The sequence below is a fragment of the Pseudophryne corroboree genome, chromosome 12 (genome assembly GCF_028390025.1).
Source record: "Pseudophryne corroboree isolate aPseCor3 chromosome 12, aPseCor3.hap2, whole genome shotgun sequence".
NCBI classification, from domain to species: domain Eukaryota; kingdom Metazoa; phylum Chordata; class Amphibia; order Anura; family Myobatrachidae; genus Pseudophryne; species Pseudophryne corroboree.
The window spans coordinates 51,028,864-51,576,640 of NC_086455.1; the positions used below are offsets into that span (position 1 = coordinate 51,028,864).

General features: G+C 46.7%; 4 protein-coding genes and 2 non-coding genes across 9 annotated transcripts; 2 read left to right on the forward strand and 4 right to left on the reverse strand.

Annotated features, from left to right (window-relative positions):
- Positions 1-8,182: 8,182 nt before the first annotated feature.
- LOC134980612 (protein transport protein Sec23A) lies at positions 8,183-274,125 on the reverse strand. 4 transcript variants are annotated; one of them, XM_063947502.1, is made up of 21 exons: positions 274,038-274,125; positions 233,472-233,713; positions 219,003-219,060; positions 217,522-217,608; positions 206,686-206,922; positions 205,948-206,027; positions 181,421-181,456; positions 181,030-181,174; positions 179,013-179,171; positions 146,921-147,036; positions 132,455-132,578; positions 122,856-122,936; positions 115,318-115,407; positions 51,054-51,160; positions 49,169-49,322; positions 48,250-48,327; positions 45,587-45,748; positions 35,853-35,939; positions 35,573-35,728; positions 19,519-19,584; positions 8,183-11,292 (listed from the first exon to the last, which is right to left on the reverse strand). In XM_063947502.1, the coding sequence occupies exons 2-21, from the start codon at positions 233,690-233,692 to the stop codon at positions 11,203-11,205; spliced, it is 2,334 nt and encodes a 777-aa protein (XP_063803572.1). In that variant the 5' UTR covers positions 233,693-233,713; positions 274,038-274,125; the 3' UTR covers positions 8,183-11,202. The 4 variants fall into 4 exon arrangements, with proteins under 4 accessions (XP_063803572.1, XP_063803570.1, XP_063803571.1 ...); XM_063947500.1 differs by lacking the exon at positions 274,038-274,125 and adding an exon at positions 273,678-273,776; XM_063947501.1 differs by lacking the exon at positions 274,038-274,125 and adding an exon at positions 270,640-270,745.
- Positions 70,265-105,075, forward strand: LOC134980610 (rhodopsin, GQ-coupled-like). Its single transcript, XM_063947499.1, has 3 exons — positions 70,265-71,066; positions 98,386-98,539; positions 102,868-105,075. Exons 1-3 carry the CDS (start codon positions 70,370-70,372, stop codon positions 103,028-103,030), a joined length of 1,014 nt encoding a protein of 337 aa, XP_063803569.1. The 5' UTR covers positions 70,265-70,369; the 3' UTR covers positions 103,031-105,075.
- On the reverse strand, positions 198,961-199,073 carry LOC134981596 (U5 spliceosomal RNA). Its single transcript, XR_010190717.1, has one exon. It is a non-coding gene; the product is annotated as a U5 spliceosomal RNA (small nuclear RNA).
- Positions 213,378-213,568, reverse strand: LOC134981537 (U2 spliceosomal RNA). Its single transcript, XR_010190675.1, has one exon. It is a non-coding gene; the product is annotated as a U2 spliceosomal RNA (small nuclear RNA).
- A 63-nt stretch (positions 274,126-274,188) lies between the features above and the next one.
- On the forward strand, positions 274,189-301,733 carry GEMIN2 (gem nuclear organelle associated protein 2). The gene is made up of 10 exons (XM_063947504.1): positions 274,189-274,406; positions 275,687-275,771; positions 276,927-277,016; positions 278,598-278,657; positions 286,960-287,076; positions 288,168-288,212; positions 288,301-288,369; positions 288,465-288,575; positions 300,009-300,067; positions 300,811-301,733. Exons 1-10 carry the CDS (start codon positions 274,285-274,287, stop codon positions 300,854-300,856), a joined length of 804 nt encoding a protein of 267 aa, XP_063803574.1. The 5' UTR covers positions 274,189-274,284; the 3' UTR covers positions 300,857-301,733.
- Positions 301,734-368,787: 67,054 nt separating this feature from the next.
- Positions 368,788-504,949, reverse strand: PLA2G4F (phospholipase A2 group IVF). Its single transcript, XM_063947505.1, has 20 exons — positions 504,674-504,949; positions 444,739-444,811; positions 441,895-442,031; positions 440,065-440,193; positions 435,236-435,276; positions 435,088-435,130; positions 433,290-433,347; positions 422,564-422,730; positions 422,353-422,466; positions 422,224-422,258; positions 417,755-417,890; positions 406,653-406,789; positions 406,335-406,557; positions 403,892-404,006; positions 375,455-375,592; positions 374,902-375,009; positions 372,726-372,920; positions 372,148-372,314; positions 371,529-371,715; positions 368,788-369,324 (listed from the first exon to the last, which is right to left on the reverse strand). Exons 1-20 carry the CDS (start codon positions 504,794-504,796, stop codon positions 369,074-369,076), a joined length of 2,577 nt encoding a protein of 858 aa, XP_063803575.1. The 5' UTR covers positions 504,797-504,949; the 3' UTR covers positions 368,788-369,073.
- Positions 504,950-547,777: the final 42,828 nt, after the last annotated feature.

Genomic DNA, 547,777 nt, shown 5'->3' on the forward strand with positions numbered 1-547,777 from the left:
GTGGGTGTAGGGATCAGTGAGTGATGGGAGCAGAGAGAGTGGGTGTAGAGAGCAGTGAGGGTGAATGTAGGGAACAGTGAGGGTGAGTGGGCTAAGCAGAGAGTGGATGTAGGGAGCAGTGATGGTGAGTGAGAGAATCAGAGAGAGAGGGTGTAGGGAACAGTGAGGGTGAGTGAGCGAAGCAGAGAGAGTGGGTGTAGGGAGCAGTGAGGATGAGTGATGGGAGCAGAGAGAGTGGGTGTAGGGACCAGTGAGGGTGAGTGAGTGAAGCAGAGAGTGGGTGTGGGGAGCAGTGAGGGTGAGTGTAGGGAGCAGAGAGAGTGGGTGTAGGGATCAGTGAGGGTGGGTGAGCGAAGCAGAGAGAGTGGGTGTAGGGAGCAGTGAGGATGAGTGAGGGGAGCAGAGAGAGTGGGTGTAGGGAGCAGTGAGGATGAGTGAGGGGAGCAGAGAGAGTGGGTGTAGGGAGCAGTGAGGGTGAGTGAGTGAAGCAGAGAGAGTGGGTGTGGGGAGCAGTGAGGTTGAGTGTAGGGAGCAGAGAGAGTGGGTGTCGGGATCAGTGAGGGTGGGTGTAGGGAGCAGTGAGGGTGAGTGAGGGGAGCAGAGAGAGTGGGTGTAGGGAGCAGTGAGGGTGAGTGTAGAGAGCAGTGAGGGTGAGTGTAGGGAGCAGTGAGGGTGAGTGAGGGGAGCAGAGAGAGTGGGTGTAGGGATCTGTGAGGGTGGGTGTAGGGACCAGTGAGGGTGAGTGTAGGGAGCAGTGATTGAGGGGAGCAGATCAAGTGGGTGTAGGGAGCAGTGAGGGTGAGTGAGGGGAGCAGAGTAAGTGGGTGTATGGAGCAGAGAGTGGGTGTAGGGAGCAGTGAGGGTTAGTGTAGGGAGCAGTGAGTGAGGGAAGCAGAGAGAGTGGGTGTAGGGAGCAGAGAGTGGGTGTAGGGAGCAGTGAGGGTGAGTGAGGGGAGCAGAGCAGGTGGGTATAGGGAGCAGAGAGAGTGGGTGTAGGGAGCAGAGAGAGTGAGGGTGGGTGACTGAGTGAGGGGAGCAGAGAGACTGGGGTGTAGTGTACAGTGAGTGACATCAGTCAGTGTGGAGCTGCTGAGCCAAGTGTGCGTTAATGTATGCCATTTGTAACCTCAAACCCACCCCCACGACTCACCCCGCACTGCCTTGGTCCGCTCCTGCGCTTCTTCCGGCTCCTACAGTTACGTGTGTGCCGCCGCCAAGTTCAAGGCAGAGCTCCGGAGCTCTGCATATCATCCAGGCAACAGCTTAGCTGCTAGAAAGGGCCACAGGCCACCGTGTACTGGATGCAGGAGGACGCGGGAAGAGGCAGCGGCAGCGGAGGGGAGAGGAGGAGAGAGAGTGTGCCGGTTGCGCCCGTAGTGCCCATGCGCTGTGGGCAGCGCACACTCGGCACACACGTAGTTGTGGCCTTGCAGCCATCCAACTCTCTCTCTCTGTATATATATACACACATACGTACGTGTGTGTGTGTGTGTGAGAGAGTGTGTGTGTGTGAGTTTGAAATAGAAAAATCTCAGTGCTTAGATTATTATATTACAATAATTATTTTATTAAGAGGGGAGGAAAAAATTGGGAAGAACAGAGCGCCGCTGTGAAGGGGCCCACAGTCGGTAGTAGTATAATTAGTCAGGGGAGGAGGGGGATTATTAGCCTGGTGAAGGGAAGGAAAGGAAGATAGATTAGCCTGGGGAGGGGGTGATTAGCCTGGTATGGGAAGGCAGGGGTTTATCCTGGTGACAGGGGTAGGGGGGATTAGCCTGGTGTTGGGATGGAGGGGGCCCATTAGCCTGGTGACAGGGGGAAGGGGGGGATGAATTAGCCTGGTGACAGGGGGAGGAGGGTGATTAGCCTTGTGTGGGGAGTTGTGGGGTTTATCCTGGTGACAGGGGTAGGGGTGATTAGCCTGGTGTGGGGAGGGGGGGGGGATATTGCTGGTGAGGGGGTGGGTAAATCTGGTGACAGGGGGTGAAGGGGGATTATTAGCCTGGTGTGGGGAGGTGGGGGTTTATCCTGGTGACGGGGGGCAGAAAAAGGGATTAGTCTGGTTAGGTGGGGGAGGGAATTGCATGAGCCTGGTGCTTTCACTTGTGCTGCCGCAGCTACATATTGCAGCACTGTATATTATAGTACCTGCTGTCACTTGCAGATGGCGGCTCCTGTATAACAGGGAGCTCCGGGGATTCTACTTGCACCGTTGAGAGCAACAGCGGACACCCGGCCTTCTGCGGCCGCCAATTACTGCACAGCCTCGCCCGCCCACCCGGCATCTAGAGGGAGCCGCGGCTGAACAAAGAACAGAGCACCGCGTGAGCCGCCAGATCCTGGATTGCACCATGGGCTTCCTGGTAGGCTGGGGTGGTAGTCCAAGCTGCTCGGCGCACTTCGCACCGTTGTGCCTTTATGATATGCGTCCGCGGTGTAATGGTAAGACCTGCCCTGTCCCCTCCCACTCATCTACACTGCGGAGATGCCGGCAGCAGCTGAGCAGTGCTGGGTCCTAGTGCCCCTGGATCCTCCTACCCTGCAGCCGACAGTAATTAGGGGTGCTTGCGGGGTGGCTCTGCACTGCACCTGTGCGCACCAGACAGACCGCAACGTCACTTGCAAGCTGTTGTAGCAGGAAGTTTATTTTCCTGTTTACAGCTGCACAGCAGTATGTAGTTGCTGTGGGCCTATTTTGAAAGTGGGCCTGGAGCTGCAGCTCCATTAGCCCCATTGTTAATCCGGCCCTGCCTTCTCATATAGAAGAGGTATCCCGTCAGGATCCCGGCAACTATTTTCCTTCTTGGGGTGTCCACGACACCACTAGAGGGAGAATAAGCTGTGCCCGCAGTGTGGTGAGCGCGAGCCCGCAAGGGGCTCTTTTGTGCTCGCCCTGCTGCCGGCATTCCGGCGGTCGGGATCCTGGCACCGGTTTGCTGGGCGCCAGGATTCCGACAGCCAGCCAGTCGTACTACACCCGTTCTATAGTTAGCCTTATCACTGTGGTTAAAGTCATTATTGCTCGTGAATGGATGCCAAGTAACCCTCCGGAAGTAGCTAAGTGGAGGGCATTGGTTAATGACATTATAAAACACGAGAGAGTGATGTATGCTTCCCGAAATGCCATGGGTAAATTCTACTAGAAATGGGAATGTTGGAGAAATTCGAGGTTTGGAGTAATACAGGATGATAAGATGGGTCTGTCTGAAATTTGAAATCTTCCCCTTTTTTTCTCCTTCTCTTTACCCTTCTCTTCCCTTTTTTCTTTCCCCCGTTTTACATCTCAGGAATAAGCATACTTGCCTACCCTCCCTCATTCTGCAGGAGACTCCCTGAAATAGTAGCAATCTCCCTGACTCCCTGAATAGACCAGCAATCTCCCTGATTGCACCTTACCCCCATTACGTAGCTGTTACATTCTTGGAGAAAAAAATAAATCATAGATATATACATTCAAATGGGATCATCAGTGCCATTTCCCTGCATTGGGTATAAGACACAATGATCTCTATGGCTACATGCATATTAAATAAGGTTTCTCGTGGCCACTTACAGTATATGGAACGTCTTGTAAAACACAAACAAATCCTGAAAAATATCAGTGTCCTTTCTTCAACAAGTAGATCTTATGAACTTTGGGGCTCACTTACATTTGGATGTAAGTGATTTTTATGACACGCCTCACAGATGTAGCAGAACACGTCCGCGCTGCTGATAGGTGTTACTTTCACATCTCCCTGAAATGCTTTTTCAAAAGTAGGCAAGTGTGGGAATAATGAGTGAGGACATGCCAGAGAAGGACATATGATTGCTAGTGGTGGTTTGGACAGGGTAAAAACTGAAATTAAACCTGACAAGGCCATCACAGTGCTATAGATTATGAAATATAAAACACCCTCCTTCATAATTCCCGGTATCATAGTCTAGGTAAGAGGGAAGTAGGCTATTAAAACTAGAAGGAAGGTAGGAAAACCCACTGAGTCCTTGTGCACTCCTGAGATAGCATATAGGTGGTCATTCCGAGTTGATCGCTAGCTGCATTCGTTCGCCGTGCAGCGATGAGGCAAAAAAACGGCACTTCTGCGCATGCGGCGCAATGCGCACGCGCAAAGTAATAGTACAACGACCGATGTAGTTTCACACAGGGTCTAGCGAAGCTTTTCAGTCGCACTGCTGGCCGCAGAGTGATTGACATGAAGTGGGCATTTCTGGGTGGCAACTGACCGTTTTCAGGGAGTGTTGTAAAAAACGCAGGCGTGCCAGGAAAAATGCAGGCGTGGCTGGGGGAACGCAGGGCGTTTGTGACGTCAAAACAGGAACTGAACAGTCTGAAGTGATCGCAAGCGCTGAGTAGGTATTGAGCTACTCTAAAACTGCACAAAAAATTATGCCGCCGCTCTGTGATCCTTTCGTTCGCACTTCTGCTAAGCTAAAATACACTCCCAGTGGGCGGCGGCATAGCGTTTGCACGGCTGCTAAAAACTGCTAGCGAGCGAACAACTCGGAATGACCACCATAGTTTACTGTTTAAAAATGTACATGGGGAGGGGGGGGGGGAATAGGAGGGAGGGGAAGATATGGAATACTTACTTTGTATTGTACGTTGGGGAGGTATTTGTAAGGTAATGTGTGGGCAGGAAACATTTGTTATAAAGTATTCCTGCAGTGTGAATGTATAACTCTGTATTGTGTAAAAATTAAACACTCAATTAAGAAAGACTTGATAAAAAAAAAAAAATGTTGCGATCAGTGCGAGAGGGGACATTGGGGCAGATGTATTAACCCGGAGAAGGCATAAGGAAGTGATAAACCGGTGATAAGTGCAAGGTGATAAACGCACCAGCCAATCAGCTCCAATATGTAAATTAACAGTTAGGAGCTGATTGGCTGGCGTGTTTATCACCTTGCACATATCACTGGTTTATCACTTCCTTATGCCTTCTCCAGGTTACTACATCTGCCCCATTATTTGTATATTGCCCCCTGCAATCTCCAGTCACTTTAGACAGAAGATGGGGGGCGATAACATTTGAAATCCCACCCAATGCGATGTAAAGAATAAAGTTGGAATCACTCACTTGCAGGTTGTATAGAAATTGGGAAGGGAAAACTAGGCACAGTACCAGGGTCTGCCACAGGAGGGCAGCAAAGTATAAGCAATGTTCTGCAAGACAGGTACTTGGCTGGCAGAGAGAATGCCCAAGTAGGACAGCAAACTGAGGCTGTCAATTGTACAATATGAGAGATGGCTGACTCTTTAAACTAAATGCAGAGCCTGCACAGAGCAGGGACGTGCGATGAGGTAAATGGCTCAGGAGGCACTGGCTAGTACCAGATCCAGATTTACACACAATATATGGACCAAAGGGTGCATCTGGGCATTATACACAGGAGCAGCAGTATATACTACTGGAAATTTGGTGAGTTTTGATCAGAGATGAGCAAAAAAGATAGGCAGGTGAGTTATTCCAGAATTAACGAAAGGGTAGCAGCAGAAATATATGTATATTTATTCCCAGATCTGAATTTAAAAGCGCCTAATTGTTTTTTCCTAGGTGAGGCACTGCTTCACCTGCCATAGACTCTCTACTCCAGAGTTTTGACTATAAAAATGATTAGAATAATACAAAGAAGATATTTCTAATATATTCTTTGTATTTTTCATATACTTTATATAGTCAAAATGCTGGTTTATATGTTAGTATGACAGGAAATGCTCTGCCTCACCTCACTGCACGTCACTGGCACAGCGGACACCACCTCCCTGGATTTCAGAACCCTAGTACAGAGGGATATCCAAGTGATAAATGCAGCAGAGCAGGGCAGTGACCTAGCGTAGCATACCTCCCAGCTGTCCCAGTTTTAGCCTGGCAATCCAGTTTTTCTGGGACTGTTAGGAGGCTCCCTGTGACTTGTTTCTCAGTGGTGAATAGATGCTCTGTGCATGGGCACAGCGTCAATTCACAGGAGACCGAGGGGCTGGGGGCATGGCTAGCAGCTCACAGAGCGCTAGGTATGCCCCCGCAATATCAAAAGTGGGAGGTGTGGCTCGTGATCGTGGCATTCCTGCAAAGCCATGCCCCCTTTTGACAAGAGCACACCCCCTTTCAGTCACGTGCGCCAAGGGCAAAACTCAGTTAAAACTCGAGAATGAATAAAGATACGTTAAAATGAAGAACACGTTGCTTTTCTCATGAAATTCTGCATCTGTTTGATATGTCACATGACATATTTAAAAAAAAAAAATTAGAGTTGCATCGAAGATTGCCAACTTCAAGATGGACACCATACTGGTGACATACCCAAAAATGTTCCCCCCCCCCTCCCATATTTATATATAGTGGCAGTATGAAGGTAAATTGCATTATTGACACATTCCATGTACAGCAGGAGGAATCGGCCCACACAGGGAAGATAAGGCAGGTACGCAACATGGTTTGTTCCAAACAGAGAGTTATTTACTTTGCTCCCCGAGAATCAGGGTTCTGGTATGAATGGTCGACCATGTTAAGGTCGACAGTCATTAGGTTGACCTCTATTGGTCGACACGGACAAATAGTCGACACATGAAAATGGTTGACACAGGACAGGTCGGCGCATGAAAAGGTCAATGTGGATTTTTGAACTGTTTTGGTGTAATTTTTTCCGTAACATGACCAGGAACCCCAATTAGTGTACCGGGTCCCCTCGCATCGCTCGCCATGGTGCGGGCAAGGTGCTTCGCTACCGCTGCGCTCGGCACAGGTTACTATTCCCAATCGTAGTCCACGTGGATGGTAAAGAATGAAAATGTGTTTTTTTTTATTTTTAAAAGCCATGTGGACCTTTTCATGCGTCAACCATTTGTCCATGTCAACCAATAGTGGTTGACCTAGTGACTGTCGACCTAAGTATGGTCGACCTGCCAAACGGATACCGAGAATTAGACCCTGTAAGTGTATTGTGTGTTCCCCAACTAAATACAGATGTGGCGGTGTTACAGAGGCTTGGTCAAAATCCCAGCACAAAGCCTGAGCACAGAAGGACGTCAAGGGCGGTTTGCAAAAACTCATCGAAACCTCTGAATAGTAAATTCAGTGCTCTGGTGCTTAAGTTTGTCAGCGCTGTGGAGGAGTTTCACAACCCCAGCAAAACCGCTGCTCGGTTACTGTACAGTCCTACCTTTCTTAAAAGAATAAGCTGTCAGTTTTTGTTTCCGTGAGCGTGATGTTCTGTGGGGATCAGTATGAAATACCTCCAATCAAAATCCCGACAGCAATTGACTGATGGTCAAAATCCTGACAAGGTCAAAATCCCAACATGGACAAAATTCCGACATTTAAAATACAGACAAAGTCAAAATACCGACATGTAAAATGGCGACAGGTCAAAATACCGACATGCGTTTTTCATTGTGTCTTTGTGTGTGTGTATGTCGACATAGGTTGACATGGACACCATATAAGTGTACCGCGTCCCCTCCCATGGCTCGCGCGCTTCGGACGCAGTGCCTCGCTGCGCTCGGCAAACTATTATATTCCCCCTCCAGGTCCACTGGGATGGTAAAGTATGAACAAGTCAGTTTCAATGCAAAACTCATGTCGGCATTTTATAAGTCGGTATTTTGACCTTGTCAGTATTTTGTCCATGTCGGGATTTTGACCTTGTTGGGATTTTGACCATCAGTCAATTGGTGTCGGGATTTTGATTGGAGGTAAATTGACTGCATCCCGTTCTGTGTATTTCTTCAGACCCTACATGTGCTTAGGCTGTGCTTAACACACTCCAACTCTCTGTGATTATCCCTGACTGGTACACTTTAAGGGGGTAATTCCAAGTTGATCGCAGCAGGAATTTTGTTAGCAGTTGGGCAAAACCATGTGCACTGTAGGGGAGGCAGATATAACATGTGCAGAGAGAGTTAGATTTAGGTGGGTTATTTTGTTTCTGTGCAGGGTAATACTGGCTGATTTATGTTTACACTGCAAATCAGATTGCAGATTGAACACACCCCACCCAAATCTAACTCTCTCTGCACATGTTATATCTGCCTCACCTGCAGTGCACATGGTTTTGCCCAACTGCTAAAAAAATTCCTGCTGCGATCAACTTGGAATTACCCCCTAAAAGAGGTCTTTTTGCGGTGTCATTGGGCAGGATGTACTATGGAAAGGAAAGTACACCACACAGTGCAACATGGAGGTGCATTGCAGATCAGTCACTTTATTAAAGTTGTTGAAAACACAAAAATGAAGCACAAAAATGGATTGAAGATCTTAGGGTGACAGTAAACCTGCATCCAGGAGACTCGGGCTGCCTTCAGCGCTCAGTAATACAAGAGCTAAGAAAATAACCTTACCTTTAAACATATCAAAGGTCTTGTGAACAAGACTGAGGAACAGCAATTTGGCTAAAAAAACTGACAGGTAGAAAACACAACTGTGCTGCAGATGCATCTCTTATTCTATACAGGCAGCACGAAGGATAGAACATGGAAATGTAAACAATTCTGTGCATGTGAGCGAAGGGGCTCTATAACCGCCTCACAAACAGCCCCAAAGTCTAATGTCTAATGGGGTATGTTATACGGGATTGGTATGAATTACCGGCGGCATCCCAGCCACCAGTGTGCCGGCAGCAGGGCGAGCGCTAGAAAGCCCCTTGCGCTCGCCACACTATGGGTGTTCTGGACACACACAACCGCTTCCCTGTTATACTGCTGAAACACTGCAAGCGGGGCATAAGAATCCTTTTACTGACACCCTTGGGAAGTCTCAAAAATAAACAAGTGCTTATATGAAAAATATATATCTCAACACAACAATTACATGCAGAGAAATAAAACAAAAAATGAGAAAACTTTAATGAATACTGACTTGTGTTTAGATATTTGTTGTATAAGATGTATGGGGGGCTCTGTGCTGTTAGGGCTACATAGAGAAACAATACTATTAAGTGTACGTTGTGATACATGTATGAAAGGTGTTCCATAGGAGCTGTCACAGCGGAGTTGCCAGGGCCGGCTCAAGTACCCTGGTAATGTCCCATGACGCTCCCGGGCACTGTCCCCCTTACATTATGAGGAGTAGTGGACCACTTTCTGCTCCTGTGAGACACGGAGTATGGCGCTCAGCTGTGACATCATAACCAAGTGCCACACCCCATGCCTATTCCTGGCATGGAGGAGCAGCTGACAGGAGCTGCCGCTCTTTGTCAGCTGCCAGCGCTCATTGTGGAGGCACTGTGGGGAAAATGAAAACGCTGAAGATGTGACATTATGGGGTGAACTCAACTAGATGCAATGTTCTCACCCCCATGAGTGTGACTGTATGTTAAACTTAAGGAACCACTGGTATTGCAGATTTTTGTTTGCATCCCCAGAGAGCAAAAAACGCATCTCCAAGCGTCGAGGGAGGCAAGTTCCGATGCCACTGCGGGCGTTTACACGCTGATGCGCACAGGGGAGATATTTGAATTCTCCTGTCAGTGTTTTAGTTAGGTTCTAACCTTGGTGCCCTGTCACCTAATCAGACTGAATTGCTTTTTTTAATTTTGACTACAAATTGTTTACTTTGGGCTCAAAGACCTTTTCTGTACCGTTACTTGGGGAACAGTTTTCATTAGTGTCCCCAACTGTGTTTTTATAGGAAGCGTTCCAATGAAAGGGTGCGCCGATTCTCAGGGCTTTGTGGCCGTAAATTTCCCACATGGAAGAAGGGAAACACAGTACTGGATTTGCCCATGTAGCCAGAAAATACACCCCAGCATTCGTATATAAATGCCATGTGATTCATGTTTGTAAGTAAAGCAAAAAAGCAAGCAACTGGGCAAAACCATGTTGCACTGCAGGTGGGGTAGAGGCAACATGTGCAGCGAGAGTTAGATTTGGGTGGGGTGTGTTCAAACTGAAATCTAAATAGCAGTGTAAAAATAAGCCATCTAGGGCTACATGCAAAAGTAGACAGTGTTTGCTCTGCACAGAAAAAATATAAATATATTTGCTCCCCTTGCATGGCAACATGGTGTGTTCCAGACACAAAGGGGGTCATTCTGAGTTGATCGCTAGCTACATTCGTTCGCTGTGCAGCGATGAGGCAAAACACCGGCACTTCTGCGCATGCGGCACAATGCGCACGTGCGTCGTACAAATGCAACGAACGAAGTAGTTTCACACAAGGTCTAGCAAAGCTTTTTAGTCGCACTGCTGGCCGCAGAGTGATTGACAGGAAGTGGGCGTTTCTGGGTGTCAACTGACCGTTTTCAGGGAGTGTTCGTAAAAACGCAGGTGTGCCAGGAAAAACACAGGCGTGGCTGGGCAAACACAGGGCGTGTTCGTGACGTCAAAACAGGAACTGAACAATCTGAAGTGAACGCAAGAGCTGAGTAGGTCTGAAGCTACTCTAAAACTGCACAAAAAAACGTTGTAGCCGCTCTGCGATCCTTTCGTTCGCACTTCTGCTAAGCTAAAATACACTCCCCGTGGGAGGCGGCATAGCGTTTGCACGGCTGCTAAAAACTGCTAGCCAGCGATCAACTCGGAATGACCACCAAAGTTACTTGCTTTATTCCCTTTACTTACAAACATGAATCAGGCCCAATGTGTGAAATCTGCTCTATGATTTACTGAACCCATTTTTATTTCCTAAGCGTGCCCCTTGGTGCCAATGTACAAAATCCGTGCGAGTTAGCTCTTAATAACTGTACTTTAGATGACAGTTTTAGGTTCCCGTCGGATTCTAAGGGCTGGCATAAATGGAAACATTTACAACAAACAGACCCTCACATCATTCTGTAGTTACATGCAGTAAGTATAAACTGCTTATACATCATGTCTGTTTATTTTCTCTCTTTCTGCTTTGAGTCACTGTTGGTGGAAACAACTTAAGAGAGCCCCCTACACATCTCTGCTGCAACCACATTCCAGGATACAGCTTGTGTGTGTTTAACAACTGGACAGAAACATTTAGGAATAAAAAAACAATGGCTTTGTTCTTTTTGCTCATTTGGAATTTGTTCAGTATCAATTACCCATTGTCATAAATCACATTGTACAAATATCAGGAGAGCGTAGGCAGCACGTGCAGAGAGCACAGGAGGGCTGAGCAGTCAGTGTGCCACCTTCCCAGGCACTTGTGCAGCATCAGGTTGGAACCAGGCCAGTGAGGGTGACTCCGATCAGCGGATGCTTTCTGTGTGTAGTGTCCATTCCAGGAGTTCTTGGCTTTAGGCAGCGCTGGACACTGCTAATTTCTTCAGATGATCCATGAAAACTTGCAGACTGACATCATCAGTGAGAATGGGGGCGCCGGACTCCTGTGTAAGAGATACAAAGTGTTTATATCTTAAATTGAAATGCAGGAAAATAGGATTTTGGTACTTACCAGGTAAATCCTTTTCTTTGAATCCATAGGGGGCACTGGAGTACTCTTGGGATATGGACGGGCTTCCGTAGGAACAGCACTGAATATTTAAATTTAGAACACTCCACCCCTCCATATCCCCGAGTACCTCAGTGTTTTTTACTGAGCCGAACAGGAACTATAGAGAGGTTGACAATGGAGTATTACATATAACATAACGTACAATAACGAAGTTGACACATAACGTTACTGACAACTAAACAGTTGACACCCTAACCAGCACTTGTAATTTGAACCAGTCGGTGAAAGTGTGTTACCATAAGATCCTCAGAACTCACCACAACTAGGTAAAACTGCTCTAGGTGGGCGTCCAGTGCCCCCTATGGATTCAAAGAAAAGGATTTACCTGGTAAGTACCAAAATCCTATTTTCTTTATCATCCACTAGGGGTCACTGGAGTACTCTTGGGACGTACCAAAGCTTCCCCCGTGGGCGGGAGAGCTGTTTGGCACTTGTAACACTAGGCGGCCAAAGCTAGATGCTGATGTCGCAAACGTATCAAACTTGTAAAAGCGCACAAACGTGTGCACTGAAGACCATGTAGCCGCACGGCAAAGCTGCGTCGTAGAAGCTCCCCGACCAGCTGCCCATGAAGTTCCCACAGAACCTGTGGAATGAGCGATTACTGACGTAGGCGGTTGTAACCTAGCATGAAGGTAAGCCTGACGTATGGTCAGTTTTATCCATCTGGATAAGGTTTGTTTAGACGCTGGCCAACCCATCTTGGCAGCATCATAGAGATCAAACAACGTATCAGTCTTACGAACTGAAGACGTTCGGGATACATAAACGCGTAATGCGCGTACCACATCCAGAGTTCCAGAATGTGCCGTCAACACAGGAACTACTATTGGTTGATTGATATGAAAAGATGACACTACCTTTGGTAAGAAAGCGGGATTCGTCCGAAGTTCCGCTCTGTCATCATGAAACACCAAATACGGTGACTTGCATGACAAGGCACCCAAATCCGAAACACGCCTTGCCGAAGCTAAGGCTAGAAGAAAAATTGTTTTCCAAGTGAGAAACTTTATATCCACTTGCTGTAAGGGTTCAAAATATGAAGACTGTAAGAACTCTAAAACCAGATTCAAGTCCCATGGCGCTGTAGGTGGAATGAATGGAGGCTGTACTCCGAGGACACCTTGGAGAAAAGTGCGTATAGACGGCAATAGAGCCAATCGTCTTTGAAAGTAAATTGACAAAGCAGATACCTGCACCTTTAGTGTAGATAAACGCAGTCCTCCATCTAACCCTGTTTGTAGAAACAACAAAAGGCGGGATAACTTGAAAGATGATGTCGGAAACTTCCGAGCTTCACACCAACCTATATAGGCACGCCATATTCTGTAATAATGAGCTGCCGTAACTGGCTTCCTAGCTCGTAACATGGTTGGTATAACCGAATCTGGAATGCCCTCTCTTCTTAAGAGGGCGGTCTCAACAGCCACCCCGTCAAACGCAGCCGCGCTAAATCGGGGTAAAGGAACGGACCCTGTTGTAACAGGTCTGGACGCAGTGGGAGCGGCCAAAGATCGTCTGCGAGTAGTCCTCGGAGATCCGAGAACCAAGCTCTCCGAGGCCAATGAGGCGCCACTAGTATGACTGTGACAGACTCTCTTTTGATCCGTTTTAGCACCAGAGGGAGCAACGGAAACGGTGGAAACAGATACACAAGACTGTACGGCCACGCGACAGTGAGAGCATCCACCGCCACTGCCTTTGGATCTCTTGTTCTGGACACATACTGGAACGTTTGGTGATTGTGTCGAGACGCCATCAGGTCCACCTGAGGATAACCCCATCTCTGAACCAACATGTGAAACACTTCTGGATTTAATGCCCATTCGCCTGGATGAAAATCCCGACGACTGAGATAATCCGCTTCCCAGTTGTCCACTCCCGGAATGAACACTGCCGACAATATCACCTGGTGGCATTCCGCCCAATTGAGGATACGAGCTACTTCCCGCATTGCCATGCGGCTTCTTGTTCCTCCTTGTTTGTTGATGTATGCGACCGCCGTCGCATTGTCCGACTGCACTTGGACAGGCTGAGAGTGAAGCATGTGCACTGCTTGTCGTAGCGCATTGTAAATTGCGCGGAGTTCTAGGACATTTATAGACAGCAATTTCTCGTGATCCGCCCAGAGACCCTGGAGCTGACAATTTTGAATTACCGCTCCCCAACCTCTGAGACTGGCGTCCGTAGTTAGAATTATCCAATTCCAGCCTCCGAACCGTCTTCCTGCGGTTAAATTGTGTTCCTTGAGCCACCAGAGCAGAGATACTCTTGCCCTTGGCGACAACCTCACCCTGTGGTGAATCTGCAGATGCGAGGCCGACCACTGGGCGAACACATTCAGTTGAAATGGACGCGAGTGAAATCTTCCGAACTGAAGCGCTTCGAGAGCTGCCACCATTGTGCCTAAGAGGCGAATGCACAAGTGTACAGACACTGTGCGTGGCTTGAGCACTAATTGTACTAGATGGCGTAGAATTTGTACTTTCTGCTGTGGTAGGTAAATTCTTTGATTGACCGTATCGAGAATCATACCTAGGAATTGAAGGCGTTGAGACGGAATTAGATGTGATTTCTTGAAGTTGACAATCCAACCGTGGTGAACCAGTACATCGTACGTTAGCAGCGCATGTTGGAGAAGCATCTGTTGAGACGGAGCTTTGATGAGCAGATCGTCTAAATACGGAACTATTGTCACTCCCAGGGATCTGAGATGAGCTATCATCACAGACATCACTTTGGTGAATACCCGAGGCGCTGATGACAGGCCAAACGGTAGAGCCTGAAACTGGTAATGGTTCTGGCGTATTGCAAACCGTAAGAATTTCTGATGAGGCTGCCAAATTGGAATGTGTAAGTACGCATTCTTGAGATCTAGTCCGCAATCACCGAACGCAGAGACTCCATCTTGAATCTGTAGTAAGTTACGTACTGATTGAGACCCTTTAAGTTCAATATTGGTCTGACTGAGCCATCCGGCTTTGGTACCACAAACAGACTTGAATAATAACCCTGACCCTGTTGGTGTACAGGGACCGGAATCAAAACTGCTGAATCCAGTAGGGACTGAATGGCAATTTGCAGAACCGTCCTCTTGTCGTCCGACAGAGCCAATCCTGTCTTGAAAAACCGCAGAGGCGGAAGACAGTCGAACTCTATTTTGTAACCTTTTAACACTAAATTGCGGATCCACCCATCCGCGGATGTGCGGAACCACGCCAAATGGAACGTCTGAAGGCGTGCTCCCACAATCGGAGAACCGAGATGGGCTGGTAGCCCGTCATGCCACTGGCTTGTCGGTATGTTGGTTTGTTGGAACCCACGTCCGCGACCACGTCTAGCAGGCGTGGCTGTTCCTCTTCCACGTTCTCGAAAGGGCTGAGGTCTAAAGGATTTGAACGAAGGTCCAGCGTACCTTCTTCTTGATACCGGTGGAGGCAATGGTAAGAAAACAGACTTACCTCCCGTAGCCTCAGCAATCCATGCGTCCAATTCAGGACCAAACAACTTCTTGCCATCGTAAGGCAACGCTTCTATACCTCGTTTGACCTCTGCCTCCGCATGATAAGCACGCAGCCAGAGTGCTCTTCGTGCCGTAACTAGCGACGATGAAATACGAGAAGTGAGCTGACAGACGTCAGTAGACGCTGTACAGAGATACTCTACAGACTCAATCATTTGATTTACAAGAAGTATCAGGTTTTCGTCATGTAAAGCAGATTTGAGTTCTGTAAGCCATATTATGAGTGCCTTAGTGACCCAAATGCCAACCAATCCAGGTCTCAGCATCACACCTGCTGCTACATACATGGATTTTAGCATAGTTTCTATCTTGCGATCTGAAGGATCTTTAAGCGTAGTAGCTGCTGGCACTGGTATGGTTAATTTCTTGGTAAGTTTTGACACTGAAGAATCAACTATTGGTGGATTCTCCCATGTACATGTTACAGAGTCTGGAAACGGGTAACTAGACTTAAATCTGCGAGGTATAGAAAACCGTTTATCTGGAGTCTGTCGTGTTTCTACTAACATCTGATTAAGAGATTCCGACACAGGAAAACTTATTGGAGTTTTTTTTGTCGTTTAGTAAATACGACCTGATCATTTGTGAGAGGCTCCTCAGTTTCAGTAAACTTCAGAGACTGACGTACCGCTCTGATGAGATCATCAATGCCGGAACTGTTAAAATCCTCGCCATCTGACTCCACTTCGCCCTCCTCACCCTCATCTTGTTCCGTGAGGTCTGGCATGGAATCGTCAGAGTGCAACATAGCAGAAACTGGAAAATCATAAGACATATGAAATTTATCCCGTTTACCCAAAATGGATTTGGACCTTACGCAAGGCTGAGACGCCTCCGGTAGTTCTGGCGGTCTCACCCTAGACTCAGATCTTGCCGTTTCCCGCTCCTGACGAGCGGCGGTCAATTCTGATTGTAACCTATCTAGTACATTTACTAACATACCCCACGGAGGGTCCGGTGAGGACATTGGTTGTAAAACTGGAGCAGAAATGGTATTCTGAACCGAATCCACAAACATACTGTACATGTGGTAGATCCACTTTGCAATTATGCTTTTTAGTTTTTGCTGGTGCCTTACTCATTATGGCGACAGACAATACAATACACAAAAACAGACACTTGCACGACTCAGTAAAATAGCAGTAAGGTGTCTCTGTAAATAAATCTGGCCAAGTGCAGTACACGTGGCCAGTACTATGAAATATGATCCCAAATTCCCACTAACACCCCTGCGCCTCCGGTGGAGTAGAGATGTAGTACTGGAATGTTCTGGAATCACAGCAGGAAGACACAGGAAGCATGTTAAAATGGCCCCCATGCTAAGCTTACACATATAATCATAGTGCTGGTTACAAACTTTCACTGATTATAATGCAAATATCCCTGCAGCCTAGCATCTGCTGGTGCTGCAGTATTTCTTATGCCGCTGTATTGCCCCCTTATTTATTGCCCCCCCCTCCGCCTGTGGTAATGGCTGCATGCTCTTTCAGATTCAGAGCAGCGGCAGCGCAGCGTGTGGGGCCCCAGCGGGTATCGCCGAGCGGATCGTCTGTGAGCCCGGGTGAGCAGCGCGTAACACAGCGGTGGGACCCGGAGCAGTAGCGGCGGCCGGCGCCGTGAACGGGAGAGCTGCGGCGGCCGGACGCCCTGTGTAGCGGCAGAGCAGCGGCGGCCGGAGCCGTTGTGGAGCGGAAGAGCAGCGGCGGCCGGCGCCATGTGCGGCGGGCGGCTGAGTGGGGAAAGCAGCGGCGGGCTGCTGAGTGGGGACAGCAGCGGCGGGCGGCTGAGTGGGGACAGCAGAAAAAATTAAAAGTAATTGTGGACTCAGCCACATAGCTGTTACTACTTCGAGCACAGAAAAAACACTGAGGTACTCTGGGATATGGAGGGGTGGAGTGTTCTAAATTTAAATATTCAGTGCTGTTCCTACGGAAGCCCGTCCATATCCCAAGAGTACTCCAGTGACCCCTAGTGGATGATAAAGAAATACAAATCTGCTTCATGGAAAATAAAATACCTTCGATAAAACAATGTGTTGCCTACTGTAACGTGCGTATCAAACCTTATGAAACAGCTGCTGCGGCAACCATAGATGCATGTAGACCCCAGTTATAGTCAGGAGTAAGCCCAGCAAAACATGGTGCATCTTAGAGGGCCGAAGCAAATTTAAAATGGGTGACAAGATTTAGAGTTGGGAGCTGAACTCTGATGCGCAGCGTTAGACTAAAGTTGGTCAGTATTCTTGTGCTGTTGGCAATATCGGTAGAACTTTCCCTGCAAGCGTGCAAAAACTGTAATAATTATATCTGCACCTCTTTTATTGCAACATGGGGCCTAATTCAGACCTGTTTGGTCGCTAGGGTTTTTTGCAGTCCAGCATTCGCATAGTCACTGCCCATAGGGGAGTGTATTTTAGCTGTGCAAGTGTGCGAACGCATGTGTAGCAGAGCAGTACAAACACGTTTTGTGCAGTCTCTGAGTAGCCCAGGACTTACTCAGCCGCTGCGATCACATCAGCCTGTCCGGGACCGGAATTGACGTCAGGAACCCTCCCTACAAACACATGAACACGCCTGCGTTTTTTCCAAACACTCCCTGAAAACGGTCAGTTGACACCCACAAACGCCTTCTGTCAATCTCCTTGCGAACGCCCATGTGAATGGATGCGTCGCACAAACCCATCGATGAGCGCCAATCCGCTCGGAGCCCGTGCGACGCGCCAGCGCATTGCGGTGCATACGCATGCGCAGTTTAGACCTGGTCGCCCGCTGTACGAAAACGCAGCCTAGCGATCAGGTCTGAATTAGGCCCCTGGTTTTTCTAGGTTCAAATTAGCATCCTGTAGCAGGAGGAGCAGTGGTATCGCGTACCCAACGCCACTAAATGGACTGTTTATTAATAATGGGCACCAACTATATATCTGTACTGCTGCTTACCACTGAAGAACACATTATAGGCCTGATTCATAGAAACACAGTGCTCATGTAGTAGAGCAACTGCGTCCGCGCAAACATTTCTGAGAATCCCTAAGACGCATGTGTTGCACAGTGTACACACAGAGCTGCTGGTGCGATTGATTCACACGTATAGGAAAGTGGGTGGAAAAGTGATGGCTCTTTCTGTGTGGTTTCTACTAGTGCACACAAGCCTGCTCTGTTCAGTGGGCGTATTGTGGGTGTGTCACAGGCGTATCAGTGCTCACAGACGCAGGAGTCCACAGTCAGATGGAGACACGGCACCTGCCACAGGGCTGGTGCAATTTTCGATAAGGATGCACCAGTCAGTATTACAGCGTGCATGGGCGCTAACTGTGGGTGTCTCAGTCCTTGCACATTTGGCGGCGGGAGATAAAGCGGCATTTGCACAAAGTCGCAGATGGACGGACTCCAATAGACGCTGCTACATGCACTTCTGCGTGTTACTCAGAATCAGCCCATAGGTTAGCCCCACAATTTACTAATCCATTGATCCTTTTGGATACCCAATAAAATGCCCTCACTTCTACTTTATTGTCGGTGGTGGAGGGTCTGTGAGATGCGCCGGCCTCACATGCACACAACAGTTTATCACGGTGGGTGCCCCATTGCCCGGTATAGGTAACACCATCTGAACGTGGCTTGTTAAATTGAGCAGAAACTGCCATAACCATAGCAGGCTATAGGGACAAACTAAACTGTGAAAATACAGAGAAATCTGTTATTTCTCTGGGGCATGCCTGTTGTTACATAGGAGGAAAAGCCAGAGAAAAGGGTTATCACTGCTTCATAAATAAACTAGAGATGAGCGGGTTTGGATTTACTCGGTTCTTAACGCCAGAACTATCGCAAGTTCTTTTTTTCTGTGTTTTTCTTATTGGCTAACCAAAACACGTGACGTCCGTGAGCCAATAAGGAGATTCGGGTAAATCAGAGTAAAACCGAACCCGCTCATCTCTAAAATAAACCCCTAGATTAGCCCAAACTGTGCAAAATGTTCTAATATGCTGAAGCTTGAACAGGAAATAAGGATATATCTATTGCTGACAAGTCAGACAGGAATTAAGGCATCTGATTTAAATCTCTGATAGTCTGAACTCTTAATCAGGTTATGTAACAATATGTAGAATGGAAGCAATTGTGTATATATAATAGGTGTCGCGTATGTGCTTGGGTCCAGGAAGGCCCACACTACAAACCCTGCACCCATCTCTTCAATACTTACCTCTCCGGAGTCCCGCATTGGTGGCAGTAGCCATGCACAAATTGAGCATACGCAGTAGGAAAAATCTTTGGGAAAATGTCCGCTGTGCCATTTTCTAGGAGACCTGTGCATACACAGAGACAACGCTAGAGTCTACCAGTGCATTCTATAGAAGAGGGCGCCTGGACGGAGACTGTACATGGGTTCTCTCCTCTATTATTACGCCTCTGAATGGAAACTACTAGCTTGCAACAGAGCGTCGCTGTGCTGTATACTAGGCCGCATCTTGAAAGTTGTTAGAAAACCTGTTAGTAAAAAGAACTTTAAATGTTATTGTTACACAGAAACAGTTCTTTTATAGAAGCAGTGCCGGGAAAGAAATCTAATGACACTGACCTGTCCCCAGCTGTACATGTTGTTGTGGGTCTGGGAAGGATTCACTTTTGACAGCAGGAAACGAGCCTAAGAAACACAAACTGAAGTCAGCAACTGGTCCCATTATAACAGACATAGATGAGAAGAGGTATGGGCAGCTCTGTAAGTGAAGAGCAGCAGCAGTGGTAGCAGGTTCTACTACAGAACCGAAATAGTGCATAAAAGCAGGTGTAGGTACCAGTAAACGGTGCTGTCACTTATACAAAAGATGCATAAAAGTGGATAATATAAGTTGACCAAGACATATGGAGGTGAAAAAGTAAAAAAAAAAAAAACACAACTTCCCTATGATAGGTCGGTATTCGGGCAAGACTTTCACTGATGTTGGCGGTACATGGGAATATACAGTATAAAATGGGTACAACAGAGTAATAATGTCACAACCGTTACAATACATAAAATAACCATTCCTTAAGGATCGGATGGTGGTGTTTAGGCTTTCAATGTATCATCCCTTAAGAATTAAGAATTCTGCTTACTTTTAAGACAGCTTCAAAACTCAATACATCAGAATTCTATTTCTCCATAGCTCATGTTAATAGATGATAATAATAATAATAAGGCCTTCTGGACATTTGTCACTGACATCTGTACAGATTCTCTTCACCTGCACTTCACCGCTTACTAGAAACCAAGTAACGAGGATCCGGATTCTCCTATTATCATCACTCCCTTATATTGACAATCTGGTACAGCTCCACTGTCATCAATATTTTATATATATGTATTCCTTTTGTCCTTTATCACTTGGATGTATTAAATTAGAATTTCAAACAAAAGGACACAGCACTATTTAGGGATATATTATCTACATGCATGAGCTGCGAAGGAGTTTCCTCCCCCCCTGGGAGCGAGGGGCTACCTATCCAATAGGATTATATTATACTGTATTTTGAAGCTCTATCGAAAGTAATGAGAATGCTAAATTCCTTGTCGTATAAACTACCCTTTATGAAGCTAAGAACACTGTACGCTGATTACTTAAGAAGTACCGTAATGGTACGCTATTGGCGTAGCGATCGCTCAGCCGTAGGCGAGACGCTCAAGCGTCACGTTCGCTCACGGCCCAGTGATCACAGAACACGTTATTGGTTATGTCTAGGGGAATGATTCGCTGTAGCATAGCATACGCTCGAGACCACGAGGAGGTCACCAGCGATGCAGACGCTTACAACACTATACCTTTATGTTAAAACCTTATACCAATGAAATACACTGAATACCTTAATGTGAGTACAGGGTGTAAGTGCAACCTTGTGTAACCTGACTATCTACAAAGCTGCTTGAGCGTCACCGACGCTCAAGTGAACACTTATCACTATAGAAAATACACAGATACTGGTTTAGGTTCCAAGGCCTATTAACTGTATTATGTCTAATATACTTGTAAAAGGGGATAACAGTACATATGATACACTACAATATAACAGAGACTTCCTAACCACAGAACTAAACAACAAATACAAAAAGACAATACTACACTGACCTAAATGCAATACAATACAATACTATCTAATACAATACAATACTAGCCTAGTCTAGGGGAGATATGAGAGAACAGAACAGAGAGAGAGAGAGAGAGAGATATGAGATGAGAGAAATTGGCTCACAGAGAGACAATGATAACGGAGAGAAAACTTACGCACAAAGGGTATGATCGCCTGCGCCTCGATATCCAGCTCCCGGTTATCAGCAGATAACCGTTGATGAGAGAGTGAGAGCTGGATGTGGTCGGCCTGCCTATTTATGCCCCACACACAATGCAATCTCCTGGTCCTACAATCCCATTGTCCATTGGCCGAAGGAATTCGGCCCTGTATCATAACAAAAGGTCATAGGGTGATTCATACAGGTGGGCTGTGACGATTTCCAACAGCTCAGGTGGGTGGGAAACTGGGTTTCCCGCCGCATACCTGAGTATGTGTAATTAATAGAAATGGACATAAACTTCTTATATCCATAACTATTCGCACGAGCGATTAATACGCTCCAAACCAACACCGGAATATTGCTAATTAAATACTCTTCCGATGGGTACCAAACACTGCTGTATGATTCCTGTTAGACCCTTCGTACGATATAAAGAGGGATTCCTCAGCTCTGGGACATTGTATTTTAACCAAACTTTCAGAATCTATCAAAGGGACCATGATCTATAAACTACATTAATTGTGAACATTTGTAACGAATGAGTCGCACGCTACGACTACATAAACTCTACCGTAAATACGCATACCGCGCCTGCGAGTGCACGTTATTGCGGGTATGCGCATCCACGGGAGAGCGCACGCACGCGCAGCGCGGACCAGTGTGCGGTGCAAATATGGCAACGTGCATTGAGACATTTTTCTGACTTTGACAGTCCACCCTTTGGCAGTCAATAATAACTGCCACAAAACATTTAAGGAGAAAAATGTAAGTCAGGGGTTAATTGATTTCCATGGTTGGGTAGGGGAGGAGAGAGGAGAAGGTGTGAAGAGGGTATGACCTAGTGAGATAGCAGAAGCATGTGTGTATGAATCCATGTTTGGAGGGTCATGTATCATCGTGCCGTACGTGTGGTAAATCAAGCTTCGAGGTATTGCGAAGTATACATTTGAATTCCTTCTTGTCCTGTGGTACAGGTCTGTGGATGGGCTGTCAAACTCTACCGAGCTCATTTCGGCTGTGGTTGTAACAAAATGGGGATGCACATTTTAGTTGATGATACATGAATGGGGGAGGTATGTGGTTGCTGCTATCTGTGCCTGTATTCCCTATCGACTATGTGTGTCGTTACCTGGGGGTTGCAGAGATGAAGATAAAGAACACTTACGAAAAATGCAATGATATTCTATGTCAGGGAAATGTACATCTGTCGTCGAAGTTGTTTTCGGTATCTGTTGAGAGTCGTCTTCTTTGCGCTGTATTGCTCCTTGGGCATGAGCAAATAGCTTTGTCTGAGCCATCAGATTTACAAAAAATGTTGGGCTAGCGTGAGTTTAAAAGTACTAGGGAAACTGGGGATCCATGGCAAAGTTCATCAAGTGTCCATATTTAAAGTTGTCAAATCTTCTTCTTTGGTCAATCCGTTGTCTGTATACATCTCGTCTCGTCAGCTTCCTCGTCCAAGGGGGTCTTTGTATCTTGGAGAAAAGCAGAAAAACAGGTGAAAGAAACGGACCGTATAATCGCAATTTCATCACATTCTGGTTTCTATCATTGGGTCATAAATCAAATCCAGGTTAATTACGGTTTCCTCACTCCTCAAGCTCATCACTTTTGTACTTTGTTTGCACCTCATTAAAACCTGCCCGCATCTAAATATCAATCCAATCGATATAACGACACCCAAGATACATAGTAGAAACTTTCCAACATCCATTATGACTCCTTGAGCCCAGTCTCCTAAACCGGAGAACCAATTTCGCGGGTTCAACCATGACACCCAACCAGTCAGCTCATTACCTACAGCAGCAAGGGTGAGATTGTGTTTTCGACGAAATTCCCACTTTAGTTGGAGAATATCGTCCATCTTTTGGTCTATGACCTCTACCGGATCCTCGGTGCTATTTGTGATATACGTGCAACACTTTATGCCGTACTGTGTTGCCAATGTAACACAATATCCGCCTGTTACTGCTGTAAGATAATTAAGAACCATCCTATGCTGAACTAGTTCTGTTTTGTAAGCTTGAAGTTCTCTTCCAGTGTATCTAAACGTGTCATCATACATTTCAGTGATATTATCTAACAAATTGGCGAGTGCGGAAATGTATCTATAATTCATCACACCTCGAGCGGTGCGAGTGAAATCTAACGCTACCAGAACCTGAATCCCGGTGGATTCATGGATAAGATCAGAGGCCGGATGCTCTAACCTTTCTGACAGTTGTCTTTTAACTCGGTGCTCGTAATGAGTGTGAGTATAAGGAGCTTGGGCACCACGGTGTATGTCCTTCATTTTGTCATGTGTAACAGTCATCACTTCAGGCAATACTTTTCCAATATAACACAATCCTTCAGAGTTTGGGGCAAGCCACTTGTACGCCTTTCTCCCGCATATGAAATATGCATCATCGGGGAGAACATATGGGACGGAGAAGGACATGACCATGTTACAAACCTTCCAGGTGAAATCTCCTGACCCTAATTCTTCCATCTGCCTAATGCACGTATCGGTTTGTACGATATGTGCACAGTATCCTGGTGATACCTCTCCAACTCTAGTAATCCTATTTCCTAAGGTATATCGATACCGGAAAGATTTTCCTCTACTGGCTATGTGGCGTACGAGCTCTGTATCTGTAGGCATTCTATCTGCTCTATGTGAAAAGGTCATGGTAAGGTTGCTCCATGACACTTCCCAATTTCCCGGTTTTCTGGGATTGGAGATGTTAAAACATATGAGGGACCTATCCACATGGTATTGGTGGAGCTTCAAACTAGGAGGGCTGGAGATGTTAAACCTCCGATCCACCGGTCTCCCACCACTTAGCTCAAGTACCTCCCCTAACGTTAAAGGGAATGGTACTAGCCCTGATTTGCTGTGACCCTGAGGTACTTGAGAGCATACCCAACAATCTGTTTGGTTTAACACGTTACCCACTAGAGAGTGATAGTCACTCAATGGATGCCGGTCCATATGGATATTAAAACTAGATTGGCATTTCTTTATGCATCCATCTTCAACCAGATTATCACAGAGCCTACAGATACAATTTTCTTCAGCTAACAATCCATCACAATTTCTTCTATCGGATCGTTTTCTGATACTCGCCTTTGCTTGTTGGTTTGGTTGATCTTGGAAAACTACGCCTCCATCATCATAATCGGAACCCATTCCAGAACCTCTCTCGACCTCTATGGTACTCTCGCCGGAACAGACTGCTCTGGTCAACATCATGGTTAACATCAAAATCCGGATCACAGTCTCTTGGGGCAAGTCCATCTTTGAGGAGGAAATAGAGAAGAATGAGAAGGGGGGAAAAAGAAATTTTAAGGGAGAGGGGATGGGAAGTGGGGAAAACAATAAAAGGGAGAGGGGAGTCGACAGCTGCTTTCGATCTTCAAGGCTCAGGAGCCGCCTCAGTCCTCCTGGAACAGACACTCCAGTGATACAACCTCTACCGTCTGTTCCTTGTCACGGGACTTCTCTGGATCAGCAACCTTTTTGCAGTGGGATGAATGGACCCAAGTCTCTCTCTCAGCAACCTTCAATGCTGTGGTGCTGGTCAATAAGACCTGGTATGGTCCTTCCCATCTATCAATAAGACAACCTGAGCGTAGAAAATTTCGTATCATTACATAATCCCCAGGTTCAATGTCATGACAATTACTATCTGGTAAATCAGGAATCACCAACTTCAGATTATCATTTTGATTCCTCAACTGTTTACTCATGTTAATCAAGTACTTTACAGTTACTTCATTGTTACATTTCAAATCATCCTGAGGGTTAATCATGACATGCGGTTGTCGACCAAACAGAATTTCAAAAGGAGACAGATTAAGAGGGGACCTGGGAGTGGTTCTGATGCTATACAAAACAATAGGTAAAGCTTCTGGCCACGTCAATCCTGTCTCTGCCATTACTTTACTCAATTTATTTTTAATAGTGCTGTTCACTCTTTCGACCTTCGCACTCGCCTGTGGACGGTACGGAGTGTGCAGCTTGCTATCAATTCCCATCAACTTACACATTCCTTGAAAGACATCACCTGTAAAATGGGTACCCCTATCACTTTCAATGATTCTAGGGATACCATATCTACATACAAATTCCTGCACAATTTTCTTAGCTGTAAACATAGCGGTATTTGTAGCTGCTGGAAAAGCCTCGACCCAATTCGAGAAAACATCTATACAAACAAGTACATATTTCAAATTTCGACATGGGGGTAATTGAATGAAGTCAATTTGTATTACTTGGAAAGGGCCGCCGGCAGGTGGGATATGGGATGGTTCTGTAGGTATTGCCTTTCCAATATTCTTTCTCAGACAGGTAAGGCATGACATTGCTCTTTTACTCGCATGAGAGGAGAATCCTGGGGCGCACCAGTATGCTCTTACCAATTTGCACATCCCCTCCTTGCCTAGATGAGTCAGCCCGTGAGCTGCTTCAGCCAGACATGGAAGGTATGCCCTGGGGGCCACTGGTTTACCATGTCCATCCGTCCAGAGCCCTGAGGACTCCTGGCCATATCCCTTTGCCTTCCAGACTGCTCTTTCCTGTGTGGAACACAGATTCTGCATCTCACACAACTTCTGTGTGTTGATGGTATTAAATACCATCAACTGTGTGGTGTCTGTCCGTGTGGGGGTAGCAGCTGCAAGCTTTGCGGCTTCGTCTGCTCGGCTGTTACCAAGGGATACTGGGTCTTGGCTATATGTATGTGCTTTGCATTTGATAACAGCCACTCTGTCGGGTTCCTGTATCGCTGTTAGAAGCCTTTTTATGTGAGCTGCATGCGCTATCGGTGTACCAGCTGCCGTCATGAAATTTCTGAGACGCCATAGCGCTCCGAAATCATGTACTACCCCGAACGCGTATCTAGAATCGGTGTAGATATTGGCAGACTTACCCTTAGCCAATTCACATGCTCTGGTTAGGGCGACCAGTTCAGCAACCTGGGCTGAGTGAGGTGGGCCTAGTGGTTCCGCTTCTATGGTGTCTTGGTCATCTACGACTGCGTATCCAGTACACAAGTCTCCCGAGTCTGACTGTCTGTGACAACTACCATCCGTGTAGAACGTGAGTTCTGCATCTTCCAGTGGATTGTCACTGATGTCAGGCCTTGCGGTAAAATTTTGGGTCAAATATTCCATACAATCATGTGCATCTTCCTTTGCATTAAATCCTCCTTCCCCATCACTCTCACCTCCCACCCTTTGTGCCTGTCCAGGCACACCTGGGAGAAATGTCGCAGGGTTTAATGTACTGCATCTCCTTATGGTGATGTTTACGGGGGCCATTAATGCCAATTCCCATCTTGTAAACCTTGCTGATGAGACGTGTCTGGTTTGGGCAGAATTCAATAAGGCAGATACCGCATGCGGTGTATGGATTGTGAGGTTGTGGCCTAGCACGACATCTTCGCTTTTTGTCACTAGCAATGCTATCGCCGCAACGCTACGCAAGCATGTGGGGAGGGATCGCGCTACCGTGTCTAGCTGAGCGCTGTAGTATGCAATTGGCCTGCTGGCATCACCGTGTTTTTGTGTTAGTACACCTGCTGCGCACCCAGCACTTTCTGTTCCGTATAGTTCAAAGGGTTTCCCATAGTCTGGCATACCTAGTGCTGGTGCCTGCGTTAGGCACTGTTTGAGTCTCTCAAATGCTGTTTCGGATTCGTCTGTATGCGAAATCCGATCAGGTTTGTTTGACGAGACCATTTCCTGCAAAGGTAGCGCCAATATGGAAAACCCTGGGATCCAATTACGGCAATACCCACACATTCCTAAAAACGTCCTGATCTGTTGCTGGGTTTGTGGCAGTGTCATGTCTCTAATGGCTTGGATTCTATCAGCGGTCAGGTGTCTCAGTCCTTGTGTTAGACAGTGTCCCAAGTATTTTACCTTAGCTTGGCATAATTGCAACTTGTCTTTGGAGACCTTGTGACCTGTGTCTGAAAGATGAAACAGGAGCTGTTTCGTATCCTTCAGGGATGCCTCCAATGAATCAGAACAAAGTAGTAGATCATCCACGTACTGTATCAACACTGATCCACTTTCCGGTTGGAAAGACTGTAAACAATCATGCAAAGCCTGAGAAAATATACTTGGACTATCTATGAAACCTTGGGGTAACCGAGTCCACGTGTATTGGACTCCTCTGTATGTGAATGCAAACAAATATTGGCTGTCAGGGTGCAGAGGTACTGAAAAGAAAGCGGAGCAGAGGTCAATAACAGTGAAAAATTTGGCAGTGGGAGGAATTTGCATTAGGATGACAGCTGGATTAGGCACTACGGGGAACTGACTCTCAACTATTTTGTTAATCCCCCTTAGATCCTGCACTAGCCTGTAACCCCTCCCCCCACTCTTTTTAACAGGGAAGATGGGACTATTTGCTGTGCTGGACGTTCTTACTAGAATGCCCTGTTGTAGCAAGCGCTCTATTACGGGAAAAACTCCTAACTCCACCTCTGGCTTCAGAGGATACTGTGGGATTTTTGGAGCTATCCTACCATCTTTTACTTGCACAACTACTGGAGCTACATTTGCCATTAATCCAGTGTCCTGTCCATCTTTTGTCCAAAGCGACTCTGGTATCTGAGATGTCATCTCTTCTACTTGGGATGGATTCCTATTTGTCATAATGGAATGTGACATTAATTTTGATGGGGAGTCTAACATGTCTCGTACTTCCTGAGCGTGATTCTCAGGGATGTCCAAGAATACACCTTCAGGAGTACAATAAATGACGCAACCCATTTTACATAGTAAGTCTCTACCCAGGAGATTAGTTGGTGCAGATGCAGCCAGCAAAAAGGAATGCTTGGTATGCAAAGGCCCTATTGTAATCTCGGCTGGTTTGCTAACAGGGTAGTGCTGGACTACTCCTGTTACTCCCATGGCTGGAATTGTCCTACCAGTGGTTCTCATGCCCACTGTCGAATTTATCACTGACTTGGCCGCCCCTGTGTCTACAAGAAAGTTTAAAGTTTTACCAGCTACATTGATTGCAATCTCTGGTTCGCTTCCAAGACTGGCAATCAACTTAACTGGCTGCAGATTACAGGTATGGCCACACCCCTATTGGGTATGCTGACCTCCCTGAATCCCGCTGGCAGCAACTACTTGTGAGGGAGTTAGCTGGGAACTACCAGAGGCATGCCAATCTCTGTTCGGGGGATATCTTTTTGTTTCCCCTGTATGTGGCTCAAAACTCCGCCTCTGTGGACCCTGCTCCCAATGTCGTATGTTGTGTTGTTGTCTAGGGGGTTGAAAAGACCTTTGTACATTCTTTGTTCTACATTCTCGTGCAAAGTGTCCCGGTCTGTTACAAGAAAAACATGTTATTACACTTGCCTTACCCACAGGATTCGGTGGTACATACGCAGGCTGCCTTGTGGTCAGCGCCTGTATACTTACGGACATCAACTTATCACTTTGCGACTCCCTGTGCCTAGTGATATTTCTGTCGTGATCAATAGCAGCCTCTCTCAAGGTGGACACTGACAGACCTCGCCAACATGGCTGCGTGGTCTGTACCCTAGCTTTTAATGTTTCTTTCAAACCATCCATCAGTACAGATACTGCTACTTCTCGATGGTTTGGGTTGGTCTTAATGTCTTCTATACCAGTGTACTTTGCCATTTCTAATAGTGCCCGGTGAAAATATTCTGTTGCCGTTTCGGACTCCTTTTGCTTAATGGAAAATATTTTATTCCATTTAACAACGGCAGGGAAATACTCTTTTAGCTGTAAATTTATCCTTTTTACATTATCCTTGTTGTACACGTCTGTAAGCGGTACATCTTTATCCAATGCACAATCAGCTAAAAACTGAGTTGCATCAACATTGGAAGGTAAACAAGCTCTTAGCAGTATCTGCCAATCCTTGTTGTTGGGTTCTACAGTGTTACCTAAATCCCTGATGTATTTTTGGCTAGCAACTAAATCCTTCCTGGGGTCAGGAAATTCGGACACTATTGTTCTTAATTCCATTCTGGAAAATGGAGTGTACATGGCAATGTTCCTTATGGGAGTGGCTCCAGACACATCTGTTTTTCCATTGGGAACTGCTATTACCCTTACAGGAGCAATTCTAACAGTCTCTTCCTGTGTAGATTCTACAGCTTGTTGTGGTACAATTGTTTCAGTGTAGTGCATGGTGCCGTACTTACCCGTTGACACGACCTCACCTATCCCTCCGCTAGGGGCTTTCACTAATCTCGTGGGTGTCGCTGTGCCTACTGTGGTCTCTGCTATGGTGGCTGCAAGAGAGAGAGCTGAAATTGTTGCTGAATCGTCTTCTTGATCACACTCCTGAGGAAGGTTCAAAACAGGGTACATCTTGCACGGGTTAATACTTGCATGAGTTATTTGGTTAACATCATTAACATTTACAGTGTTACTAAGAGTTTGTGTTTTACAACCCAGTGCGTTTCTCTCCGCAATCAACTTCTCTCCTGCAATGTATGGTGGGGGAGGAGCTGTGGCAATCAACTTCCTGACTGCCCCAGATCCTGCCGCCAGAGCCAAACCTCTCTGTATCTCACCTTCCTGGTGCCATAACTGTAAATAATCATGATGCTGAATTCGTCTCTTTGCTGATTTTACGAGACATATCCTCCTCCTTAAATTTTGTAACACTTCTGGACTAAAGCTACCTATTCTTGGGAATTTGTCCCTGTCTTGTACAGTCATTCTCTCCCATTCATCACATAAAGATTCGGTGTGAATTCCATATTTTTCACACATTACATATCGTGCCGACCCAACTGGTCGGTTCACAGAATCAACCTGAACCAGGGTTGATCGCCCCCTACCTGAGCAACTGGCCCCCATAGTCTGCAGGTGTTGCTTAGTCCTCCTTGGATCTCTGTATCAAGGTTTTCAGCAAGCCTTTTCAGACAACCAAATTACTCCACAGTAGGCCGGCGGTGGCGGTTTACCGAGTACCCCACTCACTCGCCCACCTCGACCAATACGACCTGATCACACCGACGTGGTGCTGGCGTACTCGATACAGGGCCCCTATGGAACCTTCAGTTTACTGGAACATATGAGGGTTACCCGCAGGACACTTACTCTTTCCAGTAAAGGTGGGGTTGTTAGATAGTTCCTGAGTGACCAGCGAACTTCCCTTCCAAAAATAAAAAATTACACAAATCACGTCAGAATGTACAAATAGCGTTTGTGACCACTTTACTCTAATGGTATTAGGTCAGATCACTAACTACTGCACACAATTACGTGCGGTCCAATCGTTCAGTACACGAGCACTACTTGTCATGTACTGAAAGACCAATGGAATCGATGTTTCCGGCCGCGATTCCTTCAGCAAGAGCTTATGGCCTATATGGGTTCTGCACCAACACCCCAGGCGTTGTGCCACTGGACTTTTATAGCGGACCTTTTACCTTACGACCTCCTGGTCTTGTTCCTTATGACCTCCTGGTCTTGTTACTTATGACCTCCTGGTCTTGTTACCTTATGGTCCGCTATACTCTAATGCTCAAATATTATTTAACCAGGGATGCCTCCCTGGCCACCGTATATGTCACTTACACGTATGTCCCTTGACGAGTACCCGGCTTTCCTTTTGGTTCCACCTTAAAGTTATATAAACTTTTGTATACAAAACACACTCACTCAACACATGTACACTTTGTTTCTATATCTATTTCTGCGCAGAAATTGTCTTTAGGCCAAAAGTGTTACCAATTAGGAGCAGGATCTGTTAAACTAAATTTCCGATTTTCCAAAAATAGATTTGCGTTATTTACCGCTTCGCGTTATCTACCGCTGTGCGTTACTTATCGCTTTTGCGCTAATTATCGCTTTGCGCTAATTCAACTTTTCGTGACTTGGGCTACGTGGGCGTAACCAGACGCTACGTTGCGTAATGTACGCTGCGTGCGTCTGCCTTTGGATTGCGTACGCTAGTCTTTGTTAGCGACACGTGTACGAAATGCAAAGATCCACCGTAACACAATATATATACTTTTATCAATGTAAATGATCCCTGATCATCTACCGCAATCCACACTGACTGCCTTGTATCTCAGACAAACCGTGTATTTGTTCTATACTTTAACTATTACCTCTACTATGCAATAACAGCAAATCTCTTTTTAGCACTTTCTATCAACTATAAAAAATTGGCAAACAGGAATAGTGATATACGAAATTTGAAAAAGAAATGCAGATAAATGTATGCGTACGCAAGACAAAAGAAAAATAAACAGTTTTAAAAGACACAAGCGTTTTGTTCTTACTTCCGGTTACCGGGTTCCTTCAGCACTCTTTGTCTAAGCGAAGCAGACGCTTATCCCGCCAGCACTATGAGACAATCTCCCACCCTTTGCTGGGGGATAATGTCTGCTGATCTACCTAGTGCAGATGTGAGAAGTATAGGACGAGCCCGCAATTGAGAATGCTAAATTCCTTGTCGTATAAACTACCCTTTATGAAGCTAAGAACACTGTACGCTGATTACTTAAGAAGTACCGTAATGGTACGCTATTGGCGTAGCGATCGCTCAGCCGTAGGCGAGACGCTCAAGCGTCACGTTCGCTCACGGCCCAGTGATCACAGAACACGTTATTGGTTATGTCTAGGGGAATGATTCGCTGTAGCGTAGCATACGCTCGAGACCACGAGGAGGTCACCAGCGATGCAGACGCTTACAACACTATACCTTTATGTTAAAACCTTATACCAATGAAATACACTGAATACCTTAATGTGAGTACAGGGTGTAAGTGCAACCTTGTGTAACCTGACTATCTACAAAGCTGCTTGAGCGTCACCGACGCTCAAGTGAACACTTATCACTATAGAAAATACACAGATACTGGTTTAGGTTCCAAGGCCTATTAACTGTATTATGTCTAATATACTTGTAAAAGGGGATAACAGTACATATGATACACTACAATATAACAGAGACTTCCTAACCACAGAACTAAACAACAAATACAAAAAGACAATACTACACTGACCTAAATGCAATACAATACAATACTATCTAATACAATACAATACTAGCCTAGTCTAGGGGAGATATGAGAGAACAGAACAGAGAGAGAGAGAGAGAGAGATATGAGATGAGAGAAATTGGCTCACAGAGAGACAATGATAACGGAGAGAAAACTTACGCACAAAGGGTATGATCGCCTGCGCCTCGATATCCAGCTCCCGGTTATCAGCAGATAACCGTTGATGAGAGAGTGAGAGCTGGATGTGGTCGGCCTGCCTATTTATGCCCCACACACAATGCAATCTCCTGGTCCTACAATCCCATTGTCCATTGGCCGAAGGAATTCGGCCCTGTATCATAACAAAAGGTCATAGGGTGATTCATACAGGTGGGCTGTGACGATTTCCAACAGCTCAGGTGGGTGGGAAACTGGGTTTCCCGCCGCATACCTGAGTATGTGTAATTAATAGAAATGGACATAAACTTCTTATATCCATAACTATTCGCACGAGCGATTAATACGCTCCAAACCAACACCGGAATATTGCTAATTAAATACTCTTCCGATGGGTACCAAACACTGCTGTATGATTCCTGTTAGACCCTTCGTACGATATAAAGAGGGATTCCTCAGCTCTGGGACATTGTATTTTAACCAAACTTTCAGAATCTATCAAAGGGACCATGATCTATAAACTACATTAATTGTGAACATTTGTAACGAATGAGTCGCACGCTACGACTACATAAACTCTACCGTAAATACGCATACCGCGCCTGCGAGTGCACGTTATTGCGGGTATGCGCATCCACGGGAGAGCGCACGCACGCGCAGCGCGGACCAGTGTGCGGTGCAAATATGGCAACGTGCATTGAGACATTTTTCTGACTTTGACAGTAATCAGAATGTTTAGGCCTTCAGGGTACCACCCTATAAAGACCAACAGGACGTTCACAGAGGCTTAAAGTTTCAAGGTCATGGGTCGCTGGTCGACACAACTACGGGTCAAAAGGTCGACATGAGTTTTTTTACTTTTTTTTGGTGGCGTTTTCTTCGTAAAGTGACGGGGAACCCCAATTAGTGCACCGTGTCCTCTTGCATGGTTACCGTTCCCAATTGTAGTCATCGTGGATCGCAAAGTATGAAAAAGTTCAAAAATATATATTTTTTTTAAACTCATGTTGACCTTTTGAACTGTCGACCTAATGACCGTATCCCAAGTTTCGGTAATATAATTTCTAGTTCCACTCTTCCTTTCACACTGTGCACGATGATGTTCAACACTTTATTTTTACATTTATATTCAAATTTAGTCTGAAGCCCTTAGTGGAGCGCGCACGCACAACCCGGGAGGCCCAGTGAGATTTTAACAGCATCACAGGGCTGCGATTGCCTCTGCCTGAGTGACAGGCAGAGGCAGTCGCGGGGCGGGAAGGGGCATGCCAACGGCGTTAGAATGCTGTTGGCGGGGCACGGTGAAGACAACGCAGGCATATCCAGATTGTTACGGGCAGTGGTGGCTGTGTGACGTCACACGCAGCCGCTGCATCCTGGGACATGGCAGGTAGCCGCCTGCCAGCGCAGCTAGGCTGTGCAGGCAGGGAGCTACTCGCCGGATGCGAAAGTAACGCCGTCGTGCGATGCTTTTGCGCTCTTGTGGGGGGAGAGGGGGGGGGGCCTGACACGCGGGGGCAGTCAGTTTTTTGACCACCAGGATGCCAACGTTTTAATCAGAAGGTAACAAATGTAGTGTCCTTGCAGGTGCCGCCATATTGACTGTAAAGCTACCTTAGCTGAGAATGTTCTGTATGTGTATGTAACAGAATGTTTATTAAAGGGAACCTGTCAACAGGCTCTGTAGTCCCATTGTATATATACTGTACATCGCATGGCACCTTTTGCGCAATACATTTATTAAAACACATGGGGCTGGATGTAATGGAGTGCGAGACCGCCGAAGCTCCGAGATTCCGGCCGAACTTGTACATTGTACCAACCTGGTTTTGCCTTGTAAATGTTTGCTGCTATAACATTTTTTACGAGTATGACAAGAATCTCGGCGCTCCGGCCGACTCGCACTCCCTTACATCCGGGCCATGGTGATACGCAGCTCCTTCATACGCCACTGGTCCCTCACATTACCAGTGCAGGAGGAGAAAGCAGAAAGAGTAGCTCTCTCCAAGGCAGATGGGGCCACAGCCAGCATATAGGGCATGTATATAGGGCAGTACGGATGTGCCATGTATATAGGGCAGTACGGATGGTGTAATGGTTAGCATTACTGCTTCACAACACTGAGGCATGGGTTTCTTCCGGATATTCCCGTTTCCTCCCACAATCTACAAATATACTAGTAGGTTAATTGGCTCCCAAGTCCAACAAAGACTACCCATAGTGTGCAAGTGTGTGTACATGGGCAGACATGGGCCAGGAGGTTCTTATCTGCCCTCTAATTCTATGTTTCTATATTACAAAAAATGGAAATCCAGAACCTGGTCACACATTCCCTTTACAGGAGTAATGTCATCCCAAACTATTATACAACTGTTATATACTTTGTTATATTGTCTTTACTAAATGCAGGGCCGGTGCAAGGTTTCTCTGCACCCTAGGCAAAACTTCTGCCTACTGCCCCTTCCCCCTACCCACCCTTCAGATGAAAGGCATGCTGCTCTCACCCCCTCCCCCTTACTCTGATAAATGTCTGCTGTTCTATCCCGCCGAACCATCTTTGTGCATGGTGTTGCTCATCCCCCTAGACTGTGTGCATGCCTACTCCTCATCTCCCCCCCCCCCCCCCTCACCACACTGCTGCTCTCGTCCTCTTTCCTTATCAATGCAGAGAATGCAATGTACAGCCACCGTACCTGCATGCTGCAGTGCAGAGTTGGTACTGTGGGTGAAGTGATAAAGTGGAAGGTGATAAAGGACCAGCCATTCAGCTCCTAACTGTCATTTTTCAAACCAAACCTGTGACATGGAAGTTAAAACCTGATTGGCTGGTACTTTATCACCTTCCACTTTATCACTTCACCGTGATTAATAAATCTGCCCCTGAGTAATCTGTGAAAGAGCTTGGAATGAAGAGCAGTGCTGCATGTCACCCCCAGCCAGGACTCCAGGAGCTGTCAAAGTTACTGCCTGTGCCGGGTGGAGGTGGAGCTGGAGGCTGCAATACGGGAGCTTAGCAGTCGCGGCTACTGTAAGATAAGAGTTCTGGGGGATTGCAGCAGCTGGGAAAGGTAGGACCGTGCAACCTTTTCAGGCAACTGTAGCAGGACGCCCCCTCTGGTCCCGGTACCCCTAGGCAGCTGCCTAAAGCTGCCTAGTGGAAGCTCCGACCCTGACTAGATGTACCCCACTCCCTCTTTCTGTGTACTTACTTGGCTCCCTCCATGCTCAGTGTCTATGTAACGTGGCATCGGGAAACGAGAGTGAAGAATCTCCTGCCCATCATCCACCGGGGCTTGTAACAAGTGTCGGAAGTTGTCATACTCAGGCATGTCCTGGTAGCCCGCCTTCCTCCACTGTGCAATGGTCTGTAAGGTAATCATTCATTACTATTTGCGTTGATTTAGTCACAAACAAGCACAACAATAAAGATGGAGATCTGAAAAACCGGAATGTTGTTTTACGATGCAGCGTGGTTCTGGATGCACTCACCTCACCATGGTAAATAAGAATCTGGAAAAACGTGTCCATCAGGAGGATCCGATCTGGGAGGATACTGCTGCTATCTAGTAATACCGGCTGCAAAACACAAAAAAGAAGTGTGAATGAGTATTCAGTTACCATAGCGACATTTTCATTTGTTTCGTTCTTCATATGTATATCCATTTTTAAACTTTCATTTTATAACTAGCCTATACATTGATGAACACCATACCTCTATGGGGAATAAGCCGGGGGTTCTACCGCATAACCTTGCTCCCAGGTGAAGTGCTGGGGGCTATTTACTTACAGGCCTGCGATTAACCCACGACTTGCCCCAAGGTAACACAGAGAGGGTTCCTCATGAACCTTCCCCAGCAATGGCCACACTGAGAATGCTACAGGAAGCTGTGGAATAAACATACATCATCTCCTTGTATTGTTGCCCTCCCAAGAAGAAAGTCCTGACACAGAACATAGCAAGGGGAAAAAATAAGTTAATAATAAGAATGCAGCAGCACTGGATAAATTGCCAGATACTGGCTGAGAAATGACAGAGAGGGCCTTATTCAGATGCACTTGGAGTTGCCTCTCATGCCATAAAGTACCGGTTATTGGTACTTTGTGCATGCGCCCAGACCCGTACTGCGACCTAGGGCGCAGTACAGCATCAGACTGTCAGTGATTAACAATCTGATGTCGTCAGGTGGCGGGGAGGGGGCAGCAATGTTGTGGGGGAGGGGCGAGGCCAGAATCTCCGTCTGAGGACAGAGATTTCCTGGCCTCTTTGTTGCGTCTGCAGCAGCTGGCTTGTGTGGGTCACACAAATAAAACACTAACGGTTACACTTATTAATTCACGTATTGACTCTGTCCCTGTTACAGAGTGGTGCAGGCATGCACCGGACCACCCATTAAGAGGAGAAGCCAGTCACATGGTCATCTCGGATACTTTCCAGCACTGTGGTGTTACTAATATTGTATAAATGAGAGTTCACTCAACTGCAGCAGTTCCCATCCCACTGACCACTGTGGGAGCTTAGGTGGTCATTCCGAGTTGTTCACTCGCTAGCAGTTTTTAGCAGCCGTACAAACGCTATGTCGCCTCCCACTGGGAGTGTATTTTAGCTTAGCAGAAGTGTGAACGAAAGGATCACAGAGCGGCTACAAAATTATTTTGTGCAGTTTCCGAGTAACTTCAGATCTACTCAGCGCTTGCGATCACTTCAGACTGTTTAGTTCCTGCTTTGACGTCACAAACACGCCCTGCGTTCGCCCAGCCACGCCTGCGTTTTCCTGGCACGCCTGCGTTTTTTCAAACACTCCGTGAAAACAGTCAGTTGACACCCAGAAATGCCCACTTCCTGTCAATCACTCTGCGGCCAGCAGTGCGACTGAAAAGCTTCGCTAAACCTTGTGTGAAACTACATCGGCCGTTGTGAAAGCACGACGCGTGTTTGCATTGTGCGGCATACGCATGCGTAGAAGTGCCGCTTTTTTGCCTGATCGCTGCGCAGAGACCGAAAGCAGCTAGCGGTCAACTCGGAATGACCCACTTAGTCGGGAGTCTATAGGTGCGGACTGTGCGGGAGTGGATGTCATATAATGTGAATTGGAAGCACTACTTACTGTATTGTGTTGTTCATTATCTGTGTATATTCCAATTATTTTTCTACTGAGATATTGTTGCATCACTTAAGTTGGGTACACACCTATACAATCACTAATCACCCGATATCAGTTGATCGGGCCAACTAAGTGTGTATGCAGGAGCGTTAGCCAATACATGGATCTTACATGCCGTTTAATATTTTAGATGCCAGACCTCACGATCCCATAGGAGCAGGTGTGTAGATGACCCCTAGATTGCATGAATTCCTGTGTCTGCACAATTACAGTATCAGTGTCTTCCATTCGGTGTTACAGCGTTCGCACACCATATATCTACTGGACAGGGATGGGGGCGGGAGACAAAAACATGGGGAGGCATTGGATATGCCGGCTGTCAGGATCCTATCGCGCAGCTTACCGGCGCTGGGATATCGATAGCCGGCATACCGACAACTATTCTCCCTGACACCCCTGGAGGGAGAATAAATAGAGTGGTGCGCAGCACGCCACCGTGCCTGCAGCGTGACAAGCGCAGTGAGCCCGCAAGGGGCTCTTTTTGCGCTCGCCCCGCTGCCGGCTGGGCGCCGGGATCCCGAGCTCTGCTATAACGTAGTACACCCAAAAACACGAGTGTCTCAGACCCCAAGATCATTGTTGACAGCCCAGTGACGCTTCATGCACTGCTGCTATTATTTTTTACATAATGAACATTTTTAAATAAACTGAAAGAACACCAAGCAGAACCTGCTAATATCTGTGTAGCAGCAAATGAGCAGTATTTCATGGTGCATTCTGGTTTTCAGAATCGAGAAGGTTCTTCTTAGCAAGACTCTTTACACTCTTCTAGAATGACACTAAAGTATCTGAAACATGCTAAAGGCTGTACATACACTATTTTACAAATATTACTGAAGCCTTACGTAATGGAGAAGAATAGCTACCAATTACCTAAAATAAATGACTGTTGCTACAACTTTAATATGTGAAAAAAATCATTAATAAAAATGTGTAATATTTGGCAGAAATCTACATCTTTATTATACCAAATGTTCTATTGCTACCGCTTCCTCTAGGTGATGCTGGGATGTAGTTACGTGACCGGTGGTCAGGAGACCGCCGGTCACAACACCTCATACCCAAACCGTAAGGCTTAGCATGTGCCCTGCACTTACACATTTACTACAACACAAAATCAGGTGCTGTAAAGCTAATGTGTATGTGATTAACTAGAAGAAAAGGAATATTGTCAAGTACATTTCTTAACCATGTTCCACTGTGGTAGTATTTATAAAGGAGCCTAGTAGTTTCTGTTTCTTTCTTTCCCTCTCTTCTCAGTACATTACCACTAGTAAAGGGCCATCTCAGCCTGCTCCTGTCTCCCTCTCTGTAAACTGGTCCATCCCACCCGCTCCACTCTGTCCCGCTCGGGGTCCAGCCCCCCTCCCACTTGCTGTCTGCTCCGCCCCATACTATCCTATGGCTATACTTACTTAATCTGTTCACAGTGGGTTCTCTCTGCCTATAGCCTGTTCTGTCTCCCTAGCAGTGGGAACCGGTGGAGGGGCAGCGCGACCTTATGGTTCATAACACAGGTATTGCTCCCCGGAGCTGAATCTCCACGTTAAACTTTGTTTACAAAATGTATTGTAATTAATAACAAAAATAAATGTGCCCTTCAATAAACTTACATTGGAACATTAACCTTTAGGCTTACCCCTGAGTAATCAGTAGCCTCAGCCCTGCTTGGTTCTTTAAGTCTGTACTACTACAATAGTAATATTACTAGCACCTTCCCTTTTTAATGGAATAGGATTGTTGGGTCAACCCTATTTAGGTAGACTCTCATTAGGTCGATCACTATTGGCCGACAGGCACTAGGTCGACACCTGCAAAAAGTCGACATGGCCATCAGTTCGACGTGGAAAAGGTCAAATGGAAAAAGGTTGTTTTCTTTGTAAAGTGACCAAGAACCCCAATTAGTGCATAGTGTCCCCTCATGCTTCGAGCGATCGTAAAAGTATGAAAAAGTTCAAAAAAATTAAAAACATTGTAAAAACCCATGTCGAGACCTTTTGCATGTGTCAACCTAATGCCCATGTCGACCCAGTGACTTGTCGAAGTCGAAAATATTACACACATACTATACGTGCAAACACCACAGAGTGCACATGTTCTGCCGTGCGTGCGCATACCCGCACGCAGCGTACATTGGCTCGTGAAGCCCTGCGTATTAGCGTGTGGTATGAGTAAATACGGTAGAATATGCGTTCGCATAGAAGAGCCGCAAAGACATATCCAATATTAAATCCACACGGTGCATAATTTACACATAGGGGTATATGCAATTCACGGCGAATCGCGGCAATTTTTCGCCGTTTTTTTTTCCGACTCAATTCGCCAGGTGAATTCCGGCAGGTGCCTGCCGGAATTCACCATATTCAATGAAAAACGGATTCGCCAGAATCGTGGGCGAAAATCGGCCGATTTGGCGGATTTTGCCGCGATTTTAAAAATGGTAAAAAACGGGAAAAACCCGAAAAAAAAAATGGCGTGGGGTCCCCCCTCCAAAGCATAACCAGCCTCGGGCTCATCGAGCTGGTCCTGGTTCTAAAAATCCGGGGAAAAATTGGCCAGGGATCCCCCGTATTTTTAAAACCAGCACCGGGCTCTGCGCCTGGTGCTGGTGCCAAAAATACGGGGGACAAAAAGAGTAGGGGTCCCCCGTATTTTTAACACCAGCATCGGGCTCCACTAGCTGGACAGATAATGCCACAGCCGGGGGTCACTTTTATGCCGTGCCCTGCGGCCGTGGCATCAAATATCCAACTAGTCACCCCTGGCCGGGGTACCCTGGGGGAGTGGGGACCCTTTCAATCAAGGGGTCCCCCCCCCCAGCCACCCAAGGGCCAGGGGTGAAGCCCGAGGCTGTCCCCCCCATCCAAGGGCTGCGGATGGGAGGCTGATAGCCTTGAGTAAAATGACAGAATATAGTTTTTTCCAGTAGTACTACAAGTCCCAGCAAGCCTCCCCCGCAAGCTGGTACTTGGAGAACCACAAGTACCAGCATGCGGGAGAAAAACGGGCCCGCTGGTACCTGTAGTACTACTGGGAAAAAAATACCCAAATAAAAACAGGACACAGACGCCTTGATAGTAAAACTTTATTACTACCGACACACACATACTTACCTATGTTGACACGCCGACAGCCACGGTCTCCGACGATCCGAGGGTACCTGTGAAAAAATTATACTCACCTTCCAGCGTCCAGAGATAAATCCACGTCCAGAGAGATAAATCCACGTACTTGTAAAAAAAAAAAAAAAACGCAAATACCCGCTCCATACCGGACTGAAAGGGGTCCAATGCTTTCACATCAGACCCCTTTCTCCCGAATGCCGGGACATCACGTGACTCCTGTCACTGAAGTCCCTTCAGCCAATCAGGAAGCGCTACTTCCGTGGCGCTCACCTGATTGGCTGTGCGCTGTCTGTACTGTGACAGCGCATCGCAAAGCCGCTCCATTACTTTCAATGGTGGGAACTTTGCGGGTAGCGGTGGGGTCACCCGCCGGTCAGCCGCTGACCGGCGGGTGACCTCACCGCTAGCCGCTAAGTTCCCACCATTGAATATAATGGACGGGGCTGTGCGATGCGCTGTCTGAGTTCAGACAGCGCACAGCCAATCAGGTGAGCGCAACGAAGTTGCGCTTCCTGATTGGCTTAGAGACCTTTCTGTGACAGCTGTCACTGACAGGTCTCATTCGTGGAAAGGTGTCCCATGTGTCAGCATGGGACCCCTTTCAGTCCGGTGGTCGGGTATTTGCGGTTTGTTATTTTGCCAAGTACGTGGATTTATCTCTGGACCATGGCTGAGGTGAGTATATTGAACTTTTCTTTTCAGGTATCCGTGGATTCTACATGGAGAAGAGGACCGATGTCGGCGTGTGAACATAGGTAAGTATGTGTGTGTCGACGTATGAAATAAAGTTTTACTGTCGACGGTGTGTGTGTCCTGTTTTTATTTGGGTATTTTTTTCCCAGTAGTACTACAGGTACCAGCGGGCCCGCTTTTCTCCCGCATGCTGGTACTTGTGGTTCTCCAAGTACCAGCTTGCGGGGGAGGCTTGCTGGGACTTGTAGTACTACTGGAAAAAACAATATCTTTTTATTATCACAAAAGGCTATCAGCCCCCCCATCCGCAGCCCATTGGATGGGGGGGGGGACAGCCTCGGGCTTCACCCCTGGCCCTTGGGTGGCTGGGGGGGGGGACCCCTTGATTGAAGGGGTCCCCACTCCCCCAGGGTACCCCGGCCAGGGGTGACTAGTTGGATATTTAATGCCACGGCCGCAGGGCACGGCATAAAAGTGACCCCCGGCTGTGGCATTATATGTCCAGCTAGTGGAGCCCGATGCTGGTGTTAAAAATACGGGGGACCCCTACTCTTTTTGTCCCCCGTATTTTTGGCACCAGCACCAGGCGCAGAGCCCGGTGCTGGTTTTAAAAATACGGGGGATCCCCTGTCAATTTTTCCCCCGCATTTTTAGAACCAGGATCAGCTCAAAGAGCCCGAGGCTGGTTATGATTTGGAGGGGGGACCCCACGCCATTTTTTTTTATGATTTTACCGTTCCAGCATTAAAAAAATAAATAAAAAAAAAATAATATTTTAAAAAATATATAAATAATATTTGTGCCTCCAAAAACAAAACAAAAAAGTACCTAATCCCTTCTAATATAAATAGATCTGCTATTCCCAAAAAAAAAAAACACAAAAAAAAACATGTTTAAATTTTTTTTATTTGTTTTCACCCTCCAAAGTGTGGCGGATTGAAAATAACGAATTTGCTGTCTAAAAGCACTGCTGTCGAATTTCCAAACTTGAATTGAATATGCTTTGGTCGAATTGCAGCACTTGTATCATTGCAGAAAAGTCGAATTTGCAAAAATTCGAATTTCAAAAAGTCGAATTTTGAAAGTCCGTTTTTTGGTCGGAAAGCACTGAATTGCATAGGCGATTTTTTTTTTGGGTCGAAAATGACCCGAAATTCGACAATTTCGGGAATTCGACCGCAATTGCATATACCCCTATGTCTCCACACACCACACCAGCAAGTTACATTCACTTAGGAAATAGAACAACAGAGATATCCAGCTTTACAGGATGTGAGGGGACAGAACTAGGTCAGGACATAGTGTTTGGTATCCAGATGTACAGTATTTCAAGGGCTACATTCCGATCGCAGTTTGCAGATTATAGCATTCTCCTGCGCATAGATATGTGCAGGAAAACAATATTCATAACTTACTGTAATTACTGTACTCGTGATATTCGGCTGACCTCTGCATGTAGACCTGGACCAAGCATCGCCCACCTATTCAAACCAACCTATGACCCATCATGTACTGTAAATGACCTGCCCCTTGACCTATGAAAGAAGAGCTTACAGTTTCTTTTGTATTATGTTTTGGAACCATTGTATAAAAGAAAGACCTCCTGGCCGGCCTCAGTCTATTCTCTGCAGGTCATCTTGCTAAGACTGACTGAGGACCGGATCCGGGAGGCGCTGGCGAACAAACGTATGTACTACTGGTTGTAGCCTTTTCTCTGTGATATTGTTGTATTTTCTGTGTATATCTTTTTGAGTAAATATATTGTTGCTGCATTGGATCACAACATAACATACACTACTGGTGTCGCATTCCATTCTTGTTTGGGTATAGAGGTGTACTCAGCCACACGTGTCGCTGTATCCTGCGCATAGCACGTCGGCGTGTATACGCAACGTGCATACTCATCGCAGGGGTTATTGTTTGCATTCAGCGGCCACAGCGGCTCGAACCATAGTATTATAAGGTATTGCACTTCCCTGAAAGTAAAACGAACTTAACAGTCTGTATCCCTTTTTAACATTAAATACTGATTCTTCACACAGTGAAAGTATTACTTTATCATACTCTATTACTACAGTATAAATGAAGAGAAAGGGTCTGGTCTATGGGGCTGATTAAGACCTGATTGCTGGGCTGCAAGGTTTGCCGTCCTGCGTTGGGATAGTCGCCGCCTCCGGGCGGAGTCTAAACTCGCCGTGCAAGTGTGCGATCCCATGTGTACGCAGAGCTGCACATCTCCACTTTGTGCAAGCTCTGCGCAGTCCAGGACTTACTCCCACACTGCGATGAGAAGAGGCTGACCGTGGCCGAAGCGGACGTCAGACACCTCACTGAAAACGCTTGGACATGTCTGCGTTTTTACGGACACTCCCTGTAAACAGTCACCTTTGCGAGCGTCCAGATTTTTCACACCATCCGGTCGCTGACCAGCAAAGCCCGTTGTTGTTGTCCGACGCGTGTGCGCATTGCGGTGCCCGCTGGCGATCAGCTCTAATTCAGCCCCTATGTTTATAAATATACAGTATAAACCAATACACCTCAGTAATGCAAATGATTATACAACGAGTCCTTTGAAACCCTCAATTTGTGATCAACAAGTCTGAGGTGACAGGGAATGAGATATTGACTGGAAGCAGATGTTTGTCCTACCATTATATTTGTCTTCATTATAACTGCGGTCAGTGTGCTGAGATTCAGAAATACGCAGAGAAATCTTGCTCTCACGTTTATCAATGACCAGCGTAATAACCACAGGCACCTATATAATGCCACTGGCGCTCCTGCTGAGCCTGAGGTTATTCATTCCTGCAATTAACATTACAGGAAAGCAAAGCCCTGCATCATTAAACAGCACATTAGTGGTTTTAGGCTATGTAGTATATTAGTCACAGATAGATGGTAAATATTTAACAGCATCTCATCTGAGTGCTCTGGATAATTAAAGGACACGGGTTTCGAGAGAGAGGCTTTTCATGATGCTCTCTCTTTGATGTTCAAATATACAAAACCGAGGTCTCTTATCCCTATTGTCCTGCACCTCTACCAGTGTTAGGGCTCAACAGGCTGCCCAAGTACGAGAGTGGTCTCCAACGAAGAGAAGGAAAATAAAACTAAACATCCTTGGCCAATCAAAGCTCTATGTTAGCAGTAGGGGTGAACAATGATGGACTGCATGCACAAGTGTACTGTGCAAAATGCTTTGGTTTTGCACCAGTGCCTCTAGTAACTCCCTCAGTGCACATGAAGCATCATACGTGTCCTATGCGCTCAGGAGAGGATTCCACAAATTTCACATTGTCCAACCTCTCACGATATATCTGCTTTAATCATTAAATAACATTTGTCTTTTTCCCTTTAAAGTAGTCATGCCCAAATCTGCTCCTAATAATTGTACTCTGTATTCTGGTACTTGTACAGGACGTGATAAGACTAAAATGGCAATCATTCGCCTAGGCTTTGCCTAAGTATTAACTTTCCAAAAGGAACAAATCAGAAATGCGTCTAGTTTGAATGTTGGGGAGAGATATATTCTCCCCTCACAGCTACTTATCATGTTCTCTGCATCCCCAATATGACATCTCCCATAGGCGTCACAACGGAGGTGCGAGCCACTCCTGGGTGTCACCCTCGGAGGGGGAGGCCTTCTAGCAAGGCCACGCGACCTATGTGATGGTAATGGGGGGAACTCCTGCAAGGCCAAGCCCCTTTTTCGGAAAAGGTAATATTGGCAGCACCGGGTGTCACCACTTACATCTCCTACTAAGTATACATATGTGAATGTATTTGAACAGAAGTGAATTCACTACCCAGATTAATTAATTAATTATCAAACCTCTTATTTGGAGGCCGATTCTGAGTTGGATGCCCCTGAGGCTGCTTTTACCTATGGCCGCAGTACTGTACTTACTTTCACATGCTGATGCAACAATATGACCAAGTAAGCTGCAAATCTGTGCGTCTGGAAGTGAAAGCCTATCCCGCCTACAGTTCTATTGTCTGCATGTGCAACTATCATCATTACTAGCACTTGCACCAGCCCAAAGCTAGGTGCAAAAGATCTGTCAGAAAGAGGTGTCCCTTCACCGGACGCACGACCCAGAATCACACGGAGCTTTAGAAGATTGCCCACAACACCACAAAGAAACAGACGCTCGTGAATCTTCACACTCGCTGAACAGAAATGACTACTTCACGGTAGTCTCCGTTCTCACAAGAGCCAATTTTTAAATGAATAGAGTCATACCTCGGGGGGGCCACTGAATGAATAGGAGTAAAGGATGGGTTGTATCATTATAAGGGACTGGGTAAGATCTTGACGCATAAAGTGATGTCTGTAATAGGAGCTCTCATCAGGACTGTTGTTAAACACCTGCAGGAACGGAGATCTCCTCAAATGGAACATAAACTAGGAAATAAAGAACAAAACATTTTCTCAGCTCTGTGCTTTTATTTGCCATCATTTGTAAACAAGGAAATCTCAATTTTGCTTTCATTTTTAACAACAACAAATATAAAGGCATTCGACACCATGTCTTTATTTCAATATAAATAAAAAGTATTTAGGCTAAAACTCTGCAGAGTAGAGGGAGGGGGTAGCAGGTACAAATGACCAGGGGCATCTGTAACATCCCCGGTGTACAGGGGAGGCATAAAGCCCCGATGCGCAATGTTCAGCTTGACCCCTTCCCCGGATAGTGGGCACACACCCTGGCACACCGGGGCCACCTGATGACTCAGCAGCCCTGTAGGCAAGTGGTAATTACTACACTCATTACCACTTGCTGAAACATTATATTATACTGCACACAATTTAGATTTCACTTTCTTTCCCTGGATCCTTCTGTGCTGGAGTATATCTTTGCCTTCTACACATTACTGTACCTGAAATTGGTTTGAGAAGCTCCTTGTTTATTGTCCCAGCTGTGAGTATAAGGACTGCACTGAATATTGGGACAATTACTACTTTTCCTAACTGGCACCAGTCTAATCTGTCTCCATAGTGGAAAATACCTCATTTTATAGTGACAAAGTCAGCAGGATTTGAAAAAAAAAAAGTCCATCAAGTTCAACCATTTCTTATATATTCCAGCAGAGTACTGTATATAAAGAGGTAAGTATATAAAGAGTGCCTACTTATCCTCAACAGTTTTAAATAAAGTCTTCTTACCTCATAGATCACATAAATGACATGGATAAATCCAAGTGTGTAGCTACCGTAGGTGCAGGGAGTGCAGCTGCTATGGGGCCCAGAGCTGAGAAGGGCCCACCTTCACTGTCACAGTTACATGTTATATACATTTTTCACCATTGGTAGATATATAGGTGCCCTTATAAACTTTTGCCTTTGGACTTGCAAGATATCTAGGTATACCCTTGGACCTGTTCATTCTATGTGGTATAAAATTAGCTGGAGGGCATTATAATGTTACATAATATGAAGTGGGGCACTGTAATGTGGCATAACATGAAGTGGAGGCACTATATTGTGGCATAGTATGAACTGGGGGCATTAAAGTGTGGCATTATATGAACTGGGGGCACTAAAGTGTGGCATTATATGAACTGGGGGCCGTATGGAGTGGCATAATATGAACTGGGGGCAATATACAGTGGCATAATATGAACCAGGGGCACTATAGTGTGGCATAATATGAACCGGGGACACTGTATGTCATAATATGAACTGACGGCACTGTAATGTGACATAATGTGACTAGGGCACTACTAAGGTTCATAAAATAAACTAGGGCTCTACTATGGTTCATAAAATTAGCTAGGGCACTATTATGGGGCATAAAATGAACAACTGCTGTAGAGAAGTGTATCTTTAGAAGCATTGGGACAGTGGCCCCTTCAAAATGTTGCTGTGGGGCCCACAAAGTTCTGGCTGTGCCCCTGGATAAATCACCCTAACAATACAAGCTGAAAAATACAGCTGTAGATACCATTTCTTGTAAAAAAAAGGCATTCAGTCTAACTGCACATCCAGGTAGTGAATTGGACGTCACCTCTTCCTTAATCATCCCCCTGCACTATCAGTTTGACAGACATAGAGGTTTATTAATGATGCGTTGGGTTGTAAAACCTGGCGCTTCTGATATTTAAAAGACCATTGCTTTTACTTGCAAGGGAAACATGGCCCTTTTAAATATCTGGTATAAACATGATCAGAAGCGCCGGGGTTTACAACCTGTTGCTTCGTAAATAAACCCCATAGAGAACTTTGGGGCAGATGTATTAACCTGGAGAAGGCATAAGGAAGTGATAAACCAGTGATATGTGCAAGGTGATAAAGGCACCAGCCAATCAGATCCTAACTGTTAATTTACATATTGGAGCTGATTGGCTGGTGCCTTTGTCACCTTGCACATATCACTGGTTTATCACTTCCTTGTGCCTTCTCCAGGTTAATACATCTGCCCCTTTGTTCTTTAAGTTGTATAATAATTCCTCTCTCTTTGTATGGACAGGTTACTAGCTCCATCTCTCTGTGCTGGGCCTCATCTAGTCAGAAATGCCCCTGCCTATAGTTTGACTTTTCCTGGTATACACTAGTCATTTTCCTGGCTTCCACATAGTGGCTGCTCAATGGAGATGAAGGTGCATACACACGGAGCGATTTTGACTAACTCATTTAAATAGGGGGATGCTTTTACTTTTCCAGCGACATAGTGAAAATCGACTTGCCTGCACAGTCTATATTTCCCTGCGATAGTGACCTGGCGGGGACGTGCATTGCTATCGCTCGCTGTGTACACACAAAGCAATATGAACTAACTTTCTTAGCGTTTCTGACTATATAACCGTAATCGCCGAGTCATATCACTCCGTGTGTGCACACCTTAACAGCCAAAACGGGATTCCACATTTATACAGCTTGCTGTGTGTAGATGAGACTGTGCGTACCTGGGGATACAGAGAGAAGGTTTCGGAAAACCTGAAGGAGTTGGGATCATCCTTGTGGTATTCCCCAAACTTCTGACACTATAAAAAGAGAGATCATATGCATGTCTTAAACACAAGCTGTAACAATAAGAACAATCATGGATAAATAAGAGCCTGTTTCTAAATAATAAGAGCATGTAAGATACATGATTCCTGTATTTAGAAACTCCAGTTAATATGATCAAAAATTTATATGACAGCTTTGCCATTATATTTCCATTGATTTACTTTGCATATTTTGAAATTGGTCATTACACCTACCCTCTGCCCTGTTTAAACTGCATGCCTTAAAATGGTTACAAGAAAATATGAGAATATTAGGGAACTTCATTGGGTCCACTATCACTTGTGAAGGCTTGACGCTGTATGTACAGGTAAGGCTGCACATTTGGGAAGGCTAGGTACACACAGTAAGCATCAACAACACTCTTTGGCTTGGTTCTCATTTAAAGCTAGAGTTTTACTACGTAAGTGGAGGAAGTGATGCAACCCTACTGGTCAGAATGGTGTGTGACCTCGTTGTTACAGGTAACGGCTGTGAAACACTGATTAATGGGTTCCAGGGGAGGGAACGGCTGCTTTGTGCATAGACAAGAAAATGGGGCTCTCAAAGTTTATTGTTGCTCTGTATCAGCCATGTTTAGCCCTTCAGGTGCTAAGGATGAGTCTGACTTCTCTCCAGCACTCAAGCGAAAATAAAACAAATTCTTCCCCAACCGTCACTGGTAATTATAGCTTACTATTTTAGATGAAAAAGAAAACAATCGTCACAGACAGAATACTCCCCATGCATAATAATCTAAGACTTGCTGGTTTTATTCATCGTTTTCTTCTTAATAAACAAGAGATTTCCGCAACCACACCCCCAACAATATCTCACCAGTCGGATGAGCTGCCGGTCCAGCCACCGCAAGACATCTGGACCTTCCTCAGTCTCCGCTCTATAAACAGCCAACCTGGCCATGAGAATAGCAGATGCCTCTTGATCAAAAGAAGCTGCAATGTTCTGTATCTGAGTCTGAGCATCAGCCCAGCTGGAAATAATAAGAAAAAGATAATGTTTATCAAAGTGATATAAACAATGTTATATGAGCTGCCTCACCTTCACTTCTGGCTCTACTGCCGTCTCTCACATGGGGTCGTGCTGGGTACACTGCTGGGCTGATCGGGAGCGATTAACCTAATCAGCTGGGAATAGGGAACGTGTGTACCCAGCTTAAGAAAAACAGCAATCTCCATTAGAGAAGAGACTTATAAGAGTGAACAAAAATCCAACCAAATAGTTTAATATTTTACTTTTACAGAGAGTTTTGCATGCTTGGTCAACTATTATGCACATCAGAAGTGCAATTTAGTTCCATTTCTCATGAAGGTATTTGGCGGCTTCCATCCATCTGATGTCTGCAATTACTCAACAAGGAACTAATGTGCCCCTGACACAAACCACTTATTAGAATATCTTCTTTCCAAAAACATTTGCTTACTAAAACATTTCCTTTTCTTTCCCATTATGTTGCTGGGACTTATTTAATTTGGCTATCAGCGGCTATGGACTAAATGGTACTCTGCAACTGCATTCATCTAATCTTTACTGTATTATTTGCCCTATTTCCCTTCATTTCACTAATGTATAGCCATACTGATTAAAATATATCATATGACACTAAAAAGGTCTCATCTGTATCTATCCAGGGTAATTTAACATTGTCTTATTTCTTTTGCAAATCCAAGAAAATGCAACTTATGCATGAAAATATCATGTAAATAATGCATGTAATATAAAGGACAAATATCAATGACTGCATGCACAAAGCAAATTGTATCAAATTAAGACAACAATGGAAAATCTGAGATTTGTATGATAATCCTCATAACTGCCACTTCCTCAATCAGTGACTAATCCCATCCGACTGGCGTGTCCATCTGTCCGGAATTGTGATGTAGGAATTACTTATTTTCCAACAAAGCACTTTGTGTACCTCTATGTATATAGGGGGTCATTCCAAGTTGATCGCTCGCTAGCAACTTTCTGCAGCGCTGCGATCAGGGTATAACTCGGCAAAACTGCGCATACGTATGCACCGCAATGCACAGGCGCGTCGTACGGGTACAAAGAGGATCAGTGTTGGGCGATGGATTTAACGAAGAATCCTTTCGCACAGCCGATCGCAAGGTGAGCGACAGAAAGAGGGCAACTGACCGATTTCTGGGAGTGTTTGCAAAAACGCAGGCGTGTCCAAGCGTTTGCAGGGCGGGTGTCTGACGTCAATTCCGGGACCAAAAAGACTGAAGTGAGCGCAGCGGCTGAGTAAGTCCAGAGCTACTCAGACACTGCACAAACTGTTTTTGTACCGCTTGGCTGCACAGGCGTTCGCACACTTGCAAAGCGAAAATACACTCCCCCATAGGCGGCGGGTATCTGATCGCAGCGCAGCAAAAAAGTTGCTAGTGAGCGAACAACTCGGAATGACCCCCTAGTCCTAATATACAACCTGTATTTTCACATTCTTGCTATACCACCTTGATAAAGTATGATTTACCAGCTAATTATGTGAGCAGCTAGGGACTCCAGGGAGAACAGACAGTATGAGCTCGGGCTTGTGGTGACATGCCACAGAACAGGGTCAGACTGGTCACACCGGTGCAGGCTGGGAAGGTGGAAAAGGTCACACAACTACTCAGTGAAAAGTAGAACTCTAGATGTAAGGTAAAACATTCTCTTCCCTCTGCCTGACCACTGTGTCAATAAAACAGCAGAATCTTACTTTCTTGCGACTGTCGTGACACGGATCCGCTTCTGTCCGCTTGAGTGCTGATACTGTGTCACAAACTGGATTGCACCTCGTCCCCCTTGTGGGATAGGAGCATTGTGCTGCACAATTAAGAGGAAAGAAGTGTTAATTAGATCTGTCAAATGACCAGATTAGGATTTATCAGGCAGTTGGTAAACCCCAGGGGTCTCCACATGTACATATTAATGAAGAAGGGATGTTATACGATTGCATATACAGTAGATACAATCATGTAACAGCATTTACATTCAATAAGTGTGTAGGGTTTGTAGGGTTCACCGCACGGAATTAATGACGAACATTCTTAATCACTCCTCCAAGTCCTTTGACAAGGTCTGAGGCACTTGGCAATCACTCTTTTCATACTAGTTCCCCTTCACTTGATTCTCCTACATAACCTCCCTCTCCTGTCAGCTCTCTTTCATGGTCGTTGCCACACAGTACCTTTTCCATTTCCTTCTCCCAACCCCCCCACCCCCGTCCTGTATGAATTTATTCTGCAGCAGGACAACAACCTCAAACATACAGCCAAAGTCATGAAGAACTATCTTCAGCATAAAGAAGAACAAGGAGTCTTGGAAGTGATGGTATGGCCCCCACAGAGCCCAGATGTCAACATCATCAAGTCTGTCTGGGATTACGTGAAGAGACATAAGGATTTGAGTAAGCCTACATCCACAGAAGATCGGTGGTTAGTTCTCCAAGATGTTTGAAACAACCTCTCTGATGAGTTCCTTTAAAAACTGTGTGCAAGTGTACCTAGAAGAATTGACGTTGTTTTGAAGGCAAAGGGTGCTCACACCAAATATTGATTTGATTAATATTTCTCCTCTGTTCATTCATTTTGCATTTTGTTAATTGATTCAAAATAAACTATTAACATTATTATTTTCGAAAGCATTCTTACTTTGCAGCATTTTTTCCAGGTTGTGATACAGAAGACAGACATTAAAAAGACAGACAGTCATTAGGTCGACAGGGTCAAAAAGTCGTCAAAAAAAAAATAAGAATTTACTTACCGATAATTCTATTTCTCGTAGTCCGTAGTGGATGCTGGGGACTCCGTCAGGACCATGGGGATTAGCGGCTCCGCAGGAGACAGGGCACAAAAGTAAAAGCTTTAGGATCAGGTGTTGTGCACTGGCTCCTCCCCCTATGACCCTCCTCCAAGCCTCAGTTAGGATACTGTGCCCGGACGAGCGTACACAATAAGGAAGGATTTTGAATCCCGGGTAAGACTCATACCAGCCACACCAATCACACTGTACAACCTGTGATCTGAACCCAGTTAACAGCATGATAACAGCGGAGCATCTGAAAAGATGGCTCACAACAATAATAACCCGATTTTTGTAACAATAACTATGTACAAGTATTGCAGACAATCCGCACTTGGGATGGGCGCCCAGCATCCACTACGGACTACGAGAAATAGAATTATCGGTAAGTAAATTCTTATTTTCTCTGACGTCCTAAGTGGATGCTGGGGACTCCGTCAGGACCATGGGGATTATACCAAAGCTCCCAAACGGGCGGGAGAGTGCGGATGACTCTGCAGCACCGAATGAGAGAACTCCAGGTCCTCCTCAGTCAGGGTGTGCCCCTGACCAAGTATCAGCTCGGCAAAGTTGTAAAGCCGAGACCCCTCGGGCAGCCGCCCAAGATGAGCCCACCTTCCTTGTGGAATGGGCATTTACATATTTTGGCTGTGGCAGGCCTGCCACAGAATGTGCAAGCTGAATTGTACTACACATCCAACTAGCAATCGTCTGCTTAGAACCAAGAGCACCCAGTTTGTTGGGTGCATACAGGATAACAGCAAGTCAGTTTTCCTGACTCCAGCCGTCCTGGAAACTATATTTTCAGGGCCCTGACAACATCTAGCAACTTGGAGTCCTCCAAGTCCCTAGTAGCCGCAGGTACCACAATAAGCTGGTTCGGGTGAAACACTGACACCACCTTAGGGAGAAACTGGGGATGAGTCCGCAGCTCTGCCCTGTCCGAATGGACAATCAGATATGGGCTTTTTTGAGACAAACGCCGCCAATTCTGACACTCGCCTGGCCGAGGCCAGGGCCAACAGCATGGTCACTTTCCCTGTGAGATATTTCAAATCCACAGATTTGAGCGGTTTAAACCAATGTGATTTTAGGAATCCCAGAACTACGTTGAGATCCCACAGTGCCACTGGAGGCACAAAAGGGGGTTGTATATGCAGTACTCCCTTGACAAACTTCTGGACTTCAGGAACTGAAGCCAATTCTTTCTGGAAGAAAATCGACAGGGCCGAAATTTGAACCTTAATGGACCCCAATTTGAGGCCCATAGACACTCCTGTTTGCAGGAAATGCAGGAAACGACCGAGTTGAAATTGCTTCATGGGGCCTTCCTGGCCTCACACCACGCAACATATTTTCGCCACATGTGGTGATAATGTTGTGCGGTCACCTCCTTCCTGGCTTTGACCAGGGTAGGAATGACCTCTTCCGGAATGCCTTTTTCCCTTAGGATCCGGCGTTCAACCGCCATGCCGTCAAACGCAGCCGCGGTAAGTCTTGGAACAGACATGGTACTTGCTGAAGCAAGTCCCTTCTTAGCGGCAGAGGCCATGAGTCCTCTGTGAGCATCTCTTGAAGTTCCGGGTACCAAGTCCTTCTTGGCCAATCCGGAGCCACGAGTATAGTTCTTACTCCTCTACGTCTTATAATTCTCAATACCTTGGGTATGAGAAGCAGAGGAGGGAAGACATACACCGACTGGTACACCCACGGTGTTACCAGAACGTCCACAGCTATTGCCTGAGGGTCTTTTGACCTGGCGCAATACTTGTCCAGTTTTTTGTTCAGGCGGGACGCCATCATGTCCACCTTTGGTCTTTTCCAACGGTTCACAATCATGTGGAAGACTTCCCGATGAAGTCCCCACTCTCCCGGGTGGAGGTTGTGCCTGCTGAGGAAGTCTGCTTCCCAGTTGTCCACTCCCGGAATGAACACTGCTGACAGTGCTATCACATGATTTTCCGCCCAGCGAAAAATCCTTGCAGTTTCTGCCATTGCCCTCCTGCTTCTTGTGCCGCCCTGTCTGTTTACGTGGGCGACTGCCGTGATGTTGTCCCACTGGATCAATACCGGCTGACCTTGAAGCAGAGGTCTTGCTAAGCTTAGAGCATTGTAAATTGCCCTTAGCTCCAGTATATTTATGTGGAGAAAAATCTCCAGACTTGATCACACTCCCTGGAAATTTTTTCCCTGTGTGACTGCTCCCCAGCCTCTCAGGCTGGCCTCCGTGGTCACCAGCATCCAATCCTGAATGCCGAATCTGCGGCCCTCTAGAAGATGAGCACTCTGTAACCACCACAGGAGAGACACCCTTGTCCTTGGAGATAGGGTTATCCGCTGATGCATCTGAAAATGCGATCCGGACCATTTGTCCAGCAGATCCCACTGAAAAGTTCTTGCGTGGAATCTGCCGAATGGAATCGCTTCGTAATAGGCCACCATTTTTCCCAGGACTCTTGTGCAATGATGCACTGACACTTTTCCTGGTTTTAGGAGGTTCCTGACTAGCTCGGATAACTCCCTGGCTTTCTCCTCCGGGAGAAACACCTTTTTCTGGACTGTGTCCAGAACCATCCCTAGGAACAGCAGACGTGTCGTCGGAAACGGCTGCGATTTTGGATATTTAGAATCCACCCGTGCTGTCGTAGAACTACTTGAGATAGTGCTACTCCGACTTCCAACTGTTCTCTGGACCTTGCCCTTATCAGGAGATCGTCCAAGTAAGGGATAATTAAGACGCCTTTTCTTTGAAGAAGAATCATCATTTCGGCCATTACTTTGGTAAAGACCCGGGGTGCCGTGGACAATCCAAACGGCAGCGTCTGAAACTGATAGTGACAGTTCCGTACCACGAACCTGAGGTACCCTTGGTGAGAAGGGCAATTTGGGACATGGAGGTAAGCATCCTTGATGTCCAGGGACACCATATAGTCCCCTTCTTCCTGGTTCGCTACCACTGCTCTGAGTGACTCCATCTTGATTTGAACCTTTGTATGTAAGTGTTCAAAGATTTCCCATTTAGAATAGGTCTCACCGAGCCGTCTGGCTTCAGTACCACAATATAGTGTGGAATAATACCCCTTTCCTTGTTGTAGGAGGGGTACTTTGATTATCACCTGCTGGGAATACAGCTTGTGAATTGTTTCCAATACTGCCTCCCTGTCGGAGGAAGACGTTGGTAAAGCAGACATCAGGAGCCTGCGAGGGGGAGACGTCTCGAATCTCCAGTCTGTACCCCTGGGATACTACTTGTAGGATCCAGGGGTCCACTTGCGAGTGAGCCCACTACGCGCTGAAACTCTTGAGACGACCCCCCACCGCACTTGAGTCCGCTTGTACGGCCCCAGCGTCATGCTGAGGACTTGGCAGAAGCTGTGGAGGGCTTCTGTTCCTGGGAATGGGCTGCCTGCTGCAGTCTTCTTCCCTTTCCTCTATCCCTGGGCAGATATGACTGGCCTTTTGCCCGCTTGCCCTTATGGGGACGAAAGGACTGAGGCTGAAAAGACGGTGTCCTTTTCTGAGATGTGATTTGGAGTAAAAAAGGTGGATTTTCCAGCTGTTGCCGAGGCCACCAGGTCCGATGGACCGACCCCAAATAACTCCTCCCCTTTATACGGCAATACTTCCATGTGCCGTTTGGAATCTGCATCACCTGACCACTGTCGTGTCCATAAACATCTTCTGGCAGATATGGACATCGCACTTACTCTTGATGCCAGAGTGCAAATATCCCTCTGTGCATCTCGCATATATAGAAATGCATCCTTTAAATGCTCTATAGTCAATAAAATACTGTCCCTGTCAAGGGTATCAATATTTTCAGTCAGGGAATCCGACCAAGCCACCCCAGCGCTGCACATCCAGGCTGAGGCGATCGCTGGTCGCAGTATAACACCAGTATGTGTGTATATACCTTTTTAGGATATTTTCCAGCCTCTCAGCTGGCTCCTTGAGGGCGGCCCTATCTGTGTGAGCGCCTTATCCACCCTAAAGGGTGTTTCCCAACGCGCCCTAACTTCTGGCGGGAAAGGGTATACCGCCAATAATTTTCTATCGGGGGAAACCCACGCATCATCACACACTTCATTTAATTTATCTGATTCAGGAAAAACTACAGGTAGTTTTTTCACACCCCACATAATACCCTTCTTGTGGTACTTGTAGTATCAGAAATATGTAACACCTCCTTCATTGCCCTTAACATGTAACGTGTGGCCCTAAAGGAAAATACGTTTGTTTCTTCACCGTCGACACTGGAGTCAGTGTCCGTGTCTGTGTCTGTGTCGACCGACTGAGGTAAATGAGCGTTTTACTGCCCCTGACGGTGTTTGAGACGCCTGGACAGGTACTAATTTGTTTGCCGGCCGTCTCATGTCGTCAACCGACCTTGCAGCGTGTTGACATTATCACGTAATTCCTTAAATAAGCCATCCATTCCGGTGTCGACTCCCTAGATAGTGACATCACCATTTCAGGCAATTGCTCCGCCTCCTCACCAACATCGTCCTCATACATGTCGACACACACGTACCGACACACAGCACACACACAGGGAATGCTCTGATAGAGGACAGGACCCCACTAGCCCTTTGGGGAGACAGAGGGAGAGTTTGCCAGCACACACCAAAAACGCTATAATTATACAGGGACAACCTTTATATAAGTGTTTTTCCCTTATAGCATTTTAATATATATATACATATCGCCAAATAAGTGCCCCCCCTCTCTGTTTTAACCCTGTTTCTGTAGTGCAGTGCAGGGGAGAGCCTGGGAGCCTTCCCACCAGTATTGGCGCTGTGTGCTGAGGAGAATAGGCCCCGCCCCCTTTTCGGCGGGCTTCTTCTCCCGTTTTTCTGAGACCTGGCAGGGGTTAAATACATCCATATAGCCCCCAGGGGCTATATGTGATGTATTTTTAGCCAGAATAAGGTACTATCATTGCTGCCCAGGGCGCCCCCCCCCAGCGCCCTGCACCCTCAGTGACCGCTGCTATGAAGTGAGCTGACAACAATGGCGCACAGCTGCAGTGCTGTGCGCTACCTTATGAAGACTGAAGAGTCTTCTGCCGCCGTTTCTGGACCTTCACTTTTCGGCATCTGCAAGGGGGGTCGGCGGCGCGGCTCCGGGACGAACCCCAGGGTGAGACATGTGTTCCGACTCCCTCTGGAGCTAATGGTGTCCAGTAGCCTAAGAAGCCAATCCATCCTGCACGCAGGTGAGTTCACTTCTCTCCCCTAAGTCCCTCGTAGCAGTGAGCCTGTTGCCAGCAGGACTCACTGAAAATAAAAAACCTAACAAACTTTTACTCTAAGCAGCTCTTTAGGAGAGCCACCTAGATTGCACCCTTCTCGGCCGGGCACAAAAATCTAACTGAGGCTTGGAGGAGGGTCATAGGGGGAGGAGCCAGTGCACACCACCTGATCCTAAAGCTTTTACTTTTGTGCCCTGTCTCCTGCGGAGCCGCTAATCCCCATGGTCCTGACGGAGTCCCCAGCATCCACTTAGGACGTCAGAGAAAATACATTTGGGTGTTGTTTTGTGTTTTTACACATTAATAATGCATGTATGTACCTAGAAATGCGATAAAAATCCCAAAAAACTGCTCTCCCGCAAAAAGCTTTCCCTTTGCGATCACAGGACTTCTGAAACGACAAATCCCAGTGTGCCCTGCCACAGTGTTGCTATTGTGGCTCCGCTCGCCACAAGGTTACTAATGGTGATAGTTTGTGACATGGATAGTCAATTTGATGAAATGCGTTCACTTGCGACGCTTCGGGCTTGGTGGCTCTCTCCGCTTCGCTCGCCACAAGGTTACTAAAGGTAATAGTTTGTGACATGGATAGCAAATGCAGCAAAAGTTGTAAAAATTAAACAAAAACCCTATAAAAAAAAAAAGTGTCAACCATACGTCGATGTTTTGACCTTTCATACAGGTACTACACGATTATGTAACAAAAAGCATACATTGCCAAAGTTATTACGTGTTAACGCAATGTTAACCAGTGGTACAGTTGTTAAGGAGATGCAGTTAATTTACCGGCTGTCGGGATCCCGGCAGTCAGGAGACCGACGCCGGAATCCCGACAGCCGCTGGCCGGAATCCCAACTTCCCACTCGGGTGGTGGTCCATGCCACCACCCGAGGGGCAATATAATAGTGTGGAAAACAATGTTCACCACCGGGCCCGAATCGTGGCAAGCACGAGTCCCGACTCCGGCTGTTGGGATTCTGGCGTCGGTCTCCTGACCGCCGGTATTATATACTGGACCCGCTCAGCATTAGGAAAACACAATATTGCTTTGGCTCCTATAACACGGATCCTACAGAACTGGACGGCATTTCAGGGTATTTACATTGGTCATATAGAGGCCTTTGCAGATGACGTTCTCCTATACATTTCCAGCACTCATTCGTTACTTTAGATGATACTTGATAAACTGAATTTCTTTGGCCCTTTAACAGGTATTATTATCAACATGAAAAAATCCGTTGCGATGCCCCTACACTTATGTCGTCTGCATGCCTGCCCACTGACCTGGGGTTCAAGCAGTTTTAGGAATCTAGGTATCCAATTGCCCAAAAATCCTGCCAACCTTCACTGTCTTGACATAACCACAGCTATTAAAACATTGATGAATTAAAAGGCTTGCAGCATATTCTGCTTTATGAACTACTGTAGGTAGCGGTGTCCTTCCCTAAACTACTATATTTATTTCAGTCATTGCCTAAACATTAATTTGACCAAACAAGATATTGGCACTATTCATTTTCTATTTCGTAGCTTCATTTGGAGGCCAGATAGAGCACGGATAGTTTTACAAACTGTGTTCACCTAAAACAAATTGGGACATTCATTTTCCTGACACCTCAGTGTATAATCAGGCAGCTATTCTGTACTATCTGAGAGACTGGTTACATGGCACTCACTTGTATGTCAATACCTCTCTAGAGCAGAACTTTCTCACCTCTACAGATATTGGGGGTAATTCCAAGTTGATCGCAGCAGGACATTTTTTAGCAGATGGGCAAAACCATGTGCACTGCAGGGGGGGGGGGGGTGCAGATATAACATTTGCAGAGAGAGTTAGATTTGGGTGGGTTATTTTGTTTCTGTGCAGGGTAAATACTGACTGCTTTATATTTACACTGCGATTTAGATTGCAGATTGAACTCACCACACCCAAATCTATCTCTCTCTGCACATGTTATATCTGCCTCCCCTGCAGTGCACATGGGGGGTCATTCAGAGTTGTTCGCTCGCTATTTTTTTTCTCGCAACGGAGCGATTAGTCGCGAATGCGCATGCGCAATGTCCGCAGTGCGACTGCGCCAAGTAAATTTGCTATGCAGTTAGGAATTTTACTCACGTTTTTTTCTTCGTTCTGGTGATCGTAATGTGATTGACAGGAAGTGGGTGTTTCTGGGCGGAAACAGGCCGTTTTATGGGTGTGTGCGAAAAAACGCTACCGTTTCTGGGAAAAACGCGGGAGTGGCTGAAGAAACGGAGGAGTGTCTGGGCGAACGCTGGGTGTGTTTGTGACGTCAAACCAGGAACGAAAAGCACTGAACTGATCGCAGATGCCGAGTAAGTTTGAAGCTACTCAGAAACTGCTAAGAGGTGTGTAATCGCAATTTTGAGAATCTTTCGTTCGCAATTTTACTATGCTAAGATTCACTCCCAGTAGGCGGCGGCTTAGCGTGTGCAAAGCTTCTAAAAGCAGCTTACGAGCGAACAACTCGGAATGAGGGCCCATGTGCACTGCAGGGGAGGCAGATATAACATTTGCAGAGAGAGTTAGATTTGGGTGGGTTATTTTGTTTCTGTGCAGGGTAAATACTGGCTGCTTTATTTTTACACTGCAATTTAGATTGCAGATTGAACTCACCACACCCAAATCTATCTCTCTCTGCACGTTATATCTGCCTCCCCTGCAGTGCACATGGTTTTGCCCAATTGCTAAAAAAAAATCCTGCTGTGATCAACTTGGAATTACCCCCATTGTGTGTTTCCACCACCATATAATCTCTGAAATACAGGATAATCCCATTATGGACACCTAAAAACTGTGGAACATATTACGAAAGAAGTTCACTAATATATATTTGCTTACGGGGACGTCCTTTGATCATATACTTCTGCCACTCTATTCAGTTATATGCCAAACAGCACTTGACTATGGGAGTCATTCCGAGTTGATCACTTGCTGCCGTTGTTTGCTGCGTAGCGCTCAGTAAAAAAACCGCTAATCTGTGCATGCACCGCAATGCGCACGCGCGTCGTACGGTTACGAAGTCCTTTGTGGTTTTGCACAGGTTCTATCGACGATTCCAATCGCACAGCAGAACGCAAGGAGATTGACAGGAAGTGGGAGTTTCTGGGTGTCAACTGACCGTTTTCTGGGAGTGTTTGGAAAAACGCAGGCGTGGCTGGGCGTTTGCTGGGCGGGTATCTGACGTCATTACCATGTCACTCGTCGCAGCAATCATCGCACAGGATGAGTAACTGCAGGGCTGGTCTTGTTTTGCACAAAATGAGTTTGCAGGCGCTCTGCTGCAATGGCGTTCGCACTCCTGCAAAGCGAAAATACACTCCCCAGTGGGCGGCAACTATGCGTTTGCACGGTTGCTAAAAACTACTAGCAAGCGATCAACTCGGAATGACCCCCTATGTTCCATTCACCCCAGCACAAGCAATCTTGGGGATAACCCCAAGGGGCCAGCATGTGACCAAGCGCTGTATGACATTATTACCAGCTATCAGTGCTGCCAGGAGGAAGACAATTTCACAGAACTGGACAAGTTCCAGACATCCACCATTGTGTCTGTTTCTGGTTTCAAATGGACAGGATAGAAACACTACTGCACAAAGAAACACACTGAGTATTTATTTTCTATATGGGACAGCTATAGTGACACTCTCCACCAAAACACTAATTAGAAACTGTCTTGAACATACCAAGTAGTATGACCATTTTATTCACTCCCTCCCAGCTTAATGTTGGTCCCGATAATGTTTATCCTCTGTCTCTGTCTGGGACGTAGGTAACCCCCCCCCCCCCCCCCCCCCCTTTTTAATACATATTTTCTTTCCCAACAAAACCCCCCCCCCCTTCCCTCCACCAGGGGTATACAATGTAGTTTGTGTGACCGTTTTATCGCGCCTGATGTTTATATATTTTTATGTATGACATGGTGATTCGTTATACGATTGTTGTGGTGCCCTGATTTACTATATTTATTTCAATTAGTTACTTGTATTATTTGTAAACTGCTCCTTGCCTTGATTCCATGCATGTTACTTATTTTTGTATTTTGCTGCCATTTACATCATAAAAAAAGAAACACACAATTAAGTGGCCTTTACAGTGAAGTACGTATTCTCCTGCAATACAGCCGTTTTCTTTAAAAAACAAAACGTATGGAAGGTGTATGTACTCCAGGGAGGTACATGATTCAGACACAATTCTTCTCATTAGCCAATGTAACACTGAAATCACTCAAGGTGATGTACAGTATTTAAGACTCATTAAAACACAACAGTGTCTGCTTTAAAACCAATCTCTCATACACCATATCATTGCCGTAACTAGAATTTTTAGCACTGTGCAAGAAACAGCATCGGCCCCCCACCCCCATGCAAAACAGGTCCGCATTGCAAAATATAGGGGCGTGGTTTCATGGGGAAGAGGTGTGGCCTCAAAATAATACCAATTCATATTACGCTGTACAGTAGTCTCCATTATTCAAATTACGCCGCACAGTAGCGCCACTTACACACATTACACCAGGTAGAGAGCCTTTTACACATTACGCCAGGTAGAGCTTCATTTTACACATTACTCCAAGTAGAGCCCCTATCACACATTAAGCCAGGTAGAGTCCCCTTTTACATATTTTGCCAGGTAGAGTCCCCTTTTATACAGTACGGCAGGAAGAATCCCCTTTTACACAGTACGGCAGGAAGAGTCCCCTTGCACACAGTACGGCAGGCAGGGATCCCTTTTACACATTACAGCAGGTAGAGTCCCCTTTTACACATTATGGCAGGTAAAGTCCCCCTTTTACACAATACGAAAGCAGGGTCCCATTTTTACATATTACGGCAGCAGAGCCCCCCTTTTTACACATCCCGGCAGCGGAGTCCCGCTTTTTACACATTAGGTAGGCAGAGTCCCCTTTTTACACATTACGGCAGCAGAGTCCCCTTTTTACACATTAGGTAAACGGAGTCCCCTTTTTACCTATTATGGTAGCAGAGTCCCCCTTTTTACACATTAGGCAGAGTCCCCCTATTTACACATAACGGCAGCAGAGTCCCCTTTTTTACACACTAGTCAGGGTCCCCCCCTTTTAAACATCATGGCAGCAGAGTCTCCCTTTTTACACATTAGGCAGGCAGAGTCCCCTTTTTTATGCATTAGGCAGGCAGAGTCCCCCTTTTTACACAATAGGCAGGCAAAGTCCCCTTTTTACACATTAGGCAGACGGAGTCCCCTTTTTACACATTATGGCAGCAGTCTCCCTTTGTACACATCTCGGCAGTAGAGTTCCCCTTTTTACACATCTCAGCAGCAGAGTTCCCCTTTTTACACATCACAGCAGCATAGTCCTCCTTTTTACACATCACAGCAGCAGAATCCCTCTTTTTACACATCACTGCAGGCGCCCTTCTTACACATTAGGCAGGGTCCCCCTTTTTACATATTATGGCAGCAGAGTCCCCCTTTTTACACATTATGGCAGCAGAGTCTCCCTTTTTACACATTAGGCAGAGAAGTCCCCCTTTTTACACATTAGGCAGGGTCTCCCTTTTTACACATAATGGCAGCAGAGATCCCCTTTTTACACACTAGGCAGGTAGAGTCCCCTTTTTACACATTAGGCAGGCAGAGTCCCCCTTTTTACACATTATGGCAGCAGAGTCTCCCTTTTTACACATTAGGCAGAGAAGTCCCCCTTTTTTCACATTAGGCAGGGTCTCCCTTTTTACACATAATGGCAGCAGAGTTCCCCTTTTTACACACTAGGCAGGTAGAGTCCCCTTTTTACACATTAGGCAGAGTCCACCTTTTTACACATTAGGCAGGCAGAGTCCCACTTTTTACACATTATGGCAGGGTCCCCCTTTTTACACACTAGGCAGGCAGAGTTCCCCTTTTTACACATTAGGCAGGCATAGTCCCCTTTTTACACATTATGGCAGCAGTCTCCCTTTTTACACATCTCGGCAGCAGAGTTCCCCTTTTTACACATCACAGCAGGCAGAGTCGTCCTTCTTACACATTAGGCAGGGTCCCCCTTTTTACATATTATGGCAGCAGAGTCCCCCTTTTTACACATAACAGCAGCAGAGTCCACCTTTTTACACATCATGGCAGCAAAGTCTAATTTTTTACGCTTTAGGCAGGCAGAGTCACCCTTTTTACACATTACGGCATGGTCTCCCTTTTTACACATAAGGCAGGGTCCCTTTTTTACACATCATGGCAGCAGAGTCACCCTTTTTACACACTAGGCAGGTAGAGTCCCTTTTTACACATTAGGCAGGCAGAGTCCCCCTTTTAACACATTATGGCAGCAGAGTCTCCCTTTTTACACATTAGGCAGAGAAGTCCCCCTTTTTACACATTAGGCAGGGTCTCCCCTTTTACACATAATGGCAGGGTCCCCCTTTTTACACATTAGGCAGGAAAAGTCCCCCTTTTTACACACTAGGCAAGAACAGTCCCCTTTTTACACATTAGGCAGGCAGAGTCCCCCTTTTTACACATTATGGCAGCAAAGTACCCTTTCTATGCACTAGGAAGGCAGAGTCCCCTTTTTACACACTAGGCAGGCAGAGTTCCCCTTTTTACACATTAGGCAGGCATAGTCCCCTTTTTACACATTATGGCAGCAGAGTCCCCCTTTTTACACAATACAGCAGCAGAGTCTCGCTTTGTACACAATATGGCAGCAGAGTCCCCATTTATACACATTAGGCAGGCTGAGTCCCCCTTTTTACATATTACAGCATCAGAGTTCCCCTTTTTACACATACCGGCAGCAGAGTCCCCCTTTTTACACATCACAGCAGCAGAATCCCCCTTTTTACACATCACGGCAGGCAGAGTCGCCCTTCTTACACATTAGGCAGGATCCCCCTTTTTATATATAATGGCAGCAGAGTCCCCCTTTTTACACATTATGGCAGCAGAGTCTCCCTTTTTACACATTAGGCAGAGAAGTCCAATTTTTTACGCTTTAGGCAGGCAGAGTCCCCCTTTTTACACATTAGGCAGGGTCTCCTTTTTACACATTAGGCAGGGTCCCCCTTTTTACACGTTAGGCAGGGTCCCTTTTTTACACATCATGGCAGCAGAGTCACCCTTTTTACACACTAGGCAGGTAGAGTCCCCTTTTTACACATTAGGCAGGCAGAGTCCCCCTTTTTACACATTATGGCAGCAGAGTCTCCCTTTTTACACATTAGGCAGAGAAGTTCCCCTTTTTACACATTAGGCAGGGTCTCCCTTTTTACACATAATGGCAGCAGAGTTCCCCTTTTTACACACTAGGCAGGTAGAGTCAGCTTTTTACACATTAGGCAGAGTCCCCCTTTTTACACATTAGGCAGGGTCCCCCTTTTTACACATCATGGCAGCAGAGTCCCCGTTTTTACACACTAGGCAGGTAGAGTACCCTTTTTACACATTAGGCAGGCGGAGTCCCATTTTTACACATTATGGCAACAGAGTCCCCTTTTTACACATTAGGCAGAGTCCCACTTTTTACACATTATGGCAGCAAAGTCCCCCTTTCTATGCACTAGGAAGGCAGAGTCCCCCTTTTTACACACTAGGCAGGCAGAGTTCCCATTTTTACACATTAGGCAGGCATAGTCCCCTTTTTACACATTAAGGCAGCAGAGTCCCCCTTTTTACACAATACAGCAGCAGAGTCTCCCTTTTTACACATTAGGCAGGCTGAGTCCCCCTTTTTACACATACCAGCAGCAGTCGCCCTTTTTACACATTAGACAGGGTCCCCCTTTTTACAGATTAGGTAGGGTCCCCCTTTTTACACATCATGGCAGCAGAGTACCCCTTTTTACACATCATGGAAGCAAAGTCCCCCTTTTTACACATCATGGCAGGCAGAGTACCCCTTTTCTCTAACATCGATAGGTATAGACGGGGTCCAAAGGAGCCAGTGCACTTTAAATTTCTTCAACTGGGTGTGGTGGCTCCTCCCCTCTATGCGGCCTCCCACAGGCAGTTTAGAAAAAAGTGCCCTCAGGAGAGGATGCACATCTCTGAGCTTCAGAGAGTTTTCTTCAATTTATTTTTTTCTGTTTGTTATTTTTGGTATACTGTCTGGGCAACAGCATACCTGCACCATGAAATTTGGGGGGGGGGGCGGTCACCGGCCTTTCGAGGTTTTGAGCCGCTTCCCTGCTGAGGGGTAGTTGTTCAGCGGGGCACTGTGCCTTGGCTGTCACAGTCGCAGCACGCCGCACACCCCTAACGCTGCCTGAAGGCGACATCGGTGGTGAGTACACACCGGGGGCCCCCCGGATCACTGTGCGGCTGACCACAGGTGCGGCGTATGGGACCCTCATTAGGCAGGCAGAGTCCCCCTTTCTACATATTATGGCAGCAGAGTCCCCCTTTTTACACATCACGACAGCAGAGTCCTCCTTTTTACACATCACGGCAGGAAGAGTCCCCCTTTTTACACATTATGGCAGCAGAGTCTCCTTTTTTACGCATTAGGCAGGCAGAGTCAACCTTTTTATACATTAGGCAGGGTCCCCCTTTTTACAAATCAGGCAGGGTCCCCCTTTTTACATATTATGGCAGCAGAGTCCCCTTTTTACATATCACAGCAGCAGAGTTCCTCTTTTTACACACTAGGCAGAGTCCCCTTTTTACACATCATGGCAGCAGAGTCCCCCTTTTTATGCATTAGGCAGGCAGAGTCCCCCTTTTTACACATTAGGTAGACGGAGTCCCCTTTTTACACATTATGGTAGCAGAGTCCCTCTTTTTAAGCATTAGGCAGACAACAGAGTCCCCCTTTTTACACATTACGGCAGGCAGAGTCTCCTCTTTAAACATTATAGCAGCAGAGTACCCCTTTTTACACATTTGGCAGGCAGAGTCCCCTTTTTACACATTACGGTAGCAGAACTCTGCTCTTAGAGAGTATTATACTTACCTGTGACCAGCCGGTAGACCTCTCCTCTCCTCCTTCACGCCCTATGCTGCGGCCTTCGCAGCACAAGGCATTGTGGGTGGGCTGGAGGCGGGCTGGGAGAGACATCATCTCTCTTAGAACACGGGGGGGGGGGGAGCTGGGAGGTGAGGGTGCAGCCCGGCTGGGATCAGTACTAAATGCCACCAGCCGGAATACCGGCAGTCGAAATACCGACGCCGGAATCCCGTCCACACAATCCCGACAGGGGTGGCGAGCGGAATGCAGCCCCTTGCGGGCACAGTGCCTCGCTACGCTCAGCACACTAATTTGTTCTCCCTCTATGGGTGTCGTGGACACCCACGGAGGGAGAATATGTCAGGATTGTGGCGGTCGGGATTCCGGCGTTGGTATTTCCACCGCCGGGATTCCGGCCGGCGGCATCTTGACCGCATCCCACCCGGCTACCTATGTTAGAAGAGGTAGCCGAGCAATGCACTGCAGAAATGAGGTGACGGCAGGCGTGTGGCTGGGCGGACCCCACAGTGCGGTGGCAAAGCGGCCAGGTGGGTGTTGTCTGTGGTCCTGCGCCCACAGTGCATCTGCGCTGCATGCCAGGCATCACTGGCACACACATAGTTAAGGTCCTGCAACATGTTATATATGTGCTGCTCCCTAGCTCTGGAACTCTCCCCCCATCAGACTCTTCACCTCATTACAAAACTTCAAACAGCCTCTCAAGACTCACATCTTCATCAAAGCCACCCAGCACTCATACTAAACCACTGTTCCACGCTCACTGTCTACCCCATCTTTGTCACCCCTGTATGTCTACCCCTCCTCTGTAGAATGTAAGCTCTCACGAGTAGGGCCTCTCTCCTTGTGCTTCTCTGTCCCTTACTTATACCATCATCTTCTCCTTACTGCCTACAATGGTGCCTAACGCTTGGGTTCTCCCACCTTTTTTGGGTATTATGACTGTTGTTGCAGGAGTGTGTATAAACCGTCCATGTCCTGCAATGTTATGTACTGTAAGTTATGTTCATTCTGTTTATGTACTTTGTAAAGTGCTGCAGACCCATTGTGGCGCCATAAAAATGAAGGATAGTAATATTAATAATATTATATATACATGAGATACATATACATCTCCAATATATATTTTTTTCTTGGTTCTAAGGGTTCTGGACATAATATTTCCACATGGATTGCTCTCTTAATGTTCGTCTTACTATCCCTTAGCCACAATTACAGTTGAGACTTTAAATATACTCTAAGGAAGATTGCCTCCATCTCTCCACTAATTAACAGAGCTCAAATTAAATTGACAGACATCAGATATAATCACTGTAATAAAACGTCATGTGAGATTTACAGTCACAGTTCATGTTGCTACACTACAAGTTGCAGCTCCATCTACAGTGGGGAGGAAATTGACTATAAGATGCACAGCAATAAAAAACGCATAAGCAGGCGGAATACTTTGTTTGAGTTTGTGTCTCCAGGGCTTAGATGTTTGTGTGCCTCAGTCAGCTAGTAAACGCTGGATAAAACAGGATGCTTCATGTCATATGATTACTGATCCATACACATCCACTATACAACTGTCCACCCAAGTGCAGGCTACAATCAATATCCAAAACCTGCGGAGCTTATCCATCTGCTCCACCACTAGAAGAATTCTGCTTTGAACCTCATGCACGGAACGCGCTAGCTGGTAAGTTGGTGGTTTCACCAGGTATGTTTTTTTATGTACGTCTCATTCATCTGTCTAGTGTACTTTGGTGTCGAATGATCTCTTTAGTGGCAAATTACTATTATTTTTTTTAGCCCTAAAGAGGTTACGCTTAGACAATAATCATCAAGCATAACTAAAATTCTTCTTCTAAGGAGATTGTGCACCCTTTCTAAAAATAATTAAGACAGTCGTCTAGATGTGTTCCCACCATTTAACTGCATAATTTATTAAAATACATCTTTGTTCGGATCTTAAATATTGTTTGTCATCTTTGTCTATGTAATGTCTTTTGAAGAAAACTATTTTCATCCACTAACCACATCCAGAGACAGTTGTGAGAATAAGCATGTAGAGATTCATCTACAGTGGGGTTTTTAAACTACGGCTCGCCCATGTCTTTTTAGGGTAGTTACCAAAGATCCTGTCTGAGGAAATTTATTGTATACTACTAACTACAATAGAACAATTATTAATCATGTTCTATTGTTATTACTTTGTGAAAGTCAACAATTTCTAATTCATTATTTAAAATAGTATAATTTTAAACATAGCCAATGATTAATCATACTGAACAGTCTTACAAACTTATTCATAAACATTTTTGGATCCTGACTGAAAATATAGCACATAGTTAACACAGTTTTCTTAAATCCTCACAATAAAGAGCAACAGTCAATTGTTCATTTGGTTGTACCTGGAGCAAAGAAATATAAGACAATAAATTTAAGCCAACAGGTCAGATAGTGTGTAAATTGCAACTGAAGGCACGTTGAAGAGTTTCAGCAGCATACTGTGTGCTCAGCGACATTCTGACAATGCTGTAGTGATCAGTAATTTTAGCTGAGATGTACTTTTACCATCAGATGCGTGCATATGGAAAGCCTCTACCTGCTGCAGATTCTCTCTGCAGTAGTGTCATATGATGGACAGATCAGCCTCCTGAGTGGTTCTGCAGTAGTTACAGCACATCCTTTGTATTTTTGGGAGACATTTACAAAGCAAACAATAAGACTAAATGACATTTAAATACTTTAGTGCTGATGGCATTAAACCATCTGTATTGATATTACATAATCTCAGCAGCTGTAAACTCAAAGAGGCTGATGCACACACAGGCAGTTGCAATGCCAGTTTGCGCAGAGCATCTTGCGGGATTTTGCACTGCTCACACACAGATGCAGCAATGCAGGCCAGCACGTACTTGGCATGTAATAACGATCGGAGAGGCAGAATGGAAGTGTGACAGAGAGATATTCTGCACCCAGTATTCAGCCGATGCATGTGCACCATGGTGATGAGACTTGCAGTAAACTAGGCGTATATGGTATGGAAGAGGCGTACAGCTCTGTATACATCCGGATATAAGCTATTTCTGTGTGCACACCATTCAATAATTTACGCTCATTTTGCTACCTACAGCCCCAAAATGTTTTATTAACGCATTAACAGTGCAACATCTACAGCACACAGAGAGCAGCTTAGCCGGGATCAGGTTACTCTTGCAAATTAATAGCTGAGCAGTAGACAGATCTCATTATTATCTAATTGATGTGTAGTTATTAAACAATTAACACAATGGGGTAGATTTACTAAAACAGACCAGTAGTGATGTTGCAGCAACAGCAACCGATCCGATCATTCTATCATCTTCCAGAATGCAACAGAAAAATGATAGCAGACATGTAATTGGTTGTTTTGGGGAATATCACCACTTGTCTTGTCTTAGAAGCTTTTGTAAATCTACCCCAATATCTGATATGGGTTAATAAACCATGTGGTGATGAATGTTAATGAAAAAAAATAAAAAACGTCCTAACACTCGTTACATTAACACCTGACATACTGTACTTCCAATTGTTGTAGCTAAATTGCTTTATATTATAACTACTTTAAGACTTTGCTTTTAATAACTGAAACAAACAACAAAGCTTGTTGTCTAACAATTATTTATTAACTTTGCTCCTTTAAATTTCATTAGCTCAGTCAAATCAAACACCACTAATTGTACAGGCAACAGATGGTGCTGAATGTGTGTGCCCAATATAGTCCGAGCTGTTATTTTATAAAGAAGGTACGGTTAATTCCCCCAGATACACATCCATTTATTACAAATACATAATAGGTGCAATTAAGGAAACACTTTTTGCATGACAAGAACTGGTACTGCCTGATTTGATAAAAGTTTATCTACATGTTGTTGATTTAATAGGAAAGTCTGCAACATTGCCTGGGCTCTTCTGCACTGGACAGAGGGGGAGGTGACCAGATGTGGGCACAAAACCTGCAAAACTTAAACAACTTCCGTTATCCCACAGAAGATGCTGACTGTGGTGCTGCCTGTCTATGCCACTCTTCTGATCACCACCAGTGTCGGTGCCGTGGGAGCAAATCTCACCCTGCTTTTACTATTCATGTCACACTTAAAGCTGCGCACAGACAGCTGGGCCCTGACACTGAATCTGAGCCTGTGTGACATGATTTTTGGACTATGTGTCATCCCCGTTGCCATCTACAGCAGCATACTAGACGGAGGTATCTTCTCAAATGATGGCATTCCCTGCCAGATACTAGGATTCTTGTTCGTTTTGCTCCTGTTGGCTTCATTAAACTCCCTGGTGTGGGCAACTGTAGACAAGTTTACCGAGATCTGCTTTCCTCTACGCTATGCTCAAATGATCACTAAGAAGAGGATTTGGATCATCTTGGTATCCCTGTGGATTTATGTAATCGCTGTGGCCGCTCTACCCTTCCTAGGCTTTGGAGAATACAGATTCAGCAAAGAGGTATTCATGTGTTTGCCTTCATTCAACACATCTTCAACAGCGTATGGCGTGACGCTGATCAGCGGTGGTGTACTTGCCCCAGTCTTAGCCATCTGTATACTGTACATTGCCATCATTCACATCGCCAGGAATCAAGCAAAGAGAGGAACTTTTATGTGCAATGACCAACACTGCTACTATGTGCCCATCCGGTCTTATTTTAGGAATACTCTCATCCTCATCGTGTCTGCCTGTAAGTATCACATTTTGTCATTTCTTGCATAGTGCCACCAAATACAGGTAAAAAAAGAGATGGGGAGTAAAAGGCATGGAAAGAAAATTAATCAGAGGTAGCTCATTAAAAATTGTCATGTGGTTGCTCTTTTGAGACACATACAGATGGGTCCATGTTTATCTTGACCTTTAATAGGATTAACTGAGACTGGGCAATTAGACTTAATCCCCTGCTGTATTGTTCTCTGTATTGTATTGCAGCTGAGAACAATAGATGAAGGGTTTATGTTAATAAACCATGTTGTGCCTAGGCGCAGCAAACTAGCCAAGATAACCGTGGACCCATCTGTATACGATCACTAAAGGTCTTTTATGAGCTGTTATTTTGCAATAACATGGATCACGCATGATTACACCTGTTTCTATGGTAAAGTGCGTGGATTTCTGGACAAGTTTGCCCCAGGCACCTGAAGGGATTGTGGCACACAAAGAGCATTCCTTGCCAAGTATGGATGAAATGAGATTTTATTATGTGGCATGGGATTATGTAAATGAGATAAAGGGATGGAGAAGACTTTGTGTAGGGGAATTCCCTGCTTTGCAGAAGGTGCACAGCCTTTTCCTCCCTTTAATTCTATGCTCTTTCTAAGGTTTCTTGCTGAAATATAACTGTATGCAAATATTATAATTATGAGTCATCTATGAGGCTAAATGAAGTAGTATTTTAATAGAATTATATAATTTAAAAGAATAAGGAGACCTAAAGTGTGTTAGAAGTGAATATTCTGTGTTTATGGTTTCCACCCTACACAAGTAACAGAGCATCTCCCAACCAGTAATGTTATGCCCAGAATTATTATTTTGCGGACCATAAAGTATACCTTGAAATAGGGGGTCATTCCGAGTTTTCGCAGCACAGCAATTATGGCAGAACGGGACTAATCTGCGCATGCGTATGCACCGCAATGCACAGACGCGTCGTACAAGTACAAAGAGCTTTGTGGTTTTGCCCAGGTTCTAGTGACGCGTCCAGTCGCATTGGCGTACGCAAGGAGATTGACAATGGGAATTTCTGGGTGTCAACTGAGTGTTTGGAAAAACGCAGGCGTGGCCGGGCATTTGCTGGGTGGGTATCTGACGGCAATACCGGGACCTTCGTCGCAGCAATCATCGCACAGAATAAGGAACTACAGGGCTGGTCTTGTTCTGCACAAAATGTGTTTGCTGCCACTTGGCTGCATAGGTGTTCGCACTCCTGCAAAGCGAAAATACACTCCCCCGTGGGCGGTGACTATGCGTTTGCACGGCTGCTAAAAGTAGCTAGCGGGCGATCATCTTGAAATCAGGGCCATAGTCTTAACAAAAACAATACAAACTCCCTTTTAGTGCATGTAAAAACGTTTTTCCTTTTTTGGATTAATAGTAAATGTATTAATTGTTAAACTGAACTATTAAATATTATTGGTTATAATTGCGACGGACTCCCAGAGACTTATCTGCAACAGTCTCAATATGGAAACTAAAGATTTGTGGAGAAGGGCCGCGCAAAAAAAAACAATAAATTAAAAGATCAAAAATTGCCGGTAGTTCTAATAAAACAAATTTATTTTCCACTTAAAAAATACATAAAAAATGACAGATTAATCTCACTAGACAGTGTTTCTCACAAGATAATAGATACATATGTTGAAATAGTAACAGTTGTGGTTACTAATGTAGTAAATCTGTGCTACAATCTCAAGTTCGGGTGTAGTATTGTATGCCGGCGGCCGGGCTCCCGGCGACCAGCATACCGGCGCCGGAATCCCGACCGTCGGCATACCGACAGCGTGGCGAACGTAAATGAGTACCCTTGCGGGCTCGCTGCGCGGCACGTTATTTATTCTCCCTCTAGGTGGGTCGTGGACCCACAAGAGGGAGATAAAGTGTTGGTATGCCGGCTGTCGGAAATCCTGGCGCCGGTATACTGTGCGCCGGGATCCCAACAGCCGCCAAACTGAAGACCACCCCTCAAGTTCAATATACAACTTTGTATCTCTCCTGTTAAAATATATTCAGGCTCAAATAGTCATGTGATGGTTAAAGCAAGAGTCAATATATATTGAGGTATATACAGGCCACTGTTCATAGAAAGCAATCACTCTCCAAATTGGCTTTAAAATTAGTGCACATGTGATTCAAACAAATGGTAAGTCCCGTTATGGAGCCGCTTACTCACTCTATCCCTGCTGTCCGAGATCCGTTTGTGGTATGAGATGATCCTCCAGAGCGTCCTCGGGTTTAGATATGTGTGCGGCAGCTGGCTCCGTAATGATCAAGGAGTCGGGAACTACCAAGCACAGGCACACGTTACTCCAGCCGTGAAGATATACAGCTGGTTCTGGCTAATCGCGGCCACGGGGGAGATCAGAGCGGCAAAGCGGTGCGCTGGATTGTGATGCCGTCACTGGACACGATTACCGCTGCCAGCAGCCCGTAGACACCTCAGTTGTATAATAGGTAGCAAGGAGTCATCTCCTCATACCGCAAGCGGATCTCGGACAGCAGGGATAGAGTGAGTAAGCGGCTCCACAACGGGACTGACCATTTGTTTGAATCACATGTGCACTAATTTTAAATCCAATTTGGAGAGTGATTGATTTCTGTGAACAGTGGCCTGTATATACCTCAATATATAATGACTCTTGCTTTAACCATCACATGACTATTTGAGCCTGAACATATTTTAACAGGAGAGATACAAAGTTGTATATTGAACTGGAGATTGTAGCAGAGAATTGCTACATTAGTAACCACGACTGTTGTTATTTCAACATATGTATCTATTATCTTGTGAGAAACACTGTCTAGTGAGATTAATTTGTCATTTTTTTTTTTAAACATTAAATTTTTATTGAAGATTTTTCACACAGAAATGGGGAACAGAAAAAAGAGATAAAGGGAAACATAGGGGCAGTCTGGAATGGTTACCATAATCAAAGCACTATTAACGCACAGTTGGATGAATATACAATTGGTTACATTGGGCGTTCAGAAACAAAAACAAAAAAAAAAAACACAAAAAAAGAGGCATAGCACAAACCAAAAAAAACAAAAAAGTTGTCTGATATTACAACATTCTTAAAGTAGTCAGTCTAGGTGGGGTGAAGCACAGATAAATCAATTGGAGAGCTATAGACGGTTAGCCTGCCTTCTCTCCCCCTATAGTCGGACCAACCTAACCACTTCAGGTGAATAGAATTAGCTGAGGAAGAATATTTAGCTTCCGCTGTTTCAAAAATGTAGTGTTTGTGAATCTTATTTTGGATAGACGCTAGGGAAGGAAGATTCTCAGATTTCCACAATTGGGCTATAGCAGCTTTAGTAGCTATCAGGATATGCCCCAAGACATAACGATCACCTGCGGAGAGGTGGTCTATGTACAAATGAAATAACGCTAAAGCTGGGTCCAGGGGAATGAAGAACCCTAAAACCCTGCTAACCATATTAAAAACTTCTCTCCAAAGTGGTTGTATAAGTGGGCACGCCCAAAAAATATGAAAGATATCCCCCGTTGAACCACATTTCCTCCAACATAATTTAGATTGTGAAGGCCAGATCTATTTTGTCTTTCAGGGGTGAAGTAGGCCCTCTGTATAAGCTTATAGAACATTTCGGAGTGGTTAATACATTTGGAGACTTTAAAACAAGACTTAAATATACTGTCCCATTCTGCATCAGTAAAGGATCTATTCAAGTCTCTTTCCCATAAAATCTGCGCTTTGAAGTTAGTCTGTGTGCTGCTAGTTAATTGAAATTGATACCACCACGTAATCCCATATTTGTGTGAGGACGTCTCCATTCGGCTTTTAATATAAGCCGGAAAAGACGGTTTGTTAAGATGCGGAGAAAATGAGTGTAACCAACTTCTCACCTGCAGATATTTGAAAAAGTCTTGAGTCCGAATCCCAAATCTCTCTTGTAATTGAGAAAAGGACATCAAGACGTCACCTAAGAAAAAATCACCCACAGTGGAGAGCCCCTTCCGAATCCAATCTTCTAATGTAATGTTAGGAATCAATGACATAAGAGCGGTCAACGACAGGCAGGGGGACGGCAATTTGATCTCTTCTGAAGAGGACACTAGTTTATGCCATGAATCTAGGGTCGCTTTAATAGACTTGCAAGATCCGAACCTACTACGGGCAGCAGAAGGTGGTAACCAACACAAATCAGAGAGAGTAACAGCATTCAGATAGGAAGCCTCCAAAATAACCCAAGGTTTCAGGCTCGAAGTGTCAAACCAGTCTCTAGACTGACTTAACAGACAAGCAGCATGGTACTTTTCTATATCTGGGAAAGCTACCCCCCCCGGTTTGTTTGGGCAGAATAAGAATCTTTTTAGCAATTTTCGGCCTAGAGCCTCCCCACACATACCTAATCAGGACCTGATTAAATTTATTATAGAAGAGTTTGGGAAGGGGTCTTGGTATGGCGCGAAACAGATACATTAATTTCGGCAATAGGACCATCTTGGCAGCAGCAACTCTACCCAGCCAAGACACCTCCTGCAGCATCCACTCCCCAGTCAGCTCCGCAAAGGCTTTTAATAATGGGGCATAATTACATTCAATTAAATTATCTTCACTGGACAAATTAATCCCTAGATATCTCAGGGAGCAGGACTTCCAGACGTATTTGTACGATTCCTTCAACCTAGAGACCACAGTCGGAGATATATTGAGTGGGAGGGCCTCAGTTTTATTAGTATTCAATTTATAAAAGGAGACATCCGAATAGTCTTGGAGAACGGCATGAAGAGCTGGCAAGGAAGTCTCAGGATCAGAAAGACATAACAAAATATCGTCTGCAAACAAACTGATTTTGTGAGAAATGCCCCCTATAACAGGGCCACTAATCGAGTCCCGGGATCTAATGCAAGCAGCCAAAGGTTCTATCGCCAACGCAAAAATAATAGGAGATAACGGGCAGCCCTGACGAGTGCCATTAGAGATGTCAAAGGGTGAAGATAGACATCCGTTAACAAAGACCCTCGCACAGGGCAAGGAATAGAGAGCCAGGATAGAGTCCAAGATCCTTCCAGAGAAGCCAAATTTGTCTAGAGTTAATCTCATAAAGTCCCAGTTCAATCTATCGAACGCCTTTTCGGCATCCAGAGACAAAACTAGGAGGGGTTCTTTTCTACAGGCAGAATGTTCAATAACATTAATTACTCTTCGCGTATTATCTGGGGCCTGTCTGTTTAACACGAAGCCCACTTGATCAGGGTTGATAAGAGAGGGGAGGAGGGGACTGATACGGTTGGCAATTAATTTGGCATAAAGTTTCAAGTCTGTATTTAATAAAGCAATTGGTCTAAAATTTTGGACAGAGGTGGGAGTTTTTCCCGATTTGGGGATGGTGATGATTTGAGCTTCCAGCATCTCCCTGGGAAGCGCCCGGCTTCTGAGGCTTCATTAAACACTGATCGGAGTACCGGGGCCAAACTCTCCTTAAAGGATTTATAGAAACCAGAAGGATAACCGTCGGGACCCGGGGCCTTATCTGCTGGAAGGGAGTCAATAGCCTTTTCGACTTCCGCTAAAGTCCAGGGCACACTAAGGGAGCTACAAGACTCCGGTGACAGCAAAGGGAGAGGAAAATTGCCCAGAAATTTTTGAACATCCATGCCTGTGGGTTGAAAAGTGGAGAAATCCTCCTTCAAGTTGTACAATTTAGAGTAATATGATGCAAAGACATTTGCAATTTCGTCAGGATCATAGACTCTCCTGCCCCTATCCGAATGAACAATATGAATTTTTTCTTTAGCTTTCCTGCCCCTCAACCTCCTCGCCAGCAGTCTACCAGCCCGGTTACCATATACATAGAATTTTTGGTTCAGTCTATGCAGGTTGCGTTGGACTTCCGCTAAATAGAAAACGTTTACTGCCTCTCTGGCTTCCTGCAATGATTTAAGAAGGGTTTTATCATGTGGATGTGCCTTGTGAGAACTCTCCAAGGAAGCGACTGCACGCTCAGCTTGTTCAAATTTTTTACGATATTCCCTTTTAAGTTTAGCCGCAGCTTGAATTGCTGTCCCTCGCGATACTGCTTTGAGGGCACACCATAATGTGAAGATGGATGTCTCCTGAGGGGAGTTCTCAGAGAGGTAATGGGCTCCGGCTGAAGAAGATTTTGTTTACCTAAGCGCCAGGGGGCTGGGGTAATCTTTCTACTACTAATATCCCACTCGATAAATAGTGGGGAGTGATCCGACCATGACATGGGGAGAATGGAAATTTTACGGATGGACTGTAGAGTCCACTTATCCGCTAAGGCTAGGTCTATTCTGGAATAAGAGGCATGTACTGGGGAATAAAATGTGTAGTCTCTATCCATGGGGTGTTTAACGCGCCAAAGGTCTAAAAGATCATATTCCGCCAAAAGTTGACTAAAGCCCTTTGCATTCCTATGGAGCTGACTGGAGAGTGAGGGCCGCTTGCCAGAGTTATCAACCAAAGGGTCAAGGGTCAAATTAAAGTCCCCCAAGAAAAGTAGAGCACCCTTGGCCAATTGTTGCACCTTAGCACAGAGTTTCCTGCAGAATTAATTTGTCATTTTTTATGTATTTTTTAAGTGGAAAATTAATTTGTTTTATTAGAACTACCGGCAATTTTTAATTTATTGGTTTTTTAGCGCAGCCCTTCTCCACAAATCTTTAGTTTCCATAGTCTTAACAACCAGGAACATTCATTTACACATCTAAAGAAACATTTAGCAAACCTGTGTGGTTCCGAAATTACTTTTATTCACTTTAATTAATGAACACTGTCCCACTGAGCACTATTCTATGCAGCAGCAAAGCTTCTGTGAATACTTGTCTGCACTTGCTCGGCACCCGGTGTGCCATAAGAATGCAGCAAAAACTATCTTACAGTAATCTTTGGTAGAGTTGTTTCCTATGAAGCTAACCTGCTCTGTACACAGCAAGTGCAATTTCCAAGTGTGGTTATCATGTATTGGGTCCCCTTGTTATAATGGAACTCAACCCAAGTGGGATAGCTTAGACTAGTTCCAAATATGAACAAGGGATCCTGCAGCAAAGAGCCTCCTTTCATGGAGGATTCAGATCCAGACTGGTCACCATGGGGCTGGAGTCTCCATGGGGAGGCACAAAAGTTATGCTGAGAGAAATGAGGCTGAGATTATAAAATGGAATGAGTATAAAACACATTTACTACGTTTTCATGTAAAAACAAAACACAGGTTTCTAAGTCTACTGTAACCATAGGTGCCTGCTCTGTGGGTGCTTGAGCACCCCCAATCCTTTTGTGCAATAAAGTGACCAGCAACCAATCAGGGAGATGCTGACTTAACTGTGAGACTCCCTAATTGGTTTCTGACAGTGGTGGGAGCCAACTACTGGTAGGAGGAGTCTGTCACTAAACTTAGACATGTGCAAGCATCTTATGGTTGTTCATCAAAGGGGGCACCAACAATGGTCAATGGTTTCTAACCGCACCAACGATGGTCAATGGTTTCTATCCATGGTCATAAAACGACAATGTTTGAACCATCAATGACTTACTGTGAAAGTGCAGAGGAAAGGGGACAGTCTGCACATGTGCAAAGGAGAAAAGTAATGAACCGCACACCACTGGACCTCCGCCATTGATGGTTAAACCATTGTCTGCTACCAATCTGTAATCAAGTGGCAGCTCTAAGCCAACATCCTTCATGCTGCACCAAAGAGCAAAAAATACATGACACAAGGAAGAGAAGTCAGACACAGGAACTCCTGACTTCAGTGAATGAAGTTTATTTTCTCCTTGCATGTCTGTACAATATGTATGTGTACACATATACACACACACAGTGTATATATATATATATATATATATATATATATATGAACAGTAGATACACATGTACATGTATTAAGACATGCATATAATATACTGCACATACGTGTGTGTATATATATATATATATATATATATATATATATATATAAAAAATGTTTACATATTTCTAAAACACACGCATAAATTATGTTTATTTGCGCGGACACACGTTGAGAGGACAAAAAGCAGAAGAACAACAAATCCTATCCTATATCATAGAATAGGAAGGCTAGTACTTCTACTCACCTCTATGGGGGGAATTAAGCGTTTTGCTTGCCGGCGACCACTAGATGGCGCTAGACAGAGCAATTCAAGTGTTGCTCTGTTTGGGCACACACAGCCGCCGGCACTGACATTACTGTCATACTATTCTGTCATTTTGATGGGCTGGTAACTAGTTTCCTATACATGCTTAAAATGATATACAGATGTAGCAAAAGAATGTGATTCTTTAAATGTCAAGTGAAAGCTTTGTATGCTTGTTTATGTATATATGGGTGTGCCCACCTAGGAATCAAATTATTATAATTATGACTAGAGATGTGCACCGGAAATTTCTCTAACGTCCTAGTGGATGCTGGGAACTCCGTAAGGACCATGGGGAATAGCGGGCTCCGAAGGAGGCTGGGCACTCTAGAAAGATCTTAGACTACCTGGTGTGCACTGGCTCCTCCCACTATGACCCTCCTCCAAGCCTCAGTTAGATTTCGTGCCCGGCCGAGGTTGGATGCACACTAGGGGCTCTCCTGAGCTCTTAGAAAGTTATAGTCTTAGAATTTGTTATTTTCAGTGAGACCTGCTGGCAACAGGCTCACTGCAGCGAGGGACTAAGGGGAGAAGAAGCGAACTCGCCTGCTTGCAGCCGGATTGGGCTTCTTAGGCTACTGGACACCATTAGCTCCAGAGGGATCGACCGCAGGCCCAGCCTTGATGTTCGGTCCCGGAGCCGCGCCGCCGTCCCCCTTACAGAGCCAGAAGCAAGAAGATGGTCCGGAAAATCGGCGGCATGAAGACATCCTGTCTTCACCAAGGTAGCGCACAGCACTGCAGCTGTGCGCCATTGCTTCTCATACACACTTCACACTCCGGTCACTGAGGGTGCAGGGCGCTGGGGGGGGGGGGCGCCCTGAGGCAGCAATAAAAACACCTTGGCTGGCTAAAATACCTCAATATATAGCCCCTGGGGCTATATATGAGGTAAATACCCCTGCCAGAATCCCATAAAAAGCGGGAGAATATTTACGGATGGACTGTAGAGTCCACTTATCCGCTAAGGCTAGGTCTATTCTGGAATAAGAGGCATGTACTGGGGAATAAAATGTGTAGTCTCTATCCATGGGGTGTTTAACGCGCCAAAGGTCTAAAAGATCATATTCCGCCAAAAGTTGACTAAAGCCCTTTGCATTCCTATGGAGCTGACTGGAGAGTGAGGGCCGCTTGCCAGAGTTATCAACCAAAGGGTCAAGGGTCAAATTAAAGTCCCCCAAGAAAAGTAGAGCACCCTTGGCCAATTGTTGCACCTTAGCACAGAGTTTCCTGCAGAATTAATTTGTCATTTTTTATGTATTTTTTAAGTGGAAAATTAATTTGTTTTATTAGAACTACCGGCAATTTTTAATTTATTGGTTTTTTAGCGCAGCCCTTCTCCACAAATCTTTAGTTTCCATAGTCTTAACAACCAGGAACATTCATTTACACATCTAAAGAAACATTTAGCAAACCTGTGTGGTTCCGAAATTACTTTTATTCACTTTAATTAATGAACACTGTCCCACTGAGCACTATTCTATGCAGCAGCAAAGCTTCTGTGAATACTTGTCTGCACTTGCTCGGCACCCGGTGTGCCATAAGAATGCAGCAAAAACTATCTTACAGTAATCTTTGGTAGAGTTGTTTCCTATGAAGCTAACCTGCTCTGTACACAGCAAGTGCAATTTCCAAGTGTGGTTATCATGTATTGGGTCCCCTTGTTATAATGGAACTCAACCCAAGTGGGATAGCTTAGACTAGTTCCAAATATGAACAAGGGATCCTGCAGCAAAGAGCCTCCTTTCATGGAGGATTCAGATCCAGACTGGTCACCATGGGGCTGGAGTCTCCATGGGGAGGCACAAAAGTTATGCTGAGAGAAATGAGGCTGAGATTATAAAATGGAATGAGTATAAAACACATTTACTACGTTTTCATGTAAAAACAAAACACAGGTTTCTAAGTCTACTGTAACCATAGGTGCCTGCTCTGTGGGTGCTTGAGCACCCCCAATCCTTTTGTGCAATAAAGTGACCAGCAACCAATCAGGGAGATGCTGACTTAACTGTGAGACTCCCTAATTGGTTTCTGACAGTGGTGGGAGCCAACTACTGGTAGGAGGAGTCTGTCACTAAACTTAGACATGTGCAAGCATCTTATGGTTGTTCATCAAAGGGGGCACCAACAATGGTCAATGGTTTCTAACCGCACCAACGATGGTCAATGGTTTCTATCCATGGTCATAAAACGACAATGTTTGAACCATCAATGACTTACTGTGAAAGTGCAGAGGAAAGGGGACAGTCTGCACATGTGCAAAGGAGAAAAGTAATGAACCGCACACCACTGGACCTCCGCCATTGATGGTTAAACCATTGTCTGCTACCAATCTGTAATCAAGTGGCAGCTCTAAGCCAACATCCTTCATGCTGCACCAAAGAGCAAAAAATACATGACACAAGGAAGAGAAGTCAGACACAGGAACTCCTGACTTCAGTGAATGAAGTTTATTTTCTCCTTGCATGTCTGTACAATATGTATGTGTACACATATACACACACACAGTGTATATATATATATATATATATATATATATATATGAACAGTAGATACACATGTACATGTATTAAGACATGCATATAATATACTGCACATACGTGTGTGTATATATATATATATATATATATATATATATATATATATATATATATATATATATATAAAAATGTTTACATATTTCTAAAACACACGCATAAATTATGTTTATTTGCGCGGACACACGTTGAGAGGACAAAAAGCAGAAGAACAACAAATCCTATCCTATATCATAGAATAGGAAGGCTAGTACTTCTACTCACCTCTATGGGGGGAATTAAGCGTTTTGCTTGCCGGCGACCACTAGATGGCGCTAGACAGAGCAATTCAAGTGTTGCTCTGTTTGGGCACACACAGCCGCCGGCACTGACATTACTGTCATACTATTCTGTCATTTTGATGGGCTGGTAACTAGTTTCCTATACATGCTTAAAATGATATACAGATGTAGCAAAAGAATGTGATTCTTTAAATGTCAAGTGAAAGCTTTGTATGCTTGTTTATGTATATATGGGTGTGCCCACCTAGGAATCAAATTATTATAATTATGACTAGAGATGTGCACCGGAAATTTCTCTAACGTCCTAGTGGATGCTGGGAACTCCGTAAGGACCATGGGGAATAGCGGGCTCCGAAGGAGGCTGGGCACTCTAGAAAGATCTTAGACTACCTGGTGTGCACTGGCTCCTCCCACTATGACCCTCCTCCAAGCCTCAGTTAGATTTCGTGCCCGGCCGAGGTTGGATGCACACTAGGGGCTCTCCTGAGCTCTTAGAAAGTTATAGTCTTAGAATTTGTTATTTTCAGTGAGACCTGCTGGCAACAGGCTCACTGCAGCGAGGGACTAAGGGGAGAAGAAGCGAACTCGCCTGCTTGCAGCCGGATTGGGCTTCTTAGGCTACTGGACACCATTAGCTCCAGAGGGATCGACCGCAGGCCCAGCCTTGATGTTCGGTCCCGGAGCCGCGCCGCCGTCCCCCTTACAGAGCCAGAAGCAAGAAGATGGTCCGGAAAATCGGCGGCATGAAGACATCCTGTCTTCACCAAGGTAGCGCACAGCACTGCAGCTGTGCGCCATTGCTTCTCATACACACTTCACACTCCGGTCACTGAGGGTGCAGGGCGCTGGGGGGGGGGGGCGCCCTGAGGCAGCAATAAAAACACCTTGGCTGGCTAAAATACCTCAATATATAGCCCCTGGGGCTATATATGAGGTAAATACCCCTGCCAGAATCCCATAAAAAGCGGGAGAATATTTACGGATGGACTGTAGAGTCCACTTATCCGCTAAGGCTAGGTCTATTCTGGAATAAGAGGCATGTACTGGGGAATAAAATGTGTAGTCTCTATCCATGGGGTGTTTAACGCGCCAAAGGTCTAAAAGATCATATTCCGCCAAAAGTTGACTAAAGCCCTTTGCATTCCTATGGAGCTGACTGGAGAGTGAGGGCCGCTTGCCAGAGTTATCAACCAAAGGGTCAAGGGTCAAATTAAAGTCCCCCAAGAAAAGTAGAGCACCCTTGGCCAATTGTTGCACCTTAGCACAGAGTTTCCTGCAGAATTAATTTGTCATTTTTTATGTATTTTTTAAGTGGAAAATTAATTTGTTTTATTAGAACTACCGGCAATTTTTAATTTATTGGTTTTTTAGCGCAGCCCTTCTCCACAAATCTTTAGTTTCCATAGTCTTAACAACCAGGAACATTCATTTACACATCTAAAGAAACATTTAGCAAACCTGTGTGGTTCCGAAATTACTTTTATTCACTTTAATTAATGAACACTGTCCCACTGAGCACTATTCTATGCAGCAGCAAAGCTTCTGTGAATACTTGTCTGCACTTGCTCGGCACCCGGTGTGCCATAAGAATGCAGCAAAAACTATCTTACAGTAATCTTTGGTAGAGTTGTTTCCTATGAAGCTAACCTGCTCTGTACACAGCAAGTGCAATTTCCAAGTGTGGTTATCATGTATTGGGTCCCCTTGTTATAATGGAACTCAACCCAAGTGGGATAGCTTAGACTAGTTCCAAATATGAACAAGGGATCCTGCAGCAAAGAGCCTCCTTTCATGGAGGATTCAGATCCAGACTGGTCACCATGGGGCTGGAGTCTCCATGGGGAGGCACAAAAGTTATGCTGAGAGAAATGAGGCTGAGATTATAAAATGGAATGAGTATAAAACACATTTACTACGTTTTCATGTAAAAACAAAACACAGGTTTCTAAGTCTACTGTAACCATAGGTGCCTGCTCTGTGGGTGCTTGAGCACCCCCAATCCTTTTGTGCAATAAAGTGACCAGCAACCAATCAGGGAGATGCTGACTTAACTGTGAGACTCCCTAATTGGTTTCTGACAGTGGTGGGAGCCAACTACTGGTAGGAGGAGTCTGTCACTAAACTTAGACATGTGCAAGCATCTTATGGTTGTTCATCAAAGGGGGCACCAACAATGGTCAATGGTTTCTAACCGCACCAACGATGGTCAATGGTTTCTATCCATGGTCATAAAACGACAATGTTTGAACCATCAATGACTTACTGTGAAAGTGCAGAGGAAAGGGGACAGTCTGCACATGTGCAAAGGAGAAAAGTAATGAACCGCACACCACTGGACCTCCGCCATTGATGGTTAAACCATTGTCTGCTACCAATCTGTAATCAAGTGGCAGCTCTAAGCCAACATCCTTCATGCTGCACCAAAGAGCAAAAAATACATGACACAAGGAAGAGAAGTCAGACACAGGAACTCCTGACTTCAGTGAATGAAGTTTATTTTCTCCTTGCATGTCTGTACAATATGTATGTGTACACATATACACACACACAGTGTATATATATATATATATATATATATATATATATATGAACAGTAGATACACATGTACATGTATTAAGACATGCATATAATATACTGCACATACGTGTGTGTATATATATATATATATATATATATAAAATGTTTACATATTTATAAAACACACGCATAAATTATGTTTATTTGCGCGGACACACGTTGAGAGGACAAAAAGCAGAAGAACAACAAATCCTATCCTATATCATAGAATAGGAAGGCTAGTACTTCTACTCACCTCTATGGGGGGAATTAAGCGTTTTGCTTGCCGGCGACCACTAGATGGCGCTAGACAGAGCAATTCAAGTGTTGCTCTGTTTGGGCACACACAGCCGCCGGCACTGACATTACTGTCATACTATTCTGTCATTTTGATGGGCTGGTAACTAGTTTCCTATACATGCTTAAAATGATATACAGATGTAGCAAAAGAATGTGATTCTTTAAATGTCAAGTGAAAGCTTTGTATGCTTGTTTATGTATATATGGGTGTGCCCACCTAGGAATCAAATTATTATAATTATGACTAGAGATGTGCACCGGAAATTTCTCTAACGTCCTAGTGGATGCTGGGAACTCCGTAAGGACCATGGGGAATAGCGGGCTCCGAAGGAGGCTGGGCACTCTAGAAAGATCTTAGACTACCTGGTGTGCACTGGCTCCTCCCACTATGACCCTCCTCCAAGCCTCAGTTAGATTTCGTGCCCGGCCGAGGTTGGATGCACACTAGGGGCTCTCCTGAGCTCTTAGAAAGTTATAGTCTTAGAATTTGTTATTTTCAGTGAGACCTGCTGGCAACAGGCTCACTGCAGCGAGGGACTAAGGGGAGAAGAAGCGAACTCGCCTGCTTGCAGCCGGATTGGGCTTCTTAGGCTACTGGACACCATTAGCTCCAGAGGGATCGACCTCAGGCCCAGCCTTGATGTTCGGTCCCGGAGCCGCGCCGCCGTCCCCCTTACAGAGCCAGAAGCAAGAAGATGGTCCGGAAAATCGGCGGCATGAAGACATCCTGTCTTCACCAAGGTAGCGCACAGCACTGCAGCTGTGCGCCATTGCTCCTCATACACACTTCACACTCCGGTCACTGAGGGTGCAGGGCGCTGGGGGGGGGGGGGGCGCCCTGAGGCAGCAATAAAAACACCTTGGCTGGCTAAAATACCTCAATATATAGCCCCTGGGGCTATATATGAGGTAAATACCCCTGCCAGAATCCCATAAAAAGCGGGAGAATAGGCCGCGAAAAAGGGGCGGAGCCTATCTCCTCAGCACACTGGCGCCATTTTTCCCTCACAGCTCGGCTGGAAGGAAGCTCCCTGGCTCTTCCCTGCAATTCTACAGTACAGTAAGAGGGAAAAGAGAGGGGGGGCATTAAAATTGGCACTGTATACAGTATATTATATAAAAAGCAGCTATTAGGGACATAACTCAGTTAGTCCCTGTATATATATAGCGCTCTGGTGTGTGTTGGCATACTCTTACTCTGTCCTCCCAAAGGGCTTTTGTGGGTCCTGTCCTCTATTTGAGCATTCCCTGTGTGTGTGGAGTGTGTCGGTACGGCTGTGTCGACATGTTTGAGGAGGATAATGATGTGGAGGGGGAGCAGATGCCTTTAGCAGGGATGTCACCCCCTGGGGGTCAGATACCTGAGTGGATGGTATTATGGCAGGAAATGAGTGCACGTATAGACTCCTTACATAAAAAATTTGACGACATGCCGACTGTGGGACAGCCGAGTCTTCAGCTCGTGCCTGTCCAGGTGTCTCAAAAGTCATCAGGGGCTCTGAAACGCCCGTTATCTCAGGTGGCACAAGTAGATGTCGACACGGATACTGACACCAGTGTCGACGACGATGAGTCAAATTTAATGCCCGTTAAGGCCATTCACTGCATGATTGAGGCAATGAAAGAGGTGTTAAATATTTCTGATTTACATCCAGGTACCACAAAAAAGGGTATTATGTTTGGGGAGAAAAAACTACCTGTAGTTTTTCCCCCGTCAGATGAATTAAATGAAGTGTGTGAAGAAGCGTGGGCTTCCCCTGATAAGAAATTGGTAATTCCTAAGAAGCTACTAATGGCGTTCCCTTTCCCACCAGAGGATAGGTTACGTTGGGAAACACCCCCGAGGGTGGATAAAGCGCTCACACGTTTGTCTAAAAAGGTGGCACTACCGTCCCAGGATACGGCCGCCCTTAAGGAACCTGCTGATAGAAAGCAGGAGGCGATCCTGAAGTCTGTATATACACACTCAGGCATTATACTCAGACCAGCTATTGCGTCAGCATGGATGTGCAGTGCTGCCGCTGCGTGGTCAGATAAACTGTCAGAAAATATTGACACGTTAGACAGAGACACGATCCTGCTAACAATTGACCATATAAAAGACTCAGTCTTATACATGAGAGATGCACAGAGGGAAATCTGCCGGCTGGCATCTAAAATAAGTGCATTATCTATCTCTGCTAGGAGATGCTTATGGACTCGCCAGTGGACTGGAGATGCAGATTCCAAAAGGCACATGGAAGTCTTGCCTTATAAGGGGGAGGAATTATTTGGGGATGGTCTCTCCGACCTAGTTTCCACAGCAACGTCTGGGAAGTCAGCATTTTTACCCCATGTCCCCTCACAGCCTAAGAAGGCGCCATTTTATCAGGTTCAGTCCTTTCGGTCCCAGAAAAACAAGCGGGGAAAAGGAGGGTCTTTTCTGTCAAGAGGCAGAGGCAGGGGAAAAAGGCTGCAGCAAACAGCAGGTTCCCAGGAACAAAAGTCCTCCCCCGCTTCCTCTTCCAAGTCCGCCGCATGACGGTGGGGCTTCACAGGCGGAGCCAGGTACGGTGGGGGCCCGCCTCAGGAATTTCAGCGATCAGTGGGCCCGCTCACAGGTGGATCCCTGGATCCTTCAAATAGTATCTCAGGGATACAGGCTGGAATTCGAGGCGACTCCACCCCGCCGTTTCCTAAAATCCGCCTTGCCGATTGCTCCCTCAGACAGGGAGGCGGTGCTAGCAGCGATTCACAAGCTGTATTCCCAGCAGGTGATAATCAAGGTACCCCTACTTCAACAAGGCCGGGGTTACTATTCCACACTATTTGTGGTGCCGAAACCGGACGGTTCGGTGAGACCCATTTTAAATTTGAAATCCTTGAACACATACATAAAAAAATTCAAGTTCAAGATGGAATCGCTCAGGGCGGTTATTGCAAGCCTGGACGAGGGGGATTACATGGTATCCCTGGACATCAAGGATGCTTACCTGCATGTCCCCATTTACAATTCTCACCAGGAGTACCTCAGATTTGTGGTACAGGACTGCCATTACCAATTCCAGACGCTGCCGTTTGGACTCTCCACGACACCGAGGGTATTTACCAAGGTTATGGCGGAAATGATGATACTCCTTCGAAAAAAGGGAGTTTTAATTATCCCATACTTGGACGATCTCCTAATAAAGGCACGATCCAAAGAACAGTTGTTAGTGGGAGTAGCACTATCTCAGGAAGTGCTGAGCCAGCACGGCTGGATTCTGAATATCCCAAAGTCACAGCTGGTCCCCACGACACGTCTAATGTTCCTGGGAATGATTCTGGACACGGCCCAGAAAAAAGTGTTTCTCCCGGAGGAGAAAGCCAGGGAGTTGTCTTCTCTAGTCAGAGACCTCCTAAAACCAAAACAGGTATCGGTGCATCACTGCACGCGGGTCCTGGGAAAGATGGTAGCTTCTTACGAAGCAATTCCATTCGGCAGGTTCCATGCCAGGATTTTTCAGTGGGACCTGTTGGACAAGTGGTCCGGATCGCATCTTCAGATGCATCGTTTAATAACCCTGTCTCCACGAACCAGGGTGTCTCTTCTGTGGTGGCTGCAGATTCGGCATACAGGACTGGGTCCTGGTGACCACGGATGCCAGCCTACGAGGCTGGGGGGCAGTCACAAAGGGAAGAAATTTCCAAGGACTATGGTCAAGTCAGGAGACTGCCCTTCACATAAATATTCTGGAACTAAGGGCCATTTACAATGCCCTAAGTCAAGCAAAATCCCTGCTCCTACACCAGCCGGTGCTGATCCAGTCAGACAACATCACGGCAGTCGCCCATGTGAATCGACAGGGCGGCACAAGAAGCAGGACGGTGATGGCAGAAGCCACAAAAATTCTCCGATGGGCGGAGAATCATGTACTAGCACTGTCAGCAGTGTTCATCCCGGGAGTGGACAACTGGGAAGCAGACTTTCTCAGCAGGCACGACCTCCACCCGGGAGAGTGGGGACTTCATCCAGAAGTCTTCCAAATGATTGTAAATCAATGGGGTCGTCCACAGGTGGACATGATGGCGTCCCGCCTAAACAAAAAACTAGAGAAGTATTGCGCCAGGTCAAGAGACCCTCAGGCGATAGCTGTGGACGCTCTAGTGACACCGTGGGTGTACCGGTCAGTTTATGTGTTCCCTCCTCTACCTCTCATACCAAAGGTATTGAGAATAATAAGAAAGCGAGGAGTAAACACAATTCTCGTGGTTCCGGATTGGCCGAGAAGAGCGTGGTACCCGGAACTTCAAGAGATGATCTCAGAGGACCCGTGGTCTCTGCCGCTCAGACAGGACCTGCTGCAGCAGGGCCCCTGTCTGTTCCAAGACTTACCGCGGCTGCGTTTGACGGCATGGCGGTTGAACGCCGGATCCTGAAGGAAAAGGGCATTCCGGAGGAAGTCATTCCTACGCTTATTAAAGCCAGGAAAGATGTTACGGCAAAGCATTATCACCGCATATGGCGGAAATATGTTGCATGGTGCGAGGCCAAAAAGGCCCCAACAGAGGAATTTCAACTAGGTCGATTTCTGCATTTCCTGCAAGCAGGAGTGAATATGGGCCTAAAACTGGGCTCCATTAAGGTACAGATCTCGGCTCTGTCGATTTTCTTTCAAAAAGAACTAGCTTCAGTACCTGAAGTTCAGACATTTGTGAAAGGAGTGCTGCATATTCAGCCCCCATTTGTGCCTCCTGTGGCACCTTGGGATCTCAACGTGATGTTGAGTTTCTTAAAATCACATTGGTTTGAGCCACTAAAAACCGTGGATCTGAAATATCTCACGTGGTAAGTGGTCATGTTATTGGCCTTGGCTTCAGCCAGGCGAGTGTCAGAGTTGGCGGCTTTATCATGTAAAAGCCCTTATCTGATTTTCCATATGGATAGGGCAGACTTGAGGACTCGTCCCCAGTTTCTCCCTAAGGTGGTGTCAGCGTTTCACCTGAACCAGCCTATTGTGGTGCCTGCGGCTACTAAGGATTTGGAGGACTCCAAGTTGCTAGACGTTGTCAGGGCCCTGAAAATATATGTTTCCAGGACGGCTGGAGTCAGAAAATCTGACTCGCTGTTTATCCTGTATGCACCCAACAAGCTGGGTGCTCCTGCTTCTAAGCAGACTATTGCTCGTTGGATTTGTAGTACAATTCAGCTTGCACATACTGTGGCAGGCCTGCCACAGCCAAAATCTGTCAATGCCCATTCCACAAGGAAGGTGGGCTCATCTTGGGCGGCTGCCCGAGGGGTCTCGGCTTTACAACTTTGCCGAGCAGCTACTTGGTCAGGGGCAAACACGTTTGCAAAATTCTACAAATTTGATACCCTGGCTGAGGAGGACCTGGAGTTCTCTCATTCGGTGCTGCAGAGTCATCCGCACTCTCCCGCCCGTTTGGGAGCTTTGGTATAATCCCCATGGTCCTTACGGAGTTCCCAGCATCCACTAGGACGTTAGAGAAAATAAGAATTTACTCACCAGTAATTCTATTTCTCGTAGTCCGTAGTGGATGCTGGGCGCCCATCCCAAGTGCGGTTTATCTGCATAACTTGTACATAGTTATTGTTAACTAAATCGGGTTATTGTTGAGCCATCTGTTGAGAGGCTCTATTGTTTCATACTGTTAACTGTGTTTCATATCACGAGTTGTACGGTGTGATTGGTGTGGCTGGTATGAGTCTTACCCGGGATTCAAAATCCTTCCTTATTGTGTACGCTCGTCCGGGCACAGTACCTAACTGAGGCTTGGAGGAGGGTCATAGTGGGAGGAGCCAGTGCACACCAGGTAGTCTAAGATCTTTCTAGAGTGCCCAGCCTCCTTCGGAGCCCGCTATTCCCCATGGTCCTTACGGAGTTCCCAGCATCCACTACGGACTACGAGAAATAGAATTACCGGTGAGTAAATTCTTATTTTTTCGGGTTTTGTGTTTTGGTTTTGGATTCGGTTCCGCGGCCGTGTTTTGGATTCGGACGCGTTTTGGCAAAACCTTCCTAAAAATTTTTTGTCGGATTCGGGTGTGGTTTGGATTCGGGTGTTTTTTTTCAACTCATTTCCAGTCTATTCTAAACACCTCACACCTCACAATACTATTTTTAGTCCTAAAATTTGCACCGAGGTCGCTGATGACTAAGCTAAGCGATCCAAGAGGGCGGCACAAACACCTGGCCCATCTAGGAGTGGCACTGCAGTGTCAGACAGGATGGCACTTAAAAAAATTGGCTCCAAACAGCACATGATGCAAAGAAAAGAGAAAAAGAGGTGCACTGTGGTCACTGGACGGCTAAGCTAAGTGACACAAACACCTTCATATCACAGTTCTAATCAATAGTATTATTGGTCCAAATCACTGGAAGAAAATGACAAAATCACAGGAATTATTCGTTCTAATCAGTGGTATTATTGGTCCAAATCACTGGAAGAAAATGACAAAATCACTGGTATTAAATGGCAGTAATGTCGGGAATTATATCAAATGGCAGTACCACTGGACATATACGGAAGTGTCAGACAGGATGGCACTTAAAAAAAATAGTCCCCAAACAGCACATGATGCAAAGAAAAGAGAAAAAGAGGTGCACTGTGGTCGCTGGATGGCTAAGCTAAGCGACACAAACACCTCAATATCACAGGAATTATTTGTTCTAATCAATAGTATTATTGGTCCAAATCACTGGAAGAAAATGACAAAATCACTGGAATCATTTGGCAAGATCACTGTAATTAATAATTAATTATAAATCACTGATATTAATTGGTAAAATTTCGCTATCGCCTGCCTAGTGAAGTGGAATCTAGATGGGATTTTGTACCGGGGACACAATAACTTCATCAATTGTCTAAATCTCAATGCACTAATGGCGGAAAACGGGCGCACGTCTAACAGCGCACTGATTATACTGAGAACTGATTATACTGATCAATCACTGATTATACTGAGCACTGATGATACTACGGAGAACTGACACTGAGCAACGAGAACAGCACTGGACTATTGTACTGTAGTATACTGGTCACCAAAATGCTGCACTGTACTACTATATACTGCTCACAACAATGCAGCACAGATATGGATACTAGAAATGACACAGAGCTGCAAGATACAGCAATGACCTACTGTACTGTACTACTATACTGGTGGTCACCAAAATGCTGCACTGTACTACTATATATATATATATATATATATATACTGCTCACAACAATGCAGCACAGATATGGATACTTGAAGTGACATGGAGCTGCAAGATACAGCAATGGCCTACTGTACTGTACAACTATATACTGTTGGTCACCAAAATGCTGTACTGTACTACTATATATACTGCTCACAACAATGCAGCACAGATATGGATACTAGAAGTGACACAGAGCTGCAAGATACAGCAATGGCCTACTGTACTGTACTACTATACTGGTGGTCACGAAAATGCTGCACTGTACTACTATATATATATATATATATATATATATAGTATATACTGGTCACACAACAATGCAGCAGATATTGAGCACTGATGATCAGGATACTGTCTAGAACTGAGTCTGACACGGAGCTGCAAGATACAGCAATGGCCTACTGTACTGTACTACTATAATTATATACTGGTGGTCCCCACAATGCAGCACACTGAGCACAGATATGGAGCTTTTCAGGCAGAGAACGTAGATATTTGCAGCACACTGAGCACAGATATGGAGCTTTTCAGGCAGAGAACGTAGATATTTGCAGCACACTGAGCACAGATATTTGCAGTACAGTGAGCACAGATATGGAGCTTTTCAGGGAGAGAACGCAGCCACGTCCTCTCCGTTCAATCTCCAATGCACGAGTGAAAATGGTGGTGACGCGCGGCTCTTTATATGGAATACGAATCTCGTAAGAATCCGACAGCGGGATGATGACGTTCGGCCTCGTTCGGGTTAACCGAGCAAGGCGGGAAGATCCGAGGCTGCCTCGGACCCGTGTAAAATAGGTGAAGTTCGGGGGGGTTTGGATCTCGACAAACCGAACCCGCTCATCTCTAATTATGACTGTGAAAAATATAATAATATTGCCACTGTGATAAAATATTCAATTAATTTTGTCTCCCAAATAAATAAATAAATAATTATTGCCCTCATAATGACAAAGTTAATGTTGTCTCCCTTCTATGCTAACAGGCAGAATGATGTTTCAGCATTCTGACCTATCAGAACCAGTCCTCTTTTTCCGGCGGTTTTGCCTACACCACACTTAGCTTGCTGTACTCTGCATGTGGCTTACAAACCGCGGCACACTACTAGTGGATTTTGTGAATTGGAGCAGAAAACCGCAGCTGATGTGCGGACATTTGTAAATCGCATTAAACAAAAGAAGCACTTTAGTAAATGTACTACTTACTGAATGGCACAAATTATCTGCTAAGGTCTCATCTGAGCCTTTAATCTGTTCTGTTCCCATTTCCAGTATTTATTTATGGAGCACACATGAGCTGTAAATTTTGATACATTAGTAGAACGAGTAAGAGGTGGAAGCTGTAACCACCGCTCTTGCGTCTGTTGCCGGAATTTCGGATCCAATGATACGCAAATGCTGGTATCAGCCACCCACTGGTGCAGATGCCTGCATCTGACTGTGCTAGGCCAGAGATGCCCACTTTCTGCATCTCTGCACAATGTAATGCTGCAAGTGATTCTTAAGACACCACCATCAGTCGCACCAAGCCCTATGTCAGGGTGCTGTTTCTCCGTCTGGAAACACAAGCCTACACGCTCCCATGAGATCAGTTCAGGCCACCTCCCAGTAACCACGCAGCAACGCCAATCACTTTCCTGCCCCAATTCCTGTTACCGTCTGTCCCAAAAGCAACACCACCGTTGTGCATACACGCTTGCATCAAAGGGGTTTTCTGAATTCCCCGTGCATGTGCAGTTGCATATAATCGCTCAACTACATCTGCATTGCATGCGAATTGCAAGCGACTCGGAATCAGGCCCTAGGTCTATAGAATACTCAGTCTATCATTTGGACTGTCCATATAGTACATCCATCTGCATGTACACCAATGCATATTCTTTCTGGTCATCACTCGGCCCTAATATTGCATTCAAAGTTTCAGGTATGCCATCAAATAGATGTTTACATGGGTGTAGTATGGTATGCCAGCGGCCGGGCTCCCGGCGACCAGCATACCGGCGCCGGGAGCCCGACCGCCGGCATACCGACAGTGTGGCGAGCGCAAAGGAGCCCCTTGCGGGCTCGCTGCGCTCACCACGATGCGGGCACGGTGGCGCGCTACGCTATTTATTCTCCCTCCAGGGGGGTCGTGGACCCCCATGAGGGAGAATAGCTGTCGGTATGCCGGGTGTCGGGATCTCGGCGCCGGTATACTGTGCGCCAGGATCCCGACATTCGGCATACTGAAGACCACCCGTTTACATACGTAATATAGAACCATAGAATGTGATGGTAGATAAGAACCATTTGGCCCATCTAGGGGTAAATTTACTAAAGCTTCTAAAACAGAGAATTAGTGATGTTTCCCATAGCAACCAATCAGATGCTGTCTATCATTTTCTAAAAGGCAATAGAGAAATGATAGGGAGCATCTGATTGGTTGCTATGGGCAACATCACCAATTCCCTGTTTTAGAAGCTTTAGTAAATTTACCCCCTAGTCTGCTCTAAACACATGTACATGCACACACTTACACACTAGGGTTAATTACTGTCAGGAGCCAATTAACCTACCAGTGTTCTTTGTATTGTTGGAGGATACTAGAGTACCCAGAAGAAACCCACACAAGCATGGGAAGAATATACAAACTCCACACAGTTAGGGCCATGGTAGGAACAGACTCATGACCTCAGTGCTGTGAGGCAGTAATGCTTATCATTACACCATCCGTACTGCCCTAATATATTGGTTTTAAATTAAAGACAGTAAAGCCAAAAATGGATTAAAAAAAATACACGTTTGATATGTTAAAGGGTAACAATATCATGTTTATACTGTGTATAAGGCGGTTGGGTATGTGATCCCAGCTGTCGGGATGTCAGCAGTCACATCACTGACATCCTAACAATGAGAATGTTGACAGGGGACCGGGTAATTATTTTTACCCCTCCCCTGTCCCCTAGATTCGGGGGAGGTGGCAGCTACGGCTAACCCCTCCTCTAGTGCCTAACCCTACCCCCCACCAACACACCTCCAGTGTCGGCGGTCAGTGTTCCAGCGCCGGGATTCCAAGTGGTGTTGGGATTTCTGCGCCGATCACAGGACCTTCAGCATCCTGACACATATACACAATATATAAAAGGATCCAGCTGTCAGTATACCACGGGCTTGCTGCACTCGCCACACTTCAGGTCAAGGTGACTTTCAAGGGAACTGAAAGTTGCCCTTGAAAAACTTGCAGAAGTGGCCTCACATGGGCAGCACCAGAGGTATACCGTGTAACCATGGCGGTAGCACCACCCCTCACATGTCAACAAACAAAACAGACCTTGGATGCACATCAGCCCACCGGGGATCTTCCCTGTGGACCCTATGGGCAATCCGCCCCTGTATGCAGGAGACCAATCTGGTAATATAGTTTGGTCAGACATGCTAGATCCAGCATGTCTGTCCGATTCGGTATTTTGAAAGTGTTGCCATAGACTTTTTACTCCAGAGTTTTGCCTACAAAAATGATTAGAATAATACAAAGAAGATATTTCAAACATATTCTTTGTATTTTTCATATACTTTATACAGTCAAAACTTTGGCGCAAATGTTAGTATGACAGCAAAGGCTCTGCCTCCCCTCACTGCACGTCACTGCTGTACGTGATGCTCGGCATTAGTAAAGATTCCTGATAGATCTGTTCACATAACTACACAAAATCACAAGTGGAAGTGGATGTACTTATAAAAAGAGCAGAGATTCCTTTATCCAGTTAACCACAGATAGCTAAAACCTCTATGGGATAATATCAAGAACCACTTCCACTAAATCTGAAGCGGCAGTCCCCTTGATGATGTACTGTGTGTGCTCTGCTATAATGCAACCAGAGGGGTCAAAAGCAGATCTCCTATATAACAGCCCAGAGTGACTGTGTGTATAACGCTGGGCATGGCTAGGAGCTCTCATTGGGTTAGCAGCAGGTCTATCACACCTAGCCCACAGCTGATTGGGCGAAAAACACCCTCCCTTCAATGGTAGGCTTTGCCCTTTGGCTGCTGTGTGTTCCCAGAGCAGGATTAACAACTTGGGTGATGTAGCTGCAGCTCCAAGTCCACACCCCAAAATAGGCCCACTGCATCTGCAGCAACCTGCCCTCCAACAATTTACACATAAAAATCGGTACAAATTTGAAATAGGGGCGTGGCCACGGGTAAAGTGGCGTGGCAACGCCCCCTTTTCCTATACTTTCAATGGAAGTTTGGAGAGCCAAAAATCGGTACAGACCATAAACAAAAGGTACTGTACCTGCTAAAAAGATACAGCTGGAGGGTATGCCACTGCATCTGCAGCAAGTCTCTGTGCTGTAGATAGGGGGGAAAAATCCTTTAACTGCAGTGTCTTATGTCCTGCTGCCAGTCCGCCTGCCCCCTCCGGCATCAACAATCCCCACTCCCTAGCCGCGGCGCAGGTAGAACAAAAGCTGCTGCGGCCACAGGCATAGATGTGTATGAAAGCGGCGCAGCCGAAGGCTTTCATAATCCTCCCTGCCCCGCATACTCTCTGAGCTCCAGAGCCTCCTCTGCGCGTGATGTCACAGAGATGCCTCCCACAGCCGCGCCCAGATCCCCAGATTCCGCAACACGGCACCCGCGCTGCCAGCCTGCAAGCCCGCGAGATGGCTAATGTTACGGATAGAGTGGGTGATATCGCCGAGGATAATGTCTGAATGCTGAATCAATGTAAAAGGTGACAGTGCAGTGGGTGTGCAGTGTCACTGACACTGCACAACACTCTCACCTTCTACATTGATTCAGCGAGTCAGTCCGTTCTGCCAGCCAGTCACTATTGTTAGCGCCGGTGTCCCAATGCACCGCATTTCAGGGAAAGTACATGCACTAAATAAATTACAGCCCCCAGCAGCCCTTCGTGCCGGAACATAGTTTATTGAGTACATCTTCTTCCCTGTAATGTGGCGCCTTGGGACACTGGTGTTAACAATAGTGAGTGGCTGCTTGGCTGCTGTGCGAGTCTCCGGGAGAGCCACTGCCAAAGGGAGGACAGCAGCTTAGCTGCTTCCAGGAAAAGCAGGAGAAGCATTAGCTGCCCCTCCCCCACACGCAGTACCTTCCAGGCCCCACCCGCGGTACCACCACTCCCTCTCTCCACTACCCATGGTGGCTCCGGATCCCCTCCCCCACCCGTAGCACCACCGAACTCGCCCCTCCCCCACCCACGGCACCCCTGCAACCGCTCCTCCCCCACCTGTGGTGGCTCCGGACCCCCTCCCCCACCTGAGGCAGCCACGCACCCGCCCCTCCCCCATCCGCGTCTCCCCCACGCCCGCCACTCCCTCAACCACAGCACCTACTAGGTGATTTATCTGGCCCTATGTGCACTGTTCACGCCGTTGCAAGGGGATACGACCCCTTAACCATTGCACACCCTTTGTCCGTGCAATATTTAACAACTCACACAATTATGAGGTAATAAAAATATTGAACGCCACAAGGGCGTGCAAGGTTTAAGGGGGCGTAGCCCCTTACGACGGTGTGAAGAGAGCCCGTACGGCGCGATGAATCACCTAGTTTAAATATAATCTCCATTAGAGAAAGAAATAACTGGCATTCTACCACTACAGTTAATCGTACTGGGGAAGTTTTATAAATTCTTTATAAACTGTGGAAACTTTTAACCAAATGTTCAGATTTCTCTTTGACTGTACAAAAAAAAACCGTCCAATATTTATAACACAAAACAGAAAGGTCACATTTTTCCACAATATTTTATTACTTAAAATGAATCAGCAGAGAATAAACAAACGAGTAGCAACATTTTTTGCATACAATTTCTCATTTATGACTACAGGAATTAATTCACAAAATATAATGTTTATGCAACAGAAGACTGGGCTCTAAGGGGCTTTTTTCCAGAGTTAGTCACATGCCAAGAACGTTAATTTCTGCCGTTCTAGAAAATAGACTATTTCCATCTTGCATCTTTAACTCCTTCAGAGTAACATTTGGGGATCAGGAATGCAGAAACTTGAGGGGCAGCACCAGTGAATGGTATAAGTACAGTATTTTAAAATTGCATTTTAATTTCTAAAAACTTTAACGTCACAGTAATAGAGTGAGTGCGGAGAGCTCAAATTACCAAATCCCCTATTAGAAATCTATGCATTTTGTTGTTTATTAACTAGTTAAGAGATAATATATACAATATTTCATGCCACTTAAGATTACAATATAGTAATACTGGCACTAAATGTGTATCATGCAAGTTGTATTTCATACTTAATTCTGATCTTTTCCCTCTAGTTTATCTGCTGGTATGCTGGATTCCTTCAATAACTATTAGTTTTTATGAAATCTTTTATTCTCACAATGTACCCGTAATAGCAAAAATGGCTTCTACATGGTTAGTGGTACTGACGTCTGGTGTAAACCCATGGGTTAACTCATTGTCTCAAAGGTGGGTACGGTTACGTAATGAATGCACTTTGTCTTTGCATTTCCTTGCTCTTTCTTATAGATCATAAAGCTGCTAACCTGAGAATCTAGATTCTAGACTATGGTGGTCATTCCGAGTTGTTCGCTCGTTTACCGATTTTCGCTATGCTGCGATTTGTTGCTAAATGCGCATGCGCATGGTACGCAGCGCGCATGCGCTTAGTTATTTAACTAAAAACTTAGCAGTTTTGCTGTTGTCTTTGCGGCGCTTTTCAGTCGCACTGCTGATTGGTGAGTGATTGACAGGAAAGGGGCGTTTCTGGGTGGTAACTGAGCGTTTTCCGGGAGTGTGCTAAAAAACGCAGGCGTGTCAGGGAAAAACGCGGGAGTGTCTGGAGAAACGGGGGAGTGGCTGGCCGAACGCAGGCCATGTTTGTGACGTCAAACCAGTACTAAACTAACCGAGCTGATCGCAATCTAGGAGTAGGTCTGGAGCTACTCAGAAACTGCAAGAAAATATTTAGTAGCAATTCTGCTAATCTTTTGTTCGCTATTCTGCTAAGCTAAGATACACTCCCAGAGGGCGGCGGCCTAGCGTTTGCAATGCTGCTAAAAGCAGCTAGCGAGCGAACAACTCGGAATGAGGGCCCATACACCACATTGCTGAATGTGTTAAAGGGAGCAGTATGATGTGTCAGCGTCTTAATAACGACGCCGGGATCCCGATTGTTAATAAGCCGACAAGTGTGAGTGGTTGTTCCCCCCCAACGAAAAATGGGTAAAAAGGGGGGAGGCTGCGCTCCAAGAGGAAGGAACAATATCATTCACTAAATGTGTTCATTTTAAATCAATTTAATAAAAGCTAACTTGTTAAAAAACAACAATATTCTGTGCAATAATATTATGCCATATGCATTCATAAAAGGTAGAGTTTACCCAAGATGTTAGTTCAGGACATATATTGTGTTAAATCTGTAGGATCCGTTCCGGGTGTTGCCCTTAAATTATATAAATGTCCAGTAATGATCCACTATGAAGAGTCTCTTTTAAATGATGTTAGAGAGTCCAATAAAGAATCCATATGCCTCTAGAGGATTAAATAGTGTGTCCCATAAATGATGTGTCCCATAAATATTGTTCCCCCAAACCCCTTAACCCTCCCTCCCCGCAGGGTTAATTAGAGATACTGGCCGGGATGCACATGGGAGACGATAACGGCAAAATGTCAGAGCATTTTAAAAAGTTAGCTAATGTATTAGCGGACGCAAAGCGGATTTTTCGGACGCTTTCAGCTCTAAAGTAGAGCGTAAAAAAAAAAATTTGGATCCAGATGTTTTGCCCATGTCAACTCGGTCGATGTAATGGAGTTCGATACAAGTCGGACACAAAACAGCTCTGAAACTTTCAATGAAATTGGAGGTTTTTTTTTTTAACCAATATTTTTTCAAGCACATTTGCATTAAATAAACACTTTTCAATACATTTTGACACAAAAAAAAAAAATAGTCCTTGAAGTGTACATCTCATTTTTGCACAGAAAAATGTGTCTGATACATAAATGGATGTATTAAGGTGCACAAGCAGCTTATGCTGATTTAAATGAAATGCAGCATGGTTATATTCTTTGTGTGATTACAACTGTACCTAATTATGTTACAGTGTTTGGCTGGAATACACTGTTTCATAACATTTTGTATGCAAAAGCAGTTCCTATTACACACAGAATATAGGCATGCTGCATATCATTTTAAACAGCAGGAGGATGCAAAAGCAGCTCCTGCTGTTTAAAATGATATGCGGCATGCCTATATTCTGTGTGTAACTGCAAGTCGATTTGCATACAAAATGTTATGCTACAATGTATTCCAGCCATACACTGTAACATAATTAAACACAGTCGCAAATTACACACAGAATATAACCATGCCATATATCATTCAAATCAGCATAAGCTGCTTGTGCGTCCTGGCGGACTAGGGTTTATTTAGGATGTGTAATGCTTTAATAATAGGACTTTTGGGGGCCAATGGGTGACTTTCTCTGACACTGTGGTCCTCCAATACTAAAAGATGCATTTCGGTGGGTCTGAAAATATCGGGCGTTTTCTAGTCCAAATACCGCAACACCTCGGAGCCGAGAATCTGAAGCCGGGAAATAGACGCACGCCATTACATTGCCCGAGCAATGTCTGACGTGATGCAATAATTTTCCGTCCGGAATCATCAGCTCCCATTACATCCCAGCCATTATGTGCATAACATGATCATATGCACTTACGAATGCATCCAGATGCAAGACCACAGAGCTCTTCCCATGTTTGTTAATAGCTCATTCATTTAAGCAGGCGTTTCCAAAGGGGATGTAGTCAGAATGTCGACACATGAAATTAGGGTTAAGCTAAAAAATGCTGACATCTAAAAATGCTGACATTATGTCCGTGTGCTCAAGTATGGGTATCCTAAAAACTTGGAAGGTTAGTGTGCCTTGAAGACCAAGGCCGGGAAACACAGACATAGAAGTTATGCACAAATAATAGAAGGCTAAAGACCATGAAATCTAAATATATACAAAGTAAGTGGAGTGATATGGAGTGATAGTAGACGATCCCCAGATAGAGGATTAATAAGCAAAGAAAGTACATTTGGAAAATGTCATCTTACAAATGAGCGCCCAGTTTGATGAACTCCATAAACGCGTCCTTTTGGTGAAGTTACAAGTGAGTGAGGAAACGCATACTGCAAGTATTCATTTATAAACCCGTACTAACCCCAAGTAGGCAAGTACACTATATGCCCATAGAGCATATAGTCTATGTACAGTGGCATGCCTGTAATGCACGGAAATGAAACCAGCAGCAGCCACAACATAGAACTGAACTGTGAAAGCATGCAGACACAAGCGTGGATGTCAGTGGGTGTGGGGGGTCATTCCGAGTTGATCACTCGCTAGCAGTTTTTAGCAGCCGTGCAAACACTATGCCACCGCCCACTGGGAGTGTATTTTAGCTTAGCAGAAGTGCAAACGAAAGGAACGCAGAGCGACTACGAAAAAAAATTGTGCAGTTTTAGAGTAGCTCAATACCTACTCAGCGCTTGCGATCACTTCCGACTGTTCAGTTCCTGTTTTGATGTCACAGACACGCCCTGCGTTCGCCCAGCCACACCTGCGTTTTTCATGGCACGCCTGCATTTTTCTGATCACTCCCTGAAAACGGTCATTTGACACCCAGAAACGCCCACTTCCTGTCAATCACTCTGCGGCCAGCAGTGTGACTGAAAAGCTTCGCTAGACCTTGTGTGAAACTACAACGGCCGTTGTTAAAGTACGTCGCGCGTGCGCATTGCGCCGCATATGCATGCACAGAAGTGCTGGTTTTTTTTTTGCATCATCGCTGCACAGTGAACAATTTCAGCTAACGATCAACTCGGAATGACCCCCATGGGCACATGACATTTAGGGGGCTTTATGTGTACATGCATAGCACGTATGATAAAACGCAGTGATGGGAACTGCATTCGTAGCTGAAGGCTGACAGAAGATTGGGTTTGCTTCTTGGAATACGTACTACCCTAGCAAACTAAATATGGTGCCTAAGCCAAACAATGAAGCCAAAAATAACAGCTAAAAATACTGAATAAAGACACTACTTTCCTTATTAGTGCATAGCTAATGGTAGGAGCAAGGTTCCCCGACAGCTCATTAAACTTGATGTGAGGGTACTGTCAAACTAGTCTGTGAAAACTGTGTGGTCTAATGTATAAGAAGCAAAGATAATGGGCTAAATGTAACAGGCTGCAAGAATCCGGTGGTGCGGGACTTTGTGCAAGAATGCATGTATTTTTAGAGTGGCAATCACTTAAAAAGTATGGTGGCCAATCCTGGGATCGGGATCAGCGAGATCCCGGGATTTAGGGCCAAAAACGGCTGGGACTCAATCCCGGGATTGGAAGGTCCAATCCCGGGGATTGAGGGATCAGCGTTGAGCGTCCACAGGACGCTCAGACGCTGCCCGGCTTCCTCCTTCCGGCTCCCCCGGCACAGCATGAGGTCATGCTGCGCCGTCAGCCGAGTACTGAGGGAGTGCAGGAGGAGATCCCCGCCCGCGGTATACTGTTAGCAATGCGTGCGGGGCGGGGTGGGGCGAGGGGGCGGCCACACACTTAAAAGCCAATCCCGGGATACCATTTTTCAATCCCGATACCCTACTTACAAGGCAAAAGCAACCTGCCATTTTAATCTACTTAAATATACTGTATAGCTTTACTTTGGACACTGTGTGCATTATTTGAAAGACCAATTTCTAGTATCTACTGTACTATGTATAATAATTTCATTTGTTTCTTACTGAAGGAAATATAGGAAAGCTCTCCGGGAGAGCTGGCGGAAACTTAAAAGAATCTTTCAGGACATGGGCTCAAATTCAGAGCCTCCGAGTGAGAATGAGAGGCATTCAAGCATACAGTCCCATCAATGCCTGCCTGGACATAACACAGTGACTTCAGTTCAAACATGAGCGGTGAAGAGAATGTCTTATAATACACAGATCACCAAATGAGATGGTAATACAGTTCTCGCTGTGTATGCTATTACCAAAGACTTTGTAAATGTTTTCACTAACTCAAGACTTTTGCTGCATCCCCAAAACTTTCAGCCTATGGTTCAACAAAACAGAATTAAAAATTGGATGATACATAATTGGAATTGTGCAAAGGTACAACAAACATCCAAAGAATCAGGACAGGAAGTCATAGATGCGCACAGGAAGTACCTACGAAGGATCCTAAAGTAAAATGTTTGACCGCAATGTCAAGTTTCTACAAGGTTTCTGAAAGCACTTTTTATTTATTTAATAGGGTATTTATATAGCACACACATATTCCGCAGAACTTTACAGATAATTTTTAGTCATTCACATCAGTCCCTGCCCCAGTGGAAGTTAAAATGTAGATTCCCTAACACGTCCTTACATGTGTACACTAGGAATTATTTATTTTCTTTTTTGCCAGAAGCTATTTAAGCTATCGGTATGTTTTTGGATTGTGGCGGAATATGGATTATCCCCCCCAAAAAATACACGCAACATACAAGAAGAGAACATATAAATGCCACACAGACTAGAATTGAACCAATGACCCCAATGTGCTATGAAGCAGCAAATCTAACCACTGTGGCACCATGCTGCACCAAGATTAAATAAAGCTATGATTAAATAAACAAGACCAAGCTCTACTTTCAACGGACTAACTGTAGGTGGCAACTTGTGGAAAGGACATGGTGGAATCTGAGCTTCTTCAAACAAAGCCCCTGCTGATACCCCAACTCCCGCTAGATTGTATAGCTGTGATAATAGATAAAACTGTTCATGTAAAGTTGACAAGAGTGAATGTCATACATTACTGGAAATCCAGTCTTAAAGGTTGGGATAAGTTTTCTTACTTTGTAAAAAATGATATTTATTGTGTATCTCAGGTAAACAACAAGTATGTGTGCTGCCCTTGTTACTGACCTGTAGCGTTTAACACAGTTACAATGATGCGTATATAATAGAAGTGTGTCTGCAGCTCTGAAAGGGAAATCCCTGAGCATATGGCTACATTTTTATCTCTATGTACCTGCGTGCAATTATTGTACATCACTGTAGAAGCTGTTGGTGCTTCTGTAGCACAGACAACCTAACCATAACCTTCCCTTCCCGCAGCCTAACCCTCCCAGGCATACTTACATTTGGGATTTCAGCTGTCGGGGTTCTGGCTTTGGCATTCTGACAGCTGTTGGAATTCCGACCACCGGAATCCCATACATCGGGATGCCAACTATATCACGGAGAAACAAATCTAATCCGTCATTATATTTCCTTAGTGAATTTTTCATGCCCACCTCATGAAGTAAGGAATTCCACCCTTACTCATGTTGTGTTACTGCTCTTACAGTAAAGAACCCCTTCCCCTTGGCTCTTACATTTGAAAATTATGACTCCTAGTTATCAGTGTGACCCTTGGTATGCAATATGTTATCTACTGTATGTTCATTCCTCTTATCCTTGTCTTCACTTATTAAGTTTTAATGTCGGATAACATACAGAAGACCGCAAAACCATGTTTCCTATAAGGAGGATATACTCATGTATTTTCCCTTCACTGACAATTATGCATCATTGAATGTTTTCTTAAAGGACAATCCTGCATCTAAAACCTTCGGTGCAGGTTATTTAAAAGTGAAGTTTTTTTTCTTTGAGCATTTAATGAAAAATAAAGTCTACATGTCAAGGAGGCATGTTATGCTGGCCATATATTAGGACGATATTGGATACGAATTTAAGATTTCAACGCGTCATATGACGCATTGTGAGCACATAGTATGTGTTTTCGGTAGGCTTACAATGTGAAGTGCGCCCCTATTGGTCGAAGTCGCATCAAATGATCATTCGTGCGGCCCATATTATCTGTCGTAATCGTATGCACATACGATGCATCGTACGATGGTGCATACGATCAGCGTCCTTTAAAATAACTTTTTTTTTTTTTTTTTAAGTGATCATGTGCTAGGTGAGGCATGCAATCGTACGATAGATCGTATAATCCATCTTATGGAGGAAAAAAAAAAAAAAAAAAAAGCCAAATCATGTGCGATAAGTTCCACGGGAGATTGAAGGGAAATCGTATGAGGAACTGGATCAGATGGGGTATGGGTCGTTGGGTCGACACACATTAGGTCGACATGCACTGGGTCGACCACTAAAGGTGACATGCACTAGGTCGACAGGGTGCCTAGGTCGATGGGGTCGTTGGGTCGACATGTGCAAGGTCGACATGTGTTTTTTTGTTTTTTTTTTACTGTTTTTGGTGTTTTCTTCGTATAGTGACGGGGAACCCCAATTAGTGCACCGCGTCCCCTCGCATGCTTCAGGTAAGGTGCCTTGCTCCGCTACCGCTGCGCTCGGCACAGATTACCGTTCCCATTCGTAGTCCACGTGGATCGTAAAGTATGAAAAAGGTCAAAAAATGAAGAAAAAAATAACGTGAAAAACTCATGTCGACCTTTTGACCTTGCACATGTCAACCTAATGAACCTGTTGACCTAGTGCATGTCGACCTAACGACCGCAACCCACCAGATGCTGGTCGTCCTAATATATGGCCAGCATTAGTGTAGTCCTTTGTTTAAAAACTAAAACTATAAAAAAAAAACTACTAGTAAAATGATTGCAGAAAAATAATAAATATTTGACTTGCAACATTTAACAAGCTTCACCCCTCTGAATCAGGGCATTATTTACTTATTTCCCCGAAACATGACTGTGGGTCTATTACTGTTTTTTGTAAGTACTGAAATAATAGGCACAGCTTCAATAAACTGTAATTATAATAAAAAAATGTTACATTTGTAAATATAAATATTGAGGTGGAAGAAAGGATAAAATTTATCAACAATAACAATACTGAACAATAAAAGCGCGTGACAAAGGTTTTTAGTGTTGTACATACAGTAAAATAGTTGGACGCTAAAGCAGTGATTCTAAAATAATTTCTCATACATTTTTAGCCACAGTATCAATTTTCCTCTGTTTCAATAATGTAAATTGCACTAACGAGCACAACTGCTACCTAATTCACTCACTCAGATACCTATGGCAATGTACTTCTTAAGCTGTATCTTCATTTAAGGTACATCTGCTGCTTTCATTATTCAAATATAAAAAAAAAAAAAAAACTGAGTATATATCACCTAACCTAACTGACCAACTTCATCAGCCTCTGACTGACTTTACATGGTGAGATACTCACAGCAAAGCTGGGCATACAATATACAATTATCTGGCAGATAAACTGTGGGTGGAATGAAAACCTGGTAATGGATGAGAGCAACTTACAATCGACCATTTGCTCCCAAACACTGGAAAATGGACAAAACCTGTCGTTTATACAAATTGGTTAAATCACGGACAGGTTTTGTCCATTTTCAGGTTTTCATTCCAAAAACAGATTATCTACCAGATAATGGTATAGTGTATTCCCAGCTTTAGGTATTTCCCTGTGCCAGGTACTGTTCACAGGCATCACTAGTCAATAGTACTGTATAAGACAGCCAAGGTGATCTTAGCTTGTCAATTCTTTTTGCAATGGTATTTTACTTGCTATAAGAAGCTCATGAAGTTCTAATCAACCGTTTATTACATTGTAAAACTCAATAAACTTTCACTAACAGATGAAAAGTGTCTGGCTTAATAATTGCACAGTGTGAGACAGTGTACCACATTTAAGACGTGTGCTGGATGTGCAGCACAACACTTCTGCATTTTGCACTAATGCGTTTAGGTGGTCCGCATAGCACACACTTGGAGAGAAGAATCATGCAAATATCACATCAAAACCCAACCTACTACCACTTAAGAACCAGCCCTTTACAGGGGCGAAGGGCTACCTTTAACCACTTACCTGGCATGGTCACATCGGATGCGACCATACCAGCAAGTAATTTATCTGACCTGGTCGCACAGGATGCAACCAAAGAAACAGTGTTAGCAGCTGCAGAGAAGGGAACCTTCCCCCCGCTGCTCCTCTCAGAGGCTCTGCCTTCCTGCACCCTCCCCTCAGTGTTGCCGTGCTGCTGATCGGTCAGCATGGCAGGACCCCCAACCCAGTGGCTGCAGACAATAGCAGCCACTGGGGAAGTGTAAACCGGGTGTGGATCATTAGATCGACAGTGTCTAGGTCGACAATGTTTAGGTCGACCACTATAGGTCGACAGTCACTAGGTCAACAGGGTTTCTAGGTTGACATGTGCAAGGTCGACAGGTCAAAAGGTCGACATGAGTTTTTCATGGTTTTTTGGTGTCGTTTTCTCCGTACAGTGACCGGGAAGCCCAATTAGTGCACCGTGTCCACTCGCACAAGGTTCCTCACTTCGCTCGGCACAGATTATTGTTCCAATCGTAGTCCACGTGGATCGTTAAGTATGAAAAAGTTCAAAAAAAGAAAAAAAAAAAAAACGTGAAATACTCATGTCGACCTTTTGACCTGTCGACCTAGAAACCCTGTCGACCTTCAGACCCTGTCGACCTAGTGACTGTCAACCTATAGTGGTCGACCTAAACATTGTCGACCTAGACAGTGTTGATCTTCAGACCGGATCCCGTGTAAACCAACCCCCCCAAGTCCCCACCTCCCCCCCTGTGTACCTGGCAGCTGTCTGGGGTGAAAAAAGTAATGTTGCCATGGTTACTGATGTTCCCGACCGATGTTTGAAAAATATGTTATTTAAAAATATATATATATATATATATATATATATATTTTTTTTTTTACACTAGATTAATTTTAGATAAGGTTAAATTCATGTTCTTTACCTAATTCACTAGTTAAAACTAGTTAAAACAATACAACAATTTCTGAGCGTTTTTTTTTGGGGGGGGGGGGGGAATCAACAGTTAAAATAAGAATTTACTTACCGATAATTCTATTTCTCGTAGTCCGTAGTGGATGCTGGGAACTCCGTAAGGACCATGGGGAATAGCGGCTCCGCAGGAGACTGGGCACAAAAGTAAAGCTTTAGGACTACCTGGTGTGCACTGGCTCCTCCCCCTATGACCCTCCTCCAAGCCTCAGTTAGGATACTGTGCCCGGACGAGCGTACACAATAAGGAAGGATTTTGAATCCCGGGTAAGACTCATACCAGCCACACCAATCACACCGTATAACCTGTGATCTGAACCCAGTTAACAGCATGATAACAGAGGAGCCTCTGGAAAGATGGCTCACAACAATAATAACCCGATTTTTGTAACAATAACTATGTACAAGTATTGCAGACAATCCGCACTTGGGATGGGCGCCCAGCATCCACTACGGACTACGAGAAATAGAATTATCGGTAAGTAAATTCTTATTTTCTCTGACGTCCTAGTGGATGCTGGGAACTCCGTAAGGACCATGGGGAATAGCGGCTCCGCAGGAGACTGGGCACAAAAGTAAAGCTTTAGGACTACCTGGTGTGCACTGGCTCCTCCCCCTATGACCCTCCTCCAAGCCTCAGTTAGGATACTGTGCCCGGACGAGCGTACACAATAAGGAAGGATTTTGAATCCCGGGTAAGACTCATACCAGCCACACCAATCACACCGTATAACCTGTGATCTGAACCCAGTTAACAGCATGATAACAGAGGAGCCTCTGGAAAGATGGCTCACAACAATAATAACCCGATTTTTGTAACAATAACTATGTACAAGTATTGCAGACAATCCGCACTTGGGATGGGCGCCCAGCATCCACTACGGACTACGAGAAATAGAATTACCGGTGAGTAAATTCTTATTTTCTCTGACGTCCTAGTGGATGCTGGGAACTCCGTAAGGACCATGGGGATTATACCAAAGCTCCCAAACGGGCGGGAGAGTGCGGATGACTCTGCAGCACCGAATGAGAGAACTCTAGGTCCTCCTCAGCCAGGGTATCAAATTTGTAGAAGTTAGCAAACGTGTTTGCCCCTGACCAAGTAGCTGCTCGGCAAAGTTGTAACGCCGAGACCCCTCGGGCAGCCGCCCACGATGAGCCCACCTTCCTTGTGGAATGGGCTTTCACAGATTTTGGCTGTGGCAGGCCTGCCACAGAATGTGCAAGCTGAATTGTACTACAAATCCAGCGAGCAATAGTCTGCTTAGAAGCAGGAGCACCCAGCTTGTTGGGTGCCTACAGGATAAACAGCGAGTCAGATTTCCTGACTCCAGCCGTCCTGGAAACATATATTTTCAGGGCCCTGACTACGTCCAGCAACTTGGAGTCCTCCAAGTCCCTAGTAGCCGCAGGTACCACAATAGGCTGGTTCAGGTGAAACGCTGAAACCACCTTAGGGAGAAATTGAGGACGAGTCCTCAATTCTGCCCTGTCCGAATGAAAAATTAGGTAAGGGCTTTTATAGGATAAAGCCGCCAATTCTGAGACACGCCTGGCTGAAGCCAGGGCCAACAGCATTTCCACTTTCCATGTGAGATATTTTAAGTCCACAGTGGTGAGTGGTTCAAACCAATGTGATTTTAGGAACCCCAAAACTACATTGAGATCCCAAGGTGCCACTGGAGGCACAAAAGGAGGTTGTATATGCAGTACCCCCTTGACAAACGTCTGAACTTCAGGAACTGAAGCCAGTTCTTTCTGGAAGAAAATCGACAGGGCCGAAATTTGAACCTTAATGGACCCTAATTTTAGGCCCATAGACAGTCCTGTTTGCAGGAAATGCAGGAAACGACCCAGTTGAAATTCCTCTGTAGGGGCCTTCCTGGCCTCGCACCACGCAACATATTTACGCCAAATACGGTGATAATGTTGTGCGGTTACATCCTTCCTGGCTTTGATCAGGGTAGGGATGACTTCATCCGGAATGCCTTTTTCCTTCAGGATCCGGCGTTCAACCGCCATGCCGTCAAACGCAGCCGCGGTAAGTCTTGGAACAGACAGGGTCCCTGCTGGAGCAGATCCCTTCTTAGAGGTAGAGGCCACGGTTCCTCTGTGAGCATCTCTTGAAGTTCCGGGTACCAAGTCCTTCTTGGCCAATCCGGAGCCACGAGTATAGTCCTTACTCCTCTCCTTCTTATGATTCTCAGTACCTTGGGTATGAGAGGAAGAGGAGGGAACACATATACCGACTGGAACACCCACGGAGTTACCAGAGCGTCCACCGCTATTGCCTGAGGGTCCCTTGACCTGGCGCAATATCTGTCCAGTTTCTTGTTGAGACGGGACGCCATCATGTCCACCTTTGGTTTTTCCCAGCGGTTTACAATCACTTGGAAGACTTCAGGATGAAGTCCCCACTCCCCCGGGTGGAGGTCGTGTCTGCTGAGGAAGTCTGCTTCCCAGTTGTCCACTCCCGGAATGAACACTGCTGACAGTGCTATCACATGATTTTCCGCCCAGCGGAGAATCCTTGCAGCTTCTGCCATTGCCCTCCTGCTTCTTGTGCCGCCCTGTCTGTTTACGTGGGCGACCGCCGTCATGTTGTCCGACTGGATCAATACCGGTTGACCCTGAAGCAGAGGCCTTGCTTGACTTAGGGCATTGTAAATGGCCCTTAGCTCTAGGATATTTATGTGAAGAGACGTTTCCATGCTTGACCACAAGCCCTGGAAATTTCTTCCCTGTGTGACTGCTCCCCAGCCTCTCAGGCTGGCATCCGTGGTTACCAGCATCCAATCCTGAATGCCGAATCTGCGGCCCTCTAGAAGATGAGCCTTCTGTAACCACCACAGGAGAGATACCCTTGTCCTTGGAGATAGGGTTATCCGCTGATGCATCTGAAGATGCGATCCGGACCATTTGTCCAGCAGATCCCACTGAAAAGTTCTTGCATGGAATCTTCCGAATGGAATCGCTTCGTAAGAAGCCACCATTTTTCCCAGGACTCTCGTGCACTGATGCACTGACACTTGTCCTGGTTTTAGGAGGTTCCTGACTAGCTCGGATAACTCCCTGGCCTTCTCCTCCGGGAGAAACACCTTTTTCTGGACTGTGTCCAGAATCATACCTAGGAACAGTAGACGTGTTGTTGGAATCAGCTGTGATTTTGGGATATTTAGAATCCACCCGTGCTGACGTAGCACTACCTGAGATAGTGCTACTCCGACCTCTAACTGTTCCCTGGACCTTGCCCTTATCAGGAGATCGTCCAAGTAAGGGATAATTAATACGCCTTTTCTTCGAAGAAGAATCATCATTTCGGCCATTACCTTGGTAAAGACCCGTGGTGCCGTGGACAATCCAAACGGCAGCGTCTGAAACTGATAATGACAGTTTTGTATCACAAACCTGAGGTACCCTTGGTGAGAAGGGTAGATTGGGACATGGAGATAAGCATCCTTGATGTCTAGAGATACCATATAGTCCCCTTCTTCCAGGTTCGCTATCACTGCTCTGAGTGACTCCATCTTGAATTTGAACCTTTTTATGTAAGTGTTCAAAGATTTTAGATTTAAAATTGGTCTCACCGAGCCGTCCGGCTTCGGTACCACAAACAGCGTGGAATAATACCCCTTTCCCTGTTGTAGGAGGGGTACCTTGATTATCACCTGCTGGGAATACAGCTTGTGAATAGCTTCCAATACTGCCTCCCTGTCGGAGGGAGACGTTGGTAGAGCAGACTTCAGGAACCGGCGAGGGGGAGACGTCTCGAATTCCAATTTGTACCCCTGTGATACTACCTGCAGGATCCAGGGGTCCACTTGCGAGTGAGCCCACTGCGCGCTGAAATTCTTGAGACGGCCCCCCACCGTGCCCGAGTCTGCTTGCAGAGCCCCAGCGTCATGCTGAGGACTTGGCAGAAGCGGGGGAGGGCTTCTGCTCTTGGGAAGAGGCTGCATGGTGCAGTCTTTTTCCCCTTCCTCTGCCCCAGGGCAGGAACGAGCGGCCTTTTTCCCTCTTGCCCTTATAGGAACGAAAGGACTGGGTTTGAAAAGACGGTGTCTTTTTCTGCTGAGAGGTGACCTGGGGTAAAAAGGTGGATTTTCCAGCCGTTGCCGTGGCCACCAGGTCCGATAGACCGACCCCAAATAACTCCTCCCCTTTATACGGCAATACTTCCATATGTCGTTTGGAATCCGCATCACCTGACCACTGTCGCGTCCATAACGTTCTTCTGGCAGAAATGGACATCGCACTTACTCTAGATGCCAGGGTGCAAATATCCCTCTGTGCATCTCGCATATATAGTAATGCATTCTTTAAATGCTCTATAGTTAATAATATACTGTCCCTATCCAGGGTATCAATATTTTCAGTCAGGGAATCCGACCAAGCCACTCCAGCGCTGCACATCCAGGCTGAGGCGATCGCTGGTCGCAGTATAACACCGGTATGTGTGTATATACCTTTTAAGATATTTTCCAGCCTTCTATCAGCTGATTCCTTGAGAGCGGCCGTATCAGGAGACGGTAACGCCACTTGTTTTGATAAGCGTGTGAGCGCCTTATCTACCCTAGGGGGTGTTTCCCAACGTGCCCTAACCTCTGGCGGGAAAGGGTATAGTGCCAATAATTTATTAGAAATCAGCAGTTTTTTATCGGGGGAAACCCACGCTTTATCACACACCTCATTTAATTCATCTGACTCAGGAAAAACCACTGGTAGTTTTTTCACACCCCACATAATACCCTTTTTTGTGGTACTTGTAGTGTCAGAAATGTTCAATGCCTCCTTCATTGCCGTGATCATGTAACGTGTGGCCCTACTGGACATTACGTTTGTCTCGTCACCGTCGACACTGGATTCAGTATCCGTGTCAGGGTCTGTGTCGACCATCTGAGGTAACGGGCGTTTTAGCGCCCCTGACGGTGTCTGAGACGCCTGAACAGGCACTAATTGATTTGTCGGCTGTCTCATGTCGTCAACAGTTTTTTGCAAAGTGCTGACATTGTCACGTAATTCTTTAATTACTACCATCCAGTCAGGTGTCGACTCCCTAGGGGGTGACATCACTAACACAGGCAATTGCTCTGCTTCCACATCATTTTCCTCCTCATACATGTCGACACAATCGTACCGACACCCAGCACACACACAGGGAATGCTCTGATAGAGGACAGGACCCAACTAGCCCTTTGGGGAGACAGAGGGAGAGTTTGCCAGCACACACCAGAGCGCTATATATATACAGGGATAACCTTATATAAGTGTTACTCCCTGTTATAGCTGCTGTATTTATATATTAGCTGCCAATAGTGCCCCCCTCTCTGTTTTACCCTGTTTCTGTAGTGCAGGACTGCAGGGGAGAGTCAGGGAGCCGTCCTTCCAGCGGAGCTGTGAAAGAAAATGGCGCTTGTGTGCTGAGGAGAAAGGCTCCGCCCCCTTCACGGCGGCCTTTTCTCCCGCTTTTTTCAGGAAACTGGCAGGGGATAAATGCATCCATATAGCCCAGGAGCTATATGTGATGCATTCTTTTTAGCCATATAAGGTTTTTATATCGTTTTTATTGCGTCTCAGGGCGCTCCCCCCCAGCGCCCTGCACCCTCAGTGACCGGAGTGTGAAGTGTGCTGAGAGCAATGGCGCACAGCTGCAGTGCTGTGCGCTACCTTATTTGAAGACAGGAACGTCTTCTGCCGCCGCTTTCTCCGGACCTCTTTGCTCTTCTGGCTCTGTAAGGGGGCCGGCGGCGCGGCTCCGGGACCCATCCAGGCTGAACCTGTGATCGTCCCTCTGGAGCTAATGTCCAGTAGCCAAGAAGCCCAATCCACTCTGCAGTCAGGTGAGTTCGCTTCTTCTCCCCTTAGTCCCACGATGCAGTGAGCCTGTTGCCAGCAGGACTCACTGAAAATAAAAAACCTATTTAAACTTTTACTTCTAAGCAGCTCAGGAGAGCCACCTAGCTTGCACCCTTCTCGTTCGGGCACAAAAATCTAACTGAGGCTTGGAGGAGGGTCATAGGGGGAGGAGCCAGTGCACACCAGGTAGTCCTAAAGCTTTACTTTTGTGCCCAGTCTCCTGCGGAGCCGCTATTCCCCATGGTCCTTACGGAGTTCCCAGCATCCACTAGGACGTCAGAGAAATGTGCTTCTGAAAACTATAGGGAGAGACAATTTCCACCAAGCCCATGTGTTATTTAATGAGAAGAAACCCCCCCACCAACAACCATCTGCTCCTCCATATAAACTCAACCCAGTACAGTGTCATATGAATCAAACATTCATGCAATACCAAGATTTTAGGTACCAGAAAAATAAATGGGTGGTAAAGCCTAGTTTATTTCTGGAGGATTCTGTCAAGAAAGCACATGGAACAGAACTTGCGCAATAACTTAAGAAAGGATTAATACAAACACTTACACAGGACAAGCGTGTTCAACTCGTATCCAATTTGGTAACACGAGAGGCATATGAAAAAATAAATAAATAAAAGCCAGGCAACGCTGGCCATTACATCTAGCAACTTTATATACGTACATATAAAAAACATATACACAAACATAGCAAAAAAAACCCATTAAGACATTCTTCTCCGTGGCTACATAAAACAACAATCAGTTCAAGTAGCATACTCCCTTGAATTGCAAGTGCCTAAAAATAAAATGCCCGTTGTGTACAGAAGCGTTATAAATGTTATCAGGAAAAGAAAACAAAGGACACGGTTTAGATAGGCAAACGACATACATTAGACTCATGTAAATATGTGTACGTGACATATGCTTCAAAAGCGCTCGTAAAATGCCAGTCTTAACTGATACAGCTCAGTGACCGTGCCATACTCCTTTGTCCACCAATGTTTTCAGAGAAAATGTCCTCCTTTGCATCTTGTCCGCAGTCGTGATGCAGTGTTCAAATAACCTTTTTTGACTGTAGGCAACTGTATGGGAGGGGTGTATACAGAGGTGTGTTGTCCAAAGATACCGCACTATGGGGGAGATGTACTAAGAAGTGATAAAAGTGGAGAAGTGAGCCAGTGGAGAAGTTGCCCATGGCAACCAATCAGCTGCTATGTATGCTTTTATAGTATGCAAATTATAAATGTGACGTCAATGCTGATTGGTTGCCATGGGCAATTTCTCCACTGGCTCACTTCTCCACTTTTATCACTGCTTAGTACATCTCCCAGCATGTCCTCTAATTTTATTTATTCGTTCTCATGGATGGATTTATTTATTTTTTGTACAACGAGCAGTGCTGTGTCAATTAAACGGTTATTTAATAATACCTTTGAAGTATACATCTGGTTCGCATATTTACACAAGTCTAGTATATGTCTATTGACAATCTAAACCAAAAAACACTACCGGGTGCCCATGTCCTTTGTATATTCACAAACATACTGGAAGTTTACCTGATTGACCACCTCAAAATACACCGCAAGGGTTGTGGCAGGACTGAGGCCGCAGATTTTCCATTGACAGGTGCCACCCGTACCAATCTCCTGTGGAAACATACAGAATTATTGTAGAAAGACAGATTAGTTACATAAAAATGAGAACACAGTAGATAAGGTGCCGCGTTCAGATATAAGGACAAATGACAATATTTCTGTATCCCAGTAAGGTGCTATTAAAGCTTTTGGTTTTCCCGCAGAGAAATCTCCACATAATATCTATATAGATGGGGCACATTACCGGTTACTGCACTCAGGTGGTTTAATAGCATTCCTAATTAACTGCTTAATTGCAGTTAAGACCTTCAGTCTGTACCTCGGGAATGTGCTACAGGCCTTCCAACAATAAGTGAGATAGAAAACCAAACTAATTCAGCATTAAAAGGGAAAAACAATGTTTTATTTATTCCACAAAAATGTAATGTCAAATAACTAGTAGTTCAACAAATCCTATCTATTTAATACCCATGTATTTCAGTTTTCTTTAGAGTATAGATACAGTATGGGGAATTTATTATATCATTTGCAGGGGGGAAAAAATGAAACCAAGAAAACATCAAGGGAGGAATTCAAATGATCTATCACGCCCAATCTCCGTTCCATAGTGATCCCTGTTATTGCACATATCGCACCCATGGTAATCAGGTTCAGCTGCGTAAAGGGTTGGACGCCCTCGATATCCCGGGGGTAGCGAGCTAAAAATAAGAATTTACTCACCGGTAATTCTATTTCTCGTAGTCCGTAGTGGATGCTGGGAACTCCGTAAGGACCATGGGGAATAGCGGGCTCCGAAGGAGGCTGGGCACTCTAGAAAGATCTTAGACTACCTGGTGTGCACTGGCTCCTCCCACTATGACCCTCCTCCAAGCCTCAGTTAGGACACCGTGCCCGGACGAGCGTACACAATAAGGAAGGATTTTGAATCCCGGGTAAGACTCATACCAGCCACACCAATCACACCGTATAACTCGTGATATGAAACCCAGTTAACAGTATGAAACAACTGAGCCTCTCAACAGATGGCTCAACAATAACCCGATTTAGTTAACAATAACTATGTACACGTATTGCAGATAAACCGCACTTGGGATGGGCGCCCAGCATCCACTACGGACTACGAGAAATAGAATTACCGGTGAGTAAATTCTTATTTTCTCTGACGTCCTAGTGGATGCTGGGAACTCCGTAAGGACCATGGGGATTATACCAAAGCTCCCAAACGGGCGGGAGAGTGCGGATGACTCTGCAACACCGAATGAGAGAACTCCAGGTTCTCCTCAGCCAGGGTATTAAATTTATAGAATTTTGCAAACGTGTTTGCCCCTGACCAAGTAGCAGCTCGGCAAAGTTGTAAAGCCGAGACCCCTCGGGCAGCCGCCCAAGATGAGCCCACCTTCCTTGTGGAATGGGCATTGACAGATTTTGGCTGTGGCAGGCCAGCCACAGAATGTGCAAGCTGAATTGTACTACAAATCCAACGAGCAATAGTCTGCGTAGAAGCAGGAGCACCCAGCTTGTTGGGTGCATATAGGATAAACAGCGAGTCAAATTTTCTGACTCCAGCCGTTCTGGAAACATATATTTTCAGGGCCCTGACCATGTCTAACAACTTGGAGTCCTCCAAGTCCCTAATAGCCGCAGGCACCACAATATGCTGGTTCAGGTGAAACGCTGACACCACCTTAGGGAGAAACTGGGGACGAGTCCTCAATTCTGCCCTATCCATATGGAAAATCAGATAAGGGCTTTTACATGATAAAGCCGCCAATTCTGATACTCGCCTGGCCGAAACCAAGGCCAATAACATGACCACTTTCCAAGTGAGATATTACAGATCCACGGTCTTTAGTGGTCCCAAGGTGCCACAGGAGGCACAAACGGGGGCTGAATATGCAGCACTCCTTTTATAAATGTCTGAACTTCAGGTACTGAAGCTAGTTCTTTTTGAAAGAAGATCGACAGAGCCGAGATCTGTACCTTAATGGAACCTAATTTAAGGCCCATAGTCACTCCTGCTTGCAGGAAATGCAGAAAACGACCTAGTTGAAATTCCTCTGTTGGGGCCCTTTCGGCCTCACACCATGCAACATATTTCCGCCATATGCGGTGATAATGATTTGCTGTAATCTCTTTCCTGGCTTTAGTAAGCGTAGGAATGACTTCCTCCGGAATGCCCTTTTCCTTCAGGATCCAGCGTTCAACCGCCATGCCGTCAAACGCAGCCGCGGTAAGTTTTGGAACAGACAGGGCCCCTGCTGCCGCAGGTCCTGTCTGAGTGGCAGAGGCCATGGGTCCTCTGATATAAATTCTTGAAGTTCTGGGTACCAAGCTCTTCTTGGCCAGTCCGGAACCACGAGTATCGTTCTTACTCCTCGCCTTCTTATTATTCTCAGTACCTTTGGTATGAGAGGCAGAGGGGAAAACACATAAACCGACTGGTACACCCACGGTGTTACCAGAGCGTCCACAGCTATCGCCTGAGGGTCCCTTGACCTGGCGCAATATCTTTTATAGCTTTTTGTTGAGGCGGGACGCCATCATGTCCACCTGTGGCCTTTCCCACTGGTGTACAATCCTTTGGAAGACTTCTGGAGGAAGTCCCCACTCTCCCGGGTGGAGGTCGTGTCTGTTGAGAAGATCTGCTTCCCAGTTGTCCACTCCGGGAATGAACACTGCTGACAGTGCTAACACATGATTTTCCGCCTATCGGATAATCCTTGTGGCTTCTGCCATCGCCATCCTGCTTCTTGTGCTGCCCTGTTGGTTTACATGGGCGACTGCCGTGATGTTGTCTGATTGGATCAGTACCGGCTGGTTTTGAAGCAGAGGCCTTACAGGCCTCAGGGCATTGTAAATGGCTTTCAGGTCCAGAATATTTATGTGTAGGGAAATCACCTGACTTGACCAAAGTCCCTGGAAGTTTCTTCCCTGTGTGACTGCCCCCGAGCCTCAAAGGCTGGTATCCATGGTCACTAGGACCTAGTCCTGTATGCCGAACCTGCGGCCCTCTTGAAGATGGGCACTCTGCAGCCACCACAGTAGAGATACCCTGGTCCTCGGAGACAGGGTTATCAGCCTATGCATCGGAAGATGCGATCCGGACCACTTGTCCAACAGGTCCCTCTGAAAAGTTCTTGTATGGAACCTGCCTAATGGGATTGCTTCGTAGGAAGCTACCATTTTTCCCAGGACTCGCGTGCAATGATGCACCGCTACCTGTTTTGGCTTCAGGAGGTCTCTGACTAGAGATGACAACTCCTTGGCTTTCTCCTCCGGGAGAAACACTATTTCTGGTTTATGTCCAGAACCATCCCCAGGAACAGTAGACGTGTCATAGGAACCAGCTGTGACTTTGGACTGTTTAGAATCCAACCGTGCTGTTGTAGCACTTTCCAAAATAGTGCTACCCCGACTACCAACTGCTCCTTGGACCTCGCCCTTATAAAGAGATTGTCCAAGTACGGGATAATTAAAACTCCCTTTTTTCGAAGGAGTATCATCATTTCGGCCCTTACCTTGATAAAACACCCTCGGTGCCATGTACAGTCCAAACGGCAGTGTTTGGATTTGGTAATGGTAATCCTGTACCACAAATCTGAGGTACTCCTGGCGAGGATGGTAAATGGGGACATGCAGGTAAGCATCCTTGATGTCCCGGGATACCATGTAATCCCCCTCGTCCAGGCTTGCAATAACCGCCCTGAGCGATTCCATCTTGAACTTGAATTTTTTTATGTATGTGTTCAAGGATTTTAATATATAAAATGGGTCACACCGAACCATGCGGTTTCGGTACCCCAAACCGTGTGGAATAGTAACCCCGTCCTTGTTGAAGTAGGGGCACCTTGAGTATTACCTGCTGGGAATACCGCTTATTAATTGCCTCTAGCACAGCCTCCCTGCCTGAGGGAGTTGTCAGCAAGGCATATTTTAGGAAACGGCTGGGGGGAGACATCTCGAATTCCAGCTTGTACCCCTGAAATACTACTTGAAAGAAACAGGGATCCACCTGTGAGCGAGCCCACTAATTGCTGAAATTTTTGAGACGGCCGCCCACCGTACCTGGCTACACCTGTGGAGCACCGCGTCATGCTGTGGACTCACAGGAAGCGGGGGAAGAATTTTGATTCTGGGAACAGGCTGACTGGTGCAGCTTTTTCCCTCTTCCCTTGTCTCTGTACAGAAAGGAAGCGCCATTTGACCCGCTTGCTTTTCTGAAGCCGAAAGGACTGTACCTTTGTCTGTGAGGAAAACCTGAGGTAAAAATATTTCTTCCCAGCAGTTGCTGTGGATACGAGGTCCCAGAGACCATCCCCAAATAATTCCTCACCCTTATAAGGCAGAATCTCTATGCGCTTTTTAAGTCAGCATCACCTGTCCAGTGACAGGTCTCTAATACCCTACCTGAGTGTGTAAATACAGACTTCAGGATAGCCTCCTGCTTTTTATCAACAGGTACCTTCAAAGTGGCCGTTCCTAAAACGGCAGTGCCACCTTTTTTGACAACCGTGTGAGCGCCTTTTCCACCCTAGGGGATATCTCCCAGCGTAACTTATCCTCCTGGCGGGAAAGGGTACGCCATCAGTAACTTTTTATAAATTACCAGTTTCTTAACGTGGGAACCCACGCTTTTCACACACTTCATTTATTCATCTGATGGGGGAACAAAACACTGCCTGTTTTTTCTCCCCAAACCTAAAACCCATTTTTAGAGGTGCTTGGGTTAATGTCAGAAATGTATAACACATTTTTTATTGCCGGGATCAAGTCACGGATGTTCCTAGTGGATTGTGTATATGTCTCAACCTTGTCGACACTGGAGTCAAACTCCGTGTCGACATCTGTGTCTGTCATCTGAGAGAGCGGGCGTTTTTGAGCCCCTGATGGCCTTTGAGACGCCTGGGCAGGCGCGGGCTGAGAAGCCGGCTGTCCCACAGCTGTTACGTCATCCACCCTTTTATATAAGGAGTTGACACTGTCGGTTACTACCTTCCACCTATCCATCCACTCTGGTGTCGGCCCCACAGGGGGCGACATCACATATATCGGCCTCTGTTCCGTCACCATATAAGCCTCCTCATTCAACATGTCGACACAGCCGTACCGACACACCGCAGACACACAGGGAATGCTCTAAACGAGGACAGGACCCACAAAAGCCCTTTGGGGGGACAGAGTGAGAGTATGCCAGCACACACCAGAGCGCTATATAATGCAGGGACTAACTGAGTTATGTCCCCTATAGCTGCTTTTTTTATATATATATACTGCGCCTAAATTAAATGCCCCCCCCTCTCTTTTTTAACCCTTTTCTGTGTTGTAAACTGCAGGGGAGAGCTAGGGAGCTTCCCTCCATCGGAGCTGTGAGGGAAAATGGCGCCAGTGTGCTTGAGGGAGATAGCTCCGTCCCTTTTCCGCGGCCTATTCTCCCGCTTTTTTATGGAATCTGGCAGGGGTATTTACCTCATATATAACCCCTGGGGCTATATATTGAGGTATTTTTGCCAGCCAAGGTGTTTTTATTGCTGCCTCAGGGCGCCCCCCCCCCCAGCGCCCTGCACCCTCAGTGACCGGAGTGTGAAGTGTGTGAGAGGAGCAATGGCGCACAGCTGCAGTGCTGTGCGCTACCTTGGTGAAGACTGAGTCTTCATGCCGCCGATTTTCCGGACCATCTTCTTGCTTCTGGCTCTGTAAGGGGGACGGCGGCGCGGCTCCGGGACCGAACACCAAGGACTGGGCCTGCGGTCGATCCCTCTGGAGCTAATGGTGTCCAGTAGCCTAAGAAGCCCAATCCGGCTGCAAGCAGGCGAGTTCGCTTCTTCTCCCCTTAGTCCCTCGCTGCAGTGAGCCTGTTGCCAGCAGGTCTCACTGAAAATAAAAAAATCTAAGACTATTACTTTCTAAGAGCTCAGGAGAGCCCCTAGTGTGCATCCAACCTCGGCCGGGCACGAAATCTAACTGAGGCTTGGAGGAGGGTCATAGTGGGAGGAGCCAGTGCACACCAGGTAGTCTAAGATCTTTCTAGAGTGCCCAGCCTCCTTCGGAGCCCGCTATTCCCCATGGTCCTTACGGAGTTCCCAGCATCCACTAGGACGTCAGAGAAATGATTATACCATGCCTGTCAGCAGAAACAGAACAGATGTGAAGGGGGTGAAAAGAATTGAATACTGCCCCAAGAGTCTGCTAAGCAAAGTTGAACTAAGTAAGTGCATATCAGAAAATCTATGCACAGGCCCATTGGCTTATAATGTTCGGCCAATCAGAATTTTAGGGCATTTATTACTAGACTTTACTATTAACTAGGTGATTCATCGCGCCCTACGGGTGCTCTTCACACCATCGCAAGGGGCTACGCCCCTTTAACCCTTGCACGCCCTTGGGGCATGCAATATTTTTATGATATGGAATATTACCTCCAAGTATAATTTTGTGAGTGGTTAAATATTGCATGGCGTTGTGGGGGTGCCGCGGGTGGGGGAGGAAGTCCTGAGCAACCGCGGGTGGGGTAGGGGCGGTTGTTGGAGGGTGCGAGGATGGGGTCCAGAGGTGTTGCGGGTGAGGGAGGGGAAGTTGCGGGGTGCCGTGGATGGGGTCTGTAGATGCTGCGGGTGGACCGTGGATGGGGGCAGGAGGTGCTGTGGGTGGGGAGGGGCGGGTGCAGAGGGTGTGCTGCAGATGGGGGGAGGTGTTGAGGGCGGGGCGGAGAAGTGGGGGCCATGGATGGGGGATGGGTTCTGGAAGCGCTGCAGGTGGTGGAGGGGCGGGGTTGCCATGTGTGGGGGAGGGGCAGGTGCGTGGCTGTTGCGGGTAGGGGAGGAAATACGGAGGCGCTGCGGGTAGGGTAGGGGTGGGTGCGGGGGTGCCACGGGTGGGGGAGGGGCGTGCGCAGGGTTGCCGCGGGTGGGGGTGCCATGGGTGGGGTGGGGGTGCTGCAGGTGGGGGAGGAGCCGGGTGCGGGGGTGCCATGGGTGCGGGATGGTGTGGTTGCGGCGGGTGGGGGTGCATCAACTACTCACCAGAAAGTAAAAGGATCATGGCCTGCATTTTGCCACCTCTCCTATATATTTGGGCAGATCTGTGACTCTAATTCAGACCTGATCGGTGCTGTGCATTTTTGCACAGCAGCGATCAGGTCTGAACTGCGCATGCGCCGCAGCATGTCAGACAACCGACGGCTGTCTTAACCCTGCGATCGCCTCTGCCTGATTGCTTTTGTACTTGTGCGACGGGGCAGGGACTGAAATGCGGGGCGGACTAGCCCTGTGCTGGGCGACTCCCAACATGTCAGTGTGCCTGATCGTAGATGTGCTAAATTTAGCACATCTACAATCTGGTCTGAATTAGGCCCTCTAACTCCGCCCAGCGTTGTGACTCCGCCCAGCGTTAGGAAATGAGTCATAGATCTGGGCTAATATATAGGAGATGACTGTGGGTACGAGGGAAGCAGATGTTGGTTGCATTCGCTTCTGGCAATGACACAATACCACACAACTCACGTTTTCAGAAACACAGGGTCCCTTTGCATTCAGTGATACACAGGGTCCGATTGCACCAGAAATCTTTATCTCCCTGGAAGTCTTCAGAACACATGAAAAGTACAAGAAAAACATAACATGTAAACAAGCGTCAATGACAGAATATATCTATAAACAGCAACTGTGTATAATCTAAAGCAAAAGGTAATATGTTGGAATCAACATTTATTTTTATTTTTTTAAATCTCACTTTTTAAAGGGTTCAAACACTGTCAAAACGTAGATGTTTCCAATATAAGGTTTGGTGTAAACTCAACAGAAGTAGCTCATTGCTGTAAGACTCTGTACTGTACATTTACCTTTTCCCCAGTGTGTGTACTACCATCATGCGCTTTTCCCTCTTACACTTTTTTCTTGTCTTGTCCATTTGTTTATAAATTCTGTTAGGCGCTGTGTAACCTTTGTGGCACCATATAAATAAACGATAACAATAGTGGTGCATGTTGGAAGCATTACTAGGTGGGTGACCTACTGACAGGTTCGGCAACAGGGGGGTTAAAGGGGGTACCTGTACCAGGCCCCAATGATCAGAGGGGCACCAAGGATACGCCACTTAGTGACCAGTAGGGATTTGAGCCATCTTGTCCAAATAGGGCTGCAAGCTGTAGGCGGTGTGGGCGCAGCCTCAGAGTAATAGGAGCCTCTCACACAAAGTAACTGCGCAGCTTGAGTGTGCGCCCGCTCTTCTGGGTCCAGCTCAGTTGCAGGCACCTAAGCAATCTCTTTTAAACGATACTTAATAAAGAACATTTTTTGTTTTAATCTCACTAATGAATTAACTATTTCTAAACTATTTTCAAGAGTGCGCCCACACAAGAGTCTTCTTTTTCTCTTTGTAGTTACAGAACATGGCAGCAGCTACGCTGGCCAGGATTCCCATGCCCTGAGGCGGCCTCTACTGGTGGGGTGTGAGGGCCGCATGATATCTGCTGTGCGGTGCTTGGGGCTGGGTAGTATATATCAGAATTTTGATACCTACCGGTAAATCCTTTTCTCATAGTCCATAAGGGATATTGGGGAAAACTAGTACGATGGGGTATAGACGGGGTCCAACTGGGTGTGCTGGCTCCTCCCCTCTATGCCCCCTCCCACAGGCAGTTATAGGTAAAAACGTGCTCGAAGGAGAAAGGACATATATGAGAGAAGGAATATGATAACAAAGGGTGGTAAGATTTACACACCAGCACACCACAAACATATAACAACCAGCAACGGCTGGCAAAAACAACAGCAACAGCTGAACAGGTAACTATAGAACAAGAACCTGCAGAAAAGTGAACGCACTGAGGCGAGCGCCCAATATCCGTTATGGACTACAAGAAAAGGATTTACCGGTAGGTATCAAAATCCTACTTTCTCTAGCATCCATAAGGGATATTGGGGACAACTAGTATGATGGGGACGTCCCAAAGTTTCCAGAACGGGCGGGAATGGGTGGAGGCTGCTGCAACAACGCCTGCCCAAATTGGGTACCCTCTTTGGCCAGGGTATCAAACGTGTAGAACTTCACAAAGGTGTTCTTCCCCAACCAGGTAGCAGCCCGGCACAGTTGCAAGGCCGAGACGCCACAGGGAGCCGCCCAGGAAGAGCCCACTGATCTTGTAGAGTGGGCCTTCAGAGACTTAGGAACAGGTAAGACTGCCGACACATAGGACTATTGGATAGTAAGCCTAATCCAACGAGCAACGGACTGCTTTGAAACAGGGCAACCCTTTTTCTGTGCATCATAGCGCATGAACAAGGAATCCGTCTTTCTGACCCAAGCTGTGCGCTTCACATGGATCTTCAAGGCACGCACAGCATTCAATGCCTCCGGAGGAGCAGAAGCGGCAGAACTGGACGGAATTACAATAGGTTGATTCAGGTGAAACGCAGAGACAACCTTCGGAACTGCTGTCTAGTCCGGAGCTCCGTCTTTGTCCTCATAAAAGACCAAGTGCAGACTTTTACACGATAAGGCCCCCAATTCCGAGACACGTCGAGCAGAAACCAGGGTCAGTAACATCACCGTCTTCCACGTGAGATACTTGTCTTCTACTGTCACCAGAGGTTCAAACCAGGAGGACTGTAGAAATTTCAACACGACATCCAAGTCCCAGGGAGCTGTAGGCGGCACAAAGGGAGGTTATATGTGGAGTACCCCTTGCAAGAAGGTCTGAACTTCCGGCAACACTGCCAATTATTTTCTGAAAGAAAATTGAGAGAGAGCTGAAATCTGAACCTTAATGGAACCCAGACGTAAGCCCTTATCCACACCAGCTTGCAGGAAACTTCCCAAGTGAAACTCTGCAGGCGGATACGTGCATTCCTCGCACCAAGAGACATATCTCCTCCAGATATGATGATAGTGTTTTGACGTCACAGATTTCCTGGCCTGGACCATGGTTGCAATAACCTTCTTGGAAAGGCCCTTGTGAGCTAGGATGTTCCGCTCAACCTCCATGCCGTCAAACGAAGACGACGTAAGTCCGGGTAGACGAACGGTCCTAGTTGAAGAAGATCTCTTCTGAGTGGTAGAGGCCAAGGGTCTCCGACGGACATATCCAGAAGATACCATTCCCTCCGAGGCCAATCCGGGGCAATTAGAATTGCATGGACACCTTGATTCCTGATCCGCTTTAGCACCCTTGGGAGCAATGGGATCGGAGGAAACAGGTATAACAGCCAGCATGGCAATGGCGACGCCAGTGCGTCCACTGCCCTCGCCTGAGAGTCCCTGGTTCATGAGTAATACCATGGAAGTTTCTTGTTGAGGCAAGAAGCCATCATGTCTATTTGTAGGTAACCCCACAAGTCGATGATCTGCTGGAACACCAGATGGTGAAGCACCCACGCCCCCGGGTGGAGATCGTGACGACTCAGGAAGTCCGCCTCCCAGTTGTCCACACCCGGAATGAAGAATGCGGACATGGCTCTTGCATTTCTTTCCGCCCAGAGGAGTATCTTTGATACCTCTGGCATGCAGGCTCTGCTTTTTGTCCCTCCTTTTTGATTGATATACGCCACTGCCGTGGCGTTGTCTGACTGTACCTGGATCGCTTGATCCTTGAGCTGAGGAGATGCCTGAAGCAGAGCATCGTAGATTGGCCGAAGTTCCATAATGTTGAGTAGAAGGAGGCTTTCGTGGGATGTCCACCTACCCTGGAACTGCGCCCCTTGGGTGACAGCTACCCATCTCGCAGACTCGCATCTGTCGTGAGGAAGGTCCAATCCTGAATCCCGAAACTCCTGTTCTCCAGGAGACTGGAGGACTGAAGCCACCACAAGAGAGAAATCCTGCCCTAAGGTGACAGCCGAATCAACAGGTGCATCTGGAGATGTGATCTGGACCACTTGCCCAGGAGATCCAACTGAAATGTTCTGGCATGGAACCTCCCATACTGGACTGCCTCGTAGGAGGCAACCATCTTCCCCAACAATCTTATGCAGAGATGTACTTACACCCGAGTAGGGGGGAGCACTACGCGGACCATCTCCTGAAGTGTTGTAGCCTTGTCCTCTGGTAGAAACACCTTCTGTGCCACAGTATCCAGCAACATCCCCAAGAACAGGAGCCTCTGAGTTGGCTCCAGGTGGGAATTCTGTAAGTTGAGGATCCACCCATGGTCCGAAAGAAGATGGATAGTGCGGTCGATATGGAGCAACAAAAGTTCCCTGGATCATGCCTTTATCAGAAGATTGTCTAGATAAGGCACCACATTGCTCCCTTGGCTCCGGAGTTGAAGCATCATCTCCGTCATCACCTTCGTGAATACCCTCAGGGCTGTTGACAGGCAAAAGGGTAGTGCCTGGAATTGGAAGTGATCATCCAGCAGGAAAAACCGCAGGTACGCCTGATGAGGAGGACAAATTGGAATATGGAGATATGCGTCCTTGATATCCCAGGAAACCATAAATTCCTGTTCTTCCACGCCTGCAATCACTGCACGCAGGGACTCCATCTTGAACCTGAACTCCTTTAAAAAAGGATTCAAGGATTTCAGATTCAGAATGGGTCTGACCGAACCGTTTGGCTTCGGCACCACAAACAGGATTGAGTAAAACCCTTTGCCGCATTGCGATAGAGGTACTGGAACAATGACGTGGTACTGGACCAATTTTCGGATAGCCTGTTGTAAAGTAAATTGCATATCCTCCAAAGCTGGTAAACCTTATTTGAAACATCGTTGGGTGGGGGGGAGAGTACTGTCAAACTCCAGCTTGTAGCTTTGAGAAACGAGCTCCCTGACCCAGGCATCCTGGCAGGAGGTCTCCCAGATGCGGCTTAAGTGACGCAGTTTAGCTCCCACCTTGAGAACCCCTTTAGTGGAAGAAGAATTGGTGGACTGTTCCTGAGGACTGGTACTTGCAGGATTTCTGGACTTACCTCTGGTACCTCTAGCCGCATTCGAGGCACCTCTGGCCTTTGATCGAAATGTGGGAGGCCGAAAGGACTGGACAGACGGTCTCGCCGGCGAGGCCCCAGAGGGGAGAAACGTGGATTTCACGGCAGTAACCTTGGAAATCCAGGCATCCAACTCAACCCCAAAAAGCCATTCCCCAGAAAAGGGGAGTGACTCCACATTATGTTTGGAATCTGCGTCCGCAATCCACTGACGCAACCACAAGGCCCTGCGAGCTGACACCGCCATGGCCGATGTCAGAGCATTTATGTTCCCCATCTCTTTGAGGGAATCACAGAGGACACGGGTAGTGTCCTGTATGTGTTTCAGGAGGGTAACCATGATAACTAAGGGCATATCCTTCGAGAGGCCCCCCTGAATTTGAGTGGCCCAAGAATGAATGGCATGGGTCATCCAGCAACCTGCAATAACCGGTCTTTGTGAAAGGACGGCTGCACTGTATATAGATTTTAGGGTAGTCTCTATCTTTCTATCCCCCATATTCTTCATAGTAAAGGAGTCCGGGGCAGGCAGCACCGCCTTCTTAGACAGGTGAGAGACGGAGACATCCACCCCAGGGGGTTCCTCCGAAAATGTTCTACCTTGAGGAGCAAATGGGAAAGTGCGCAAAAACTTTTTGGACACTTGGAATTTTTTGTCTGGATTTTTCAGGCCTGTTTGAATAAGTCATCTAACTATGGAGATTCAGGGAAAGTGACATTGGGCTTGTTTTGTACAAAGAAAAACGACTGCTGTGAAGAAGCATCCTCTAGAGGGAGCTGTAACACATTTCTTATAGCCAAAATGAGGGTTCAATACCCTGAGTAGAATCGGGATCCCCACTAACGGGGTCCGGGTCATCCCCATCATCCTGGACATCATTATCTGTATCAGAGAGCAGAGCAGGTAAACCACGCTTCTGGGAACCTGTATGAGAGAGAGGGGGGGCTGTGCATCAGCCCTAGCAGCTAAATCTTCAACAGCTTGTTGCAGTAGTTGAGTCTTCTGCACATTAGCAGTGAGCTGGGATGACATATCTGACATCATAGTTTTAAGAGACCCTAACCAGTGGGGCTCTGTACCCTCTCCCCCAGTCTCTTCACTAATTTGTGAAGATTGACTACAGTGCTCACAGGAAACAGAGTCATTAGACACTGGAGAGAATCTGGTGTGACAGATACTGCACAGCTTGTGCTTACCCATATTATTCACAGTAAGTACAAACACATACACTTACACACAGACAGTTATAATGCAAGCCTGCTTTTCCTACTGTATGTGAGAGGAGACATACAGAGAGGGAGAAATACCAGCACACCCGGAGCTGCACAGCCCCAGTGAGACTGTCAGCTCTGTAATCACAATAACACCAATAAATGCAGTCCTAAATAGGCTCAGAATAGTGTACACAAGCGCTCTCCTCCTTATCTACACCCTGTACCAGTTTCCAGCGTTTCTGTGAGGCAGGAAGCGCCGAGTTTGTGCTGCTTATGGCTGCTGTAAGCAGAGGAAGGAGCCAAAACGCTGCTGGTCCCGCTCTGAGGAAGCTCCGCTCCGTCTAATAGCGCCGGAGCTATAAATATTATTTATACTGGCAAAGTCTCCAATAAGCTTAAAACCTCCCACAAGTGCTAAATTAAGCCTGTTTGCGCCAGTGTACTCACGGGGGATCCTAGCGGGACCCCCAGGGAGGCTCTCGTACGTCGCGCCCTTGATCAGCCGCACTTTAAACCGAGGACCCCTCTAGCGGGGCCCCCGTTGTGTACTCATCACCGATGTCACCTTCAGGCAGCGGTAGGGGTGTGCGGCGTGCTGTGACTGTGACAGCCAAGGCGCAGTAACCCAATGATAAAACAGCCCTTCAGGACGGTGGTCCTGCAGCGGGGAAGCGGCTCTGCATCTCACAAGGCCAGTGACCGCCCCCCTCCCCCTTAACTACCACGGCGCAGGTATGCTGTTGCCCTGACAGCATACCGAAAAAAAAAAAAAAGATTTAAATTAAATTTAAGAAAACTCTCTGGAGCTGCAGAGATGTGCATCCTCTCCTGAGGGCACTTTTTCTAAACTGCCCGTGGGAGGGGCATAGAGGGGAGGAGCCAGCACACCCAGTTGAATACATTTAAAGTGCACTGGCTCCTTTGGACACCGTCTATACCCCACCGTACTAGTTTCTCCGGGGCTTCCCAGGATTTTTCAAATAAAGCGTATAATTCTTCAGACGCAGGGAAGGTTAGCGAGGCTTTCTTATTGTCTGTGAAGTAAGCCTCCGCAACCTGCTCAAGTGGTGTATCCGCAATGTTTAACACATCTCTCATGGCCTCAATCATGAGCTGCGCCCCCTTTTGCAAGGGATGCTGCCCCCCTCAGCACATCCCCATCACCATCTGCCGTGTCAGAGTCGGTATCCGTGTCATCTTGCATAATCTGGGCAAGAGCACGTTTCTGTGGGTATAAATTAGAGGGTTGGGAAGAAATAGGAACAGAACCTGACCAAACAGCCATAGAATTCTTTAAAACCTGAGTTTCAGTCTCAGTATGAGCTACCCTAGTAGATATCTGAGAGATCATTCCCTTAATAGAAGTTAGCCATTCCGGCTCAGTAATGGGAATCTGAGACAAGGCATTACATTACTGGGTACAAGTAATTGATTCCCCTGGAGAAGACATGTCCTCAGCAGCATAAGAGACCGAATCCATTGACATGGCTATGTGAGAAATATACACCCACACACACAGGAAAATGTCAGACACAGTTTCCTCCCAAGTATGCCACAAATAAAAACACAGAGTTTGGAGCCAGCACAAACACAGCGCTTCCCTAGGTAGATATAATACAACTACCTGACGCTGACTGTGTACCTTAATAGACTACACAGTAATTACGCAGTCTCCCCCCTTCCTTCTACATCCCCCTGGTACCGCACAGGATAGCTGGAGTTGCGTGGAGGGACAGCTCTCCCTGTCAGCGTCTCTGTAGTGGATCTGCAGGCAGGAAAATGGTGCTGAACGCTGCTGGGTCCGCTCTGAGGAGAAGCTCCGCCCCTGAACATGCCGCTGCTTCCCGAACTTTATATCTTTACACTGGCCTGAGGAATGGTGCTGGCGTTACCGAGGTCCCTGACAGCCTGAGTGACCAGTGTAGAGTATAGACGCTGGCTCAGGGCGCCCCTCATAGCGCCGCACTGTGTACCGCTGAGCCTCTGGAGCGCAGTTAGTACTGCACTACCACTCTGTTGCCACCATCTTCACACTGGCTCTCTGCTTGCCATGGGGGCCGGTGACTCACTCGCCATCGGAAGCTTCTGGCTCTGTTAGGGGGTGGCGGCATGCTGCAGGAGTGAGCGGTCGCCTGGGGCGGCTAACGATCATCACCCGCAGGAGCTCAGTGTTCTGTCAGCGGAGATAGTGGCCATTAAACTCTCAGGGTTGGACACTACTCCCCCTCCTAAGTCCCACGAAGCAGGGAGGCTGTTCCCTGTGCCTTACTCTAAGAAAAACATTAAAACTAGAAAAACTCCCATGGAGCTCTCCTAGCTATGACCACCTCCTCCGGGCACATTTTCTAAACTGAGTCTGGTAGGAGGGGCATAGAGGGAGGAGCCAGCCCACACTGTTAAACTCTTAAAGTGCCAGTGTCTCCTAGTGGACCCGTCTGTACCCCATGGTACTAATGTGGACCCCAGCACCCTCTAGGACGTAAGAGAAAATAAGAAATCCCTAGCATCCCTGGGGGGGGGGGGGGGGGGGGGGGGGGGAGACACAGCAGCACAGAGTAGATCAGGAGACAGCATAACTCCGGAATAGATGGAGCAATGTACTCAGAAATTGGTACACATAAGCCTTACAATCTGGGAACAAACACTGTGGGGGTCAGACACCCCTAGCATCCATAGCGTTGGGACAGCAGCACAGAGCATGTCAGCAGACAGCATAACTCTGGAATGCTGCAGCAATTTACAACAAACTTGGTGCACATATGACTTACACTCTGGAAACAAACACTGTGGGGGTTAGGCACCCCTAGGGGTGGGACAACAGCACAGAGTATTTCAGGAGACAGTATAACTCCCGAATGCCTGGACCTATTTACAACAAACTTAGTACACATATGACTTACAGGCTGGGAACAAACACTGTGGGGGTAAGACACCCCTAGCCCCCCTAGGGGTGAGGCAGCAGTACAAAGTTTTTCAAGCAGACAGAATAACTCTGGAATGCTTGGAGCAATTTACACCAAACTTGCTACACATATGACTTACACTCTGGGAACAAACACTGTGGGGGTGACACACCGCTAGCACCACTAGGGGTGGGCCAGCAGCACAGACTATATCAGGACATGCATGATATGTCAGTGATGAAAGAGCTGCATTTGACAGGGCCAGTGACATGATGTGAGGCGGGGAATGCACGTAGCACAAACCCACACACTAAGAGTTATATAGTGGAAGTAGCACGGTGCCCCATCAGCACAGAGTATATCAGGAGATACATAATGTGCTGCGCTATATAAAAAACTTTGAAAAAAATCGATAATTTCACAGGGGAACTGACATGAAGTGTGGAGGGGAATAGAGGCATCAGGAAGACACAAACTGAGAGTTGTATAGTGGGAAGAGCAGGGTCCCTTGGGATCCGGCCACTACACAAAGTGCGCCAGGGAAGCACGATATGCTTATATACTAGATCTCCAAACAAAGTAAATTAACGAACAACTATCATTCTAATTTACCATCCTCATCCTGTAGCAAAGCACGGGTATTCAGCTAGCTACAATGTTATTTATACTGTGTGTTTAATATTTAAATTTATTTTGGTAAACAGACATTCTTAAAATCCCGGGCATCGCCGGGTACTCCAGCTAGTATATATATAAATCATAATCTGAGGGGGGCCCAGAGATATCATTGTACCGGGCCCCAAGATTTCTGTTGCCGGCCCTGCCTACTGAAACCTAAATAATAACGCCAAATAACCTATATCAGTGGACGACAGATATGGTAATAGTACTCTCAGATGGAGGTCATAACAAGGTGACAGTTAATAAGGAAGGAATTAAAGTAACCTTTACCATCCCAGCGTTTTATGATTTATGTCAGCATAAAGCTACATACTACATTTTGCTAAACTAGAAAAAGAGAAACCAACTGCATACACAGATCACATTTTAGTAGTTACCTTAATTTCCAGAGTACCACCAAACGCCATCTTGAAGTTGCCCTGTGTGTCTTTAGTAAAAACCCTTTGAAATGTCTGTTTGAAGAGAGATGTGTTGAAAGAATCTGCCATCACGATGTAACCACTGTATGGAATGAAAAACGAGATTTATGGTAAGAACTTACCGTAGTTAAATCTCTTTCTGAGAGGTACACTGGGCTCCACAGGGAATGACATTGGGGTGTAGAGTAGGATCTTGATTCGAGGCACCAACAGGCTAAAATCTTTGACTGTTCCCAGAATGCATAGCGCCGCCTCCTCTATAACCCCGCCTCTGTGCACAGGAGCTCAGTGTTTGTTAACCAGTCCAATGCAGTAGCAGGTAAAAGAGACGACAACGGTTAGTAGCCACATACACCACACTCTCACGACAGGAGAAAGTGTCAGCGGCTAATGCCATACCAACCCAAAGAAGCTAAGTGCATCAGGGTGGGCGCCCTGTGGAGCCCAGTGTACCTCGCAGAAAGAGATTTAACTACAGTAAGTTCTTACCATAAATCTCGTTTTCTGCTGCGGGGTACACTGGGCTCCACAGGGAATGGCATTGGGGATGTCCTAAAGCAGTTCCTCATGGGAGGCGACGCACTGTAGCGGGCACAAGAACCTGGCATCCAAAGGAAGCATCCTGGGAGGCGGAAGTATCGAAGGCATAGAACCTTATGAACGTGTTCACTGAGGTCCACGTAGCCGCCTTGCACAATTGGTCAAGGGTCGCACCACGGCGGGCTGCCCAAGAAGGTCCAACAGACAGAGTAGAATGGGCCTTGATGGTAGCAGGAGCTGGAAGGCCAGCCTGTACATAAGCATGTGCAATCACCATTCTAATCCATCTGACCAAGGTCTACTTGTGAGCAGGCCAGCCACGTTTGTGAAAACCAAAAAGTACAAACAGAGAATCAGACTTCCGAAGGGATGCAGTTCTCGTCACATAGATACGGAGAGCCCGTACCACATCCAAAGACCGCTCTTTGGAAGACAAGTCAGGAGTGTCACACACCAGAGACGGCGTTCGCCGCGCTTACCCCTGCGTGTCTGCTGGTCGGTGTTGCGGCCTTTGCCTTCGGTGGGCCACGGGCTCCGGCGTCTGGCTGGCGCGGCTCCCGGCGGTTCTCCGGGGCATGGGCGCCACCATGACACCCGGCATCACGTATACGGGGGGCAGGTGACGTCATCAGACTGCTACGCCAATCCAGCGCTGGCGGGAGATTCAAAGTCGGACGCCGGACAGAGCTTCAGTGCCTGAGTATCGTCTTTCCCTGACGTAGATGCCAGCGCTCTTGTTCCCGGCAAGGACCTCTGCAGTTGTACTCCAGTGTCTCCGGCATTTCCAGCAGCCAGTTCGCTGCACCGGTTCCAGTGTATTCAGCGGCCGGTATATTTCTCTGCGTTCCAGTCACCAGTGCTCCTAGGAATCAGCGTGGCTGCGGGCCTAAATCACCGTTCTCAAGTTCTGCGAATCAACAGCGTCTAAAACCCCTGCACTTCAGTTCCTTACATCATCAGCGTCTCAGTCTCCGTTCTCAAGTTCTACAAATCAACAGCGTCTAAAACCCCTGCACTTCAGTTCCTCACATCATCAGCGTCTCAGTCTCTGTTCTCAAGTTCTACAAATCAACAGCGTCTAAAACCCCTGCACTTCAGTTCCTCATATCATCAGCGTCTCAGTCTCCGTTCTCAAGTTCTACAAATCAACAGCGTCTAAAACCCCTGCACTTCAGTTCCTCACATCACCAGCGTCTCAGTCACCGTTCACAAGTTCTACAAATCAAACAGCGTCTTAAACCCTTGCACTTCAGTTCTTCACATCATCATCATCTCTGTCACCACTCTCAAGTTCTTTATCCATCTGTGCCTTTAATCATCATTTATAGTTCCTCAAGTTATCAGTGACTTTTAAACATCACCCACAGTTTCCTCAACTACCAGCACCTCTAATACTGCTCACAAAACCTTTCAGTGGGTCTGGACATTTCCCTTATTTATCCCTTTTTGGCATTTGACTTTAAGTTGTTTTTCCCTGCAATAAAGCTCTTCAATATTTCATCAAACTCCACTGTCAGCGTCCTGTATGAAGAGATCCTATATTAGGCCTCCCCTTTTCCAGCTCAGTTGTGGTTCCTCTTCCCAACCATCGGAAGAATCCCCGAGTTCACAACACCCTCAGTCTAGGCCAGTGACAGTATACTCAGGCACCATGGACCCGGGGAATCGGAACCCAAAGGCAAGTGCCATGCAGGACCTGGTTTCCCGAGTACAGAGTCAGGAAGCAGCACAGAATCAGGTGATGCATTATCTCCAGGAGTTATCTGGCCGGCTGGATCAAATCCAGACTTCGTTGGCTTCAGTGGTTCCAGCTCCAGTATCCGCTCCAGTGGTTGTCTCTGGCAATGTTTCCTCCTTGTCTGGAACCAGGTCACGCCTTCAGCTTCCCACTCCCCCTCGTTATAACGGGAATCCAAAAAATTGGCGTGGATTCCTCAATCAGTGTGAGGTGCATTTCGAACTCCTCTCACATAACTTCCCTACTGATCGGTCTAAAGTGGCATACATTATCTCTTTGCTTGAGGGTTCAGCGTTGGAGTGGGTGTCATCGTTGTGGGAGCGATCTGATCCGTTAGTTTCTAGTTATACCAACTTCATGGCGTCATTCCGAAGGATCTTTGATGAGCCTGGCAGGACGACTGCTGCCTCAGCTGACTTGCTCCGAGTTCGACAAGGCTCTCGTACAGTGGGACAGTATGTAATTCACTTTCAAACTATAGCTTCTGAACTGAGCTGGAATAATGATGCCCTTCGGGCTGCTTTTTGGAACGGGCTCTCGGATCGTTTAAAAGACGAATTGATTACTAGAGATCTGCCAGATTCCTTGGAACAGTTGATCTCACTCTGTGTAAAGTTGGATCTTCGTATGCAAGAACGCGGTGGTGAACGTAGTCGGTCAGACCGGTTGAGACTCCGATCTCTTCCTTCTAAGCAAACAGTCAATTCCAGTCCAGACGAACCCATGCAGATTAATCGGTCTCGGCTGTCTCCAGAAGAGCGTCAGCGTCAGGGTAGACTTTGCCTCTACTGTGGAGCCGCGGATCATTTCCTCAAGTCTTGCAAGTCTCGCCCGGGAAACGGGCAGTCCTAGCTTGTTCTGGAGAAGTCAAGCTAGGGGTTGTTTCTCAATCTTCTCCGGCAGTGGACTGTCTACTTTCTGTATCTCTGTTTTCTGAGTCTGAAGTCAAAACCGTTAAGGCACTGTTGGACTCAGGAGCTGCAGAGAATTTTATTTCCCTTTCCTGCGCCCAGAATCTGGGTTTGAAGTTACAGTCGGTCGAACGACCTATTACGATAACTGCTATTAATGGTACCCAAATTCCTAATGCTCTGATTACAAGTCGTACTATGCCAATCAAGCTGCAAGTGGGAGCTTTGCACCAAGAACATCTGGAGTTCCTTGTGATTCAGGAGATGTCTCACGATCTCGTCCTTGGTCTTCCCTGGCTCAAGCTTCACAACCCTCATGTTAACTGGAGGTCGACACAGATAATTTCTTGGAGTCCATTCTGTCACTCGAATTGTCTTACTCCTGTCTACCCGCTTCGTGCATCGTCCAAGTCAGACATAGAGCTTATTCCAGAGGCTTATCGGGAGTTTACAGATGTCTTCTCGGAACAGGCGGCCGATAAGTTACCACCGCATAGACCCTGGGACTGTCCTATTGAGCTCATTCCGGGGAAAATGCCACCTCGAGGTCGTACCTATCCTTTGTCAGTACCTGAGACTCAAGCCATGTCAGAATATATCAAGTCTAATCTGCAGAAGGGATTCATCCGCCCCTCTACTTCCCCAGCGGGAGCAGGCTTCTTCTTTGTGAAGAAAAAAGATGGAGGCCTGAGGCCATGTATCGATTATCGTGGTCTAAATGAAGTCACCATTAAGAATAAGTATCCTCTGCCGCTCATCACGGAGCTTTTCGATAGAGTTCGCGGAGCTCGAGTCTTCACTAAGCTCGATTTAAGGGGAGCTTATAACTTGATACGTATCTGACAAGGGGACGAATGGAAGACAGCCTTCAATACTAGGGACGGGCATTATGAGTACCTGGTAATGCCGTTTGGCCTCAGCAACGCCCCCGCCGTCTTCCAGGGATTCATTAATGAAGTCTTTCGGGACATGTTATACCTAAATGTGGTGGTATATTTGGATGATATCCTGATATTTTCGAAGAATCTCTCTGAGCACAGAATACAAGTTAAGGAGGTACTTGCGAGAGAACCATCTTTACGGCAAGATTTCCAAGTGCACCTTTGAGGTCCCATCTATTCCATTTCTGGGCTACATTATTTCAGGTACGGAGTTGCGTATGGATCCGGAGAAACTTTCTGCCATTCGGGACTGGACTCAGCCTCTTTCCTTGAAAGCAGTGCAACGATTTCTAGGGTTCGCAAATTACTACCGGAAATTCATAAGGGGTTTCTCTATTATTGTGGCGCCAATTACTGCCCTAACCAAGAAAGGGGCTGACCCAAGCCATTGGTCCTCTGAAGCTGTAGCAGCGTTCGTCCAGTTGAAGGCAGCCTTTATGACCGCTCCGGTACTTCAGCAACCAGACTTTCTAAAACCATTCTTTCTGGAGGTTGATGCTTCTACGGTAGGCATAGGTGCCGTACTCTCGCAGTACGCTCCAGATGGGAAGTTACATCCATGTGGTTTCCATTCTCGCAAGTTCTCCCCTGCTGAATTAAATTACACCATTGGAGATAAAGAGCTGTTGGCAATAAAATCTGCCTTAGAAGAATGGAGATATCTTTTGGAAGGTGCTAAACATCTAATTACGATTTTCACGGATCACAAGAATTTACTGTATCTCAAGACGGCCCAGTGCTTGAATCCCCTTCAAGCAAGATGGGCGCTCTTCTTTGCCCGATTTTCGTTTGTGATTAAGTACCGGGCTGGAACTCTTAACACCAAGGCGGATGCCCTATCCCGTTCCTTAATGGCTTCGGATGAGGAGAATACCGTTGAAAAGGCGTCGATCCTCAGTCCTGTCTCTATTTCTGCGGCTCCCACTGCGTTGGGTCCTCCTCCTGGAAGAATGTCTGTGCCAGCTAAATTTCGACAATGATTGTTGCAGTGGGCTCACATTTCCAAGTTTTCTGGCAATCCGGGAGTTCAAAAGATGTGGGAATTTCTACGAAGATCTTACTGGTGAGACACTATGAAGAAGGACGTTCAAGAGTATGTCAACTCGTGTCCTCAATGTGCTCAGCACAAAATTCTTCGTCTGCCTCCTGCGGGATTGTTGCATCCATTGTCCATTCCTAAGAGGCCTTGGGCTCATATCTCTATGGACTTTGTTACTGAACTACCTCTCTCTAAGGGTCATAACACCGTCTGGGTGATTATCGACAGATTCTCTAAGATGGCACATTTTGTTCCGTTGACCGGATTACCATCAGCTTCTAAGTTGGCTTTGTTATTTATTCGGGAACACTTCCGCCTGCACGGGTTACCTCTGGAAATAGTCTCGGATCGAGGGGTACAGTTTACGGCAAAATTCTGGAGAGCCCTCTGCATGGCTCTACAAATAAAACTCAAGTTTTCATCTGCTTACCATCCACAGACCAATGGGCAAACTGAACGCGTCAATCAAGATTTAGAGACTTTTCTCCGTGTTTACCTCTCCCCCTCACAAGATAATTGGGTGGAGTTGTTGCCTTGGGCCGAGTTCGCCCATAATCATCTTTATCACTCCTCGACTGGTGAGTCTCCATTTTTCATTAATTACGGATTTCATCCCCAAGTTCCGGAATTGCCCATTTGTCCTCCAGAAGAAGTTCCTGCTGAAGCCTCTACTCTCCGGCATTTCAGTCAAATCTGGAGTCGAGTTCATGCCAACCTCAAGAGAGTTTCCGGTCACTATAAGTTCTTTGCGGATAGGAAGCGACGGGCAGCTCCTCAATACAAGGTTGGTGACAGGGTATGGCTCTCTACCCGCAATCTCCGTTTAAAGGTGCCCTCTATGAAGTTCGCTCCGAGGTTCATTGGTCCTTATCCCGTGCTACAAGTCTTGAATCCGGTTGCCTGTAAATTGGGATTGCCTTCCCATCTCCGGATACCAAATTCCTTCCATGTCTCTCTTCTTCGCCCTCTTGTTTTGAACCGGTTTCATTCCAAGTCCCCTAGGCCAACCTCTGCAGAGGCTGAAGAGGGTACGGACTTTGAGATCAAAGCTATTCTTGATTCTCGCTATCTTCACAAGAATCTACAGTATTTGGTGGAATGGAAAGGCTTTGGCCCCGAGGAAAGGAGCTGGGTCAAAGCTACTGAAGTTACGGCTCCCCGACTGGTGTGGATGTTCCATTCCAGACATCCAACAAAACCTGGAAAGTGTCCTGGGGCCACTCCTGGAGGAGGGGGTACTGTCACACACCAGAGGCGGCGTTCGCCGCGCTTACCCCTGCGTGTCTGTTGGTCGGTGTTGCGGCCTTTGCCTTCGGTGGGCCACGGGCTTTGGCGTCTGGCTGGCGCGGCTCCCGGCGGTTCTCCGGGGCATGGGCGCCGCCATGACACCCGGCATCATGTGGACGGGGGGCAGGTGACGTCATCAGACTGCTCCGCCAATCCAGCGCTGGCGGGAGATTCAAAGTCGGACGCCGGACAGAGCTTCAGTGCCTGAGTATCGTCTTTCCCTGACGTAGATGCCAGCACTCTTGTTCCCGGCAAGGACCTCTGTAGTTGTACTCCAGTGTCTCCGGCATTTCCAGTGCCAGTTCGCTGCACCGGTTCCAGTGTATTCAGCGGCCGGTATATTTCTCTGCGTTCCAGTCACCAGTGCTGCTAGGAATCAGCGTGGCTGCGGGCCTAAATCACCGTTCTCAAGTTCTGCGAATCAACAGCGTCTAAAACCCCTTCAGTTCCTCACATCATCAGCGTCTCAGTCTCCGTTCTCAAGTTCTACAAATCAACAGCGTCTAAAACCCCTGCACTTCAGTTCCTCACATCATCAGCGTCTTAGTCTCCGTTCTCAAGTTCTACAAATCAACAGCGTCTAAAACCCCTGCACTTCAGTTCCTCACATCACCAGCGTCTCAGTCACCGTTCACAAGTTCTACAAATCAAACAGCGTCTTAAACCCTTGCACTTCAGTTCTTCACATCATCAGCATCTCTGTCACCACTCTCAAGTTCTTTATCCATCTGTGCCTTTAATCATTATTTATAGTTCCTCAAGTTATCAGTGACTTTTAAACATCACCCACAGTTTCCTCAACTACCAGCACCTCTAATACTCCTCACAAAACCCTTCAGTGGGTCTGGACATTTCCCTTATTTATCCCTTTTTGGCATTTGACTTTAAGTTGTTTTTCCCTGCAATAAAGCTCTTCAATATTTCATCAAACTCCACTGTCAGCGTCCTGTATGAAGAGATCCTATATTAGGCCTCCCCTTTTCCAGCTCAGTTGTGGTTCCTCTTCCCAACCATCGGAAGAATCCCTGAGTTCACAACACCCTCAGTCTAGGCCAGTGACAAGGAGAGGCAAAGGCCGAAACCACAATTTCCTGATTAAGGTGGAAAGAAGACACCACCTTAGAAAGGTACCCAGGACGTGTTCTAAGAACCGCCCGGTCACGGTGAAAATCAGATATGGGGACCTACAAGACAAGGCACCCAGATCCGACACCCGTCTAGCAGAGGCAATAGCCAGCAGAAACAATACCTTAAGAGAAAGCCACTTAAGGTCTGCAGATTCAAGAGGCTCAAACGGAGACTCTTGCAACGCCTCCAGAACCACCGACAAGTCCCAAGGAGCCACAGGCAGGACATAAGGAGGTTGAATCCGCAACACACCCTGATTGAACGTATGAACATCAGGTAAAGTCGCAATGTTTCTCTGAAACCAAACCGACAAGGCAGGAATATGAACCTTGATGGAGGCCAGACGAAGGCCCAAGTCCAGGCCCTGTTGTAGAAAGGCCAAAAGTTTGGCTGTACTAAACTTGTAAGCGTCATAATTGTTAGTGACGCACAAAGCAAAGTAAAAATTCCAGACCCTATGATAAATCCGAGCAGAAGCCGGTTTCCGGGCCTTCAACATAGTTTGAATGACCGCCTCAGAAAATCCTTTGGCCCTGAAGACGGAAGCTTCAAGAGCCACGCCGTCAAAGCCAACCGGGCCAGATCCTGGTAGACACAAGGGCCCTGAACGAGGAGGTCTGGTCGTTGTGGAAGCAGAAGAGGACGCTCTAATGATAGACCCTGAAGGTCTGAGAACCAGTGCCGTCTGGGCCACGCGGGAGCGATCAGAAGTAGGATTCCTCCTTCTTGCTTGAATTTCCTTAATATTCTGGGCAGGAGTGACACCGGAGGGAACACGTAGGGCAGCTGAAAGTTCCACGGAATTGCCAGTGCATCCACGAACGCTGCTTGAGGATCCCTTGTCCTTGCTCCGAAGACCGGTACCTTGTGATTGTGTCGAGACGCCATCAGGTCCACATCTGGGAGACCCCACTTGTCCACTAGGAGTTGAAATACTTCTGGATGGAGGCTCCACTCTCCAGCATGTACGTCCTGACGACTGAGGAAGTCCGCTTCCCAGTTTAGGACCCCCGGAATGAACACTGCGGATATGGCTGGTAGATGGCGTTCTGCCCACTGAAGAATTCTTGAAACTTCCCTCATTGCCATGCGGCTACGAGTGCCGCCTTGATGATTTATGTACACCACCGTGGTGGCGTTGTCCGATTGTACTTAAACAGGTCTGTTCTGTATTAAATGCTGGGCCAAGTTCAGAGCATTGAACCCTGCCCACAGTTCCAGAATGTTTATCGGGTGGAGACTCCTCCTTTGTCCACCGACCCTGAAGGGAGTGTTGCTCCAACACCGTGCCCCAACCTCTCAGACTGGTATCCGTCGTCAGAAGGACCCAGTTGGAGATCCAGAAGGGACGACCCCTGCTCAATCATTGGTCCTGAAGCCACCAGCTCAGTGACAGACGGACCTTCGGAGACAAGGAGATCATGTGAGACCTGCTCCGGTGAGGCAGGCCGTCCCACTTGGCAAGACTCAATTTCTGTAGAGGGTGGGAATGGAATTGAGCGTACTCCACCATGTCGAAAGCCGACACCATGAGACCTAGCACTTGCATCGTCGAATGTATCAACACTTGCGGACGAGATAGGAAGCATCGAATCCTGTCCTGAAGTTTCAGGACTTTCTGCTGAGACAAGAACAACTGCTGGTTGTGAGTGTCTAACAAAGCCCCCAGGTGCACCATGCTCTGAGCAGGGACCAGGGAAGATTTCTTCCAGTTGATGAGCCACCCGTGGGCCTGAAGAAACTGGAGCGTCAGATCCAGATGGCATAGGAAAATTTCTGGGGAATTCGCCAGGATCAACAAGTCGTCCAGATACAGCAGGATCCTGACCCCTTGACGGCGGAGTACAGCCGTCATTACCGCCATGACTTTGGTGAAGACTCGCGGAGCTGTGTTCAAACCAACAGGTAACGCCCAAAGTTGGTAATGGAGGTTGCCAACCGCAAACCTCAGGTACTGATGATGCGACATTGCAATGGGAATATGCAGGTAAGCATCCTGTATGTCCAGGGAGACCATATATTTCCCAGGTTCCAAGGGCAGAACAATAGAGCGAAGAGTTTCAATACGAAACTTAGGGAGACCCTCACGAATTTGTTCAAGGACTTGAGGTTGAGAATGGGCCGAAAGGACCCATTCGGTTTTGGGACTATGAACAGCGGTGAATAGTACCCCTTGCCTCTCTGAGCCTGGGGCACCTGTACTACCACTCCTGTGTCTAGGAGGGACTGTACCACCGAATTAAGAGTTTTTGCCTTCACCTGATCTGAAGGGACGTCTGTCAGGCAAAATCGATGAGGGGGACGGTTCTTGAAGGATACGGCATAACCATGAGTGACGACTTCCCGTACCCAGGCATCGGAAGTGGTCTTCAACCATTCCTGGGTAAACCCTAGAAGTCGGCCCCTCACTCTGGGATCCCCCAGAGGGATGTCCGCCCCTTCATGCAGCAGGCTTGTCAGTTTTGAAAGCAGGTTGACAGGCAGCCCAGGCCCGTTTAGGTTTGGGCTTACTGGGTTCGGAAAGTGCAAGCCTATTTCAGATACGCCTGACTCTTTGCTTTCCCTGAAGGACGAAAGGAGCGAAAGATACCGAAGGAGCAGTACTAGGTAGACAAGCTGTTTTAGCAGAGGCTAAGTCAGCCACTATCTTATTGAGGTCTTCTCCGAAAAGAATGTCTCCCTTAAAAGGGAGTACCTCCAGGGTTTTCTTAGAGTCCAGATCTACAGACCAGGACCGTAACCAGAGAATCCGGCGAGCCAAAATGGACGTAGTAGAAGCCTTGGCCGCCAGAATACCGGCATCAGAAGCCGTCTCCTTAATGTAATGAGAAGCTGTGACAATATACGATAGACATGGTCTAGCATCATCAGAAACGTTGAAAGGCAGCTCAGCTTCCAACTCCTGAGCCCACGCTTCAATAGCCTCTGCAGTCCAAGTCACTGCAAAGGTGGGCCGATGCGCAGCACCTGCTAGGGTGTAAATTGACTTTAAACAACCCTCCACACGCTTATCCGTCGGTTCTTTCAGAGATTTGATGGTAGTAACAGGCAGAGCTGGGGATACCACCAGCCGTGCCACTTGCGAATCCACTGGCGGGGGTGTCTCCCAATTTTTACTTAGCTCCGCCGCGAGGGGTTAGCGAGCCAGCATCTTCTTGTGAGGCGTGAATTTCTTTCTTGGATTTTCCCAGTATTCCTGACGTATGTCAACTAAATGGTCAGAGTGAGGTAAAATCTGTCCAATTTCTTAGGGGCAGTATCAGGCTCTGGGTCATCAGTAATTTGAAGAATTATCCTGATAGCCTCCAACAAGTCAGGAACATCCACCTGTGAAACAGATTCCCCATCAGAATTATCAGTATCAGTGTCTGTGGGGTCAGTATATACGCCATCCTCATCAGACGAGGTGTCTGGGACGTTGGTGGATTGTGAGGAAGTAATAGACCGCTTAAAGGACCCTCTGGTCTTAGGCGGGGCGAGGGTGAGATTTCTGTTTAGTCAGTGATTGGTTCAATTGCTGCAACTGAGCGGAATACCGCAGGGACCATAAGCGGTTGCACCGGCACAGGAGGTCCCATAGGGGGCGTAAGTCTAGTTACCAGCATATTCAATAATGTGGAGAAAGTAGCCCAAGGTGGGTCATTATGCACCCCCATTGCTACGGTCCCACTGGGGGATAGGGAACACTCAGAACCTGAACCCTCTGCTGCTATGTTTTCCTCTAACATGTCTGCAGCGTCACCACCACGCAATGTGGGATCAGCCCCAGCTCCGTCGCCTCTTGTAGCTAACATGTCTGAAAGCTCAATTCAAGGCAACCCAGTACAATATCAGCAGCACAACACCTGACAAGAACCCCCTGTGTAGTACAAACAGAGAGTTCCAGAGGTATATGGTGACTAAAAATCACAGAGAACAATACACAATAAGTATATCTTGTGAAACACCTATATTAAAGTAATAATCCTGACGCACTTAGCCCCCTCAGGTTACAGAATAGAGGGATAGCAATCTGAGTGAGATACACGAAATGGAGGTCACACAGCAGCTATATGCACACACACATAGTCACATTGTACAATGCAGAAATTATGCCACGCAATAAAACTGCACTGGACTAGCAATACAGAGTAATACTAAGTATAGCTATACACTCAATAGATATAACAATGCACAGTAAAGACTGGATGTATATCACAGGGTACTTGTACTAAATAACCCTGACTAAATGCACTTTTTCTTAACTAACACTGTCAACAGACATGTAGAATACTTAAGTGTCCTGTAAAATGCACAGCGCTGATAAGCAGGTGGCTTTACAGAGGAGGATTCGCCCAAACAGTCCCAGGATCAGCTCAGCTTGTCCTAATGGCGCCCAAACGCTGACAGGGAGTGAGGGAAAGAGAGATTTGCAGCTCCAGTGCGGGAACATTTACTCTAAATGGCGCCCTGGGGCTGGGGGAGGGGCTAAAGGTCAGAGCCTTATCCCCTTGCTGGACTTCACCACCGGGTACTGTGGGCCTTAGCAAACGGATTATTGAGAGAATCCGACCTGTGCCCTTGTCCTGGTGGTCTAGTGGGGTCAATGTACTGCCACAGTGTCCACACTAGCGCGCGCGGCCCGCCTCCCTCCGGCCGCGGTTTACAGCGGGTTCCGCCTGGGGTACCCACTTACCTCCTCTCTGAATGCAGCCACGCGATCCTGGAGAGATGCGGTGGTGTGTGTGCCTGACAGAAAAAAAAACGTGGCCTAAGTACCCGGCAACCAGGGCGCGGGAGTATACAGCGCCGCTGGGGAAGGTGATGGAGCTGCAGCAGGAGATGTCTGACTGACATCTAACACTCACAGTGTCTCTGCTGCAGCCCTTGAAGTCTTCATTTTTCACTTTAAAAAGCTCTTCTGAGGGCTGCTGGAGCAGCCCTCCTATTATATGCCTGCACTGCATGGCACCAACTACAAAACTGAGCTCCTGTGCACGGAGGCGGGGTTATAGAGGAGGCGGCGCTATGCATTCTGGGAACAGTCAAAGCTTTTAGCCTGTTGGTGCCTCGGATCAAGATCCTACTCTACACCCCAATGTCATTCCCTGTGGAGCCCAGTGTACCCCGCAGTAGAAACAATCACTGTATATGATCTGGGGACTGGTCATCGTAACAGTGCGCACAGGAAAATTATTCCTAATACAGAGATGATGATGATGATGATGATGATGCACCCTTCATCCTGCCATACCCTATTTGCTGGTAACTCTCCCTGTCAGTGTCAGCATTACAATAGGCCATATCTGTAGTACAGTTATTCTTTTACAGTTCTTACACTCTGGAACCATTCAGCTAAAAAAAAGTAGCCAGACATCAGTGTTTATTTGCTTCCACAGTAACCTTAAGTCCTAGATATCCTAACAAAGTTATACCTAAATGGGATCTGAAGCCAATCAAAAAGCTGGGAGAACATTCATTCCACATACTGTCACATCACTGTCCCTGTGTATAAATCATTGCGATCCTTAGTATTAATAATGGGTTTAAATGATATTCAAGCTTGAGGTGCTCACACACGGTGAAATTTTGACTATCTTCGATTTTGATTTTGCGATTTCCTCTGAACTCCCCGGAGCCCTGAACCACTAATATTGTACTGCACAGTCTATCTTCCCTTGCAATACCGACCCCACGGGAGCGCACATCGGTATCGCAAGCTGTGTACAAACGGTGCGATTTGCACAAACTTTCCTTACCATTTTGACTATGTAAATCGCACCGTGTGTATGCACCTTTAGACATGACCACTTACATGACATTAGATTTGCATGTTATAGAGACCAATAAGAGCAGACCACAATTTTGGGGATCAAATGTACATAAACATGCAGCTGCAAAATTGCGTCCAAACTTTTGTATTTGAAATTGTATGTATCTTAAGATGCCTTCAACTAAAAAAATAGTGCAAGGATCCCTCTACATTTAGTTAAGCTTAATGAGTATCTTGATGTGGCCACTTATCAGATACATTGATAATTATTATTGTTTAAAGTGCAAAAGAGTAGACAAAAACCAATGTGGCCATCCCATGAAAAATGCAACCAGCGCCAGTGTTTATAGCCTGGACTGGTAATAGCTTATCCGGAGAGTCAGTGAGCAAAGGCTCCCACACAAGTGCACTAACCAGCAAGCCGGGCTGGTCACCTATAAGGGGAGAATAGTATGGAATCATTTGAACTGTACCTCTTGTCTATGTGTTTTGCCTCTACACCAATAGTAAAAGCTTTAAAGCAGGCATGTCCAAACTGCGGCCCTCCAGCTGTTGTGAAACTACATATCCCAGCATGCCCTGACACAGTTTTGCTGTCAGAGAATGCTAAAGCTGTGTCAGGGCATGCTGGATGTGTAGTTTCTCAACAACTGGAGGGCCGCAGTTTGGACATACCTGCTTTAAAGAGTTAAGAGGAGGCCTAGTCCTCCAAACTTACTAGGATAAATAGGCCTTAGAGTTTAGACGGAGCTCCTCTAAAACAGGTGTTTTTTTTCACTCTTGTCCTACCAATTCTATCCTCTGCTAATTTTAGCAATCTGTTTATGTCAAGGAGATTGGCATAATACAAAGTGATTTATAGTGTACTGTAGAATAATCTGTCAGAGGTCCACAAATAAACCATATTTGTAACATATAAATGAAATACTGTCAAATATAGTGGATATCCTTGTTTAGACATCATATACGTATATGCCACCTAATGTTTTAAACAAAAAATGTTTTAAATACTGTATACACAAAAAACATCATTATCTCCAAGCAAAAACAGGTCATTGCTATCCACAAAATTTCCATCTGTTTCTTACCCTGTAAAGTTTGGGCAACATTTCATTTCCAAGAGTCCGGTCTGATCTAATGCACAGGCGTAGATGTCAATCACATGACCAGATGCAGCTGCACGATTTGCGAGAGCTTCAAAATGCTGTCAAGGAAAGATAGATGGTTTACATAGAATAAGGTGTATTTTGTGAGTACACACAAATTAGCTCTTATTGCTATGAATACTGCTGTATGTGGTTTAAGTGGTCATTATTAGAACTTAACACCATGAATACTTCACTGAGGCTTGAGGAGCATTAAATAAAAATAAGAATTTACTCACCGGTAATTCTGTTTCTCGTAGTCCGTAGTGGATGCTGGGAACTCCGTAAGGACCATGGGGAATAGCGGGCTCCGAAGGAGGCTGGGCACTCTAGAAAGATCTTAGACTACCTGGTGTGCACTGGCTCCTCCCACTATGACCCTCCTCCAAGCCTCAGTTAGGTACTGTGCCCGGACGAGCGTACACAATAAGGAAGGATTTTGAATCCCGGGTAAGACTCATACCAGCCACACCAATCACACTGTACAACTCGTGATATGAAACACAGTTAACAGTATGAAACAATAGAGCCTCTCAACAGATGGCTCAACAATAACCCGATTTAGTTAACAATAACTATGTACAAGTAATGCAGATAAACCGCACTTGGGATGGGCGCCCAGCATCCACTACGGACTACGAGAAACAGAATTACCGGTGAGTAAATTCTTATTTTCTCTAACGTCCTAGTGGATGCTGGGAACTCCGTAAGGACCATGGGGATTATACCAAAGCTCCCAAACGGGCGGGAGAGTGCGGATGACTCTGTAGCACCGAATGAGAGAACTCCAGGTCCTCCTCAGCCAGGGTATCAAATTTGTAGAATTTTGCAAACGTGTTTGCCCCTGACCAAGTAGCTGCTCGGCAAAGTTGTAAAGCCGAGACCCCTCGGGCAGCCGCCCAAGATGAGCCCACCTTCCTTGTGGAATGGGCATTGACAGATTTTGGCTGTGGCAGGCCTGCCACAGTATGTGCAAGCTGAATTGTACTACAAATCCAACGAGCAATAGTCTGCTTAGAAGCAGGAGCACCCAGCTTGTTGGGTGCATACAGGATAAACAGCGAGTCAGATTTTCTGACTCCAGCCGTCCTGGAAACATATATTTTCAGGGCCCTGACAACGTCTAGCAACTTGGAGTCCTCCAAATCCTTAGTAGCCGCAGGCACCACAATAGGCTGGTTCAGGTGAAACGCTGACACCACCTTAGGGAGAAACTGGGGACGAGTCCTCAATTCTGCCCTATCCATATGGAAAATCAGATAAGGGCTTTTACATGATAAAGCCGCCAACTCTGACACTCGCCTGGCTGAAGCCAAGGCCAATAACATGACCACTTTCCACGTGAGATATTTCAGATCCACGGTTTTTAGTGGCTCAAACCAATGTGATTTTAAGAAACTCAACATCACGTTGAGATCCCAAGGTGCCACAGGAGGCACAAATGGGGGCTGAATATGCAGCACTCCTTTCACAAATGTCTGAACTTCAGGTACTGAAGCTAGTTCTTTTTGAAAGAAAATCGACAGAGCCGAGATCTGTACCTTAATGGAGCCCAGTTTTAGGCCCATATTCACTCCTGCTTGCAGGAAATGCAGAAATCGACCTAGTTGAAATTCCTCTGTTGGGGCCTTTTTGGCCTCGCACCAAGCAACATATTTCCGCCATATGCGGTGATAATGCTTTGCCGTAACATCTTTCCTGGCTTTAATAAGCGTAGGAATGACTTCCTCCGGAATGCCCTTTTCCTTCAGGATCCGGCGTTCAACCGCCATGCCGTCAAACGCAGCCGCGGTAAGTCTTGGAACAGACAGGGGCCCTGCTGCAGCAGGTCCTGTCTGAGCGTCAGAGACCACGGGTCCTCTGAGATCATCTCTTGAAGTTCCGGGTACCACGCTCTTCTCGGCCAATCCGGAACCACGAGAATTGTGTTTACTCCTCGCTTTCTTATTATTTTCAATACCTTTGGTATGAGAGGTAGAGGAGGGAACACATAAACTGACCGGTACACCCACGGTGTCACTAGAGCGTCCACAGCTATCGCCTGAGGGTCTCTTGACCTGGCGCAATACTTCTCTAGTTTTTTGTTTAGGCGGGACGCCATCATGTCCACCTGTGGACGACCCCATTGATTTACAATCATTTGGAAGACTTCTGGATGAAGTCCCCACTCTCCCGGGTGGAGGTCGTGCCTGCTGAGAAAGTCTGCTTCCCAGTTGTCCACTCCCGGGATGAACACTGCTGACAGTGCTAGTACATGATTCTCCGCCCATCGGAGAATTTTTGTGGCTTCTGCCATCGCCGTCCTGCTTCTTGTGCCGCCCTGTCGATTCACATGGGCGACTGCCGTGATGTTGTCTGACTGGATCAGCACCGGCTGGTGTAGGAGCAGGGATTTTGCTTGACTTAGGGCATTGTAAATGGCCCTTAGTTCCAGAATATTTATGTGAAGGGCAGTCTCCTGACTTGACCATAGTCCTTGGAAATTTCTTCCCTTTGTGACTGCCCCCCAGCCTCGTAGGCTGGCATCCGTGGTCACCAGGACCCAGTCCTGTATGCCGAATCTGCGGCCCTCCAGAAGATGAGCACTGTGCAGCCACCACAGAAGAGACACCCTGGTTCGTGGAGACAGGGTTATTAAACGATGCATCTGAAGATGCGATCCGGACCACTTGTCCAACAGGTCCCACTGAAAAATCCTGGCATGGAACCTGCTGAATGGAATTGCTTCGTAAGAAGCTACCATCTTTCCCAGGACCCGCGTGCAGTGATGCACCGATACCTGTTTTGGTTTTAGGAGGTCTCTGACTAGAGAAGACAACTCCCTGGCTTTCTCCTCCGGGAGAAACACTTTTTTCTGGGCCGTGTCCAGAATCATTCCCAGGAACATTAGACGTGTCGTGGGGACCAGCTGTGACTTTGGGATATTCAGAATCCAGCCGTGCTGGCTCAGCACTTCCTGAGATGGTGCTACTCCCACTAACAACTGTTCCTTGGATCGTGCCTTTATTAGGAGATCGTCCAAGTATGGGATAATTAAAACTCCCTTTTTTCGAAGGAGTATCATCATTTCCGCCATAACCTTGGTAAATACCCTTGGTGCCGTGGAGAGTCCAAACGGCAGCGTCTGGAATTGGTAATGGCAGTCCTGTACCACAAATCTGAGGTACTCCTGGTGAGAATTGTAAATGGGGACATGCAGGTAAGCATCCTTGATGTCCAGGGATACCATGTAATCCCCCTCGTCCAGGCTTGCAATAACCGCCCTGAGCGATTCCATCTTGAACTTGAATTTTTTTATGTATGTGTTCAAGGATTTCAAATTTAAAATGGGTCTCACCGAACCGTCCGGTTTCGGCACCACAAATAGTGTGGAATAGTAACCCCGGCCTTGTTGAAGTAGGGGTACCTTGATTATCACCTGCTGGGAATACAGCTTGTGAATCGCTGCTAGCACCGCCTCCCTGTCTGAGGGAGCAATCGGCAAGGCGGATTTTAGGAAACGGCGGGGTGGAGTCGCCTCGAATTCCAGCCTGTATCCCTGAGATACTATTTGAAGGATTCAGGGATCCACCTGTGAGCGGGCCCACTGATCGCTGAAATTCCTGAGGCGGGCCCCCACCGTACCTGGCTCCGCCTGTGAAGCCCCACCGTCATGCGGCGGACTTGGAAGAGCAAGCGGGGGAGGACTTTTGTTCCTGGGAACCTGCTGTTTGCTGCAGCCTTTTTCCCCTGCCTCTGCCTCTTGACAGAAAAGACCCTCCTTTTCCCCGCTTGTTTTTCTGGGACCGAAAGGACTGAACCTGATAAAATGGCGCCTTCTTAGGCTGTGAGGGGACATGGGGTAAAAATGCTGACTTCCCAGACGTTGCTGTGGAAACTAGGTCGGAGAGACCATCCCCAAATAATTCCTCCCCCTTATAAGGCAAGACTTCCATGTGCCTTTTGGAATCTGCATCTCCAGTCCACTGGCGAGTCCATAAGCATCTCCTAGCAGAGATAGATAATGCACTTATTTTAGATGCCAGCCGGCAGATTTCCCTCTGTGCATCTCTCATGTATAAGACTGAGTCTTTTATATGGTCAATTGTTAGCAGGATCGTGTCTCTGTCTAACATGTCAATATTTTCTGACAGTTTATCTGACCACGCAGCGGCAGCACTGCACATCCATGCTGACGCAATAGCTGGTCTGAGTATAATGCCTGAGTGTGTATATACAGACTTCAGGATCGCCTCCTGCTTTCTATCAGCAGGTTCCTTAAGGGCGGCCGTATCCTGGGACGGTAGTGCCACCTTTTTAGACAAACGTGTGAGCGCTTTATCCACCCTCGGGGGTGTTTCCCAACGTAACCTATCCTCTGGCGGGAAAGGGAACGCCATTAGTAGCTTCTTAGGAATTACCAATTTCTTATCAGGGGAAGCCCACGCTTCTTCACACACTTCATTTAATTCATCTGACGGGGGAAAAACTACAGGTAGTTTTTTCTCCCCAAACATAATACCCTTTTTTGTGGTACCTGGATGTAAATCAGAAATATTTAACACCTCTTTCATTGCCTCAATCATGCAGTGAATGGCCTTAACGGGCATTAAATTTGACTCATCGTCGTCGACACTGGTGTCAGTATCCGTGTCGACATCTACTTGTGCCACCTGAGATAACGGGCGTTTCAGAGCCCCTGATGACTTTTGAGACACCTGGACAGGCACGAGCTGAAGACTCGGCTGTCCCACAGTCGGCATGTCGTCAAATTTTTTATGTAAGGAGTCTATACGTGCACTCATTTCCTGCCATAATACCATCCACTCAGGTGTCTGACCCCCAGGGGGTGACATCCCTGCTAAAGGCATCTGCTCCCCCTCCACATCATTATCCTCCTCAAACATGTCGACACAGCCGTACCGACACACTCCACACACACAGGGAATGCTCAAACAGAGGACAGGACCCACAAAAGCCCTTTGGGGGGACAGAGTAAGAGTATGCCAGCACACACCAGAGCGCTATATATATACAGGGACTAACTGAGTTATGTCCCTAATAGCTGCTTTTTATATAATATACTGTATACAGTGCCAATTTTAATACCCCCCCTCTCTTTTCCCTCTTACTGTACTGTAGAATTGCAGGGAAGAGCCAGGGAGCTTCCTTCCAGCCGAGCTGTGAGGGAAAAATGGCGCCAGTGTGCTGAGGAGATAGGCTCCGCCCCTTTTTCGCGGCCTATTCTCCCGCTTTTTATGGGATTCTGGCAGGGGTAATTACCTCATATATAGCCCCAGGGGCTATATATTGAGGTATTTTAGCCAGCCAAGGTGTTTTTATTGCTGCCTCAGGGCGCCCCCCCCAGCGCCCTGCACCCTCAGTGACCGGAGTGTGAAGTGTGTATGAGGAGCAATGGCGCACAGCTGCAGTGCTGTGCGCTACCTTGGTGAAGACAGGATGTCTTCATGCCGCCGATTTTCCGGACCATCTTCTTGCTTCTGGCTCTGTAAGGGGGGCGGCGGCGCGGCTCCGGGACCGAACATCAAGGCTGGGCCTGCGGTCGATCCCTCTGGAGCTAATGGTGTCCAGTAGCCTAAGAAGCCCAATCCGGCTGCAAGCAGGCGAGTTCGCTTCTTCTCCCCTTAGTCCCTCGCTGCAGTGAGCCTGTTGCCAGCAGGTCTCACTGAAAATAACAAATTCTAAGACTATAACTTTCTAAGAGCTCAGGAGAGCCCCTAGTGTGCATCCAACCTCGGCCGGGCACGAAATCTAACTGAGGCTTGGAGGAGGGTCATAGTGGGAGGAGCCAGTGCACACCAGGTAGTCTAAGATCTTTCTAGAGTGCCCAGCCTCCTTCGGAGCCCGCTATTCCCCATGGTCCTTACGGAGTTCCCAGCATCCACTAGGACGTTAGAGAAATCTATTTTAAATAAGTAAAAATAAAAATAAAAAACATGAAAAAATAAAAAAAAGATATAATTTTATTAAAGTGGATTGAAGCACATATTTAAAGTGCCCTAATTCCAGCTGAGCAACAGGAGTGTAGTGGAAACATTTTATCAGAACAGAAGATTTGGTTCTACATACGATAAATCCTTTAACCACTTAACGGACGATTTTTTTGCTGGCAAAACCGGTCAGAAATTGTAGTTTTTGTTTTTTTAATGTAATATAGTTTAAAAAAAACTTTTAAAGCTATATTTAATTTTTTATTTTTATTTTTGTAATATGCTTAGGGGGTGTCTTACACCACCCCTTGTCCATTGGCTCCCATAATAAAATTACTTGCTATTCCCCTTTTCCCTTTTTTTTCTGCACCCCCCTCCTCCTCCTGTCGCCAGTTTATTTATTTTTATTATTTTAACCCCCCCACCCCCACCCCAGCGTCATATTACTATTTCCCCCCACACCACCTCCATAGACATTACTCCCCCCTCTTCCTCCCAAAGGGAGTGATTCTGAGTTGATCGCAGCAGGAATTTTGTTAGCAGTTGGGCAAAACCATGTGCACTGCAGGGGGGGGGGCAGATATGACATGTGCAGAGAGAGTTAGATTTGGGTGGGTTATTTTGTTTCTGGGCAGGGTAAATACTGGCTGCTTTATTTTTACACTGCAATTTAGATTGCAGATTGAACACACCACACCCAAATCAAACTCTCTCTGCACATGTTAAATCTGCCTCCCCTGCACTGCACATGGTTTTGCCCAACTGCTAACAAAATTCCTGCTGTGATCAACTCGGAATTACCCCCAATATGCAGAGTGTGTTCCCAGCGGCTGCTGCTCTCTGCAGCCCCCGGGTACATTCAATCGAGCGGCGCTGATATTCCGGCGGCTGCTGCTCTCTGCAGCCGCCGGGTACATTCAGCTGAGCAGCGATGACATCCCGGCGGCTGCTGCTCTCTGCAGCCGCCGGGTACATTCAGCTGAGCAGCGCTGACATCCTGGCGGCTGCTGCTCTCTGTAGCCGCCGGGTGAGAGGGGGTGAAACCGGGCTTCCTGATCACTGTCGCTACAGTGATCGGGACACTCTACAGAAGAAGCCATAAGCTCCATAGGGAACGGGAGGTCCTTCTTACATTGGAGGCTGTGGGAAGAATCTCTTACCACAGCAGCCCACTGGGCGTTTCTGACTGGTCGCATCAGATGCAACCATGTCAGGAAAAGCCCATCCTGGTGTGGTCGCATCTGATGTGGTTAAGTCTCTTATTGGGGGTGTCAAAGTCAGAAAAATGTCTTAGTGCACACTGCCATATTTGCACCGCACACTGGTCCGTGCTGCGCATGCGTACGCTCTCCCGTGGAAGCGCATACCCGCAATAGCGTGCACTCGCACGCGCAGTATGCGCATTTACGGTAGAGTTTATGTGATCGTAGCGTGCGACTCATTCGTTACAAAAGTTCACAATTAATGTAGTTTATAGATCATGTTCCCCTCAATAGTTTCTGTAAGTTTGGTTTAGATAGAATGTCCCTGAGCGGAGGAATCCCTCTTTGTATTGCACGAAGGGTCTAACAGGAGTCATACAGCAGTGTTTGATACCCATCGGAAGAGTATTTAATTAGCAATATTCCGGTGTTGGTTTGGAGCGTATTAATCGCTCGTGCGAATAGTTATGGACATAAGAAGTTTATGTCCATTTCTATGATTTGCACATACTCAGGTATGCGGCGGGAAACCCAGTTCCCCACCCACCTGAGCTGTTGGAAATCAGCACAGCCCACCTGTATGAATCAACCTATGACCTTTGGTTACAGTACAGGGCCGAATTCCTGTGTCCAATAAACTGTAGGATTGTAGGGACTAGGAGATTGCATTGTGTGTGGGGCATAAATAGGCAGACCGACCACATCCAGCTCACTCTCTCATCAACGGTTATCTGCTGATAATCGGGAGCTGGATATCGAGGCGCAGGCGATCATACCCTTTGTGCGTAAGTTCTCTCCGTAATCATTGTCTTTCTGTGAGCCAATATCTCTCTTTCTCTCTCTATCTCTCCTCTCCTCTTTTTCTCTTAAATACTTCGTAGTATTATTGTATTGTATTGTGTTAGACCAGGATAGCATTGTAGTTTATCCCTTAGTTAGGTGTTTGGTTAGGAAGTCTTTGTTATATTGTAGTGTATCATTTGTACTGTGTTACTCTTTTACAAGTATACTAGATATAATACAGATTATAGGCTTTGGAACCCTAAACCAGTATCAGTGTATTTACTATAGTGTTAAGTGTTCACTTGAGCGTCGGTGACGCTCAAACAGCTTTGTAGATAGTCAGGTTACACAAGGTTGCATTTACACCCTGTACTCACATTAAGGTATTCTGTGTGTTTCATCGGTATAAGGTTTAACATAAAGGTATAGTGTTGTGAGCGTCTGCATCGCTGGTGACCTCCTCGTGGTCTCTAGCGTACGCTACGTTACAGCGAATCTTTCCCCTAGACATAACCAATAACGTGTCCTGTGATCACTGGGCCGTGAGCGAACGTGACGCTTGAGCGTCTCGCCTACGGCTGAGCGATCGTTACGCAAATAGCGTATCATTACGGTATTTCTTAAGTAAGCAGCGTACAGTGTTCTTAGCTTCATAAGGGTTATTTATACGACAAAGGAATTTAGCATTGTCAATTGCGGGCTCGTCCTATACTTCTCATATCTGCACTAGGTAGATCAGCAGACATTATCCCTCCAGCAAAGGGTGGGAGGTTGTCTCACAGTGCTGACGGGATAAGCGTCTGCTTCGCTTGGGTAAAGAGTGCTGAAGGAATCCGGTAACCGGAAGTAAGAACAAAACGCTTGTGTCTTTTAAAACTGTTTATTTTTCTTTTGTCTTGCGTACGCACGCATATATCTGCATTTCTATTTCATTTTTTCGTATATCACTATTCCTGTTTGCCAAATTTTATAGTTGATAGAAAGGGCTAAAAGGAGATTTGCTGTTATTTAATAGTAGAGGTAATAGTTAAAGTATAGAACAAACACACGGTTTGTCTGAGATACAAGGCAGTCAGTGTGGATTGCGGTAGATGATCAGGGATCATTTACATTGATAAAAGTATATATATTGTGTTACGGTGGATCCTTTGCATTGCGTACACGTGTCGCTAACAAAGACTAGCGTACGCAACCCAAAAGGTAGACGCACGCAGCGTACATTACGCAACGTAGCGTCTGGTTACGCCCACGTAGCCCAAGTCACGAAAAGTTGAATTAGCGCAAAGCGATAATTAGCGCAAAGCGATAAGTAACGCACAGCGGTAGATAACGCGACGCGGTAAATAACGCAAATCTATTTTTGGAAAACTGAAATTTAGTTTAACAGATCCTGCTCCTAATTGGTAACACTTTTGGCCTGAAGACAATTTCTGCGCAGAAATAGATATAGAAACAAAAGTGTACATGTGTTGAGTGAGTGTGTTTTGTATACAAAAGTTTATACAATTTTAAAGGTGGAACCAAAAGGAAAGTCGGGTACTCGTTAAGGAACATACGTGTAAGTGACATATACGGTGGCCAGGGAGGCATCCCTGGTTAAAATAATATTTGAGCATTAGAGTATAGCGGACCATAAGGTATCAAGACCAGGAGGTCATAAGGTATCAAGACCAGGAGGTCATAAGGTAACAAGACCAGGAGGTCATAAGGTAAACAGACCAGGAGGTCGTAAGGTAACAGGTAAATAGACAAAGAGGTCCGCTATAAAAGTCCAGTGGCACAACGCCTGGGGTGTTGGTGCAGAACCCATATAGGCCATATAAGCTCTGGTTGAAGGAATCGCAGCCGAAAACATCGATTCCATTGATCTTTCAGTACATGACAAGTAGTGCTCGTGTACTGAACGATTGGACCGCACGTTATTGTGTGCAGTAGTTAGTAACCTGACCTAATACCATTAGAGTAAACTGGTCACAAACGCTATTTGTACATTCTGACGTGATTTGTGTAATTTTTTATTTTTGGAAGGGAAGTTCGCTGGTCACTCAGGAACTATCCAACAACCGATACTTGCTGGGGACTGGTAGGTCCAGCACGCCCCAGTAAGTAAAGGTTTACAGGGGCCCTGGGTTGGGTACCACAGCTCTGGTTACAGTGATTGCGGCACAGGCCAACGTGGGCGAGAAGTAAGTGGGGTACTTGATAAACCACCACCGCCGGCCTGCCCAAGGACATCTTGGTTTGTTTGTAAGGGTTCGCTGAAAACCTTGAGATAAAAGATCCAAGGAGGAATAAGCAACGCCTACAGATTATGGGGGCCATTTGTTCCGGTAGGGGGCGATCAACCCAGGTTCAGGTTGATTCGGAGGACCGACCAGTTGGGTCGGCAAGATACATTATGTGTGAAAAATACGGTAGTCACACAGAGGTTTTATGTGATGAATGGCAAAGAATGACTGTACAAGACAGGGACAAGTTCCCAAGAATAGGTAGCTTCAGTCCAGAGGTGTTACAAAATTTAAGGAGGAGGATAAGTCTCGTTGAACTAACGAAGAGACAAAATAAACATTATGAATATTTACAGTTATGGCAACAGGAAAGTGAATTACAAAGAGAGTCTATTGACTCTTCTGACTCTTATCTTGAGAGGAGAGACATGGCATCGGGAGAGGAGTTGATTGCGGAGAGAAAAGCACAAGGGTGGAACAATAAAAACGCTCTTAGCAACTGTAATATAGATTATAAGAATAAGTGTAATAAATGTAACAATGATTATTGTAATACTGTTGAATGTACAACTATTAACCTGTGCCAGTTGCACCCCATGTCAAACCTCCCTCAGGAATACAAACAAGACAGTGAGCCCAGAACGATGTCAGCACCTTTTCCAACAACCATCACAGAAGCCATCCAGGTGGACACGACCAAATGGGTAAAGGCAATAATCGAACCCCCTAACGGAGGGTCAGGTGAGGTCGTGTCCACAGGTACGTACAATGTTTCATATCACGCACAAACAGATGTACCCCATATTGTAAGGCCAACACAAGATGATGGAACTGAGCTCAATCTGGCCAGGGTGATCTCAGTCCCCAATGGGAAGACTGACGATCAGGGAATCATTCCCGTCAAGGACAGTGCAATGCGCTGTCTCTTGTCCCGGACCGAATTGAGATCAATTGTGTCTGAATTTCCTGATCCTAGGAAAAATCTAGCCAAATGTCAAAGGTTTATAAAAGAACTAGGAAACGCCACAGAACCCACCAACAAAGAGTGGCGGACAGTGCTGAGGGCATGTTTGCCCTCCAGGGTTGACCCTGAAAAGTTCATTGCTGATTGTAAATTAAACACAGAGGTACCTTGTACGGAGGAACACAATCAGGAATGTATTAGGCAGATTAACCGACAGTTAGGAATATATTTCCCAGCTGCTGTCAAGTGGAATGAAATTTTCTCCATAAGACAAAACGAAAGGGAAAATGTTTCTAATTATTTCAATCGAGCACTGCAAATAATGGCTGGAAACACTGGGATCACGGACATCAAGACAAATGCACAACATAGAAGAATAGCGGTTAAGGTATTAATGAATGGTTTAAAAGATGAATTAAAAACAAGGGTACAGACCACCAACCCAAACTGGAGAGATATCTCGGTGACTGCACTAAGAGAGGCCGTCATCAATCAGGATCAGAATATCACCAGATACAGAGGGTCACAAAGAGATAAGTTAATGGCAGCAAAAATACAGGCCCAAACCACAAGACCACCCCAACAAAAGCCCCACACCCCTGCGAGAAATCCAGATATGGTAGTCTGTTACCATTGTCATAGAAAGGGACACATTGCAAGAGATTGTAGATCACGAGAAAGACAACACCATAATCATAAAAACCAAGGAACCAGGGAAGCACAGGGGAAACGATTGATGATGATGAGCATCCGAGCGTTTGAGGAGGCATCAAATCAGCCAAGACCCCATTTCACTGACACTTGGAGGAAGCCCAGGATTTGTTACCATTGTAGGAGAGAAGGGCATTATGCCCACAACTGCAACAGCCCACATAAAGTTAGACCCCCTAGACCAAGAAATGAGCAAAATTACAACACACACCATTATAATCAAGAATCACATAGGCAGGAAAGGTGATTGTTAGGAATGGAGGCAAGCCTGAGGTAACGGTTAATGAAGTGGGAGGTCATTCACTGAAGACACGGGAATGACCAGGTTAAACGTTGTAAATGTATTTGTGGAAAATGTTTTTCTCTTTTCTCACTCTCTATCCCCATCTCTGACGATTATTGGTAAGAATTCAAACATTGCATATTCGCTTGGTCCTTGCAGAAGTCTACCAAACCCCAGCATGACCTACCCACCACAATGTATTCTGGCCAGATACAGACAGTGGAATAATGCAAGTGCTGGTGGGGAGGGACTGCTCAAGGAAACCATTAGACACGTAGATACGACAGCCTAATAAGTCTGACAATGTTTTTCTAATGCTAACAATGTTTTCTTAATGTTGACAATGTTTAAAAATGTTTTGTTTCTCTTTTCTCATTGGTGGTTATTGTCGAGTTATGTAATGTATATATGCACATGAATTGTTCTCTATCTCTTTTGTTTTTTTTGTTGTCTCTCTCTTCCCACTCATGTTTCCATGGTTTAAAGATGGTATGTCATCCCTCAGTTGGACCAATGGTAATGCCAGATTTTTTCTCCTTACAGAAAGATCGCCGGTTAGGAAGGAATATTGCATCACCAGAATGTTCGTTTGGAAGACTGAGAGACAACACCTTTGAGAGGACAGCAGAACAAGAAGAACAACAAGACGAGAGAACTTATTATCGTAACGAGTTCTCTCCCCCTCAAACTGATTTTCTTATACCCCATTTACAAATTTCTTCTTTTCTCCTCCTGTAAGATGGACTTGCCCCAAGAGACTGTGATATGGATTTTTCCCGTTAACCATGATGTTGACCAGAGCAGTCTGTTTCGGTGAGAGTACCAGTGAGGTCGAGAAAGGATCCAGAAAGGTCCTGATGACTGAGACGGAGGTGTAAATTTCCAATAGCAACCCAATCACCAAGCAAAGGCGAGTACCGGGCACGATCTAACAACCATGTTATCTGTAAACTTTTTCTTTGAAGGATTGTTAGTTCAAAAAGAAAAACTGTATCTGTAGGCTCTGTGACAATGGTTGAAGATGGATGCATAAAGAAATGTCAATCTAGTTTTAATATCCATATAGACCGGCATCCATTGAGTGACTATCACTCCTCAGTGGGTAGTGTGTTAAATAAAACTGATTGTTGGGTATGCTCTCAAGTACCTCAGGGTCATAGTAAATCAGGGCTAGTACCATTTCCTTTAACGTTAGGGGAGGTACTTGAGCTAAGTGGTGGGAGACCGGTGGACCGGAGGTTTAACGTCTCCGGCCCTCCTAGTTTGAAGCTCCACCGGTACCATGTGGATAGGTCCCTCTTATGTTTTGGCATCTCCAATCCCAGAAAACCGGGAAATTGGGAAGTGTCATGGAGCAACCTTACCATGACCTTTTCACACAGAGCAGATAGAATGCCTACAGATACAGAGCTCGTACGCCACATAGCCAGTAGAGGAAAATCTTTCCGGTATCGATATACCTTAGGGAATAGGATTACTAGAGTTGGAGAGGTATCACCAGGATACTGTGCACATATCGTACAAACCGATACGTGCATTAGACAGATGGAAGAATTAGGGTCAGGAGATTTCACCTGGAAGGTTTGTAACATGGTCATGTCCTTCTCCGTCCCTTATGTTCTCCCCGATGATGCATATTTCATATGCGGGAGAAAGGCGTACAAGTGGCTTGCCCCAAACTCTGAAGGATTGTGTTATATTGGAAAAGTATTGCCTGAAGTAATGACTGTTACACATGACAAAATGAAGGACATACACCGTGGTGCCCAAACTCCTTATACTCACACTCACTACGAGCACCTTGTTAAAAGACAACTGTCAGAAAGGTTAGAGCATCCGGCCTCTGATCTTATCCATGAATCCACCGGGATTCAGGTTCTGGTAGCGTTAGATTTCACTCGCACCGCTCGAGGAGTGATGAATTATAAATACATTTCCGCACTCGCCAATTTGTTAGATAATATCACTGAAATGTATGATGACACGTTTAGATACACTGGAAGAGAACTTCAAGCTTACAAAACAGAACTAGTTCAGCATAGGATGGTTCTTAATTATCTTACAGCAGTAACAGGCGGATATTGTGTTACATTGGCAACACAGTACGGCATAAAGTGTTGCACGTATATCACAAATAGCACCGAGGATCCGGTAGAGGTCATAGACCAAAAGATGGACGATATTCTCCAATTGAAGTGGGAATTTCGTCGAAAACACAATCTCACCCTTGCTGCTGTAGGTAATGAGCTGACTGGTTGGGTGTCATGGTTGAACCCGCGAAATTGGTTCTCCGGTTTAGGAGACTGGGCTCAAGGAGTCATAATGGATGTTGGAAAGTTTCTCCTGTGTATCTTAGGTGTTGTTATATCTATTGGATTGATATTTAGATGCGGGCAGGCTTTGATGAGGTGCAAGCAAAGTACGAAAGTGATGAGCTTAAGGAGTGAGGAAACTGTAATTAACCTGGATTTGATTTATGACCCAATGCTAGAAACCATGACGTAATGATGTAATGAGTATACGGTCCGTCTTTCACCCATTTCTATGTTTTCCTCCGAGGTACAAAGACCCACGTAGACGAAGGATTTGATGAGCCAAGGGGCCGACAACGGAAAGATGGAAAGAAGAAGAGCAGACGACCTGATAAACAAGATTTTGATGGACAATGCCATGGGTACCCCAGTTTCCCTAGGAACTTTAAAACCACGCTAGCCCAACATTTTTTGTAAATCCATGGACGTTGTATGCTTTACTCACGATTTATGAGCAAAAGCACAAAGAAGAAGACTCCAATCAACCGACACCAATCAAGACCTCAATCGACGAACGTACATTAACCTGACATAGAATATCATTGCATTTTTCGTAAGTGTTCTTTATCTTCATCTCTGCAACCCTCAGGTAATAACACACATAGTCGATAGGGAATACAGGCACAGATAGCAGCAACCACATACCCCCCCAATTCATGTATCATCAACTAAAATGTGCATCCCCATTGTGTTACAACCACAGCCGAAATGAGCTCGGTAGAGTTTGACAGCCCATCCACAGACCTGTACCACAGGATAAGAAGGAATTCAAATGTATACTTCGCAATACCTCGAAGCTTGATTTACCACACGTACGGCACGATGATACATGACCCTCCAAACATGGACTCATACACACATGCTTCTACTTTCTCACTAGGTCATACCCTTTTCACACCTACTCCTTTCTTCTTCCTTTCCCCACCATAGAAATCAATTAACCCCTGACTTACATTTTTCTCCTTAAATATTTTGTGGCAGTTATTATTGACTGCCAAAGGGTGGACTGTCAAAGTCAGAAAAATGTCTTAGTGCACACTGCCATATTTGCACCGCACACTGGTCCGTGCTGCGCATGCGTACGCTCTCCCGTGGAAGCGCATACCCGCAATAGCGTGCACTCGCACGCGCAGTATGCGCATTTACGGTAGAGTTTATGTGATCGTAGCGTGCGACTCATTCGTTACAAAAGTTCACAATTAATGTAGTTTATAGATCATGTTCCCCTCAATAGTTTCTGTAAGTTTGGTTTAGATAGAATGTCCCTGAGCGGAGGAATCCCTCTTTGTATTGCACGAAGGGTCTAACAGGAGTCATACAGCAGTGTTTGATACCCATCGGAAGAGTATTTAATTAGCAATATTCCGGTGTTGGTTTGGAGCGTATTAATCGCTCGTGCGAATAGTTATGGACATAAGAAGTTTATGTCCATTTCTATGATTTGCACATACTCAGGTATGCGGCGGGAAACCCAGTTCCCCACCCACCTGAGCTGTTGGAAATCAGCACAGCCCACCTGTATGAATCAACCTATGACCTTTGGTTACAGTACAGGGCCGAATTCCTGTGTCCAATAAACTGTAGGATTGTAGGGACTAGGAGATTGCATTGTGTGTGGGGCATAAATAGGCAGACCGACCACATCCAGCTCACTCTCTCATCAACGGTTATCTGCTGATAATCGGGAGCTGGATATCGAGGCGCAGGCGATCATACCCTTTGTGCGTAAGTTCTCTCCGTAATCATTGTCTTTCTGTGAGCCAATATCTCTCTTTCTCTCTCTATCTCTCCTCTCCTCTTTTTCTCTTAAATACTTCGTAGTATTATTGTATTGTATTGTGTTAGACCAGGATAGCATTGTAGTTTATCCCTTAGTTAGGTGTTTGGTTAGGAAGTCTTTGTTATATTGTAGTGTATCATTTGTACTGTGTTACTCTTTTACAAGTATACTAGATATAATACAGATTATAGGCTTTGGAACCCTAAACCAGTATCAGTGTATTTACTATAGTGTTAAGTGTTCACTTGAGCGTCGGTGACGCTCAAACAGCTTTGTAGATAGTCAGGTTACACAAGGTTGCATTTACACCCTGTACTCACATTAAGGTATTCTGTGTGTTTCATCGGTATAAGGTTTAACATAAAGGTATAGTGTTGTGAGCGTCTGCATCGCTGGTGACCTCCTCGTGGTCTCTAGCGTACGCTACGTTACAGCGAATCTTTCCCCTAGACATAACCAATAACGTGTCCTGTGATCACTGGGCCGTGAGCGAACGTGACGCTTGAGCGTCTCGCCTACGGCTGAGCGATCGTTACGCAAATAGCGTATCATTACGGTATTTCTTAAGTAAGCAGCGTACAGTGTTCTTAGCTTCATAAGGGTTATTTATACGACAAAGGAATTTAGCATTGTCAGGGGACACTTGCATCTTAAGTGGCTAAGTCTTTTATTGGGGGACACTTGATACTGTATAACATGAAGTGACAGGAGTTGGGCACTTTACATTTAGTGAAACAACTCTGAACTCCTAATGGCTATCAGGGGTAGCACTATTTTTCTAGCATTCAAATGGTGACATCCCAAAATTCTCCCTAAATTATGGTAAGCTAAGAGGTGGCGGTGCACAGCACTTTGGACGCCCAAGTATTAAATTAGTAGAATTTTGTGAAGGTGTGTACCAGATGGTCATCCAGGACTGCTGCACAGCAGACCTCCTCCATCCCTCTGCTGCAACCTTTAGGAGGCTCCCACTTATCCGGTGGAATATATTCTCAAACAGGCTGCCTTGCCCTAACATAAGCCAGGCAAAGTAATTGACCTGGAAATGATTTGCTTAAGGTGCCCATACACTAGATTATACTGTATTATGAGCGATTTAGCCATTTCCGATGGATCGGAACTACAAATTGATCATAATAGTGCAGATCGTTCAGTGTCTGAACGATAACGATGCGCAGTCCCGCTGGTCGGAGCTTCTGATCTTTCCAGCTGCAGGGAAGATCTGAGACTATAGTCAGTGACAGCATGATCCGGGATGTAGCCACTCCCAGATCTTAAGATATATCTTATGTGTATTGTACTATATCGTTTGCCCAGGACTGCCTGGGAGCCGCCAGGGGAGTTCAAGGGAAATCGTTAACGAGAATGCATCGTTAACAGGTCATCTAGTGTATGGGCACCTTTACATGCAGGAAAGCTTCTACCATGGCAATTGTATAAAACCAAAATGCAACCGACCAGGTCTGATGGACATCTTTTCAAGTGCCCTTACAACCTCCAGAAAATAGAGGGAACCTTATTCTTCTGGAGATTTATCCCATCTTAAAACGAAAGAACAATAAGATAGATGCTGCTACGTATGTGTACACAGTTGCTGAGGACTTTGCAATGGCTCCACTGGGTGTCAGTTTTACTTGCAATGATTATCAAGTCTGATAAATCACAGCAGTGTAGTCATGTGCATACAAACATGAATAAGACCCTTAAAGCCACAGCTCCACCTTGTGGTTTACACGAGACACCATTATCTTAACATCAGACAAACTCCTCAACCCATGGAAGCTGACAATTCTATTGTCTAGAAGTGCTGGTAGTGATAATTGTCTCTAAGGAAGAGGACCCCACACTAACCACATCAGGCCCTTACATAAAGCTGATTCATCGAGTGCAGCTGAGGTGGAGGCCAAAGGTCCCTGAAATGCTACTTCCGGTAAATCGTGTGACTTCTACAGAATGGGAATGGGACAGGGACATGTAGGCAGGGGAGGCACTGCCTGCCCGGTCATTAATGATTAAAATAATACAAAGAAGATACTTATAACACATTCTGTGTCATAAGTATCTGCTTTATATTATTTCAATAATTTCTACAGTTAAATTAGGTTTGGGAGATACAGATAGTGGTGTCTCCCATTGAAAATGGAAAAGGAGCGGAAGCGAGGTGCGGGGCCAAGCCATGGGCAGTAATAGCCGACTGAAAAAAGCTATAGAAGTGCCTCGTTCATATGGACATATCCACACGAAAGCACACCCCTGTCATCGAGGCAGATATGACTGGACAGTGGATTCATTACTGGACACAGCTGTTCAATGATGGATCCACTGTCATCACTGGGTGGGTAGTGGGCTTATGTGGCGGGGACGCGCCAGAGGTGCGGGCGTTAGCAATAGCGGGACCTGGCAGGGAAAGTTGGTATGGATCCAAGAGGATCCGGTCCGTGCCAGCCATTTGGCAGAGTTTTGCAGCGGTTCCAATTTAAATTTTATTTTGTGTGTGTGTGTAAATCAGCCAGTGCTTCCCGAGCCACTGAACTTACCACACATCACTGGAATGGGAGTATCTATGCGTTAGCTCTGCAATAGCTTGCACCAGGGCCTTGGACCTCCACCATCTTATTAGCCGCTGGCCCCCTGCATCACATGCTGCGTACAGGGCAACTACCCTAGACTGGGCATGAGGCAGTTTGGAGTGACATATGGAGCAATCAAAAAATGGACGTATTACCCTTCTCAGACATATGAAAACTGTGGGGGGGGGGGGGGGGGGAAGATAGATGCAGTTGCATAGCCCAGGCAGATGTGAAGCTGCAAAATACATAATGCAGAACCAGGGAAGAGCCCGTAAAAAAACCCACCACCCCTGTACACGCCACCACCGCTTCCCTGTAGGTGTGGGCAGACAGTTAGCAGAGAGAGCTGCTGCTTCCTAATATGGTCACTGTGTAATGCTGCCTCCCACAGAACCCAGCACTGAGAGATAACATCCATCCAAAAGATTCCCACCCCTTACCCATACTGTACCAAGAGAGGTGCAGCTAGGATAGGTATGCGTCACCCAAGTAACAGACACACTGCACCGCACTGGACCCTGCAAGTACTGCACAGTACTTCCCATGTGGAGGAACAGACACAAAGGCTGAACTGCGGCTAAATACCAACCTCTTTACCTAACTTCTGCACCTCAGAAGCATGGCCCAGTCCCAGTCTCAGTAGACACAGTGAATATAGTAGTAGTGAAGTCACTGAATAAGAGGTCTGTAAGCAAAAAGTATTGCAGATCCTTGTCCTATCACAACAGCTACTTAGGGATGCCGATTCATTTAGTTAAAAAAAAAAAAAAAAGGTTTTAAGAAAGTCCAAAAAAGAATAAGACAAGTGCTCAGCCCCGGTGGTCACTGTAGAAAGTAGGCGCTTGAGCTCTTGCTGGTAAATTTTAAGTGTTCATTCGCTTGTTACTGAACTCTACAGTATACCCATAGTAACCAGTGTCACCGAAACATATGTTTATGGATAGAGATGCCTTTCCCACACAGAGCAGATACTCACTGCCAGCAACTCACTGGGGTCAGCCAATGTTTGTCAGAAATGGGTGACAGTAGCGCCTCCAACATGAATACAATGTCAAAGTCTCTTGTCTGTCCAAGGCATGGGAACTTTTTAATAGTAGCTTTGTTTATTTTAGACAACTTCTACTCTAGTTCTATTTCAGAACACAGTAATATCTGAAAACAGAAAAAAACTGGAGGACGCGTATAAAAAAAATCAGGTTTTTAATTACTTACTGGTATATCCTTTTCTCGTTGTCCATAAGGGATACTGGGGACACTTTGGGGGTCATTCCGAGTTGATCGCTCACTAACAGTTTTTAGCAGCCGTGCAAACGCATAGTCGCCGCCCACGGGGGAGTGTATTTTCGCTTTGCATGAGTGCGAACGCCTGTGCAGCCGAGCGGCTGCAAACACATTTTGTGCAGAACAAGACCAGTCCTGGAGTTACTTATTCTGTGCGATGATTGCTGCGACGAGTGACACGGTAATGATGTCAGATAACCGCCCAGCAAACGCCCGTCCATGCCTGCGTTTTTTCCAAACGGTCAGTTGACACCCAGAAACGCCCTCTTCCTGACAATCTTCTTGCGATCGGCTGTGCGACTGAATGCGTTGTTAGAACCTGTGCAAAACCACGATGCTCTTTGTACCCGTATGTCGCGCGTGCACATTGTGGTGCATACGCACGCGCAGGTTAGCCGTTTTTTTCACTGATCGCTACGCACCAAACAACGGCAGCTAGCGATCAACTCGGAATGACCCCCTTAGTACGATGGGTATAGATGGGGTACAAAGGAGCCGGTGCACTTAAAATTTTCTTCAAACAGGGTGTGCTGGCTCCACCCCTCTATGCCCTCCCCCACAGCCCAGCCCGAAGGAGATGGACATACTTGAGAGGAGGTAACATGACAAGACAATAGGTGGTGAGATTAACTAACCAGCACACAGCAGAACAAACATACTGTACTAGCAACAGCTAGTGAAACCAGAACAGCAACAGCTGCTGTAAACAATGTCACACAAGTACAATAACTTGCAGGAAAAGGCGAAGCACAGAGGCGGGCGCCCAGTATCCCTTATGGACTACGAGAATAGGATTTACCGTAGGGTAATTAAAATCCTATTTTCTCTATCATCCATAAGGGATACTGGGGACTAGGGAGGCCAATCCCGGGATTGGGATCGGCGAGAATCTGGCCCAAAATGCCAGGATTTGAATACCCGGGATTGGAGCATCCAATGTAGCGGACCGGCAGCCAATCAGGAAAGTGGCCGCAGAAGCGGCTCGTGATTAGCTGCCGGACTGCCCGTTCTGACTGGCTGGTGGCCAGCGCTACATTTAAAATGCCGCTGGCGCGGTCAGTGTTTGCCCATGGCTGCCGTTGCCGCCTATAATAGTACGTTTTGATACCTAAACCCACCCTCCCTGCTCCGTACATCCTCCCTCCCGCGCGTCTCCATACATCCTCCCTCCCGCGCGTCTCCATACATCCTCCCTCCCGCGCTTCTCCATACATCCTCCCTCCCGCGCTTCTCCATACATCCTCCCTCCCGCGCTGCTCCATACATCCTCCCTCCCACACTGCCCCGTACATCGCATCCTCCCTCCCGCACTGCTCCCTACACCCACCCTTCTTCTCTGCCCTCCACTTCCACTCTCTTTGCTCCTTACTGCAATCCCGGGATTGAGCGTTTTTCAATCCAGAATCTCGTGATTGAAAAAATGGCCAGGGATTGGCTTCCCTACTGGGGACACTTAGTACGAGGAGGACATCCCAAATCTCCCAGAACGGGTGGGAACATACCGAGACGCCTGCAGCACCATATGCCCAAATTGGACATCCTCTGTAGCCAGGGTATCAACCCTGTAGAACTTGACAAACATGTTTGTCCCTGACCAGGTAGCGGCCCGGCATAGTTGCAAGGCAGAGACCCCACGGGCAGCCGCCCAGGAAGTATACACCGATCTGGTAGAGTGGGCCTTGATAGACCGAGGAACAGGTAAGGCCGCCGAAGCATAGGCATGTTGAATCGTAAGCCTAATCCAACGGGCAATCGACTGCTTTGAAGCAGGACAACCCTTCTTGTGAGCATCATACAGCACAAAGAGGGAATCCGACTTCCAGACAGCAGCTGTCCTCTTGACATAAACCTTCAGGGCTCGCACTACATCCAAAGACTCAGGAATTGAGGAAGTGGTCGTAGCCGCCGAAACCACAATAGGCTGATTCAGATTGAATCCAGAAACCACCTTAGGCATGAACTGCTGTCGAGTCCTGAGCTCCGCTCTGTCCTTATGAAAGACCAGGTAGGGACTTCTGCAGGACAAAGCTCCAAGTTCCGAAACACGCCTAGCGGAAGCCAAAGCCAAGAGCATGACCACCTTCCGCGTAAGGTACTTGTCCTCAACTGACGTTAGAGGTTCAAACCAAGAGGATTGCAGAAAGGTCAAAACCACATTTAGATCCCAATGTGCCGTGGGAGGCACAAAAGGAGGCTGGATGCGAAGGACACCCTATAGAAATATCTGGACTTCAGGCAAAGCAGCAAATTTCTTGTGAAAGAAAATGGACAAGGCCATGATCTGACCTTTTATGGAGCCCAATTGTAGGCCCATATCCTCAACAGCCTGCAAAAAACGTAAAAATCGCCCCAGGTTGAAATCCGTGGTCGGATACTTTCGGCCCTCACATCAGGAGACGTATCGTTTCCAGATATGGTGGTAATGCTTCGACGTGACAGCTTTCCTGGCTTGAATCATGGTAGTAATAACCTTACCAGGAATGCCCTTCTCAGCTAGAAGGTACCGCACAACCACCATGCCATTAAACAAAGCCGCCGTAAGTTCGGTTAGACAAACGGCCATTTGCTGAAGAAGATCCTCCCTCAGTGGTAGAGGCCAGGGGTCCTCTACTGCCATGGCCAGAAGATCCGCGTACCAAGCTCTTCGAGGACAATCGGGGGCAATGAGAATTGGCTGAACTCCCTTCTCTTCTTATTCTTTTTAGAACCCTGGGGAATAACGGAATCGGAGGAAACAGGTACACCAGACGGTAAACCCACAATGTTGTCAGCGTATCGCATCCACTGACACTGCCAGAGGGTCCCTCGTCCTGGAACAATAGCACTGAAGCTTGTTGTTGAGTCGAGAGGCCATCAGATCGATTTGCAGACAGCCTCACAGATCTGTTATTAGTCAAAATACCTGCGGATGGAGATCCCACTCCCCAGGGTGTAGGTTGTGACAACTGAGGAAGTCCGCCTCCCAGTTGTCCACTCCCGGATTGAATATGGCCGAGACTGCCTTTGCATTCCTTGTTACCCAGAGAAGTATTTTGGAAACCTCCCGCACGCAGGCCCTGCTGTTTGTTCCTCCCTGTCGATTGACATACGCCACAGCCGTGGCATTGTCCGACTGAACCTGAATGGCTTGTCCTTGAAGCAGAGGAGACGCCTGTAGCAGAGCATTGTATATCGTTCTGAGTTCCAGTATGTTTATAGGAAGACTGGCTTCGAGACTTGACCACCTGCCCTGAAACCGTGCCCCTTGGGTGACAGCCCCCCAAGCCTCAAAGGCTCGCGTCCGTGGTCAAGAGAATCTAATCCTGGATCCCGAAGCTCCGCCCCTCCAAGAGGTTGGAGGGTCGCAACCACCACAGGAGAGAAATCTTGGCCTGCGGTGAGAGACGTATGACCTGGTGCATCTGCAGATGCGAACCCGACCACTTCTTTAGGAGATCCAGTTGGAATGTCCTCACATCTGCCAAATTGAATGGCCTTGAAGGAGGCCACCATCTTTCCCAACAGACAGGTGCAAAGATGTACCGAGACCCGGTTTGGCTGCAGAACCGTTCGAACAAATTCCTGAAGCGCCCTTGCCATGTCCGCAGGAAGGAAGACCTTCAGAGTCACCATGTCCAGGATCATGCAGAGAAACTGGAGACGCTGGGTTGGCTCAAGCTGGGATTTTTGGAAGTTTAGAATCCAACCGTGGTGTGACAGCAGGGATGTTGTGCGGCAGATGCTGTCCAGAAGTAGTTCCTTTGATCTTGCTTTTATCAGCAGATCGTCCAGGTAGGGGACAATGTTCACGCCCTGAATCCTGAGTTGGAACATAATTTCTGCCATCACTTTGGTGAATACCCTTGGAGCCGTGGCTAGTCCGAAGGACAGTGCCTGCAACTGGTAGTGTTCCCCCAGCAGAGCAAACATGAGGTAGGCCTGATGAGGCGGACTTATCGCAATATGGAGGTATGCGTCCTTTATGTCCAGAGAGACAAAGAACTACCCCTCCTCCAGACCTGAGATCACTGCTCTCAGAGACTCCATTTTGAACCGGAAAACCTGCAGATATGGGTTTAATGATTTTTAGGTTCAAAATGAGCCTCACTGAACCGTCCGGCTTTGGTACCACAAACAGGTTTGAATAATATCCTTCGCCCTGTTGTTGAAGTGGCACTGGAACAATGACCTGGGTCTGAGACATTTTTTGAATGACCTCCTGCAGTGTGAGGGGGTGGGGGGATACAGACACCGGCATCCTGGAGGTGCTGAGTCGGATCCCGTGACAGGACAACAGTCCTGAGGGTTAGTGTACCGCAGGCATTGCGCTCTCGCTCACACACCCGCAGCATGCCGCACACCCCCAGCACAGAGTCTGAAGACAGAAGAGTGGTGAGTGTTGCCGGGGGTCCTGCTAGCGGGGTCCCCACGGTTCTTGAAGTGACGTAGGTCGGGCATACGGACTCCCTCTGCGGTGATCCCATGACCCCTCTCCCCGCAGCCTGCAGCGGTAGTGTAAATAGGTGCTGGGACCTCTTTTTACACAAAATTGGGGACTTTGCCAGTATAAATAAGCATGTAGCTCCAGCGTCATTGCTACCTTAGAGCAGGACCAGCGCTTCCTGGTGCCATTTCCTGTACTCTCAGCGTTGCAGCAGGACAGCCAGCTCCTCCAGGACAGCCAGCTCCCCCCCCATCTCCAGCGTCCCTCGGTGCAGGTAGGCTGTTGCCCAACAGCCTACCTGAAAATAATAAACATTTAAAATAAAATGAAGAAAAAAAATCTCTGGAGCTCCAGAGTGTGCATCCTCTCCTGGGGGCACATTTTTCTAAACTGGGCTGTAGGGGAAGGCATAGAGGGAAGGAGCCAGTACACCCTGTTTGTAGAAAATTTAAAGTGCACCGGCTATTTTGGACCCCATCTATACCCATCATACTAAGTGTCCCCAGTATCCTTTGTGGATGATAGAGAAAACTGTACTGCTGTGTGCTAGAAAATCCTGCCATTTATATTTTCAATTATTTTTCCCACTTTACCCACTAGATTGATTAGGAAGCCATAATATTTGTGCAGACTGAAAGATTTAGAAGTGTAATGTTATGAATATATTGTGACCTCGCATTAAAGTTTGCTCTCTATCGCTTACGCTATGTCACCAACCTACGTTCTATGGGGGTAATTCTGAGTTGGTCGCAGCAGCAAGTTTGTTAGCAATTGGGCAAAAATAAGAATTTACTTACCGATAATTCTATTTCTCGTAGTCCGTAGTGGATGCTGGGGACTCCGTCAGGACCATGGGGAATAGCGGCTCCGCAGGAGACAGGGCACAAAAATAAAAGCTTTAGGACTAGGTGGTGTGCACTGGCTCCTCCCCCTATGACCCTCCTCCAAGCCTCAGTTAGGATACTGTGCCCGGACGAGCGTACACAATAAGGAAGGATTTTGAATCCCGGGTAAGACTCATACCAGCCACACCAATCACACTGTACAACTTGTGATCTGAACCCAGTTAACAGCATGATAACAGAGGAGCCTCTGAAAAGATGGCTCACAACAATAATAACCCGATTTTTGTAACAATAACTATGTACAAGTATTGCAGACAATCCGCACTTGGGATGGGCGCCCAGCATCCACTACGGACTACGAGAAATAGAATTATCGGTAAGTAAATTCTTATTTTCTCTGACGTCCTAAGTGGATGCTGGGGACTGGGTCAGGACCATGGGGATTATACCAAAGCTCCCAAACGGGCGGGAGAGTGCGGATGACTCTGCAGCACCGAATGAGAGAACTCCAGGTCCTCCTCAGCCAGGGTATCAAATTTGTAGAATTTTGCAAACGTGTTTGCCCCTGACCAAGTAGCAGCTCGGCAAAGTTGTAAAGCCGAGACCCCTCGGGCAGCCGCCCAAGATGAGCCCACCTTCCTTGTGGAATGGGCATTTACAGATTTTGGCTGTGGCAGGCATGCCACAGAATGTGCAAGCTGAATTGTACTACAAATCCAACGAGCAATCGTCTGCTTAGAAGCAGGAGCACCCAGCTTGTTGGGTGCATACAGGATAAACAGCGAGTCAGTTTTCCTGACTCCAGCCGACCTGGAAACATATGTTTTCAGGGCCCTGACAACGTCTAGCAACTTGGAGTCCTCCAAGTCCCTAGTAGCCGCAGGCACCACAATAGGTTGGTTCAGGTGAAACGCTGACACCACCTTAGGGAGAAACTGGGGACGAGTCCGCAGTTCTGCCCTGTCCGAATGGAAAATCAGATATGGGCTTTTGTGAGACAAAGCCGCCAATTCTGACACTCGCCTGGCCGAGGCCAGGGCCAACAGCATGGTCACTTTCCATGTGAGATATTTCAAATCCACAGATTTGAGCGGTTCAAACCAATGTGATTTTAGGAATCCCAGAACTACGCTGAGATCCCACGGTGCCACTGGAGGCACAAAAGGGGGTTATATATGCAGTACTCCCTTGACGAATGTCTGGACTTCAGGAACTGATGCCAATTCTTTCTGGAAGAAAATCGACAGGGCCGAAATTTGAACCTTAATGGACCCCAATTTGAGGCCCATAGACACTCCTGTTTGCAGGAAATGCAGGAATCGACCGAGTTGAAATTCCTCCGTGGGGGCCTTCCTGGCCTCACACCACACAACATATTTTCGCCAAATGCGGTGATAATGTTGTGCGGTCACCTCCTTCCTGGCTTTGACCAGGGTAGGTATGACTTCTTCCGGAATGCCTTTTTCCCTTAGAATCCGGTGTTCAACCGCCATGCCGTCAAACTCAGCCGCGGTAAGTCTTGGAACAGACAGGGTCCTTGCTGAAGCAAGTCCCTTCTTAGCGGCAGAGGCCATGGGTCCTCTGTGAGCATCTCTTGAAGTTCCGGGAACCAAGTCCTTCTTGGCCAATCCGGAGCCACAAGTATAGTTCTTACTCCTCTCCGTCTTATAATTCTCAGTACCTTGGGTATGAGAGGCAGAGGAGGGAACACATACACTGACTGGTACACCCACGGTGTTACCAGAGCGTCCACAGCTATTGCCTGAGGGTCCCTTGACCTGGCGCAATACCTGTCCAGTTTTTTGTTGAGGCGGGACGCCATCATGTCCACCTTTGGTCTTTCCCAACGGTTCACAATCATGTGGAAGACTTCCGGATGAAGTCCCCACTCTCCCGGGTGGAGATCGTGAACACTGCTGACAGTGCTATCACATGATTTTCCGCCCAGCGGAAAATCCTTGCAGCTTCTGCCATTGCCCTCCTGCTTCTTGTGCCGCCCTGTCTGTTTACGTGGGCGACTGCCGTGATGTTGTCCGACTGGATCAGCACCGGTTGACCTTGAAGCAGAGGTCTTGCTAGGCTTAGAGCATTGTAAATTGCCCTTAACTCCAGTATGTTTATGTGAAGTGAAGTCTCCAGACTTGACCACACTCCCTGGAAATTTTTTCCCTGTGTGACTGCTCCCCAGCCCCTCAGGCTGGCATCCGTGGTCACCAGGACCCAGTCCTGAATGCCGAATCTGCGGCCCTCTAGTAGATGAGCACTCTGCAGCCACCACAGAAGAGACACCCTTGTCCTTGGAGACAGGGTTATCCGCTGATGCATCTGAAGATGCGATCCGGACCATTTGTCCAGCAGATCCCACTGAAAAGTTCTTGCGTGAAATCTGCCGAATGGAATCGCTTCGTAGGAAGCCACCATTTTTCCCAGGACCCTTGTGCAATAATGCACTGACACTTTTCCTGGTTTTAGGAGGTTCCTGACTAGCTCGGATAACTCCCTGGCTTTCTCCTCCGGGAGAAACACCTTTTTCTGGACTGTGTCCAGAATCATCCCTAGGAACAGCAGACGTGTCGTCGGGATCAGCTGCGATTTTGGAATATTTAGAATCCACCCGTGCTGTTGTAGCAGTATCCAAGATAGTGCTACTCCGACCTCCAACTGTTCCCTGGACTTTGCCCTTATCAGGAGATCGTCCAAGTAAGGGATAATTTAAGACGCCTTTTCTTCGAAGAAGAATCATCATTTCGGCCATTACCTTGGTAAAGACCCGGGGTGCCGTGGACAATCCAAACGGCAGCGTCTGAAACTGATAGTGACAGTTCTGTACTACGAACCTGAGGTACCCTTGGTGAGAAGGGCAAATTTGGACATGGAGGAAAGCATCCTTGATGTCCAGGGACACCATATAGTCCCCTTCTTCCAGGTTCGCTATCACTGCTCTGAGTGACTCCATCTTGAATTTGAACCTCTGTATGTAAGTGTTCAAAGATTTCAGATTTAAAATAGGTCTCACCGAGCCGTCTGGCTTCGGTACCACAAATAGTGTGGAATAATACCCCTTTCCCTGTCGTAGGAGGGGTACTCTTATTATCACCTGCTGGGAATACAGCTTGTGAATTGCTTCCAATACTGCCTCCCTGTCGGAGGGAGACGTTGGTAAAGCAGACTTCAGGAACCTACGAGGGGGAGACGTCTCGAATTCCAATCTGTACCCCTGGGATACTACCTGTAGGATCCAGGGGTCCACTTGCGAGTGAGCCCACTGCCCGCTGAAACTCTTGAGACGACCCCCCACCGTACCTGAGTCCGCTTGTAAGGCCCCAGCGTCATACTGAGGCCTTGGCAGAAGCGGTGCCGCTTGCCCTTATGGGGACGAAAGGACTGAGGCTGAAAAGACTGTGTCTTTTTCTGCTGAGAGGTGACTTGGGATAAAAAAGGTGGATTTTCCAGCTGTTGCCGTGGCCACCAGGTCCGATAGACCGACCCCAAATAACTCCTCCCCTTTATACGGCAATACTTCCATGTGCCGTTTGGAATCCGCATCACCTGACCACTGTCGTGTCCATAAACATCTTCTGGTCACGCATATATAGAAATGCATCCTTTAAATGCTCTATAGTCAATAAAATACTGTCCCTGTCAAGGGTATCAATATTTTCAGTCAGAGATTCCGACCAAACCCCCCCAGCACTGCACATCCATGCTGGGGCGATGCTGGTCGCAGTATAACATCAGTATGTGTGTATATACTTTTTAGAGTATTTTCCAGCCTCCTATCAGCTGGATCTTTGAGGGCGGCCGTATCAGGAGACGGTAACGCCACTTGTTTTGATAAGCGTGTGAGCGCCTTATCTACCCTAGGGGGTGTTTCCCAGCGCGCCCTAACCTCTGGCGGGAAAGGGTATAATGCCAATAACTTCTTTGAAATTAGCACTTCCTATCGGGGGTAACCCACGCTTCATCACACACTTCAATCAATTTATCTGATTCAGGAAAAACTACAGGTAGTTTTTTTCACACCCCACATAATACCCATTTTTTTGGTACTTGTAGTATCAGAATATGTAACGCCTCCTTCATTGCCGTGATTATGTAACGTGTGGCCCTACTGGAAAATACGTTTGTTTCTTCACCGTCGACACTGGAGTCAGTGTCCGTGTCTATGTCGACCGACTGAGGTAATGGGCGTTTTAAAGCCCCTGACGGTGTTTGAGACGCCTGGACAGGTACTAATTGGTTTGCCGGCCGTCTCATATCGTCAACCGACCTTGTAGCGTGTTGACACTATCACGTAATTCCATAAATAAAGCCATCCATTCCGGTGTCGACTCCCTAGGGGGTGACATCCCATTACAGGCAATTGCTCCGCCTCCACTAACATCGTCCTCATACCTGTCGACACACACGTACCGACACACAGCACACACACAGGGAATGCTCTGATAGAGGACAGGACCCCACTAGCCCTTTGGGGAGACAGAGGGAGAGTTTGCCAGCACACACCAAGGCGCTATAATTATACAGGGACAACCTTATAGTAAGTGTTTTCCCTTATAGCAGCTTAATATATATTTATATCGCCAAAATATGCCCCCCCTCTCTGTTTTAACCCTGTTTCTGTAGTACAGTGCAGGGGAGAGCCTGGGAGCCTTCCCACCAGCGGATCTGTGTGGGAAAAATGGCGCTGTGTGCTGAGGAGATAGGCCCCGCCCCCTTCACGGCGGGCTCTTCTCCCGGTTTTTTCTGTAATCCTGGCAGGGGTTAAATACATCCATATAGCCCAGGGACTATATGTGATGTATTTTTAGCCAGTAAAGGTAATTACATTGCTGCCCAGGGTGCCCCCCCCAGCGCCCTGCACCCTCAGTGACCGCGGTGTGAAGTGTGCTGAGAGCAATGGCGCACAGCTGCAGTGCTGTGCGCTACCTTAAGAAGACTGGGAAGTCTTCAGCCGCCGATTTCTGGACCTCTTCTCTCTTCAGCATCTGTAAGGGGGCCGGCGGCGCGGCTCCGGTGACCCATCCAGGCTGTACCTGTGATCGTCCCTCTGGAGCTAGTGTCCAGTAGCCTAAGAAGCCAATCCATCCTGCACGCAGGTGAGTTCACTTCTTCTCCCCTTAGTCCCTCGATGCAGTGAGCCTGTTGCCAGCAGGTCTCACTGAAAATAAAAAACCTAACAAACTTTTATTCTAAGCAGCTCTTTAGGAGAGCCACCTAGATTGCACCCTTCTCGGCCGGGCACAAAAACCTAACTGAGGCTTGGAGGAGGGTCATAGGGGGAGGAGCCAAGTGCACACCACCTAGTCCTAAAGCTTTTATTTTTGTGCCCTGTCTCCTGCAGAGCCGCTATTCCCCATGGTCCTGACGGAGTCCCCAGCATCCACTTAGGACGTCAGAGAAACCATGTGCACTGCAGGGGGGGGGGGGCAGATATAACATTTGCAGAGAGAGTTAGATTTGGGTGGGTTACTTCGTCACACACACACGCACACACACACACACAAGAAATAGGGAGGGTTAACCAGATCAGAGAAGTACTAAATCTGCCTAGCATTAGCTAAAACGCCACAAACTCCTCTCCTAACAATCCTATAGGACAGGAGAAACCCACAACTGTCATTCTCAATCTTAAAGGGTAAACAACTCCAAAAATTATAAATGCAATACACAGAGAAACACCTCATGGTTTAATCTCCACCATGTTTATTTCAATTCATAACCTTCAGATCTATTGAGATGTCTCTGATTGTACTTTGTATGTTTTAATATGTTTAGCTTATCTACATATATTCAGATATAATAGGAATGATAAGCAGTAAAAAATTGGTTTTATTGAAAGATATAAAATAAATAATTTCATATCTTAATAACTTTGGATTGTTGATATAACATGGTTGATAAAGGTTTCTAATACATATCCAATGTTTCACAGTAGTAATATAATAAGCAGAAGTCAACATTATTTGACATTAATGCAAAAACCAAACTGGTTTAAAAAAAAAAACAACAACAAAAAAAACAACTTTTTTGGGGTAATTAAAAAACTAATAATTTCCCAACCCTGCAAAGGGGTGAGCCACACTTCCCCCCACACAACAGATAATTATTACATTTAAAAAGCTTAGGGGTCATTCCGACCCGTTCGCACGCTGCGGTTCATTGCAGCGGTGCAAACAGGGCGGGACTGCGAATGCGCGGCAGCCGCATTGCGCAGGCGTGTCGTTGCCCGGCGACGGGCATCGCTGGGCAGCGACGTGGCGTAGGAAGAAAGCGGTCGCAGCGGCGACCGCAAGAAGATTGACAGGAGGAAGGCGTTCCTGGGTGTCAACTGACCGTTTTCTGGGAGTGGTTCGGCGAACGCAGGTGAGTCCAGGCATTTGGAGGGCGGATGTTGGACGTCAATTCCGGGACCTACATCGCTATAATGATCGCACAGGGTAAGTAGCTCATACCCTCGACTTGTGCTGCTCAAATTTTTTTTTAGCATAGCAGGGCTGCACAAGCGATCGCAGCCTTGCTATGCTAAAATACACTCCCCCCTTAGGCGGCGTCTAGTTGATCGCACAAGCAGCAAAAAGTTGCTACGTGCGATCAACTCGGAATGAACCTCTTAAATCACTATGAAAATAATCTAGATACAAGACTTGCCTCTATGTTGTTGACAACTGGGTCCTCTAAGATACGTCCCAAAATATACAGAGAGAGATCTGTAATCCTCACCTTTGTAGCTTTCTTCACATATTTAGCATTGTCCTTTTCAATATCATGCCAGGATCGGATGGGAATTTTCAGTTCATCGCCAACAACCATTCCAGGTCCTTGTGTGGCTGGTCCTCCAATGAACATCAATATTCTAGCTCCAGTGTTAGGAAATGTGCACTGAATAGAAAACATTATGTAAAGAGAGCATATTAGATTCTGTGCGTCTTACTTCAGCTAATAGGCAAGTGGCACTAGCGTGTCAGAATGGTGTATATTCTGAAGGCACTGTTCAGAAGCTATCACATTAATGTTGGCACTTTATGGGCCCCAGTTATCAGCAATCTGCATACTGTGTAAATGCTGGCACACCATTAGTAACGACTATGAATTGGCATTTAGGAATCAACGGGGCCTGTGTGCAACAATACTGCTTAGGCCAGCACCACAAATAAATCACAAAGGATTGGTGGGTGGGTAACACTGGTGACTTTGGGCATGCTTCAGAAATGTATAGAAATCACACAGCCGCTACATCTTTGGACGCAGCTGCTGTGTGAATATGTGCTAATGCTGCAGGAGGCGTCTTATCTAAATAAATACCTATTGCCGGTTTCTGTGATACGCTGATGCGCCCAGCATCAAATCAACTGCATAAATAGGATGGCTGCGAAATTCACACTGCTGAAGCCAGGGAAGCTGCATCCACGAATGCAGCCACTGGCTCCAGCAAGCCCAGAAAATGATGGGGGAGACATGCTCATGTTTCCTGTAACGCTGCCAGTCACTGTCACCATTCCGCCCCTAAACGCCTGCAGCCTGTCACTTATCACCAGGCAGCACACAAATTACACTTATCAATAACCAACAAATGTGGGGACGGGAGTGGAGATCCTATACCAGTGGTTTCCAAACTTTTTTGAATCACGGCACCCTAGAATATCAGAATTTTTTTCACGGCACCCCTAGGCCAAAAATTTCTTATCGAGAAATTTAGAAAGAAATATTACATTAAGTAGATCACGTTTATATGTCATCCTTAGGGTCAGTTGTGTGGTGAGGGACAAGATTTGCTTCTGTTTGGCCACATATTTTATGACTGGCAGCCACCAGCACTGGTTTTGCCTATTATATTGACCATTAATAATTTGAATTGGTCCTGTACCACCAACCCAGGGCACCCCTGCAAGTACCCCGAGGCATCCCAGGGAGCCACGGCACACAGTTTGGGAACCTCTGTCCTATAGGAAAACCACTTGGGCTTATTCACACTGCACACACGTACCCATAGCAGATACCAATGGAACCATGTATATCTAGCTTACTCTGTAAATATCTTTGGGAGACAATGGCAATAGAACAGTTATAGCGTATTACATAATAGAGGTATTATTTTAGACAATAACTAAGCAGTTCTCAGATTTTTATTACTATTTATTTCATGTTTCACATTTCTGTCATCTGCTGCCCTGCCTCATTCCATTCATACTACACCACTGGTAGCGTCACAGAAATACCAGTCACCAAAGACTGCTCTGTTATTAATATGTAGAGGCTGATAGTACTACTAACACAGTAACCTGCACTATGATTAAGAGATTTACGTTAGAGGCACCGCCGCTGTGTCTTTGTATGCAGTAGCTGTGCTAAAATATGCAGTAGTCTCAGGAGGCATCTTAAGTAAAAGGATGCCCACTCCTCAGATAAGCTAGAGTCCAAAGACTCAACATGGGAACCACTGCATGAACACCAGGGCGCCATCAGACATTTGAGTAACCCTGGGTTACTCAGGATGTCCTGCCAGAGTCACTAGCAACACACTTCCTACCCGCCCCGCCCCCAAATGGCTGCAGACCATCACTCACCCGACATCTGCAGACGCACTGTGACTGTCATCGCAGGACCAGATCTGCACTAGCGTAGCGCGGCACCCGAGCATTAGCAGATCATTAAACATCAGAGATTGTGAGGAGACCAAAATATCGATGTTTTAAAACATTTCAACCAAACTTGGGAGACTACAGAAATCCATTGTTACCTCAAGAAGACCAACAGCAATGGAAAGGGCAGCGCCTGATGATCTCAGCGGTCTCTTGCCCTGAGGAACGGGCCATGGATCTCGTTGAAGCTCTCCTAAAAGGTCAGTAAGGTTCATATCAATGTTCTGCACTGGCTGCAAAAATCTGTAAGGGGAAAAAAAAAGCGAAGATGAAAGAATAGTGAGCATGACAGAAGCTCCCTCAGTGTTCAGGCGTAGCCTAAGGAACACTATAAAAGAAAACAAACAGAACAGAATATTTTCATAGAATAATAAGAGTGCTGCTGCTATTACTACTAGCGGTTACTCAGACAAAATGAAGGATGGTAGATTTAATGGGAATGCAAGGTATCATCTAATACAGGGAAATGTGGTAAATTTGTACATTAACCTCTCAAATGAGGGTGTAGAAAATCCATAGAGAGTCCTATTTGGAAAGAAAATGAAAACAGTCAAACTATGTAAAATGCTCAAATTTTAAAAATAATACATATATCTATGACCACGCCTAGATGGAATAAACATCACCAGAAATGTAATTGGTTTCTTTTTCACGCCAAAATTATGTATTACAAGATTTATATTTATCAAGAGAAAAATATAAACACACACACACACACACACACACACACACACACACACACACACATATATATACACACACACACACATATTTTTTATTTTTTTTAAAGAAGAGATTACTTTATCATTTGCTACTTTACATGCTCATTACATGTCTGTAGTTAACTATTCTCAAACAGACATGAGTTTTGGGGAAGTCTAAAGTTATACCCAGTTGCCACTAAAGAAATGGTTCAGTATCAGCGGATACATCCTCTACTCAGGATTCAGGGATATTTGATAAAAGCTATTATAAAAGTAACTTATTTGGTACAATATTTGGAATGTTTTATGTTTGAACCCACCAGAGGGCGCCTCCTGTTTTTCTTTATTCATCATCACATTGATTTATAAAAAGGAGAGCTTTCAGATGGATACCACCCTTTAATCTCTGAGCAGTGATGGACTGGGGCATGTAGGGCCCATCGGGGAATGCCGTGGTAGGGGCCATGCCTAGAGGTTTGGCTAACCGTTAGTGTCAAACATATATACATATTATATATATATATATATATATATATATATATATATACACACACACACACACACACACACACACACACACACACACACACACACACACACACACACACACACACAAAAGAATCCAGTGCCGGCACTCCCTCCTGATACCGATAGTGCCCAAGTGCCTCCAAATAGGTCCAAGAACCTCATCTACAACTCGACACAATGGTGGCACTCACGGGACTTGATGGTGTAAAATAACTCAGGATACAGCAGTCACAAGTGCTAAATGATGTGGGTCGAGTTGCATATATATATATATATATATATATATCTCACATCTTGACAAAGGGGCTAGACACCCCGAAACGTTGGTGTATCATGTTGTGACCTTTTTGAATACACTTCGATTTTTCACAAGACCTGGAGTGCCGCAGTCTTCATTTTATCTAGCTATCACTACATACTGGAGGCACCGGGCACAGTGACATCAAGAGGAGTGCCAGGCTATTTTTGCTTTATATATATATATACATATATACATACACACACACACACACACACACACATATACACGCACACACATATACATACACCCTCCAACAAGACCTCCTCCCTCGGAGTTTTAACAGGTTTTTATTTGTCATTTTGAACACCTTTTTGCACAGTGTTGGCACGTGGGTGATACTCACAATCACATATTCAGTCTGGTGCAGCACCTGGATGGTCACAAAGACTAAGGATGGCTACGTCAGAAGGTGAGGGAGACTTTACATCATTTTTACTAGAATGTGACAACTATGAGACGCTCAGTTTCTCAGACATAGATGCTGAGAAAATCCTACACAAAGACAGGGCTCTGTCTGAGGATTACACGGAATCCAGTGCTGACGTCTACCGTGAATTGTTTAAACTGAAAAAAAGAGAGATGGACTTCTTCTATCATAGCCGCACCCTATCCGATTACTACAGGGCAAAACACATACCCCGGGGATTCAGGGTCCACAATATACCAACTATTGGCCGATACAATACCACCTTCTGTAAACGCTGGATATCAATTCTCAACAAATGCTCCATGGACCTCATGTTGTTGGTCATTGAGGAATCCACGAGGGAGCTAAGAGCAACAACTGAAAAAATCAGCGTATTTGAGACAGAACACCTTCCCACCTTGACAGCTGATAAGTCCACAGACTGGGTCTCTAAATTACAGACCCAATTGGACGAATATAAAAACAACTTGGTAAATTACAAGAAAGAGAAACACAGGAAGGTGGTTACCGACTACGCTCAACATCGAGTGTACACCTGGCTGGGGCAGAGTATTCAAACCCGAGGACGGGGCCGTGGAGCTGGCAACCTGAGAAGACCACAACGGGTTCGCTTCTCGAGTACTTCTGCAAGTGATAATGATGAATTGGGAGCCACAGGTTCTGAAGCCAGAAAGTCCGTGACCCCTTTAGGGGCAAACACCCGGGCAGTGGCCCCCACCCGGGGAAGACCAAAACAAGACGGGGAGGCCAAACGAGGAGGCAGAACAGTGGGAAGACCACCCAAGAACAGAGCCACCTAATATTTAACTTGTCCTCATACACCCTTCAAGACCCTGAACAACGATTACTCAGCAAGGGACTCACTTTCATCCCCACCAACTACATGGATCCATTCAATTGGAAGGTGGAGTCATTCAAATTGGCACGTTCATTAAAAATTAAGGAACATTTCTTCAAACACCCTATGGCAAACTCCGAACCAGCACTGCCTAGCCGTATCTCCAAACTGGGTAACCGCTCCAGATTTGACCCACAGTCTAATAATGCCACCCTGAAAACCTTTCATAGACTAATGGATGGCGCCACGGGAACTGGAGCACCAGCGGTGAAACACAACTTGTCCAGCGATGAACAACAAGCATTGAAAGATTTACAACAGAGGACTGACATCATAATTAGGGCCGCCGATAAAGGCGGCTCAGTTGTCATTCAGGACACGTCCTCATATGTGGCAGAATGTGATAGGTTGCTTAGTGATAGCAAGACATATTGTAAGCTTGATCATGACCCCACACCGGTTTTCAAACAAAAGCTTGATACGTTATTGAAACGAGCGGTTGAAGAGGGGTTAATATCACAGGTAATTTGTGCCAAGTTATCTACCAAATGGCCGGTAGTGCCGTTATTTTACACCTTGCCCAAGATCCACAAGGACGCACAGAGACCACCAGGGAGACCCATCATCTCTGCCCGGGGGTCTCTGTGCGAACCAGTGGCTGTGTTTTTGGACACATTTCTGCAGCCATGCGTCCAAGCCACTTTTTCTTATTTGAAAGACACGAATATGTTGTTAGAGAGATTGTCTGGGTTGGGACTGGTTCCCAGTGAAACCACCATGGTCACATTGGACGTGACCAGCCTCTATACATGCATCCCCCATGAGGCGGGGCTGGAAGCGGTTAGACGGCTAATCACGGGCAATGGCCTTTATGTGGGTCCTGATATTGATTTTTTCATTGAGCTGCTTGCCTTTACATTGACGCGTAACTTCTTTTTATTTAATGGGAAGTTTTACAGGCAACTACAGGGCTGCTCGATGGGGTCCCCGGTGGCTCCATCATTTGCCAATTGTTTCATGTGGGAAGTGGAGCGGGATTTGTTCTTTGTAGATGTGAACATTTCAAGTAAGATCTTACTCTATTTCCGCTACATTGACGACCTCCTGGTCCTGTGGAATGATGATATACAAAAACTAATAGCGATCATTTTGAAACATAACAACACTAATAGCCCCATTAAATTGACTTGGACATTAAGCAAAACTGACATCTGCTACTTGGATGTTCGGATTCAGTTGGTGGAGGGGAGGGTTGAGATATCCTTATACAAAAAACCCACAGATCGGAACACCGTGCTCCGGGCTAAGAGCTCCCACCCCAAAGCGATGATTCGCAGTCTTCCCTACTCACAACTCCTCAGAGTCTGCAGAAACAATACTAACCCCACCACACGTGAGGCGCAGTTAGAGGAGATGATAATAAAATTTAGTGAGAGAGGATACGCAGTAGCAGAACTTAAGAAAGCACGAGATAGAGCACTGATTAATTTTCAAAAACATGCAAAACAGCGCCACAAAACCCTGCCCAGTGAAACCATTCCATGGGTGACTGAATATAATGCCAACAGTCCCGCTTTGGTTAAACAAGTTAGGAACATGTGGCGGATGGTCACCACGGACCCAGATTTGAAATGCTTTCAAAACAGCAAACTTTTGGCGAGCTTCGCGAGGGGTAAAAATTTGAAAGACTTGGTTGTCAAGACCGACATCACAGGTTTTGACGCCAAGAATGCACCCAAGCATTTTCTAAGCAAGAAAAATGGATGCTTTAAATGCTTGGGGTGCACGACTTGTTCATTTTTCTTAGTGGGTGATTCCTTTCCCCATCCCCACACCGGTCAACGACTGAAGATTAGGTGGCCACTTACCTGCATGTCCCGTTTTGCGATTTATATAATAATTTGCCCGTGCGGGCTCTATTATGTGGGCAAAACGGAATGCCAATTGAAGGTTAGACTAACCCAACACAGGTCTGCTATACGGGCAGCCCTGGTAGCAGGGACTAGCGACCAACCTGTGGCTAGGCATTTTGCCACACAGCATCACACCTTGGCAAGCTTTAGATATAGGGCCATTGACCATGTTCCAGCGTCCATAAGGGGTGGCGATCGGGGGAAAAAATTGTTACAGCTAGAATCCAGGTGGATTTTTCGCCTGGACTGTCTAGCACCTAAAGGACTAAATGAGTCCCTAGGATTAATTAACTTCCTATAAGGCATGCTTGACACATGTGAGTCCAGACACTGTTGCACATAGATCGATATGTTAATATGTAATACGAATCCGGATTCATTAACCATGTCCTAGAGCAGGCATTTTCAACCGGTGTGCCGCGGCACACTAGTGTGCCGTGACTGGTTGTAAGGTGTGCCGCGGAGCTAGAACCGCTGCCGTACCTTCAAAACAAACTGTGAGCCCAGGCAGCAGCAGCACTGGGATCCTCTGGGAGGCACAGACTCAAGCGCGCATGGGTCGTGACCTATGCCATGGAGATGCAGCAGTGACATCATAGGTCACGCCCGCCGCATCATCGGTCATTCCACAAGCCAGGCAGCCCACCCGCATCCACACCTACCCTCCCTCCTGCCCGCCACGCTCCCGCATCCACTTCTGCCCTTCCTCCTGCCCGCGACCCTCCCGCATCCGCACCAGCCGCCCGCATGCAGGCACCCACAGATGTCCGCCTGCTGCTCAGTGCTCACAGCACTGTATGCAACCCCCCGCCATTGAGGGACAGACAAGGAGGAGGACAGATGACGGTAGGGGCTAATATTTGTGGGGAATAAAGTATGGGGGACCAATGTAACTTATGTGGGGGGCACTGTAACTGATTTGGGGAGGAATATATTGTATGTAGGGAGCAATGTAATTTATGTGGGGAGCAAAATGGTTTATGTAGGGCGCAATGTGATTGTTTTTTGTATGGGGAATAATGTAATCGTTTTTTTCTGTGGAGGCCAGTGTGTGTGTGTGTGTGTGTGTGTGTGTGTGTGTGTGTGTGTGTGTGTGTGTGTGTGTGTGTGTGTGTGTGTGTGTGTGTGTGTGTGTGTGTGTGTGTGTGTGTGTGTGTGTGTGTGTGTGTCTTTTTGTTTTACTGTGGGGGGCCAACGTCTTTGTTTTTTTCCCCGTGGGGGACTGATGGTGTGCCTTGGCAATTTAAAAATATTGTTTGGTGTGCCACGAGTTAAGTGTGTGTGTGTGTGTGTGTGTGTGTGTGTGTGTGTGTGTGTGTGTGTGTGTGTGTGTCTTTTTGTTTTACTGTGGGGGGCCAACGTCTTTGTTTTTTTCCCCGTGGGGGACTGATGGTGTGCCTTGGCAATTTAAAAATATTGTTTGGTGTGCCACGAGTTAAAAAAGGTTGAAAATCACTGTCCTAGAGTGAGAATGTATCACACGATTCCGGTATAATTACCATAAGTGGTTGAGCTAGGCTTAGGAAAACAACCCATTGAGATATACACAGTGTACCCCCATGTTTTGAGTCATCCGGGTCCTGTGCCATCCAGGGTTATGCACCATATGAGAGCGTATTTTATAGAAGATTTTGCTGCACTAGACTTGTTTTAAATAATTATTTTAAATAATTATGGTAAATGATTATTTTAAAACATTATTTTGGATTTTAGATGTATATGTCTTGATTGCGTGTCGTTTTATGATTACACACAGGTTTCCATTGACACTCTAGCTTTGATTGAGCGCTGTTGTGAAGTGTGTCATTCTCACATTGATTAATTCGTGTCTTGTTTTGTTTATTTGTATCTACAGGGCTCCCAGCGCGTCTCCATGGTGACCGGCGAAGCCTGCACGCGTCACTTCCGGTGGGGCGGTGACGCCGAAACCGGAAGTGCGGGCCGGGAGACGCCGAGACATGCCGTGGTCCACGCAGCTGGGAGTCATGACGATGGGGGTAAGTGGGGTCACTTTATGGTATTTATACATTGTATTGTTCATTGTTGAATTGTCTGAGGAAGGGGATACGTCCCCGAAACGTTACTGGTTTCACAATAAATTTCTTCACGGAGTGAAGAGTGTTTTCACTTTAAGCTACAAGTCTGAGTGCCACCTAATTTCTTCGTTGGTATATATATATATATATATATATATAATTTTGATACTGAGTGTACCGAGAGTCTTTGATGGCTGAATAAATTCAGGACACCTGAGATAGACCCTCTCACCAAGAAATATCACCCAAAAAATATTAATATATTAATAAATATTAATATAATAATAATAATAAAAATAATAAGATTTTAAACCTACCGGTAAATCTTTTTCTCCTAGTCCGTAGAGGATGCTGGGGACTCCGTAAGGACCATGGGGTATAGACGGGCTCCACAGGCGACATGGGCACTCTAAAGAACTTTTAAGTATGGGTGTGCACTGGCTCCTCCCTCTATGCCCCTCCTCCAGACCTCAGTTAGAGAAACTGTGCCCAGAGGAGATGGACAATATGAGGAAAGGATTTTCTTAATCTAAGGGCAAGATTCATACCAGCCCACACCAATCATACCATATAACCTGGAATATACGCAACCAGTTAACAGTATGAACAAAAAACAGTATCAGTCAACGACCGATCTTAACTGTAACATAACCCTTATGTAAGCAACAACTATATACAAGTCTTGCAGATATAGTCCGCACTGGGACGGGCGCCCAGCATCCTCTACGGACTAGGAGAAAAAGAAGAGGCCACTTTCCTAGTGGAATGGGCCTTTACTGAATTTGGTACCGGCAAACCAGCCGTAGAATGAGCCTGCTGGATCGTGTTACAGATCCAGCAAGCAATAGTCTGCTTAGAAGCAGGCGCGCCAACCTTGTTGGCTGCATACAGGACAAACAGAGCCTCTGTTTTCCTAACCCTAGCCGTCCTGGCTACGTAAATTTTTAAGGCCCTGACTACATCCAGGGACTTGGAGTCCTCCAAGTCCCCCGTAGCCACAGGCACCACAATAGGTTGGTTCATATGAAAAGAAGAAACCACCTTAGGCAAAAATTGAGGATGAGTCCTCAACTCTGCTCTATCCACATGAAAAATCAAGTAGGGGCTCTTGTGAGACAAGGCCGCCAACTCTGACACCCGCCTTGCAGATGCCAAGGCCAGCAACATGACCACTTTCCAAGTGAGAAATTTTAATTCCACTGTTTGAAGAGGTTCAAACCAGTGTGATTTAAGGAACTGCAACACCACGTTAAGGTCCCATGGTGCCACAGGAGGCACAAAAGGAGGCTGGATGTGCAGCACTCCCTTTACGAAAGTCTGGACTTCTGGGAGAGAAGCCAATTCCTTCTGAAAAAATATAGATAGGGACGAAATCTGTACCTTAATGGAGCCTAATTTCAGGCCCATATCCACTCCTGTCTGTAGGAAGTGGAGAAACCGGCCCAGATGGAAATCTTCCGTAGGAGCATGTTTGGTTTCACACCAAGATACATACTTCCTCCAGGTACGGTGATAATGTTTTGCTGTTACTTCCTTCCTAGCCTTTATCAGAGTAGGAATAACTTCCTCCGGAATACCTCTCTCAGCTAGGATTCGGTGTTCAACCGCCATGCCGTCAAACGCAACCGCGGTAAGTCTTGGAACATGCAAGGCCCCTGCTGCAGCAGGTCTTCCCTGAGAGGAAGAGGCCACGGATCTCCTCTGAGCATTTCCTGAAGATACGAATACCAGGCCCTTCGAGGCCAATCTGGAACCACGACTAATGCTTGTACTCTGTTTCGTCTTATGATTCTCAACACTTTTGAGATGAGAGGTAGAGGAGGGAACACATAGACCGACTGAAACACCCATGGTGTCACCAGGGCGTCTACCGCTACTGCCTGAGGGTCCCTTGACCTGGCACAATACCTCCGAAGCTATTTGTTGAGGCGTGACGCCATCATGTCTATTCGAGGAAGTCCCCAAAGACTTGCTATCTCTGCAAAGACCTCTTGATGAAGTCCCCACTCTCCTGGATGGAGATCGTGTCTGCTGAGGAAGTCTGCTTCCCAGTTGTCCACTCCCGGTATGAAGACTGCTGACAGAACACTTACGTGATTTTCCGCCCAGCGTAGAATTCTGGTGGCTTCCGCCATTGCCGCTCTGCTCCTTGTCCCGCCTTGGCGGTTTACATGAGCCACGGCTGTGACGTTGTCTGATTGAACCAGAACCGGTAGGTCGCGAAGAAGATACTCTGCTTGTCGTAGGCCATTGAATATGGCCCTCAATTCCAGCACGTTGATGTGTAGACAAGCCTCCTGGCTTGACCATAGTCCCTGAAAATTTCTTCCTTTTGTGACTGCTCCCCATCCTTGGAGGCTCGCGTCCGTGGTCACCAGAACCCAGTCTTGAATGCCGAACCTGCGACCCTCTAGAAGGTGAGCACTCTGCAGCCACCACAGGAGAGACACCCTGGCCCTGGGGGACAGGCTTATCTTTTGATGTAGGTGTACATGGGACCCCGACCATTTGTCCAGAAGGTCCCACTGAAACGTCCTCGCATGGAACCTGCCGAAGGGGATGGCCTCGTAGGCTGCCACAATTTTCCCCAGAACTCGAGTGCATTGATGAACAGACACTCTTTTTGGTTTTAGCAGGTCCCTAACCATGTTCTGGAGGTCCTGGGCTTTTTCTATTGGTAGAAAAACCCTCTTCTGTTCCGTGTCTAGGATCATGCCTAGGAATGATATTCGAGTCGTTGGAATCAACTGTGACTTTGGCAGATTGAGAATCCAACCGTGTTGATGTAACACTCTCAGGGAGAGCGACACGCTTTTCAGCAATTGATCTCTTGATCTCGCCTTTATCAGGAGATCGTCCAAGTACGGGATAATTGTGACTCACTGTTTGCGCAGGAGCACCATCATTTCCGCCATTACTTTGGTGAAAATTCTCGGGGCCGTGGAAAGCCCAAACGGCAACGTCTGAAACTGGTAATGACAGTCCTGTACCGCGAAATGTAGGTTTCCTGATGAAGAGGAAATATGGGGACATGAAGGTAGGCATCCTTCACGTCCAGCGACACCATAAAATCCCCTGCTTCCAGACTGGATATCACAGACCGGAGTGATTCCATCTTGAATTTGAACTTTTTCAAGCATAGGTTCAGGGATTTTAGATTCAAAATGGGTCTGACCGAACCATCCGGTTTCGGGACCACAAACAGTGTTGAATAGTACCCTTTTCCTTGTTGGTCTAGGGGGACCTTGACAATCACTTGCTGTTGACACAGCTTTTGAATTGCATATAATACCACTTCCCTCTCCGGGTAAGAGGTTGGCAAGGCCGACTTGAAAAATCGGCGAGGGGGCACCTCTTCGAACTCCAGTTTGTAACCTTGGGATACAATTTCCAACGCCCAAGGATCCAGGTCTGATAGAACCCAGACCTGGCTGAAGAGTGGAAGACGTGCCCCCACCGGTGCGGACTCCCTCCGTGGAGCCCCAGCGTCATGCGGTGGATTTAGCAGAAGCCGGGGAGGACTTCTGCTCCTGGGAACTAGCTGAAGCAGGTGTTCTCTTACCTCTACCCTTACCTCTGGCGAGGAAAGAGGAGCCCCGACCTCTTCTGGGCTTATGCGACCGAAAGGACTGCATCTGATATTGTGGGGTTTTCTTTTGCTGTGGGGGAACAAACGGCAAAAATGTAGATTTACCCGCGGTAGCAGTGAAAACCAGGTCCGCGAGACCATCCCCAAACAAAACTTCACCCTTGTAAGGTAAAACCTCCATATGCTTCTTTGAGTCGGCATCACCCGACCATTGGCGGGTCCACAGAGCTCGTCTTGCCGAAACTGCCATGGCGTTGGCTCTGGACCCAAGCAGCCCCACGTCTCTTTGAGCGTCTCTCATATATAAGACTGCGTCTTTAATGTGGCCTAAAGTCAGTACAATAGTATCCTTGTCCAGGGTATCCAGGTCAGCCAACAAGGTATCTGTCCATGCTGCAACAGCGATACAAACCCGTGCCGATGCTATTGCCGGTCTGAGTAAAACACCCGTATGTGCATAAATAGATTTTAAGGTAGTTTCCTGTCTACGATCCGCCGGATCCTTAAGGGCCGCGGTGTCTGGAGACGGTAGCGCCACCTTCTTGGACAGACGCGTTAACGCCTTGTCCACCCTGGGCGAGTATTCCCAACGTATCCTGTCCTTTGCAGGGAAAGGATACGCCATAAGAATCCTCTTGGGAATCTGCAGTTTTTTGTCTGGAGTTTCCCAAGCTTTTTCAAATAATTTGTTCAGTTCATGAGATGGAGGAAACGTTACCTCACGTTTCTTTCCCTTAAACATGCGTACCCTCGTGTCAGGGACAGAGGGGTCATCCGTGATATGCAAAACATCTTTTATTGCCATATTCATATAAAGAATACTTTTGGCCACCTTAGGGTGTAACCTTGCCTCATCAAAGTCGACACTGGAGTCAGAATCCGTGTCGGTATCAGTGTCTGCTATTTGTGATAGGGGACGCTTTTGAGACCCTGACGGGCCCTGTGACCCAGTCAAATCTGCGGAATGACTCCCTGCTGTTTCCCTGGACTCAGCTTTGTCCATTCTCTTATGTAATAAGGTCACATTAGCATTTAAAATATTCCACATATCATACCAATCATGAGTCGGCGTTGCCGACGGAGACACCACAATCATCTGCTCCACCTCCTCCTTGGACGAGCCTTCCACTTCAGACATGCCGACACACGCGTACCGACACCCGTACACACACACAGGGACATATCTATAAGGGGACAGTTCCCCAACAAGGACCTTTGGAGAGACAGAGAGAGAGTATGCCAGCACACACCCAGCGCCAATTGACACTGGAAACGATTCCCAGATATAGCGCTTTTATATATATTAACAGTGTAATACACTCACTGCGTCTAAATGTGAACCCCCCCCCCCCCCCCCCCTCTCTTTCAGCCCTGTGTCATCGATCTGCAGGGGAGAGTCCGGGGAGCCAGCTTCTCTTCAGATCACTGTGGAGAAAATGGTGCTGGTTAGTGCTGTGAAACCAAGCTCCGCCCCCTCTAGTGGCGGGCTTCGGTCCCGCTCAAAATTACAATTAATGGCGGGGGATGTACATATCTACTGACTCCGCAGCCCATATGTGAAAAATGCCAAAACAGAAGTTTATATTGCTGCCCAGGGCGCCCCCCCTGCGCCCTGCACCCATCAGTGCCTGTCAGTGTGTGTAACGTGTGGGAGCAATGGCGCGCAGATCTGAAGTCTTCTGCCGCCTTAGAAGTCTTCTTTCTTCTTATACTCACCCGGCTTCTATCATCCGGCTCTGCGAGGAGGACGGCGGCGCGGCTCTGAGATGAACGGCAGGGGGAGACCTGCGTTCCGATCCCTCTGGAGCTAATGGTGTCCAGTAGCCTAAGAAGCAGAGCCTATCATCTAAGTAGGTCTGCTTCTCTCTCCTCAGTCCCACGATGCAGGGAGCCTGTTGCCAGCAGTGCTCCCTGTAGTGCACCCATTCTCCTCTGGGCACAGAATCTAACTGAGGTCTGGAGGAGGGGCATAGAGGGAGGAGCCAGTGCACACCCATACTAAAAGTTCTTTAGAGTGCCCATGTCTCCTGCGGAGCCCGTCTATACCCCATGGTCCTTACGGAGTCCCCAGCAACCTCTAGGACGTAAGAGAAAATAATAATATAATTGACATGTGCATTGTAATATTGGTGACATGACAAATTGTTATATATGTTTTAAAACATACATTGTATGAATATAACAATGTCTGATTAATCAGGATTTTGGTACTTACCGATAAATCCCTTTCTCCGATTCCACAGGGGCCACTGGAGTGTAGTTACAATGGGGAAATAGTAGGTAGTAATGGGGAGCTGGCACTTTAAAAATTCTCACACTGTGGCTAGCTCCTCCCCTACTATATCCCCTCCAAGCCAGTCTACGTAAAACTGTGCCCGAGGAGAGCTGTAGTAACCAAACCGTAAGGTAGAGGAGGTTAGCCTCGCCCTGTAAACCAGGCGAACACAAACTAAACCTGGAACAGAACCTGACAAAAAAACCAGGCTAGCCTGAACTCAACAAGCAGTCATCTGGTGATCTGCAAACCGTTAAGCAAAAAACCAGGAGGAACAGCGCTGGGCGGGCGTCCAGTGGCCCCTGTGGAATCGGAGAAAGGGATTTATCGGTAAGTACCAAAATCCTGATTTCTCCTTCATCCACTAGGGGCCACTGGAGTGTAGTTACAATGGGGACGTCCCAGAGCTCCCAAAACCGGGTGGGAAAGCGCTGAGAGTCCTGTAAAAACTGCTCGGCCCAACAGTGATGCAGAGGCCGTAAAAGTGTCAAACTTGTAGAATTTGACAAAACGAATGTCGGTTTGACCAAGTAGCCGCCCGACAAAAAATATTCATGGAGACCCCGCGGGCAGCTGCCCACGAAGGTCTTACAATGCGCGTAAAGTGCGCTGAAATGGAAACGGGGGCTCCCTAGTAACCGCCAAGAAGACTGTCTGATGGTCAGATGTATCCAACTGCCCAGCGTATGCTGGGACCCCGGCTATTTAGTACGGGAGCATCGTACAGAACAAAGAAGAAAAACACTTCATCGAACAGCCTGAGACCTCTGTGGAGAGAGTTGGCGAGCCCTGACAACATTCAGAGAGGACTGAAAAACACTAGTGTCAGATTTATATGAAAAATGGACATCCCCTCTGGAAGAAACAACCGCTGAGGCCGAAGCATAGCCAGGGTAGTTGCCAGTAGAGTACTACCTGAAAAAGAGGCCGAACATACGGCCGCTAGGCTAATCTCATTTGGAAGAAAAGCGAAAAAGGCAGAGACCTAAAATTCCGGTCAGTGTGGTTTGAAGCGCAGCGGAGCAAAACCTCCCAGAGAAACCAAAGATGAATGGTAACTGGAAGAAGGGGGAAAAACCCCTTTTATCCTTATTATGTCCCATAAAGATTTCCAAAAGTGGCAAAAGCGAGAAGAGGTAACAGATTTCTGAAATCGGGGCCCAGTAGGCCTAACCGAACTAGGGAACTCCTCCCTTCTGAGGTCTCGTGAACAGTCACACGGGTCAATGAAACCAGTGTAAGATTGAACCAAGAAAAAAGGACCCTGTTGAAGTAGACAGTCCAGTCGAGGTAGGAGCCAGGGCTCCTCTACTGACAACAGGCGTATCTGTATCTTCGAGTCCTGCGTGGCCCAACCAGCGCCACCGAGAGGACTAGCACGCATAATCCCCTCCTGTGTTACCGAACATGAGGTAGAAATAGAAAATAGGATTTTGGTACTTACCAGGTAAATCCTTTTCTTTGAATCCATAGGGGGCACTGGAGTACTCTTGGGATATGGGCGGCGTAGCAGAACAAAGGCACTGAATATTTAAATTTAGAACTCTCCACCCCTCCATATCCCTAGAGTACCTCAGTGTACGAACCCAGTGTTTTTACTGAGCGAACTACTATAGAGAGGTTGACAATGGAGAATTCCTATAACATAACGGACAACAACAAAGTTGACCCATAACGTTAGTGTCAACTAAACAGTTGACAGCATAACCGATAGACCTTTATAGTTTGAACCAATCGGTGAAAATGTGTTACCATAAGCTCCTTTGAGCTTAATACAAACCAGGTAAAACGTGTTACCCTAAGCTCCTCTGAGCTTAAAACAACCCAGGTAAAACTGCTCTGGGTGGGCGTCCAGTGCCCCCTATGGATTCAAAGAAAAGGATTTACCTGGTAAGTACCAAAATCCTATTTTCTTTTTCATCCACTAGGGGTCACTGGAGTACTCTTGGGACGTACCAAAGCTTCCCTCGTGGGCGGGAGAGCTGCTTGACACTTGTAACAGTAGGCAGCCAAAGCTAGATGCTGATGCCGCAACCATTCATAACGTGTAAACGTGCACAAACGTGGTGCACTGAAGGCTATGTAGCCGCGTCGTAGACGCTCCACGACCCGCTGGGTCTGACATTCCCACAGAACCTGTGGGATGAGCTATTACTGACGTAGGCGATTGTAACTTAGCCTTAAAGTAAGCCTGACTTGTAGTCATTATTATCCCACTGGATAATATCTGCTGAGAAAACTGGCTAACCCCAGTTGGCAGCATTATAGAGAACAAACAACGTATCCGTATCACGTACTGTAGACGTTCGGGACATATATAAACGCGTAATGCGTGTACCACATTCAGAATTCTAGAATGTGCTGTCAACACAGGAACCACTATTGGTTTATTGATGTGAAAAATAAGAAAGCGGAATTCGTCCGAAGATCTGCTTTGTCATGAGAAAACTCAAATACGGTGGCTTGGAATACAAGGCACCCAAATATGAAAACAAAACCCTTGCCGAAGCTAAGGCTAGAAGAAAAATGTTTTCCCAAGTGAGAAACTTAATTCCCATTTATTGTAAGGGTTCAAAATATGAAAACTGTAAGAAATCTGAACCCAACCTCAAGTCACCTGGCACTGTAGGTGGGATAAATGGAGGCTGCACTTTGATGACACCTTGTAGAAAGGTGTGTACAGACGCAATAGAGTCAAACGTCTTTGAAAATAAGTTGACCACACAGATACCTGCACCCTTAGTGCAGATAAACGCAGTTTTCCATCCCACCCCGTTTAACAGAATACGGGTAACTTGAAGGATGATGTCGGAAACTTCCGAGCTTTACCACCTATGTAAGCACACCAAATTTTGTAATAATGAGCTGCCTTAAGCGGCTTACTAGCTCGTAACCTGGTGGTATAATACTGTAATGCCCTATTTCTTTTCTTAAGAGGGCGGTCTGAACCCTCACCCCGTCAACCGCAGCTGCGGTACATAGGTAATAGGTACATAGGTAACTATGGGTAAAAGAACGTTCCCTGTTGTAACAGGCTGGTCGTATTATGAGCGGACCAAGATCGTGTGCAAGTATTCCTTGGAGATTCGAGAAGCAAGCTCTCCGAAACCCATGAGATATCACTAGTATGACTGTGACGAACTGTCTTATGATCCGTTTTGGCAACGGAGAGAGCAGCGGAAAATGGTGGAGCCAGATACACGATGCTGAATGACCACACGAATGTGAGAGACTCCACCGCCACTGTCCTTGTGATCTGTTGTTTTGTACACATACTGAGCTGTAATTGTGGCGAGATGCCATCATGTATACCTGAGGGTAACCCCCTTCTGTGGACTCACATATGAAAGACCTCTGGATTTAATGTCCAGTTTTCAGGATCTAAATACTGACGGGTGAGATCATCTGTCTAACAGATGTCCACTCACGGAATGAACCCCGTTGACATTATCACATAATGTGTTCTGGGCAATTGAGGATTCGAGTTACCTGCCGCATTGCCATGCGGCTTCTTGGTTCTCCCTGGTTGTTGTGTATGCAACTCCCGTTGCGTTGTCTGACTGTTGGTCAGACTGAAAGCGAAGCATGTAGTGCATTGTAAAATGCACGGAGTTCCAGGACATTTATCGACAGCAATCTGTCGTGATCCGTTTCAGAACCTCTGTCGCTGATCTTTTTTAACTACAACTCCTGAACCTCTGAGACTCTCGTCCAGATTATATACACCCTCGCCCCTCTGTGGGAAACGCGAGTGAAGGCCGGCGAACTAAATCGCTTTGAAACACATCATTATTCTTAACAGGCGAAACTAGCAATGTACCGCTAGTGCGCGTGTTGGCGAATACAGCAATGTACCGCTAGTGTGCGTGTTTTGCACTAATTACTAGATGTACATTTGTTCTTGCTGGTGTAGTAGGTAAATGTCTTCGATTTACCGTATTTATAATCTTACCTAGGAATTGACGTCGTTTAGACGGAATTAGATGCGATTGTTTTTGAACTTGATCTGCCACCGCAGTATACATTAGTAGCGCAAGTTAGAGGAACTTTGTTGAGACAGAGTTCTTATGAGCAGATCGTCTAAGATAGAGGAACTCTGTTGAGACAGAGTTCTTATGTCTATCAGGACTCTGAGATGAGCTATCATCACCAACATCACTTTGGTAAATACCCGAGGCGACAAGAAACGGTAGACCTGAAATGGTTAATGGTTGTGGCGTTTTGCAAACGCTAGAACCTGTGATGAACAAACCGGAATGGGTAAACACGCATTGTGAAGATCAAATGCAATTATGCAATTTTGTGGCTCTAATAAGCAAAATACTAACCGCAGAAATTCCATTTTCAAACTGCAGTAAGTGACTTGCTGATTGAGATTGCGACGGAGCTGTCTGGTTTTGCTCAAACAGAGGGGAATAAGTAACCCTGACTCTGTTGGTGTACTACTGCCTGGATTATAAAGACAGCTGAAAACCAGCAGAGACTAAATGGCAACCTGCCAAACCGTTCGACAGAGGCAGTCTTGTCCTTTATCTGTAAATAGCTGAGACATCCATGAGTTGAAGTCTGGAACCCCCGCAAATGTAAGATGTAAAGACACGCTTCCACAATTGGAAAAGAGGTCATCAAACCACTGGCTTGCTGACTGTAGCGTCCTGTCGTTACAAGGCGTGACTGTTTTGTACCACCGTCTGGAAAAAACTGAAGTCTAAAGGGAATAAACGCCGGCACAAGTATTTCCGTTTTGATACTGGATGCGGTAATGGCTGAATATCAAATTTAGGACCAAACAAGCTCTGGCCTTGTCGTGCTGAAACTAGCGACGATGAAAAGTGAGAATCGAAGTAACCGGCGTTAGTAGAAGCTTTACAGATATACTCTGCAGCTTCTTTTAACAGTTATCTCATTGTTTCCATACATAGAGTCTAGTGACCCAAATGTATCTTGGGTCTTTATAATGTTTGACACAAACGCATTTACCAATGGTGGATCGCATCATTTTGGAAACGATTAAATAGTGGTCAAAGTCTACTCAGTCTTTGTAAAAATGGAGACATTGACTCACTGGGATTTAGCAATCTACGTCAACAACCCCGCACTATCTGAGTGCTGGTCTAATGTACCCTTCTCACTCGTAGTTATCGGTGTGAGATCTGACATAGAATCGTGCATTAAATTATAAGACCAGTTAAATAAACACCCTGGTACCCAAAGGGAATTTGGCCCTTTGGAAAGACTGTCTTTTGTTAGAGCAGGCGGAGTACTTCCGAGACTCCGATGTTACCGCTCTTTTAATGTGAATTGCCCATGCTTATAGGATTTTTAAAATTATTTTTAGTCTGCGCTAGAGCCTTACTCGCTATGCAGACAGACACCACAATAGGCAACGGACAGACACTTGCACGACTTATTGAAGTTATTATGTGTCATATATATATTTTATTGTATATGAAACTCATGGTTGTTCCTCTCTACGGAAATCTTTAGTAAAAGGCGAAAGATTTATTAGCTCTGAAGAGAAACAAGAGTATTCTTATGTGAAAAGCAGTTCACATGGGCATGTGAAACCCGAACCAAATTCCCACTAACACCCCTGCGCCTCTGGTGGCTTAGAGATGTAGGGCAGGAATGTTCCAGAATTACAAACTGGAAAACAACAGGAAGCATGGTTAAAATGGCCCCTTTGCCATGCTGACCTGATAATCACAGAACAAATTACAAATGTTTCCGTGTTAATATATTATACAGTATAATCACAGGCCGGGTACAACACATGCTCTATGAATAAATATATCTAAGCTCATAGCCTATGATAATTACATACATTCATATATTTATACAGCATTAATATAGGCTCAATAGCCTATTATACAGTGATACCACAGACCTTAATATAGGCTCCCTAGCCTATTTACAGTGTTAATAACAGCCATTAATATATAGGCTCAATAGCCTATTCACAGACAGTAATATAGATTCAATAGCCTATTACTGCCAGGACAGGTACAATACCTTATAAATACCTGTGATATATATATATATATATATATATATATACCCTGCTGTTATATTTGATCCGCCAGCTTCCACGGGTGCCTCTTCCCCCCTGTAACGCTGTGTCTGCGGGAAGCCTGCACTGGCATGTCACCGTCTCTGTACTGAGACTGATGGAGCTGCGGCTGTATGGCGCTGGGCGGCCGGACGTAGCTGGGCGGCCGAACTCTCTGCGGAAGGCCTGCACTAGCACTTGTGGATGGAAGGTGCCGGAGCGGCGGTCATACTGAGTATGGCTTCCCCCCTGCTGTGCGGCCGGACGGAGCTGGGCGGCCGAACGGAGCGCTGGGACGGGCGGCTTGATGTCACCGTCTCTGTTACTGAGTATGGCTTCCCCCCTGCTGTGCGGCCGGACGGAGCTGGGCGCCGAACGGAGCGCTGGGACGGGCGCCGCTGTTAGACGTAGCGGCTGGGCTTGGCGGCGTATGAGCGGCGAAGCATATTAACCCTAACATAGCGGGGCGGCAGCCTGCGCTGACCGCCCCGTTCCCCAGCCTACCTTGCTTGCTCCTGATCATGGCTGCGACGGGGCTTCTTATGTGTAAGCTCCGTCCAGCTTCAGTGATGTGACTCATGGCTGTGACGGGGCTTCTTCTGTTCCGTCCAGCTGTGTAGTCCTGGCTGCGACGGGGCTTCTATGTGTAAGCTCCGTCCAGCTTTCAGTCAGCTTCCAGTGATCTATGGCTGCGACGGGGCTTCTTCTGTGCAAGCTCCGTCCAGCTCTCTAGTCCTGGCTGCTCTTTGTAGGAGCAGTAAGCTGTCTGTGGCTGTGAGGGTGCTCTTTGTGAGGACCGACACGCCATGCGCTGCCCGTGCTGCGGCACTATCCCGGACCCATGTCTTTCTTGAAACTGGGAAGGGATGAGCTCTTAAAAAAAAATTAAAAATAAAAATGAAAAATTAATAAAATCTTCCAACAAGTGTGGGAATCCCACAAGCCGATGTTAGTGCTTTGAGCACAGAAAAAACACTGGGTTCGTACACTGAGGTACTCTAGGGATATGGAGGGGTGGAGAGTTCTAAATTTAAATATTCAGTGCCTTTGTTCTGCTACGCCGCCCATATCCCAAGAGTACTCCAGTGACCCCTAGTGGATGAAAAAGAAAAGGAGGCAGGATAGAAAAACCAGAAAAACTCCCCGGAGCTCTGAGGGCACCCTCGGCTACTGCCGCCAGAGCTCACGTCCGAGATTAATAAAGGGTTAAAGAGTCAGTCAGAACGCCCTGAGGTCGATCCGAAATCTCCGCCCACAGCGGACCAGCTGACAAAACTCCGGGGAATGTTCCCTCACCCGAGAATGTTCCCTCACCTGGAAAGAAGATTGCTGTCCCCCGCTCAGAGGGGACTGGAGGCGACCACTCATTGCGTCGCAACTTGACTGAAGGAATAGAGTATCTGGTGCCGAGGAAGGAAAAATCCTCTGACGGACCGTGTTGAGAAACGTCTATGCGGAGCATAAATTGGGTCTGTGTCTACTCAGAAGCTCCTGGATCCTCCGGATATTCAGAAGCCGCCTAATGTACAGAGTGGGATAGTAGCAGTAAATTGTCCCATTAGGGAACCAACGTCACCCACTGCCCTTGAAAAAGAGTTATTCTGTGATCTTCCTAAACTCTGTGGGAGCGGAAGAGAGACCGAGAGGAAAGGACTGACAGTGAAAATGAGAATCCTGTAATGCGAATCTGAGAAAAGCCTGTCCAACGGAAATCAGTAACAGGCATCTCTGAAGACAAGGGACACGTAAACCTCCCTTTTTTGTTCAAAGAGAAGGGACACGTAAAACCCCCTTTTTTTTTTTAAACTGGCAATCACAGACTAAAAGGATTGTAAGGCCAGAATAGGCCTGTCCAAGCCACTTGGCTTCGGAACGTGAAAAGAAAAACAAAAGCCTGAGTCAAATGATATGTGAAAAACCGGGATCAATACCCTTTGCGGTTAGAAACCTATGGAGCGCAGCCTGCAGTATGACTCTCTTGTCATCGTAAATCGGCCGACCCATGCCGAGGGACTCCTGAGACGGTTGTAACCACCCAAGCCTTCTCCCTTTGACCTGCGCCTACCCTGGGACCCTCCAGGTGGTAGGAAAGTCTGTGTAATGGGTGTATAGGATGACATAAAATCAGACTGGACCAAGGATGTTGAACCTCTGCTTTAGCCTTTTTACCCTGAAAACCCCTGGCGGCGAAGATATCACCTGTGTGGAGTCGAAAGCCTGAAAGGGCACGGAAAAATCTAAGGAGAGACCAGTAAAGGTCTGTCTTGGATCTGGGGCAGTAGTAGGAGAAAGCAGAGTGGACTTACCTCCAATGGTTCAAGAAAACCTGCAGAAAGTTCCTTCCCCAGAACCATCTGCCCCGTAGGATTTCATGTTCACCTGTCACTGTCGCAGCCCCACAGGTCGTCGGGTTAAGACAGCCAAGCGAAGAAGCAGGGTCCGAGTCTGCAGACGAGGAGACCTCCAAAGAACATAAAGCAGAATCGTGATTCTGACCTGTACAAAAGTATCAATTGCTGATGCGAAGCATCCTGTAACCTAGAGGGCAATTGTACCCCAACCTACCTGCTCCGGACGCGGTAGAACCGCGCTGCCGCCTATGTCGATGGATCCCTGAGCAAGGTTGCCTCAGGAAAACGTCAGCTTGTTGGACCAGCGATACATCGAGGGGTATACCCTGGAGAGGTTCTGATACCCTTTCCTGCCGTCTGCGGGGAAAGGATAGGAAAACAAACATTGTTTGATACCTGAAATTGTGTATTCGGGCGTCTGCCGGCCGTCTACCGGAGCCTGGCCAGCTTATCCGAAACTGGAGCAGTTGCTGTCATTTCGTCCTCGGCGTGGAACCCTGATGGACTTGACGTGTCCGCCTCCTTTACCTGCAGTCTCAGACGAACTGCTGTATAATGCACCTGGATATTCTGAGACACTGGTTCAGACTCCACAGAAAACAGACATCATCAGTATTGTAACATGGAAGGTTAGTTAACCAGGTTCCTTTAGACACCTGGAGAGGTGAAATGACGTACAAGGTCTCTGGTTACCAGTGACATTACCTGCATAATCTGAGCTGTTCAAACAGGAGTGTCCTGCAGGTGCGTGGAGGGCTATGCAGATGGCTCCACCGCATACTTCACACCTAAGAGGGAATTCTTTGACTATCCCAGGTGAGACAAACGAAAGGAGAAAAGGTGGGTTAAATAAACACAGCCCTATGCAAGGTCTGCACTATAATGTGTAGTGACCGACACGATTCAAATAAACTTTCTGGAGCAGCGGAGACCTGAACCAGTAGCGCTGCGCTGTGGGACAGGAGTCTTAGCCCTAGGCTATAGGAGCTCTCCTTAAAGTTTTGTTTGGATTCAAACCCCTGTTCAGATACCCGCTACTAGCGTACTGAGCCACAGCGCTATTTGTCTGATGCCTTACACACATTCCCCAATTACAAATAGCATTAGTAACTAGTGACACCAAGGAATAATAAAGGGAAGGCAACACCCCGCCCTGTATGTAGTGTACCGCTAATTAAGGTGCACCAGATGTTTCTCGGAGGTTCCGCTGGCTTTTCAAAATGGTGACCAGTCCTGCGAGAAAAGATGGGTTTAAACGTTATGTGGCCAGGTAGGGTATTCTGTTTCTAGAAAACATTGCGGAAGTGTTTGTTTTATTCCCTATATATGGTATTGTATGGATATATCTATATACATACCCACACACACACTTAAATATATATATATATATATATATATATATACACACATACAAACATAACTATATATGTATATATACACACACACCACCGTGAAACCCACCGGGTAGATAAATACCGTGAACCCAATAGGGTAGATAAATACTGTGTATTTGTAGGTAAATAAATACTGCACAGTATATTTTTAAATTATTAATGAGCTGAGTCCCAGCTCCTGTAATAGAGCAGGTGTCCTGATCTACATGTAGGAAATGCCGGGCAGAGGACTCTACTGCAGGAGGAATGTATCTATATTTTAGCAACATGAAGTCTGGAAAGCTAAAAACCCCAGAGCCAGGGTCTGTTGCCTAGCGACAGTGAGACCTGGGAGCCAGCTGAGTACAGCGGGTTATAAGCCTTTACTCACCCCTCCTACCTGCACAGAAATCCTCCCTGCACAACCAGGAGAGGAATGAGTCTTCAGTGTGAGACCCTACACACACACACTGGAGCGGCGTGCTGCAGCGGCGCGGGGAGCGGAGAGAGCCCGCCGTACAGAGCGGGAGTTAGCTCCGCCCCCCCTGCCTCGGCGCGCAAATGTATCCCCCGGCCGCCTTGCTGCGGTCGGAGTAAATGTAACCCCCGGCCGCCTGTTTGCTGCTGCCGGGGAGCGCCCGTACATTGTAATATATGCTGCGGCCGGGGAGCGGTGTGTAACCCCCCCCGGCCGCCTGTATGCTGAGAGTCTGAGCCCGCCGGACGGAGCGGGAGTTAGCTCCGCCCCTCTGCTCCGGCACCAGTTTTAAATTTTCAAATGTATGACCCGGCTGTCTGTAAGCTTGTGCGGCCGGGCAGTGTAAATGTATCGCCCCGCTGCCTGTCTGCAGCAGCCGGGGATTGAAGAGCGCTGAGCCCGCTTACCGAGCGGGCTGAAGCTCCGCCCCCCACATAAAGGCGCCAAGTTCAACGACCTCTCTCACCCTAGCCCGGTTACGTATCCACTGGGCTACTGTGGATGCTTTTCAGTGTAGGGGCTGCACAGTAAAGACCATCACATCTAAGAGTCTCACTCCATATTATGTAAAATCACACATCAGTCTGGAGGGGGGGAGATTGTACTCACCGCTGTCCTTCTGATGGAGTGGCCCCGACACGCGCTGCCGTAGCGGTGTCCGGCCGGAATCTTCTGTGATGGAGTGGTCCCGACACACGCCGCACGCAGCGGTGTCCGACCATTTTTGATACTCACCACTGCCATGCTGCCGGAATCTTCTGCTGGATGGAGTGGCCGCGACACGCACCGCACGCAGCGGTGTCCGCCAACTCAGGAGAGCTCAGTGTCTCCCTCAGCCGGGGCCCATCCCTAGCCGCACGCAGCTGCGATGGGACCCCGCCGGCAGCTCCCACGGTGCAGACTGGCAGTGGCAGAGCTGCCAGTCTGTGAGTGTGTGTAAGAAAAATAAAATAATAAAGAAAAAGAAAAAATTCTTCAGCTAAACCCAAGTGAACCAGCTACCTCGGGCACTAAACTAAGACTGGCTTGGAGGGGATATAGTAGGGGAGGAGCTAGCCACAGTGTGAGAATTTTTAAAGTGCCAGCTCCCCATTACTACCTACTATTTCCCCATTGTAACTACACTCCAGTGGCCCCTAGTGGATGAAGGAGAAATATTATTTTTTGGGTGATATTTCTTGGTGAGTGGGTCTGTTTCAGGTGTCCTGAATTTATTCAGCCATCAAAGACTCTTGGTACACTCAATATCAAAATCAGTCTACATCTTCAGTCCTGAAGTAAATTCAGTATTGAATACATTAGTGCACTTGGATATTTTTGTTTTTACGTACTTTGTATATGTTCTCGCTAACAGGGGTTCCAGCCTAAGTTCTGCTGTAATATAGCGCATAAGAAGAGTATTTTTGTGTTCGATATATATATATATATATATATAGATATATATATATTAAATACTACTAGCAGTATAATGCATCGTATGTATAATGTAGAATTCAAGTTTTTTTCTGTGAATACATGATTTGTGACATTACCAAGTGATTTATGTACCAATTGTGAGGGATTTTATACACCAGTTGATCACCTTTACGCTATCTAAAATAGTCTACTTATAAACTGTCAACAATACACAAATACAAAGTACACAATCCCGTAAGGGTCAAAGCGGGATGTGGTCAAGATGCTGGCTGTCAGGATCCTGGGGGTGGAAGAGAGGGGTGTTAGGCTGTAGGGTGGGTGGGCTAGGGTTAGGCACTACCGGGGGGGGGTGTTAGATTTAGGCACTAAGGGGGTAGGAGTAAAGATCAGTCTGCGGTGGGGGTTGGGGGGAGGGGCTTTTAGGTTTAGGCACCACTGGGTGGGGGGGGAGGGGGGTGTTATGGTAAGGCACTAAGAGGGGAGGTTAGGGTTAGGCTACAGGAAGGGAAAGTTAGGGTTAGTGGATTGGGAACAGGGAGAGCAGTCTTACCGCCCATCTGTCAGAATTGAAACTATCGGGATGCCGGCATTGGTAGTCTTACCACCAGCAAACCTTAGTGAACTCGCCAGAATACCCTGCCCAACAGAAATGAGCATTCCCACTTCTGGGAGTACTGATGTGATAAATGCCTCTCAATGTGATGTATGCTGCTTTAGTTACAAGAATACTACACATACCTATTTGAGGGAGGAGGTTGCTGAACTTGCGGCCCACGTCCAGCCTGAGCAACGGAAGCTTTTGTAAGTGATAACATTTCCTAAAATTGAACATTAAATGATTTAAAACCCAGGTATACAAAGTGACAGTAACAGTCTAATAACAGGTCAGAATGTTTGAAACTAAGCATCTGAATTTGATGGTTCAGGTTTTACATTTTAAGTGCATTAAGACTGGATGAACTGTTGATGTGTGCTTGAGGCGCAACAGCAATTTTGTAGCACCACAGTGGTGCATACATAAGTTACTCATTTTCATAGGAGTATAATGCCGCCATCACATGCTGAGATACTGCAGGTGACACAGGTAAAGTGGCCCAATGTAGGCCTGAAACTGCTCCCATTTCCTATAATCTGAGAAAAATAAATTAACAGAACTGTAAACGTGGCCAGAAGATAACTGCAGGTAACCGCCCTGGGCCAGCGAGTGTGGTTAGGCCCTGCCATACCAGAGGTTGTCCAGACATTTGGCCTAAGTGGCTAAACTGACACGTTTCATCCAATTTTGCCATCTAAATGAACAGGATTGGCTCATTAGTGAAGAGCAGTCCGAATGGCTAGCGTGTAGCCAGCTTTACATTTTCATTACCCTAGATCACATCTGCTCTGAGTCATGGAAATGTGATGTGACAAAGGCTAAAAGCGAACATGATGAATATCCCCAGCTGTAAGGAACAGGTTCTGACATCTGTAATTCACCTGTAGTTGTTTTGCTGTCAGATCTTTGGTTCCACGGAAAACATAGCTCTTAGAAATGCCTTCACATCCCAGTTCATGTACGTGCACCATCCGTCCAAAGGTGATAAGTCCCACCAATGCTGTTGGAGGCAGGAGACTCAGAGACATTTGCATTGACTCCTTCAGAGCTTGAAGGTCTTCATCCTCCATACAAGTGTCCACAACATATAGAAAGATAAGTGGCATCTGTGGACCTCGCTGTGGGTATATGATGTCAAAGAACATTAGCTCCTCCAAAATACTTAAACCCATATAAAGTAGTTATTAGACTTCCGTGCATTCTGTTAGATGCTTTAATCAAAGCATTATGAATTAATGATATATATTACAGCACATTTAAACAATCTGCACCATGTCATTGAGCGGGGCACAGGATGGAGTTTCTCTAGTTTACATGACTCATAACAAATGCTACAAACAGTTGTGTACAGAATCAGACAGTATCAGACTACAGCACATTTCTTGAAAAAGTCTATGATGTGTACAAATTGTTGCATTTGTGTATAGGGCATTTTCAAGTGGGATATCTATTTTGTGTTTTTAGACAGAGGGAAAAAACATTCCCCATAAGGCTGTGCAGACAGTAGACAAAGAGTAGACAATAAGGGCTAGAGAGATGGATAACGTCTGGTAGTGTGCAACGGGAATGCTATAATTTGAGGAAAGGATGAGATAGAGAAGTTGAGGGTCTTGAGATAACTTCTGAAAGATTGAAGTTTGTGAGAGAATCTGGTCATGCAGGCTAGGGAGTGCCATAAAAAGAATCATAACGTTTTGGAGGCAGGAGTGATGTATGATAATCATAGAGGATGCCAGGCATACCAGGGGAGATCTAATAGAGCAGGAGTGATAGCAGTTTGTGACAAAGTCAGAGTCAAAGTTTAGACTTGCCACGGCATTTAAAATTGGGATAGACAGGTGAGGAAAGGCAGATGCAGTAGTAAAGACAGGAAATAATGAGAGAACATATAATGGTTTTGGTAATGTCCTGAGTGAGAAAGGGTTGTATTCTGGCAATGTTTTGAAGGAGGTGACAGAACAGTGCAAGGGACTGGATGTGAGGAGTGAAGCCGAGTACAGAATGAAGGATGGCATGAAGTCATTGAGTATGGGGAACTGGAGACTACGAGATGGAGCAGTGATACAGGCAGGAGTAAAGATGGTGAACTCTGTATTCTGGTCATATTGAGTATTAGAGTTGGGACATCCAAGGGAAAATGGTTGAGGGAAAGTTGGACATATGAGTTTAAATAAAATGAGAGAAGTCAGGGAATGAGAAGTAGATTGGGTGTCATCTGTATAGAATTGGTAATGGAGGCTGAAGAAGTGTATTTGTGCACCTAGGGGTATATTTACTAAGCTCCCGATTTTGACCAATTTGGTGTTTTTCTTCAAAGTGTCATCTCTGGAATTTACTAAACCCAAATCTCGGCAGTGATGAGGGCATTCGTATTTTTTTGGAAGGCAAAGAAAAAAAATACGAATGAATACACCATCGGTCAAATACGCCTGTTATTTGATACAACTCAGTAATTTACTAAAAATTCGAACTCAGAAACACTGCCGGCAATAGCCAAACACTGCCGTGAAAAAATACAACTCGTAAAAAAAAAAAGCAGTTTTAAAATAGACCTGCTTTTTTACCGTGTTCTGATAGGCATGCACGGATCAGTGAGATCCGTGCATGTTTATCAGTGGGAAGGGGTGTGAAATAGTTAAAAATCAGGGGGAAAAATTGCGTGGGGTCCCCCCTCCTAAGCATAACCAGCCTCGGGCTCTTTGAGCCGGTCCTGGTTGTAAAAATACAGGGGAAAAATTGACTGGGGATCCCCCATATTTTAACAACCAGCACCGGGCTCTGCGCCTGGTCCTGGTGCAAAAAATACAGGGGACAAAAAGCGTAGGGGTCCCCAGTATTTTTTGAACCAGCACCGGGCTCCACTAGTCAGAGAGATAATGCCACAGCCAGGGGACACTTTTATCTTGGTTCCTGCGGCCCTGGCATTAAATCACTAACTAGTCACCCCTGGCCGGGGTACCCTGGAGGAGTGGGAACCCCTTAAATCCAGGGGTCCCCCCCTCCAGCCACCCAAAGGCCAGGGGTGAAGCCCGAGGCTGTCCCCCCCATCTAAGGGCGGCGGATGGGGGGCTGATAGCCATAGTGTAAAAAAAAAAGAATATTGTTTTTTGTAGCAGTACTACAAGTCCCAGCAAGCCTCCCCCGCAAGCTGGTACTTGGAGAACCATAAGTACCAGCATGCAGTGGAAAAACGGTCCCGCTGGTACCTGTAGTTCTACTACAAAAAAAACAGAACACACACACCGTGACAGTAAAACTTTATTACACACATGCACAGCTACATACACACATATTTACCTATGTTCACACGAGGCTCGGTCCACTTCTCCACGTAGAATCCCAGGGTACCTGTAAATAAAATTATACTCACACAATCCAGTGTAGCTCCGTCCTCTTTGTAATCCACGTACTTGGCAAAAAAACAAACCGAAAAAACCAAACCACGCACTGAAAGGGGTCCCATGTTTACACATGGGACCCCATTCCCTGACTGCCGGGACCCCCCGTGACTCCTGTCAAAGAGGGTCCCTTCAACCAATCAGGGAGCGCCACGTCATGGCACTCTCCTGATTGGCTGTGCGCTCCTGAGCTGTCAGTCAGGCAGCGCACAGCAGAGATACAATGTAGCGCATAGGCGCTCCCTGATTGGCTGAAGGAACCCTCTTTGACAGGAGTCACGGGGGGTCCCGGCAGTCGGGGAATGGGGTCCCATGTATAAACATGGGACCCCTTTCAGTGCGTGGTTCTGGTTTTTCGGCTTATTTTTTTGCCAAGTACGTGGATTACAAAGAGGACGGAGCTACACTGGATTGTGTGAGTATAATTTTATTTACAGGTACCCCGGGATTCTACGTGGAGAAGTGGACTGAGCCTCGTGTGAACATAGGTAAGTATGTGTGTATGTAGGTGTGCATGTATGTAATATAGTTTTACTGTCACGGTGTGTGTGTGTTCTGTTTTTTGTTGGGTATTTTTTTGGTAGTAGAACTACAGGTACCAGCGGGCCCGTTTTTCCACCGCATGCTGGTACTTGTGGTTCTCCAAGTACCAGCTTGCGGGGGAGGCTTGCTGGGACTTGTAGTACTGCTACAAAAAATAGGGATTTTTGTTTACTTACCGTAAAATCTCTTTCTCTGATTCCATCTGGGGGACGCTGCGCACTTACTAATGGGTTAGAGTGTGTGGGATTGGGAGTTTGGCACAGAACCTATAAAAAACTAACTCCTCCCCCCTCTAACCCCTCCCATCTCCTTCCTGCTCAGCAGATTACCTCAGTTAACGTTTAGCAAAGCCGGAAGAGGCAGAACAGAATATATATACGGGAGGGATCGCAGCGTCCCCCAGATGGAATCAGAGAAAGAGATTTTACGGTAAGTAAACAAAAATCCCTATTTCTCTTTCATCCATCTGGGGGACGCTGCGCACTTACTAATGGGATTTCCCAAAGCAAGCTAATTAGAGGAGGGAGACACAGACGACATAGCAGTCTGCAAACTTTGATGCCTAACAGAGGCAGTCTCCAAACCAAAAGTATGAAAAACGGAAGAATTTCGTGAAGGTATGTACAGACGACTAGGTCGTCGCTCTACGCAGTTGCTCGACGAATACACCACTGTGAACAGCCCAAGAGGCTCCAACAGGTCGAGTCGAATGAGCCCCTAAGGAATCAGGAACAGGCAACGCCTAAGAAATCTAAGCCTGCTGAATAGCAGAATTAACCCAGCACATCACCCTGTTCTTATTGGCCAGCCAGCCACGCTTGGGTGCAGCAAACAAACCCAACAAGGTAAGAGTTAAGGTTTGAACAACAACCAATAAGGCCAATTACCGACCCGCCCCGGACAAGCCTGGGACGACACAAGAAGCCCAATGTGCTGAAGGAGAGGGAAAACCAATACAACTTGTGGTTTGTAAGTAAAACCACCCTAACTGCATAAACCAAAACACTGTAAGAGAAAAGAAACCGCAACTCAACCAGAGTCCAGAGGCCGGAAAGGAGAAACAGGAGCCATTCTGGAAAGTAAATTCTAGAGCAGAACCCAGTCTGCTAAGATAAGAAGACAAAGTAGTTCTGACAACTGTGTTGTAGAAAAGATAAGAGGCGGAAAGGACTAAGAACTCCAGCTGAGTGACCGTTAAATACACACAAACGATGACAAGTGTTCTGGCACTGTGATTGGTTAGAGAGCCAGAAACGTAGTAGGGCTTGATGACATTGTTTTCCACAATCACGCCGTCAGCGGCAGAATAGACAAAATCCCAGTGATGACGTAAAGGTTGGGAGTGGAGAGCTGGCCGAAAAGGTACCCTGTAAGGAGCCCTGGTCACTCTGGGCCATAACATTGCAGAACAGAGTCAACAGGCAAATCCGAAGCGGATTAGGAAAACCGAAAGAGCCACTGGTCAAATGCGTTGAGGTACTCACTAGATGTTGCCAGAGGCAGAATAAATATGCTAGATGAAAGTGACAAGGAGCTGACACGGCGTCTACGATTGCCACAAGAGGATTCCCGAAACGATCACAGTACCAATGAAGCCCTGAGGTCTATGTCGGCTAGTTATAGACACACCAAAGCCAGAAATCCCTGTTGATTTCACATACTTTAAGGAAGAACAGCCTGAAGATTCAGGAAATCTGCTTCCCAGTTGCCCATTCTGGAACTGGAGATGACAGACACTGCCGGGATCCAAAATTCCGCCCTCTGCATATGTTAGATACTGTTCCGATGTCTCTCCAGCTACAAGTGTCACAGAACAATTGATATAGGTCACAGTGGATAGACCCTGTAGAAGACATTGAGCTGGAGTCAAGGCGTTGTAGATCGCCCGTAGATTGGAAGTGATATTTCCACTTCGGACATCAGTTTCATAGAAAACGCCAGAGTTGAAACCAAAAAAAACGTAATGTCTGAAACTTTTGACTGTGGTTATGACCCTCTATGTCGAGACAGAATGAAGTCCTATAAGTTAGATCTGGATTGTGTAGCCAAACGAAAAGATCGACCAATGAAAATATCTTGGTATTTTAATAGAGAAACTAAACTGCTGTTTACGTAAACTCAATCCTGCCTGAGATTAATAACCTTTAATCTGAGATTGAAGAAACCAGGCAGGAGACCGGGGGAATGGAGCCACCTATAAAATCGCCACTGTCCTGCAGAGGAAGTGTATGTCTGACCCCTGAGTCTATTCTGGTCAGTAAATCCTGCACTCCGCCAACATTCGAGATACCAGGTATCGAAAAGAATACCCATGAATAACACCTTCTGCGAAGGAAGAAATCCAGAACTAAGGTCCGTTGTAGAAAAAAAGTGCATGAGACAGCTGCTTTTTTTTTTTTTTTTTTTTTTAACAACTGACCCAAAATGGTAGCGATGCCCAGATGACGGAAAAAGGATTGGACTGAATACTCCTGTTAGATAGCGAACAGATTGCAATGATTAGAGCCCGTCTAAGATGGGCACTAAAGATTCTTGCTTGGTACGTGTTCCCCAAGATTCAGAATATATGTTCGTGATACAAATTCAGTACATCCAACGGATCAGTGGACTCTGAGAAAGCTGGTGTCCTCCCCACTGGGAACCAGACTGTCCGACTCCGTGGCCCCTGCAGAGGGCACATTGGAAGTCCGTGTTCTAGGCATACAAATGCCTCCCAAAAGAATACCCATTTTTCTGACATAGGTTAAAATACCCATTTCTCAGCTATTATCCTCAGGATGAGAACCCACGACCTGTTATACCGCAGGCATACACCTTACTGATAGAGTTATTTGCTCCCGCCTGCAAAGTACGCTTTAATTTGGAAGTAGAATTTTACGATTCGCAACCAAAATATAGCCAGGGAAAAGATGCAATAATAAATAGATAGGGAATAGAGCTTGAGAGACCAAAACAGTCAATGGATAATTTGAAAAGGATCAGCTGCCCCAAGAATGGATAACTTGCATAATGCAACCGGTTTAAAGATTCATGCATAAGCCCGGAGAGGGCGTAGGAATATTCCTGTCAGAATGAATACTAATATAATAACGGCCTCACCGTTGTCAATCTGTGGTGACTGTTAAGGTCACATACTGTACTTTAGTAAAGACAGTTGCCTTAGGCTCTCCCATGATGGATGCGTCCACTAATTATTAGTGCAACCTTCATTAGATCAGTGTCTTCATCAGCGAAAGGATAAAGAAATACTGTCTCTAATACTGAGAACACCGAAATTGAACCGAAAACAGTATGTATTAGAGACAGACACATTTCCCTGGAAATATAAACTATTTCATCAGGTGTGTAGTCAGACTTCCATCAACATTCTCTCACGTGAAGGAAGAGGTGGAAACCAAGAAATTCAGTAGATTATTTCTTATTTCTATCCTGAAGGATCCTCACTGACAGGATTTATCTCACCATTTTCTGTAGATGAAGCCTCAGAAATGCCTCTGAAGTAAAGGAGCTATATTGTCTGTCAAAGACCAGACTCGCTGCACAGTATGAACTGATTAAGGAGCTTTGTTCAGCAATTTGGCAAATCATAAGTACATAGTGTACAAGAAATAGAAATAGTCTGTCCTTGTTTTGAAAGGTGCACCGGTCCCGGAGGTACTGCAATACCGAGTCAATGCGTGGAGTGGACGGAGCAATCTCTTCTTCCATTTTTCTGTTCTAAACATATATTTAATACATGGCCCCCACATAGGGAACGTATCCGATATTAAACTGATAAGAACAGAAACTACACTTGATCCTAGCCAAAAGGTCAAGTAGTGATCTTTTTACCAAGACTAGCGGCTAAGTAGTAAACAGAGTACCAGACCCATTACATTGACATATTGTAAGGAAAAATATACTCAAAGAATACCGGTATTTGTGGACCGGTCCTGGAACCCCCATCCCTGCAAGTGCAGGGAATATATATATATATATATATATATATATATACATATATAACTTCACACAGTTAGGGGCATACACTGAACTGGAGGGAGGCAGGTTCAGGGGAAATTTAAGGAAAATATTTCCTCACAGAAGGGGTAGTGAACAAGTGGAACAGCCTCCCATGAGAGGTGGCAGAGGCCAAGACTGTAGAGCAATTTAAACCTGCTTGGTATATTCATATACTTCTATGTAAACAAGCTCATGGCTTCAGTGCTGTGAGGCAGCAATGCTAACCACTACTCCATCTGTATTATTCTGGATTGAGATGTGTCTGGCCCACAGAGGCATAAACTGATCCCTGGAACCTCCCGGCTGCTCTGCAACTGGTGTCCTGGAGCATGGGGTACCTGTGTCCGTGCTACCTTTAGGAAGTCTGGAGCCACATTGTGCAATTTAATGTATATGGGAATCAAACCTGTGTTTAGTCTATCTTACTAATACACAGCATTAGCCCACAAAGCTATTGGAGCTCCTGTGTAGTAAACTACTGAACTTGTCGTTCCTTTAGGAGATTTGCTGTTTACAACCATGGAATATACAATGCCACAATCATAGCACACAATAATGTCTCATAACTCTGTGCTGTGGTCCAGCTCTACCGACTGAGCTATAACGCTCCTTTTATAACATGATGTAAACAACTGTTGTCAATTTAGAATAGCACAACACTAGTTAAGAAAAAATCCCCGCCTGTGTAATAAACAGGGTGAGGTAAAAATAACTCTATTACAGTGAGATTACCGAAATATATGTACTAAAGGATCACTAAAGAGCACTAAAGAATCCCTTAGAATAAACGAGCTCTAGAGCATATGAAAGGGCTGTGTTATACTTGTTGTTTTTGCTGCTCTCCGCCTGTACTAACAGGGTGAGACGCTGTGTTATGTGCAGCGCAGTATCCCCCGCTGACCTGACGGATGGTCTCTTGCAGAGATAGAAGATGGCGCCTATAGCTGAGTCCTGCCCCCACAGAGAGAGGACGGCGGCGGTAAGACGCTGTTGGGCGGGAGAACGGGGCGCGAACACAAAATCCTCCTGCGTCCCGCTGCGGTACAGCCTCCCCACCCCCGCAACTGAGCTCCGTAAAATCATTGAAATGACTACCGCTGCTGTCTGACAAGACGCGGCTTCCATGAAATGAGCGGCGGAAGCGGGACTGAACCGCTCCGTCCGCTCTGAGCAGGGAGGGGGGTCCGCATACACCAGCGCTGCACAATAATAAATACAATTATTATAAATACCATATATGCAATAACAGCCCAACGCTGCCCAGGCAGGTTGTGGCTGTCTTACCAGTACAGTGCCTCCTAGGAAATCCATCCTGCATCAAGTAAGCCCCAGTGACTAAGAGTATGGTGGCTTCTTAGAGGCTCTGGGGAGTGGGAGACACATAACTAACTAACCCCACTCCTAGTATACGTGTCTCCTGTAAACAGGGACTAAGCACACATAAGTAAAATCAAAATAAACAACAGAAACCTAACTAAAATCTACACTGAAGGAATCTGTGCCTGTACTCCTCAGGCACAAAACTAAAACTGAGGTAATCTGCTGAGCAGGAAGGAGATGGGAGGGGTTAGAGGGGGGAGGAGTTAGTTTTTTATAGGTTCTGTGCCAAACTCCCAATCCCACACACTCTAACCCATTAGTAAGTGCGCAGCGTCCCCCAGATGGATGAAAGAGAAACAGTATTATTTTTTTACACTATGGCTATCAGCCCCCCATCCGCCACCCTTGGTTGGGGAAGGACAGCCTCGGGCTTTACCCCTGGCCCTTGGTTGGCTGGAGGGGGGACCCCCCTGGATTTAAGGGGTTCCCACTCCTCCAGGGTACCCCGGCCAGGGGTGACTAGTTAGTGATTTAATGCCAGGGCCGCAGGGACCAAGACAAAAGTGTCCCCCAGCTGTGGCATTATCTCTCTGACTGGTGGAGCCCGGTGCTGGTTCAAAAAATACGGGGGACCCCTACGCTTTTTGTCCCCTGTATTTTTTGCACCAGGACCAGGCGCAGAGCCCGGTGCAGGTTGTTAAAAAATGGGGGATCCCCAGTCATTTTTCCCCCATATTTTTACAACCAGGACCGGCTCAAAGAGCCCGAGGCTGGTTATGCTTAGGAGTTGGGACCCCACGCATATTTGTAAAAATTTTTTTACTCTTTAAACACTTTTTTAAGGTACACAATGAAGCCCTGCACGGATCTCACAGATCCGGCCGGGATTCATTGTGTTAAGTTCGGCAGTGTTTTACTAATCACTCCCGTAAAACACTGGCCGAAATTACGAATGACATCGACATCGGAAAAAACGAAAATGCAGAATACGACAGCATAGTAAATGTGGCGTAAAAAATTCAAAAAGTTGCAAATTCACACATTCGATGTCATTCGTGTTTAATCTCCCTCCAAATCGACACAAATACGAATTTTAGTAAATATACCCCCTAGAGCTTTGAGGGATCGCATCAGATATTGGCTTGGAGTATGTGCCTGCAGACTTTGTAAAACAATTATTCTGAAAGGTAAGGCAAAGATAAGGATATAAACATAGCAGTAGTTGGAGAGATGGGTAGGGTAGATTTTAGAATCAGAGAACGTGCATAAGGGAGTGGAAGAGAAGGTGGAAGCGGGGTGTTGGATCTGGGGAGTGGAGATTTATGAATGGATAGATTATGTCTTTAAAAATAGGTGAAGAAAATAGCACTGAGGGAACAGAGAGGGGCTGAGGGTGGATAATGGGCAAAGAAGTTGGGACTAAAAGTAGATTTGGTAGAGGAGAAATCTAACATTGGAGCTACCAATTCTCTTTTGGCCAATTCTCTTTCTCTTAGTGCCCCATTAAACAAATGGTCTTGATAGCAATGGCATATTTACTTTAGTAATGCAGGGATACTAACAAATATGCCACTGAAATGTAGTATTAAATACCTCGCCGGCAAGGCCTAGTGACGTCCCCTCTTCAGTGGTGCCTCCACTCTGCAGCTGGCAGCTTGACACTGCCAGTGACGGGCTTCTGTGTCATGAGAATATGCAATGGGAAGTCTGCACGGAATACACGATATCCCGGCTGATGGGAAGCAGACTGTAACTATACCAACATTGGCAACCCGTCTGTTGGAATCCCTGCAGCAAGTCTCCTGGCGGGCTCGCTTCGCTCTCGACACAGGTTATATTCCCACTCGGTTGGTGGTATGGACCCACCAACCAAATGGGAATAACCGGCGTACCTCAGAATTCCGTCCGGCGTCATTTCACCAGCTGCATGGATTCTGGCGTCGATCTCCTGAACGCCGGGATCCTGACAGCCAATACACATGTGCACAACGTTTTTACCTGACAGTACCTGGAAAGCTGCGCTAAAGCCAGAAAGGCTACGCTGGGTACAGTATCGCTCTCACCATCTATTGATGGCGAAGCTACACAGTGCCAAACAGCGGAAATCTTAGTAGTAAAGGGGTTAAGCCTCTTTCGTATATGGGGCCCTTTGTTTTTCTTCAGCTAAAGTGAAACCATGAACTTAGAAATACTGAATACAAATGACAGGGTTGAACCACAAAGATGGGAGAAGCGTTAAATGAGTCCTAGTTGACAAGACACAGAGACAAGACACTGTTCAGGTAACAAAGCAACTAAGCTGAAGAAAGAAGGTGCAGACAGTCTAATAAGGTGCCCAATGGCTGGTTGTGGAAAGGTACAAATGAAAGCAAGTAAGTTAGGCGAACAGTGACAAACAATGAAATGCTGATGGACCAGGCTACGTTATTAAACAGTGCCAGGAAGAATCTATGTTACCTGGACCACATATTCAATGCTGGAAAACTGTGGCAGGAGCTCTGCAGGCTGGTTCATTTCTGAGATGCCGGCATATGTGGGAGGAAACTGAAACAGAAATTGTGTATACCATGGTTATTTGCCAACCTTTAAAACATCTAAGAAAATGAAAAACAATAGGACAAAATGCTGAAAAATAAAACATTACAAATATGACTTTACTAACCCCTGTTAATTGTAGAAGGCCATCTCTTCATGAATTACATTCATTTATACCGGGTGGTATTCATGTGACCGCCGGTCAGCTGACCGACAGTCACATGACCTCCTCCACCAGCCCGACGGCTCACTATCCCGATGGTCGGCATGCCGACCAACAGGGACTATTTCCACTCGTGGGTGTCCACGACACCCATAGAGTGGGAATAGAACCCGTGGCGATCGCAGGTCGCCACCAAGCCCGCAGCGCGGCGAGCGCAGCGAGCCCCCAAGCGGCTTGCTGCAATCGCCCCTCCCCGCCGGGATCCCGGCGTCGGTAAGCTGACCGGCGGTCTCCTGACCGCCGGTCAGCAGTACTACACCTATTTATACCAATATCTGCAGTCTCATTATAGAGTATAAGATGAAATAAGTGTGAGAGTCTATCACTTGTAAAATTAATCACAAGCATCTCCTAATCATCCTGGAAGTATGTCTGTTAACTGACCTGGGAATAACAACTTGGTTCCTAAGAATGGGATTCATCCGAGAAAATACAATTTGGAAAAGTAATATAAAACGGATCCCCGGCATTGAAGATGATAAATAGAAAGCTTACAAACTATTCAGGTGTAAATCCTGAGAAAAACGTATACAGTATATGGCTGTTGGAGTTGAAAGAGCCTGCTAGCCCTTTTCATTCTCACTTTATACATTCCATTTCTCATATCACAATATATTATCATATATTTCATACAAAATTATTCCCTTATCTTTGCATGGTCAAGGCAACATTATCTGTGTATAACAGAATTTTTACCGCTAGTACAATGTATGTAAGCGGGAAGAGCTGAGAAGCCACTTGAACATCACACCAAGGGGGTGAGCCAGAGCTGACTGTAGATATGCTAGTCTGCCCCACATATCAGGCCCTACCCACCCCCACTTCCCCCTGCAAGGGGGCAAAAACAGTGCACAGCGGCGATGCTTTTGCAGCCGCTGAGTAGCTCCTGGGTCGCAGCAGCTACTTGTGACGTCACGCAGCCGCGACCCACCACCGCAAAGGCCCGGACACGCCTGCGTTGTCCAGCCCGCATCCCGCCGTTGGCATGCCCTCTCCTGCCTTGCGACTGGTTCTGCCTCATTGATGCTGTTAGCATCTCACTGGGCTCCGCAAAGGGTTGCAGACTGCTTCAGACTCCGCAAAGGGCTCCAGACTGCAATCGTTGCAGTGATCCAGTCTGAATTAGACCCTAAGTCAGCTATTACCATCATTACTGTGTAATTACCAGCATTTCTCTCACCTGGTTTCGCTGGTAACAGAAGTTGCAAGCCCAGAGTTTTGCACGATAATCCACTTGACTGGAAAACAAGCACAATCACATAAGCACAAAAACAGATATAAAGGCTAGTACACCTAAAACATATATTCATACAATACAAAACCGCATTGTTTAATATGGAATTTGTTTTAACATATTCATGTACGCTCTCATTTATTTAGACCATGGGTCTTCAACCTGCGGTTCTCCAGCTGCTGTGGAACTACACATCCCAGCATGCCCTGCCACAGTTCTGCTATTAAGGCATGCTAAAACTGAGGCAGGGCATGCTGGGGCGTGTAGTTCCACAGCAGCTGGAGGGCCACAGGTTGAAGACCCATGATTTAGACTGTCTGGCGCTATGCTAATTCAAAAGACAGAAATCCAACAATTAGAACAAGAACATATAAGAACAAACTTATATGTTCAATTGTAAATAGTCAGATACGGGAAGTGGTTAACATACCGCCAGTTGGGATCCCGGCGATCAAAAAACAGACGCTGGAATTCCGACAAGCGCTGAAACGCTGACACCAGAATACCGGCGATAAAGGCTATTCTCCTTCTGTGGGTGTCCATAACACCCATAAAGGGAGAATATAACCGTGCCCGCAAGGGGCTTTCTAGCGGATGCCCTGCTGCCAGCATACTGGTGGCCGGGATTCCGCTGTCAGTATACGGATGGCTGGCATCCCAGCCAACAGTATATCATACTGACACCATTTATACAAATGAATATTGTATCATAAGATAATATAAGATTAGCCAGTTACACAGTAATATATAACTCAGGGTATAAATGGCAATCTGTATTGCCCATTATTGACTTCTGCCCCACAGCCGCCAGTAGCACGCATTTGCTGGACCAGGTGGATCCTGAGAATAGGCCCTTGTGGTTGTGGTCATTTGATGGAGATGTATTGTTGGAAAAAGTATCTGGGGTGGAGTCCTCCTGTAACTACATTTTAACGTAAAATTAATTCTCTATCCAGAGAGGAGATCACATGTAACCTCATGATCTACCACACTGCAAGCTCCGCCATCAGTTTCCTGTCAATTCAGGTAATCAATAGGTCTAGTTATAAAAGTGAAACGTGTCTAACTGTGAGCACAATTACTAGCTATTTTATGTAAAACTATTTTGATTTGAAGGTTAAAGGTCTTTAAAAGCAGTGTTTTATGTATGCAGATGCAAGGTTCTGATATTTCCCAGCAAAGTCACACTTCCTAGAATAGCAACCAAGTGTAGAGCAGACTTGTGACAATCATGCCTCTACCTAGTACAGAAAAACCCAGGCAATCGTGTGAGTAAAGGGCCCCATACACTAGGCCGATTATGCCCGATTTAAGCCCAATTCAGGCATTCGGCCCGATATATTGGGTGAAATCAGGCATTTTCAGTGTGCTTTTCCCCCGATCCGTTGCGCGTTCCCGTGGGCATCGGATCGGATCCCCCTAGATCTGACATATCACGAGTGCTGCACTCGTGATATGTCGGATCTTGCAGTAAATAGATAGGATAGTAAAAGAAACATCATATGCAAAAAAATAAGAATTTACTTACCGATAATTCTATTTCTCGGAGTCCGTAGTGGATGCTGGGGTTCCTGAAAGGACCATGGGGAATAGCGGCTCCGCAGGAGACAGGGCACAAAAAGTAAAGCTTTAGGATCAGGTGGTGTGCACTGGCTCCTCCCCCTATGACCCTCCTCCAAGCCTCAGTTAGGATACTGTGCCCGGACGAGCGTACACAATAAGGAAGGATTTTGAATCCCGGGTAAGACTCATACCAGCCACACCAATCACACTGTACAACCTGTGATCTGAACCCAGTTAACAGTATGATAACAGCGGAGCCTCTGAAAAGATGGCTCACAACAATAATAACCCGATTTTTGTAACTATGTACAAGTATTGCAGATAATCCGCACTTGGGATGGGCGCCCAGCATCCACTACGGACTCCGAGAAATAGAATTATCGGTAAGTAAATTCTTATTTTCTCTATCGTCCTAGTGGATGCTGGGGTTCCTGAAAGGACCATGGGGATAATACCAAAGCTCCCAAACGGGCGGGAGAGTGCGGATGACTCTGCAGCACCGAATGAGAGAACTCCAGGTCCTCCTTAGCCAGGGTATCAAATTTGTAGGATTTTACCAACGTGTTTGCCCCTGACTAAATAGCCGCTCGGCAAAGTTGTAAAGCCGAGACCCCTCGGGCAGCCGCCCAAGATAAGCCCACCTTCCTTGTGGAATGGGCATTTACATATTTTGGCTGTGGCAGGCCTGCCACAGAATGTGCAAGCTGAATTGTATTACACATCCAACTAGCAATAGTCTGCTTAGAAGCAAGAGCACCCAGTTTGTTGGGTGCATACAGGATAACAGCAAGTCAGTTTTCCCGACTCCAGCCGTCCTGGAACCTATATTTACAGGGCCCTGACAACATCTAGCAACCTGGAGTCCTCCAAGTCCCTAGTAGGCGCAAGGCACCAAAATAAGCTGGTTCAGGTGAAACACTGACACCACCTTAGGGAGAGAACTGGGGACGAGTCCGCAGCTCTGCCCTGTCCAAATGGACAACCAGATATGGGCTTTTTTGAGAAAAAAACCACCAATTTGACACTCGCCTGGTCCAGGCCAGGGCCAAGAGCATGGTCACTTTTCATGTGAGATGCTTCAAATCCACAGATTTGACTGGTTTTAAACCAATGTGATTTGAGGAATCCCAGAACTACGTTGAGATCCCACAGTGCCACTGGAGGCACAAAAGGGGGTTGTATATGCAATACTCCCTTGACAAACTTCTGGACTTCAGGAACTGAAGCCACTTCTTTCTGGAAGAAAATCGACAGGGCCGAAATTTGAACCTTAATGGACCCCAATTTGAGGCCCATAGACACTCCTGTTTGCAGGAAATGCAGGAATCGACCGAGTTGAAATTTCTTCGTGGGGCCTTTCTGGCCTCACACCACGCAACATATTTTTGCCACATGTGGTGATAATGTTGTGCGGTCACCTCCTTTCTGGCTTTGACCAGGGTAGGAATGACCTCTTCCGGAATGCCTTTTTCCCTTAGGATCCGGCGTTCCACCGCCATGCCGTCAAACGCAGCTGCGGTAAGTCTTGGAACAGACATGGTACTTGCTGAAACAAGTCCCTTCTTAGCGGCAGAGGCCATAAGTCCTCTGTGAGCATCTCTTGAAGTTCCGGGTACCAAGTCCTTCTTGGCCAATCCGGAGCCATGAGTATAGTTCTTACTCCTCTACGTCTTTGCTTCTCATACCTAAGGTACTGAGACTTATGAGGATGGAACACATACACCGACTGGTACATCCATGGTGTTACCAGAACGTCCACAGCTATTGCCTGAGGGTCTCTTAACCTGGCGCAATACCTGTCCCGTTTTTTGTTCAGACGGGACGCCATCATGTCCACCTTTGGTATTTCCCAACGGTTTACAATCATGTGGAAAACTTCCCGATGAAGTTTCCACTCTGCCGGGTGGAGGTCGTGCCTGCTGAGGAAGTCTGCTTCCCAGTTTCCATTCCCGGAATGAAACACTGCTGACAGTGCTATCACATGATTTTCCGCCCAGCGAAAAGTCCTTGCAGTTTTTGCCATTGCCCTCCTGCTTCTTGTGCCGCCCTGTCTATTTACGTGGGCGACTGCCGTGATGTTTTTCCCACTGGATCAATACCGGCTGACCTTGAAGCAGAGGTCTTGCTAAGCTTAGAGTATTATAAATTTACCCTTAGCTCCAGTATATTTATGTGGAGAAAAGTCTCCAGACTTGATCACACTCCCTGGAAATTTTTTCCTTGTGTGACTGCTCCCCAGCCTCTCGGGCTGGCCTCCGTGGTCACCAGCATCCAATCCTGAATGCCGAATCTGCGGCCCTCTGTAACCACCACAGGAGAGACACCCTTGTCCTTGGATACAGGGTTATCCGCTGATGCATCTGAAGATGCGATCCGGACCATTTGTCCAGCAGATCCCACTGAAAAATTCTTGCGTGAAATCTGCCGAATGGAATTGCTTCGTAGGAAGTCACCATCTTTACCAGGACCCTTGTGCAATGATGCACTGATTTTAGGAGGTTCCTGACTAGCTCGGATAACTCCCTGGCTTTCTCTTCCGGGAGAAACACCTTTTTCTGGACTGTGTCCAGAATCATCCCTAGGCACAGCAGACTTGTCGTCGGGATCAGCTGCGATTTTGGAATATTTAGAATCCACCCGTGCTGTTGTAGCAGTATCCGAGATAGTGCTACTCCGACCTCCAACTGTTCCCTGGACTTTGCCCTTATCAGGAGATCGTCCAAGTAAGGGATAATTAAGACGCCTTTTCTTCGAAGAAGAATCATAATTTCGGCCATTACCTTGGTAAAGACCCGGGGTGCCGTGGACAATCCAAACGGCAGCGTCTGAAACTGATAGTGACAGTTCTGTACCACGAACCTGAGGTACCCTTAGTGAGAAGGGCAAATTTTGGACATGGAGGTAAGCATCCCTGATGTCTCGGGACACTATATAGTCCCCTTCTTCCTGGTTCGTTATCACTGCTCTGAGTGACTCCATCTTGATTTGAACCTTTGTAAGTGTTCAAATTTTTTTAGATTTAGAATAGGTCTCACCTAGCCTTCTGGCTTCAGTAGCACAATATAATGTGGAATAATACCCCTTTTCTTGTTGTAGGAGGGGTAATTTGATTATCACCTGCTGGGAATACAGCTTGTGAATTGTTTCCCATACTGCCTCCTTGTCGGAGGGAGACCTTGGTAAACCAGACTTCAGGAGCCTGCGAAGGGGAAACGTCTCGACATTCCAATCTGTACCCCTGGGATACTACATGTAGGATCCAGGGGTCCTGTACGGTCCCAGCGTCATGCTGAGAGCTTGGCAGAAGCGGTGGAACGCTTCTGTTCCTGGGAATGGGCTGCCTGCTGCAGTCTTCTTCCCTTTCCTCTATCCCTGGGCAGATATGACTCTTATAGGGACGAAAGGACTGAGGCTGAAAAGACGGTGTCTTTTTCTGCAGAGATGTGACTTAGGGTAAAAACGGTGGATTTTCCAGCAGTTGCCGTGGCCACCAGGTCCGATGGACCGACCCCAAATAACTCCTCTTCCTTTATACGGCAATACACCTTTGTGCCGTTTGGAATCTGCATCCCCTGACCACTGTCGTGTCCATAAACATCTTCTGGCAGATATGGACATCGCACTTACTCTTGATGCCAGAGTGCAAATATCCCTCTGTGCATCTCGCATATATAGAAAATGCATCCTTTAAATGCTCTATAGTCAATAAAATACTGTCCCTGTCAAGGGTATCAATATTTTTAGTCAGGGAATCCGACCAAGCCACCCCAGCTCTGCACATCCAGGCTGAGGCGATCGCTGGTCGCAGTATAACACCAGTATGTGTGTATATACTTTTTATGATATTTTCCAGCCTCCTGTCAGCTGGCTCCTTGAGGACGGCCCTATCTATAGACGGTACCGCCACTTGTTTTGATAAGCGTGTGAGCGCCTTATCCACCCTAAGGGGTGTTTCCCAACGCGCCCTAACTTCTGGCGGGAAAGGGTATACCGCCCATAATTTTCTATCGGGGGGAACCCACGCATCATCACACACTTCATTTAATTTATCTGATTCAGGAAAAACTACGGTAGTTTTTTCACATCCCACATAATACCCTCTTTTGTGGTACTTGTAGTATCAGAAATATGTAACACCTCCTTCATTGCCCTTAACGTGTGGCCCTAATAAGGAATACGTTTGTTTATTTACCGTCGACACTGGATTCAGTGTCCGTGTCTGTGTCTGTGTCGACCGACTAAAGTAAACGGGCGTTTTAAAACCCCTGACGGTGTTTCTGAGACGTCTGGACCGGTACTAATTGTTTGTCGGCCGTCTCATGTCGTCAACCGACCTTGCAGCGTGTTGACATTATCACGTAATTCCCTAAATAAGCCATCCATTCCGGTGTCGACTCCCTAGAGAGTGACATCACCATTACAGGCAATTGCTCCGCCTCCTCACCAACATCGTCCTCATACATGTCGACACACACGTACCGACACACAGCACACACACAGGGAATGCTCTGATAGAGGACAGGACCCACTAGCCCTTTGGAGAGACAGAGGGAGAGTTTGCCAGCACACACCAAAAACGCTATAATTATATAGGGACAACCTTATATAAGTGTTTTCCCTTATAGCATCTTTTATATATTTCTAAACGCCAAATTAGTGCCCCCCCTCTCTGTTTTAACCCTGTTTCTGTAGTGCAGTGCAGGGGAGAGCCTGGGAGCCTTCCCTCCAGCCTTTCTGTGAGGGAAAATGGCGCTGTGTGCTGAGGAGATAGGCCCCGCACCTTTTTCGGCGGGCTCGTCTCCCGCTCTTTAATGGATTCTGGCAGGGGTTAAATATCTCCATATAGCCCCCGGAGGCTATATGTGAGGTATTTTTAGCCAAAAAAGGTTTTCATTTGCCTCCCAGGGCGCCCCCCTCCCAGCGCCCTGCACCCTCAGTGACTGCCGTGTGAAGTGTGCTGAGAGGAAATGGCGCACAGCTGCAGTGCTGTGCGCTACCTTAAGAAGACTGAGGAGTCTTCTGCCGCCGATTCTGGACCTCTTCTCGTTTCAGCATCTGCAAGGGGGCCGGCGGCGAGGCTCCGGTGACCATCCAGGCTGTACCTGTGATCGTCCCTCTGGAGCTAATGTCCAGTAGCCAAAGAAGCCAATCCATCCTGCACGCAGGTGAGTTCACTTCTTCTCCCCTAAGTCCCTCGTTGCAGTGATCCTGTTGCCAGCAGGACTCACTGTAAAATAAAAAACCTAAGCTAAACTTTTCTAAGCAGCTCTTTAGGAGAGCCACCTAGATTGCACCCTTCTCGGCCGGGCACAAAAATCTAACTGAGGCTTGGAGGAGGGTCATAGGGGGAGGAGCCAGTGCACACCACCTGATCCTAAAGCTTTACTTTTTGTGCCCTGTCTCCTGCGGAGCCGCTATTCCCCATGGTCCTTTCAGGAACCCCAGCATCCACTAGGACGATAGAGAAAAACTGTATACGATATATCTAAAACTATCTTACCAACGGGGAGGCTGCCGGGAGGTTGGACAAAATCTTATACGACATGACGGACTGTCATGCTGTATAAGTGTATGGGGCCCTTTACAGGTCTCATTCACAGTGCTACCATGGCCCTCAACTTAAAAGGTCAGTAGTAACAATTTAAATTGCCAGAGATCCATCATTATTGTAAAGTACATTGTTACACCTTAACCGGATATCCCACTGACATATATGTGGATACTCACAACAGTAGCTTCTGCTAAACTGCAAAACCAATAACTCACAGTGAGTGGCAGATATTCAGGGTAATTCCACAACTTGGACAAGCTCAGATAATACATACATAATGGACTTCCACAGCTGCCACATAGATTAAAGAAATGTAAACAGAGAGGAAAACAGTGATTAGTCCAAAATCACTTCTCAGCATTTTCCACATATTGGGGGTTATTCAGCTCCCGAAGGATCTGCGACAGGATGAGCGGGACCCAATCTGCGTGTGTGCAAAGGCCTGTGAATGTAGGAAGCAGGACGGCAGCAGACGGTCAGTGATTGAAAGTCTGCTGCCGCCTGGGGGGCAGCGACGGCTTCCGTTTCCCAAAACTAAGGCATGTAGCCGCCTTTGGGGGGAGGGAAGAGGCCAGGGATCTCCATGGTTCCACACAAATCTCCTGGCCTCTGTAAAGGGTGGCTTGCATGTCCCCATGGGTGCCGCAAGTGAGTCAGTGATCCGATGCTGCATCCTAGGACACAGGTCAGATCACTACTGCAGCAGGAGGCGTCTGCTTGTAATAGACGCCTCCTGCTGCATTACCATACAGCGCTATCAATGCTGCTTCCAAAAAGGGGGGGAGGGGATGTTTGGAATTTGGTTGCGGGGGTGTGGGGTGGGGCTAAGCACTAAGAAGGGAGGTTTAGGGTTAGGCACTAGGGCAGTATGGTTAGGAACTAAGGGGGGACGGTCAGGGTTAGGCACTAAGGGGGGGTAGTTAGAGTTAGGCACTTAAGGGGGAAGGTTAGGTCCAAACTGTGGGGGAGGGAGGGGCGATTAGGGTTCGGCTGCAGGTAGGGATTGTTAGGAAAGAGGGTTAGTGGATCCTGACCATCGGCATGCCACTCTCAGTCTTCTGACTGCCGAAATGGTAAGCGCCGGGAACCCGTACCCAACCCTCTATCCGGGCATAGAAAAAGTGCTTCAGGCAAGACACCACAATATATGCACATTTTCCATGTTGGAAAAATGTTTGTACTTAGTTCCTAAGGCGAGGAAGAGAGATTACTTGTCTTGAAAAATGAAACATTATACTAAAACAAAAAACAAAACAAAAAAAACTGATTATCTGGGCCTGATTCAGAGATGAACGTGCGTACTGTAGTGATTATTTGTCACTGCGCATGTTCCAAAGCCTCACTGCGCACACGAGTGCAAAACGAGTGCAAAACACACACTGTGCAAAACGAGCAACAGGTACAGTAGTGACCATTTGGAGAAGGTAACAGGGTGGCTAGAGAAGCGCGGGCGTGTCTGGACCGTCTCTGGGAATGCCAGAGTGCCAGTGCAAATTCACTCGCCGTTAGAGAGCCTGAGACAGCATAAACTAACTCAGAAGTTACATGGCCAACACGTGTGCTTGATGTTACCGCTTTTGTACGTAGGGGGTGGATGTGAGATGCCGGAAGGGGGCACAGAGCACAAGACGGCGTTGGAGTCATTCGCAGATTTCCGTAATTGTGCAGCAAGGGAAATCACATCTGAGAATGTATTTGTGCACATCTCTGCATCGGGCCCATTGCTAGATTTATCATACTGTTAAAGTACAAGAAATATATTGAGAAAAGGGTATATACAGAGTAAAAACGAGATTTATGGTAAGAACTTACAGTTGTTAAATCTCTTTCTGCGAAGTACACTGGGTTCCACAAGGATTCACATCGGGGTGTAGAGTAGGATCTTGATCCGAGGCACCAACAGGCTCAAAGCTTTGACTGTTCCCAAGATGCACAGCGCCGCCTCCTCTATAACCCCGCCTCCATGCACAGGGAACTCAGTTTCGTTAACCAGCCGAATGCAGTAGCAGGTACCAGAGACGACAACCGCTCGTAGCCAAGTACACCACACACTCACCACAGGAGAGGGTGTCAGCGGCTATGCCAATACCAACCCAAAGAAGCTAAGTGCGTCAGGGTGGGCGCCTTATGGAGCCCAGTGTACCTTGTAGAAAGATATTTAACAATGCTAAGTTCTTACCATAAATCTCGTTTTCTGCTGCGGGGTACACTGGGCTCCACAAGGATTCACATTGGGGATGTCCTAAAGCAGTTCCTTATGGGAGGGGACGCACTGTAGCGGGCACAAGAACCCGGCGTCCAAAGGAAGCATCCTGGGAAGCGGTGGTATCAAAGGCATAGAACAGTCATTCCCAACCACAGTCCTCAAGGCACACCAACAGTGCAGGTTTTAGTGATATCCAGGCTGCAACACAGATGTTTAAATCAAAATAACTAAGCTACTAATTAAGTCACCTGTGCTGAAGCCTGGATATCACTAAAACCTGCACTGTTGGTGTGCCTTGAGGACCGTGGTTGGGAAAGCCTGGCATAGAACCTTAAGAACGTGTTCCCTGAAGACCACGTTGCCGCCTTGCAAAATTGTTCAAGGGTCGCACCACAGTGGGCCGCCCAAGAAGGTCCAACCGACCGAGTAGAATGGGCCTTAATGGTAGCAGGAGCTGGACGACCAGCCTGTACATAAGCATGTGCAATCACCATTCTAATCCATCTGGCCAGAGTCTGCTTGGAAGCAGGCCAGCCACGTTTGTGAAAACCAAACAATACAAAAAGAGAATCTCTTCAAATAGATACGGAGAGCCCGTACCACATCCAAAGACCGCTCTTTGGCAGACAACTCAGGAGAACTAAAGGAAGGAACTACAATCTCCTGGTTAAGGTGGAAGGAAGAGACCACCTTAGTAAATAAACCTGGCCGCGTTCTAAGAACCGCCCGGTCACTCTGAAAAATCAAATAGGAAGACTTACAGGATAAGGCACCCAAGTCCAAGACCCTTCTAGCTGAAGCAATAGCCAGCAAGAATAGGACCTTAAGGGAAAGATACTTAAGGTCAGCAGAGGCAAGAGGCTCAAACGGAGACACTTGCAAGGCCTCCAAAACCACCGACAAGTCCCAAGGGGCCACAGGCGGCACATAAGGAGGCTGAATCCGCAACACACCCTGAGTGAATGTATGGACATCAGGTAGGGTAGCAAAACCGACAAGGCAGAGATGTGAACCTTGAGGGAGGCCAGACGCAAGCCTAAGTCTAGGCCCTGTTGTAGAAAGGCCAATAGTTTGGCCGTACTAAACTTGAAAACGTAATGATTGTGAGACGCACACCAAGTAAAGTAAGCATTCCACACCCTATGGTAGATCCGAGCAGAAGCCAGCTTACGGGCCTTCAACATAGTTTGAACGAACGCCTCAGAAAAACCCTTGGCCATCAGGACGGAAGCCTCAAGGCCCATGCCGTCAAAGCCAGACGGGCCAAGTCCTGGTAAACACAAGGGCCCTGAACGAGTACGTCTGGTCATTGTGGAAGTAGAAGGGGACGATCCCACGAGAGACCCAGTAGATCGGAGAACCAGTGCCATCTGGGCCACGCTGGAGCAACCAGAAACAGGTTTCCTCCTTCTTGCTTGAACTTCCGTATTACTCTGGGCAGGAGTGACACCGGAGGGAACACATACGATAGCTGAAAGTTCCATGGAATTGCCAGAGCGTCCACGAATGCAGCTTGAGGATCCCTTGTCCTTGACCCGAAGACCGAAACCTTGTGATTGTGTCGAAACGCCATCAGATCCACATCTGGAAGGCCCCACGTGTACACAAGAAGTTGAAACACCTCCGGATGGAGGCTCCACTCTCCTGCGTGTATGTCCTGACGACTGAGATAGTCCGCTTCCCAGTTCAGGACACCCGGAATGAACACTGCAGATATGGCCGTCAGATGGCGCTCCGCCCAATGAAGAATCCGTGATACTTCCCTCATTGCCATGCGGCTTCGAGTGCCGCCTTGATGATTTATGTACGCCACCGTGGTGGCGTTGTCCGACCGTACTTGAACAGGTCTGTACTAGGTAGGCAAGCTGTTTTAGCAGTAGCCAGATCAGCCACAATCTTATTGAGGTCTTCTCCAAAGAGAAGGTCTCCCTTGAAAGGAAGCACCTCCAGGGTTTTCTTGGAATCCATATCCACCGACCAGGATCTTAACCAAAGGATACGTCTGGCCAAGACTGACGTAGTAGCAGCCATGGCCGCGAGCACGCCGGCATCGGAGGCCGCCTCCTTAAGGTACAGAGAAGCCGTGGCAATATTTACGAGAGACATTGTCGAGCATGCTCAGAAGCGTTGGAAGGCAGTTCCGCCTCCAGTTCCTGAGCCCACGCCTCAACAGCTTCAGCAGCCCAAGGCGCTGCAATTGTTGGCCTATGCACAGCCCCCGATAGGGTATAAATTGCTTTTAACAAGCCCTCCACACGTCAATCCGTCGGTTCCTTCAGAGAGGTGACGGTAGTTGCTGGTAGAGCAGAGTAAACAACCATATGCGCCACATGAGAATCTACAGGCGGAGGAGTTTCCCAATTTTTACATACCTCCGCAGAGAGAGGATAGCGAGCCAACAGTCTCTTATTCGGTGTGAATTTTGTCCTCGGATTTTCCCAGGATTCCTGACGTATGTCAACCAGGTGTTCAGAATGGGGTAAAGCTTGTTTAACCACCTTCTTACGTTTAAACCTATCCGGTTTCCTGGAGACAGTGTCAGGCTCAGGATCATCAGACACCTGAAGAATGAGCCTGATTGCCTCAATCAAATCCGGGACATCCACCAATGACTTCCCTTTCCCATCAGAAACATCAGTGTCAGTGGGGTCAGTATATGCACCGTCCTCGTCAGAGGACGTGTCTGGAATAGCAGTGGATTGGGAGGAGGTAATGGCCCGTTTAGAAGACGACTTAGTCTTAGGCGGGCGAGAGTGACACCTAGATTTAGTCATAGATCGGATCAAATGCTGTAACTGAGTGGAAAGCTGATCCGTCCATGGCAAGTTCACAGCAGGGACCATAAACTGTTGCAGTGGCACAGGTGGTCCCACAGGGGGCGTCAATTTAGTCACAAGCGTGTTTAACAATGTGGAAAATGTAGCCCAAGGTGGGTCTTGTGATGCCCCAGGTGCTACCGACCCACTGGGGGGTAAGGAATCCCCTGAACTCTCAGCTGCCATATTATCCTCTGTTACGTCCGCGGCCTCACAACCACACAGTGTGGGAGAAGCCCCAGCGTCGTTGCCACATGTAGCAGACATAGCTATGTGCACAATATTGGGCAACCTGGTACAAAGTGTATCAGCACTATACCTATCAAGAACTCTCAGAAAAGTGTGCCTATGATAGCACAGACTGGGAGCTCAAGAGATATAGATTATATGGTGACCATAAATTACAAGTAAAAATACACCGTCAGTATATCTTGTGATATGATCCATATATTAAACCTAAAGAAAAACCTGAAACACTTGGCCCCCTCAGGTATAACAATATAGGAATAGCCCACTGAGTGAAATACCCTTCAATAAGGCAACCACGCAGCAGCTACATGCACACACACATATAAAGTCACACGTTTACCATGCAGAAATTATGTACCATAAAACTGCACTGGACTAGCAATACAAAGTAATACTCAGTATGACTATATGTGTTAACAATAGATATAACAATTGCACAGTAAACACTGGATGTATATCACAGGGTGTTTGTACCACACAACCCTGAATGTATGCACTCTTTCTTAACTAACACTGTCCCAGTGACAGGTAGAATACTCAAGTGTCCTGTAGGAAGCACAGCACTGGCAATCAAGCGGTTCCACAGAGGAGGATTTTCCCTAGCAGTCCCAGGAACAGCAAGGCTCTCTGTCTGTGATGGCTGCTGACCGGGAGTGAGGGAGAAGAAGCTCCAGGGCGGGAACATTTGTAGAAATGGCGCCCTGGGGCTGGGGGGAGGGGCCACAGGTTTGACCTGCTCCCCCCTGCTGGCATCCCCACTGGGTGCTTGCGGGCAGTGTAAAACGGAGGTTTAATAATAAAATTCCCCCTGACCTGTGCCCATGATATGACCCTGGTGGCTAGTGGAGCGGCTGCCCAGTATTCAGTGTCCACACCAGCACGCGCACGGCTCGCCTCCTATGGCTGCGCTGGATTGCGGTAAAGAGCGGCACCTCCCTCTTGTCTGCGGCCCCACGATCCGGGAGAACGGCGGTGTATGTGTGACTCACGCTTGGAAGAAGCCGGCGTCTCCGCTGCAGTGACCCGGCAACCAGGGCGTGGGAGTATACAGCGCCGCTGGGGGTGAGGGAGCCGCACACAGACAAGTCAGAAAGACTGTCTGCAGCAGCCCTTGAAGTCTTGTTAGCTTTAATAACAGAAGAAGAGGCAGCCCTCCTGTTACGTGCCTGCATACTGCATGGCACCAACTTACAAACTGAGCTCCCTGTGCATGGAGGCAGGGTTATAGAGGAGGCGGCGCTGTGCATCTTGGGAACAGTCAGAAGCTTTGAGCCTGTTGGTGCCTCGGATCAAGATCCTACTCTACACCCTGATGTGAATACTTGTGGAGCCCAGTGTACCCTGCAGCAGAAAATAAAATAATAAAAAGCTTATGGCTGCTAAAAACCAGCAGCCCATTGACCATGGTCTGGCTCCAGCCAAGCCAAACAAAAAACTGAATTGCCTGAGCCAGGAGGCGGGGATATATGGGGACTGGTCCAGTGCATCCTGGGAGGCCGAACGCTGTGATCGTTGGTGCCAATCTGCTGTCGCTACCTCATATCCCAATGTTTATCCTGTGGATAACCTGTGGACCCTGCAGGAGAAATATCCACCCTTTTAGACCCCTGTCATCCATCTAAGTTAGGAACTTGTTCTCCTAATGAACTACAGTATATAAGTATAGAGTCCACAGTGGTCTGGTTTTGTTTCCAGAAAACACTGATGGTTTCATATTCTTCTAATTGGAGATTGCTTACAGTAATTTTTGGGCAATTAAAATGCACAGCATGGTTTTATCTTTTGTCCTTTTTGATGACATCTTATTGTACCTCTGCAGAATAGTATAGGATATTAGCACACTTTTCGTTATTATCATCCCTATTCAGCGCCCAATCATAAAAGGGTCATCATGATCTTCAGTAGCAAAGCCATAATGCACTAAGAACGGACAGCTACAGCAAGTTTAGACGTATGTTGGAGTTTTACGTTCAACACCAATAAATAACATAAATGAATATGTTAAGACACAAAATATCTGCAACACTTACCACAGAGGATTGAGGACAGCCCGGCAGGTGGTTCTGCTACACAGGACAGGCTCATACTGTATAGGAGGCAGATCGGGCCTCTCTTTTAATGGAGTGAAGAGAGAGGCTACTGGGACCACCATTCTTGTGGCCTCCAAACGACTAGATGGCCACACGTTCCAGCTGAAGCGAACCCCATCCCTGTCTTCATTCTGCTGAATAAACTCCATAAAAGTCGCCATGGCCAGATGTTCTCATGCAACCTAAAACACACAGATACAAAGTCACTGACCTTTGAGTAATCCTTTATTACAATGCATGTTAATATTAATAAAAATGCACCCATCATATAGTTCTATTTACTTGTAGCCGATTCGTACACTGTTGAACGTGATATAAAAGGTAAAAAAAAAAATACTTATGTCAACGGGATGTCGTTATGTGATCGGCGGTCAGGAGACTGTCAGTCACAATACCTCCCCCTTAGAACCCAGACAGTCGGCATGGCAACCAGCAGGGACTATTCCCACTAGTGTGTGTCCACGACACCCATAGAGTGGGAATAGAACCCGTGGTGGGCGCAGCTCGGCACCGAGCTCGCAATGGACTTGTTGCACTCGCCCCACCCCCACCCCCTCACGCCTGCCGGGATCAGTATGGTGACTGCGCATACTCCACCCATGTCAAGTCACAATGGATACTATTATGCTTGCAGCTAAGAACAATCTAAAGCTGGGTACACACTGGAGTGACTTGTCCCCAGGGCGGCTGGTTAGGTAAGCTATACACACTTACCAATCAGCCTGCTGTAACGTCAGTCCCTGCCGCCCATGTCTGGCGGGTTGGCGGGCGGCCCATACACGCCATTTTTTTTTTTATATGGATTGAGTGAGCGATTAAAGAAGCTTATTTAAGAAAGGCTTTCTGTTTGGTGGACTCTTTTGTTTGAAATTTTATTAGTTATTAAAACATAACTTTTATTTTTTAGTTTAAAAATGACACTAGTTAAAAAAAACTATATAGTTGTCAGTACAAGAATATTTAAACAAATAATAAATACTTAATGAGTCATGCCACTCGTCTCATAGCAATGGTGGTCATGTAAAGAATAAGCTGTACATCACGGCCAACCAAAAGATCTAATGCATGACCAACGTGAGCGCACAATCCTGCATACATACTGGGCCTAATTCCAAGTTGATCGCAGCAGGAAATTTTTTAGCAGTTGGGCAAAACCATGGCCCTCATTCCGAGTCGTTCGCTCGGTAATTTTCTTCGCATCGCAGTGAAATTCCGCTTAGTACGCATGCGCAATATTCGCACTGCGACTGCGCCAAGTAATTTTACAATGAAGATAGTATTTTTACTCACGGCTTTTTCTTCGCTCTGGCGAACGTAGTGTGATTGACAGGAAATGGGTGTTACTGGGCGGAAACACGGCGTTTTCGGGGCGTGTGGATAAAAACGCTACCGTTTCCGGAAAAAACGCAGGAGTGGCCGGAGAAACGGGGGAGTGTCTGGGCGAACGCTGGGTGTGTTTATGACGTCAAACCAGGAACGACAAGCACTGAACTGAACGCAGATGCCGAGTAAGTCTGAAGCTACTCTGAAACTGCTAAGTAGTTTGTAATCGCAATATTGCGAATACATCGGTCGCAATTTTAAGAAGCTAAGATACACTCCCAGTAGGCGTAGGCTTAGCGTGAGCAACTCTGCTAAATTCGCCTTGCGAGCGATCAACTCGGAATGAGGGCCCATGTGCACTGCAGGGGTAGCAGATGTAACATGTGCAGAGAGATAGATTTTGGTGTGGTGTGTTCAATCTGCAATCTAAATTGCAGTGTAAAAATAAAGCAGCCAGTATTTACCCTGCACAGAAACAAAATAACCCTTCAAAATCTAACTCTCTCTGCACATGTTACATCTGCCTCCCCTGCAGTGCACATGGTTTTGCCTAACTGCTAAAAAATTTCCTGCTGCGATCAACTTGGAATTACCCCCACTGAACGATCTTCGTGATTTGTAGTTCCAGTATGACAAATCGTGAACATACTGTTCTAGTGTGTAACCAGCCTTACTATTTTGAAAGGCCTGCAGATCTTTGGATGTGTTCTTTGCAATTTTTATGAGAACCATTTTTATAAGAACACAGTCTGATCTTTTTTTTTTTTTATCCGTTTTCAGCATTTTCCATTTATAAATAATCTTCATTACTGTAGAATGGTGGACTTAACATTTTATTGGGAAAGGCTTTATAGCCCTTTACTTTACTTACTACGGGTCTGATTTAAGGCCCATACACACTAAACAACCCCCGCCGATGCCGATATTGGCAACGGCGGGTACCCGTGCATACATACTTGCCGATGCCAGCGGGGAAGGGAGGGACACTCATGCTCGCTGTCGTTAACAAGGACCTCCCTCGTCTGCACATGTTCAGATGAGGGAGGGGGTCGTTAACGATGCGCAGAAGCACGCATCGTTATTACCACTGAGGGTACACACTAAAAGAGATTGTAAAAGATCTTGCTCAGATCGGCCCTTCTGAGCGATATCTTTTACTTTCTAGTCTAGTGTGTATGGGGCTTAGAGATATAAGCAAATACATTAACACAAGCAATTTCACTCACTGTGCAATTGTGAAAATATGCTAACGACTCAGACGGGATACATTCGTTAGGTCGACCACTGAAAGTCACACATTGCCATCAGGTTGACATGGCCGTTAGGTCGACATGTCAAAAGGTCGACATGAGTTTTTCAGATTTTTATTTTTTGGATTTTTTCATACTTAACGATCCATGTGGACTACGATTGGAACGGTAACCTGTGCCGAGTGTCAACCTGAGTCAGAAATCCCGGGACTTCGACCTCGGTGTTTACTAAAATCGAAGTCCCGGGAATTGCGACCGGGTTGACCCTTTCACACAGAAAAGAACCTGCGTTGATCCGCAAACTACCAGGTCCAAATGCTTGACGCGGTAAATTGTTTTTCTGCATGAAAGGGGGTATGGGCTGGGACCGGAAAATAGGATTTTAATACCTACCGGTAAATCCTTTTCTCGTAGTCCATAAGGGACTATTGGGGGAAACTAGTACGATGGGGTATAAAACGGGGTCCATAGGAGCCAGTGCACTTTAAATTTCTTCAACTGGGTGTGCTGGCTCCTCCCCTCTATGCCCCCTTCCACAGGCAGTTATAGGTAAAAACATGCCCAAAGGAGAAAGGACATATATGAGAGAAGGAATATGATAACAAAAGGTGGTGAGATTTACACACCAGCACACCACAAATATATAACAACCAGCAACGCTGGCAACAACAGCAGCTGAACAGGTTACTAAAGAACAAGAACCTGCAGAAAAGTCAACGCACTGAGGTGGCGCCAAAAATCCTTTACGGACTACGAGAAAAGGATTTACCGGTAGGTATTAAAATCCTATTTTCTCTAGCATCCATAAGGGATATTGGGGGAAACTAGTACGATGGGGACGTCCCAAAGCTTCCAGAACGGACGGGAATGTGCGGCGACTGCTGCAACACTGCCTGCCCAAACCGAGTATCCTCTTTGGCCAAGGTATCAAACTTGTAGAACTTCACAAAGGTGATCTTCCCCGACATAGTTGCAAGGCCGAGACTTCACGGGCAGCCGCCCAGTTAGAGTCCACTGATCTTGTAGAGTGGGCCTTCAGAGACTTACGAACCGGTAAGGCTGCCGACACATAGGCCTGTTGGATAGTAAGCCGAATCCAACGAGCAATGGACTGCTTTGAAGCAGGGCAACCCTTCTTCTGCGCATCATAGAGCACGAACAAGGAATCCGTCTTTCTGATCCAAGCTGTATGCTTGACATAGATCTTCAAGGCACGCACAGCATCCAATGTCTCTGGCAGAACTGGACGGAATCACAATATAGATTGATTCAGGTGAAACGCGGAGACAACCTTCGGCAGAAAATGCTGTCCAGTCCAGAGCACCGCTCTATCCTCGTAAAAGACCAAATACGGACTTTTACATGATAAGGCTCCCAACTCCGAGACACGTCGAGCGGAAGCCAGGGCCAGTAACATCACCGTCTTCCACATGAGGTACTTGTCTTCTACTGTCATCAGAGGTTCAAACCAGGAGGACTGTAGAAATTTTAACATGACATCCAAGTCCCAGGGAGTCGTAGGCGGCACAAAGGGAGGTTGGATGTGGAGTACCCCTTGCAAGAAGGTCTGAACTTCCTGCAACACTGCCAATTTCTTCTGAAAGAAAATTGAGTGAGCTGAAATCTGGACCTTAATAGAATCCAGACGTAAGCCCTTAATCACACCAGCCTGCAGGAAACGTCCCAAGTGAAACTCGGCAGGCGGATACGTGCATTCCTCGCACCAAGAGACATATCTCCTCCAGATATGATGATAGTGTTTTGACATCACAGGTTTCCTGGCCTGAACCATGGTTGCAATAACCTTCTTGGAAAGGCCCTTGTGAATAGGATGTTCCACTCAACCTCCATGCCGTCAAACGAAGACGCCGTAAGTCCAGGTAGACAAACGGTCCTTGTTTAAGAAGATCTCTTCTGAGTGACAAGGGTCTTCGATGGACATATCCAGCAGATCCGCGTTCCACGCCCTCCGAGGCCAATCTGGGGCAATTAGAATTGCCCGTACACCTTGATTCCTGATCCGTTTTAGCATCCCTGGGAGCAATGGTATCAGAGGAAATAGGTATACCAGTCGGTACGGCAAAGGCGACGTCCGTGAGCAATACCAGAGAAGTTTCTTGTTAGACGAGAAGCCCTCATGTCTATTTGTGGGCAACCCCACCGGTCGATGATCTGTTGGAACACCAGATGGTGAAGTCCCCACTCCCCCGGGTGGAGACTGTGACGACTCAGGAAATCTGCCTCCCAGTTGTCCAGACCTGGAATGAAGATTGCTGACATAGCTCTTGCATTTCTTTCCGCCCAGAGGAGTATCTTTGACACCTCTCGCATGCAGGCTCTGCTTTTTGTCCCTCCTTGTCGATTGATATAAGCCACTGCCGTGGCGTTGTCCGACTGTACCTGGATCGCTTGATCCTTGAGCAGAGGAGATGCCTGAAGCAGAGCATTGTAGATTGCCCGAAGTTCCAGAATGTTGATTCTGGAGGCTTTCATGGGATGACCACCTGCCCTGGAACTGCGCCCCTTGGGTGACAGCTCCCCATCCTCACAGACTCGCATCCGTCGTGAGGAGGGTCCAATCCTGAATCCCGAAACTCCTGCCCTTCAGGAGATTGGAGGACTGTAGCCACCACATGAGGGAAATCCTGGCCTGAGGTGACAGCCGAATAATCCAGTACATCTGGAGATGTGATCTGGACCACTTGCTCAGGAGATCCAACTGAAACGTTCTGGCATGGAACCAGAATAAGTCATCTAACTCTGGAGATTCAGGGAAAGTGACATTGGGCTTGTTTTGTACAAAGAAAAACGATTGCTGTGAAGCAGCGTCCTCTAGAGGGAGCTGTAACACATTCCTTATAGCCAAAACGAGGGGTTCAATACCCTGAGTAGAATCGGGATCCCCACTAACGGGATCCAGGTCATCCCCATCATCTTGTATATCATCTGTATCAGAGAGCAAAGCAGGTAAACCACGTTTCTGGGGACCTGCATGAGAGAGGGGGGGCTGTGCATAAGCCCTAGCAGCTAAATCTACAACAGCTTGTTGCAGTAGCTGAGTCTTCTGCACATTAGCAGTGAGCCGGGATGACATATCTGACATCATAGTTTTAAGAGACCCCAATCAGTGGGGCTCTGTACCCTCTCCCCCAGTCTCTTCACTAATTTGTGAAGATTGACTACAATGCTCACAGGAAACAGTCTCATTAGACAATAGAGAGAATCTGGTGTGACAGATACTGCACAGCTTGTGCTTACCCATATTTCCCAGTAAGTACAAACACATACACAGTTATAATTCCTACTGTATGTGAGAGGAGACGTACTGAGAGGGAGAAATACCAGCACACCCAGAGCTGCACAGCCCCAGTGAGACTGCCAGCTCTGTAATCACAATAACACTAATAAATGCAGTCCTAAATAGGCTTAGAATAGTGTACAACAGCGGCTCTCCCCCTTAGCAACACCCTGTACCAGATTCCAACATGTCTGTGAGGCAAGAAGCGCTGAGTGTGTGCTGCTGACGGCTACTGTAAGCAGAGGAAGGTGCCAAAACACAACTGGTCCCGCTCTGAGGAGCTCCGCCCCTCCAATGGTGCCAGAGCTATACACATTATTTATACTGGCAAAGTCTCCAATAAGCTTAAAACCTCACACAAGTGCTTAATTAATCATGTTTGTACCTGTGTACTCACGGAGGATCCTAGCGGGATCCCCCAGGGAGGGTCCCATACATCTTGCCCATGATCAGCCGCACTTTGAACCGGGGACCCCCCTAGCGGGGCCCCCGGTGTGTACTCACCACCGATGTCATCTTCAGGCAGCGTTAGGGGTGTGCGGCAGCTGTCACAGCCAAGGCGTAGTACCCCGCTGAACAAACAGCCCCTCAGGACGGTGGTCCTGCAACGGGGAAGCGGCTCTGCACCTCGCAAGGCTGGTGACCGCCTTCCTTTCCCCTCCAACTCCCACGGCACAGGTATGGTTGCCCAGACAGCATACCGAAAAAAATAAAAGATTTAAATGAAATTGAAGAAAACTCTCTGGAGCTGCAGAGATGTGCATCCTCTCCTGAGGGCACTTTTTTCTAAACTGCCTGTGGGAGGGGGCATAGAGGGGAGGAGCCAGCACACCCAGTTATTATTATTATTATTATTATTATTATTATCCTTTATTTATATGGCGCCACAAGGGTTCCGCAGCCCCCAATTACAGAGTACATGAATAATCAAACAGGAAAACAGCAACTTACAGTTGATGACAGTATAGGACAAGTACAGGGTAAATAAACATAGTTACATCAGCAGATGACACTGGAATAAGTATCAGGTGGCAGAAGACTGCTGGAGTTGATGCAGTTGAAGATTATTAAAGTAAGAAAGGATAAGCACATGAGGGAAGAGGGCCCTGATCGTGAGAGCTTACATTCTAAAGGGGAGGGGTAGACAGACAGGGGTGACACAGATGGGGTACATGGAGAGTGTAGAACAGAGGGTTAGGATGAGATTTGGCTGGGTTTGGTGAAGAAGTGGGTCTTGAGAGCCCGTTTGAAGTTTTGTAGAGAGGTGGAGAGTCTGAGGGGGAGAGGTAGGGCAGTTGAAGAAAATAGGATTTTAATACCTACCGGTAAATCCTTTTCTCCTAGTCCATAGAGGATGCTGGTATCCACTTCAGTACCATGGGGTATAGACAGTTCCGCAGGAGCCATGTGCACTTTAAGACTTTTCAAGGGTGTGAACTGGCTCCTCTCTCTATACCCCTCCTCCAGACCTCAGTTATAGGAACTGTGCCCAGGGAGACGGACATTTCGAGGAAAGGATTTACTTTTATACTAATGGTGAGATTCATACCAGCTCACACCTCAACCATGCCGCACAACATGGCATTCAACATGACACACGCCAACAGGCATGAACCATTTACAGCAACATGCTGAAAACAAATGAAACACAACTTGTGTAACTATAAAGAACAAGCTGCAGGTAAAGTACGCACTGGGTCGGGTGCCCAGCATCCTCTACGGACTAGGAGAAAAGGATTTACCGGTAGGTATTAAAATCCTATTTTCTCATATGTCCTAGAGGATGCTGGGGTCCACTTCAGTACCATGGGGTTATACCAAAGCTCCAGTACAAGCGGGAGAGTGCGGATGACCCTGCAGCACCGATTGACCGAACTTGAGGTCCTCATCGGCCAAGGTGTCAAACTTATAAAATTTAGCAAATGTGTTTGACCCTGACCAAGTAGCTGCTCAGCAAAGTTGTAAAGCCGAGAAGCCCCGGGCAGCCGCCCAGGATGAGCCCACTTTCCTAGTAGAATGGGCCTCACCGACTTCGGTACCGGCAAACCTGCCGTAGAATGAGCGTGCTGAATTGTCCCTCTGATCCAGCGCGCAATAGTCTGCTTAGAAGCAGGACACCCAATCTTGCTGGGAACATACAGGACAAACAGAGCCTCTGTTTTCCATAATCAAGCTGTTCTTGCGACATAAATCTTCAAAGCTCTAACCACATCTGGAGACTGTGACTCAGTGAAAGTGTCAGTAGCTACTGGGACCACAATAGGCTGGTTTATGTGGAAGGACGAAATCACCTTTGAAAGAAATTGTTGACGAGTTCTTAACTTTGCCCTATCTTCATGGAAAATCAGCTAAGGGCTCTTGTGAGACAAGCCCCCAACTCTGACACCCGCCTTGCGAATGCCAAGGCCAAAAGCATCACCACTTTCCAAGTGAGAAACTTCAATTCTATCTCCTGCAGAGGTTCAAACCAATCTGATTGAAGGAACTGCAACACAAACTCTTCCGTAGGAGCCTTCTTGGATTCACACCAAGACACATATTTTCTCCAAATACGGTGGTAATGTTTAGACGTTACTCCTTTCCTGGCCTGAATAAGAGTGGGGATGACTTCCTTGGGAACACCCTTTCGGGCTAGGATCCGACGCTCAACAGCCATGCCGTCAAACGTAGCCGCGGTAAGTCTTGATACACACACGGCCCCTGCTGTAGTAGGTCCTCTCGAGGAGGAAGAGGCCGAGCATCTTCTATGAGCAACTCCTGAAGATCTGGATACCAAGCCCTCCTTGGCCAGTCTGGGGCAATGAAGATTGCTCAAACTCTAGTTCTTATTATTATTTTGAGAACTTTTGGAATCAGTGGAAGCGGAGGGAAAACATATACCGACCGAAACACCCACTGGGTCACCAGTTCATTCACTGCTATTGCTTGAGGGTCTCTCGACCTGGAACAATATCTCTGAAGCTTCTTGTTTAGACGAGATGCCATCATGTCTACTTGAGGAATTCCCTAAAGACTTGTCACCTCTGCGAAGATTTCTTGGTGGAGACCCCACTCTCCTGGATGGAGATCGTGTCTGCTGAGGAAGTCTGCTTCCCAGTTGTCCACTCCCAGAATGAAAATTGCTGACAGAGCTCTAACATGTCTTTCTGCCCAGAGGAGAATCCTTGTCACCTCTGCCATTGCCGCTCTGCTTTTCGTTCCGCCTTGCCTGTTTATGTACGCGACTGCTGTTACATTGTCCGACTGGATCTGCACGGGATCTTGATGTACCGCTTGTAGAAGGCCGCTGTAAATGGCTCTCAATTCCAGAACGTTTATGTGAAGGTAGGCTTCCTGACTTGACCATTTTCCTTGGAAGCTTTCCCCCTGTGTGACAGCTCCCCAGCCTCGGAGACTTGCATCCGTGGTTATTAGGACCCAGTCATGAATCCCAAACCTGCGTCCCTCTAGTAGGTGAGAACTGTGTAGCCACCACAGGAGTGAAATCCTGGCTTTGGGGGACAGGATTATTTTCCGGTGCATGTGTAGGTGGGATCCGGACCACTTGTCCAACAGGTCCCACTGGAATACTCTGGCATGAAATCGGCCAAACTGCATGGCCTCGTAGGCCGCTACCATTTTCCCCAAGAAAAGAATGCATTGATTGATCGACACGCTTGTGGGTGATTTCATAAAAACAAAGTACTAAAAAAATTAAAAATTATTTGTTATTTCAGTTTATTCTGAAGCACAAGATGTTAAAGTAAGTGGCAGCACTAATTTTTTTTTAACAAAAACACTAGATTAGCGGCTTCCACATATCCATGCGTTTCTCAGGCTAGTTGGATATGATTCTTTCACTTTCATTTAGAAGTAATTTTTTAAAAATTTTAACATGTTAGCAGTAAAGCAAAAGCTATGTGGTATTCATTTATATTTTATGTTTAGGAATAATTGAAAACTACATCCCAATACCTTTTTGATTTTGCATAATATTAGGTTTCTTAAGCCTACTGTTAGCATGTAACCTGAGTTACCAAAACATGGAATTGTTTTTTTTTTATAAGGGTAAATAATAATACTGCTAGTTTATACTTGGTTTTTGTATACATTTGTCATGCATATTACTCAACTCTATAAAAAAGAAGTCGTGGAAAATGCAATTCAATTCTATAACCTGAGTTACCATGTAACCTGAGTTACAAGACAAGCTATTCATTTTATTACCAGTTTTTTAATGCAACATATTTGGAATTTTTTTAGTGTAACATACATATGAATGAACTGGATTAGTATAAACTTAAAAAAAAATAATTAAGCTAACTTTATCTGTTTTGTATATTAATTATACCCCTTTTCCCCTACTGAGCACTGGTCACAGCCGGGAGTTTGACACGGGTGCTACCCGGCTGCGGCCCGTGCTCAGCCCCCTTTCCCACTGCGCTCACCAACCCGGCATATTACCGGGTTGGTGACGCTGCTAGTGACGCGGCAGGGGCGGCGCTGGGAGATCACATGATCTCCCAGCGCCGCCCTTCCATACAGTGTATACGGGAGCCGTGTCCGTTTTCTGACCACTTTTCAATAGCACTACTCACCCACTCACAGACAATAGTAGGCCTGAGTAGTGTCCCATTGGCCACATCAATAGATCACCTCACTCACTTGCGGCTCCTTAAGTGAAGCCATTCCAGGCGCAGGGAGAAACAGCTTTTCTCTTTTATGACAGGGCCCTGTCTAAAATGCAGGGTGACTCCCAACTTTTTTGGAAAAAGGTAAGCTGCCTGAGGTGGAGGGAAAATTACATGACTTCTTTACTAAAGTAAACCCTCTCCTTGTGGTAAAAGACTTCTAACACCTCCTTTATAGCTAAAACATGTTTTGAATGCTTTTTTGCTAACTTAGAACCTATTCCCCTGGAATCACTAGTGTCGAGACAGGAATCAGAGTCCGTGTCGGTATCAGTTTGTACTATTTGTGCAAATTTGTATGTGACCCAGAAAGGTCCCTGTGGATGAAAGGCAGAACTATTAAAAATCACATCTTCAACAGATTATTTTCATTTTCTGTATGAGATTCAGTCCAACCTCTTACTGACATGATTCACACTATCATGTAACCTTTCACCCAGTCAGGCTCTTGGTGTCATATTACACCTCTGTGTCCCTAACATGTCTCCACAGAGTTCCCTGCCACAGACATGTCACACACGTGCACAACCACACCACAGACACTCCGGGACTTATACGGGACAGACCCACAGTAAAATCTGTCAGAGGGACACCGATAGGATTTTCCAGTTCACAACCCAGCGCCAGTAACACAATGTCTATGAACACAAAATGCCCACTGACATGCAGCGCTTTTAAAATGTTAATCACACAATTATATAGCACCAAATTCACTGTGCCCCCCCCCCCCCCTGTTTTGCACCCTGATACTTGTTCAGTAGTGGAGGAGGACCAGCGTTGTCTCTGCAGCCTGAGGAGAGAGAGAAAATGGCACTGAGCAGTGTGCTGGCTGACTGAGGAGGAAGCTCCACTCTTCAATGGTGTGTTTCTCCTCAGCTTTTATGAGGTAATTTTTTTATACTGGCAGGGGGTAGGACTGTGCCTCAGCAACTTATGCCCCATATGTATGCCAGTTTCCATAGTTTTCATGCTGCCCAGGCCCCCCCCCCCCCCAGCGACCTGCACCCTGCAGTGCCTGTGTATGTGTGGGCAACATGGCGCGCTGCGCTCCCGCCAGCCGCGCGGTACCTTTAGCCGTCACTTTCTTGATTGAAGATCTGTCTTCTAACACTCACCTGTCTTCTGACTCTGTGAGGGGGGTGGCAGCGTGCTGTGGGAGTGAGCATCTAGGCACGGCTAGCGTTCAGTTCCCTTCAGGAGCTAATGGTGTCCTGTCAGCCAGAAGCAGAGCCATGAACTCTTTAGGAAGTTGGTTCCTACTTCTGCCCCCTCAGTCCCACGAAGCAGGGAGACTGTTGCCAGCAGTTCTCCACGAAAATACAAAACCTAACATAAAAGTCTATTCAGAGAAGCTCAGTAGAGCTCCTCAGAGTGCATCCAGTCTGCCTGGGCACATTTCTAAAACTGAGGTCTGGAGGAGGGGCATAGAGGGAGGAGCCAGTTCACACCCTTGAAAAGTCTTAAAGTGCCCATGGCTCCTGCGCAACCGTCTATACCCCATGGTACTGAAGTGGACCCCAGCCTCCTCTAGGACGTATGAGAAATTTAAAGTGCACTGGCTCCTTTAGACCCCGTCTATACACCATCGTACTAGTTTCCCCCAATATCCCTTATGGATGCTAGAGAAAAAATAAGATTTTACTCACCGGTAAATCTATTTCTCGTAGTCCGTAGTGGATGCTGGGATCTCCGTAAGGACCATGGGGAATAGACGGGCTCCGCAGGAGACTGGGCACTCTAAAAGAAAGATTAGGTACTATCTGGTGTGCACTGGCTCCTCCCTCTATGCCCCTCCTCCAGACCTCAGTTAGGATACTGTGCCCGGAAGAGCTGACACAATAAGGAAGGATTTTGAATCCTGGGTAAGACTCATACCAGCCACACCAATCACACCGTATAACTCGTGATACTATACCCAGTTAACAGTATGAAATATAACTGAGCCTCTCAACAGATGGCTCAACAATAACCCTTTAGTTAGGCAATAACTATATACAAGTATTGCAGACAATCCGCACTTGGGATGGGCGCCCAGCATCCACTACGGACTACGAGAAATAGATTTACCGGTGAGTAAAATCTTATTTTCTCTGACGTCCTAGTGGATGCTGGGAACTCCGTAAGGACCATGGGGATTATACCAAAGCTCCCAAACGGGCGGGAGAGTGCGGATGACTCTGCAGCACCGAATGAGAGAACTCAAGGTCCTCCTCAGCCAGGGTATCAAATTTGTAGAATTTAGCAAACGTGTTTGCCCCTGACCAAGTTGCAGCTCGGCAAAGTTGTAAAGCCGAGACCCCTCGGGCAGCCGCCCAAGATGAGCCCACTTTCCTCGTGGAATGGGCTGTTACTGATTTAGGATGCGGCAATCCAGCCGCAGAATGCTCCAGCTGAATTGTGCTACAAATTCAGCGAGCAATAGTCTGCTTAGAAGCAGGAGCACCTATTTTGTTGGGTGCTTACAGGATAAAAAACGATTCAGTTTTCCTGACTTCAGCCGTCCTGGAAATATAAATTTTTTAAGGCCCTGACTACGTCAAGTAACTTGGAATCTTCCAAGTCCCTAGTAGCCGCAGGCACTACAATAGGTTGGTTCAAGTGAAAAGCTGATACCACCTTAGGGAGAAACTGGGGACGAGTCCTCAATTCTGCCCTATCCATATGGAAAATCAGATAAGGGCTTTTACATGACAAAGCCGCCAATTCTGACACACGCCTGGCCGAAGCCAAGGCCAATAACATGACCACTTTCCACGTGAGATATTTCAAATCCACAGTTTTAAGTGGCTCAAACCAATGTGATTTTAAGCAACTCAACACCACGTTGAGATCCCAAGGTGCCACAGAAGGCACAAAAAAGGGGATGAATATGTAGCACTCCCTTTACAAATGTCTGAACTCCAGGCAGTGAAGCCAGTTCTTTCTGGAAGAAAATCGACAGAGCCGAAATCTGGACCTTAATGGAACCCAAATTTAGGCCCATAGTCACTCCCGACTGTAGGAAGTGCAGAAAACGACCCAGCTGAAATTCCTCTGTTGGGGCCTTCCTGGCCTCACACCACGCAACATATTTTCGCCAAATACGGTGATAATGGTTTGCGGTTACTTCTTTCCTGGCTTTTATCAGCGTAGGAATGACTTCCTCCGGAATGCCCTTTTGCTTTAGGATCCGGAATTCAACCGCCATGCCGTCCAACGCAGCCGCGGTAAGTCTTGGAACAGACAGGGCCCCTGCTGTAGCAGATCCTGTCTGAGCGGTAGAGGCCATGGGTCCTCTGATATTATTTCTTGAAGTTCTGGGTACCAAGCTCTTCTTGGCCCATCCGGAACCACGAGTATCGTTCTTACTCCTCGTTTTCTTATTATTCTCAGTACCTTTGGTATGAGAGGCAGAGGAGGGAATACATAAACCGACTGGTACACCCACGGTGTCACTAGAGCGTCCACAGCTATTGCCTGAGGGTCCCTTGACCTGGCGCAATATCTAGGTTTTGTTTTTTTTGTTTTTAGGCGGGACGCCATCATGTCCACCTGTGGCCTTTCCCAACGGTTTACCAACAGTTGGAAGACTTCTGGATGAAGTCCCCACTCTCCCGGGTGTCGGTCGTGTCTGCTGAGGAAGTCTGCTTCCCAGTTGTCCACTCCCGGAATGAACACTGCTGACAGTGCTAAGACGTGATTTTCCGCCCATCGGAGAATCCTTGTGGCTTCTGCCATCGCCATCCTGCTTCTTGTGCCGCCCTGTCGGTTTACATGGGCGACTGCCGTGATGTTGTCTGATTGGATCAGTACCGGCTGGTTTTGAAGCAGAGGCCTTGCCAGACTTAGGGCATTGTAAATGGCCCTCAGTTCCAGAATATTTATGTGTAGGGACGACTCCTGACTTGACCAAAGTCCTTGGAAATTTCTTCCCTGTGTGACTGCCCCCCAGCCTCGAAGGCTGGCATCCGTGGTTACCAGGACCCAGTCCTGTATGCCGAATCTGCGGCCCTCTTGAAGATAAGCACTCTGCAGCCACCACAGTAGAGATACCCTGGTCCTTGGAGACAGGGTTATCAGCCGATGCATCTGAAGATGCGATTCCGACCACTTGTCCAAGAGGTCCCACTGAAAGGTTCTTGCATGGAACCTGCCGAATGGAATTTTGCTTCGTAAGAAGCTACCATTTTTCCCAGGACTCGTGTGCAGTGATGCACCGATACCTGTTTTGGTTTCAGGAGGTCTCTGACTAGAGATGACAGCTCCTTGGCTTTCTCCTGCGGGAGAAACACTTTTTTCTGTTCTGTGTCCAGAACCATCCCCAGGAACAGCAGGCGTGTGGTAGGAACCAGCTGTGACTTTGGAATGTATAGAATCCATCCGTGCTGTTGTAGCACTTCCCGAGATAGTGCTACTCCGACCAACAACTGCTCCATGGACCTCGCCTTTATAAGGAGATCGTCCAAGTACGGGATAATTAAAAACTCCCTTTTTTCGAAGGAGTATCATCATTTCTGCCATTACCTTGGTAAAGACCCTCGGTGCCATGGACAGTCCAAACGGCAGTGTTTGGAATTGGTAATGGCAATCCTGTACCACAAATCTGAGGTACTCCTGGTGAGGATGGTAAATGGGGACATGTAGGTAAGCATCCTTGATGTCCAGGGATACCATGTAATCCCCCTCCTCCAGGCTTGCAATAACCGCCCTGAGCGATTCCATCTTGAACTTGAATTTTTTTATGTATGTGTTCAAGGACTTCAAATTTAAAATGGGTCTCACCGAACCGTCCGGTTTCGGTACCACAAACAGTGTGGAATAGTAACCCCGTCCTTGTTGAAGTAGGGGCACCTTGACTATCACCTGCTGGGAATACAGCTTGTGAATTGCCTCTAGCACAGCCTCCCTGCCTGAGGGAGTTGTCGGCAAGGCAGATTTGAGGAAACGGCGGGGGGGAGACGCCTCGAATTCCAGCCTGTACCCCTGAGATACTACTTGAAGGATCCAGGGATCCACCTGTGAGCGAGCCCACTGATCGCTGAAATTTTTGAGGCGGCCCCCCACGGTACCTGGCTACGCCTGTGGAGCCCCCGCGTCATGCGGTGGACTCAGAGGAAGCGGGGGAAGAATTTTGATTCTAGGTACTATCTGGTGTGCACTGGCTCCTCCCTCTATGCCCCTCCTCCAGACCTCAGTTAGGATACTGTGCCCGGAAGAGCTGATACCATAAGGAAGGATTTTGAATCCCGGGTAAGACTCATACCAGCCACACCAATCACACCGTATAACTCGTGATACTATATCCAGTTAACAGTATGAAATATAACTGAGCCTCTCAACAGATGGCTCAACAATAACCCTTTAGTTAGGCAATAACTATATACAAGTATTGCAGACAATCCGCACTTGGGATGGGCGCCCAGCATCCACTACGGACTACGAGAAATAGATTTACCGGTGAGTAAAATCTTATTTTCTCTGACGTCCTAGTGGATGCTAGGAACTCCGTAAGGACCATGGGGATTATACCAAAGCTCCCAAACGGGCGGGAGAGTGCGGATGACTCTGCAGCACCGAATGAGAGAACTCAAGGTCCTCCTCAGCCAGGGTATCAAATTTGTAGAATTTGGCAAACGTGTTTGCCCCTGACCAAGTTGCAGCTCGGCAAAGTTGTAAAGCCGAGACCCCTCGGGCAGCCGCCCAAGATGAGCCCACTTTCCTCGTAGAATGGGCTGTTACTGATTTAGGATGCGGCAATCCAGCCGCAGAATGCTCCAGCTGAATTGTGCTACAAATTCAGCGAGCAATAGTCTGCTTAGAAGCAGGAGCACCTATTTTGTTGGGTGCCTACAGGATAAAAAACGAGTCAGTTTTTCTGACTCCAGCCGTCCTGGAAATATAAATTTTTAAGGCCCTGACTACGTCCAGTAACTTGGAATCTTCCAAGTCCCTAGTAGCCGCAGGCACTACAATAGGTTGGTTCAAGTGAAAAGCTGATACCACCTTAGGGTTAAACTGGGGACGAGTCCTCAATTCTGCCCTATCCATATGGAAAATCAGATAAGGGCTTTTACATGACAAAGCCGCCAATTCTGACACACGCCTGGCCGAAGCCAAGGCCAATAACATGACCACTTTCCACGTGAGATATTTCAAATCCACAGTTTTAAGTGGCTCAAACCAATGTGATTTTAAGAAACTCAACACCACGTTGAGATCCCAAGGTGCCACAGAAGGCACAAAAAAGGGGCTGAATATGTAGCACTCCCTTTACAAATGTCTGAACTCCAGGCAGTGAAGCCAGTTCTTTCTGGAAGAAAAGCGACAGAGCCGAAATCTGGACCTTAATGGAACCCAATTTTAGGCCCATAGTCACTCCTGACTGTAGGAAGTGCAGAAAACGACCCAGCTGAAATTCCTCTGTTGGGGCCTTCCTGGCCTCACACCACGCAACATATTTTCGCCAAATACGGTGATAATGGTTTGCGGTTACTTCTTTCCTGGCTTTTATCAGCGTAGGAATGACTTCCTCCGGAATGCCCTTTTGCTTTAGGATCCGGAATTCAACCGCCATGCCGTCCAACGCAGCTGCGGTAAGTCTTGGAACAGACAGGGCCCCTGCTGTAGCAGATCCTGTCTGAGCGGTAGAGGCCATGGGTCCTCTGATATTATTTCTTGAAGTTCTGGGTACCAAGCTCTTCTTGGCCCATCCGAAACCACGAGTATCGTTCTTACTCCTCATATTCTTATTATTCTCAGTACCTTTACTATGAGAGGCAGAGGAGGGAATACATAAACCGACTGGTACACCCACAGTGTCACTAGAGCGTCCACAGCTATTGCCTGAGGGTCCCTTGACCTGGCGCAATATCTAGTTTTTTGTTTAGGCGGGACGCCATCATGTCCACCTGTGGCCTTTCCCAACGGTTTACCAACAGTTGGAAGACTTCTGGATGAAGTCCCCACTCTCCCGGGTGTCGGTCGTGTCTGCTGAGGAAGTCTGCTTCCCAGTTGTCCACTCCCGGAATGAACACTGCTGACAGTGCTAAGACGTGATTTTCCGCCCATCGGAAAATCCTTGTGGCTTCTGCCATCGCCATCCTGCTTCTTGTGCCGCCCTGTCGGTTTACATGGGCGACTGCCGTGATGTTGTCTGATTGGATCAGTACCGGCTGGTTTTGAAGCAGAAGCCTTGCCAGACTTAGGGCATTGTAAATGGCCCTCAGTTCCAGAATATTTATGTGTAGGGACGACTCCTGACTTGACCAAAGTCCTCGGAAATTTCTTCCCTGTGTGACTGCCCCCCAGCCTCGAAGGCTGGCATCCGTGGTTACCAGGACCCAGTCCTGTATGCCGAATCTGCGGCCCTCTTGAAGATGAGCACTCTGCAGCCACCACAGTACAGATACCCTGGTCCTTGGAGACAGGGTTATCAGCCGATGCATCTGAAGATGCGATTCCGACCACTTGTCCAAGAGGTCCCACTGAAAGGTTCTTGCATGGAACCTGCCGAATGGAATTTTGCTTCGTAAGAAGCTACCATTTTTCCCAGGACTCGTGTGCAGTGATGCACCGATACCTGTTTTGGTTTCAGGAGGTCTCTGACTAGAGATGACAGCTCCTTGGCTTTCTCCTGCGGGAGAAACACTTTTTTTCTGTTCTGTGTCCAGAACCATCCCCAGGAACAGCAGGCGTGTGGTAGGAACCAGCTGTGACTTTGGAATGTATAGAATCCATCCGTGCTGTTGTAGCACTTCCCGAGATAGTGCTACTCCGACCAACAACTGCTCCATGGACCTCGCCTTTATAAGGAGATCGTCCAAGTACGGGATAATTAAAAACTCCCTTTTTTCGAAGGAGTATCATCATTTCTGCCATTACCTTGGTAAAGACCCTCGGTGCCGTGGACAGTCGAAACGGCAGTGTTTGGAATTGGTAATGGCAATCCTGTACCACAAATCTGAGGTACTCCTGGTGAGGATGGTAAATGGGGACATGTAGGTAAGCATCCTTGATGTCCAGGGATACCATGTAATCCCCCTCCTCCAGGCTTGCAATAACCGCCCTGAGCGATTCCATCTTGAACTTGAATTTTTTTATGTATGTGTTCAAGGACTTCAAATTTAAAATGGGTCTCACCGAACCGTCCGGTTTCGGTACCACAAACAGTGTGGAATAGTAACCCCGTCATTGTTGAAGTAGGGGCACCTTGACTATCACCTGCTGGGAATACAGCTTGTGAATTGCCTCTAGCACAGCCTCCCTGCCTGAGGGAGTTGTCGGCAAGGCAGATTTGAGGAAACGGCGGGGGGGAGACGCCTCGAATTCCAGCCTGTACCCCTGAGATACTACTTGAAGGATCCAGGGATCCACCTGTGAGCGAGCCCACTGATCGCTGAAATTTTTGTGGCGGCCCCCCACCGTACCTGACTACGCCTGTGGAGCCCCCGCGTCATGCGGTGGACTCAGAGGAAGCGGGGGAAGAATTTTGATTCTGGGAACTGGTTGACTGGTGCAGCTTTTTCCCTCTTCCCTCGTCTCTGTGCAGAAAGGAAGCGCCTTTGACCCGCTTGCTTTTCTGAAGCCGAAAGGACTGTACCTGATAATACAGTGCTTTCTTAGGCTGTGAGGAAACCTGAGGTAAAAAAAATTCTTCCCAGCTGTTGCTGTGGATACGAGGTACCAGAGACCATCCCCAAACAATTCCTCACCCTTATAAGGCTCTATGTGCCTTTTAAAGTCAGCATCACCTGTCCAGTGTCGGGTCTCTAATACGCTCCTGACAGAATGGACATTGCATTAATTCTGGATGCCAGCCGGCAAAATATCCCTCTGTGCATCCCTCATATATAAGACGACGACTTATGTTCGCAAAATAGTATCCCTGTTTGACAGGGTTACAGACCACGCTGCAGCAGCACTATCTGCAGGTCTCAGTCTAGTACCTGAGTGTGTAAATACAGACTTCAGGATAGCCTCCTGCTTTTTATCAGCAGGCACCTTCAAAGTGGCCGTATCCTAAGACGGCAGTGCCAACTTTTTTGACAAACGTGTGAGCGCCTTATCCACCCTAGGGGATATCTCCCAGCGTAACTTATCCTCTGGCGGGAAAAGGTACGCCATCAGTAACTTTTTAGAAATTACCGGTTTCTTATCGGGGGAACCCACGCTTTTTCACACTTCATTCACTCATTTGATGGGGGGACAAATCACTGCCTGCTTTTTCTCCCCAAACATAAAACCCTTTTTTAGTGGTACTTGGGTTAATGTCAGAAATGTGTAACACATTTTTTATTGCCGGGATCATGTAACGGATGTTCCTAGTGGATTGTGTATATGTCTCAACCTCGTCGACACTGGAGTCAGACTCCGTGTTGACATCTGTGTCTGCCATCTGAGGGAGCGGGCGTTTTTGAGCCCCTGATGGCCTTTGAGACGCCTGGGCAGGCGCGGGCTGAGAAGCCGGCTGTCCCATAGCTGTTACGTCATCCAGCCTTTTATGTAAGGAGTTGACACTGTCGGTTAATACCTTCCACCTATCCATCCACTCTGGTGTCGGCCCACAGGGGGCGACATCCCATTTATCGGCATCTGCTCCGCCTCCACATAAGCCTCATCAAACATGTCGACACAGCCGTACCGACACACCGCACACACACAGGGAATGCTCTGACTGAGGACAGGACCCCACACAGCCCTTTGGGGAGACAGAGAGAGAGTATGCCAGCACACACCAGAGCGCTATATAATGTAGGGATAAACACTATCACCGAGTGAATTTTCCCCAATAGCTGCTTGTATAAACAATATTGCGCCTAAATTTAGTGCCCCCCCTCTCTTTTTAACCCTTTGAGCCTGAAAACTACAGGGGAGAGCCTGGGGAGCTGTCTTCCAGCTACACTGTGAAGAGAAAATGGCGCCAGTGTGCCGAGGGAGATAGCGCCGCCCCTTTTTCGCTGACTTTTCTCCCGCTTTTTTATGGATTCTGGCAGGGGTAATTATCACATATACAGCCTCTGGGGCTATATATTGTGATTATTTTGCCAGCCAAGGTGTTTTTATTGCTGCTCAGGGCGCCCCCCCCCAGCGCCCTGCACCCTCAGTGACCGGAGTGTGAAGTGTGTATGAGGAGCAATGGCGCACAGCTGCAGTGCTGTGCGCTACCTTGGTGAAGACTGAAGTCTTCTGCCGCCGATTTTCCGGACCATCTTCATGCTTCTGGCTCTGTAAGGGGGACGGCGGCGCGGCTCCGGGAACGAACACCAAGGACGGGTCCTGCGGTCGATCCCTCTGGAGCTAATGGTGTCCAGTAGCCTAAGAAGCCCAAGCTAGCTGCAAGCAGGTAGGTTCGCTTCTTCTCCCCTTAGTCCCTCGTTGCAGTGAGCCTGTTGCCAGCAGGTCTCACTGTAAAATAAAAAACCTAACATATACTTTCTTTCTAGGAGCTCAGGAGAGCCCCTAGTGTGCATCCAGCTCGGCCGGGCACAGAAATCTAACTGAGGTCTGGAGGAGGGGCAAAGAGGGAGGAGCCAGTGCACACCAGATAGTACCTAATCTTTCTTTTAGAGTGCCCAGTCTCCTGCGGAGCCCGTCTATTCCCCATGGTCCTTACGGAGTTCCCAGCATCCACTAGGACGTCAGAGAAAAGCCTGTGCTGCACATGCCGGGACTGTCAGTACTTTCTGTTTGACTTTTGCCGCTTTCAGACACGAGACGCGGGATTTTGCAGGGTCTAGCAAGCTTGCAAATTCCCGGGTCTCAACTCCATGACCCTGGTCAGGAGCAGGGTCGTGGACCCAGGACCTAGGGGGCTATTCAGAGATGGACACAGATCTTGCTTCTGCGTCAAAATCTGCGTCCGTATACTCACATGCTGGGTGTCGCCCGGCACAGGGCAAGGCCGCCCAGCATGTGCAATTGTGAACACATCGAATAAAGGTCGACCCATGGCTGCGTAGGCAGAGGTCCCATGCCATGTTTTCATACGCAGGTGATGTCATAGGCCGGCTCCAAAAACGGCCATGGAATGCCTGCATTTCCCAATCGCCATCGCCGCCCCGGACGCCCGTCAATCACTGTGTGATCACATACTTCCGGTGTGAAAGGGGTATTACACTAATTGAACAGTTGTTAGCACTTAAGCCATCTGATTCTGAGGGAACCTCGCAGCTAACTGACCCCCCCCCCCCCCAGTCTCTCTGCCAAAGGTTAGACACAGCTAGTTCTATTCGAAAAGGATTTTTTACTTATATCAATTTAGACACAGCTGATTTCTGACAAATGGCCATTTCCCTTAACAAGAAGCAACATTTAAAAACAATGTTAAAACATACACTTCACAACACTTATAATTAATATATACGACATCATTAAGAAGAAGGGAGGAATTCGTGGAATTCATCAAATCTGCATTTTAGAGAAAGGAAATAGGCAGTAATACATACAGTTCTTACACATATGTATAAAATACGCCCAGAGTATATCATATATAATTCTATATATACACACAACATACTTAAGCTCATACGATTTCATACTTCACTTATAAAATTTATATACTAAAGATATATTAAAAAACTCCTATATCATCTAATACAGAATTCATTTTAAAAATGCATTTGATCCCCCAGCCAAAAAAACAGTACGCTCCTTATGTGAGACACAGTAAAAAAAACATTTTTAAAATGAATTCTGTATTAGATGATATAGGAGTTTTAATGATGTCGTATATATTAATTATAAGTGTTGTGAAGTGTATGTTTTAACATTGTTTTTTGTGTCTAACCTTTGGCAGAGAGACTTAATTAGCTGAATGAGCACAGCCGGTTAATGATATGGCCACAGCCCGGTTAGATAAATAAAGTTTTATAGATGTTATAGGTTGTTTGTAGATATATATATGCTTTTACTTGAAGGATCATATAGCTAATCACACTAATTTTATGGCATATGTGTTGGATCAAAATTGATGAAGAATATAGAAGTGGACAATTTAATATGCAAATGATTATGACGAGTATAAAAAGTGAGGTCCGACTTTGGGTAGCCACACCCCCTGACGAAGTCCTCGTGACGAAACGCGTTGGAGTGGTAATTGGACACTAGGTGTAATCACATCGCTCCTGATCCTGTAAGGTGTCGGATGAGAACGTATTTTGATGAGCTGTGACCGGCGGCTGTTCCACCTGGTGCTATCCGGAGGCGCCGTGTGTGAGATGACATCACGCTGCTGATCTCTTTTTGAGATGTATGTATATGTATACTTCTTTCAAATTAAATGCTCACAATTTTAATTGACATCTGCGCTCCTCATTTGTTTTTACATGTATTTCCAATAAGCCTTGGTACGGCTCTCTTCTGGAGGAAGCAGCGGAGGATAAAAAGGAGCAGGATCAGATAATACTGGACAATCTTAAATGTATTGAACCAATTGAAGTATTGCGCAATTATTTTCTCTTTTTTATTTTATATATATAATAAGAATTTATTCACCGGTAATTCTATTTCTCGTAGTCCGTAGTGGATGCTGGGAACTCCGTAAAGACCATGGGGAATAGCGGGCTCCGAAGGAGGCTGGGCACTCTAGAAAGATTTATGACTACCTGGTGTGCACTGGCTCCTCCCACTATGACTCTCCTCCAAGCCTCAGTTAGGACACTGTGCCCGGACGAGCTGACATAATAAGGAAGGATTTAGAATCCCGGGTAAGACTCTTACCAGCCACACCAATCACACCGTACAACTCGTGATACTATATCCAGTTTGACAGTATGAAAACAACTGAGCCTCTCAACAGATGGCTCAACAATAACCCTTTAGTTAACAATAACTATTTACAAGTATTGCAGACAATCCGCACTTGGGATGGGCGCCCAGCATCCACTACGGACTACGAGAAATAGAATTACCGGTGAGTAAATTCTTATTTTCTCTGACGTCCTAGTGGATGCTAGGAACTCCGTAAGGACCATGGGGATTATACCAAAGCTCCCAAACGGGCGGGAGAGTGCGGATGACTCTGCAGCACCGAATGAGAGAACTCCAGGTCCTCCTCAGCCAGGGTATCAAATTTGTAGAATTTTGCAAACGTGTTTGCCCCTGACCAAGTAGCTGCTCGGCAAAGTTGTAAAGCCGAGACCCCTCGGGCAGCCGCCCAAGATGAGCCCACCTTCCTAGTGGAATGGGCATTCACAGATTTTGGCTGTGGCAGGCCTGCCACAGAATGTGCAAGCTGAATTGTACTACAAATCCAGCGAGCAATAGACTGCTTAGAAGCAGGAGCACCCAGCTTGTTGGGTGCATACAGCATAAACAGCGAGTCAGATTTTCTGACTCCAGCCGTCCTGGAAACATATATTTTCAGGGCCCTGACAACGTCTAGCAACTTGGAGTCCTCCAAATCCTTAGTAGCCGCAGGCACCACAATAGGCTGGTTCAGGTGAAACGCTGACACCACCTTAGGGAGAAATTGGGGACGAGTCCTCAATTCTGCCCTATCCATATGGAAAATCAGATAAGGGCTTTTACATGATAAAGCCGCCAATTCTGACACTCGCCTGGCTGAAGCCAAGGCCAATAACATGACCACTTTCCACGTGAGATATTTCAGATCCACGGTTTTTAGTGGCTCAAACCAATGTGATTTTAAGAAACTCAACATCACGTTGAGATCCCAAGGTGCCACAGGAGGCACAAATGGGGGCTGAATATGCAGCACTCCTTTCACAAATGTCTGAACTTCAGGTACTGAAGCTAGTTCTTTTTGAAAGAAAATCGACAGAGCCGAGATCTGTACTTTAATGGAGCCTAGTTTTAGGCCCATATTCACTCCTGCTTGCAGGAAATGCAGAAATCGACCTAGTTGAAATTCCTCTGTTGGGGCCTTTTTGGCCTCGCACCATGCAACATATTTCCGCCATATGCGGTGATAATGCTTTGCCGTAACATCTTTCCTGGCCTTAATAAGCGTAGGAATGACTTCTTCCGGAATACCCTTTACCTTTAGGATCCGGTGTTCAACCGCCATGCCGTCAAACGCAGCCGCGGTAAGTCTTGGAACAGACAGGGCCCCTGCTGTAGCAGGTCCTGTCTGAGCGGTAGAGGCCACGGGTCCTCTGAGAGCATCTCTTGAAGTTCCGGGTACCACGCTCGTCTTGGCCAATCCGGAACCACGAGAATGGTGTTTACTCCTCGCTTTCTTATTATTCTCAATACCTTTGGTATGAGAGGCAGAGGAGGGAACACATAAACCGACTGGTACACCCACGGTGTCACTAGAGCGTCCACAGCTACCGCCTGAGGGTCCCTTGACCTGGCGCAATATCTTTTTAACTTTTTGTTGAGGCGGGACGCCATCATGTCCACCTGTGGTTTTTCCCAACGGTTTACCAGCATCTGGAAGACTTCTGGATGAAGTCCCCACTCTCCCGGGTGGAGGTCGTGTCTGCTAAGGAAGTCTGCTTCCCAGTTGTCCACTCCCGGAATGAACACTGCTGACAGTGCTAGTACATGATTCTCCGCCCATCGGAGAATTCTTGTGGCTTCTGCCATCGCCATCCTGCTTCTTGTGCCGCCCTGTCGATTTACATGGGTGACTGCCGTGATGTTGTCTGACTGGATCAGCAACGGCTGGTGTAGGAGCAGGGATTTTGCTTGACTTAGGGCATTGTAGATGGCCCTTAGTTCCAGAATATTTATGTGAAGGGAAGTCTCCTGACTCGACCATAGTCCTTGGAAGTTTCTTCCCTGTGTGACTGCCCCCCAGCCTCGAAGGCTGGCATCCGTGGTCACCAGGACCCAGTCCTGTATGCCGAACCTGCGGCCCTCTAGAAGATGGGCACTCTGCAGCCACCACAGTAGAGACACCCTGGTTCTTGGAGACAGGGTTATCAAGCGATGCATCTGAAGATGCGATCCGGACCACTGGTCCAACAGGTCCCACTGAAAGATTCTGGCATGGAACCTGCCGAAGGGAATTGCTCGTAAGAAGCCACCATCTTTCCCAGGACCCGCGTGCAGCGATGCACTGATACCTGTTTTGGTTTCAGGAGGTCTCTGACTAGAGATGACAACTCCCTGGCTTTCTCCTCCGGGAGAAACACTTTTTTTTTGGACTGTATCCAGAATCATACCCAGGAACAGTAGCCGTGTCGTCGGAACCAGCTGTGACTTCGGGATATTCAGAATCCAGCCGTGCTGGTGCAGCACCTCCTGAGATAGTGCTACTCCCACCAACAACTGTTCCTTGGACCTCGCTTTTATTAGGAGATCGTCCAAGTACGGGATAATTAAAACTCCCTTTTTTCGAAGGAGTATCATCATTTCCGCCATCACCTTGGTAAATACCCTCGGTGCCGTGGACAGTCCAAACGGCAGCGTCTGGAATTGGTAATGGCAATCCTGTACCACAAATCTGAGGTACTCCTGGTGAGGATGGTAAATGGGGACATGCAAGTAAGCATCCTTGATGTCCAGGGATACCATGTAATCCCCCTCTTCCAGGCTCGCAATAACCGCCCTGAGCGATTCCATCTTGAACTTGAATTTTTTTATGTATGTGTTCAAGGATTTCAAATTTAAAATGGGTCTCACCGAACCGTCCGGTTTCGGTACCACAAATAGTGTGGAATAGTAACCCCGGCCTTGTTGAAGTAGGGGTACCTTGATTATCACCTGCTGGGAATACAGCTTGTGAATTGCCGCTATCACCGCCTCCCTGTCTGAGGGAGCAATCGGCAAGGCAGATTTTAGGAACCGGTGGGGTGGAGACGCCTCGAATTCCAGTTTGTACCCCTGAGATACTATTTGAAGGATCCAGGGATCCACCTGTGAGCGAGCCCACTGATCGCTGAAATTCTTGAGGCGGCCCCCCACCGTACCAGGCTCCGCCTGTGGAGCCCCACCGTCATGCGGCTGACTTGGCAGAAGAAGCGGGGGAGGACTTTTGCTCCTGGGAACCTGCTGTTTGTTGCAGCCTTTTTCCCCTACCTCTGCCTCTGGATAGAAAAGACCCGCCTTTTCCACGCCTGTTTTTCTGGGTCCGAAGGACTGAACCTGATAAAACGGCGCCTTCTTAGGCTGTGAGGGGACATGGGGTAAAAATGCTGACTTCCCAGACGTTGCTGTGGAAACTAGGTCCGAGAGACCATCCCCAAATAATTCCTCACCTTTATATGACAACACTTCCATGTGCCTTTTAGAATCTGCATCTCCTGTCCACTGGCGAGTCCATAAGCCTCTCCTAGCAGAAATGGACAATGCACTAACTTTAGATGCCAGTCGGCAGATTTCCCTCTGTGCATCTCTCATATATAAGACTGAGTCTTTTATATGGTCTATGGTTAACAGGATCGTGTCTCTGTCTAATGTGTCAATATTTTCTGACAGTGTATCTGACCACGCAGCGGCAGCACTGCACATCCAAGCTGACGCAATAGCTGGCCTAAGTATAATGCCTGAGTGTGTATATACAGACTTCAGGATCGCCTCCTGCTTTCTATCAGCAGGTTCCTTGAGGGCGGCCGTATCCGGAGACGGTAGTGCCACCTTTTTTGACAAACGTGTGAGCGCTTTATCCACCCTAGGGGGTGTTTCCCAACGTGACCTATCCTCTGGCGGGAAAGGGAACGCCATTAGTACCTTCTTAGGAATTACCAATTTTTTATCAGGGAAAGCCCACGCTTCTTCACACACTTCATTTAATTCATCTGATGGGGGAAAAACTACGGGTAGTTTTTTCTCCCCAAACATAATACCCTTTTTTGTGGTACCTGTATTTATATCAGAAATGTGTAACACCTCTTTCATTGCCTCAATCATGCAGTGAATGGCCTTAGTGGGCATCAGATTAGACTCATCGTCGTCGACACTGGTGTCAGTATCAGTGTCGACATCTGGGTCTGCGGTCTGAGGTAGCGGGCGTTTCAGAGCCCCTGATGACCTGTGCGACGCCTGGACAGGCACGAGCTGAGAAGTCGGCTGTCCCACATTTGGCATGTCGTCAAATTTCTTATGTAAGGAGTCTATACGTGCACTCATTTCTTTCCATAAGCTCATCCACTCAGGTGTCTGCCCCGCAGGGGGTGACATCCCTTCTAAAGGCATCTGCTCCGTCTCCACATCATTATCCTCATTAAACATGTCGACACAGCCGTACCGACACACCGCACACACACAAGGAATGCTCCAACAGAGGACAGGACCCACAAAAGCCCTTTGGGGGGACAGAGTGAGAGTATGCCAGCACACACCAGAGCGCTATATAATGCAGGGACTAACTGAGTTATGTCCCCTATAGCTGCTTTTTCTATATAATTTATACAGCGCCTAAATTTAGTGCCCCCCCCCTCTCTTTTTTTACCCTTTTCTGTAGTGTAGACTGCAGGGGAGAGCCAGGGAGCTTCCTTCCAGTGGATCTGTGAAGGAGAAATGGCGCCAGTGTGCTGCAGGAGATAGCTCCGCCCCTTTTCCGCGGCCTATTCTCCCGCTTTTTTCTGGATTCTGGCAGGGGTATTTTCCACATATATAGCCTCTAGGGCTATATATTGTGGTATTTTTGCCAGCCAAGGTGTTATAATTGCTTCTCAGGGCGCCCCCCCCCCAGCGCCCTGCACCCTCAGTGACCGGAGTGTGAAGTGTGTGTGAGGAGCAATGGCGCACAGCTGCAGTGCTGTGCGCTACCTTGGAGAAGACTGATGTCTTCTGCCGCCGATTTTCCGGACCTCTTCTTGCTTCTGGCTCTGTAAGGGGGACGGCGGCGCGGCTCCGGGACCGAACACCAAGGACTGGGCCTGCGGTCGATCCCTCTGGAGCAGGCCTGGCCAACCTGTGGCTCTCCAGCTGTTGTAAAACTACAAGTCCCATCATGCTTTGCCACAGTTTTGCTATTAGGGAATGCTAAAACTGTGGCAAGGCATGCTGGGATGTGTAGTTTCATAACATCTGGAGAGCCGCAGGTTGTCCAGGCCTGCTCTGGAGCTAATGGTGTCCAGTAGCCTAAGAAGCCCAATCCGGCTGCAAGCAGGCGAGTTCGCTTCTTCTCCCCTTAGTCCCTCGCTGCAGTGAGCCTGTTGCCAGCAGGTCTCACTGAAAATAAAAAACCTAAGTCTATCTTTCTTTCTAAGAGCTCAGGAGAGCCCCTAGTGTGCATCCAACCTCGGCCGGGCACAAAATCTAACTGAGGCTTGGAGGAGGGTCATAGTGGGAGGAGCCAGTGCACACCAGGTAGTCATAAATCTTTCTAGAGTGCCCAGCCTCCTTCGGAGCCCGCTATTCCCCATGGTCCTTACGGAGTTCCCAGCATCCACTAGGACGTCAGAGAAATAATATATATATATATATATATATATATATATATATATATAGTTGCAAAAATGCCCGGCACTCCTGGTCCTAAAACTTCAGCTTACCTGGGTGCCCTCCATATCGATGTATGCAGACGTTCAGAAAATAAGAATTTACTCACCGGTAATTCTATTTCTCGTAGTCCGTAGTGGATGCTGGGAACTCCGTTAGGACCATGGGGAATAGACGGGCTCCGCAGGAGACTGGGCACTCTAAAAGAAAGATTAGGTACTATCTGGTGTGCACTGGCTCCTCCCTCTATGCCCCTCCTCCAGACCTCAGTTAAGGAAACTGTGCCCGGAAGAGCTGACACAACAAGGAAAGGATTTGGAATCCAGGGTAAGACTCATACCAGCCACACCAATCACACCGTACAACTTGTGATAACCATACCCAGTTAACAGTATGAACAACAACTGAGCCTCAGTAATAGATTGCTCATAACAATAACCCTTTAGTTAAGCAATAACTATATAGATGTATTGCAGAGAGTCCGCACTTGGGACGGGCGCCCAGCATCCACTACGGATTACGAGAAATAGAATTACCGGTGAGTAAATTCTTATTTTCTCTGACGTCCTAGTGGATGCTGGGGACTCCGTAAGGACCATGGGGATTATACCAAAGCTCCCAAAACGGGCGGGAGAGTGCGGATGACTCTGCAGCACCGCATGAGCAAACTCAAGGTCCTCCTCAGCCATGGTATCAAACTTGTAGAACTTAGCAAACTTGTTTGACCCCGACCAAGTAGCAGCTCGGCAAAGCTGTAAAGCCGAGACCCCTCGGGCAGCCGCCCAAGAATAGCCCACCTTCCTTGTGGAATGGGTTTTCACCATTTTGGATGCGGCAATCCAGCCGCAGAGTGAACCAGCTGAATCGTGCTATAGATCCAGCGAACAATAGTCTGCTTCGAAGCAGGAGCGCCAACCTCGTTGGCTGCATACAGAATAAACAGCGAGTTAGACTTTCTGACTCCCGCCGTTCTGAAACATAAATTTTCAAAGCCCGGACTACGTCCAGCAACTTGGAATCCTCCAAGTCCCTAGTAGCCGCAGGCACCACAATAGGCTGGTTCAAATGAAACGATGATACCACCCTAGGAAGAAATTGGGGACGAGTCCTCAATTCTGCCCTGTCCATATGGAAGATCAGATAAGGGTTTTTACATGACAAAACCGCCAATACTGACACACGCCTAGCCGAAGCTAAGGCCAATAGCATGACCACTTTCCACGTGAGATATTTTAGCTCCATGGTCTTAAGTGGCTCAAACCAGTGGGATTTCAGGAAATCCAACACAACGTTAAGATCCCAAGGTGCCACCGATGGCACAAAAGGAGGCTGAATATGCAGCACCCCCGGAACAACGTCTGAACTTCAGGCAGTGAAGCCAGTTCATTTATTAGAGAAAATGTATTGGGCCGAAATCTTGACCTTTATGGATCCTAATTTTAGGCCCATAGCCACTCCTGACTGTAGGAAGTGCAGGAATCGACCCCGCTGGAATTCCTCTGTAGGGCCTTCCCGGCCTCACACAAGCAACCTATTTTCGCCATATACAGTGAAAAAGTCTTGCTGTCACGTCTTTCCTAGCCTTTATCAGCGTAGGAATAACTGCATCCGGAATGCCCTTTTCCGCTAGGATCCGGCGTTCAACCGCCATGCCGTCAAATGCAGCCGCGGTAAATTTTGGAACAGACAGGGCCCCTGTTGCAACATGTCCTGTCTGAGAGGCAGAAGCCCTGAGTCCTCTGAGAGCATTTCCTGCAGCTCCGGGTACCGAGTCCTTCTTGGCCAATTCGGAGCAAAGAATATTGTTTTCACTCCTCCTTTTATTACAATTCTTAGCCCTTGGGTATGAGACGAAGAGGAGGGAATACAGAGACCGACTGGAACACCCACGGTGTTACTAGTGCGACCACAGCTATCACCTGAGGGTCCCTTGACCCGGCGTAAAACCTTTTTTAGCTTTTTATTGAGGTGGGACACCATCTAGTCCACCTTAGGCAGTTCCCATCAATTTGCAAACTGCATGAAAACTTCCTGATGAAGTCCCCACTTTTCCGGGTGGAGGTCGTGCCTGCTGAGGAAGTCTGCTTCCCAGATGTCCACTCCCGGAACGAACACTGCTGACAGTGCGCTTACTTGATTCTCCGCCCAGCGAAGAATTCTGGTGGCTTCTACCCTCGCCACCCTGCTCCTTGTTCCGCCTTGGCGGTTTACATGAACCCCTGCGGTCTGACTGGATCAGAACCGGTTGGTCGCGAAGCAGGATATCCGCTTGACTTAGGGCATTGTATATGGCCCTTAGTTCCAGGATATTGATGTGAAGGCAAGTCAGTTGACTTGACCACAGACCTTGGAAATTTCTTCCCTGTGTAACTGCCCCCCACCCTCGGAGGCTTGCATCCGTGGTCAGCAGGATCCAGTCCTGAATGCAGAATCTGCGGCCCTCGAGAAGGTGAGCACTCTGCAGCCACCACAGGAGAGACACCCTGGCCCTGGGGGATAGGGTGATTAACCGATGCATCTGAAGAGGTGATCCGGACCACTTGTCCAGTAAGTCCCATTGGAAGGTCCTCGCATGGAACCTGCCTAAGGGGATGGCCTCATATGATGTCACCATCCTTCCCAGGACTCGAGTGCAGTGATGCACTGACACCTGTTTTGGTTTTAATAGATTCCTGACCAGTGTCATGAGCTCCTGAGCTCTCTCTATCGCGAGATAAACCCTTTTCTGGTCTGTGTCTAGGATCATGCCTAGGAGAGGCAGATGAGCTGTAGGAACCAACTGCGACTTTGGAATATATAGAATCCAGCCGTGTTGCTGTTGCACTTCCAGAGAAAGTGATACGCTGTTCAGCAACTGCTCTCTTGATCTCGCTTTTATGAGGAGATCGTCCAAGTACGTGATAATAGTGACACCTTGCTTCCGCAGGAGCACAATCATATCCGCCATTACCATGGTGAATATTCTCGGGGCCGTGGAGAGACCAAACGGCAACATCTGAAATTAGTAATGACAATCCCGTACCGCAATTCTGAGGTACGCCTAATGAGGTGGATAAATGGGGACCTGAAGGTATGCATCCCTTATGTCCCGATTCACAATAAAGTCTCCCCCTTTTTAGGCTTGCACTGACCGCTCTTAGCGATTCCATCTTGAACTTGAACCTTCTCAGGTATATGTTCAGGGATTTTTAATTCAATATGGGTCTGACCGAACAGTCTGGTTTCGGGATTACAACATGGTCTAATAATAACACCCTCTTGTTGAAGGAGGAGACCCTTGACCACCACCTGTTAAAGATACAATTTGTGAATTGCAGTTAACACTGGCTCCCTCTCTTGGGGGGAAGCCCGCAGGGCCGTCGGTGAGGGGGCATCTTCTCACAGTCCAGCTTGTATCCCTGAGACACAATATCTATTGCCCAGGGATCGAACAGGGAGTGAACCCACTTGTGGCTGAACTTACGAAGGCGTGTCCCCACCGGGCCTAGCTCCGCCTGTGGAGCCCCAGCGACATTGGTGGATTTTTGTAGGGGCCGGGGAGGACTTCTGTTCCTGGGAACTAGCTGCCCGGCTCTGACAAGAAAGGACGCACTTCAGACTTTCTTGTTTCTTTATACGAAAGGCTGCATTTAATAATGTCGTGCTTTCTTAGGCTGTGCAGGAATATAAGGCAAACTAGCAGAATTACCAGCTATAGCTGTGGAGACCAGGCCCGAGAACCCTTCTCCACACAATCCTGCCTTCCATATGCCTCTTAAGTCGGCATCATCTGTCCAATGCATATTCTACAGGACACGTCAAGCAGAGATCGACATAGCTTTGACTCTAGGACCCAGTATACTCATGTCTCTTTGGGCATGCTTTATAACTATATATCTATCACTTAAGACAGCATCTTTAATATATTTATATTGCATACTAGGGTCTCATCTCTGCTGATAAGGTACCTGTCCACGCTGCCACAGCGCTATAAACCCATGCCGACACAATCGCCGGTCTGGGTAGTATACTATAATGTGCACGCTATCGGCAGGATCCCTGAGAATACCAAGTGCTACCGTCTGTGCAAACAGGACACCCCAGGGGAAGATTCTCAACATATCCTGGCCCTAGTGGGGAAAGGATACAGCCTGAGAATTCTCTTGTGGGAAGCTGCCGTCTCTTGTCTGGAGATTCCCGCTCTTTTTCCTCATGAGAGGAGGGAAATTGACATCAGCATTCTTCCCCTTAAACATGTGTACTCTCGTGTCAGGGACAGATGAGTCATCAGTGATATGCAAATCATCTTTTATTTCAATAATCATATATTGAATACCTTCTAGCCATCTTGGCTGTAACTTTGCATTATCGTAGTCGACAGTGGAGTTAAACTCCATGTCGATACCAGTGTTTGTTATTATGGATAGTGAGCATTGAGAGACTCTGAAAGTCTCTGTGACATAGGGACAGACCTGGGTAGATTTCCAGTCTGTTCCCTAACCTTTTGTGCAATAAATTCACCTTAGCACTTACACATATCCAAACAGGTGTCGGCGTTGTCGACGGAGACACCCTCTCACACACATATCCGCTCTATCACCTCCTTAGAGGAGCCTTTTACCTCAGACATGTCGACACCCGCGTACCGACACACCACACACACAGGGGATGCTCTATTTGAGGACAATTCCCCCACAAGGCCCTTTGGAGAGACAGAGAGAGAGTATGCCAGCACACACCCCAGCGCTATATAACCCAGGGATTACACTACAACTCAGTGTTTACCCAGTAGCTGCTGTATATACAAATTTTGCGCCTAAATTTATGTGCCCCCCCCCCCCTCTCTTTTCACCCTTTGTGTACCAGGATACTGCCGGGGAGAGCCTGGGGAGCTTCCTTCCAGCGGAGCTGTGAAGAGAAAATGGCGCTGGTGTGCTGAGGAAGAAGGCCCGGCCCCCTCAGCGGCGGGCTTCTGTCCTGTTTCTGACTAAAATTGGCGGGGGTTTTACACATATACAGTCACAGACTGTATTATGTGTATATATTGCCAAAAGGTATTCTTATTGCTGCCCAGGGCGCCCTTCCCCCCAGCGCCCTGCACCCTACAGTGACCGGAGTGTGTGGTGTGCAGTGGGAGCAATGGCGCACAGCTGCAGTGCTGTGCGCTACCTTAATGAAGACCGGAGTCTTCTGCCGCCGATTTCATCTCCTTCTCTTCTGTCTTCTGGCTCTGCAAGGGGGACGGCGGCGCGGCTCCGGGAACGGACGATCGAGGTCAGGCCCTGTGTTCGAACCCTCTGGAGCTAACGGTGTCCAGTAGCCTAAGAAGCACAAGCTAGCTGCACGCAGGTAGGTTTGCTTCTCTCCCCTCAGTCCCACGTAGCAGTGAGTCTGTTGCCAGCAGATCTCACTGAAAATAAAAAACCTAACAAATACTTTCTTTCTAGCAAGCTCAGGAGAGCCCACTAGGTGCATCCAGCTCTGGCCGGGCACAGATTCTAACTGAGGTCTGGAGGAGGGGCATAGAGGGAGGAGCCAGTGCACACCAGATAGTACCTAATCTTTCTTTTAGAGTGCCCAGTCTCCTGCGGAGCCCGTCTATTCCCCATGGTCCTTACGGAGTTCCCAGCATCCACTAGGACGTCCGAGAAATAAATGGCGTAACTCCAGGTCTTGTAAAACATCAAGTTGTGTATTAAAAAGATAAACACAGTGCCAACGTTTCGGGGCCCGTAGCCCCTTTGTCAAGGTGTGTGTGGTGTGCATAGAACATCTTACCTTATAAAGCAGGTGCCACCAATCAGTGAGGAAGAGCATTGCCCGCGCTGTCAGCTTCTCCGGGGGGCGGGGGACTTCCGGCGTCTCATGGATTCCCTGTCACATGCGTCGCCCGTCCGCTTCCGGCGTCCCGTGGGTATGACGTACCGATTGGGTCCCGGGCGGCTACCATGGCAACCGACGCCGTTTGCCAATGCGCTTGCGCGCCGGGCGCTGCAGGAACATATAGTGCATATAGTGTAAAAACATAACTTACAGTGTGGATACAGTGCAGAGAAATACTCGATTGACTGCACTGTATCCACACTAAGTTATGTTTTTACACTATATGCACTGTATGTTTCTGCAGCGCCCGGCGCGCAAGCGCATTGGCAAACGGCGTCGGTTGCCATGGTAGCCACCCGGGACCCAATCGGTACGTCATACCCACGGGACGCCGGAAGCGGACGGGCGACGCATGTGACAGGGAATCCATGAGACGCCGGAAGTCCCCCGCCCCCCGGAGAAGCTGACAGCGCGGGCAATGCTCTTCCTCACTGATTGGTGGCACCTGCTTTATAAGGTAAGATGTTCTATGCACACCACACACACCTTGACAAAGGGGCTACGGGCCCCGAAACGTTGGCACTGTGTTTATCTTTTTAATACACAACTTGATGTTTTACAAGACCTGGAGTTACGCCATTTATTTCTGAACGTCTCTCTCTCTCATATATATATATATATATATATATATATATATATATATATATATATATATATATATATATATATATATATATATGAGTGTGTTATCCGGCACTCTGGATGAAAAGTAAATCACTATGCCCGGGTGCCCTCCTCGTTCAGCATATAAACAAAGGAAACCTTCCCTCAGTCCGATCAGGTACTTGGTGGAAGAAAACAGGCGGCACTCCAAGGTCTTTCAAAATCAACTTTGTATTGAAAAGATTACAGCATGGTGCAAAAGCAACGTTTCAAGACCATTACGGTCTTATCGTCAGGCTGTGCATTGTGAACAATGATACAATTGACTAAAAAAGTGCCGCCTGTTTTCTTCCACCAAGTACCTGATCGGACTGAGGGAAGGTTTCCTTTGTTTATATATATATATATATATATACTAGGTGCTTCATCGCGCCCTACGGGCGCTCTTCACACCGTCGCAAGGGGCTACGCCCCCTTAACCCTTGCATGCCTTTCTGGGGTTTAATATTTGTATTATATGGAGTATTACCTGCATTCCTTTGTTAGTGGTTAAATATTGCACAATGAAAGGGTGTGCGATGGTGAAGGAGGCGCAGCCCCTTGCGACGGCGTGAACAGCACCTGCAGGGCACGATGTACAGAATGTAGCGGGTGCGGGGGGGACTGCGGATGGTGTCTGTAGATGCTGCGGGTGGAGGGGGGGCAGAAGTGGGGGTGGGGCCCGGATGGGGAAGGTTCGGGAGGTGCTGCGGGTGGGGGAGGGGCAGAGGAGTGGGGGATGAAGATGGGGGAGGGGTCCGGAGGCACTGCAGGTGGGGGAGGGGCAGGGGTGCCACGGGTGGGAGAGGGGCAGGTGTGGGGATGTTGTGGATGGGTGAAGGGTTCCGGAGGTGATGTGGGATGGGAAGGGACGGGAGTGCCGGGGGTGGGGTAGAGGACCGCAGGCACCATGGGTAGGGTAGGGGCAGGTACGGGTGGTGCGGCGGATGGGAAAGGAGGTCCGGAGGTGCTGCAGGTGGTGGAGGGGCAGGTGCGGGGGTGCCATTGGTGGGGGAGGGGTGGGTGAGGGGGGGACCGCGGATGGAGGAGGGTGTCTGCAGATGCTGCGGGTGGAGGGGGGCAGCTGTGGGGGGAGACATATAAGGGGGGTGAATGGTGGAGGGGGCCTGGAGGTGCTGTGGGTGGTGAAGGGGCGGAGGAGTGGGAGCCGCGGGTGGTGTAGGGGGTCTGGAGGCACAGCATGTGGGGGAGGGGTGGAGTGACGCATGTGGTGGAGGGGAAGGTGCGGAGGTGTGGTGCATTGGGGAGAGGTCTGGAGGCGCTGCGGGTACTGTACATGCCATAAAAGGTAGTTGGAGGGTATGCAATAACAGGGCCAGGACAGGGGTGACAGGGTCAGAACAGGGTTGACGGGGCCAGGACAGGGGTGACGGGGCCAGGACAGGGGCGACGGGGCCAGGACAGAAATGACAGGGACAGGATAGGGGTGACAGGGCCAGGGTAGGGGCGGTAGGACCAGGACAGGGGTGACGGGGCCAGTATAGGGTTGACAGGGCAAGCACAGGGGTGACAGGGCCAGGATAGGGGTAACAGGGCCAGGATAAGGGTGACAGGGCCAGGATAAGGGTGAAAAGGCCAGGATAAGGGTGAAAGGGCCAGGATAAGGGTGGCAGGGCAAGGCCAGGGGTGACAGGGACATGACAGAACACAGGGCACGGGAGAGATTGGTATTAGGGACAAAACAGTGGTGACAGACAGATGTGTCTTACCGGAGTCACTGCTGCTGGCTGCTGCTGTTCCACTCCAACCTGTTGGGATCTGCTGCTGCTGGAGACTTGGCATGGCTGACTCTCTCAGGCTGGAGTCCTGCTTCCTCTGCCCGTCCGCATCCCTCCCCCCCTCCTCAGTCACACACCGCAGACCTCGCGCAGCTGCCGGGCACTGTGGTAAGGTGAGACTGGAAATGACTGGTTAGCCCCCAGGAGATGCTGCGGCTGGAGGGAGGAGGGGGTCATAGCATGCACGTGGCGCGGACCTCGCGGCTGCCGGGCACTGTGGTAAGGGGAGACTGGGAGTGACTGGTTAGCTCCCAAGAGACCCTGCGACTGGAGGGAGGAGTGGGCTCGGAGCCTGCAAGCAGCTCGGATTTCTGCAGCGCTACCCACCAGCTAAAGTGTGTGAATGAGCTGGGCGCACCTCACTGCGGGTGGCAGCGCTGCAGCTAGCGGTGGGGTTGCCGGGGCTGGAGATAACAGAGGCAGTACGGAACCTGCACAGCGGCAGGTGCCCCACAAAACTGCAGCTAAGAAGCGTGGAGTGTGCCAGAAAGTGACGCTCCTCCGCGCCAGAGAGACCCTGCTGAGTATGCCGATGTGGGGGGTCAAGCACACAGTGAGCCGGTGCCCGTCTGTCTGTATGACATACCCCTCACACACCCCATACCTCCCAAATGTCCCGATTTTCATGGGACAGTCCCATTTTTTGGGGTCTGTCCCGCTGTCCCACCCGCGGGTCGCAGTGTCCCGGTGTGTGGGGGGGGGGGCAGTTGGAAAGCTCCTGTACTCGCTGTTCTGCTTAGCAGAGCAGCGGTGAATAGTGGAGACAGAGGGAGAGGGGGCATCAGGGGGTACGGATTAAGGGGGGGTTCCAGCAGCAGAGCCAGATTAAGGGGGGGGGGGGCAGGGGGTACGTGCCGTTGGCCCCACAGTTTTAGGGGGCCCCCCGGCTGGAGTAGCTCTGTCCCAGCTCAGAAGCTCCCCCCCCCCCGTCCTGCCAGCAACAACGGCAGCATTGTGCTACAGTCAGCACACGCTGCTGCGTGTTGGCAGGTCTGTGGTGTTACAGGGAGGCAGCAGTCTCCCTGCTTGCTTCTGCCTGTGCGGGTGTGTAGGGGGGAGCAACCACCCCCTCTGGATTTAGCCCTAGCTGAGGGGCCAAAATCCCATTAAAAAAATAAAAATAAAAATCGGAATTTGCATAAGGGGGCGTGGCCGCGCGTCCCGCGATTAGGCCACGCCCCAACCCACAGCAGGCACAGCAATGAGATAGGGCTCCCCTGTCTCAAGTGCCCTGGGCCCCCCGGACTCATAATCAGCCCCTCGGGGCATGCCAGCAGCTCACAGAGCGCTGGGCATGCCCCCTCACTGATGAAAACGGGGGCCCTCCCGTGAAGCCACGCCCCCTTTTCGCCGAGTGTGTGTCCCTCCTTCTGCCTGAAGAAAGCTCCTGCAGAAAGCTGGGAGGTATGCACCCCTGCCTGTGCCATGCCCATACTATCTGTTTCTGCTTCTAGTCTCCTGTAGATTTGGCCAGATCTGTGACTCATTTGACTAACTCCGCCCAGTCTTGTGACTCCGCCCAGCGTTAGCAAATGAATCACAAAGTCACAGATCTGGGCTATTATATAGGAGATATAAATTATTATTTTCACCAATTATTTTTTGGCAATAAATGGGTCAATTAACACTTTCTCCCCAACACACCAGAATGAATGTAAGAAATATGGATGAGAGGGGGGATGAGGGGGGGGAAGAGTGGGGGGGGGGGGGGGGGCACAACTTCTAGGAGACAGATGGTCACATCCTCACCTCAGTAATGTCAGTGGGAATTTCCCACTGTTATGTGGGCCACTGTCTGATCCTGCGGAACGCGGTCAGCCACAGAACACTTCAAGTTCTGTGTGAGGGTTGGCGGGCGCGGGTGGGAGGACAGAACAGCACAGGACAGGCGGCCATGAGGGAGCGCGGTGTGACGTCAGCACATCACACCGCGGCCAGAAGCACAGCGCAGGGCGCCCAGGAGGGAGCGCGGTGTGATGTCAGCACGTCACATCTCGAGCCGGCCGGTGCTGGACGGGGCTGTGTCTCGGCAGCGCGACCATCCATTATCTCCAGGAATTTCATTTTTACCCCATATGGGGTAATTTACCCCTGTTCCCTGGCACCTGGCCTAAAGCAACGCAACCTGTGATGTAAACAGCACCAGAACACAGCCAATGCTGCTGCTAAAGAGAATGGAACCTGTATAATCAGCACCTTAGCAACATCCCTGCAATTTATAATTCCATGTAAAATTAGCTATCTGTAAATTGTCCCCCTGGGTATAAACACCTGGAGGGCATTCTGCATGTGTGCAATAACAAGAACCATACACACACCTTACTACTGTCTTACTGCAGTGACTTATGTATATAATACACCAGGGACGACACAGGCACACTCAGCTCTAAACTTCAGCAAAAAAACAAAAAAAACAAATGAAACTACCAAAGGGGGCTATGCCCAAAGTGTTACCCCCGAAGTGAGAGAGCAGAAGATACAGACAGCGAGTCCCCGGGCAGCAGCACAGGGTGAGTGCCGGTGAGGGGGGTAAGTGAGACCGCTACTTGTAAACAAGAGGTAAAAGTTTGCGGGATGTACTAAGCCTTGAAAAGTGATAATTTCACTGTGATAAAGTACCAACCAATCAGCTCCTGTCATGTCACGGGCTATGTTTGGAAAACGACAGTTAGGAGCCGGTTGGCTGGTCATTTATCACAGTGAAATTAACACTTTTCAAGGTTTAGTACATCCCGCCAGTGTGAGTGAATGAAGAGTGAGCCGGGGAGCCAGCAGGACCCGTCCCCCGCCTCGCACAAGCCCCCTTCCCCCCAGTATGTTGAGCAGCTGAAGGGGGAGACAGGCAGCGGCAGGTCTGTTCCCCACCGGAGAGACCCATAGTTGCACCCTACTGCGAGTGCCACTCAGCTCATACTCCGCGGAGCTCACACTCACCCTGCACGCTCAAAGCACAGGCATCTAGCACTCACCTCTCTCCCTCCAGCCCAGCAGCAGCTCTCTCACTGCGCTCACTCAGCGGCGTCTGCCGGAGTGCTAGTGCCCCGGGTGACGTCACAAGATGGCGGCGCCCAGTGCCACGTCAAGGAGCAGGGAATAGCCAGTGACTGACAGCTGGAGCTGCCCCCACAAGCAGCAGCGCCCGGGCGTGCCCGTACACGGAGCGTCTCCCCCTAGTACAGCTACTGCTGCTAGGTGCTGCTGGGACATGTAGTACCATGCTATTATAGAGATGCGCGCCCCGGCGGTAACACATGGACCAGATACAGAGGTGTATATGTAACTAGCCGTAGCATAGCAACACACAGCTAATACGCGCATTTATTACACACACTGAGCACGTTGTAAGACAAGTATCACTACTGCTGCTGCTACGCTAATCATCATAACAGAACGTCCGGCGGCGAGCTGCGTATATAGCTGCAGTGAGGGACACGTGATCAGATCTCACCAGCCAATAAGAAGTAATTTGAAAAGCGGCCAATCAGAGACGTTGTTATATGGTGCGTTCCACGCATAAAGTACTAGTGCCGTGCGGTCCAGCCTGCGCCGGTGGTGACGACGCTGCTGTGGCTGAGTATGGACTCCGGGCCGGAGGAGCTGATGCCGCGGCTGCTGCCGGTGGGTAACTGCGACCTCCCCGTGGACTACGACCCCACAGCTCCCCCTCGGACCCCGCAGGAGTACCTGAGACGAGTCCAGTAAGTGATGAGCGCTCTCGTTGCTGCGGTAATGGGAACCGTGCTGCTGCGGGGACAGGAGGGAGCTCTGGTGCTGCGGCAGGTGCTGGGCATTCCTGATGCGGCACCACGGCGATGTACAGTGTGTGTAGAGATGCAGCATGCAGCGCACACCGGGCATATGCAGCATTGCCATTCATTCCCCAGCACTCTCCGTGTGCGGCTTATGTGCAGCTCTGCAATGGGGTTACACTACCATGTTGGTGACCTGTGTACATGCATCTTCCTCAGGAACCAGGACACATGATTATCTCCTCTATTCGTTACACTTCACTTTACAGCGCTGCAACATCTGCTCCAGACACAGGAGTGTTTTGCTTTGGGGTGTATATATTTTTTAACATTTATTTATATAGTGACACAGGGCCATAACTAGGGGGGGGCTAAGGGGGCATGTGCCCCGGGTGCAGGTTTTGAGGGGGCGCCAAGGAGTTACAGAGAAACAATTTTTTTTGTTTATTTTCTACTGGTAGTGTTGTGCTGCTCCAGTGAGACAGCAGACAGCTCCCAGGGCAATTAATCTGACCCTCCTGTCTGCCCGCAGCTGGCTCCGACGCTGTGTGGGTGAGCTCCAGTACCTTTGATCTCTTCTATGTTGGCATACTCTGCCATGTGTTAAAATTTGGAACATACCAGCAATAGAATAGTAGTAACACAAGTCTGGGGTATAATAGGGCCCTGCACGTATGCTTACAATCTATTACCTGCATAACTTGCAGGGCCCTATTAACCTGGGTGGGGGGGTGGATTCCTTTAAGGTGGGTACACACTAGGCGATGTGCTGTACGAGCGACGTCGCCTAGTGTGTTCCCTTCTCTGCCGAGGAGGTCGGCAGCAGGGTGTACACACTGAGCTATATGACAATCATATCGCTCAGTGACATCACGCAGTGACTGTGCGTGCAGCTCTAGGCTGACAGTCCAAATTGAGCTGCATGCACGGCTGACAGCGAGGGTCGGTAACGACCCGCACGGCGGTTGCATACACACTTGCCTAGAAAGTAAACAATGTCGCTCAGGAAGGGTAAAAATGAGCAACGTCATTTACTTTCTCGTCAAGTGTGTATGCCCCTTTAGTGTGCCTCGAGGCCCAAGGTTGGGAATGCTTGCAATAAAGAATCTATTTTAATGTAATGAGGAGCCATGTTGCCTTGCGTTACCCTGGGTGTCACATTCTATTAATGTGATAAGGATGTGTGAGTAGTTTATCCGTCTTGTCTTGTTTTTCTCTTACACCTTCAGGATTGAAGCGGCACGGTGCCCGGATGTAGTAATTGCACAGATCGATCCTAAAAAATTGAGAAAGAAGCAAACCGTCAGTATAGCAGTGAGTAACAATCTAGCTTTTCTGTCTCTCGGATTACTTTCTGTCACATGGATTAGTCCAAAAAGCCTGTAATGTATGAGAGGTCCCTAGAAGGAACTGCTGCAGCTTTTGGGTTTATCTTCAAAAAATAGAGTATGGAAAAGGCCAAGCACTGGAAGAAACAAAAGCTCAACTAGATAGTTAAACAAAAGAAGTGCACTTCATACTCTTCTGCTAGGTCACTTTTTGTAGCAAAGGCGTGCAACCTCTCACTTTCTAAAATAATCTTTAAGCTTCAGAAGCAGTTCTTAATTACACAGGTTTTTACGGTTGCAAAAATAATGCTCACTTAATGTGAGTGAGCTGTTGAATGATGCACTTGCATGAAATGCATATTAAATGAGATTGAATTCTAGTTACACTCTGTTAATAGAACTATTGTAATTAATTCCTATGCTGCACCTATTCTCGGTTTGGTTAAAAGCTGAGAGCAGGGCATAAAATGTGGTTTAAATTCTCTTTGACAATGTTTTGGCTTAAGTTTTTGCAGAAAACGTGCACCTTTTGTGTGATGTGTTGCCTACAGTATGTCAGATCCTTGGCCATCCTCATTCTATTTTATACAAGTGTGTCCACCTACATGTTTGCTGTAGTCATGCCAAACAGTCCCTCTTGGCACACCATGTCCCGTGAGACTCCTCTAGCGTTGGCTGTCTTTTATTGCCAAAGATGCATCTTTGTCTGGAGACTGCAGATTAATTTGGAATGTGACGCTTGTCTGTGTGCGACTGAGTCTCTGATTCTGCATACAAAATGCTACGATGCAGCGACCAGGGCTTTTTTCCATGTATTGTTCCATTGTGCTTTATATATAGACTCGGTACCACACAGATATAGAAGTGTTATGTATCAACTTAATCTGCACAGTTTCCGCTCGAGTGCTAGCCGCGTCGCTTTGTGGCTAAGATGCATTTCTGCAAAAAGACTTCCAACGCTAGCGGAGTTGCACGGGACCTGTTGACTCGCACGCGACGGGTATCTGCCGCTGTGTGGTGTATTTAGGTTACACTAACTACACACACGGTGCTTGCATGAAGGACTGAAGGAGTAGTCCATTCACCAAAAAATACCATATACCTTTATTGTGCACTCTACTAAAGCTTGCTGGTGTCTTAGCTTTCAGGGTGCCAACCTGCTCCTGAAGGGTATTCACCAAGTCTCCGATGGCAACAACAGCAGGTGGCTCAGTTCTCTGCTGTACGACAGGTAAAGGAGAAATGTTAAACTATATTTTTAAGACTGTGTCCACTGTAAGTCTTTCTTGATTTCATGTATCAACAGGAATCCAAATTGTAGAAGAGCTTTGTTTTTAGTTTACCTTTTCACATTTTTTTTCATGCTTATTTATCTACTTTTTAAATCCAGACTGAAACTATATAAAACTAAAGGAGAACGGTCAAATAAAATAAAACCATTAATCTATTGCATGAAAGCAATGAAACAGTGTGAAAAGTGTATGATTAAGGGGGTTATTCAAGTTTGTTAGCCAACCAAAAAAGTTTCCAATTTGGAAAAACCATGTTGCACTGCAGGTGGGGCAGATGTAACGTGCAGAGTTAGATTTGGGTGGGTTATTTTGTTTCTGTGCATGGTAATTACTGGCTGCTTAATTTCTACACTGCGATTTAATTTCAGTTTGAACACACCCCACCCAAATCTAACTCTCTCTGCACATGTTACATCTGCCCCACCTGCAGTGCACCATGGTTTTGCCCAATTAACTTTTTTTTTTTTTGGTTGGCTAACAAACCTGAATAAGGCTCTAAATCTTTCACTAAGTATTTTCCTGTGTTTTCTTAGATCAACTGTTCCCAACCTACTTACCACTGTAGAACCCCCTAAAACGCTTTAGATGCAGAGGAACACTCAATTGCTCTACACTTATTGCTTTAGAGCCATATAAAGAGATTCTACAATCAGCAGTAATTTAAGCCATCTGTAATTGGCATTAGAAGTAAAAAAAAAAAAACGTATCATTGCTGCTCTCCCCTTCCCCCGGCTCTAATAGTACTGGTCAGAGTAGATTGCGTCCGTTGGTCAGTGAGTCAATGATTTCACTCTCTCGGAAAGAGGGAAAGCCGTGTGGCAGCAGTGCTGGTCTGTCTTCAATCTCTGCACCTTGCAGTTGTCACACTGGGGATACGTTGATTCCCAGGCATGTACGGTCTGGCATTACGACCTGTCTGGACTCCTGACAGTGTGCCGGTTTTCCAAGCTGGCTGGGTGGTAACTTGTTTCACATTAGAATCCCTCCTGCCGCTTCAGAGGACCCTAGGTTGGCCTTAGATTCCACAAGGTGTAATTTTATTTCACCCTGTGTCACAATTTTTTGTCCCATTTCAGGCCATTTAAACGTCTGTATAACATGGCTTTGTCTGGTGTGTGTAAACAGCAATGTTGCCCAGTGAATTGTTTATTGTGTACTTTATGTAACGGTGTGGTAACATGAGCAACTTGGGCAGTATAGAGGAAGTCTACAGTAGTGCTTCCCACACTCTGTCCTCAAGGCACCCTAACAGTCAAGGCTTTAAGGATATCCATGCATATGCACAGGTGACTTAATTAGTACCGCAATCAGTTTGATTTAACCCCAGGTGCTCAAGCATGGATTTCCCCAAAACCTGCACTGTTAGGGTGCCTTGAGGACTGAGTTCGGGAAACCCTGGTCTACACAAAGGCATCTGCAAGTGGGATCTAGACCTCGCCTGCAATTTCAAGCTGTTTTATTCCACAGATCATTTTGAGCCTGCTTTTGTAACCGCAACGCATACAATGTTTCCTTTGCAGAGTCTCAACAAGCGCAGGAGCCACTGGAAATCCCAACCCCTAGATAGCAATGTAACAATGGTGAGTATTACAGTAACAAAGTTTATTCGTAAATGTTGATTGCAATAAATCCCTCAACCTGGCAGGTAAGGTAGGGGGAGTTACTTGCGTTCCGACACAATGACATCCTCCTGTAGCTTCCCTCCCAGGCCAGACACTGCACTCGTCAACACATAGTGATGGTAATACCCACAAGTAATGAATTGGGTGCGCCGAAAGTGAGATGTAAGTCGCAATGGGGTAGATGTATTAACCTGGAGAAGGCATAAAGAAGTGATAAACCAGTGATAATGCACCAGCCAATCAGCTCCTAACTGTTATTTTACATATGGGAGCTGATTGGGTGGTGCATTATCACTGGTTTAACACTTCCTTATGCCTTCTCCAGGTTAATACATCTGCCCCAATGTATTTTAGGGTTACGGTCATTAGGTCGACAGTCATTAGGTTGACATGGTCGACATGAGTTTCTCACTATTTATTTTTTTTGTAACTTTTTCATATTTTACGATCCACGTGGACTACAATTGGGAATGGTAACCTTGCCCGAAGAGGCTCGCCATGTGAGGGGACACGGTGCACTAATTGGGGTTCCCCGTCATTTTACGAAGAAAACCCCAAAAATAGTTAAAAAAAAAAAAAAAATCAACTCATGTAGCCCTATTGACCATGTCGCCCAATAGTGGGCGACCTAATGACCCATACCCGTATTTTAAGACTTGAGAAAATGTACTTCAATTATACATTATTGGTTACAAAGTGTAATAACTGGCTGTAGGTATCACCACCGTTGTCTGAACCAGGCAAGTGGTAATGGCAGATAAGAAAGAAAGCACGGCCACATTGGAGCTGTCTGGGAGAAACTTTGCATGCCAGGTAAAATGAGATTCTATTTTATAACAAATTAGTTAAAAGTCCATCAAAATGACGGACACCAGGGCTGGATTATATTAGTAGGGTGTTTGCTACTCACACTGAAGCTGCCGGGTTTCTGGAAATCCTGCTGCTGGGAGTCAGGACTCTGTCATGCTTAGCGTGTGTGTCAGGGACGTGCGGTGAGTTGAATGGCGCAGGAGGCACTGGCTGGTCCCAGAGCCAGATTTACATGCAGTATATGAGCCCAAGGGTGCATGTGGGCATTATACACAGGTGCAGCATTACAGGTTGAGTATTCCTTATCCAAAATTCAAAATACCACCTTTTTGGGTCCCCTACTGAAATAATGAGAGAGATATATAATATGTGGGATTTGTAATTATGGATAAGGGATACTCAACCTGTATATACGGCTGGAAATTTGGTGACAGATGTGTAGAAAAGATAGGCAGGAGAGGAACGGTCTAACCTGACATTCTACCCCCCCCTTTCCTCCAGAATTTTGACTATATAAAAATAATTAGAATAATACAAAGAAGATATTTCTAATATATTCTTTGTATTTTTCATATACTTTATATAGTCTGCTCTGGTATATACATTAGCATGAGAAGAGAGGCTCTGCATCTCCCCACCGCATGTCACTGGTGTGTGTAGCGTTAACCATCTATAAATATAGATGCTGTATATCTGTAATGGGCAGGCTATAATGATGCCGCACTGTAGCCACCAGTACTGGTACATGTAAGCTCACCAGTCCTCTCACAGCCCCCAACCAGTCTGGGGGGTAGAGGACCGGTGCAGGAGGGGTGAGCTCCATTGGCACACAGTATATATAAAGCAACTGAGCCGGTTATCTGCCTCCTCCTCACCCACATCCTCTGCAGCCTCAGCACTGACCCCACCCCCTTCCCACCCACTGCACTGATCACCTGACACATGGTCTTACCTCTTACTGCCAGACATTCACCTTCTTCCCCCGCCGCTAAGTGGCTACATGTGTCTTTGATGCCTCCAGTCTAAGTGCAGCCGGACTGTCTAGTGGTTTCTGCATCAGTTAACTGGTTACTGCTGCTACTTGTTGCGAAGTGCCAGGATGGCAAGTAACCTGGGGCTGCACTATATTATACGGAGGAGAGGGTGCCCTGTATATAGGGGGAGCTATATGAAGGTGTATGGGGTGCAGTGTGTATATAGGGGCAGAATATATAATTACATAGTTAGTGAGATTGAAAAGAGGCAAAATGCCCATCAAGTTCAATTGCAGTGCAAAAACAAAGCTGTCCAGTATATGTGGGCTACATGCAAAAGCAGCCAGTATTTACCTTGCATGCAAAAAATAAACTAAAAATGTATTTGCTCCCCCTGCAGTGTAGCATTGGGTTGGTCCAGAAGCACAGTTACTTGCTCTTTCTCTAACGTCCTAGTGGATGCTGGGGACTCCGTCAGGACCATGGGGAATAGCGGCTCCGCAGGAGACAGGGCACAAAAGCAAGCTTTTAGGATCACATGGTGTGTACTGGCTCCTCCCCCTATGACCCTCCTCCAAGCCTCAGTTAGGTTTTTGTGCCCGGCCGAGAAGGGTGCAATCTAGGTGGCTCTCTTAAAGAGTTACTTAGAAAAAGTTTTTAGGTTCTTTATTTTCAGTGAGTCCTGCTGGCAACAGGCTCACTGCATCGAGGGACTTAGGGGAGAGATTTTCAACTCACCTGCGTGCAGGATGGATTGGATTCTTAGGCTACTGGACATAGCTCCAGAGGGAGTCGGAACACAGGGCTCGCCCTGGGGTTCGTCCCGGAGCCGCGCCGCCGACCCCCCTTGCAGACGCTGAAGATGAAGAGGTCCGGAACCAGGCGGCAGAAGACTCTCAGTCTTCATCAGGTAGCGCACAGCACTGCAGCTGTGCACCATTGTTGTCAGCACACTTCACACAGCGGTCACGGAGGGTGCAGGGCGCTGGAGGGGGGCGCCCTGGGCAGCAATGTATAATACCTGTATGGCGAAAAATACATCACATATAGCCCTTGAAGCTATATGGATGTATTTAACCCCTGCCAGATATCTAAAACTCCGGAGAAGAAGCCCGCCGAAAAGGGGGCGGGGCCTATTCTCCTCAGCACACAGCGCCATTTTCCCTCACAGAAAGGCTGGTGGGAAGGCTCCCATGCTCTCCCCTGCACTGCACTACAGAAACAGGGTTAAAACAGAGAGGGGGGGCACTGATTTGGCGATATGTATATATATTAAAATGCTATAAGGGAGGAACACTTATATAAAGGTTGTCCCTGGATAATTATAGCGTTTTGGTGTGTGCTGGCAAACTCTCCCTCTGTCTCCCCAAAGGGCTAGTGGGTCCTGTCCTCTATCAGAGCATTCCCTATGTGTGTGCTGTATGTCGGTACGTGTGTGTCGACATGTATGAGGAAAATATTGGTGAGGAGGCGGAGCAAATTGCCTGTATGGTGATGTCACTCTCTAGGGAGTAGACACCGGAATGGATGGCTTATTTATGGAAATTACGTGACAATGTCAACACGCTGCAAGCCGGTTGACGACATGAGAGGGCCGGCGAACAAATTAGTATCTGTCCAGGCGTCTCAAACACCGTCAGGGGCTGTAAAATGCCCATTTACCTCAGTCGGTCGACACAGACCCAGACACGGACACTGATTTCAGTGTCGACGGTGAAGAAACAAACGTATTTTCTTTTAGGGCCACACGTTAAGGGCAATGAAGGAGGTGTTACATATTTCTGATACTCCAAGTACCACAAAAAAGGGTATTATGTGTGAGGTGAAAAAACTACCTGTAGTTTTTCCTGAATCAGATAAATTAAATGAAGTGTGTGATGATGCGTGGGTTTCCCCCGATAGAATATTATTGGCGGTATACCCTTTCCCGCCTGAAGTTAAGGCGCGGTGGGAAACACCCCTCAGGGTGGATAAGGCGCTCACACGCTTATCAGAACAAGTAGCGGTACCATCTACGGATAGGGCCGTACTTAAGGAGCCAGCTGATAGGAGGCTGAAAAATATCCTAAAAAGTATACACACACATGCTGGTGTTATACTGCGACCAGCGATCGCCTCAGCCTGGATGTGCAGAGCTGAGGTGGCTTGGTCGGATTCCCTGACTAAAAATATTGATACCTTTGACAGGGACAGTATTTTATGGACTATAGAGCATTTAAAGGATGCATTTCTATATATGCGAGATGCGCAGAGGGATATTTGCACTCTGGCATCAAGAGTAAATGCGATGTCCATATCTGCAAGAAGATGTTTATGGACACGACAGTGGTCAGGTGATGCAGATTCCAAACGGCACAAAGATGTATTGCCGTATAAAGGGGAGGAGTTATTTGGGGTCGGTCCATGGGACCTGGTGGCCAGGGCAACTGCTGGAAAATCCACCGTTTTTTACCCCAAGTCACATCTCTGCAGAAAAAGACACCGTCTTTTCAGCCTCAGTCCTTTCGTCCCTATAAGAGTCATATCTGCCCAGGGATAGAGGAAAGGGAAGAAGACTGCAGCAGGCAGCCCATTCCCAGGAACAGAAGCCTTCCACCGCTTCTACCAAGTTCTCAGCATGACGCTGGGACCGTACAGGACCCCTGGATCCTACAAGTAGTATCCAAGGGGTACAGATTGGAATGTCGAGAGGTTTCCCCCCTCGCAGGTTCCTGTAGTCTGCTGTACCAATGTCTCCCTCCGACAGGGAGGCAGTATTGAAAACAATTCACAAGCTGTATTCCCAGCAGGTGATAATAAAATTACCCCTCCGACAACAAGGAAAGGGGTATTACTCCACACTATATGGTGGTACTGAAGGCTAGGTGAGACCTATTCTAAATCTGAAAAAATTTGAACACTTACAAGGGTTCAAATCCAGATGGAGTCACTCAGAGCAGTGATAGCAAAGAACAAGGGGACTAGATGGTGTCCCGGGACATCAGGGATGCTTACCTCCATGTCCCAAAATTTGCCTTTTCTCACCAAGGGTACCTCAGGTTCGTGGTACAGAACTGTCACTATCAGTTTCAAAAATGGAAAATGGACGACCTCCTGATAAGAACAAGGTCCAGAGAACAGTTGGAGGTCGGAGTAGCACTATCTCAAGTAGTTCTACGACAGCACGGGTGGATTCTAAATATTCCAAAACCGCAGTTGTTCCGACGACACGTCTGCTGGTCCTAGGGATGATTCTGGACACAGTCCAGGAAAAGGTCTTTCTCCCAGAGGAGAAAGCCAGGGAGTTATCCGAGCTAATCGGGATCCTCCTAAAACCAGGAAAAGTGTCAGTGCATCATTGCACAAGAGTCCTGGTAAAAATGGTGGCTTATTACGAAGCGCTTCCATTCGGCAGATTTCACGCAAGAACTCTTCAGTGGGATCTGCTGGACAAATGGTCCGGATCGCATCTTCAGATGCATCAGCGGATAACCCTATATCCAAGGACAAGGGTGTCTCTCCTGTGGTGATTACAGAGTGCTCATCTTCTAGAGGGCCGCAGATTCGGCATTCAGGATTGGATGCTCGTGACCACGGAGGCCAGCCTGAGAGGCTGGGGAGCAGTCACACAAGGAGTGTGATCAAGTCTGGAGAATTCTCTCCACATAAATATACTGGAGCTAAGAGCAAATTTATAATGCTCTAAGCTTAGCAAGACCTCTGCTTCAAGGTCAGCCGGTATTGATCCAGTGGGATAACATCACGGCAGTCGCCCACGTAAACAGAAAGGGCGGCACAAGAAGCAGGAGGGCAGTGGCAAAACTGCAAGGATTTTTCGCTAGGCGGAAAATCATGTGATAGCACTGTCAGCAGTGTTCATTCCGGGAGTGGACGACTGGGAAGCAGACTTCCTCAGCAGGCACGACCTCCACCCGGGAGAGTGGGAACTTCATCGGGAAGTTTTCCGCATGATTGTGAACCGTTGGGAAAGACCAAAGGTGGACATGATGGCGTCCCGCCCGAACAAAAAATGGGACAGGTATTGCGCCAGGTCACGAGACCTTCAGGCGATAGCTGTGGACGTCCTGGTAACACCGTGGGTGTAACAGTCGGTGTATGTGTTCCCTCCTCTGCTTCTCATAACCAAGGTATTGAGAATTATAAGACATAGAGGAGTAAGAACTATACTCGTGGCTCCGGATTGGCCAAGAGGGACTTGGTAACCGGAACTTCAAGAGATGCTCACAGAGGACTAATGGCCTCGGGAGCTAAGAAGGGATTTGCTTTCAGCAAGTACCATGTCTGTTCCAAGAGGAACCGTGGCATCGGCCTTTAAGAAAGGACCTGCTCCAGCAGGGACCTTGTCTGTTCCAAGACTTACCGCGACTGCGTTTGACGGCATGGCGGTTTGAACGCCGGATCCTAAGGGAAAAGGCATTCCGGAAGAGGTCATACCTACCCTGGTCAAAGCCAGGAAGGAGGTGACCGCACAACGTTATCACCACATGTGGTAAAAATATGTTGCGTGGGTGAGGCCAGGAAGGCCCCACGAAAAAATTTCAACTAGGTCGATTTCTGCACTTCCTGCAAACAGGAGTGTCTATGAGCCTAAAATTGGGTCCATTACGGTTCAAGTTTCGGCCCTATAGATTTTCTTCACAGAAAGAATTGGCTTCAGTTCCTGAAGTCCAGACGTTTGTCAAGGGAGTATTGCATATACAGCCCTTGTGTGCCTCCAGTGGCACCGTGGGATCTCAACGTAGTGTTGGGATTCCTCAAATCATATTGGTTTGAACCACTCAAATCTGTGGATTTGAAATATCTCACATGGAAAGTGACCATGCTGTTGGCCCTGGCCTAGGCCAGGCGATTGTCAAAATTGGCGGCTTTGTCTTACAAAAGCCCATATTTGATTTTCCATTCGGACAGGGCAGAACTGCGGACTCGTCCCCAGTTTCTTCCTAAGGTGGTGTCAGCGTTTCACCTGAAACAACCTATTGTGGTGCCTGCGGCTACTAGGGACTTGGAGGACTCCAAGTTGCTAGACGTTGTCAGGGCCCTGAAAATATATATATATATAATTCCAGGACGGCTGGAGTCAGAAAGTCTGACTTGCTGTTTATATTGTAGGCACCCAAAAAGCTGGGTGCTCCTGCTTCTAAGCAGACTATTGCTCGTTGGATTTGTAGTACAATTCAGCTTGCACATTCTGTGGCAGGCCTGCCACAGCCAAAATCTGTAAATGCCCATTCCACAAGGAAGGTGGGCTCATCTTGGGCGGCTGCCCGAGGGGTCTCGGCTTTACAACTTTGCCGAGCAGCTACTTAGTCAGGGGCAAACACGTTTGCTAAATTCTAAAAATTTGATACCCTGGCTGAGGAGGACCTGGAGTTCTCTCATTTGGTGCTGCAGAGTCATCCGCACTCTCCCGCCCGTTTGGGAGCTTTGGTATAATCCCCATGGTCCTGACGGAGTCCCCAGCATCCACTAGGACGTTAGAGAAAATAAGATTTTACTTACCGATAAATCTATTTCTCATAGTCCGTAGTGGATGCTGGGCGCCCATCCCAAGTGCGGATTGTCTGCATTACTTGTACATAGTTATTGTTACAAAAAAATCGGGTTATTATTGTTGTGAGCCATCTTTTTTAGAGGCTACTTCATTGTTATCATACTGTTAACTGGGTTCAAATCACAAGTTGTACGGTGTGATTGGTGTGGCTGGTATGAGTCTTACCCGGGATTCAAGATCCTTCCTTATTGTGTACGCTCGTCCGGGCACAGTACCTAACTGAGGCTTGGAGGAGGGTCATAGGGGGAGGAGCCAGTACACACCATGTGATCCTAAAAGCTTGCTTTTGTGCCCTGTCTCCTGCGGAGCCGCTATTCCCCATGGTCCTGACGGAGTCCCCAGCATCCACTACGGACTATGAGAAATAGATTTATCGGTAAGTAAAATCTTATTTTTTTGTTGTTGCTATACTCGAAACCCAGAATCAGGCCCTACGTCGTTATATCATGAACTGATTCTTCAGTATTATGACATCTTCTATCTATTATTGACATCTCCCCCCCCACAGTGATTAATATGTAGATTTATATAAGTAATCTAAATAAATATTAAAGAAAAGCAGATGCAAAAGGGATAAAACCACATCTCTCCAATATTGACCAAAAACCAAAAGAGATCACTAGATATAGATGTTTCAATGTACTTAAACTGTAATATTAATTTTATGATATATACTTGTTGCCAGCCTGTCCAAATTACGGAACAACATAACAGTAATGTTGGCGGCCATGCGCAGCCGAATGGAGCAACACTTGAATTACCCTGTCAAGCGCCATCTAGTGGCCGCCAGTGCGAAACGCACTTGACTCCTCACCACCCCGAGAGGTGTGGAGCAGGGTTCACCTTTTGTTATACAGGATACCACTTGTGTTGTATTTATTTGCTGCCCGCAAGGTCACAAAGTGCTTTTTATATTTCTCTGCAGCCAAGCACAGAAGATGAGGAGAGTTGGAAGAAGTTCTGTCTGGGTGAGCGGTTATATTCTGACCTGGCTGCTGCTCTGAATGCTGAGAATCAAAACCCAGGGATTGATTATATAAAGGTACATCTGTAAAAAAAAAAAAAAATTATCTATAAAAAATGTTAGTCTATAGTAGTGTTTGTGGCATTTTGTGTAACATCGATTAGCGTCCAAAACAACCTGCACCCGGTTAAGCGGTGCCTTGCATCATATTTTTGTTTTTGATGTTTAGAAGCTTTGGCTACATGCTGGCCTAGTGCTATCGTTTCTTTTTCAAGTATTCCTACATACACAGGCAGACTTTATTCCGAGCGATATACGGCTACATGGTATGGCAGAATCTGCTTTCCTGCACGGTTCTATGGAATTGCAAGGTGAAATGCGTGAAGTTGTAATGTGCTGTAGTCTCAAGTCATCCAGTGCAAACGCCACGTTACTTACGGAGCATACACACGGAGCGATTTATTTATTTATTTATTTATTAAATTATTATTTTGCCTATTTTCTAAGCGGTCTGTCTAGATCGCTTAGAAATGAAGCACGGATCGTTCTGTGTACACCCCATAGTGATGGCAGTGCGCATTCCCACACTTCGCCATCGCCCGCTCTAATCTTTAGCGCATGCAGGCACAATCTATTTAGATTGCCTAGGATGTGCATAAAGAACACTGGGTAGCACAGGTCGCTCAGCAGACATCGCTGTGTGTATAGCCATGTGTGCTGAGCGCTCTGTGCTAACCTAGATCACTTAGCACAAGTCGCCCTGTGTATGTCCCATTAGAATTTAATTTAGCAGTTAGCCATGGCCGAGTTACAATACTGATTCTGTACAAAAGCATTTATAGGGCAGGATGTTCTTTCATTGGCCATAGCATGTAAGCCTCTGTCAAGTTATTTCATAGACTTTAATAGAAGCTGTAATAAGGCTTATTCTTTGCTTAAGTGCCCTAACCTTATATGGGAAAATGTAAGCTGCCTTAAAGTTTCATGTACTCTTCCATCACCCTGCCTGTGTTTTTGTGTGGTCAGAATAACTTACCTGCTAGGACTGAGCGCATATGCCGGGATTCACCTTTTTTTCTGTGCTTACACTTTATTCTACTGGAAAATGTTATTATTGCAGACTTACATTTAGAAGGCTTGTATCTTTTTGTTTTACTCGGCAATAACAGGTTGGCTTTCCACCGCTGCTGAGTATTGTTAGCCGAATGAGCCAGGTGAGACAAGTTCTGTCCTATTACACTCGCGCAATGCAGTCCAGTATGCCTACAAATGAAATCTAACCTGTCCTCCCCTTTATCTTAGGCAACAGTTACGAGTGTACTGGAGTACCTTGTAAACTGGTTTGAAGAGCGAGACTTCACTCCGGAGCTGGTAATAAATATATAGTGGAACATGTAGTGTTATGTGGGTCTTTAAACCATCAGATGGGGGGAGTCATAATCTTATATCTGGCTTTCTGTTCACAGGGTCGGTGGCTATATGCGTTGCTTGCTTGTCTGGAAAAACCACTGCTGCCGGAGGCGCACTCCCTTATCAGACAGCTGGCACGTAGGTGCTCACAGGTCAGAGCAGAGGTGGTAAGTTCAGCCAGCGGTTTATTTTCTCAGCCTGAAAGAAGTGAGAGAACATAAACTCCTGCACTGTGTATTCAATGTTCACATTAAACACCACTTTCTTTAGAACAGTTGGCTGCCAACACATGTAGGAAAAGCAATATAGGCCAGGATTATAGGGGTATATCAAGTCTTATTGCCTGAGGAACTGTAGCAACAACAATGAGATGTCATCACTTAGGAGGGAATTCAACTGGCCCTAGTAATTTACCAGGGGTGAAAAAAATAACAGCCAGAGATATTCAATTAGAGCCCTTTTTCTTTCCTGGGAAATTAATGGTTAATGGAGTCAACATGCGGAATCCTATGTGTTAACATGCGCCCAGCACATGAAAATGGGCCATTTATCTGGGATTTCTCTACTCGAAATAAAACTCCCATTGACTGCAGCCTACGGACTGACTTCAGGACTAATTGAATGGGCCACAGTAAATTACTGTGCTAATTGAATTCCTCCCTTAACTTACACAATTGTATAGTCCACCTGCAAACCCATTAAGTTACTTTTTCTTACATTGAATGAAGAGCTGCTGTCTTTCCTGTATTTGTACAAATCCAAATTGACTTTCTTTCATTTGGGGACAATGGCGAAATTGGTGTATAGAGGCTCGGCTAAGGAGTGCAGCCACTTTAACATTCCTTTACAGACTTTCCCCAAGTGCATTTTTCTATACTGCTGCTCATGGAGGGAGACTGAGGTTGTGGTCTGCTACTTTCAGGGCCTGCACGTAAGCAGTGGGTGCAGAGGCCCAGCTCTGAGAGAGACTAGTCGGGCTTGGTTACTGTTCAGTAGCACACACTGAACATGATCCTTAAGGATGGTGGCTGTTATCTGTACCTGGACAGAGGAGATATTTAACCTGTCAATGCCAGCACCACCTCCTTAACAGGCTCTTCATTCCCTGACAGCCATTTTGTCATCCTTCGCCTCCTTTCTTCTAGACACCCCTGACAGATTGGGGGTGGTATTTCAGTGCCCTCAGACTTGCTTTGGTTTGTCTTGCAGATTCACTTTTTTTCTCGTTTGTGTATTGCAGCGGTCTTTCTGTCAGATTAAGGAGAAGCTTTCAAAGCACATTTGTGTAGCCTGACATTGACTGACTGTGAATTGCAGATTAATACCTTGCCATGTTCTGGTAGGGCCAGCTGATTCTGGTCTTTGACCCAGTCTATATCTGAGCTCTCAGCTGGCTACAAGTCCTTATAGGCTCTACACACTGGCCGATCCGCTGTTGAGCTGCCTGACGGCGGATACGGGCAACCCGGTGACGGGGGGAGTAACATTTCTTCACTCCCCCCGTCACCCGGCTGTACTGAAGTGCAGGCAAATATTAGTGATGAGCGGGTTCGGTTTTACTCGGTTCTCAAAACGGCATCTTATTGGCTCACGGATGTCACGTGTTTTGGATAGCCCATAAAGTTCTGTTTTGAGAACCGAGTAAAACCGAGTGAAACCGAACTCGCTCATCACTAGCAAATATGGACGAGATCGTCCATATTGGCCTGCTTGCACAGCCGATGGGGGCCCAGCAATGAACGAGCACGGGGTCGCGTATTGTTCATCGCTGGAGCCTCCACACTGCACGATATGAACGGTATCTCGTTCATTAATGAACGAGATCATTCATATCGTGCAGTCGTGTCGGCCAGTGTTTAGAGGTGAGCAAGTTTCAGATGCTTTTCATGCGACATGGCTCTAGATTTCACTCCTTTCATCCTTCAAGGAAGGTGAAGAGTCAAACCTGGTGAGGATGGTCCTCAGGACCTCATGGAAGACACAGCAGGGGTATTCACCCAAGATCTTCTATTGTGACCGTCTGCTTGCTTCTATTCTGTCTACCCACAGATTCTTTAGAGAGAGCATTTGCTTCTTGGATATATTTCATAGATCCCCTGACGGTCTTTAATCACTGACTGTCTTGTTGGCAAAACAAAGAGGCTTGTTCTTTAGTCGCCATTCAGCCTTGATTCTTTCTGGAGTAGTCCTGGAAGCACAGAAAATATTGGTGTTCTATTTATTTACAGTTTCTTATATAGCAAAGCATATTCCGTTGCGCATTTTTAGTTTACAAATCAAACCATTTGACCCATTCTTTGCTTTGATATAATAACTTTAAACAATTAGTTGCCAATGAAATCTTGAGACTACCAGACTGTTGTATGTAAGCCAGATAAACCTCAGAATGATGCGTGTTCCAGCCGGCCCGGCGCCTGATGGAGGGATATATTGGTCGGTTTACTACAGTGTGCAATCCTGTGTGTGAGCATGCAATGTATCCTTCCACCCTGCATTCAGCTGCATGCTGTCGTTGGTGGGATCGGCAAATCTGACATGCAGCACATCAGATGTGACCACCCAGCTGATCTAGCTAGAGTAGAGGAATGGGCAAGAACACGGCTCCCCCTCACTCTCCAACTCTACAAAACTTCAAACGGGCTCTCAAGACCCACTTCTTCACCAAACCCAGCCAAATCTCATCCTAGCCCTCTGTTCTACGCTCTCTATGTACCCCATCTGTGTCACCCCTGTCTGTCTACCCCTCACCTTTAGAATGTAAGCTCTCACAAGCAGGGCCCTCTTCCCTCATGTGCTTATCCTTTCTTACTTTCTCCTTCATCCACTAGAGGCCACTGGAGCGTAGTTACAATGGGGAAATAGTAGGTAGTAATTGGGAGCTGGCACTTTAAAAATTCTCACACTGTGGCTAGCTCCTCCCCTACTATCTCCCCTCCAAGCCAGTCTTAGTTTAGTGCCCGAGGTGAGCTGGTTCACTTGGGTTTAGCTGAAGAATTTTTTCTTTTTCTTATTTTATTTTTCTTTCACACACTCACAGACTGGCAGCTCTGCCACTGCCAGTCTGCACCGCGGGAGCTGCCGGCGGGGTCCCATCGCAGCTGCGTGCGGCTCGGGATGGGCCCCGGCTGAGGGAGACACTGAGCTCTCCTGAGTTGGCGGACACCGCTGCGTGCGGCGCGTGTAGGGGCCACTCCATCCAGCAGAAGATTCCGGCAGCATGGCAGCGGTGAGTATCAAAAATGGTCGGACACCGCTGCGTGCGGCGCGTGTCGGGGCCACTCCATCACAGAAGATTCCGGCCGGACACCGCTGCGTGCGGCGCGTGTCGGGGCCACTCCATCAGAAGGACAGCGGTGAGTACAATCTCCCCCCCTCCAGACTGATGTGTGATTTTACATAATATGTGCAGAGTGAGACTCTTAGATGTGATGGTCTTTACTGTGTTGTGTCCTGCATAACCTATCCCCTACATCTAGCAAAGGCGCAACCAGTGTTTGAATCTCACTGAAGGATGATTTACTAACCCCCTTATAACGCTGCAGTGCATCAGCAGAAGAGAGGGCGCACTTACTGGTTTGAACTTGGCGCCATTATGTGGGGGGCGGAGCTTCAGCCCGCTCTGTAAGCGGGCTCAGCGCTCTTCAATCCCCGGCTGCAGCAGACAGGCAGCCGGGTGATACATTTACACTACCCGGCCGCAGCATACAAGCTTACAGGCAGCCGGGTAATACATAGCGGGTTTTTAAATTTAAAAGTGGCGCCGGAACAGAGGGGCGGAGCTAACTCCCGCTCCGTCCGGCGGGCTCCGACTCTCAGCTGCATACAGGCGGCCGGGGGGGTTACACACCGCTCCCCGGCCGCAGCATATATTACAATATACAGGCGCTCCCCGGCAGCAGCAAACAGGCGGCCAGGGGTTACATTTACCCGCACCCCGACCGCAGCAAGGCGGCCGGGGGATACATTGGCACGCCGAGGCAGGGGGGGCGGAGCTAACTCCCGCTCTGTACGGCGGGCTCTCTCCGCTCCCCGCGCCGCTCCAGTGTGTGTGGGTATGTCAGTCTCACACTGAAGGCTCATTCCTCTCCTGGCTGTGCAGGGAGGATTTCTTTGCAAGGAGGGGTGAGTAAAGGCTTATAACCCGCTTTACTCAGCGGGCTCCCAGGTCTCACTGTCGCTAGGCAACAGACCTTGTCTCTGGGGTTTTTAGCTTTTCCATACTTCATGCTGCTGAAATATAGCTACATTCCTCCCTGCAGTAGAGTCCTCTACCCGGCATTTCCCTACATGCAAATCAGGGAACCTGCTCTATTACAGTAGCTGGGACTCAGCTCATTAATTTAAAAATCTACTGTGCAGTATTTATTTACCTACAAATACACAGTATTTATCTACCCTATTGGGTTCACATAGACAGTATTTATCTACCCGGTTGGTTTCACGGTTGTGTGTGTGTGTGTGTGTGTGTGTGTGTGTATATATACATATATAGTTATGTATGTTTGTGTGTGTGTGTGTGTGTATATATGTATATATGTGTGTATGTATGTATTTGTGTGTGTGTGTGTATGTATATGTATATGTATGTGTGTGTGTATGTATGTATGTATGTATGTGTGTATGTATATATATATATATATATATATATATATATATATATATATATATATATATATATATATATATATATATATACATATATACATATACACACACATATAATAAAATATATATATATATATAATAAAATATATATATATATATATATATATATATATATATATAATATAGTGTGTATGTATATAGATATATCCATAAAATACCAGATATAGGGGATAAAACAAACACTTCCGCAATGTTTTCTAATAACAGAATACCCCACCTTGCCACATAACATTTTCCCCCATCTTTTCTCACAGGCTGGTCACCATTTTGAAAAGCCAGCGGAACCTCCGAGAAACATCTGGTGCACCTTAATTAGTGGTACACTAAATACAGGGCGGGGTGTTGCCTTCCCTTTATTATTCCTTGGTGTCACTAGTTACTAATGCTATTTGTAATTGGGGAATGTGTGTAAGGCATCAGACAAATAGCGCTGTGGCTCAATACGCTAGTAGCGGGTATCTGAACAGGGGTTTGAATCCAAACAAAACTTTAAGGAGAGCTCCTATAGCCTAGGGCTAAGACTCCTGTCCCACAGCGCAGCGTTACTGGTTCAGGTCTCCGCTGCTCCAGAAAGTTTATTTTAATCGTGTCGGTCACTACACATTATAGTGCAGACCTTACGTAGGGCTCTGTTTATTTAACCCACCTTTTCTCCTTTCGTTTGTCTCACCTGGGATAGTCGAAGAATTCCCTCTTAGGTGTGAAGTATGCGGCGGAGCCATCTGCTTAGCCCTCCACGCACCTGCAGGACACTCCTGTTTGAACAGCTCAGATTATGCAGGTAATGTCACTGTTAACCAGAGACCTTGTACGTCATTTCACCTTTCCAAAAGGAACCTTGCTAACATTCCATGCATTACTGATGTCTGTTTTCTGTGGATCTGAACCAGTGTCTCAGAATATACAGGTGCATTATACAGCAGTTCATCTGATACTGCAGGTAAAGGAGGCAGACACGTCAAGTCCATCAGGGTTCCACGCCAATGACGAAATGACAGCGACTGGTCCAGTTTTGGATGAGCTGGGCAGGCTCCGGTAGGCGGCCGACAGACACCCGAATACACAATATCGGGTATCAAACAATGTTTGTTTTCCTATCCTTTCCCCGCAGATGGCAGGAGATGGTATCAGAACCTCTCTAGGGTATACACCTCGGTGTATCGCCGGTCCATCAAGCCGCCGTTTTCCTGAGGCAACCTTGCTCAGGGATCCATCGACATATGCGGCAGCGCGGTTCTACCGTGTCCGGAGCAGGTAGGTTGGGGGACAATTGTCCTCTAGGTTACAGGATGCTTCGCATCAGGATCAATTGATACTTTGGTACAGGTCAGAATCACGATTCTGCTTTATGTTCTTTGGAGGTCTCCACGTCTGCAGACTCGGACCCTGCATCTTCGCTTGGCTGTCTTAACCCGACGACCTCTGGGGCTGCGACAGTGACAGGTGAACATGAAATCCTACGGGGCAGATGGTTCTGGGGAAGGAACTTTCTGCAGGATTTCTTGAACCATTGGAGGTAAGTCCACTTTGCTTTCTCCTACTACTGCCCCAGCTCCAAGACAGACCTTTACTGGTCTTTCCTTTAGATTTTTCCGTGCCCTTTCAGGCTTTCGACTCCACACGGGTGATATCTTCGTCGCCAGGGGTTCTCAGGGTAAAAAGGCTGAAGCAGAGGTTCAACATCCTCTGTCCAGTCTGATTTTATGTCATCCTATACACCCATTACACAGACTTTCCTACCACCTGGAGGGTCCCAGGGTAGGCGCAGGTCGATGGGAGAAGGCTTGGGCGGTTACAACCATCTCAGAAGTCCCTCGGCATGGGTCGGCCGATTTACGATGACAAGAGAGTCATACTGCAGGCTGCGCTCCATAGGTTTCTAACCGCAAAGGGTGTTGATCCCTGTTTTTCACATATCATTTGAATTAGGACAGTTCTCAGGCCTTTGTTTTCTTTTCACGTTCCGAAGCCAAGTGGCTCGGACAGGCCAATTCTGGCCTTACAATCCTTTTAGTCTGTGATTGCTAGTTTGAACAAGAAAGGGAGTTTTACGTGTCCCTTGTCTTCAGAGATGCCTGTTTACTGATTTCCGTTGGACAGGTTTTTCTCAGATTCGCATTACAGGATTCTCATTTTCACTGTCGGTCCTTTCCTCTTCTCTCTTCCGCTCCCACAGAGTTTAGGAAGATCACAGAATAACTCTTTTTCAAGGGCAGTGGGTGACGTTGGTTCCCTAATGGGACAATTTACTGCTACTATCCCACTCTGTACATTAGGTGGCTTCTGAATATCCGGAGGATCCAGGAGCTTCTGATTCGACACAGATCCAATTTATGCTCCGCATAGACGTTTCTCAACACGGTCCGTCAGAGGATTTTTCATTCCTCGGCACCAGATACTCTATTCCTTCAGTCAAGTTGCGATGCAATGAGTGGTCGCCTCCATTCCTCTCTGAGCGGGGGACAACAATCTTCTTTCCAGATCAAGCCACCAGGTCAGACTCCTGGGTGAGGGAACATTCCCCGGAGTTTTGTCAGCTGGTCCGCTGTGGGTGGAGATTTCGGATCGACCTCAGGGCGTTCTGACTGACTCTTTAACCCTTTATTACTCTCGGACGTGAGCTCTGGTGGCAGTAGCCGAGGAGGCCCTCAGGGCTCCGGGGAGTTTTCTGGTTATTCTATCCTGCCTCCTTTTCTATTTCTACCTCATGTTCAGTAACACAGGAGGGGATTATGCGTGCTAGTCCTCTCGGTGGCGCTGGTTGGGCCACGCATGACTTGAAGATACAGATACGCCTGTTGTCAGTAGAGGCGCCTTGGCTCCTACCTCGACTGGACTGTCTACTTCAACAGGCTCCTTTTTTTCTCCTTGTTCAATCTTACACTGGTTTCGTTTACCCGTGTGACTGTTCACGAGACCTCAGAAGGGAGGAGTTCCCTAGTTCGGTTAGGCCAGGCATGTCCAAACTGCGGCCCTCCAGCTGTTGAGAAACTACATATCCCAGCATGCTCTCACACAGCTTTAGCATTCTCTGACAGCAAAACTGTGTCAGGGCATGCTGGGATATGTAGTTTCACAACAGCTGGAGGGCCGCAGTTTGGACATGCCTGAGTTAGGCCTACTGGGCCCCGATTTCAGAAGTCTGTTACCTCTTCTCGCTTTTGCCACTTTTGGAAAACTTTATGGGACATAATAAGGATAAAAGGGGTTTTTCCCCCTTCTTCCAGTTACCATTCATCTTTGGTTTCTCTGGGAGATTTTGCTCCGCTGCGCTTCAAACCACACTGACCGGAATTTTAGGTCTCTGCCTTTTTCGCTTTTCTTCCAAATGAGATTAGCCTAGCGGCCGTAAGTTCGGCCTCTTTTTCAGGGAGTACTCTATTGGCAACTCCCCTGGCTGTGCTTCGGCCTCAGCGGTCGTTTCTTCCAGAGGGGATGTCCATTTTTCATATAAATCTGACACTAGTGTTTTTCAGTCCTCTCTGAATGTTGTCAGGGCTCGCCAACTCTCTCTACAGAGGTCTCGGGCTATTCGATGAAGTGTTTTTCTTCTTTGTTCTGTACGATGCTCCCGTACTAAATAGCCGGGGTCCCAGCATACGCTGGGCAGTTGGATACATCTGACCATCAGACAGTCTTCTTGGCGGTTACTAGGGAGCCTCCGTTTTCCATTTCAGCGCACTTTACGCGCATTGTAAGACCTTCGTGGGCAGCTGCCCGCGGGGTCTCCATGAATATTTTGTCGGGTGGCTACTTGGTCAAACCGACATTCGTTTTGTCAAATTCTACAAGTTTGACACTTTTACGGCCTCTGCATCACTGTTTGGCCGAGCAGTTTTTACAGGACTCTCGGCGCTTTCCCACCCGTTTTTGGGAGCTCTGGGACGTCCCCATTGTAACTACACTCCAGTGGCCCCTAGTGGATGAAGGAGAAATCAGGATTTTGGTACTTACCGATAAATCCCTTTCTCCGATTCCACAGGGGCCACTGGACGCCCGCCCAGCGCTGTTCCTCCTGGTTTTTTGCTTAACGGTTTGCAGATCACCATATGACTGCTTGTTGAGTTCAGGCTAGCCTGGTTTTTGTCAGGTTCTGTTCCAGGTTTAGTTTGTGTTCGCCTGGTTTACAGAGCGTCATTAACCTCCTCTACCTTAAGGTTTGTTTATTACAGCTCTCCTCGGGCACAGTTTTACGTAGACTGACTTGGAGGGGAGATAGTAGGGGAGGAGCTAGCCACAGTGTGAGAATTTTTTAAAGTGCCAGCTCCCAATTACTACCTACTATTTCCCCATTGTAACTACACTCCAGTGGCCCCTGTGGAATCGGAGAAAGGGATTTATCGGTAAGTACCAAAATCCTGATTTTAATAATCTTCAACTGCATCAACTCCAGCAGTCTTCTGCCACCTGATACTTATTCCAGTGTCATCTGCTGATGCAGCTATGTTTTACCCTGTACTTGTCCTATACTGTCATCAACTGTAAGTTGCTGTTTTCCTGTTTGATTATTTCTGTACTCTGTAATTGGGCGCTGCGGAACCCTTGTGGCGCCATATAAATAAAGGAGGATGATAATAGCAATTACAGTTTAATGCCAAAAAATGCAAAATCATGCACTTTGGTCTCAAAAATACAAATGCTAAATATAGTATTGGTAACACTATATTGTGAACTACTGAGGAGGAAAGGGATCTAAGAGTCACTATTTTAGGTGGCTTAAAGGCAGGTAAGCAATGTAACAAAGCAATGAGGAAGGCTAGTCAGATGCTTGGCTGCATTGGGAGAGGAATCGGCAGCAGAAAGAAAGAAGTAATCATGCCACTGTATAGGTCATTTGTACGGCCTCCTATAGAATACGGTGTTCAGTTCTGGAGGACATATCTTCAGAAGGATATTAATACATTAGAGACTGTACAAAGAAGGGCAACTAAAATGGTGCATGATATAGAAAATGGTGGCATAAACCATGCGCCTGTAGCTGCCCTTGTCCCCAGAGGTAGATAAGTGTCACCCACACTTCAAACAAAACAAGATAAGTAAATTTTACCAAAAGGGTCTAGGGCGCTTGAGTCAAATGGTCTTGCTGACCGGAGATGAAACTCTTAAATATAGTAAATAGAAAAAACAAACATAGCGTGATACTGTTGCACTAAGTGTGAAAATGTTAGTATGGTGGTGTAGCCAGACTCGTACCCCAAAATAGTTAGACTTCACTTTAAGAAGGTAATGAGGCCACTGTTATATAGGGTCCCTTCCACCTTGTTCCAAATTCTCCCGAGGGTTCCAATTCTCCCCGATACTCTCACAATGGATATATGTGGAAAAATGAAGCTCAAAATAGTGTGATACCATTAATTAATTAAATATAAAGAAATATATCAATGCCAAATGGACTCTCACCATCAATTAGATGTTAAAGACACCAATAATGACCCCTTTAATGTGGACACAGGTCTCTGTTATAGAACTCCTTCTCCTTGTTCCTTCTCCTGAAAGTCAGGATCCTCCCCAATTTATTCACAATGGATATATGTGAAAAGAAGGCTCCATATAGTGTAAAACCATTTATTAAAAAATTATTAAAAACACACACATGGGCAGAAAATGGACTCTCACCATCCGATAGATGTTAAATGGACAAAAAAGCATGTTTTTGGAAGAAAGCCAGGTGTCACCTTGACAAAGATAACAGTAGGTTATCGAAACGCGTTGGTGGAGGTCCTGGGCGGTGATTGGAACTACTTACCTGCATGTTTGGTGACGATTTCTGGGGACGCCTGGCTTGAAGGGAGAGTGCTTCTGGATTATGGGATCCAAAAGCATTTCTTGTAGATGTCATGACTGTTATGCTTCTGTGGGTGTTTGAGAAGGTAAATGTGTTCAGTGATTCTGGTGCATGAATATTCTCAACATGGCAGAGGGCCTGTCTTCTGTCTCCAAGACCAGGCATGTTAAACCAAAAGTATCATGGTATGGTTTTTACATATGTCTATGTGGAAAAGGAAGTTGGTTTTCCAACTCCTTTCACTTAGTGTACTTCTCTTCTTGTAGAAGCGTATAGATGGGTGTTTGAGACTTGGCTCCTTGAAGATTCGTGTGTGTGGTGTGTTGTTGTTTTTTTTGTTAAACAGAATTGCACACCTGTTTTCAAAGTAAAATGGAAGCTGCAAAAGCATTACTCTTGTTGGGTCAGGATAGACTGTTCCTGAAAATGTGACGGCACATCCTGTCAGATCAGTGTGTATGGGTTACGTTTTATTGGGTTTCTGATTCCTGTTGGATAATCATTTTCCTCCATGCAGTTTCTTTAAAACCAATGAAGGTCCTGGCAACTTATAGTGTAGAGGAGGAATAGCTAAAACTTTTGGCAGAGATTTTGAAGCGTTCAAGCTGCTGCTGTATGGTACCTCTGTACCCCCAGTATTTCCAGTGTTCCCCATATGTAAAATATAATTTCAAAAAGAGAGCTCGCCCGTGCTCTTCTCCTCCTCCTCCTCCCCCCCCCCCCCCCCCCCCCCAAAAAAAAATATCCAGCAGAAGGAGGACTTTTTTAACCAGCAAAACAAGTGCAATTTAACAAGTGTAGTTTATCCAGAAGCCGGGCAGCGTGAATGTTTCTATGCACCGTAAGGTATTTAAACTGTTTTGTCACAGTTATCCTGACGATGAGGTTACGGCCCCGAAACGATGAAATAAACTATACTTGTTTGATGGTTAAAAGTCACTGAGTGCCGCCTCCTTCCACTGGATGTATTGGTGGCTGCTCGCCTCTGAGGAGGGCACCATGAGCACCTATTTCCGCAGCTGAAGGCCTGCTCGAGTGCCGTATTGTGTGTTTATTTTGTATTTACTTGCCAGAAAGTGTGCTGCTGTCTAACTTTTTATACTGTCATATTTTGTGTCCTGTAACTTCATTTTGGAATTGTTCTGTGCAGGATCACAAGGAAGATGAGAGGGTATCTGCGCTGAACTTGTTCATCTGTCTGGTTGGCAGGTAATGATCACTCTGTAAAATGAAACACACACACACACAGTAAGTGGGGTGTTCTTTGCCGAGCTTCATAACTGAGCCTACCTCCCAATCCTCCTAACCTTTTGTTGGGACCATCCTGAGTTACATTCAAACAGCCATACTGTTGCCCAGGGCTGCGTTTGGGTGTAATGTGGACTTGGCCTTTTTTGTTTGAATCTGTGTTTAGGTTAAACATGCCCCATCCATGCTTATTTACCACCATACTGCATACTTTTTTACTGTACATTAACATAATGCTTGGCAAAGAGTCTGTTGTACAATCACAACTGTGATTAAGGTTGAATGCTGTCATAAACAATAAGGCACTGTAGCTGCAAGCACCTATGGTACTGATGATCCTGTGATAGTGGCAGGTCCCACTCTGGTATATGTGTGGGTTCAGATCATTGAGGTTCCTATGTGTTAATACCCCTGGAGTAACTTCTAGGCAGTAATGTGAGGATATGAAGAGCATACGATTCATATGTAAATAGCAAAGGGCTGGCAATATACAGCTAGCAATTGGGTTGTACTTCTCCAGCACATGGGAGGTAATGGTATGTTTACAAAGCATGAAAGCCAAATGACTGGGTTTGCCCTATGCGCATACATGATCCTTGTTCCTAACCACCTATTAGGCAATAGATAGATTAACTTGTGATGCATCTTTTCAGCCATTGTGATGAAATTGTTTGTGTTTATTTATTTTTTTAATCCATTTCTAGGTACTTTGAGCAACGAGATTTGGCGGATTCCAATGATCATTTTTGATGTAAAGGGACTGACTGCCTCCTTTTACCCTGCACACAGCAATACCGGTCAAATCATAGTCTCCCTCAATCAAGCGTTGCACCAACCCATCTCCCTTTCTCTTCAAACCTTGACACTGGGGAGAGAAGTGGCAGCTTAATGCTCCTCACTGCTTAAGCAGCCTGCAAGGCTTTGAAGGGTTAATGAGTTTACCTATTGCACGTGAACCTTCCCAGCCCATGGCAGTAAATAACAATCTGATTCCTGGTTCAGATTCAGAAGTGAGTGTATATTTTAGGATTTTATTTTTTTTTCTCGCATTTATTGGCCAAAGTTGGAGAGAATTAAGTGCCTAAAGGGTTTTGGGAACACTATGTTCATACTTCTAAACCCCCTATTTTCTGCCAGCAGGACCTGCATGGTATCCCTGCTGGGGACTGTTGTAGTTGAAGCAGCCTGTAGCATGGAAAACTGAAACTGCTAATATTTGGACACTTGTATTGCTTGGTTTGTCTTACTGTAGTGTGCACTTGTGACTCTGCCTCTGCAAACCAAATGTTACGGAAAGCTGAGAACTTTGCATATGTAAGGAAAACTAGAACTTGGGATAATTGAAATATATAGAATGTGTCATTTACAGTCTTCCTTCCCCCTTTTAAGGATAATGTGCTTCCTACCCAAACTTTTTTTTTTTTTTTTTTTTCGGGTCTTTTATCTTTGCTGTCATACTTAGTCGTCACCTATTTTCAATGGTGACTTTTTCCTATAGGCTAAATTTAAAAAGTTTAGAACTGTTCTCAAATGCTTTGGTTGCAGAGGTAATTGCAGATTTCATGTTATATTTTATCAATGTGTATGTTTTATTGTCACTTTCTTTATATAAAGATTTTTTTTTTTATTACTGTCTTGTTTGTATATTATTTATTATTATTATTATTATTATTATTATTATTGTGGATGGATGACGTTCATAAATAACAAAGCTGACATAATTTAAGATACTATCCAAATACAGACTAAAAATATTCACAACATACAACCTGTTGGGGTACTTGAGAGGGGAGGCAGTTATGTGATCGCCAGTCACCGTACCGACGCCAGAATCCCGCTCTTACAGTCCCGACTAACTGGAACTATTCCCACTAGTGGGTGTCCAGGACACCCGTAGAGTGGGAATATAACCTGTGGTGAGCGCAGCTCGCCACTGAGGCCGCAGCAAAGCGAGCCCACAAGGGACTACGTTCCGCTCCGTAAATGTCTTCCATACTTTCAGTTTTCAGGATTGAGACGAATTACAAGTAACCCAAAACAAATGGAGATAGACATTCAACGTATGGTGGAAAAATTGGTGGAGAGGATATGGGAGGAGTGATTTGGAGTCTACTAAAAGTATAGTATTAAATGTGCCACATAGTGAAAGACTCCACCCTAGACAAGTATGTAACTTATCTATAGTAGTCCACTGGGTTAATAAATACACTATGGGAAGCAAGCATAGAGACTGGTAGAGTAGCCAAGCAATTATGGCCTGTAATTGGTAAGTACTAAAATTGAAAGGACCAATTGTTTAAACAGGGTATTATTCCTCTACAGAAGAAAGACCCAACAGTGCCACAGAAGGCTATTTTTTTTTTTTTTTTCCATTGCCCACACGAACCATTTGATAAAAGGTCATCTGATGCCAATCTAGTGTCCAGTAAAAACTTGAGGGCTACATCTACTAAGTAGTGGGTTTTTGCAAACTGCCAGATTCTCTGCATTTTTTTATTTACTTTTTTTTTTACCACAAAATTTGTAACATCTATAATAAATGCAAATCACTCCTGGTTTTGCATTTAATTCTATTGCCATTTTAAAATTACAAAAGCTGCCTAAGTCTAGCATTAAGTGCAGACACTTGAACTTCCAGGTAAGAGCAGTAACCCAGGAAACGCCGTTAAAAAAAAGCCTCTCAAATCTCTTGCATCAAGGACACACATTGTCCAGTTCATATACAACCCAAATACTCTAATGCTGCCTGGGGATGTTGGTTGGGAAATGTTGGGGACTATTTGATGGTGTTAAAGATACACTGCTTTGATCATGCTTATATTAGCACGAGGCAGTTTTTGTAAGCCACTGATTCTCTGCACTTTGATGCTAAATGGCAGTAGTAAATGGCATGCAAAACCGGGAGTGGTTTGCGTTTAGAGAGACGACATACCTCCCCCTAATCCATATAAGTACCGAATAATAATCATGGCTAGCAAACAAAGTGAATCCGTATACAGAATACAAAATAAATGGTACATCATCAAACATAGTAAAAATAAGAATTTACTTACCGATAATTCTATTTCTCGTAGTCCGTAGTGGATGCTGGGGACTCCGTCAGGACCATGGGGTTTAGCGGCTCCGCAGGAGACAGGGCACAATAATAAAAGCTTTAGGATCAGGTGGTGTGCACTGGCTCCTCCCCCTATGACCCTCCTCCAAGCCTCAGTTAGGATACTGTGCCCGGACGAGCGTGCATAATAAGGAAGGATATTGAATCCCGGGTAAGACTCATACCAGCCACACCAATCACACCGTACAACCTGTGATCTGAACCCAGTTAACAGTATGATAACAACGAAGGAGCCTCTGAAAAGATGGCTCACAACAAGAATAACCCGATTTTTGTAACAATAACTATGTACAAGTATTGCAGACAATCCGCACTTGGGATGGGCGCCCAGCATCCACTACGGACTACGAGAAATAGAATTATCGGTAAGTAAATTCTTATTTTCTCTAACGTCCTAAGTGGATGCTGGGGACTCCGTCAGGACCATGGGGATTATACCAAAGCTCCCAAACGGGTGGGAGAGTGCGGATGACTCTGCAGCACCGAATGAGAGAACTCCAGGTCCTCCTCAGTCAGGGTGTGCCCCTGACCAAGTAGCAGCTCGGCAAAGTTGTAAAGCCGAGACCCCTCGGGCAGCCGCCCAAGATGAGCCCACTTCCTTGTGGAATGGGCTTTTACTGATTTTGGCTGTGGCAAGCCTGCCACAGAATGTGCAAGCTGAATTGTACTACAAATCCAGCGAGCAATCGTCTGTTTAGAAGCAGGAACACCCATCTTGTTGGGTGCATACAGACTAAACAGCGAGTCAGATTTTCTGACTCCAGTCGTCCTGGAAACATATATTTTCAGGGCCCTGACAACGTCAAGTAACTTGGAGTCCTCCAAGTCCCTAGTAGCCGCAGGTACCACAATAGGTTGGTTCATGTGAAAAACAGAAAACACCTTAAGGAGAAATTGAGGACGAGTCCTCAATTCTGCCCTGTCAGAATGAAAAATTAAGTAAGGGCTTTTATATGATAAAGCCGCCCATTCTGACACACGCCTGGCTGAAGCCAGGGCTAATAGAATCTTCACCTTCCATGTGAAATATTTTAATTCCACAGTGGTGAGTGGATCAAACCAATGTGACTTTAGGAAACTCAAAACAACATTGAGATCCCAAGGTGCCACTGGGGGCACAAAAGGAGGCTGTATATGCAGTACCCCTTTTACAAACGTCTGAACTTCAGGCACTGAAGCCAGTTCTTTCTGGAAGAAATTCGACAGGGTCGAAATTTGAACCTTAATGGACCCTAATTTTAGGCCCATAGACAGTCCTGTTTTCAGGAAATGTAGGAACGACCCAGTTGGAATTCCTCTGTAGGGACCTTCTTGGCCTCACACCACGCAACATATTTTCGCCAAATGCCGTGAAAATGTTTTGCGGTTACATCCTTCCTGGCTTCGACCAGGGTAGGGATGACTTCATCTGGAATGCCCTTTCAGGATCCGGCGTTCAACTGCCATGCCGTCAAACGCAGCCGCGGTAAGTCTTGGAACAGACAAGGCCCCTGCTGGAGCAGGTCCTTTCTTAAAGGTAGAGGCCACGGTTCTTCCGTGAGCATCTCTTGAAGTTCCGGGTACCAAGTCCTTCTTGACCCATCCGGAACCACGAGTATCGTTCTTACTCATCTCCTTCTTAGGATTCTCAGTACTTTTGGTATGAGATGCATAGGAGGGAACACATACCCTGACTGGTACACCCACAGTGTTACCAGAGCGTCCACCGCTATTGCCTGAGGGTCCCTTGACCTGGCGCAATATTTGTCTAGTTTTTTGTTCAGGCGGGACGCCAACATGTCCACCTTTGGTTTTTCCCAACGGTTTACAATCATGTGGAAGACTTCCCGCTGAAGTCCCCACTCTCCCGGGTGGAGGTTATGCCTGCTGAGGAAGTCTGCTTCCCAGTTTTCCACTCCCGGAATTAACACTGCTGAGAGTGTTATCACATGATTTTTCGCCCAGCGAAGAATCCTTGCAGTTTCTGCCATTTCCCTCCTGCTTCATGTGCCGCCCTGTCTGTTTACGTGGGCGACTGCCGTGATGTTGTCCCACTGGATCAATACCGGCTGACCTTGAAGCAGAGGTCTTGCTAAGCTTAGAGCCTTGTAAATTGCCCTTAGCTCCAGTATATTTATGTGGAGAGAAGTCTCCAGACTTGATCACACTCCCTGGAAATTTTTTCCTTGTGTGACTGCTCCCCAGCCACTCAGGCTGGCATCCGTGGTCACCAGGACCCAGTCCTGAATGTCGAATCTGCGGCCCTTTCATAGATGAGCACTCTGCAGCCACCGCAGAAGAAAACACCCTTGTCCTTGGAGACAGGGTTATCCGCTGATGCATCTGAAGATGCGATCCGGACCATTTTCCCAGCAGATTCCACTGAAAGGTTCTTACGTGAAATCTACCGAATGGGATCGCTTTGTAAGAAACCACCATTTTTCACAGGACCCTTGTGCAATGATGCACTGATACTTTTCCTGGTTTTAGGAGGTTCCTGACTAGCTCGGATAACTCCCTGGCCTTCTTCTCCGGGAGAAAACATCCTTTTCTGGACTGTGTCCAGAATCATTCCTAGGAACATTAGACGTGTTGTCGGAAAAAGCTGCGATTTTGGAATATTTAGAATCCACTCGTGCTGTCGTAGAACTACTTGAGATAGTGCTACTCCGACCGCCAACTGTTCTCTGGACCTTGCCCTTATCAGGAAAGCGTCCATATTTCTTTTAGGAAGAATCATCATTTCGGCCATTACCATGGTAAAGACCCGGGGTGCCGTGGACAATCCAAACGGCAGCGTCTGAACTGATAGTGACTGTTCTGTACCACGAACCTGAGATACCCTTGGTGAGAAGGGCAAAATTTGGACATGTAGGTAAGCGTCTCTGATATCCAGTGACACCATATCGTCCTGGTTCGCTATCACTGCTCTGAGTGACTCCATCTTGATTTGAACCCTTGTATGTAATTGTTCAAATCTTTTAGATCTCACCGAGCCGTTTGGCTTCAGTACCACAATATAGTGTGGAATAATACCCCTCCCTTGTTGTAGGAGGGGTACTTTGATTATCACCTGCTGGGAATACAGCCTGTGAATTTTTTCCCAATACTGCCTCCCTGTCGGAGGGAGACGTTGGTAAAGCAGACTTCAGGAACTTGTGAGGGGAAGACGTCTCGAATTTCCAATGTACACCTGGGATACTACGTGTAGGATCCAGGAGTCCACTTGCGAGTGAGCCCACTGCGTGCTGAAACTCTTGAGATGACCCCCCACCGCACCTGAGTCCGCTTGTATGGCCCCAGCGTCATGCTGCGGACTTGGCAGAAGCTGTGGAGGACTTCTGTTCCTGGGAATGGGCTGCCTGCTGCAGTCTTCTTCCCTTTCCTCTAACCCTGGGCAGATATGACTGGCCTTTTGCCCGCCTGCCTTTATGGGTACGAAAGGACTGAGACTGAAAAGACTGTGTCCTTTTCTGCTGAGATGTGACTTGGGGTAACAAAAGTGGATTTTCCAGCTGTTGCCATGGCCACCAGGTCCGATGGACCGCCTCTTTATACGGCAATACTTCCATGTGCCGTCTGGAATCTGCATCACCTGACCACTGTCATGTCTATAAACATCGTCTGGCAGATATGGACATCACATCTACTCTTGATGCCAGAATGCGCATCTCGCATATATAGAAATGCATCCTTAAAATGCTCTATAGTCAATAAAATATTGTTCCTGTCAAGGGTATCAATATTTTCAGTCAGGAAATCCGACCAAGCCCCCCCAGCGCTGCACATTCAGGCTGAGGCGATTGCTGGTCGTAGTATAACACCAGTATGTGTGTATATACTTTTTAGGATATTTTTCAGCTTCCTATCAGCTGGCTCTTTGAGGGCGGCCGTATCTGGAGACGGTAACGCCACTTGTTCTTATAAGCGTGTGAGCGCCTTATCCACTCAAAGGTGTGTTTCCCAACTCGCCCTCACTTCTGGCGGGAAAGGGTATACCTCCAATAATTTTCTATCGGAAGAAACCCACGTATCATCACACACTTTAATTTATCTGATTCAGGAAAAACTACAAGTAGATTATTCCCACCCTACATAATACCCTTATTTGTGGTACTTGTAGTATCAGAAATATGTAACACCTCCTTCATTGCCCTTAACATGTAACGTGTGGCCCTAAAGGAAAATACGTTTGTTTCTTCACCGTCGACACTGAAGCAGTGTCCGTGTCGACCAACTGAGGTAAATGGGCGTTTTTACAAGCCCCTGACGGTGTCTGAGACGCCTGGACAGGTACTAATTTGTTTGCCGGCCGTCTCATGTCGTCAACCGACCTTGCATCGTGTTGACATTATCACGTAATTCCTAAATAAGCCATCCATTCCGGTGTCGACTCCCTAGAGAGTGACATCACCAATACAGGCAATTTGCTCCGCCTCCTCACCAACATCGTCCTCCTACATGTCGACACACACGTACCGACACACAGCACACACACAGGGAATGCTCTGATAGAGGACAGGACCCCACTAGCCCTTTGGGGAGACAGAGGGAGAGTTTGCCAGCACACACCAAAAACGCTATAATTATACAGGGACAACCCCTTATACAAGTGTTTTCCCTTATAGCATTTTCACATATGTAATCATATCGCCAAATAAGTGCCCCCCCTCTCTGATTTAACCCTGTTTCTGTAGTGCAGTGCAGGGGAGAGCCTGGGAGCTTTCCTCACAGCAGAGCTGAGCAGGAAAATGGCGCCGTGTGCTGAGGAGAATAGGCCCCGCCCCCTAAAACGGCGGGCTCTTCTCCCGGAGTTTGTGAGATCTGGCAGGGGTTAAATACATCCATATAGCCTCAAGGGCTATATGTGATGTATTTTAGCCATAAAAAAGGTATAATACATTGCTGCCCAGGGCGCCCCCCCCCAGCGCCCTGCACCCTCAGTGACCGCTGGTATGAAGTGTGCTGACAACAATGGCGCACAGCTGCAGTGCTGTGCGCTACCTTATGAAGACTGAAAGTCTTCTGCCGCCTGTTTCTGGACCTCTGGACCTCTTCAACTTCGGCATCTGCAAGGGGGGTCGGCGGCACGGCTCCGGGACGAACCCCAGGGTGAGACCTGTGTTCCGACTCCCTCTGGAGCTAATGGTGTCCAGTAGCCTAAGAAGCAAATCCATCCTGCACGCAGGTGAGTTTACTTCTCTCCCCTAAGTCCCTCGTAGCAGTGAGCCTGTTGCCAGCAGGACTCACTGAAAATAAAAAACCTAACTTAAACTTTTATTCTAAGCAGCTCAGGAGAGCCACCTAGATTGCACCCTTCTCGGCTGGGCACAAAGATCTAACTGAGGCTTGGAGGAGGGTCATAGGGGGAGGAGCCAGTGCACACCACCTGATCCTAAAGCTTTTATTATTGTGCCCTGTCTCCTGCGGAGCCGCTAAACCCCATGGTCCTGACGGAGTCCCCAGCATCCACTTAGGACGTTAGAGAAACAATGTATTACCAAAACGATCAACGAACACATCAAAGGGGAAACGCATCGAGGAGGGAGGGAGACAAACAAGACAATTTACTCTCTAAACACGAAGGTAGAGGCAGAGATTCTTTAAGCTCACAACCGCCATATGGGCATAAAAAATGAGTGACTTAATCACATTGAACCATTCAAATGGACTCCATACGTTTATATAAGACCAGGAGGTGTTTTCAAAAAGCTTCTCAATATGTGCCTGTGTCTCTGGGTCCAGACTATTAATCTAGAGTTCCCATTTTGTATAAAAACAAGCTACACCTGGTAAAGTGGATTGGCGCTCAAAGTAAAGAATACGTAACGGTACGTGTTTTTGTTTTGTTTTTTAGTACACCTAAAGAAGTGGACGACCTTTTACCTCCAATTATTCAATATTACCTTTTTAGCCACAGTGAGAATGACCATGAGGGTGGGGATAACCTGTCTTTTGTCTGGGCCCAGAAACCAGTTCGAGGAGCAGAGACAAGCTAACGGGTCTTTTGTTAGCCGTAAAGAGAGAATTTGGTTAATATAGATTATAACTTTATTCCAAAATTTTGCAATTTTCCCACACGTCCAAAAGCAATGAAAGAAGGAAGGGTGTATAGTATGACATTTTAGACATTCACTAGTCCCATCCGGTAAAATATGCACTCTTTGGGCCGGAGGAATATTTTCCCTGTGGGGCACCTTGAAATACACCTCCTGCAGTTGAGCCGAATGCAGGTACTTAAACGTCAACTGGCATGGTTTCCTAATAGTGGCCGGATCCAGTAACCCCAGCATATCCTCACCCTATTTGGAGACAGAACGTTTCCACAATTTCTCTATCTGCAATACTCTAATATGATCGTAAAAATAAGACCGTCTATAAATGGAAGTATGCGTGAGGAAGGTGTGAATTAGATCAGAGACATCCATCGAAGACATAAGGAGCCATTGTACTAATAAAATGCCTGACCTGTAAGTACATATAGAAAATAGAATTTTAATTACCTACTGGTAAATCCTTTTCTCATATTCCGTAGAGGATGCTGGGGTCCACATTAGTACCATGGGGTATAGACTGGTCCACTAGGAGCCACTTTAAGAGTTTAATAGTGTGGGCTGGCTCCTCCCTCTATACCCCTCCTACCAGACTCGGTCTAGAAACTGTGCCCAAGGAGGCGGACAACTTCGAGAGAAGGATTTTACACAGATAGTGGCGAGGTTCACACCAGCTCACACAAACAAGGCAAACCAAGCTAACCAGCTTGAAAATTCAGAAACAGCTGAATAACATTACTGAACCAAGTAATAACGCAGTACTGAATCAAGTAACCACTGCAAGATCACTAAGCGCTGGGTGGGCACCCAGCATCCTCTACGGATTACGAGAAAGATTTACCGGTAGGTAATTAAAATCCTATTTTCTCTTACGTCTTAGAGGATGCTGGGGTCCACATTAGTACCATGGGGATGTACCAAAGCTCCCAGAACAGGAGGAAGAGTGTGGAGGTTCCTGCAGAACTGATTGACCAAACTTAAGGTCCTCAGAGGCCAAAGTATCAAACTTGTAGAACCTAGCAAACGTGTTCGACCCAGACCAAGTAGCCGCTCGGCAAAGCTGTAAAGCAGAGACACCCCGGGCAGCCGCCCAGGAAGAACCCACCTTACGAGTAGAGTGGGCCTTAACAGATTTTGGACACGGCAAACCTGCCGTAGAATATGCATGTTGGATAGTAAACCTAATGCAGCGAGAGATCGTCTGCTTAGAAGCAGGACACCCAAATTTCTTGGGATCATACAGGACAAACAGAGTCCAATTTTCTGTGATGAGCGGTCCTCTTCACATATATTTTAAGCACCCTTACAACATCCAAGGACTTTGATAGAATTGAGGAGTCAGTAGCAACTGGCACCACAGTAGGTTGGTTGATATGAAAAGCCAAAACAACCTTTGGAAGGAACTGCTGACATGTCTGGAGCTCCGCTCTATCTTCATGGAAGATCAAGTAGGGGCTTTTACAAGACAAAGCCCCCAGCTCCAACACACGTCTAGCAAAAGCTAAGGCCAACAGAGTGACAGCTTTCCACGTGAGAAACTTGACCTCAACCTCCTGTAGAGGTTCGAACCAATCCGATTGGAGGAACTGTAACACCACGTTAAGATCCCAGGGTGCCGTAGGCGGCACAAAGGGAGGCTGGATGTGCAGACCCCCTTTCAAAAAAAGTCTGAACCTCAGGGAGGGAAGCCAGCTGTTTCTAGAAGAAAATGGATAAGGCCGAAATCTGGACCTTTTACAGATCCCAACCTCAGGCCCATATCCACACCTGCTTGCAGGAAGAGGAGAAACCGTCCCGGTTGAAACTCCACCGTAGGAAACGTCTTGGATTCACACCAAGACACATACTTTTTCCAAATGCGATGGTAATGTTTAGACGTAACTCCTTTCCCAGCCTGTATCAGGGTAGAAATAACCTTGTTCGGAATGCCCTTCCGAGCTAAGATCTGGCGTTCAACCTCCATGCCGTCAAACGTAGCTGTGGTAAGTCTTGATAAGCGAACGGCCCCTGTTGCAGAATGTCCTCCTGAAGAGGAAGAGACCTCGGATCTTCCAGCAGTAGACCCAGTAGATCCACGTACCAAACCCTTCTTGGCCAGTCCGGAGTAATGAGGATTGCTTGAACTCTTGTTTTCCTTTTATGAGCTTTAAAATCCTTGGAATGAGTGGAAGTGGAGGAAACACGTACACCGACTGGAACACCCACGGAGTCACCAGGGCATCCACCGCCATTGCTTGCGGGTCTCTTGACCTGGAACAATACCTCCGAAGCGTCTTGTTGAGGCGGGAGGCCATCATGTCTATTTGCGGAACCCCCCAAAGATTTGTCACCTCCATGAACACCTCTGGATGGAGGCCACCTTCCTTGGAATGTTTCCACTTGAGTGACTGCGCCCCATCCACTGAGACTTGCATCCGTGGTTAAAAAGATCCCCGAACCTGCGGCCCTCCAGAAGGTGAGGTATTTGCAGCCACCAGAGGAGTGAAATCCTTGCATTTGGTGACAGACGTATCCTCGGGTGCATATGTAGATGAGAATCTGACCACTTGTCTAGAAAATCCAGTTGGAAGGATCGAGCATGAAATCTTCCCCAGAAGGCGAATGCACTGATGAACCAAAACCCGGGCTGGCTTCAGGACATCCCGGACCATTGTATCACCAAAGCTTTCTCCTCCGGAAGAAAAACAGTCTGCACTTCTGTGTCTTTCCTGGGGATGATCCTCGACAATCTCCTTGTCTGCTCTAAATGTGACTTTGGAAAGTTCAGGATCCAACCATGTTCCCTGAGCAGACGAGTCGTGCGAGCAATGGACTGCAACAATGTCTCCCTGGTCGATGCCTTTATCAGTAGATGGTCCAGATATGGAATTATGTTCACTCCTTATCTGCGGAGGAGAACCATCATATCTACCATCACCTTGGTGAATACCCTCAGGGCCGTGGAGAGACCGAATAGTAGTGCCTGAAACTGATGGTGACTGTCTAACAGTGCAAATCTGAGATAAACCTGGTGCGGTGGCCAAATCGGAATGTGGAGGTATGCATCCTTGATATCCAGGGATACCAGAAACTCTCCCTCCTCCAGACCTGAGATCCCCGCTCTCAAAAGCTCCATTTTGATTTTGAACTCCCTCAGATAAGGGTTTAACGATTTCAAGTTCAAAATCGGTCTGACCGAACCATCCGGCTTCGGTACCATGAAAAGGTTTGAATAGTAACCCATGTGTTGCATATGAGGTGGAACTGGAACAATGACATCTGACTTTTCCAATTTTTGGATGGCTTCTTGTCAGTAGAGCTGGTAAGCCTGATTTGAAGAACCGGGGAGGTGGGAGTTCTTAAAATTCCAGCCTGTACCCCTGGGACACAATATCCTGTACCCATGGATCCAGACCGGATGACACCCAGACGTGGCTGAAACGTCTAAGCCTCGCACCCACCAGTCCGTCCTCTAGGCTGTGCGGTCCACCGTCATCCTGAGGCTTTTGAGGAACCGGAAGCAGGCTTCTGGTCCTGGGAGCCTGCAGGTGCAGGCTTTTTGGATTTTGCACGCCCACCTCTAAAGAAGAGGGAGGTGGTAGGAGGCTTGGACTTTTCTCTGACGTCCTAGTGGATGCTGGGAACTCCGTAAGGACCATGGGGAATAGACGGGCTCCGCAGGAGACTAGGCACTCTAAAAGAAAGATTAGGTACTATCTGGTGTGCACTGGCTCCTCCCTCTATGCCCCTCCTCCAGACCTCAGTTAGAATCTGTGCCCGGCCAGAGCTGGGTGCTCCTAGTGGGCTCTCCTGAGCTTGCTAGAAAGAAAGTATTTGTTAGGTTTTTTATTTTCAGTGAGATCTGCTGGCAACAGACTCACTGCTACGTGGGACTGAGGGGAGAGAAGCAAACTTACCTGCGTGCAGCTAGCTTGTGCTTCTTAGGCTACTGGACACCATTAGCTCCAGAGGGTTCGAACACAGGGCCTGACCTCGATCGTCCAGAGCCGCGCCGCCGTCCCCCTTGCAGAGCCAGAAGACAGAAGAGAAGCGATCAAATTGGCGGCTGAAGACTCCTGTCTTCATTAAGGTAGCGCACAGCACCGCAGCTGCGCGCCATTGCTCCCACAGCACACCACACACTCCGGTCACTGTAGGGTGCTGGGGGGGGGGGGCGCCCTGGGCAGTAATAAAATACCTTTTGGCATAAAAATACACATAATACAGTCTGTGACTGTATATGTGTAAAACCCCCGCCGTTTTTCAGTCAGAAACTGCAGGGAGAAGCCTGCTGCTGAGGGGGCGGGGCCTTCTTCCTCAGCACACCAGCGCCATTTTTCCTTCACAGTTCCGCTGGAAGCAGCTCCCCAGGCTCTGCCCTGCAGTATTCCTGATACAAGAAGGGTAACAAAGAGAGGGGGGGGCACATAAATTTAGGCGCAAATAATATATATTAAGCAGCTATTGGGAAAAATCACTCATTATAGTGTAAATCCCTGTGTTATATAGCGCTGTGGTGTGTGCTGGCATACTCTCTCTCTGTCTCCCCAAAGGACTTTGTGGGGTCCTGTCCTCAGTCAGAGCATTCCCTGTGTGTGTGCGGTGTGTCGGTACGGCTGTGTCGACATGTTTGATGAGGAGGGTTACGTGGAGGCGGAGCAGGGGCAGATAAGTGTGGTGTCGCCCCCGACGGGGCCGACACCGGATTGGATGGATATGTGGAAGGTCTTAACAGACAGTGGGGGTAATTCCAAGTTGATCGCAGCAGGAAAATTTTTAGCAGTTGGGCAAAACCATGTGCACTCCAGGGGAGGCAGATATAACATTTGCAGAGAGAGTTAGATTTGGGTGGGTTATTTTGTTTCTGTGCAGGGTAAATATTGGCTGCTTTATTTTTACACTGTAATTTAGATTACAGATTGAACTCACCACACCCAAATCTATCTCTCTCTGCACATGTTACATCTGCCTCCCCTGCAGTGCACATGGTTTTGCTCAACTGCTAAAAATGTTCCTGCTGTGATCAACTCAGAATTACCCCCCGTGTCAACTCCTTACATAAAAGGTTCGATGACGCAGCAGCCTTGGGACAGCCGGGATCTCAGCCCGCGCCTGCCCAGGCGTCTCAGAGGCCATCAGGGGCTCATAAACGCCCGCTAGCTCAGATGGTAGACACAGATGTCGACACGGAGTCTGACTCCAGTGTAGATGAGGATGAGACAAATGTACAGTCTACAAAAGCCATCCGATGCATGATTACTGCAATGAAAAATGTATTGCACATTTCTGATGTTAACCCGGTTACTACCAAGAGGGGTATTATGTTTGGGGAGAAAAAGCAGCCAGTGACTTTTCCCCCATCTGATGAATTAAATGAATTGTGTGAAGAAGCGTGGAGTTCCCCCGATAAGAAACTAGTGATTTCTAAGAGGTTACTGATGGCGTACCCTTTCCCGCCAACGGACAGGTTACGTTGGGAAACATCCCCTAGGGTGGACAAGGCGCTCACACGCTTATCAAAAAAGTTGGCACTGCCGTCTCAGGATACGGCCGCCCTAAAGGAGCCTGCGGATAGAAAGCAGGAAGCTATCCTGAAGTCTGTGTATACACACTCGGGTACTATACTGAGACCTGCTATTGCTTCAGCATGGATGTGTAGTGCTGCAGCAGCATGGTCTGATACCCTGTCAGACAACATTGATTCCCTCGACAGGGATACTATTTTGCTAACCATAGAACATATAAAAGACGTCGTCTTATATATGCGGGATGCACAGAGGGACATTTGGCTGCTGGCATCTAGAATTAATGCAATGTCCATTTCTGCCAGGAGAGTATTATGGACTCGGCAGTGGACAGGTGATGCTGATTCTAAAAAACACATGGAGGTTTTGCCTTATAAGGGTGAGGAATTGTTTGGGGACGGTCTCTCGGACCTCGTATCCACGGCAACAGCTGGGAAGTCCACTTTTTTACCTCAGGTTCCCTCACAGCCTAAGAAAGCACCGTATTATCATGTACAGTCCTTTCGGCCTCAGAAAGGCAAGCGGATCAGAGGCGCATCCTTTCTGCCAAGAGGCAGGGGTAGAGGAAAGAAGCTGCACCAGGCAGCCAGTTCCCAGGAACAAAAATCCTCCCCCGCTTCCACTAAGTCCACCGCATGACGCTGGGGCTCCGCAGGCGGAGCCAGGTGCGGTGGGGGCGCGTCTCCGAAACTTCAGCAACCAGTGGGTTCGCTCACAAGTGGATCTCTGGGCTGTACAAATTGTATCTCAGGGATACAAGCTGGAGTTCGAGGCGACTCCCCCTCGCCGTTACCTCAAATCAGCCTTGCCAGCTGCTCCCAGGGAAAGGGAGGTACTACTGGTGGCAATTCACAAGCTGTACCTCCAGCAGGTGATAATCAAGGTTCCCCTCCTTCAACAGGGACGGGGTTACTATTCCACAATGTTTGTGGTACCGAAACCAGACTGTTCGGTGAGACCCATTCTGAATTTAAAATCCTTGAACACTTATATAAGGAAGTTCAAGTTCAAAATGGAATCGCTCAGGGCGGTTATTGCAAGCCTGGAAGAGGGGGATTTTATGGTGTCGCTGGACATCAAGGATGCTTACTTGCATGTCCCCATTTACCCACCTCACCAGGAGTACCTCAGGTTTGTGGTACAGGATTGTCATTACCAATTCCAGACGCTGCCGTTTGGTCTGTCCACGGCACCGAGAGTATTTACCAAGGTAATGGCCGAAATGATGATACTCCTTCGAAGAAAGGGAGTTATAATTATCCCGTACTTGGACGATCTCCTCATAAAGGCGAGGTCCAAAGAGCAGTTGTTGGTCAGCGTAGCACTCTCTCAGGAAGTGTTGCAACAGCACGGCTGGATTCTGAATATCCCAAAGTCGCAGCTGATCCCTACGACGTGTCTGCTTTTCCTGGGAATGATTCTGGACACAGAACAGAAAAAGGGGTTTCTCCCGGAGGAGAAGGCCCAGGAATTGTCATCTCTGGTCAGGGACCTCCTGAAACCAAAACAGGTGTCGGTGCACCACTGCACGCGAGTCCTGGGAAAGATGGTGGCTTCTTACGAAGCAATTCCTATCGGCAGGTTCCATGCAAGGATCTTTCAGTTGGATCTGTTGGACAAATGGTCCGGATCGCATCTTCAGATGCATCTGTTGATCACCCTGTCCCCAAGGGCCAGGGTGTCTCTGCTGTGGTGGCTGCAGAGTGCTCATCTTCTCGAGGGACGCAGGTTCGGCATACAGGACTGGATCCTGGTGACAAGCATCCGAGGATGGGGGGGCAGTCACTCAGGGAAGAAACTTCCAAGGACAGTGGTCAAGTCTGGAGACTTCTCTACACATAAATATATTGGAACTAAGGGCCATCTACAACGCCCTGAGTCAAGCAGAGCCCCTGCTTCAAAACCAATCTGTACTGATTCAGTCAGACAACATCACGGCAGTCGCCCATGTAAACCGCCAGGGCGGCACAAGAAGCAGGATGGCAATGGCAGAAGCCACAAGGATTCTTCGATGGGCGGAGAATCACGTGCTAGCACTGTCAGCAGTGTTCATTCCGGGAGTGGACAACTGGGAAGCAGACTTCCTCAGCAGGCACGACCTCCACCCGGGAGAGTGGGGTCTTCATCAAGAAGTCTTCACACAGATTGTAATCCGTTGGGAACTGCCACAGGTGGACATGATGGCGTCCCGCCTCAACAAAAAGTTAAAAAAATATTGCGCCAGGTCACGGGACCCTCAGGCGATAGCTGTGGACGCACTAGTGACACCGTGGGTGTACCAGTCGGTTTATGTGTTCCCTCCTCTTCCTCTCATACCTAAGGTACTGAGGATAGTAAGAAAGAGAGGAGTAAGAACTATACTCATCGTTCCGGATTGGCCAAGAAGAACTTGGTACCCAGAACTACAAGAAATGATCTCGGAGGACCCATGGCCTCTGCCTCTCAGACAGGACCTGTTACAGCAGGGGCCCTGTGTGTTCCAAGACTTACCGCGGCTGCGTTTGACGGCATGGCGGTTGAACGCCGGATCCTAGCGGAAAAGGGCATTCCGGATGAAGTTATTCCTACGCTGATAAAGGCTAGGAAAGACGTGACAGCAAAACATTATCACCGTATATGGCGAAAATATGTTGCTTGGTGTGAGGCCAGGAAGGCCCCTACAGAGGAATTCCAGCTGGGTCGATTCCTGCACTTCCTACAATCAGGAGTGACTATGGGCCTAAAATTAGGATCCATAAAGGTCCAGATTTCGGCCCTATCTATTTTCTTTCAAAAAGAACTGGCTTCCCTGCCTGAAGTTCAGACGTTTGTTAAGGGAGTGCTGCATAATTAGCCCCCTTTTGTGCCTCCAGTGGCACTGTGGGATCTTAACGTTGTGTTGGATTTCCTGAAATCCCACTGGTTTGAGCCACTTAAGACCGTGGAGCTAAAATATCTCACGTGGAAAGTGGTCATGCTATTGGCCTTAGCTTCGGCTAGGCGTGTGTCAGAATTGGCGGCTTTGTCATGTAAAAGCCCTTATCTGATCTTCCATATGGACAGGACAGAATTGAGGACTCGTCCCCAATTTCTCCCTAAGGTGGTATCAGCGTTTCATTTGAACCAACCTATTGTGGTGCCTGCGGCTACTCGGGACTTGGAGGACTCCAAGTTACTAGATGTAGTCAGGGCTTTGAAAATCTATGTAGCCAGGACGGCTGGAGTCAAGAAAACTGACTCGCTGTTTATCCTGCATGCACCCAACAAGCTGGGTGCACCTGCTTCAAAGCAAACTATTGCGCGCTGGATCTGTAACACGATTCAGCAAGCTCATTCTGCGGCAGGATTGCCGCATCCTAAATCAGTAAAAGCCCATTCCACAAGGAAGGTGGGCTCTTCTTGGGTGGCTGCCCGAGGGGGTCTCGGCTTTACAGCTTTGCCGAGCTGCTACTTGGTCGGGTTCAAACACATTTGCTAAGTTCTACAAGTTTGATACCCTGGCTGAGGAGGACCTTGCCTTTGCTCATTCGGTGCTGCAGAGTCATCCGCACTCTCCCGCCCGTTTGGGAGCTTTGGTATAATCCCCATGGTCCTTATAGAGTTCCCAGCATCCACTAGGACGTCAGAGAAAATAAAAATTGTTCATTGGACACAGGAATTCGGCTTCGCATTATAACAAAAGGTCATAGGTTGATTCATACAGGTGGGCTGTGACTGCTACCAACTGTTCAGGTGGGTGGGACACTGAGTTTCCCGCCGCATGACTAAATAAGAACAAGTAATAGTAAATGGACATAAACTTCTTAAGTCCATAACTATTCGCACGAGCGATTAATCCGCTCCAAACCAACACCGGAATATTGCTAGTTAAATACTCTTCCGATGGGTACCAAACACCACTGTATGACCCCTGTTAGACCCTTCGTACAATACAAAGAGGGATCCCTCTGTTCAGGAACATGCTATGTTAACTAAACTTTCAGAATCTATCAAAGGGACCATGATCTACAAAATACATTATATAGTGAAAATATGTAACGATTGAGTCGCACGCTACGATCACATAAACTCTACCGTAAATACGCATACCGTGCGCCTGCGGGTGCCCGCGACTGTGAGTATGCGCACGTACGGGAGAGCGCACGCATGCGCAGCATGGACCTGTGTGAGGTGCAAATATGGTAGTGTGCATAGAGATATTTTTCTGACTTTGACAGTCCACCCTTTGGTAGTCAACAATAACTGCCACCTTCTAAAACATTTCAAAAAGAGAAAAATATATGTCAGGGGTTAATACATTTACATGGTTGGGTAGGGGAGGAGAGGAGAAGGTAGGAAAAGGGTATGACCTAGTGGGATAGCAGAAGCATGTGTGTATGAATCCGTGCTTGGGGGTCATGTATCATCGTGCCGTACGTGTTTTAAATCAAGCTTCGAGGTATTGCGAAGTATACATTTGAATTCCTTCTTATCCCGTGGTACGGGTCTGTGGATGGGCTGTCAAACTTTACCGAGCTCTTTTCGGCTTTGGTTGTAACAAAATGGGGGAGCACATTTTAGTTGATGATACATGAATGGGGGAGATATGTGATTGCTGATATCTGTGCCTGTATTCCCTATCGACTATGTGTGTCATTACCTGAGGGTTGTAGAAATGAAGAAAAGACATAATTACGGTAAATGCGGTGGTATTCTATGTCAGGTAAATGTACATTCGTCGATTGAGGTCTTGTTTGGTGTCTGTTGAATGCAGTCTTCTTTGTGCTTTTGCCCATAAGGTGCGAGCAAAAGCTGTCAATGTCCATAGATTTACAAAAGTGTTGGGCTAGCGTAATTTTAAAATTTCTAGGGAAACTGGGGATCCATGGCATAGTTCATCAAAAATCTGTGTATCAGGTTGTCAAAACTTCTTCTTTAATCTCTCTGTTGTCTGTATATCGGCTCATCAAATTCCTCGTCCAAGTGGGTCTTTTTACCTTGGAGGAAACGGAAAAACAGGTGAAAGAAACGGACCGTAGAAATCGCATTTTCATCACATCATTGTTTCTACATTTGGGTCATAAATCAAGTCCATTGGAATTACAGTTTCCCTGCTCCTTAAACTCATTACCCTAGTACGACGATTGCACCTCATTAAAGCCTGACCGCATCTAAATATCAAACCGATCGTTATGATAACACCTAAGATACATAGGAGAAACTTCCCAACATCCATTATGACTCCTTGAGCCCAGTCTCCTAAACCAGAGAACCAATTTCGCGGGTTCAACCATGACACCCAACCAGTCAGCTCATTACCTACAGCAGCAAGAGTGAGATTGTGTCTCCTGCGAAATTCCCACTTCAGTTGGAGAATATCGTCCATCTTTTGGTCTATGACCTCGACCGGGTCCTCGGTGCTATTCGTAATATATGTGCAACATTTCACGCCGTATTGTGTTGCCAGTGTGACACAATATCCGCCTGTCACTGCTGTGAGGTAATTAAGAACCATTCTATGCTGTACCAGTTCTGTTTTATAAGCCTGAAGTTCTCTTCCAGTATACCTAAACGTGTCATCATACATTTCAGTGATATTATCTAACAAATTGGCGAGCGCAGATATGTATTTATAATTCAACACTCCTCTAGCGGTGCGAGTGATGTCTATCGCGATTAGAAACTGAATCCCGGTGGATTCATGGATCATGTCAGAGGCCGGATGCTCTGTTCTTTCTATCAGGTGTCGTTTAACTACGTGCTCGTAATGGGTGTGAGTATAAGGAGTTTGGGCAACACGGTGTATGTCTTTCATTTTGTCATGTGATACAGTCATTACTTCAGGCAGTACTTTTCCAATATAACACAATCCTTCAGAGTTTGGGGCAAGCCACTTATACGCCTTTCTCCCGCATATGAAATATGCATCATCGGGGAGAACATATGGGACGGAGTAGGACATAACCATATTACACACCTTCCATGTGAAATCTCCTAACCCTAATTCTTCCATCTGCTTAGTACACGTATCAGGTTGTACGATATGTGCACAGTATCCTGGTGATACCTCTCCAACTCTCGTAATCCTATTTCCTAAGGTATACCTATACCGGAAAGATTTTCCTCTACTGGCTATGTGGCGTATAAGCTCTGTATCTGTAGGCATTCTATCTGCTCTATGCGAAAAGGTCATGGTTTGATTACTCCATGACACTTCCCAATTTCCCGGCTTTCGGGGATTGGAGATGTTAAAGCATAATAGGGACCTATCCACATGGTATTGGTGGAGCTTCAAACTAGGAGGGCTGGAGATATTAAACCTCCTGTCCACCGGTCTCCCACCACTTAACTCAAGTACCTCCCCTAACGTTAAAGGAAATGGTACTAGCCCTGATTTGCTATGACCTTGAGGTACTTGAGAGCATACCCAACAATCTGTTTTATTTAACACACTACCCACTAAGGAGTGATAGTCACTCAATGGATGCCGGTCCATATGGATATTAAAACTGGATTGGCATTTCTTTATGCACCCATCCTCAATGACATTGTTACAGAGCCGACAGATACAGTTTTCTTCAGCAAACAATCCTTCACAATTCCTTCTATGGTCAATGCTATCGGATCGTTTTCTGATACTCGCCTTTGCTTGTTGATTATGTTGTTCTTGGAAAACTACGCCTCCATCTCTGTCATCAGAACCCATTCCAGAACCTCTCTCGACCTCCATGGTACTCTCGCCGGAACAGACTGCTCTGGTCAACATCATGGTCAACAGGAAAATCCGGATCACAGTCTCTTGGGGCAAGTCCATCTTGTAGGAGGAAACGGAGAAGAATGAAAAGGGGGAAAAAAATAATTTGAGGGAGAGGGGATGGGAAGTTGGAGAAAAACAATAAAAGGGAACAGGGGATCGACAACTGCTTTTGGTCTTGTGATTTTCAATGCTCAGGTGCCGCCTCAATCCTCCTGGAACAGACACTCCAGTGATACAACCTCTACCGTCTGTTCCTTATCACGGGACCTCTCTGGATCAGCAACCTTTTTACAGTGGGACGAATGAACCCAAGTCTCTCTCTCAGCAACTTTCAATGCTGTAGTGCTAGTCAATAAGACCTGGTATGGTCCTTCCCATCTGTCAATAAGGCAACCTGAGCGTAGAAAATTCCGTATCATTACATAATCCCCAGGTTCAATGTCATGACAATTACTATCTGGTAAATCAGGAATCACTAACTTCAGATTATCATTTTGATTCCTTAACTGTTTACTCATGTTAATCAAGTATTTTACAGTCACTTCATTGTTACACTTCAAATCATCCTGAGGGTTAATCATAACATGCGGTTGTCGACCAAACAAGATTTCAAAGGGAGACAGATTAAGAGGGGACCTGGGAGTGGTTCTGATGCTGTACAGTACAATGGGTAAAGCTTCTGGCCATGTCAATCCTGTCTCTGCCATCACTTTACTCAGTTTATTTTTAATAGTGCTGTTCACTCTTTCCACTTTCGCACTCGCCTGTGGACGGTATGGAGTGTGCAGCTTGCTATCAATTCCCATCAATTTACACATTCCTTGAAAGACATCACCTGTAAAATGGGTACCCCTATCACTTTCGATAATTCTAGGGATACCATATCTACATACAAATTCCTGCACAATTTTCTTAGCAGTAAACATAGCGGTATTTGTGGCCGCCGGAAATGCTTCGACCCAATTTGAGAAAACATCTATACAAACAAGTACATATTTCAAATTTCGACAAGGGGGTAATTGAATAAAGTCAATCTGTATTACCTGGAAAGGGCCGCCGGCAGGTGGGATATGAGATGGTTCTGTAGGTATTGCCTTTCCGATGTTCTTTCTCAGACAGGTAAGGCATGACATTGCCCTTTTACTCGCATGAGAAGAAAATCCTGGGGCACACCAATATGCTCTTACCAACTTGCACATCCCTTCCTTGCCCAGATGAGTCAGCCCGTGAGCTGCCTCAGCTAAGCATGGAAGGTATGCTTTGGGGGCCACTGGTTTACCGTGTCCATCCGTCCAGAGTCCTGAGGACTCCTGACCATATCCCTTTGCCTTCCAGACTGCCTTTTCCTGTGTGGAACACAAATTTTGCATCTCACACAACTTCTGTGTGTTGATGGTATTAAATACCATCAGTTGTGTGGTGTCTGTCTGTCTGGGGGTAGCTGCTGCTCATTTAGCAGCTTCGTCTGCTCGGCTGTTACCAAGTGATACTGGGTCTTGGCTATATGTGTGTGCTTTACATTTGATAACAGCCACTCTGTCGGGTTCCTGTATCGCTGTTAGAAGCCTTTTTATATGAGCTGCATGCGCTACCGGTGTACCAGCTGCCGTCATGAAATTTCTGAGGCGCCATAGGGCTCCGAAATCATGGACTACCCCGAATGCGTATCTAGAATCGGTGTAGATATTGGCTGATTTGCCCTTAGCCAATTCACATGCTCTGGTTAGGGCGACCAGTTCAGCAACCTGGGCTGAGTGAGGTGGGCCTAGCGGTTCCGCTTCTATGGTGCCTTGGTCATCTACGACTGCGTATCCAGTACACAAGTCTCCCGAGTCTGACTGTCTATGACAACTACCGTCCGTGTAGAACGTAAGTTCTACGTCTTCCAGTGGGTTGTCACTGATGTCAGGCCTTGCGGTAAAATTTTGGGTCAAATATTCCATACAATCATGAGTGTCTTCCTTTGTATTAAATCCTCCTTCCCCACCACTCTCATCCTCCACCCTTTGTGCCTGTCCAGGCACACCTGGGAGATATGTTGCAGGATTTAATGCACTGCATCTCCTTATGGTGATGTTTACGGGGGCCATTAGTGCCAATTCCCATCTTGTAAACCGCGCTGATGAGACGTGTCTGGTTTGGGCAGAATTCAACAAGGCTGACACTGCATGTGGTGTATGAATTGTGAGGTTGTGACCTAGCACGACGTCTTCGCTTTTCGTTACTAGCAATGCTATCGCGGCAACGCTTCGCAAGCATGTGGGGAGGGATCGCGCTACCGTATCTAGCTGAGCGCTGTAATATGCTACCGGCCTGCTGGCATCACCGTGCTTTTGGGTTAGTACGCCTGCCGCGCAACCAGCACTTTCTGTTCCGTATAGTTCAAAGGGTTTCCCATAGTCAGGCATACCTAATGCTGGTGCCTGCGTTAGGCACTGTTTAAGTCTCTCAAATGCTGTCTCAGACTCGTCTGTATGCGAAATCCGATCAGGTTTGTTTGAGGAGACCATCTCCTGCAAGGGTAACGCTAGGATGGAAAACCCTGGGATCCAGTTACGGCAATACCCACACATTCCTAAAAATGTTCTGATCTGTTGCTGGGTTTGTGGCAGAGTCATGTCTCTAATTGCTTGAATTCTATCAGCGGTCAGGTGTCTCAGTCCTTGTGTTAAACAGTGTCCCAAATATTTTACCTTAGTTTGGCATAATTGCAACTTGTCTTTGGAAACCTTGTGTCCTGTGTCTGAAAGATGAAACAGGAGCTGTTTCGTATCCTTCAGGGATGCTTCCAATGAATCAGAACACAGTAGTAGATCATCCACGTACTGTATTAATACTGATCCACTCACTGGTTGGAAAGACTGTAAACAATCATGCAAAGCCTGAGAAAATATACTTGGGCTATCTATGAATCCTTGTGGTAATCGAGTCCATGTGTATTGGACTCCTCTGTATGTAAATGCAAACAAATATTGACTGTCAGGGTGCAGTGGTACCGAAAAGAAAGCGGAGCAGAGGTCAATAACAGTGAAAAATTTCGCAGTGGGAGGGATTTGCATTAGGATGACAGCTGGATTTGGCACTACGGGGAACTGACTCTCAACTATTTTGTTAATCCCCCTTAGATCCTGCACTAGCCGGTAACCCCTCCCCCCACTCTTTTTAACAGGGAAGATGGGACTGTTGGCAGTGCTGGACGTTCTTACCAGAATGCCCTGTTGTAGCAAGCGCTCTATTACGGGATACACTCCTAACTCCACCTCTGGCTTCAGAGGGTACTGTGGGATTTTTGGAGCTATCCTACCATCTTTTACTTGTACAACTACCGGAGCTACGTTTGCCATTAATCCAGTGTCCTGTCCATCTTTAGTCCAAAGTGACTCTGGTATCTGAGATGTCATTTCTTCTACTTGGGAGGGAGTCCTATTTGTCATAATGGTATGTGACATTAATTTTGACGGGGAGTCTAACATGTCTCGCACTTCCTGAGCGTGATTCTCAGGTATGTCCAAGAATACACCTTCAGGAGTACAATAAATGACGCACCCCATTTTACATAGTAAGTCTCTTCCCAGGAGATTAGTCGGTGCCGATGCAGCCAGCAAAAAGGAATGCTTGGTATGTAAAGGCCCTACTGTAATCTCGGCTGGTTTGCTAACAGGGTAGTGCTGGACTACTCCCGTTACCCCTATGGCTGGAATTGTCTTACCAGTGGTTCTCATGCCCACTGTCGAATTTATCACTGATTTGGCCGCCCCTGTGTCTACAAGAAAGTTTAATGATTTACCAGCTACATTGATTGCAATTTCTGGCTCACTTTCAAGGCTTGCAATCAATTTTACTGGCTGCAGATTACAGGTATGGCCACACCCCTATTGGGTATGGTGACCTCCCTGAATCCCGCTGGCAGCAACTACTTGTGATGGAGTTAATTGGGAGCTACCAGAGGCTTGCCAGTCTCTGTTCGGGGGGTATCTTTTTGTTTCCCCTGTATGTGGCTCATAACTCCGTTTCTGCGGACCTTGCTCCCAATGTCGTGTGTCGTGTCGTTGTCTAGGGGGTTGGTATGAGTTTCGTGAATTCTTCATTCTACAATCTCGTGCCATGTGTCCCTGTTTATGACAAGAATAACAAGTAACCACATTTGACTTACCCACAGGGTTTGGTGGTATAAACAAAGGCTGCCTTGTGGTCAGGGCCTGTATACTTACTGCCATTAACTTATCACCTTGTTGTTCCCTGTGTCTGGTGATGTTCCTATCGTGATCAATAGCAGCCTCTCTCAAAGTAGCCACAGACGGACCTCGCCAACATGGTTGTGTGGTCTGTACCCTAGTCTTCAATGATTCTTTTAAACCATCCATCAGTACCGATACTGCTACTTCTCGATGGTTTATGTTTGTTTTAATGTCCTCTATGCCTGTGTATTTTGCCATTTCTGATAATGCTCTGTGAAAATACTCTGCAGCTGTTTCTGACTCCTTCTGTTTAATGGAGAATATTTTGTTCCATTTAACTACGGCTGGGAAATACTCTTTTAACTGTAAGCTTATTCTTTTTACATTGTCTTTGTTGTACACATCTGTAAGAGGTACATCCTGATCTAATCCACAGTCAGCTAAAAATTGAGCTGCGTCGACATTGGAGGGTAAACATGCTCTCAGCAATATCTGCCAGTCTTTGTTGTTGGGCTCTACAGTGTTACCTAGGTCTCTGATGTATTTTTGGCTGGCAACTAAGTCTTTTCTAGGGTCAGGGAATTCAGACACTATGGTCCTTAATTCCATTCGGGAAAATGGGCTGTACATGGCAATGTTCCTAACAGGAGTGACTCCTGAAGTGTCTGTTTTCCCATTTGGAACTACTATTACCTTAACAGGATTAACTCTAACAACCTCATCCTGTGTAGATTCTACAGGCTGTGGTGAAATAGTTTCAGCATAGTGTATGGTGCCGTACTTACCCGTTGATACGACCTCACCTACCCCTCCGCTAGGGGCTTTCGTTACTAATCTCGGGGGTTGAGCTGTGCCTACAGTGGTCTCTGCTATGGTGGCTGCTAGAGAGAGCGCTGAAATTGTTGCAGATTCGTCCTCTTGATCACACTCCTGAGGAAAGTTCAAAACAGGGTACAACTTGCACGGGTTAATACTTGCATTGGTTAATTGATTAACATTATCTTTAACATTTACACAGTTGCTAAGTGTTTGTTTGTTACACCTTAATGCGTCATTCTCCGCAACCAATTTTTCTCCCGATATATATGGTGGCGGTGGGGCCGTGGCTATCAGTTTTCTGATCGAGCCAGATCCCGCCGCCTGAGCCAATCCTCTCTGTATGTCACCCTCCTGTTGCCACAACTGTAAATAATCATAATGCTTGATTCGTCTCTTGGCTGATTTAATGAGACATATCCTTCTCCTTAAATTCGTTAACACTTCTGTGCTGAAGCTACCTACTCTTGGGAATTTCTCCCCGTCATGTACCGTCATTCTCTCCCATTCATCACATAAAGCTTCTGTGTGACTTCCGTATTTCTCACACATTACGTATCTTGCCGACCCGACTGGTCGGTTCACTGAATCAACCCGAACCGAGGTTGATCGCCCCCTACCTGAACAAGTGGCCCCCATAGTTCGAAGGTGTTGCTTTATTCAACCAACCCTTACGCAAACCAAAATGTTCAAAATAGGCTGACGGTGGCGGTTTACCGAGTACCCCACTCACTCGCCCACGCCGACCAATACGACCTGATCACACCGATATGGTGCTGGCGTACTCGACCTAGGGCCCCTGCGACCTGAACCTCTATTTACTGGAACCTGTGAGGGTGATCCGAAGAACACTTACTCTTTCCAGTAACTATTGGTTGTTGGATAGTTCCTGAGTGAGCAGCGAACCTTCCTTAAAATAAAAAAAATTACACAAATCACGTTAGAATGTACAAATAGCGTTTATGGCCTTCGTACACAAATAGTACCGGTCAGGTTTACTAATGCACACAATTACGTGCGGTACAATCGTTCAGCACATAAGCAACTAATCTTATGTACGGAGCGACCAGTGGAATCGAAAATTGCGGCTGCGAATTCCTTCAGCCAGAGCTTGTATGGCCTATATGGGTGTTGCACCAACCCTTTCTTGGTGTTGTGCCTGTGGACTGTATAGCGGACTTCCTTGTCTGCTGTACCTGAACCTGCTGGTCTGCTATGACCTCCTGGTCTGTTACAGTATGACCTCCTGGTCTGCTACACTCTAATGCTCAAATTGTATGTTTTAACCAGGGATGCCTCCCTAGCCACCATGTACGTCACTTACACGCATGTACCTCACGAGAACTCGACTTTTCTTGTGGTTCAACCTCAAAAATTGTAAAAAAACAAACACTCACTCACCACATATACACTTTTGTTTCTATTTCTATTTCTGCGCAGAAATTTTCTTCAGACCAGATGTGTTACAAATTAGGAGAAGGAACTGTTAATTTAAATTTCGAATGTAAAAAAAATAGATTTGCGCGATTTATCGCCTTGCGTTATTTACCGCGTTGCGCTATTTATCGCGTTGAAAAAAAATTTACACTTGTGATTTGAGTTACGTGGGCGTACCCGTACGCTCCGTTGCGTAATATACGCTGCGTGCGTCGGCCCTTGGGTTGCGTACACAAGTCTCAGTCTTTTGTTAGAGACACGTGTACATAAAGCAAAGATCCACCGTAACACAATTTATACGTTTATCAATGTAGATGATCCTTTATCATCTACCGCGCACCACACTGACTTTGCCTTGTCTTTCAGGCACAGCTGTGTGTTTGTCTATACTTTAACTATATTACCTTTACTCTTAAACTATTAAATAGCGGCAAATCTCTCTTAGCACGTTTATCAACTATAAAACTGGCAAACAGGAGAGTGATATACGAAAATACACAAATGAAAAAAAGAAATGCAGATATATATGTATGCGTGCGTGTGTACGCAAGACAGAAAAATAAACAGTTTTAAATGAGACTATCGTTTTGTTCTTACCTCCGGTTCCCGGATTCCTTCAGCACCCTTTACTAAGAGAAGCAGACGCTTATCCAAACAGCACTACGAGGAATATGATCTCCCGCCCTTTGCTGCTGGATAATGTCTGCTGAAATTACCTAGTGCAGATATGTGAAGGACAGGACGAGCCCGCAATTGATAAAGCTAAATATTTATCTTATATAATACCCTTTATGAGGTCTAAGAACACTGTACGCTATCTACGTATGAAGTACCGTAAGGGTACGCACGTTGCGTAACAATCGCTTAGCCGTAGTCGAGACGCTCAAGCGTCACGTTCGCTCACGGCCAAGAGATCACTGGCAGGGACGCTATTGGCTGCTGACTAAAGTAATGATTCGCTATAGCGTGGCGAACGCTCGGGACCACGAGGAGATCACCAGCGGCGCTGACGCTCACAATGTTAAACCTTTATATCTAAACCATAAACAATGTAATATGCTGTAAAACCTTTGTATAGAGATAGGGTGTAGATGCAACCTAGTGTAACCTTATTAACTTAAAAGCTGTTTGAGCGTCACCGACGCTCTGAGAATACTAGACACTATAAGAAATACACAGATACCTGGGCTTAGGGTCCAACGCCTAATATGTATATATTTTGAATGATAAACTTGCAAAAGAATTAATACAAATACAAATCATACACTACAATATAACATAGACTACCTAACCAGATAACTACACAGGAAATATAATACAATTACTATTTAAAGGAAAATAAGAGAGAAAGAGGAGAAGGGAGAGGGAGAGAGAGAAATTGGCCCACAATAACAAGAAGATCAATATAGTTGCGGAGAAACACTTACGCACAAGGGGAAACGATCGCATGCGCCTCGATATCCAGCTCCCGATTATCAGCAATGAGAACCGTTGAAGAGAGTGAACTGGATATGGTCGGCCTGCCTATTTATGCCCCACACACAATGCAATTCAATGGTCCCTACAATCTTATTGTTCATTGGACACAGGAATTCGGCTTCGCATTATAACAAAAGGTCATAGGTTGATTCATACAGGTGGGCTGTGACTGCTTCCAACTGTTCAGGTGGGTGGGACACTGAGTTTCCCGCCGCATGACTAAATAAGAACAAATAATAGTAAATGGACATAAACTTCTTAAGTCCATAACTATTCGCACGAGCGATTAATCCGCTCCAAACCAACACCGGAATATTGCTAGTTAAATACTCTTCCGATGGGTACCAAACACCACTGTATGACCCCTGTTAGACCCTTCGTACAATACAAAGAGGGATCCCTCTGTTCAGGAACATGCTATGTTAACTAAACTTTCAGAATCTATCAAAGGGACCATGATCTACAAAATACATTATATAGTGAAAATATGTAACGATTGAGTCGCACGCTACGATCACATAAACTCTACCGTAAATACGCATACCGTGCGCCTGCGGGTGCCCGCGACTGTGAGTATGCGCACGTACGGGAGAGCGCACGCATGCGCAGCATGGACCTGTGTGAGGTGCAAATATGGTAGTGTGCATAGAGATATTTTTCTGACTTTGACACTTCCCTCCCTGCACAGTCCCTACAGCCGCCGGCCTCCCTCTCCACACTGCTGCCACATGAAGTCCCGCAGCACGACGCCAGCACGGCCGCACAGCGGACTTCCCTCACTGCACAGTGACTACAGCCGCCGGCCTCCCTCTCCACACTGCTGCCACATTCACCCCCGCAAAGTCCCGCAGCACGACGCCAGCACCTACACACACAAAAACACATCCAAACCCCTCCCCACAACCCCATCTCCACACCCCACACCATTTTTCACTCCCCTAACACTACACCACTACACCCCTACCCCTGCAACCCAGCAGTACACCAGCCACACCAACTTCACCCATCTAAATAAGCCATCACATCAAGCAAACAACATCACATACAACCCATGCACCTGTCTATAAACCACCAACCGATCCCCCACCTACCTCCACCTATCTACCACCTCTACCATACACTGCACCCTCTGTAAACCTAACTTCCACTAACCATTTCACAATCAACACACACCATTTCCCTTACCCAGGCACATTTACAAAGGTTCCTCTGTCAACATTCCTACAATACACACCACACCTGCAAACAACCAAACCAACCACAGACCACTTTGTCCACAAAACTTCCACCACACACAACATCTTATACATCATCCCACACCTAACACATTCATTCTCTTCTCCATAACCCAACTACTGCTTCAGTACACACCTGCACCACACTCTACCCCGCACCCATCAACGCTGGCACCTCACCAACCCTCATCGCAACGCACAATAAATACCCCCCACCAATCTACCCCATACCTAACACCCATGTATCACACATACACCAATCCCCTAACCCTCCTCACACCTGTACACAGCCTTCCCCATCCACAAATACCCTCCCCTACACACACCTCACCACCAATACCCTCCCACATCCACCCATAGTGGCCATGTCACCCAACCACCCATGATACCTTACAACATCCTCAACCCTTCTCCATGACCACACACCAACAATTTCTACCATTCCTATGTCTCCTGCTCCCTACACCATCCTGCACTGCTAAGCCCAAACATACACACCCTACGACACCCATCCACAATCCTGCCTCATCATCCACCACCCACAACATCTTGACCACCCCATTTACACCTCACAAACAACACTCTCCCTTCTACATCCTCAACACATCTCTGCGTCCCCTCCCTGCCGCCCGTGTCTCTGCGTCCCCTCCCTGCCGCCCCGCGTATCTGCCTCCCCTCCCTGCCGCCCCGCCTCTCTGCGTCCCCTCTCTGCGTCCCCTCCCTGCCGCCCGCCTCTGTGTCCCCTCTCTGCCACCCTGCGTATCTGTGTCCCCGCCCCGCATCTCTGTGTCCCCTCCCCGTCTGTCTCCGCCCCGCGTCTTTGTGTCCCCTCCCCGACGCCCCCCACGTCTCTGCAGGGGTTAAAGGGGCGCAGCCCCTTCCGACGGTGTGAAGAGCGCCCGTAGGGCGCGATGAAGCACCTAGTTGCATAATAATAAACAAATGCCTTCTATGGAAACATCAACTATAACATATCGACCCTGAGGGTCGGCAAGTACAGAATGAGTAATATGGGACAAGGATTGCTTAATCAGGATGACCACACCCCGCGCCTTAGAGGTGTATGCGGCAGAAGCCAAAACAGACCAGCGTAACGTATTCACTTTGGCAATCTCCGATGGGAGGAGATGCGTTTCCTGTAAAAACGCTATATCCATATGAAGCTTGTTCAAGTACATGAGAATCTTCCTTTTAGCCGGGGAGTTTATGCCCCCTACATTCCAATTGCTAAACATTAAGTATGACATACATCAGGCGATAACATGCACTAAATTGAAACAGTGAGCATATAGACAGGACACATAAACGGTCAGCAACATAAATACAAAGAAATATAGCAGGAACTGGGACACCAACTTGTCCCATCTGTCCGCGACATATGAACCTCCAGTCATAAACATTTGCATAGCAGTAAAAGAAATCATGGCGTGCTTGCTCCTAGCACACCCCAGCCATCATGAATAATCAGGGGGGTAAGGGGAACCACAGTCCCACAGCAGAAACATCTTGAAAGAGAACAGGACCTGAAACAGTATTACTAAATAATAGAAAAGCATATAATAGGCAGGCATCACCTCACTGAGGAGAGTAAATATACAGTAAGCTGGCAAACATTTCCTTCAGAAGCCAGTGAGCTAGTGATCATGGACACCCATATAGCTTAAGACTCCAGTCTCACGTATCCATACGGGGAGAACTGAAAGAAGACGGGGCAATCAATTTCCTCCTTTCCTATAAAAAACCATCAGCATCAGTGACATTAGTAAAGTCCCGGAAGTTGTCCGCTTCGAAGACGTGGAGGCGCGCTGGGTACAATAGTGCAAACTTTATGTGCTCCTTAATTAACAAATCGGGGAGAAGTCCTTCCGTGCACGCGACACCTCTGCTGAATAATCTTGAAAAAGGTGCAGGACCTCGCAGTCACATGAAAAATCAGGTCTCCTTGAAGCAGACCATATAGCCTCTTTATGCAAAAAGTTTAAACAGCGAAAGATCACTACGCGCGGCCTGGTATTCCGGCCCGTCCGGGGCGGTCCTAGACGACGAGCCCTCTCCACCACTAAGTCAGCACATCCAGCAATTTTGGGAGGGAGAGTTGTAAAAAGCGGTACAAGTCTGGTCCTTTAACCACTTGCCTGGCATGGTTGCATCAGAAGCGACCATGCCTGCAAGTGCTTTATCTGACCTGGTCACACAGGATGCGACCAGTCAGATAAACAGTGTTAGCAGCAGCAGGAAAGGGAAACTTCCCTCCGCTACTGCTCACAGAAGGACCGGAAGGTCCCTCTGCCTCCCTGCACTCTCCCGTACTGATTGCCGTGCTGCCGATCAGTCAGCATGGCAGGACCTCCCCTTCCAGCGGCTGCAGACATTAGCAGCCGCTGTGGAGCGTAAATTAACCCTCCCAAGCCACCCCTAGACCCCCCCCTGTAAACCTGGAGGCTGTCCCGGCTTTCAAAATAAAAGATGCGATGGTCGCGATGTTCCCGATCAATGTTTCGATGTTTGGGGGAAAATAAACAATATATATATTTTTTATATTTTTTTTAACTAAAGTCATTTTGGATAGGGTTAAATTCATGTTCTTCACTAATTCACTCATAAAAAAAAAATTGGAGCGGATTTTGGGGAAAAAAATCGTCAGTTAAGGGATTCTGCTAAACCCATAATGCGGAGATTATACCTCCTATTTTCTAGGTCGTCTAATTTATTCATCACTTGATAATAGGATTTTTGCATGGTGCCAGTGGACGTTTTCCATTCAGCCACATCTTGGAACACTTCCACCAAATGTTGCTCAGTAGTCACCACTCTCTGTGACAGTTGCTTTAGCTGAGTCAGCTTGGCAGAATGAGCATCCATGAGAGGCCCCTGTCACCTGGATCGCATTTACCACGTCTCCATATGTGACAGGAGCTTCAGCATCAGGGGAAGCAGTGTGGCGGCCATATTGGAATCCGCGCGCCTCTGTTCTGAGTGGGATAGTTGCTGTTCGGCAGACATTGGGGAGGAGAGAAACTTCTCCATAGTGTGCTGGGGATATTCCCCTCACATTAGCTGCAGGAACCACCGGGAATAGAGCTGCTGGCACGGCTGTGTGAGCTGAGAAAGCTGGGGCTGTAGTGGAGCTCACACGCCAGGCACCCGATCACATGGGAGCCAGAACCGGAAGCCTCTGCATCACCCTTTTATTCATACTGACTGTCACACTTAGTGATAACTTTTAGATAAAAGGGAAACTTATTAGTGTTATAACAGACTGTTGTTTATTTACTGTGTATTTACACCATGTCCAGTAAACCAGACAAACCTGCAAAAGGGAAGTCAGGTTCAGTAGTTTACTTTGCATGTTCCCAATGTGGTTCCAAACGTCCAAAAGGTAGCACGGACCCAGGCACTATCTGTAGTTCATGCTCTAGGACGCCTGTTGCGGAGCAACCAGGTGGCTCCACAGTTCAATCCATGCCTATGTGGGCAAGAACCATGGCAGGTGCCATAGCTGACTTACGTCAACCCAGGACGGGTACAGCTCCAGGGGAGTCAGAAGAACCCCCTTGGGCCAGATCTATGGGCAGGTGTCTTTCTGATTTGGCACAATCCAAAAAATAAGAATTTACTCACCGGTAATTCTATCTCTCGTAGTCCGTAGTGGATGCTGGGGACTCCGTAAGGACCATGGGAATAGACGGCTCCGCAGGAGACTGGGCACATCTAAAGAAAGATTTAGGACTATCTGGTGTGCACTGGCTCCTCCCCCTATGACCCTCCTCCAAGCCTCAGTTAGGAACTGTGCCCGGAAGAGCTGACACAATAAGGAAGGATTTTTGAATCCCGGGTAAGACTCATACCAGCCACACCAATCACACCATATAACTAGTGATAGGAACCCCGGTTAACAGTATGATAACAAATGGAGCCTCTGAAGAGATGGCTCACAACAAAACCCGATTTTTGTAACAATAACTATGTACAGGTATTGCAGACAATCCGCACTTGGGATGGGCGCCCAGCATCCACTACGGACTACGAGAAATAGAATTACCGGTGAGTAAATTCTTATTTTCTCTGACGTCCTAGTGGATGCTGGGGACTCCGTAAGGACCATGGGGATTATACCAAAGCTCCCAAACGGGCGGGAGAGTGCGGATGACTCTGCAGCACCGAATGAGAGAATTCCAGGTCCTCCTCAGCCAGGGTATCAAATTTGTAGAATTTTGCAAACGTGTTTGCCCCCGACCAAGTAGCTGCTCGGCAAAGTTGTAAAGCCGAGACCCCTCGGGCAGCCGCCCAAGATGAGCCCACCTTCCGTGTGGAATGGGCTTTTACAGATTTAGGCTGCGGTAAGCCTACCGCAGAATGCGCCAGCTGAATAGTGCTACAAATCCAGCGCGCAATAGACTGCTTAGAAGCAGGAGCACCCAGCTTGGTGGGTGCATACAGGATAAACAGCGAGTCAGTCTTTCTGACTCCAGCCGTCCTGGAAATATATATTTTTAGGGCCCTGACTACGTCCAGCAACTTGGAATCCTCCAAGTCCCTAGTAGCCGCAGGCACCACAATAGGTTGGTTCAAGTGAAAAGCTGAGACCACCTTTGGGAGAAACTGAGGACGAGTCCTCAATTCTGCCCTATCCATATGGAAAATCAGATAAGGGCTTTTACAAGACAAAGCCGCCAATTCTGAAACCCGCCTGGCCGACGCCAAGGCCAACAGCATGACCACTTTCCACGTGAGATATTTTAAATCCACAGTCTTAAGTGGTTCGAACCAATGTGATTTCAGGAATGCCAAAACCACATTGAGATCCCAAGGTGCCACTGGGGGCACAAAAGGAGGCTGAATATGCAGTACTCCTTTGACAAAAGTCTGAACTTCGGCAGTGAAGCCAGTTCTTTTTGGAAGAAAATCGACAGAGCCGAAATCTGGACCTTTATGGACCCCAATTTGAGGCCCAACGTCACCCCTGCTTGCAGGAAGTGCAGGAATCGACCCAGTTGAAATTCCTCCGTCGGGGCCTTCATGGCCTCACACCAAGCAACATATTTTCGCCAAATGCGGTGATAATGTCTTGCGGGGACATCCTTCCTGGCTTTGATCAGGGTAGGGATGACTTCCTCTGGAATACCCTTTTCCTTCAGGATCCGGTGTTCAACCGCCATGCCGTCAAACGCAGCCGCGGTAAGTCTTGGAACAGACAGGGTCCCTGCTGCAGCAGGTCTTGACTGAGCGGCAGAGGCCAAGGGTCCTCTGTAAGCATCTCTTGAAGTTCCGGGTACCAAGCTCTTCTTGGCCAATCCGGAACCACGAGTATGGTTTTCACTCCTCGACTTCTTATTATTCTCAGTACCTTGGGTATGAGAGGTAGAGGAGGAAACACATAAACCGACTGGTACACCCATGGTGTCACTAGAGCGTCCACCGCTATCGCCTGAGGGTCTCTTGACCGGGCGCAATATCTTTTCAACTTCTTGTTGAGGCGGGACGCCATCATGTCTACCTGTGGTTTTTCCCACCGGTTGACCAGCATTTGGAAGACTTCTGGATGAAGTCCCCATTCTCCCGGGTGGAGGTCGTGCCTGCTGAGGAAGTCTGCTTCCCAGTTGTCCACTCCCGGAATGAACACTGCCGTCAGTGCTAACACATGATTCTCTGCCCATCTGAGAATCCTTGTGGCTTCTGCCATCGCCATCCTGCTTCTCGTGCCGCCCTGTCTGTTTACATGGGCGACCGCCGTGATGTTGTCTGACTGGATCAGTACCGGCTGGTTTTGAAGCAGGGGTCTTGCCTGGCTTAGGGCATTGTAAATGGCCCTTAGCTCCAGGATATTTATGTGAAGAGAAATCTCCTGATTTGACCACAGTCCTTGGAAATTTCTTCCCTTTGTGACTGCCCCCCAGCCCCGAAGGCTGGCATCCGTGGTCACCAGGACCCAGTCCTGTATTCCGAATCTGCGGCCCTCTAGTAGATGAGCCCTCTGCAGCCACCACAGCAGCGACACCCTGGTTCTGGCCGATAGGGTTATCCGCTGTTGCATCTGGAGATGGGACCCGGACCATTTGTCCAACAGGTCCCACTGGAACGTCCTTGCGTGGAACCTTCCGAATGGAATTGCTTCGTACGAAGCTACCATTTTTCCCAGGACTCGTGTGCATTGATGTACCGACACTTTTCCTGGTTTTAGGATGTCTCTGACCAGAGATGACAATTCCTCGGCTTTTTCCAGTGGAAGAAACACTCTTTTCTGGTCTGTGTCCAGAATCATTCCCAGGAACAGAAGACGTGTCGTCGGGACCAGCTGTGACTTTGGAATGTTTAGAATCCAGCCGTGCTGTTGTAGCACTTCCTGAGAAAGTGCCACCCCCACTATCAACTGTTCTTTGGACCTCGCCTTTATCAGGAGATCGTCCAAGTACGGGATAATTAAAACTCCCTTCTTGCGAAGTAGTATCATAATTTCGGCCATTACCTTGGTAAAGACCCTCAGTGCCGTGGATAACCCAAACGGCAGCGTCTGGAACTGATAGTGACAGTCCTGTACCACAAATCTGAGGTACTCCTGGTGCGGAGGGTAAATGGGGACATGCAGGTACGCATCCTTGATGTCCAGGGAGACCATGTAATCCCCCTCCTCCAGGCTCGCAATAACCGCCCTGAGCGATTCCATCTTGAACTTGAACCTTTTGATATAAGTGTTCAAGGCTTTTAAATTTAAGATGGGTCTCACCGAACTGTCCGGTTTCGGTACCACAAACATTGTGGAGTAGTAACCCTTTCCTTGCTGAAGGAGGGGTACCTTGACGATCACTTTCTGTGAATACAGTTTTTGAATAGCCACCAACACTGCCTCCCTGGCAGAGGGAGTTGCCGGCAAGGCAGATTTTAGGAAACGGCGGGGGGGAGACGTCTCGAATTCCAGCCTGTACCCCTGAGATACTACTTGAAGGACCCAGGGATCCACTTGTGAGAGAGCCCACTGTGTGCTGAAAAACCTGAGATGTGCCCCCACCGTTCCCGATTCCGCCTGAGCAGCCCCAGCGTCATGCTGTGGACTTACCGGACGCAGGGGAGGACTTCTGCTCCTGGGAACTAGCTGTGTGCTGCTGCTTTTTCCCCCTTCCTCTGCCCCTCGGCAGAAAGGATGAGCCTCTAGCCCGCTTATTTTTCTGGGGCCGAAAGGACTGTATCTGATAATACGATGCTTTCTTTTGCTGTGGGGTAGCCTGTGGCAAAAAGGTCGATTTCCCAGCAGTAGCTGTGGAAACGAGGTCTGAAAGACCTTCCCCAAAAAGTTCCACCCCTTTATAGGGTAAAACTTCCATGTGCCGCTTGGAGTCGGCATCACCTGACCATTGCCTAGTCCATAACCCCCGTCTGGCGGCAATGGACATAGCGCTTATTTTTGATGCCAGCCGGCAAATATCCCTCTGTGCATCACGCATGTATAAGACTGCGTCTTTTATATGGTCAATCGTTAGCAAAATATTGTCCCTATCCATGGTATCAATGTTTTCCGACAGGGAGTCTGACCACGCAGCAGCAGCACTGCACATCCTAGCTGATGCAATAGCGGGTCTCAATATAATGCCAGTGTGTGTGTATATAGCTTTTAGGGTACTTTCCAGCTTTCTATCAGCAGGTTCTTTTAGGGCGGCCGTATCCGGAGACGGTAGTGCCACCTTCTTTGATAAGCGTGTCAATGCTTTATCTACCCTAGGGGGTGTTTCCCAGCGTGACCTATCCTCTGGCGGGAAAGGGTACGCAGCCATTAACCGTTTAGAAATGATCAATTTCTTATCTGGGGAAGTCCACGCTTCCTCACACACCTCATTTAATTCCTCAGATGCAGGAACTACTGGTAGTTTTTTCTCACCAAACATAATACCCTTTTTATAGCTTTTATGGTACTTTCCAGCTTTCTATCAGCAGGTTCTTTTAGGGCGGCCGTATCCGGAGACGGTAGTGCCACCTTCTTTGATAAGCGTGTCAGCGCTTTATCTACCCTAGGGGGTGTTTCCCAGCGTGACCTCTCCTCTGGCGGGAAAGGGTACGCAGCCATTAACCGTTTAGAAATGATCAATTTCTTATCTGGGGAAGTCCACGCTTCCTCACACACCTCATTTAATTCGTCAGATGCAGGAAAAACTACTGGTAGTTTTTTCTCACCAAACATAATACCCTTTTTTGTGGTACCTGGGGTATCATCAGAAATGTGTAATACAATTTTCATAGCCTCAATCATATAACGGGTGGATCTATTGGAGGGTATACTCGTCTCATCATCGTCGACACTGGAGTCGGTATCCGTGTCGACATCTGTATCTGTCATCTGAGGTAGCGGGCGTTTTATAGCCCCTGATGACATTTGAGACGCTTGGACAGGCACAAGCTGAGTAGCCGGCTGTCCTATGTCGTCAAACCTTTTATGTAAGGAGCTGACACTGTCACGTAATTCCTTCCATAAGTCCATCCACACTGGTGTCGACCCCGCAGGGGGTGACATCACATTCACAGGCATTTGCTCCGCCTCCACATCATTATCCTCATCATACATGTCGACACAGCAGTACCGACACACAGCAGACACACAGGGAATGCTCTTACAGAGGACAGGACCCCACAAAGCCCTTTGGGGAGACAGAGGGAGAGTATGCCAGCACACACCAGGGCGCTATATAACACAGGGATATCACTATACAGAGTGTTTTCCCCTATAGCTGCCTATAATATATATATATATATATATATACTGTGCCTAAATTGTGCCCCCCCTCTCTTTTTTACCCTTTCTGTAGTGCAGGACTGCAGGGGAGAGCAGTGTGCTGAGGGAGTTGGCTCCGCCCCTTTTTCGGTGGGCTTTCTCCCGCTATTTTATTGTTTCTGGCAGGGGTTAATATACACCTATATAGCCTCTGGGGCTATATATGGTGTTAGTTTTGCCCGCCAAGGTGTTATTATTGCTGCTCAGGGCGCCCCCCCCCCAGCGCCCTGCACCCATCAGTGACCGCAGTGTGTGGTGTGCATGAGGAGCAATGGCGCACAGCTGCAGTGCTGTGCGCTACCTTGGAGAAGACAGAAGTCTTCAGCCGCCGATTTTCCGGACCACCTTCTTGTTTCTGGCTCTGTAAGGGGGACGGCGGCGCGGCTCCGGGAACGGACGACGAGGTCGGGTCCTGTGTTCGATCCCTCTGGAGCTAATGGTGTCCAGTAGCCTAAGAAGCCCAAGCTACCACCACTTAGGTAGGTACGCTTCTTCTCCCTTTAGTCCCTCGTTGCAGTGAGCCTGTTGCCAGCAGGTCTCACTGAAAATAAAAACCTAAACTATACTTTCTTCTAGGAGCTCAGGAGAGCCCCTAGTGTGCATCCAGCTCAGCCGGGCACAGAAATCTAACTGAGGCTTGGAGGAGGGTCATAGGGGGAGGAGCCAGTGCACACCAGATAGTCCTAAATCTTTCTTTAGATGTGCCCAGTCTCCTGCGGAGCCGTCTATTCCCATGGTCCTTACGGAGTCCCCAGCATCCACTAGGACGTCAGAGAAATAAAATTGTGACCTCATCGGAATCCAGACCTACAAAACTGTTACAGACACCGCCCGCTCTAACCTTCCCTGGGGAGGGGTTAGATTCAACTGAAAGTCACTTGGATGAAGGTGAGGTGGATCCTAAGTGGGAAGACATGTCTGCCTGGGAGGAGGAAGAAATGTCCAGGGAGCGTTTGTTAATCGAGGCCATCCGCCAGACTCTTAACCTTCAAGAGGTAGCTGTGGTGGACAGTTCACCCTCGTTATTTAAGTGACAAAAGAGACCGGTCGCTCTATTTCCATCGTATTCTCATTTTGGGGATATTTTGAAGGAGGCCTGGTTTAAACCAGACTCAAAATGTTTGGCTCCTAAAAAGCTAAGATATTTATATCCTTTTGATGAATAAGATACAAAATCTTGGGAAATACCCCCTAGGGTCGAAAAATTATTTCGAATACCATGGGGGGCAAAAGTCCCTTTCTTTCAGTAGCCACTCAAAAGCCAAAACCTTCAAGGTTTCGGTCCTTTCGCACCCAAGGCAGAGGCAGCTTCCAGTCATTTCGGAATTTCTCTAGATTCACTTGTAGAAGAACATTCCGAGGCAGAGTATATCCGTCAACCCGTAGACCTTCCGCCAAGACTGCAGATAAGCCTGCCGCATGATGGTGCGAGGCTTCAGGGGAAATCTTTGGTGGTTGGGGTCCATCTACTTCAATTCAGAGACCAGTGGCTCCAATCCAGCACGGATCGTTGAGTAACTGGGGTGCTTTCTCGAGGATATATTCTAGACTTTGAGGAAACTCCTCCCAACCAATTTTTTGTCACTCTCCTTCCTTCCGATCCTGTCAGGTGACAGGCTCTAATTCAGACAGTTTCCTCGCTTTTAGAAAATGGAATAGTTCTTCCGGTTCCGCCTCACCAACGGGTCACGGATTTTACTCCAGTCTTGTTCTCGTAAACAAACCGGACGGTTCGTTTCAACCAATTCTCAACCTCAAGTGTCTAAATCCATACCTTTACAGTGGAAAAATTCAGGATGGAATCCATTAGTTCAATTATCAGTGCCATGGAAGCAAATGAGTTTTTGGCTTCCATAGATATAAAAGATGCGTACTTACACGTCCCCATATGGAAGGGTCACCAACACCTTCTGCGATTTGCAGTAGACTCTTGGCATCTTCAATTTCAGGCGCTCCCATTCGGCCTGTCTACGGCACCTCGCATGTTAGGATAATGGCTCACATGGTTGCGATATTGAGATGTCAGGTGGTAAATATTACTCCGTACCTGGACAACCTATTACTGAAGGCTCCATCAGAGTCACTTCACCACTCGCAGTAATCATTCTCTGCTCCTTTAGGTGGATAGTGAATCTACCAAAATCATCCCTCCTTCCGTCCCAGGAGATGATTGTTCTGGGTCTCCTCTTCAACACCAGGAATCAGAGGGTGTTCCTACCCAAGGACAAAATTCAGGATCTGCAGTCACGGATACAAATTCTTTTGAAGCTACCTCTGGTTTCACTGCTCAGATGCATGCAGCTGTTGTGCAAAACAGTAGCAACCTTCTAGGCGGTGCCGTATGCCAGATTCCGTGCTCGGCCTCTTCAGGCTCAACTTCTCAGACGTTGGTCACGGACAGGACAAAACCTGGATGCGCAGCTTTTTTGGTTATCGGTCCAGACCAGGCAATCTCTTCTGTGGTGGCTTCAGAATTCCAATCTGTCCAAGGGGGTTCCCTTCACCATTTGATCCTGGATGGTGTTAACCACGGACGCCAGCCTCACCGGTTGAAGAGCAGTTTTTCAAGATCAGCATTTCCAAGGTCTATTGACCACTTAGGAATCATCCCTTCAGATCAATATTCTGGAATTGAGGGCAATCTGGTATGCACTGGTTCAAGTGCAGTTTCTTGTAAATGGTCAGCCAGTACGCATTCAATCGGACAATGCCACCGCAGCGGCATACATCAACAAGCAGGGTAGAACTCTTGAGTTGGAGAGCCATGAAGGAGATATCGCATATTGTTAACTGGGCGAAGTCATGGATTCCAGCCATTGCAGCAGTCCTCATACCGAGAGTGGACAACTGGGAAGCCGATTTCCTCAGCCGCCATACGGTTCATCCAGGTGAATGGGAACTTCATCAGCAGGTGTTCCTCTTGCTGGTGTCTCGGTGGAGAAATCCCGACATCGATCTCATGGCATCCCATCTCAACAAATTACATCAGTACGGGTACGGGTCTCAGTCTCAGGATCCTCAGGCATCGTTGGTCGACGCCATGACAGCTCCTTGGAGGTTCCAGCTCAGTTATGTATTCCCTCCTATACTTCTACTTCCGCGGCTGCTTCAACAAATTCATCGAGAGGGACTGCCAGTCATTCTCATCGCACCAGATTGACCTTGGCGCAAATGGTACACTTCTACGCAGCATGGTGACTGAGGAACCTAATCGCCTGCCACTGCATCCGGATCTTCTCCTTCAAGGACCTTGTCACCACCACGATTTACCTCGACTGGCTTTGATGGCATGGTTCTTGAAGCCCGCATCTTAAGATCAAAGAGTTTCTCTCGTGCTGTAGTGAAAACAATGCTCCAGGCTGGGAAACCTGTCACTTTGCGGAATTTTCACAGAGTATGGCGTATTTACATAGCTTGGTGTGAATGATGAAAACTTGCTTCTATATAATTTTTCGCTTGTCACGTCTTCTGTCCTTCCTTCAGGAAGGTCTGACGAATGGTCTCCGTCCTCGCTTAAGGGTCAGGTTTCGGCCTTGTCTGTTCTTTTTCAAAAGAGATAGGACTTCTGATAAGGTAGCCAGACATTCCTTTAAGGGGTCTTGAGAATTCAACCCTTTCCTCCAGTTCCTTCTTGGGATTTAAATTTGGTTCTTACGGCTCTCCAAAAGACCCCCTTTGAGCCTCTGAAGTCAGTTGAATTACGTTTTCTCACTCTTAAGGTTGTGTTCCTTTTTGGCTATTGCTTCGGCTCAGCGAGCTTCCGAGTTAGCGGCCCATTTGTTGCAAACCACCCTCGTTGGTCTTCCATGATGATCGGGTTGTTTTTACATACTAAACCCTCTTTTCTGCCAAAGGTGGTTTCTAAATTTCATCTAAACCAGGACATTATTCTTCCTGGCTTTGGTTCCAAGTTAGCGGATGAGGATAAACACTTGGCTTTATTGGATGTGGTTCGGGCTTTGCACATTTATCTTTCTCGTACGGCGGCTATTTGTTGTACGGACTCTTCGTTAGTTCTGGTTGACGCTCCTAAGCAGGATTGGCCAACCTCCAAGAATACGGTGGCTCATTGGGTCACGATCTCCATTCATCAGGCTTATGTTTCATCTGCTGTTCCGGTTCCTGTTCCATGGCAGGCTCACTCGACTAGAGCCGTTGGTGCTTCCTGGGCTGTTTGCAGGGGTGCTTCTGTTGAGCAGCTCTGCAGAGCGGCAACCTGGTCCTCTGTGCTTACCTTCACAAAGTTCTACCGTTTCCATACGTTTGGTATGGATACTGCCTCTCTTGGGTGAACTATTTTTCAGACTGCTTTGCCGTCCACTTCTCCCTCCTCTTCTTAGCTTGCTTTGGGATATCCCCTTATTAAGTGCACAGCGTCCCCCCAGATTGATGAAGGAGAAAAGAGGATTTTTTACTCATCGTAAAATCTCTCTTGAGTCCCATCTGGGGGATGCTGCGATTCCTCCCTTTCTTTTTGCGAGTCTGGTTTATTTGTTGCTGGTTTATGCTGTCTCTCCAGGCTTGGCTAAACGTTAACGGAGGGCTGAGTGGTGGAGAGACTGTACACGGTAGGTGTTAGAGGGGGGAGGAGTCACTTTTTAATATGTTCTGTGCCAAACTCCATACTATACACTCTAACCCCTTAGTAAATGCGCAGCGTCCCCACTATGGACTCGGAGAAATAGAGATTTTACAGTGAGTAAAAAATCCTTTTTTGTATGACCGCTTATATTCAAGTTTTTTTATATTGTACCCTTTGTGATTTGAATATGGTCTCAAAACGTCTCCTCCAGACCAATTGTTCGACAGATGTACTTTTTAAAAGTAAGTGTTCATGCTGTCCAGAGTCAGCACCAGGGTCGGTGACACCTGATGCTGCAAATAAGCCCCCAGTGTGTGCCCAGAAAGGGGGAGTGGCATCGCTGGGAGGTGTGGGGTTATGCGGGAGAAGTACAAGTGTTGGGTGCTGCATGAGAATGTCACAGCACTGCCCCCAGCTCCTGGTCACTGCTGAGGAGCTGGCATTTTGACAACACCCACTTGAAGGGCGATACCAGTGTGCGGTCTGCGCCCCCATTGTGATGCCTCAACTGCAGCACAAAGGGCTTTGGAGCTGGGGTCTTGGTGTATTGCCTCTTCTTTCTTTCTCATGTTTCCCATACTTTGCAAAGGGATAATGGGCTGCAAAAAAGAGGTGTGGTTTCACAAGGAAGGGGCATGACCACACAATAATACCCACAGTTCAAATTACTCCACACAGCACAATCTTGTTCAAGTTACGCCACACAGTAGTGTCCCTTATACATATACGCTACACATACTGCCCACAGTAGTAGTGCCGCTTATACACATTGTGCCCAAGGGAAGTAGTGCACCTTATACACACAATGCCCACTGTGCCAGTGAGTGGCCCTATATACATTTCTGGAAGCAGCCCTAATAGGGGTGGATCTGTTGAGAGGATGGGGTCAGAGTGGCGGTATACGCCCTCTAAATTGGGAGGCAGTAGTGGCCTGCCTTTCATCTTTTGCTGCAGTTGTGTTTGTGACTTTATGCTAATGCCACTACATTGGTTATCAGTGTACTTAGGAAGGCGGCATGTGGAAGTTTGCCGGCTTTGACAAGCTTACGCTGCATTTTCATGAACACATTGGAATTAAAAAAACATTTCAGTATACAGACTATGACTGTGTCTCTCCGCTGAAGCAGGACTCTGGGGGCTGGTTTACATGTTTTTTTTATGTACCTTGTGTGCGTCAGTCTGAAAATTTTATTTTGACTTTACTACACATGATGTATTTTTGCCTTGTATGCTGACCTGCTACAAATCTGCTACAAATGGTGTGATATCGGATGAGGACGAATCATTTGGAAACATCTACTTAAGGGATGTATTGTCATTTATTCATTCTATCATGTTCTTCCATGTGATGTGGTTTTGATTGGTGGCACCCACGGGAGCACTTTTTCCCACTTTTCTTCTTAGACTGTGACCATAGCTTCTCACTCAGATCACCTTGCCCTCCACAGAAAGAGCCACAAAAAAGTTTATTTTTCTCTTTACTTTTTTCAATGTTTTCTTTCTTTATACCAGAGGTCAGACCTAAAAATGTTAACTTTTTTTTTTTTTATTCATGTTTGTATATTTTAATATAGGGGCTAAGCAGTAACCACCTACCCTTGATTGCACCTCGTGAAATAGACAATGTACTACTTGACATGTACTTGTAATTAATATAACGGTATTAAAAAACATATACATTTAATTATTAAAAAGCCTAGTTTGCTTCTTCTTGCCAGATTCCATTCACTTGTTAGTGTAAAAAGAAATTATTATTGTTCTCTGTTGTCCACAATTAAAGAAATACAAGACAGTTCATAAAAATAAAATAAAATTCTTGCCCCCACCACCCACCTTTATGTGTAGTCTCTAATCCATGTGATCATAGTATTAATAGGAACGAGGTTGGGGGTAGTAGTAAGGACACACATCTTCTTAGCAGCAGTATGTAGTTGGCACCCCAACGTATGGGATACCGGCCAACAGGAGACTGGTACCAGAATCCCAACACCTGTTGGAATGCCGGCACTGGAATCCTGAACGCAGGTGTGCCAGGGAGGGAGGGTTAGAATCCGGAAGGGGAGGGTTAGGCTGCGAGTCAGACGCTGGTGACAGACCTGCTGCCAGCAAGGAGGAGGCACTGCTCTTCACATTCCCGGCGCAGCCTGTCAGTCTGACCAGCAGCAAGGTAGCAGAGCGGGGAGAGTGCCATTCCTGACAATGCATGCCCTTGCTGAGTGGGTTCTGCTGGCCCTGGGCACAGGGATGTTGCATCATGGTGGGCGTCTCAGCACTTGTAAACTCAGACACATGCTTGTATACCAGGGTAGGGGCTTTTACTAGTATTAGCATATAGGGGCAGACATGACGTGGTACTCTACCTAAAAGTCTGCAATCATAGTTTCTGTCACTTGGATCCAGGAGGATGCATTATTTGGAGATGTACTACCCCTTCCAATCAAAACATTGCATACAGGAAATCAAGGAGGATGTATTAAAAATGTTCTATCTACATCCTTTTGTCATCCACACACTTTGGGGTATTTTCTGATGACGTGATCCAGAAATATGTGACATCTGATTTGATGTATGTATGTATGTATAGCAAAATTTGAAGAAAGTGGGGAAAATATAAAATAGTCAAGATCCATCTGTCTGTATGGCAGTGCTCCTACAGGCATTCAACAAATACAGAATTACTGGTGACAGATGTAATTGCAAATTGCCATTATTACAGCAATTGGTCAAATATATATATTTAAGTAAATAATAAAAATAAGAATTTACTCACCGGTAATTCTATTTCTCGTAGTCCGTAGTGGATGCTGGGAACTCCGTAAGGACCATGGGGAATAGACGGGCTCCGCAGGAGACTGGGCACTCTAAAAGAAAGATTAGGTACTATCTGGTGTGCACTGGCTCCTCCCTATATGCCCCTCCTCCAGACCTCAGTTAAGGAAACTGTGCCCGGCCAGAGCTGACACAACAAGGAAAGGATTTGGAATCCAGGGTAAGACTCATACCAGCCACACCAATCACACTGTACAACTTGTGATAACCATACCCAGTTAACAGTATGAACAACAACTAAGCCTCAGTAACAGATGGCTCATAACAATAACCCTTTAGTTAAGCAATAACTATATACATGTATTGCAGAGAGTCCGCACTTGGGACGGGCGCCCAGCATCCACTACGGACTACGAGAAATAGAATTACCGGTGAGTAAATTCTTATTTTCTCTGACGTCCTAGTGGATGCTGGGTACTCCGTAAGGACCATGGGGAATAGACGGGCTCCGCAGGAGACTGGGCACTCTTAAAAGAAAGATTAGGTACTATATCTGGTGTGCACTGGCTCCTCCCTCTATGCCCCTCCCCCAGACCTCAGTTAGAATCTGTGCCCGGCCTGAGCTGGATGCACCTAGTGGGCTCTCCTGAGCTTACTAGAAAAGAAAGTATTTGTTAGGTTTTTTATTTTCAGTGAGATCTGCTGGCAACAGACTCACTGCTACGAGGGACTGAGGGGAGAGAAGCAAACCTACCTGCTTGCAGCTAGCTTGTGCTTCTAAGGCTACTGGACACCATTAGCTCCAGAGGGATCGAACACAGGGCCCGACCTCGATCGTCCGTTCCCGGAGCCGCGCCGCCGTCCCCCTTGCAGAGCCAGAAGACGGAAGAACCAGGAGAAAATCGGCGGCTGAAGACTCCGGTCTTCAATAAGGTAGCGCACAGCACTGCAGCTGTGCGCCATTGCTCCCACAGCACACCACACGCTCCGGTCACTGGTGGGTGCAGGGCGCTGGGGGGGGGGGGGCGCCCTGGGTGGCAATATGTATACCTTTTGGCAAATGTGCACATAATACAGTTATAAACTGTATATGTGCCTAATCCCCCGCCATTAATATTATTAAATAAAGCGGGAGAAGCCCGCCGCGGAGGGGGCGGGGCTATCTCCCTCAGCACACCTGCGCCATTTTCTCTTCACAGCTCCGCTGGAAGGACGCTCCCCAGGCTCTCCCCTGCAGTATACACTACAAGAAGGGTAAAAAAAGAGAGGGGGGGGCACATAAATTTAGGCGCAAAAGGTGATATAAGCAGCTATTGGGGGAAAATTCACTTTGTGTTAGTGTAAATCCCTCTGTTATATAGCGCTCTGGTGTGTGCTGGCATACTCTCTCTCTGTCTCCCCAAAGGACTTTGTGGGGTCCTGTCCTCAGTCAGAGCATTCCGTGTGTGTGTGTGCGGTGTGTCGGTACGGCTGTGTCGACATGTTTGATGAGGACGCTTACGTGGAAGCGGAGCAGGAGCCGATAAGTGTGATGTCGCCCAGAGTGGATGGATATGTGGAAGGTATTAACCGACAGTGTCAACTCCTTGCATAAAAGGTTCGATGACGTAACAGCTTTGGGACAGCCGGCATCTCAGCCCGCGCCTGCCCAGGCGTCTCAGAGGCCATCAGGGGCTCAAAAACGCCCGCTACCTCAGATGGCAGACACAGATGTCGACACGGACTCTGACTCCAGTGTAGACGAGGATGAGACAAATATACAGTCCACAAGGGCCATCCGATGCATGATTACGGCAATGAAAAATGTGTTGCACATTTCTGACATTAACCCGGTTACCACTAAAAAGGGTATTATTTTGGGGAGAAAAAGCAGCCAGTGACTTTTCCCCCATCTGATGAGTTAAATGAATTGTGTGAAGAAGCGTGGTGTTCCCCAGATAAGAAATTGGTGATTTCTAAGAGGTTACTAATGGCGTACCCTTTCCCGCCAACGGACAGGTTGCGTTGGGAAACATCCCCTAGGGTGGACAAGGCGCTCACACGCTTATCAAAAAAGGTGGCACTGCCGTCTCAGGATACGGCCGCCTTAAAGGAGCCTGCAGATAGAAAGCAGGAGGCTATCCTGAAGTCTGTGTATACACACTCAGAGACCTGAGACCTGCAATTGCTTCAGCATGGATGTGTAGTGCTGCAGCTGCTTGGTCTGATACCCTGTCAGATAACATTGATTCCCTTGACAGGGATACTATTTTGCTAACCATAGACCATATTAAAGACGTAGTCTTATATATGAGGGATGCACAGAGGGACATTTGCCGGCTGGCATCTAGAATTAATGCAATGTTCATTTCTGCCAGGAGAGTATTATGGACTCGGCAGTGGACAGGTGATGCTGATTCTAAAAGGCACATGGAGGTTTTGCCTTATAAGGGTGAGGAATTGTTTGGGGATGGTCTCTCGGACCTCGTATCCACAGCAACAGCTGGGAAGTCGACTTTTTTTACCTCAGGTTCCCTCACAGCCTAAGAAAGCACCGTATTATCAAGTACAGTCCTTTCGGCCTCAGAAAGGCAAGCGGGTCAGAGGCGCGTCCTTTCTGCCCAGAGGCAGGGGTAGAGGGAAAAAGCTGCACCAGACAGCCAGTTCCCAGGAACAAAAATCCTCCCCTGCTTCCACTAAGTCCACCGCATGACGCTGGGGCTCCACAGGTGGAGCCAGGTGCGGTGGGGGCGCGTTTCCGGAACTTCAGCGACCAGTGGGTTCGCTCACAGGTGGATCTCTGGGTTCTACAAGTGGTATCTCAGGGATACAAGCTGGAGTTCGAGGCGTCTCCCCCTCGCCGTTACCTCAAATCAGCCTTGCCAGCTGCTCCCAAGGAAAGGGAGGTAGTACTGGCGGCAATTCACAAGCTGTACCTTCAGCAGGTGATAATCAAAGTTCCCCTCCTTCAACAGGGACGGGGTTACTATTCCACAATGTTTGTGGTACCGAAACCAGACGGTTCGGTGAGACCCATTCTAAATTTGAAATCCTTGAACACTTATATAAGGAAGTTCAAGTTCAAAATGGAATCGCTCAGGGCGGTTATTGCAAGCCTGGAAGAGGGGGATTTTATGGTGTCACTGGACATCAAAGATGCTTACCTACATGTCCTCATTTACCCACCTCACCAGGAGTACCTCAGGTTTGTGGTACAGGACTGTCATTACCAATTCCAGACGTTGCCGTTTGGTCTGTCCACGGCCCCGAGGGTATTTACCAAGGTAATGGCCGAAATGATGATACTCCTTCGAAAGAAGGGAGTTATAATTATCCCGTACTTGGACGATCTCCTTATAAAGGCAAGGTCCAAGGAGCAGTTGTTAGTCGGAGTAGCACTATCTCGGGAAGTGCTACAACAGCACGGCTGGATTCTGAATATCCCAAAGTCGCAGCTGATTCCTACGACGCGTCTGCTGTTCTTGGGCATGATTCTGGACACAGAACAGAAGAAGGTGTTTCTCCCGGAGGAGAAGGCCCAGGAATTGTCATCTCTGGTCAGGGACCTCCTGAAACCAAAACAGGTGTCGGTGCATTACTGCACGCGAGTCCTGGGAAAGATGGTAGCTTCTTACGAAGCAATTCCCTTCAGCAGGTTCCATGCAAGGATCTTTCAGTGGGATCTGTTAGACAAGTGGTCCGGATCGCATCTTCAGATGCATCGGTTGATCACCCTGTCCCCGAGGGCCAGGGTGTCTCTGCTGTGGTGGCTGCAGAGTGCTCATCTTCTCGACGTCCGCAGATTCGGCATTCAGGACTAGGTCCTGGTGACCACGGATGCAAGCCTCCGAGGTTGGGGGGCAGTCACTCAGGGAAGAAACTTCCAAGGACAGTGGTCGAGTCAGGAGACTTCCCTACACATAAATATTCTGGAACTAAGGGCCATTTACAATGCCCTAAGTCAAGCAGAACCCCTGCTTCACAACCAACCGGTGCTGATTCAGTCAGACAACATCACGGCGGTCGCCCATGTAAACCGACAGGGCGGCACAAGAAGCAGGATGGCGATGGCAGAAGCCACAAGGATTCTTCGATGGGCGGAGAATCACGTGCTAGCACTGTCAGCGGTGTTCATTCCGGGAGTGGACAACTGGGAAGCAGACTTCCTCAGCAGGCACGACCTCCACCCGGGAGAGTGGGGACTTCATCCAGAAGTCTTCAAGCTGATTGTAAATCGTTGGGAAAGGCCACAGGTGGACATGATGGCGTCCCGCCTCAACAAAAAGCTAAAAAGATATTGCGCCAGGTCAAGGGACCCTCAGGCGATAGCTGTGGACGCTCTAGTGACACCGTGGGTGTACCAGTCGGTTTATGTGTTCCCTCCTCTTCCTCTCATACCAAAGGTACTGAGGATAATAAGAAAGAGAGGAGTAAGAACTATACTCATCGTTCCGGATTGGCCAAGAAGAACTTGGTACCCGGAACTACAAGAAATGATCTCAGAGGACCCTTGGCCTCTGCCGCTCCGACAGGACCTGCTACAGCAGGGGCCCTGTCTGTTCCAAGACTTACCGCGGCTGCGTTTGATGGCATGGCGGTTGAACGCCGGATCCTAATGGAAAAGGGCATTCCAGATGAAGTCATTCCTACGCTGATGAAAGCTAGGAAGGATGTGACAGCAAAACATCATCACCGCATATGGCGAAAATATGTTGCTTGGTGTGAGGCCAGGAAGGCCCCAACAGAGGAATTTCAGCTGGGTCGATTTATGCACTTCCTACAGTCAGGAGTGACTATGGGCCTAAAATTAGGATCCATTAAAGTCCAGATTTTGGCCCTGTCTATTTACTTCAACTCCACGGTCTGAAGTGGCTCAAACCAATGTGATTTTAGGAAATCCAACACAACGTTGAGATCCCAAGGTGCCACTGGAGGCACAAAAGGGGGCTGAATATGCAGCACTCCCTTAACAAACGTCTGAACTTCAGGCAGTGAAGCCAGTTCTTTTTGAAAGAAAATAGATAGGGCCGAAATCTGGACCTTTATGGATCCTAATTTTAGGCCCATAGTCACTCCTGACTGTAGGAAGTGCAAGAATCAACCAAGCTGGAATTCCTCTGTAGGGGCCTTCCTGGCCTCACACCAAGCAACATATTTTCGCCATATACGGTGATAATGTTTTGCTGTCACGTCTTTCCTAGCCTTTATCAGCGTAGGAATAACTTCATCCGGAATGCCGTTTTCCGCTAGGATCCGGCGTTCAACCGCCATGCCGTCAAACGCAGCCACGGTAAGTCTTGGAACAGACAGGGCCCCTGCTGTAACAGGTCCTGTCTGAGAGGCAGAGGCCATGGGTCCTCTGAGATCATTTCTTGTAGTTCTGGGTACCAAGTAATTCTTGGCCAATCCGGAACGATGAGTATAGTTCTTACTCCTCTTTTTCTTACTATCCTCAGTACCTTGGGTATGAGAGGAAGAGGAGGGAACACATAAACCGACTGGTACACCCACGGTGTCACTAGTGCATCCACAGCTATCGCCTGAGGGTCCCGTGACCTGGCGCAATATTTTTTTAGCTTTTTGTTGAGGCGGGACGCCATCATGTCCACCTGTGGCAGTTCCCAACGATTTACAATCTGTGTGAAGACTTCTTGATGAAGTCCCCACTCTCCCGGGTGGAGGTCGTGCCTGCTGAGGAAGTCTGCTTCCCAGTTGTCCACTCCCGGAATGAACACTGCTGACAGTGCTAGTACGTGATTCTCCGCCCATCGAAGAATCCTTGTGGCTTCTGCCATTGCCATCCTGCTTCTTGTGCCGCCCTGGCGGTTTACATGGTCGACCGCCGTGATGTTGTCTGACTGAATCAGTACAGATTGGTTTTGAAGCAGGGGCTCTGCTTGACTCAGGGTGTTGTAGATAGCCCTTAGTTCCAATATATTTATGTGTAGAGAAGTCTTTAGACTTGACTACTGTCCTTGGAAGTTTCTTTCCTGAGTGACTGCCCCCCATCCTCGGAGGCTTGCATCCGTGGTCACCAGGATCCAGTCCTGTATGCCGAACCTGCGTCCCTCGAGAAGATGAGCACTCTGCAGCCACCACAGCAGAGACTCCCTGGCCCTTGGGGACAGGGTGATCAACCGATGCATCTGAAGATGCGATCCGGACCATTTGTCCAACAGATCCCACTGAAAGATCCTTGCATGGAACCTGCCGAAGGGATTGCTTCGTAAGAAGCCACCATCTTTCCCAGGACTCGCGTGCAGTGATGCACCGACAGCTGTTTTGGTTTCAGGAGGTCCCTGACCAGGGATGACAATTCCTGGGCCTTCTCTTCCGGGAGAAACACCTTCTTCTGTTCTGTGTCCAGAATCATTCCCAGGAAAAGCAGACGCGTCGTAGGAATCAGCTGCGACTTTGGGATATTCAGAATCCAGCCGTGCTGTTGCAACACTTCCTGAGAGAGTGCTACGCTGACCAACAACTGCTCTTTGGACCTCGCCTTTATGAGGAGATCGTCCAAGTACGGGATAATTATAACTCCCTTTCTTCGAAGGAGTATCATCATTTCGGCCATTACCTTGGTAAATATTCTCTGAGCCGTGGAGAGACCAAACGGCAACGTCTGGAATTGGTAATGACAGTTCTGTACCACAAACCTGAGGTACTCCTGGTGAGGTGGGAAATGGGGACATGCAAGTAAGCGTCTTTGATGTCCCGTGACACCATAAAATCCCCCTCTTCCAGGCTTGCAATAACCGCCCTGAGCGATTCCATTTTGAACTTGAACTTCTTTATATAAGTGTTCAAGGATTTTAAATTCAGGATGGGTTTCACCGAACCGTCCGGTTTCGGTACCACAAACATTGTGGAATAGTAACCCCTGCCCTGTTGAAGGAGGGGGACCTTGATTATCACCTGCTTGAGGTACAGCTTGTGAATTGCCGCCAGTACTACCTCCCTTTCCCTGGGAGCAGCTGGCAAGGCTGATTTGAGGTAACGGCGAGGGGGAGTCGCCTCGAACTCCAGCTTGTATCCCTGAGATACAATTTGTACAGCCCATAGATCCACTTGTGAGCGAACCCACTGGTTGCTGAAGTTTCGGAGACGCGCCCCCACCGCACCTGGCTCCGCCTGTGGAGCCCCAACGTCATGCGGTGGACTTAGTGGAAGCAGGGGAGGATTTTTGTTCCTGGGAACTGGCTGCCTGGTGCTGCTTCTTTCCTCTACCCTTGCCTCTGGCCAGAAAGGATGCTCCTCTGACCCGCTTGCCTTTCTGAGGCCGAAAGGACTGCATTTGATAATACGGTGCTTTCTTAGGCTGTGAGGGAACCTGAGGTAAAAAAGTTGACTTCCCAGCAGTTGCTGTGGATACGAGGTCCGAGAGACCGTCCCCAAATAATTCCTCACCCTTATAAGGCAAAACCTCCATGTGTTTTTTAGAATCAGCATCACCTGTCCACTGCCGAGTATATAATACTCTCCTGGCAGAAATGGACATTGCATTAATTCTAGATACCAGCAGGCAAATGTCCCTCTGTGCATCCCGCATATATAAGACGACGTCTTTTATATGGTCTATGGTTAGCAAAATAGTATCCCTGTCGAGGGAATCAATGTTGTCTGACAGGGTATCAGTTCATGCTGCTGCAGCACTACACATCCAGGCTGAAGCAATAGCAGGTCTCAGTAGAGTACCACAGTGTGTATACACAGACTTCAGGATAGCTTCCTGCTTTCTATCCGCAGGATCCTTTAGGGCGGCCGTATCCTGAGACGGCAGTGCCACCCTTTTAGATAAGCGTGTTAGCGCCTTGTCCACCCTAGGGGATGTTTCCCAACGTAACCTATCCGTTGGCGGGAAAGGGTACGCCATCAGTAACCTCTTAGAAATCACTAGTTTCTCATCAGGGGAACTCCACGCTTCTTCACACAAATCATTTAATTCATCAGATGGGGGAAAAGTCACTGGCTGCTTTTTCTCCCCAAACATAATACCCCTTTTGGTGGTAACCGGGTTAATATCAGAAATGTGCAATACATCTTTCATTGCAGTAATCATGCATCGGATGGCTTTTGTAGACTGTACATTTGTCTCATCCTCATCTACACTGGAGTCAGACTCCGTGTCGACATCTGTGTCTACCATCAGAGCTAGCGGGCGTTTATGAGCCCCTGGCGGCTTTTGAGTCGCCTGGGCAGGCGCGGGCTGAGACCCCGGCTGTCCCAAGGCTGCTGTGTCATCGAACCTTTTATGTAAGGAGTTGACACTGTCGGTTAAGACCTTCCACATATCCATCCAATCAGGTGTCGGCCCCGTCGGGGGCGACACCACATGTATCTGCCCCTGCTCCGCCTCCACGTAACCCTCCTCATCAAACATGTCGACACAGCCGCACACACACAGGGAATGCTCAGACTGAGGACAGGACCCCACAAAGTCCTTTGGGGAGACAGAGAGAGAGTATGCCAGCACACACCACAGCGCTATATAACACAGGGATTTACACTGCTAATAAGTGATTTTCCCAATAGCTGCTTGTTTGTATCGATTTGCGCCTAAATTTATGTGCCCCCCCCTCTCTTTTTAACCCGTCTTGTACCTGGATACTGCAGGGGAGAGCCTGGGGAGCGTGCTTCCAGCAGAGCTGTGAAGGGAAAATGGCGCTGGTGTGCTGAGGAAGAAGGCCCCTCAGCGGCGGGCTTCTGTCCTGCGTTTTCTGTAAGTTAATGGCGGGGGGTTTTACACATATACAGTTAACTGACTGTATTATGTGTATTTTTTTGCCAAAAGGTAATATAATTGCTGCCCAGGGCGCCCCCCCCCCCCCCCAGCACCCTACAGTGACCGGAGTGTGTGGTGTGCTGTGGGAGCAATGGCGCACAGCTGCAGTGCTGTGCGCTACCTTAATGAAGACAGGAGTCTTCTGCCGCCGATTTCATCGTTTCTTCTGTCTTCTGGCTCTGCAAGGGGGACGGCGGCGCGGCTCCGGGAACGGACGATCGAGGTCAGGCCCTGTGTTCGAACCCTCTGGAGCTAATGGTGTCCAGTAGCTTAAGAAGCACAAGCTAGCTGCAAGCAGGTAGGTTTGCTTCTCTCCCCTCAGTCCCACGTAGCAGTGAGTCTGTTGCCAGCAGATCTCACTGAAAATAAAAAACCCAGTTCCCAGCATCCACTAGGACGTCAGAGAAATACATAAATTAAATTTGAAATAGGTCTGTATTCTCACTGCATTTCTTGTGGACACTTGACCCTAGCCAATCGAAGGGAAGATTTGGCTTAATGGATCAACTTTCAATATCCAGCTGCTTGGATATTCCTGTTGAGCACCAATTGATTCATTTGTGAGGAAAATGGAAGCTGCCTTATTCCACCCAGGCACCTAGATAAGGCCATCCTTCAAAGCTCCATGTCAGAGGAATAAAGAGACTTGTGAGGAAAACTAGGGCAAGGCCATGTTCAATGACTGAGACTGGAGTGAAGATGCACCAGACGGTATCCGGATGCTAGGTCGACATGGCTAAGGTCGACCACTAATGGTTGACATGGACAAACGGTTGACATGACTTTTTCATACTTTATGATCCACGTGGACTGCAGTTGGGCATAGTAATCTGTGCTGAGCTTGACAGTAGTGGACCGAGGTGCCTTGCCCGTAGCAGGGCGAGCCATACGAGGGGACGGAGTACACTAATTTGGGTTCCCAGTCACTTTATGGAGTAAACGACCCAAAACCCCCCAACAAAAATGTCATGTCGACATTATTCATGTGTTGACCTTGTGCCTGTCGCCTGGAGTGAAGATGCATCAGACGATATCCGGATATAAGGTCGACAGTCAATAAGTCAACAGGCATTAGGTTGACATTATCAAAAGGTTGACATAAGATTTTTAAAGTTTTTTAACTTTTTTATTTTTTCATACGATCCATGTGGACTATGATTGGAAATAGTAACCTGTGTCGAGCGCAGCGAGTGAACGTGGTGCACTAATTGGGGTTCCCGGTCACTTTATGTAAACATTTTCCGGTCAATATGTTGACATTTTCCTTGTTGACCTTTTTGTCATGTCGACCCTTTTCATGGGTCAACCTGGTGCCTGTCGACCTAGACACTGTCGACCTAGGTAGCCATACCCGCACCAGATGACCATCAAAAGCTCTGCATACAACTGGCCTGTATGGGAGGGTGACTATGAAGAAACTATTATACCCCTTTCACATAGAAAGGCAAATTCCAGGGTGAAGAAGTTCCACCTGGTAATTTGCCGAAAAACATGGGTCCTTTTCCTGTGTGAAAGGGTCAACCCTGGTTGAAATTCCCGGGACTGCGACCCAGGAATTTACCACGGAAGAAGACCCTTTCACGCAGACAAAATACCCGTGTTGATCAGCAGGGAAGGGGGGGGGGGGGGGGGGGGGAGAGAGTCAGGCAGGGACTGGCAAAACTACCCTGCATTGAAATGCCAGATTCCTACAACCTCACTTGTTTCAAATAGTGATGAGCTTCACCCTTTTTACATGGGTCCGAGCCATACTCGGATTCTCCCGTATGGCTCGGTTAACCCGAGCGCGCCCGAACGTCATCATCCCACTGTCGGATTCTCGCGAGATTCGGATTCTATATAAGCAGCCGCGTGTCGCCGCCATTTTCACTCGTGCATTGGAAATGTTAGGGAGAGGACGTGGCTGGCGTACTCTCCGTTATTGTTGAACTTGATTGTGCATTATTGCTTAATTGTGGGGAGGGCTGGGGAGCAGCTGTATAATATAGGAGGAGTACAGTGCAGAGTTTTGCTGATCAGTGACCAACAGTTATCCGTTCTCTGCCTGAAAAAAACGCTCCATATCTGTGCTCAGTGTGCTGCATATATCTGTGCTCACACTGCTTAATTGTGGGGACTGGGGAGCAGCTGTATTATATAGCAGGAGTACAGTGCAGAGTTTTGCTGACAGTGACCACCAGTATATGTTGTCTGCCTGAAAAACACTCCATATCTGTGCTCAGAGTGCTGCTTTATTGTGGGGACTGGGGACCACCAGTATAATATTATATAGAAGGAGTACAGTGCAGAGTTTTGCTGACCAGTGACCACCAGTATACTATATATAGCAGTACGGTACGGAAGGCCACTGCTGTACCTACCTCTGTGTCGTCATTAAGTATACTATCCATCTACATTCTATACCTGTGGTGCATTTTAGTTTTGCAGTTTGCTGACACAGTGACCACCAGTATACTATATATAGCAGTACGGTACAGAAGGCCACTGCTGTACCTACCTCTGTGTCGTCATTAAGTATACTATCCATCTACATTCTATACCTGTGGTGCATTTTAGTTTTGCAGTTTGCTGACAGTGACCACCAGTATACTATATATAGCAGTACGGTACGGAAGGCCACTGCTCTACCTACCTCTGTGTCGTCAAGTATACTATCCATCCATACCTGTGGTGCATTTCAGTTGTGCGCAGTATATATAGTAGTAGGCCATTGATACTGGCATATAATTCCACACATTAAAAAATGGAGATCAAAAATGTGGAGGTTAAAAATAAGATTTTACTCACCGGTAAATCTATTTCTCGTAGTCCGTAGTGGATGCTGGGCACTCCGAAAGGACCATGGGGAATAGCGGGCTCCGAAGGAGGCTGGGCACTCTAGAAAGATTTATGACTACCTGGTGTGCACTGGCTCCTCCCACTATGACCCTCCTCCAAGCCTCAGTTAGGACACTGTGCCCGGACGAGCTGACATAATAAGGAAGGATTTTGAATCCCGGGTAAGACTCATACCAGCCACACCAATCACACCGTACAACTCGTGATACTATATCCAGTTTGACAGTATGAAAACAACTGAGCCTCTCAACAGATGGCTCAACAATAACCCTTTAGTTAGCAATAACTATTTACAAGTATTGCAGACAATCCGCACTTGGGATGGGCGCCCAGCATCCACTACGGACTACGAGAAATAGATTTACCGGTGAGTAAAATCTTATTTTCTCTGACGTCCTAGTGGATGCTGGGGACTCCGAAAGGACCATGGGGATTATACCAAAGCTCCCAAACGGGCGGGAGAGTGCGGATGACTCTGCAGCACCGAATGAGAGAACTCAAGGTCCTCCTCAGCCAGGGTATCAAATTTGTAGAATTTTGCAAACGTGTTTGCCCCTGACCAAGTAACAGCTCGGCAAAGTTGTAAAGCCGAGACCCCTCGGGCAGCCGCCCAAGATGAGCCCACCTTCCCTGTGGAATGGGCTTTCACTGATTTAGGATGCGGCAGTCCAGCCGCAGAATGCGCCTGCTGAATCGTGTCACAGATCCAGCGAGCGATAGTCTGCTTAGAAGCAGGAGCACCCAGCCTGTTGGGTGCATACAGGATAAATAGCGAGTCAATTTTCTTGACTCTAGCCGTCCTGGAAACATAATTTTTCAAGGCCCTGACTACGTCCAGTAACTTGGAATCCTCCAAGTCCCTAGTAGCCGCAGGCACCACAATAGGATGGTTCAAGTGAAAAACTGATACCACCTTAGGGAGAAACTGGGGACGAGTCCTCAATTCTGCCCTATCCATATGGAAAATCAGATAAGGACTTTTATATGACAAAGCCGCCAATTCTGATACACGCCTGGCCGAAGCCAAGGCCAATAACATGACCACTTTCCGCGTGAGATATTTTAGATCCACGGTTTTTAGTGGTTCAAACCAATGTGATTTTAAGAAACTCAACACCACGTTGAGATCCCAAGGTGCCACTGGAGGCACAACCGGGGGCTGAATATGCAGCACTCCTTTTACAATGTCTGAACTTCAGGTACTGAAGCTAATTCTTTCTGGAAGAAAATCGACAGAGCCGAGATCTGTATCTTAATGGAGCCTAATTTTAGGCCCATAGACACTCCTGCTTGTAGGAAATGCAGAAATCGACCTAGTTGAAATTCCTCTGTTGGGGCCTTTTGTGGCCTCACACCAAGCAACATATTTCCGCCATATGCGGTGATAATGTTTTGCAGTTACATCTTTCCTGGCTTGAATCAGCGTAGGTATGACTTCCTCCGGAATGCCCTTTTCCTTTAGGATCCGGCGTTCAACCGCCATGCCATCAAAACGTAGCCGCGGTAAGTCTTGGAACAGACAGGGCCCCTGCTGCAGCAGGTCCTGTCTGAGCGGCAGAGGCCATGGGTCCTCTGATATAATTTCTTGAAGTTCTGGGTACCAGGCTCTTCTTGGCCAATCCGGAACCACGAGTATCGTTCTTACTCCTCGCCTTCTTATTATTCTCAGTACCTTTGGTATGAGAGGCAGAGGGGGGAACACATAAACCGACTGGTACACCCACGGTGTTACCAGAGCGTCCACAGCTATCGCCTGAAGGTCCCTTGACCTGGCGCAATATCTTTTATAGCTTTTTGTTGAGGCGGGACGCCTTCATGTCCACCTGTGGCCTTTCCCAATGGTGTACAATCCTTTGGAAGACTTCTGGATGAAGTCCCCACTCTCTCGGGTGGAAGTCGTGTCTGCTGAGAAGATCTGCTTCCCAGTTGTGCACTCCGGGAATGAACACTGCTGACAGTGCTAACACATGATTTTCCGCCCATCGGAGAATCCTTGTGGCTTCTGCAATCGCCATCCTGCTTCTTGTGCCGCCCTGTTGGTTTACATGGGCGACTGCCGTGATGTTGTCTGATTGGATCAGGACCGGCCGGTTTTGAAGCAGAGGCCTTGCCTGACTCAGGGCATTGTAAATGGCCCTCAGTTCCAGAATATTTATGTAGGGAAGTCACCTGACTTGACCAAAGTCCCTGGAAGCTTCTTCCCTGTGTGACTGCCCCCCAGCCTCAAAGGCTGGCATACATGGTCACTAGGACCTAGTCCTGTATGTCGAACCTGCGGCCCTCTTGAAGATGGGCACTCTGCAGCCACTACAGTAGAGATACCCTGGTCCTTGGAGACAGGGTTATCAGCCGATGCATCTGAAGATGTGATCCGGACCACTTGTCTAACAGGTCCCCCTGAAAAGTTCTTGCATGGAACCTGCCGAATGGGATTGCTTCGTAGGAAGCTAACATTTTTCCCAGGACTCGCGTGCAATGATGCACCGATAACTGTTTTGGCTTCAGGAGGTCTCTGACTAGAGATGACAGCTCCTTGGCTTTCTCCTCCGGGAGAAACACTTATTTCTGGTCTGTGTCCAGAACCATCCCCAGGAACAGTAGACGTGTCGTAGGAAACAGCTGTGTCTTTGGACTGTTTAGAATCCAACCGTGCTGTTGTAGCACTTTCCAAAATAGTGCTACCCCGACTAGCAACTGCTCCTTGGACCTCGCCCTTATAAGGAGATTGTCCAAGTACGGGATCATTAAAAACTCCCCTTTTTCGAAGGAGTATCATCATTCCGGCCATTACCTTGGTAACACCCTCGGTGCCATGTACAGTCCAAACGGCAGAGTCTGGACTTGGTAATGGTAATCCTGTACCACAAATCTGAGGTACTCCTGGCGAGGATAGTAAATGGGGACATGCAGGTAAGCATCCTTGATGTCCCGGGATACCATGTAATCCCCCTCGTCCAGGCTTGCAATAACCGCCCTGAGCGATTCCATCTTGAACTTGAATTTTTTTATGTATGTGTTCAAGGATTTTAAATATAAAAAAGGGTCACACCGAACCATGCGGTTTCGGTACCCCAAACCGTGTGGAATAGTAACCCCGTCCTTGTTGAAGTAGGGGCACCTTAAGTATTACCTGCTGGGAATACAGCTTATTAATTGCCTCTAGCACAGCCTCCCTGCCTGAGGGAGTTGTCGGCAAGGCATATTTGAGGAAACGGCGGGGGGAAGACATCTCGAATTCCAGCTTGTACCCCTGAAATACTACTTGAATGAAACAGGGATCCACCTGTGAGCGAGCCCACTGATCGCTGAAATTTTTGAGACGGCCCCCCACCGTACCTGGCTACACCTGTGGAGCCCCCGCGTCATGCTGTGGACTCAGAGGAAGCGAGAGAAGAATTATGATTCTAGGAACAGGCTGACTGGTGCAGCTTTTTCCCTCTTCCCTTGTCTCTGTACAGAAAGGAAGCGCCTTTGACCCGCTTGCTTTTCTGAAGCCGAAAGGACTGTACCTGATAATACAGTGCTTTCTTAGTCTGTGAGGAAAACTGAGGTAAAAATATTTCTTCCCAGCTGTTGCTGCGGATACGAGGTCCCAGAGACCATCCCCAAATAATTCCTCACCCTTATAAGGCAGAATCTCTATGCGCCTTTTAAAGTCAGCATCACCTGTCCAGTGACAGGTCTCGAATACCCTCCTGACAGAATGGACATTACATTCATTTTGGATGCCAGCCGGCAAAATATCCCTCTGTGCATCCCTCATATATAAGACGACGTCTTTAATATGTTCTCATGTTAGCAAACTAGTATGTTTGACAGGGTCACCGACCACGCTGCAGCAGCACGCTCTGCAGGTTTCAGTCTAGTACCTGAGTGTGTAAATACAGACTTCAGGATAGCCTCCTGCTTTTTATCAACAGGTACCTTTAAAGTGGCCGTTCCTAAAACGGCAGTGCCACCTATTTTGACAACCGTGTGAGCGCCTTATCCACCCTAGGGGATATCTCCCAGCGTAACTTATCCTCTGGCGGGAAAAGGTACGCCATCAGTAACTTTTTAGAAATTACCAGTTTCTTATCAGGGGGAACCCACGCTTTTCACACACTTCATTCATTCATCTGATGGGGGAACAAAACACTGCCTGCTTTTTCTCCCCAAACATAAAAACCCATTTTTAGAGGTTAATGTCAGAAATGTGTAACACATTTTTTATTGCCGGGATCAAGTCACGGATGTTCCTAGTGGATTGTGTATATGTCTCAACCTTGTCGACACTGGAGTCAGACTCCGTGTCGACATCTGTGTCTGCCATCTGAATGAGCGGGCGTTTTTGAGCCCCTGATGGCCTTTGAGACGCCTGGGCAGGCGCGGGCTAAGAAGCCGGCTGTCCCACAGCTGTTACGTCATCCACCCTTTTATGTAAGGAGTTGACACTGTCGGTTAATACCTTTCACCTAACCATCCACTCTGGTGTCGGCCCCACAGGGGGCGACATCACATTTATCGGCATCTGCTCCGTCACTATATAAGCCTCCTCCTCAAACATGTCGACACAGCTGTACCGACACACCGCACACACACAGGGAATGCTCTGACTGAGGACAGGACCCCACAAAGCCCTTTGGGGAGACAGAGAGAGAGTATGCCAGCACACACCAGAGCGCTATATAATGTGGGGATTAACACTATAACTGAGTGAATTTTCCCCCATAGCTGCTTGTATATACAATATTGCGCCTAAATTTAGTGCCCCCCCTCTCTTTTTAACCCTTTGAGCCTGAAAACTACAGGGGAGAGCCTGGGGAGCTTTCTTCCAGCTGCACTGTGAAGAGAAAATGGCGCCAGTGTGTCTGAGGGAGATAGCTCCGCCCCTTTTCCGCGGCCTATTCTCCCGCTTTTTTCTGGATTCTGGCAGGGGTATTTACCACATATATAGCCTCTGGGGCTATATATTGTGATATTTTTGCCAGCCAAGGTGTTTTTATTGCTGCTCAGGGCGCCCCCCCCAAGCGCCCTGCATCCTCAGTGACCGGAGTGTGAAGTGTGTATGAGAAGCAATGGCGCACAGCTGCAGTGCTGTGCGCTACCTTGGTGAAGACTGATGTCTTCTGCCGCCGATTTTCCGGACCTCTTCTTGCTTCTGGCTCTGTAAGGGGGACGGCGGCGCGGCTCCGGGACCGAACACCAAGGACTGGGCCTGCGGTCGATCCCTCTGGAGCTAATGGTGTCCAGTAGCCTAAGAAGCCCAATCCGGCTGCAAGCAGGCGAGTTCGCTTCTTCTCCCCTTAGTCCCTCGCTGCAGTGAGCCTGTTGCCAGCAGGTCTCACTGAAAATAAAAAACCTAAATCTATACTTTCTTTCTAAGGGCTCAGGAGAGCCCCTAGTGTGCATCCAACCTCGGCCGGGCACAAGATCTAACTGAGGCTTGGAGGAGGGTCATAGTGGGAGGAGCCAGTGCACACCAGGTAGTCATAAATCTTTCTAGAGTGCCCAGCCTCCTTCGGAGCCCGCTATTCCCCATGGTCCTTTCGGAGTTCCCAGCATCACCTAGGACGTCAGAGAAATAGGGAAAGATCAAGATCCACTTCCACCTCGTGCTGAAGCTGCTGCCACTAGTCATGGCCGAGACGATGAAATGCCATCAACGTCGTCTGCCAAGGCCGATGCCCAATGTCATAGTAGAGAGCATGTAAAATCCAAAAAACAAAAGTTCCGTAAAATGACCCAAAAATCAAAATTGAAAGCATCTGATGAGAAGCGTAAACTTGCCAATATGCCATTTACGACACGGAGTGGCAAGGAACGGCTGAGGCCCTAGCCTATGTTCATGGCTAGTGGTTCAGATTCACATGAGGATGGAAGCACTCATCCTCTCGCTAGAAAAATGTAAAGACTTAAGCTGGCAAAAGCACAGCAAAGAACTGTGCGTTCTTCTAAATCACAAATCCCCAAGGAGAGTCCAATTGTGTCGGTTGCGATGCCTGACCTTCCCAACACTGGACGGGAAGAGCTTGCCCCTTCCACCATTTGCACGCCCCCTGCAAGTGCTGGAAGGAGCACCCGCAGTCCAGTTCCTGATAGTCAAATTGAAGATGTCACTGTTGAATGATGAGGATATGGGTGTTGCTGGTGCTGGGGAGGAAATTGACAAGGAGGATTCTGATGGTGAGGTGGTTTGTTTAAGTCAGGCACCCGGGGAGACATCTGTTGTCCGTGGGACGAATATGGCCATTGACATGCCTGGTCAAAATACAAAAAAAAATCAGCTCTTCGTGTGGAATTATTTCATCACAAATGCGGACAACAGGTGTCAAGCCGTGTGTTGCCTTTGTCAAGCTGTAATAAGTAGGGGTAAGGACGTTAACCACCTCGGAACATCCTCCCTTATACGTCACCTGCAGCGCATTCATCATAAGTCAGTGACAAGTTCAAAAACTTTGGGTGACAGCGGAAGCAGTCCACTGACCACTAAATCCCTTCCTCTTGTAACCAAGCTCCTGCAAACCACACCACCAACTCCCTCAGTGTCAATTTCCTCCTTACCCAGGAAAGCCAATAGTCCTGCAGGCCATGTCACTGGCAAGTCTGACGAGTCCTCTCCTGCCTGGGATTCCTCCGATGCATCCTTGAGTGTAACGCCTACTGCTGCTGGCGCTGCTGTTGTAGCTGCTGGGAGTCGATCGTCATCCCAGAGGGGAAGTCGGAAGACCACTTGTACTACTTCCAGTAAGCAATTGACTGTCCAACAGTCCTTTGCGAGGAAGATGAAATATTACAGCAGTCATCCTGCTGCAAAGCAGATAACTCAGGCATTGGCAGCCTGGGCGGTGAGAAACGTGGTTCCGGTATCCACCGTTAATTCAGAGGCAACTAGAGACTTGATTGAGGTACTGTGTCCCCGGTACCAAATACCATCTAGGTTCCATTTCTCTAGGCAGGCGATACCGAAAATGTACACAGACCTCAGAAAAAGAGTCACCAGTGTCCTAAAAAATGCAGTTGTACCCAATGTCCACTTAACCACGGACATGTGGACAAGTGGAGCAGGGCAGACTCAGGACTATATGACTGTGACAGCCCACTGGGTAGATGTATTGCCTCCCGCAGCAAGAACAGCGGCGGCAGCACCAGTAGCAGCATCTCGCAAACGCCAACTCGTTCCTAGGCAGGCTACGCTTTGTATCACCGCTTTCCAGAAGAGGCACACAGCTGACAACCTCTTACGGAAACTGAGGAAGATCATTGCAGAATGGCTTACCCCAATTGGACTCTCCTGGGGATTTGTGACATCGGACAACGCCAGCAATATTGTGCGTGCATTACATCTGGGCAAATTCCAGCACGTCCCATGTTTTGCACATACATTGAATTTGGTGGTGCAGAATTATTTTAAAAACGACAGGGGCGTGCAAGAGATGCTGTCGGTGGCCCGAAGAATTGCGGGCCACTTTCGGCATTCAGCCACCACGTACAGAAGACTGGAGCACCACCAAACAGTCCTGAACCTGCCCTGCCATCATCTGAAGCAAGAGGTGGTAACGAGGTGGAATTCTACCCTCTATATGCTTCATAGGATGGAGGAGCAGCAAAAGGCCATTCAAGCCTATACATCTGGCCACGATATAGGCAAAGGAGGGGGAATGCACCTGACTCAAGCGCAGTGGAGAATGATTTCAACGTTGTGCAAGGTTCTGCAACCTTTTGAACTTGCCACACGAAGTCAGTTCAGACACTGCCAGCCTGAGTCAGGTCATTCCACTCATCAGGCTTTTGCAGAAGAAGCTGGAGACATTGAAGGAGGAGCTAAAACAGAGCGATTCCGCTAGGCATGTGGGACTTGTGGATGGAGCCCTTAATTCGCTTAACCAGGATTCACGGGTGGTCAATCTGTTGAAATCAGAGCACTACATTTTGGCCACCGTGCTCGATGCTAGATTTAAAACCTACGTTGTATCTTTCTCTCCGGCAGACACAAGTCTGCAGAGGTTCAAAGACCTGCTAGTGAGAAAATTGTCAAGTCAAGCGGAACGTGACCCGTCAACATCTCCTCCTTCACAATTTCCCGCAACTGGGGGTGCGAGGAAAAGGCTAAGAATTCCGAGCCCACCCGCTGGCGGTGATGCGGGGCAGTCTGGAGCGAGTGCTGACATCTGGTCCGGACTGAAGGACCTGCCAACGATTACTGACATGTCGTCTACTGTCACTTCATATGATTCTCTCACCATTGAAAGAATGGTGGAGGATTATATGAGTGACCGCATCCAAGTAGGCACATCAGACAGTCCGTACGTATACTGGCAGGAAAAAGAGGCAATTTGGAGGCCCTTGCACAAACTGCCTTTATTCTACCTAAGTTGCCCTCCCTCCAGTGTGTATTCCGAAAGAGTGTTTAGTGCAGCCGCTCACCTTGTCAGCAATCAGCGTACGAGGTTACTTCCAGAAAATGTGGAGAAGATGATGTTCATCAAAATTAATTATAATCAATTCCTCCGTGGAGACATTCACCAGCAGCAATTGCCTCCACAAAGTACACAGGGACCTGAGATGGTGGATTCCAGTGGGGACGAATTAATAATCTGTGAGGAGGGGGATGTACACAGTGAAAGGGGTGAGGAATCGGAGGATGATGATGAGGTGGACATCTTGCCTCTGTAGAGCCAGTTTGTGCAAGGAGAGATTGATTGCTTCTTTTTTTGATGGGGGCCCAAACCAACCAGTCATTTCAGTCACAGTCGTGTGGCAGACCCTGTCGCTGAAATGATGGGTTCGTTAGAGTGTGCATGTCCTGTTTATACAACATAAGGGTGGGTGGGAGGGCCCAAGGACAATTTCATCTTGCACCTCTTTTTTCTTTAATTTTTCTTTGCATCATGTGCTGTTTGGGGACAATTTTTTTGAAGTGCCATCCTGCCTGACACTGCAGTGCCACTCCTAGATGGGCCAGGTGTTTGTGTCGGCCACTTGTGTCGCTTAGCTTAGTCACAACAGCGACCTTGGTGCGCCTCTTTTTTTCTTTGTATCATGTGCTGTTTGGGGACTATTTTTTTGAAGTGCCATCCTGCCTGACACTGCAGTGCCACTCCTAGATGAGCCAGGTGTTTGTGTCGGCCACTTGTGTCGCTTAGCTTAGCCATCCAGCGACCTCGGTGCAAATTTTAGGACTAAAAATAATATTGTGAGGTGTTCAGAATAGACTGGAAATGAGTGGAAATTATGGTTATTGAGGTTAATAATACTATGGGATCAAAATGACCCCCAAATTCTATGATTTAAGCTGTTTTTTAGGGTTTTTTGTAAAAAAACCTCGAATCCAAAACACACCCGAATCCGACAAAAATTTTTCGGTGAGGTTTTGCCAAAACGCGTCCGAATCCAAAACACGTCCGCGGAACCGAATCCAAAACCAAAACACAAAACCCGAAAAATGTCCGGTGCACATCACTAGTTTCAAATGATAAATAGTGCTCCAGACATTCAGCTCTTGTCATTTTTCAAACCCGACAGGAGCTGATTGGCTGGAGCGCCACTTAACATTTGGATAGAGTGATAACAAGAATATCACTTGTTAAATTTGCCCCCAAGTGTGAAGTGGAGTCGGACAAAGGTTTGTGTAGGGCCCCTACTAATTAAATTGTCAATATATGTGGGAGAAGTTATTAAAAAGTATAATGTGTAAATACTACCATCACCACAAATGTGTTAAACACACTTTAGTGCTCTAGTTCCACGCTGGTGATATAACCATGTGTGGATTCAAGTGGGTGACTGCCCTGTTGTTAATGCAGCACTTTTTTGAAGTTTACCAGAAAACAGAGCGACCCAGCTAAAATGTGGGATAAGGTTTTGTGGTCAGATGAGACACAAATTGAGCCTATTCTAAACGCTGTGTGTGGTGCAAACCTAACACTGCCTATTTCTCAGTAAACACTTTCCAAAAGTAAAGTATGGGGTAGCAGCATTATATTGTGGGGATGTTTTTCCTCAGGGGTCTACAAGTGTCATCCAACCAACCTGTAGCAAACCTGCAAGTATGAAGGGGCAACAATCACTCCCAAACATTGTGAATCCTACCCCAAGCCATACTTGCCAATTTTATTTATCTCCTCTCCGGGAGAAGAACATAGGGGAGATGCTGCTGACAGATTTGGGAGCGGGTGGCTCTTCCCATTCTCTGATTTGTGGGTCTGCAGATTAGAGGTGGGTCTAAAGTGATACCATTCACATCATGTATCCCTGCCAACCTGAGATTCCCCGTATTATCTCCCCATTTTCCCCACTTCATTAGGAAGTGGGTAGGATGCAGGATATTTTCCTACTCTTCTGGGAATTCGGGGAACTAACGGAAAAATGGGCAGTCTCCCGCAACTTTAGGGAGAGTATGCAAGTATGCCCCAAGCGGTTACTGCAGCAAAATGTAGTTCTACCATGTATTAGTCTGCAGCAAATTAATATTTCTGCAAGCAGCATTTTCGAGTTTTTATTTAAAAAAATCAATAATGAATGAGTTTGAATCTATGTTTCATTTGTAATAAAAATATATATAGCGCAAGTCACTATATATAATTTCTGCTTTAGATCCCACTGTGAAATTTCTTCATTACAACTGCCACTTATTCCCACAAACATAAATTTGCCTTAATTTACTCATGTATGCATAAGTTCATGTGCAATATGCTTCCAATCTTTAATAATACAGTAAATATGGAGTCATGACCTGAGTGTAAAAACGGGTGTTTGCACACTGTAGACTATGAAAACAGTTTTTCAAGTTTTGACCAAGTAAATGGCTTGGTCACTTTTTTTTTCCTACGGTCCAATGCGATCTTTAGCACATTCCTAATCTGGTCTTTGTTGTTCAGCACATTATACCGGTTGAGGTCTAGCAGCCGGTCAAAGTCATTTGGTTCATACGTGAAGTTTTTTGTCCGATAAATAGAATCTTTTCCTTTAAGTACAAAGTTTGCCTGCGCTTTCTCTTTCTCCGTCTCACGCAGTACTCCTGTGATGTATGAAGGAAGAAAAAAAAAAAAACAGCCAGGTGAGAGTAGCAGGCCTTGTCCACAAAACAATACTCAGCTGTAGGTTTTGTCATCCTTTATACGCGGAGGAGGATAAAATCTCAGGCAATTTGTTAGACAAACTTAGTCAACACTAGAGTTTTACTTTGTGGGACGGGGCTTTCGATAAAGATTGCTTAATAAACAAAAACCACAGTACAACACGAACACCGTTCTAGAGCCACCCACCTGCCTGCCCGTTCAGACTGTACATTTAACGTACAACGTGGTTTCAAGACTAAACATGGGCGGAATGCATATTTATATGTACGATGACTCAAAAGTGTGACACAGCAGTATGGGTGGAATGGTAATCCCGCCAGTCTGCTGCCTGATGTAGCAATGTTAAAGACACAACTCATTGTTTATATTATCTATCGCAGAAGTAATGTAGCATCAATTAATTTAAGACTTCATGAGAAGGTAAATAAATTCAGTCCAAATCAATCAAGGAAACAGAAATGGAGATAAACCGGGGAAAGAAGTGTTTTGAGCGTGTTGATCAGTTGTTGTAGAAAATAAAAGACAACTAGGGCAATAATAATTAGATTGTAATTTAAGGTAAGTGGTACTGCAAGGACGGAAGGTGATGCCAGTCAGGATCAATTTCCTGGGAATTTAGGCCTGCACAGGATACTGCACCCTGCGGCCTGGTGAGTATGTGGGGCAGCCTAGGTATTGTCAGCCCCACCCTCAGAGAAAAAAACACCCTCTGGGCGGTATCCCCCTGCACACCAACTAATACTTGTAACAATATTTGAAAGCTATATAGTGATAACAGTGGGGTTTCATATTTTATATTTACTTTATTAGCGTAATAAATCATTCAGTTTTTGCATGTCCTAGTTTGGGCGCAATCCCTGGCTAAGTAAGTGCAGGTCTTATTATGATGTTCTTTTCATTACTAACCCTTTATCCTTTGCCTAAGGGGCACAGATAAATAGGAGAATCCACACGATATTTAAGCACCTGTAGAGCAATTATATACTGTCACCACTATTCTGATCTTTAATGCTTTTGCTGCACTTAAGGATGGTATGGCTAGAAAAACCAAGATCATTCTTAAGCCTATTTATTTTATAATCAGGGAGCACTAGATCTCAATTAGTGTCATTGGATAAACACATCTGAGAGTCGTATGAATGTATCACATTCTCATTACTTTTTTGGGGGATCATTATTTGTCACTCAGCTGGATAAGATCAGCTGGGTTAGCCAAGCAACAGATTGGAAGAGTTCTTTCTCTTGCTATGGTTCCTTTCATTCGCAGTCAGTAACGGCAAGTCTCAGGTATCAAGAAGGCTGTCCTCTGCCCTTTGTGGAGGAAAGCACTGAGGTGAACAGGCCTGTTTTGCCCCCAAACCTGTGTCTAAGCCATAGAAAGCAGTAAGAAAATGTGTCTTCCTGACATGATGGGAACTAGTTTGCTTCTCTACTGGGATCACAGCTACAGTTCCACTTCAGAGTCCTGGCTGAGAGGCATTATAGATCTAGGACAGATCATCATTCTCCTGAGGTGTTTTTGTTTTTTTCACTAACAGCCTCCCTGTGGAGCAAATAAAACTGCCTGGCCCTATGTTGGTCAGTCAAATATTACCACTGGTGTAATCACTCCAATTCCAGCAGCTCAGAAGGGGATGGGATTTTATTCAACCTGGTTCTTTTTTCAAAGATCCAATGGTTTATTTTGGACCATTCTGGATCTCAAAAAAGTTTATGTTATGTTCAGGTACACAAATCGAAGATGAGGTCAGGTGATATATTGTCCACAGTATGGAACACCATGGTAGTCATGGATCCATGGATGCATAATTGCATGCTCCAATCTTGGAAGGCCACAAGGTTGGCATGCTCCAATCTGGGAAGACCACACCTCTACATTGGCCTCATCATCTCTACAAGGTAGTTCAGACAGAGCAGTATACAGTGCACTGATACAGGTTATGCTCATTTCATTCTCAATATCATCAGACATGTCTGAAGATTCCATGCACCAGAATACAGAAGGAGAAACACTTATTTTAACCCCACAGAATTGTTTTTTTTTTGTTTGTTTTTTATTATACACAATATGCTTTTAAATTGTGCTAATGTGTCATTACTTATTGTTTTAATGTAAGATAGAGATAGCAAACTGACTAGTTACCTGGTGCTTTGTATGCACAGAAGGAGTCGTTTACCAAAGGAAAATGAAGCACTATGGGTGTTCTTGGGTTATCGGCATCCATGAACAGATAGCATTCTTTAGGTTGTTTCTCATCTTCCTCGCTCACTGTAATCTTGGGGAATGGGATGCCCCTTTCCCTGCAGTACTGTGTAGTTAGGTGCAGGATCTGTAAGACAAGAATACAGATTTGTAGAGAAGTAATGAAGATTGGAGCTCACCATGGAGCATCTTATATGTATCGGCTAGTACTGAACTGACGACTACAACAGAAGAGGCGTTGCTAGAAAATGCTTTTCATACTGAAAGGACAACTGGTCTTAAGCCTGGCTTGAATAAGACACGGATAAAGTGTATGACTGACCAGTACTCTGTCTAGTAAAGTTGTATATCCTCACAGTTTCTGAAATATATGCAATTGAAATGACTAAGATATGACTAAATGTTCACATAAGTACAAACAGTGTGATGGAGTTTTTGTTTTCCCACATATCACAGCTTACCGGGCAACAATGACCTCTTAGATAAAGATACACAAGTGAGCAATGGTGTAGACAGACACATAAGCAATGGTGTAGCCCTACTCTTACACCTGACTCACCTCAAATGGAGCACACCAAGAGTAGTTGAAGGACAATATGACATCAACATCCCTCTCTGGCTGTAACACCAGTGGAAAAGGAGAATTGATTGAGAAACCGCCATCTACTAGGTACAAATTTTCCTCCATTGGAGTTAATAAGTTGGGGAAAGCATCCAAGTGATTCCCTAAGAGAGAAGTACAGTATGCAGTGAGTGACCTGTGGACATTCAGTATGGGGATTATTGCCATGGAGCTCTAAAGAATGTCTGGATGAGGACGAAGGTTAGTCACCACACAACCAGGGTCGGACTGGCCCACAGGGGTACCAGGGAAACCACCGGTGGGCCCCACTGCCTGGTGGCCCACTCTTTCCTCTAGGGATCACGTTCCAGACTGTGCACTTGTATTATACATAGTAGATATGTTGTATTACACTGCACTAGACTATTGTGTATTTCAAACCTCTATGGAGGCTGGTCACACCCCTAAGTATGGGCCCCTACTACTGCATCCTCCCGGTGGGCCCTTCATGCCCCAGTCCAGCACTGCACACAACATTAGTTATTTATACATGATCATTCAGTGACTACCAATACCTTTCCAAGCTACAAACTCCTTTACGCCCACGTAGTTTTTGTATAGGTACAGGCCTCTGGTGAAGTTGTATCGTTCTCCAGCAGTGAACCGAGACTTGAAAACATCCTGGAACAGGTCTGACACTATCCCTCCTGGCATCACCAAACGAGTCTGTAGGCGAGAGGAGTCCCGGAAGTGGAATCTCCGGCAGTCATCTGGAACAAAAGAAGTGGCCTTTTAGGAATGGTATTCTGCATCCGAGATCCTCAGCGAAAGAATATATTATGTGACTCCGCTATAATATAGTCCGACATATTGAAAGTTTATGTTTCTGATATTTATTTGCCTTAGTCCAAAAGCAGTACACAGCAAATAATTATTTATTATCAGCTACAAATCCTAGCTTTCAGTACATTGAAATGTATGTGCAGATCAGGGAAAACACTATATTATTAAATGTAAATTATAATAGGAGGGCATTGTACTGCTTTTAGATTAGTATTTTTGCAAGTGTACTTTTTAGTTCTACTTTTTGTAATATAGTAAGCCTTAATTTGGGAATTAAAAGGTAGTGACATATTTCAATAATATCTATAGTAAAGAAAAATGAACAATAGCCCAAAACATATACAGTATATAACTACAGAAAGACACGTGTGTGTGTGTGTGTGTGTGTGTGTGTGTGTGTGTGTGTGTGTGTGTGTGTGTGTGTGTGTGTGTGAGAGAGAGAATGAGAGAATATATGAATATACCAGAACACTGGGTTGTCCATGGGCTATCACCCAGTCACCCAGCTACTGCACCAAGTCAGCAGTCACCCAGCTCCCGCACCACGTCAGCACTCACCCAGTTCCCGCGCCACTTTAGCATTCGCCCAGCTCCTGCGCCACGTCAGCATTCGCCCAGCTCCCGCGCCACGTCAGCACTCGCCCAGCTCCCGCGCCACGTCAGCACTCGCCCAGCTCCCGCGTCACGTCAGCACTCACCCAGCTCCCGCGTCACGTAAGCAATCAGCTAGCTCCCGCACCACGTCAGCACTCACCCAGCTCCCGCACCACGTCAGCACTCACCCAGCTCCCGCACCACGTCAGCACTCACCCAGCTCCCGCACCACGTCAGCACTCACCCAGCTCCCGCACCACTTCAGCACTCACCCAGCTCCCGCACCACTTCAGCACTCACCCAGCTCCCGCACCACTTCAGCACTCACCCAGCTCCCGCACCACTTCAGCACTCACCCAGCTCCCGCACCACGTCAGCACTCACCCAGCTCCCGCACCACGTCAGCACTCACCCAGCTCCCGCACCACGTCAGCACTCACCCAGCTCCCGCACCACGTCAGCACTCACCCAGCTCCCGCACCACGTCAGCACTCACCCAGCTCCCGCACCACGTCAGCACTCACCCAGCTCCCGCACCACGTCAGCACTCACCCATGGAAAAATATTTTCACACCCAGGGAAATACCCAAATAAAAATGTGCTTTCATTTCACCATGACTAGAGAGAAAGAGAGAGAAGTATGACAGAGAGACTGGCATTGGCAGAGGTAGATGCAAAGGTGGTTATGTAGTAAGCCTTGGAGAGTGATAAAGTAGAGAGAGAGAGAGAAAGTACCAGCCAATCAGCTCCTAACTGCCATGTTACAGGCATTGTTTTAAAAATGACAGGAGCTAATTGGTTGGTATTTTATCTCTCTGCACTTTATCACTTTCCAAGGCTTTAGTACATCTGCCCCAAAGAGAGAGAAAGCGAGAGGTAGGAGTAACGGTAGAGAGATGGAGAGGTGTTCTGACCTGCAGTAGTATCACATTCCTGTGTGCAATGACTGTGCCAGGCTACAATAACTAGCATGACGCATTGTATGCATAGCAGAGCAGATAACAGTATCTACAGTAACTCCCTGCTGTATAACAGCAACAAGCTGGATCTAGCCTGGTAAAACAAGCGTGCGTACCAGCATAATGCAGTTGGTGAATAGATTACCTATACTAAAGAAACAAACTTTTCCCCATGTTAAAGTCCTTTATCAATTATTTCTGCCTATAAACCTTTCATGAAGTACTAATTCCTTGTTGTAATCAAGAGCTGGGATTGGTTCATTGTGCTACCAGTGAGAGAGCAGTTGTGTATCACCCATAGCATATGCAGCAGTAATTCTGCCTTTCATACAACTGTCCATTCATGCTTCCTTACCTATCACCCTGATAACATCGGTCAAAGAATTGAGCCAGCGGATACCCGTACCAGATGCACGAGCCCAAATCTCATCAAGGTTTGCAGCAAACGCACTGCCCCAGACTCCTGCAAAGATGTTACAATACACATTAAGACAGGGGAAGGAATATCTGTATCACCAGAGCCTGAGAGGCAGCCAGTGCAGTATAAGCAGCCAGTTGTAGTATATGGTAGATGTGTAAGAGCATTACGTAGGGTGGCGATGGTCATCACAAGGGCTTAGACAAAAAAATATATATTTTTATAAAAATGCAAGAGGAGGCGTACGGATGATCTATCCCTTCTCTGAGACCCTGTACAGAATCATATTGCATCTATTGTACACAAACATGGGCTGCCACTAACAAAGTGTCCCAGGTGCCCATTATCTAATTGGTTTATATACTTAAGTTGCATTCTCTACTATAAATGAACCTATCTATCTACCGCAAATCTGTCACTATCTGCGCTAGAAACGTCTGATTTTTATGCCGCTACTAAATATGCATTCATACAGATCTTCAGCCCTCACCCTGTAGGTAACAGATCCTGGGTTCTTTCCTCCTGTGGATAAGATGTCCCATAAAGAACTCGCTGGCAAAATCTTCAGTACGGATGAATGCTCCATATTTCCGAAATCCAACTTCGTGGGGGGTAAATTCACACCATTCTAAGAGAGTTACAGAACAGTGATTTATAAAACAAAATGCAAAAAAAAATCACATTTCCTTTAGCCCATCAGTTCATGGGGGTGATTCAGATGTGGGTGGATTGTGATCACTGCAGCTTACCTGGAAGCAGATATGGTAATGCAGCAGGAGGCGTCTGGTACAAGTAGATGCCTCCTGCGTGCAAATGTGATCCAGTGCTGTGTCTGAGGATGCAGCCTCAGATCACTTGCTAGACCATTGGCCCTGAGGTCACGCAGACCGTCCCTGAGGCCAGGAAATCTCAGTCAGGAGGGGATCCGGTCTGAAGATCTACAGTGTCTAGGTCGACAATGTTTACGTTGACCACTATAGGTCAACAGGGTCAGAAGGTCGACAGGGTTTCTAGGTCGACAGGTCAAAAGGTCGACATGAGTTTTTCACTTTTTTTTTTCTTTTTCATACTTAACGATCCACGTGAACTACGATTGGAACGGTAATCTGTGCCCGAAGCATGGCGAGCCAAGTGAGGGGACACGGTGCACTAATTGGGGTTCCCGGTCACTCTACAAAGAAAACCACACCAAAAAAACATAAAACTCATGTCGACCTTTTGACCTGTCGACCTTCTGGACCTGTCGACCTTCTGACCCTGTCGACCTAGTGACTGTTGACCTATAGTGGTCTACCTAGACACTGTCGATCTAATGATCCACACCCGTCATAAGATGGATACGCTGGCCTTGGCACTCCCACAAAACGGAGGACATTCCCGCCCCGAGTGGCTGCAAACTGTCAATCACTTGACATCTACAGCTGTACTGCACATGCACAGTATGGGTCTGGCGCATGCGAAAAGTACCAAACATGGTGATGGGACCTGAATCAGGCCTCATTGATTGTCAACCTGGACTGAGTCTAACACATCAACATGAGTCGTATTACATCAGTTTGCCTGGTGACTCATTTGTCTTCATTCATTATCTGCTTTAACAATGTCATATAACATCTCATGCGTTGGCAGTTGTTGGTCTACAATGTGTGGTAATCGATCTTAGCGGTGTACTGTACATTATTTATTTGGCCATATAGAACCTTCATTTGCTCTAGGATTAGAAAGCGAAAATCAATAAACAAAACTAAGGGCAGTGAAGAAACGTGCGCTCCCTAAAGGAAGGATGAGGGTGAAAGTCAGTCATGCATTGAGCAGACTGCAAAACAAATTACTTTGATAAAGTTTGTTTTACGTCATGAAATAAATTATTAAATGGACATGTTTAAATAGAAATAGACATATACGGTAAGGGCTCTACCAAAAGTAATCCATTAATCACAGGTTCTCAAACTCAGTCCCCAGAACCCCAAACAGTCCATGCAGGTCTATTCACAGAGCAGTGGAAAGAGTGGGGAGGTGAGCCAGTGGAGAAGTTACCCGTGACATTGGCAAGCAATTAGCTTTGAAGTAACATCCATGAAGTGCATTCTATATCATGATATATAGCAGCTCCACTGGCTCACTTCTTCATTCTTTTCGCTGCTCCATGAATAGACCCTGATGTTTTACAGGTCTCCTCACAGAATCAAAGCGACATAATTAGCTCCATCTGTAGATCTTTTAATGTGTCAGTGAATAATGAGTACACCTGTACACTTGCTGGGTGATGTATCAAATGTGAGATTGGAGTCCCCCAGGACCGAGCTTGAGAACTACTGCATTAGATACTTCTTAAATATTTTAAGTTATATGTTTGACAGCATACAGTATATACATTCGCACAAATACTTAAATTCACTGGTTCCCAAACTCGGTCCTCAAGGCACCCTAACAGTCCATGTTTAAGCAGAGCCGTTACTAGACATTTTGGTGCCCTGTGCCAAAAAAAGATTTAGTGCCCCCATATTTAAAATAGGGCAAGTGTGTGCCATAGGCAAAATATAGGGGCGTGGCTTCATAGGGGAAGGGGCATGTTCACAAAAATAATACCAATTCTTATTACGCTGCACAGTAGACTCCATTATTCACAGTAGCACCACTTATACATATTACACAACGTAGAGCTACTTTGACTAATTACTCCAGGTAGAGCCCCTGTCGCTCATAATTCTAGGTAGAGCCCCTTTTACACATTCTACCAGGTACAGTCCCCTTTTACACATTACAGCAGGTAGAGTCCCCTTTTACACATTACAGCAGGTAGAGTCCCCTTTTACACATTACAGCAGGTAGAGTCCCCTTGTACACATTACAGCAGGTAGAGTCCCCTTGTACACATTACGGCAGGTAGAGTCCCCTTTTACACAATACAGCAGGTAGAGTCCCTTTTTACACATTACAGCAGGTAGAGTCCCCTTGTACACATTACGGCAGGTAGAGTCCCCTTTTACACAATACAGCAGGTAGAGTCCCCTTTTACACATTACAGCAGGTAGAGTCCCCTTGTACACATTACGGCAGGTAGAGTCCCCTTTTACACAATACAGCAGGTAGAGTCCCTTTTTACACATTACAGCAGGTAGAGTTCCCTTGTACACACATTACGGCAGGTAGAGTCCCCTTGTACACATTACACCAGGTAGAGTCCCCTTTTTTACACATTACAGCAGGTAAAGCCCACTTTTATACATTACAGCAGAGAGAGTCCTCTTTTGACACATTACGGCAGGCAGAGTACCCTTTTAACACATTACGGCAGGCAGAGTCCCCATTTACACATTACGGCCGGCAGAGTCCCCTTTTTCACATTACGGCAGGTAGAGTTCACTTTTACACATTACGGCAGGTAGAGCCCCCTTTTACACATTACAATGGGAAGGGGGGGGGGGGGGGGAGTGTTTTCATACTTCCTTTCCACCAGCCTCCTCCTCCCGTCCAAACGATGCAGACACAGATGGGGAAGCCCAGCGCCGAAGCCTAATGAGGGACAGGAAGCTACCCGGCTAACTATAAGACAGGCCAGTGTCAGTGCTGCAGCTTTGGGTGGGGGGCGGGTGATGTGCCGGTTCTCCGCTCACAGTGCCTATGCGCTGTGGGCCGGGCACACTCAGCACACACCTAGTTACGGCAGGGAGTGTGAGTAGGCTGCTATAGCATAAGCAATGTGTCAGTAAGCCAGTGCCGTACAGGGTGGGTTGCTATAGTTACAATATGTCAGTAAGTCAGTGCTATACAGGGTAGGCTGCTATAGCATAAGAATGTGTCAGTAAGCCAGTGCCATACAGTGTGGGCTACTATAGTCACAATGTGTCAGTAAGCCAGTGACATACAGGGTGGGCTGCTATAATTACACACAATGCGTCAGTAAGCCAGTGCTATACAGGGTGGGCTGCAATAGTCACAATGTGTCAGTAAGCCACTGACATACAGGGAGTGCTGCTATAATTACACACAATGTGTTAGTAAGCCAGTGCTATACAGGGTGGCCTGCAATAGTCACAATGTGTCAGTAAGCCAGTGACATACAGGGTAGGCTGCTATAGTTACACATAATGTGTCAGTAAGCCAGTGCTATACAGGGTAGGCTGCTATAGTCACACACAATGTGGAGAAAGTCTCTGCTACTATACCTATGTGTAACCATGGCCGGATTATAGGAGGGGCGACAGGGGCGGTCGTCCAGGGGCCCCCACACATTAGGTACCCCCACAGTCTGTCCCCCAGACTTACCGCTGCATTTAAACATAAAATAATTCTTCCTCTGTGGTGGCTCAGCTGTCCTCTAACAGCAGCCGCTGCAGAGGATCTTCGTACAAGAGATTTCCAGCGCCGATGTGGTGAGGTCCAGAGCCGCTGCGACCAGCTCTTTCCTGCCTGTGTTGCAGCAGCTCTGGACAGTCAGTGCCTCGCGGGATTTCACGTCGAAATCACACAGGAAGAGATGGTCGCAGCGGCTCTGGACCCCACCACGTTGGCCCTGGAAATCCCCTTAGTGAGCTGACAGGCAGGTATCCCACACAGTCACCAATGTGTTTAAATATGGTTGTGTGTATTTATATATATATATATATATATATTTTTTAAATTTTTTATTTTTTATTTATTTATTATCTAATAGCGTGCACACTCCTTCCACATACAACTTGCTGCGGTGCTCACACAGTATGCTTAACATGCATCCAAGATTGCGGCACTCAACTGACTGAAATAATCACTTCTCAATACGCCAATTCCAGCAACGTTTCGGGCTTTCATTGCCCATCTTCAGGCAAGAGGGTTATATGTCTTGTGTTGCCTGGAGATGGGCAATTAAGGCCCGAAACGTTGCTGGAATGTCGTATTGAGAAGGGATCAGTACGAGATCCCACCGGACGGGTTCCCGGCGGTCAGACTACCGACACCGGAATCCCGACCGGCACAATCCCGACAGGGGGGCGCGCAACACAGCCCCTTGCCACGCTGCGCTCCCTCTATGGGTGTCGTGGACACTCACAGAGGGAAAATATGTTGGGATTGTGCCAGTCGGGATTCCGGTATCGGTATTCTGACCGCCGGGATTCCGTTCGGCAGGATCTTGACCGCATCCCATTGAGAAGTGGTTATTTCAGTCTGTTGAGTGCCGCAATCTCGGATACATATATGTCACTATATACACAGTATATATAAATATATATATGTGTTGTGGTAAGAACTTACCGTTGATAACAGTATATTCTCCTAAGTCCACAGGTTCCACAGAATAACATTGGGATATGATGAAGCAAAAGCGGATTTGCACCAATCGGTCAAAGCTTTTCAGCCTCCCAGCATGCAACGGGCCCATCCATATATCCCCACCTCCTGGCTCAGGCAAATCAGTTGTATTTCCAAAGCTCAAGGCAGGAGCATCATAGATAGCCTTAATCAAGCGAGAAGAACACACATGCACACCCTTCTGTACAAGAAGGAAGAGGTTAGTGAGTAAAAGGATCCTCAAATCAGGTGCGTCAGGGTGGGCTCCCTGTGGACCTAAGAGAAATACTGTTATCAATGGTAAGTTCTTACCATAACGTATATTTCTCCGACAGGGTCCACAGGTTATCCACAGGACTGGACAGGAGAATCCTTCGCCCGAATTCAGCGCCGTTAAAGGCAAAGGTATCCAGGTATCCGGTCACATGGTCGACCATGTTATGGTCGACAGTCATTAGGTCGACCACTATTGGTCGACATGGACACATGGTCGACACATGAAAAGGACGACACGAGTTTAACTTTTTTTCTTTTGGGGAACTTTTCCATACTTTACGGTCCACGTGGACTACGATTGGAACGGTAATCTGTGCCGAGCGAAGCGGTAGCGGAGCGAAGGCACCATGCCCGAAGCATGGCGAGCAAACGCGGTGTACTAATTGGGGTTCCCAGTCACTTTACGCAAAAAAACGACACCAAAAAAAGTAAAAAAACGCATGTCGACCTTTTCACGTGTCGACCTTTCATGTGTCGACCTAATGACTGTCGACCATAACATGGTCGACCATTCATACCGGAACCAGGTATCCATGGCATAATGTCTAATGAATGTTTCAATGGAAGACCACGTGGCTACCTTACATATCTGTTCTACTGAAGCACCACGTTGTGCTGCCCATGATGGACCTACCCAGGCTCAGACTGGCCCATAGGGGTACAGGGGAAACCACCGGTGGGGCCCACTGCCTGGGGGCCCACCCTCTCAATTATACATTATGAATATGTTACATTATACTGCACAGGACTATGGTGTATTTTCTACAGTGCATTGCTGTTATTATTCTGGAACATTATCATGCATGCAATAGCAGCATTTACTATATATATTATTTATCAAGGGTCCCAGACCATGCACTAATGGTTAGCCAAGCCTTTAAGAATGGGCCCCTACCACTGCATTTCCCCGGTGGGCCTTTCGTGCCCCAGTCCGACACTGGACATACCTTACGAGTAGAATGAGCAGAGACATTAGCCAGAACAGGGAGATCAGCTTGAGAATATGCTTCTGAAATAGTCATCTGAAGCCACCTTAGAACACTAAACAAATCCCCTCTTGCGCTATAAATAATATGGTATGGCTAAGAGTTCAATAAACCAAACTTATTATATATTTTATATGTTTTAATATATAAAAGATATATATAGATATATATTTCACAAATGAACAACTTGACCGGTCAATAAAATCACTAACATTGCATATTCATATATAATATTATAAACTTCCTAAGGAGGTGGATCTAGGCATACTCTGTGCACAGAAAAATATATAATATTATAATAGTAAAGGTAAAACTCAGTCCGTATATTGAACTCAAAAAATCAAATACCAGCTGTAATTTGAACCCATGTAGCAAATAGTATCCTTGAGAGTTACTTTGTATTAAAGTTCCTCAATGAGTTGCCGCTCAGCAAAGAAGAATAATAGCGTTAAAAGAAACTGCTCCACACTGGAGCCTTACGTGTGGTTTCCACCTGCAGTAATAACACGGGAGAGTCCCAATAATAGATGAGGCGGTCTCGGGCTGCGGGAACCGGCGCCTGCTGTGCTGAATATACCCGACTTCCAAGCTCAGTGAGTCCACACCTCTAAGTGCCGTCTGCAAGCACCACAGTTGCGGTTTCTCTCCTCCCGATTTTCGTCTGTCTGGAGACAGTATCGCAGGATGGCAATGTTGTTAGGGTTCAAAAGCTGGTACAGGGGTCCAATACTTCTGCCTCTGACGCGTTTCGCTCCTCTCACGGGGGCTTTATCAAAGATAAAGCCCCCGTGAGAGGAGCGAAACGCTTCAGAAGCAGAAGTATTGGACCCCTGTACCAATGAGTCCCTGTACCATACGAGTCTGTATATTATTACTGTGTTTTCTTTCGCTATGCGTCTGAATACGGTAGATCTGTTTAAATATGATTCAATAATATGTTCTCCTACAAACTAAAATGCAGTTGTAGTTGATGATGTGCTCATATTGCTTATTATACTAATGTATAACATGTGACTGACTGCTAGTCATTCACCAGAGCTTTAAATGCAAATACCGTAGGAGAATGCAGAGCCAACCATACCCGCGCAATACACACCTTGGCAAGGGCGCACATACTGCGGGCATACATGCCCTCACACCTAGACCCAGATTCAGGTCCGCCCTCCCCCAAAATACAGAATCTTGGAGTCAGCATGTCTCTCAATATCCCCGTATGTTCCAGAATCGACCCGACTCCAACCCAGAACGCCTGCAGTGATGGACATTCCCATACAAGGTGCCAGAAGGATCCTCCAGCAGCCCCACATTTGGGACAAACGGCAACACTACTGATCCCAAATCTGGTCAGCCTACTTGGTGTCATATATGATCTGTGCAAAATAAAGAGTTGTATCTGTTGGAACCGTAGTGATTTGGTGACCTGGCTCCAGGGCCGGCTCTACCATTAGGCAGCTTTAGGCGGCTGCCTAGAGGCGCCGGCCATTGGAGGGCACCACTGAATTCATTTAGCAAAATACAGGAATGATGTCTCTGTATGTGGGTCAGGGTCAGTAATGCACTTACAGATGGTGGGATGGAACAGGATAAGGAGCATACACATATATGAAGCCAGAATCCCAGCAGCTGGCATCCTGAATGTTAGTATACTGGGAAGGGTTAGGATTAGGGTAAGGGTAATTAAGTTTATTCAAGATATTGGTAATATAGTGGTGGGGATGCTGCTGTCTGTATTCTGACCAGTGGCATTCCATACCCAACCCCAATTAAATATCCCAACCAGACCCCATATACAGTATTATACATTAGATAAAGAATAGATGGCACTCAATGACTTTTAAAGTGGAAGTATCTTGTGAACAAAGCCACAATTGCTTTTAACTTTGTTACAATATACTTTATCACTTTAAAGTGGTGATCATGACAGTTGGGTTTGCAGGTTAGGGGGCGCTAGACTGAAGCTTTGCCTAGGGTGCAGAGAGACCTTGCACCGGCCCTGCCTGGCTCGAGATCCCCAGTGCAACCTCCCAGTCCTCCACATCTATGGGGCCAAGTCACACTCCCAGCGCTCCTGAAGGGTCGAGAGCCTCCCAGTCCTCCACATCTATGGGGCCCAAGTCACACTCCCAGCGCTCCCGAAGGGTCGAGAGCGGGTCTGCATGAATTGTTTTAAGAAGGTACGAGTAAGTGAAGGAGATCACCTTAACAGTGTCTGCAAAAAGGTCTTTATGGGGAAGGGGAGGAGCACCGGGGGAGAATCCCCAAACTGTGATTGCAAGGCGTGCCTGAGCTGCAAAAATCTGTAAAAGTAAGAGTTCGGGAGACCAAACTCCTCCTTTAGGCGCTGAAATGACAGCTGGGACATTGAAGTTATGGAATACGGAGCCCACACCGCCCCACCCTCCAGAGACCCCAATTCATGGAGCGATGTAGAGTGCCAAAGGGGAGTATCCGGGTCCATAATATCATACCCGAGCAGACCCTTCAAAGCTAGCCAGATCTTCATGGCCTGAAAAACAATAGGAGGCAAGAATCTAGAAGGACTCCCTCCCACCAGAACCTGCGCCGGGGAGAGTTCCGGATATTAACACCTAAGAAACGCCCAGTATAAACCGGCATCCTCCCCTCCTCAAAGCCAAATACAGATATGTGACAACTGAGCCGCATAGTAATATAGTTGGAAGTGAGGCAAGGCCAAGCCTCCATCAACTTTTTCTCTGGTGAGGGTAGTTAATTTTATTCTAGGCCTTTTATTGGCCCAGATCAGGGACGTTAATATGCTATTTAATTTCCTAAAGAAGGCCGGAAAGATGTACACAGGGGATTATAAGAGAACATACAATAGTTTGGGCAAAACTACCATTTTAATAAGGCTAACCCTACCCGTCACTGTCAGCGGGAGTTTACACCAAGCTCTTGACTTGCGTACAATCAGCTGTACAAGTGGGTCAAGATTCAAGGGTATAAAGTCCGAAGGATCATTAGTAACTTGGATCCCAAGGTACTTAAACTGTCCAGCATAGCGGCAAGGAGAATCTCGGGACCGGGGGAGGAACCTTGTTCATTTTCTTAGGACTTCCCAGTGTCCAATTCTTTGCAGAGAGGTGAGAATGATTACTGTGACAGAATAAACTATTTATTTTTGTTTATTTACCTCTAAGTGTCAATTTATTAGAACACCAGTTAGCATAATAAAGTTTTGGGCAAATTGAGCAAAACATTAGTTCATAAAAACAGTTTACAATGCAATACAACAGTTTCTAATAGTGACAATGTATTATTAGATCATATTGACCATATGTAACCATGAATATAAACATTTGCAGAACTTTGTGAATATATGCAATAGTATCACTTCAGAAAATGGACCTCAATTTTGCACAAACACTATACTGTTTACTGCAGTTTATACGATTGCCCCCAAGTCTGTCCGTGCGATACAGTATAATTGGGTACACTTTCCAAGTATCAGATAGAATATCTCGTGATACATGAGGACTCTTGTTAACGTTATTACTTATTAATGCTTTAAGTCCTTGCTTTCTTTTCTGCAGATAATAGTTACACTGTTGTAACAACTATTTGTATAGGAATATTCTCTCTTGCTAATTCTGCCATTTATGAAGAGATGATTTTTTTTTTTTTTAAATCTGTTTATTGGTAAAGAGAAAAATAATACAAGTGTAACACACACATTGTACACAATTACTTTACAGCGACAGTAGTAGCTATGGCAATACAATTCTTAGGATGTAAAGGAATGTATAACATTATTTCTGCACAAAAGCAATCACATACATCGATAAAGGAAGTGATAATAACAGTAGGTTACGGATATTACTAAATATAATGCAAGGATCGGTCGTCTCTCGGTGTCATTAGCAGTGAGTATATGCTAGTCTAAGAGAGTGTTCCCGTAAACAGTAAAGTTGGGGTTAGAAGGGTGGTGATCCCCTCGTAAGTGTCTCTATATTGTACCATGTAGTATATTTAACTACTTTTCGCATGTTGTCACGAGTAGATTGTGGCAAGGTTATCACATAGGGTAGCCATATTGTAAAGAACTTGGAAGAATTGGATTCCGCTCTAAGAGAGCATTCAATCCAGTCCATTTGGTATAGATGTGTCAGTCTAGGAAATAAAAGGGTTATGGGTATAGGGGTTCCGTGTATCCATTGGGATAGTATGGTCTTTTTCGAAGCTGCCGCTATCCGAGCTAATAGCAGTTTATTGCCTGTAGATAATGAGCAACGATCAGAATCATATTGATTCCAGAAAGCCCAGAGTAAAGTTGGCGTAAGAGGGATATTTAGAGTCGTTGTAATGTAGTTACAGACGTCCTTCCAAAATAGCTGTATTATAGGACATGACCAAAGGCAGTGGATGATGTCAGCATCATGTGTGGCGCACTTGAAGCAATTGGAGTTATCAGAGATGCCCGTGAGGTATCTGAGACGGGGAGTATAATACGTACTGTGTAATATTTTTAAATGCATTTCAGCATAGGAAGAGGATACTAAAGATTTATTAAGTAACAAGTGCCAGTGTATTATGGTCTGTAGAGGGATGTCTGGCAGAGTGATCGACCATTTAGCTAGGCCTGTGGTTTGACAATCTAAATCAATCTGGCGTCTAGTGTGTGCGTAAATAAAGGATGTTGGATAGGAAGACTGGGGGTTTAAACGTAGTTGGGTGTCCAGGGGAAAGTTATAATCTGCTGGCCTTAGGCGTGTTATCAATTGTGTTGCAAAGCTGCGTATTTGAAAGTATGCGAATAGTGGTATGTGTAAGTTCGGGAATTTAAGCTTTAATTGTGACAAGGTGAGTACTTCGGTACAGGTGATATTCAGGAATTGATACACTAGACGTAAGCCTTGGGAGTACCAAGTTTTGATAATTGCATCTGTGTCTCCGCCTTGAAAGTCTGGGTTATGCAGGAGTGGTTGTAATAGAGAGTGGGTAGTTGTCAGTTCTTTGCGTTTTCGAAGATGTTGCCACGCTTTGCATGGAGCGAGTAGCAGCGGGTTCGAGCGGATGGACGTCAGTGTGAAGGGGTTTGGAAAATGTAATATGGTAGACAAAGTACCATGGGATAGCATACTCTGTTCCAGAGATATATTAGTGTAGCTAGAGGAACCTCTCACCCAGTCAAGGGCATATCTATAGTTAGCGGCTAAAGAATAGTCTTCCGGGCATGGTATATTCACGCCACCCAGCGTTGTCTGTTGTTTTAGTTTAAAGAGGGCTATACGTGGACGTTTGTTTGTCCATATGAAAGTATTGAGGGCCTTATTAATTGTTTGTACATCTCGTTTGGTCAGAAGAAATGGGAGCATTTGGATCGGGTATAGTAGACGGGGAAAGGAGATCATTTTATATAAGTGGCATCTACCTATATATGAGATTGGTAAGTTTTGCCAGCGTGTAAAATCTTCAATCATTTTGTTAATGACGCGAGAAAAGTTCAGTGGGTATAGCTCGGTTAGGGTAGGTGAAAAGCGTAAGCCCAGGTAGGTTATAAAACCAGTTGCCCATTTAAAGGGAAATCTGGAGCCCCAATTTCGTGTGGCCTTGGGTCCAAGAGCCAAAGCTTCTGTTTTATCGAAATTGATTAAGAAGCCCGAGATCAAGTGGAAATCATGGAGCGTGGTCAGTAATGAAGGGAACGCTTTTATGGGATCACTAAAATATAATAACAGATCATCTGCAAAGGCCGAAACCTTCACTGGTTGTGTGCCAATTTTTATTCCTTCCCAGGCAACATTTTGCACGCAGGTGCGTATCAGTGGGTCTAGAGCTAGATTAAAAAGTAAGGGAGATAGGGGGCATCCCTGGCGCGTACCTCTATGTAAAGAAAAGGCCGGTGTGTTCAATCCATTAATGGTTAGGTGAGCTTGTGGATTAGAGTAAAGCATACTGAAGATTTTAGTGAACCCCTCGTCGAATTGTTGAGTGTGGAAAATTCTAAGTAGGTGTGCCCATGATACACGGTCAAACGCTTTGTCGGCATCACAACTGACCACAAGTGCTTTAGATGTTGTGGAGTCTTTGACACTATGTATTGCTGCTATCAGGGTTCGTACATTATGTACTGATGTTCTAGTTTTAACAAACCCCGTTTGGGCAGGATGTAAAATACGCATTAGTATCGGTTGGAGGCGAGTGGCCATTAATTTGGTGAATAGTTTTAAATCTTGGTTAAGAAGGGATATGGGTCGGTAGGACTGGACATATGATGGGTCTTTTCCTGGTTTAGGGAATACTACTATTCTAGCTTCTGTGAATCTCGGGGGTGGAGGGGACCCATTCAGCAGTGAATTAAACAACGTCAATAAATATGGTGTTATATGGGGAGCTAGCATTTTGTAATACACTGCTCCAAACCCATCTGGTCCTGGTGATTTCCCATTATGAAGTGACTTAATCAAGAACAGCAGCTCTGTGTCTGTTACAGGGCACGTCAGTGATTCTCGTTCTTCCTCCGTTAATGTAGGTAGGTTAGCTTCTTCCAAAAACTTCATACACTCTATGGGGCTATCTAAAGGTGCCGTGTACAAATTCGAATAATATTGTAGGAAGGTGTTTGACATAATTTGTGTGTCCATGGTTGAGGAAATTGGGTCGGTATGTAAGCTAGTTATACGGGAAGGGGCAGTAGATGATCTCACTAAGTTGGCCAATAGTTTACCCAACTTATTACCCCCTCGGAAGAATTTATTCCGCTGTACATCATAGGAGAAACTGGCTCGCTCGGTGCAAAGCGCGTCATAGAGGTGTTTCGCATCAGTGTAATTTTGTCTGCTGTCTGGGGAATCATTTAATATCATTGCATTATACGCTGCAGTTAAAGCCATGCTCAGGTCGCGCAACTGGGTATTCAGTTGTTTGCGTTTTCTAGAAACGTATTCTAATATGTCCTCGGACAACCGGTTTGGAAGCCGACCAAAACAGATTAATGTCGCTCTCATGAATCTTATTATCTTCAATATAGTTAAGGAAGGCTCTGGTGAGAAATTGGTTAAAGTCCTCGGAGGTTTCCAGATAAGCGGGGAAACGCCAATTATAGGACCTAGGTAAGGGGGTATCTAGGGTGATTGATAACCAAATCGGAGCATGGTCCGAGAGTGAGATTGGTTCAATTTTAGTATCTACTATATGATGCAAGAGAGAATCAGTGATTAACCAATAATCTAATCTGGAGGAGGAGTGATGCGGGTGGGAGTAGAAGGTATATTCGCGAGCGTCTGGGTTGCGAATTCTCCAGGGGTCAGACAGTCGTAGAGAAGAGGTGAGTGAGGGTGGAGTGGTGATCGCAGGTGTACCGGATATAGATGTTTTATCAAGACCAGCTGACTGTACACAATTAAAGTCTCCTCCCATGATAATTTCTCCCTCTGCCCATTCTTGCAAATTTTTGTAGATATCAGAGAAGAAAGATGCGTTAGGGCCATTAGGGGCATATATGTTGGCTACCGTGTAGAGCGTATTTAGTATTTTTCTTTTCAAGAACAGGAATCTACCCTCTTGGTCGACCAGACTATCTATGATAGTGGCAGGGAGTGATCTATTGAGAATAGTTAGGACGCCTCTACGTTTGGATGTGAAGGAGGCTGTTCTGTACACTCCAACCCACACATCCCGCAGTACATTAGGATCCGAGATCCGCCAATGAGTTTCCTGCAATAATACTATATCGGGTTTCAGTCGTTTCAAATAGGTAAGGACCTTTTTCCTTTTAATGGGGGTATTAAGCCCATCTACGTTCCAGGACACTAACCGAAATCGTGACTGCACTATTGTGGGGGGATCATGGGTCGACGGCATTCAGCCGATACCAACCCTAGGCCATCCACGGGGAATTATATACCATAACTGTCGATCCCAGTCCGTCCCAGCGAGCGGACCGATGCGGATCGTTGATAAGAAATAATAAATGTAAAACAGCAGATACATTCCTATCATTATACGTAAACCATGTGTGTGTACAGTTTCAATATTATGAACCAAGTTATAGAACCATTTTAACTTTTTGCGAACCCATATGGGCGCCCAATTAAACAATGGCAATCTCCAAATGGAGAGCAGTAAAACATGTGAGGAGGATATTCTCCAACCTGGTAACCAGGGGCACCATATTCCAAAACAGTATGACAAGAGATGAGAAAAGAGGGTGAGGGGAAAGGAAGAAAACAAGCAGAAAAATGGCAGAGACAATTGTAAGGGGGAAAAGTTGTACAATGAGAAAATTAGAAGAACATAACCAATATGGCATTGTCGCACCGTAGCCCTCTTCAAGCTCCAGCTGCTACAGTAAGCCATCTCCATAGTATAGAGATATCTTCTATTCAGCTTATCAAACTAAGAGGTGTTATTTGACTTAAACATGAATGGGTCAAGCAATGGTGGCGATCAACCCATTTAAGAAGGATATATCGAGTCAGTCAGCATCATCTGTACCCGATAGAAGAGCTGCATCTAAAGAGTTCACAAAATTTCTGGCTTCTTGTGCGGTTTCAAAAAAATAGATTTTTCCACCATAGGAGATTCTCAATTTGGCCGGATACAGCAACGCAAACCTGTGGCCCATCTCGAAGAGGCGTTTGCAAATAGGTGAGAATTCTCGTCGTCTTGCAGCAACCAGATATGAGAAGTCTTGGAATAATAGAATTCTGGAGTCTTGGTATCGGAGATCTGTGTATTTTCTATAGGCCTCCAGTAACCGAACTTTATCGGCATAGTTGAGAATTCTCATGATGACCGGCCTGGGTCTTTCTCTGCCGGACTGATAATCAGGACCAATACGATGGACACGTTCCACTAGGATGGAACCCGTGGCAGAGACGCATCCCAGCTCTCTGGGTAACCACTGGGAGACCAGGGCCATGAGTTCGGAGAATTTCACAGATTCTGGTAAGCCCACCAGACGTACATTATTTCTTCTATTCCGATTTTCCAAATCTTCTAATTTGTCTTGCAGAGATATCATCAGCTTGTCGTGTTCCAACTGGTTTGTTTTAGCTGCTGATAGATCATCCTCTAGATCCGAGATTCGTTGCTCTGCCTCGGAGATACGTTGATCATGGGCTGTGAGTGTTGCAAGCGCTGAATCCAGAGAGGTTTTTAGGGGTGCCAGTTTTTGATCTAGCAGAGATGATAGTATATTTGTAATTTCATTCGTGGTAAAGGATTTGGATGGATCCATAATTGGTGCGGGTTGCCCCCGAGGACTAGAGCCTTGACTATGCGTCGGGGAGACAGGGGCACTATTAGCGGGATTTTCACGATTTTTGCCTTTACCCGACTGAGCACCCCGTGGGTTACGTAATGATTTAGACATGAATTTGTCCATAGCAATAACAGACTCACTCCAATACGCACTTCTAGCCTGCAAACTGCAGGGGGCCTCAGGCTTATGTTTCCTCTGTGTGTTCCCGTTTTTCTCCTCTCCTTTTCTCTTTTCCCCCCCTTCTCCCCTTCCTTTTTGATGTTTGAAGGTACGTGGATGTACAATATCAGGGGGGGGGGGGAGGGGGTGTCAGGTGATGGAGGATATATTTAATTGCTGGTGTTCTAGTATCTGGTTATTCAGCAGACAGACAAACAATGCCCCAATATGAAAGTCTCTCCGGTGGGTGAACTGCAGGTCTTGGCTGAGGGTCCAGTCACCACTGTCTAGGCTAGTACACCCCTTTATTAGTAGTACACTGCACTGTGGCTTCCATGCCCCGCTGGGGTCTCTCAGATAAGTATAGAGACGTACTTACAGGGCCCAGCAGGAGAGGTGCAGTAGAGGTGCAGCAGCAGGGAGCCGTGGGCGTGTAGCTGGTGCCGTCGCCGATCGTCCTAAGGCTCCGTCCCGCGTCTCTCTGCAGTGAAGGTAGGCGGCGGGTGGCGGGGTGGGTCCCGTAGCCGCGGCTAGCAGCAGCGCGGGTATCCGATGTCCTGGAGCCGTTCCCGGCCTGGTCCGGAAGTCCCCGAAGCCACCACCGGTGTGAGGGGGAAATCGAGGCCCCTGCTTGTGGGTTTCTCCGAGGCCGCAATCCGCGGGAGTAGTGAAAACTACTCCCCGATTCCGCGGTTTGTATAGGAGTGTTGCAGGGGGGATAAGGGAGACAGGAGGGCCGCTAAGGGTTGATATGGAGCCCTGGAGTGGGCTATTTGATGATTTAAGAGCCCCGTTTTGCAGGAGCTCCTGTGATGCAGGTCTGTCTCCTTCTGCAGCCAGGCCACGCCCCCCATGAAGAGATGATTTAACGTTAGACTCCTGTTTTTATTGGCCGTAAGTGATAGCTTAATTATCCAAGTTATTATGACACAGTAGACGGATTGACCGAATAATTGCTGTTATAGTGAGTTCCTGCTGAAATTAGGATTATTGGCAGAAATGCAGACTGCGGTAAACTAAGCGTTTGCGATAATCTCCCTACGAAGACTGCCGGCTGCCGCTGTCCCTGTGCTGCGACATGAAATGGGTGCACCGTATTATTTTTATACACTGCAGTGTTTATACTAGCCGTTTTAATTTAAGTCTCCGTAATAAGTGCACTTATCGACACTTGGTAGTTAAAGGTGATTTAGCTGGATTAATAGTGCTCCTACACTGAGGTACAGTGGGACTGTGTCAGTGGTGTGCTCAGTATACCTCTCCAGTTGCTTACAGCTGTAATTTATCTCTTGCACCTTATATGGTGACTCCACCTCATGGACCGCCTCTCTCAGTCTCTCTCTATGCTGGGGCTGTTGTGAGGGCTTTGCATGCGGCTTGCAATCTGGAGTGGACTGCTCCTCCAGACTGTCATCACCAGAACATGACTGCTTCACCGGTTCTGCACTGCTCCATCCCTCACCGTCACTGGAGGCCCACAGAGGTCTTATAGAGAGAAGCAGATAATAACTTTACTTTACTGTCCAAGGGTTCACTGGATGGTAAAGTAGCCTGTCAGCATTGCCAGGACACACAGACAGCGCAGCTCCTTCCTTCAGCACAGTCACCACACAGCTCCCTGTGACAGTTGGTCACCCACTTGTAACTGTCTCCCACCATATCACCTGACACTAGTCATGTGACCTGCTCCTGACCTGTTGAGCAGTTGTTGGGGCTGCTTAGAAATTTGAGCATGGGGCAGTACATCTAAAGGCCCGTACAGACTGGTCGATATATCGGCCGTTCTCCTGAACGGCCGATATATCGCGGGACCGTCGGCCAGTGTGTACGGCCGATACGTCTGTGAACTCCGTCGTTCACAGACGTATCGCGTCGGCCGCGCAGCACAGCCGACGGCCAATATATCTACCGATATATTGGCGCGTCGCTGTGTGTGTACGGGGCGGTTGGCCGACCGCCCGTACACATGCTGCCGCGGCCGGCGGTGATTGACAGCTGAACTGGGCGGGCGTGTGTACACGCCCGCCCAGTTCATGACGTCAGTCCCCGACGGATCGAGCAGTGTGTATGCTGAACACACTGCTCGATCCATCCATAGATATATCTGCAGATCAATTGATCTGCAGATATATCTGTTAGTGTGTACCCACCTTAAGACCCTATTTTAATACAAGTGTGATTCCACTGTGTGTGTGTGTGTGTGTGTGTGTGTGTGTGTGTGTGTGTGTGTGTGTGTGTGTGTATTATATATATATATATATATATATATATATTTATATTTATACACACACACACACACACACACATACCGAAGATTTATTGATTCCCCTTTGGTGGGTATCACACACATGGTTTTGGTTTGCTAACCAATTTGCTGCTACGATCAGATCTGAATTACCCCCCCTGGACTGTTAGGGCACGTTGAGGACAAAGTTTTGGAACCATTGCTTTAATTTTTTATTTTTTTTTATGCATGCCCTATTTATATGTTTTTTTTTTTTTTTTAAATAATAACCCTCTATGGCATTATTATTGAATTATTATTATTTTTTAAGAAAAACAAATAAGCAAAAAATGGTATCTTATAGTGCAAATAACTCTTAGTAATGAGTGAACTAGGTTATAAAAGTATGTTCCGACTTCAGAACTAAGGGGGAGATGTACTAAGCAGTGAAAAGGGCGGAGAAGTGAGCCAGTGTAGAAGTTACCCATGGCAACCAATCAGCACAGACATAACATTTATAATTTCCATACTTAAAAATTATACAGAGCAGCTGATTGGTTGCCATGGACAACTTCTCCACTGGCTCATTTCTCCATGCTTATCACTGCTTAGTGCATGTTCCCCTAATTCGCACATCTACAACCCATTACACTGACATGCAGCAGAACACCCAGCACAGGGCAATTCCTCCCCGCATGCCTAGTCCTGTCCCACCTCCCCACAAACATGCGAGCGCCTCACACGACAGCGATGCTCTTACACGTTTAGGGTTGCCCTTTGCCTAAACTGCCTAGCAACTAAGGCAGATGCCAACCCCCCATCTTTTGGTTCTGCATTGTCCAGACCGCATCCCCCCCAACGCTGCCCATGAAACGCTGATGCAATGCCCCGTCCAGCCCCACGAACGCCTCTGCCGTCGTATCCCACTGTGTGTGTACGCGCAGTGCGGCTTCTGCGCGTGCGCACACTGCAGAGGGCATCAGCGTGCGAACACTGTTGGAGCAGCGTTCCATGCTGAATTAGGCCCAATGTGCAGAAGAGAAGCTTATTTATAATTAATAAATACAAAGAAAATTGTATAAAGTTCTCAAAAGGTGCCATTATGCTACATAAGGTTACAACAAATTCCGGAAAAAACAGAAATAGCAATAGCCTACTACTATATATACTGCGCACAACAAATGCACCACAGGTATGGATGGATAGTATATTTGACGACACAGAGGTAGGTAGAGCAGTGGCCCACTGTACCGTAATGCTATATATTATATACTGGTGGTCAGCAAACTGTGCAAAACTGAAATGCACCACAGGTATGGATGGATAGTATACTTGACGACACAGAGGTAGGTACAGCAGTGGCCTACTGTACCGTAATGCTATATATTATATACTGGTGGTCAGCAAACTGTGCAAAACTGAAATGCACCACAGGTATGGATGGATAGTATACTTGACGACACAGAGGTAGGTACAGCAGTGGCCTTCTGTACCGTAGTGCTATATATTATATACTGGTGGTCAGCAAAATTATGCACTGCACTCCTACTATATACTGTCAACAATGCAGCACAGATATGGAGTGTTTTTCAGGCAGACAACGTATACTGGTGGTCACTGTCAGCAAAACTCTGCACTGTACTCCTGCTATATAATACAGCTGCTCCCCAGTCCCCACAATTAAGCAGTGTGAGCACAGATATATGCAGCACACTGAGCACAGATAAGGAGCGTGTTTTTTTCAGGCAGAGAACGGATAAAACTGGTGGTCACTGATCAGCAAAACTCTGCACTGTACTCCTCCTATATTAATAATACAGCTGCTCCCCAGTCCCCACAATTAAGATACAGGTTGAGTATCCCTTATCCAAAATGCTTGGGACCAGAGGTATTTTGGATATGGGATTTTTCCGTATTTTGGAATAATTGCATACCATAATGAGATATCATGGCGATGGGACCTAAATCTAAGCACAGGATGCATTTATGTTTCATATACACCTTATACACACAGCCTGAAGGTAATTTTAGCCAATATTTTTTATAACTGTGCATTAAACAAAGAGTGTCTACATTCACACAATTCATTTATGTTTCATATACACCTTATACACACAGCCTGAAGGTCATTTAATACAATATTTTTAATAACTTTGTGTATTAAACAAAGTTTGTGTTCATTGAGCCATCAAAAAACAAAGGTTTTTCTATCTCACTCTCACTCAAAAAAGTACGTATTTCGGAATATTCCGTATTTCGGAATATTTGGATATGGGATACTCAACCTGTATAACTAAGGAAGCACAAATATTTGCATCAACAATGAATAATCGGAGAAGACGCCAGCCACGTCCTCTCCCTAACATTTCCAATGCACGAGTGAAAATGGCGGCGACGGGCGGCTGCTTATATAGAATCCGAATCTCGCGAGAATCCGTCAGCGGGATGATGATGTTCGGGCACGCTCGGGTTAACCGAGCCATACGGGAGAATCCGAGTATGCCTCGGACCCGTGTAAAAAGGGTGAAGTTCCGAGAAACCGAACCCGCTCATCACTAGTATTTTTGCGTATGCTCTGGAGCCAGGTCTACCCAACTACAGGCAGTGATGAGTCATACGCACTTGTACGTAGGCTATGATCAGTAGAGCCGGCCCTAGACAATTTGATGCCCTAGGCAAGATTTTGTCTGGTGCCCCCTAGCACTGTTGCTAGTTCCGCATTTGACACAGCAACACTCAGGCAGTGGGGCCCGCCAGGGGTTTCACATATGCCCCTGTGGACTAGTGCAACCCTGCATAATGCCACACAGCAATGCACCTTACACATATGCTCTACAATAGTAATGCCCTTAATACACATAATTCCACACAATAATGCCCCTTACACAAATGCCCCACATTAGTAATGCCCATAATACACATAATGACACACAATAATGCCCCTTACACAAATGCCCCACATTAGTAATGCCCATAATACACATAATGACACACAATAATGCACCTTACACATATGCCCCACATTAGTAATGCCCATAATACACATAATGCCAACAATAATGCACCTTACACATATGCCCCACATTAGTAATGCCCATAATACACATAATGACACAATAATGCCCCTTACACAAATGCCCCACATTAGTAATGCCCATAATACACATAATGCCACACAATAATGCACCTTACACAAATGCCCCACATTAGTAATGCCCATAATACACATAATGACACACAATAATGCACCTTACACATATGCCCCACATTAGTAATGTCCATAATACACATAATTCCACAAAATAATGCACCTTACATATATGCCCCACATTAGTAATGCCCATAATACACATAATGCCACACAATAATATACACTTACACATATGCCCCACATTAGTTATGCTAGTAGATTTTTTTGTAATAAAACTTACTTTTGCTTGCTGGCATGCTTGCAATTAGTGTGTGCACCCATGCAGCTCCCTGGTTCTGTGACTGTGCTTTGTGAGGTGGGGGTGGCAGGATGGGTGAGTGTGTGCTTGCGCTCGCACCCGTTAAAGGGGCATGTCCTTGCTACAAGGGATGTGACCTCACAGGGTATGCCATCCTTTGCAATCCTCACCCTTTATTTTCGTTTGCTGGTTGGACACAGATAGCCAGCCCAACTTGTTGGATAAACACAGATAGCAGCAATGTCCAGATACAGCCATACTTGCTAGTTATACAAAAACACCAATAACAAACATGTAGCAACTGTCCATTCTCTTCACTATTCAGTGTTTGCTGGTGTCTGTTACTCCTTGCAACTGCATGCCCTTTATTTTATACTGTGGGAGCGATATGCTCTACCCTCCAGTCTGACGCATCCAAAAGTCATGCTGCACTGACGTTTCATATACAAATAGCGCTACTCAACTTACTTACCACATTAAAGTGCTGGGTGCCAGTGGACTTTTACGGGGTGGACGTGCTGAGAAATAAAACACTGCCCATGTTACGTCCCTCCAGACACCTAGGGTTTGCACAGGTATAAGGGATACACACAGAATAGCAGCATCCCCCTCCCCCATGTGCACACTTTAAGCCCAATCAGTATAGGTGATGTCAGTATTATGTGACGAAGCCTTCCAAAATACAGATGTGGTATCATAAGGAGCCATCCAGTATATAGTCAGTGAAAATTTCACTGACAGTGAGGTACAGTTACCGGGGCTTCGGCTGTCTGTGTATCTCAAAAGTCAGAGGCATTCAGGCATGTCTTCAGGATCTAATGCTGGGAGGGAATTTAAGGGACTGTCTGAAATCTATTTGACAAATATAATCAGCAGTGTATATACGTAGGATTGAATATATTTGAAAAGTAACAGATAGTTTGCAGACTGTCCCTCCCAGCAGGAGATCCTTCAGAGACATGCTTGAATGCCCCATGACATTCTAAATGCCATAGGCAAATGCTAGCCTGCCTATAGCTAAGGCCGTCTCGGATTGATCAGTGAGGGCATGGTAATGGAACTGTGGGCTATGTCGATTTGTGTAGAAACATAAATTGTCCTGTTTTCAGATGTGTCTTTAGCACCAAGGATAGGGATAAATGTTAAGAGACCCAAGCATACAAATGGCGGCAGTCTGGCTGTAGGGATGTGAGCAAATAATAAGAATTTACTCACCGGTAATTCTATTTCTCGTAGTCCGTAGTGGATGCTGGGAACTCCGTAAGGACCATGGGGAATAGCGGGCTCCGAAGGAGGCTGGGCACTCTAGAAAGATCTTAGACTACCTGGTGTGCACTGGCTCCTCCCACTATGACCCTCCTCCAAGCCTCAGTTAGGTACTGTGCCCGGACGAGCGTACACAATAAGGAAGGATTTTGAATCCCGGGTAAGACTCATACCAGCCACACCAATCACACCGTACAACTCGTGATATGAAACACAGTTAACAGTATGAAACAATAGAGCCTCTCAACAGATGGCTCAACAATAACCCGATTTAGTTAACAATAACTATGTACAAGTATTGCAGATAAACCGCACTTGGGATGGGCGCCCAGCATCCACTACGGACTACGAGAAATAGAATTACCGGTGAGTAAATTTTTATTTTCTCTAACGTCCTAGTGGATGCTGGGAACTCCGTAAGGACCATGGGGATTATACCAAAGCTCCCAAACGGGCGGGAGAGTGCGGATGACTCTGCAGCACTGAATGAGAGAACTCCAGGTCCTCCTCAGCCAGGGTATCAAATTTGTAGAATTTTGCAAACGTGTTTGCCCCTGACCAAGTAGCTGCTCGGCAAAGTTGTAAAGCCGAGACCTCTCGGGCAGCCGCCCAAGATGAGCCCACCTTCTTTGTGGAATGGGCATTGACAGATTTTGGCTGTGGCAGGCCTGCCACAGTATGTGCAAGCTGAATTGTACTACAAATCCAACGAGCAATAGTCTGCTTAGAAGCAGGAGCACCCAGCTTGTTAGGTGCATATAGGATAAACAGCGAGTCAGATTTTCTGACTCTAGCCGTTCTGGAAACATATATTTTCAGTGCCCTGACAACGTCTAGCAACTTGGAGTCCTCCAAGTCCCTAGTAGCCTAGGCACCACAATAGGCTGGTTCAGGTGAAACGCTGACACCACCTTTGGGAGAAACTGGGGACGAGTCCTCAATTCTGCCCTATCCATATGGAAAATCAAATAAGGGCTTTTACAAGACAAAGCCGCCAACTTTGGATACTCGCCTGGCAGAAGCCAAGGCCAATAACATAACCACCTTCCACGTGAGATATTTCAGATCCACGGTTTTTAGTGGTTCAAACCAATGTGATTTTAAGAAACTCAACACCACGTTGAGATCCCAAGGTGCCACAGGAGGCACAAACGGGGGCTGACTCTGCAGCACTCCTTTTATAAATGTCTGAACTTCAGGTACTGAAGCTAGTTCTTTTTGAAAGAAAATCGACAGAGCCGAGATCTGTACCTTAATGGAACCCAATTTAAGGCCCATAGTCACTCCTGCTTGCAGGAAATGCAGAAATCGACCTAGTTGAAATTCCTCTGTTGGGGCCCTTTCGGCCTCACACCATGCAACATATTTTCGCCATATGCGGTGATAATGAGTTGCTGTAACCTCTTTCCTGGCTTTAGTAAGCGTAGGAATGACTTCCTCCGGAATGCCCTTTTCCTTCAGGATCCGGCGTTCAACCGCCATGCCGACAAACGCAGCCGCGGTAAGTCTTGGAACAGACAGGGCCCCTGCTGCCGCAGGTCCTGTCTGAGTGGCAGAGGCCATGGGTCCTCTGATATAAATTCTTGAAGTTCTGGGTACCAAGCTCTTCTTGGCCATCCACGAGTATCGTTCTTACTCCTCGCCTTCTTATTATTCTCAGTACCTTTGGTATGAGAGGCAGAGGGGAGAACACATAAACCGACTGGTACACCCACGGTGTTACCAGAGCGTCCATAGCTATCGCCTGAGGGTCCCTTGACCCGGTGCAATATCTTTTATAGCTTTTTGTTGAGGCGGGACGCCATCATGTCCACCTGTGGCCTTTCCCAATGGTGTACAATCTTCTGGAGGAAGTCCCCATTCTCCCGGGTGGAGGTCGTGTCTGTTGAGAAGATCTGCTTCCCAGTTGTCCACTCCGGGAATTAACACTGCTGACAGTGCTAACACATGATTTTCCGCCTATCGGAGAATCCTTGTGGCTTCTGCCATCGCCATCCTGCTTCTTGTGCCGCCCTGTTGGTTTACATGGGCGACTGCCGTGATGTTGTCTGATTGGATCAGTACCGGCTGGTTTTGAAGCAGAGGCCTTGCCGGCCTCAGGGCATTGTAAATGGCCCTCAGGTCCAGAATATTTATGTGTAGGGAAATAACCTGACTTGACCAAAGTCCCTGGAAATTTCTTCCCTGTGTGACTGCCTCCCAGCCTCAAAGGCTGGAATCCATGGTCACTAGGACCTAGTCCTGTATGCCGAACCTGCGGCCCTCTTGAAGATGGGCACTCTGCAGCCACCACAGTAGAGATACCTTGGTCCTTGGAGACAGGGTTATCAGCCTATGCATCGGAAGATGCGATCCGGACCACTTGTCCAACAGGTCCCTCTGAAAAGTTCTTGTATGGAACCTGCCTAATGGGATCGCTTCGTAGGAAGCTACCATTTTTCCCAGGACTCGCGTGCAATGATGCACCGCTACCTATTTTGGCTTCAGGAGGTCTCTGACTAGAGATGACAACTCCTTGGCTTTCTCCTCCGGGAGAAACACTATTTCTGGTTTATGTCCAGAACCATCCCCAGGAACAGTAGACGTGTCATAGGAACCAGCTGTGACTTTGGACTGTTTAGAATCCAACCATGCTGTTGTCGCACTTTCCAAAATAGTGCTACCCCGACTACCAACTGCTCCTTGGACCTCGCCCTTATAACGAGATTGTCCAAGTACGGGATAATTACAACTCCCTTTTTTTGAAGGAGTATCAACATCTCGGCCATTACCTTGATAAAACACCCTCGGTGCCATGTACAGTCCAAACGGCAGTGTCTGGACTTGGTAATGGTAATCCTGTACCACAAATCTGAGGTACTCCTGGCGAGGATGGTAAATGGGGACATGCAGGTAAGCATCCTTGATGTCCCAGGATACCATGTAATCCCCCTCGTCCAGGCTTGGAATAACCGCCCTGAGCGATTCCATCTTGAACTTGAATTTTTGTGTTCAAGGATTTTAAATATAAAATGGGTCACACCGAACCATGCGGTTTCGGTACCCCAACCCGTGTGGAATAGTAACCCCGTCCTTGTTGAAGTAGGGGCACCTTGTGTATTACCTGCTGGGAATACCGCTTATTAATTGCCTCTAGCACAGCCTCCCTGCCTGAGGTAGTTGTCAGCAAGGCATATTTTAGGAAACGGCTGGGGGGAGACATCTCGAATTCCAGCTTGTACCCCTGAAATACTACTTGAAAGAAACAGGGATCCACCTGTGAGCGAGCCCACTAATTGCTGAAATTTTTGAGACGGCCCCCCACCGTACCTGGCTACACCTGTGGAGCACCCGCGTCATGGTGTGGCCTCACAGGAGGCGGGGGAAGAATCTTGATTCTGGGAACAGGCTGACTGGTGCAGCTTTTTCCCCTCTACCCTTGTCTCTGTACAGAAAGGAAGCGCCATTTGACCCGCTTGCTTTTCTGAAGCCGAAAGGACTGTACCTTTGTCTGTGAGGAAACCTGAGGTAAAATTATTTCTTCCCAGCAGTTGCTGTGGATACGAGGTCCCAGAGACCATCCCCAAATAATTCCTCACCCTTATAAGGCTCTCTATGCGCTTTTTAAGTCAGCATCACCTGTCCAGTGACAGGTCTCTAATACCCTCCTGACAGAATGGACATTACATTTATTTTGGATACCAGTCGGCAAAATATCCCTCTGTGCATCCCCCATATATAAGACGACGTCTTTAATATGTTTTTATGTTTGCCAACTAGTATCCCTGTTTGACAGGGTCACCGACCACGCTGCAGCAGCACTATCTGCAGGTCTCAGTTTAGTACCTGAGTGTGTAAATACAGACTTCAGGATAGCCTCCTGTTTTTTATCAACAGGTACCTATTAAAGTGGCCGTATCCTAAGACGGCAGTGCCACCTTTTTTGACAAACGTGTGAGCGCCTTATCCACCCTAGGGGATATCTCCCAGCGTAACTTATCCACCTGGCGGGAAAGGGTACGCCATCAGTAACTTTTTATAAATTACCAGTTTCTTAACGGGGGAACCCACGCTTTCACACACTTCATTTATTCATCTGATGGGGGAACAAAACACTGCCTGTTTTTTCTCCCCAAACCTAAAACCCATTTTTAGAGGTGCTTGGGTTAAAGTCAGAAATGTATAACACATTTTTTATTGCCGGGATCACGTCACGGATGTTCCTAGTGGATTGTGTATATGTCTCCACCTTGTCGACACTGGAGTCAGACTCCGTGTCGACATCTGTGTCTGCCATCTGAGAGAGCGGGCGTTTTTGAGCCCCTGATGGCCTTTGAGACGCCTGGGCAGGCGCGGGCTGCGAAGCCGGCTGTCCCACAGCTGTTACGTCATCCACCCTTTTATGTAAGGAGTTGACACTGTCGGTTAATACCTTTCACCTATCCATCCACTCTGGTGTCGGCCCCACAGGGGGCGACATCACATATATCGGCCTCTGTTCTGTCACCATATAAGCCTCCTCATTCAACATGTCGACACAGCCGTACCGACACACCGCAGACACACAGGGAATGCTCTAAACGAGGACAGGACCCACAAAAGCCCTTTGGGGGGACAGAGTAAGAGTATGCCAGCACACACCAGAGCGCTATATATATATACAGGGACTAACTGAGTTATGTCCCTAATAGCTTTTATATAATATACTGTATACAGTGCCAATTTTAATGCCCCCCCTCTCTTTTCCCTCTTACTGTACTGTAGAATTGCAGGGAAGAGCCAGGGAGCTTCCCTCCAGCCGAGCTGTGAGGGAAAAATGGCGCCAGTGTGCTGAGGAGATAGGCTCCGCCCCTTTTTCGCGGCCTATTCTCCCGTTTTTTATGGAATTCTGGCAGGGGTATTTACCTCATATATAGCCCCTGGGGCCATATATTGAGGTATTTTAGCCAGCCAAGGTGTTTTTATTGCTGCCTCAGGGCGCCCCCCCAGCGCCCTGCACCCTCAGTGACCGGAGTGTGAAGTGTGTGAGAGGAGCAATGGTGCACAGCTGCAGTGCTGTGCGCTACCTTGGTGAAGACAGAGTCTTCATGCCGCCGATTTTCCGGACCATCTTCTTGCTTCTGGCTCTGTAAGGGGGACGGCGGCGCGGCTCCGGGACCGAACATCAAGGCTGGGCTTGCGGTCGATCCCTCTGGAGCTAATGGTGTCCAGTAGCCTAAGAAGCCCAATCCGGCTGCAAGCAGGCGAGTTCGCTTCTTCTCCCCTTAGTCCCTCGCTGCAGTGAGCCTGTTGCCAGCAGGTCTCACTGAAAATAACAAATTCTAAGACTATAACTTTCTAAGAGCTCAGGAGAGCCCCTAGTGTGCATCCAACCTCGGCCGGGCACGAAATCTAACTGAGGCTTGGAGGAGGGTCATAGTGGGAGGAGCCAGTGCACACCAGGTAGTCTAAGATCTTTCTAGAGTGCCCAGCCTCCTTCGGAGCCCGCTATTCCCCATGGTCCTTATGGAGTTCCCAGCATCCACTAGGACGTTAGAGAAATATGCTTTTAGTTCTGTGCGCGAAATGAGAGAGCAATTATGGGCCACTTGCCTTCACTTCCGTCACAGCCCACAGGTGAGCATGCTCAAAGTGGAACCAAAAGTATTGCCAATGACAACACTGCTATTTCCTGTTTCTGCTTTGGAGTACACTACCACCTCTCATAACGATCCTCTAGTTTGCATTATGCTTTAAGTGGTCACTGAAAAGTCTTCTTTGCAGAGAAAAATATCCAAGTCGTTCCAAATTTCAGGATCTCTATGTTGCTTTTTCAGCCAGTCTTTGCTTTGTACAGGCCCCACATTTTGTCTAGCTCGCTTCCTTTTTTCTCGTTTGTATTACTTTTGTACTTGCATGTAATGTTTGAGTACCATTTCTAAGTGTATGCTTAAACTTGTCAGTGTATTTTAAAAACACAAACCATTTTGATTAACTCAACGCATTAGTAACCAGATACAAATTTCTGCCAATGTGGTCAGCCCAAAAAAACTGCTGCACCTTAAAACTTGTCTGCCAAGGGGAAGAAAAACACAAAGCATTTGCCATAACAGACCTGCAAAGTCACCACCACTGATGTTTAGTCGGACATTGATTCCGGCATAGATAGGATAAGGGTTCTGCCCCCGGCACACAGACTCCTGTTGGTCGGACAGTTTAGCTGGATTGTCCTAGAACAGATCGGGTGATAGGCAGCATGAATATATTAATACTTCACATCTCTGTCTTACGTGTGTAAGCATGTACTACACAAACATAGAGGGTCAACATAGAATTTTAGCACAAGACTCTTCAGAATATTCATTTCCATGTGTAGGACCTATGGTTACAGCAAATGCATATCTTCCGAGACGCTCCTCTAGCCACAGGATGTAGTTATGTGACCGGCAGTCAGGAGATTGCTGGCCACAATACCGACCCCACATCCCACCCACTGACAATCCCGACAGTTGGGACGTCGACCCAACTGGGACTATTCCCACTCGTGGGTGTCCACGACACCCATACAGTGGGAATAGAACCTGTGGCGAGCGCTGCAAGGGGCTCTGTTGAGCTCGCCTTCGCCCCCCCATCCCTCCTGCCGGCATTTGGCGACTGGGATCCCAGCGTTGGGATGCTGACCGACGGGATCCCAGTCGTCAGTAATGTGATACCAACCCCTAGCCACATGGTTGTGTTGGTCTTTTTAAATCTTGTGTGTACCGTACACGATTGAAAGTACTGTGGACACTTCAGGGGAAACACTTTTGTTCTTTATACAAGTAGAACATAATTTAACACTTTTTAATATCTAAACTGTTTTCATAAGTGTCAAAGTGTTACAATAATGAGGCACGGAAGAAGCCCGGCCGCACCAGCCCTGTGGGGCCAATGTTCTAAAAACATCCCTAATACTGACATATTATATATGTTTATTCATAGTGTCTATTCCAATATGTAGCCTGCAAATGCAAGGGCCATATACTAATTAAAAACATCCAAGGGCAGGTGGGAGGGGTGCTAGTTCAGGCTGAATCAGTCTCCGCCGCATTCAAGTGTACACATTACAGAATATATGGGGGGGGGGGGGGGGGGCTGGACTGCACACTATAATTTTAACCATAATAAGAGGTGCTACCATGCAGAGAGACCTGTACTGCCACAACAACAAACAAACAAAAAAAAAAAGAGAAAACGCAGTTACACACTCTAAACACTAAGAATACCGGTAATGACAACAATTATAATAAACTCTGCAATTTAAAATCAAGCACAATTGAGGTTCTTAGCATGCTTTTTGGCCTCATAAAGTGGGTCCCTAACATTCCTAAGGTGCAAGTCCAGAGCACGGGACCCCCGGGCCAGCACAACCCAACTGTCCCAAGGCATCACACTAGTGAGAAGTAGCAGGTTAAGTGTTAGAGAAAGTGTTACATTAATAAGTAGCAGCAGCTCGGTACTCAAAGTGTTTCATATAGATGAGAAGCGTTACATGAGTGAAAAGCTGTTTACCTATTCAAGTGTTAGATTAAGTGTTCCAATAATGATTCCGCGAAGCAGATTAGCCACACCAACCCAGTATATCCCACTTGAACTTTAGAAATGTTAGGGACCCACCAGATGAGGTCACCTGCCCGTTGTAGGTGACCCCATATTTGTGTCCAAAACGAATGTAAGAAGAAGCATAATTAAATTGGTAAATTGCAGAGTTTACTATACTAGTTCTGATTGCCAGTGTCCTTAGTGTTTAGAGTGTGTACCTGCATTTTCTCTTTTTGACTGTGTCTCTGCATGGTACCACCTCTTATTATGTTTAGAATTAGGGTGTGCAGTCCAGCCCCCCCCCCCCCACCCCCCATATATTCTGTAATGTGTACATGTGTGTACACTTGAATGCGGCGGAGACTGCTTCAGCCTGAACTAGCACCCCTCCCACCTGCCCTTGGATGTTTTTAATTAGTATATGGCCCTTGCATTTGCAGGCTACATATTGGAATAGGCACTATGAATAATAAGTCATGAATAAACTTATATAATATGTCAGTATTAGGAATGTTTTTAGAACATGGGCCCCAGAGGGTTGGTGTGGCCAGACTTCTTCTGTGTCTCAATCTAACACTATTTACTATCTAAACAGTTTTTCTCTAATGTAAAACATTTTAACACACAAATTACTCCTGCTCACCTGTGTAACACGCACCTGTGACCTGCTTCTTATTAATGTAACACTTAAATTTCTACTTCTCCCTAGTGTGATACCTTGGGGAGGGTGGGTTGTCCTGGCCCGGGGGAAGGGGGGTCCCGTGCTCTGGACTTATTTTGCGCGGAGCCATATTTTTTGTCCAAAATTATGATAGAACCTAACCTATGCTCCATATAAAATTGCCGAGTTTATTTTAATTGTTCTGATTGCCAATGTTCTTAGTATTTAGAGTGTGTACCTGCATTTTCTTTTTTCTGTATAGATCATAGAGTGTATAAGGACAACTGTGATTGCTTCATTCAAATGTGTTCTGTACCTTCTGATTAAGAAAATATTCCAACACGAGGCCCCACAGGTCACTGAAGTTGACTTTTTGCCCATCCCTCTCCATCGCCATCAGCTCTTGGGAGTAGTACTTGATCCTCTCTGCTGAGAAGGCATGGGCCTTGCTAGATGTAACAGATTTCCGTACCCTGCTAATTAAGTGCTGGAGATCCTCATGCGACCAGTTAGGTTCTTTATACAGGGTGGCCATGCACCTGGAAAAACGAGTACATTTATAGTAAAGGAAATACCCAGCTGACTGTGCTGCACAACCTCAGAAAGTATGCAGTTAGATTTTTTTGGATCCTACCAAGTTGATCCAGACACCCCTGATAAGTATGTAACACTGTCCAGTAAGTTCAGATTTTGCAAGCCTTGCAGGCTACCGTAGAATGACGTCATTGCTCGTGTTCCACCTCCGGAACCCAGCACTGCCACCACTGGGACCTGATAATGAAAACACTGTTTAGGCAACATATGATGCATCGGCTCCCATGCAGTGAATGTATTAAAAGGGACTTAAACCCTATATTCTTTATTTTGCAATGACATTTGTATATTGTAAATGTTACTGAATGTGTCATTTTGTATAATTTTAAATGGTCTTACTTTTCTAGGCTCTAGGTTTATAGACAATTTACTGGTTTCATATATATATATATATATATATATATATATATATATACACACACACACATACACACATATGCACATACACAACATACTTAGCCTTTGAGCTCTTTATTTGTCTGGTTGAAAGACTTTGCGAGTGCGTCCAGCTGCATGCAAGTTATACTGTTCATATATCAGGCACCAGAGCAAGCTGCTGAACGTTTATACACACACACACACACACATTAAATCATTCTCTCAAACTCAAGGAACATTTTGGTAAGAACACCAACAAACAGATTTCTAATACTAATTGCCAGTACACACTAGAGAGATGTGTGCTGAGCGATCTGTCACAGACCGCTCAGCACAGCGAGGGGAGGTGGCGGGGGTACACACGCTCATTTCACCCAGCGGGTGATCTGAATTATAAGAAGTGGTACAAGATAATGAATGTTTGCAGCAATGAAAAGGAGACTTGCACCTGTGAGCTCCTACCACGGGACCCAACAGTATATATTTTAATAAGAATTGGATCTGTTTCTATCTGAAGCTGTTTTACAACAAATATCAATTGAATTACAACAAGCTCTTACAGTGGATTTCCCAGTGTCTCGATTACTTTATACAGTGTTGAAAACGCAAAGACTGGTGGATCCACTGGGGCGTCCTATTATTTGGCCCGGGGATAGTATGCTAAATCTGTGTGTACAACATCCCACTACATAAAATTGTGCGAGGAGGAAGTAGTCAGAGTAATTCCATTATTAATAAAAGTGTTGTAGTAATCTTTAAGTGTGACAGTGTCCTACTTAAAGATTACTAAAGCACTTTTATCAAAATTGGAGTCACTGGGACAGCTTCCTCCTCGCACAATTTTTGTAGTGCCAATGTTAATAGTCTATATACCTGTATTCTGGGTGTAATATGAGTGGCCGTCAGCGGGGCGAGAGCAAATGAGCCACTTGCGGGCTCGCTGTGCTCGCCACGTCCCTCCAGGGGGGTCGTGGAACTCCAAGAGGGAAAATAGTTGTCGGTATGCCAGGTGTCGGGATTCTGGAGATGGTATACTGAGCGCCAGGATCCCAACAGGCGGCATACTGAATGCCACCCCTGTATTCCACATAGTGAGAGTATTAGAGTAGTTAAATAGTTTATTACAGGGAACCCAGTGTACTGTATGTGGGTCTACCAATAAAATGTTTTTGAACCTATTAGAGCTGGTTTTAACCAGAAATGATTTAATCTTTGATGGTAAATTCTACCTGCAGAATACAGGTTGCGCAATGGAGTCCAATGTGGCCGCAGTACCGGCAGCACCCGAGAGGGGTCGTGGCGACAGCAGAGCTGGTGCAGCAGGCCGGGGGGAAGTCAGCAACTTGTCGCGGACACTGTTGGGTGTCCAAGCTGCTGGGCGCCACGCACCACCTTCCGCCGGGACTGGCCACAGCAACAGCACCTCCCCGTCATGGGAACCCCTGGTCGGGACACGGAGCCGAGCGCAGCAGGAGGATGGTGTCTTCCAAGGAGCTGTGGCTGCTCTATTTGGTGAGCACCTGTATGTACAAACATACCTGGGGGCCCCATCTGTATACAGACACACCTGTGGGTCCCACCTGTGTACACACACCTAGGGGGCCCCACCTGAGAACACACACCAGGAGTCCCCTGGATCCACACCTGCCGTGTGCCCTTTGTCAGTATAGTGTAATAGGCACCTCCTCTATATGCATGTCACAGACCCTATACCTACTACTGGGCTGAGTTACCACTCACACTCAGGGGACATTTATAGTAGTGCTGAATGGAGTGTTTGTGGGTCAGGCAAGCAACTCCAGGTCAATGCTAACAACCCATGTCCCCAGCCCAGTGCCCCCCATCTAAAACACACTCTGTAAACTGCCTTTACTAAGGTTTTATTTGGTAAACAAATATTGCAGAATATTTCAAATTACACTGCATGGTTAAAAGTTTAGAAAGCGGTTCTAAGTGGATTTATATCTGTACTACGCAAATAACTTATAGTGACTGAGTGTGGTTTACTGACCTTACATTTGTTAGATTTGATTAACACCTTTTGCTGAAGGTGGAGGGTTGCTGTGTGGGGGAGGGGGTTGTAATGAGGATGAACATGTGTTTGTAGACTTATTTATTAAGCATAGGTCAGGACGCCAGTCCTTTAGGACGCTGCAGTGCCTAGTATATGCAGTGGCTAGTTATAAAGTGGCAGATAAAATCAATAGCAGTGTTATACCTGTGTTAAACTGAAGGAAAACAGAAGGCAAACAAACCAACAACAGAAGGACTGCGTTACAAACACAACTCAGGATCATTATGTGGTCTCTCCTCTCCTCTCCCATGACAACTCCAGGACCAGGCTTACCACCTCTCCGGCTGAGAACATCAAGTCTGCCCCTGGGCCTAACCCTCAAGATGAGCTGGGAACTGTGGGGGGATAGCACCAGGACCAGGCTCAGCAGGGACATCTCCATTGGTCGTGAGTGTGCTCCTCACATCCTCATACCCATCCGTACTATGATCTTATCAAAATAATGTTATCCCAATTTTCCTTCTGCCACTGGTTACCTGCAATCATTATGCCCCCAAACCCCCACCCCCACCCCACTGTGTGGTTTTTCTGTAATGTTTACCTCCACCGATTGCACACCCTGCCATTGCGCCTTACATACAGGGTACATCATACTACTACACAAGTGTCAGTTTTTCCATAGATGCCCTGGGCATTGTATGGCTCACCTCCCACAATGTAACCTTCGTTGTGCGCCCAACATGGCTGCCTTATCTGGTACACTTGTGGATGGGATGAAAAATACACAGACCTGGTGGTTTTGTACTTTAGGACACTGAAATCACCCCCCATTTTGGGTCATCTCTTCTAGGGGCAGGCTATTCCACCCTGGGCAATCCTATGCAGAGTGCCCAAGATGGCTACCGCACCTGGTAGCTTGTGAGGCGGGAATACACAACCCTTGGAAGCTATTACCCAAAATGCCTACACCAATCATGCATCATGCTTTCTGTGTGCTTAAGGTTTTCTTTTATGTCTGTGTGGCTTAGCTATTGCTGTATTACTTAAATCTTCTGTATTATGTGCATTGTTTTTGATGTCTGTAAAGAGCCTTGAGTTCTGTTGGAGAAAGAGCGCTATATAAATAAAATTATTATTTTTTATTACCTATCTAAGTGTCTCCCCCTTCTCCATCCTAGTGGCCCCCATCATCACAGTGTTTCTCACCCTACCAGTCTAGTCACAGTGGCCCTCAGCCTCATTGAGCACAGTGTCTCCCCCTTTTACAGCCTAGTGTTCGCCCCTCCCATCTCCATTTCACTGCCCCCATGCAGCCAGCCCAGTGTCCTCCACATATATCACCCCACTCACTCTCCAGTCTAGTGCTCATTGACCTCCCCATCTTAGCGTCTTCCCCTTCCCTCCCCAACCAGCCCAATGCCCCATCTCACTGCCCCCCCCCCCCCCGCCAGCCCAGTGTCCCCCCAATATCCATGCAACCACCACTTTTCCCCCTCCTCTAGCTCAGTGTACATATTCACATTGCATCTGTATGTGTGTGCGTGTACATAATATATATACATATTTATGTAGAACTATCACCTCAGCCTCCATCCTGTCTGGTCCCGCCCTTTGCTCTGTCAGACCCCCCCCCCCCCCCCCCACTCATTTTTGCAGAGCACTGGGAGGCCCTTTAAAAATGTTGCTATGGGGCCCAAAAAGGTCTAATTACACCCCTGATCTGCACTGTTACACACATTCCTGTTTCCTGACAACGGGTTCATACATGAAATGATGAAAGAATAAACCACCTTTTCAAGACTCATTGGTTTTAGAGTGCCACCTATCAGTTACATACTGTACATGCACATACACTAAAACACACCACACACATACTATCAAAAGTACCTGGCGTTGCCTGGGTTTAATTTTTCCAGTTATTAAGTTATCAATGAGTTGGATGTAACTCTCAACATATTAAAAATAATTAATAGCTTAATAGCTCTTCCAACACACCAGTGAGGTGGCTGCTCAGTGTCGATTTTTGTTGTTGGGGTGTCGCCAGTAGCCCTGATCTCCAGCTTTTCATTCTTCTCAGTTTTATAATCCCTTTTCCACTGCAAGATGGGTTATGTTTTCCTTCTGTTATCAATGTTGCTATTCCAAGACTTTTGGTTACACAACATTTTTGTCTTCTCATCTCCATTTCTGCCGGTTATTTTAGTTCATTGATTTATGGTTATTTCAGACCATTATTTCAGGTAATTGAATTATGGTTAGTTCTGACAGTTATTACAGTTCAATAAAGTTTTCATCCAAATCCATCCAGTGGAAGGCCCAGAACAGGCTCCCTGTGTCAAAGTTCTCGCGTTGGTTTCATCCAGACTAACAAACAGACAAATTAAATTATATATATGTCAGATATATGGCCCTGGCACGCTGGGCCGGGGGGCAGGATGGCAGATGCCCCCCGGGTCAGTCCCATTTTCAGCACCTTGGCCCACTAGTATCTGCAGAGCTGCAGTGTGGGCCATGTGGCCCATAAGCACTGTCTATTGCCAGAAAGTGCCTGGCCAGTCAGTATAGATTAGACACGTAGCCCTGTCTCCTCTCCGACTCTCTCCTCCCCTGCCTGCTTTCTGTGGGCCATCACGTGCTGATTGTGTCAGTCAGTTACTTAATGGCCTGACACCTGCTGCGAGTTAGGATATTACCGCAGCACACTTGGTCCCAGCAGTCCCCAGCTCATTGCCTCTAATACCTGGCACCCGCCTAATCCTACTAACCTCTGGCTTTTACCTTTTCCTGTTAGCGCCAGCTGCCCCCTCCACAACTAATACACAGAACACCGCCTTCTTTTCCTGGCACCACTCCTCCTGTTCTCGGCCCCCCTCCACCAGTAATCTCAGACTTCCAGCCCCTGTCTCCTCTTGGACTTGGGTCCTAACCTCTCCTACATCTCTAATTTCAGACTCACAGTCTCTATATCTCCTCTTGTCCCTGGCTCTCCACCTCCTCCTTATTTGTCCTTAGCTTCCCTCCACCTGTATTCTATGACTCCCAGTCCCTGTCTCCTCTTGGTTCCTGGCTTCCCACCTCCTCTTCCTTTGTCCCCGGCTCCCCTCCCACACATCAAGAAGTTGAGGAACTGCAGCAAGAGCACAGCCGCCCCAAACCAGCTCACATAGAATAAGATAAAGTTAAGAGAAAAAATCTTTTTGGTATATTTTTTAAATTTATTTGGGGGCCTATTGATTATGATGGTTTTACGTAATCATGCAGAAAAGCAGAAAAGTAAGAGCTATGGTAGACTTACCATTGTTAACTCTCTTTCTGCGAAGCACATAGGGTGCACATGGGAACGTCAGGGTGTAGAGTGGATCCAGATACAGAGGCACCAACAGGCAAAGCTTTAGCTGTGCCAGGATGCATCAGGGGCCTCATCTATAATCCCGCCTCCAGGCACTGTGAGCTCAGTTTTGCTAACCAGTCCAATGCAGGAAGTAGGCAAGAAATAAGGAAGATGTTAGTCACATAAGAACACATTTTCTCGACAGGAGAAGGTGCCAGTGGCTAATGCCATACAAACCTAAAGAAGCTAGGTGCGTCAGGGTGGGCAGAAAGAGCGTTAATAATGGTAAGTCTACCATAATTCTTACTTTCTGCAGCAGGGTACATAAGGTTTCCACAGGAAAACATCAGGGATGACCTAAAGCAGTACCCAAGGGAGGGGACGCGCCTGAGTGGATGTGATAATCTGGCATCCAAAGGAAGCATCCTGGGAGGCGAAGGTATCAAGGGCATAAAACCTAAGAAATGTGGTCACTGAAGACCACGTAGCCGCCTTGCAAAATTGTTCTGCAGACGTACCATGGCAGGCCGCCCAAGATGGTCCAACAGACCGAGTAGAATGGGCCTTAATCGCAGCTGGAACTGGAAGCTCAGCTTGCACATAAGCTTGTGCAATCACCATTCTAATCCATCTGGCCAGAATTTGCTTAGTCACAGGCAAGCCATGTTTGTGAAATCCAAACAGGACAAGAAGGCATAAGACCGTCTAATGGAGGAAGTCCGGTTCAAATAGACATGGAGAGCCCTAACCACATCTAAAGAACGTTCTTTAGCCGATAAATCCGAAGAAATAAGGGACGGGACCACAATCTCTTGGTTAAGATGAAATGAAGACACCACTTTAGGTAAGTAACCAGGTCAAGTTCAGAGAACTGCCTTGTCACGGTGAAAAATCAGAAAGGGCGGTCGACAGGACAAAGCGCCCAAGTCTGAGACCTTTCTTGCAGAGGCAATCGCCAACAAGAAAATGACCTTGGCTGTGAGCCATTTGAGGTCCACCGATACAAGGTGTTCAAAGGGGGGTCATTCCATGTCAGTTCACCCAAGCATGACACCCACCGACCCAGATTTTCATGATACTTTGTACACTTGATATTACCACGTAGCTACTAACCCATGTAAAAAATTTCTTCTCTAGGCCTCACAGTTTTCGAGATATAGGGGGTCAAAGTTTTGAAAAATTGCTGGCAAATGCCATTCCTGATGCTCTGTTTTTCTGAAGTGTATCCTGAAAAAAATTAACATCTCAGTGCCTAATCCATGTATCACTTTGAAATTTTGACCCTTTGTCAATCAAAATATGGAGATTCCAGTGTAACATGTTTTATCAATCTTGCCTGACTCTGAGAGTTCATTATATATTCCTTTACTTCATACTTAATAATTTTTTGGGTGCAAAGAAAAGGTGAGTTCAATTAGCGTTATCAACCTAAGGCAAATGAGTTATGTCCCTTTTATGTTTAAATTGAACCTTAAAGTATACTTTAAAAGGCTATGAAAGAAAAATAATGGGATTTTGATTGGCTGTATGAGTATTTTAATGTTTAATTATAATTCTCTCGTTAAAAACAAAAATTACCATTAGGTATGATTTTGCCCGCCAAGGGAGTATTTTAATTTGTATATTTCTATGTAGATGTGCAGATTTCTAATTACATGTAGGGGAGTATTCAGTTAGCTGCAATAACCCGTTTGTGCATGAAAAACTGCAATTTAACTGCAAAATGTGAAAGACCCCTATTCAATTAGCCCCAATAATTTATTGTTGATAATTTTACAGTGAACTTCACTTCACCTACTCTGAGCAGGTTTAAAGTTGGGGAACATCTCTATTATAAAGGTAAAAATGTCAGGATTTGGTTCAGAGCCCCATGGGACACCCCTCCCTCCCCTAATGACTAAGTAGGCACTTTGACATTTTTAATTATTTGTAGCTGGGCAATAATGACATGTAATTTTGGGGTGAAAAAGTGCAAAGTGACAGAATTCAGGGTTCAAGGTATGGGACAGATATATTGGGGTGCTTTCAGTGGGACAAATGTTTTTAGGCTTGCAGGTGGGAGTAGTCAAGTCTTTTTCCAATTTTTTGTAAGTCTACTAAAATGTCCCAAATATATACTTATACCCATTTTTATGTCCCCCGAATTTAATGAAAGCACTTATTTTGCTGAAAAAAATATAGCTTTTATATTTTTTCATTTTTTTTAAATGCATATAAAAGCCATTTGACTCAGTTTAAGTATCCCACATCTATTTAATATGACCTCTAATACACCTCTGTACTGTTATCCTGTGTTAGTTTGGCATTTTTTGGGTACAGGCTGATTTCTTCATTTTCACCACACCTTTCACAGTAAGAATCCTGTTTTTGTGATTTTAAAATTGAATAGGTGCAAATTAAAAAATCATGTAATCAGGATTTGCGTGAAAATTCTTGCTTTGAAAAGTGTAGGTGAAAATAGGAAAATCAGCTTGTACCCAAAAAATGGCAAACTAACATAGGATAACAGTATAGAAGTGTATTAGAGGTCATATTAAATAGATTTGGGGTACTTAAAAATGAGTCAAATGAGTATATGTAGTTATAAAAAAAAAAAAAATTATAAAAGCTATTTTTTTCTGCAAAATAAGTGCTCTCAGTAAATTCGGGGTACATAAAAATGGGTATAAGTATATATTTGGGTCATTTTAGGAGCCAAAAAAAAAAAGTGGAAAAAGACTGTCTACTCCCGTCATGCGGAAGGTGTTGAGGAGGCAGAGCCTGAGCACTGTTCCTGTGAACCAGCAGTCGCTGGTTTGCGTGGTTTACCTCTAGCACCTCTGGCGGTGGTAGAAGAACCTCTGGCCTTGCCCCTAAACCTGGCAGTCCGAAAGGACTGTAATTCCTGAGTAGGCCTTCCTAGATGGCGGAGCTGCAGAAGGTAGGTAAGTGGACTTACCCGCAGTAGCTCGTGAGATCCACTTGTCGAGTTCATCGCCAAATAAGGCCTCACCTGTGAAAGGCAGACCTTCCACACCTTTCTTGGAGTCCGCACCAGCAGTCCACTGACGTAGCCATAATCCCCTGCGTGCCGACACTGCCATAGCTGTAGTGCGTGCATTAAGCAAACCTATCTCTTTAATGGCTTCCACCATAAAGTTTGCAGAGTCTTGTATGTGTTGCAGGAGTAAAACATATTCCTCTTGAGGTAAGGTGTCTAACCCCTCAATTAAATTACCAGACCATTTAGCAATGGATCGAATAATCCACCCACATGCTATAGTGGGTCTCTGGGCCACCCCTGCAGCTGTATACAAAGATTTGAGTGTAGTCTCAATCTTACGATCAGCTGTATCCTATATGGAGGCTGCACTTGGAACAGGTAATACCAGTTTACGTGAGAGCCTGGAGACTGATGTATCAACTCTCTGTGGATTTTCCCATTTTTTCCTATCCTCAGGAGGAAAAGATGATAATAACCTCCTAGGAATTTGAAATTTCTTACCTGGATTAACCCACAGTTCTTCAAACAGGGTATTTAGTTCCTTTGACACAGGATAAGTGTCTGAGGATTTTTTCTTTATATTAAAGAAAGATTCCTCACACTCCCCTGTCACCTTATCAGGGATATTTAGGACATCTCTGATAGAATTTATGAAAGCCTCTACACCCTGCGACAGAGTACACTCCCCTACCTCTAAATCCACCTCACCTTCCTTCATTTCTGACCCCTCATTATCAGAGTCAGAATGCGGGATATGGGACAAAGTACGTTTTTGCGGACAAATGGTAGAGGACTGAAACGCTGGTCTGAGTACGGAGTCCTTTTTCATAAACTCAGCCATAGACTGTCTTAAGTATTGCGTCTCTTTCTCATTACAAGATAATTTAGTAGAGATGGTGGAAATCATCCCCTTAATGGAGCCCAGCCATGCTGGCTCCGCCCCACTAGCCTGAGAAGGGCTACTACACTGAGTAAACCCCAGTGAACCCCCTGGAGAAGAGGAACACTGTGCCTTACATGAAACTTAACTCTTTGCCTGACATACTGCAGCAGTGACAACACATACACACAGGAAAAGGTTAAAAGCACAATTAACCCACAAAGAGCCCTTCCCGAGAGACACAGAGAGAGGACAGAACCAGCACATGGCGCCCTTATCATTAAAGCCAAGCTTAGCCAGGTCATTACCGTTGCGTGGCTTGCGTTGCATGAACAATTACGCCCAAATGGACAGTCGGATCAAAATTTGGATTGCACCTGTAGTGCGTAGAATTTAATAAACTACAAAAATTTCACTTTTTACCGTCTCCGCTATGTGTGCTCCTCGGATAATGCAAAGAACCATGGATTAATATTTACTTACATTAAGACATCTCAAATGTACATCTCTATAGATTTACCAAATTTGCAACACTTATATGTACAACCATGAAAATCAGAAACTCCCGAGCGAAGAACAGGTAGAACAACTAGTGTAACAATAAAATCACTACTTACATATCAACTCTAAATTTTGGGAATTATAGACAAAAGGAAAGCTTTAACTGTAGTCCAAACTAATGCAGTACTAAGATAAATATAATATGTAGTAAGCAATCATAGATGTTTTCTAAAGTAATTGCATGTACAAGGCAGAGACACTGTATGACATGTGATTGCAAAAGGTATCTTTGGTTTTACAGACTTATGCAAAACTTGTGCTACAATAAAGTCTGAAAACAATAATTGAATGTGACCTAAAGTGTTTTCAAGGTGTAACGGTCGATTGTGGTTTAGGTGGAGTCTATACAAGTGCGACTGACAAACTAGTAACCAAATTTCTAGATAGTTGAGAGAATCTGCCACCAGTTTCAGAAAATTTTCCCAGGCCAAGCGTTTCGTGGAGTATCAAACGGATGGATCCTGATGAAATGCCATGATACATATAAACTCAATCCATCACAAAAATAAAAACCTCAAGCTCTATCTATTTTGGTAGTGAGCTTCAGTACAGAAGGGGATTGGGGGGGAGGGGGTTGGGTACTCCAGGTTTCATGGCTATATCTTACACCGCTGTTTGTGACACCTCCCTACCCCCCAATCCCCTTCTGTACTTCTTTGTAAGGCGACTCTTGCAGTACATATAGCAGACAACTACAGTGGCTGTTTCTACCCGCGCCTCCATTGGCTGCGAGCAGAAGTCAGACGCGAGACACTCCCTGCAGAGCCACCGGAAGCCATTCCAGCAGCAGCTCACAGCTAGTTTAATGTTTTACTTCTAGTTACACATTTCAAAGTTCATTTTCTTTTTTAACTATAGCTACAGTATAATGTACATTTAAGGATGTGTGTACATGTCTGTCTTTCTGTCCATAATCCAACACAGCAACCAGCTGTTAAAATAATGAATAATATTCTATACTTCCTGTTTTCTCTGTACACAATATAACATCTCACCTCATCAGCACTAGGTACTCTATTCAGCTCTAGGGCTTCTTTAAGGGATCGTGCAACAACTTCCTTCCTCTTTTCCAAAAAGTCTTGCTCCCCATTCGATAGTTTAAAACCAAGGCGAAGGTCAAGCTGCTGAGTGCTAACAGTGGACACAAAGCGAAAGAGGCAGTAAGTGAATATTCACAGTAGTGTAATAAAATAACTCCCTTCAATACCAACATGCCTAAAGGGTACTCACGGAGCAATTGCTGCTTAAAATCTAAGCAATCTGACTAGATTGCTTAGAATTTAAGCATGATCTGTCCGTGTGTACCCCCCACAGCGATAGCGATGTGCAGCCCCGCGCATCGCTATCGCTGGTGCTAGATTGGCCTGCATGCAATGAGCGCCCCACCGTCTCCCCCCGCACGCTCAGCACACATCTCTCCCCAAATCGGGCAGGGAAGCGGAGGTGCAGGGCGATTAGTCGTGTGCGGTATTCGGTCCTTGTATTTTAATTAGGCGAAAGTAGAACATTTAATATATTATATTATATATATATATATATATATATATATACAAATATGGTTTCTGGTGCCCGGCACTCCTGGTCCTTATCAGCAATTGCCTGGGTGCCCTCCGCTCCGAATCAGGTAACACTAAAACAAATTGCAGCGTCACTCCAGGGCTTTGAAAAAATCTTAGTGTATTTATTGAATCACAGTTCCAACGTTTCGGGGTCCGTAACCCCTTTGTCAAGGTGTGTGTCCTTGACACCTTGACAAAGGGGTTACGGACCCCGAAACGTTGGAACTGTGATTCAATAAATACACTAAGATTTTTTCAAAGCCCTGGAGTGACGCTGCAATTTGTTTTAGTATATATATATATATATACACATATATATATATATATATATATATATATATATATATATATATATATATATGCACACATACATACACACGCTATATGAATAAAAGTATTTGGTCACACCAGTTAATTATTGATTTCAGATGTTTCAATCAGATCCGTTGCCACAGGTGTATACAATCAAGCACCCAGCCAGCAGTCTCCATTTACAAACATTTGTAATACAAAACAATCACTTAGGTGAGAGAGCGCATAAAGATTTTAAACGATTTTTATTTCATATTAAAAAATATATAAAATTCAATTCTAGCATCAATATATGCATAAACCTGCTAAAAAGCTTTTGAAACAGTATAATTGATATTGCTACACACAAAGAAAAACCTATCATTAAATGGAAACACAAGTCAGTCCAAAAAATTGTACTTATCACCAGCTGCCACTTGTTTGCATATTTGGCTTCAGGATTCCTTATATTTCCACTTAGTGGCTGGAATACAACTTAATGTCCCGCATCAATATATTCCAGATTCTTTATCCACAAGGTGTAAGTATTAGTACCGCTTGAATTTCATAGGTTAAGACCGTTTTTCAAATAAAAGTGCTGCTGCAAAGTTCCCCCTTAATCCAAGATTTTATTCAGACTGTGGAACTTTAGATAAATATATATATGACCAGACTTAGTTTTCCCTACGGGGAATAGACTCTTATCCAATGACACACAGATGGTAATGTGTCTAACACCTGAGGAATGATTGTCAATTTAGAGAACTATGTCTCACCTCACCGCAGCCCGGGTATGGTATCGGTATCTTCCTTCCAAAGACAGCCGTAGCTAGCAGTCGTTATTTCTTCACTGTTACCGCTCTGCTCACGGGACGTAGCGTGTCCACCTGTGAGACCCCAAGCCGCGGCAGTGTACCTCAGGAGTCTTCTCTATTATAGCCGTCAGGCTTACCCCTGCCGGAGCTTATAGATCCACTGCGTGGTGTGATGATGTACTGCGGCGCCCAGCTGAAGCCTGAAGCAAAATATGCAAACAAGTGGCAGCTGGTGATAAGTACAATTTTTTGGACTGACTTGTGTTTCCATTTAATGATAGGTTTTTTTTTGTGTGTAGCAATATCAATTATACTGTTTCAAAAGCTTTTTAGCAGGTTTATGCATATATTGATGCTAGAATTGAATTTTATATATTTTTTAATATGAAATAAAAATCGTTTAAAATCTTTATGCGCTCTCTCACATAAGTGATTGTTTGGTGTAGAATTTGGTAATACTTCAGAATACTAAATGGGAGCTGCACTTAGATTTTAAGCTGTGTGATCAGCTAAGTAAATTGGATACTGTATAGAAATTAATATTCTGTTTTCAATACATTTGCGCCTGAATTTATATCTACGCACGGACGCAGGGGGAACCACAATTAAGTTGGGCCCTGTACGCCCGTGCGTTTGTATATCTGTATATTTGTAATACAAAATGGGTCGTTCTGAAGAGCTCAGTGACTTCAAGTGTGAAACTGTGATAGATAAGATGCCACCTTTGCAATAAGACAGTTCGTGAAATTTCATCCATGCTTGACATTTCAAGGTCAACTGTAAGCAATATTGGCCCAAATTAATTAAGCCTAAACAAGAGATAAAGTGCAGACGGATAAAGAGCGATAAGTGAAAAGCCAATCAGCTTCTAACGGTCATGACGTGGGCTGTGTTTGAAAAATGACAGTTAGGGAGCCGGCTGGCTGTTATCTTATTACTCTTTATTATCTCCACTTTATCTCTTGTTAAGGCTTAATACATTTGAGCCATTATTAGAAAGTGGAAGCATTTAGGAACAACTGCAACTCAGCCATGAGGCGGAAGACCACGTGAAATCTCAGAGCAGGGTTAACGACTGCTAAGGCACATGGTGCGTAAAAGTCACCAACGTTCTGCTGATTACATAACTGAAGAGTTTCAAACTTCCACTGGTATTCGTGTAAGCACAAAAACTGTGCAGTTGGAGCTTAATGGAATGGCTTTCCATGGCCGAGCAGCTGATTGCAAGCCTTACATCACCAAGTCCATGCCAAGCATCAGATGGAGTGGTGTAATGCACACCGACACTGGACTGTGGAGCAGGGGAAACGTTCTGTGGAGTGACAAATCGCGCTTCTCTGTTTGGCAGTCAGATGGGCGAGTTTGGGTTTCGCAGATGCCAGGAGAACGTTACCTGCCTGACTGCACTGTGCCAACTGTGAAGTTTGGCGGAGAAGAGATAATGGTATGGGGCTGTTTTTCAGGGTTTGGGAAAGGTACCTATGGGATGAACTGGAACGGAGATTGTGAGAAAGGCCTACTCGTCCAACATCAGTGCCTGACCTCATAAATGCTCTACAGAATGAATGGGCACAGGGTATGGGTCGTTGGGTCGACAGTCATTATGTCGACCATGGAAGGTCGACATGCATAAGGTTGACAGGGGCAATAGGTCAACATGGTCATTAGGTCAACATGTACTAGGCCGACAGGTGAAAAGGTCGACATGGGTTTTTGTAAAAAAATTTGGTGTCGTTTTCTTCGTAAAGTGACGGGGAACCCCAATTAGTGCACCGTGTTTGCTCGCCATGCTTCTGGCAAGGTGCCTCGCTGCGATCGGCACAGGTTACCGTTCCCAATTGTAGTCCACATAGATCGTCAAGTATGAAAAAGTGCACAAAAAAATTATTTATTTTTAAAAAACGAATGTCGACCTTTTGACCTGTCGACCTAATTACCATGTCGACCTAATGCATACCGACCTTCAGTGGTCGACCTAATGACTGTTGACCTAACAACCATATTCCTGGGCACAAATCCCTACAGAAACACCCCAAAATCTTGTGGAAAGCCTTCCAAGAATAGTGAAAGCTGTTATAGCTGCAAAAGGGGGACCAACTTCATATTAAAGTATATGTATTTGAATACAATGTCATTACAGTGCCTGCTGGTGTAATGGTCAGGCGTACGAATACTTTTGTTCATATAGTGTAAATTCAATATATATATATATTCTATATATACACACATATATATATACAATTCAATATATACCAGAGGTTCCCAAACTGTGTGCCGTGGCTCCCTGGGGGGCCTCGGGACACTTGCAGGGGTGCCCTGGGTTGGTGGTCCAGGACCAATTCAAATTATTCATGGTCAATATAATAGGCAAAACTAGTGCTGGTGGCTGCCAGTCATAAAATATGTGGCCAAACAGAAGCAAATCTTGTCCCTCACCACACAACTGACCCTAAGGATGACATATAAACGTATAAACGCGATCTACTTAATGTAATATTTCTTTCTAAATTTCTCAATAAGAAATTTTTGGCCTAGGGGTGCCGTGAAAAAAATTCTGATATTCTAGGGCGCCGTGATTCAAAAACGTTTGGAAACCACTGATATATACTGTATATGTATATATAGTAAGTATATATTTATAAATTGTGCATTCAACAGCTTTCATTTCTAAAAAGGTAATACTTGCCAAAAGATTTCATTACGTGTTAATTGGATTTTTGGTACAGCTTCAACCTTCTTACTGTTAATGATTTTGTAACTGATTCTTACTTATTACATGTGTTCAAGAATACAACTGACCTCTCCTTTTTCATACTCATATTGATGATCTGGTCCTGGAAAAATAAAATTGATGGATATTTGTGCAAAATATAATATGAATCACATATTTTTGGGGGCATAGTTTCCTAATGCTGAAAGTCAACTCACCTTGGATAGAGGTAGGCTGATGTTTATTTCCTGCCCACTAGGAAGTGATGAAATTGGTATAGAACCTGTACCTAAATATAATTTCTTTTTGTCGAGCTCAGGAGCAAAATCATCCTTAAACAAAACATTAAAAAGTCTGAACATGTGCGTGACTCAGATTACGCTGTATACATTGTAGGAAATAAAAGTGAGGATCTTTGTAGTCACTGACCTGTCCTACTCGCAACGTTTTCTGCAGGCAAACATTTATATGTGGACTCATGTCATGGTCAGCATGGAATATAAATGGAGTGCCAAGTTCTTGGGATTGTGATGGTGTTAAGGAGACACAGGTTTGCTTCTCATAGGATCCAGGCACAGACAATTTCACCAGATTTCCTGAAGAGTGAAGGAGAAGGTTGGTATAATTGAAGATGTTTAATTGAAGGTGTTCATCATCTTATTCCAGAGGCACAACTAGGGACAGGCGAGCAGGGTGCGTGCCCAGAACAGGGGAAAGATGGTGCGGCTGAGACACGGGGGAGATTGTGCGGCTTAGAGACACAGGGGGGAAATGGTGTGGCTAAGAGACGTAGGGGGAAGACGGTGTGCCTGAGAGACACAGGGGGGAGATGGTGTGCTGAGGGATGCTGAGGGAGATGGTGGGGCTGAAAGATGCAGGAGGGAGGTGGTGTGGTTGAGAGATGCAGGGGGGAAGGAAGTGACATGGGGGGCACGAATCTGGTTGAACCACTATTATATGATGATGACTTTGTTAATATTCCTACACAAACAGGAATATTTCAGGCTATGTGACCTACATGAATAGTGAATACCGACTGAAGATGCCGTCTTCCCAGAGGATGCATTTCTTCAGAGGTTCGACATTGTGAGAAACCATCATATAGGTAAGGTGCATATGCAATGGAAAAGAATGTTCCCAGAGTCCCGGGGCCGTTTTCAGTAGCCACGCCCCTTCCAGCATGTGGCCACACCCACGTTTACGCCACGTAGACATAGTATACTTTATGTTTGTGTGGGGGTTTTTGTTTTGTTTGCTGTGTTGGTTTTTTGGGTTTTTTTGGGCGGGGGGGGCGCCATTTTTCATCTTGTTCTGGGCGCCGAAGGCCCTGGTTGCGCCTCTGTTGGTAACAAATCAATGTTCATCTAAAATATAGATATATATAGATATATATAGTTCATCTAAAATATAGAAATACAGCTTTGTATTTGGAGAATTAAACTGAAAGAGACATGTAACACAACATCTTATCTATGTAAAGCTTTTAAAGAGTTGCATGTGAAACACGAGAAAGCTAATACTAGTTTAGTAGCCAGAAAAGTTTAATGGTGAAAATGTTGTCACTGGGCCTGATTGTGAGTCGGATGCAAAGTGTCTGTATTTCCGTGATGCTGCTGGAGCCAGATTTACTACAGTACCTCATGCTTCTGCGAGAAGCCATACTGCTAAAGCAAGCATCCATGTGGCTTAAAGCGGGAAGCTGCACAGCCCACTGTTTTTCCATCCAGGAAAGCAACCACCATCATTAGTGTCAAACTCTTGCACCTGACCCATGCTACCATGCTGGGTGCTAGAGAGCCAACAGAAACAGGCTTCCCTTCTCTGAACACATGACTAAGAGTAGCACAAGAAACCTAGCTACACATCTACAGCTGGGTACATACGGCCAATAAATCAGGCCTTCAATTAAATGGCCGATATATCATGGGCATGTTGGTGAGTGTGTACCCCCAATCAGTGGCGGAACTACCGCCAGTGCAAGCAGTGACTTGCACTGGGTCCCGCCACCGTCCAGGGGCCCAAATCCAGCGCGGCATGTAATGAGTCAAACTGACTCATTACATGCCGCTGTCCGCCGAGGAGAGGAGCGCCACGGGGGGGGGGAGAGGAGGAGGAGGGAGCTGCAGCAGCGCAGTGTAATTGGTGGCGACGCTGCTGTCTCTCTCTACAGTCTACAGTCAAAACTCATTTCATACTATAAGTAGGAGTTTGGGAGGAAGCAATGCTAACCTCTGTGCCAACACCATGCCTCAGCCTGGCAAGCCAGACACTGTCCTTGCTGTAAGCTGTTTGTGCCTCACAGCAGCTCCTGGCCCATCTAGTGCTGCAGTGCAATGGAACGCTGATGCAATGCAAGATCACTGAAACTCTGTACTTCTAACACCTCAAGGTCTTGTGATAATCCTACGCAGCCCATAGGAAAAGAACCCTGTACAACAAATGTGCATCTTGTAAATAAATAATCCCAAAATGTGTAACATTAACAATAAATCAAAATTAAGGTTGACTAATTGGAGCCACTCATTTGAGCGAGTCCCTAACATGAAATAATTAAGAAGAACCTCTCTTTAATGCTGGGTACACAGGGAGCACTAGGAGATGTAGATGAGCAGGTTCAGACAGGGCACCCCTGGAATTATATGGCAGACATATAGACTTAGGTGTGTTTGGAAAATCTAGTTTTCTCTGGCAGTTGTGCTGGATTATGATTCTGTCTCTTCTGAGTCTGACTGATTTTGGCCACAAATGTGGTCTCATTGGAAAACACATCTGCAAAATTGCAATTTCCATTTCCACCTTCGAGTCTATATGTTTTCACAAATCTGATTGAGCTGTTGAAGCTTGTTTCATATTCTGCTCTAGGCTTTCATGTAAACCTAGGATCAAGTACAGCAGCACCCCTGGAATTATACGGCAGCGCCTCTGAATTTACACAGCAAATAGGCAGCACCCCTGGAGAATTACACAGCACAGCAGACAGCCAACAGCACTCCTGGACTTAAAAAAGGCAATGGGGCAGCACCCAGGGAAAGATGTGGAAGCAAAGAAAAGACGTGTAAGATGGAATTGTCCTTGGGCCCTCCCAACCCACCCTTATGTTGTATAAACAGGACATGCACACTTTAAAAAACCAGTCATTTCAGCGACAGGGTCTGCCACACGACTGTGGCTGAAATGATTGCTTTGTTTGGGCCCTCACCAAAAAAGAAGCAATTAATCTCTCCTTGCACAAACTGGATCTACAGAAACAAGATGTTGTCCTCAACCTCATCCTCCGATTCCCCCCCATCTTCAGTGTTTACATCCTCAAAGAGAAATAATATCCAAACAAACCACATCATTTAGGTGTCAGTGAACTGCTTACGCTATTATTTTTATATGAAGAGTTTTATTAAATACAAATAAAAATAATTTGTACTGAGCAGTTAGTTGTAGGTTATAAAATCAATATTAGATATGATAATATCAGTAATAAAATAAAAATAAAACTGGAGTGTATAGAAACTACATTTAAAGCAAAAATAAATATAGTAACCGCAAAAGCAGTTTTACTGGAGAGAGGCAGCTGATATTGGTATGCAAAAAACAGAGATTAGAGAAAAAGGTACATACTTAAAACAAATAATGAATGGAAGGGGATCAGTCCTCTTTTTAAAAATGATAAAATATACAGAGTCTGATGTACGGGAATACCGCTGATAGTGCAGAATGTCCAAAGTCTTTATTTTTGCATAAAGTCCGTTCGTATGACAGACTCTCTCGTAGAGCCTTAAATATAAATGACTAATTGAGCTTTAATAGCGCGCTTACGTGTCTTCACCCCCGCACACGGTTTGGCTGTTTGTAGTGCAGGCTTCCTTGTTTCTTGTAAGTTTGTGGGCTGGCGGCGTCTCTTCCCCGGGGGCTGCAGTGTTTCACAGGCGCCTGTAAAGTCGTGAAGTTCTTGCCAGCATCTTCTAGGGGGATCATGATTTCCGGGTCTGAGACGAACAGGGGGCGTGGTCCAACGCGTTTCACTCGGCTCAGTAGTGCCGTGTTTCATCAGGGACTGTTTGATGACGTATATTCTGAACTTTTCTTATAATACCCAGTTGTTATTGATTGGTTTAAACTTGTTAGTATCCACATTCATTTCCGCAACTGTCGGTCATGTTTAAACACTTCCTGGCATTGATTATTTCAACGTGCTGAATGTCCATTATTCATTTCTTTAAATTAAAGTGTTTCTAAAAAGGTGCAAAAAATGAAGTTTACAGGATGAGTAATTACAATCCTGTGTGGTAATAAATGTGCTACTCTGTGTTTATTTATTCTCAATTTCTATCTGGTTACTGTAGCAAAATATTGTATTCTTTGAAGAAACTGTAACAGTTAAGCAAAACATTAAGTATTCTTTATCCAACTATAGCAAAATGTTGCTATTAATAGAGACTTAAGGCGTTTGGTTATCTCTTTTTAGAAGTGGAAGTGATCCTAAATGTGGCATTTTCAAATCAGTAATGTGTATGATATTGTAAACCTAGTGACATACAGTTATCATAGTGCAGAGGATATTCTACTGAAACCTGTAGTGTTAAGATGTTTCTAACCTAGTAACAAAAAATTTCCGCAATGCAAAGGATGTTACTTTAAATCCCTGTAGTATTAATGCTGTTTACAGGCAATGTACAAATAATCTAATAGAAATATATCCTGTATAATAAATGGAAAAGTTATAAGTAGTATAGTTAAATGATTAGTGGTGATCTCAGTCTTTCCTTGTTTCCAGGCTTTTTCTTGTTTTTTTCCTTTCTTTATCTTTCTTTTTACTTTAGCCTTGGTTATTTTTGTTATTTATTGGTTAAACTGTTCCAACACAATTTGGTTACCCAGTTATTTTGCTTAAAAACCTTTGCATTCTCTGTATCGCTACACGGTGTTCTCTTACTGTGCCTAGGGTTCGTAAATGGTCCCCCATTTATTACATGCTAGGCCCACCCTGCTTAGCTTCCAAGTTCGGAATGGGATTGGGTGTTCATTGGGTGGTATGACAGTACTATTATTTTGAGCTTGCCGATAATGGTGGGGAGCAATCCTAACTGGGCACCTACGTGTGGGTTAGTCTCCCAGAAAGCTGTTCAGTTCGAAATCGATAGTAAGCCCTTTTGGGGCCAGGGTTTGCATGTTATATATCCATTTAGTCTCTTCCTTTGACATGATTCTGATATAATCCCCACCTCGCCAGGGAATTTCAACTTTTTTTATTGCCATGAAGTTCAGGAGTTTTGCATCATGTTTGTGTGTTGTCCGGAAGTGATCCGAGACGCTATGTGTATTCTATTTCCTTCTCGATATTCCTTAGATGTTCATTTACTCTCTTGCTTAGAGAATCTCTGTTTTTTGCATACAGTCTCGGACTGGGGCATGAAGGGCCCACCAGGGGAATGCTGCTATAAGGGCCCATGCTTAAAGGTGTAGCCAGGTTCCAGTGGGGGCGTGGCCAGCCACCACAGAGGTTTGACTAACCATTACATGTTCTGTGCCCCTTGGTAAATATATAATAAACCAAATTATTGTGAAGCATAATGCAACATATGTATAATGCATAAAACCAGTGCACTAGGACAGTCTTGAACTTGATCCCTAGAGGAGGAGGAGGGCCCACAGGCAGTAGGGCCCACCGGTGGTTTCCCCTGTTCCCCTGTGGGCCAGTCCGACCCTGTTTGCATACCTGCTCTCTCCAGTAAAACCACTTTTGCGGTTACTATATTTATTTTTACTTTAAATGTAGTTTTCTATACACTCAATTTTATTTTTATTTTATTACTGATATTATCATATCTAATATTGATTTTATAACCTACAACTAACTGCTCAGTACAAATTATTTTTATTTGTATTTAATAAAATTCTTCATATAAAAATAAATACATATAGATTTATTCATTATTAATAGCACTATCCAGTAGCACCAAGGGTTTTGTTCTAGATATTGACTAAATAGAAAAAAAAATCAGAAAATACTTTTTCACTTTAACCCAGGCTGCACGAACATCTACTTACGTAACCATTTATTTAAGGGAGCGCCGATCATACCCCCAGCTGTATGCTCACGCTATTACCCAAAGTTTCTGAACTGGACAATGACTTATGATGAATGCGCTGCAGGTGACGTGTAAGGGAGGATGTTCCTGGGTGGTTAATGTCCTTACCCCTACTTATTATGGATTGACAAAGACAACACATGGCTTGACACCTATTGTGCGGATTTGTAGAGAAATAATTCCACACAGAAGAGGTGGCTTTTTTGGTATTTTGCCCAGGCATGACAATGGGCTTTTTCATTCCATGGCCAACAACTGTCTTCACTGGTCATTCAAAGAAACCACATCACCATCAGAATCCTCGTCAACTTCCTCCGCAGCGCTAGCTACACCAATATCCTCCTCATCCTGGTGTACTTCTTCAGTGAGATCCTCAATCTCAGTATCAGCAACTGGACTGGCGGTGCACCTCCCAGCACTTGCAGGGGGGCGTGCAAATGGTGGTAAGAGCCTCCTCTTCCCATACAGTCTTGGGAAGATCAGGCCTAGACATCGCAACCGCAGACACACTTGGGGATTTGTGATCTCTCTGAACACACAGTTGTTTTTTCCTGCGCCAGGGCCAGTACATATATTTTCACAGCATCCCTGAATTTTTACAGCATACAAGACAGGGCCAGTGTACATTTATTTTCACAGCACCCCTGAATTTTTACAGCATACAAGACAGGACTAGTGTACATTTATTTTCACAGCACCCCTGAATTTTTACAGCATACAAGACAGGGCCAGTGTACATTTATTTTCAAAGCACCCATGAATTTTTACAGCATGCAGGACCGGGCCAGCACCCCTGTAATTGTACAGCATACAAGACAGGGCCAGTGTACATATATTATCACAGCATACAAGACAGGGCCAGCACCCCTGTACTTTCACAGCATACAGGAGGGCAGCGCCTCTGTACAGCACAGTAACAGCCAGGACAGCAACACCCATGTACAGCGGCAACACCCCTAACAGCACATGACACCACAGTGAGTGACAGGACAGAACCCCTAACAGCACCCCTAGAGAGCACACACTGACCCCACCTGACGCCACCACCCACAGGGGTCTATTCATGAAACCGTGAAGAGTGTGGAGAAGTGAGCCACTGGAGAAGTTGCCCATGGCAACCAATCAGCATTGATGTAACATTTATAATTTGCATACTATAAAATTATACAGAGCAGCTGATTGGTTGCCATGGGCAACTTCTCCTCTGGCTCACTTCTCCACACTTTTCACTGCTTCATGAATAGACCCCACAGAGAGAGACAGTGGTCTGTCGCCCTCACTCTCTAAGTCCGGAATGAAAATGGCGGCGATGCATGGCTCTTTATATTGAATCCAAAACTCGCAAGAATCTGACAGCGGGATGACGTTTTGCCTCGTTCTGGGATCCAAGTCTGGCGGGAAGTTCCTGACTCGGATCGTGAAGTTTGGAGGGGGGGGGTTTGGTTCTCTGAGAACCGAACCCGCTCATCTCTACTGAAAATGCATATTTTGCAAAATGTTTATTGTTGTGCTAGATGATTTTCGGGGGGGGGGGGGGGGGGGGACTAATTAAGCAGCACATTCAGTATATTTCCCTGCAAACTGCCAAATCTGGGTGACCGTACGCCAGCATGAAGATTGCTTCATTAACTGCTTTTAGTCCTACTACAGAAACATGCTCATCAGGGAGTAACCATTGTCTACCTTTCACCTGGCAGAACGTGAGTGCTTCAGCCCTACTTTCAATTCCGCCCACCTATGGCATACATTTACCCAAGCAAATAAAGCTGAAGGAGACTGTACTGTAATATTAGGCCTTGACAAATAGAATTGTACAACTTGACTAATGCTGGGCATACACAATACGATTAGCTGGCCGATTTGCCCGCTATAGAGCCTAATTCAGACCTGATGGCACCTCTGCGAATTTGAAGAGGTTTGTGATCGGATAGTCGCTGCCCAGCCAGAGTCTAGATCTGCCCCTTGCAAGTCTGCGTACGCAGTGCGAATCCTTTGCAAACACCGGTCAGCTGCAAATCCATTCGCACCTCACTCACCATCTAATTATTTTTCCAGTATGTGCGGGCTGTGAGAAGCCCAGGAACTACTCCTACAGCATCGGGCCGGAGCGGACATCACACACCCTCCCTGAAAACGCTTGGGAACTCCTGCATTTTTCTGACACTCACAGAAAACGTCCAGTTACCTCAAGCAAACATCCGCTTCCTGTCAATCAGACTGCGTACGCCTATCAATAAAAAAACAAAAAACGCAGGATTTTTTCGCAGTTTGGCCTCGCGCCTGCGCATTACGATCCGTAAGCATGTGCAGTCGTTCGATAATCATCGCAATTTTGCACAACAGCGATCAGGTCTGACTTAGAACCATAAGCAGATTGCCCAGATAACTGTAGCGTGTATGTGGCCAACCGATCTGGTAATATCGATCAGATGGGCCATGTCAGATCGTCCAGCATGTCCATGCGACAATATTTTTTTAGTGTTCAGCCAGCTGCATCGGCCAGTGTATGCCCTACACATGGGAAAGGGTGGGGAAATGTCTCCTCCCTAGGGACAGATCGCCGATATCATGGCCAATACACAGGGAGATCTTACAGTGTATGCATATTGGCACTGTCCGATATTGCCAGATAAAATGTCTGTCGGTCTGACAGGCATCTTATCTGGCTGTGTATGCCCAGCCTAAGTGCTAGAATCAAACAAATGTTCATGAAAGCACCCTTATTGAGTCTTATGGAGAAGAACTTTCAAGAGCTGGAGACAGCAAAACTTGCTAAGGAATTATGAGCCAAATTATCCAAGGGGACCAGCTCAATATTTCATAACTAAGGAGTTGGCAATTGCAGAAGCAATGACATTTTGTAAAAAAACAAAAAAACTATAATATCACTAGTGACAAATTCGCAGGTGGGAAAGACTATCTAATCAGTACCCTGATGATAGGCAGTGTCTAGGTCGACAGTCAATTGGTCGACATGCATTAGGTCAACATGTACAAAAAGGTAACAGGTTCAAACGGTCGACACGGCGATGGTCAAGACATGTTGTTGTTTTTTTTAGTTATTTTTGGAGGATGGGAGGGGGGGGGGGGGGGTTACATGGTTTCCCAACATTTGCTTAATTTATTAATTTATTATCTACATGGACTACAATTGGGACCAGTAACCTGCGGCGAGCGTACACTTTTCTAATGATGGTGATCACATTAGATAAAACATACAAAATTTCATCCGTAAAACTGAAACAGTTTGTGTCAACTAATGTCATGTCAACCTTTTCACCCAGTGGACCTTTCATCTGTTGATCTTTTTTTATGCTTGTCGACCTAATGCATGTTGACCGTATGGTGTCGATCTATTGACTGTCAATCTAAACACTTTAGATCTTCCTCACCACACACATTCTAATGGCCAGCCTACCACCTCCTCAGCATCCACAGGCCACCCTGACACCTCCTCAGCACCAGCATACCAGCCTGCCACCTCCTCAGCACCAGCATACCAGCCTGCCACCTCCTCAGCACCCGCATACCAGCCTGCCACCTCCTCAGCATCCACAGGCCACCCTGACACCTCCTCAGCACCAGCATACCAGCCTGCCACCTCCTCAGCACCAGCAGACCAGCCTGCCACCTCCTCAGCATCCACAGGCCACCCTGACACCTCCTCAGCACCAGCATACCAGCCTGCCACCTCCTCAGCACCAGCAGACCAGCCTACCACCTCCTCAGCACTCGCAGACCAGCCTAACACCTCCTCAGCATCCACAGGCCACCCTTCCACCTCCTCCTCAGCACCAGCATACCAGCCTGCCACCTCCTCAGCACCAGCATACCAGCCTACCACCTCCTCAGCATCCACAGGCCACCCTTCCACCTCCTCAGCACCAGCATACCAGCCTGCCACCTCCTCAGCACCAGCATACCAGCCTGCCACCTCCTCAGCGCTCGTAGACCAGCCTACCACCTCCTCAGCACTCGCAGACCAGCCTGCCACCTCCTCAGCACCAGCAGACCAGCCTACCACCTCCTCAGCACTCGCAGACCAGCCTAACACCTCCTCAGCATCCACAGGCCACCCTTCCACCTCCTCCTCAGCACCAGCATACCAGCCTGCCACCTCCTCAGCACCAGCATACCAGCCTACCACCTCCTCAGCACTCGCAGACCAGCCTAACACCTCCTCAGCATCCACAGGCCACCCTTCCACCTCCTCAGCACCAGCATACCAGCCTGCCACCTCCTCAGCACCAGCATACCAGCCTGCAACCTCCTCAGCACCCGCAGGCCACCCTGCCACTTCCTCATCACCCGCAGGCCACCCTGCCACTTCATCACCCGCAGGCCACCCTGCAACCTCCTCAGCACCCGCAGGCCACCCTGCAACCTCCTCAGCACCCGCAGGCCACCCTGCAACCTCCTCAGCACCCGCAGGCCAGCTTGATGCCAACTCCCCAGTACCCGCAGGCCAGCTTGATGCCAACTCCCGAGTACCCGCAGGCCAGCCTGCAGCCACCTCCCCAGCACCTGCAGACCAGCTTGCCAACCCTCAGCACCACAGGCCACCTGTCACAGCAGTTCAGGTCCTGCTCTGCTCTCAGAAAAGCTGACTGGGGACCTCTTCTCGCACATACAGTAAAGATGCCCACACACTGATCTCAGAAGCCAGAGCCACTTCACTTCAAAAAGTTTAAATTGAGTATTTACTCTGACGTACAGATGTTTTATTCTACTTGTTTCTTTTGTATGATATTTCTACGATGCTGTCTGTTAAACTAAGTCTTTAAGAAAAGAATGAAATTGAGTTTTAGTGAGCATGTGGTTTTACTTGTATGAAAGGATATAGCATACTTTATTACCGTGGCAATTATGCTGTATGTAAATGCAGTGCAGGTGCTTTACCCCTGCACTACAGATTTCCCAGCGTTGCCAGTGACTTACTGGAGAACACTGTAGGGGCACAGAGAGCGCGAATGGTCAGACAGTATCTGAGAAGATCAACCTGGTCACATATCAGAGGTTTATATGAAAATGTTTTAACCATAATTAGTGTAAAAGGCAGCACAATTCCCTACCTGTCTCCTTATTTTCTCGATTCTCGACCCTTCCTTCAATACATACACATTGATGAGCCTGAATATGTGAAGTAAAGAGACACCACCAATTAATTAAATCCTGCAATCACATAATAAAGTTACAGGGCAGCATGCATCACCGTAGCACAATGTGCAACCTTATAAGACATGAGAATATGGCACAGTACAACTATTATCTTCAGCTATGGGGGAACTGACTAAGTATAGTCACCAATGTTTATTCATGTATTATCAAACGCATGTGCAGCCGCTTCTTCCAATTTAATTTGAATTCTGGAGCACACTGGGAGTGATGAGCAGATATAGAGTGGATGATTAGTCTTGGTGTGGAATTAAGATGGATTGAGGCAAAAATATAGACAGATGGGTGCCAAATAGTAAGATGATGCAGTATTCAGGCCAGGAGATAAGAGAGTGAATAAATGGTTAGGAAAGGGTGTATTCTGGCTGAAGTTAAGATGGCATGAATGGAAGAAAGACTGGATGTGAGGGAGAAAGTATAGTGTGTGACAACAAGGCAACAGGCTTGGATGACTACGGAAATTGAGGTGTTCCCATATAAACCTGTTGAACAATAGCTTTGGGTCACCCATGTGGATAAAGCAGGAAGACAGTTGCTAATACAAGACAGAACAGAAGTGGAGAGGTCAGAGGAGAAGTACATCTGTATGTCATCAGGGTTTAGAATGGGAGGCCAAATGAGAAAATTATTTAAACAAAATAAGAGGTATACAGTGAGAAAAGCAGGGGGCCAGGAACAGAGCCTTGTGGAATGCCAACAGAGAGTGAGAGTATAGCTAATGATGCACAAGAGCAATTATAAGACTATTTCAATATGTCGGAAGTTAACCTGGAAAGAACTGTGTGACAAAGGCCAATGAAGTAAAAACTCTGCAGGAAAAGTAGTAGTACCAGGAGAATGAGTAAAGAAAATGTATCTTTAGATGTTGCTGTAAGTAGATTGTTGATCACCTTTGTGAATGCAATCTCAGTGGAATGTTTGGGCAGAATCCTGATTCCAGGCCGCTATAAAATACATTAGAATAAAATGTGGAATGGGGAGGATGTCTCAATGTCTCTATTAACTCCCAGAGACTCTGCCTATACCTTGACCTCCTTTCTCTTCCAACGCCATACATTATCTGTATCCTTCCCGCTAAGTCTCCACCCCCTTTTTTCCTATGTTTGTCCTCCCCTAGAACCTGCCACTTTCTGTCGTCTCTACTCCCTCACTCACGCTATCGTCCTCTGGAGTTGTGCATGTTGCATGTGCTGAAGAGACCAGAGAATCTTCTTCAAGGTGCAGAAAGTATGGTTGAGTGTTGTTATAATGCAGCAGGGTTGCAAAATAGTGGTGGATTAAGGTTATCTAGAGCACAGGTTCTCAAACTCGGTCCTCAGGACCCCACACGGTTCATGTTTTGCAGGTCACCTGTACATTTTTTAAATGTGACAGTTGGTGATACACAGTTCAGCTGTTGGGAGACATGGAAAACCTGAACCGTGTGGGGTCCTGAGGACAGACTTTGAGAACCACTGATGTAGATGATCTGATGGCAAATGTGGGAAGGAGGTGGGATTGATGGCGTGTGTAGGAGGTTTGATTGTGTGTAATTTGCATCTAGGCATGTATGATGGTATGTAAGGGGCATTTGGGAATGTCTGATGGCATGCCTGCCGCCACCTATACATATATAGGTGGCGGCACATATATACATGCCTTCTATACATATAATTATAGATTACGTTGCTGTATCTGCAGGATAAATATACTCACCACTAGCACTCCATTGGTTATGATTTCAGAAGGTGGATCTTTGCTGTCAACAGAATACAACATTAATTTCCATTTATTATAAAAACAATTCGGCCCCTACATTTTGAAAGAGATCAGCCAGTCCATAAAGCGATTGACAATTTCTTACCTTTTTTCAAGGTGAAACTCAACTTCCAACACCTCCTTGTCCTAAGAAAACCACAATTAACATGATTGCCACCATTCGTGTTTCGTTTATATGGGGTATGATTTTAATATTTTCTCAAATCAGTGCTTTATAAACTGAACGCTTAGGGGTATATTTACCAAGACAGGAGTTCTATTTAAGATGGGATGTTGCCCATAACAACCAATCAGATTCCAGGGATTATCTTCTAGAAGAGGCAAGATAAATGAGAAGTAGAATCTGATTGGTTGCTATGGGCAACATCCTATTTAAATAGAACTCCCATCTTAGTAAATTTACCCTGAAAATTGTGTATATTTGTAACTGCCATTTCAAAATAACATCACACTGATGTTTCTGAAACTAGTATGTATTATTGGATGTTTACAAAATAAAGCCTCTGCCGTTTCTTTTTCAATTGTCTCCAATTATTTATAAAAGACAGAAGAGTGGATTCAGAGGTGGACGCTAAATCAGTTTTTACGCTAAACATTGTACTGCACATGTTCAGATCTGGGTCTGCTATGTCGCTAGCAGTGCCCAAAAAGCCGCAGCATGATTGACATGATGCTGGTGTTTGGGGGTGGTGGGAAGCGATCCCAAAACTGTGGGCGTGTTGGCCCTATTTTCCTGCTGTGCTGCAGCCAATGGCTGCGTCCTTGAATGCAGCTTCACTGGCCTGGTCAGTGTGATTTATCCGGACATTCCGAGTAACATGAGGGTCACTCAGTTGATCCGATGCTGCGTTTTCAGACGCAGCAGCAGATCACAGAACCTGGCATTCTATTTATTTACACAAGCTGCCTCCTACCTCCACATAGATATGGAGAGCCCTTACCACAACCAAAGAACGCTATTTGGGAGACAAGTCTGAAGAGAGAAATGCCGGAACCACAATCTCTTGATTAAGGTGAAAAGATGACACCACTTTAGGCAAATAACCTGGTCGAATTCGGAGAACTGCCAGGTCACGATGAAATATCAGAAATGGTAGGACAAAGCGCCTAAGTCCAACAGCCGTCTTGCAGAGGCAATAGCCAGCAAGAACAGGACCTTGGCCATAAGCCATTTAAGGCCCACCGATTCAAGAGGTTCAAATGGAGACTCATGCAGGGCATTCAGCAGAACAGACAGATCCCATGGAGCCACAGGAGGGACATAGGGAAGCTGAATCCAAAGAACACCCTTAGTGAAAGTATGAACATCAGTTATAGATGCAATTTTTCTCTGAAACCACTCCAAGGCAGATATGTGAACCTTGAGAGAGGCCAGACAAAGACCTAAGTCCAGGCCTCTTTGCAGATAAGCCAGGATTCTGGAAGTTCTGAATCTATGACATTGTAATTCTTATCAGCACACCAGGTGAAGTAAGGATTCCAAACACTTTAATAAATCCGGCCAGAGGCCGGTTTGCAGGCCTTCAACATAGTTTGTATAACCGCCTCTGAAAATCCTTTGGCCCTTAGGAGTGATGCTTCAAGAGCCACGCAGTCAAAGCAGGTCTGGGTAGAGACAAGGGCCCTGTACAAGGTGGTCTGGTAGCTGAGGAAGTAGAAGAGGATGCCCTGTCGACAGACCTTGCAGGTCTGAGAACCAATGCTGTCTGGGCCATGCTGAAGCGACTAGAAGTAGCATTACTCCTTCCTGTTTGAACTTCTGTAGAACCCTGGGCAGGAGTGACACTGGAGGGAACGCATAGGGCAGGCGAAAGTTCCATGGAACCGCCAGTGCATCCACAAACGCTGCTTGAGAATCCCTGATCCGAGATCTGAAGACCGGAACCTTGTAACGGTGTCGAGACGCCATGAGGTCTACGTCCGGTAGACCCCATCTTTCTACTAGGAGTTGAAGACTTCTGGGTGGCATCGCATCCTGTCCTGAAGCTTCAGGACTTTGTCTGGTGGTAGGAACAGTTATTGACTGTGTGAGTCCAGGAGTGCCCCCAGGTGCACCATGCTCTGAGCTGGGACCAGCGAGGACTTCTTCCAATTGATCAGCCATCCGTGGGCTTGTAGGAAACTCACCGTCAGTTGCAGATGACTGAGGAGGACTTTGTGGGAATTGGCCAGAATCAGCAGGTCGACCATGTACGGCAGGATTCTGACTCCCCAACAACGGAGGTGTGCCATCATCACGGCCATGACCTTGGTGAAGATCCGAGGGGCCGTGGCCAATCCAAATGGCAGAGCCTGGAATTGGTAATGAGGGTTACCAATAGCAAACTTTCCCCAGACCGCGACTGGAACGCAATTTAATGGCAGGTCCCACCTGGGGGACCCTCTTACCTCCTTCCCCGTAGCAGCCACGCGAACCAGGAGAGCAGCCTGTGACTCTGTGCCTAATCCGGGACGTCTCTGGCGTAAGTACCCCGGAACTGAGCCACGGGAGTATGCAACGCCGCTTGGGAGGTGACAGAGCTGCAACGCTGAATGTCACCCTGACATACAGTGCTGACAGCCCAGAATTATAAATCTTCTTAGAAAGCTTTTCAGGGCTGCCCAGTGCAGCCCTCCTGTTAAGTGACCTGCTGCTGCAGGCAACCAACTCGGAACAGAGTTCTCAGTGCCTGGAGGCGAGGTTCATAGGGGAGGCCACAATGCATCCTGGGACAGCTAAAGCTTTAGCCTGTTGGTGCCTCTGGATCAAGATCCACTCTACACCCAGATGTTTTCCCTGTGGAAACCAATGTAGCCTGCTGCAGAAAGAAAAGTTATTTATAATAAATTAGCAAGAGTTAGGGGTCTTTATCAAATGGAGAAAAATCTCTAAATTTGTCATAAATGGACATTATCAAAGCATTTGATCTGTCTTTCAAGCTCCACAAGATGACAGGTAGTGCACATCGCAGAGGTTATACAGTAACGGCTTCCCTATTCCCCATATGCCACTACCGCTAGTGAAGTTATTTAGCATTAAGGACCTGTTCACATTTTGTTTAATTAAACTTACATGCTGTTCCTAATAAGTCACCTTGTGCAAGTAAACAAAACAAGCAGTACACCTTCATTTATAGTTTAATAAATAACTGTATTCACAACATATACAGTAGATAGGAATTTAGTAAGTGAAGCAAAGTAAATGTAGAAGTAAGCATTTACTACGCAGGTCTTCTCTTAGTTCTTATGGGCCCTTCACACTGATAGACCCGGCGGGGGGGTGGGGTGGGGGCGTGAAGTTTCTTCAATCCCCCCATCACCCGGCTCCATAGCAGTGCAGGCAAATATGGACGATCTCGTCCATATTGGCCTGCATGCACGAGCGACGGGGCACCAGCGATGAACGAGCGCGGGGCCGCGTATCGTTCATCGCTGGTGCCTCCACACTGAAAGATATGGACGGTAACTCGTTCATTAATGAACGAGATCGTTCATATCTTTCAGTATTATCTGCCAGTGTGTAGGGCCCATTAGTAAAATCAACCAATTTGTCTCATCTAATATGTATTGTTATGTAATAATTTAGTATAACGTTCTGCTAAAATGTTGGGTACTAGCTTAATATTGCTCTTATTCACTCATGGGGTGAATCACCTCTACAAAAAATAACCCCATTCTTATATTTAAACCCACTAAGTAAAACAATAAAGGACATTTTTTTTAATTCAGATAAAATCTGCAAGTGTGGCACATAGTCTTGGGGCACTTGCCTCATGCTGTGTTGGGATTAGCACTTAACCTCCAGTTAACCACTGACATAGAGAGGCCAGGAAGGTTGCCAGTGTCTTACAGGTGTATGGTTTAAAGCAATGTGTGTATGCACCCACCCCATCTCCATGGGATAAAAAGTGTTCATGCATACTTAATTTTTGGTGGGAGATGGTTCGGAATAGGATTTTTACAATAAGTAAAATCTGACTATTGTTACTTTAGAAAAAGAAAAACACAAAATTGACAAGTAAAAAGACATCATGCTTTTAACTTTATCTCAATCAACAGCAGTTCTAGTGATGTCTGCCCTGCTATTGTCCCATCCCAAACATGCAAATCCTTTATTAGGTTTAACGTTCTTGCGCTTACTATGCCGATAAGCATGAATAAATAAATAATTACAAGCAAGGGTAAAACTTGCACAAGTCACTCAAGTAGACTTTATGGGCGGTGTCCAATAATCCTCGATCCATTTTCGGACGATAAAAACAGCCAGATACCACGATTAATGACCAATGATCATTATCGCACTATCCAATTAGAGGTCATTTTCATCATCCGAAAATGCGATTGTGCGTTAACATATGGGATAAATCCCCCAATCCCATGTGTTATCGTGGGGCCGGCAGCCCGCTTACTACAGATTATGCTTCGGGTGCCTGAGGCACCAAAAGCATAACCTCTGATAAATGCAGACATTGGGGGGAGGAGCCTGCTGCATCGGGGGTTATAGGATAGCTGCAAAGTACCGCTAATAGAATACTCCCCTAACAGGAGAAAAATCAGTCTGATACATGAACCTGGTGCTAATCTACTCTACAGATGTCAGCTACTTAATTAAAATGCAAAACATGTATATATATATATATATATATATATATATATATATATATATATATAAAAAACGCATTCATATCCTGAGGCTAGCATTGGCCATATGGCTAACATAACTATTACACTTATATTTCTTTGCTTCTTCTTAATGCAGTTGTCACTATAGCATCGCCATATAAAAAACAAACAAAAAAAACTCATAAAATCTAGAAGTCATAAGACATTAGAGTCCCAATGTCATAGAAACCAGTTCTCCTACTCTTATTAACCTGACTAATAGGAGTTCCGACAGGCAAGTTTTAATGATGCAATCTACAAGCATGCACACACCTTCGGGTTGAGTTTAAAAACTCGCCTGGTGGTTTGTCCAGGCTTAATGTATCCCACATCAAATACAACAGAAGCAAGTTTGTCATCCAGCATCAGGTCCCTGTCATACAGCGTCAGCTCCAGAATGTTCTACAAGGCAGAAAGTACATGACACTGGTGATCACACAATTACTCTGAAATGCATCATATCATATTACATTAATATTTACTTATACTACAAACAGACACAGAAAATTGGCACTGAAAGCTTTAATTTATTATAAAAACAGGGAGCATTAGTTGAACATATTCCATTGGTTACGCTGCCCATCTCACTACAGAGTCGCCCCCTTCTGGTCAGTTCTACACTAAAAATTATCAAATGTTAAACACCTGCACAACACCATTAAAGTTAGGGCCTCCCCAAAAGCAGCTATTGGACACCTCGGGAATTACCTGACACAATGTAGTCACATCCCCCTTTTTTCTGAAATGTAGTGCACACTTGTGCTAGGCCAGAGGTTCCCAAATGTGGTCCTCAAGGAACCCTAATGGTCCAAGTTTTAAGTATATCCATTCTTGGCCACAGGTGACTCAATTAATATCTCAGCCACCTTGATTTAAACATCTGTGCCGAGTCATGGATATACTTAAAACCTGGACCATTAGGTTGCCTTGAGGGTCACATTTGGGAACCTCTGTGCTAGGCTAACCTACACAACCTCTTATAAGTGGCATCTGTCAAAAACTATAGTATACAGATGTGCCATATACTTATAACATGTTTATTACACACCTAAACATCAAACCATTAACAATAATTCACCAGGGTACCACACTATATAATACTGTATATCCAAGTATTGAAGTTATTGCACTTTATTGATCCATATTTTCACATGTATACTTTTATATCAAATGCACTGTCAAGAGAAAATGTCATCCCATGGTGTTAGTAATTCAAAACGGGATCCAAAAAGTCTAATATATGCTATTAGCTTGGTTTTAAGGGGGATATTTGTCAAAGAAAAACAAAGTGGAGAGAGAAAAAAGTATCAATCAATTCCTGACATATTTCAAATACATCCTGTAACATCATACTTACCTACCTTTTATGTCTCCTCTCTGGGAGAAGCCCAGAGAGGAGACGCAGCAGGATAATTCGGAGGCGGGCCTGGACTATGAGGTCATTAGGCCCCACCTCCAAGATGTAGAAATGCGGGTCCTCTGGTAGGGGGTAGGGCTAAATGGTGCAATTTGCATCTTTGGCCCCTCCCCAGCCGCTGAGATTTTAGTGATTTTATCCCCATCCTGCCAGCTTCACTAGTAAGCGGGTGGGACGAGGCAGAGCCACCTATACTTCCAGGGCTGCGGGGGACTGCCCCAAAAATTGCAAGGCTCCCACAGCTTCCGGGAGGGTTAGGAGCCAATTGGTTAGTACTTTATGTCTCGGCACTTTATTTCCTGTCAAGCTGTAATAAATATCCCCCTAAGAATAACTGCAAAATGATCTGTCAGAATGTGTGTTTGGATAGTGTACCTTTACCATGCTTTTATATTTGCTGAAACGGCATATAAAATTTTATTTATCTGCTCATTTGCACCTAGCTAACTAACTGGGAGCTGCCATGATGCTATTTTTATTGATGTTCCAAGAGTAATCAAGATCAAAATAATTGCATTACACTACTTAGCTAAACATACAATAGCTTTAGTATAATGTCACATTTCTTTTATTTTGTCCTTTTACCCTCTATAGATGCATATAATTATATTAAATTATAAACAACTTGTAATCCGTCATTTACTTGTTTACAAGGTGCACAGTATTTAAGCGCCCACGCGTCTCACCTTAACTGCTCCATGAATCCGATAGTGAAACGTTTCATTCCATTCTGGGTCACTGGAATTGTAGATCACCTTTGTCCTGTTAGGAAGTGGAGATGCAGTGGGGAGCTGCAACTGAACATAGCAATCTGCTTCGGACACTGAGGACAGCAAAGAAGGAACGGTTAGGATTCAAGGAAAATTATGAGAAGATGTAAAATGTTCATTCAACAGTAAAAGTGCCAAAAAGAAATAGGAGTATATTAAAAGGAAAATTTAATTTCAGCGTTATTTCTTTTTTTTCTTAAAAGTATAGGCCAAAATCATTACTATCCCACTAAACCCAGATCCAGGTCTGGCCCTTCTTCCGCTTCAAACCTCATCTGTTCCTAATCATACCTGCCTGGTCATATTATGATGCTGCTAGAGCCTCCATTGCACAAAGCTGGAAAAAATGGCCACGGGATACGGTCCTTATGTCGACACAACTTAGGTCGACTTGTACATTAGGTCGACAGGTCAAAATGTCACCATGAGTTTTTCACTTTTTTTTCATTTTTTGGATTTTTCCATACTTGACGATCCACGTGGACTGTCATTGGAACGGTAACCTTGCCCGAAGCATGGGGAGCCATGCGAAGGGACACGGTGCACTAACTGGGGTTCCCTGTCACTTTACGAAGAAAACACCACCAAAAAAAGTGTGTGGGGGGGGGAAACCCATGTCAACCTTTTCACGTCAACCTAGTACATGTCAACCTAATGCCCATGTCTGCCTTCAGTGGTCGACCTAATGACTGTAGACCTAAGTTGAGTCGACCCAACGACCCATACCCACTGGCCACCATCCTCAACTTTTCAACCTAATTGAACCACCTGTACCCTGACCGATATGTTGGTGCTTCTCTCATGGTCTGGTTCTTCATTTTTATTCTCAATTGTGATACTGTACATTATTTTGCTGTTCGTGAGAAGCCTGATCTATGGATATATTGATATTGTCTTTTCCCTGTGCTTTAGCTTCCCTCCATATACCTTTACTTTTTTATGCAGTACATGAAAACAGAAACTGAATAATAGATAACAGATTACATACACAAGGTGCATTGATGCCTCTACTTTGTACTTGGTGAGATATACCCTCCCTCTACCTAACTCCTCCCATCAGCCGGTGCAAACTTGGGGGGTAATTCAGACCTGATCGCTGCTGTGCGTTTTTGAACATCGGGCAATCAGACACAAACTGTGCATGCTTATGCACCGCAATGCGCAGTCGCGTGGGTACAAAGCAGATCGTTGCTCAGCATTGGGTTTGTGCGAAGAATCCATTCGCACGGGCGATCGCATGGTGATTGACAGGAAGAAGGCGTTTGTGGGTGTCAACTGACAGTTTTCAGGGAGTGTTTGGAAAAACTCAGGCGCGTCCAAGCGTTTGCAGGGATGGTTCCTGACGTCAATTCCGGCCCCGGACAGGCTGAAGTGATCGCAGCGGCTGAGTAACTCCTGGGCTGAGCAAAGACTGCAAAAAATCAGTTTGTGCAGCCCTGCTACACATGCGTTCACACACTTGCACGGCTAAAATAAACCCCCACTGTAGGCGGCGACTATCTGGTCACGGGTTTCCAAAAATTGCTGCCCAGCGATCAGGTCTGAATTACCCCCTTTGTTCCTGCACAAATACCGCAGTCTTGCTCCCCCTAAAACTCATACACTTTGACAGCAGGACACACATCAGGCAAATATTTGCTAATCCTTTGGAGTATGCTGGGGGAACTTGTTTTGTTTGTTCTCGTCTAGATTAGCTCCTCCCTTACATGCACCTATGATTGGCCAATAAATTGATTAAGCAACTGCTATTCTTTGTATCACTGTTCTGAGAGGTAGGCATGGGATCAGTAGCTGGAGGGTATGCTGATCCTTGTAGTGCCATACTGGAGGAACTTGGGGTGCCTTCAGATCATGTGTCTCTCAACTTAAGGTGGGTACACACTGATAGATATATCTGCAGATCAATGGATCTGCAGGTACATCCATAGGCAGATCGGGCAGTGTGTGAAATGGGCCCGCCCAGTTGAGCCGATAACCGCCGCCTGGTGAAGTGTACGAGCGATCTGTAGATATATTGGTCATCGCGTGTGCTGCAGGGCTGACGCGATATGTCTGTTAATTATGGAGTTCACAGACATATTGCTGGTACACACTGGCCGACAAACCGGCAATAAATCGGCTGTGCAATAGAACGGTCGCTATATCGGCCAGTGTGTACCCAGCATTAGAAATACAATAATGTATGAACCAATGCAGGTGCTATTATCATGTAGTGTAGGACTACCAGTGCAGAGACACTTTGCTGTGGCTGGTGGCTTCCCATATCTTTGCAAATGTATGTAACCAAGGTCTCTCAATTACTATTATCTTGTAGGATATAAACTAATGTGCTGATCCTTTACTGTAAACAGGGGGAACTAGTTTTGTTTTGAAAGGTCATAAGTCTTGTCTAGATTTATGCCACATAAGATGAGGTTCTCACCCTGTCTCTTGGCAACGACACCCCTGAACGACTATTAAAATGTTTAACAGACAGCACAAAAAGGTGTGATAGCTTTGGATCTACAGTATAAAAGCATAATGTTTACTATCACCTGTTTTCAAATCTATCTAGTCCGTATGTTACAATTTTTATATGTTTATTTTGTGTGTTGTCGGTCTCTGGACTGCTTCTAGAGATTATGCTCGTTACCGTAACTAGCTCCTGATTTTATAATCACGTGGATGATTATTTTATTTTTTTTACCAGGGAATGAGGGGGATAGTGTATTCATAAAGTCATCATTTGCATTTTCAGGAATACAGGTCTTTACCACTTACACAGGTCCACGCCGTGAATGTTTTTGGCTCTTAATACAGTCACACTCAGATTGTAGTATGGATGAATTTCCTTCTGCAATTTGAAAAATATAAAAATATTCTTCTATGAGTAAAAATGTACCAGGTACAACCATAGGCATGATTACAGAATCATAGTACTATTCTCCCATCATTTATGGAAAGTGTCAGTAGGATAATATAGAGATGTTCTGAAACAATACACAGCTACTTTAATTTAGGCCTTGAGGAGATTTTGATGAGGTTGTAGGGGTGGAGGTGCAGGGAGCGTGGAGCCGCAATTGCGATGAATGCTGTGATTTGCAGCATATGGGGGAAGGGGGGCATGGCATGATGTGGGTGCAGCCATGATGCGTGGGTGTGTTAATCCCCGAATTGGTGTGGGAGTACTCTCAGACAGAGAGAGTCAGCAAGTGTTAACCACACAACCTGACATATATTTCATGACAAAGGGTGTTTGTTGCCCTTTCAGATTAAAACTTTTACGTGAAAGGATTTTAATGATATCACTGTAAGGCAAGAGGGATTATTTTATTTAAAAGATATCTTCTTGGTACGTCTCCAATATTAAGTACTGTATATCTTGCTCATAACTTTCTAACCTTAAAAACAGCACTGGCATAAATTAGAACTAGTACTTTTACAATAGCCAAGTACAGAACAACACCATAATGTTACTATACGCCCCTGTGGCCCTCCTGAGAGAAAATCTCAGTGACATATCACCTGGGAAAGTATTCACACTAGCATACAATTTACAGGTCGTTGGAACCCCTCCCCCAGCCACTTACTGGGGACTACACAAGTACAGTTTCTTGTCAGAGGGTAGATAAACATGGCTTTAAATGCCACGCACCACTGGTGCGGCAGTGCCACCACCCAGGATTTTCTTATTGGCAAGTACTGCAGGTGATTTTTTTTTTTTTACGCCATCCAGGTCAACCCAGCTTGGATCATGAGGTGAATAGCAATGGTTGCACATAATTCAGAGATCAGCGAGCAGTCTGTCTTCTGAGTTTCTTTCTAGAACCATCTTAGTATTTCAATGAAACCAGACTGGTGATTTGTTTATGGTTTATCACCCCTTACCCCCAAAAATAAATAAATAAATAAATAAAAATAGTAAATTATTTGAAACAAATTTGTAGAGACTTTTTTTTCCCCAACATTAGTAGTTACATTATTTTCACTCATTTACAACCTATCTCCTATTTTATAATGACCACCTCTCGAATAACAACACTGTGAGCAACATTTGGTAACCATGGTGGAGAGCCAGCTGGGGGAGGAGGCTAGCCACAAGAATGAGTTGATGGACACAAGCTTGCTCTCTCGATTGCACACATTGGGCCTGATCCCAATTCGTACGCCTTGCAGTAACAGCTGTGATTGCTGTTGCTTCTGCTACTGTAAATGTAGGCTAATGCTCATGAGGCGCCTTGTGCAAGTAGACGCCTCCTGCTGGCTTCTGTGATCCAGTGCTGTCTCCGCAACAGCGCATCATCTGTGAAAACATCGGGCATCTGCGTAACCCTCGGATTAGGCAGAATGGCCAGTGTTATCATTCTGTTGGGGGCTATGAAATATCTGTTGAAGACACAGATCCCGGCCTTGGCACACCTACAAAACTTGGATGACGTCCCATTCTGTAACATGCTCACCACTGCCGTCCAGTCAATCATGCTGTAGTTTGGGGGTACTGCCAGGGTCGGAATGGCCCACAGGGGTACCAGGGAAACCACCAGTAGGCCCCACTGCCTGAGGGCCCACTCCTTCCTCTAGGGATCAGGTTCCAGACTATGCACTTGTATACTACATGGTAGATATGTTGCATTACACTGCACTAAACTATTGTGTATTTCAAGCCTCTGTGGAGGCTGGCCACACCCCCTTTGTAGGCTGGCCACACCCCTAAGTATGGGCACCTATAACTGCATTCCCCCGGTGGGCTCTTCATGTCCCAGTCCGACACTGGGTACTGCTAGTATTAAGAGATGATATTACATGCAAATAAAAAAGGCAGGAGAAGACCCAGGTCGGTATAAGATTACTAAAATAATACAGATGGGCAATATCCATGTGCCACTTCAGCTGAGAAGTTGTTAGCCGGGAACAAAGATATTATATTTATCTGTAATCTGGGCTCAAGAATGACTGACAAAAGTTAGTGCTCAGATTTCAATATGATGCAGACTATTGGGTCCTGGCAATGCAAATAAAGAACGTGAGTCACAAGACCAACATGTTTCATTATAGACAATTACCTGTTGGTTTTTTGGCGGGGTTTATTATTATTTTTATTAAGTAAGTTTACAATTTATTACACTTTTAAACAATGAAAGACGCATATTAGAGATTTTTATTAGTTCAACAAGGAGGAGCCAGACACCACACATTGTCAGGGACAAATACAGACTGTAAAAATATTTAGTCACAGCTTAATAGTGTGACATGCAGATATAAATGTGTATTTTTATTGTTCTCGCTGCTACATGGGTATACAATGAATTGTTAACCCGACTAATGGTTTGGTATACACTTTTCCGACTGCAACTCCTTCAATTGGACCACCAGCTAATGCTTCTGGATATGAAATATGGATCATTATGCAAGACACGACTAAGAAAAATTAAACATGTTATGACTTTAGTACCGTAAAGCAATTAAAAGTATACAGCTCCTAAGACTAGTGTAAAGTCCAATAGGTTTATGACATGTATAGCATGTTAAATCATTCAGATTTGGGTGTGGTGTATTTTGTAGGATATCTGGTAGATGGATCTACAGCAGAGATTTTCAACCTTTTACAACTCGCGACACACTGAACAAGATCTAAATATTGCCAAGGCACACTCAAATATAATGGTGATGCATGGTGCAGTTGTGTGTCCTAGGATGTCATGTCGCAGCTTCTCCATAGATAACACCTGAGCCACATCTGAGAAAGCCAGAAGAGCCCAACATTGCCCGGGCCTGAAATTAGAACTGGCTCTGCAACCACTAAACCCAGCAGTATTGATCATTACAGGGCCTCAGTAGTGGCAAAACAGTGACGGGCCTGGCTGTGCTTCTATGGCAGCACACCTGGAGACTGCTCAGGACACACTAGGGTGCCACGGCACAGTGGCTGAAAAACACTGATCTACAGCAAAAAAATAAAAATAGACAGTCAATAGGTCGACCCCAAATGGCCTTTAACGTCGGCAGGTTTAAAAGGTCAACATGACAATGGTCGACATGTTTTTTTAAATATTTTTTCAACTTTTTCATCATTTACCATCCACCTGGACTATAATTGGAAATAGTAACCCGTGCCACGCTCAGCATTAGCGGAATGAGGCATTTTGCCCAAAATGTGCTGAGCGTACACATTTCAACCAATTTGGCTTAGATATAGTGAAAAATGCAAAATGACAAACAAACTTGTGTCAACCATTTGTGTGTCGATTATCATGTCGAACTTTTGTAACAGTCAGCTGTTTGACCCTAACGGCCATTTGGGGTCAACCAATTGACTGTCTTTTTACTGTAGATCTATTGAACCGCAACCTTTTGTAGACAGTCATCATTCAACATGGTGATGTCAGCATACAGCAGGTTGACATTGACACTGAAGGAATGTCAACAATTAGAATAATGACAAAACACCCCTGGTGGCCTATTAGTGACTTGCCTGGCATTGAGGGTCCAGCAGCTCCCGAAGAGTCTTCTGAGTCCGGCAGTGATGTCAGGATGACTTCAGTCAGGATCTTGTGTCGCTTCCAGCTGAAAGTATGACTAATCCTCTTGTGCCTAACCCATCTCTTCCATTCCATGCAGGATGTCGACAGTTCACAAGTCAACATTCTGCAGATGCCAGCATGTTCAAGCTCAACAGTCCAAAATGCTGACATTGAACAATGTTGGCATTATGCCGACATCGCTTTAGCTAATCTTCAGATACCTCATTCTTTTGTAGGGTATTTTCTTTTTAATAAGACTAAAATCTTATAGAAAGGTATATATTGTATATGATTCCACTGGCGTTCAGGGTTGGACTGGCCCACAGGGGTACAAGGGAAACACCGGTAGGCCTTACTGCCTGGGGGCCCACCCCCTCTTCTCTAGGGATCAGGCTCCAGACTGTGCAGTTACTAATCTAGTACATTATCTTGCGCGCACTACAGTATTTACTGTATATATTTATCTAGGGGACCAACTCTTGCAAAATGGTTAGGCAAACCATTGTGGTGGCTGGGCACACTTCCTCTAGAGACTGGCCACACCCCTAAACATGGGCCCCTACCACTGCATTCCCCCGGTGGGCCCTACATGCCCCAGTCCGACACTGCTGGCGTTCCTGCAATAAGAATGTTGAAGCCGTTCCTGTAAAGTGGATTTAGGAGTAAGAGAATACATTGAGGTGTAGAAGAGACTGGGCGTTGGTATTTTTCAATTTTATGGTGCCATTATTTAATCATAAATGTAATTCAGATGCTGCAGTTTTAAGTAAAGAGGTTAATTGGGCTGGGCTATCTGTAAAAGAAGGCACAATATGGGACAAAAGCAGGTGTTGGATTAGGATGGCTGTAACTTGCATCCTAGCATGTCAGGGTAGAGTGGATTTAACTGGACAGCAGAGTTCTTTTCCTTATCAACATGATAAATTAAGTGCAAATTTGGAAGACGTTAGGAAAGAGTGAGAAAAAATTGCATGTATCAGATTCCTGATAGTTTTCTTGGCTATAAGCCCTTGGTCAGAAAATATTGCTTGCATTATGATTTTCTAACCAAACCTGTATTTCTTGTCCTATTGGTTATGCTTCTGAAAATCCAAATGTTGCCAAGTCTTAATAGATTAAAATGGAACATGATGGACGATGACCCTCCCTTTTGATTTTGAATACTTAAGGTTTATAATTTGTTAGACTTTTGGTTACGCAAGTATTATGCCCGTAAGAAGAAATTCATAAAATGTTTTAAGTTTGTGTTTTGTAAGGGATATAATGAAGGAAACACTAGGGCAGTTGTTTTATTAGGTACATAAATAGTCCATTGGACTGAAATATAAACAGAGCAACATTTTACAGATAAAAGCTTATCCAATCATATCATGCTATAATAACTTTGTAGAATTGCAGACATATTTTAGCATAGAAAGGTATTAAGACACTGACAGCAGCTGAATTCATTCCATCAGCCAATGTAAATAATTACTTCATGCCGATTTATTTGCCTGTTATATACTCTGCTGATTGCTGTGCATCAGAAAGAAATGAAGTTTCATGAAAGATCTTAGTAAAGTGAACTAAAGTTGTAGTACACTTAGGGAGGAATTCAAGTGGGAGCGAAGTTTAGCGAGGAAACCCCAATTTATTTATTTTTAATACCACGGGTATGCGCGCTTCCACAATATCCAATAAAGAAAAATGGTTGCAGGACTTTCAGCATTAAAAACCCCACGGCACGTAAAAAAAAGAAAAGAAAAGAAGAAAAAGATGCTCACCTGCCTGGTGTTCTCCCCTCGATATTCGAGCTGGGAGGCAACAAATCTGTTGGGAGGCTCTAGGGATGCTGGGAGATGTAGTTCTCCCAGTGGCCGGCTCCAGGGGGTTGATACTGCATGGGGAGGCATTGTCAAGGGTTACGGCAATTCCCCAAAGTCACGTGTCCTGACTGTATGCATTCTGTGTGCCCTGGGTAAACGGTGCTCATGTTTCTAGGAGTAATAATCCGGCCTTGACCATGATGTGAATTATTATAGTGCTCCCAAAATGTATATTTTAAATTTATATTCTGTATGGAAATGTCATTTTGAAAACTTTATGCCAACCTTGTGACCCTGGTTAACTAACCAGCGTCACAGGCCATCAGCCATTTGGTCTAAGGAAATGTATATGTGCTCTTCACAGGCGGGTATGTGTAAATGAACTTTCCTCTTCACAAATCTCCATTCAAAGTACAAGACAAGTTCTTCTGAAGACAAGGGGGAGAAGTGCTCATAAGTGATTACTTGCTAGGGTTGGGATGGTCATTTATCATGGGCACTTCTGACCAATTGGTATATCCCAGATCTTAGGCTTCGAACAGAATGTAGCAAGTAATTAAATTCCCCTTCTGATCTGGCAGGGGAACCCTTCAGATACCTAAGTACAAACAATGAATTCTGGTTTTGGAAGGGTAAAAATCCATATGGATGGATGCGTGCATGTGATGTGTGTCATGAGTAGTTGCCAGGACAGATAAAAATGCCTCTTTTAACTGAATCCATTGTTCACTTGTCAAGTAAGTAGCTTTCTGTGCATCTCATAATTGTATGTGATATTTACCTTTGGGGTTTTTTTGTAACTTAACCCTGGAATTATTTTGTCAATAAATCCTAAAATGTTATCGTGTTATCTCTGTGCTCTATGAATCCACATGCCTGGAGAGGCTCATGCTACATGTGTGTAATAGCTGTGGATTTTGTAAGCGTAATTTAAGTGTCTGGTTAATGCAAGAGCACTATTCTCATACTCTTCATGGTGGCTGCTTGATTAAAACACAAGTCACAACCGCCCACCTGTGACAGGTTGGCGCATCTGAGTACAGTCTGGGAAGTGGTGCTGTGACCAGGGGTCTCACACACACACACACTGACACACAAAACTACATACGCAACGCTGCTGCAGAAGACCCAGATCCTGATGCTAGAGGAGAAGACAACACTTTGGAAGGTGAGTAATTGTAGACTAATAAAAATAATCGTAAACTTCCAATTTCTTAATTCTTCCACATAAGATATTTTACGTCTACCTCCTGTAAAGGTCCAAACCAGTTCAATTGGAGGAACTGCAGCACCAAATTGAGATCCCAAGGTGCCGTGGGAGGCTGGATGTGCAGAACCCCTTTCAAGAACGTCTGAACCTCAGGGAGAAAAGCCAATTGTTTCTGAAAGAAAATGGACAAGGCCGAAATCTGGACTTTTATGGAGCCCAGATGTAGGCCCACATCTACACCAGACTGCAGAAAAAGCAGGAAACGTCCCAGATGAAATTCCACAGCAGAATATTTTCTGCTCTCACACTAAGAGGTATTTCTTCGAAACAAGGTGGTAATATTTAGATGTTACCCCCTTCCTGGCTTGGATCATAGTCGGGATGACCTTGTCAGGAATCCCTCACCTGGCTAGAATCAGCCGTTCAACCTCCATGCCGTCAAGCGAAGCGTGTCAAGTCTTGATAGACGAACGGCCCCTCTTGCAGGAGATCCTCGCGAAGAGGTAGAGGCCACGGATCTTCCAGGAGTATCTCCAGAAGGTCCGCGTACCAGGCCCTTCTTGGCCAATCCGGAGCTATGAGAATTGCTTGAACTTTTTCCCTTTTTATTCTTTTCAGAATTTTTGGGATCAGCGGAAGTGAACACGTACAACATCTGATAGACCCATGAAGTTATCAGAGCGTCCACCACCACTGCCTGTGGGTCTCTCGACCTGGAACAATACCGGTTGAGCTTCTTGTTGAGACGAGAGGCCATCATGTCGATTTGTGGACATCCCCATCGACGTGTCAAGCACCTGAACACCTCCAGGTGAAGGCCCCACTCCATCGGGTGCAGGTCGTGTCTGCGGAGGAAGTCTGCTTCCCAGTTGTCTACTCCCGGAATGAAGAACGCTGACAACGCCACAGAGGAGAATTCTTGATACCTCTGACATTGCTGCTCTGCTCTTCGTTCCTCCCTGTCGGTTTATGTACGTTACTGTCGTCACATTGTCCGACTGAACCTGAATGGCCCGATCTTGAAGAAGATATGAGGCCTGCAGAAGGGCATTGTATACAGCCCTGAGTTCCAGAATGTTGATTGGAAGGACAACTTCCTGACTTGACCATCTTCCTTGAAACTGCACCCCCTGGGTGACCGCTCCCCAACCTCTGAGGCTTGCGTCTGTTTGGCAAACAAACGACACCACATGTCGACCGCATGTCTGACACAAACTTGCTCCAAGTCACCCCAAACTAGTCAAAAAGCAACCCAGCACATTCTGGAGGTACACCAGTGCTAAAATAGGAGGGAAAAAACATGTTTGGCAAACAAACGACACCACATGTCGACCGCATGTCTGACACAAACTTGCTCCAAGTCACCCCAAACTAGTCAAAAAGCATCCCTGCACATTCTGGAGGTACACCAGTGCTAAAATAGGAGGGAAAAAACATGTTTGGCAAACAATCGACACCACATGTCGACCGCATGTCTGACACAAACTTGCTCCAAGTCACCCCAAACTAGTCAAAAAGCATCCCTGCACATTCTGGAGGTACACCAGTGCTAAAATAGGAGGGAAAAAACATGTTTGGCAAACAAACGACACCACATGTCGACCGCATGTCTGACACAAACTTGCTCCAAGTCACCCTAAACTAGTCAAAAAGCAACCCAGCACATTCTGGAGGTACACCAGTGCTAAAATAGGAGGGAAAAAACATGTTTGGCAAACAAACGACACCACATGTCGACCGCATGTCTGACACAAACTTGCTCCAAGTCACCCCAAACTAGTCAAAAAGCATCCCTGCACATTCTGGAGGTACACCAGTGCTAAAATATGAGGGGAAAAACATGTTTGGCAAACAAACGACACCACATGTCGACCGCATGTCTGACACAAACTTGCTCCAAGTCACCCCAAACTAGCCAAAAAGCATCACTGCACATTCTGGAGGTACACCAGTGCTAAAATAGGAGGGAAAAAACATGTTTGGCAAACAAACGACACCACATGTCGACCGCATGTCTGACACAAACTTGCTCCAAGTCACCCCAAACTAGTCAAAAAGCATCCCTGCACATTCTGGAGGTACACCAGTGCTAAAATAGGAGGGAAAAAAACTGTTTTAGCAAACAAACGACACGACATGTCGACCGCATTGATACCGACACACACTAAAATCAGCCCAAACTAGCCAAATATCATTCCTGCACATGCTGGAGGTACACCAATGCAAAAGCATGACCCAAAAAGTCATTTTAAGAAGAAAAAAAAAAAAGTGAAAAACTACCCCAAAACACAAAACTCCACTAAAAAATGCAGCAAAACAAGCAGGAGCTATACACATACCTGCACACATACCCAAACACCCCATGTACACCTCATGGCAACCCCCACTACACAAACACATACATGCAACACCAGACCCACATGTGGTACTTACCTACAAACAGGGCCGGACTGGGACTAAAAATAGGCCCTGGCATTTTTGAAGCACACAGGCCCACCTTTGTGACTCCTCCCCTTACTATTCCTGACTCCTCCCACTTATTAGTCTATGCTCTTACAAATATAATTAATATTCTAACAACATACAAGCGTACATCATTTTCTATTAAAATACACACAACCTGTGGTTGAAGTGGAAATTTTTAAGTGGGGGTATGTAAATGTGAAGTTTGTTTGGCGCGCGCTCCGGAAAAGGGGGCGTGGCCACTCAAAAGGGGGCATGTCCTTCAGTGTAGTTTATCACACCATACACCCCCTTATACGCATTATGCACCACAATAGTAGGACCCCTTATACTATCTAGTACTGGTGCCTCTTTCACATTATACCACACAGTATGAGCAAAAATTCACATTATAGCACCCAGTATGAGCCGAAATTTACATTATATGTCCCCAATAGTGCAGTGCCAGATCCACAATTGCCCCCACAGTGCCAGGTATACAAATGCCCCCACAGTGCCAGGTATACAAATGCCCCCACAGTGCCAGGTATACAAATGCCCCCACAGTGCCAGGTATACAATTGCCCCCACAGTGCCAGGTATACAATTGCCCCCACAGTGCCAGGTAAACAATTGCCCCCACAGTGCCAGGTATACAATTGCCCCCACAGTGCCAGGTATACAAATGCCCCCACAGTGCCAGGTATACAAATGCCCCCACAGTGCCAGGTAAACAATTGCCCCCACAGTGCAAGGTATACAATTGCCCCCACAGTGTCAGGTATACAAATGCCCCCACAGTGCCAGGTAAACAATTGCCCCCACAGTGCCAGGTATACAATTGCCCCCACAGTGCCAGGTATACAAATGCCCCCACAGTGCCAGGTAAACAAATGCCCCCACAGCGCCAGGTATACAAATGCCCCACAGTACCAGCCAATTGCCCCCACAGCGCCAGGTATACAAATGCCCCACAGTACCAGCCAATTGCCCCCACAGTGCCAGATATACAATTGTCCCCACAGCAGCCAGTGCTGCAGCTACTTACCGCTGCTGCACTGCTGCTGCTGCTGCTCCTCCGGGCTGTGAGGGACGGGGGTGAATCAGGAGAGCAGAGCGCCCGCCAGCGCGGCTGTGTCTGGTGCTGCGGCGGCTTCGTTCAAACCAGCTGCCGGTTCGTGAGACAATCAGAGCTCGCGGACCGGCGGCTTCTGATTGGCTGCCGGTCCGCGAGCTCTGATTGGCTCTCCTCTCCTGACAGCTGAGACATGCTGCCGCCAGACTGAGCGGCAGCGTGTCTCAGTGACCGCTGGCCCGGCCCAAGTGGCCATCGGCCCTTCTGGCATTTGCCAGAAGTGCCAGATGGCCAGTCCGGCCCTGCCTACAAATGTAGTCATAGCTCCAAAAACTACTCTCCTCCGGGGTAACAGGTATCCTCCTGTCTGTCCTGGAATAAAGCCTGCTGGGTGTCCAAACGATACCACAGCAAACAACCAATTTGCTAGCTCTGCACCTCCTCACACCTCTCTGCAGGTTCACAAAATGGCTGCTGAGCACGCAGCAAACAAGCCCTAATAAAGGGCTGCAAACGGCGGGAAGTCGAATTCAGAATGCCCACTACTCGCCGATTGGTCCGTTATCCGCCAAGGGGAGTGTCGAATCCGTTTTGCATTGCATATGGTGAATTCATGGTCCCGGCGGCAGGGCTGCGGCTGTCGAGTACAGGCGAACTTTTAAACGGACGAAAAAAAGGCGCAATTCGACCGCAATTGCATATACCCCATTGTCTCCACCCCCCATTTATGTGATATTCTGCATAACATCTGAGAATGTGAGGAAGGATACTACTAAGGAAGACTTCCCGTAAAGATATCTTTACAAGCTGATTACCTTCCCACTTCTGGTACGCAAATTTGGTCATCACTTTTGGATAAAAGCAACAGTCACGTTCACCATCTTAATCTGAATACTGAAGGCGCAGCTGATTTACTACTATAGAACATTTTTTATTTGTGTTGTCGGGGACTGAACAAACTTGAAATCTGGCCGCTGCCACTGTATATATTTGGAGTGTTTCACATATTGGGGGTAATTCCAAGTTGATCGCAGCAGGATTTTTGTTAGCAATTGGGCAAAACCATGTGCACTGCAGGGGAGGCAGATATAACATGTGCAGAAAGAGTTAGATTTGGGTGTGGTGTGTTCAATCTGCAATCTAAATTGCAGTGTAAAAATAAAGCAGCCAGTATTTACCCTGCACAGAAATAAAATAACCCACCCAAATCTAACTCTTTCTGCACATGTTATATCTGCCCCCCTGCAGTGCACATGGTTTTGCCCAATTGCTATCAAAATTCCTGCTGCGATCAACTTGGAATTACCCCCATTATCTGGTTAGCCACAACAAAGTGGCTACTGTTTATTGTAAACCGATTTGTATTTTTTATTTAATTATCATCACAAGGTAGTAGCGCTAATTGCACACCACATACACTAATTTTATATATATATATATATATATATATATATATATACACACACACACATACACACACACACACACACACACACACACACACACACACACATGCTGCAGCATCATGAGAATTTTTTATTGCAATACTAAAGGAATAATACAAACTAACCCAAAACCCAGGAGGGAAACTCCAGTTTTTGTCAAGCGGACATGTGAGTAGAGGAAACTGCATTCAAAGCAAAAGTGACCAAAGTACATGACTTCTCTGACCGACTGTCTGTGATAAATACCTTGTAATTTTTCTGTGCTACTACTTATCATATTTTAGAGACTGAAAAAGAATGGCCTTTGCCTAGTTAAGGTGTCAAATCTATTTATATTTGTCAATTTTATTAATTATATTTATCCAAGACTATCAACAGCTGAAGACAGTCCTCCATTAATCTATAGTAATCCTACTTGTTCAAATCGATGGAAAGAGAAAAACTAGAAAGAAAAAAAACAAAGAAACAAAAAAATAAAGAGGTTGTCACCTTGCAGCTGACACAAGTCTCCCAGTGACCTAGTTCTTCCAGTTTACACAAAGCGCTTGGAGATAATTATTATCTCTAAGTGCTACTGTGCCCCGCTAATGAATTCCTTCTAGGTCATACCTGGCCGGGTTCAGAGTTGCAGACCTGGGACTGTCAACCAGAGTCAAACCCATTCAGACATACAGCGCACCCAGGTTGTTGTGTATGCACTGCAAAAAAAAAAAAAATACAAGGTTTTGGCTTACGTCTGAAAGCTAAACACTGAACGGGTGTTTGCAAATGCATATTTGGTTTACATACTCCGTACTTACGCAAGTACTTAAAGAGGTAGACCTAGTAAAAGCTAGGCTCTCATCTTAACTTTTGCAGCATTAATGTGCTTAACACAGGAAAATACACTTTTAATTATGACAGAGTGATTGTACGTGCCAATTTGAATTTCAAACCATAAATTCCAGTTTGTAGTAAAAAAAATATATATAATACTACAAATTACAATAGTGCACATTTTGCTATAAATAGTGTAGAAATAGTGCAGATCTATCACCAGTGATTGGTGCATTTATTGCCCAAAGGGCTTACGTCCCCTATATCTGGTAGCGATTGCTTTAGAAAACAAATCCTGGATGTGATGTGGGAGTACATCTTATCACCACTACTGAGGTTCCCTACCACCTCCTGCCTGGTACTTATTAGGGACTTGCTAATCCCAGCTACACCTTCAGGATTCCTCCATCAACAGAAGCAGCAACTTAACGCAACACTTTAGGATCTCCATACTAACTAATGCTGGGCATATGCGCTACAATTACCTGGCCGATCTGCCCGATATCAGCGGATCACCCAGATAATTGTATACGGGCGGCCGATCCGGTAATATTGATTGGTCGCACATGCTGGAGGATATGGTATTTGTTTTGAAAGTATCATCAACGTGTCGGCAGCATTGGGAAGTATATGTCCTGCTCACCGGGGCAGAATGCCGATATCACGGTCAATACACTGACAGATCTCACAGGGTATGTCTGTGATAATAGGATTTTGGTTACCAACCAGTAAATCCTTTTCTCGTAGTCCGTAGAGGATGCTTGGGTCCACATCAGTACCATGGGGTATAGACGGGTCCACCAGGAGCCATTGGCACTTTAAGAGTTTGAGTGTGGGCTGGCTCCTCCCTCTATGCCCCTCCTACCAGACTCAGTCCAGAGACTGTGCCCGAGGAGACGGACATCTTCGAGAGAAGGATTTAACACAGACAGTGGCGAGATTCATACCAGCTCACACATACACGGCACATCAAGCTAACATAGCTTGAAAACTCAGCAACCGCTGAAGCCCCCCCCCCCCCCCCCCCGCAACACATCCCCGTCACCCTCTGCAGTATCGGAAACGGTATCGGTATCATTCTGCATAATTTGTGCAAGAGCACAATATACAGCGGGGAGCCCTGATGTACCAGAATTAGGCCAGACTGCCATAGAGTTCTGTAAAGCCTGAGTTGCAGATTAATTTTGTGCAACCCTGCTAGAAATCTGAGAAATCATAGATTTGATAGAGGATAATCACTCAGGCTCCCTTGCTGGTATCTGTGCTACACCAGTGCAATTCTGATTACATGGAATGGGATCATCCTGAGAGGACATATTCTCTGCAGCATATGACACAGAGTCCCTGGACATTGCTTAATGGAGACCACAGACACCACACACACACACACACACACACACACACACACACACACACGAGTACAGACAGAGTTTCCCCCCCCAAAGAATGGCAAGAGAGACACAGAGATTGGAGCCAACCCACACACAGCACTTTTAATATAAGGGTAGAGCCCCTATCAGCGCTGACTGTGCACCTTAATAGGTTATACAGTCGTTTTGCAGCCTCCCCCCCTTCTACAACCCCATGGTACCGTAATAGCTGGAGTTGCTTTGGAGGTACTTGCTCTTCACTGACAGCGTTGTGCAAGCAGGAAAATGGCGCTGAACGCTGCTGGGTCCGCTCTGAGAAGCTCCGCCCCCAAAATGGCGCTGTCTTCCAACTCTTCATAGGATTATACTGGCCTGAGGATTTGTGCTGGCTGAGATCCCGGGACCCCGACAGGCTGTGAGACCAGTGTAGGGTGTAGGCACTGGCTCAGGGCGCCCCTCACAGCGCCGCACTATGTACCGCTGAGCCTCCAAAGTGCAGCTAATACTGCCATCCTACCCTAATGCCACCATCTTCACACCGGCCCCCCGCTTGCTAGGGGAGTCGGTGACTCACTCGCCACCGATCTTCAGCTCTGTAAGGGGGTGGCAGCATGCTGCTGGGGTGAGCGATCCCCTGTGGCGGGGAACGATCTATCTCCTCTGGAGCAGAGTGTCCAGTCAGCGGAGATAGTGGCTCAGACCCCGCAGGGCGGACACTACTCCCCCACTTAGTCCCACGAAGCAGGGACGCTGTTGCCAGCAGTCTTCTGTAAAATAATAAACTCTAAAAATAAACTTTACTAGAGAAACTCTCTAGGGCTATCCTAGATGTGACCGGCTCCTCCGGGCACATTTTCTAAACTGAGTCTGGTGGGAGGGGCATAGAGGGAGGAGCCAGCCCACACTCTCAAACTCTTAAAGTGCCAATGGCTCCTGGTGGACCCGTCTATACCCCATGGTACTAATGTGGACCCCAACATCCTCTAGGACGTAAGAGAAATCTGCACTGTCAGATAAAATGCCTGTGCACATGCATTTTATATGCCTGAGCATGGCCAGCATTAGCCTTGGAGAGAGATAAAGTGGATGGAGATAAAGTACCAACCAGCTGCTAACTGTAATTTTGCAAACACAAATCTCCTACGATAATGCCTTCCACCACCTAAGTCTTAATCCACCTATACAGTAAGGAGACCCTCATTCTCATGTATAGGAGGCCTGGAGCCCACAATTCCATCGAACATCAAGGGGCTGATAATGAATTACACGCAAGTCGCAAAGCACACAGATCTGGTGAATTTTCAGCATCCTGCGCAAGCGCAAGAAACCGCATGCACAATCAATCAGGTCATAAGGGTTGCCACACATTTATTGCTAAGTGCGGCTCCAAAAAAATATTAACACTAGTGTATCCTTTGGCTGAGCTGACTCAAGAGACATTCTTTTCAACATTTGTCTTGTAAAACACCAAAATTGCCTCAAATACTCCCCTCTTTTACCATTACATTCCACCAGAAATGACACTTTGCTATTAAACAAATGGTAACCTTAAACAATCTGCATCTTAGTAAGCAACTGCTGCAGAATTTCTACCTAAAGGGCCCTACACATTCGGTGACCCGCCGCCGAGCTGCCCGACGGCCGATATGGCTGACGGGCAACCTGGGGGCGGTGACGGGTGGAGTGAAGTTTCTTCACTCCCCCGTCACCCGGCTCCATAGCAGTGCATGCGAAAATGGAAGAGATTGTCCATATTGGCCTGCATGCATAAGCGACCTGGCACCAACGATGAACGAGTGCGGGGCCGCACATCGTTCATCGGTGATGCCTACACACTGAACGATATGAACATGTTCTCGTTCATTAATGAACGAGAACGATCATATCGTTCACTGATATCTTATAAGTGTGTAGGGCCCTTTACTCTGCTCAGTTTCATGTCAAACACCCTACTGGAACTCCATATGGAGTAGCCATACACTTAAGAGGGTATAAACACCTTTGAAAGTACTATCCTTAAGCTTTATCTTGAGCCCTGAGCAAAAGGTCCCACAGAGGAAAGTGATCCTCCAATACAGATCCAAACACTTTCTTTAAGTGAAAACAAGCTCAACCTGTCCAGATGCCTTCACAGTGGAATGGCCACTCACCCAACCCAGAACTTTAAAAAAGCTGGTGGATTTACTCAGCCTGTAGCACCTGATAAACTTGTTGCTTCAAGATATTAAGTCAACATTTCAGAGTGAACTCCAACAAGCAACAATCAACTTCCAACATGGATTCTGATAATGAGGTTGAAATTGTTAGCTGTAAATGGTATTTCCCTTACAAACTTCAGGTGTATATGGAGATGAGACTTCATTTTAACAAGAACCCAAGAGAAACCCTCCAATCCTCCGCATCCCAATTATCTTTGCTCTCCACAGAGAAAAAGACCCTACCCCAGTGCTGGAGGAAATCTAAGAAGATTCCCCCTACATACATATCTCCATACAAACATTTTGCCAACATCTGTACCCATGTTTATTGACATGAGTTTTTTTATGGGGTTTTTGTGTAATTTCCTCAGAACCCCAATTAGTGCACTGCGTCCCCTTGCATGGCGGGCAAGTTACCGTTCCCAATCGTAGTCCACGTGGATCGTAAAGTATGAAAAAGTCCCCCCCAAAAAATGTGAATAACTCATATCGACCTTTTTTCATGTCGACCTTTTTTCATGTCGACCTATTCCTAGGGTCGACCTATCCACTGTCGACCTAATGGGTGTCAACCTAGAGTCCGGATACCCCTCCTTCCGTAATTAGACCTTGCTCAATCTGTAATCTAGAACCCTCCCAAGGATAGCTTTTATCTTTTTCATACAATTGCTTTAACTGTAAAACTATTTCTCTTTAGAGACCACCCAAATGTATCCACCCTCCTCCCTTACCCCCTCCCCCCCATTCTTCCCCCCCCCCCCATTCCTTTTGGAAACCCTGCTCCCTCACATTAACCTTTTTAATTACTCAACTTCTTTTTCAAAAAAAAGTTGGAATCACATAATTCTACAGCATCAATTTTATTTTGTCTTAGTGACAAGTTATATACTAGCTAGTCAGCTACAAAATGTTACACATAGGGCTTCAGGTTCCAGGTTAGTTTTGCCTTGTAAAGGATTGCGCTTTAAAAAAAAAAAAAAGATTTTACTCACCGGTAAATCTATTTCTCGTAGTCCGTAGTGGATGCTGGGGACTCCGTAAGAACCATGGGGAATAGCGGCTCCGCAGGAGACTGGGCACAGCTAAGAAAGATTTAGGACTACCTGGTGTGCACTGGCTCCTCCCACTATGACCCTCCTCCAGACTTCAGTAAGGATACTGTGCCCGGAAGAGCTGACACAATAAGGAAGGATTTTGAATCCCGGGTAAGACTCATACCAGCCACACCAATCACACCGTATAACTCGTGATAATATACCCAGTTAACAGTATGAACACAACAGAGCCTCTCAAAGGATGGCTCAACAATAACCCTTGTAGTTAACAATAACTATATACAAGTATTGCAGACAATCCGCACTTGGGATGGGCGCCCAGCATCCACTACGGACTACGAGAAATAGATTTACCGGTGAGTAAAATCTTATTTTCTCTGACGTCCTAGTGGATGCTGGGGACTCCGTAAGGACCATGGGGATTATACCAAAGCTCCCAAACGGGCGGGAGAGTGCGGATGACTCTGCAGCACCGAATGAGAGAACTCAAGGTCCTCCTCAGCCAGGGTATCAAATTTGAAGAATTTTGCAAACGTGTTTGCCCCTGACCAAGTAGCAGCTCGGCAAAGTTGTAAAGCCGAGACCCCTCGGGCAGCCGCCCAAGAAGAGCCCACTTTCCTCGTGGAATGGGCTTTTACAGATTTAGGCTGCGGCAGGCCAGCCACCGAATGCGCAAGCTGAATTGTGCTACAAATCCAGCGAGCAATAGTCTGCTTTGAAGCAGGAGCACCCATCTTGTTTGGTGCATACAGGATAAATAGCGAGTCAGTCTTCCTGACTCCAGCCGTCCTGGAAACATAAATTTTCAAGGCCCTGACTACGTCCAGAAACTTGGAGTCCTCCAAGTCCCTAGTAGCCGCAGGCACCACGATAGGTTGGTTCAAGTGAAAAGCTGATACCACCTTAGGAAGAAACTGGGGACGAGTCCTCAATTCTGCCCTATCCATATGGAAAATCAAATAGGGGCTTTTACATGACAAAGCCGCCAATTCTGACACACGCCTTGCCGAAGCCAAGGCCAAAAGCATGACCACTTTCCACGTGAGATTTTAAATCTACGGTTTTGAGTGGCTCAAACCAATATGACTTTAGGAAACCCAACACCACGTTGAGGTCCCACGGTGCCACTGGAGGCACAAAAGGAGGCTGAATATGCAGCACTCCCTTGACAAATGTCTGAACTTCAGGCAGTGAAGCCAGTACTTTTTGGAAGAAAATCGACAGAGCCGAAATCTGGACCTTAATGGAACCCAGTTTTAGGCCCATAGTCACCCCTGACTGTAGGAAGTGCAGAAATCGACCTAGCTGGAATTCCTCCGTTGGGGCCTTCCTGGCCTCACACCACGCAACATATTTTCGCCATATGCAGTGATAATGTTGTACGGTTACATCTTTTCTAGCTTTAATAAGCGTAGGAATGACTTCCTCCGGAATACCCTTTTCTTTTAGGATCCGGTGTTCAACCGCCATGCCGTTAAACGCAGCCGCGGTAAGTCTTGGAACAGACAGGGCCCCTGCAGCAGCAGGTCCTGTCTGAGCGGCAGAGGCCATGGGTCCTCTGAGATTAATTCTTGAAGTTCCGGGTACCAAGACCTTCTTGGCCAATCTGGAACAATGAGAATAGTTCTTACTCCTCTTTTCTTTATTATCTTCAGTACCTTGGGTATGAGAGGAAGAGGAGGGAACACATAAACCGACCGGTACACCCACGGTGTGACTAGAGCGTCCACAGTTATCGCCTGAGGGTCTCTTGACCTGGCGCAATATTTTTCTAGCTTTTTGTTTAAGCGGGACGCCATCATGTCCACCTGTGGCTTTTCCCAACGGTTTACAATCAGTTGGAAGACTTCTGGATGAAGTCCCCACTCTCCCGGGTGGAGGTCGTGCCTGCTGAGGAAGTCTGCTTCCCAGTTGTCCACTCCCGGAATGAACACTGCTGACAGTGCTAACACGTGATTTTCCGCCCATCGGAGAATCCTTGTGGCTTCTGCCATCGCGGTCCTGCTTCTTGTGCCGCCCTGTCGATTTACATGGGCGACTGCCGTGATGTTGTCTGACTGGATCAGAACCGGCTGGTTTTGAAGCAGGGGCTTTGCTTGACTTAGGGCATTGTAAATGGCCCTCAGTTCCAGAACATTTGTGTGTAGGGAAGTCTCCTGACTTGACCAAAGTCCTTGGAAGTTTCTTCCCCGTGTGACTGCACCCCAGCCCCGAAGGCTGGCATCCGTGGTCACCAGGACCCAGTCCTGTATGCCGAATCTGCGGCCCTTTCTGAGATGAGCACTCTGCAGCCACCACAGCAGAGACACCCTGGTCCTTGGAGACAGGGTTATCAACCGATGCATATGAAGATGCGATCCGGACCATTGGTCCAACAGGTCCCACTGAAAGGTTCTGGCATGGAACCTGCCGAATGGAATCGCTTCGTAGGAAGCTACCATCTTTCCCAGGACTCGCGTGCAATGATGCACCGACACCTGTTTTGGTTTCAGGAGGCCTCTCACTAGAGATGACAGCTCCTTGGCTTTCTCCTCTGGGAGAAACACTTTTTTCTGGACTGTGTCCAGAATCATCCCCAGGAACAGTAGACGTGTCGCCGGAACCAGCTGAGACTTTGGAATATTCAGAATCCAACCGTGCTGGTGTAGCACCTCCTGAGATAATGCTACGCCGACCAACAACTGCTCTCTGGACCTCGCCCTTATCACGAGATCGTCCAAGTATGGGATAATTAAAACTCCCTTTTTCCGAAGGAGTATCATCATTTCGGCCATTACCTTGGTAAATACCCTCGGTGCCGTGGACAGGCCGAACTGCAACGTCTGGAATTGGTAATGACAATCCTGTACCACAAATCTGAGGTACTCCTGGTGAGGATGGTAAATGGGGACATGCAGGTAAGCATCCTTGATGTCCAGAGATACCATGTAATCTCCCTCTTCCAGGCTTGCAATAACCGCCCTGAGCGATTCCATCTTGAACTTGAATTTTCTTAAATATGTGTTCAAGGATTTCAAATTTAAAATGGGTCTCACCGAACCGTCCGGTTTCGGTACCACAAACATTGTGGAATAGTAACCCCTTCCTTGTTGAAGTAGGGGCACCTTGACTATCACCTGCTGGGAATACAGCTTGTGAATTGCCTCTAACACAGCCTCCCTTTCTGAAAGAGTCGTTGGTAAGGCAGATTTGAGGAAACGGCGGGGGGGGGGGGGGGGATGTTTCGAATTCCAGCCTGTACCCCTGAGATACCACTTGAAGGATCCAGGGATCTACCTGTGAGCGAGCCCACTGATTGCTGAAGTTTTTGAGATGGCCCCCCACCGTACCTGGCTCCGCCTGCTGAGCCCCAGCGTCATGCGACGGACTTAGCAGAAGAAGCGGGGGAGGACTTTTGTTCCTGGGAAGTGGCTGTATGCTGCAGCTTTTTTCCCCTACCTCTGCCTCTGGGCAGAAAGGACGCGCCTCTACCCCGTCTGCTCTTTTGGGGGCGAAAGGACTGCACCTGATAATACGGTGCTCTCTTTGGTTGTGAGGGGACATGTGGCAAAAATGCTGACTTCCCAGCTGTTGCTGTGGACACTAAGTCTGAAAGACCATCCCCGAACAACTCCTCACCCTTATAAGGCAAAACTTCCATGTGCCTTTTAGAATCTGCATCACCTGTCCACTGCCGGGTCCATAACCCTCTCCTGGCACAAATGGACAGTGCACTTATTTTTGATGCCAGACGGCAAATATCCCTCTGTGCATCTCTTATGTAAAAGACAGCGTCTTTAATATGCTCTACGTTTAGCAATATAGGTTTTTTGTGGTACCTGGGGTCACCTCAGAAAAAATAAGAATTTACTTACCGGTAATTCTATTTCTCGTAGTCCGTAGTGGATGCTGGGAACTCCGAAAGGACCATGGGGAATAGCGGGCTCCGAAGGAGGCTGGGCACTCTAGAAAGATTTAGGACTACCTGGTGTGCACTGGCTCCTCCCACCATGACCCCCCCTCCAAGCCTCAGTTAGGACACTGTGCCCGGACGAGCGTACACAATAAGGAAGGATTTTGAATCCCGGGTAAGACTCATACCAGCCACACCAATCACACCGTACAACTCGTGATATGAATCCCAGTTAACAGTATGAAACAACTGAGCCTCTCAACAGATGGCTCAACAATAACCCGATTTAGTTAACAATAACTATGTACAAGTATTGCAGATAAACCGCACTTGGGATGGGCGCCCAGCATCCACTACGGACTACGAGAAATAGAATTACCGGTGAGTAAATTCTTATTTTCTCTAACGTCCTAGTGGATGCTGGGAACTCTGAAAGGACCATGGGGATTATACCAAAGCTCCCAAACGGGCGGGAGAGTGCGGATGACTCTGCAGCACCGAATGAGAGAACTCCAGGTCCTCCTCAGCCAGGGTATCAAATTTGTAGAATTTAGCAAACGTGTTTGCCCCTGACCAAGTAGATGCTCGGCAAAGTTGTAAAGCCGAGACCTCTCGGGCAGCCGCCCAAGATGAGCCCACCTTCCTAGTGGAATGGGCATTTACAGATTTTGGCTGTGGCAGGCCTGCCACAGAATGAGCAAGCTGAATTGTACTACAAATCCAGCGAGCAATAGTCTGCTTAGAAGCAGGAGCACCCAGCTTGTTGGGTGTATTTTCAGGGCCCTGACAACGTCTAGCAACTTGGAGTCCTCCAAGTCCCTAGTAGCCGCAGGCACCACAATAGGCTGGTTCAGGTGAAACGCTGACACCACCTTTGGGAGAAATTGGGGACGAGTCCTCAATTCTGCCCTATCCATATGGAAAATCAGATAAGGGCTTTTACATGATAAAGCCGCCAATTCTGACACACGCCTGGCTGAAGCCAAAGCCAATAACATGACCACTTTCCACGTGAGATATTTCAGATCCACGGTTTTTAGTGGCTCAAACCAATGTTATTTTAAGAAACTCAACATCATGTTGAGATCCCAAGGTGCCACAGGAGGCACAAATGGGGGCTGAATATGCAGCACTCCTTTCACAAATGTCTGAACTTCAGGTACTGAAGCTAGTTCTTTTTGAAAGAAAATCGACAGAGCCGAGATCTGTACTTTAATGGAGCCTAGTTTTAGGCCCATATTAACTCCTGCTTGCAGGAAATGCAGAAATCGACCTAGTTGAAATTCCTCTGTTGGGGCCTTTTCGGCCTCACACCATGCAACATACTTCCGCCATATGCGGTGATAATGATTTGCTGTAACCTCTTTTCTAGCTTTAATAAGCGTAGGAATGACTTCCTCCGGAATGCCCTTTTCCTTCAGGATCCGGCGTTCAACCGCCATGCCGTCAAACGCAGCCGCGGTAAGTCTTGGAGCAGACAGGGCCCCTGCTGTAGCAGGTCTTGTCTGAGCGGCAGAGACCACGGGTCCTCTGAGATCATCTCTTGAAGTTCCGGGTACCACGCTCTTCTTGGCCAATCCGGAACCACGAGAATTGTGTTTACACTTCGCTTTCTTATTATTCTCAATACCTTTGGTATGAGAGGTAGAGGAGGGAACACAAACTGACTGGTACACCCACGGTGTCACTAGAGCGTCCACAGCTATCGCCTGAGGGTCTCTTGACCTGGCGCAATACCTCTCTAGTTTTTTGTTTATGCGGGACGCCATCATGTCCACCTGTGGACGACCCCACTGATTTACAATCATTTGGAAGACTTCTGGATGAAGTCCCCACTCTCCCAGGTGGAGGTCGTGCCTGCTGAGAAAGTCTGCTTCCCAGTTGTCCACTCCCGGGATGAACACTGCTGACAGTGCTAGTACATGATTTTCCGCCCATCGGAGAATCCTTGTGGCTTCTGCCATTGCCATCCTGCTTCTTGTGCCGCCCTGTCGATTCACATGGGCGACTGCCGTGATGTTGTCTGACTGGATCAGCACCGGCTGGTGTAGGAGCAGGGATTTTGCTTGACTTAGGGCATTGTAAATGGCCCTTAGTTCCAGAATATTTATGTGAAGGGAAGTCTCCTGACTTGACCATAGTCCTTGGAAGTTTCTTCCCTTTGTGACTGCCCCCCAGCCTCGTAGGCTGGCATCCGTGGTCACCAGGACCCAGTCCTGTATGCCGAATCTGCGGCCCTCCAAAAGATGAGCACTCTGCAGCCACCACAGAAGAGACACCCTGGTTCTTGGGGACAGGGTTATCAAGCGATGCATCTGAAGATGCGATCCGGACCACTTGTCCAACAGGTCCCACTGAAAAATCCTGGCATGAAACCTGCCGAATGGAATTGCTTCGTAAGAAGCTACCATCTTTCCCAGGACCCGCGTGCAGTGATGCACCGATACCTGTTTTGGTTTTAGGAGGTCTCTGACTAGAGAAGACAACTCCCTGGCTTTCTCCTCCGGGAGAAACACTTTTTTCTGGACTGTGTCCAGAATCATTCCCAGGAACATTAGACGTGTCGTCGGGACCAGCTGTGACTTTGGGATATTCAGAATCCAGCCGTGCTGGCGCAGCACTTCCTGAGATAGTGCTACTCCCACTAACAACTGTTCCTTGGATCGTGCCTTTATTAGGAGATCGTCCAAGTATGGGATAATTAAAACTCCCTTTTTTCGAAGGAGTATCATCATTTCCGCCATAACCTTGGTAAATACCCTCGGTGCCGTGGAGAGTCCAAACGGCAGCGTCTGGAATTGGTAATGGCAATCCTGTACCACAAATCTGAGGTACTCCTGGTGAGGATGGTAAATGGGGACATGCAGGTAAGCATCCTTGATGTCCAGGGATACCATGTAATCCCCCTCCTCCAGGCTTGCAATAACCGCCCTGAGCGATTCCATCTTGAACTTGAATTTTTTTATGTATGTGTTCAAGGATTTCAAATTTAAAATGGGTCTCACCGAACCGTCCGGTTTCGGCACCACAAATAGTGTGGAATAGAAACCCCGGCCTTGTTGAAGTAGGGGTACCTTGATTATCACCTGCTGGGAATACAGCTTGTGAATCGCTGCTAGCACCGCCTCCCTGTCTGAGGGAGCAATCGGCAAGGCAGATTTTAGGAACCGGTGGGGTGGAGCCGCCTCGAATTCCAGCTTGTACCCCTGAGATACTATTTGAAGGATCCAGGGATCCACCTGTGAGCGAGCCCACTGATCGCTGAATTTCATGAGGCGGGCCCCCACCGTACCTGGCTCCGCCTGTGGAGCCCCACCGTCATGCGGCGGACTTGGAAGAGGAAGCGGGGGAGGACTTTTGCTCCTGGGAACCTGCTGTTTGTTGCAGCCTTTTTCCCCTACCTCTGCCTGTAGAGAGAAAAGACCCTCCTTTTCCCCGCTTGTTTTTCTGGGTCCGAAAGGACTGAACCTGATAAAATGGCGCCTTCTTAGGCTGTGAGGGGACATGGGGTAAAAATGCTGACTTCCCAGACGTTGCTGTGGAAACTAGGTCGGAGAGACCATCCCCAAATAATTCCTCCCCCTTATAAGGCAAAACTTCCATGTGCCTTTTGGAATCTGCATCTCCAGTCCACTGGCGAGTCCATAAGCATCTCCTAGCAGAGATGGACAATGCACTTATTTTAGATGCCAGCCGGCAGACTTCCCTCTGTGCATCTCTCATATATAAGACTGAGTCTTTGATATGGTCAATTGTTAGCAGAATCGTGTCTCTGTCTAGTGTGTCAATATTTTCTGACAGTTTATCCGACCACGCAGCGGCAGCACTGCACATCCATGCTGACGCAATAGCTGGTCTAAGTATAATGCCTGAGTGTGTATATACAGACTTCAGGATCGCCTCCTGCTTTCTATCAGCAGGTTCCTTAAGGGCGGCCGTATCCTGAGACGGTAGTGCCACCTTTTTAGACAAACGTGTGAGCGCTTTATCCACTCTAGGAGGTGTTTCCCAACGTAACCTATCCTCTGGCGGGAAAGGGAACGCCATTAGTACCTTCTTAGGAATTACCAATTTCTTATCAGGGGAAGCCCACGCTTCTTCACACACTTCATTTAATTCATCTGACGGGGGAAAAACTACAGGTAGTTTTTTCTCCCCAAACATAATACCCTTTTTTGTGGTACCTGGATGTAAATCAGAGATATTTAACACCTCTTTCATTGCCTCAATCATGCAGTGAATGGCCTTCATGGGCATTAAATTTGACTCCTCGTCGTCGACACTGGTGTCAGTATCCGTGTCGACATCTACTTGTGCCATCTGAGATAGCGGGCGTTTCAGAGCCCCTGATGACTTTTGAGACACCTGGACAGGCACGAGCTGAGAACTCGGCTGTCCCGCAGTCGGCATGTCGTCAAATTTCTTATGTAATGGGTCTATACGTGCACTCATTTCTTTCCATAAGCACATCCACTCAGGTGTCTGCCCCCCAGGGGGTGACATCCCTTCTAAAGGCATCTGCTCCGCCTCCACCTCATTATCCTCATCAAACATGTCGACACAGCCGTACCGACACACTCCACACACACAGGGAATGCTCAATATAGAGGACAGGACCCACAAAAGCCCTTTGGGGGGACAGAGTGAGAGTATGCCAGCACACACCAGAGCGCTATATAAGTGATAAAGCTAAATATTTATCGTATATAATACCCTTTATGAGGTCTAAGAACACTGTACGCTATTTATGTATGAAGTACCGTAAGGGTACGCTAGTTGCGTAACAATCGCTTTGCCGTGATCGAGTCACGTTCACTCACGGCCAAGAGATCACAGGCAGGCACGTTATTGGCTGTTAACTAACGTAATGATTCGCTATAGCGTAGCGAACGCTCGGGACCACGAGGAGATTACCAGCGGCGCTGACGCTCACTATATTAAACCTTTGTATCTAAACCATAAACAGTGTATTGTGCAGTAAAACCTTAGTGTAATGTTAGAGAGTAAATGCAACACAGTATAACCTTATTACCTTAAAATAAGATTTTACTTACCGATAAATCTATTTCTCGGAGTCCGTAGTGGATGCTGGGGTTCCTGAAAGGACCATGGGGAATAGCGGCTCCGCAGGAGACAGGGCACAAAAAGTAAAGCTTTTCCAGATCAGGTGGTGTGCACTGGCTCCTCCCCCTATGACCCTCCTCCAGACTCCAGTTAGGTACTGTGCCCGGACGAGCGTACACAATAAGGGAGGATTTTGAATCCCGGGTAAGACTCATACCAGCCACACCAATCACACCGTACAACTTGTGATCTAAACCCAGTTAACAGTATGATAACAGCGGAGCCTCTGAAAGATGGCTTCCTTCAACAATAACCCGAATTAGTTAACAATAACTATGTACAATTATTGCAGATAATCCGCACTTGGGATGGGCGCCCAGCATCCACTACGGACTCCGAGAAATAGATTTATCGGTAAGTAAAATCTTATTTTCTCTATCGTCCTAGTGGATGCTGGGGTTCCTGAAAGGACCATGGGGATTATACCAAAGCTCCCAAACGGGCGGGAGAGTGCGGATGACTCTGCAGCACCGAATGAGAGAACTCCAGGTCCTCCTTAGCCAGAGTATCAAATTTGTAAAATTTTACAAACGTGTTCTCCCCTGACCACGTAGCTGCTCGGCAAAGTTGTAATGCTGAGACCCCTCGGGCAGCCGCCCAAGATGAGCCCACCTTCCTTGTGGAGTGGGCCTTTACAGATTTAGGCTGTGGCAGGCCTGCCACAGAATGTGCAAGTTGGATTGTGCTACAGATCCAACGAGCAATCGTCTGCTTAGACGCAGGAGCACCCATCTTGTTGGGTGCATACAATATAAACAACGAGTCAGATTTTCTGACTCCAGCTGTCCTTGCAATATATATTTTTAATGCTCTGACAACGTCCAGTAACTTGGAGTCCTCCAAGTCACTTGTAGCCGCAGGCACTACAATAGGCTGGTTCAGATGAAATGCTGACACCACCTTAGGGAGAAAATGCGGACGAGTCCGCAGTTCTGCCCTGTCCGAATGGAAAATCAGATATGGGCTTTTGTAAGATAAAGCTGCCAGTTCTGACACTCTCCTGGCCAAAGCCAGGGCTAGAAGCATGGTCACTTTCCATGTGAGATATTTCAAATCCACCTTCTTTAGTGGTTCAAACCAATGAGATTTTAGAAAGTCCAAAACCACATTGAGATCCCACGGTGCCACTGGAGGCACCACAGGAGGCTGTATATGTAGCACTCCCTTAACAAAGGTCTGGACTTCAGGGACTGAAGCCAATTCTTTTTGAAAGAAAATCGACAGGGCCGAAATTTGAACCTTAATAGATCCCAATTTGAGACCCATAGACAATCCTGATTGCAGGAAATGTAGGAATCGACCCAGTTGAAATTCCTCCGTCGGAGCACTCCGATCTTCGCACCACGCAACATATTTTCGCCAAATTCGGTGATAATGTTGCACGGTTACTTCCTTCCTTGCTTTAATCAAAGTAGGAATGACTTCTTCCGGCATGCCTTTTTCCTTTAGGATCCGGCGTTCAACCGCCATGCCGTCAAACGCAGCCGCGGTAAGTCTTGAAACAGACAGGGACCCTGCTGAAGCAAGTCCCTCCTTAGAGGTAGAGGCCACGGATCTTCCGTGATCATCTCTTGAAGTTCCGGGTACCAAGTCCTTCTTGGCCAATCCGGAACCACTAGTATCGTCCTTACGCCTCTTTGCCGTATAATTCTCAATACTTTTGGTATGAGAGGCAGAGGAGGAAACACATACACCGACTGGTACACCCAAGGCGTTACCAGCGCGTCCACAGCTATTGCCTGCGGATCTCTTGACCTGGCGCAATACCTGTCCAGTTTTTTGTTGAGGCGAGACGCCATCATGTCCACCATTGGTCTTTCCCAACGGGTTACCAGCAAGTGGAAGACTTCTGGATGAGTCCCCACTCTCCCGGGTGAAGATCGTGTCTGCTGAGGAAGTCTGCTTCCCAGTTGTCCACTCCCGGGATGAACACTGCTGACAGTGCTATCACATGATTCTCTGCCCAGCGAAGAATCCTTGCAGCTTCTGCCATTGCACTCCTGCTTCTTGTGCCGCCCTGTCTGTTCACATGGGCGACTGCCGTGATGTTGTCCGACTGGATCAACACCGGTTTTCCCTGAAGCAGAGGTTCTGCCTGGCTTAGAGCATTGTATATTGCTCTTAGTTCCAGAATGTTTATGTGAAGAGACGTTTCCAGGCTCGTCCATACTCCCTGGAAGTTTCTTCCTTGTGTGACTGCTCCCCAGCCTCTCAGGCTGGCGTCCGTGGTCACCAGGATCCAATCCTGTATGCCGAATCTGCGGCCCTCCAATAGATGAGCACTCTGCAACCACCACAGAAGAGACACCCTTGTCCTTGGAGACAGGGTTATCCGCAGGTGCATCTGAAGATGCGACCCTGACCATTTGTCCAACAGATCCCTTTGGAAAATTCTTGCGCGGAATCTGCCGAATGGAATTGCTTCGTAAGAAGCCACCATTTTTCCCAGGACTCTTGTGCATTGATGTACAGACACCTTTCCTGGTTTTAGGAGGTTCCTGACAAGCTCGGATAACTCCTTGGCTTTTTCCTCCGGGAGAAAAACCTTTTTCTGAACCGTGTCCAGAATCATCCCTAGGAACAGCAGACGAGTTGTCGGCATTAACTGGGATTTTGGAATATTCAGAATCCACCCGTGCTGTTTTAGCACTTCTTGAGACAGTGCTAATCCCATCTCTAGCTGTTCTCTGGACCTTGCTCTTATTAGGAGATCGTCCAAGTATGGGATAATTAATATGCCTTTTCTTCGAAGAAGAATCATCATCTCGGCCATTACCTTTGTAAAGACCCGAGGTGCCGTGGACAATCCGAACGGCAGCGTCTGAAACTGATAGTGACAGTTTTGTACAACGAACCTGAGGTACCCCTGGTGTGAGGGGTAAATTGGAACGTGGAGATACGCATCCTTGATGTCCAAGGATACCATAAAGTCCCCCTCTTCCAGGTTCGCTATCACTGCTCTGAGTGACTCCATCTTGAACTTGAACTTCTTTATGTACAGGTTCAAGGACTTCAGATTTAGAATAGGCCTTACCGAGCCATCCGGCTTCGGTACCACAAAAAGAGTGGAATAATACCCCTTCCCTTGTTGTAGAAGAGGTACCTTGACTATCACCTGCTGAGAGTACAGCTTGTGAATGGCTTCCAAAACCGTCTCCCTTTCGGAGGGGGACGTTGGTAAAGCAGACTTCAGGAAACGGCGAGGTGGATCTGTCTCTAATTCCAACCTGTACCCCTGAGATATTATCTGCAGGATCCAGGGATCTACCTGCGAGTGAGCCCACTGCGCGCTGTAATTTTTGAGACGACCCCCCACCGTCCCCGAGTCCGCTTAAGAAGCCCCAGCGTCATGCTGAGGCTTTTGTAGAAGCCGGGGAAGGCTTCTGTTCCTGGGAAGGAGCTGCCTGTTGCTGTCTCTTCCCTCGACCTCTGCCTCGTGGCAGATATGAATAGCCCTTTGCTCTCTTATTTTTAAAGGAACGAAAGGGCTGCGGTTGAAAAGTCGGTGCCTTTTTCTGTTGGGGAGTGACTTGAGGTAGAAAGGTGGATTTCCCGGCTGTAGCCGTGGCCACCAAATCTGATAGACCGACTCCAAATAACTCCTCCCCTTTATACGGCAAAACTTCCATATGTCGTTTTGAATCCGCATCGCCTGTCCACTGTCGCGTCCATAAAGCTCTTCTGGCCGAAATGGACATAGCACTTACCCGTGATGCCAGTGTGCAGATATCCCTCTGTGCATCACGCATATAAAGAAATGCATCCTTTATTTGTTCTAACGACAGTAAAATATTGTCCCTGTCCAGGGTATCAATATTTTCAATCAGGGACTCTGACCAAACTACCCCAGCACTGCACATCCAGGCAGTCGCTATAGCTGGTCGTAGTATAACACCTGCATGTGTGTATATACTTTTTTGGATATTTTCCATCCTCCTATCTGATGGATCTTTAAGTGCGGCCGTCTCAGGAGAGGGTAACGCCACTTGTTTAGATAAGCGTGTTAGCGCCTTGTCCACCCTAGGAGGTGTTTCCCAGCGCTCCCTAACCTCTGGCGGGAAAGGGTATAATGCCAATAATTTCTTTGAAATTATCAGCTTTTTATCAGGGGCAACCCACGCTTCATTACACACGTCATTTAATTCTTCTGATTCAGGAAAAACTATAGGTAGTTTTTTCACACCCCACATAATACCCTGTTTAGTGGTACCTGTAGTATCAGCTAAATGTAACGCCTCCTTCATTGCCAAAATCATATAACGTGTGGCCCTACTGGAAAATACGGTTGATTCGTCAGCGTCACCACTGGAGTCAGTGCCTGTGTCTGGGTCTGTGTCGACCGACTGAGGCAAAGGGCGTTTCACAGCCCCTGACGGTGTTTGAGTCGCCTGGACAGGCACTAATTGATTGTCCGGCCGTCTCATGTCGTCAAACGACTGCTTTAGCGTGTTGACACTATCCCGTAGTTCCATAAATAAAGGCATCCATTCTGGTGTCGACTCCCTAGGGGGTGACATCCTCATATTTGGCAATTGCTCCGCCTCCACACCAATATCGTCCTCATACAGGTCGACACACACGTACCGACACACAGCAGACACACAGGGAATGCTCCTAACGAAGACAGGACCCACTAGCCCTTTGGGGAGACAGAGGGAGAGTTTGCCAGCACACACCAAAAGCGCTATATATAACAGGGATAGCCTTATAATAAGTGCTCCCTTATAGCTGCTTTATATATATCAAAATATCGCCATAAATTTGCCCCCCCTCTCTGTTTTACCCTGTTTCTGTAGTGCAGTGCAGGGGAGAGACCTGGGAGCCGTCCTGACCAGCGGAGCTGTGAGAGGAAATGGCGCCGTGTGCTGAGGAGATAGGCCCCGCCCCTTTTCCGGCGGGCTCGTCTCCCGCTATTTAGTGAATCCAGGCAGGGGTTAAATATCTCCATATAGCCTCTGGGGGCTATATGTGAGGTATTTTTAGCCTTTATATAGGTTTCATTTGCCTCCCAGGGCGCCCCCCCCCAGCGCCCTGCACCCTCAGTGACTGCGTGTGAAGTGTGCTGAGAGGAAAATGGCGCACAGCTGCAGTGCTGTGCGCTACCTTTAGAAGACTGCAGGAGTCTTCAGCCGCCGATTCTGGACCTCTTCTGACTTCAGCATCTGCAAGGGGGCCGGCGGCGCGGCTCCGGTGACCATCCAGGCTGTACCTGTGATCGTCCCTCTGGAGCTGATGTCCAGTAGCCAAGAAGCCAATCCATCCTGCACGCAGGTGAGTTCACTTCTTCTCCCCTCAGTCCCTCGTTGCAGTGATCCTGTTGCCAGCAGGACTCACTGTAAAATAAAAAACCTAAGCTAAACTTTTTCTAAGCAGCTCTTTAGGAGAGCCACCTAGATTGCACCCTTCTCGGCCGGGCACAAAAATCTAACAGGAGTCTGGAGGAGGGTCATAGGGGGAGGAGCCAGTGCACACCACCTGATCTGGAAAAGCTTTACTTTTTGTGCCCTGTCTCCTGCGGAGCCGCTATTCCCCATGGTCCTTTCAGGAACCCCAGCATCCACTAGGACGATAGAGAAAAGCTGTTTGAGCGTCACCGACGCTCTGAGAATACTTAATACTATAAGAAACACACAGATACCGTACTCAGGGTCCAACGCCTAAAATATATATCATGAATGCTATACTTGCAAAAGAGTTAAACACAATACAAGTCATACACTACAATATAACATAGACTACCTAACCAGATAACTACACAGGAAATACAATACAATACAATTTAAAGGAAAATGAGAGAGAAAGGGAAGGAGAGAGAGAATGAGAGAGATTGGCCCACAATAACAAGAAGATCAATATAGTTGCGGAGAAACACTTACGCACAAGGGGAAACGATCGCATGCGCCTCGATATCCAGCTCCCGATTATCAGCAATGAGAACCGTTGAAGAGAGTGAACTGGATATGGTCGGCCTGCCTATTTATGCCCCACACACAATGCAATTCAATGGTCCCTACAATCTCATTGTTCATTGGACACAGGAATTCGGCTTCGCATTATAACAAAAGGTCATAGGTTGATTCATACAGGTGGGTTGTGACTGTTTCCAACTGTTCAGGTGGGTGGGATACTGAGTTTCCCGCCGCATGACTAAATAAGAACAAATAATAGTAAATGGACATAAACTTCTTATGTCCATAACTATTCGCACGAGCGATTAATCTGCTCCAAACCAACACCGGAATATTGCTATTTAAATACTCTTCCGATGGGTACCAAACACCACTGTATGACCCCTGTTAGACCCTTCGTACAATACAAAGAGGGATCCCTCTGTTCAGGAACATGCTATGTTAACTAAACTTTCAGAATCTATCAAAGGGACCATGATCTACAAAATACATTATTACTGAAAATATGTAACGATTGAGTCGCACGCTACGATCACATAAACTCTACCGTAAATACGCATACCGTGCGCCTGCGGGTGCCAGCGACTGTGAGTATGCGCACGCACGGGAGAGCGTACGCATGCGCAGCACGGACCTGTGTGAGGTGCAAATATGGTAGTGTGCATAGAGATATTTTTCTGACTTTGACAGTCCACCCTTTGGCAGTCAACAATAACTGCCACTTCCTGAAAACATTTCAAAAGAGAAAAATATATGTTAGGGGTTAATACATTTACATGGTTGGGTAAGGGAGGAGAGGAGATGGTAGGAAAAGGGTATGACCTAGTGAGATAGCAGAAGCATGTGTGTATGAATCCGTGCTTGGGGGTCATGTATCATCGTGCCGTACGTGTTTTAAATCAAGCTTCGAGGTATTGCGAAGTATACATGTGAATTCCTTCTTATCCCGTGGTACGGGTCTGTGGATGGGCTGTCAAACTTTACCGAGCTCTTTTCGGCTTTGGTTGTAACAAAATGGGGGAGCACATTTTAGTTGATGATACATGAATGGGGGAGATATGTGATTGCTGATATCTGTGCCTGTATTCCCTATCGACTATGTGTGTCATTACCTGAGGGTTGTAGAAATGAAGAAAAGACATAATTACGGTAAATGCGGTGGTATTCTATGTCAGGTAAATGTACAGTCGTCGATTGAGGTCTTGTTTGGTGTCTGTTGAATGCAGTCTTCTTTGTGCTTTTGCCCATAAGGTGCGAGCAAAAGCTGTCAATGTCCATAGATTAACAAAAGTGTTGGGCTAGCGTAATTTAAAAATTTCTAGGGAAACTGGGGATCCATGGCATAGTTCATCAAAAATCTGTGTATCAGGTTGTCAAACTTCTTCTTTAATCCCTCTGTTGTCTGTATATCGGCTCATCAAATTCCTCGTCCAAGTGGGTCTTGTTACCTTGGAGGAAACGGAAAAACAGGTGAAAGAAACGGACCGTAGAAATCGCATTTTCATCACATCATTGTTTCTACATTTGGGTCATAAATCAAGTCCAGGTTAATTACAGTTTCCTCACTCCTTAAACTCATTACCCTTGTACGATGTTTGCACTTCATTAAAGCCTGACCGCATCTAAATATCAATCCAATCGATATGACAACACCTAAGATACATAGGAGAAACTTCCCAACATCCATTATGACTCCTTGAGCCCAGTCTCCTAAACCAGAGAACCAATTTCGCGGGTTCAACCATGACACCCAACCAGTCAGCTCATTACCTACAGCGGCAAGAGTGAGATTGTGTCTCCTGCGAAATTCCCACTTCAATTGGAGAATATCGTCCATCTTTTGGTCTATGACCTCGACCGGATCCTCGGTGCTATTTGTAATATATGTGCAACATTTCACGCCGTATTGTGTTGCCAGTGTGACACAATATCCGCCTGTCACTGCTGTGAGGTAATTGAGAACCATTCTATGCTGTACCAGTTCTGTTTTGTAAGCCTGAAGTTCTCTTCCAGTATACCTAAACGTGTCATCATACATTTCAGTGATATTATCTAACAAATTGGCGAGCGCAGAAATGTATTTATAATTCAGCACTCCTCTAGCGGTGCGGGTGAAATCTAACGCGATTAAGAATTGAATCCCGGTGGATTCACTTATCAGATCAGAGGCCGGATGCTCTTGTCTTCTCTATCAGGTGCCTTTTAACAACGTGCTCGTAATGGGTGTGAGTATAAGGAGCTTGGGCACCACGGTGTATGTCTTTCATTTTGTCATGTGATACAGTCATTACTTCAGGCAGTACTTTTCCAATATAACACAATCCTTCAGAGTTTGGGGCAAGCCACTTGTACGCCTTTCTCCCGCATATGAAATATGCATCATCGGGGAGAACATATGGGACGGAGTAGGACATAACCATATTACACACCTTCCATGTGAAATCTCCTAACCCTAATTCTTCCATCTGTTTAGTACACGTATCAGGTTGTACGATATGTGCACAGTATCCTGGTGATACCTCTCCAACTTTAGTAATCCTATTTCCTAAGGTATACCTATACCGGAAAGATTTTCCTCTACTGGCTATGTGGCGTACAAGCTCTGTATCTGTAGGCATTCTATCTGCTCTATGCGAAAAGGTCATGGTGTGATTACTCCATGACACTTCCCAATTTCCCGGTTTTCGGGGATTGGAGATGTTGAAACATAATAGGGACCTATCCACATGGTATTGGTGGAGCTTCAAACTAGGAGGGCTGGAGATATTAAACCTCCGGTCCACCGGTCTCCCACCATTTAACTCAAGTACCTCCTCTATCGTTAAAGGAAATGGTACTAGCCCTGATTTGCTATGACCCTGAGGTACTTGAGAGCATACCCAACAATCTGTTTTGTTTAACACATTACCCACTAAGGAGTGATAGTCACTCAATGGATGCCGGTCCATATGGATATTAAAACTGGATTGGCATTTCTTAATACACCCATCCTCAATGACATTGTTACAGAGCCTACAGATACAGTTTTCTTCAGCTAACAATCCTTCACAATTCCTTCTATGGTCAATGCTATCGGATCGTTTTCTGATACTCGCCTTTGCTTGTTGATTATGTTGTTCTCGGAAAACTACGCCTCCATCTTTATCATCAGAACCCATTCCAGAACCTCTCTCGACCTCCATGGTACTCTCGCCGGAACAGACTGCTCTGGTCAACATCATGGTCAACAGGAAAATCCGGATCACAGTCTCTTGGGGCAAGTCCATCTTATAGGAGGAGACGAAGAAGAATGAGAAGGGGAAAAAAAAATAATTGAGGGAGATGGGATGGGAAGTTGGAGAAAAAACAATAAAAGGGAACAGGGGATCGACAACTGCTTTTGGTCTTGTGATTTTCAATGCTCAGGTGCCGCCTCAATCTTCCTGGAACAGACACTCCAGTGATACAACCTCTACCGTCTGTTCCTTATCACGGGACCTCTCTGGATCAGCAACCTTCTTACAGTGGGACGAATGAACCCAAGTCTCTCTCTCAGCAACCTTCAATGCTGTAGTGCTAGTCAATAAGACCTGGTATGGTCCTTCCCATCTGTCAATAAGGCAACCTGAGCGTAGAAAATTCCGTATCATTACATAATACCCAGGTTCAATGTCATGACAATTACTATCTGGTAAATCAGGAATCACTAACTTCAGATTATCATTTTGATTCCTTAACTGTTTACTCATGTTAATCAAGTATTTTACAGTCACTTCATTGTTACACTTCAAATCATCCTGAGGGTTAATCATAACATGCGGTTGTCGACCAAACAAGATTTCAAAGGGAGACAGATTAAGAGGGGACCTGGGAGTGGTTCTGATGCTGTACAGTACAATGGGTAAAGCTTCTGGCCATGTCAATCCTGTCTCTGCCATCACTTTACTCAGTTTATTTTTAATAGTGCTGTTCACTCTTTCCACTTTCGCACTCGCCTGTGGACGGTATGGAGTATGCAGCTTGCTATCAATTCCCATCAATTTACACATTCCTTGAAAGACATCACCTGTAAAATGGGTACCCCTATCACTTTCGATAATTCTAGGGATACCATATCTACATACAAATTCCTGCACAATTTTCTTAGCAGTAAACATAGCGGTATTTGTGGCCGCCGGAAATGCTTCGACCCAATTTGAGAAAACATCTATACAAACAAGTACATATTTCAAATTTCGACAAGGGGGTAATTGAATGAAGTCAATCTGTATTACCTGGAAAGGGCCGCCGGCAGGTGGGATATGGGATGGTTCTGTAGGTATTGCCTTTCCAATATTCTTTCTCAAACAGGTAAGGCATGACATGGCTCTTTTACTCGCATGAGAGGAGAATCCTGGGGCGCACCAATATGCTCTTACCAACTTGCACATCCCTTCCTTGCCTAGATGAGTCAGCCCGTGAGCTGCCTCAGCCAAACATGGAAGGTATGTTCTGGGGGCCACCGGTTTACCTTGTCCATCCGTCCAGAGTCCTGAGGACTCCTGGCCATATCCCTTTGCCCTCCAGACTGCCTTTTCCTGTGTGGAACACAAATTTTGCATCTCACACAACTTCTGTGTGTTGATGGTATTAAATACCATCAGTTGTGTGGTGTCTGTCTGTCTGGGGGTAGCAGCTGCTAACTTAGCTGCTTCGTCTGCTCGGCTGTTACCAAGTGATACTGGGTCTTGGCTATATGTATGTGCTTTACATTTGATAACAGCCACTCTGTCGGGTTCCTGTATAGCTGTTAGAAGCCTTTTTATGTGAGCTGCATGCGCTACCGGTGTACCAGCTGCCGTCATGAAATTTCTGAGGCGCCATAGGGCTCCGAAATCATGGACTACCCCGAATGCGTATCTAGAATCGGTGTAGATATTGGCTGATTTGCCCTTAGCCAATTCACATGCTCTGGTTAGGGCGACCAGTTCAGCAACCTGGGCTGAGTGAGGTGGGCCTAGCGGTTCCGCTTCTATGGTGCCTTGGTCATCTACGACTGCGTATCCAGTACACAAGTCTCCCGAGTCTGACTGTCTATGACAACTACCGTCCGTGTAGAACGTAAGTTCTGCATCTTCCAGTGGGTTGTCACTGATGTCAGGCCTTGCGGTAAAATTTTGGGTCAAATATTCCATACAATCATGAGTATCTTCCTTTGTATTAAATCCTCCTTCCCCAGTACTCTCATCCTCCACCCTTTGGGTCTGTCCAGACACACTTGGGAGATATGTTGCAGGATTTAATGCACTGCATCTCCTTATGGTGATGTTTACGGGGGCCATTAGTGCCAATTCCCATCTTGTAAACCGCGCTGATGAGACGTGCCTGGTTTGGGCAGAATTTAACAAGGCTGACACTGCATGTGGTGTATGAATTGTGAGGTTGTGACCTAGCACGACGTCTTCGCTTTTCGTTACTAGTAATGCTATCGCAGCAACGCTTCGCAAGCATGTGGGGAGGGATCGCGCTACCGTGTCTAGCTGAGCGCTGTAATATGCTACTGGCCTGCTGGCATCACCGTGCTTTTGGGTTAGTACGCCTGCCGTGCAACCAGCACTTTCTGTTCCGTATAGTTCAAAGGGTTTCCCATAGTCCGGCATACCTAATGCTGGTGCCTGCGTTAGGCACTGTTTAAGTCTCTTAAATGCTGCCTCAGACTCGTCTGTATGCGAAATCCGATCAGGTTTGTTTGAGGAGACCATTTCCTGCAAAGGTAACGCTAAAATGGAAAACCCTGGGATCCAATTACAGCAATACCCACACATTCCTAAAAATGTTCTGATCTGTTGCTGGGTTTGTGGCAGAGTCATGTCTCTAATTGCTTGAATTCTATCAGCGGTCAGGTGTCTCAGTCCTTGTGTTAAACAGTGTCCCAAATATTTTACCTTAGTTTGGCATAATTGCAACTTGTCTTTGGAAACCTTGTGTCCTGTGTCTGAAAGATGAAACAGGAGCTGTTTCGTATCCTTCAGGGATGCCTCCAATGAATCAGAACACAGTAGTAGATCATCCACGTACTGTATTAATACTGATCCACTCACTGGTTGGAAAGACTGTAAACAATCATGCAAAGCCTGAGAAAATATACTTGGGCTATCTATGAATCCTTGTGGTAATCGAGTCCATGTGTATTGGACTCCTCTGTATGTAAATGCAAACAAATATTGACTGTCAGGGTGCAGAGGTACCGAAAAGAAAGCGGAGCAGAGGTCAATAACAGTGAAAAATTTCGCAGTGGGAGGGATTTGCATTAGGATGACAGCTGGATTTGGCACTACGGGGAACTGACTCTCAACTATTTTGTTAATCCCCCTTAGATCCTGCACTAGCCGGTAACCCCTCCCCCCACTCTTTTTCACAGGGAAGATGGGACTATTAGCAGTGCTGGACGTTCTTACCAGAATGCCCTGTTGTAGCAAGCGCTCTATTACTGGGTAAACTCCTAACTCCACCTCTGGCTTCAGAGGGTACTGTGGGATTTTTGGAGCTATCCTACCATCTTTTACTTGTACAACTACCGGAGCTACGTTTGCCATTAATCCAGTGTCCTGTCCATCTTTAGTCCAAAGTGACTCTGGTATCTGAGATGTCATTTCTTCTACTTGGGAGGGAGTCCTATTTGTCATAGTGGTATGTGACATTAATTTTGACGGGGAGTCTAACATGTCTCGTACTTCCTGAGCGTGATTCTCAGGTATGTCCAAGAATACACCTTCAGGAGTACAATAAATGACGCACCCCATTTTACACAGTAAGTCTCTTCCCAGGAGATTGGTCGGTGCCGATGCAGCCAGCAAAAAGGAATGCTTGGTATGTAAAGGCCCTATTGTAATCTCTGCTGGTTTGCTAACAGGGTAATGCTGGACTACTCCTGTTACTCCCACGGCTGGAATTGTCCTACCAGTGGTCCTCATGCCCACTGTCGAATTTATCACTGATTTGGCCGCCCCTGTGTCTACAAGAAAGTTTAATGATTTGCCAGCTACATTGATTGCAATTTCTGGTTCACTTCCAAGACTTGCAATCAATTTTACTGGCTGCAGATTACAGGTATGGCCACACCCCTATTGGGTATGGTGACCTCCCTGAATCCCGCTGGCAGCAACTACTTGTGAGGGAGTTAGCTGGGAACTATCAGAGGTTTGCCAATCTCTGTTTGGGGGGTATCTTTTTGTTTCCCCTGCATGTGGCTCATAACTCCGTTTCTGCGGACCTTGCTCCCAATGTCGTGTGTCGTGTCGTTGTCTAGGGGGTTGGTATGAGTTTCGTACATTCTTTACTCTACAATCTCGTGCCATGTGTCCCTGTTTATGACAAGAATAACAAGTAACCACACTTGACTTACCCACAGGGTTTGGTGATACAAACAAAGGCTGCCTTGTGGTCAGGGCCTGTATACTTACGGCCATTAACTTATCACTTTGTTGTTCCCTGTGTCTGGTGATGTTCCTATCGTGATCAATAGCAGCCTCTCTCAAAGTAGCCACAGACAGACCTCGCCAACATGGTTGTGTGGTCTGTACCCTAGTCTTTAATGATTCTTTTAAACCATCCATCAGTACCGATACTGCTACTTCTCGATGGTTTATGTTTGTTTTAATGTCCTCTATGCCTGTGTATTTTGCCATTTCTGATAATGCTCTGTGAAAATACTCTGCAGCTGTCTCTGACTCCTTCTGTTTAATGGAGAATATCTTGTTCCATCTGACTACCGCTGGGAAATACTCTTTTAACTGTAAGTTTATTCTTTTTACATTGTCTTTGTTGTACACATCTGTAAGAGGTACATCCTGATCTAATCCGCAATCAGCTAAAAATTGAGTTGCGTCAACATTGGAGGGTAAACATGCTCTCAGCAATATCTGCCAGTCTTTATTGTTGGGCTCTACAGTGTTACCTAAGTCTCTGATGTATTTTTGACTGGCAACTAAGTCTTTTCTAGGGTCAGGGAATTCAGACACTATGGTCCTTAATTCCATTCTGGAAAATGGGCTATACATGGCAATGTTCCTCACAGGGGTGACCCCTGATGTGTCAGTTTTCCCATTTGGAACAGCTATTACCCTAACAGGAGTAACTCTAACAACATCACTCTGTGTGGGTTCTACAGCCTGTGGTGAAATGGCTTCAGCATAGTGTATGGTGCCGTACTTACCTGTAGATACGACCTCACCTATCCCTCCGCTAGGGGCCTTTGTTACTAATCTCGTGGGTGGAGCTGTGCCTACTGTGGTCTCTGCTATGGTGGCTGCTAGAGAGAGCGCTGAAATTGTTGCCGATTCGTCTTCTTGATCACACTCCTGAGGAAAGTTCAAAACAGGGTACAACTTGCACGGGTTAATACTTGCGTTGGTTAATTGGTTAACATTATCTTTAACATTTATACAGTTGCTAAGTGTTTGTGTGTTACACCTTAGTGCGTCATTCTCCGCAACCAATTTCTCTCCCGATATGTATGGTGGCGGTGGGGCCGTGGCTATCAGTTTTCTGATTGAGCCAGATCCCGCCGCCTGAGCCAATCCTCTCTGTATGTCACCTTCCTGTTGCCACAACTGCAAATAATCGTAATGTTTGATTCGTCTCTTTGTTGATTTAATGAGACATATCCTTCTCCTTAAATTCGTTAACACTTCTGTGCTGAAGCTACCTACTCTTGGGAATTTCTCCCCGTCATGTACTGTCATTCTCTCCCATTCATCACATAAAGCTTCTGTGTGACTTCCGTATTTCTCACACATTACATACCTTGCCGACCCAATTGGTCGGTTCACTGAATCAACCCGAACCGAGGTTGATCGCCCCCTACCTGAACAAGTGGCCCCCATAGTTCGAAGGTGTTGCTTTATTTAACCAACCCTTACGCAAACCAAATGTCCAAAATAGGCTGACGGTGGCGGTTTACCGAGTACCCCACTCACTCGCCCACGCCGACCAATACGACCTGATCACACCGATATGGTGCTGGCGTACTCGACCTAGGGCCCCTGCGACCTGAACCTCTATTTACTGGAACCTGTGAGGGTGATCCGAAGAACACTTACTCTTTCCAGTAACTATTGGTTGCTGGATAGTTCCTGAGTGAGCAGCGAACTTCCCTTAAAAAAAAAGTTACACAAATCACGTTAGAATGTACAAATAGCGTTTATGACCTTCATACACAAATAGTACCGGTCAGGTTTACTAATGCACACAATTACGTGCGGTACAATCGTTTAGTACACAAGCAACTAATCTTATGTACTGAGCGACCAGTGGAATCGAAAATTTCGGCTGCGAATTCCTTCAGCCAGAGCTTATATGGCCTATATGGGTGTTGCACCAACCCTTTCTTGGTGTTGTGCCTGTGGACTGTATAGCGGACTTCCTTGTCTGCTGTACCTGAACCTGTTGGTCTGCTATGACCTCCTGGTCTGTTACAGTATGACCTCCTGGTCTGCTACACTCTAATGCTCAAATTGTATATTTAACCAGGGATGCCTCCCTAGCCACCATGTACGTCACTTACACGCATGTACCTCACGAGAACTCGACTTTTCTTGTGGTTCAACCTGTAAAATTGTATACAACACACTCACTCACCACATGTACACTTTTGTTTCTATTTCTATTTCTGCGCAGAAATTTCTCTTTAGACCAGATGTGTTACAAATTAGGAGAAGGGTCTATTAATTTAAATTTGGAATTTAAAAAAAAATTTGCGCGATTTATCGCCTGGCGTTATTTACCGCGTGGCGCTACTTATCGCGTTGAGAGGAGAGAAAAAAAAAAAAAAAACTTGTGATTTGAGTTACGTGGGCGTACCCGTACGCTCCGTTGCGTAATATACGCTGCGTGCGTCGGCCCTTGGATTGCGTACGCAAGTCTCAGTCTTTTGTTAGAGACACGTGTACGCAAAGCAAAGATCCACCGTAACACAATTTATACGTTTATCAACTATAGAACTGGCAAACAGGAGAGTGACATACGAAAATACACCAATGAAAAGGAAATGCAGATATATATGTGTGCGTGCGTGCGTGTGTACGCAAGACAGAAAAATAAACAGTTTTAAAAAGACACTATTGTTTTGTTCTTACCTCCGGTTCCCGGATTCCTTCAGCACCCTTTACTAAGAGAAGCAGACGCTTATCCAAACAGCACTACGAGGAATATGATCTCCCGCCCTTTGCTGCTGGATAATGTCTGCTGAAATTACCTAGTGCAGATATGTGAAGGACAGGGCGAGCCGCCAATTGATAAAGCTAAATATTTATCGTATATAATACCCTTTATGAGGTCTAAGAACACTGTACGCTATTTATGTATGAAGTACCGTAAGGGTACGCTAGTTGCGTAACAATCGCTTTGCCGTGATCGAGTCACGTTCACTCACGGCCAAGAGATCACAGGCAGGCACGTTATTGGCTGTTAACTAACGTAATGATTCGCTATAGCGTAGCGAACGCTCAGGACCACGAGGAGATTACCAGCGGCGCTGACGCTCACTATATTAAACCTTTGTATCTAAACCATAAACAGTGTATTGTGCAGTAAAACCTTAGTGTAATGTTAGAGAGTAAATGCAACACAGTATAACCTTATTACCTTAAAAGCTGTTTGAGCGTCACCGACGCTCTGAGAATACTTAATACTATAAGAAACACACAGATACCGTACTCAGGGTCCAACGCCTAAAATATATATCATGAATGCTATACTTGCAAAAGAGTTAAACACAATACAAGTCATACACTACAATATAACATAGACTACCTAACCAGATAACTACACAGGAAATACAATACAATACAATTTAAAGGAAAATGAGAGAGAAAGGGAAGGAGAGAGAGAGAGAGAGAGAGAGAGAGAGAGAGAATGAGAGAGATTGGCCCACAATAACAAGAAGATCAATATAGTTGCGGAGAAACACTTACGCACAAGGGGAAACGATCGCATGCGCCTCGATATCCAGCTCCCGATTATCAGCAATGAGAACCGTTGAAGAGAGTGAACTGGATATGGTCGGCCTGCCTATTTATGCCCCACACACAATGCAATTCAATGGTCCCTACAATCTCATTGTTCATTGGACACAGGAATTCGGCTTCGCATTATAACAAAAGGTCATAGGTTGATTCATACAGGTGGGTTGTGACTGTTTCGAACTGTTCAGGTGGGTGGGATACTGAGTTTCCCGCCGCATGACTAAATAAGAACAAATAATAGTAAATGGACATAAACTTCTTATGTCCATAACTATTCGCACGAGCGATTAATCTGCTCCAAACCAACACCGGAATATTGCTATTTAAATACTCTTCCGATGGGTACCAAACACCACTGTATGACCCCTGTTAGACCCTTCGTACAATACAAAGAGGGATCCCTCTGTTCAGGAACATGCTATGTTAACTAAACTTTCAGAATCTATCAAAGGGACCATGATCTACAAAATACATTATTACTGAAAATATGTAACGATTGAGTCGCACGCTACGATCACATAAACTCTACCGTAAATACGCATACCGTGCGCCTGCGGGTGCCCGCGACTGTGAGTATGCGCACGCACGGGAGAGCGTACGCATGCGCAGCACGGACCTGTGTGAGGTGCAAATATGGTAGTGTGCATAGAGATATTTTTCTGACTTTGACATAAGGCAGGGACTAACTGAGTTATGTCCCTTATAGCTGCTTTTTAATATAAACTATATACTGCGCCAAATTAAATGCCCCCCCTCTCTCTTTTTTCTGTAGAGTAGTCTGCAGGGGAGAGCCAGGGAGCTTCCTTCCAGCGGAACTGTGAGGGAAAAATGGCGCCCAGTGTGCTGAGGGAGATAGCTCCGCCCCTTTTCCGCGGCCTATTCTCCCGCTTTTTTCTGGATTCTGGCAGGGGTATTTACCTCATATATAGCCCCTGGGGCTATATATTGAGGTATTTTTGCCAGCCAAGGTGTTTTTATTGCTGCCTCAGGGCGCCCCCCCCAGAGCCCTGCACCCTCGGTGACCGGAGTGTGAAGTGTGAGAGGAGCAATGGCGCACAGCTGCAGTGCTGTGCGCTACCTTGGTGAAGACTGATGTCTTCATGCCGCCGATTTTCCGGACCATCTTCTTGCTTCTGGCTCTGTAAGGGGGACGGCGGCGCGGCTCCGGGACCGAACATCAAGGCTGGGCCTGCGGTCGATCCCTCTGGAGCTAATGGTGTCCAGTAGCCTAAGAAGCCCAATCCGGCTGCAAGCAGGGTGAGTTCGCTTCTTCTCCCCTTAGTCCCTCGCTGCAGTGAGCCTGTTGCCAGCAGGTCTCACTGAAAATAATAAACCTAAGACTATCTTTCTTCTAAGAGCTCAGGAGAGCCCCTAGTGTGCATCCAACCTCGGCCGGGCACAAAATCTAACTGAGGCTTGGAGGGGGGTCATGGTGGGAGGAGCCAGTGCACACCAGGTAGTCCTAAATCTTTCTAGAGTGCCCAGCCTCCTTCGGAGCCCGCTATTCCCCATGGTCCTTTCGGAGTTCCCAGCATCCACTAGGACGTTAGAGAAATGTAAAACATTTTTCATTGCCTCAATCATATGACGAGTGGCCCTATTGGACATTACATTAGTCTCTTCGTCGTCAACACTGGTATCAGTATCCGTGTCGACATCTGTGTCTGCCATCTGAGGTAACGGGCGTTTTAGAGCCCCTGATGACTTTTGAGACGTCTGGGCAGGCACGGGCTGAGAAGCCGGCTGCCCCGCATTTGGCATGTCGTCAAATGTTTTATGTAAGGAGTCGACACTTTCGCGTAATTCCTTCCACAAGTCCATCCACTCCGGTGTCTGCCCCGCAGGGGGTGACAACACATTTATAGGCACCTGCTCCTCCTCCACATAAGTCTCCTCATCAAACATGTCGACACAGCCGTACCGACACACCGCACACACACAGGGAATGCTCTGACAGAAGACAGGACCCCACAAAGCCCTTTGGGGAGACAGAGAGAGAGTATGCCAGCACACACCAGAGCGCTATATAAATCAGGGATTAACTAAATTATATCCCCTTATAGCTGCTATATGTATATTGCGCCTAAATTTAGTGCCCCCCCCTCTCTTTTTTACCCTTTTCTGTAGTGTAGACTGCAGGGGAGAGCCAGGGAGCTTCCTTCCAGCGGAGCTGTGAGGGAGAAATGGCGCCAGTGTGCTGAGGGAGATAGCTCTGCCCCTTTTTCGGCTGACTTTTCTCCCGCTTTTTTATGGATTCTGGCAGGGGTATTTATCACATATATAGCCTCTGGGGCTATATATTGTGATATATTTGCCAGCCAAAGTGTATTTATTGCTTCTCAGGGCGCCCCCCCCCCCCAGCGCCCTGCACCCTCAGTGACCGGAGTGTGAAGTGTGTATGAGGTGCAATGGCGCACAGCTGCAGTGCTGTGCGCTACCTTGGTGAAGACTGATGTCTTCTGCCGCCGATTTTCCGGATTCTTCTTGCTTCTGGCTCTGTAAGGGGGGCGGCGGCGCGGCTCCGGGACCGAACACCAATGGCCGGTTCCATGCGGTCGATCCCTCTGGAGCTAATGGTGTCCAGTAGCCTAAGAAGCCCAAGCTACCACCAGTTAGGTAGGTTCGCTTCTTCTCCCCTTAGTCCCTCGCTGCAGTGAGTCTGTTGCCAGCAGATCTCACTGTAAAATAAAAAACCTAAAATATACTCTCTCTCTAGGAGCTCAGGAGAGCCCCTAGTGTGCATCCAGCTCAGCCGGGCACAGGATTCTAACTGAAGTCTGGAGGAGGGTCATAGTGGGAGGAGCCAGTGCACACCAGGTAGTCCTAAATCTTTCTTAGCTGTGCCCAGTCTCCTGCGGAGCCGCTATTCCCCATGGTCCTTACGGAGTCCCCAGCATCCACTAGGACGTCAGAGAAAACATGTACGAGTTCGGCCGGAATCTTGGAGCTCCAGCCGTCTTGCACTGAATTACATCCGACCCAATGGATGTATTAAGCCTGGAGTAGTAATAAAGCAGTGATAAGTGCATGGTGATATCGCACCAGCCAATCAGCTCCTGTCATTTTTCAAACCCGTAATGATTGGCTGGTGCATTTTCACCTTGCACCTATAACTTCTTTATCCCTTCTCCAGGCTTAATACATATGTCCCATTGAATGTCTCGAATATTGCTTGAAGCAGGACTCCAGAGTGGTTTCTAATCCTTGAAAGTTTCCGTTGTCACCCATTCCAAGTGCAAACCTTCTATCAATTGTTAAGGGACTCTAAACAACCTCAACTGGTAGTTACCCCGTTCATCTATTTACCAGGAAAATTCTTCTGGATGGTACCATCCTTAATTATATTATTATTATTAGCATCATCTATTGCCCACACATAATCTCACATTTAAATTGGACATTGCTTTAATCAGCATTCCTTTGAGAACATTTCCATTGATGACTACCTCCTATGCAAATTGGTTATTACTGATTTTGTGTATTTTTATGTTGTATACTTATTTTATTCATGTATACTGTGTACGCTTTTGTGAAATAACACCTTCATTACAGATCTGTTTTTGTTTTTTTAAGTTTATTACTGAGGTCACTTAACAAATGTACATAGGAAAAATAAAAAGTAGTAAAAAACATGGGGAGTGAGTAACAATGTTCAAATAATAATCGTAACCATAATAAAAGTCAGTTTATGCAAGAATAATTCAGTACAAGCGAAAAGATTGATGACTCTTTTCTTTGGTTAATTATGTAAGAGGGAAAAAGACTTCAAGGCGAAAAAAATAAGAATTTACTCACCGGTAATTCTATTTCTCGTAGTCCGTAGTGGATGCTGGGAACTCCGTAAGGACCATGGGGAATAGACGGGCTCCGCAGGAGACTGGGCACTCTAAAAGAAAGATTAGGTACTATCTGGTGTGCACTGGCTCCTCCCTCTATGCCCCTCCTCCAGACCTCAGTTAAGGAAAATGTGCCCGGAAGAGCTGACACAAGGAAAGGATTTGGAATCCAGGGTAAGACTCATGCCAGCCACACCAATCACACTGTACAACTTGTGATAACCATACCCAGTTAACAGTATGAACAACAACTGAGCCTCAGTAACAGATAGCTCATAACAATAACCCTTTAGTTAAGCAATAACTATATACATGTATTGCAGAGAGTCCGCACTTGGGACGGGCGCCCAGCATCCACTACGGACTACGAGAAATAGAATTATCGGTGAGTAAATTCTTATTTTCTCTGACGTCCTAGTGGATGCTGGGAACTCCGTAAGGACCATGGGGATTATACCAAAGCTCCCAAACGGGCGGGAGAGTGCGGATGACTCTGCAGCACCGAATGAGCAAAGGCAAGGTCCTCCTCAGCCAGGGTATCAAACTTGTAGAACTTAGCAAATGTGTTTGAACCCGACCAAGTAGCAGCTCGGCAAAGCTGTAAAGCCGAGACCCCTCGGGCAGCCGCCCAAGAAGAGCCCACCTTCCTTGTGGAATGGGCTTTTACTGATTTAGGATGCGGTAACCCTGCCGCAGAATGAGCTTGCTGAATCGTGTTACAGATCCAGCGCGCAATAGTTTGCTTTGAAGCCGGAGCACCCAGTTTGTTGGGTGCATGCAGGATAAACAGCGAGTCAGTTTTCCTGACTATAGCCGTCCTGGCTACATAGATTTTCAAAGCCTTGACTACGTCCAGCAACATGGAAGCCTCCAAGTCCCGAGTAGCCGCAGGCACCACGATAGGTTGGTTCAAATGAAACGCTGATACCACCTTTGGGAGAAATTGGGGACGAGTCCTCAATTCTGCCCTGTCCATATGGAAGATCAGATACGGGCTTTTACATGACAAAGCCGCCAATTCTGACACACGCCTAGCTGAAGCCAAGGCCAACAGCATGACCACCTTCCACGTGAGATACTTTAGCTCCACGGTCCTAAGTGGCTCAAACCAGTGTGATTTCAGGAAATCCAAAACAACGTTAAGATCCCAAGGTGCCACTGGAGGCACAAAAGGGGGCTGAATATGCAGCACTCCCTTAACAAACGTCTGAACTTCAGGCAGTGAAGCCAGTTCTTTTTGAAAGAAAATAGATAGGGCCGAAATCTGGACCTTTATGGATCCTAATTTTAGGCCCATAGTCACTCCTGACTGTAGGAAGTGCAGGAATCGACCCAGCTGGAATTCCTCTGTAGGGCCCTTCCTGGCCTCACACCAAGCAACATATTTTCGCCATATACGGTGATAATGTTTTGCTGTCACGTCTTTCCTAGCCTTTATCAGCGTAGGAATAACTTCATCCGGAATGCTCTTTTCCGCTAGGATCCGGCGTTCAACCGCCATGCCGTCAAACGAAGCCGCGGTAAGTCTTGGAACAGACAGGGCCCCTGCTGTAACAGGTCCTGTCTGAGAGGCAGAGGCCATGGGTCCTCTGAGATCATTTCTTGTAGTTCTGAGTACCAAGTTCTTCTTGGCCAATCCGGAACGATGAGTATAGTTCTTACTCCTCTCTTTCTTACTATCCTCAGTACCTTGGGTATGAGAGGAAGAGGAGGGAACACATAAACCGACTGGTACACCCACAGTGTCACTAGTGCGTCTACAGCTATCGCCTGAGGGTCCCGTGACCTGGCGCAATATTTTTTTAGCTTTTTGTTGAGGCGGGACGCCATCATGTCCACCTGTGGCAGTTCCCAACGATTTACAATCTGTGTGAAGACTTCTTGATGAAGTCCCCACTCTCCCGGGTGGAGGTCGTGCCTGCTGAGGAAGTCTGCTTCCCAGTTGTCCACTCCCGGAATGAACACTGCTGACAGTGCTAGCACGTGATTCTCCGCCCATCGAAGAATCCTTGTGGCTTCTGCCATTGCCATCCTGCTTCTTGTGCCACCCTGGCGGTTTACATGGGCGACCGCCGTGATGTTGTCTGACTGAATCAGTACAGATTGGTTTTGAAGCAGGGGCTCTGCTTGACTCAGGGCGTTGTAGATGGCCCTTAGTTCCAATATATTTATGTGTAGAGAAGTCTCCAGACTTGACCACTGTCCTTGGAAGTTTCTTCCCTGAGTGACTGCCCCCCATCCTCGGAGGCTTGCATCCGTGGTCACCAGGATCCAGTCCTGTATGCCGAACCTGCGTCCCTCGAGAAGATGAGCACTCTGCAGCCACCACAGCAGAGACACCCTGGCCCTTGGGGACAGGGTGATCAACCGATGCATCTGAAGATGCGATCCGGACCACTTGTCCAACAGATCCCACTGAAAGATCCTTGCATGGAACCTGCCGAAGGGAATTGCTTCGTAAGAAGCCACCATCTTTCCCAGGACTCGCGTGCAGTGATGCACCGACACCTGTTTTGGTTTCAGGAGGTCCCTGACCAGAGATGACAATTCCTGGGCCTTCTCCTCCGGGAGAAACACCTTCTTCTGTTCTGTGTCCAGAATCATTCCCAGGAAAAGCAGACGCGTCGTAGGGATCAGCTGCGACTTTGGGATATTCAGAATCCAGCCGTGCTGTTGCAACACTTCCTGAGAGAGTGCTACGCTGACCAACAACTGCTCTTTGGACCTCGCCTTTATGAGGAGATCGTCCAAGTACGGGATAATTATAACTCCCTTTCTTCGAAGGAGTATCATCATTTCGGCCATTACCTTGGTAAATATTCTCGGAGCCGTGGAGAGACCAAACGGCAACGTCTGGAATTGGTAATGACAGTTCTGTACCACAAACCTGAGGTACTCCTGGTGAGGTGGGAAAATGGGGACATGCAAGTAAGCATCCTTGATGTCCAGCGACACCATAAAATCCCCCTCTTCCAGGCTTGCAATAACCGCCCTGAGCGATTCCATTTTGAACTTGAACTTCTTTATATAAGTGTTCAAGGATTTTAAATTCAGGATGGGTCTCACCGAACCGTCCGGTTTCGGTACCACAAACATTGTGGAATAGTAACCCCTGCCCTGTTGAAGGAGGGGGACCTTGATTATCACCTGCTGGAGGTACAGCTTGTGAATTGCCGCCAGTACTACCTCCCTTTCCCTGGGAGCAGCTGGCAAGGCTGATTTGAGGTAACGGCGAGGGGGAGTCGCCTCGAACTCCAGCTTGTATCCCTGAGATACAATTTGTACAGCCCATAGATCCACTTGTGAGCGAACCCACTGGTTGCTGAAGTTTCGGAGACGCGCCCCCACCGCACCTGGCTCCGCCTGTGGAGCCCCAACGTCATGCGGTGGACTTAGTGGAAGCAGGGGAGGATTTTTGTTCCTGGGAACTGGCTGCCTGGTGCAGCTTCTTTCCTCTACCCTTGCCTCTGGCCAGAAAGGATGCTCCTCTGACCCGCTTGCCTTTCTGAGGCCAAAAGGACTGCATTTGATAATACGGTGCTTTCTTAGGCTGTGAGGGAACCTGGAGGCAAAAAAGTCGACTTCCCAGCAGTTGCTGTGGATACGAGGTCCGAGAGACCGTCCCCAAATAGTTCCTCACCCTTATAAGGCAAAACCTCCATGTGTTTTTTAGAATCAGCATCGCCTTTCCACTGCCGAGTCCATAATACTCTCCTGGCAGAAATGGACATTGCATTAATTCTAGATGCCAGCAGGCAAATGTCCCTCTGTGCATCCCGCATATATAAGACGACGTCTTTTATATGTTCGATGGTTAGCAAAATAGTATCCCTGTCGAGGGAATCAATGTTGTCTGACAGGGTATCAGTCCATGCTGCTGCAGCACTACACATCCAGGCTGAAGCAATAGCAGGTCTCAGTAGAGTACCAGAGTGTGTATACACAGACTTCAGGATAGCTTCCTGCTTTCTATCCGCAGGATCCTTTAGGGCGGCCGTATCCTGAGACGGCAGTGCCACCCTTTTAGATAAGCGTGTTAGTGCCTTGCCCACCCTAGGGGATGTTTCCCAACGTAACCTATCCGTTGGCGGGAAAGGGTACACCATCAGTAACCTCTTAGAAATCACTAGTTTCTGATCAGGGGAACTCCACGCTTCTTCACACAAATCATTTAATTCATCAGATGGGGGAAAAGTCACTGGCTGCTTTTTCTCCCCAAATATAATCCCCTTTTGGTGGTAACCGGGTTAATATCAGAAATGTGCAATACATCTTTCATTGCAGTAATCATGCATCGGATGGCTTTTGTAGACTGTACATTTGTCTCATCCTCATCTACACTGGAGTCAGACTCCGTGTCGACATCTGTGTCTACCATCAGAGCTAGCGGGCGTTTATGAGCCCCTGACGGCTTCTGAGTCGCCTGGGCAGGCGCGGGCTGAGACCCCGGCTGTCCCAAGGCTGCTGCGTCATCAAACCTTTTATGTAAGGAGTTGACACTGTCGGTTAAGACCTTCCACATATCCATCCAATCAGGTGTCGGCCCCGTTGGGGGCGACACCACATGTATCTGCCCCTGCTCCGCCTCCACGTAACCCTCCTCATCAAACATGTCGACACAGCCGTACCGACACACCACACACACACAGGGAATGCTCAGACTGAGGACAGGACCCCACAAAGTCCTTTGGGGAGACAGAGAGAGAGTATGCCAGCACACACCACAGCGCTATATAACACAGGGATTTACACTGCTAATAAGTGATTTTCCCAATAGCTGCTTATTTGTATCGATTTGCGCCTAAATTTATGTGCCCCCCCTCTCTTTTTAACCCTTGTACCTGGATACTGCAGGGGAGAGCCTGGGGAGCGTGCTTCCAGCGGAGCTGTGAAGGGAAAATGGCGCTGGTGTGCTGAGGAAGAAGGCCCCGCCCCCTCAGCGGCGGGCTTCTGTCCCGCGTTTTTTGTAACTTAATGGCGGGGGTTTTTACACATATACAGTTAACTGACTGTATTATGTGTATTCTTTTGCCAAAAGGTAAAATAATTGCTGCCCAGGGCGCCCCCCACCCCACCCCCCCCACCCCCAGCGCCCTGCACCCTACAGTGACCGGAGTGTGTGGTGTGCTGTGGGAGCAATGGCGCACAGCTGCAGTGCTGTGCGCTACCTTAATGAAGACAGGAGTCTTCTGCCGCCGATTTCATCTGTTCTTCTGTCTTCTGGCTCTGCAAGGGGGACGGCGGCGCGGCTCCGGGAACGGACGATCGAGGTCAGGCCCTGTGTTTGAACCCTCTGGAGCTAATGGTGTCCAGTAGCCTAAGAAGCACAAGCTAGCTGCAAGCAGGTAGGTTTGTTTCTCTCCCCTCAGTCCCACGTAGCAGTGAGTCTGTTGCCAGCAGATCTCACTGAAAATAAAAAACCTAACAAATACTTTCTTTCTAGCAAGCTCAGGAGAGCCCACTAGGAGCACCCAGCTCTGGCCGGGCACAGATTCTAACTGAGGTCTGGAGGAGGGGCATAGAGGGAGGAGCCAGTGCACACCAGATACAGGTTGAGTATCCCTTATCCAAAACGCTCGGGACCAGAGGTATTTTGGATATGGGATTTTTCCGTATTTTGGAATAATTGCATACCATAATGAGATATCATGGTGATGGGACCCAAGTCTAAGCACAAAATGTATTTATGTTTCATATACACCTTATACACACAGCCTGAAGGTCATTTCTCTAACGTCCTAAGTGGATGCTGGGGACTCCGTCAGGACCATGGGGAATAGCGGCTCCGCAGGAGACAGGGCACAAAAATAAAGCTTTAGGATTAGGTGGTGTGTACTGGCTCCTCCCCCTATGACCCTCCTCCAAGCCTCAGTTAGGTTTTTGTGCCCGTCCGAGCAGGGTGCAATCTAGGTGGCTCTCCTAAAGAGCTGCTTAGAAAAAGTTTTTAGGTTTTTTATTTTCAGTGAGTCCTGCTGGCAACAGGCTCACTGCATCGAGGGACTTAGGGGAGAGAATTTCAACTCACTTGCGTGCAGGATGGATTGGATTCTTAGGCTACTGGACACCATTAGCTCCAGAGGGAGTCGGAACACAGGTCTCACCCTGGGGTTCGTCCCGGAGCCGCGCCGCCGACCCCCCTTACAGATGCTGAAGATTGAAGGTCCGGAAACAGGCGGCAGAAGGCTCTTCAGTCTTCATGAAGGTAGCGCACAGCACTGCAGCTGTGCGCCATTGTTGTCACACACTTCACACCAAGCGGTCACGGAGGGTGCAGGGCGCTGCTGGGGGCGCCCTGGGCAGCAATATTTAATACCTTTATGGCAAAAGAATACATCACATATAGCCATTGAGGCTATATGTATGTATTTAACCCATGCCAGATATCTAAAACTCCGGGAGAAAAGCCCGCCGAAATAGGGGGCGGGGCTTATTCTCCTCAGCACACAGCGCCATTTTCCTGCTCAGCTCCGCTGTGAGGAAGGCTCCCAGGACTCTCCCCTGCACTGCACTACAGAAACAGGGTAAAACAGAGAGGGGGGGCATTTTTTGGCGATATTTTGATATATTTAAGCTGCTATAAGGAACAACACTTATATAAGGTTGTTCCCATATATATTATAGCGCTTGGGTGTGTGCTGGCAAACTCTCCCTCTGTCTCCCCAAAGGGCTAGTGGGGTCCTGTCTTCGATAAGAGCATTCCCTGTGTGTCTGCTGTGTGTCGGTACGTGTGTGTCGACATGTATGAGGACGATGTTGGTGTGGAGGCAGAGCAATTGCCGATAATGGTGATGTCACCCCCCAGGGAGTCGACACCGGAATGGATGGCTTTGTTTATGGAATTACGTGATAATGTCAGCACATTACAAAAATCAGTTGACGACATGAGACGGCCGGCAAACCAGTTAGTACCTGCCCAGGCGTCTCAGACACCGTCAGGGGCTGTAAAGCGCCCTTTACCTCAGTCGGTCGACACAGACCCAGACACAGACACTGAATCTAGTGTCGACGGTGATGAAAAAAAACTTATTTTCAAGTAGGGCCACAAGTTATATGATCACGGCAATGAAGGAGGCTTTGCATATCTCTGATACTGCAAGTACCACAAAAAGGGTTTTTTCCTGAATCAGAGGAATTAAATGATGTATGTGATGAAGCGTGGGTTAACCCAGATAGAAAAGTGCTAATTTCAAAAAAGTTATTAGCATTATACCCTTTCCCGCCAGAGGTTAGGGCGCGCTGGGAAACACCCCCTAGGGTGGATAAGGCGCTCACACGCTTATCAAAACAAGTGGCGTTACCGTCTCCTGATACGGCCGCCCTCAGGGATCCAGCTGATAGGAGACTGGAAACTACCCTAAAAAGTATATACACACATACTGGTGTTATACTGCGACCAGCCATCGCCTCAGCCTGGATGTGCAGTGCTGGGGTCGTCTGGTTGGATTCCCTGACTGAAAATATTGATACCCTGGATAGGGACAGTATTTTATTGACTATAGAGCAATTAAAGGATGCTTTCCTTTATATGCGAGATGCTCAGAGAGATATTTGCACTCTGGCATCGAGAGTAAATGCGATGTCCATATCTGCCAGAAGGAGTTTATGGACGCGACAGTGGTCAGGTGATGCGGATTCCAAACGACATATGGAAGTATTGCCGTATAAAGGGGAGGAATTATTTGGCGTCGGTCTATCGGATCTGGTGGCCACGGCAACTGCCGGAAAATCCACCTTTTTACCTCAGACCCCCTCCCAACAGAAAAAGACACCGTCTTTTCAGCCGCAGTCCTTTCGGTCCTATAAGAACAAGCGGACAAAAGGACAGTCATATCTGCCTCGGGGCAGAGGTAGGGGTAAGAGAGGGCAGCAAGCAGCCCCTGCCCAGGAACAGAAGCCCTCTCAGGGTTCTGCAAAGCCCTCAGCATGACGCTGGGGCCTTACAAGCGGACTCAGGAGCGGTGGGGGGTCGACTCAAGAATTTCAGCGCACAGTGGGCTTGCTCACAGTTGGACCCCTGGATCCTGCAGGTAGTATCTCAGGGTTACAGGTTGGAATTCGAGAAGTCTCCCCCTCGCAGGTTCCTAAAGTCTGCTTTGCCAACGTCTCCCTCAGACAGGGCGACGGTATTGGAAGCCATTCACAAGCTGTTTTCTCAGCAGGTGATAGTCAAGGTACCCCTCCTACAACAGGGAAAGGGGTATTACTCCACGCTATTTGTGGTACCGAAGCCGGACGGCTCGGTAAGACCTATTCTAAATCTGAAATCTTTGAACCTGTACATACAAAAATTCAAGTTCAAGATGGAGTCACTCAGAGCAGTGATAGCGAATCTGGAAGAAGGGGACTTTATGGTGTCCCTGGACATAAAGGATGCTTACCTGCATGTCCCAATTTGCCCTTCACATCAAGGGTACCTCAGGTTCGTGGTGCAAAACTGTCATTATCAGTTTCAGACGCTGCCGTTTGGATTGTCCACGGCACCTCGGGTCTTTACCAAGGTAATGGCCGAAATGATGATTCTTCTGCGAAGAAGAGGCGTATTAATTATCCCTTACTTGGACGATCTCCTGATAAGGGCAAGGTCCAGAGAACAGCTGGAGGACGGAGTAGCACTAACCCGACTAGTGCTGCAACAACACGGGTGGATTCTGAATTTTCCAAAATCTCAGTTGACCCCGACGACACGTCTGCTGTTCCTGGGAATGATTCTGGACACGGTTCAAAAAAAGGTGTTTCTTCCGGAGGAGAAAGCCAGGGAGTTATCCGAACTTGTCAGGTACCTCCTAAAACCAGGGAAAGTGTCTGTGCATCAATGCACAAGAGTCCTGGGAAAGATGGTGGCTTCTTACGAAGCGATTCCATTCGGCAGATTCCACGCACGAACTTTTCAGTGGGATCTGCTGGACAAATGGTCCGGATCACATCTGCAGATGCATCAGCGGATAACCTTATCGCCACGGACAAGGGTGTCTCTTCTGTGGTGGTTGCAGAGTGCTCATCTGTTAGAGGGCCGCAGATTCGGCATACAGGACTGGGTCCTGGTGACCACGGATGCCAGTCTGAGAGGCTGGGGAGCGGTCACACAGGGAAGAAACTTCCAGGGAGTATGGTCAAGCCTGGAGATGTCTCTTCACATAAATATACTGGAGCTAAGAGCGATTTACAATGCTCTAAGTCTGGCAAAACCCCTGCTTCAGGGTCAGCCGGTGTTGATCCAGTCGGACAACATCACGGCAGTCGCCCACGTAAACAGACAGGGCGGCACAAGAAGCAGGACAGCAATGGCAGAAGCTGCAAGGATTCTTCGCTGGGCGGAAGATCATGTGATAGCACTGTCAGCAGTATTCATTCCGGGAGCACGATCTACACCCGGGAGAGTGGGGACTTCATCCAGAAGTCTTCCACATGATTGTGAACCGTTGGGAAAAACCAATGGTGGATATGATGGCGTCCCGCCTCAACAAAAAACTCGACAGGTATTGCGCCAGGTCAAGAGACCCTCAGGCAATAGCTGTGGACGCTCTGGTAACACCGTGGGTGTTCCAGTCAGTGTATGTGTTCCCTCCTCTGCCTCTCATACCAAAAGTACTGAGAATTATACGGCAAAAGGGAGTAAGAACGATACTAGTGGCTCCGGATTGGCCAAGAAGAACTTGGTACCCGGAACTTCAAGAGATGCTCACGGAGGATCCGTGGCCTCTACCTCTAAGACGGGACCTGCTTCAGCAGGGACCGTGTCTATTCCAAGACTTACCGCGGCTGCGTTTGACGGCATGGCGGTTGAACGCCGAATTCTAAGGGAAAAAGGCATTCCGGAAGAGGTCATTCCTACACTGGTAAAAGCCAGGAAGGAGGTGACTGCACAACATTATCACCGCATTTGGAGGAAATATGTTGCGTGGTGTGAGGCCAGAAAGGCCCCCACGGAGGAATTTCAACTGGGTCGATTCCTACATTTCCTGCAAACAGGATTGTCTATGGGCCTCACATTGGGGTCCATTAAGGTTCAAATTTCGGCCCTGTCGATTTTCTTCCAGAAAGAATTGGCTTCAGTTCCTGAAGTCCAGACTTTTGTAAAAGGAGTACTACATATACAGCCCCCGGTTGTGCCCCCAGTGGCACCGTGGGATCTTAATGTAGTCTTGGATTTTCTCAAATCCCATTGGTTTGAGCCGCTCAAATCGGTGGAGTTGAAGTATCTTACATGGAAAGTAACCATGCTACTGGCCCTGGCTTCAGCCAGGAGAGTATCAGAATTGGCGGCTTTATCATATAAGAGCCCATATCTGATTTTCCATACGGACAGGGCAGAACTGCGGACGCGTCCTCATTTTCTGCCTAAGGTGGTGTCAGCGTTTCACCTGAACCAGCCTATTGTGGTGCCTGCGGCTACTAACGATTTGGAGGATTCCAAGTTGTTGGACGTGGTCCGGGCATTGAAAATATATATTTCAAGAACGGCGGGAGTCAGAAAGTCTGACTCACTGTTTATATTGTATGCACCCAACAAGATGGGTGCTCCTGCTTCTAAGCAGACGATTGCTCGTTGGATTTGTAGCACAATTCAACTTGCACATTCTGTGGCAGGCTTGCCACAACCTAAATCTGTCAAGGCCCATTCCACAAGGAAAGTGGGCTCATCCTGGGCGGCTGTCCGGGGGGTCTCGGCATTACAACTCTGCCGAGCTGCTACTTGGTCAGGGGCAAACACGTTTGCAAAATTCTACAAATTTGATACCCTGGCTGAGGAGGACCTTGAGTTCTCTCATTCGGTGCTGCAGAGTCATCCGCACTCTCCCGCCCGTTTGGGAGCTTTGGTATAATCCCCATGGTCCTGACGGAGTCCCCAGCATCCACTTAGGACGTTAGAGAAAATAAGAATTTACTTACCGATAATTCTATTTCTCGTAGTCCGTAGTGGATGCTGGGCGCCCATCCCAAGTGCGGATTGTCTGCAATACTTGTACATAGTTATTGTTACAAACAAATTCGGGTTGTTATTGTTGTGAGCCGTCTGTTCAGAGGCTCCTACGTTTGTCATACTGTTAACTGGGTTCAGATCACAAGTTATACGGTGTGATTGGTGTGGCTGGTATGAGTCTTACCCGGGATTCAATATCCTTCCTTATTGTGTACGCTCGTCCGGGCACAGTATCCTAACTGAGGCTTGGAGGAGGGTCATAGGGGGAGGAGCCAGTACACACCACCTAATCCTAAAGCTTTATTTTTGTGCCCTGTCTCCTGCGGAGCCGCTATTCCCCATGGTCCTGACGGAGTCCCCAGCATCCACTACGGACTACGAGAAATAGAATTATCGGTAAGTAAATTCTTATTTTTAGCCAATATTTTTTATAACTTTGTGCATTAAACAAAGTGTGTGTACATTCACACAATTCATTTATGTTTCTTATACACCTTATACACACAGCCTGAAGGTCATTTAATACAATATTTTTAATAACTTTGTGTATTAAACAAAGTTTGTGTACATTGAGCCATCAAAAAACAAAAATTTCACTATCCCACTCTCACGCAAAAAAGTCCATATTTCGGAATATTCCGTATTTCGGATATTTGGATATGGGATACTCAACCTGTAGTACCTAATCTTTCTTTTAGAGTGCCCAGTCTCCTGCGGAGCCCGTCTATTCCCCATGGTCCTTACGGAGTTCCCAGCATCCACTAGGACGTCAGAGAAAGTGGGGTGAGACGGAAAAGAAAAGAGGGGGGGGAACTAATCTGATTTTATTATCACTCTAGAAGAATAAATGTTTCATTACTTATACCTATCTGCATATTATATATATTAAACACTAGTTGTGTTATTTTTTTTTTTAATTTCTATTTTCTAGTTAGGGAATTGACATCCTTTTGAACATCCGATTTATTATATAGTTGGCACCCTATAGGGTTTTGTAATCATGCCTTTTGGTTGTAAATTGTGATATGCCTTCTAGATGTTGGGTCTATGGGGGTAATTCTGAGTTGATCGCAGCAGAAAGTTTGTTAGCAATTGGGCAAAACCATGGCCCTCATTCCGAGTTGTTCGCTCGCAAGCTGCTTTTAGCAGCTTTGCACACGCTAAGCCGCCGCCTACTGGGAGTGAATCTTAGCTTATCAAAATTGCGAACGAAAGATTAGCAAAATTGCGAATAGACACTTCTTAGAAGTTCCTGAGTAGCTCCACACTCACTCGGCATCTGCGATCAGTTCAGTCAGTTTCGTTCCTGGTTTGACGTCACAAACACACCCAGCGTTCGCCCAGACACTCCTCCGTTTCTCCAGCCACTCCCGCGTTTTTCCCAGAAACGGTAGCGTTTTTTCGCACACACCCATAAAACGGCCAGTTTCCGCCCAGAAACACCCACTTCCTGTCAATCACATTACGATCACCAGAACAAAGAAAAAACCTCGTAATGCCGTGAGTAAAATACCTAACTGCATAGCAAATTTACTTGGCGCAGTCGCACTGCGGACATTGCGCAGGCGCATTAGCGACTAATCGCTCCATTGCGAGAAAAAAAATAACGAGCGAACAACTCGGAATGACCACCCATGTGCACTGCAGGGGAGGCAGATATAACATTTGTAATTTACTATTGTTTTCTCCTGCTGCCTATGCTACACGTGGCCCCAGAAATCTGCATAACAGGTGTCGCTGTTTGTTCTCATTTTACGTCAGCTGTTTCGGCACAAAATGTGTCCAACTGTAAAGGATCAGCCCCTGATTATCTCCAATGTGGCACCAAATCACTACTAATGAAAGCCCCCATTCTGTGTAATAATATAGACTTTAGTAGGTAATGAATGGGTCTATGCTGGACAATGCATAATACACTAGCAATCTGTCCAACACCTCATAAGGGTACATGATGACCTGGCAATGTCACCCCGTGACCCCAGTCACTATACTGCCTATAGGAGGCAGCGTTAGCGCTAGAGTATGTCATTATAATGTATTATATAGTAGTATTCCTCCCTGTCCACTCAGTCTCCCCGGGTGCCTTCTCCCCCCCAATGCAATGCCCACACTCACCCTCCAGCTGCCCGGCCTCTCTCCTCGCCGCTCCCTCCCCTTCTCTTTCTTCCACATTAACCCAGCAGCAGCCAGGGCAGGCAGTGCCCGGCCGGGGAGGCTGCTGATAGCTGCCCGGAACATGTTCCCTCACTCCGGGGAAATCACCAGCAGCAGAGTGGTGGATACAGCAGCCGGGCCGGGCGGGGAGCTCAGGAGAGCAGGGGGCGGGGTGTAAGTGACAGGCAGCAGTTACTCCAGGTGAAGGGTGTAGCCGAGCTAAGAATGCAGTGTCAGGCGTTTCCACTCACCCGGGTCACCTCACCCATATTATGGCTACTGTATGTATACTGTAAGTGTATACACCTAGCAGGGAGCTGCTGCTTTAGCTAAATGGCTCTCAGACCATATAACTCATTTATATACTGCAAACTGGCTGCATTTCGAATCTTATATATCCTGTTCACAGCTGGACACTACATTACAACCTGCAGGTATATCCTGCTCGGAGCTTGACACTGCATTTATCTAACCTGCAGGTACTGTATATATGAAATATCTTCGTACAAATAGCTAGAAACTATATGTATATGTTATATTTTATATCCTCTTTACAGCTGAACACTGCATATACAACTTGCAGGTACAGTACTGTATATATGGTATATCCTCATACCAATAGCTGGACACTGCATGTACAACCTGCAAGAATACTGTATGTTATATATCCTCCCTCCAGCTGAACACTGCATAAACAACCTGCCTGTATATACCACACTGCTAGACACTGCAAACACCAACGGCAGTTATATATCCTTGCAGCTGGACATTGCATGCATATACAACCTGTACATATGTTATATAGCCTTCTTACTGCTGAACACTGTCTGTACAACTTGCAGATATACAGTATGTTATATATCCTTCTCACAGCTGGACAGTGGACACTGCATATACAACCTGTAGGTATATATTATATATCCTTCTCACAGCTGGACACTGCATATACAACCTGTAGGTATATGTTATATATCCTTCTCACAGCTGGACACTGTATATACTACCTGCAGGTATATGTTATGTATCCTCACAGCTGGACGCAGCCTATATAAGCTGCATGATACATCCTCCTCACAGCTGGACGCAGCCTATATAAGCTGCATGATACATCCTCCTCACAGCTGGACGCAGCCTATATAAGCTGCAGGCATATATCGTCCTCACATCTGGATGCTCCCTATAAGGTAACCGAACATGGCAGGGTATAGACCCAGACAATATGTGCTGCCAGTACCTGCAGCTAGTTACTGGAAGTATTCCTGCTTCAAATCACAATAGTGTAGAAAGGCCAAAAAGGAACCGACGCAGAGATGAGGTAATAATAAAAGCTACACGGTAGTTATAGTTGCGTGTATATATAAAGACTGTATACTCAATAGCAGACTATGGGGTCTATTGATGAAGCAGTGAAAAGGGTGGAGAAGTGAGCTAGTGGAGACGTTGCCCACGGCAACTAATTAGCATTGAAGTAACATTTATAATTTGCATACTATACAACTATACGGAGCAGCTGATTGGTTGCCATGGGCAATTTCTCCACAGCTTCACTGCACTCTTTTCACTGCTTCATGAATAGAAGCCTAAGGGTTTGATTCATTAAGGATTGCAAATGTGATTTGCATTTGCAGTCCTTAGCAATGCAAATGCACGAGGAGGCGCATACAGGTTGGGGCTGGGAGACCAGCGTGGGGATCCCGGCGGTCAGCATAAGGACTCCGGGATCCCGGCAGCAGAATGCTTAGGGGGGGGAGGCGGGGTTTCTAGCGCAACAAAGCCCTTTGCGGGCTCAGTGGTTCGCTAAACTCGGCACTAGTTATAGTCCCACTCTATGGGGTAAATTTACTAAGATTCGTATTTTCCCGTTTCAGGTCAAAGTTCAATCACGAATGACATCGAAAGTGTAAAACTGCAACTTTTTGAATTGATTACGACTAATTTACTAAGCTGTCGTATTCGGGTTTTTCTTTTGTTCCGATGTCGATGTCATTCGTGGTTTTTTTTCTATTTTTACGGCAGTGATTAGCAAAACACTGCCGACTTTTTTACAATGAATCTCGGCCGGATCTGTGTGATCCGTGCTGGGGTTCATTTTTTTTGTTTTTTTTAAATTAAACACTGTCAAATATTTAAAAAAAAATTGCGTGGGGTCCCCCCTCCTAAGCATAACCAGCCTCGGGCTCTTTGAGCCGATCCTGGTTGCCGAAATATGGGGGAAAAAATGACAGGGGTTCCCCCATATTTAAGCAACCAGCATCGGGCTCTGCGCCTGGTCCTGGTTCCAAAAATACGGGGGACAAAAAGAGTAGGGGTCCCCCGTATTTTTAAAACCAGCACCGGGCTCCACTAGCTGGACAGATAATGCCACAGCCGGGGGTCACTTTTATATAGTGCCCTGCGGCCGTGGCATCAAAAATCCAACTAGTCACCCCTGGCCGGGGTACCCTGGGGGAGTGGGGACCCCTTCAATCAAGGGGTCCCCCCCCCCCAGCCACCCAAGGGCCAGGGGTGAAGCCCGAGGCTGTCCCCCCCCCCATCCAATGGGCTGCGGATGGGGGGGCTGATAGCCTTTGTTGTAAAAGAAAAGATATTGTTTTTAGTAGCAGTACTACAAGTCCCAGCAAGCCTCCCCCGCATGCTGGTACTTGGAGAACCACAAGTACCAGCATGCGGCGGAAAAACGGGCCCGCTGGTACCTGTAGTACTACTACTAAAAAAATACCCAAAAAAACACAAGACACACACACCGTGAAAGTATAATTTTATTACATACATACACACATACATACATACTTACCTTATGTTCCCACGCAGGTCGGTCCTCTTCTCCAGTAGAATCCAAGGGGTACCTGTTGAAGAAATTATACTCACGAGATCCAGGGGTCCAGGGTCCTCGGGGAATCCAGGTGTAATCCACGTACTTGAAAAAAATAACAAAACGGACACCCGAGCCACGCACTAAAAGGGGACCCATGTTTGCACATGGATCCCCTTTTCCCGACTGCCAGAAACCCACTCTGACTGATGTCTAAGTGGGTTTCTTCAGCCAATCAGGGAGTGCCACGTTGTAGCACTCTCCTGATCGGCTGTGTGCTCCTGTACTGAGTGACAGGCGGCACACGGCAGTGTTACAATGTAGCGCCTATGCGCTCCATTGTAACCAATGCTGGGAACTTTCTGCCCTGCGGTTGACCTAAAGTGACGTCACCGCTGAGCAGAAAGTTCCCAGCATTGGTTACAATGGAGCGCATAGGCGCTACATTGTAACACTGCAGTGTGCCGCCTGTCACTCAGTACAGGAGCACACAGCCGATCAGGAGAGTGCTACAACGTGGCACTCCCTGATTGGCTGAAGAAACCCACTTAGACATCAGTCAGAGTGGGTTTCTGGCAGTCGGGAAAAGGGGATCCATGTGCAAACATGGGTCCCCTTTTAGTGCGTGGCTCGGGTGTCCGTTTTGTTATTTTTTTCAAGTACGTGGATTACACCTGGATTCCCCGAGGACCCTGGACCCCTGGATCTCGTGAGTATAATTTCTTCAACAGGTACCCCTTGGATTCTACTGGAGAAGAGGACCGACCTGCGTGGGAACATAAGGTAAGTATGTATGTATGTGTGTATGTATGTAATAAAATTATACTTTCACGGTGTGTGTGTCTTGTGTTTTTTTGGGTATTTTTTTAGTAGTAGTACTACAGGTACCAGCGGGCCCGTTTTTCCGCCGCATGCTGGTACTTGTGGTTCTCCAAGTACCAGCATGCGGGGAAGGCTTGCTGGGACTTGTAGTACTGCTACTAAAAACAATATCTTTTCTTTTACAACAAAGGCTATCAGCCCCCCCATCCGCAGCCCATTGGATGGGGGGGGACAGCCTCGGGCTTCACCCCTGGCCCTTGGGTGGCTGGGGGGGGGGGACCCCTTGATTGAAGGGGTCCCCACTCCCCCAGGGTACCCCGGCCAGGGGTGACTAGTTGGATTTTTGATGCCACGGCCGCAGGGCACTATATAAAAGTGACCCCCGGATGTGGCATTATCTGTCCAGCTAGTGGAGCCCGGTGCTGGTTTTAAAAATACGGGGGACCCCTACTCTTTTTGTCCCCCGTATTTTTGGAACCAGGACCAGGCGCAGAGCCCGATGCTGATTGCTTAAATATGGGGGAACCCCTGTCAATTTTTTCACCATATTTCTGCAACCAGGATCGGCTCAAAGAGCCCGAGGCTGGTTATGCTTAGGAGGGGGGACCCCACGCAATTTTTTTTAATAAAATAACAACTTTCCCACCCCTTCCCACTGATATACATGCACGGATCTCATGGATCCCTGCATGCCTATCCAATCACGGGAAAAAAAAGCAGGTCTGTTTTTTTTTTGCACTTTTTTACGAGTTGTAATTTTTCACGGCAGTGTTTTTTTTTTTTTTGCTTTGCACTTCTTAGTAAATTACCGAGATTCACACTTAAACAGCCGCGTTTTGACCGATGGTGTATTCATTCGTAATTTTTTTCTTGGACTTGCAAAAAATTACGAATGCCCTCATCACTGCCGTGATTATTGCTTAGTAAATTACCGAGATGACACTTTGATGAAAAAACGGCATCTCGGTCAAAATCGGGAGCTTAGTAAATTTACCCCTATGTGTGTACATACAGCGAATAGTCCCTGTCAGTTGGCATGCCGACTGTCAGGCTGGTACGCAGGCGGGATGCCGGCATCAGCATGGTGAATGCTGGGATCCTGAGTGACCGGTTCCCAAGCATACCACCTCCTCCTTGCATTTGTGATGCAATAGCTTACTCAGCCTTGCCGTCACAGTGCGGCTTGTGGGGCCAAGGAAGGCGACGCCCCCGTTTTCCCAAACGCCGGCCGCCCCCGCCCCTATTTGTCTCCTCGAACGCCTTTGCCTGTGGATCAGGCAGAGGCGTACGCATTTTAGAGAAGAGATTGCAGGACCCGTTCTGCGCATGCGCAGTCTCCGAACATCGTCAAATTGCAGTAAGGATTGTGGAATCTGGTGATAACCACATAAACTGTCAATATATCACTTTTATTTGTAAAACTTTTGTCCTTAGAATTTTATTTTAATGGGATTTAATTAATACATTTTTTTTTCTCCAAAAATGTGTTTATTAAGAAAAGTCACACACATTACAGTTTATAAGCCAAAACAGTACATAAAACCACATAATACCACTGCATCGATAGAACAGAGAAACATCTTTACCGGCACAGAAATGAGCCTTGATAACTTTCAATAATAATATAAAAGGAGCAGTTCAAATAACAGTACGGATCTGACTAGAAAGACGGAGACCATCGTGTAAGAATTTCCGTGTTATACTGTACCATGTAGTGAATCTGACCACTTTGCGTATAAGATCTCGTTGGGCAACGGTAGGATAACAATCGAGTTGATCGCTAACTGCTTTCGGCAAAAAAAACGACACTTCTGCGCATGCGTATGTGGCGCAATGCGCATGCGTGAAGTAATATTACAACGAACGATGTAGTTTCACACAAGGTCTAGCGAAGCTTTTCAGTCGCACTGCTGGCCGCAGAGTGATTGACATGAAGTGGGCGTTTCTGGGTGTCAACTGACCGTTTTCAGGGAGTGTTCGTAAAAACGCAGGCGTGGCTGGGCGAACGCAGGGCGTGTTTGTGATGTCAAAACAGGAACTGAACAGTCTGAAGTCATCGCAAGCGCTGAGTAGCTATTGAGCTACTCTAAAACTGCACAAAAAATTATGCCGCCACTCTGCGATCCTTTCGTTCGCACTTCTGCTAAGCTAAAATACACTCCCAGTGGGAGGCGGCATAGCATTTGCACGGCTGCTAAAAACTGCTAGCGAGCGAACAACTCGGAATGACCACCAATATACTGCAGCCATATAGCAAAAATATTTAGAAGAACTTTTAATAGTTTAATGCTGTGTGTAATATACAGTGGTCACTGATACTGTCTGCAGTATATGGTGTCACTGATACTGTCTTTAGTAGGTGGGGTCACTAATCTTGTCTGTAGTACATGGGGTCACTGATACTTTCTTAGTATATGGTCACTAATGCTGTCTGTAGTATATAGGGGTCACTAATGCTGTTTTTAGTACATTGTGGTCACTGATAATTTCTGTAGTATATGTAGGTCACTAATGCTGTCTGTACTAGTACACTGCTGTCACTAACACTGTCCCAGTACGACACACGCAAAGGGGTCGATTCAATTCGGCAACTTATGAATAGCAGTTAAGTCGGCGATGGCCCGTTCTCGCCGACTAAACAGGTTGAATTGTCGGGAGAACGGGCATTCTCCGACTTAACTCCCCGGCGCGAGGCTGATTCCCGACAGAATCAGCTTCGCGCCAGCCGCGAGGCAGCACTTTTGTCGGGTTTCTTCTCTCATCCCCCGGGGATGAGAGAAGAATTCCCGACAATTGCGGGTAACTAGCAGCTGAATTGAATAGCGTCGGGAGCTAATTCCCGGCGCTATTCATAAATTGCCGAATTGAATCGACCCCATAGAGTTTCTAATTTGGGGTTCGAGGTTGCACCCCGGGGAAGTGGGGAGGTGAAGGGGCAAAGCATATTGTTGCACCTGGGCCCACACTCACTTGTTCCGTCACGGGAAAGGCCATCACACTGACATACTGGGGCTGAGGCAGAGAAGAAGTACGCATGTGCTCTTGCATGCAGAGGATCCTTCAGAGTAAATGTATATGTTTAAGTACAGCATAATGAAGAATGTTGTGTCAGTGTACTTCATTGCAGCTACACAACTTGGCATTTATTTAGCTGGTTCTGTCCCATCATAGGGGTTCATTTACTAAGAATCGTGTTTCAGCCGATTTTGACTGAGATCAATCTCGGCTGATATCAGCCATTTTAGATTGCAACTTTTTTAAACGCAAACTCAGTAATTTAGTAAACTACCATTTTTGTTCAATTTGTGTTTTCCGATAACGATGTAATTCGTAATCCAGAGCAATGTTTTACGGGGGAGTTTTGTGAAACACTTCCGGACATGAAGGCATGAAGCCCAGCCGGATCAGTGATATTCCTGCAGGGCTTCATTGTGTTCAATAATGAAACAGTTGAATTTTTTTTTTTTTAAATTGCGTGGGTCCCCCCTCCTAAGCATAACTAGCCCCAGGCTCTTTGAACTGGTCCTGGTTCATAAAATACCAGGAAAAATTGCGTAGGGGTCCTCCAGTATTTTAAAAATACGGTGGGGTGGAGGGGAGGGGTAACATAGGGGTTGCCCGTATTTTTGAAACCAGTGCCAGGCTCCACTACTCAAGAAGATAGTGCCACAGCTGGGGGACACATTTATATAGGTCCTTGCGTCCGTGGCATTACCAGCTCAGCTAGTCAGCCCTCAACTAGTCAGCCCTGGAGAGTGGGGACCCCCCTGATAAATGCCCCCCTCCAGGCACCTATGGGCCAGGACTGAAGCCCTGGGCTGTCCCTAACATTCCTGGGCTGTGAATGCTGGGTTGAGGCAGAACCTTTCCTATCATACTATGTAAAGTATATGCAAAAATACAAATAATATATTAGAAATATCTTCTTTGTATTGTTCTAATGATTTTTATAGTCAAAACTCTGAAGTAAAAAGTCTATAGCAGGTGAGGCACTGCCTACCTTTTACACACATCTCTGATCAAAACTCACCAAATTGACTGCAGTATATACTGCTGCACCTGTGTTTAATGCCCACATGAACCCTTTGGCTCATAAATTGTGTGTAAATCTGGCTCTGGTACTAGCCAGTGCCTCCTGAGCCATTTACCTCACCGCACGTCCCTGTCTTTCAGTGTGTACTCAGAAAGAGTGTTTAGCACACAGGATCCTTATGAGCGATCGGCGTAGATGGCTACTTCCAAAAAATGTGGAAAAGCTGATGTTCATAAAAATGAACACAAATTCCACGAAGAAAACCTTTCCTGCAAATAATATCAAAGTACAATGAACTCTAATGGTGGATTCCATTGGGGTTGAGCTAATTTTGTGTGAGGATGATAATAACACTGATGAGGGTGAGGAATCGGATGAGGAGAATGACATCTTCCAACTGTATAGAGGATTAACAACACTTTTAGCTGCCTTAAGCCCATTGGTAGTTGAGTTTGTGGAGGCCCAAACAAACAAAGCACTTCAGCTACAAAAGAGGCAGTCCTTGTCTCTGAGGTGTTTGGTTTGTTAAATTGCATGGACTTTTTAATATACAACATAACAGTGAGTGCGAGGGCCCAAGGACAATTCTATCTTGCACACTTTTCTTTTCATTATGGGTTGTATTTTTGGGGTAATTTTGCATAGACAAACATTTTTATTGGCTGTTGCTCTAATACATTACTAATTTGCAGTACATTTGTAAACAGAAATAACTACGGTGTGTTTGTACCGCTGCTCTATTGTTTAGCTTAGGCAGCCATCCTTTGAGCAATATTTTTATTATTTTCTTTGTTTGTTACTAATAGAGATGTACACGGGCCCAGTGTTTTGGTTTTGCAAAAAAAGCCCTATGTGCAGGCCTGGATCGGGCATCATGCCCGCCGGGAGTCTCCCCGGTGGGCCGTTAGATGTGTGGGGCCGCCTGTCCTATGAAGCCACTCCCCCTTCCGCATCATCTGTGAACTGTTTAATGAAATAACTGCGGGCAGCGGTCACTATGGGGAGAGCTGGCCCGCCCCCTCCCCTTCATGTCATCTGCGTATGTCTTGCTGCGGCCACTGGCTACTATTAGGAGAGCCGACTCTGCCCCCACCTCCATGTCACCTGCTTAAGCCTCGCTGCAGCCAGTGGCTGCTATCAGGAGAGCCAGCCCCGCCCCCTCACGTTACCTGCTTAAGCGTTGCTGCTGCCACTGGCCACTATCAGGAGAGCCGCCCACACCCCCTCCATGTCACCTGCTTAAGCCTCACTGCGGCCACTGGCCGCTATCAGGAGAGCCGGCCCCGCCCCCGTTACCTGCTTAAGCCTCACTGTGGCCACTGGCCGCTATCAGGAGAGCCACTCCCCCGCCACCTCCTCTACGTCTTTTGCTTATGCATTGTGGGCACTGAAGCTGCCGTTATCTAGCGAGCAACCCCACCTGGCTGACCGGAAGAGGAGGTAAGCGCGCCAAACGCCACAGACGTCATCAGCGCGGACCTTGCGTGAAGAGAAGGTGCGGTCGCGGTGGGTGCACATTCTGCAGTAGGAGAGGTGAGGTGGTGAGTATGAGTGTACAGTACTCCCCTAAATGCATGTTCCTCTCCTGAGGTGTTGAGTGTAATATTATGTCTGGGGGGGTAAGTGTAATTTTATGTCGGGGGAGGGAGGGGGGGTGAGGTGTAATTTTATGGGTGTGAGTTGTAATTTTATGTCTGGGGCGGTGAGGTGTAATTTTATGTCTGGGGGTGAGGTGTAATTTTTATATCTGGGGGATGAGGTGTAATTTTATGTCTGGGGGGGTGTGAGGTGTAATTTTATGTCTGGGGTGGGTGAGGTGTAATTTTATGTCTGGGGTGGGAGAGGTGTAATTTTATGGGTGTGAGGTGTCATTTTATGTCTGGGGTGGGTGAGGTGTAATTTTATGGGTGTGAAGTGTAATTTGATGTCTGAGGGGGGGGGGTGAGGTGTAATTTGATGTCTCGGGTGGTGAGGTGTAATTTAATGTCTGGGGGGGTGAGGTATAATTTGATGTCTGGGGTGGGTGAGGTGTAATTTGATGTCTGCGGTTAGTGAGGTGTAAATTGATGTCTGGGGTGGGTGAGGTGTAATTTGATGTCAGGGTAGGGGGGGGGGGGTGAGGTAAAATTTTGATTATACAGTTGATTTGGTGCCACCCACATGAGGCCACTTTTAGAAATATTTCCAGGGCCACTTTTGTTTCCCAATCCGCCCCTGCCTATGTGTGTTGTTTTGGTTTTCTGCTTTTGGCAAAACCACCCTCACTTGTTTTGGTTTTGGTTTTGGATAATGTAATTCACAGCTATTTCGTGTTGACCATGCAGCACAGCCAATGCCAATATATACAGTATATGTGTACAGATGATCCGCCGATTGCCCATACATTGGCTGCAGGTCATGACATCACAGCTTGGCAGGCATATTCAAATGCCCACCCTGTTGTGAAGTCTGGCCCAAAATATCGAGTGGCCAATTGGTAAGGGTGTATGCTTAACCTGATCGGCTGCTCTGTCGGCGCGATGGCAGATTGACGGACAAGACGGCTAGGTGTGTACCCAGCCCTACAGTACAGAACACTGCAGGACAAGGACATCGTTTGCAAATATTGCTGTATCAGCAGTCGTAATACTCAAATGAACAGCAGAACCCAAAAGATAGGTGCTGTTGTCAGCATTGTGGGGTGGAGATGATCATACCTCTCGACATTGGGAGAAGTGGAAGAGGGCTATGCCGCGCCCGCCCAAAAAGCAGTGTGGCCTACATAAAAGGGGCGTGGCTTCGTGGGAGTGCTGCAAACGCAAGCCATGCCCCCGTTTTTTGTCACTATGGGGGCATGGCCAGCGCCCTATGAGCTGCTGGCATGCCCCCTATCCCTTCATCTCTAGTGAATAGACGCTGTTCGCATGCGCACAGCGTCTATTCACCGCTGCTCACTGACAGGAGCCTCCCAACTGCCCCCCCACCGCAGGACACTGTGGCCCACAGGTGGGACAGTCCCAGAAAAACGGGACTGTCCCGCAAACATCGGGACAGCTGAGAGGCATGAGATGATGGTGGTATAAATGTGGGAAGAAAGAGCGCACAAGGGAGCATATAAAGACAGTCTTGCTCGTGAGAGCTTATGTTTGATGTTTATGCAATTATCCTTGTACAGTGTTGTTTTGCTGCTAGACATGGCTGCTTTATTGTGGACTAGCGTTTGCCCACGGCTTTGCTCGCGTGGATATCTGTTGTTGCTCAGCAGCACTAATTTTACAAAAAGAGTAGTGGCATCTAATGTTGCAGTGTATATTTTATATTGTAGACATCACAAAATATCTTTGTAAACAAAATTTGCAGTTTTTCTTTCAGGAATTAACACAAAAAGATGTTTGGTGCGCCATCTACTGGATTGACATGTATAATGCAAGATCATGCGTCAAATAAACTGTCTGATTAGTGATTAATATATAGGGACGATCGCAGTCTGAAGCCCTTTGCGGAGTCCTCTGCCCCCCCCAGCCCCCCCCCCCCGGGAGCCCAGTGAGATGCATCTCAGGGCTGCGATCGCCTCTGCCTGATTGACATGCATTTCTGGACCATTGTGGGAGCGGGTCATGGCGTCACAGGCAGCCGCTGCGACCGGGAGCTACTCAGCGGGTGCTAAGCATCGCCGCTGTGCGATGCTTCTGCACCCTTGAGGGGGCATAGGACCCGCATGTCTGAGAAACTGATCGTAGATGTACTAAATTTAACACATCTACAATCAGCTCTAAATTACCCCATAGACAGACTTTTCTGCAAAATAGATCTAAAAAATGTTTGTCTACATAGTTCATAAACAGTCCCTAGAAGTATATTTGTCCCCAAAACTATATATTTTTATATACATATAGTAAATTTTACATTGCGGAGACTGCACACAGCATGCACTGAGGGGGTCATTCAGACCTGTTTGCACGCTGCAGTTTTTTGCAGCCGTGCGAACGGGTCTGTACTGCGCATGCGTGACGCTGGCCGGCGATGGGGGTCGCCGGACAGCGATGGAATGTAGGAGGAAAGGGATCGCAGCAGCAGCCGCAAGAAGATTGACAGGAAGAAGGTGTTCGTGGGCGGCAACTCACCGTTTAAAGGGAGTGTCCTGGAAAATGCAGGCGTGGGCAGCCATTCGGGAGGCGGATCTCTGACGACACCAACAGTCCGGATCGTCGCAGCGGGTAAGTCCTGGGTTGTGCAGAAACTGCACAAACTCTCTGCACAGCCGATCGCACCCCTGCACTGCGATTACCCCCTCCACCTGTAGGCGGTGATTACCTGGTCGCAGCAGTGCAAAATACAGCCTGCGTGCGACCAGGTCTAAATTAGGCCCTGAGTGTCAAGCGTCTGTTTTTTCTTTATTGTTTCTCTCCCTAATGTCGCATCAAGATAATGCATACCTCAGTGTTTTTCTAGGCCACTAAGCCATCAAATAATGAAAACACTTTTCATATTCATCCCAAAGTTTTTGTGTGATGCCGGAACAAACTGACAAACAAAAATTCAGTTTTGTTTTTTTTTATCTAAATAGTTCATACACAGTCCCAATGAGTATATTTCTCCAAAAAAACATTTCTATGTACAGATACAACCATTACAGTTTTTTATAAGTACTAGCTGAAGTACCCGGTGTTGCCTGGGTTTCAATTTTCTAGTGTGATAAGATCACTAGAATAGTGGTGGGAGGCAGGTATATTTGGCCCAGGTTTCTTACCTATGTGTTTTCAAAACCCAGGAATATTGTGTTGGTTCTGTTGAGAGATTTTGGTATCAACCGGGTTAGGGTCCTGGGATTGGATATGAGTAGTGAGGGCAGGTTCTCTATCCATTTAGGCCTAGTTCGGGTCTTTGAACTTTTAGCCTTAAAGAAAGCGAATTAAAAACTTCTTGGTTTTTTGGGGGCTTTTTTTTTGTGAATTAGGATTATCCTGTGTATAGTTAGCTCCGGACGGCAATATATTTATATTGATGTTTATTTCTATTATTAACTGGTTAAGGCCAGTCGCACCAAACCAATGACTCAGTGCCAGGGAGCTGCGGCCGCCGCATTTACTGCTCCACCGGCTCCTTCTCATTGCAGCAGTCACACGGCGCTTTCTCCCCCGGGCTGCTACCTGGCCGCACCAGGAGCCGCTGGATTTGACGTGCAGGGAATAGAGTCCCTGCTGTCCTCGGTCCGGGGGTGCCGCCATTGTTCCTAGTGGTCACATGCCGGGAATAGGCCAATGGTGGCCCCCAGCCGTCACGTGACCTCAGCGGCCAATGGAAGCAAAGTGGGGAATTCAAAAGTAAGCGCTTGGCAGAGTCCCTGCGTCTGAGTATTGATGCTACCACAGCTTCACCCCAGACTCCGGCTGTGATTCCTGGAGTCCTTTGCCTTAGGATACCTTCCAGATCCCTGCAGTGTGAACTGAGACCAGAATCAGTTCAGTTCTCCGTTTAAAGTTTCAGTGTTACCAACACAGTCCAGAAACCCGTTATTTCCGGTACCAGCCTGGATCATTGCTGAGAACCCGTGATATCCGATACCAGCCTGGATCATTGCTGCAAACCCGTTATATCCGGTACCAGCCCGGATCATTGCTGCAAACCCGTTATATCCGGTACCAGCCCGGATCATTGCTGCAAAACCTTTATATCCAGCACCAACCCGGATCATTGCTGCAAACCCGTTATATCTGGTACCAGCCCAGATCATTGTTGTGAACCCAACATATATATATTATCCGGTACCAGCCCAGATCACTGTTGCATATCCTACTATTTCCGGTATCAGCCCGGACTTCTGTCACGCTAACAGTCTAAGGGGGATATCCTATTCCTATTAGCCCCGGTAAAACATCGGGTGCTAAAAACGTATGTTTCTCTAACGTCCTAAGTGGATGCTGGGGACTCCGTAAGGACCATGGGGGGGTAGCGGCTCCGCAGGAGACTGGGCACATCTAAAGAAAGCTTTAGGATTATCTGGTGTGCACTGGCTCCTCCCCCTATGACCCTCCTCCAAGCCTCAGTTAGATGTTTGTGCCCGAACGAGAAGGGTGCACACTAGGGGCTCTCCTGAGCTTCTGATACCCCTTTCACACCGCAGCTTATACCCGGTATTTTGCCGTTTTAACTGGCTTCCTAAACGGGTCAAGCTGCGATGTGAAAGGGTCCCCTTCAATTTACCGTTTTCAAAATACCGGTATTTTGAAACGGTAAAAAAGCAGGGTCCTACCCGTTTCAGTCCCATTTCACTGTGCAGTGTGAAAGGGTCTGAAACGGTATTTGCAAGCCCCAGAAGATGATAGGCTGTCTCCATGTGTGATGTCACCAGCCACAACCAGGAAACAGCTTGGAAAACACAGGAGACACATGAGAGAGTGGCTTTATAAACGTTTAAATGTGAAAAACACGGAAAAAAATGGCGTGGGGTCCCCCCTCCAAAGCATAACCAGCCTCGGGCTCTTCGAGCTGGTCCTGGTTCTAAAAATGCGGGGAAAAAATTGACAGGGGATCCCCCGTATTTTTAAAACCAGCACCGGGCTCTGCGCCTGGTGCTGGTGCAAAAAATACGGGGGACAAAACGAGTAGGGGTCCCCCGTATTTTTCACACCAGCATCGGGCTCCACTAGCTGGACAGATAATGCCACAGCCGGGGGTCACTTTTATGCCGTGCCCTGCGGCCGTGGCATTAAATATCCAACTAGTCACCCCTGGCCGGGGTACCCTGGGGGAGTGGGGACCCCTTCAATCAAGGGGTGTCCCCCCCCCCAGCCACCCAAGGGCCAGGGGTGAAGCCCGAGGCTGTCCCCCCCCCATCCAATGGGCTGCGGATGGGGGGGCTGATAGCCTTTGTTGTAAATGAAAAGATATTTTTTCCAGTAGTACTACAAGTCCCAGCAAGCCTCCCCCGCAAGCTGGTACTTGGAGAACCACAAGTACCAGCATGCGGGAGAAAAACTGGCCCGCTGGTACCTGTAGTTCTAATGGAAAAAAAATACCCAAATAAAAACAGGACACAGACACCGTCGACAGTAAAACTTTATTACACACTGCCGACACACACATACTTACCTATGTTCACACGCCGACATCGGTCCTCTTCTCCATGTAGAATCCAGGGGTACCTGAAAATAAAAGTTCAATATACTCACCTCAGCCATGGTCCAGAGATAAATCCACGGACTTGGCAAAAAAAGAAAACGAACACCCGGACCTGCGGACCGAAAGGGGTCCCATGCTAACATATGAGACCCCTCTCCCCGAATGCCGGGACATCACGTGACTCCTGTCACTGAAGTCCCTTCAGCCAATCAGGAAGCGCTACTTCCGTGGCGCTCACCTGATTGGCTGTGCACTGTCTGAGCTGTCAGACAGCGCATCGCAAAGCCGCTCCATTACTTTCTATGGTGGGAAGTTTGCGGCTAGCGGTGGGGTCACCCGCCGGTCAGCCGCTGACCGGCGGGTGACCCCACCGCTAGCCGCAAACTTCCCACCATTGAAAGTAATGGAGCGGCTTTGCGATGCGCTGTCTGACAGCTCAGACAGTGCACAGCCAATCAGGTGAGCGCCACGGAAGTAGCGCTTCCTGATTGGCTGAAGGGACTTCAGTGACAGGAGTCACGTGATGTCCCGGCATTCGGGGAGAGGGGTCTCATATGTTAGCATGGGACCCCTTTCGGTCCGCAGGTCCGGGTGTTCGTTTTCTTTTTTTGCCAAGTCCGTGGATTTATCTCTGGACCATGGCTGAGGTGAGTATATTGAACTTTTATTTTCAGGTACCCCTGGATTCTACATGGAGAAGAGGACCGATGTCGGCGTGTGAACATAGGTAAGTATGTGTGTGTCGGCAGTGTGTAATAAAGTTTTACTGTCGACGGTGTCTGTGTCCTGTTTTTATTTGGGTATTTTTTTTCCATTAGAACTACAGGTACCAGCGGGCCAGTCTTTCTCCCGCATGCTGTTACTTGTGGTTCTCCAAGTACCAGCTTGCGGGGGAGGCTTGCTGGGACTTGTAGTACTACTGGAAAAAACAATATCTTTTCATTTACAACAAAGGCTATCAGCCCCCCCATCCGCAGCCCATTGGATGGGGGGGGGACAGCCTCGGGCTTCACCCCTGGCCCTTGGGTGGCTGGGGGGGGGGACCCCTTGATTGAAGGGGTCCCCACTCCCCCAGGGTACCCCGGCCAGGGGTGACTAGTTGGATATTTAATGCCACGGCCGCAGGGCACGGCATAAAAGTGACCCCCGGCTGTGGCATTATCTGTCCAGCTAGTGGAGCCCGATGCTGGTGTGAAAAATACGGGGGACCCCTACTCGTTTTGTCCCCCGTATTTTTTGCACCAGCACCAGGCGCAGAGCCCGGTGCTGGTTTTAAAAATACGGGGGATCCCCTGTCAATTTTTTCCCCGCATTTTTAGAACCAGGACCAGCTCGAAGAGCCCGAGGCTGGTTATGCTTTGGAGGGGGGATCCCACGCCATTTTTTTCCGTGTTTTTAACCATTCCATCTTTAAAAAAAAATAATAATTTTAAAAAATATATAAATAATACTTGTGCCTCCAAAAAAGACAAACCAAGTACCTAATCCCATCTAATAAAAATAGATATGCTTCAAGCTGCTGGGTTCCATCGTACGACTATCCAAATTATTAATAATGAATTAATTAGTGATTAATAATAATGTGTGGGCCAGAAAAGTCCATTTATAATGACAACCACTGTTTTCTATGGGTGAAACGGGTTCAGTGTGAAAGGTACCAAAACGGGAATGAAATGGTAATTTACTGGTTACAACATGAGATGTGAAAGGGGTTTAACTGCTCAGACCCGTTTTAAGAACCGTTTCAAATACCATTTCAAAAGCAGGTTTTGCGATGTGAAAGCAGCATTAGTGAAAGTTTTAGTTTAGGTTTTTTATTTTCAGTGAGACCTGCTGGCAACAGGCTCACTGCATCGAGGGACTAAGGGGAGAAGAAGCGAACTCACCTGCGTGCAGAGTGGATTGGGCTTCTTAGGCTACTGGACATTAGCTCCAGAGGGACGATCACAGGCCCAGCCTGGATGGGTCCCAGAGCCGCGCCGCCGGCCCCCTTACAGAGCCAGAAGGCAGAAGAGGTCCGGAAAATCGGCGGCAGAAGACGTCCTGTCTTCAACAAGGTAGCGCACAGCACTGCAGCTGTGCGCCATTGCTCTCAGCACACTTCACACTCCGGTCACTGAGGGTGCAGGGCGCTGGGGGGGGGCGCCCTGAGACGCAATAAAAAACACCTTGGATGGCAAAAAATGCATCACATATAGCTCCTGGGCTATATGGATGCATTTAACCCCTGCCAAAATACATAAAAAAACGGGAGATAAGGCCGCCGATAAGGGGGCGGAGCCTATCTCCTCAGCACACTGGCGCCATTTTCCCTCACAGCTCCGTTGGAGGGAAGCTCCCTGTCTCTCCCCTGCAGTCACTACACTACAGAAAGGGTTAAAAAAGAGAGGGGGGGGCACTAATTACGCGCAGTATTAAAGATACAGCAGCTATAAGGGGAAAAACACTTATATAAGGTTATCCCTGTATATATATAGCGCTCTGGTGTGTGCTGGCAAACTCTTCCTCTGTCTCCCCAAAGGGCTAGTGGGGTCCTGTCCTCTATCAGAGCACTCCCTGTGTGTGTGCTGTATGTCGGTACGTTTGTGTCGACATGTATGAGGAGAAAAATGATGTGGAGACGGAGCAGATTGCCTGTAATAGTGATGTCACCCTCTAGGGGGTCAACACCTGAGTGGATGAACTGTTGGAAGGAATTACGTGACAGTGTCAGCTCTGTATAAAAGACAGTGGTTGACATGAGACAGCCGGCTACTCAGCTTGTGCCTGTCCAGACGTCTCATAGGCCGTCAGGGGCTCTAAAGCGCCCGTTACCTCAGATGGCAGATATAGACGCCGACACGGATACTGACTCCAGTGTCGACGGTGAAGAGACAAATACGAGTACCACCAAAAAAAAGGGGTGTTATGTTCGGTGAGGAAAAACTACCTGTAGTTTTCCTGAATCTGAGAAATTAAATGAGGTGTGTGATGATGCGTGGTTTTCCCCCAATAACAACTGATAATTTCTAAAATGTTATTGGCATTATATCCTTTCCCGCCAGAGGTTAGGGTGCGTTGGGAAACACCCCCTAGGGTGGATAAAGCGCTCACACGCTTGTAAGGGCTCTACCCTCTCCTGAGATGGCCGCCCTTAAGGATCCTGCTGATAGAAAGCAGGAGGGTATCCTAAAATGTATTTACACACATACTGGTGTTATACTGCGACCAGCAATCGCCTCAGCCTGGATGTGCAGTGCTGGGTTGGCGTGGTCGGATTCCCTGACTGAAAATATTGATACCCTAGATAGGGACAGTATATTTTTGCCTATAGAGCATTTAAAAGATGCATTTCTATATATGCGTGATGCACAGCGGAATATTTGCCGACTGGCATCAAGTCTAAGTGCGTTGTCCATTTCTACCAGTAGAGGGTTATGGACACGTCAGTGGTCAGGTGAGGCGTATTCCAAACGGCATTTGGTAGTATTGCCTTATTAAAGGGAGGAGTTATTTGGGGTCGGTCTTTCAGACCTGGTGGCCACGGCAACAGCTGGGAAATCCACGTTTGTACCCCAGGTCGCCTCTCAACATGAGAAGACGCCGTATTATCAGGCGCAGTCTTTTCGTGGACAAGCGGGCAAAAGGTTCCTCATTTCTGCCCCGTGACAGAGGGAGAGGAAAAAGGCTGCAGAAATCAGCCAGTTCCCAGGAACAGAAACCCTCTCCAGCCTCTGCCAAGCCCTCAGTATGACGCTGGGGCTTTACAAGCAGAATCAGGCACGGTGGGGGGCCCGTCTCAATGAATTTCAGCGCGCAGTGGGCTCACTCGCAAGTAGACCCCTGGATCCTTCAGGTGATATCTCAGGGGTACAAATTAGAATTCGAGACGTCTCCCCCTCGCCGTTTCCTAAAGTCGGCTTTACCGATGTCTCCTTCTGACAGGGAGACAGTTTTGGAAGCCATTCACAAGCTGTATTCCCAGCAGGTGATAATCAAGGTACCCCTCCTGCAACAGGGAACGGGGTATTATTCCACACTGTTGTGGTACCGAAGCCGGACGGCTCAGTGAGACCGATTCTAAATCTAAAATCTTTGAACACTTACATACAGAGGTTCAAATTCAAGATTGAGTCACTCAGAGCAGTGATTGCGAACCTGGAAGAAGGGGACTACATGATGTCTCGGGACATCAAGGATGCTTACCTTCATGTCAAAATTTACCCTTCTCATCAAGGGTACCTCAGGTTTATGGTACAGAACTGTCACTATCAGTTCAGACGCTGCCGTATGGATGGTCCACGGCACCCCGGGTCTTTACCAAGGTAATGGCCGAAATGATGATATTCCTTCGAAGGATGGGAATTTTAGTTATCCTTTACTTGGACGATTCCCTGATAAGGGTAAGATCCAGGGAACAGTTGGAGGTCGGTGTAGCACTATCTCAGGTAGTGTTGCGGCAGCACGATTGGATTCTCAATATTCCAAAATCGCAGCTGGTTCCGACGACTTGTCTTCTGTTCCTAGGGATGATCCTGGACACAGTCCAGAAAAAGGTGTTTCTCCCGGAGGAGAAAGCCAGGGAGTTATCCGAGCTAGTCAGGAACCTCCTAAAACCGAGCCAAGTCTCAGTGCATCAATGCACAAGGGTTCTGGGTAAAATGGTGGCTTCCTACGAAGCAATCCCATTCGGCAGATTCCACGCAAGAACTTTCCAGTGGGACCTGCTGGACAAATGGTCCGGGTCGCATCTTCAGATGCATCAGCGGATAACCCTGTCACCAAGGACAAGGGTGTCCCTCCTGTGGTGGTTGCAGAGTGCTCATCTTCTAGAGGGCCGCAGATTCGGCATTCAGGACTGGGTCCTGGTGACCACGGATGCCAGCCTGCGAGGCTGGGGAGCAGTCACACAGGGAAGGAATATCCAGGGCTTATGGTCAAGCCTGGAGACATCACTTCACATAAATATCCTGAAGCTAAGGGCCATTTACAATGCTCTAAGCTTAGCAAGACCTCTGCTTCAAGGTCAGCCGGTGTTGATCCAGTCGGACAACATCACGGCAGTCACCCACGTAAACAGACAGGGGGGCACAAGAAGCAGGAGGGCAATGGCAGAAGCTGCAAGGATTCTTCGCTGGTCGGAAAATCATGTGATAGCACTGTCAGCAGTATTCATTCCGGGAGTGGACAACTGGGAAGCAGACTTCCTCAGCATGACCTCCACCCGGGAGAGTGGGGACTTCACCCAGAAGTCTTCCACATGATTATAAACCGTTGGGAAAAACTCGACAGGTATTGCGCCAGGTCAAGGGACCCTCAGGCAATAGCTGTAGACGCTCTGGTAACACCGTGGGTGTACCAGTCAGTGTATGTGTTCCCTCCTCTGCCTCTCATACCCAAGGTACTGAGATTGATAAGATGGAGAGGAGTAAGCACTATATTCGTGGCTCCGGATTGGCCAAGAAGGACTTGGTAACCGGAACTTCAAGAGATGCTCACGGAGGATCCGTGGCCTCTACCTCTAAGAAGGGACCTGCTCCAGCAAGGACCCTGTCTGTTCCAAGACTTACCGCGGCTGCGTTTGACGGCATGGCGGTTGAACGCCAGATCCTGAAGGAAAAAAGGCATTCCGGATGAAGTCATCCCTATCCTGATCAAAGCCAGGAAGGATGTAACCGCAAAACATTATCACCGCATTTGGCGAAAATATGTTGCGTGGTGCGAGGCCAGTAAGGCCCGACGGAGGAAATTCAACTGGGTCGATTCCTACATTTCCTGCAAACAGGAGTGTCTATGGGCCTGAAATTGGGGTCCATTAAGGTTCAAATTTCGGCCCTGTCAATTTTCTTCCAAAAAGAACTAGCTTCAGTCCCTGAAGTTCAGACGTTTGTAAAAGGGGTACTGCATATACAGCCTCCTTTTGTGCCTCCAGTGGCACTTTGGGATCTCAATGTAGTTTTTGGGTTCCAAAAGTCACATTGGTTTGAACCACTTAAATCTGTGGAGTTAAAATATCTCACAGGGAAAGTGGTCATGCTGTTGGCCCTGGCCTGGGCCAGGCGCGTGTCAGAATTGGCGGCTTTATCCTGTAAAAGCCCTTATCTGATTTTCCATTCGGACAGGGCGGAATTGAGGACTCGTCCTCAGTTTCTCCCTAAGGTGGTTTCAGCGTTTCACCTGAACCAACCTATTGTGGTGCCTGCGGCTACTAGGGACTTGGAGGACTCCAAGTTGCTAGACGTTGTCAGGGCCCTGAAAATATATGTTTCCAGGATGGCTGGAGTCAGGAAAACTGACTCGCTGTTTATCCTGTATGCACCCAACAAGCTGGGTGCTCCTGCTTCTAAGCAGACTATTGCTCGTTGGATTTGTAGTACAATTCAGCTTGCACATTCGGTGGCAGGCCTGCCACAGCCAAAAATCTGTAAATGCCCACTTGACAAGGAAGGTGGGCTCATCTTGGGCGGCTGCCCGAGGGGTCTCGGCTTTACAACTTTGCCGAGCAGCTACTTGGTCAGGAGCAAATACGTTTGTAAAATTCTACAAAATTGATACCCTGGCTGAGGAGGACCTGGAGTTCTCTCATTTGGTGCTGCAGAGTCATCCGCACTCTCCCGCCCGTTTGGGAGCTTTGGTATAATCCCCATGGTCCTTACGGAGTCCCCAGCATCCACTTAGGACGTTAGAGAAAATAAGAATTTACTTACCGATAATTCTATTTCTCGTAGTCCGTAGTGGATGCTGGGCGCCCATCCCAAGTGCGGATTGTCTGCAATACTGGTACATAGTTATTGTTACCAAAAAATCGGGTTATTGCTGTAGTGAGCCATCTTTTCTAGAGGCTCCTCTGCTATCATGCTGTTAACTGGGTTCAGATCACAAGTTGTACGGTGTGATTGGTGTGGCTGGTATGAGTCTTACCCGGGATTCAAGATCCTTCCTTATTGTGTACGCTCGTCCGGGCACAGTATCCTAACTGAGGCTTGGAGGAGGGTCATAGGGGGAGGAGCCAGTGCACACCAGATAATCCTAAAGCTTTCTTTAGATGTGCCCAGTCTCCTGCGGAGCCGCTACCCCCCCATGGTCCTTACGGAGTCCCCAGCATCCACTACGGACTACGAGAAATAGAATTATCGGTAAGTAAATTCTTATTTTTTCGCGATTTTTCCCGATGTTTCACCTATACTTTTTTTTTTTTTTACAGGCTATCCAGATTGATCGCCTGTAAAAAAAAATGCCCTTTCTCCCGAAAACACACAGGTTCAGAGAAACCTGTGTGTTTTCGGTAGAAACAGACCCATTTTCGCACGGAAACAGGGCTGTTTCTGGGGATTTGGTTTCATCCCTGATGACCGGTAAAACCTGCAGCGTCCCCATCCTCTTGCTGATGACAGGGATGCTGTGTGGCCGCTGACTGGGGGAAGCCGCCGGGTGACTGCTGCTGCTGGTGATCTGTGTGCGGCTGCGGTGTCCCGATGACTCGGGTTCTGTGTGGCCGCTGGCTGGGGGAAGCTGCCGGGTGACTGCTGCTGGGGGTCTGCGTTCGGTGCCGTGCCTGTGTGTCTCATGGGCAGTCGGCGGCAGCGCGGTGCACCGGTAGCTGTCAGGAGCCGGCACCCGGTACAGTGTCAGGTAACCCCCGATAAGCCACCGCTTGTGCTAGCTTATCGGTGGTAATAGGATAGCCCCCGTCGGGACAATTAGCTCCGGTAAATTACCGGGGCTAATTGGATATCCCCCTTATTCGGTATCAGCCCGGGCCATTGGTACGCAGCCAGCTATATAACAGTACCCGACGTGGTCACACACCAGTAGACTAATTCCGAGACCTCAATCACTACGGTGAACACTATCACACCTACGACAGTGTAGCTGCATGAGGAGGATTTATATCCGACCCTCTTTGTTCCAACCCAGCCTCAGTTCCCCGTCCCGAACATCGGTCGAATCCCCGAGTGCACAAGCATCTAGCGCCAGTTCAGTGACAGTATACTCAGGACTCGGAGGATCGGAACGTGGAGCCGAGTGCCATTCAGAACTTGGCTTCTTGTGTACAGAGTCAGGATGCGGCCCATGGGCAGGTGATGCAGTGTCTCCGAGAGTTATCGGGTCATCTGGATGAAATTCAATCAACACTGTCTTCAGCACTGGCGCTCAAAATGTTTTTGAATTTCTGTGTAGGGGTTACTGGTTGCCCTCTAAGAGGAAGGATGTACAAAACTATGTAAGTGTGTGCTCTCAATGTACTCTACATAAGATTCCTCGTCTCCCTCCAGCTGGGTTAGTGCGTCCTCTGGCCGTTCCCAGATGACCTTGGACTCATATCTCGATGGACTTAATCATGGATTTACCCATTTCCAAGGGATACGGTACAATATGGGTGATTGTTGACCGCTTTTCTAAGATGGCAGATTTTACTCCTTTGATGGGACTTCCCACTGCTCCCAGGTTAGCTCAGTTGTTCATCCTAGAACACTTCCGGCTACATGGTCTACTTCATGAAGTGATTTCTGATCATGGAGTTCAGTTCACAGCAAGCTTCTGGTAAGCTCTTTGTGCTGCTTTACAAATCAACCTCAAGTTTTTTTCAGCTTACCAACCACAAACAAATGGGCAGACCGAAAGAGTTAATCAAGATCTCAAGACCTTTCTCCGAATTTATCTCTCTCCCTCACAGGAAAACTAGGTAGAGTTGTTGCCATGGGCAGAATTCGCCCACAATTATCAGTACCATACTTCCACTGGCGAGACTCCATTCTTCATCAACTATGGTTTTTATCTGCGTGTTCCTGAATTACAGTCTTCTCATTCATTGGATGTTCCTGCCGTGTCCTCCACTATCCAACACTTCAGTCGCATCTGGAACAGGGTACATGCAAATCTAAAGAAAATTTCCGTCAGGTACAAACTCTTTGCGAACAAGATATGCTGGGTACTTCCTCAATTCAAGGTTGGCAACAGAGTATGGCTTTTCCACTCGCAACCTTAGCCTTAAGGTGCCCACCATGAAGTTTGCTCCCAAATACATCGGTCCTTTTCCAGTTTTGCAAGTTTTTAATCCAGTTGTGTATAAGTTGAGGCTACCATCTTATTTCCGGATACCAAATGCCTTCCATATTTCTCTTCTTCGCCCTCTCATCTTAAACCCTCTTTAGTCCGGATTCTCCTAAGGTCACTCCAGTTCACACTGAGGCTGGGACAGAGTTTGAAGTCAAGGAGATCCTGGATACTCGATACTATCATAAGAACTTACAGTACTTGGTGGAATGGAAGGGTTATGACCAGAGGAGAGGAGTTGGGTGAATGCTACAGATGTCACCGCACCACGACGAGTCCGGATCTTCCACTCCAAGTATCCACTGAAACCGGGAAAGTGTCAGGTGGTCACTCCTAGAGGAGGGGGTACTGTCAGTGCCAGGGAGCGGCGTCCGCTGCACTTACCACTCCGCTGGCTCCTTCTCATCGCAGCCGTCATGCGCCGCTCTCCCCCGGGCTGCTACCTGGCCGCACCAGGAGCCACTGGATTCTGTGTGCAGGGAACGGAGTCCCTGCTGTCCTCGGTCCAGGGGCACCGCCATTGTTCCTAGTGGTCACATGCCGGGAATAGGCCAATGGTGGTCCCCAGCCGTCACACGACCCCAACAGCCTATGGGAGCAAAGCGGGGAATTCAAAAAGAAGCGCTTGGCAGAGCCCCAGCGCCTGACTATTTTTGCTACCACAGCTTCACCCCAGGCTCCTGCTGTGATTCCTGGGGTCCTTTGCCTTAGGATACCTTCCAGATCCCTGCAGTGTGAACTGAGACCAGAATCAGTTCAATTCTCCGTTTAAAGTCTCTGTGTTACCAACACCAGTCCAGAAACCCATTATATCCGGTACCTGCCCGGAGTAAGATACAAGTCCAAGTACGGACACATCACTTGGATATTTCAGTCTGGGTATACAATTACAGATTGCACATGCATACTTACCTTGACAGAGGATATTTATCATTTCATATATTAATAGTAACTTATATAGCGCAACATATTGCGTTGTTCTCAGTGCTGAAAGTAGGGTGGTACAGGTTGGTACGGCGTACCATTAAGAAATATAGTGCTGGTACGCCATACCTCCAGCTCACCGCCGGCGCCTCAGGGTGCAGGGTCTCTGTCTCGCATGGACAGAGAACCTGCGCCCCTCCAAAAATAGCCGCCGCCTTGGAGGAGACAGACGCTAGAGGTACTATTTTACTTCTAGCGTCTGCCAGGGGAGCGCAGCGTGCCCAGTGCTACCCGAAAATAAAGATTCGGGAACGATGGCACGCTGTGCGCCAACCCCGTGGCAACAAGCATGTAACCCCCTGGTGCTACCACAAGAAGAGATATGGATGTATCCATGAATTGAAAGGGAACCTTATACATGAGAACAGGAATGTCACCTGATAAGTCCAGTATAACTATAGTCCATGAATAAGATTAGACATGACAGTCCTTTATATTTGTATGTCCATTAATTCTCGAAGTGGATTTCTTTCCAAGGAGTCACAGGTTAAACTGCTAGTAGAAACTCCATGCAAAAAGTCATAAAAAATGGAGACTATAGACCAATATTTATTTAAAAAAATAGAGGTTTCACAATTTATTGAGTTCACAATAACACAACTTATATAAATTGTGACAGCTCTTTAAAAAAAAAAAAAGAAATGTATGCGCATCAGTGGCACCTCAGGTGGCATTATGATTGTAAGCAGCACTAAAATGCCATGGGGGGCATGTATGGCGTTACGCAGAAGCGCAGAGAATGCTGGCGCCACCAGTAGAAGTTGCAGAAAGCTGCATTTTCTCCCAATGCCTCCCTTGGCAGTAAGTAATTAGAAGCCTTACTGTGGGGCATAATTTGTAAGGGGCATTACGATGTGTGGTATAATATGTAATAGGCATTACGGCATGTGGCATAATGTGTAATGGGCATTATGGTGTGTGGCATAATGTGTAATAAGCATTACAGTGTGTGGCATAATGTGTAATGGGCATTACGGTGTGTGGCATAATGTGTAATAAGCATTACGTTGTGTGGCATAATGTGTAATGGGCATTTTGGTGTTTGGCATAATGTGTAAGGGGCATTATGGTGTGTGGCATAATGTGGCCATGCCCATATTGTCATGTAGCCACTCCCCTAGTTTTGTGTGACCATGCCCCCTCATGACACGTGGTCATGCCCATTTTTGGTACCACTAAGAAAACTTTTCAACTTGCACCACTGGTTGTTCTGTACAATTGGGAACAAACATTAATAAAACCAGACTGGGTAATAATAGATAGGCATAAAGGTAAGGGGATATGACAGCGGACAGGTCGCTTTGTGTGTGGCCGGATCTCTCCATTTGTGAAATGGGCGCTTCTAGGTAGCAAATGGGCAGCTGCTATTCACACAGAACACCTAGCGATTGCCTCTGCCTGACTGACAGGCAGAGGCGTTCGTTGGGTGGGAGGGGGCGGCACGGTGGCGTTTAGCCGGCGTTTTCGGGGCGCAGTCCGGCCAACGCAGGCATGGCTGGACCGTGTGGGGGGCGGCCGAAGCGGCTGCATGACCCGGGGCAGCGACGAGGCTGAATCATCCCCATGATCTGTACGCAATTTCTGGCGCTATTTCCCCTCATGCGCATGTGCAGTCGTTCGATAATCAGCCGGATTGCGAATCTCAAATTTTGCAATCCAACCTGAATAAGGCTTGAATTGTGCTGTTTTTACCCTAAGATTTGGGATTTCAATCATCAAAAAAAATATCACTTCAACTGGGGGAACCTGCACCAGAAAGGATTTTCTCTACATTAATTAAATATGTTCCCATATTTGTTGCTGATTACAGAATTTCATGCCCAGGAGTTTGACTGTTCAGATAGGTGCAAACAAGTTGCACATTTCCAACTAACATTGGGCCTATTTCAGACCTGATCGTAGCCGTGCAAAATTATGCACGGCTACGATCAGCCACCGTGACATGCGGGGGGACACCCAGCACAGGGCTAGTCCGCATCGCATGTCTGGCCCTCCCCCGCCGCACAGGTACAAAAGCATTACATGGCGGCGATGCTTTTGCACCTGAAGAGTAGCTCCCTACCAGCGCAGCTCCTGCACGCTGGCAGGGAGCTACTCGCCGCTCTCTGGGTCGCAGCGGCTGCGCGTGACATCATGTAGCCGCTGCGCCCCCCGCACGTTTTCGGGCATGCGCAGTTCAGACCTGATCGCCTGCTGTGCGCAAAACGCACAACAGCGGTTAGGTCTGAATTAGGCCCATTAACCACTATATGAATGCTGGATTAAATGGTTCAGTCGATTCAACATTAATTATAAGCAGATTAGTATAAAGATCTAGGAGTCTCTTTTCATGATGGAGACTTTAATCTGTACCGCACGATAAGCATAAAATGTAGAATAGGATTTTAGCATACCTTACATAAAATGCAGAATCACAGGTATCTTAAGTTACCTACAGCTCTGTGTGCTAAGCCAACCTTTTTTTAAATAGATTTCGTCCAATTCTACATCAGCCCCAAAATGCTGATTTTTTTTCTTACTGTTTAAAATATCTTTTATCTAATAAAATAAAATTCAATTAAATGTTGTATTTACCTATTGAAGCTAAGAATCATAGTTCTGTGCTGCTGCCAGTAGAGGTCCTCTTCTACTTACAATTTATCTTGTATGCAAGTTGGAAAACAGTGATTACAATCTAAAGACCAGCCATGGGGGTCATTCCCAGTTGATCGCTCGCTAGCTACTTTTAGCAGCCGTGCAAAGGCATAGTCGCCGCCTACGGGGGAGTGTATTTTCACTTTGCAAGTGTGCGAACGCCTGTGCAGCCGAGCGGGACGAAAAAGTTTTTTACAGTTTCTGAGTAGCTCTGGACTTACTCAGCCCTTGCGATCACTTCAGTCTTTTTGGTCCCGGAATTGACGTCAGACACCCGCCCTGCAAACGCCTGGACACGCCTGCGTTTTTCCAAACACTCCCATAAAACGGTCAGTTGACACCCATAAACGCCCTCTTTCTGTCAATATCCTTGCGACCAGCTGGATTGTTCATAAAAACCATTGCCCAGCAACAATTTGCTTTGTACCCGTACGACGCGCCTGCGCATTGCGGTGCATACGCATGCGCAGTAGTAACCTGTTCGGTGTGCTGCGAAAAACGTCAGTGAGAGATCAACTTGGAATGACCCCACATGTCTTTGTAGAAGTAATAATAAGACTCATTTACAAAGGTGCAGAAGCACAGTACATGTGCTGCTTTGTGTCATAATTTACCTGTTTGTGTGCAATTGCAGCCTTCTTTGCGAGGAAGTGAATGGATTTGCAAAGATGGCAGCATCTACAGGAGTATCTGCTAATGTATGTCAGTACATGCTTGCGTTTATAGTTCTACAAGTACCAGCATGCTCTGGGAACCATGGGTATGTTAACACTTGTAGTCTACAAGCAGTATAGTGCCAGGACTTGCTGTTATTAAGATGTATTAAGCCTGGAGAAGTGATACAGCAGTGATAAATTAGTGATAAGTGGTAGTCCCACGAGTGTGAATAGAGCCTGTGGGTCGGCATTCCGGCTGGCGGCATTTTGAGCGTTTGCACACTTGCAAAGCAAAAATACACTCCCCTATGGGCGGCGACTATCTGCTCGCAGCAGTGCAAAAGAACCCTAGCGAGCGATCAGGTCTGAATGACCCCCTTTATCACTGTGCTATTTATCACTCTCCAAGCCTTGATAAATCTGGACCATAGTGATGTAGTTATCCCGCCCACTTTATATTGGCTCCACTTATAGTTGATTTGGTGCCACCCACGTGAGGCCACTTCCCAAAAATTATCCAGGGCCACTTTTAGTTCCCAGTCCGCCCCTGCTCAGGTCCCCTTACCAGGCTTGATCAAAGTGGTTCCGTCCACATGGAGGGGGGTGGAGTCACTGGTACATATTAGTTCCACTACCTGCATGATTTTTAAATACAGTTGTGTTCCAATTTATCAGCCAAAGAATTCAGAGTGAATTATACTATATTTTTATATTGTTTACAAATAGGGTTATCTGAGTTTAGCATTTTCTACTAATACTGCCAAGTCACATCTCTAAGCTATTATTAGGTGTAAGTATATACACTCATGTGCCTTGTACGTCCAGTGCAAACTTAACTGTTTTTGATTTGCATGCATTTGGACATCAGTTGCCAGGCTGCAGCTTGTTTGTAAGTCATCTAGTAATAGTAATATTGCTTGCAACTGTGTAGTATTATTGGGAGATATCCGATATATGGGTGGGAGTCCTCCCAGCAGCTTGCCCTACAAATGGCTGGCTTCTATGTTCTGGATCCTGTCTCAGTGAACGATGAAAGACTGGTGGTTGGAAGAGAGACCTGAGAGTTGTTAGTTGTTATGTTTGCCACCAGAAAGAGTACACTAACATCAGCCCACAATGAGGGATTCAGATTGCAACTATTGACATTCCCAATGGCCTGGATACATGCATTCCCGCCAGAGGCCATACGCGCACAGATCAGCATATATATCTAGATGTGAACCTTTTCTTCATGATGACTTAGTGACCTTGGCCACTAGCTTGAGCCCACAAATGGCAACAAGACTATTGTCTTTTCATTATGGAAACTGTTCATCATCAAAGGCTGGCTGGTCCTCCCACCCACTAGCACAGGCCCCCGCGGTTCCATGGGGGCCCACACCGCACACACTGCACCCATTAATTTAACTACTTACCTTCTGGAGTCCCACAGCGCAGCAGCAGCGCTGCACAGATCACTGGGAACATGGCGTGGCGCCATTTTCCCAGTGATTCTCGGATGCGCAGTAGGAAATTTACTGGGAAAATGGCCACCGCGCTATTTTGGCGGTGATTTGAGCATGCGCAGTAGGAAAATTACTGGGAAAATGGCCACCACGCTATTTTGCCAGTGATTTGAGCATGCGTTCTAGACTCTGGGAAAGTGCTAGGACCCTAGTGTCCAGAGCCGCCCTGCGCTGCCGGCTAGAGAGGAAGGGGCCCAGTCGGATCTTGCACTCAGGCTTCTTCCTCTCTAGAAACGCCCTGCTCCCACACCCAATAATTATTATCTAATCTCGCTGTGGGTTGCAGAGGCAGATACTTTACCTGAGCAATTCATTACTGCACCACTATAGGGACAGCTAGTCTAAAAGGCAGCTGTCCCTGTGATCCCTAAAGTAGAGAAGTAGCAGTGATACTTACCACTGCCATCCCTGGCTGACCGCAAATGCGTGACCTGAGTTCACGAAAACGCACAGCCGCAGTTCTTCCAGTGCAGAGGTGGTGGCGGAATCAACTAAGATCCATTTTTCCAACCCCCAACTCTCTTCCCATGGGAAGGAGCTGGACTCCAGCAATCAATGCCATCTGAAGATGATGTTGGTTACAGTACAGTAACTCTGAAAACTTTCAGTTGTCAGAGTTTGCTGAATACTAGGCGGCCCTATCAGGCCCCTAATAATAAACGGGCATGTTACAAAAAAACAACAACATGCGCATTTCCACATGTTTAACAGGCTTATAATGAATGCGAAATCGGCCCCTGTCAAAGTAGTATTGTGATCACAGTTTATTATAGAGAAAAATTGGAGTTCACCAAACCAATAGTAAACTCTGATTGAATGAAGCTCGCTATTGGAAGTTCAAGGGGTAGATTTACTAAAGTTTCTAAAAATGAAAAGAGGCATAGCCCATAGCAACCAATTAGATTTTAGCTATCATTTACTGAATCCTAGAAAATGATAAGCAGAATCTGATTGATTGTTATAGGCAACACCTCCACTTGTCTGACTACCCCCTTGTCTGTAACCAATCACAATGCTAAACTCAGTGAGTGACAGGTACCACCTCTAAAGACACTTCATCTTTTCTGCAGCAGAGGGGAATCATTAAGCCTGCAGAGCACTAAGGAGAAGGATGGAGAATTTGCCACACTGGCACTTCTCCATGGAAAGTAGAAGGATGACTACTACCACAGGGAAACATGAATGTGTGGCTACCATATCCAAATCTCTTATTCATGTATGATAATCCTTTCATAGTATATATAGCTTCAGGTATTGCCAAGTGTCAAGGGATGGGTGTGACATCACTGGGGTGGAGGCTGGCTAGCATGTTTCTTTATGCTAGAAATTAGAGGTTACAGTGGCTCTACTATAGAAAATGCACCAACTCCCAGTTGCCTGGTCTGTCATAATGCCTTAATCTAGTGATTCAATCATCAATGCAAATATCAAGCGTTCAAATGACCTCCCTATCTAGTGCCATTTGTTACTATTTCTATTTCTATTACTATCTCTATTTCTGCTGTTGGATTAAAACTGAATGCAGATATTTCTATGAACCCAATGAGATAGAGTCCTCTTCATGAAATGCTTTGACCATATCTGAGGCTTCTCTGCTTCCAGTGACTTAGGTGTCTATCAAAAAACAATCTTCTAGCTCTTGCTCCCCATACTTTTCTCTGCTCTTTTTATACTCTCTTTTGCTTATCCCTCCCTCTTATTCTTCATATGAAAGTTCGCTATATACTTGTTATTGTGAGACTGTATCGTGGTTCCCCTCCCTTTCCTCCGCCCTTCTTTCCCCCCTATTCCTCCTCATCCCCCCCATCTCAATACCCATTTGATACTTATTCAATGTTGTTTTTTTGGTTTATATTATTACTTAAAATAATATGGTCATTTTGGGGCTTTGCTTGCCCGTTTGCTACTTCTATATGTACTCTTTCTACTTTACCTGACCATATAAAATAAAGAATTTAAAAAGAAAAAACAACAAAGAAAAATGTCACAAAAAATTGTCACTTTTCTTTGCAATTTTTGCTGTCTTTATATATTTTTACGTAGCGGCACTGCCCTTGTATTACACTGCCCTAGTGGCACATCCAGGCCAATGCCGCCTGTAGCACACAATGTGTCCTATGCAATTAATTAACCCATAGCAGTTTGCACATCCATTCACTGGAGACGGTTTGGCCTTAAAAGCTCTCTGTAAGAACAAACAAAGAGGATACTGTGGGTTACACTATAGCCGAGTGGGTCTCGAGGAAGCTGCTTCCTGTTTTCTAGATACGCAACACCAGTGAACAATGAGGGGAAGAAAAGCAGTGTGTTGCAGACTAAAGTGTCTAGCATTTAGGGAAATGAATTTTTTTACATTTCCACCAACAGATTGGGACTGATTCCCCAAGAGAGGTAAACACAACAGAACAACTCCTAAATTCCATTGGCGATTATGTAGTCTCTCCATCTGTATTTTCTTGTTTTATTGATTAATTTATTTCCCTAGCCATATTGTAGTGCAATAATGTCACAGCTTCTGAACGGGAGTACTTTTTAAAAGATGTTGGGCCATTTGGTGAATATGTTCAGAAAATATTGTGTAATGCTAGCTAATCACCAATTAGTGAGTTGTGCTCCACAGATTAGAGGAGTGATGATAACACCACAGGAGGGGACTTGGGGTAAGTGCTGAGTTTGAAGAATTTCAAATGGTCTTGCCCAATGCTGTGTTGATACTTTTTTTGTGACTGGCTTGAGGATGGCTAGTAAAAAGTGTTAGACCTTTGCATATTGAGATAGATATTGAGGCTGAGGGGTAGATTTACTAAAGATTCTAAAACAGACAAGCAGTTTTGTTGCTCATTGCAACCAATCAGATTCTAACTATAATTTGTCTATTGCATTCTAGAAAATGATAGAATCTGATTGGTTGTTTTAGAAGCTTTAGTAAATCTACCCCTGAATAGTCTAACTTCCTTTCTTCACCACATTCTGAGAAGTCTATCAGAGTATTACTCATGTTGAGACAAAGTTCAAACACACAGAAATAGATTTGATCAGTCTGACCAAACATACAGAACTACAAAACAACTGTATTTAAGAGAGATGGCAAGCAATGTTCCAAGTGTAAGACTAAATCTGTGGAGGTACAGCTACATTAAATACAGAATAGCGCTAAAACATCTAACGAATACCCAAAGCAAGGACAAGGACAAAGTATAAAGTATTAGCAGTACAAAAATATACTGTTCAGTTAATTTTGGTGTGTACTTGTCTATACGGCAGAGTGTTGAGACTGTAAAACTGGGCACACACTTGGCCGATCGACCAACCTATCTCACTATTGGTAAGTGCATATACACTTACCAATTATCTGCCAGATGTGTCGTGCCTGACATCACAACTGGGCAGGCATTTACAAGTGCTTGTCCAGTTGAGGTGTCAGTCACCAGCAGTCCCCACAGCAAGTGTACTGGCAGTCAGCAGACTTCCCATACACACAGCCAGATTTGCCGACATATCTGTAGATATATCGCCCGTCGACTGTGCTGCACAGCTGATGAGATATGTCTGTGAACTACATTATTCACAGACATATCGGGAGTACACACCCACTGACGGCCTCATACATTGGCCGTTTGATTGAATGGCTGATGCTGTATATTACTCCGTGTGTACCCAGCTTAAGTATCATTGGGCAGGGACTTATGTGACTGATTATTTAAAAACCTCCTACAGTAGCATAATATATTGGTGCTATGTAAGTAAAGGTTATTATTATTATTATTATTATTATTAATAATAATAATTAACTAGATGTTGCTTCAGTGGCTATACGGATGGGGAGAGACTGAAAAAGTTAATTCTTTTTAACATTACACATATTTATAAACATTTGGGGTGCAAAATGGTGGAGTTACTGATGACCTCCATACCCAAAACAGTCTTCAAGCTTGGCCAATTTCTTTACATCTATCTCGTTAAACATTCACTTATTATTTGTAGTTGTCAGACTCCTTGCTTAATATCCCCAGCGAGCAGGTAGGAGCCAGTGTTCTGCTGGTGTCTTTCATCTTTGATATAGCAAATAACAGGATTATGAGGTTTAGGCACCACTGTTAATGTGGTCTGTGTGCCTCTCCACTGTCTGCTCCCACTCATGTTTAGGTACGAATCTAGTAAAACCACAAAAATAAAGATAAACAAAAAAGTCAAATTAAATGACTACTAATAATCATAAAGTAAAAGTTTATAAAATAAAAATGAAAGAATATAAAATAAATAAAAGTAAAAGTATATATAGCTTCAGGTATTGCCAAGGTATAAAAGGTTATAAAATAAAATGACTAATCTCATTAAACACAATCAATAAGTTATTATAGGCATATTTAGTATAAAACTTCTGATAATAGACAACAATAACTTGAACTTGTCAACACAACACACGTAATGGTTATTTGTCCAATCTTTGTGATTGGAACGAAAAATCAGGTACTGTATGGGAGCAAATGACAATCGACCATTTGTTTCCAAACACTGGGAAATGGACAAAAATTATTGTTCATACAAATTGGGTAAATCCATTAAAAGTCAGAAAGGCAATGAGTGACCCGGGCCAATAGTCTGCATGCAGAAGGTATGAATTATATAGACAAAAGGAGAGACATATGAGGCAAGGTTATTGGAGTGGAGTAATGTGAAAGATTGATAGTGATAATGGAGGAGATTTGTCACAACTGAGGGCTGAGGCTGACTGAGGGAAGCCACAGTTGTAGGGGCTGCTGTGAAAGTGAACCGAGGAGGTAGGATTAGGTTCTTAGACATACAGGATGTTGAACACCATGAACCCGAAGGCGTGACCACAACAACGGAGTAAAATATAAAAGTCAGTTTATTGAATACACAGTCTGTAACTTGGCAATATGATATATTCAACAATAAAGTGCAGAGAGAAATGCAGTACAGTTCCTGAGAATAATGCAGAAGGTATTTGAAACTGTGGCTATGCAGAACAAGATGACTAAAAGTCCTTGCCAAACTCTGGAGTTGAAAAGTCCGTGCCACAGCTAACCGTTGTAATGAGGAACAAACAAGTACTGACCAGTAGATGATTGACAGGAGACTGGGATAGTTACTGATATACTGAGGTTGAAGAAACGTAATTAGAATTGCCAGAGATTACCGGACGGAACCGGTAAGAGGAACGATGTGCTGAACTCACCGCTGGAGCGACAGTTCGATGGTGAGCATCGATGAATACTGTGATCCAATGTTGTGTAGAAGGATATGCAGGCCGATATAGGAATACCGCTGGAGATGACGTGAAGCACCGCTGAAGGCAGATGGTAACACCAAACACTGCTGGAAGCTGGAAGCAGATGGTAACACAAAGCACTGCTGGAATCGAAGGAACGCTGGAAGCCAGTGACAACTGTACCGTAGAAGCTAGAGAGCGATGCAGTAGTGCAAAGCGATATAGGAATACCGCTGGAGATGACGTGAAGCACCGCTGAAGGCAGATGGTAACACCAAACACTGCTGGAAGCGATGGAACGCTGGAAGCCAGTGACAACTGTACCATAGAAGCTAGAGAGCGATGCAGTAGATATTGGAAGTGGCTACGATACCAGAACACCGCTGGAAGCTGGGAGCAGAGTAGGTCCAAAGCTGGAAGCCGATGTCATGATCGCAGTAGATAGCCAGGAAGCAGAGCTAGAACACTGCAGGAGTCAGGCTGCACCGCAAGGTGGTAATTGGTGCCGGTCTCTTGGAGAAGCTGAATCACAGGAGCTGGAATACCTGGAAAATCAAGCTGTAAATTCACCAAACAGGAGAGACATGTATGCAAGGATTGACAACCAAAGCACTGACGACTATCCAGCCCTGGAACAGGATATTTGTACCAGCTGGTGAGCAAGGATTGGCTGGATAATTAAGGCAGAGTCCAGACTGCAGTGGATAGGCTGAAAACAACATGTGATGAAAAACAAACATGGCTGCGTCCATGTTTGAAACTGGAGGGAAAGTCTGTACTTTACATGTGGGAATTGGTAGTAATGGCGGCGGAGGCCGCGGAGGGCAGGAGACGCCATACTTCAAATGGATATTTTGTATAATGTTGCCATGCCAGCACTGCCGCGATCACTGAAGAGAACCTTGAGACACAGACATGCAGCGCGCTGCCCGCAGTCAGCGCAGGTGGAATCCGGGCCTGGAACGCCGGGCCAGTCTCAGGAGGCACTTAGCAGGTAAATAATGGGGGCTAATAACCCGGATCATTACAAGATTGATTGAGATGATGTGGGAGATATAGTAATTTGCAGTAATCACAGCTACATTCTTGTAAGTGCTTTGTAAAGCAAGTAAACTTGTGGATGGAACTGTAATTGTTCAGTTTGGGGCAGAGATATATTTAATCCCCCTGAGTAAGGTTTACTAGTGAAACCTATGGACCCTGTTATGCCGGAGGCTCACACTTGGTGGCACTGTGGAGTACTGGAGAGGCATTCAGGCAAGAGAAAGAAAGACTTATTTTTGGAACATGTGCAGTGTGTTTTGAGAACTGCAGAGGAGCAGAGCTGGAGGCGCTGCAGGTCTGACCTTGGAGACTGGACAAGCGACGTTGCTGAAGTGGTGCTGGAAGACTGGGCCACTTAGTACCTGCTGTGGGGAGTGCTTGGGACCGCAGCTGAGTCCTGGCAATGTCAATGAACGAGATACTGTACAGTGAGGAGGCGGAGTAGCAGCACCATGGGTGCAGAGTATCCGTAGAGAGTGAAAGATTTTAAGAAGGGAAACGTCCCACTATAAGTCACATCTTACTATTGTTATATGTAAAAAGACTGACCAGTCTTCCTAATTGCTGGAAAGATGCATATCGAAAGACAGAGACATAATGCTAAGTGCTGGAGAAAATAGCGCACTTAGGACTGAGGTACACTACTGCTAGAGTGCTGTAGGCACTAGGCACTAATGATAAACAATATCTATTAGACAGCTGAAGTTACTGTTTTTTAGTGCGTGCAGGATGAACAGCGTGAGATGCTAACGTTTGGATTACAAATGCATATAATAGAACAGTGACCACTTGGCAAAAAGAGAGTACTCCAACGCTGAGTATCAAGCATCTGTTTTTTTCCGTCATTGCTCCTGTCCCTGACGTCACATCGATATCACACATACATCAGTTTCTTTCTAGGCCACTAAGCTATGCAATAGTGAAATCGCAATTCAAATACATCCAGTAGTTTTTGCTTGATGCTGGACAAACATTCAAACAGAAATTCAGAAAAACAAACAAACAATTTTTTGTCTCCATAGTTCATACAAAGGGCCGATTCAGAGATGGATGGAATTGCAGAGCCGCACACAAGCGTCTTTGCAATTCCGTCCATCAAAATGCAAAAGCAGCAGGAGTTGCCTATATAAAATAGTCACCTACTGAATTGCATTTGCGATCCAACTGCAGCGCCTGTAGACACTGCTTTGGATCACCATCGCGACCATCGGTAGCTATGGTTATACAGTAGGTTTGGCCAGGCTGAGTAAGCTGAGGCTTACTCAGCATGGCCGTTTCCTGGCAGCTTGTGAGGCCAGGAAGTAAGCTTGCAGCCATGCAGGCCCAGGCCTTGTCCATCCCAGAAAACAGTGGAGACCCTCCCCCATTTCCGGGAACGCTGCCTCCCAAATAATGCAGCTTGTCAATCACAGCAAGTAAATTCACATGTGGAGGGCTACACATGCGAAGGACACATCCTGCTCATGCGCAGTCCTCCAACCATCAGAGATGTGCCTTAACCATCTCTGAATTAGGCCTTTATTCCCAAGGAGTACATTTCTCCCAAACTAGTTCTATGTACAGATACAACCATTACAACTTTTTTATAAGTATATGTATAATGTCATAAAGTAATTGAGGAATTACTTTTTCTACTTCATAATAGTTAAAGAGGCGCTGCAGCAGCTGACGTTAAGTGGTGTCAGTAATTGGCAAAAGAAACACAATTTGTTGGTTATTCATCGTAGTAGTGATAAAAAAATGAATGCCTATTATTGTAATCTCATCTGATTAAAACTACCCTTGGTGCTTGTGCTGCTGAACTAAAGAGCGCATTCTTCTTTTATAGTCATATTTTGTTAATTTTTCCCCATGGACCACTTTTCAGTTTATTTATGCAGGAAAGTGTTAAGCAATATTAATTCAACAAAGTAATTGATTTATAAAGTATGCCCATCACTCCATATATGCCTTATCTAGGTCCTCTATGGCTTTCAATGATATACTGTAAATGTTCCCTAAGAGCCCAGGACCTGACCCCCTTATGGTGCCCATACACTTGTGTGATGCCCCGCAATGCGACATCGCGGGGCATCGCACCGGCAGTTCATCGCACCTGAACTTCCAAAGTGATTACCATGCGATCATGCGATAGATCGCATGTTAATCACGTAATGGGCACGTCACCGCCGAGTGGGAGCGGCCTCTGGCCGCTCCCGGCGGGTGCCCATCGCACATCGCAGTGCGATATTTAGCATGTGTTTTTAAAAACACACATGCGATCGCAACGCAAATCTATAAATATTAAGGGCAGCACATACTATCTTGAGATGTGAGATTCGACCGGCGTGCCCGCGCATCGCATCGAAAGGTACCTAAAATGTGCATACAATCCTTCGATTTCTCTCACAGATGCGGTCGAAATCGAAGGTTAGCACCGATTATCTCACAAGTGTATGGGCACCATTAGAACTTTAAGCTCTGGGTTTCTTCTGCATTTGCTGCAGTTAGAGTGGGTGTGGTATAGAAGATCTACAATGTCTAGGTCAGCAGTCATTAGGTCAGCCCCATATGGTCAACATGCATTAGATCGACACTGACAAAAGGTAAACATGGACAAAAAGTTGACACTGGAAAAAGTCGACATGGGCAAAAGGTCAACAGCTTGAAAAGGTCGACATGGCAAAGGTCTTCGGGCATCGCTTTGCTCAACACAAGGTTACCAAAGGTTATAATTTGCGACATGGATAGTCAAGGATGGAAAGTCCAAATACATGCAAAAACAAAACAAAACATGTGTCGACCATATGTATGCCGACTGTTGCATTTGAACCTGTCAACACTTTGTCCATGTCGACCTTTTCCAGTGTCAACCTTTCATAGGTCAACCTTTTGTCAGTGTTGACCTAATGCATGCCGACCATATGGTGTCAACCTATTGACTTTCGACCTAGACATTGTAGATCTATAGTCTGGATCCCAATTGTAATACACTACTGATATACAATTGTATACTGTTTCGCAATGGGCTTTCCACAGCTCCATCATATTTTAAAATCTCTTGTTTAACCAGATGTTTTTTCCTCTGGTGCCAAGTTCTATAATGCAGCTTATTACTTTAGGGCAGATACTGGTGTTTGTATCAATCGTTTACATCAAGGCCCTTAATGGTGTGTATTGGAGCCTAGCCAAAGGTCGATAATGCATTGTGAATAGTTTAGGACCTCTCAGCTGGATGATGAAAAATATAAAACCTTTGATAGAATGCATATCATTCAGTGAATTATTTACATTCATAAATATATTTCCTATAGTGACTTATCTGTTTTTCTAAAAAATTTTTCCCCATAGAGTATCCCCCTCCTCACTGTGTGTCGTCCACTTGGAGAGGCTAGGCTTTTTGGCTGGAAAATGCATACACTGTGCCAGGATAAGTGTTGGCAGTGTACTTTGTGTCAGAAGGGGTGGGTAGTAGCCCAGTATGCAAAAATGGATCTCATTTAGCATTCACCCTGTAAATTGGCACTCTGCTCTGGATGACTTCCACAATAGCTTGGCTTGAGTAAGGTTTAGCTATTGGTTTCAAGGATAAGAGCAGCCTACACACCTGTTTGATACAGTTATTTAATGTCAGTGCTGTAGAAAAATAGAACTGTTCATTTGTGTTCCACTGCTTTGTCAAAAAGAAATGTGTTTTTTTTCCTTCTTCTAAAGCCTTGTTCATGTGCATATTTGGGGCGGGATGTACTAAAGCAAAAATGCGGTAAAACCCCCGAAAACGGGGGTTTTACCGCATTTTCATATTTACTAAGACCCTACCGCAGCGTTTTCGGCGTCCAGGGTTTCGCCATCTCTGGATGGCGAAACCCTATAGAAGCCTATGGGCTTCTTTTCGCCGACCGCCGCAACCCGCCGACACCGTCGACCCCCGCCGCAGACGCCGACCCCCCTTCCCCCTGGCTTACCTTCCTCCAGGCTGCCCTGGACCCGGAAGGTAGTGTCCTCCTCCCCCTAGCAACGCAGCCGGACGTCCTTCCGGCTGCAGGGGGGAGGAGGAGGTGCCGGGGGCAGCCTGCTGCTGCTTCCCGGCATCTAGCCAGTGTGGGGACCCCGGGGAGGTGACGGAGACCCCCCGCAGACCACCTAACAGGTATCGCAGGGGGCCTCCGTCACCGCATCGCGATGTTGATCGCATATGTTAGTACATATGCGATCAACATCGCTGCGGTAACCGGCGAGGGGCGGCGATGTATGTTAATACATCCCGCCCTTGGTGTTTTAAACACATAAAAAAAATACCATAAAACGCTAAATTTCTAAATTGATTTTTCATACTTTTGGTTGGACACCATTCAACTAAATAAACAGAAAACCATATTAACTGATGTAAACATGTAGCATCTTGCAGTGGAGAAGAAATTATCAGTGAGAGGTATAGTATATATATATATAGTAACTCTGACTATTGGCCGTGTTGTTGCTGGGTTTTTTCTTTGTCTTTATTTGTATCCTGTGTCACCTTTTTTTTCTTCTCTTGCTTTTCAGTCCTCCACTCTCTAATTCCTTCCTTCCTTCAAAAAAAACAAAACACTTCAGCAGTGAGTTGTGTCAGGCTCTGGAGCCTTACCTCCAGCGGGGGTTACCGTCCCGCTGGTTGGCGCGGCAGGGAGCTGCTGGCGGCGGGTCCTCCTGGACGGATGTGCGGCTGCCAAGGGCCAGGGGCCGAGGGTCTGGAGAGCCGGGCGCTGCGGCGGGGATCGCTGCGGTAAGGTCCTCTGGTGGTGAACCAGTATAGTGTGTCAGAGACAGAAGCTGGCTAAAGCTGTGTGCTAACAGCTAAGTATGTCTCCTATGCTGGGGGCAGCCATGTTGGAGACCGGAGTATTACCAATGAAGTTCCCAATCTGTGTCCAGCCAATACTGCGTGTTCTCCCCTTACAAAAGGGGGCTGGCTCAGAGGGAGAGTGCCAGTGCTTCAAGTTACCTCCTTGTGAAAGGTTCTCCAGCTCTGTGCTCCCAGGTAACTTCTGGTTCCCTGGTCCTGGTTGCTCTCATCCATCGGTTACCTAAACGCTGCTGCAGTCCTGCTGTCTAAGTACAAGTTCTTCAGCCTCGTCTTTCAATCACAAACCACCGTCTTCAAAGTCCAAGTTCTTCAGCCTCTTCTTTCAATCACAAACCACAGTCTTCATTTCTTCAAAGTCCAAGTTCTTCAGCCTCGTCTTTCAATCACAAACCACATCTTCATTTCTTCAAATCTCAAGTACTTCAGCCTTATCTTTTAATCATAAAACACGGTCTTCAGTTCTTCTTTACCGGAGTTCTTCAGCTTCACTCTTCAAGTCATTTACCATATACTCTAATTCTTCCAGTTTCTTCAATTTCTCCAAATTTCGTGTACAGCCTGATTATTCATTAAAACTACAGTTATCTTCCTACGAAGTCCTCCTTTTCTTTTCGCCCTCCGGCCAACGTTAACACTTAGTTTGGCTTCCACCCCATGAGAAGGAATTACATTCAGCCACCTCGTTTACTCTCCTCACAGATAGCTGTCCCTTCAGCCAATACTCGGTTGTCGGAACCCCAACTTACGCCAAGCGTGACAAGTTGCATGCAAGTTCTAATTTAAATGAATCTCAATGTGAATGAATCTCAATGTGACAAGGTACATTTCTGGCCTCCAAGCCACATGTAGAAGTAAATCATTTTTGTTAAGCTGTGAAAAAGCTGCCGTTTAAGGGCTGGCTTTTCCACTTACTCAACCAGCTGCTGTTAGTGCAACTCAGAGTCAATTTAATATTGGGCCCTTTGCTGCAAAGTAGCATCCAGGAATCAGGTGCCTGTTCGTGTGCCAAATGTGACAAGGATCACAGACACATACACGAGTAAAATTCAAACAGCAGGTTTATTCATTTTCAACAGGTTAGGTCACTCTCATGCGTAACAGCAGTTCATAGCAGGTTACAGGTCACATCATAACATTTCATGTTCTTGTGAGTAGGGGTTTGAGTGGGCGCTGTGCTGGGGAGGGAATGGAGGATACTTACCTCCATTCCCCTCCGGTGGGTGGCATCTCGCGGTGGGATTAGGCGCGGCATCAAGCTTCCAGCACGGAAGGACTTACATCTGTTAGGATTTAAGTCCCGCCAATCAGATCGCGACTGTTTGAATGGCGCGCCAAGCATGAGCCAATTGGGGCTCACACCTTGGCAGCCAATGAAGAAAGGCGGCGGCGAGCCAATCAGGGCTCGCTGCATCATAGGTCCGCCCCCTCCCAGCGTCATATAATAGACGCTGCGGAGTGGAAGCGGTCAGTCGGGCGCCAGACACTAAAGCAAGAAGAGCTCCAGAGGAAGAAGACAGAAGACGCGGCGGCAGAGAAGACAGAAGAGGTGGCGGTGGAGCAAGGAGCCCAGCGGCGGAAGACCGTGCTGCAGTGTGTAGGAAGTAAAAGAGCTAAAAAAGCTCCCCACTGTAGCCTCTCCCACTGAGTCGGGTAGGCGGCCTTGGGCCCTCACAACCTTCATTTAGTCCTCCCTAGGCCACAGGGTCGTCAGGCATTAGGCCTGTTGGCACATACAGGCATTAGGCCAGAGGGGTAGTTAGGAGCAAGGGGCCATATTTGCATTAGTAATCTTGGCATTAGGCTTCCTCTGCTAGGCAGGCACTAGGCCTGTGGATAAGCTAGGAGAAATAACCGTTTCTGGTAGCATTAGGCCAAGATCACTGGGGATCTGGTAGGCGGGCACTAGGCCCGTGGGTGATTACAGGCATTAGGCCTGAGTCTCCAATAGAGGGCACTAGCCCCTAGACATATTCTAACGCACTAGTAGGCGGGCCAATAGACCTGTGCAGCATGAAAAGGATAATCTGAGTGATAAACCCAAACAAGCCAATTACCACAAATAAGACCACTACTGCCCGGCTAGGTATATTTTGGGGCAATCAAGGTACAGCGCATATCTCCATAGAAACAGGTACTGCATACTCCGGCGAACCCTCCAGGTCTGATCCTGTTACCACAGGTCAACTAGGGCTGGCGATTGTGCATAGTGTGGAGGAGCGGTCCAGTTCCACATGCTCTCCTCCTAATCTCAAAGTGAACGGCTGTTTACTTTCTGCCCCCCCCCCCTTCCCCCCGGGTTCTCTAAGATTCCCAAGTGCGGACTAAGCGCGCGACGGGCAGGGCCGGCTGGCTCTGTCCGCAGAGGAAATTGGGGAGTACT

Coding starts and splice junctions, on each gene's coding strand:
- LOC134980612 (XM_063947502.1), bottom strand. CDS start 233,692: ATGGCGACTTTTATGGAGTTTATTCAGCAGAATGAAGACAGGGATGGG. Junction 206,923..217,521: donor GCATTGAATATGTGGTCCAG/GTAACATAGATT, acceptor ATATACCCACAG/CGAGGTCCACAGATGCCACT. Junction 181,457..205,947: donor CAACCTCCTCCCTCAAATAG/GTATGTGTAGTA, acceptor CTTTCCAAATAG/GACTCTCTATGGATTTTCTA.
- GEMIN2 (XM_063947504.1), top strand. CDS start 274,285: ATGGACTCCGGGCCGGAGGAGCTGATGCCGCGGCTGCTGCCGGTGGGT. Junction 274,407..275,686: donor GAGTACCTGAGACGAGTCCA/GTAAGTGATGAG, acceptor TTACACCTTCAG/GATTGAAGCGGCACGGTGCC. Junction 288,213..288,300: donor TTGTTAGCCGAATGAGCCAG/GTGAGACAAGTT, acceptor CCTTTATCTTAG/GCAACAGTTACGAGTGTACT.
- LOC134980610 (XM_063947499.1), top strand. CDS start 70,370: ATGCTGACTGTGGTGCTGCCTGTCTATGCCACTCTTCTGATCACCACC. Junction 71,067..98,385: donor CATCCTCATCGTGTCTGCCT/GTAAGTATCACA, acceptor TTTTCCCTCTAG/TTTATCTGCTGGTATGCTGG. Junction 98,540..102,867: donor GTTAACTCATTGTCTCAAAG/GTGGGTACGGTT, acceptor TTCTTACTGAAG/GAAATATAGGAAAGCTCTCC.
- PLA2G4F (XM_063947505.1), bottom strand. CDS start 504,796: ATGTTCCGGGCAGCTATCAGCAGCCTCCCCGGCCGGGCACTGCCTGCC. Junction 442,032..444,738: donor CATTCACGGCGTGGACCTGT/GTAAGTGGTAAA, acceptor TGCTGTCCTCAG/TGTCCGAAGCAGATTGCTAT. Junction 422,467..422,563: donor AAACGTTGCGAGTAGGACAG/GTCAGTGACTAC, acceptor GTTTTGTTTAAG/GATGATTTTGCTCCTGAGCT.